The sequence below is a fragment of the Pristis pectinata genome, chromosome 17 (genome assembly GCF_009764475.1).
Source record: "Pristis pectinata isolate sPriPec2 chromosome 17, sPriPec2.1.pri, whole genome shotgun sequence".
Lineage (NCBI taxonomy): Eukaryota > Metazoa > Chordata > Chondrichthyes > Rhinopristiformes > Pristidae > Pristis > Pristis pectinata.
Window position 1 is genome coordinate 12,306,758 of NC_067421.1, and position 576,716 is coordinate 12,883,473.

General features: G+C 43.2%; 8 protein-coding genes and 1 long non-coding RNA gene across 17 annotated transcripts; 4 read left to right on the plus strand and 5 right to left on the minus strand.

The window, feature by feature from the left end:
• Window positions 1-310: 310 nt before the first annotated feature.
• LOC127579301 (ADP-ribose pyrophosphatase, mitochondrial-like) lies at window positions 311-24,184 on the plus strand. Of its 2 annotated transcripts, none has more exons than XM_052032002.1 (8): window positions 311-342; window positions 9,030-9,284; window positions 12,447-12,551; window positions 13,444-13,530; window positions 16,123-16,231; window positions 17,940-18,083; window positions 19,328-19,412; window positions 22,046-24,184. In XM_052032002.1, the coding sequence occupies exons 1-8, from the start codon at window positions 311-313 to the stop codon at window positions 22,189-22,191; spliced, it is 963 nt and encodes a 320-aa protein (XP_051887962.1). In that variant the 3' UTR covers window positions 22,192-24,184. The 2 variants fall into 2 exon arrangements, with proteins under 2 accessions (XP_051887962.1, XP_051887963.1); XM_052032003.1 differs by lacking the exon at window positions 311-342 and adding an exon at window positions 5,099-5,314.
• Window positions 24,185-25,793: 1,609 nt separating this feature from the next.
• On the plus strand, window positions 25,794-42,389 carry prkab1a (protein kinase, AMP-activated, beta 1 non-catalytic subunit, a). Of its 2 annotated transcripts, none has more exons than XM_052032308.1 (8): window positions 25,794-26,044; window positions 27,847-28,037; window positions 30,588-30,757; window positions 32,728-32,821; window positions 35,415-35,529; window positions 36,436-36,569; window positions 37,789-37,857; window positions 39,602-42,389. In XM_052032308.1, exons 2-8 carry the CDS (start codon window positions 27,870-27,872, stop codon window positions 39,677-39,679), a joined length of 828 nt encoding a protein of 275 aa, XP_051888268.1. In that variant the 5' UTR covers window positions 25,794-26,044; window positions 27,847-27,869; the 3' UTR covers window positions 39,680-42,389. The 2 variants fall into 2 exon arrangements, with proteins under 2 accessions (XP_051888268.1, XP_051888267.1); XM_052032307.1 differs by having other exon boundaries at window positions 25,957-26,044; window positions 27,847-28,043.
• Window positions 42,390-63,397: 21,008 nt separating this feature from the next.
• Window positions 63,398-79,026, minus strand: LOC127579580 (transmembrane protein 233). Its single transcript, XM_052032469.1, has 3 exons — window positions 78,828-79,026; window positions 65,311-65,445; window positions 63,398-63,532 (listed from the first exon to the last, which is right to left on the minus strand). Exons 1-3 carry the CDS (start codon window positions 79,005-79,007, stop codon window positions 63,518-63,520), a joined length of 330 nt encoding a protein of 109 aa, XP_051888429.1. The 5' UTR covers window positions 79,008-79,026; the 3' UTR covers window positions 63,398-63,517.
• Window positions 79,027-89,953: 10,927 nt separating this feature from the next.
• LOC127579398 (BICD family-like cargo adapter 1) lies at window positions 89,954-157,761 on the minus strand. Of its 2 annotated transcripts, XR_007957664.1 has the most exons (10): window positions 157,381-157,761; window positions 139,149-139,364; window positions 121,882-121,998; window positions 119,753-119,899; window positions 113,470-113,649; window positions 109,653-109,871; window positions 107,973-108,103; window positions 100,563-100,683; window positions 95,828-95,935; window positions 93,751-93,872 (listed from the first exon to the last, which is right to left on the minus strand). XR_007957664.1 is itself a non-coding variant. In XM_052032171.1 (9 exons), exons 1-9 carry the CDS (start codon window positions 157,759-157,761, stop codon window positions 93,678-93,680), a joined length of 1,707 nt encoding a protein of 568 aa, XP_051888131.1. In that variant the 3' UTR covers window positions 89,954-93,677. The 2 variants fall into 2 exon arrangements, 1 of the variants encoding a protein (XP_051888131.1); XM_052032171.1 differs by lacking the exon at window positions 95,828-95,935 and having other exon boundaries at window positions 89,954-93,872.
• An 8,803-nt stretch (window positions 157,762-166,564) lies between these two features.
• On the plus strand, window positions 166,565-363,022 carry LOC127579322 (citron Rho-interacting kinase-like). The gene is given in 50 exon segments (XM_052032041.1): window positions 166,565-166,664; window positions 181,217-181,326; window positions 184,589-184,739; window positions 186,200-186,375; window positions 190,822-190,923; window positions 194,474-194,616; window positions 198,500-198,593; window positions 204,461-204,664; window positions 209,365-209,518; window positions 218,778-218,961; window positions 235,814-235,919; window positions 239,539-239,682; window positions 245,934-246,053; window positions 252,155-252,325; window positions 252,956-253,009; window positions 255,007-255,060; window positions 258,769-258,909; window positions 267,876-268,001; window positions 269,369-269,464; window positions 269,873-269,989; window positions 270,956-271,065; window positions 274,566-274,740; window positions 275,724-275,921; window positions 276,842-276,895; window positions 281,193-281,390; window positions 281,825-282,018; window positions 284,627-284,762; window positions 290,633-290,737; window positions 291,383-291,523; window positions 292,829-292,936; window positions 296,297-296,459; window positions 305,503-305,667; window positions 306,231-306,368; window positions 307,529-307,609; window positions 307,612-307,708; window positions 314,450-314,541; window positions 316,807-316,908; window positions 322,590-322,759; window positions 324,720-324,800; window positions 331,411-331,546; window positions 331,784-331,923; window positions 334,526-334,618; window positions 334,876-334,984; window positions 335,732-335,860; window positions 339,998-340,078; window positions 342,545-342,623; window positions 344,792-344,968; window positions 355,933-355,980; window positions 361,839-362,127; window positions 362,250-363,022. Coding segments are annotated over 49 exon segments (6,246 nt in total). The 5' UTR covers window positions 166,565-166,664; window positions 181,217-181,230; the 3' UTR covers window positions 362,274-363,022.
• LOC127579323 (uncharacterized) lies at window positions 305,559-349,144 on the minus strand. Its single transcript, XR_007957660.1, has 3 exons — window positions 349,111-349,144; window positions 307,645-307,763; window positions 305,559-305,661 (listed from the first exon to the last, which is right to left on the minus strand). It is a non-coding gene; the product is annotated as an uncharacterized LOC127579323 (long non-coding RNA).
• A 9,762-nt stretch (window positions 363,023-372,784) lies between the features above and the next one.
• On the plus strand, window positions 372,785-433,522 carry slc2a11b (solute carrier family 2 member 11b). 2 transcript variants are annotated; one of them, XM_052032088.1, is made up of 12 exons: window positions 372,785-372,926; window positions 388,548-388,646; window positions 389,924-390,084; window positions 400,248-400,372; window positions 404,110-404,239; window positions 407,915-408,063; window positions 409,340-409,527; window positions 413,244-413,354; window positions 419,384-419,485; window positions 424,178-424,253; window positions 432,665-432,792; window positions 433,235-433,522. In XM_052032088.1, exons 1-12 carry the CDS (start codon window positions 372,861-372,863, stop codon window positions 433,436-433,438), a joined length of 1,539 nt encoding a protein of 512 aa, XP_051888048.1. In that variant the 5' UTR covers window positions 372,785-372,860; the 3' UTR covers window positions 433,439-433,522. The 2 variants fall into 2 exon arrangements, with proteins under 2 accessions (XP_051888048.1, XP_051888049.1); XM_052032089.1 differs by lacking the exon at window positions 372,785-372,926 and adding an exon at window positions 380,277-380,295.
• A 7,755-nt stretch (window positions 433,523-441,277) lies between these two features.
• On the minus strand, window positions 441,278-485,490 carry LOC127579637 (solute carrier family 2, facilitated glucose transporter member 11-like). The gene is made up of 12 exons (XM_052032540.1): window positions 485,462-485,490; window positions 471,620-471,718; window positions 465,531-465,691; window positions 464,421-464,545; window positions 463,055-463,184; window positions 455,657-455,805; window positions 451,025-451,212; window positions 449,136-449,246; window positions 447,930-448,031; window positions 446,895-446,970; window positions 442,926-443,053; window positions 441,278-441,619 (listed from the first exon to the last, which is right to left on the minus strand). The coding sequence occupies exons 1-12, from the start codon at window positions 485,474-485,476 to the stop codon at window positions 441,404-441,406; spliced, it is 1,500 nt and encodes a 499-aa protein (XP_051888500.1). The 5' UTR covers window positions 485,477-485,490; the 3' UTR covers window positions 441,278-441,403.
• Window positions 485,491-501,445: 15,955 nt separating this feature from the next.
• LOC127579636 (solute carrier family 2, facilitated glucose transporter member 11-like) lies at window positions 501,446-571,096 on the minus strand. Of its 5 annotated transcripts, XM_052032535.1 has the most exons (15): window positions 570,977-571,092; window positions 568,280-568,386; window positions 548,974-549,072; window positions 547,939-548,047; window positions 547,308-547,390; window positions 546,677-546,837; window positions 542,802-542,926; window positions 541,390-541,519; window positions 531,703-531,851; window positions 530,142-530,329; window positions 523,226-523,336; window positions 521,897-521,998; window positions 514,723-514,798; window positions 511,375-511,502; window positions 501,446-503,290 (listed from the first exon to the last, which is right to left on the minus strand). In XM_052032535.1, the coding sequence occupies exons 2-15, from the start codon at window positions 568,295-568,297 to the stop codon at window positions 503,069-503,071; spliced, it is 1,701 nt and encodes a 566-aa protein (XP_051888495.1). In that variant the 5' UTR covers window positions 568,298-568,386; window positions 570,977-571,092; the 3' UTR covers window positions 501,446-503,068. The 5 variants fall into 5 exon arrangements, with proteins under 5 accessions (XP_051888495.1, XP_051888494.1, XP_051888498.1 ...); XM_052032534.1 differs by lacking the exon at window positions 568,280-568,386 and having other exon boundaries at window positions 570,977-571,096; XM_052032538.1 differs by lacking the exons at window positions 547,308-547,390; window positions 547,939-548,047.
• Window positions 571,097-576,716: the final 5,620 nt, after the last annotated feature.

Genomic DNA, 576,716 nt, shown 5'->3' on the forward strand with positions numbered 1-576,716 from the left:
GTACCAATTCACAATACAAACGAAAGCAAAACACTGCTACTGCTGCAAATGACTGGTGATTAATGCTGACTTGTTAACAGTCACCAAGCGTTGCTATAAGTAGAGGGCTGACTATTTAAATTAGCTTCTTTCAGAGTAAAACTGCACTGAATGACCCACCTCTGGTCTGGGCCTGAGCTCCTGCCAGGCTCAAATATGGCCGCCGCGACCGCCCCAAACAGTCACAGCCGTATCCCGGCCTCGGCGCTACTGAGCATGCGTACGTTTGGAAAACGTACGGTAATTGGTTACCCGGGTAACAACCGCCCGGATGTGGAATCCGGCGGCGCGGGTGGTGCAAAGGTAATGGGAGGATCTGGGTTCCAGAGAGGGAGGGAGGGGGGGAGAGAGGGAGGGAGGGGGGGAGAGAGAGGGAGAGAGGCGGGGAGAGAGGGGGAGAGAGGGAGGGAGGGGGAAGAGAGGGGGAGCAGGAGAGGGGGGGGAGAGGGAGAGGGGAGGGAGAGGGGGAGGGAGAGGGGGAGAGGGGGAGAGGGGGAGAGGGAGGGAGGGGGAGAGGGAGGGAGAGGGAGGGAGGGGGAGGGAGGGGGGGGAGGGAGGGGGGGAGGGAGGGGGAGGGAGGGAGGGGGAGAGGGAGGGAGATTGAGGGAGGGAGGGGGAGGGGAGGGAGAGGGGAGGGGAGGGGGAGGGAGAGGGGAGGGGAGGGGGAGGGAGAGGGGGAGGGGGAGGGAGGGGGGGGAGGGAGAGGGGGAGGGGGAGGGAGGGGAGGGAGGGAGGGGGGGGGAGGGGGAGGGAGGGGGGGGAGGGGGAGGGAGGGGGAGGGAGGGGGGGGAGGGGGAGGGGGAGGGAGGGGGGGGAGAGGGAGGGAGGGGGGGGGAGGGGGAGGGAGGGAGGGGGAGGGAGGGAGGGGGGGGGAGGGAGGGAGGGGGGGGGAGGGGGAGGGAGGGAGGGAGGGGGGGGGGAGGGGGAGGGGGGGGAGGGGGAGGGAGGGAGGGGGGAGGGGGAGGGAGGGGGGGAGGGGAGGGAGGGGGGGGGGGGGGAGGGGGAGGGGGAGGGGAGGGGGAGGGGGAGGGAGGGGGGGAGGGGGAGGGAGGGGGGGGGAGGGGGAGGGAGGGAGGGGGGGAGGGGGGAGGGAGGGGGGGGGAGGGGGAGGGAGGGGGAGGGGGGGGAGGGGGGGGGAGGGGAGGGGGAGGGGGGGGAGGGGGGGGAGGGAGGGGAGGGAGAGGGGGGGGAGGGAGGGGGGGAGGGAGGGGGGGAGAGGGGGAGGGAGGGAGGGGGGGGGGAGAGGGGGAGGGGAGGGAGGGAGGGAGGGGGGGGAGAGGGGAGGGGGAGGGAGGGGGGGGAGAGGGGGGGGAGGGAGGGGGGGGAGGGGGGGGGAGGGAGGGGGGGGGAGAGGGGGAGGGGGAGGGGGGGGAGGGGGGGGGGAGGGGGAGGGAGGGGGGGGGGGAGAGGGGGAGGGAGGGGGGGAGAGGGGGAGGGAGGGAGGGGGGGGAGAGGGGGAGGGAGGGAGGGGGGGGAGAGGGGGAGGGAGGGAGGGGGGGGAGAGGGGGAGGGAGGGAGGGGGGGAGAGGGGGAGGGAGGGAGGGGGGGGAGAGGGGGAGGGAGGGAGGGGGGGGAGAGGGGGAGGGAGGGAGGGGGGGAGAGGGGGAGGGAGGGGGGGGAGGGGAGGGAGGGGGGGGAGAGGGGGAGGGAGGGAGGGGGGGGAGAGGGGGAGGGAGGGAGGGGGGAGAGGGGGAGGGAGGGAGGGGGGAGAGGGGGAGGGAGGGGGGGGGAGGGGAGGGAGGGGGGGGAGGGGAGGGAGGGGGGGGAGAGGGGGAGGGAGGGAGGGGGGGGAGGGGGAGGGAGGGGGGGGGAGGGGAGGGAGGGAAGGAGGGGGGGGAGGGAAGGAGGGGGGGGAGAGGGGGAGGGAGGGAGGGAGGGGGGGAGAGGGGGGGGAGAGGGGGAGGGAGAGGGGGGGGAGGGGGGGGAGAGGGGGGGAGGGGGAGAGGGGGAGGGAGAGGGGGGAGAGGGGGGAGGGAGAGGGGGGGGAGGGGGGGAGAGGGGGAGGAGAGGGGGGGGGAGAGGGGGGGGAGGGGGGGAGAGGGGGGGGGAGGGGGGGGGAGAGGGGGGGGGAGGGGGGGGGGGAGGGGGGGGGAGAGGGGGGGGGGAGGGGGGGGAGGGAGAGGGGGGGGGAGGGGGGGAGGGAGAGGGGGGGGGGAGGGGGAGGGAGAGGGGGGAGAGGGGGAGAGGGAGGGGGGGAGGGGGAGAGGGGGAGAGGGAGGGGGGGAGGGAGGGAGGGGGGGGAGGGGGGGAGGGAGGGAGGGGGGGGGAGGGGGGGAGGGAGGGAGGGGGGGGAGGGAGGGAGGGGGGGGAGGGAGGGGGGGGAGGGGGGAGAGGGAGGGGGGAGGGAGGGGGGAGAGGGAGGGGGGGAGGGAGGGAGGAGGGAGGGGGGAGGGGAGGGAGGGAGGAGGGAGGGAGGGGGGAGGGGAGGGAGGGAGGGGGGGGAGGGAGGGGGGAGAGGGAGGGGGGAGGGGGGAGAGGGAGGGGAGGGGGGAGGGAGGGAGGGGGAGGGAGGGGGGGAGGGAGGGGGAGGGAGGGGGGGAGGGAGGGGGGGGAGGGGGGGAGAGGGAGGGGGGGAGGGGGAGGGGGAGGGAGAGGGGGGGGGAGGGGGGGGAGAGGGGGGAGGGAGAGGGGGGGGGAGAGGGGGGGGAGGGGGGGGAGAGGGGGGGGGAGAGGGGGGGGAGGGGGGGGGAGAGGGGGGGAGAGGGGGGGGGGGAGGGGGGGGGGGAGGGGGGGGAGAGGGGGGGGGAGGGGGGGGAGGGAGAGGGGGGGGGGAGGGGGAGGGAGAGGGGGAGAGGGGGAGAGGGAGGGGGGGAGGGAGGGAGGGGGAGAGGGAGGGGGGGAGGGAGGGAGGGGGGGGGAGGGGGGGAGGGAGGGAGGGGGGGGGGGGGGGGAGGGAGGGAGGGTGGGGAGGGAGGGGGGGGGGGGGAGGGAGGGGGGAGGGGGGGAGGGAGGGGGGGAGGGGGAGAGGGAGGGGGGAGGGAGGGGGGAGAGGGAGGGGGGAGGAGGAGGGAGGGAGGAGGGAGGGAGGGGGAGGGAGGGAGGGGGGAGGGGAGGGAGGGAGGGGGGGAGGGAGGGGGGAGAGGGAGGGGGGAGGGGGGAGAGGGAGGGGAGGGGGGAGGGAGGGAGGGGGAGGGAGGGGGGGAGGGGGGAGGGAGGGGGGGGAGGGAGGGGAGGGAGGGGGGGAGGGAGGGGGGGGAGGGGGGAGAGGGAGGGGGGGAGGGGGCGGGGGAGGGAGAGGGGAGGGAGAGAGGGGGGAGAGGGGGAGGGGGAGGGGGAGGGGGGGGGGAGGGGGAGAGGGGGGGAGGGGGAGGGAGAGAGGGGGAAGAGAGGGGGAGGGGGAGGAGAGAGGGGGAGAGAGGGGAGGGGGAGGGAGGGAGGGAGAGGGGGAGGGAGGGAGAGGGGGAGGGAGGGAGGGAGAGGGGGAGGGAGGGAGGGGGAGGGGGGGAGAGGGGGAGGGGGGGAAAGGGAGAGAGGGGGAGAGAGGGGGAGGGGGAGGGAGAGAGGGGGAGAGAGGGGGAGGGGGAGGGGGGGAGGGGGAGGGGGGGAGAGGGGGAGGGGGGGAAAGGGGGAGAGGGGGAGGGGGGAGAGGGGGAGGGAGAGAGGGTGAGAGGGGGAAGGGAGGGGGGAGAGGGGGAAGGGAGAGGGGGAGGGAGGGAGGGAGAGAGGGAGGGGGGGAGAGGGGGAGGAGGGGGAGAGGGAGGGGGGAGGGAGAGGGGGGTGGGAGAGGAGGGGGGAGAGGAGAAGGAGGGGGGGAGAGGGGGGAGGTGGGAGGGAGAGGAGAGGGAGGGGGGGAGGGAGGGGAGGGGAGGGGGGGAGTGGAGGGGGGGAGGGAGTGGGGGGGAGGAGGGGGAGGGGTGGGGAGGGGGAGGAGGGGAGGGGAGAGAGAGAAGGAGAGGAAGGAGAGAGAGGGGGAGAGCAGAAGGGCTGGGGAAAGGAGAGGGAGAAGGGGAACAGGGAGGGGATAGAGGAGAGAGAATCGGAGGGAGAGTGGGGGGGAGGAGAGAGAATCGGGGGGGGAGAGGAGAGGGGGGAGGGGGGGAGAGGAGAGGGAGGGGGGGAGGTGGAGGGGGGAGGGAGGGGGGGAGTGGGGGGGAGGAGGGGGAGGGGTGGGGAGGGGGAGGAGGGGAGGGGAGAGAGGGAAGGAGAGGAAGGAGAGAGGGGGAGAGCAGAAGGGCTGGGGGAAAGGAGAGGGAGAAGGGGAACAGGGAGGGGATAGAGGAGAGAGAATCGGAGGGAGGGTGGGGGGAGGAGAGGGAGAATCGGAGGGAGGGTGGGGGGAGGAGAGGGAGAATCGGAGGGAGGGTGGGGGGAGGAGAGGGAGAATCGGAGGGAGGGTGGGGGGAGGAGAGGGAGAATCGGAGGGAGGGTGGGGGGAGGAGAGGGAGAATCGGAGGGAGGGTGGGGGGAGGAGAGGGAGAATCGGAGGGAGGGTGGGGGGAGGAGAGGGAGAATCGGAGGGAGGGTGGGGGGGAGGAGAGAGAATCGGAGGGAGGGTGGGGGGGAGGAGAGAGAATCGGAGGGAGGGTGGGGTGGAGGAGAGGGAGAATCGGAGGGAGGGTGGGGGGAGGAGAGGGAGAATCGGAGGGAGGGTGGGGGGAGGAGAGGGAGAATCGGAGGGAGGGTGGGGGGGAGGAGAGGGAGAATCGGAGGGAGGGTGGGGGGGAGGAGAGGGAGAATCGGAGGGAGGGTGGGGGGAGGAGAGGGAGAATCGGAGGGAGGGTGGGGGGGAGGAGAGGGAGAATCGGAGGGAGGGTGGGGGGGAGGAGAGGGAGGGTGGGCGGGAGGAGAGGGTGAGGAGAGGGCAGAAATAGAAGAGGGGGAGGGGATAAATTGAGATTGGGAATGAGTGAGGGTTGGGCCATGGGATTGTGAAGGGGACACTTGGAAGATCAAAGGAAACATTTGTATTGAAACAGAAACAAAACACTTCAGAGAAGCAAGGGAGTGCAGATGCTTGGACTCTAGATGAGAAAACACTAATTTGCACTATTTGTGCTTGCACAATTTTTCCATCTGCGCTTACTGTATGTCCTCTGTTGTGTGAGTCTGGGGGAAAACGACATTTTGTTCCTCCATGTGTTTTACAGCATATGGGGCAATGACAATAAAGTATAACTTGAACTAACGATGCTGGAGGAACTCAGCAAGGCCAGGCAGCATCCGTGGAGAAAAGCAGGGGGTCAACGTTTCGGTTCAGGACTGAAGATAGGAAAAGGGGAAGCCCGAAAAAGAGGAGGGAAAGGCAGAGCAGTGATAGGTGGACAAAAGAGGGGAGGTGGGTTGGGCACAAGGTGGTGATAGGTCGATGCAGGTAAGAGATAGTGATAGGCAGGTGCGGAGTGGTGGGGGAAACAGCATGAACGTTGAATTCTCCCACTTTAAGTAATCCCCAACCCCAACCATGCCTCTACTTTTCTTCACTTTCCTAGCCTATCTCTCTTTCTTCTACCCCCCACCCCCCTTTTTTTCCTCCACACCTTTGACCCATCCCCTGGTGGATCTGCTCTCCCCTCCTCTCCCGCACCTGCCTATCACTTATTTATTGCCAGTGTTGTAGCTGTTCTGGTTGCAGACCTTTCTGTACTCGTTTTGGGCCAGAGTTTATTTGCTGGGTTGAAGTTAGTGGCAGCAAATGAAGTATGATGGACCTGAGGTAACTCATTGCATTAGCACACAATCCTGGAGCAGGTGGCCCCAGAGTTTCAGGGATGACTGGATTTGAGGTTTCAGATCTGATTGGAATCCATCACATTTGGCATGGTGGTAGTGTAACATAACCAGGTGAAGAGTTCACCTTCACAAAGACTGTACAGTGACCACTCCAAGCTTTGCTCTTGAAGGCAGCTTGATTTGCAGCAGGTAGGTTAGGAAGGGTAAGGAAAGGTTGGATCTTCCTTTGTGGTGGTTCTCTCACCTCGGTTGCAGTCCCATTCTCCCAGCTACGTCGTTCAGGACTCAACCAATAACATTGAGAGTGGAAGACCTGAAGGTTGGGTAGGTTCAGAATCCAGCAAAAGAGGACATGAAAGATAAAGCTAGAGTAATTAAATTGAGGACAAATTAGTGAGGAATATAAAAACAGTCAATAAGAGTTTCTTTAAACGTATAAAAATTGAGAGGTCCAAGTGAATGAGTTTGGGGAAATAGTTCTGGGGAACAAGGAAATGGCTGACGAGTTAAACAAGTATTGTGCATCAGTTCTTTACAGGAGGTATTGTGAATATTCCATTCAGAAGGAATTTGATACCATCACTATCACTCAGTATTAGGCAAACCAACAGGCTGATGACTCCTGGCCTGGATGGTTGGCATCCTAGGATCCTAAGAGAAGTAGCCATTGAGATAGTGGAAGCATTAGTTATAATCTTCCAAAAATTCTTAGCCTCCGGAGAGATGACAAGGGATTGGAAATCTGCCAGTGTGACACTCCTATTTAAAAAGGAAGGGAGGCATGTAGTTACAGGCCAATTAGCCTAACATCCATTGTTGGAAACCTGTTAGAATAAAGTATAAACATGGTATTATTTCTGGAATAAAGTTATAATTTGTAATATAATCAAACAGAATTGGCATGGCTTCATGAAGGGGAAATCATGTCTGACAAATTATTGAGGAATTCTGGACCAGAGTGGATAGGCGAAGCAGCAGATGTATAACAACTTCTAGAAGGCAGTTGATAAGGTGCCTCACAAAAGGTTAAGTCACAAGATTGGAGCTCATGACGTTGGAGGTAAGGTGTTGGCATGGAGCAGCAAATAGGTAAAAGGGGGTAATTTTTAGGTTGGCAACCTGTGGGCTACCACAGGATTCAGTGCTGGGATCACCACTGTTGACAGTATATATTAATCTTTTGGCAGAAGGAAGAGGATTTACAGTAGACAACTTTGCAAATGACACAAAAATACAGGGGAAGGCGAGTTGCAAAGAGGATACAAATAGTTTGCAGAGAGATATTAATAGTGAGCAGGCAAGAAAACTAACAAATGGAGCATAATATGGGAAGTTACTTTTGGAAGAAAGAACAAAATAAATATTTAAGTGGAGTAAAACTACAAATAGTTACGTTACAAAGGGATTTGGAGGTCCTTGTGCATGAAACACAGAAAGGTAGCACACTAGCGCAGTAGCTCATATGGTGGTGGAGGCGGATACGATAGGGTCCTTTAAGAGACTTTTGGATAGGTACATGGAGCTTAGAAAAATAGAGGGCTATGGGTAAGCCAAGTAACTTCTAAGGTAGGGACATGTTCGGCACAGCCGAAGGGCCTGAATTGTGCTGTAGGTTTTCTATGTTCTAACTGCACGGCATTCATGAGACCACAGCAAGAGTACTGCAAATAATTTTGGTTCTCTGATTTAAGAAAAGATAATATTTCATTGGCGGTTAATGAAAGTTCACTATAATGATCCCTGCTATGAAGGAATTGTCCTACAAGGAGTGGTTAAACAGGTTGGGGCTCTACTTATTGGAGTTTATAAGTACAAGAGTCAGTCATAAGAGGGCTAAACTAGGTACATGCTGATAGAGAGAGACTGAAGATGCTGGAATCTGGAACAAAAAACAAACTGCTGGAGGAACTCAGAGGGTCAAACAACATCTGAGAAGCCAAAGGGATAGTCAGTGTTTCAGGTCGTGACCCCGATGCAGAACACAACCTTGCTGCTCGACCTGCTGACATTCTCCAGCAGGTTGTTAAATGCTGACAGGATGTTTCTCTCCATGGGAGAGTCTGGAACCACAGGGTGTGGTCTCAGGATTAGGGGCCCACCCACTTAATACTGAGATGAGAAAGAACTTCTCTCAGAGGGCTGTGAGTCTTTGGAATGCCTTGCCACAGAGAGCTGTGGGGGCAGAGGCCCTGTGCATACGTAAGGCTGAGATAGAGAGACTTCTAGTTAGAAAGGGGATCAAGTATTATGGGAAATGGGCAAGAAAGTGGATGAGGAGTATTGGATAAACCATGATCCGATGGAACGGTAGAGCAGGCTTGAGGGGCTGAATGGCCTATTCCTGTTCCCGCTTTTCATAGTGCCACCAAACCACTAAATTTCCCCATGTAGGATATATACTCTGCCTTGGTGGTTCTTCCAAGCAGTGTTGAAGAGGTTGGAGTGTTGATTCATCCACTGAGTAAAGGGGAGGAGGTATTCAGCTTGCCTTTGTCTGAGCTGACAGTGTTATGCTGAGGACCCACAAGGCCACTGCCTCCTTACTGTATACCACTGCACTGCCTTCTTTCTTTTGGGATATTACATGGAGGAAGTTGGAACATTGGCTGTAAGGTATTGTTCTGTTAGCACAACTATGATGCTCGACTTGTCTGTGGTATAGCATTCACAGTTTTATGTTCACAGATACTAGGGAGGAAGGTTTTTCATTGCTGTTAGGATTGGACATACCTTTGCCCAACACTCATCTTCCAACACCTGGTATTAAGATTGGTTTCTATCTAATTTGCTTTAGTGGTTTGATGTAACACATCATTTCAGCAGGCAGTTATAAGTCAACAGTTGTGTTCTGTTTTTGGTGTCACGTAGGCCAGATGACTAAAGATAGTGGTCTTCCTTCCCCTAATGGCACCATGACCTGTAGCACTTTATTTTTACGACAAGCTAGTAATTTCAGGAATTTTTTAATTCTTGCTACTTAATTTACCAATTTTAAATGTTTTAACTGTAGGATTTGAGTTCACATCTCTGAACCTTTTACTCATCCATTATCATAACTCCTGTACCACTGTACTAACACTTCTACCCTGTGACCACTCGGGTCGTGCTGGTTAGAAGGAGATGACAGCTTGCAAGTCCTGGCGTGGCTCACAATTTAACACTCCAATGTCATAACGAGAAACATTTTGTACTCTCTATAAAATCTTAAAGCACCGCTGATAAATCACAGTTAAAATACACAGTTTTGAAGTAAATGTTTAAATATATGGTAATTCAGTAGCATTTAATGTTACTTTACGTGTCAGTGGCTGTCTTTGCAGGTTGGCTGCAGTGCAACGGGTAAACCACCACCCTGTATTTAAAGCAAGGTGTGTGGGGTTTGTGCCTCTCATGGAGATTCTCAAGTGCCTCCACGTGAAGGCACGTGGTGAGGTGTATCCGTGCTCTGAGATCCGCCGTTTCCTTGTCCCTGATGATAAAGTGGACTGGGAGGTTCCATGGACCAATTACAACCCAGTCGACTACACTGCCCCCGCACTGTTGAAGCAACCACCCTGGGCAGACCCACCTTACAGGTACGCCATGAGCGTGATGTGTGATTGACTTCCCTTGCACAGAGAAACTTTATACTACACCCGATCTGGTCCGGCGCACTGTATTCTTCCATTGTCCACTTGAGTGGGACAGCTGACACTTAATTCCACATCCATCTAGTCCTAGCCAGAGCTTATAGTTTCTCCTTCCACCATCACTGTCTCCTTCAGAGTCTTCAATGGGACTTATCCTTTGGCCCTTTCTTTCAATCACTGATATCCTGGTGACATTGTCCACAGATGTGAGCTCTGTCATATCTACATGCTGATGATATCTAACTGTATCCGTCCACTCCTCTGGCATAGGATTGTTTGTTTGATACCCTTGGAAAAGCTACAATCTCCTCTCACTAAATATTTGGAAAATCAAAACTGTTGTCTTTGCCCTGTGATACTAACTTGGTACCTTAGCCACAGATTCCCTTTACCTTCCCAGCTACCGACATAGGCTGAACAGAATTCGCCTTTCTCTCATTCTTAAGCTGAGCTCTCAACTGGATCAGCCCTTCTACACAAAGAGCATCTATGTCTGGTTCTCCAACAATGCTTGTCTTCACCCCAGTTCAGCCCCTGTCCTGTTGACACCCATTGTCATTTGCAGACAAGACTGTTCCAGTGCTGAATGAACCAAGGCAGGTCACTGGAGGCAGAATACAGACCAACCACGTTCTAATTAAACAGACTCAAATGACCCACTATTCCCGTCGTTCTCCTGGCTTCCTCCCCCTCGTTCAGCCACATTGGCATCACCTACTGGAATTCCATCCTTAAATCCCTTCACCTCTCAACCTCCCTCCTGCTTAACATCCAGTCATAGAGTTGTACAGCACGGAAAAAGGCCCTTCAGCCCACACATGTCCATGCTGACCAAGATGTATATACAAACTAATCCCATTTCCCAGCACTTGGCCCATATCCCTCTAAACTCTTGTCATCCATATACCTGTCCACATACTTATTAAATGTAACTAATGTACCTGCCTCACCTACTTCCTCTGGCAGCTGGTTCCCTGTGTCTGCCATCCGCAGTGTAAAAGAAGTTTCCCCTCAGGTTGTTATTAAACCTTTCACCTTTAACCATAAAGCTCTGTCCTCTAGTTTTCGATTCCCCAACCCTGGAAAAAAGACTACTCACCCCATCTATGCCCCTTGTGAGATCACCCCTCAGTCACCTACGCTCCAAGGAGTAAAGGCCCAGCCTGTCCAAACCCTCTCTATAACTCAGTCCCTCGAGTCCTGGCAACATCGCTGTAGATCTTTTTTGCACTCTTTCCAGCCTTTAAATCTATCTCTGATCAAACTTCTGGTTACCTCTAATATCGCCTGCATTTGTTTGTTGTGTGTGATTTTTGTCCACATGAAAATTTAGTCTAAATGTTATTGTTGCATGTCAGCTGCTGAAGGGAATTCTCTAATAATCTGTGGAAGGAAACAGATCCCATTGTTTTACCAAGACTATGAGAGTATTGGGTATGAGCCAGTTGGCGGCACGGTAGTGTAGCCGTTAGCATAACGCTACTACAGTGCCAGCAACCCAGGTTCAATTCCAGTCGCTGTCTGTAAGGATTTTGTACGTTCTCCCCGTGTCTGCGTGGGTTTCCTCCGGGTGCTCCGGTTTCCTCCCACATTCCAAAGACGTACGGGTTAGGAGCTATGGGCATGCTGTGTTGGCGTCGGAAGAGTGGTGACACGCATTCTCAGTAACGCATTTCACTGTGTGTTTCGATGTACATGTGACTAATAAATAAATATCTTAGATCTTGTATCTTAAGTGAATTCAAAATGTTCCAAATAATACTTCTGATTGAAACTAGGAAGCAGTTTTTGTATTGCCACTTGCTCTACGACCTGACAAGAGGCCAGGGTTTAAAATGAAAGAAAATCATAGCAGGCACCTTTGGAACAGCTGACCTTTGTAGCACAGAAGGCCACGTGGTGTACTCCTACTCCAGCTTCTATGTTCTCTTGTTTTCTGGCTGCATCTGACTGTTAAACTGAGCAACTGCTGGAGACAAGCTTTGTATAATTAATGACTTGATCACCAGTGCATTGCCCACATTATGCTGTTAAACACTCTTGTAACACAGGCCATAGAGCCATCAACTGAAGTGGCATATGAGAAGAAAGAGCTTGTATTTATATAAATGATTTTCTCAACAAGACCTTCCAAAGCCTTTGTTTAGCTAATGAAGTACATTTGACATAAAACAGATCAGGAAACATCTGTAGGAAGAGATACAGAGTTGATATTTCTGGTCAATGACCTTTCATCAGGACTGTTAAAAGTTAAAGATGTCTTTGTAGTGTAGTCACTGTTATAAAGTTAGAATTGTGGTAGCTGATTTCACATAGCAAGGTTTCAAGATCAGCAATAAAATGACCAGATAATGTCTCTTGAGATGTTGGTTGATGGATAAACATTAGCCAGGACACAGGGTAGGGCTCCCTTGGTCTTCTGATGCAATGGGATCTTCTGTGTTGATTTGGGAGGGAAAATGGAGCTATATTTACCATTTAATCTAAAGGCGGCTCTGACAGTGGAGTCATTTAGTATTGCACTTCAATGTCAGAACAGATTATGTGCATGAGCCTCTGTAATGGGGCTTGAATCTACAGTGTATTTCTCAGTAGTGTAGAGAACCCACTTGACCATGGTTAAGACATGTACACTCTCTTAGTTCTCTTGCAAAGGGTGAAAAGCATCATAATAATACTATGAGTCTCTAGAGAGGAGATCTGAGGGTCATATAAGGGGAACTCTCTGCATTGTTTATAGCCACCATCTGAATATAGTTATAAAAGGCAGATGAATAAATATGAATTCAGATTATTAATACTTAACATCGTGGAACATAGCACCAGACCTGCAGTTTATGGAGTACAAGCCATGACACCCACAATAGGCTCTTCCTCACTCCTCTGATTCATCAATTACTAGTCCTCATAGAGCCATACAGCATGGAAGCCAGCCCTTCAGCCCAACTTGTCCGTGCCAACCAAGGTGTCTTCCTGAGCTAGTCCCATTTGCTGAGATTTGGCCCACGTCCCTCTAAACCTTTCCTGTCCAGGTACCTGTCCAAATCTTCTGTCCAAATGTGACACAACTCTAACTCGATTTCTTCTCTTTCTTGTTTTTATTTTCAGAGATGAAGGAGAGTTGAATAAGCTGCTGAAATTTAATCAATTGGATGGTGACGTAGATCGAAGATCCTATACAGGAAAATATCAAGTGATAAATGGATTCCCAAGGTGTGATTTCTTTGCTCAGTGTCTACTAGTGCAGATAGGTATATCCAAGAACATGTTTATACCCAGATAATACTCCAGCCTACCCAGCCCTGATCTTCCCTTCTTCATCTGATGCAGCATGATGCCTTTTCGTTACCCTGCTTGTGAAAAGATGAGTGTTAAGAGATTTAAGAGGAGGACAGTCTGCTAATAATTTTGTTCCTGTGTGTTTAAAAGCTGCATCTGCGACGTTATGATTTTCCTCTATAGCCTGAATGTGTTGGGAGGCCTGCTCACAATTCCACTCTTCCCATTCTTTATAGTACTGGAGGGAGACTTTTGGGGAAATTCTGTACAAATTGTTTCCAAATTACCTCTAGCTGCTAATGCAATGTAGTGACTTGAGTATCCCACTGATAGAAGAATGATTCTGTAGAATGTGTTTCTTAGGAAATTGGGTAATGCAGTGCTTTAGTTCATTCCCAACTCATAACACCTTTCACCTTGATGAGAACAGCTGAGTTTCTGTGTATTTCTGTTGGACGGCACTGAATGATGATACATAACCTCTCTATTAGAAGGGAGAGTAGCCGTGGGAACTCCCAGAAGTTGCTTTTGGGTGATTGCTGAAAGTGCTGTGACAGCAGGTCACCTCCCTGTTTGTAGGATGCTGAAAGGCAGAGCTGGGTAAAGAAGCAAGGCAGTCTCACTTTAAACAAAAAGTCATGGGTTACATAAGTAGAATAATTGGTGGGAGTAAGAGGTAATTGGGACCCATAACATCAGGCTCACTGATGGTAAGTGGTAGGCTAGGCATCCTCCTTGAGCCACTATGGAGATGCTAATTTAAACTGGCTGCCAGTTTTGGCTGAGGTACTTAATTTATTCTCCTCTATGTTATTCTGTGCCTTAGGAATCCTTGTGGACGGACTGGATTGAAAGGGCGAGGACTCCTGGGAAGATGGGGTCCGAATCATGCAGCAGACCCCATTGTCACAAGGTATGTGCCCCATTTGTTTATTTGCACATGCTCTGTATTTCAGGATAACTGTCATTCTGAAATTAAAATAAAGCAAGGTATTGAAATATAACCCCCCAATGCAGCCACTCATATTTGCAAGGAGGCTCATTAGAACAGTAACAGGAAATTGTGTCACTTCTGCCATTCAGTTAAATCTTAACACCATCATAAGGTCACAGCTATCCTGACTATACCTCTCGCCCTGCTTCCTGCATTCATTCTCACGGTTCATCCAGCTCTATTGTATCTGTTCTGATGATCAGACATCCTACATCAGTCCTTCTGGGATGTCTTTTTCCTCAACTGTGGCCTTCCCTCCAACAGGTGCTGACGGGCCTCTCAGCCCTGTTTGTTTCATTCTTGCACTTCTTTCACTTGCCCTTGTCTCACCCAGAGCAAGGATAGAGTTTCCCCAGCCTCCATGATCAACAGACTGTCCTCCATAATTCTTGCTGCCTTCAGTGGAGTTCCATCTTCCCCTTTCAACGATCTGAAGGGACCACTCCCTGCTTTGCTCTTCCATCTCCATCAACACCTACTGTCACCTTTCCATGCAACTGCAGGAGTTGCAACATCTACCTCTTCAACTCCCACCATCCAGGGACCTAAACACTGAAGTAGTGATTCACTTGCACCATTATCCAGCACAATGTGGTCTCCTGTACGTCGGAGAAAGCAAATGCAGATTGCCAGCCAGAAACAGTACAGCTCTCGAGATCCCACAGTGAAATTAAGCAAAAACCAATCTGCTGGAGGAACTCAGTGGGTCAAGCAGGATCTGTGGGGTGAAATGAATTGTTGACGTTTTGGGTCAAGACCCTGCACTAGGACAGAGTTCTAGTAAGAACATGTTCGAAGAGCAAGAAAGTAGTAGAAACCACAGAGGAGGAGCAGTGAGAGAGGATCTCACAGAACTCCTGTTGAAGAGAGGAGGAAAACTTCAAAGTTGGCATTCCTTGAAGAGATTTGCAGTGGAGCAGTAAAATGGAGACGCAAGAGACTGCAGATGCTGAAAATCTGGAGCAAAAACCAAACCGCTGGAGGAACTCAGTGGGTCAAGCTGCATCTGTAGGGGGAGAGGAATTGTCACTAGATGCTGCTCGACCCGCTGAGTTCCTCCAGTAGTTTGTTTCGTGCTCCAGATTCCAGCATTTGGAGTCTCTCAGATCTCCGCATTGAAATTAATTCAGCAGTTTCAGATAACTAACCTTTCCAGTCTGTATCAGCACTGTCTGGTTCTGATGAAGGGTCCTCAAACTGTTAACTCTGTTTTTCCTCTCTCTCACATGCTGCCTGACCAGCTGAGTATTTCCAGCGTTAGCTTTCATTGCACACTCCCAGCAGCTCCAGCATTGTTTTCTCCCTCTCTCTGTTCTCATCTCCTTTTTCCAACACCCCCAGACAGATCAGCTGAGGTTAACACGCATTCACCACTCCTTCTCAGCTGGCACCACCACCATTTATGTCAATGTACTTAATATGCCATGGAAGGAGGCCATTCAGCCCATTGGGTCCATGCCTGCCCCTAGCAGAACGACCCCATCAGTCCCATTCCCCTGCTCTATATTTCCCTGTACCCCACAACCTATTTCCTCTCAGATGCTCTTTCCCCTTTGATTCTTTGGTCACTTACCCACACTCTGGGCAATTTAACCAACCCATACAACCCATGCATGTGGGAGGAAACCACAGCATCTGGGGAAACCCCAGGGAGTCACGGGGAGAACATGCAAACTCCAGACAAACAGCAATCGAGGTCGGGATCAAAACTGGGTCCCTGGAGTTATGAAGCAGCAGCAGTATATGTTGTGCCACTGTGCTGCCCAAAATTCAGCCTCTTAGTCTGCACCCTATCACAGACATTTTCCTTGTTTTCTTCCACTCTAGAACTTAAAACATGTTTGATTTCTAACTTTTCCTATTCTGACCAAAGGTTGTCAACCTGAATCATTAACTCTGTCTCATCTGTTGCCTGACCTACTGAGTACTTACAGCATTTCTGTTTTCTATTATTTTTTTTATTGTTGTCCGTGTAGTCTTCGTGTTCTGAGACTGATTAAACTGCTAGCTGTTACTGGTGTGCCTGCTCTCAGCTAACACCACACTGGATGAAACCTAGTACTTTATGGTCTATTGTATGTTATGGTCTCTATTGCTTGTACCGCGTTACATAGCTGGATATCCATTGTCCCTGAACCAAATGAAAGAAAATTGTGTTAGCTCCAACATAGACCAGTCTGCAATGAAAATACTTTGCAAGGAGAAAGTGTCTGATTTAAGTTTTAGTTCTGCTTTTTTCATATTGATGGAGATTCTAAAAAGAATTGCTTATAATAAAGAACCTTAGAGAATGACATCAATGCTATAAAGCTAGCTTATTTTGGACTGTCAAATGTATTGAACAGTATTCTGCACATGTTGAGTTCTTAAAAAAGCTTATTAACACCCAAATAGCTGTGGCCCAGTGCATGCTAATAAATCTTCGATGTCTTGCTTCTGCTATGCGTCTGACTCTCTTGCCTCTCCCTGTTTTCTGTCTCTGCCTCTCCCTCTTCTCCTTCCCCATTACAGGTGGAAGAAGGAGGGTGGAAAAAGAGTGACTCACAATTGCTCTGGGAAGCCAGTCCTACAATTTGTGGCAATTTGCAGAAGAGACAACAAGGAGTGGGCAATTCCAGGGGTAAGTGAGGGAGCACTGACTTCATTCAGGTTCAAGGCGCTCCCTGGTGGCTTAAATTAATAACACCTTAGAGTCTGGCATCTGGACACCTCTGCTGCTGCCATTGTATTTCCTGCCTATTTTGTGGTGGGGTTTCCATTATTCAGATGTTCCTCTGGTACCTCACCCAACTGCAGTTCTTCAGGTAGTCTGTGAGAATCGGCAACTGTATGACAGTGGCAGGTGCCTGAAGTCTCTGCAGCCACGTGATTCCTCCAGTGGAAGGGGTTTAGTGATGATGATCAGGAGTTGGAACCCTGCCCCGTTCAGTCTCAAGCTTGGGAGCATCTGAGAACAACAGTAGCATCTTTGACGTTACCTCAGCTGAAGGCAGCTCAGACCAAAGCATGAACCTTGGTCTTTTGCCTGCATATCCCATTGGTTGCTGCATTTGTTCCCAGAGCCACCAAACTTTGCCCAGGACATGATTCTTCAACACTACAGGGTTTCAGTGCCATGCAAACGCACTTCCTGCATTTAGCAGGCACAGTAGTGTAGCGGTTAGCTTGACGCTATTACAGTGCCAGCGACCCAGGTTCACTTCTGGCCACTGTCTGTAAGGAGTTTGTACGTTCTCCCCGTGACTGTGTGGCTTCCTTCCAGGTGCTCCGGTTTCCTCCCACATTCCAAAGACGTACAGGTTAGGAAGTTGTGGGCATGCTATGTTGGCGCCAGAAGCATGGCGACACTTGTGGGCTGCCCACCCAGAACACTCTTATGCAAAAGATGCATTTCACTGTGTGTTTCGATGTACATGTGACTAATAAAGATATCTTATCTTAAATCTTAGTTACATATTAATTACTTTGTGCGAGGATCTGTGCTTGAGGTATTTTCACTTTCCCTTGTATCTTCAGGCCTTGCACCATCCATTTTACAGAAAGCCACCAGTCTAGGGGACTTGCCAAGGAAGTGCATCTTAGGGAGAGGGACGTAGAAACAGGCCAGGACCCATCTATTTCACCTTCAGTCATCCTGGTACAACGATGATGGAGTTGTTGACTTTATAGCGACCACACCCTTCAGAACAACACTACAAAACACTGCTGTTGGTGATCAATGAACTACTGGCCCAAAATTACCTTCCTCTTGTGTTTTTTTTTAAACTACTGATATTCAGGAAAGGTGTCTCATTTGTTCTTCCCTTCCCCCAACAAATGTAGGAGAAATATTGGATCAAACTTGCAACGATGCCCTTATGGAAGGGCAATATTAATTTAATTTTCTGGTGAACATGTTTTTATCTCTGATACCTGGTTTTGTCTGCAGCTGAAACAACTGGAAAGAAAGTCCCTTTTGCTGCTGGCAAATGACCTCTATGGCTCAGGCAGCCTGGAGAACGTGAGTGCTCAGCACAGGCTGGTGTTATTACTGGGAATCTCATCCACAGTACACTGTTGGACTCGACAATTATCAAGCTCGCACTTTGTTTGAGGTATAATCTAGGAGCAGAGAAGTGAACGTTTTACACTGCATTGAACATAGTGCTGAATCCAAGATTGCCAGTTCAGAAACACTAGTTTCAAACTGCCTATCTGAAAACAGCTTCTGCTGGTGAATTACTATTTTTAATAGAAGCTGGATGAATATCTCATTCGGAACAGGAATGAAAATAATAGTGTAACTACAGATCCTTTCTAAGGCCGTACTGCATTTTGTTTCCTGACAGGGAATGGTAGACCCTGGCGAGAAGGTGTCAGCCACACTCAGGAGAGAGTTTGGAGAAGAAACATTGGACTCCTTAAGTCTACCAGAAGCCGAGAGGCAGAAAGTGAAAGAGTTAATCAGCTCCCTTTTTCAGGCTGGAGAGATGGTCAGTACTATAGTCTTTGATCTGACATCTGGAAGGTAAACAGATGGGAGGTCTTTAATGCTCTTATTGTATTGAGAGCACCTTTAGAGAGCTGCATCCTCTATGGACATTAGGAATTTCGTGAGTCATGCTTATACCCTATTACAGTGGGCAGTTGAGTCCAGATGAAGGGTCTCAACCTGAAATGTTGACTGTCCCTTTTGCTTCATAGGATGCTGCCTGACCTGCTAAGTTCCTCCAGCATCTTGTTTTTTGCCACAGTGGCCAATGTTTGGTCTGTTGGAAGTTTGAACCTTGATGTTGGGGAAAGGTATAGGAAGTTTTACTCTGAAATTGATATATCTAGACTGGTGTGGTGTATTCTTGTCCCAAGCTGACCCAGTATGCTGAATGTCAGTAGGTTCTTGAGATCAACTGGAGACTAACTGTTTTCCCATCAAAACATGGTGTACTCAAAATGTACCAGGAATCAAACTTGGAACCATCTGGTGCAGTCTACACAGTGTCCAAGGGTGTCAGATGATTAAAGGAGCTACCAGTTTATATCTCTCAAATGTTAGCTGTTGGTCAGTGGATCCTAGAGAGAGAGAGAGAAATTTATAAAACACATGGAAGAGATTGCATGTGTTGACGTCTCTTCTTGATAATGCAGGGATTACTGCATGAGAAGCTCCACAACCCATCTAAATATCCTTCTGTCATCCTGCTGGTCAGGTGGTACAATGATAAACGAGTCATTGACTAATTGCAGTGATCAATCTCCATTAACAAACCTAGGGATTGGGCAAGGAAATCCCTGCCCTGGAGAGCCTTGTTTATAGAGTTTCATGTTATCCCGTAAATTGAATGAGTTGACTAAATATCAGCAGGAATAGATTCTTTGTAATAAACTTGATTCTTTGTAATATACAGGTTGTTCTGATCTGCACACCTTTCACCCTACCCCGCCTGTTACTCTGTTCTCTATTACCCCCCACCACGTTCTGCCTGTCACTCTGCTCTCTATTCCCTCACTTTGTTCTGCCTATCCTCCTCCTCGCTGCTCTGCCTACTATTCTGCTCTCTGCACTCTCGCTCTGCTCTGTTTCTTCACTGGTTTATCCATTCCTCGTTCCGCTTCTTCATCACTTTCTGTTGGTCAAGGGTATCATTAATTGATCTCAGTGCAATGGGAGAGTGAAAACAGCAGTGCCAGAGTCCAAACTGCATGTCTCTTTGAATTATCACGGATTTCTACACCTCAGGTATACAAAGGATACGTTGACGATCCTCGGAACACTGACAATGCTTGGATGGAAACTGTGGCCATGAATTTCCATGATGAGACAGGTAATTATTTCTGATTTGGCTGTGGTCTCCAGAAGGGTTAAATTTGAATGGCCTGTCGTTGTTTTTCATTGTAGGGACGCAGACTGCCTTGTTACTTGTGGAATCAGGTTCAACCTCTGGACTTTTTGCAACTGAGAGAACAGAGGGCTTTACCCTTGATTCTCTTCTGTTGCTGCCCTGAACTGTTGGTACATTAGTAAATGTTATAAATAATATTGATCTTAAAAGAATGATTTTGCAGCTTTCACATTAGAAAATCCTGGACCTAGACCATGTTTTAGTCAATGTTAGTAACACAGGACTATGGTAGCTAATTGAGTCACAGTGGAGTCCCAGAGAAAGCAACGAGGTTAAGACCAGATCATAAATTTTGGTTGTTTTCTCTGGAGCGGCGAAGGCTGAGAGCAGACCTGATAGAAGTTTATAAGATTATGAGAGGCTTAGAGTAGGCAGCCAGTATCTTTCTCCCAGGGTCGAAATGTCTAATACTAGAGGGTATGCATTTAAGGTGAGAAGGGGAAAATTCGAAGGAGATGCTCAGGACAAGTTTTTTTTTTACACAGAGAGTGGTGGGTGCCTGGAATGCGCTGCCAGGGGTATTGGTAGTGGCAGATATGATAGAGGTGTTTATAAGAGGCTCTTAGAAAGGGGCATAAACATGCAGAGAATGGAGGGATATGGACCATGTGCAGGCAGGAGGGATTAGTCCAATTAGTCATAATTAGCTTAATTAGTTCAGCACAACATTGTGAGCCGAAGGGCCTGTGCTGTACTGTTCTGTGTTTTATATTGATTAAGGGATAAGTACAGGCAGTCCCCAGGTTCCGTAAGGGTTCTGTTCCTGAGAACTGTCTGTGAACCAATTTCCCTGCGCCAGAAACGTCCATTTTCTATAGCTACCCATACCACATCGCTCCACATACACTTGCTATATTTCATTTCATTGATTAATCACCTGAATGCTACCCATAATTAAACTAATGGAATAGATACTGTATCCAGTCGTTAATAATAAAATGGTTCATGGTTTTTATTATCACTTTCTTCAAAAATGCTGTAAAAATGTATGGGAGAATTTGCGTAAAGTTGGATTTCAGTAAATCAGGTCATTCATAATCCGGGGAGCCCCTGAATTGGACAGAACACCGGGGAGAATTCGAGTGAATCCTCACCATTCTGAGCTGATGGCAAGAATGCTGCCACAAACCAATGGAAGGGATCTGAAATATACTCGAGCGCGAAGGTCACTGGAAAACCCACCTTTTTGGCTGCCTTTGCTGCAGAGCTGTCCATCCAGTTCTGGGACTGCCCATCTGTACACAACCCCATTCATGTCAGTAGTGCTGCGCTTAGACTTGGGTCAGAGGGACAAGTTCAGAGGTGCCCACTCCTGGGGAAAATATTGAGAGCCTGGCTACCACTGAATTCATTTATTTTTTTATGAACTCCTTTTTCTTCCATATTTCATTATGACCTAGAAGGAGTCCCTTTGGCCCATTGGATCTATGCTGGCTCACAGGTAATCCCATTCCCCCACCAATTTTGTGTGCAGTCTTTTCTCAACAATTCCCCCTGGATTCCACCATTCACCTACACACTAGGAGTAAATTACAGTAGCCAATTAACCTCACAACCTGCACGTCTTTAGGATGCTGGGAGGAACTGAAGCATTTGCTACAAGGTGGTGATTCAGATCGGGGCTTAGCTCTCCAGTGACTGCTGACTTCCCCTTCACACGACCTCGAAAATGGGCCAGTCTCCAGCTCTGGGCAGAGCCGGTGAAGGCCGTCCTGGCACGTGACTGCAACTGCCACTGCAGCAAGCGTCTGCCACTGTGGGAATCATGTATTACCGTCTCTGTGAGCCTGGGGTGCAACCACATTTGCAACCCTCCCTTTCTTTCCTTTGCTATTCCACTTTTCTTTATATTGCTGGTAATGCACAAATCTAAATTATTGACCTAATACTATGTTCAACTTTTTCCCCTCCCACTTACCCAATAGTACTTGCCTCAGTCTGCATTCACTCTCCGTGAACTCTTCTTCATTTTACCCTTGATTTTGAACGTGTTTATTACCGTGTCCCTCACTGATCTTCATCTTGTGTTTCACAGCAGGAGCCCCATGTCCTCCTCCATGAATTGGCCCTCGTGATGTCCTCCTTAATTCTCACTGTCTGGAATACTGTTAAAATAACAGACGCAACCTCTTCCCCACCCCTATCTGACCTGTTACAACATACACCCCATGTCTGAATACTATTAATATGATCACAGTGAAAGCCTATCCCTGTGAACACTGTTCGAGGTCCAAAAGCAAAATACAATAGATATTATAAATCTGCATTACAGACAGAAAATGTTGGAAATGCTCAGTGGGTCAGACATCACTGTGGAGAAGGAAACAGTTAACTTTCAGTTTGCTAACCTTCATCGGAACTGTTAGAAATGCTCTGGTGTGAACATGGTTACAGTAACTCCACTCTGGATACTGTTACATAAAGAAACCCACCCAACCTGAATAATAACTCTCTCTCTGTGGTCTATAAAGTAACAGAACACGCAGTCAGCTTTGTCCTGCAGCAGGTAACTCCTGATTACCTTGCAGTGTCTCTTGGCTTCTGTCTTGCTTCAGGTGACAGTGTGGGAAAGCTCAACCTTCAAGCCGGGGACGATGCTGGTGCGGTAAAGTGGATGGATATCGAGGAGCAGCAGAAACTGTACGCCAGCCACACGCACTTTCTTCATCAAGTAGCAAAGGCAAAGAATGCTCACTGGTAACCCTGGACGCTGAACGCTTCCTACCCTGAGACAGCCAGCAACGGCAGAGCACGCTAAAGCAGCTGTATGTGAAGTCAAAGGTTGTAACTTTGTTTTCCTTTCCCAACTCCAACGCAATCAAGATCACTACAGCAACAGGAGAAGGAGCCCCTTTAAGAGGCATTGAAAGAGAAGTTTTAATCCTGCTGTTTAGGTTGAACATTGGTTGGAGCCTTGGTTTTAGATTTTGTATTCTTGTGTGACACAGATCGTTCTTCATTTCTCTTCCTCTTGTTGGCATTAATCACACTCACTATCCATCCACATCTCCCAGTCCAGCACGCTTCTCCTGCAATCCAGAGGACAAAGCAGGAAGCTCGAGCCTAGCCCACTGTACACAGCCCATCGGTGCCTGTTGCAAGGTGTGTGAGAGTGACTCTGGATCCTCCAGCAGATTGTTCCCATTTCCTTGACTGGTATCCACATGCCCTGCAGGAGCATCAGGACGAAATCAGTTATTCAAACTGGAGATCGAAAGCATATACCTGCACCTCATTGCTGAGCTTCAAAATGCACTACAAACGTCTGGCTTCAATCTGAATACAAATTTTGACCATTAAAATTCTTGTTTTCCCCAACAGTGTGATCTCCTTGGGAAGAACCGGAGGTTTGGTTCTGTGGTTCCTAAAGTTCTTGAGTTTTCTGAGGCTCAGGCCTGGGTTTGTGGAGGACCAGTTGATAGAGATTGCTGACTGCACGATTGTTGTTGTATAGTGTCCCTGTCGGGGCAGCAGTAGTTCTCCCTGCGACTGTGTGGGTTTCCTCCCACATCCCAAAGAAAATAACGGTTAATAAATTGATGCCCATGTGTAGGTGAGTGGTAGAATCTGCAGGGTGTTGGTGGGAATGTAGGAAAATAAAATGGGATTCGTGCACATTGACGATTGGTTTGGACCCAGTGGGCTGGAACGGCTGTTCTGTGCTGTGTGACTAACTGGGAGGAGTGAAGCTCTTTGCCTGGATGTTCCCATGTTGCCCAGGTGCCGCTCTCCCAGTTGGGTAGTTCCGTTTTCCAGCATTAGATGGTAGTGCGATCATACAGGTCAGGGGCTCTCTGTGGGGTAAAAATGGGGGTGGTCGGAGGAGAAATAAGTGAGCTTTGTGGCCTGGGTTAAATGTGCAGACTGTCTCAGCCCTGACAGCGGTCAAAACTCCACTCATGCTGGCTTGCTACAGCCAGTGAAGCTTTATTTCTTGTCCACACTCACCAATCCTGATGCAGGGTTTCAACCCAAAACATTGACAATTCCTTTCCCCCCCCCCACGGATGCTGCTCGACCCACTGAGTTCCTCCAGCAGATTGCTTGTTGCTCCAGATTCCAGCACCTGCAGTGTTGGGTGTGTCTCTAAGCATAATGTCTTACTTTAAACGCTTCAAAAATCCCACTTTGCGTTTGTATCGTTGAGAACCTCCTGCTGACGTTTCACTACCCCGGCAAAGGGTGTGCGGTGCTGTCCTGGCAGCTTCCTAGGAGTTGCTCAGGACGAACAGGTGATGATGTCTGATGATGTCCCATTTCCTATCCTGACCCTCTTCATCATTTAAAAAAGTTTAAGCAACCTAAATTTAGTCAGACAGATGAGAGAGGATCGAAGACCTCAGAACACTTGCACTGTGGCTACTGGATCCGCACAGAATAGAATCACCAGCTCCAGTTGGAGGCCTCATCACATGACCTGCTGCACTGAATCACCCAAGGATTCAGGGGATGTCTGCTGTAACCAGTGCTGGGGGCAGCACCTTGCCAAGTCCCGGGCTCCAGACAACTGTGTGGTTGAGCATGATACACAAGCTCCGAGGAATTAAACCTGGTTTTATCATAGATAATCAGTCACTGTGGTGCCTTGAAATAATGAGAAATCGTGAGTTTGTCTTGCATGGACTGAAGTACAAACTCTCTCCCAAACTGTTGTGTTCCTTCATTTTCTGTCATTCATTAAATAGTTAAACATACATCATCTCTGTTTCTGGAAATATTTTAAACTATTGATTACAGGTTTCAGCTTCTAGATAACCACAAGTGTGAAGTAAATTAGCTCCGTGATTGCTGGACTGGGGCAAGGAAGAATCAGCCAGAGTCCTGTGTCTGAATTTGTTATCCAGTCACCACCCGTTGGGAGTCCAGATGAAGGGTCTCAACTCGACACAGCCACAGTCCATTTCATGCAGTAACAAACCCCATCTACATACAACTTGATCTGTTGCTCAGCCAGTTGGGACATTAAGATAACAGAACTCAGTCCCAATTGTTACAGTAATACTCTTGTAGCAGCTTAACCATTTGCAACAAGAGAGGTTAATTACTTCCTTTGTCATTTCAATGCCATTACTATCTCCAAGTCCCTGACTATCAATATCTAGAAGGTCAAGTGAATCAATTATACAAATATTGTGGCTACAAAAGCAGTGCAGAGTCTAGGTATCTTGCGGCAAGTGACATTTCAAAGGCTTTCCATTGTCTGCATGGCATAAATCAGGAGCACAATGGAGTACTCTCCACCTGCCTGGTTGAGTGTAGCTCCAACAGCTCTTAAGTTGCTTAACATCATTTGGGATGAAACAGTCCACTTGCTTGGCACCTTAACCATTCCTTCCCTCCACCACCTGTGTACAGTGGCTGCAGTATGCACCACCTACAAAATACACCACTTACCCAGGCTTCTCCCACCATACTTCCCAAACCCACGACCTCGACAGAGGAAGTGGTGAAGGGCAGCAAGTACTTGGGAACACCACCATCTGCAGGTTTCCCTCACTATCTTGACCTGGAAATATTAGTGGAACTCCCTTCCCAATAGCACCACTGGAGCACCTTCACCTAAGGATTACAGTGGTTAAAGAAGGTGGCTCAGGACCACTTTCTCATGGACATTGAGGGATGGCTAATAAAAGACAGCTTTGCCAGTGATCCCAAATGAATTCTTAAAAAATGCTTAAAACTGAGTCAAGCAGCATCTGTAGAAAGAGAGCTGCATTTTGAGTCAGGGATCCCTCCTTAGAACTGTGGGAAGAGTTCTCTCTTATCGTTTCCCGTTATCATCCTTGTGTCCTTTCACAGTTCATTTCTACAAAATGCCCCCCTAACAGTCAGTCCTCCTGTTCCTCGCCACCTGATCTGTTTTAGCCAATTTCCATGTAGTTACTCCTCCCCACAGTTCCGTTTTGAAAACTGTGCCACCCCTCCCTCCCTGGCCTGAAGCATTGACTGGTTTCTCTTTCCACAGCTGCTGCTTGACTGGCTGAGTTCTTCCAGCATTTCTGTTCTTGTTTATATTCCTGCATCTGCAGCTTTATTTGTTTTTCATCACTGATGAATTTGTCAAGTCGAGTTTATTTGTCATATGCACAAGTATGTATCTTACGTAATTGTAAGTAAATAAAAACTTACTTGCAGCAGCATTAGAGCACAAGATTCAGAAGAAAAGTATATAAAATTAAATATAAATTTAACATAGATTACACAAGAATTGTAGAAGAAAGAACACAATTAGAACCAAAACAATAAACAAAGTTCATTGTAGTACAAAGTGGTCATAATGTTACCATCCTGAGGTTGGTGATTAGGGTTGTGCAGGTTGCCTGTTGAATATTATTACAGTAACAGAGTCCCTGTGTGTTAATGAGGCACCTCCCTCCAGTCTGAGCACTGCAGGGCTCCGAAATCCGGACCCAACTGTTCAGGCTTCACTGTTCCGGGGAGCGCATAGTTGGAGGGACCGGTTGGACGACGTTTGATTGGCGAATGGGAGGAGCGGTGTGTCGGTGAACAGTGACCGGGGGAAGAGAGGCTCAGAGCGGCGGCGGCGGCGGCGGGTGAGTGTCCTTCAGGGGCCGGGGCCCGGAGACAGGCGGCGGCCGAGATACGGGACGGATCGAGAGCCGGAGCTCGATGAAGGGCGATTCCCGGCACCGCCCCCGTCCCGTCCCTCGGCCGCCGCCGCCGCCTCTCTCCAGGACCGCGCACCCCTCCCCCATCAACACCAACACACTCCCTCCCCGTCCCCTCCCCAATCAAACCCCGCCCATCCCAGCCCCCCCAACACCCCTGCCCCCCAACACCCCTGCCCCCAACACAGCCCCCCAACATCCCTGCCCCCCAACATCCCTGCCCCCCAACACAGCCCCCCCAACATCCCTGCCCCCCAACATCCCTGCCCCCAACACCCCTGCCCCCAACACAGCCCCCCCAACATCCCTGCCCCCCAACATCCCTGCCCCCCAACATCCCAGCCCCCCAACACCCCCGCCCCCCAACACCCCCGGCCCCCAACACCCCCGGCCCCCAACACCTCAGCCCCCCAACACCTCAGCCCCCCAACACCCCTGCCCCCCAACACCCCAGCCCCCAACACCCCTGCCCCCCAACACCCCTGCCCCCCCAACACCTCAGCCCCCCAACATCCCTGCCCCCAACACCTCTGCCCCCAACACCTCTGCCCCTGCCCCCAACACAGCCCCCCCAACATCCCTGCCCCCCAACATCCCTGCCCCCCCAACATCCCTGCCCCGCAACATCCCTGCCCCGCAACATCCCTGCCCCGCAACATCCCTGCCCCGCAACATCCCTGCCCCGCAACATCCCTGCCCCGCAACATCCCTGCCCCGCAACATCCCTGCCCCGCAACATCCCTGCCCCGCAACATCCCTGCCCCGCAACATCCCTGCCCCGCAACATCCCTGCCCCGCAACATCCCTGCCCCGCAACATCCCTGCCCCGCAACATCCCTGCCCCGCAACATCCCTGCCCCGCAACATCCCTGCCCCGCAACATCCCTGCCCCGCAACATCCCTGCCCCGCAACATCCCTGCCCCGCAACATCCCTGCCCCGCAACATCCCTGCCCCGCAACATCCCTGCCCCGCAACATCCCTGCCCCGCAACATCCCTGCCCCGCAACATCCCTGCCCCGCAACATCCCTGCCCCGCAACATCCCTGCCCCCAACACCTCTGCCCCCCCAACACCTCTGCCCCCCCAACACCCCTGCCCCCCCAACACCCCTGCCCCCCAACACCCCTGCCCCCCAACACCCCTGCCCCCAACACCCCTGCCCCCCAACACCCCTGCCCCCCAACACCCCTGCCCCCCAACACCCCTGCCCCCCAACACCTCAGCCCCCCTACATCTCAGCCCCCCTAACATCTCTGCCCCCAACACCTCAGCCCCCTCAACATCTCTGCCCCCAACATCTCAGCCCCCACCTCAGTCCCCCCCCCACATCTCAGTCCCCCCCCCACATCTCAGTCCCCCCCCCACATCTCAGTCCCCCCCCACATCTCAGTCCCCCCCCACATCTCAGCCCCCCCAACATCTCAGCCCCCACCTCAGCCTATCCCCCACATCTCAGTCCCCCCCCAACATCTCAGACCCCAACCCCGCCCATCAACACCAACACACCCACTCTCCGTCCACTTCCCTTCCCCCCCCCACTGCCCAGCTCCCTTCTCCATCCCCAAACGTGGCTCCACCTCCCCACCCCTCCCCACACCCCTCCTCCCAACTCGCCAACCTGTGTCCCGTTCAGCCGCCACCTCTTTCCCCATTTGCCCTTCACCTTTACCACCCACTACTTCTTCCCATTGACTGACAACCACTTTGCTCTTTTTATTTGTTCAGTGTGCTTTACTGAACATCAAAGGATGGGCAACACAAGCAGCGAGCGTGCAGCGCTGGAGCGCCAGGGCGGTCACAAGGCCCACCGGAGGGATAGCACCGGCAGCGCCATCCACACCAAAGAGCACGACCGTCCCAAGATTTTGATGGACAGTCCTGAAGATGCAGACATCTTTCATGCTGAGGAAATCAAAGTAATGGTATCTCCACAAAGGATTTTAATGTTTTCTCCAACCTTACACTGTTCTCCATGCTCCCTGCTTTGCTTACCGAACTGCTGTTTTCCAGAAGATGATTTCCTTCCTCCGCCTCTCCCTAAGATGCTGATGGTGGGAGGTGGCAGGCCACTAAACCAGCAGGGCTTTATACATGGCACCAGTACCTGAGGATTGTGAGGAGCTATCGATGAGTAACATCAGCATTATTCGTATTTGTCCATTACCCAAAGTTACTGACTCAGGTAGCAGAGATAACTGGGGTTGGAAATTGGGGAAGCACTGGCCATAATCTTCCTTAGACGCAGGGTGGTACCAGAGGATTGGACAATGGCTGAATCAGAGAGTGTGCATGTCCCCGGTTCAACTCAGGCTCGGTTGATCAATGACAACCTGACTGGCAGAACACAAGAACAGAAAAAAGTAAGAGTGGACCACTCAGCCCCTCAAGCCAACCCCATCATTTTATATGGTTGATATACCCTTGGCCTTAACGTCTCTCCTGTGCCAGTTCCTTATAGTTCTCAATTCAAAAACTTATCCATCTCTAAGTACCTCCAATGATCTAGCCTCCACAACCCTCTGGGGTAGAGAATTGCATAGGTTCATCACTCTCTCTAAGAGAAGAACTTCCTACACACAGCTGGAGGTCTCCTCTAGTTATACTCTAGATTGTTCCATTCTCTTTTCCATTACTAATTCTAACCATATGACTCCTTGAGCATTGTTTCCACTAGCATTTGGTCAGCTTGGTCCACCTTGTGCCCTAGACCAGATCCAGGAACGTTTCCATCCTCATTAGAGCAGGAACATACCGATCAAGTAAGTTTTCATGAATGCCATGAAGAAATTTTTGCCCTCACTTTTTCATATTTTACATCTACTTATGTAGAAGGAAGCTCTCAGATTAATCCCATATCCCTACTTATTTACCAATATTTTCTCTCGTGTGCTCATCATCTCCACCCTGATTCTTCTGCCACTTATCTGCAGTAGAAGTAATTTAAAGTGTCCAGTTAACCTACCAACCCGAACGTCTTTGGGATGTGGAAGGAACCAGAGGATCCATGCAGTCACAGGGAGAACGTGCAAACTCCACACAGGTGGGGACTGGAGGTCAGGATTGAACATGCCTCACTGGAGCTGTGAGGCAGCAGCACTTCCTGCTGCACCATTTGCTGCCGACTCTTGCCTTTTGCTCTAATGTCATCCCAAACAGTGTCGGGTTAGTTGAAGCCTCTACTTCACTACATCTATATCCTTCTAACTTCTTTGTGGATTTTCTCCTTAATCACTGTCCCATTATTTTGTACCCTTAGATTACACCCAGTAGTGTAATGCTGTCTCCATTGCTGTTTAATTCTAAGTAGGCAAATTCCATCCTTAACCCTTTGATGACAGCTTCTTTCTCCTTCCTTAATCACTCAAATCTGTTTTCCCCTTATCCTCTCTGAACGTATTGTTTCTTGGAATGTTTGAATGTTTTGCACTCCCTCCCATGACGTCCTGGGTCTCAGCACCAGAAAAATAACACCTTGTGCTGGATTTGCATTGACAGCAACTGAAACATCCTTCTGTCCTTTTCTCTTCTACTCCTCCGTGACTCCTACTCTTCACCACTCTGTCAGCCCTCCCACCAAGCAGTGCTTTGCCTCATCGTGTTACCTTCCCATGGCTTACCCCGCTCTATCCAAGCACAATGAATGTTTCTTGCAATCAGAAACTATTCAGCCTGTTAAATTTTAATCCATTGCAGCTAATTCCTTCCATTAAGATCAATGAAAATGCTGCTCCTTAACCTGGCCAGGTTGTTCATGCAGATTCCAAACTGTATCTGGCAGGGAATTGCTACACCTTTGAGTTCCTTTGCATGGATTCCAAGCTCAAAGTGGTTAACAAATTGCCTGCATGTGCACAGAAATGTTGAAACTGTTTTGAGTTGCGTGTTGCAACATCAGTGAGCCCCAGCAGTTTTGCAGACATTTCCCCATAAAAATCTGGGGCATAGTGACTAGAGTGTGGCTGAGGCAGATCCAGGCCAGGAGCTTTGTGATGCCGTAGCCACGGGACAGCGGTTAGGAGGCAGGTAGACAGGTGACAGGTGTTCTGTACGGAAAGAACAGACAGTGGAAGAAAGCTGCCAAGATGTTCACCAGTTGTGCAAGAAGATCACCTGCTAAAACATTGATAGCAGTGTTTCCGATTTCAATAAACTTTTGCGTAAATAAATTAGGATTTGTTAAGATTAGAACTTGCAGTCTAGAGCCAGGTGACTCCCACACAGCAAATCTGTGTGAATTGACAGGGTCTCCTGAGTTGTCAATCTCTCACAAAGCTGCACTAAGATTTGCCCAACAAACTTTACTGAATTCCACGCGGATCTGCTCCCACTGCTGCACGAGAGTAGATTAGTCATTTGTTTTTAAATCCTGCGTCGCCTTACTTTGAAATGAAAAATAACTTGGAAAGCTGAGCTTTAACTAAAGGGGGTGACTAAGTTAATTTTCAGAATTGTCTTCTGCCTTCAAGGGCCCACTGGAGAAGGATGAGTTCCTTGCCTGGCAACAGGACCTGGATGTGAGTGACAAAATTTCCAAGCAGGCTCGTCCAACTGTGTTTCGATGGAAAGGAGGCGGGAAGGAAGTCTTTATCTCCGGATCCTTCAATGGTTGGACCAACAAAATACCACTTACCAGAAGGTAGGCTTCTCTGAACTCCTCCTTGTAAGTTTGGCAAGAGTGCAGGCTAGCCTCCCTGATGGTTACCAGTGAGCAGCTGTGGGATTGAGATCGGTGACAGACACTGTACAGAAAGATCAGACTCAGAATTGGAATAGTATATACATGTAGGTTTTGGAGTAAGTCTAGACAATGATGCGAGAATAATTTTCATTTATATTAATAGTAATAGGCATAATAATGTACTGCTTAATGCAATTATTGGCACATGAGTAGTTGAACTACATAGTACACACAATGATACACATGGGGAGTTATAGCATTAGGTAGCAAACACTGATTAAAGAAAAATTTATGTAGTTGCATAGTGCAATGACAGATTGATGATCTTTTTGGGTAGTGGCAGATAGATATATCAAATTGCTAAGCTCAGCACATTACAGAAACCAGACTCCCCTCCATGGACCGTCTGTACTTCTCACTGCCTCGGTAAAGCAGCCAGCATAATCAAAGACCACACCCACCCACTGACCCCGGACATTCTCTCTTCTCCCCTCTCCCATCGGGCAGAAGATATAAAATCCTGAAAGCACGTACCAGCAGGCTCAAGAACAGCTTCCATCCCGCTGTAATAAGACTATTGAATGGTTCCCTGGTACGATAAGATTGACTCTTGACCTCACAATCTACCTCGTTATGACTTTGCATCTTACTGTCTACCTACAGTGCTCATTCTCTATAGCTGTTACATTTTATTCTGTTATTGTTTTACCTTGTACTACCTCAATGCACTATTGTAATAAATTGATCTGTATGAATGGTATGCAAGACAAGTTGTCACATGTACTGAGGTACAGTGAAAAATAATAAACTAATTCTAATTCCAATTGAGCAGCATTGACAGTGAGAGAAAGCTCAAGGTTTTCCATTGTGTGGAGTATGCAATCTGTGAGACGAGTTTTATTTTATTGGATAGTGTGTGTATAGTGATGAGCATTGAGATGCATAACACTAAGTGGCAGACATGGTGCCAGCGACAGATTTATGTCATTAGATACTGTACACGGGCAAATAAAGGAAGTTTGTACTTTAAGAAGAGTTCTTGTAGCAAGGACAGTTTGGTATCTGTTTTACAATCAGTAGACCACAAGAGGCCATTATAGTAAAGGGTTAGAGGTCATAGTGGTGTGCAGCCTGGGAACTGGTCTCTCGCTTTGGAAACAAGGTCTGTGTCACCTGAGCAGAAATCAAGACAACTGCAGCAGTAACCTGGGGTGCACCGTGGTCAATAATTTCCATGGGCTGTCTTGACCTTCTGATGCAAGTTTGACAGAGAGCGAGTGAGAAGCTTTGGGAACTACACATGGGTCTGTTTATTACTTTCCAAGGATTTTGCTGATCTCCCGATGGAGGAGGAGTACAAATATCCCAGAGCCTGCACCATTCAGTGCATTCCATCCAGCAGCTGCATCCAATAGTGGATGGAGCAGAGGGCCAAAGAAATTCTTTACTTTCTAGTTGCATTTAGTACCAGGGTCAGCTACACAACACCTTTTAACAAGCGTTGTGTGTCTTCTATTTCCATTGTCATAGGAGGAAGCTATTTGGCCAATTGAGTCTATGCAGGCTGTTGGAGCAACACCATGAACTCCATTCCCTACTTATTTCCCTGTGGCCCATTCTCTCTCGCATGCCCATTAACACCCTCTGATTCTCCTGCCACCCATTTACACTACAGGTAATTTACGGGAGCCAATTAACCTAATAACCAGCACACCTTTGGGATGTGGGAGGAAACTAGAGCACCTGGGACAACGGGAAAACATACAAACTCCACAGAATTGATGCACCACCCTACAGCTGCCCATCTAATGCCCTCTTCTGCCTACTCCACTGCCAGGGATGTTATGTACTGACTGTGGACTCAGCAGCATCAGGAACATCTCATTTCATGAGCTTGCTTACTTAGTCCTCTCCCTTGCTTTCTACAGTCAGAATAACTTTGTGGCAATTCTGGATCTCCCCGAGGGCGAGCATCAGTACAAGTTCTACGTGGACGGTCAGTGGACTCATGATTCATCAGAGGTATGAAGTTGTTGGGTTCTGCAGTTCATTAATGAAGGGGAACCAAGACATGTAGCAAATGATACATATTGTAGACACCCTGTAGAATTAGACAACGTGATTGGCCACATTATAGGCACTTTGGGCAATTTTTGTGATGTGGATGAGATAGAGAATTTGTAAAAATGCTTTGCACTGTTATTCTTGATTTTTTTTTAATCGAATGTGGAGAGGGTCCTAAGTGTATTCAGTCTTGTAGAAAGCTGGACCAGGTTAGCAGAAAACCATTGCTGAACCACATCTTGCTGATTATTTTTCTTACAGAAAGCTTGGACTTAATTCCAGGTGACTATCCCTTGTACAATTAGCGTCTGCGTGGAGACCATCGACCCAAGAGATATATTTTATGTATTTTATCCTTGGTCAAGCTGTTCCAGTACAGCTACGACACTATCCGACAATGTTGGAGAATTGCCCAGGTATGTCCTGTCCACAAGAAGCAGGACAAAGCCACCCCGGCCAGTTACCGCCCCATTGTTGTATTCTCCATCGTCAGCAAAGTGATTGAAGGGATAATCGATGGTGCAGTCAAGCGGCACTGGCTTAGCAACAACCTGCTCGCAGAAGCTCTGTTTGGCTTCTGCCAAAGTCACTCAGCTCCTGACCTTATTATGGCCTTGGTCCAAATAGGGACAAAAGAGCTGAGTTCCAGAGGTGAAGTGAGAGTAAGCGCCCTTGACTTGAGAGCAGCATTTGATTCAGTATGGCAGCAAGGAGCCCTGGCTAAAGTGGAGTCAATGGGAATCAGGGGTGGTGGGAAACCCTCCGCTGGTTGGAATCATACCTGGCACAAAGAAAGATGGTTGTGATGGTTGGAGGTCAATCATCTCAGCCACAGGACATCTCTGCAGGAGTTCCTCAGGGTAGCGTCCTAGGCCCAACCAGCTTCAGCTGCTTCATCAATGACCTTCAATCGTGAGGTCAGAAACAGAGAAGTTCGCTGATGATTGCACAATGTTCAGCACCATTTGCAACTCCTCAGATTATGAAGCACATTAAGACCACATCCAAATGCAAAAAGACCTTGACAATGACAATATCCAGGCCTGGGCTGATAGGTGGCAAGTAACATTGCACCGCACAAGTGCCAGGCAATGATGATGGTCAACAAGAGAAAATCCAGCTATCACCCCCTGATATTCTGTGGCATTATTTGAGTCCCCCACTATCAATATCCTGAGGGTTACCATTGACCAGAAACTGAACTGGAGCAGCCATATACACAATGTAGCTACAAGACCAGGTCAGAGGCTAGAAATCTTGCAACAACTAACTCACCTCCTAACTCCCCAAAGCCAGTCCACCATCTACAAGGCTCAAGTCAGGAGCGTAATGGAATACTCTCCCCTTGCCTGGATGAGCACAGCTTCAACAATACAAGAAGCCTGACACTATAAGGACATAGCAGCCTGGTTGATAGGCACCCCACCGACAACACTTTACTTACTCCACACACAGTAGCAGCAGTTTGTACTATCTGTAGGGTGCACTGCAGCACTCACCAAGACTTGGTAGGCCAGCACCTTCCAAATACACGACTCCTACTAGCTAGAAGAACAAGGGCAGCAAAATCAAGGGAACACCACCACCTAGAAGTTGTCATCCAAGCCACGCACCATCCTGACTTGGAATTATATCGCCGTTCCTTCACCGTCGCTGGGTCAAAATCCTGGAACTCCCTCCCTAACAGTACTGTGGGTGTACCCACTTCTGAAGGACTGCAATGGTTCAGGAAGGCAGCTCCACCACCACCTTCTCAAGGGCAATTAGGGAGGGCAATTAAATGCTGGCTCAGCCTGCGAAGCCTACATCTTTTGAATGGATATTTAAAACAAAATGAAAAATGGCCCAGAAGCTGGATAAAAATGTGATTCTCACACAACAGCAACTTATAACACCTTTAATGTGGTGAATTGTACTTAGATACATCTCTGAGCTGTCATCAATCTAAATTTGAAACAAACACACGAGATAATAGTGCAGGTGATGAAAAGCTTGGGCACAGAGGTGGATTTGTCTTAAAGGAGGGAAAAGAGACGGCGGGCAGGAAAAGTGTACATTGGACTTGGAACCGTAGCAGCTGAAGGAGTGGCTGTCAATGGAGATCAACTAATTTCTCTGCATTGTAAAGCTGGAAAACGTTACAACATGGGAGGGACAAAGCCATGGAGGATTTTGAAAACAAGGATAATTTTAAAATCAGACTATTTTTAACTGGAAATAGTGTAGCCAGAATGAGGGTTCTGTGGGTAAAGGGGATGGTGTGACTTGTTGGAATGGTGACCCATAGGTTCTAGAGGCATGGACAGAGGTTACTAAATTGGATGCATTGTGACAGAGTTGAGGCATGTTGTAGGGAATGAAATCAGTAAACAATTATGCCCCAGATATGTGGACTGAAGATCACACAGGGGTCAAGTACAACACAAGATAATGAACTGGAGTGACTTCCCTATCAGTGCTGAAGGCCTTTACGGTCTGCACTGTGATGCTTTGGGGGATTTGGTGGTTGTGATATGGACCCTTTAAGTCCTGTAATGTGATGTCTCAACAGCCTACCACCACCAGCCAGCTTGGCACAATCAATAACGTTATCCAGGTGCGGCAGACTGACTTTGAGGTGTTTGATGCATTGATGGTGGATTCGCAGAAATGTTCAGACATGTCAGGTGAGTCGGAAGTACGATAAGACTGGAAAGAGTGCTGCATGTAATGCTAGAATGGCGCAGCACAAGGAGGTTCCTCCTTGCTGGCTGTTTGCTAAAGCTTCCCGATGAATTCCACACACCTGCTCTATCACCCCTTCATTTATTCCATTTCCTTGCTCTTGAATCTGCTTCCACTGTCCTTTCAGCAGTTGAGTTGCCACAAATTGCCGTGTTTTTTTTAAAACTGCTTCCTTCAGAAGATTGGCAGAAGAGCCAGTGGGGACATAATTTTGTATCCCCCAGCTCTCATCTTTTCTGCCTGTAGTTTCTCCTCTTTTTGAATCAAATCTCCACTTAACATTCTGTACTCTGAGGTTATGCCTTCAGCTTTCCCTGCCTCTCCACATAACTGAATTCCTACATGCTTGGTACATTGTAGTAAATCTCTTCTTCACCTACTCCGAAGCCTTAACTTTTTCCCAAAGTGGCAAAGCTAGTAGAGCTGCAGCCAATGACTAAATTGAACCCAGTGCTCCAGTTGAGGCCTAATGAGTATCTTGTAGACAAACCTCCTTGCTTTTGTATCTAACACTCTTTTCAACTTGTCCCGCCATATTCAAAGATTTGCACACATTCACCCTTAAGTTTTTCAACTCCTGCTATTCTATTTGTTCTATTTGGGTCATTTGCCTCTTTTTATAAGAAAATTAATTTTTCACACATCTTTATTCCACTTTGGGTTAGAAATGCATTAATCAAAAAGATCTCTTGCACTCATTTCATGAATTCTGTCCCCCTTTGTCTGATTCATCAGTTTTACTGCTACTATCCCTCGGCATGTTGTTTTCGTTATGCATTTTAGCTACTTTCAAGGCTTCCCTTATCGATCTCAATGCTGGCGTAATCCAGGTGATTAATTTTTCTCAGATCTGTCGAGTTCTCCCCCTGGCCCCTATCATCAGGATCCATATGTGTACAAACCAGAGGAGAGAATTAAAACACCACCTATTCTGCCGCCGCACCTGCTCCAGGTCATCCTTAACAAGGACACGGGCATTTCAGTGAGTTCAAACCGATGCTCTTTCTATGATTTGCAGTTACCTGATGTTTGATACTATTTGATATGGACTGTCCTTTATGGGGTAGGTTGAGGTTTAGCTCACTGGGAGCAATGCTCATGTCAGCTGTATGATCATAATATGATGAGTCAGCTTTTCATCAGGATATCTTGGTTAACAGATATTGAGAGCTCAAGGAGTTGTGTGAGGATCTACTGGTGAATGGCCAAGTAGGTGAAATTGTGGCAGAAAACTGCACAACTGCCTGCAGACACACAGTGGGATGTGTGCTGGTGTCCTTGGAAAGGTCTAAGTTTTCCTTGCAGGGTCCAGCGGAGCACTCTGCTCTCACAAAGGAAGGAAAATAACTGGCTGCTTCTGGCTGCCCCTTCCTGACTGCCTTTCACTTGGTGAGGGAACTCTGGTTTTCTCCTGCTCTGTTAGCCGTGGGCAGCTGCTTACACCATCATCCAAGTGAACGGTTTAGAATCATAGGCATCAGGATCCCAGTGCTTTTGGCAGCTAAATAACCTGGATAGTTTTAAAGCACATCTTTCCAGTTTTCACCCAAGTGGATAAGGTTATATTTATTCCTGTGATCTGGTACTGTGTACTTGTGCCCTATACTGTCTACACGTGTGAGAGATGGTGTTTTTGTGGCTGTTACCATGTACATGCATCGGGGAATGCGTACACATGCTCAGTGCTGTGAATGCTCGTCAGTTGCCCAATGTCATGAGGCTGTGGGCACTGGCTGTAGTATGTACGAATTGAGTTGTCATGTGTTACTCTGCTACTGCCAGTCTGTTCCCCAAGTGCTTGTAGATACCCATTCTGCTTCTAAGCCTACAAAAATGTTCTTGAATAATTGTTGTTGTGCCCATTAGCACGTAACTCGCCATCCTAGCCAGTGAAAACTTCTATTCAACGGATTCTTAGCTAAAAACAAGTCTTGCCTTTAATTTTTTTTTACTCAAGCAATTTATCAGCCCAGAAACCAGTGGATGACTTTCTGCCCCTCTTCTGACTGCTTGACCGATGGCCTCCTAAAGTCGGTCGAGGAACTCAGTATCCCAGCGTCCTACCACTGGGTTGTGTGGTGCTGCAGGAAGATAACCCAGTGCAAGTCTCCAGTTTCTGAATCTCACGGTCATGGGAGGCTGAAAGTTTAGTGCAACGGGGGCCTCATTTCTGATCCTGTTCTGTTTGCTTTTGCCCTTAGTGTGACCCTGCACTGCTTCCAGAGCCAAACCACGTCATGTTGAACCATCTGTATGCTCTGTCCATCAAGGTCAGTATTGCTCATCTTTTAACTTTCTTCACTCTTTCAATCTATCTGCTTGGCCAACACACCCTCCCAATACCAATCCCACCAGGTTCCCTCACTGCCTTTTCAATTCCTCTGGTCAACAGCCCATTTGCTTTCTGCTCTGCCCTCCAACTAATTCACTGTACCCTTCCTGTGTCATAGGCAGGATCTTTTGTTTTAGTGATTGTGGATGGGAGAGGTGGTTTGGAACAACTAGAAATATTTCTCAAACGTGAATTTTACAGTAAATTTCAAATAAAAGCATTTTTGACTTCTTTTCAATCTAATAAAACAAATATAGGAAATTAAAAGGAAAAAAAATTCCAAAAAACGAAGTCCAATTATGTGTTGCTGGTCTTTCAATAACTTATTCACTGCAATATGCTGATGTAAATTGAGAAGGGGAAATTCAAGATTCACTGGTCAAATTGTGGAGCTCGTAAGCTACGAAAGAACATCCTTTTTCTTTCATGTCAGTCTTATAAGAGCGGTCTGATATGAAGAATCAGGGTTTTGCACAACCTTTCCCATGCAGTCCCCTTGCATTCTGCTCAGTCCCCATTCTACACTGTACCATTTAGTTTCTCCTATTCTTGTACCCCACCCTCCTGTACTTTAAGTTTGTACACCTGCTCTCTGGGGATCCATCCCTCCCTTGCACATACATGTTGCCCCTAAGTGCCACCAGAACAAGGAAGTCCTAACCATGTCAGAAGGCTGAGACTCCCACTGCACAGCTTTAGCCTGATAATCTTTAAAGATCCAACACTTCAAAGGAGCACCTGCTACCTCTTTGAGTAGCTGTTTTAAAAAGAAATATGGAACCTATGGAGGAAGACAGATTAATTCTCCCAGTTCCCTAATGGTATTTTATCCCTCAAATTTTTTTTTTACATTATTGCTGTTTGTGGGATCTTGCTGTACATATTGACTACTTATTTCCCAAAATGAACATCTGCAACTTGCATGTCAATCATCGGTAACGTCCTTTGGGACACCCCAAAGATGTGAACTGCACTGTGTACCCTCACCATCCCTCCTCCAGCTTTCACAGTCCTTGCACCCCCCTCCCCTCAATGCACAGTTCTCCCCCTCGGACATTTTATAGTTTCTCCCACCTACTTGTACCTCATCTTTCATGACATCATCTCTCAGATATAGTGCACCTCGTGTAAAGCCGACTTGAAGCTCAGTGCCAAGCCCTTTGCACATTTTTTATTTATTAACACACAAGGAGGCCATTCAGCCTGTTGGTTCCCAGTAACACAGCGCCGTTCCTTTCTCCCTGGTCCCCTGCAGCACGTTTTCTCTCTCATGCCCGTCAACTCCCCCTTTGGATCTTTTGCCACTTACCTACACTTTGGGATGTAGGGGGAAATCCAGAGATCCTGGGGGAAATGCGTGGAGCCACAGGCAGAATGTGCAAACTCCACACAAATTGCACCGAAGTTTAGGATCGACCCCAGGCCCCTGGAGCTGCAAGACAGCAGCACCACCTGCTGCGCCACTGTCTGAGCTATTATATTTGCCGCATTTTGGTGTAAAGCTCCCGGTTACTTAAAGATGTAATAGAAGGGGAACAGCCACATTGTCTTCCCTGAGTTAATGCACAGTCCCATGCCAGAGGTGGTGTAACCTCATCCCATGCTGCTGAAGCTCATTGTACTTTATAATTATTCAATGATGTTTGGTTTGCTCTTTGCTAAGTATTTTTAATCGTTCACAGGATGGTGTCATGGTACTGAGCGCCACCCATCGCTACAAGAAGAAATATGTCACCACTCTCCTCTACAAGCCCATATGATCTGTAAAAGTAACTTCATTCTCCCCATCCAATCAGGAAGCTCCATTTTCTTCAGCAATCACTCGCCCTTCGTCAGTCATTGTCCCGGACTTGCTCAGGAGGATTTTGATGCGATCGAATGGGACAGTAATTGTGGGAGTCTGGCGATCCTGTCTGCGTCGGCACAGCTGATGACTTGACCTGCTTCCTGATTCAAAAGGGAAATCGGGAATCAGAAGCCAGAATAAAGTGCCTCTGACTGTCCCTCAGACTGCGCAGAGGTACCAAAAGCTAATTCCCAGCCGCAACGTCATTCTTTGCTGTGGCATGTCCATCTCCATTCCATTAGTGTAAGAGTTTCTTCCTGCTTTGTTGAGAGGAGAGTACTCTGTGCTCGTTTGTAACACAGGCTGGAGTTGGCGTGTGTCGGGCAGTCGCAGTGCTCCAAGAGGGTACGCTCTCCATCCTCTCAGTGTGACGGTATCATTTTCCCATCACTCTCACCAAGGAAACGCTATCAGGGGAAAGCTGATAAGTAAATGGAGCTCTGATTAGATTGGGGAAACCCCCACAATGAAAATAAGGGATCAAAAAAGCACGAAATTTAATGTCATTGAAAACTAGCTGGAATTTCAATCTGCTTTATGTCTGCGCCTCACCATAATTGTATTCACTGACAGCTGTACTCCACAGTGATCACTCTGCATGCAGTTAGTATATAGCAAGAACTGGCCCCGTGTGTTAGAGTTACGCGATCTCCATCCTGTCCCTAGTGTTGCAGGGACTGTGCAGGTGCCTGCCTTGAGGTGGGGATTCAGTGGTCTGGGAATCTCCTGTGATGCAGGGCGGCAGTCTCGATTTGTCACCCTCCATTAATGCTATTGTATTTACCACATCCTGCTGAAATACCCCCAGTTACTGGAAGTTGCAGTAGAATAGCAGCAGCCCTATATTCTTCTCTAATTTGTGCCAAATGCATATTTTAGTTCCTTTTTTCCACTCCTACACTCCCACCACTCTCTCATTGTTGTGAGATCTCGCCCAAGGGACCATTCATCATGTTTGAGCCCAAGTAGCTGGTTGTTCCTCCCTCCCTTACAAATCCCAGTGATTCCAGCAGGCTTGCCCCTCTCTCCTTGTAAACACCATTGATTCCAGCAGGACTACCCCTCTCTTCTTGTAAACCCCATTGATTCCAGCAGGACTGCCCCTCTCTCCTGGTAAACACCATTGATTCCAGCAGGACTACCCCTCTCTCCTTGTAAACCCCATTGATTCCAGCAGGACTGCCCCTCTCTCCTGGTAAACACCATTGATTCCAGCAGGACTGCCCCTCTCTCCTTGTAAACCCCATTGATTCCAGCAGGACTGCCATGCCTCCTCATAACCCCCATTGATTCCAGCAGGTCTGACCCTGTTTCTCATACATCCTATTGATTCCAGCAGGCTTGATCCAGTCTCCTCAAACACCATTGATTCCAGCAGACCTGACCCTGCCTCCTCATAACCCCATTGATTCCAGCAGGACTGACCCTGCCTACTTGTAAACCCCATTGATTCCAGCAGGACTGACCCTGTCATCTCATACATCCTATTGATTCCAGCAGGCTTGATCCGGTCTCCTCAAACCCCATTGATTCCAGCAGGACTGACCATCTTTGCATGGGTCCCAGTGATTCTAAAACAAAATGACTGGCTAACATTTCTGATTTGATTTTCATATCCCCGGAACTTCCCAACCAGTCTTCCAGCTAATGAAGTACTTTTGAAGTGTAGTGACTGTAGTAATGTGTGAAACAGAGGAGTTGGTTTGTACACAGCTGGATCCCACAAGTGTCAAAGGGGTGATGTTTTTATGATGTTGATTAAAGGATAAAAAATTGGGCAGGGTACTGGGTGTGCTGGTGTAAAGAAGACCACTGGGAACTTTTACATTCTCCCCAGAGAATAGACTGGGCCAAAGGTTTTAAGGTCTAATCCAAAAGATGACTCATCTGGCAGCGCAGCACTCCCTCGGTACTGACAGGTCAGAACTGAACATGACCTCTTCAGATACTACTAGTTGACTCCCTACCTTCCTGGTGGGATGTAGAAAGGGAGCCAGAACCCATGGAGGCCAGCCCTGACCCCTCACTGCTGTCTTGACTCGGACCAAAACAAGCCAGGTGCCACCTGGGTCTTCTGTCTCATTACTGCGCTGAATGAGGTGTAATTGGGAGATGTTCACTAAAAACCCTCCGGTCTGTGACCTTCTTGCCGGTTTTATCCTGTCCTTCTGCACATTTCTGTGCTGGAGTCCATCCCAGTTCAGGAAACCTGCATCCTACATGCTACAGTGACCACACGCACCTTGGAAGGTGTGAAGAAGAACCAGGCTTGGTCAGTTGGGTGTCCACGTATCCTGTTCCAATATTTTTACTAAATAAAGAATCTTTAGAGATCCAGGGAAATTGATTTCCTTGTGACAGGCTATGCTTTTATCAATTCTGTTTTTTTATGATAGCCAGACTTTCTCTCACATAAGTCTCTGAAATATCATGTAAATTGAATTTGTGTTGTCTGACAACTCATTGTTTGAACAGTCATGAATGTTGTATGAGATTAATCTGTATTTGTTGCACTCTAATGGTAGTTGTGAACTTTTCACTGGAAGCAGGTTACCATGGAGTTCTTTATTTGCTGGTGTTCACCCGACAATCAATAAATATCCTGAGGAGACCTTTCAGCCCAATTAAGTTGCAGCGAACATCACTGAATTGTTTTCAGAAGTGTAATTGCCGTTGTATACTCGGGCCTGTGCTGGTTTCACAGATTTTGACTTTCCTATTAGAGTCCTTGTTCCCTTGCAGGTTGGGTGAAGGTCCAAGGCCTGTGGGTTGTATCTCCACTGATAGTGTTCAAACGACACCAATTTTTACTTGTTCGGTGAAGAGGAACGTATTCTGACAGATATAATGAAGGACCTGTGTAGTGCAATAGATGCAGGATGATAGTTCTCTCACTTGTGTACAATTACATGGTAATGGGTGATTATAGGCTTGATCCAGTGTAGTAATGTGTCAATGATTACAGTAATTTGGAAGTTTTAGGTTCTTCTGTTGTGTAAGTGTTAACCATAAGAGGACACTAAGTTCACTGACTTTTGTTTTACAATTATTTTTCTTACATTCTTAACTGAAAGCAATCATCTCTCCGCTGGTCTGTTGTGTCACTGGTGTCAAGCAGGGCATCGATATCTTGCCCAAGGGCCTGTTGTTAAATTTTGGCAATGAATGTCACTCAGCTTGTTTCAAGATCAGTTTTTGGCATGTGGGCTTCACTGTCATGGCCAGTGTTCCTCGCTCATCCCTAATTGCCTTGGAGAAGGTGGTGGTGAGCCGCTGCCTTGAACTGCCACGGTCCTTCTGGTGAAGGTAATCCCGCAGTGGTATTGAGTGGGGAGTCCCATGATTTAGCCACAGTGATGAAGAAGAGCTGGTGACTTTTCCAAGTCTGGGTGGTGTTCATATTGAAGGGCAACTACTAGGTGCTGACGTTCCGCTGCACTTTGGAGTGTTGGGAGGTGAGTCACTCACTACAGAATACCGTAGCCAATCAGCTGCTCTTGTAGCCATGGCTGATCCAGTTGAGTTTGGCCACCCCCAGGATGTTGATGGTGAGGTACTTGGTGAGCAGAATAACTTTGAATGTCAGGGGTACGTGGTTAGATTCTTGCTGGAAATGGTCATAGCCAGGCACTTCTGTGGCACTAATGTTACCACATCAGCCCGTGCTTGAATGTTGTCCAGGACCTGCTGCATTTGGGCATGGACTGCTTCATTTACTGAGGAGTTGTGAATAGAATTGAATTCTGTGTGTAATCATCAGCTACTTCCCCACTTCTAACCTCACAGTGAAAGGAAGGTCAGCTGAAAATGGTTGGACCTGTGGCACTGCCCTGAGGAATCGCCAGAATGAAGTCCTGGGGCTGGGGTGATTGACCTCCAACAGCCACACCTGTCTTTGTGCAAGCTACAACTCCAACCAATGGAGTTTATCAGTGCTCCTTGATGCTAGAGGCAGTTTCACTCTCTTCACCTGTTGAATTCAGCTCTACAGTCCATGCTTGGAACAAGCTGTGGTCATGGGTGGAGTCAAGCCGTCATGGAGAAGCCCAAACAGGGCAGCACTGAGCAAGTTTTATAGCACTGATAACACCTTCCTTCACTTTGACTGAGAGTTGCTAGATTTGGCAGTAATTAGCTGGATAGGATTTGTCCCGCTGCTTATGAAAACCTCATCAACACTGTGAAAGTATCTTCACCAGGTAGACTGCAGCTGTTCAAGAAGGTGGCTCACCCCCACCTTCTCGGGGGACTGGTATGGAAGGGCAATAAATGTTGGCCTTTCCAGTGACATCCACATTGCATGGAATAAATAAAAGAGCTAGTAAGAAGGGGGAAAAAAAACAGAGGGACAAATTAGCAGTTGAAAGCTTCCATAATAAAGCTGTGAAGCTTCATTATGTAATTAGAAACAAGAATATTGGCAGGCTTTCCCTTCATTGCTTCCTCATAGTTCCCGAGCTAAAACTTGTTGGATTTGTGCTTATTCCATGCTCCAGTACCACAGAATTCTGGAATTGGCAACATTCCCAGACCTCTCCTTAAGACTATACTGGTGGCCACATTGCAAAGGTTCTCGTCCAGGAACCCCTCTGGGAAGAGGGGGACCTGTAAAGGACATTATATGTTATACTGTTTCTTATTCCTGGCAGAATTGATGTCACTGAATTGCATCACTGGGCATCCTTGAGATGTATTTCACAGTCTGTTGCAAAAGAAATTGCCAGCTTGCTTCAGTGGTTCAACTGTAAACAATTCAGGAAAAAAAAGTCGCTGCACATTCACAGCGACCAGCAGCATTGAGGACGTGTGACCAGCAACTCCCAAATTCTGTATAAAATGTGGACGGGATCGGCTGAAATAGCCAGCAGACAGGATATATTTAGACACTGTGGTGAGATGTCAATCAGTTGTGTTTTGTGGTCTTTTAGTGTAACATAATCTAAGATCACAATTAACACCAGAGCACAGGAGAGTGAGTAGAGAGAAGATGGGAACTCAGATAATCCCACCCTCTTTTAATCTTTCTTGCTCTTTCTACTGACCTTTCAATTGATAACTGAAGGCATTAAAGTTAGATTAATTTGAGCAAAACTCGCTGCATTAAGCCTTCCCTGTTAATGTGCACCAATTAATCCCTCTCTGCATCCCAGAACCTATAAGGAGTTGGTTTGTTTGCTAATGGATGCTAACATTTAAGTTTGAGTTAATGAGTGCAGGCAATTGATGTTGGTATTCAGTTTGAGTTGCAGAAATTTTCTTCACTGGGGACACAATTTGCTATAGTTAGTTGAGTGAACGATAGGATTACATATCAAAATACAAGTTTTAACATGCATGCGTGAAAGCACCTGTCTCTTCCCCCGAGCTCCAGTCACTGACACCAGGACACGAGCTGAGAGCAGCAGTTCTGCATCTGTTGCTGCCAATAACAGGAGCAGCTTGCAGGCAGGAACATGTGCTGCTTCAATACTAAAAACTTGCAAATTGATGAGCCACTGCCATCCAACCCAGTATATTAAATATTCACCTTTCGCTGAATCCCACTGCACACTTATTTTGATAGACCAAGATATCTGAGACTCAATAGTATCACTCTTACTCCTGAGTCAGTAGGTCATAAGTTCAGATCCCGGTCCACAGACTTGATCTCACAATACTGGGCACGAAGGTTAAGGAATGATGAGGTATTAAACCTAGACTCAGTACTATGGGACTTTTTATGTGATACTATTTCAAAGAAAAGTAAGGCAGTTCTAGTTTCCCAGCCAACATTTATCCCTTATTGAGATTCTTTAGTCTGTAACTCATTTGTGACTGAGACCATGGATACTTGATGTGCACCAATGGGCTATTATGCTTCCGATATTATGACCTTATCTACATTTGAAAATGTTATTTGATTAAAGGAAGTGCTGCAGGATATCTTGAAGCAGTGAAAGGCATTGCTTAAATTTCACTCTGTTTTATAATGCCCACCTTGCAATGTGGTCCAGGATGCTCTGTCTGGGTCTTGCCTGTTTAATTACTTCAGTGACTTCTGCTTGTTGGTGAAGATGGAGCAACAAGTTTAGTTTTCCTGTTTTTAAACTGCATTCCCAGACATGCTGAGTCTAATTGCAGTGACCCTTACAAACCAGAACTGTGAGCTGGGCCCGTGTGGCTGATTACCTCTTTGGGTGAACTTGCTAAGCTAGTGAGAGACTTTATTTTCAATTACCTGTAATAACCAGGCTCACACTTATGCGGAGGCTGTTAGTTGAACTTTGACTGGGGGGGGGGGGGGGGGGGTGTGTGTGTGTGTGTGTGTGTGTGTGTGTGTGTGTGTGTGTGTGTTATACAGCGAATATGTAGAGAAATGCAAAGAGCTGCTGGGGCATATGGGCAGTGTATTTGGAAAGTTGAACAATGTACTGCATCAAACATGAACATCACATTTGCCCACGCTACAGTGCGTTCCTCTTTTTGAAAGGAGTGATCCATATATGCATATTATTAACAAAGACAACCTAATTCGCAGATTTTCTGAGTTACCTTGATCTTAAAGGAATGGTTTCACTGGTATTGTATGGAATTCTTGGCTCAGTTCAGCAGAATCTTTCATTGCTTCTTCCAGTCTCTATTGTATTCACGTTTGGAATACACTCAGCGTCACTTTTTTATGGATTCTTGTAGGATTTATACAATTTTATTTTCTCATTCTATAAGATATTTCTTTGTTCTGGATACTTTGCAGTGGTGCAGCGGGTAGAGCTGCTGTCTCTCTGCTCCAGCAACTTTGATCCTGGCCTCTGGCGCTGTCTGTGTTAAGTTTGCAGATCTCCCCCTGAACACGTGGGTTTCCGCCAGGTGCTCTGGTATTTCAGAAATGAGTGAGTTGGTTGATTAATTGCTCAACGGTAAACTGGCCCTAGTGTGTAGGCTAGCGGTATAATCTGGGGGAGTTGCTGAGGATGTGGAGAGAATAAAGTTTGGATTAGTATTGGAATGGTATAAGTGGGTGTTTGATGGTTGGAGTAGGTTGAAGGGTCTGTTTCCGTGCTGTATGTCTCTCATTCCAACATCCATTTCCAAACGTCAGATTTGCTACATGGTGCCAACTCAAGAACGTTATCATATTTGAACTGTTTCTCTCTATGATTTAAAGCATACTTTCTGTCTCAACTATCTTTCTTCCGCTCTCCCCTCAAAATTTGGTTGAACCAAGCTTAATGGTGCTCTGGGTCTTCCATACATTAGCAACTCAACAGAAATATAACCAGTTGTGGAACGTTCTGCAGTTTGGCTCTGCAGTTTGGCAAACAAATCTGCCAATTAATGTCTCCTTGCTAGACGTGACTGCCTTGTAACATGTTTCAATAGTGTCACAGAGCCATACAGCACAGAAACAGACCTTTCTGCCCATCGTGTCCACACCGACCATCAAGTACCCATCAGTACTAACCTGTGCTTTCGCAATTCCCATTCATTTCACCACTGCACCATTTCACACTGGATGCTATGGTGAAATGAGTGTGTGCTTATTGCTGTTTCGTAATAAAGCACTTAAAAACGAAACTGGTGACCATTATTCAAAGCTAATTCTTCTGATAAGTCATCATGTGAGAAATCGATCTCAATTCTCCAATAGTATGGTCTGTTGTACTGGACCCAGTACGTTTATCCATTTTAAGCGTCTATCTACAAATTGATAACCCTACCGGTATTAAAAAATTATTATTCCCTCATACACATTAATCAATGTTTGCTCTTTAGAAATGTCTCCATGACCGTTAACAGCTCTACAGAATGATCCTTGCTGGCTTGGCTCTGCAATCACTACACAGTGCACTTATTTAGTCTTCAAGATCTTTATCTAATCTTGACCCATAATAGTGACAATGGCTTCAAGCTAACAGTACCAGACTCTTCAGTGTAAAGCTATTTAAGAATATATTTTCAATGTACTCAGTATATCGGCTCTGTGTCCCCGTTTAACACGATTTTGTTTCCTTGACAATTCATAATGTCTATTGGAGCCCATCAATTATTGGTTTATCTCCTGTCTTCATCTGAACATTTGTCTGGTTGATGCATCAATCATTGAGGCGTAGGTTTAAGGTGAGGATTAGAGGGGATCTAAAGAATTTCTTTTCACCTGGAGGGTGATTGCAATCTGGAACACGTTGCTTGAGAGGATGATGGAGGCAGGTACTGTCAAAACATTTAAAAAGTACCTGGATGAGTACTTGAGTTACCAAGGCTTGGTAGGCTATGGATCAAGTGCTGGTGAATGGGCTTAATGTGGATGGATACTTGATGGTCGGCATAGACGTGGTGAACTGAAGGTCACGTTTCTGTGGCGTATGCCAGTGCAGCCCAGGGAGTGGGGAGCTTCTCACTGGACAGGGTGGACTAATTCTCCAAATTCTCTGCAGGCTGTCCACCATGCCCACCATTTTATGTGCTGACAGTCACTGGCTCCTGACGTGGGCCCTCACCACAGCTCCTTGTGTTGACCCCATTGACTCTCAGCTTGTTTGTGGACTCTTGTAGCATCTCATCCATTGAAATGAAACTCTTGTGAACTGGTTCTCCCATTCTCTTCAACCAACTGGATGACTCCTCTGAACCGCTTGCCTTTGACATTTGTGAATAGCCCCATTGTTCTGGGATTGCTGAGAGATGCCATTGACTAATGGACAGTCCTTTGCCGGCTCTGGGCTCAGGATGTCTTTCCCTCTGGAACACCTCACCGTGCTGTGCATTGCTGGTCTGTTCCTCAATCATGTGGTGGCAGCTACAGGTACTAAACCTCTTGACAGAGACCCAGTGTTTCAGAGTCTGCACTTCCAGAAATTTGTAATGTAGGGAGGGTTGTACTGATTACCAATATTTCCTGCCACACTGAGTTAGTTGTGGACTTCAACTAATCTCTGCACCAAAACTAGTGCTCTAGACTTCCATTCACCTCACTGGGTGGCACAGTGGTGTAGCCAGTAGCGCCACTGCCTCGCAATGCTGGGGACCCGGGTTCAATCCTGACCTCGGGTGCTGTCTGTGTGGAGTTTGCATGTTCTCCCTTTGACCATGTGGGTTTCCCCTGAGTGCTCCGGTTTCCTCCCACATCCCAAAGATGTGTGTTGGTGGGTTAAGTGGCTGTTGTATATTGCACCTAGTGTGTAGGTGAGTAGCAGAACCTTGGGAGGAGCTGAGAATTAATGTAAATGAGGGTTGATGGTCAGCAGGGACTCGGTGAGCTGAAGGGCCTGTCTCTGTGTTGTATCTCTTGATGACACGAAGACAAACTCTTCATTCACACTTATCCACAAACTCGAGGGCTGTTTTCTTCTTCCTCCTCTACCTTCATCGCCACTTTGTGATGTACGTACGTGTGCTCCTGTTCCTCGCGTCAAACCCATGTATAGAGAAAGATGAAGAGATGGCGAGATCTGCTGGAATAAGTGCAGCCGGTTTATTCAACTCTCTACCTACATTGTACGTCTGTGAGCATGCATCATACAGACATGCCATGCATTTACAACAGAGGACACTCGGTGAGAAAGGAAGCCAGCTGTGAGTAAAAGCCTTTCTCTGTCACAGCTAATCCTGGACCTTGCATATTTCATCTACAAAGTTCATTTTTAAAGAAAAGCCACTTAAAGTATTGCCTTTATTTCAGTATGACTAAACTGTACACCCTTTTTGTAATATATACCAGAGTCACCAGTTTATTTACAAGTAACACATGGAAAAGATAATTAAATCTCACGTCCCCAATCCTGGAAGAGGATTAAATTTTTTAAACGTGAAAGAAGAACAACTCCCTATACTTCCACATCCTGCTGTAATTCTTTCTTGTTGCATAGTGTGACAACTGGAGAAACTAGGTGGCAAATATGTACTATATAAATCAAGAACAGTAGTTTATTTTGTGTTGGGCTGAACATGTTCCTTTCAGCTCAGTCCGAACGTCCAGTTGTATTGTGTAGTCACCAGCATGTCAGAAATGACAATGACCTTTTGAACCATTTTCTAAACTTTATCCTTTTAAGATCAAGTTGTGGCTGGTGATGGTTTTCTCACCATATGACATGGGGGTGAATGGCTGGGGCTTACAGATGGACCATTGATGGAGATAGTACATTCACCATGTGGACGACTGTCATCACCTACTCGCGAGTAACTGGAAATGGACAATAAATGCTACCGTCCAGGGCATGTCCCCATTCCACAAATTAATTCTTAAAATAATATGAGGAACAACTTGAGCTGATGAGTTCAGCACCACTCAAGGTGGGCACTGTCAAGTTACACTGCATGGGGTGTATGCAATGACTCCCAATAGGTGTTGGCATCAATGCACTAACTAGCAACACTGGGTAGTGCGCCACATTAGATTATTTTGATTAACTTATTAAATGACTAAATAAACATAGACATCTTTAAAGGTGATCTCTTTGAACATAAGCTTACAAGATTTTAACATTTGCACTCGAAATGTCGTCTTTGGCGTAACAATGGCTCATTTATCTCAAAAGGAGTTTCAACTTCTGTTAAAATACAGACAGGAACTTTGTACAAACTTGTCAAACATCATGTGCTATTGCTGGAGGGATAATCCTCCAGGGCTTAGTTTCATAATAAAGTTATTAATACAACAATTCTCAAACACAATGAAAATACAGATTCATTAAATATAACTATTTTGATTGCCCATACAGGGTAGTCCATCTCAGATTTATTCTAGTGTGTTAAGCATATAAGAGACTAATATTTTTAATACAATATCCCTAAATTTTGTTGCTGCTCACGTGTTTCTATGTTATCCAGCTGCCAGGTTTGATGGAAAAGTGTTTTCTGAGATTTCTGTCGTTACAAAGTACTAAAACAGAAATTAATTCAGTTTTCCATTCCCTCATGATAGTAATTAACTCATTTTAAGACAGAAGATCTGACTTCAAGCCAGCTGAAAAAGAGAAGTCATATCAACTTCAATAAACTGGACATGATTGGCATAAATTACACATAATTCCATTTTCCTGCAGCTGTTGTTGGTGGATTTCCAAATCACTCAGTCTCTCTCCGTGACTGGCTGGTCATTGCTGCTGTAGAGGAAAGACAAACAGATTAGTTCAAAGGTGCAAACGTTGGAGCAGAAAATGTCAGAAATCCGCAGCAAGTCAGTCACGATGTGCCACAGGGTTATGACCAGGTTATACTTGGATGGCTATTTGAAGTACCTGCATTTTCACTTGAAGAGTTTAAGCTACAAAGCAACAGACCGAGTGCCGGGAAGTGGGGTCAACTTAAAGTCCATCTTGGCTTGACGTGGACATAATGTGCTGTCAGTTTCCCTAATTCTCTAAATCTAATATAATCTAATATTAGGTATAGAAGTTGGTCTACATTTCCAGCAGTTTCTACTTAGATCAAACATTGACAAACCATTCAAAAATAAATAATATCTTCACACATCGCAATCAATAAAAGATGACAAGATGTTTAAGGACCATCCTACACCCATCAGACAATTGCTTCTTAAATTATTGGAGAGTTTTCTCGTCACCTCCTCTATTCAGTGGGCCCACGTATTGATCTTTGTTGGCCTTTGGAGAACATCCTGACCAGCTCTGTGTGATGCCTTTTAATGGCAGAATCACAGATGGTGATGAGGCGGTGTACGGGAGTGAGATAGGTCAGCTGGTTGAGTGGTGTCGTAACAACAACCTTGCGCTCAGCGCCAGCAAGTCCAAGGAACTGATTGCGGACTTTAGGAAGGCGAAGTCAGGTGAACGTGCACCAGTCCTCATTGAAGGGTCTGCAGTGGAAGGGTTGAGCAGCTTCAAGTTCCTGGGTGTCATCTCAGAGGGCCTATACATAGACACAACCATGATGAAGGCGTGTAAGCACCTTAGGAATGACAAACTTCTACAGACGTACAGTGGAAGGCATTCTGACAGGTTGCATCACAGCCTGGTATGGATCCTCCAATGCAGAGGAATACAAGAGGCTACAGAGAGTGGTGCACTCAGCCAGTTCCATCACAGGTACAGCTCTCCCCACCATCAAGGACATCTACAAAAGGTGATGTCTCAGGAAGGTGACATCCATCATTAGGGACCACCACCACCTGGGCCGTGCCCTCTTCTCGTTGCTGCCACCAGGCAGGAGGTACAGGAGCCTGAAGACCTACACCTCAAGGTCCAACAACAGCTTCTTCCCCACTGCCTTCAGGTTCTTGAACCCACTGGAAAAACCGTAACACTACCTCAGACTATATATATTTTTCTCTCTCTCTCAATCTTGCACCAGTGTTGTTATGTTCATTTTGCACTTGTGTAAGTTATGTATAATTTATGTTAATTTATGTTAGTCATGTCTGTAATGTGCTGTGCTGCTGCCGCAAAATGCTCATTTTCATGGCATTTATACATTGGGTATGTATGCCTACGACAACAAAAACTTGATCTTGGTTTAACCCCATGTCCTCTTGTCCAACACTTGCAATGTGATTAAAAATAATTTTTCACATTTATCTTTTCCAAGCGTCATGGCTCACTTGAGGTCCAGGATATTGGGCCCTGTCTTACTGCTAAGTCTCAGAAGGATGGCAGGTGATGCTTCATGATACACCGTACTCTGCCACCATTATCCTCAGCACTGGTGCCCCACAAGGCTGTGTCCTCAGCCCCCTACTCTACTCCCTATACACTCACAACTGCATGGCCAGATTCTGCTTTAACTCCATCTACAAGTTTGCAGATGACACTACTGTAGTGGGCCGTATCTCAAGTAATGATGAGTCAGAATACAGGAAGGAGATAGAGAGCCCAGTAACATGGTGTCATGACAACAACCTTTCCCTCAGTCTCAGCAAAATAAAAGAACTGGTCATTGGAAGGGGGGCAGTGCACACGCTCCTGTTTACATCAATGGCACCGAGGTCGAGAGGCTTGACAGCTTCAAGTTCCAAGGAGTGCACATCTCTAATAGCCTGTTCTGGTCCAACCACAAGGACACCATGGCCAAGAAAGCTCACCAGCACCTCTACTTCCTCAGTAGGCTATAGAAATTTGGCATGTCCCCTTTGACCCTCACCAATATTTGTCCTTGCACCTCTCCGGATGCATCACAGCTTGGTATGGTAACTGCTTTGGCCAAGACTGCAAGAAACTGCAGAGAGTTGTGGACACAGCCCAGCACATCATGGACACCAGCCTCCCCTCCATGGACTCCGTCTACACTTCTCGCTGCCTCAGTAAAGCAGCCAACATAATCAAAGATCCCACCCACCCGGAACATTCTCTCTTCTCCCCCCTCCCATTGGGCAGAAGATACAAAAGCCTGAAAGCACATACCACCAGGCTCGAGGACAGCTTCTATCCTGCTGTTATAAGACTATTGAATGGTCCCCTAGTACGATAAGATGGACTCTTGGCCTCACAATCTACCTCACTATGGCCTTGCATCTTATTGTCCGCCTGCACTGCACTTTCTCTGTAACTGTAACACTTTATTCTGCATCTGTTTTCTCTTGTACTACCTCAATGCACTGGTGTGATGAAACGATCTTTAGGAATGGCACACAAAACAAAGTTTTTCACTGTACCTTGGTACATGTGACAATAATAAACCAATTTACCAATTTTTACTATGTTTTGCTCCGTATTGAAAATTCACACTATATTCGCAATTCTTAACAGGTAGAAGCCTGACATGAAGAGTTATTGAAGGAGACGTGACAAGTGTACCACAGCGATGATGGGAATTTCAATTAAAGGCAGAGAACTGTTATGATCTGAAACTCAACGTCTGAGGGAGAAGTGGAAGCAGATTCAACTTTGAAGAGAGAATTGAAAACAGACTCAAAAGTCAAATATTTGCAATATTAAGTGGAAGGAACAGGGAGAGGGATTAACTGGATCAGGCATGATGGACCGAATGTCCTTTGTCCATGATGCCACTGGTGCACTGTGTTACCAAAACTTCTTGATACCTTTCCTCTGCTCTTCCTTGAAGACACTGATTCATAGAGTATTGGACAGAGCACACCTGTGGTCATTCGGTAGCTCACCCATTCTTTAAGCTGTAACTTGGTCACTGATACTCTTGGCTCTGCTTCCTGCTTCATGTACTGTTGCCGAGTCTCGAGCACAAAATGTAGGATTGCTGTGCTGAGGACGGACTGTACGTTCGGATGCAACGTTAAACTGCTGTCCTGTCTGCTGTCAGGTAAATGTAAAAGGCCCCAGAGCAAGATCCTTCCTTCAATATTCTGGCCAATATTTATCCTTCCCTCAATATTACCTAAACACTCATTATCACACTATCACAGTTTGTGGGAGACACTGTGGACAAATTACTTGCATTAAAATAGTGACCACACTGGCTGTAAAACACCTGGCACACCCTGAGGGGGATGTGGAAGGCACTATATAAAAGCAAATCAATTTTGTTCCTTGAATGTGTGATCACAATATTCCCAAGTCACAGCCGCAGTCGTCACCACCCCAGTCACCATCTTCCTTTGTTCCTTTCACACTGGTGCTCTGACAGTATGAAAGGTAATCCCTAGCATGGGCCTGTTCTCTGAGTGAAAGAATCAAATAGCTCTGTGTAGTATACATGAGATCATAAGATGGAGAAGATGAGCAGTGAGATATTTCCTCCTTGATTATTGCTGCCTAAAGTAGTCCTGAAAATAGTTTGTATGTTTACCAGAATGACTCTCTCTCAGCAGTCCATGAAGATTAATTTCTTATCTAAATATTGCCTTCCCTGTGGTGTCAGTCTCATCCTGAATGAATTCCATGATGGACAAAACACAACTAGTCATTAACTAAATCTTAATGATTCGCTCACTGATGTAAATTTGAGCTCCTTAATCATGTCTTTAATTGAAACACCAGATAAACGGCCTGGATCTTCAGAGTCCTGAGAATGCCTCGATTTTTTGGGAAGATAAGCACTTCAGTTTTCTTCTGTTGGTTGCTGTACATAATTTTGTTTTCTTCAGCTCTACATCATCCAACTCCCTCTCCAACACCACAACCCCTTCACTGTTTGCATGCCTTGTTGCTAAAATTCTTATCCCAGTTTATGTTACAGGCTTGGTTTCACCATCAATCTCCTCATTGCCTCCCTTGTGCACTCCCTGTGACTCATGTTTCTTAGATTCAGACTAGTTTAGTTTATTGTCACATACACCAGGGTGCAATGAAATCCTGTGCTCATGTGAAGCTCACAGAGTAAAGACTATACATGGTAATAATAACTACAACAAATACAGCAATAAGCAGAATATCACCAGAATGGTGCAAAGTGTAGCAGTGCAGTCTGAAGCAGTGCAAAAGCAAATGCTGAAGTGACAATAACAGAATAACTGAGAGAGGTAAAGTCAAGGGTCAGAGAACGTGGCAGCCCCACCGGGAAGGGGATGTGAAAGAGGTGATTGGTTCAGAAGTCTGACAGCAGTGGGGAAAAAGCTGTTCTTGTCGTCTGAGCTTTCAAGCCCCTGTATCTGCCCGGAGAAGGTAGAACAGAGAAAAGGGAATGGCCAGGGGGGCAGGCATCCTGGACGACACTGTTAGCCTTCCTGCTGCAACACACCGTGAAGGTGGACTGGATGGAAGGAAGGGACAAGCCTGTGACAGACTGGGCTGTGTTTACCACTCTCTGCAGGTTCCGAGAGTCCAGAGCAGAGCAGTTACTATACCAGGCTGAGACGCAACCTATCAGGATACTCTCTGTAGAAGCTCGAGAGAATCTTCATGACCAAGCCGAATCTTCCCAGGATGTGCCTTCATCATCACTGCATCAGTATGGAGGGACCAGGTGAGGTTGCTGGCATTATGGATACCTTGGAACTTGAAGCTGTTGACCAATTATTGATGACGTTGGCATCACCAGCAAGGTTAATAGTTAAGGAACCAGTTGAAGCTGGTAACTTCAGAATCTGCTGATCGCCATTTATTTGCGATTTTTATTCCTGAACATAACTTCTGAACATGTTTGCTCCCAATCCCCAAGCCCCTTGTCTTGCTAGTTGCTGCCAAGGCTAATGAACGTCTGGTTTTATGGATTGTTTTAGAAAATAAACACCACTGTGACACTCACAGACCAGCTGCACCTCCTAAGTTTGGAGCGACTTTCTCAAGACAATCGTCAGCATTTCGTAACTTTGTCCCTAATCCACTCAGCACATCTGTTATGTTCTGTCCACGGGCATATATTTAGAGTTCCTTCCTTCCTGTCAAGAGCTTCCGAATAAGTGGTGCTAAAGAGATCAGGTTCGGCTGTAGCACTTTCAAAGATGAGCCTCACATTTCAAGAATCTTCTGTGGTGAATACTTCCAGGACATTATCATTCGATGTGTTAATAATTCAGCCGCAGTTTCAAAAGGAAGACCGCTTCGTCGAGCACCCTCGCTCCGTCCGCCGCAATAGCCAGGACCTGCCGGTGGCCACCCACTTCAATTCCACATCCCACTCCCACACTGACACGTCTATCCGTGGCCTCCTCTACTGCCACGTTGAGGCCAGACGCAGGTTGGAGGAACAACACCTCATATTCCGCCTTGGGAGTCTCCAACCTGACGGCCTCAACATGGATTTCTCTAACTTCTGATAACCCCTCCCCTTCTTTTTCTCCCCCCCCTCCCCCCACTTTCCTTATTCCTGTGGCTCCCTTCCCTGGCTTTGATGACCTGCTCATCTCCTCTCCTGCCCTCCCCCATCCTTTATTCCATGGTCCACTGCCCTCTCCTACTGGATTCCTCCTCCCTCAGCCCTTTGCCTCTTCTATCCATCACCCCTCAGCTTATTACATCTTCCCCCCCCCCACCCCTCAACCACCTACCTTCCCCCTCACCTCTCACCTGCCTGCGTGTGCTCCTCCCCCTCCCCGACCTTCTTATTCTGGCTTCTGCCCTCTTCCTTTCCAGTCCTGATGAAGGGTCTCGGCCCGAAACATCGACTGTTCGTTTCCCTCCATGGATGCTGCCCGACCTGCTGAGTTCCTCCAGCACCTTTTGTGTATTGCTCCAGGTTCCAGCGTCTGCAGAATCTCTTGTCTCTCCTTTGACTATCGTGGTGGTTTTCGTGGAGCTTCCCAGCTGCCCTGGATTAGTAGAGCTCTCCTCGTTTCCAGTTGTATCTTATGCTTCTTGACTGATTTTGGAAGGTTTCTGTATTCTTCCCATTCCCACCATATCTCTTGCTGCAAATTTGGCAGAGCTTGTTTACTCACTCATTTATTTTTGTCTTCTTACTTCAGATCATACAAAAGCAAAATATACTTTACACCCCTGACTCGAATTAATATTGAATCCACCGCAGGAACCTCCCCTTCTCTGGCAGAGCCAGTGACACTAGATTGAAGGGGAACAGACGGGCTATTCTGCTGACTAATATGTAATAAAATGACAGAACGGGTTGTCTGGTCACCACGTTGTCTATAAAACAATAGCGTCTGCACTTCATAAAATCAAACATACGAGGAAAACGTACAACACCGAGGGAGGCGTTGTGTCCGATGTACGTCATTGGCTGTGAAGTGCTTTGGGATAGACTGAGGTCATGAAAGGCAATATACAAGCTTAAACTTCCATTTTCTGTTTCGTTGTTTGGCTAGGCTCGGTCTGGTTACATAGGTCAGTGGAGGGTGATGGATAACTTAATTGATGTGTGTAATATTAGGAGAAACCTAAACAGAATGGGTGATAGGACTTACTTCCCTGAGCAAAAGGGCCAGTAATGAGGGGACATCAATAATCAGTTGAAGGATTAGAAGGGTATTGGGATTTTTTTCTTCACCCGCAGACTGTCCTCTCTGTACTGACTGTCCTGGAAATCAGCAGATCACTGGGGCCACCACAGATACATCTCTTGCTTCCACTTACACCTTGTAACGGAAACCTCAGCACCCTTCTGCCACCATGGGAGTGGGTTTCTCCTGGACTGTCCCATCCACCACCTCCCACCATGTTCACCAGAGAGGACTGCAGGAAATCCTGAGGATTTGGATCATCTCACCCTCTCCAGAGTGTAGTCCTCTAGGGATGTGCCAGAGCCCCACTGAGCTCTTGACTCCCCACACCCCAACATCTCCTCACCCACTTCACACACCTTGGTTTCATATACTAAAGTTTTTGCACCTTTGAAAGAAAGTTAGTAAATTCTGGAGACACCGGGCACTGGGGAGAAAATGTCATTCTCCCAGCAGAGACCAACAAGACTTGAGGAACCTCCAATTAAAGGGTATTGATGCAAGTTTAGTTCTAAATGATAACATGGCTCCTTCCTCATTTAAGACAGACTTAATCCTAACAGCGTTGGATATGAAAGAGATCATCTGTTATACTTGAGTCAGGATTGACTGCTTTGGTTTCCTGGAACACACCAGAGCAAAGAAAATACTCTAGTTGTGAGAAATTTGAAGAGCAAAATAGATTGAGATCACATTGATCTACTTCTTTCTCCAGAGGTGCTGCCTGACCAGTCGAGTGTTTCCAGAATGTTGTGTGCCTGTTCCCCATTCCTCCAATAACGTGACACTTATCTCAGCACACGTCTTGCTTCTTGTCCTGATGGCCAACTGCAGATCAAACATTCCGACAGAGGGACACCATAAGAAACCAGAGCGTCGATTGGAGAGAACTTGCCCACACAGTTGCAGTCCCTACGAGCCTTGGCTTTTGAACCTTCACAAATGCCAACAGAATCCCAGGACGCTCAGTATAATGACTGTCAGCATGGCAGTCCTGGTCAAACATTGCAGGAGCTCTCTGCAGATACTGAGCCGGGCACTGGAACTCCTGATGTACATACACCCCCCCGTCCCACCGACATGGACACCGCCTCCCCAAAGAGCAGATGCACTACAACTTCACATGAATGCTGAGACACTCTCTTTGAATACTGACAAAATCACTGTGAATATTTACTCCTTACAAATATGGATGAATACCAGGCACTCCCCATGGATACTGACAACAGGAACATCCCCCTTAACTCTCTGCAAACACAATGGCGCAAGTGGGAGCTCCCTCTCAGCACCAGACCAACCTGCCAAAGTAGCCACACATTCTCAGGAACTCACCACAACTGCGTGCGAGGGTTCTGCAGACACAGACCAATCCTGCAAACACCACTCCAGCCATTTTATATTCCACATCCCACTCCCACACTGACACGTCTGTCCACGGCCTCCTCTGCTGCCACGTTGAGGCCAGACGCAGGCTGGAGGAGCAACACCTCATATTTTGTCTCCAACCTGACGGCTTCTACATCGATTTCTCTAACTTCTGGTAACCCTCCCCTCTGTTTCACTCCCCCCCCCCCCCCCCCCCCCCCCGTTTTCCCTCATTCCTGTGGCCCCGTCACCTCTTCTTTCCCCTCCCCCACCCTCACGACCTGCCCCTCGCCCACACCTTCCTCCCTCTGGTTCCCCACCTCCTTCCCTCTATTCCCTGGTCCACTGTCCATCTTGTTCAGCCCTTTGCCTCTCCCACCTATCACCTCCCAGCTTCTCACACCATTCCAGCTCCCATCGCCCCCACCCACCTACCTTCCCCACTCACCTCTCACCCACCAGCCTGTGCTCCTCCTACTCCCCCCACCCTCTTAGTCCGGCTTCTGCCCTCTTCCTTTCCAGTCCTGCAGAAGGGTCTCGGCCCGAAATGTCGGCTGTTTATTTCCCTCCATAGATGCTGCCTGACCTGCTGAGTTCCTCTAGCACCTTGTGTGCGTTGCACCATTCACAAACTTGGGCGCACTGTACAAATGCTGACACAACAACAAATAATTTCCATTTACGTAGCACCTTTAAAGCAGCAAAGACATCCCATATACTTCAGAGGACTAAGAACCAACAAAAATGCATGCTGCATCACATCAGCAGCTGTGACACAAGGAGCAGGTGTCAGCAGATGACATGAGAAGATCTTGAATGGACGCAAGGTGGGAACGATTCCCCAGGCTCAGGTGCCCGGGAGCTGAGGCTGTGCCTGTTGATGATGAGTCTGGGATGGCTAACAGGCTTGGACAGGAGATCTCAGGGGGTTATAGAGCTGGTGGAGATCACCAACAGAAGGGCAACACCTTCTTTATTTGTCCATAGGACACACACACACCGCTGGTAAGGTCAGGGTTTATCATCCAGTCCTAATGAGACAAGCAGCCTTCAGCATGTCTGCTCTTCCATTCAATACATTGATGGTTGATCTTTTACCACAGCACCACTTTCCTGCATTAACTCCCATATCCCTTGATTCTCATAATGTCTAAAATTGATCGCTGCTCTGCATATTCTCTGTAACTGAGCCTCTACATGCCCCTCAGGGAGAGAGTTCTGAAGATTCTCTCCCCCCCGGGGTGAAGAACTTTGTCCTAAATGGACTTGTACCCCTGAATGGAGAGATTTACCAGGCAGCAATTGAGAGTCCAGCACAGGAAGGTCTGGGGTTGAGATCAGCTGGTTTGTGTAGGGATGGTGAATGATGTTAGTAAATGCAGTGGGTTAGCGCTACAATCCAGCACTTTCACAATACCATTACTCTCTATTCCAAGTTGCTTGCATTTAAATTGAATAGTTCCAGTGGGGCAATCTTATCTCCACAAGAATCGTCCAGGCCTTCAGACGCTGGTCCAGTAACAACGCAGGAGACCAGTTACCAGTCACCAGAGCTAGACTATTGGACCAAAGTCGAGACACTGGTCCAGTCACTGGACAACAAGGAGATGAATTGTTCAGTCTTTGCATCACCCAGAGGCTCCCTGCAAACACTGACACTCTCTTCCAATCCATTCATTAATGTGAAAGTTAATGACTGTCAACCATGATGACTGAAACCCCAGTCACAGCGCCACACTATTGCTATTATATCTCTGCTGACGAAGGTCAGAAATAGTAAGGACTAGTATCAGTTAATCTAACCATATTAGGCTGTGATAACGAAGGAGGTGCAGCTTGCTAAAGCTTTTACAGATTTCATTCGGAGTTACGTCAGCCTGTGAAGACCCATTGGACTGTGTAATAGATTAGTCAATGAGGATACAACCCCTAATCATGATACCTGACCCAGCATGGAAAAGGACACTTGGAGAACTTCCTATGCCCACCTCAGCTGACTCACCTCAGTGGTCGCTCTGAAGATTCGTCGATACGGGGAAGATGAAAACAAGAATGAAACAGCAGTTGCTGGGATCTGATGCAAATAAACAGAAATGCTGGAAGGACTCAGCCAGTCAAACAGCCTCCATGGAGAGAGAAACCAGACGTTTTGGGTCGGTGAGCCTCCCTCAGCACTGGGGGGGGACAGTGGAGGGTTTCCAGATTTCGAAGCAGAGCTGGGGGAGGAGGACAGTGTAGGACTTAAGCCCGGGTGGAGACAGGTTAAAGTAGACCATTCGATAAGGAGCATGAGTACTGACCGTTCACAAGACGTCTTTAAAAAAAAAAGTGGTGAGAAAGGGACGAAAATGGGAATTGAGGAGCTAAAGTTCAAGAATTCCAGAAGGTTGCACAGTGCCGGTGTTGGTCCTCTAGTTTACGTTGGGCCTCACCATGGCAGTGGAGGAAGCCACAGACAGGCCAGAAGTGGGAGTGGGATTGAGAATTAAAGTGACATGAAACAGGAAGCCCGGGGTTGCCCCTGTGGTTTGTGCACGGATGTCCTGCAAAGCGATCACCCCGTCTGTGTTTGGTTTCTCTGGTGTAGAAGAGGCCACATTGTGAACGCCGGATGCAGAGCGCTGGGTTGGAAGAGGTGCAAGTGAATCGCTCCTGGAAGGACTGTTTGGGCCCCTGGGTGGTGGGAGGCGAAGAGGGGAAAAGGGCAGGTGTTGTCTCTTCTGGTTGTGTGGGGAGGTGCCACGGTTTGGGGAATGGTGGGTGGGGATTGAAGAGCGGACCGGGGAGCCACAGAGTGAGCGAGATGCAGAAAGGGGAGGAGGGGAGTGACTGGTGGTGGGATCACTTTGGAGGTGGCGGGAAAGGCACCTCATTCCTCCCCCCCCCCCCCCAGCTCTGCTTTGTAAACCCTCCACTGTCCCCCCAGTACTGGGGAAGGGTCGCTGACCCGAAACATCACCTGGTTTCTCTCTCCACAGATGCTGCTTGACCGGCTGAGTCCTTCCAGCATTTCTGTTCCTGTGGGGACAATGTGTCATGCCAACCACCGTTGACTCTTGAGTTGGTCTGGGGGTAAATCTGAGAAGGTCACTGGTCCCATTCTGCCTCTCCCCACCCGAAATTATTTGCTTAGTCTTCTGCGTCTGGCTTCCCACCAATGTGAGCTGTCCCCCAGAGATCTGTTCCTCCTGTAAAAACCAAGTCCTACTTAGTGGGAAGTACTTGATCCCTCTCTGTGTCGCCGATGGCTTTGTTAGACTGAGATAAATCTACAATAATTCTATTTGACTCAGTCTCTGTTGAAGTTGTCACTGTGCTTTTCCAGTGCACATGGCAGCTAATGTTATTGCCAGTTTGCTGAATCTTATCTCACATGTACAGAGGTTTATGAACCAGCTTTCCAGGTTATTATTTTTGCCATCCTCCCAAGCTGTCGTCTTCTTGTAGCACAGAAACAGGCCTTTCGGCCCAACTGGTCCATGCTGATCAAGATGCCCCATCCAAGCTAGTCCCATTTGCCTGCATTTGGCCCATAACCTTCTAAGCCTTTCCTATCCATTTACCTGTCCAAGTGTCTTTTAAAAGTTGTTGTTGTACCTGCCTCAACCACTTCCTCTGGCAGCTCGTTCCACATACATACCACTCTCTGTATAAAAAAGGTTCCCCTCTCGCTTTAAACCTATGCCCTCTAGTTCTTGATTCCTCAACCCTGGGAAAAAGACTGAGTGCATTCACCTGGTCTATGCTCCTAATGATTTTATATGCCTCTAAGATCACCTCTCAGTCTCCCATGCTCCAAGAAAAAAGTCCTAGCCTGTCCAACCTCTCTCCATATGTCAGTCCCTCAAGTCCTGGCGACATCCTTGTAAATCTTTTCTGCACTCTTTCCAGTTTAATAACATCTTTCCTATAGCAGGGCGACCAAAACTGAACACAATGTTCCAAGTGTGACCTCACCGGTGAGATACGATCTTCTGTGAGATGCTGATTTCTTTCCATTTTATTGTGCTTCCCAAAGTTATCTTTTATCTTTTTCTTTGAAGCACAAGTCAAAAAAGGCAAAAAATAAATAATTGTCAATCCTCAGAGCAGGGGGCAGGTTCAGAGATCCCACCTTCACAACTGTATTCCATGGAATACCAAGTCATAGAGAGACCTCCACTTCACTGAGCTGCACCTCTATCAGTGCAGCACAGGAATTTATCCCCAGAACATCTGCAGCCAGCAATGGTCCACATTTGAATTGCAACACTGTACTTGCTTAAGGTGGTGCAACTTGGCTGTGTCTCGTTGTATTCTCTTAGCCTCTGAGACAAAGCCTTTACCACAATGGTTCACATTTGTGTTGAGTAAACATGAATAATTATCGATTCTTTTAATACCATTTTTTGGTAGTTTTTCCACAATTTTGTGGACATGTCAAATATTAGGAAGACAGTGCTTCAATTCCACTGTGACGGAAATCCACAGTTCCTGCAGTTCCCTGATGTTCAGACACAAGGTGTCAGAGAGAAACCTCTTGGACCCCACGCAAAACCAATGGCACGTTCTCTCTCTCTTCCTTTGAACAGCGTGTTTAATTAGCGATCAGAGATGCAGTGTGGCAGGTTAATGTGAAAGATCCTCCAGTAGTACATCCAATTAAACGTGACATCCCTGCAAGAAGCAGTGGAAGATCTGTTCACTGGCAGGTACGTTTGCACCAACCCCTTAGATACAATTCCCTCTCAGAACTCATGGGGATTATGTAATGACAGAGCTCTGAAATTATCACAAAGTGCCCAACTCCCTGAATATAATGAGGTCAGCTCCCCTGTCCAATGCAGGAAAAATTAAACAGATCCTGACACAACCTTCCTGTCCTGAAGGTGTTGCCCTGTGACGGGGTATAACCCCTCTGCTGTTGGCCAGCCTCTTCTCTCCATGTGTAGAGCCCAGACAACAGGCGTTGGTATAACATACAATGTGGCAAGCTTCACCGCTCATAGAGCCATAGAGAGAGCCAGCACAGGAACAGGCCCTTCAGCCCACCTAGTCTGTGCTGACCGTCAATCACCCAATTACACTAATCCTACATTAATCCCATTTTTTATTCTTTATCCCACATTCCCATCAACTCCTCCCAGGTTCTACCCCTCACCTACACACTAGGGGCAATTTACAGTGGCCAACTAACCTACCAACCTGCATGTCTTTGGGACGTGGGAGGAAACCGGAGCACCTGGAAAAAACCCACGTCACAGGGAGAACATGCAAACTCCACACAGACAGCGCCTGAACTCAGGACTGAAGTGGACTCTCTGAGTCCGGTAGTGTAGCGGTTAGTGTAACGCTATTACAGCGCCAGCGACCCGGGTTCAATTCCTGCCGCTGTCTGTAAGCAGTTTGTACGTTCTCCCAGTGTCTGCGTGGGTTTCCTCCGGGTGCTCCGGTTTCCTCCCACATTCCAAAAACGTACGGGTTAGGAAGTTGTGGGCATGCTATGTTGGTGCCAGAAGCGTGGCGACACTTGCGGGCTGTCCCCAGAACACTCTATGCAAAGATGCATTTCACTGAGTGTTTCGATGTACATGTGACTAATAAAGAAATCTTATGATGTGAGGCAGTGGCTCTGTCAGCTGTGACACTCTGCCATCCATTATTCCTATCCTTCCTTTTTTCCACAAGATTATTGAAAAACTACCAAAAACCAATGTGTTCAAGGAATTGGTTAACATGTCCCTTGTGACAGGGATTGTCACATTACAATCTTTTCCCTCGCCCGGAATCGCAGTAGATTATGAACCCTTCGATTCCACCCTGCAACATTCTCGATCCATACAGCTCAGTTTCACATTCAGCAAATTCCACACCTCCCATGAATAACAACGGGACACATTGGAAATACTCAGCAGACAGGCCCCTGAGCTGAAACGTCGCCCACGTTTCTTCCTCACACACCCTACCCAGTCTCCGAGTGTTTCCAGCATTGCGATTGCTGATCAAACCCCCCAGCATCCACAGTATTTTACATTTGTGTTTGAGGTTTGCCTGCTAACTTCAGATCAGACCCTGTTCCTGAACCAGTTTCGTTATACCATCTCCCTGCTCCACTCTCGGTCCTGATGCAGGGCCTCAACCCCATACGTCAACAATCCCTCTGCCTCCACAGATGCTGCCTGACCCACTGAGTCCCTCCGGCAGATTTTGTTTTTGCCTCATTCCACCTTCTTTTGGTTCTTTCTTATGGAAGATAAGTAACCTGTGTATTTGTTGTAGAAAACAGCATTGGCGTGGATCGGTGGGGATGAGCAAGTTTAACAGACTGCAGAAATGCTTAAGTCACTTCAACCAAAATTGTATCACTGCATTACTTATCCGTCAAACTTCGCAATATCAGATCTGATTCAAAACCGGGCCAGGTTAAAAAAAAATACAAAGTGAAAGGTCCCTACCATTGAAAAGTGAACAATGCAATAGATTGCAATCACTATTAGTCCAGCAATAATGGCTGCAATGGAGACCAGTGTGGCTATGTGTCCAAGCTTCCTTCCTCCTTCAACATCTCCCTCGTTGTAGCTGTGCAGAGCCTTAAGGACAGAAAACAATCATCAGCATAAAAACTCACCGTGCACTTTAACTTTGTGATCAGACTGGAGCTTAACACTGAGGACTTGGAACGAAAACAAAAACCAGGTCAAAGGTTGTTCCTCACAACTGAAAAGCTGAGAAAACCTGCCTTTGTCGAGTTGCAGACGGAGGGAGGGCTGTGGATACAGTAAGGTACGGCAGGGTGGAGCAAGAGAGACAGATAACGGGTGGTTAACCAAAACTGTTAAATTAAACATTCTGACTGATTACACCACGGCCTGGTATGGAAACTCCAATGCACAGGAACGTAAGATCATACAGAGAGTGGTGGCCTCATCCAGTTCCATTGTAGGTACAGCTCTCCCCACCACCGGCGACATCTGCAAGAGATGTCGTCTCAGTAAGATGACGTTCATCATCAGGGACCCCCACCATCCGGGCCGTGCCCTCTTCTCGATGCTGCCATCAGGCAGGAGGTACAGGAGCCTGCAGACCTACACCTCAAGGTCCAACAACAGCTTCTTCCCCACTGCCGTCAGGTTCTTGAACCGACCTGAAAAACCCTAACGCTACCTTGGACTATATTTCTTTTTTCTCTCTCTCAACCTGCACTAATGTCGTTATGTTTACTTTTGTTAATTTTACACCCATGTAAGTTATGTATAATATGTTAATTTATGTTAACTAATGTTTGCCATGTCTGTGATGCACTGTACTACTGCTGCAAAAGGCTATTTTTCACGGCATTTAGACCCTGGGTATGTATGCCCATGACAACAATAAACTTGAACTTGAGTCCTGAGGGTTGTAACGTGCACAATCAGAAGATAAAGTGCTGCAACTTAAACTCAAGTTGAACATCGTCAGAGCAACTTATAAGGCAGAAGACATAGAAGTCAGAGTGGGAGAGGGATGGAGAATTAAGGTAACAGGCAATTGGAAGCTGAGGGTCACCATTGTGATCTGATCAGAGGTATTCTGTGAAGCTGTCAGGTAATCTATATTTGATTTGCAGAGCCTCGCGGCTCCAGAGACCTGGGTTCAATCCCAACCTTTGGTGCCGTCTGTGCGGAGTTTGCATGTTCTCCCTGTGACCGCACGGGTTTCCTCCCGCACCCCAAAGACGCGAGGGATGGTAGGTTAAGCGGCCGCTGTAAATTGCCCCTAGTGTGTAGCTGGGAGTTGTGGTGAACGTGGGAGAGAGCGAGTTACAGGGAAATAAGGGGAGAATGGGATCGAATAGATTACCCCGAGAACCAGCATAGATTCAATGGGATGAATGGCCACCTTCTATACTGAATGGAAAGATGAAATTTCTTCAGCATAAAGGACATCTCACTGTGAGCACTGAATGCAGTACACCAAAGTGGAAGGAGCTCAGGTGAATCACTGACTTACCTGGAAGGCCCCTGGATGGTGGGAAGGGAAACGGTAAAAGGGCAGGTGTGCAGCCCCTGAGTTACGGGAAGGTGCTATGAGAAGGGGAGTGGTCGGTGGAGGCAGAAGAGCAGACTGAGGAGTCAGAGGGATTCGTCCCGTCGGGACGCTGAAAGGGTGGGGCAGAGTGCGTCTCCCGGTGGAATCCTGTTGAAGAAAGCAGAGAACATGAGGGACGATCCATTGAATATGGAGGCTGGTGGGATGGAAGGAGAGGACAAGGGGGCCCACTCCCAGTTGAGAGCACGTGCGGGAAATAGAGGAGTCATTGTCGAATGGCCAAATACTAGAGGGCATAGGTTTAAGATGAGAGGGGGAAAGTTTAAAGGAGATTTGCAAGGCAATTTTTTCTTTACACAGAGTGGTGGGTGCCTGGACCACACTGCCAGGGGAGGTGGTGGAAGCAGATATGACGGCAACGTTTAAGAGGCATTTAGACAGGCACATGAACAGGCCGGGACTGGAGGGATTACAGACCATGTGCAGGTAGACTGGATTAGTTAGATTGGCATCATGATGAGCAGAGAGAGACTCAGGAGGCTGAAGGGCCTGTTCCTGTGATGTTCTATATTCTCTACGGTTGAAAGCCCGGTCAACTATTGTAGAGTGGAAGCCGCGGTTAACGAAACAAAAGGCATCTTAAAGTGACCCCTATTGCCATGTCTCTGACTCTCGCCAAGTCCTGTTACCCATTGCTCACATTAGGCCAGGCACCACATCAGTGTAAAGGTTCCCCTCAAGTACAGATCCCTTCATAACAACACATTCCTATAACCGCCCACTCCTCTCTGTATCCCCAGTGTCCTCAGTCCGACCTGTTGCTCATCCCCAACTCTCGTTGTTCACCACTGCAGCTGCCTGGCCCCATAACTTTGGGATTACTTTCCTAAACTCTCCGGCTCTAACTCTGTCACTGTTTAAATCCATCTCTCAGATCGAGATCACCACCCCCTCTCCTTGTACCTCATCAATTTTATTTCTTTTACAAGATACTGGCAAGGTCAGCATTTATCACCCATTGTTACGGGCCCACGAGAAGGTGCTTGTTGTGAAGGTGCTCTCACGATGATAGGCTGAGAATTCCAGGATTTAATCCAGCAATGATAACGGGAACACCAGCTCAGGATAGTGTGTGACTCGGAGGGGAACCCGTGGGTGTAGGTGTGCCCCTGTGGCTGCTGTCTTTGGGTGCTAGAGGTTTAGACTTTCAGGGCAGTGCAGCAGCAGTGGCTGACCTCGGGTACTGTCTGTGTGGACTTCGAACCTTCTCCCTGTGAACGTGTGGGATTCCCCCGGGTGCTCCGGTTTCCTCCCACGTCCCAAAGATGTGCCAGCTGGTGGGTGAATTGGCTGCTGTAAATTGCTCCAAGTGGTAAATGAGCGGGGGTATCTTGTGGGTTGGGGGGGGAGGGGAGGGAGGTGATAGGAATGTGGGAAGAAAGGGATTGGTGTTAGATTTGTGTCAGTGTCTCTGTCTCGGCCTGACTCAGTGCGTCTGTCAATGTCTCTGCCTGACTCAGTGCCACCTGTCACTGTCTCCGCCTGACTCAGTGGCACCTCTCTCTGTCTCTGCCTGACTCAGTGCAGTCTGCCACCATCTGCCTGACTCAGTGCGTCTGTCACTGTCTCCGACTGACTCAATGCCGTCTGCCACTGTCTGTCTGACTTGGTGTAAAATGGGCAAGTGGGGTCAGTGGGCTAACAGACCTGTTTCCGTTGTGTATGACTTGATCACGACACTGTGGGTTGCTGCAGTGCATGAAGTTCTGGTCGAGCACGTTGCCTTTGCCTTGGATGCTATTGAGTATCGTTGGGGTTGCATCCATCCACTCAAGTGGTTGGTATCCCCTCACAGTTCTGACATGTGCCTTGTGACAGTTAAAAGTCTGGAGATTCAGGAGTGGCCACTTCCCACATTAAACTCAGCCTCTGACCTGCTCTTGAAGTCAGAATTAATAAATTTGTTCTGTTTAAGGATCTGGCCAATCATATGGGTCTTTGCTGCATTTCATTTGACAATGCACATGCACAGTTTCTGTGAAGTTTTAGTCAAAAGTGTTATACAAATGTTGTGAAGGTGTAAAATGGTGTTCGTAAACGGACAGCCTATTTTACATCTTTCCCCAAACATCATTTACATTGACTACCCATTTTACACCTTCATTGCAAAAGTCAAAATAACTATTTATTCCCTTCACAAAAATAGCTTGACAGATACACTTTGTCGAGAACTGTATCCTTTTAAAACCACAAGGAAAAGTAATTACGTTATGTGATACAGAGCACAGCACCGGGTCATTTGCCACTATTCATTTTCTGCTTAATGGGTACAACATCTCACAGTGCAGCCTCTCGTCCCTCCTGCTCCAAGCTGCACACTGACACCCATTTCTGAGGTAAAAATTGCCCCTAGTACATAAGTGAGTGGCAGAATCTGGAGATGTTGGGGGGGGGGGGCGTGTGGTGGGGGGTGGAAATAAAATGGGATTAGAGTAAATGGGTGCTCAATAGTCAGTCCAGACTCAATGGGCCAAAGGGTCTGATTCCATGAGGAATGATCATAACTCCATCACCCAGAAACCCAAACACATATACCGGGACAAGAATACCTTAATTCCCTGTTTCCCCTGTTCAGACAGATTATGGCTGAGCTGCGACCTGATTCTATATCTTTAAACCTCCACTAATCAAAAATCCATTGGTATCTGATTTAAAATTAACAATTGATCTAGTATCAAAACCTCCCATGATCAGCAGAGAACCACAGATCCAGAGCAAGTGAGGTGCTGAATGAAATTAGCTGTGGGAACAAAGGAGTAGGTGGAGAAACTAATGGGGCTGAAAGCCAATGAATGTTCAGGACCCAATGACCTGCTTCCCAAGGTTTGGAGAGAGGTGGCTGTGGCAATAAAGTTCTGAGGACAGAAACAGAGCCTCAGCCCATCAAGTCTGTGACCATCAAACACCCAGTAACATTAACCCTACACTCATCGCCACATTCCCGTCAACTGCCCCCAGATTCTATCACTCTCCTGCACATGAGAGGCAGTTCATAGCAGCCAACTAAACTACAAACCTGCACGTCTTTGGGATGTGGGAAGAAACTGGAGCACCCAGAGAAAACCCACACGGTCACAGAGAGAACGTAGAAACTCCACACAGACAGCGTCCAGGGTCGGGGATCAGACCCGGGTCTCTGGAGCTGCGAGGCAGCAGCACCACCTGCTGCAGCACCAACTACTAGTGGACGTCTTCTGAAAATCCATGGCTTCTCGAATGGTTCCCACACTTTGGAAGGGGAGAAAATGTTACCCTACATCCAGAAAGGAGGGAGAGAGAAGTCAGGGAACCACAGAACAGCAAGTCTGGGCTCAGTGGTAGGGAAAATGCTAAAATCTTTGATTAAGGAAGCAGAGTAAATTGAAGATAATAAAATATGTGGCAGAGTTAATAGGCATCAGTGGAAACGAACTTACGTTTAACAAATGTATTAGAGCTTTTTCTGAGGTTGTAATTAACAGAATAAAGGGTTGTATTTGGACTTATGATGAGATGGACTCTTTGACCTTACAACTTATCTTGTTATGACCTTGCACCTTACTGTCTACCTGCAATGCACTTTCCTGTAGCTGTGACACTTTACTCTGTATTTCTGTTATTGTTTTTACCCTGTACTACCTCAATGCACTGTGTAATGAATTGATCTGTACGAATGGTATGCAAGACAAGTTTTTCCACTGTACCTCGGTACAAGTGACAATAAGAAACCAATACCAATACTTTCAGAAGGCCTTTGACACAAGACGTTATTAAATAAGATTAGATTAGAGCATCTGCGACATAAACAGAACGGCTGAAGAACTCAGCCAGTCAAACAGCAGATGCAGAAAGAGAAACCAGTCAATGTCTCACATCAGCGACCCTTCCTCAGAACTGGGCAGGAGAGTGTGGAGGGTTTACAGTTTTCAAAGCAGAGCTGGGGGGAGGAGTGAGGTATACAACAAAAACCTAGACAGAAGATAAGGAACAACATCGTATCTTTGGTCTGGCCACTTTGCAACCTTCAGGTGAGCTGGTCTCTCATTGTTTCATCATGTTTATGTCCCTTTCCCAACCAGTTACTAAAAAGTTTCTTGCTAACGGTCAGTCCTTATTCTGCTCCTTATCACCTGATCTGTCTCAACCTCTGTCCGTCTAGTGAATCAAGAGATTGCAGACGCTGGAACCTAGAGCAAAAAACAAACTGCTGGAGGAGCTCAACGGGTCAAGGAGCATCTGTGGAGGCAGAGGGATGGTCAGTGCTTCAGGTTGAGACCCTACATCGGGACCTGAAACATCGACCATCCCTTTGTCTCCACAGGTACTACCTGACCCACTGAGTTCCTCCAGCAGACTGAGCAAGAATAAACAGGTCGTGGTTGTTTAGGGGGCTATCACCTGTAGGGTGCCACAGGATCAGTGGTGGGGCCCCAGCTGTTTATTATCTCTACCAGTGATTCAGATAACTGGACCAGGTTTGGTGGTGATACTCAGCTGGTGAAATTGGGGGCTGTGAGGAGAGTGAAAGAGGCTTCAGGGGATATACAGTGGCTAAGTTACCGGGCAAGGACTTGACAAGTGGAATATAACGTCCAAAAATGTGAAGTCGTCCAATCTGGTAGAAGAGGTAGAAAGACAGAACGATGAGAAATTGAAACATTTTGTTGTTCAGAGACTCTTGGATATTCTTGTACACGGATCACTGAATGTTACTGTTCATAAGGCAAATGGTATGTTGGCCTTTATTTTCAGGGGATTTGAGTAGAGGAGCAGAAACGTCCTGCTCCAAGTATTATAGGCTCCTGGTGAACCACACCTGGAATATCATGGACAGATCTAGTTTCCCTAACTATGGAAGGATTTACTTGCGAAAAAGTTAATGACTGAAGGTTCACCAGATAGTTCTGGGGTTTGATCTATGATGAGAGATCAGGCAGACTGGACCCATTCTCTCGAGTTTAGACAAGTGAGAGGTGATCTCGCTGAAGTGCACTAAATGCTCACAGAGCTTGAGGGAGAGAGAGCATTTCCCCCACTATGGTGTCAAAAACCGGGTCAGATCTCAAAATAAAGGGTCACTCATTCAGAATAGAGATGGGACGAAATTTCTTCACCCATTGGATTGTAATTGGAATTCCCTTCCCAAGGTCTGTGGAGGCTTGGTCTCTCAATATATTCAGGACTGAGATCAAAAACATCTTAGATATTAAAGGAATCAAAGGATAAAGAGTTAGTGTGGGAATGTGGGGCTGAGGCAAATAAACAGATGTTATACTGCTCAATGGAGAAGCACGAAGAAAGGGCTGAAAGGCATTTTGTTTTAAAGTACTATCCTGACGCAGGATCTCGACCCGAAACATCAACAATTGTTTTCCCCCCCACAGATGCTGCTCTACCTGCTGAGTTCCTCCTGCAGATTATTTGTTGCTCCAGATTCCAGCATCTGCAGTCTCTTGCAGGGGCTGGCACGGTAGCGTAGCGGTTAGCGTAACGCTATTACAGCACAAGCGACCCAGGTTCAATTCCGGCCGCTGTCTGTAAGGAGTTTGTATGTTCTCCCTGTGTCTGCGTGGGTTTCCTCCGGGTGCTCCGGTTTCCTCCCACATTCCAAAGACGTATGGGTTAGGAAGTTGCGGGTGTGCTTTGTTGGCACTGGAAGCGTGGCGCTTGCGGGCTGCCCCCAGAACACTCTACGCAAAAGGTGCATTTCACTGTGTGTTTCAATGTACATGTGACCAATAAGGATATATCATTATCTTGTGTCTCTGTGTCCCTCTGCACCTTTCCCAAGTGCCTGTCCACATGCCTCTTAAATGTATAATTGTACCTGCATCTACCACCACTTCTGGCAGCTTGTTCTAGGGAACCACCACTCTCGGTGTGATAAACTTACCTCTCAGATCTTCTTTAAGTTCCTCCCCCTCACCTTAAACCTGTGCCCTCTAGTTCTAGACTTCCTTGCCCAGAGAAACAGCCTCTGATCATCCATCCTATCTATGCCCCTCCTAATTTTATAAACCTCTATGAGGTCACCCCTCAGCCTCCGACGTTCCAGTGAGAATAAGCCCAGCCTACCCAAGCTCTCCTTATAACTACAGTCCTCCATTCCAGGCATCCTGGTGAATCACTTCTGCACTCTCTCTATTGCTACCACAACCTTCCTGTAGTGCGGTGATTGTTAGGGATTATTCTGGTGTTATGGCATCATGGATAATATAATTGTGAATTAATTAAAATGAGAACCAGTCTTCAGGAAATGAAACCTGTTCACAGTTTAACTTCAACTGATACTTTAAGGCTATTGGAACCAACCATTAGGTGTGGGACATTCTGATTCTGTCCCACTGAAACTACGCAGGGCAAGTCAATAGATCAATGTTCATGTTAATTAGTGGTTGTTGAAAACTTCAGGATGAGATCAGGGAAAGCATTCAGTGGCCATCTGCTATATTAACACATCGCTATAGGCATATCCCTGCCACTTAATGCACAGTTCAGGACAGGTCTGTTTTGTCACTTAATATTCTGGCTAGTTGTATATTCAGGGAGTCGTCCCTCAACACTGTAACAACAGAGGTACGATTTGGGTGTCTGGAGTTTGTGCTCAGAAGCTTTCAGACCAGCCACCAGTGTTGAATATTCAAAGAGGTTCTGCTGGTTGGGATGTGCTCCCATTGTAAATATTTAATTCTGCAAATTTACCTGCCTATATTCATAATGTGGAAGTTACATAGGTGATTATAGCCATTGAAACTGTAGCTAATCATTTATTGTTATCCTTGTGTTTAATAAAACATTGTGTCAGGAGAGTGAAATTCTCTGAGTCTCTCTCCAGAAGATCTGCTGTATGAATAAAGACTTCTACATCTCACAGTTACAGCTTCTGTGTGGCTCAATCTGGTCAGTCACAACAGTGACCAGAACTATACATAATACTCCAAGTGCGGTCTAACCAACGTTTTGTACAGCTGCAACAGGAGGTCCCAGCTCTTATACCCAGTGCCTTGGCCTATGAAGGCAAGCACACCAAAGCCTTCTTCCCCTTGTGTTGCTACTTTCAGGGAGTTATGGACTTGCACCCCAAGGTCTCTCTGTATATCAATGCTTTTAAAGTCCCTGCCATTTACTTTATGTGTTCTAACAGAATTTGACCTCCCGAAGTGCATTACTTCACACTTGTTTACTGGTATTAGTAATGTGAACCTGGAGTCTGCAGCACTCAGCCGAACTACCAACACTGTTGACCCATAAACTGGAAAGTCAAGACCAATCTCCGGGGTAAACATTTTTTTTTAAACAGTGACAGCAAATTTAGATTTACGAGGATGCTGCCAGAACTCGAGGGCCTGAGTCATAGGGAGAGGTTGGGCAGGCTAGGACTCTATTCCTTGGAATCTAAGAGATTGAAGGGACCTTATAGAGGTGTATAAAATATTGGTATAGATAAGGTGAACACACTCAGTCATTTTCCCAGGGAAGGGGAACTAAAAACTAGAGGGCATAGGTTTAATGAGGTGAAAGATTTTAAAGGGACCTGAGGGACAACATCTTCACATCTGTGTGTGAACAAGATAATGAAGCAACATCTTCTTCACACAGAGGCTGGTGCGTATACAGAAAAAGCTGCCAGAGGAAGCGGTTGAGGCAGGTACAATAACAACAGTTCAGAGACATTTGGATAAGTACATGGACAGGAGGGGTTTAGAGGGATATGGGCCAAAACACCAGTAAATGGGACTAGCATGGTCAGCATGGATGAGTTGGGCCGAAGGGCTGTATCATTTATATAGCACCTTTGACAAAAGATGGCTGGCAGCACTTCACTGGTGTGGCATCACAGAATCACACAAAGGTTATAGAAGGGGAGGAGGCCATTCACCCATCCAGTTCGTACCAGCTCCAGCTCGTCCCACTCCCCCACCTTCTCCCCAGAATGCTCCAAATTCTTTCAGGTACTTATTCAATGCTTTTTCGAAGACCACAGGTGAATGTCCCCCCTCCACCCCCACTCCCCACCCATCCACTCACTACATCAAACATGTCACTTGCAGTCCTTTGTTCTATTGCCTTTGGTTTCTGACCCTTCCGTCACTGGGAACACTTCCACTCTCTACCCCGTCTGGACTCGCCACGATTTCAAGCACCTCTACTGGATCCCCTTTCCACCCACATGTTCCAAGGAAAACAACTGCAGTCTCTCCTATCCATCCACACAAATACGGACCTTCATCCCTGGAGTCAGTCCAGTAAAACCACTTCTGCACCCTCTCCAATGCCTTCACATCAGTGCTTAAGGAACTTGGCTAATGCCCCAGTTGTAGCCAAACTAGTTTTATAGAGGTTCATTGGGACTGTATTGAGGTGCATAATAGATGATCTACAGCTGGGCCAAAGTTAGAGGAGTAGCCGGAGGTACAGAGAAGAGGGAAGGTGAGGGAGAAATTCCAATGCTGTGATATCGAGGCATAATCACCAATGGTGGAGCAGTTAAAGTCAGCAATGATCAAAAAGCTACAACGGGGGACTGCAAATCTTTCAACAACATGAAACCTGGAGGTGGTTAAAGGGAGAGGGCAGAGGGAGGCAGTGGAGAGATGAAAACTGGAAAGGAATTTTTTTTAATCTGAGATGGTGGCAAGTCAGAAGCAAGCCTGGGGTAATGGGTGAACAGGCCTTGGTTTGAGCTAGACTGCAGGCAACAGAAGTTAAAATACATTTAATCAGGCAGTAGATGGTGGGTAGACAGGGAAGCTGCAGAAACGGTCAGATTTAATGCAAACAAAGGCATGGATTACGTTTACAGCAGAAAATGAGCTGGAGCAAGGATGGTGGGAGGTTGATATATTGGAAGAAGCCGGTGGTGATCTTGGTGATGGAAAACAATTATTTGATTGTCAAACGCAACATTTAGTTTTCGAGCTGCGTGGATCAGGCCTCAGTTGACTCTGCCAGAGGAACGCGGAGCTGGCGTAGACGGGATGGTGGTTTGTGGTGGAGACTGAGAACTACACCAGGGGCCAGTTGGTTCAGCTCCACCTTCAATTACTTTGTGGTTGATTTTCTACGTCATCTCCACCTGAATAGTCCCCATCTTTCTCCAACTCTGGGTATCCAAACACAGGGTGATCCTTGACTTGGGTGCACTGAACACAAGCGCATTCCCAGCCTCTGCGGTAAATTCCAGAGACGCCACAACACTTTGAGTGTTGAAATGTTTCCCCGTCCCAATCCCAAATGGATGACACCTTATTCACGGACTCTGTCCCTAGGTCCAGGCTCCACATTGAGCCTTGTAAGGATTTTACCTGCCTGCTTCAGTCTTCCCAATGTATAACTGGAGGAAGTTCCTGGCATTCCAGTACTGGATGTCAGAGAAGCAGCAGGGAAATCGGGAAGAGCAGGGAGATTCAGAGAAGTGGTAGAATAGAACAGGGTATATGTGGGATCTAATGCCCAGTTTACAGGTGATACTGCATGTAACCAGAGGGGCACACGCCCTGTAACCGGAGGGGCACACGCCCTGTAACCGGAGGGGCACACGCCATGAGCAGGTAGGTGGGATTAATTTCAATTGGCATCACGTTCAGCACAGGCCCTGGGTTAAGGGGCCTATTCCTGTGCTGTACTGTTCTTTGTGACTAGGTATAGATCCTGTGGGACTCCAGAGGTAGCAGTGTGGGAGAAGTATGCAAAACCACTGCAGGTGACTCCCTGGCTACAGCTGAATGTGACCAGGAGAGGACAGTCCCATCTCACTGGATGATGGGGGGGAGGGGTGGTGGTCAGGATGATGATGCTGTCAACCATGCCATGGGCACAGATAGGTCAAGAAAACTGACAGAGGTTGGTCATGAACCACGTCAGTTATGACTTTGGGAGGGACTATTCACTCTCGTGGTGGGGTGGAACATATTTTGAGTAATTCAACAATAAAACTGTGGGAAATGTGGACATGAATTTGGGAGATGAAAACACATTGAAGGTAAATGGAGAGCAAAGGCTGGGGATGGTAGGGCAATAGATTACATGGTCACGTGTGGAATTTTCAGGGCAGAGGTGATGTTGGCAGGTTTGAAGAGGGGAGATCCAGTCCTGAGAGGGAAGGTTGACAGTGTCGGCTGATACAAGGTCCAGGAAGGGAAGACTAGCCATTAGCAATCTGGTGCAATTCAAGTGTAAGGAGCAGAATGCGAGTCTCAACGGACAATGAGATTAGGCAGTGCATGAGAGAAACCAAGTGACTGGGTGAAGCTGAGGGAAGGTTTGTCTCAGTGACTGGGGGAGGTGGGGGACTGACAAAGGGTCTCTGATAAAGGAATCCCTAAACTCTTTACACTGGAGGTGAAAATTGAGGTGATGGTTTTAAAAGGGGCCCAGATGGGAACAGGGGATTATCCTGCCGTGAGGGGAACAGGAAGCAGTAGATGTTCCCACTGGATCAAATGACGAGATTAGGGAAGATAGTCCTGTAAATGAATGCGGATCAGAGGCGACCAGCACTGGGAGGCTCACCAGTTCTCTGCGCTGCTCACGGGTGCAGTTGCAAGTGCCCCGGCTCCATCCACCTGCAGCTTCGCCCACACCTTGGATCTCATCAACATCTACCAAACTATACGGCGATCTTTTACTGCAGAGGACTGGACACCAGTTCAAATCCTTCCTCCACACCACCATCCCACCCCCCACTTGCTTTTTTAAAATCTGGAGATAAATAAGGGTGTGGGTATGAGTGACTATGTGGATGTGAAATCCCGGCAGGTTCACTGAAGCCACTTGAGGAAATCCCTTACCTCCCGCCCCAGGTGCTGTGTTGCACTGGTGTCAGCCTTGGCTCACTGGTGGCTTTCTCAGTCCAATGACGAGGTTCGACCAGCACGTAAGCAAAGGCCACCTGCAGGACGGAGGGACGTGCCCTCACAGTGACACAACAAAACAGGCCCAAGGCGGTGGCATGTTGCAGGAGTGCAGGCGGGTTCCTCTGGTGACAAGGTCGCCATCCATCGCCCGGTATGAGGGACTCTACACATGGGGGGTCTCCTGTTATGATGCATCGCTGCGCGGTTGTTGACTTGGCTGATTACACTGCACAGTCGGGTAGTAGTGCGGGGCATCCCAAACTGATCATCGCAGGCGCCGGGCTCACCAGAGTAGCCTTGCTTTGAACCGTGGACGGGCGTAATCCCCGCTCATATCCCCCCGGGTGGTCCCAGGATGGCGGTCACCCCTCCGGCAGGCTGACAGAAAGCAGCCGGCTGAAATTTACAGCATCTGCTCCCTTTCGGTTTATCGACACTTTCCAACAGCTGGACGCACGGGCTCCTTTGGACATGTCAATGGGGTTTACCCCAAGCCAAAGTTGAAATAAAATCCCTCGGCTACTTGAAGGATTCCAGAGGAACCTATGACTCCTTCACAGCCCAGTGACCGGCCCTCCGTCCCAAAGGCAGAATCTCCGGACCATCGGGACTTCAATGGAAACCTCGACAGTTCAACCGACCCCAATACCCCCCCCCCCCACCGACCCCACCACCATCCCAACACCCCCACCCCCACACACCCCCCACCATCTCCAACACCCCCACAACACACCCCATCATCCCCAACACTCCCCCAACCCCTCACCTTTCACTAAAAGTGCCCAGTGTCAGTCGTCCCCCACGTTACGGCAAGTTTTCCGTTGCTGTGAACTGTTCGTAACCCGAACCGTTCTCAAGGCAGAAATGCGGAAGGCGGAACCCGAGTTCCCACTCGACAGACGGTCCCCGCGGCAGCCGGTAAATCCACCCCGCCCGTCTCCCCAAACCCTCCTTCGTATGTACGGGCTGTACGTAAATCGGGGGTTCGTAACCCGGGGAGGACCTGTAATGTGAATCTCCGGTCAGCTGCCGCCTCCCCCCTCACTCACCATCATTGCAAACACGAATGCCACAATGTTGATGGGATAAGACGGGCAGAAGCAGGAGAGCATGGTGAGGATGATATATTTCCGCGGCATCTTCGCCTCTTGGGCTTCATGGTCGGTGTCGCTGACGGGAACCTCCTCCAACGATTGCTTCAAATCCGACTTGATGTCCGCCCCAGACATGAGGAAAGTGACCGGGAGCTTTGGGCGCTGGGCTCCGACTCACACTGAGGGCTGGGCTGGTCGACAAACTCGGAGCGAGTCAACACTGACCTAATTTTACCGGGACTCCGACCCCATCCCACCCGACCTCTGCCCATCCGATCATTAAAAGTCACTGCAGTTCCGGCTCCGTGTTGGAGTATTACCGCCTTTTAATTTGATTTAGTTTTTACAGGGGATCTGTGACAGCGGGTTATTAAATTTCCCATCCTTTAAAACTATCTTGTGTTCATCTATCACCTTAATTAATTAGTTTATTACTTGATCACCATAAATATTTCTTAGTTGTTTCCTCATTAGTATTCATTAACTTTTTGCCCTCTAACAAGTTCATTAATTACTCGGGTATTCCTGCATTTTATGTTTTGATAATCCCTCAAGCTCTGTAGCCAATGTTTAATAAATCTCTTCTCCCAAAATAGTGCAACTCATATTCTAATTTCTGCAGTGATTATTAATTCCCCACTCCCTGCTGCCTGTGTTGCCTTGTGTCTCTTGCCCTCTGCAGTACGTTTATTATTCACTTTCCTTTGGAATAAGGGATTATTAATCCCCTGTCACCAGACTTTACATCTCACCCACTGTGATCTCCCATACTCAGTAACCAGTGATTATTGATCTCCCACAATCTGCTACTAGTAGTTATTGATTGATCTCCCACTCTCAGTAACTAGTGATTATCAATCCTCCATACTTGGTAACCATTGATTACTGATCTCCCATCCTCAGTAACTAGTGGCTGTTGATCTCTTATCCTGAGCATCAATGTCCACACTTAACCACTGTGCGAAAGTAACAACCAACACAAAATAAACCTTCCAAATCAAAGGTGCAAATCAAAACATGCCCTTAGCATGCAACTGCCAGCCAATCAGCCTGTGTGCTCCCTGAATCTCTGCTCGTGTGTATGTGGCTGCCCTGCTGTCCCCGTGCATCCAACTTCGTAACTGCACCACAGCCATGCCTTGGGAATACCAGAGATGGCTTGTGATGGCACCGGCCAGGATCTTTGGGCCTGCAAGACTCACCCCCCGGAGTTAGCTCCCCATTATGAGCAGCTGGGGGGGACAGGCAACAAGGGCACTGGTAGTGTGGAAGTGGTGGGATTTGTGGTGATGATATCCCAAGATTTGTAATACCGCTCCCTTGGGACAGTGCCTTCACATTCCCTGATGGAGGACCATTTGGAGGACTCCACTATCACCCCATGAATGCTGGCATCCATAGTTATGAGGGCAGCAACTGAGCTTGCACATGAAACTGCAACATTGAGCTGTCTGGCGATCTTTGGGGCTGTGGACATTGAGTTGCTTTCAATCACAGGTGCACACTTTTAATGCAACTCGTGCTGCTTGACAAGTTGAATAGCATGATAGTCTGTCCACTGTTCAGGCACACAAGGAAGCGAGCTGGTGCCACAAGTCCTGCCAAATGATGGGGCAGCTTACATCATGTGTTACAACACACAGGAAATCACAGCACAAGAAGATTCTCCCCACCCACATCTGCATTACTTAGATGTGGCATTTGAAGATGCATTCTCTGACCTTGAGCCCATATTTGAGAATATTAACCACCGTACAATATCTCATCAAGGTCTTGATTACTGCAATGGATCTCTGCAATGATCACCTCTCAGCAGCAGGACTCCAAGGGTAGGATTCTTTGCATTGTTATCTAAGCCATGTATGGATAAGGAGATGATGGAGGTGAATTAGTTACTGAAGGAGGGGTGAGGAAAAGAAACACGCTGTGTCAGAGGACACTGGCACCACTGGGGCAGGAAAGAATTGTACTGTTGGAAAGACGCACCCCTGAACTGGGCTGAGATAAGGGTCTGTCAGGCAATGCAAGAGTGGCCATGAGGACTTTAAACTGGTAAATGTGGAAAATTGGCAGGTGGGTTAACATGGATTGAAGACTGGTTATCACCTACAAGACAAGATCAGAACAAAAGGGCCTTTTGCAGGCTGGAAGGATGTAACCAGTGGAATGCACCAAGGATCATTTCTTGGCCCTCGATTATTTACCATCTATATTAATGATTTGCAGAATTTAATTTAGTACAGAATGATTATATATCCCTAAGGGACAAGCGAAAAAAAAACAGCAAAAGAAGAGCAGCAATGGACAACTACAGAAGCAAGGGATATCACAAAGTGAGGGGGCAGAGTGCAAGGTGTCCAAGTCTGCTGATGACACCAATATAGGTGGGAGGGCATGCTGTAAGGACTCGGAAGCAGAGTATAGGTGGGTGGAGTGAGTGGGCAAAAACTTGTCAGATGGAGAAATCAAAGGGCAGATCTTTCTCTCCATGGAGAGGAATTGCAGGTGAGTGGAGTTCAGAGGGATCCAGGTATCCTCCTGCACAAAGGAGGTCAGCAGGCAGGTACAGCAAGTGTTGGGAAGGCAAATGGTGCATTGGCTTTTATTGCAAGGAGGTTAGAGTTTAGAAATATTGTTACAATTATACAGGCTATTGGTGAGGTTACTCCTGGGGTATTGTTTTGGTCCCCTTATTTATGGACCTCCCATTGGAGGCCATCCAGAAGGAATTCACTCAACTAATTTCTGGGATGAGATGGTTGTCCCATCATGAATGGCTAAAAGATGTTAGATCTGTATTTTTGGGGAGTTTAGAAGAATGAGGGGTGATCTCATTGAAACATGTGGGAATGACAGGGTAGATGTTGAGATGTTTCCACAGATGGGACAGTCTTGAATGAGGGGACATAGTTACCACATAAAGGAACATCATTTAAAACTGAGTTGCGTAGGAATTTCTTCTTACAGAAGGGTGATGAATCTCTGGAATTTTCTACTGGACATATTTAAAGAGGAGTAGACAAATATCTGAAAGATCAGGGAATTGAGGACAGTATGGAACTGGCGCAGAAGAGGAGTTGAGGCCTGAGGCAGATCAACCGGGATCATATTGAATGGTGGGACAGGTTTGAGGGGCTGAGTGGCCTACTCCTGCTTTCTTATGTTCTTATGTTTTTTTGGAGAAAGATCACACTGATAACAGTGCAAAATAGAAATGACTAGATTAACAGTCAGAAATAGTGCTTTAAATTCAATAAGTAAGGGAAAATCTAAAGGATGTAGGGCATTTAAACTGAGAGATGACAGGAGGATTTATCAGGATGTGAGCAAATATGGACTTTATGAGCAGAATTAGGAAACATAAAATGATTTAAGATGAGTGTTAGTTGTGTAAAGGGCACCTGGTAACAGCTGTGTGGTGGCAGAATTTATAAATGAAGACAAACAAATAGAAATATTGGAGAAGTTTAATTAGGAATTTTAATTTCATATAGACAGGGATAAATGGAGTGGTCCAAGATTAAGATTAACTAAAAAATTCTTAAGTGAAATTCAAAAGAAACTGCAGATGCTGGAAATCTAAAATAAAAACAGAAAACACTGGAAATACTCAGCAGGTCAGGCCGCATCTGTGGGAAGAGAAACAGAGTCAACGTTTCAGGTTGAAGACCCTTTGTCAGCATTCTTAGGTCTTTATGCTTTTCTTTCAATTTTTTTAAAAAAATTAAATATTTGAAAAATGATACTAATAATTTTTAATAGTTTTACATGCCCCCTTTGAGGTCCTGAGGGATCTGCTGAGCTGATCAGTCAATTGTTTGGGACTTGTGGTCAAGCAGATATTGTGATGTTAAACAGAAGGAAGGCAAGATGTGGGGCTCTCAGTGAATGGGGAATTTGGTTTTGTGTTCATTATGGATGCAGTTGGATGCTCTTATGAACCTTGGAAGCATTATTCACAAATTCTATACAAAAGTGCTGTCAGTAGTGCTGGAATCTCATTAGCAATTGTTTGAACTTGCTGAGTTCAAACTCAGCTAGATTCAACATGAGATTCTGTGTGGGAGAATGGCATTCATTATATGAAAGTTGCCCACATACGTGTGGGTTGTACTCTGAAGTTCTGAGCCATGTTGATGCATAGAAATTCCTGGCCACACAGTAGCTGGCCAACACTTGTTTTTTGTGGTGGCTAAAATGCAGTTTGCACAGGGGACCAACAATGAATAAAGACATCATGACTTTTGAAATACCAGGTATTAAACTGTAGGGTGGCAGTGTATGGACACATAGCAGCTGAACTTTAAGGAGAGGAGGAGAAGTCTCTCCCAGTTGCTGGGTAGATCTAACCTGACTTGCAGTGGTACATGCAGCCAATGGCACCCAGCACTATAGAGAAGCCTCCAAATCTTATGAAACTGGATGTGATTATTGTCTACTACTCTGGCATGGAAATGAAGTGCAGTTAGCGCATTGGAAATCTCACTTAGGCAAACTGTGAGATTTAAAAATCCTAATACACAAAGCCAAACAGTGACCATGACAACAGCTGCAGAGCCAAGTTTGATGTTGGAGCTGGTATGGCTTTCAGTGAGAGCTTCCTTATTGAAGTACAGCTGGCTCACACGCTGAGAATCGGGTGGGTGAATTGCACCCCCTTTCTAGTAGCTGCATACCTCATACTTTACAGGATGAGACTGGAGAAATTATACTGGGGAAGGAGGAAATGACAGAGAAATTGAACAAACCATTTGTGTCTGTCCTTACGGAAGATGACACAGAAAACCTCCGGGAAATAGTGGAGAACTACAAGTTTAGAGTGAATGAGGAGCTGAAAGGAAGTAGCATTGGTGAAAAACTAGAGACTGAAAGGGAATAAATCTGCAGGACCTGCATGCCTGGGTGTTGAAGGAGGTGGCGATGGAAATGGCAGTTGTACTGGCTCTCATCTTCCAATTCCACAGATTCTCAAACACTTCCAACAGATTGGAAGGCAGCAAATGTAGCCCCACTATTTAAGGAAGGAGAGAGAAAATTGGGAATTGTGGATCTGGCAGTGGAGGGGAAAAATGCTGGAATCTATTGCTAAGGAAGTGAATAATACACTTCGAAATAATAAAATTGAGCAGAGGCATACAACACTATTAAAAGTTATCTTTCCAATGTTTAATTTTTGTTTAAATGGAAAAAAAAGCCAAAAGACTTAAGAATTTTTTTGGTCTATTTCAATAAGCATTGATTAATTAGCTTGATGTTTGAGCAGAGTCAAATAAACTGATGAAAGGGAAATCATGTTTGACAAACCTGTTACAAGTTTTGAGGTGTGTCTAGTAGAAAAGGTAAGGGTAAATCAGTTGATGTGATGTATTTGGACAGAAATTGTCAATAAGTGACGCACAAAAGATTATGAAACAAAGTTAGAGTGCATGGTTTTAAGGGTAATGTACTGGTGTGGACTGAGGACTGAAGACAGAAAAAAAACAGTAAGATTTGATGGGTTATTTTCAGGTTGGGTGGCTGTGACTCGTGGATGCTGCAGGTTTTGCTATGGCTGGGGGCTGCTGTTCACAAACTACACCAATGATTTGATGAAGGGAGCAAGTGACTATTATGCAAGTTTGCTGCTGATCTGGCACAAGGTGGCAGCATGGACTGTGAGAAGAACCCAGAGATTCTGCAGAGGGACATGGGCAGTTCAAGTGTGCAGTCAAGGACATGGTCGATGCAATATAAAATATCATGCTGTTCAGTTTGATCGAACAATTAGGAAGGCAGAATGTTTTTTTTATATGTTGAGAGTTGTAAAAGTGTCATTCAGAGAGACCTGGGCATCCTTACATATGAATCACTGAAAGTTTTCATACAGGTGCAACAAGCAATTGGTACCTCAACAGTATGTTGGACTTTATTGCAGGAAGTATTGAGTATAAGAGACATTTTGCTCCAATTACATGGTGAGACTGCAGCTGGAATATTGTGTACAGGTGTGGTCATCCTATGTAAAGGAGGGATATTCCTGTGATTGAGGGAGTGTAATGAAGGTTTACCAGATTGATTCCTGGGTTAGCAGATTTGTCCTACAAGGAGAGATTTAGCAGACTAGCTCTAACCTCTGGGATGATCTCACTGTAACATAAAGTATGCTTAAGGTGGCTTGGGAGGGTAGCTGTGGACATGATGTTTCCCCTGGATGAGACCTGTAGAAACTGGGCAACAATCTAAAAATAACCAATGAGGCAATTTGGGAGAGAAATGAGGTGAAATCTCTTCACCTGGGTAATGAATCTTTGGAATTCTCTACCCGAGGTGGCTGGGGAAACTCAGTCACTGAATGTATTCAAGACAGAGATGAGTAGAGTTTTGGAAATTAAGGGAATCAAAGGATATGGGGTTAGTGGACTATGGCACGGAGGTAAAAGATCAGCCATGATCTCACTGAATGGCAGAGCAGGTAGGAATAGCCCACTCCTGCTTCTATTTTTTCTGTGCTCCAGAATTGCCTGCTGATTCACCATGTACCAAATCCTTGTGGAATAACAATCAAATAACTTGTAAGAAGTTAACAGTGCTTGTGGAGGAGCTGGGGTGACATATTCCTTCTTCCACTGACCATGGCTTAGGCTACGAGCATGCACTGGGTGCTATCCTGGAATCAGTTCGGCACAATGAGTTTTCTTGGAATTGTCCCCATTAAGCCACTTTAACATCCTATCACAGACATCTCTCCCCTGCCTTCCCTCTGACTGAAAACCTGCTTGCATCTCTCTTTCCCAGTTCTGACCCAAACCGTTGACTGTTTCTCTTTCCGCAGATGCTACCTGACTTGCTGGGTTTTTCAGGCATTTTCTGGTTTTGTGGCACATTGAGTATTATGGAGCTGAATTCATCATCAAGGAACTTCTTTAACATTTCCTTCTTGTCCAGTAAATTTGCATGTCTGGGCCTGTGTTTCCTTTCCCTAATATCTCCTTTTTTACATACCTGTGAAAGTTCTTACAAGAAATACAAGAACAGCGTGTACGTTGTCTGCCTTCTTCTATTTTCTGCACACTCACTTGAGGACTTACGGCAGCAACCTCAGCCTCTGACGTGGGTGACATGCAATCCCTCCTCGGCTACCATCCAACAAGATAGTGCTGATCCAGGGAAACATATTTCAAGCTGTTAAGGACAGAGCTGACTTGCACAAGATCCAGCTGCTGCCAGTCAAAAGGCAGTGGGCCCTAAACCTTGCTGGACATGAAAACAGAACAGAGGATGTCACTTTGAATGGCAGAGAAAAAAAAACTGCAGACGCTAGGATAAAAACAGAAAATGCTGGAAACGCAGTGGCACAGCCTGTAGAGCAGTTGCCTTACAGCTCCAGGGACCCAGGTTCGATCCCGACTTTGGGTATTGTCTGTGTGGAGTGTGCTCGTTCTCCTTCCGACTGCGTGGGCTCCCCCTGGGTGCTCCGGTTTCCTTCCCACATCCCAAAAGATGTGTGGGTCAGCTGTTTAGTTGGCCACCGTAAGTTGCTCCAGTGCATAGGTGAGGGGTGGAATCTGGGGGAGTTGATGGGAACGTGGGGAAAATAAATTGGGATTAGTGTAAATGGGTGCTAGCTGGTTGGCACAAACTTGATGGGCCAAAGAGCCTGGCATGCTATGTTGGCACCGGAAGTGTGGTAACGCTTGCGGGCTGGCCCCAGAACGCTCTACGCAAAAAAGATGTATTTAAGGCAGGCACGGTAGTGTAGCAGTTAGCGTAACATTATTACAGCGCCCGCGACCCAGGTTCAATTCCCGCCGCTGTCTTTAAGGAGTTTGTACGTTCTCCCCGTGACTGCGTGGGTTCCCTCCGGGTGCTCAGGTTTCCTCCCACATTCCAAAGACGTACGGGTTAGGAAGTTGTGAGCATGCTATGTTGGCGCCGGAAGCGTGGCGACACTTGTGGGCTGCCCCCAGAACACTCTACGCAAAGATGCATTTCACTGTTTGTTTCAATGTACATGTGACTAATAAAGATATCTTAGCAGGTCATGCAGCATCTGTGGAACAGGGAAACAGAGTTCATGTTTCATCGGACACACTGAACATTTCCAGCATTTCCTGTTTTCATTTTAGATTTCCAGCATCCGCAGTATTTCAATTTTCATTAACTGACAATAACTTATTATAACATTAACATGATATTAAAAGATAATATAAATATAAAATAAATCCTGTGAAGTTGAACAGCATTTCTCAGCAGATGTTGCTTGACCCACTGAGTATTTCCAACATTATCTGTTTTAAGAGGAGTTCTCATGGTTTGCAGAACCACAGCAAGTGGGTGGTTGAGGAATGACGGAAAAACACGTCCAATTAAATCAACAGTGGATCAGATCGGTGCTCATTGTGACCTGAGGAAAGGCATTTGCACAGATGATCCCACAAACCGAGGAAGCACATAAAATCAGTTTTAATCACAGCATTGGTGAATTAGTGCCAGACACTCTTTGATACAGTTTAAGGTAGTTCACAGGACCCATATGTCAAAAGATAAGCTAGCTTGCTTTTATCACCATATAAATCCTATATGTGACAGACGTAAATCGAATGTGGCTTCTCTGACACACGTTTTGGTCCTGTCCTCTTTTGGAAAAATATTGGAAAGACATTTTTAACATTATTTCAAATGTATTGAAGATTGATTTACAACCTCACCCTATCACTGCAATTTTTGGATTACCAAAGATAGAGTCTGGCCATTTATCTGCTTCCGCTAACCGTATGATTGCCTTTGTTACATTAATGGCCAAACGATCCATTTTGCTTAACTGGAAGGATTCAATACCCCCTACTACTTTTCAATGGTTTTCTCAAACTATATCATGTTTAAACTTGGAAAAAATTAGGAGTGGTACTGTTGATCCTTCACTTAAATTTGAAGATATTTGGAGTCCATTTATTCAATATTTTCACATGATGTAGATCCCTTTTCAATAACTTTCCAACTTGGAGGAACGGAGTTGACGACATAATATTGCTCTGTTTCTACTGAGAAATTTTAGTCCAGTCTATTTTTTCTTTTTTTTTGAAATTTTTCTGTTTTGTTTAGTTTGGTTTGATATATTGTTTATAATTTCTTATTGATTTGGGGATTTTTTCTTTCAATTTTTTATTTATATAATAAGTCTTTTTCTTTCCTTTCATGTTATATTCATTTACTAAGAGATCGTTGGATCTACAGATTTTAAAAAATATTTTATTGTTCTTTATGATTATCTAGGCCATGATTGTTCTCCTGATCTCTTTGTATTACATGTACAAACATTGATGTTATATATTAATCTGTATTAATTTGAAAACTAATAAAAAGATTGGAAAAGAAAGCATTGGTGAATTAATCTGGAAGCACATCTCTTCTGAAGTGGGTTAGTTTCGAGATGGGAGTAGGTTTTAGTAGGAATGTCCCTTACCATACTTCTTGGCATTATGTAAAAAATACTGCAGATGCTGGAAATCTGAAATAAAGGCAAACGTTGCTGGAAATTCTCAGCGGGTCGGGCAGCATCCGTGGAGGAGATTCGTTTCTAAAGGTCATCGCTATCCAAGCTGTAAAATTCAAAATCAAATTTTGAAAGGATTAGGTCATACTGCATGAGGGGGAAATAAGGAGTGGGGCACCGGATATATTCCGAGAATCCGGCACGGCTCCCATTCAATGCTGTGAGATTCTCCAAACCCTGGGTTCGCTTTTCCACTTTTGCTGTCACCAGGGTTATCTAAAGCCTGGTGGAGTCGGCGCCCGGCGTCGGCCAGCGTCCCCGGCGTGACCCCAGCCAGTGCGGTCGCTTAATATAGACCAGTACTACGTGAATATTCATTCCTCACCGAGGGTGAGTTTCTAAGACTGGGAATGTTACCGTGAGCGCAAAAAGCGAAAGCCAAGGCAAGAAAAAAGGCACATCTTCCACAAGAAACGAAATACGGAGGAAATCGAGCGAGTGGAATGGATTCGTGCATCTTTCACATCGGCTCACTGAGTAATGGAAGGAACCAGGTTGTTTTCTCCCGGTGCGCGTTTACTTCGGCTCACTGACAGCTCCATTCACTGCGCTCGATGAAATGTGAGGCGGGGTCACCGCAGGGCGATGCTGAGCCAATTGTAACTGGCAGCTGACCCACGTTCAGCCGCTGGGTTCCACACGCTGGCTGGGAGGAGTAACAGCGTAGGGACTTTCTCCACAGTTAAACTCCCACCTCGAACCGGAACCCCTCCTCACACAGGCACGCAACAAGGGCATGGTGCGTCTGGGTCGCCCACAGTGTCACAGCCTTGAATTTCTGCGCGACAGGCGAAACTGGCCTCGCACAACCACTGCCCAACACGGCTCTGGTCACCCCGATCTCGGGAACACTGGAAACCCGAGCAGAGATCAGTTAACACACACTGGTATCGAATGTTATGTTTGATTGCCACGCCAACATGTACGTTAATGCAGAGTAAATCTTTCAACCAAAAACGCAGGTTAAGAACTTGCAGCACACGCTTCCCGTCCACATTCTTTATTATTCCAGTGGTTCTGGGACAAATACACTTCATAGAAATAATCTGTTTAAGGAGCTTTTCACGCTCCGTACAAGACAGGACTATAAAAAGGCAGCAGCGTTTTACTGAAAAATAAGCATTTGTATAATGTGTTTCTCTTCGTATACAAATTAACAGGAAACTATTTCATTTACAAATATTCTATACTGCTATGAAACCTTTTCAATATAGAAAAAAATCCAGACTCTATGTGATACACAGCAAATTGAAGCCACTCTGTTACATTCATCGCTTCTCAGCAGCGAGAGGCTCCTGACTCTGGGCAGAGTTTATTCACGACAGGAGCTCTTCAGTCAGGACTGTGAACGGCGAGCCCGCCAGCACTGCGGCCACCTCCTTCCGTTGGTTGGCCTGGCACTGGGCTAATCGCTCCCTTTGTCAGTGAGGGGTTCAAGTGCGTGCGTGGTGGATTAAAGACCCCGACTGCTCGGACAGTCGGTGCACGCACCATGATTCACTTTAATCTGGGTGTGAGCAGCTCTCCCGTGTTCCCTGGACAATGTTCCCTGGACAATGTAGAGATCAGACTAACACTAGCAGCAGTGCCATTCAGCAGTGCCGGGATGTGCGCCTGAGTTTAAAGGGAATGGATGGAAGTCCGGCTTTTGGACGCTAGCTACGACCCACCCCCACTCCTCCTGAAAACCACCCACCTCACGCCCTTTCAACAGATGCACAGAAGGTGGCTGAAGGTCTCCTATAAAAGGGCCCTAGACTCCAGCGTGAAGCATAAGAGAGGAGGTGAGATGCTGGATACAATGTGTGACCGCCGGTGTGGAACAGCCGGTGACAGCTACAAAGGACAGGACACTTTCTGGTAATAATACCTGTACAACTGGAATTTCATAGACACTGAATCTCGAAATATTTATTATTGCACGATCATAGTTGATGTGGTCAGTTGCAGGTAACCGCAGCATCAGCTGCCTTGTTGAGACATTCTTAACCACACTGAGCCAAAGCAGGGGACCGAGGTGCTGGATCCTCGGGTGATCTCGCACCCGTCTCTGTCCTTGCCGGGCCTAGACAGGTTGCTTGGATTGTCACTGTTGATCGAGTTGGAACCGTTTTGAGCAGCTTTTAATAGTATCCATATTAAAACAGCCACATCCGTATTAAAATTGTCATTGCCATCACAATTCACGGACAATCCCCCCTCCACTTTATTGCTTCCATCCCAAGTTGTGCCGCTGAAGGTGAGGTACAGTTCCATTCTCCGTGTTCCTCCCGAACCGCCCATTTACCTACAACAGCAGAACCCCGAACTACTCGCATCTGTTTCCTCAACACAAGACTTTTCAATTTTAGTCACTAACCCAAGAGGTGAACTGGTTACCTCAGCCCAAGAAGAAGCTGTTCTCTTCCAACCACCCGCTCTGTGCCGCCCGATTCCACATCCAACAAAACATTTTTCCAAGAGCACAGAGAATTCCGTAACCAGGTCTCGGTATAAAGCGAGCGCGGAATGCCCGGCGGGCACACCGCGGAACTCCAATGTGCCGGCCCACGTCCTACAGAGTAAGGCAGCGACCAGCACGGACACAGTGTTATTTTTCGCGGGACTGATCCATGCTCCAACTTTGGACATGGCCACACACGGTTCCCTGGGCGGTATCTCAAACCATCCCCACTGAAGACACCTCCAGATAATACGGCTCAACAACAGTGCCAAATAATCTACAATATCCCTGGGGAAAGGTGAACCGCTACACAGGTACACTTTTGCACTACCCCAGAACAACATTCACAGTGCACTTTCCCATCCACACCATACATGCATTGTATCTGCAACGTATATAGCACGCGGGACATGGCCACATCCTGTAGAAAACGACCACTTGCTCATGTTCTGCCGCACAGCAGGTGGAGCTGCCGTCCGTTTTCTGTTGCAGCTGCGATAACAGTACCCGACCTAACACCCAAAACTGCAAGTGCACAGAACAACATTCCGGATTCGATTACATTCCCTAGTCTCACATTAGAACACAAAACCAAACGTGGTGATCTAGCAAATACAAAAGGCCTCGTGTACATAATACACTAGCCCACACCACAAAAGACATGCCGAGGACATCTTTCTACACATGCATGCACATGGTGCATTAATCACACCACACACACACACTTGAAAGGCACATGGTACACCATATGGCACAGGTACAGAGTGCGCTCTTCTATGCAGGCGGATGAAACACAGATCCGGCAATCACTGTTCTTAGTGCTTTGACCTACATCAATTGTAGGGAATACAGCACAGGTATAATGTTATTATACAGGCACATGTGCATTACTCATTAATGTATTGTACAGACACGCCATATACCACTTACATGGGAGACAAATGGTGCACTGACACTATATGTACCCATTGTGCACAAAGCTTCACAGGCACAATGCACAGCTCCACACTGTATCAATAATGCATCATTCATTCATACTGTGATTTACAGGCACATGGTGCATAGTCACACAATCTATTGCATGAGCAATAGATGTAGTATTAACACTATGTACATACTACATTCAACACAACTGTTTGCATTTTCACAGTTCCACAATATTACAGTGTCTGTACATTTACATTATCTCACACTACTCCTTATAGACACAGCACAATCTCATTTTCAGGCACATGATTCATAACCCCAAGCTGCTGAATTGGGACACAGTATGCTACCTCCATTTACAGGCTAGGGCATTTTGCACAAGCACAAAGCCCCAAAACATACTTCACACATGGCACTATCTTACACAACATTAACCATTCTTCTCTCCCAACCTTAGACCATACTGCATTATATAGGTTTACAGTGATCCATACATTGTGCCATCTAAATATGTCATGCATATCTCACACTGTGCTTGTCCCATTCAACTGCACCTTCCTATATCATACAGGCACAGAGCCTGCCATCTCAGACAACATCATACCACCCAGGCAATCAGCCTACCACACTAGATATGGCTCTGTATCCAAAGTTAAATAAAAATACACAAAATGTAAATCAGTATCTGAAAGGACAAAATAACAGTTAACAATTGATGTTGCATTCAGCTGATGAAAAGGCTTATTGTTTGGGAAATCATATGTGAGCAGTCAGAGATTTTCAGTCAGATAACTTTTTCCTTCAACAAGGAACTGAAAAAGAAAATCACAATATGCATATCTGCAAGCTGCGTGGCTGGATACTACTGCTCCCAGGTGAGAATGCTGTGGAATCATCTTCATTTTTCAGCTGATGAACCTCCATTGGGTTTAACCAACCATCTCCACTAAAAGCATTAACCTGCAATCATTTTTCTTTTCAGATACTGGTAGACAAACTGTGTACTCTTGGCATTTCTGTGTTGTTCAGGTTCCCAGCATTTGTGATATATTTCCACACAAATATTAGCTATGACCCCACACTGTGCTGTAGAGGTATGGTCCAACACACCGACTGTACTGTCTTAACACTTTGTACTCACACACTGCATTCATCTACCGAAGTGGCACCCAATGCTGTTCTGTTGAGACTGAATTATTGAGCACTTTAAATAAACACACACACACGCACACACACATGCGCGCACGCAGCGACAGTGTAACACTGTTCTGATGCACAGTGTACCATCTTACACTATATTGAACAGGCACGAGTTGCACAGACACTGCATTCTACAGGCACACAGTGAACTGCCCACGCTACACATGCACATGCTGCAATATTCCATACGAATCTTCACAGGTGCACTGTTCACAAGGTGCTGGATTGCTACTCAGACTAATACAGATGGTTTGCTATCTCAGAATTCTTTCAAGGCAAATAGTCCAACCATCTCAAGTAATACTGTACAAACACTTAATCCTTCACAGATTGGGCATCCTTTAATTCCTGTTTCTTGTGAAATTGTCTTTTTGTGAAAATAATAGATCAGTATGATTTGTTTTAACCCGTTATATACAGTATGTTCGTGCAATGTTCTACATACAAGAACCTTTGGCGAAGAGAACTTGGACACAACTTACAGCAGAGAAAGTCTCCAGTGACAAGACTACCGGACTTGGGCTGAACATCTAGAGTTTTCTCCACTGTACCATCCTGTTGCCTCTTTGCAGGCAAACAGAAGCATCACCTGAGTTTGGGCAGGAAGAGTTTCCTTCCCAATTCAATGAAATACTCTTTGTACAAAGAATCTCTTACAGCCCTCCCAACTCCACATTAGCCCCATTAATAATTACAAAGGAAATTAATTCTTCTTGAAAAATGTGAAGAGACGTTTCCCTTCTGCCCCAATGACCTCTTGTCGATTACATTCCAGTCTCACCGAGGAGCTGACTTTGTGCCTCACACTGCAGCTGTTCCTATGGGAGTGTGCTGGCAGGCAACACTCTTTCTGCTGTTTGTCCATTAGCTGCTGGTCAATGACCGTGTGCATGTCATCCTGCGGAGAAGGAAGAAACGAGAGTCAGTGTCAGCCGTATCAATATACCTACACAGACTGCAGAGCAGCTTTGGATTACTTTATGAAATATGAGTGGGCAGAAAAAAAAATGTTTTTAGTACTCTCCCCTACGTGCTGAACAAATACAGGAAGGAGTGCGGCATTTACCATTTTGGAACTTTTAAAAAATTAATTTACAGAATATACAGCATTATGACAATGCCAGCATTGGTCATGAGAAGATGGGATTGAGCCACGGTCTGGAAGCTCTGCAGTGGAGTGGAAGATGCATGTGTCTCTGGTCCTTGGTGGTAAAGAGTGCAGGTTTGGGAGGTGCTGTCAAGATAAACTTTGGTGGGTAACTACAATGCATTTTGTAGATGGCACACACTGCAGCCACAATGCACTGTAGTGGAGGGAGGGAGTGTTTAGTGTGGTAGACTGGGTACCAGTTGAATTGCTTTATTCTGGATGGTGTCAAGATGTTGCAGGTCACTGAAGTTGCACTCTTCCAAGCAGGTGGAGAGTATTCCATCACAATCCTAGCATGTTTTGTAGATGGTGGAAAGGCTGGAGTCAGGAAAGGAGTCACGTGCGGCAGGGTATCCGGTCTTTGACCTGCTCCTGTAGCCTGTGTATTTCTGGCTGGTCCAGTGAAGTTTCTGGTCAATAGGAGTCCCTGGGATGTTAACGGTGGGGAACCTGGCTGCAGTAATGCTGTTGAATGTAAAGGGTTGTTTGTTAGGCTCTCTTGTTGTAAATAATCATGGTGTGGTACAAATGTGTCAGTGGCATGCAAAGGTCATATTGAAAATATGAAAAGAGAGAACAGAGATGAGTTGCATAGGGAAGGTCAGTGTAATATTACCAAGACAGGCATAGGAGAGCTAACGTGAAGGAGGTGGCGTGCTGAGGGGCATTAGGGAGAATAATTGGTTACTAGGGAGGAAGAGATCCTAATGTAACTTCTTTGTTAAGTAAGAGAGTCAAGACTGGAAGGAAAGCAGGAAAATGGGTCAGAGCCAAGGCAGGAACTGGTTCATGCTGATCTGGAGTCAATGCAGAGGAGAGTGTATGTGTGTAGACTGCAGATATCCGCTGGCCCTCAGCACATCACTATTACAGGTTTGCCACACTACTCTGGAGTCATCAGTTCAAGGCCACAGGATTAGAAATAAAGTAACATCCTGAAAATAGCTATTTAACTTGATGTAGCTCAGCAATAATTTATACTCAGTTTTTTTTGTTGTGATAGGTTAGTGGGCTGTAATTCTGCAATACTGTCCTGGAAATGGATGCTATTCCCATCAGAGAAAGGAATAAGACATGAATATCAGCTGCATGTTTTTGCTTTTAGTTGTAACTGGTTGTTTGGTTGGTAAATACAGCATCAGTCTCATGTTTAATACATTACAGGTCAAACATAGAATAAAAGACTATAGTTGGAAGTATACAATCTGTATCTAACCCCAGCCATGTAGAACCAGGACTTAAGGAAATTTTGTACAAAAAGGGCTTGTTGCAATTATTACTTTACATGGAGGTCTTCCGCTAATCAGAAGGGAACTTGAGTGGAACTGACTGCTGCAGTCTTCTAGATAATGAGGCAGCTGTCTAAAGTAATGAATAACAATGGCATCATGTGCTAGTGTTGTAACATTAAAGCTAAGCAGGTCATAAAGTAACAGTGATTGTTCTTTTGGTAGTATGCCAAGCAATCGGTTGACCTTCTGTAATCACTGCCTGCATGGACCCTCTAAAGCCAAGGTACATTCTGCCTCAGTCTGCCTTTGCATAGCTGGGAGCTTCATTAAATGACACATTGGAAATGGCTGATGAAGAATGAGCATTACAAGAATGGGATGATAAAACTCAGGAACAACCAAAGCTAAAGAATGGATGGAATGCTGAAACGTGGATGAGTGGATGAGTGAGATGTTATTATTAAAGCTCACCTCAGAGGCAGGAGGGGGCTTACAATAGTCTGCTTGTACAGTAGCTGAGAGAAGCCACTAGATGAGAAACCAGAGGAGCCAGATAGTAAAAAGCCCTGAGGAAGCAAACTGTACCAGGAGAGAGGGAAGAAAACACAAGACTGAAGCAACAAGAACAAAAGCATGCCTTTGTTGGATTACTTCTATTAATATATTACTTGGGTGGAATAGAATAGATTAGATTGTACAAAGCCTATCTCAGCATTCACCAAGGTGATCCCATCATAAATGCTCATCTCAATGACCTGCATCTACCCAGCTGATTCCCAATCCACACAGAGATGTCCTCTCCACAGTTACTTGTTGAGGGATTCCAAGTTGATGCTAATATATCCATGCTTGTTCTATTGCCAAATATATACAGAAGCACTGACAAAATGCATCCACTTAAAAGAATCCCTTGGACCCAACTCATGATCTTCACCATCCTTTTCAAAGAAGTTCTTTTCAAAGTATTTCCTCCAAATTTACATAATTTATACCATTTTGTTCACAGGGATTCTGAACTCCTTTTCCTAGGAAAGTGCCAGGAAAAAGAAAGAACTATCAGGAAGTTAAATTAGGATATGAGCAGGGGTGTAGTGATTCATGTAATAATTATAAATTCATACTTCAAGCATGAGTGTGGAAGAGACGTATTCATTATGACCTCCTGTTTTTATTATTTATTCAACAGCAAGATTCAGTACCTAAGTATTAAATTTAGCTCAAATACATTACAATTTAATTACTTATCACAGAAGTTATTAAATATTTATGATTAAAATTTAATAAGATATTTTAATGTATAATCATTTTATTTTGTGATCTTTTGCCTCTATCTCATCCAAAGTGTCATTTGGAGCTGCCCTTAGATAAGACCTTATTAAGTGAATGCATTCAACAAAAATACAGGATTCAAAATGAGAAAATATTTTGAGCACAATTCTGAAAGGCTTTTTGGGTTTTTTCAATCTGAGAGGGAAGGATGGAGAACTGATAGAGAAGGTGGAACTTAACAAAATAATTTCCAACTCCTTACAATGGCCACCCATATATTATCTAGAAGTCACTGGACAGCAAACAGAAGCACAAAAGGATCCTGCTCAAACTCTACAGTAATAATTCTGCTAACTTGGACATTTACATAACTATGTGTTCAAAATAGCAGCTGATTTTGAATGCTGCACTGGCATCCAATGACAATACTATCCAACAAACATCTAACACGTTAGAACATTCTTGCAATATCCACTGAACAGCTAGCAACGATAAAACCAATTTAGTGCACATTAAGAATCAATTTTACTGAACCGTTCTCATAATTTTCATATCACAGATTATAAAAGGAGGAGGGGCAGTGGAGAAAGGCTTTGGAATAAGGAGCAAGGATGTCTTGCTGTAATTTTATGGGGTCTTGGTCTCTTTACCCATGAAAGAATATACTTGCCATAGAGGGAATGCAACCAAGGTTCACCAGACTGACTCCTAGCATGGCAGGAGTGTTGTATGAGGAGAGGTTGGGTTGACTAGGCCTGTACTCACTAGAGTTTAGAAGACTGACAGGAGATCTCATTGAAATGTACAAAACTCTGACAAAGCTCGACAGGTTGGACACTCAGGAAGGATTGGTGTCTATTATCGAGAATCCCTGTGTAAGGATATTTAGGACAGAGATGAGGAGAATGTCTTCACTGAGAAGTGGTAAACCCATGGGAATCTCCACCACAGAAGGCCCTGGAGGCTTGGGGGGTGGAGAGCAGGAATAGGGTTATGAGATAGATTAGCCATTATTGTTTTGAATGGTGAAGCAGCCACAAAGGCCAAATGGCTTACTTCTTTGTTTCTATGAGACTTCTCATCAGCAGTGATAGGAATTAGAATTAATCTCTTTTAATTACTTATAATAGTGGTCAAGACCAGTCAAGCTCTTTGAAAGAATGTTGCAACAGGGTGACAAAAATCAGAAACTGCATGCGTGTTTTGGTAAGAAACTGAAGGGATTGAATTAACTGTCTATTTTATACCCTGACAGTGAAACCAATGAAAAGTAAAACCAAATGGGATCTAATCTGGGAAGCCCATCTGCTTCTGTCGATTTCCCAGCAGGTAGGTTAGATTACGTTAGCTCTGATTAGTCATAATCATGGTCACTGCATATGTTACAAAATGTAGCATCATAAGGGCTAAAACTCTTGTTGGCACTAAATTTAATTTAAAAATGTAAATTTTAACAATTCTTGATGAAGGGTCTTTGACCTGAAATATTAACTAACACAGAAGCTACCTGACCGCTAAGTGTTTCCTGCATTTTCTGTTATTTTATACTTTAGCCATCTGCAGTTAATATTTTATTCTGCTTTAGTTCTAAATCTGCAGCTTGGAGGTTTGGGCCTTACAGGTTATCATGTCAAAGTAGAAAATATTTTGGAACCTTCGAACTCCATAAATATAAAGACTTAGAAGAAGTCAGTAATTCCAGCCTTTTAAAATTAAAGATGGTAATGTGAACTGGTGTATAACTAGTTTAGCTGGGAGTAAACTCAAATTTCAAATGCTCTAATTCCATGTGCCACTGAGGTGACAGCAGCAGTGTGGTTCAGCGTAGGCACAACCTCCCAAACATACTGGAAATCACAGGAAATGCAATGAGAGATTTAATTGAATGTGTGGAACAGAGGTGTTTAGTATTACCAAATATACGTTTTCAGAAAGCATGTGTAAAGGTTTACATCTGTATGAGGTTGAAGACAAATTAGCACCACCCTCCTCCATCTGGCAGAACTGGTACTCACCCTCAACAACTTCTCTTTCAGCTCCTCCCACTTTCTCCAGACCAAAGGTGTAGCCATGGGCACTCGCATGGGCCCCAGCTATACCTGCCTTTTCGTTGGCTATGTGGAACAGTCCCTGTTCCAAGCCTACACCGGTAACGCCCCCCAACTTTCTCCGCTACATTGACGACTGTATTGGTGCTGCTTCCTGCACTCATGCGGAGCTCGTTAATTTCATCAACTTCACCTCCAACTTTCACCCTGCCCTCAAATTTACTTGGTCCATCTCCGACACCTCTCTCTCCTTTCTTGATCTCTCTCCATCTTAATCTCTGGAGACAGATTATCTATTGACATCTTTTACAAACCCACCTGACTCCCAGTTACCTTGGCTACACTTCTTCTCACCCTGTCACTTGCAAGGATGCCATCCCCTTCTCTCAGTTCCCCCGCCTCCGCTGCATCTGTTCTCATGATGAGGCGTTCCATCTGAGATGTCCTCTTTTGTTAGTAAACGGAGCTTCCCCTCCACTACCATCAATGCAGCCCTCACCTGCACCTCCTTCACGTCTGCTCTCACGCCATCCCATCCTGACATAACAGGGATAGGGTTCCCCTTGTCCTCACCTACCACCCTATGAGCCTCCGCATCCAACACATCATTCTCCGCAACTTCTGCCATCTCCAACGGGGTCCCACCACCAGGTATATCTCTTCCCTTCCCCCCTCCCCACTTTCTGTAGGGATCACTTTCTCCGCGACTCTCGTCTGCTTGTCCTTCCCCTCCAGGCACTTATCCCTGCAACCATGCAAAGTGTCACACCTCCTCCCTCAACACCATTCAGGGCCCCAAACAGTCCTTCCAGGTGAGGCAGTTCATCAATGTCATTTATTGCATCTGGTGCTCCCGGTGCGGCCTCCTGTACATCGGTGAGACCTGATGCAGATTGGGGGACTGCTTTGCTGAGCACCTTCGCTTCGTCTGCCTCAACAGCCAGGACCTGCCGGTGGCCACCCACTTCGATTCCACTTCCCATTCCCACACTGACATGTCTATCCATGGCCTCCTGTACTGCCATGTTGAGGCCAGATGCAGATTGGAGGAGCAACACCTCACATTCTGTCTTGGTAGTCTCCAACCTGATGGCATCAACATCGATTTCCCTAGCTTCCATAACCACTCCCCTCTGGTTCTCTTCCACCCCTCCCTTTTGTTCTCCCTCATTCCTGTGACCCCTTCTCTTTCCCCTCCCCCACCCTCATGACCTGCCCACCTCCTTTCCCTTATCCCATGGCCTTCTGCCCTCTCCTATCAGACTCCTCCTTCTTCAGCCCTTTGCCTTTTCCATCTATCACCTCCCAGCTTCTCACATCACTCCCTTTCACTGCGCCCCCCCCCCCCCCCCATCCACCTTCCCCCTCTCACCTGGACTCACATATCACCTGCCGGCTTGTGCTCTACCCCCTCTCCTACCCTTTTATTCTGGCTTCTGCCCTCTTCCTTTCGTCCTGATGAAGGGTCTCAGCCCTGTTCATTTCCCTCCATAGATGCTGCCTGACTTGCTGAGTTCCTCCAGCATCTTGTGTTTGTTGCTGTGTCCGCAAGGTGATTTCCAGTTGTCAGCATGGCAAAGGGGCCACATGTTAACTAGAAGGGGTTGCACCATGAATTGCATCAGAAGAGTTTTTCTAAAGGGATTAACATTTACTGGTGCTATTTTCTCAATATATACAAACCACTTTATGAGAAAGTTATCCTGTAGTTATTCCAGTAAATGGTGAGACCAACCTTCACATTCCACTTAGTAATGTATCACAATTCTTCTGGCAACTTAACAATTTTAGATCTATTACATACAGTGATAATATAAATCAGTAAAATCTGCATTCACAACAGAGCCTGTTAATGTTGGTGTTTGACCAAAAGGTTCATTTTGCCTTACCTGCCAGGCCTCCAGCTGCTGTGAGAGGTTGAGTTTCTGCTGGATTGCATCCAGGAGCTGGCTGTTGAGTGACATCATGTCAATCTTACACTTGGCAAGTTCCATTTCCAAAGAATTCTTCCTGAAGTAGAAATTCAGAATTTAGCTTTATTTTACACTGCATATTTTGTATCCATCCATGTAGCATATTGGAAAAAGCACACTGCTACAGTTGGTAAATGTGGGAATCAATGTCAACTTAAATCACACTGACTAGTTTGATGATTGATAAGAAAACTATGATGGGACTCAGAAGTGTGGTTGGGTTGCTGAAATCAGCTGCTCTTATTCCTAAGCAGAATTCAACATCATCTGTTAAATGCAGATGTGGATAGGGTAAATTATGATACAACAGATACCTAACCCCAATTAAAAAACCCATACTCTCTATACATGATCACAAACAGATTGACAAGTATACCAGACTTGACTAGGAATAGGAATCAGGACTTTTAATAGAAAGGGAACAAAAATGAATTGTAATGGGAAAAGAAATGCTCCATACATGAAATAATCTAAATCAGACCCTGTCTACCTAAACGTTGCATTACCAGAGTGACCCGAGTATTCTGCACTGTATTATCAATTACTAACAGTTAAGTGAAAAGATAACAGAGGAAATTCATTGAAATGCTCATCAAACACAGGAAGTAGTATGAAAGGACCATCTCTGATCTACTTAACAAACCCATTTTCCTTGAACAGTAACTGGCTTGCAGATTTAATCCAAGTATGGCACAAAAAACTGACCCGAAGAACAATTTTGGACTCATTGGTATTTAAAGAAATGTGTAAGAGGAGCCTATAGATTTTTTAAAAAAAATTATAAAGCACAACAAGTTCATCCTCTTCTGATATACCTCAAAGCCTTCTCATTACATCCAGTCCTTTAATCTCTCTCCAGGAATGTGCCAGTCTGCTGAACCTAGTCAGCTTATTCCCTTGAATAATCTTTTCAGGTAACATTTTACATTGAGATGGAAAGTTATTTTCATGGTGCTGTAAAACACAGTTATCTAGATAGGAAAGTTCAAGCTCATTTGCATTATACATTTTAAATAGATTTCCAGGAACGAGAGTATGTTCTTGCAGAGTGCAGCTTCAGGACCAGCTTCAAAACTGATCTGGGATATGTGTAAACTCACAGCCAGATTTTTCACTCACTCATTTTGCAGTTGTCCACATGGTTCCAACAGTTGTCCCATTGGCCTATGGGGCCAGAAGCAGCACTCTAGGATACTTTGAAGGTCAGTACAGTTGTTGTATTACTGGTAGTCAAATGTGTCATGCAACTTATCATTTCTGGTTTCTTTCAATTCCTGATTCAATAAAGGGTAGAGATATGAAAGTGTCCTGAACAGATCTTGCAGATGGATCTGCTGACAAAATTAATTTGCTGGGCCTTTGTCTTATGTCCTCAAGATAATTTCTGAATTTTTGATCACACTTTGTTAACATTTAATGAGGTGATTATTATCCTTGCATTTGGAATTATTTTAAAATGAACATTGTGAACTCTCAGAACTCTTGCAACTATTTTCATCTCATCTGCAGCATTCAATGGTGAAAGTTTTTTTTTTATAAATATCTTATTTTGCTACAGTCAGCCAAATGGACCTGATCAAGCTGAAAGCACAAGCAGGACAGACTAATCTTGTGCAATCTATTTCCTTGGTATGTTCTTGTCATGCCTCCTTAGTCATTCATTAGAACAGACTTAAAAAAAAAGAGAAAAGTTTATTTCATCCACCATGGCCTCTCCTTCCAAAGACAATGAACAGTTTTTCCCTTTAATTTGAAAATCTAGTATAAATGTTCTGCAATTTCTGGATATATTACAGTTCCAGAATATTGAACTCTATGTTCAACACTGCTTTCCACAATTTCACAGTGGTGCATCACGCCATGTGCTTTTTCTAAATTTACCATTACATTTCTTGTTCTTTTCAAAATCTTTAATCCTGGTAACTATCAGTGGTTTAACTATTTAAAGATCTTCCATTGAGTCAGTTGGTCATGAGTTTGTCTCATTCAAGAACCTGTGCATGTAGTTTAGGCTATTGTGCCAGTGGAGCATGGCGTGGAATGCTGCACCATTGAAGGTATTTGCCTCGAACTTCTAATGCACTCTAAAGGATGTGTTAAATGGCACAAGAGCAAAGTGCTAGCTGCTCTTTTTCTGGAAATTTCAATTGGACCCGAGGCCTGCGTGAAAAAATGCAGCCCGATACTCCAGGCCCATGAGGTTAGTGGCCACAGGCTGGGGTGACCTAGAGAGGGCAGGGGCATGTATCAAAGGGTTGCAGGGCTAGGGAGGAAGAATTAGGAGCAGGAGGCTGACACTTGGTGCTGGGGTTGAGTAGGTTGGGAAAAAGACCAACTTATGGTGCTGGACCAGCAGGTAAAATTGAGATAGGGGTCAGGGAACTGGCGGTGGGGGATGTTATTTCATGGTGGAGAGGGAATGGCAGAAAACCAATAGTTGGTGGGGGTGGTTGAGCAGGAGAAGAGGAAGAGGAGTTAGTGGTTGAAGTACGATACGGGAAAAAAAGACAAATAAAAAGTGCCTAGTCTCTTCAGTGGAAGGTGTTGTGGGGTTGTGGATTGTGAAATCTGGAAAATAGATGAACAGAAGCCCAACCAATAAGTTATTTTGTCTCAGGAACACCTCGGTACAGACAACACCCCTAGACAATGTGGTCCAAGGTCCCAAAAGGAGCACTGCAAAGGAATGACATTCTGCTGTACGCCTGACACGGAAATTGTACCAGGGTTGCAAGGATGATGCAAAGCAACTGGGGAATGGCGTTATCATGTTTCATTATAGGTGGGGGATCAAAATTACACCTTCAGTCACAACACACAGAACAAAAAAAATATGCAATTGAATATTCAGGCAGCCATCGCTCAAAATAAATATTCAACACAAGTTCCATCTGTCTGCTCAGCTGGATACAAAAGATCCACAGTTCCATTTAAAAAGCAGCATAAATGTTCTCCCAATATTCTGGCCAACATTTATCCTCACCAACATTAACAAAACAGCTTCTCTGTAATATGCACCTCATTATAGTTATTGGGACTGTGAAGTGCATTAAATGACCACCATGCTAGTCTATATACAACAATGACTGCACTTCAGAATTACTTCATTGGCTGTAATGTCATTTGAGGCATTCCTAGGGCATGAAAAGACAGCTGGAATTCAAGTTCAGTTCTCTTTCCACATATCCACTGTTCCAATACCACATCAGGCAGGCCAAATTGGTCGGACCTCTGAGAGGTGTGCGTGTGTGAATTGCAGTCTTCGTCCTAAATCACAGCATCCTCTGGTAGAAGGAGCAGTGCTCCGTGCATATTTACTTAAAACTCTCGGAGGAGACACAAGAGACTGCAGATGCTGGAATCTGGAGCAATACACAAGAAGCTGGAGGAACTCAGTGGGTCAGACAGCATCTATGGAAAGAAGTGGACAGTCTATGTTTCTGGTCAAGACCCTTCATCTAAACTGAAAAATAGAGGGGAGATAGCCAGTATAAAAAGGTGGAGGGAGGGGATGGAGCAAGAGCTACCAAGTGACATGCGGATCCAGGTGAGGAGGGGTGATATGCGGATATAGGAGGGAAGAGTGGAAATAGCGAGGGAGGACAGGTGGTGCTAGGTGGAGGCAACGAAGGGCTGCTGATGATGGAATCCTATCAAAGTCAAGATTGAGTTCATTGTCATACGCACATGTGTGCACAGGTGCAATGAAAAACATGCAGCAGCATCACGGGCACATAGCATCATTCACAAGAAAAACAAATATATACGAAAGGCAGGTGGAGCATGGAATCAAATAAGGGAGGTGGGGAGGGCAGACGGAAACAGTGGGGGTAGGGCAACCAGTGGGAGGAGTGTCTGGTGATGGGCAAATGAAGTGAGTGGAGGAGGGGAGAGAAGGGGAAAGAAACAAGGTGCTGTGTGGGTGTAGGAGGAACTAGGTAGATCAGGAGGAGAGAAAAAAGGACATTTAAAAGACATTTGGATAAGTACATGGATAGGAAAGGTTTAGGGAGATACGGGTCAAATGGGACTCGCTTAGGTGGGCACTTTGATTGGCATCAATGAGTTGGGCCAAAGGGCCTGTTTCCCTGCTGTATTACTCTTTGACCATGAGCAAATATCAAGGCAAATTTCTGAGAAATCCAAAAGCAACATGGCAGATTTCAAATATTCTAACCTTAACTAGGATAGGAACAGAGCAAAAGGTAAAAAAGATGCAAAGTTCTTAAAATACACTTGAGAACTTTTTGTTATGAAGAAAGTAAATGGCAAACACAACAAGAGGGGTGGTACTGGACCTAGTTTTATGGAATGAACACTGGCAAGAAAAAGGGGGCAGCGGTGAGTGAGCAGTTTGGAGGCAGCAATCATAATTCAGTTAGAATAAGCATAGTTATGGAAAAGAACTGAAAGATCAAGAATGAAAATTCTAAATTGCAGGAAGACTAATTTTACCAGGTTGAGGGGTGATCAGTTTTATTGAAGTCAGAGGCATTCAAGGAAGTGCTGAAAGTATGTGTTCCCAATAAGAAAAAGGGAGTAATTTACCGAATTAACACCTCTCTGGATGTTGAGGAACATAATAGCAAATATGAAGGAATGAAAGAGAAACTTAAGACAAATATCAAGGCGTGCAGAAAACCCAGAAGTACAAGAAGCCCTGAGGCAAAAACAATCTGCTTGAGGAACTCAGCAGGTCGAGTAGCATCTGTCGGGGGTGGGGGGGGGGGGGGCGCGGGGGAAGGTAATTGTCAACACTTTGGGTTGAAACCCAAAACGTCGACAATTCCTTTCCTTCCTCACAATGCTGCTCCAGATTCCCAGCGGTTGCAGTCTTCGTGTCTCCATTGTGCTACTCCACTGCAAAGCCTCTTCAAGTTTGCTCGGAGGCTAAATCTAAAAGAAAATTAGGTGGCAAAAAGAGTGCATGAAAAGATATTGGCAGGTTAATCAAGGAAAATACCAACATGTGTTGAGCAAAATGTAAGTGAAAAAAAGTTTGAGGCCTATCTAGACCGGAAAGGTACCTGAGAGTACAAATGCAACTTGTGTGCATTCTAAATAAATACTCAGACTAGTCTTCACAGAAGGAGAAAAAATCAGTGTCATGGAGAAGGAATGTTGAAATGAAATGAAAAACATATGACACGGAAGGGATCCAGCAATCTTTAAATGGTGGATAAATCACTAGGTGTGATACAAATGTATTCCAGAGGAGCAAGGCATGGAATAACAGAGACTTCGCCACTTTTCCCAAACCCCTTTTGGTGACAGGTGTTGGACCAGTAAGACCGTAAGTCTGTTGTTTAAAAAGTGAGAAAGGGACAAAAAAAAGAACAATTACAGGCCAGTCAACTTAACATAGGTGGTAGGTAAATTATTGGAAAACAAAGTGAGGGCCAGTATCAATAGTGGCACAGATTAATAAAACGAAGTTAGTGTGGATTTGATAAAAGGAAGGTTGTGTCCAACTTACTTGACTCAGGATATAAAAAGGAGTGTTAATGAGGGTAATGCATGGATTTCAAACAAGGCATTTGATAAATCCCACTTTATAGACCGCTCAAGAAATGAAAAGTCCATGGGAAATTGACAAGTTGACTTCAAAACTAACAGGGGGGGGATAAAAGCAAAGGATAATGTTCACCGGGACTTTCAATGGCTCAAAGGCATCTAGAATGTCTTTCCACAGGGCTTTGTCAGGCCCTGTTCTTCTTTTTGTGTGATGTATAAATGATTTGGACAAGGATTAGATCCATGATTAAGAAGTTTGTAGATGGTCATAAAATTTGCAGTATGGTTGAAAGAGGAAATATTGTAGATTACAAGAAGACATTTATGGTATGGTTAGCTATGCACAAAAATTACAAATGAAGTTCAGTCCAGGTTAGCGCTAGATAACAACATCTTTGGGGAGGAAAACAAGAATTAATGGTAGGATGCTAAGAATTATTGATCAGAGGGCTTGTGGAATCTATGTTCATAGATTCCTGAATGCAGCAGGACAGGTAGATAGGGTGGTTAGGAAGGCAGACAAGGTATAAGGATTTATTAATAAAGGCTTTAAACACATTGGAAAGGCCACAGTAGAACTGGATAAAACACACCAGCTAGGACGCAGCTATCAAACTGAATTTAGATCTGGTCACTAAAGCAAACTGTGATTACACAGCTTGTTTACAAGGATGTAGCCACGGCTGGATAAAGGAGAGAATGGATGGCTGAGTTATTTTCTTCAGCACAAAGGAGGTTGGGGAGTGATTTAATTCAGACATAATGAATGATGAGAGGTCTAAATGGGGTAAACGGACGGACTCATTTCCCAAGAAGGGTCAACTAATTAGGGGAAATGGATTTAAATTAATTCTTAGAGGATTAGAGAGGAATTAAAGATTTGTTTATTCCTATTTAGAGTAGTGGGGTCTGGAACTTGTTGCCTGAAAAGGTGGTGGAGGCAGAAACCCTCATTATATTTAAAGGGTACCTGGATAAACATTTGAAATGTGATAAGCTACACAGCTATGAACCAAGAGGTAGTAATTGGGATTAGTTGAAGTAGCTCCTTCCTTGTCCAGCATAAACACAGGTCACAAATTTCATAATGCTACGAGGTTATACCCACCAGGTAAAGAATAACTAGGCTGGGTTTATTTTCACTTGAAAAATAAAGCTAAAGGTGACCTCACAATAGATATTAAATTCTGAAAGGATTTAAGAGGATTTTCATCTCTGCAAAAGAGCAAATCAGAGGCCATCAAAGTAAGATAGTTGCCAAAAAAAATTGATTGGGGAAATTCAGAAAAAATATTGTTTTTTCAGAGTAGGAAATATAAATTTGCTATCACACGTAGTAGTTGTAGAGAGTAGTATAGGTTCATTAAAGTGTAAGCTGAGAAGGGAAATGCGGGAGAAGGGAACGGCACTTTATGCTAATATAGTTAAGTGAGGAAATATGGCAGGAGGCTTGGTTGCAGAACAAATGGCACCATGGAGGGATTTGCCAGTATGGCCGATGCAATAAATTGTGTGTGCTTCTAGATCAGCATAATTTAGAACTGTAGCTGGTCAATTGCTTTTAGCTTGGCGAGTCAGACAGCACAGCCAGCCATAATGAAGTTCCTTTTACGGATCTGCTTGATAGACTGGGAGCTTATTCAGACCACATGCCTCTTTGAATAGAACTCGTACCGGTACAAAGCACAATGGAAAAGCGATGATTTTAATCCATGAAGTATTTCTTTGGAGGTGGGAAAGCATGGAGTGATAACTGTAAAGCTAATGTTGGAGTCTCAGCCAGTAACTTGTCATTCTCTTTCAGTTTCTTACTTTGCTATGGCTTCATCCCGGTCACTGAGAGCTTTCTGAAGCTGTCTGCCATGTTCTTTTTCTTCAGCTGTTGCCTTCAGCTTGTCTCTCTCCTCTTTTATTGTATTCATTTCAACTCTCAGTAGCACCACCTGTGAGGAAGATTCATTCAATAGGAAGTTAAGTTCCATACAGTCGTTTCAGTGGGGGTTTACAATTCACTAAACCTTGCACAGTGGAGTAGAAATTTTTCCTCAGCTGCCTGCACTAGAGCTACACACCATATTCTGCTTCTGAAATTAGATATTAAATGGAACTGAATTTCAGAAGCAAAGCACAAAGGGCACTTACATAGAATGGGTAGTGAAAGTTGGCAAGGTGTTTCATTCTCAAGTTTTTATAAAATTATATTAGAGTTGATTATGGTGAAAAACAGGAAACAAATGTGATCATTTGATTTCTATTGTTAAATATGGAAGAAAATTCATTGCCCTCTCCATGGTGGAAGTCAAGAGAATGGTGATGTACTCTCCTGTATGGGTCCAGCTTTAAAAAACGCACACCTGACACCATTCAGGGCAAAACAGCCTTCTTGATTGGCATCCCAGCTTCCATTCTAAATATTCACCCACTCTATTAATGGCTCTACTGCGTCCTATCGACAAAGTGCACTAGAGCAGCTTGATAAGCCTCCTTTATGAGATCTCCCAAATCTGCATTCTCTATCACTTTAAAAAAAAAGGTAGCAGGATTATGCAAATGCCACCACCTACAAGTTTCCCTCATTATTATCAGGCCTTAATACTGGAGCTCCCTACCCAATATGACTTTTGGGATACCTTCATTTCATGAACTGCAGGACCCATGATGGCTCCTTGCTACCACTTCTGAAAAGCCACTACAGCCAGGCAATAACTGCCTGCTTTCCTATGATGCCTACATCCTGTAAATTAATTGTAAAAAACCCCATTAATACCCTGTTGTTCTTTTGCTTAGCATGCATTATAGTTACGTGTTATAGTTTCTCCAGGCTGCTACTTCATTTGTATTTATGTTTGGTGCTGCTGTTGCTAGCGTGTTTTTTTTTATACTTATCATTCAACCAGGTTTGTCCAATGATAACAGTAGAGGGAGCAAAATACTGGGCCATGAGGTGGAGGATCGTAGTGACATACAATTCTACAGCACCTCATCCATGCCAAATTTAGAACTGAGAAAACCTATTCTATTTAGCCTGATGGTTGCAGTACCTAATACGATGGAGGATGCCAACTAACTTGTCTCTCTTTCCCAGTTCTGATTCAGGGTTTCTGACCTGGGATGTTAATTCCATTTCTCTATCCACAGGTGCTGCATGATCTGCTGTGTTTCCAGCATTTTATGTTTCTAGCCCAATCCTTCCTGCTGCCCTCCCCACTGTCCTTGAAAATGTCCCAGTCTCTCTGATCCCAAAACAACTGTGCTCCGATTTCCAACCATCTGTTCTCAGCTACTGGTCTAATCAAGCCCGTGACCAAACTCCTAACTCCAAACTCAGACAGAAAGACCAAGTAGCACACTTGCAAGCATAGAAATGTGCAGTTCACTATAACTTGCAACCAAAGCCAATTGAATTATGATGCAACGGGACACTAACCAAAGTGGTTGCTCTTCCACTCCATCAACACTGATCCAGTGCACCCATTCAGACAAGTAACGTACCGTAGATTCATTTCCATCAAGAATGTTTTGGATGAGGCGTTTGAGCTCATGCAGTGCTGTGTGTAGGCTCCCCGTAGGGATATCTTTGGCAGAGGAAGTATCAGAAGATTCATCCATGGAGGAGTCAGTAGAAAGTGCAGAGTCTGTGATGTCGTTTCCTCTCAGGTGTGAGCAAAGTGAACGCACTTGACAGTAAGCTTCCCAGAGTTCTACTCTTAGCTGTGGTGAGAAAAGAACAAAGCTATAAGCTTATTAAAGGAACATACAGTAAAGTGAAAGTCCGTTAAGACATCTGGAAGTTTGGTCTTGGACACAAAATAAGGCAGAAGCAAACCATCAATCCTCAAGGCAATACCAGAAGTAATGACCCAGGCTGGCCCATGCTGCACAATGCCCCCAAGCTGGCCCCATATAGTCTAATGGGCAGAGGCAGTGAAGCCCAATGACAAGCAGCAGCCCCACGATAACAGCCAGAGTCAGCCCAATGTAGCCCAACCAATGTAGCCTGCCCCCATCTTTGACAACTAGCTATGTGCTTCAGAGGCATAGACTACCTACTGCAGGCAATGCAGAAACACCATTAATGCCGTCTCCACAAAATTCTCCAAATCCACTGGCAGAATAAGCAAACCAATATCAGTGTCATCTCCCAGACCAACATGCCCAGTTTCTAAGCTCTAATCACATTCCGCTAATACCGACAGGCAGGCCATTTTGTTTGCATACCTGAAAACAGGCATTCTATTCTGATCTCCATCACAGCACTAGATTTTCAGGAAAACAAAGACCTTCTCAACGCCCTCCCCCCTCCACCCCGAAAAAGTGCATCATCTCCACCAACTCAATAACAGTGGAAGGATATACTATCCCCCAAACCACTTGTCCCATTAAACAATTCCTGTTCCATCTGCGGCAGTCTACAGCTTCATCAGCCACCTCAGAACCACAGAACTGGAGTGGAAACAAATTATCCTCAAGCTGAGGAACTGCCAAAGAAGAATAATATGTATTATAGAATAATAATTGTTACCTACCCTACTAACATCAACAGCCATGCACTACAGCAAGGTATGACGAAATGTATATTTTAATGAGTCATAAAATGTTGACTGACAATAATTTTAAAGACTTCCTCATCTATTTTGTTTGTTCCAGCTCATAATCACGAGGTACTTTTTTTTTTAAACAGAATATCAGAGTACAATTTTTATTTTTAACCACATGACAAAATGGCTCCCAGGGAACTGTAAAGTCTTAAAAATAGGCGTTGCTGGAACAAATTTAAATGATTACCACTTCTGGGGATGATCAGCATCTCAAGGGCAAGAGGGAAACTAAAGTTCTCATAGACTGATACTTGTATCTCATACAGCAGATAACAACCTTTAACCACACTTTCCAGATTCACTAACAACAGCAACAGGCTAGACAACTCTTTCCTGCTGTTCTCACCAATTGTTCTCATTGGCTACAATTCAATAGCTGAAAGGCCTAAAATCCTGCTGAAGTGTGACTATCAACACAGGCTTACTGGCCTTGTACGTTTTGCTGGTAGAGGTTGTGGAATTGGGAGGTGCTGTTCGAGTAGCCTAGACAAGTAACTGCAGTCCATTTTGTAGGCAGGACACATTGCAGCAGTTGTATGCCATTTGTGGGGAAAAAAATGAATGTTTAGGCAGTGGATGTGGTACCAATCAAATAGGCTGCTGTGTTCTGGATGGCATCAAATTTCCGAAGCATTATACTCAATTAGAGAGTATTCCATCACAATCCTGATTTGTGCCTTGTAGATGGTGAAAACAATTTTGGCTTCCAGAAGGTGAGTCATTCACCATGGGATACCCAGTTTCTGACCTACTCTTGTGGCCACAGTCTTTGTATTGTTGATCCAGTTGAGTTTCTAGTCAATAGTGACATATGGTTTGTGGACTTAGTAATGCCATTGAATGTCAAGAGTAGGTGATTAGACTCCCTTGTTGGTCTTTTCTGGCCCTAACATTATTTGTTACTTATTAGCTCTTGCCCAAGTGTTGACTAGTCTTGCTTAATGCAGTCATGATCTGCTTCACTTGCTGAGGAGTTGGGAATGCAATTGAACATGCTGTAATCATCACCTATTATCTGCATTCTGACTTAATGATGGAAGGAAAGTAAATGATGAAGCAGAGGAAGATAGCCAGGCCTAAGACACTGCCATGAGGAACTCAGTGATGTTCTGGGGATAGCAGGATTTTCCTTTTTGAGGTACGACTTTGACCATTGGAGTGTTTCCCCTCAGTGTCCACTGAACAGGGCTTTTGATGTCATAGTCAAATGCTGGCTTGGGGAATCACTTTCATCTTACCTCTAGAATTCAGCTCTTTGATCCAATTTTGGACCAAGTTTTATAGCTGAGTGGTCCTGCCTAAAAGCAAACTGGGCATTGGTGAGCAGGTTATTTGTGATTGAATGTTGCTTGATGGCTCAGTTGGCTACACCTTTCATCACTTTGTTGATGATTGAGAGCAGACTGATTGTGCAGTAATTAGCTGGATTGGATTTTTCCTGCTTTGTGTGAATAGGACATACTTGGGCAATTTTCCACATTTTGAGTAGAAGCCAGTTCTGTTGTTGCACTGGAACTACTTGGCTAGAGCTGTGGCTAGTTCTGGAGTGCAGATCTTTAACACAATAGTTGGAACGTTATCTGGTCCTATAGCCTTTGATACATTCAGTGCCCCGAGACATTTCTTGTTATCATATGCAAGAATTAAATTAGTTGAAGACTAGATTCTGTGGTGATCACAGAAGGAAACAGAAATAAATCATCCGCCTGACACTGTTGGTGGAAAGTAGTTGCAAACACTTCAGCTTTATCTTTAGCATTCACATCCTACCTGTTGACGGTGGGTTGTTGTTGTACCTTCATCCTCCCATTACTGGTCCTCCACTATTCACTAGTGCATGTGGCAGAACCGCAGAGCTTTGATTGGATTTGCTTGCTGGGAGATTGCTATTACACTCTGTTTTTGTTCTTATGCACATGTGTTGCACTTCACCATACTGGCCCCTCATTCTTACAGATGCTGAGTGCTGTTCCTGACATGCCCTTCTCCACAAAAAACAAACTGCTGGAGGAACTCAGTGGGTCAGGCAGCATCTATGGAGGCAGAGGGATAGTTGACATTTTGGGGCAAAACCCTGCATCAGGACTCTTGTGTCTCCATGTCCTTCTCCACCCTCAACCAGGAATGATTCTCCCTGGCTTGGCCATAATGATGAAGTGAGATCTATGCCAGGCTATGTGGTGTACATTGCTGCTGCTACCCATCCATACCACATCATATCTGCCCATTTCTGAGTTGTCACATCTACTTCGAGTTAATCCCATTTTGGGTGGCAAGCAACACTGCAGGTAGTGCAGCTTCAACAACCTGGGTTCAATCCCAACTTCTGTTGCTGTCTCTATGAAATTTGCAAGTTCTCTCTGTGACCATGTGGTTTTCCCTCTGATGCTCCAGTTTCCTCCAGATTGCAGAGACATGTGGGCTGTTAAATTAATTCCTATTCTAAATTACCCCTGGTGTAAGTGGCTGGTGGAAGAAGCTGGTGGTGTTAATGGGCAGGTGCGTGAGGATAAATCACAGGGAATAAGAGTGGGAATGAGGTTAGTGGGATTGCTTTAAATCTCCCCCTATGTTACAAGGAAATACGAGATATATAAAATATACAAGTATGATTGTTGTGCCACAGAACATGATGGTAGGTGTCCTTATTGTACCAAACATGGAGTTGACATGAAAGTCAGTCCTGTTATTTTGTGTGCATTTCTGTGTACCTGTTCTCTCTCCTGTTCCAGTTCTTCTGCTTCCATGCTCTGCTCAATTTCAGACAGTAGTGATGTGCTTGTTGGACCCACACTACGCAGGCTCATCTCCTCATTCATTTCGTCCACTTTCATTTGAAGCTGCCGGTGAGACATGCGTACTTCACGGAGTTCTAGTTGGTTCTGGTGTAGCTATGAAATCAAAGCACAGGGGAAGACATTGGACCTCCTTCTGTATAAACGGATGAACGAGCCAGTTCTGGTCAAGATCAAGTCTAGCCAACCCACAGATCCAACTCTGTTCTTGTTGATATTAAGTTTTCACTTACCTCCAAAACCAGGATTTTCAGTAACAAATACATCCTTATTGCCATGTCATACCTCTATTATAGACAACATTAATAAAAGTGTATGTAATTTTGAAAGGGTGCAATTACTAGATATACTACTTTTAATATACTACCAGACTTTTATAGTCCTGCATAAATATTGCAAGAGGCAGTACAAATATAGATTCTAGCAGACCAGAGGTATAACTACTTGCTCCATATCCCCTCTAACCACTTACCAAGACAACTTACTTCATCATAATGCTCATCTTCACCCTGCTTCTGCTAAACTGCTGAAATCTATCCATGCATTTGTTGCCTTAAGACTGGTTTCCCCACTTTGCACCTTCCATAAAGACAAACATCCAAAGTTTCACTATCTCTATCCTAATCTGAACCAAATTCTATTCACTTATCATCCCTTTGTTCACTGACCTATTTTAGCCTCCATTCAAGAAATGCCTCAATTTTTTTTTAAAATTCCCACAAAGATAAAATAAAAGTGCACACTGGAAATTGGAAATAAAAATGCTGGAAAAATTCAGGCAGTCAGGCAACATCCATGAAAAGTGGAACTGTTAATGTTTCAGGCCTGAGAAACAGTGAAACAAATTAGTCTGGATCACTCAGAAATTTGTTCCACCCTCTGCCTTTCTGCACCTTCTAAACTAACTTGTTTTTCTCCCTTTCTCAGTTCTGATAAAGGGTCTCCAACCTGAAACATTAACTCTATCCCTTTCCACAGATACTTCCTAACCTAATGAGTTTTTCGAGCATTTTCTGTTTTTATTTCAAATTCTTATCCTTGTTTTCAAATCCCTTTGCTCTTCCAATAACCCACCAAGGTTTACGTAGTCCTCCAGTTCTGTTCTCTTGCATACTTTTAATATGTTTTCTTCACCACTGTCGAGGCCTTAAACTGCTTAAATGATAAGCTTTGGAGTTTTTTTCCTTCACCCCCTGTCTCTCTCCTTTATGATGGTCCTTAAAATCAACATTTACATTCATCCTTTTGGCCACATGTCTGAATTTCACTACGCAGCTACGTGTCAAAAGCTACTTAAGAATTAGTTATGTGAAGCAGCTTAGGATGTCTTTGCTGCATTAAAAGGTGTTATATAATTTCATGTTGTCGTTACAAAAAAACACTTGCTATGTTAATCAGTTGGTAAACCCAGATTGTGTGGGTTTTCAGTATTCTGGAAGCAGAGCCTAAAATGTAGTGCAGTCCCTGCCTAGAAATTAGTTTGCAAAACTCCCCTCAGTGCAAAACAATTTTTCATACATTCCTGGGAATTTTAGTGCTCACAATGAAGTTCCACTCCTGACTTTTTGGCAGGGTTTTCAGGAATGAAAGTGATTGAAGGCAAGATCTGAAAATGTTGTGAAAAATGTTGAGAAATCATGAAAAATGGCATACAGGAGAGTGATGGCCTATCTGAAGAACATCGCCCAGGGACTGGAAGGTCTGCCCAAGGAAGGAGAGTTTGCCTTTATTTCGTGCATAACTTTTTGCAGGCAGTATCAGATTTACAATCCAAACCACATCTGACCACTGCTCATGAGAAACCGACTAAACTGTTATGTAAAAAGCATGCTGTTCACACCTTTCTCTTAGAGTGCTAACACTTCCCACTTGCCTAATTCAGGAAGCTTGACACATTTCCTCCCTGTCCACCCTTCATACCACTTTACTACAAGTTTGTGTATATGTGCCTGTCTCCAACAAGAGTAAAATCTGGGAGGCAGGCTGTGGTAATGATGGTAAATCAAAATAATCTTACAGCCTTTTGTGCCTCTTTAAAACAACTTTTTGAAACTGCATTTAGTGCCAGTGAGTCTTATGCCACCAGTTCTTTGCCCCAGTTACATAGTGACAGCCCAATTATTTAGAGCTGGATATAGACCTGGAGCTGGACTCGGGCTCAGAAGAAAAGACTGGACCTGACACAATCCCCTGGATTTTGCATTCCTGGGTCCTGCATTGGGTAGGCTCCAACAGACAGTGAGGAAGTCAAGTCCTCCCTCTGATCAATAGCTGCAGCCCCCACACCACTCCTTCTGCTTACAAGTTCCTACAGCTCTTGGAATTTAACCCAGCAACTGCACTCATTGAATCAAGTTCTTAAAGGGACATTCTACAATGGAAGCTACATTCTGGTTGCTGATGGAAAGTGTTTCCACTGAAAGAAAGCCACAATGATGGAAGAGGAGTGGCAAAGTGCTCCTAGGGGGTCAGAGAAACCTTGACAAGCAGGAAGGACAGTGCCCATAGGAGGAATGTTCTTGTGGAAGGACAAATGCCTGTGCTTTGAGGAACCCTACACTGCAGGTGAACAGCAGTGCCAGAATTAAATGGAATGTCTTGCCCTTGGGTATGGAGTTAGGGTGACCTCCCTATGCAGAAGTGAGCAGCAAACTGTGAAATGTGACAGAGATCAGCATGCCTGGAATGATCCTGAGATAAGAAAGTGAAGAGTGGCCATGATCTTGACCTTCATGTGCAATATAGTCCAGACACTCAAGCAAGCCTTTATTTGATGTTGCATGAGATCACAGATCTCAGTGAGGATAAACAGATTTTGAGTGTTGGCCCTTTAAATAGTTTTGGAGAGATGTAGTTATAAAAGTTGGCTGTTGGGAAAGGTGAAAAGAAGCGCCATTTATCAGATGAAAGATATTGAAAACCTTTCTTGGAGATGAATTTTGCACTACTGCTGATGTCTTTTGTGGGAATTGTACACTGAAAAATGATGCCAAGGATATCAGAAATCAAGGGATGAGAAATTTCCAATTATTAAAGTTATTAAATCCTAACTTTGCAAATGGATTTCCTACTCCCATTCTGGTATTGTAGACATGGTGCTACATCCAGCTGCAAGCACATGCCATCCCCTCAGCCACATGAGGTCTGCTTCAGTCCTGTCTGGCTGCTCACAATTTGCAAACAGTACCCTGGAACACCCCTGGGATAGCTTCTAAACCTTAAAAGCAGCATTTCCATTTGCCCGAAATCATGCTATTCAGGGGCCAATGCATCAATAAAGAATGCTGGACTGAAACTGACTATGTTAGTTTCAATGTGATATTCTGACAACATAGTTCTGTGAACCTCACAACTTAAGATCTCCATGTTTATGAAACTTACATGAACACAGCATTACGGTGGTCTTAGTTTAAGGCTGTCAAAAGGTGGTAATGAAATTTCTAGCCTGCCTCTTATTAACATATACAAGATATCTGTACGTACCTACTGATCACAACACAGGAGGCCATTTAGCCAATCAATTCCAGGTGGCTCCCAACAGAGAAATCCCCTCTTCTTATTTCCATGTAGGCCTGCAACTTATTTTCTCTCACATATCCATCAACTTTCTTTGATTCTTTTGCTACTTACCTATAGTAAGGGGTAATTTACAGGAGACAACTAACCTACCAATATGTCTTTGGGATGTGAGAATGACAGCAGAGTTCCAAGTGCAGTCATGAGGAGAGTGTGCATACTTCACACAGACAGCACCAAGGTTAAGGATTGAACCCAGATCCCACAAGCTGTGAGGCAGCAGTGCTTACTAAGTCCACATAAGACTCTAAAATTGTTTAATCCTTCCTAGTCTTGAATCAGATGAATGGTGTACATTTTCATTTGCCTACTTGGTTCTCAAATTCATCCTCAGTTTTTTTTTTACCCATTATCCCAGGCTTTTGTTTCCTCCAAGTTCAAGTGCCTTGCATACTGCTCTAATTTTCCTCTGCTCCTCTCTTTTCTAGATTGTTGCACACCCAACTCTGCTTCTGCATTCTGTTTACAAGAAAGCGATTGACTCTCAGACATGAAAATCCTCAATCCTCGAACCTGAAACTGAAAGTAACACTGTAGATATCATCATTTCATTTTAAAGACATATAACTAAAATCGTATGTTATTTGTGATTCATCCATGACTCATTTGCCGTTGCCACAGATCTCTTTATTTTTATCCTCTTCCTCTGAACATCCTGCTTTCTCATAATAAACTTGGCATGCTTACCTCTAGAGTTGACAATTCCTGCACACTCCTCAACCAACTCCCCTGCTCTAGGCTCTGTAAACACAAGGATATCCAAAACTCTTCTGCTCGTTCTAACTCATGTTTCTGAGACCTTTGTTCACTCTTTTGCTTGCAATCTAACATTCCCTTTCAGTTAACCTATGCATTGACTTTCAAATTCACATCCTAATTGTAACATTTTGCCTTGGCATTGGTCCTCCAACACCTTCCAAGAACAATGTGATCCTCCAATCATGTTCATTTGAATATCCTCTCCATGATCTCACCCTTCTCTGTCTATGCATTTCCCACAGTTCTATAACATTGAGATATTTCCAATGCTCCAGTTTTCGTTGTTCCACTATTGCCTACCATCCCTTCATCAGCCACGGCCACAAACCATGCAATCCTATCTCCCCAATCCTACCATCCCTTCATCAGCCACGGCCACAAACCGTGCAATCCTATCTCCCCAATCCTCTCCTCAATGTCAAATTTTGTTTGATAAAGCCCATATGAAGCAACTTGAGCTGTATTCCGTTATTGTTGTTACTATTTGAATAACTATTCTTTGTTTATAATAAATGAAGATCAAGGTTGATAGACTTTTATTAGATCAGTGAACCAAGAAATCCGAAACTAAGACAGGTACCTAGAGTTAAGAGGCAGATCAGTCATGGTTCACACAGATGTTGGAGATGGCAGAAGGCCCTAATTAGCCTATTTCTGTTCCACGTTTTTATCTAATCATTTAGTGGGTAATAAACCAACAGAAACAGATCACTTAATATTTGGAAACTTGGGCCTGGATGAAGATCATGATAAAGAACATGGGATTGTGTTTGGGTTGGATTCCTTAATCTGCAATTTAAATACTGGCTGGGATACTTAGCATTAGAATGAAAGAATTTGCATTTATTTAATCCCTTTCACATTCTCAGGCCATCCAAAAGCATATGATCAATGAATTACTCATGGTCATGATGAATAACTTTATAACTGTTTTGAAGGTACTGGCTTTGAAATAGAAGGTCACCAAGGGATCAATAGTTGACCTGTTCCTCTTTCAAAAAGTGCCAATGTAGTTTCAGAGCAACAAACAAGATGCTGGAGGAACTCAGTGGGTCAGGCAGCACCCATGGAGAGAAATGGACAGTCAGTCTCGACCCGAAATGTTGACTGTCTATTCCCTTCCACAGATTCTGCCTGACCTGCTGAGCTCCTCCAGCATTTTATTTGTTGCTCACCTGTATTCCCTTGTCTCTCCAATTTTTTTGCGTCTTCCTGAACAAACAAAAGATATGCTAAAGAGGTGTTTAGAGGACAGCCCTTCTGACACAGTAGCAATTTTTTCTTGGTTCTGCACTGAAGATGCTATGGTGGTCAAGATCTGGAATTTTCTCATTCAAAAACAATACGCTACCAGTGAACCAGAAACCACTGCAGCTGGGACCACTGTTTATTGTGCTGTATTACCGGCCCATATCAGTGTCAGGCTAAGGGGGAAATGGACAGCAAAAAAACTGGGCAGGAATTATCAATGTTTTAGATCGAGACCCTGCATCAGGACTGAGAGTGGAGAGGGAAGACAGCCGGAATAAAGAGGACGGGGGAGGGGTGAAAGTTAATGGGTACCCTGCTTACTTCAAGACTTATTCTATGATACTAAGCAACTGATACAATTCCAGTTGCAACATATCTGCTGCACTTGTTTGCACTGATAACAGGTTCCAGCTTTCAAGCCAATAAAACTGTTAGAGGAATGGAGAGTGGCAGCACCCATATTGAGCACATTCTCTGTATTTATTCACCTTATTATACAAGTACTCCATGTGATGCATGTGCTGTGTAAATTCTCCTTTTATACACACTCCTATCATTTAGAGCATGTTGCCTCTGTTAATTCCTCTTATGTACATTGTCTAATGCTCCTCACCTGTAGATCCTTGTCACGACTCTGTCGCTCAGCCATCAACACTCGTTCCTGAAGTTCCTCAATTGTGCCCTGCAACAGTTCGTTCTCCTCAATCACAGCACTGATGCGTCGTTCCAGTTCACGTTTTCGTTCTGTTAGCATCTTTATCTGAGACAAGGAGGTAAAATTAGGCATCAGAATACTGTATACAACACAGCAACAGCGTGGAAACTAAGTGTGATGGGAAAAAGCAGCATTGGCCATGGATATGGGGTAAATGAGGGTAGGGCAGGTAAGGGAAAGCTATGAAAATAGGATAAGGGCAAGGTCAGGGGGAAGGGAAGTTAGGCAAGAAACAACAGGCAAAGATGCTGTAGAGAACATAGGACAGCCAGAACCTCTGAGTATTCAAACCCCAACTGGACACAATAGGAGCTCTCAACCACCTAACCACATCAACATTGGTTGATTGCACCCAGCTGGATGCAATCATACTTCTCAAGTGGCAGCACCACAATTGGTCACAATCAGAACAAATTCAGCTGTACACTGAGGACAGGAGGGTTATTGTACATGCAGAATTATAAGTTGGTGTGTTTTTGTGTTTAGAAGGGCAGCAGGTCACCAAATCCAGTGAAGGGGATAAAGGATTTAGTTACAGTAATGAAGAATGATTGACAGATGTTAAAGAATCAGATAGAAAGTATTAAGTACTTACTTCTAGAATCTGCTGCTCCATATCACCCCACAGACAAAAAAGGGAAAAAAGAACAGAAAACGTAACAGTAATGAGCAGCATTTTTAACATTTTGGTATCTTGTGTTCATCAAGGTAAGGGAAGAAAATTATTCTGCTTTTTGTCCACAGGAGTAAGTATTTAGCATTTCTCGCTTAAACTCCAATGATCTGATTATCTGGATATGCATTTTATACAGCCAGTAGCTACTCACATTTATAAATCTTGTAGGAATCCTTTTCATTCTCACTTATTGTGCTGGACAGATCGTTCCTACATTACACATTGCAAGGAATCCACTAAGTGCACTCACATCTTATACACAAAGAATCTTGCTCATTGTCATATCGATTAAGCAGGCTATTTCCACATATTCCCCTACTACTCTATTTTATCCCCTCAAACATAATCACTCTTTATGTGGTCAAGAGTAAACCCCCACCCCTCATACATCCTATATCCTATAAAAAGAAGCCTGAGATACATTCATACTTGGCATGCATTCGCCATATACCAAAAGGTTCAACAACACATCATCCTTATAACTGTTCACAGTACTCTACACGTGATCTATCTCGGACAAAATCATAGAGCTGTACAGCACAGAAATGGACTCTTTGGCTGAACTCATCCATGCAGACTATGATACCTTTCTACACTAATCCTATTTGCCTGCATTAGGCCTGTATCCCTCTACTCCTTCCCCATCGAAGTACCTGCCCAAATGCCTCTTGAACATTGTAATTGTTTCTGCTACCAGCTTGTTCCATATAACCACCATCCTCTGTGTGAAAAACTTGGAGTTGGGTTTCCACACCAATTCCTTGTTCTTCTTGTGCTTTCCATGCAAGCCAGTTAAGACAAGAGGTTCCATAGGCCTTCATTACTAACAGTTAATTTGTGGCTTTAAGTTTTGGAACAATTTGGGAACTGTACTCCACAAGCCTAATGTTTTTCTACTGCCTATTGCTGGATTCTGCTGTCCTACATTCCAATAATTACTTGTGCAAATAATTGTGACAATAAATTTGAGACTAAATATTACAATAGTGTTTTTTTTCCACTAGTTCAGGAGAACAGATATTTAAGCAAACCATAAAAATTCTTGTGTAATGAGATAAAAGAATAAATAAGAGTCCTAAACTGTGATATCCTATTCAGGTCACATATTAGGTTACCCACTGCAGATTATGAGAGGATAGTTTGTTAATGGAAATTGTATTTTTTTGGTGCCAGCTGTATTTAAAATACTGAGGGAGAATCTGAACCATAACACCTATTACACCAGAAACTCTTGTGCCATCACATAATCTCTACGTAGCTTGGTAGAGGCACAAATACACACCTGTGTACTTCAATAGGTACAGCATTAAATATGGAATAAATACACTAATGCAATCCAACTAGATCTCACCTCAGCTTGTAAACTCTCTAAGCGCACTACATGTTGATTTGTTGAGATACTTTTCTCCCGGAACTCATCACGGAGGTTATGAACTTGCATTGAGAGTTGCTGCTCTATCTCAGCTGTCTATGGAAGAAGAAACAAAGACATGGGATGTAGTACAAGAACTTTACACTGTACAAGTACGGAAGACTGTAAACGAGAAAAGGCCCAAGAGCTACATAATAATAACCATTACCTTGTATTAGAAAACATAGATGTCATAGTTATACAGCACGGAAACAGACCCTTTAGCCCACCTGGCCCATGCTGACAAAGATGCTCCATCCAAACTAGTCTCATTTGCCAACATTTGGCTCACAACCTTCTAAACCTTTCCAATCCATATACCTGTACAACTGTCTTTTAAAAGTTGTTACGTAACGATACTATGACAGATAATCATGCACTGACCACGTATCCTGGCCTAAAATTATTGCCATATGACAACAATAATTTTCTTTCACCAGCACAGCACCAGCCGCTGCCCTAATCAGAGACAGATTACTGTAGGGAACTTTGGATCCTGGGCCCAGGGACCCCATGGACAAATTAGCCGAGCTGCCCAAGGAGCGCAATCTTACATTCAGGGATACCTACAGTTCGATGTGCCAGTCTTCCCTTAAAACTAACAGACTGTCAGAACAACCTGATGCCTGCTTTGTTCTCAGGACTCACTCCATGTGGCATCAGATGTCAGAGACCCAGGCATCACGTTCCAACTGTCTGATCTTCTGAGCCTGGTTCAGTTCCAGGTCCATATCCAGCTCCAGGCGCATTGTATTAGTCCTGATGCAGGGCCTCAACCTGAAACTTCCACACATCCCTTTTGCCTCTACAGATGTTGCTTGACCTGCTGAGTTCTTCCAGCAGTTCGTCTTTTTTGCTCCAGATCTAGGCACACTGTACTAGTGGGAACTGGTGATTAATATAACAAAAGTACAGTGCTAGTGGATACAGGTTCTTTGCTACTTACTACAAGGATACAGTACCAATGTTCAGTAAAAGCCTCATGTTGACACTAACTGCAATTTCAAAAGGCTCCTTTAAGTAACTTGTGCGAGAAATATGGGCTGCAAGATTGTTTGAAATGCTATTGGCATCAGTCTCCCTTCCAAATTTTATTCCTGGTAGAGGCAGACATGCTTCTGTGAACTTGTGATTCACCAAGAAAACTTACTTAAAAAATAAAACTTTATTCATAAAAAAATATACATAAGTAAAAAACAAAACAGTGCAAGAGCTCTCTTTACATTTGTGGTGTTGTTTTGATCTATACATGCACAGTGTTATCAGTTCATTGGTAATGTCAGCACATCTCGAGTTGCCATTCATGTGGCCTTCTGGGGGATGATACAAACTACAAGTGTTTGAGAGGCTTCTACACTGGATTCAACCCCTCAGTGTCTGGTGGCAGAAGACCTTAGACTTCAGTCCTTCCCCATAAAGCCTTCGTGTTGGCTGCACTGAGCTTCAGTGTATCCCTCAGTACATACTCCTTCATCCTGGAATGTGCCAGTCAGCAGCATTCCCTTGTACTGGAAGACCAACAATTTCAGGCAGACCAAAGAGCATCTTTCACCGAGTTGATGATCTTCCGACAGCACTTGATGTTGGTCTCAGTTTGCATTTCTGGGAACAGCCTATAGATCAGAGAGTTCTCTATTATGTAGCTGCTTGGGATGAACTGTGACAAAGCACCTTGTATCCTTCTCCAGATACTCTTTGCAAATACAGTCCACAAAGGGGTAGGCAACTGTCTCATCCTCACTGCAGCCGTTCCAAGGGCAGCAAGTGTTGGGAGTGAGATTCCGACTGCATAGGGAAGATCTGATAGGAGAGCCCCTCTCAATGCCAGCCAAGCAAAGTCTTGGATGCTTTTTGGGGAGTTCTGGTGATGAAGCATTCTGCCAGATAATTTGGACAGTCTGCTCAGGGAACCACCCTACAGAATCCATCATTTCTTTCTTCTGCAGTGCCTGTACGATGTTTCGTGCTGAACACCACCTGATGGATTTGTGGTCTAAGGTGTTTTTATGAAAGAAGTTTTCCTTTAAGGTAGTCTGGCAATGTCCAACTGAATGGGACATTGCATGGCAATGGAGCTAGGACTACCTTTGCAACACCGTGGACAGGTAGAACCTCAGCACAGTGACACTTGGTAACCGTATACTTTGGTTCCAAGCACAGCCTGATGCGGCCACACACAAAAGTGGTCATCAGAATGAGAACAATGTTAGGTATACTTTGGCCCCCATCATCCAAGGACTTGTGCATTGTGATCTGTCAGACCCATCCCATCTCGGATCTCCAGATGAACTGGAAAATTGCCAAGGTGACTGCTAGGCAGAGGAGCAGGGAATGGGCCACATTAATATTAAGTACAGCAGTACAGAGAGCACCTTGCACCTGATGATCAGGTTCCTACCAGTTATTTAGAGGTAGAACAACTCCCACAGTCCCAATGTTTGTTTGGCCTTGCCTATCTGCTCCAGCCAATTTTTGTTACTTGCCTCGGCCCCTCCAAACCAGATCCCCAGCACTTTCAGGTAGTCAGACCTGAAGGTGAAGGGGACGATGGATCCATCAAGCCAGTTACCAAAGAGCATGGTCTCACTCTTCCTGTAGTTGACTGGCTCCAGATACCAACCCAAACTGGTCACAGATGCTGATCAATCTGTGGACTGATTGCAGATCCAAGCAGCAGAGAGTGACATTGTCCACATACAGGGAAGCTTTGATCTGAGAGTCCCCACTACCTGGTATCATCACCTCTCATAAACCCACATACTTCTTGATGGATTCAGGAAAGGATTCTATACAGTGCACAAACAAGACAGGGGAGAATGGGCAACCCTGCCTTACTCCAGACTTGATAGGGAAGTTATCCGTTTCCCACCCACTGATTTGAACTGCACCATGGATGTCTGTGTAGAGCAGTTGAATCCAATCCTGATTCTCTCCTCTAAGCTCATCTTAGAGAGCACGTCCATCATGTACGTGTGTAATATCCTGTCAAAGGCTTTCTCTTGGCGTAAACTTCAATAGTTATCAAGGATGGACTGGGAAGAAAGGTATTCAGCATCCTGATTTAGTTCGAATTGTTTGGCCTGAGGAGGAGGAGGGTGTGAAGAGTCAGGTTTTATATAGTTTTTCTGAATGGCCTTCAGAGTATATATCCGAATATGATAGCAAACACTTTGACGACTGCAGTGCTTTTAAATATTAGGTGCATTTCAGCAGTGGGTAACTGGTAGATCCTATATATTTTGTTCATATTCTTCCATTTATTTAATATTTTATAGAACATTCATGATTACATCAAAGACTATGGCACAGCTGCTCCTGGAATCTACTGTTATAACCTTGGGGCCGATGGGGACCCCACCCGCAATTACCTCAGCCACAATGGGGTGTGAGAGGCCTCTAATTTTCAGTCTGCCTGGGATCCTAATGAATCTTTATCCTCCCTTGATCTCAACCCCAGCAGTGGCAACAGCAATACAGAAGTCAGGAGTGCGATGGAACAGTCACTGCTTATCAGGATAGCAGCAGCTGCAACATACAAGCAGCGTGATAGAATAAAAAAAACATACTCATTTGATGCTTCACCCACCGCATCCAACGTCCACCCTCTCCACCTCTAGCATGCTCGAGGTGCAGTGCAGTTTGTATGATCTATTAAATGCACCACGACACCGTCCTCAACATCCAAGAAGAGTAGGAGCAATACTGTGCAAATGCCATCACTTCTACGATCCAAAGCACGTGCTACCCTAGTCGAAGCATGTTACTCCCATTGTTTCATTAACACAATGTTAATATTTTGGTAGCTGTCCTATGTCAAGTCCATCATACCAAAAATAGACTATTTGTTAAAGAAATAAGGAAAATAAGGAAAAGCTTCAGATCATTTCTGAGTGTCCATCACATTTTCCTATCCAATCTCTGCTTATAACTACTGCTCTTCATTGCAGACAACATCTTGGTGAATCAATCTCTTCTGCACTCTCTCTATTACTAGTTCCTGTAGTACTCCAACTGTAGTCTGACCAATGTTTTGTACAGCTGTGCATGAACAGGAAGAGGTTTGTACGAGGTGAAGGGGAATCTACTCCTGGAGATAACGGCGTGCTGACATACTAAATGAGTTCCCCCACTGAGGAGAAGAAATTGCAGAGGCCCTGAACATCTGTGGATTTAATAATGTGCCTTTGGCCAAGAAAACTGCAAATATTACAACGTTATATAGGTCCAGGGATAAATCCAGTAACTACAGAGCTGTTAAGGTGGGAAAAATTCTAGAAACAATAATGAGGGATAGAATAGGCAGCTACTTGGACAAATGCAAATGAAACTTAATGCTGAGAAATGTTAAGTTTACATTTCAGAAGGAAAAATTGAGAAGAGGCAACATAAACCAGAGGAAACATAAACCAGAGGAATTATTGTAAAAGAGATCGAAGAACAAAATGATCTGGGAGTATATGCACAAAGTTTGATGAGACTGGCTAGGCAAGTTCAGAAAGTAGTTCGAAAATCATATGGGATACTAAGCTTTCTAAACAAAGGTATTGAGAACAAGTACAAGGAAGTGATGATAAACATTTATAAAACAGTTTCGACCACAACTGAGGTAGTTTGTGCAGTTCTGAACACCACACTTTGGAACAATTCAAAGCGTTAGGAGAGGGTGTGGAAGAGAATTACTAAAATAATTCCAAGAATCATAATAATAGACTATATTTTGTGGATAGACTCGAGGTGGTGGGGAGGGTTGTGCTCGTGATGGAGCTGACTGAATCTACAACCCTCTGCAGGATCTTTCAATCCTGTGCATTGGAGCCTCAATACCAGAAGCTGGAGCTGTTATCCAGCTCAGTTCCTCAGATGGCAATGAGGCGGCGTACAGGAGTGAGACAGATCAGCTGGTTGAGTGGTGCCACAACAAAAACCTCGTACTCAACGTCAGCAAGACCAAGGAATTGATTGTGGACTTCAGAAAGGGGAAGTCAGGAGAATACACACCAGTCTTCATTGAGGGGTCAGCAGTGAGTGAGCAGCTTCAAGTTTCTGGGTGTCAACATCTCAGAGGATCTATCTTGGGCCCAACACATTGATGCAATCATGAAGGCGGCAGGCCAGTGGTTCTACTTCATTAGGAGTTTGAGGAGATTTGGTATGTCACCAAAGGCTCTTGCAAATTTCTACAGATGTACAGTGGAGGGGCATTCTGACTGTTGCATCACCACCTGCTACGGAGGCTCCAATGTGCAGGATCGAAAGAGGTCGTGGGGGTTGTAGACTCAGCCAGCTCCATCATGGACACTATCCTCCCGCGATCGAGGACATCTTCAAGAGGTGGTTGCCTCAAGAAGGTGGCATCCATCATTAAGGACCCTCACCACCTGGGGCTAGCCATCTTCATTGTTACTACCATTGGGGAGAAGGTACAGGAGCCTGAGGACTCTCACTCAACATTTCAGAACAGCTTCTTCTCATCCGCCATCAGATTTCTGAACAGGTCCCATGAACACTACCTCGTTATTCAGCTTCTGCACTATTTATTTATTTTTGTAATTATAGTAATTTTATGCCTTTATGTCTTGCACTGTACTGCTGTCACAAAATAACAAATTTCATAACATATGTCAGTAAAATAAACCCAATTCTGATTCTGTTTACTTTGGAATAGAGGAGGTTGTGAGGGAAACTGATAGAAATATCTAAAATCATGAAGAGGGTAGATGGAGGGAAACTCTTCTTGTTGACAGGATGGTCAAGAACCAAGGACACTGAATGAAGGCAAATGGCAAAAGAAACAAAAGTGACATAGAAACAAAATCTCCTTTTAATGTAGCAAGTGGTTAGGGTCTGGAATGTACTCAGACACAAGAGATCGTTGCTCCGGAAGGTACTGCCAGGATTTGTAGTGAGGCAGATTCAATTGCAGCATTCAAAAAGAGCTGGATAAGTATTTGAAAGGAAAGAATTTGCAGGGATATGGAGGAGGGTGAGGGAGTGGGACTGGTTAAATTGTTCTCATGTAGAACTAGCATGGATTCAGTGGAATGAATGGCCTCTTTCCACATTGAAACTATTCTGTGAGTCTACAAAAGCTACAGAAAGTATCCAGATATATACTGTGACCTAATGGGATCATCAATTCAGTAGCTTCATTGTTCATCACTCAGATCAATAGCACTGAAACAGAAACATGTCCAGATTAAAAAAAGTGTTGAGAGAAAGATAGGAAAAAATTGGTGCAGGTCTGCAGGGTTCTCCAGACTTTTGAGAATTTAGGTCTACCTTTTCTAATCAGGCCAAGATAATACTCCATTCTAAAGATAACATTCAGGACCAATGGGAGCAACAGTGAAGGGTATTCCGAAAAGCACCTGTAATTAGGACACTAAGTAACCCATCAATGATCAGATACCAGAGGGAATTTCCTGTAAAATACCATTGGCATAGATTGACTCACCTTCCTTTCCCTCAATCAGCAGATTCAGCTATTTTTCTGCCCTCATCACCTGCAGCTGAGTACCTCCTCTTGGGTTGCAATGTCCCCTTATAAATTAGGAAATCTTAACAGGGCAAACTATACTCAAGAGACCTGGTCATTTTGACAAAGTTGACAAATGATATGAAATGCTGAAAATCACTTGGAGGTACAAGTTTGTGCTATAAACTACAAACATGAATCATTATTCACACAATAAGGAATGCAGTTTTAAATAAAAAGCAGCTACAGAGAGGTTCACTCACTGAACAAATGTTAAAGTATATTCATTGTCTATAACACGGAGTATGAATGGATAAACAGAGTGTTAATGTAGACAAATATATCCATAGAATGGATGGCCAAGGCTGTTAGAGACAAAAGAATAAAGTATTAGTGAGACACTGTTGGATTGAAATACAGGGCCAATGCAACAGGTGCTGCTACAATATAAAAACAGAATTCCACAAATGCTAGAAATCTGAAACAAAAAGAGAAAATGCAGTTGATGCTTAGATAGCATCTGTGGAGAGAGAAAAAGAACTGGCACTTTACATTGCTGACCTTTGATTAGAACTGGGAATAGAAATTAAACAGGTTTTCAGATGCAGAGGGGAAGAGGGGAGGAAAAAAAAACAAAAAAAAGGCAAAGGCAGTGATTGGATGGAAGGAACTAAAGAATAACTGACAGGAAGGGTGATAGTACATGCTAATTAAAGTCTGGAGCAGATGTAAATGCCAAACAATTATCTGAACTTACCAAAGGAATGTGGAAAGGATGCCAGAAACAAACAAAAATGCTAGAAGTGCTCGTTAACACCAAGTCAGCAATTTCAGAGTGTAGAAGAGTGTCGTGCCCCTCAATGGAATATGAAGTGCAATTCCATGAGTTTATAAAGAACTTCATTGAAACAATGTAGGAAGCAGAAGACAGGAGGGAAGTGTGCAAGCAAGATGGAGAATTAAACCAAGGTTACAAAAAGCCCAGGGCACACCTGCAGACTGAACAGAGGTTTCCCATAAAATTGTTACCCAACCTGTGTTTAGTCTCCCTAATGTACAGAATGGATTGTGAGCAGCAAAAGTAATATGTTAGATAAAGTACTACAAGTAGTACAATTATTTCACAATTGTGCTTAGGGCCGAGGACATTGAGATGGGGGGGCGGGGGAGGGTTTAAAAAGTGCAGGTGTTGCATCTGCTGTAGTTGCATGGAAAAGTGCAGTGGGAAGGGAAGTGGGTAGTGGTGGAGACGGAAGTGTGATCGAGAGCATCCTGCAGAGATAGGCCCTTCAAAATGCTGAAAGGGAAGGTGAGAAGATGCAACTGGAAATGACATCATATTGGCAGTGTCAGAAGTCGTGGAGGATGAGCTGCTGAATTGAAAGTTTGATGGGGATAAAGATGAGGACAAGCGGAGTTCTGTCCTGATTCTTGGACTGCGAATGGGTGAGATCATAAGTAAAAGAAATGGATCTGACATGGTTTATGGCCTCATCAACCTGCCTGGAAGGGAATCCATTATTCTGCAAAAAAGACACAGTTGAAGCATTGGCATAAAAGATAACATCAGCACAGATAATATGAAGGCAAAGAAACTGGCAAAATAGAACGGAGTATTTCACAGAGGCAGAGTGGGAGGAAGCATATGCAAGGTAGTAGTGGGAGTCAATGGACATGGCAGATACTGATGTCTATCCTGTCTGCTGAAATGGAGGAAGGGAAGAGAAGTGTTAGAGATAAGCGTGACAACTAGACAGGAAAGGGAATGAAATATTCTAGTTCATGGCAAAAGCCGGAAGTAATAATGCAGTCACCAACGCACCAGAGAAAGAGGTGAGAGAGCATCAAAATGGAGAATGTTCTACATATTCAACAGAGAAGGGAAAATACAGAGGAGGAATGTGAACAATGGTGGAGTGAAAAAAAAGAGTACAACAGGAATTCTATCCTGTTTCTGGGAGTGGGTACAAGGATCAAAAGCAAAAATGTAGCACTGCAAAGCTCAGGCCCACACAGTGTTCCCATGGCAACACCTTTCATTTGGAGAAAGTGAATGCAGTCAAAGATGAAGTTGCTCATTGTGAAGTACAACCAGACACAAGAGGAAGGTGATGGAAGGGATCAGCTTGGACCTCTGATCAAGAAACAAGAAGGGTTTTCAAACTATCCTTGTGGGGAATGGGGGAGGGGGCATGAGGGACTGGATACTCACAGTGAAAACAACACAGTTAGGGTTGGAAACTGGAAACCATTAAAAGATTGGACAGTCTTCAGAATTGTCACTGAAATACATGACAGGAAGCTCAGGAAGGAGTGGGAAAAATAGATTCTAGATAGGATGACACGAATTCCATGGCTGAACAACTGCGTGGGGCAATCCTGTTTACGGATCTATAGGAAGCAGTGGAAGTAGGTTGTGTGTGATTAGGGGTATTAGTGTTTGTATGTTGTGGAGGGAAACTCTCTGGAGGAGAGAAGATCAATGGCCATCTTGGAAACAATAACCTGATATTAAATGATGGGTCATACTTTGAGGGAAACATGAGATGGTGGCAGAGCTAATGTTCAACCTTCGCTACGAAGAGATCAATTTGCAAAATAAAAACAGCAGTGCCCTTCTCTACAGATTTTATGACAATTTTGCATTTCATCCTTTGTGAATGAAATATAACATGGCAAGAAGGGAAAGGCCAGACTGACTGGGCAGAGTGGAACAACTGAGGCTAATCTGTCACCTTTGCACCTTGCAGTGAAAAGATGGAGCAAGGACAAGAAGCCAAAGGAAAGCGTTCAGATGGATCTGGATTCTGAAGATCAGAGACAGGTTCCATTAAATGGGACGATGACTTCTGGCCAGTGGCACAGACACAAAAAGACCTCAATATCATGCCGAGCTCGGAATTCATTAAGTTGGGGATATAAAAAGGAGATATATGAAACTAAAACATCTATTGTAGACTGATCATTCAGATCAGAGAGAGGAAGATTAGATGGAACAGTGAAAACACGGGAGGAGATGAGATCAAAAAAAAGCAGATGGGAAGTAAGATATGCAGTAGCATTTGTATTCAACAGCTATGGAAGTTTGCGATTCTTGACAGTATAAAGGAAGAAGAAAAAGTCATTTGTTACAGTGCTGAAGGAGGTGAAGCTTGAAATGGAATTGCTGACTCGGAGAACTTTGAGAAAGATTGAGTTATTGACAGTGAAGAGACAGGTTAAGAGTTTGCGTGGAGAAGCACGTGGCATTAAGCATAAATGAACTATTGCGAAGGTCATGGCTGTTGTTCATTTGAAGCTTCCAAGAATGAAATCAATAAATTTTTATTAGCCAAAGATATCAAGATTTATGACAAATAGCTAAGAATTGAAGGATAGACCAACCATAATCTTTCTGCATGTTGGAGCAGCTTCAGTGGCTGATTTGTTTGTCCCAAAAGTATTCAGGAAAGTTACAAGGATGAATGGAATCTCTACATGTATTACTTATGATTGATTCCATTTGCATGGGAGGGAGAGCTGGTCTCCACAAATTGCTGGGAGCACACCGTCTTCCAAATATCCCAGGTGGTAGAGTCACAAAGCCCTTAATGAACTTTCTAATGAGGACATACAATCATCAACTAATTAAATGTAAAAATACATTATTATTCTCATTTGAAAGTACCTAGATAACTGTGGCTGACTAGCCAACTCAGCAGTACACCATAACCTACTATCAGTCACACCAGTGGAGTACAGTAATTATAGCAAATAGATGTTAAAATTAGCAGCAATATATTAATGAGATCAGGCTTCTTACTGCAATTTTCAGACCTGCCCTCCACAACCCTAGGTATTCTCAGAATGTTTTAAATCAGTTCACAATGACAGCCACAGAACCTTATCTCAGTCTCGTTTGTAGCACCACTGACGTTTCAGAAATATCTCACAGAATAGCCCCTTTATAGGATGTGCTTAAATGTATTTGCTACATAAATTCCACCAGAGTCTCGGTTTGGCCCTCCTGTAGTAGACTGGACTTGTGCAGATATTTTATCCATGACCAATTCATCCTCAGCCTGTGATTTTACAGACCCAGGTCGATTCAGTCATGGATTTTTCACAATTTCAAGAGTTGTTTGTGGGAAATGCAATTCCTTTCCAATAAAGCAAAATTAGCGGGCATGTCACAAAATATCAGGGAAATAATTCTACAAATGCAAGTTCTTTTTAAATTTTATGCTCCATACGTTATTAAATGGGATTTTAGAAGTAGGTCAATGTACTATTTTGTGCAGATTAATGAATAGTACTGAGAAGACCAAGTACTTTTTTCCCCATTGGTGATCCCTACCCCACTTTCTTTCAAGAAATACATTGCAAACATTTTAGGGATGTTCCATCCATCCAAGATAAATTGAATTTAGATCCAACTAAAAATTATAATACATTAAAATTACTCAATAAAGTGTGAAACAAAAATATAAATAGATAAATACTGTTAATGCATACTAGTGAAGCAAAAAAAAACAAAATAATGGATCCATACAATAAAAGAGTTTACATTTAAAAGGTTAGAGAAAGAAGTGAACATAATGATGATTCTTGATCACTGGAAGAGGTTTTCAGCCAAATGCACAATTATTAATAAAACTAATCGATAACTTGGATGAAATACACATGGAAATGGGGTTAATTGACTCCAAATTCTAATTTACTAACCTTTCCAGCATTTATGTGCTACATTGGTGTGCAACAGAACATTTTTCATTTGCCTAGCTGAATGCAGATTTAACACCACCAAATGCAGCTGCCAAGGACAAAGCAGCCTGGTTGACTAACATCCACTACTCTAAATATTCATTCTCTCCATCACTGGCACACCATGGCAGCAGTGTTCATGCCATCTATAAAATATACTGCAGTAACTCCCCAAGGCTACTCCGACAGCACCTCCCAAATTCATGATTTCTACCAGCAAGAAAGAGGAGCACAGTGGGTTCCGGGTAATATTAGCACCTGCACCTTGCCCTCCAATTTGAATACTGTCTTAACTTAGACCATAAGACATAGGAGCAGAATTAGGCCATTTGGCCCATTGACTCTGTTCCGCCACTTAGAAATATATTGCTATTGGTCATTTGTTGCTTGACCCAAATCCTGGAAGCCTAAACGCAAGTGTATAATTTTACTAGAAGAACTGTATCAATTCAAGCTGATGACCTACCAGTTCTAAAGGGTAATTAATGCCAACCTTGTCAGTGATGTCCACATCCTATGAATTATTTTTTAAAAAATCACATGCCATACCATCTTGAGTAGTCTACCTTTAAAATTTTCAAGTGTCACCAGCATGATCCGATAAAAGTTAAATGGACTTAAGATAATGGCAACAGCATCCAGATTTTTTTTTTAGTGAATTCCTATGCTCAACCTGAAGGGCACTGTTGACAGGCAATGGAACACTTTCTATTTCCATCATCCAGTCTTAGCATCAAGCACTCCCAGTGCAGCTGCATCAGTGGCTACATATTCTGTACAAACAATTTTCTTTAACCCTAAATTAACCCTAATATAACCCAAAAATAACCCTAAATTGACATGACCAAAACTTATTAGGGAATGGAAGGTGGATAGGGTGGTATGTACAGCATACCAGGTAAGTACAAATTCTTAAAAATTCAGACTTTTGAGTAGCTTGGTTTGGAAGCATATAGTGCTTTTGCGATCAATGGCTGGTTGTGAGAACAGGTAGGAAGGAAGGAAGATGGGAGATAAAGCAAATTTTCATTGGTTTAATAATTAAACTTTAACTTGTGAAGCAGTAGATATGTAAAACAATGACAAGATATTGTTTGGATATAACCCACATTGCAATTGTGTCTGCAGAGCAGGGAATGCCCAAGACTTGTTAAACAAACTTTGTTTTCTAATACATAAAATACCAGTCATAATTCACTACATTTTAAATAAGAAACCATAATTGTGTTGTTTGTGCTCAGTAGAAATCTGAAAATTAATTAGGGATATTGGCATTTTTAATTATATATAATTAAAATAAAACATTTTGCACATGAATGCTTCTCTGAAGTGATTTGGTTTATCAATTTAGCTCTCCTTTCCAAAGAAGTTGTACACCATTTACACCCCAATCCATCATAAACATGTGACATCAGAGGGTTGGATATTAAATGCCCCACAATAGGTGGAAGAGATCAGAGAGGAGGTGAAGGTGCCAAATCTTGCCCAACTATTTTTACGCAGGCAGATTGAAAATATGCCAATGCCCCAGTCTTAAGAGAAGTGACAGTCCAATATAATATGTCAATCAGGGTGCACTGCTCGGGTTGGGAACCTTAATGAAATTTAATGTAGGCTAGTTACGCTTTCCAGGGAAAGGAAAACTACATAGCCATAGAAAACAGGAGCCATTAGATAAAGCAGTTAACTGCTTTTCCTACCATTGCTTATGAACCAGAAGTTGCAGTAATACTCCTCTGGCTCCTCAAACAAACCTACCCTAATTTTCCCTTTCTTCCCACCTCATGGCCAATGAGTACCAATGCCTGGTTTTGGTGATAAAGGGAATAGTGAAGCAAATTGTTAAACTGATGAAAAGTAATGCCTGATGACTACAGATGCACAGTTAAAGAGAAATCAGGAAGTTGTTGTCCAGATTGTTTGACTGAGTACAAAATTTGCTTGCCTTGTTCACACAGGTTTTAGATCCACCATACTGAAATAAATCTCTAATTACTGTACCACAGTGCTAGAATGCATAGAAAGTCTCTGAGGATATGTCATTCATTCCCCACTGACCAAAAAATCCAAGCTAATTAGCTTAACATAAGGTTGGAAAGTAAGACAAAAAGAACTTTCATCAATGCACTCTACAGCCAATTAAGAACATTTAACAAGGTATTCATGCACAATCATGCAGGAAACACAGAAGACAGTCTATATAGAGCAAGCTCACAGAAACTGATCCCTGATCATGACTAGATAACTTGTTGGTTAAAATATAGTCATTGGCCAGACTCCAGGAGAACTCATCTCAGTGAAATAATTCCATGGAACCTTTCACATCAGTTTAAAATCTCATTTGAAAGACATCTCAGCACTCTATTGGTATTGTGCTATGGTATAAGCACCATGCAGTATCTGGTGTCTGCCTAGATTTTATTTTACATAATATGAGGGGTTTGCAAAGCTTAACAACCATAATGGGAATAAAAGCATGATTTTGCTGTCATTGACTTGCTCCTTTGTTGCTCAATAGATCTGCTTGCCAGGTAAACCCCAAATGAAAATCTGCTGTAGTGTCATTCTGCCCTAGTTAAAGCGATGTATAGAAGCAATGAAGGGCACTAAGTAAATCCAGACTATGACAATGATTTGAGACAAAATAAAACCTGTACAAGGTGAAAAGTGTAACACACATGATCATAAGTAATTACGTCAAGTTGAGCTTATTGTCAAATGCACAAGTACATGGATGCACAGCTGCAATTAAAAACTTACTTGCAGCAGCATCACAGGCACACAGCATTAGAGGCACAACATTCACAAGATAAACATAAATTATGCAAAATTAATCAAGAAAGAACACAATTAGAGCACAAAAAAGTCCACTGTAGTGCAAAGTGGTCAAAGGGGTCACAGTGTTATTTTACTGAGGTAGTGATTAGGGTTGCAACAAACAGTTTGCTGGAAGTAGTCAGCATATCGAGCAGCATCTGTGGGAGGAAAGGAACCGTCAATGTTTTGGGTCGAAATCCTGCGTCCTGATGCAGGGTTTTGACCTGAAATGTCGATAATTCCTTTCCTTCCACAGATGCTGCTTGACCCACTGAGTTCTTCCAGCGGACTGTTTGTTGCTCCAGATTCTAGCACCTGCAGCCTCTTGTATCTCTAGTGATTAGGGTTGTGCAGATTGGTTCAGGTACTGAGTGGCTGAAGGGAAATAGCTTGAACCTCGTGATGTGGACTTCAGGCTTCTGTACCTCCTGCCCAATGGTAACTGTGAGAAGATGGCTTGGCCTGATGGTGGGGCAGTGCCTCATGTAGATACTTTCAGGAGGGATGTGCCAGTGATGTATTGGGCTGAGTTCACTACTCTCTGCAGCTTCTTATGTTCCTGCGCATCAGACCATCATGCAACCAGTCAGGATAATTTCAACAGTACTTCTATAGAAGTTTGTAAGAGTGTTTGGTGACAAACTCAACCTCCTTAACCTTCTAAGAAAGTAGAGATGCTGGCACATCTTCTTTGTGATTGCATCTATGTGCTGGGCACAGGACAGGTCATTTGATATGTTAATGCCCAGGAATTTAAAGCTGCTACCCCTCTCCACCACCAATCCACCAATGTAGACTGGTGCATGTTTGCCTTTCCCCTTCCTGAAATAAATGATCAATTCTTTAGTTTTACTGACATTGAGAGGTTGTTGTTGCTGCACCATTCAACCAGGTGTCCTATCTTGCTCCTGTACGCTAACTCATCACCACCTATGATTCACCCAACAATAGTGGTGTTGTCAGCGAATTTGTATATGGCATTGGAGCTGTGCTTAGCCACACAGTGTTTCATTACATCCAAGTCTTGTGTTGAAAATATGTGACAATGTCAACAATTTAACATAATACCATCTTCCACTATCAATGCTGACTGTGTCAAATATCGATATCATTCCAAACCATGACTACAACAAGTGATGAGCAACTAAAATTGCAGCAAAAGAAAACAAAAGGTCTAAATTAGCAATTAGAACTAACCTTCCAAACATTTTGGATGGGGAAGTACATAGCAGAACAGAATGCAAAAGAGACAAGTAAATAATGAAATCAAAAGCATTCAGCATTAAGAACTTACAGACACTTAGTGGATGTTAAACACAAGGCAATACATGGAGGAAACTGGAGCTACTTATTTAGTCTTAACAAGTGTAATGAACTGAATTTGTGATGAACCAAATTTCTCATTCCATACTAGGTTTATTCCAGCACACATTTGCCCTTAATTCCCTTCTCACACACATCTCTTTAATGAGCCTTAATTCAATTGCATTACACTAAACTGTTTACAAGCAAATTTAAATTTGAAATGTAATGGGTTAAGAAATGTGTAACACGTGAATAAACATCTATAATCAGACATGGAACATGTTTTAAATTTATCTGTTTCACACATACAAAAAGATGAATAATAATCAGGATTGTAGCTACATTTAAGTAGCAGATTTGCTTTGTTCATACAGAACAGGTGGTGACAGGTGAGGCAGTTTGGAAGTGATTAAAAAAAAATCAATGATGAGATACCTAGCCAGAAACACTCGGATTAGAGTGAAAGTACCTAGGAGCCACCAAAAAAAAAATAACCAGATGGATAAGGCAGGGTTTAATGACTGGATTCCTTCAGAACTTCTTTCCAGAATATCAATGTTTTAAAAACTTTGCTTTGCATTGATCAAATTAATACAAATATTCTAGAGCCAGAGCAGATAAAATTCAAACATATGCATTCTTAGTACATTGTGCCATATAGTGGCAGGATACAGGTTCGCAGCCTACAATCCTCAAGTTACTGATCTCAGCTATCCTATTGCAGAGAGTCACTGGAATAAATTTACTGGCATAGAGTAAGGATCATTCTTGAGAAGAAAGGAACCATAATTAAATCGCAATTCTGCAAGAGTTGGACAAGAATGAGCAGAAAATTAAACAGCATGCAGACATAATCATTGAGATTGGATACTGGAATTTTAGAAACCAAGGTTTCAGTTTTCAGAAACTCAGTTTCTATTTCTGCTTTTATTACAGATGTCCCAGAATCAGGAACTTGTTTTTATATTCATTCTTGAAGTATGGCACAGACTCTCTTCCACTCAAATATCTATCCCTATGTCTCTACTGGGTGCATCCAACTGTAGGGCCAGTGGGAACACAGCAGAATTTGGCATTGGTTAGGAACAGGGTGAAGCTGAGCATTACACAAACTGTTTGCAAGCAAATTTGAATACGAAATGTAATGGGTTAAGAAATGTGTAATATGTAATTAACCATATATGTGCAATGGAATTTACTGAAGATGCATGCAATGTCAGTCTTTACTTCCTTATGAATATATTGTTTTAAAACTAAATGAGAAACACCCCATTTGGAACAACAAGCAGCATAGACCAATAACAGCCTGTGACACAGCTTTTTCTAAAATAAGTTTAAAGTTAATTGAAGAGCTCTAGTTCCATGGTAACAGAAAGTACAGCAGTCCGTCTGCAAAGGATTCATACCTTCTTTATATCTTTGGAAATGAAGTAAACCATACAGTACAAAATGCAAATTTCTCAGGATTGAAACCTTCACTTAGTACACACCAATCCCCAACACCCTTACACTGTATTTCTGCACCCTAAAAATCACTTCACCAACACAACCTCATTGGACATCCCTTATTAACACATTTCTGAACTCTGGTAATACGCTACCATAATATACCTGAATGGCAACATTCATGCTGTGTCATTCTGCCCTTAGTTTTGCATTCTGCTGAACTCTCTCTCTACTACCTCTATGCCACTCTGCCAATAAAACGCAATGCTTTCTCTGGCACGAATATTATTTCCACTAACAGTATCTCTCTATCTTCATTTGGAGGGGTAAAACAGTATTGCAAATGTGACTTAGCAAATTTGGTCAGTTGCAAGAAATTAAAGGAGAGATGTACATCAGTACCATCCAATGCAAGACTTACCCTGGTGAGCTGCTCTAGGAGCCGTTGGTTCTGTTCAGATAATTCCCGCAAAGCTATTACTTTCTCTTTGTTTGCCTCACGTAACTGGACCTGATGCCTCTCCAGCTCATCTTGAAGTTGCTTCAGATCACTCTCCAGTTCAGCAACACGACCCTCCCACTCTCCCTCACGGTTCTCGAATCTTCTCCGCAATTCATGTTTTTCCTGTTCTAGGTGCTGATGAGAGATGGGAAAATGTGTTACCTTTGAGCTTCCTTTTAAAAAGCAAAGAACAAGAACACGGAAATAGGAACTTGGAAATGTGAACAATCCCATATACTATAAAACCTTATGTTCACAGACTTTAAGGCAACAACATAACAGATTAACAAAAAATAATTTTTGGGCTTTTTCCTTAGTGCCATTTCACTATTCATTGATCAGAAATCAAATAAACTCATTGCATCTTGTTCATGTATACATTACCTTTGAATATTCATATCAAAATCTTGACGTACCTTTTACAATCAGCTTCTTAATTTACCTCATTCTCTTGCATGCCATAAAGTACTCTGTACTAGACAAGTCTCTTGGGATTAAAGATGACTAGTCTGCACTCCAGTTCCATGGGTTCCGAGTTTGCTAATGAAGCTAATGTAGGAACTGCAGACTTGTTTGTAGATGAGGCAGGGTGGGGAGTGGGTAGTTTAATCGAGATGGCAAGCTTCTTCCCTCACTTATGCAGGACTTCAGAGTTCATCCCTTACTATGTATGACAACCATCTCAGTAACAATTATTTATACTAGTAATATAGTAAAACATTTCAGTTGCACTGTACAAAGGAAGAAAGGAACAAGCATCCAAGCTTTTCAGAAGAGCTTAGAGATCTCTCTGAAAACTTGTTAAAGTATGTTTTTTGTCGAGGTATAGGGAAATCAGTTGAGAGGCAGATTGTTTAGGGTAACACTCACAGACCAGGGCTATCACTAACCAGAGGGAAATGATTACACAGAAAGCTTGAGAACTGTACAAAATTGGCAAAACTGCAGAAATAACAATATCAGTTAAGAGATCTACAGGAAGAACAGGGAATCTGGCAGTAAGGACTAGCCTTTGTGATTAAGGAAGATTTTATTCCAGTGACAAAAAAAGTGACATGAGGTGTGTAGGCAGGAGAGACAATATGGGTAGAATTAAAAAATATAAAGACATTTAACACTGAGTGAGAGTCATGTTTAGACCTGTTAGTAGCAGCTGTAAACTAACAGAATATATAAATAGGGATTACATGGGAATGTTGCAAACACAGTAAATTTTAATGGAAAATTTTAACAATCATGAAGATTGTGATAAGCAGATGAACTCACAGCAAAACTGGCAGCAAATTAATATGTTTGGTGCAGTTTTCAGCAACAATTTCAACTTTTAGAAATACTTGGAGTCAGGGTCATATTAGATTTAATAATGTGCAAAATGCCAGCTTTAGTTAACATGCTAATTATAAATGTATTATTGATCTAATATCAACTAAAATACAACCAAGTTCAATGCAGTGTTACAAAGGGAGATTCTAAATTTAAGTAGGGTGACATTAATGGGATGAGGGAGAGATGATAAAATTAGCAAATATGTTAATAGATAAAAATGACAATGCAGGAGACATGGAAAAAAAACACATTTAGTATCATACAGAACATGATTATACCTTTAAGGAGCAAAGACATGAAGGAAAAAACATGCTTGGGACAATCTTAAATTAAAAGAGAAACCCAAGTTACAAAAATCCTAGTGAATGGGAAATATACAATTAACAACAAAGGGTGACTAAATAGTAATGTTACAAAAGGAAAAGGAACTTGCAAAGGATATCAAGATCAATCTTAATTATATTAGGAAAAAGGGATCAAATCCAATGTGGGCTCCTTAAAAAAGAAATCAGAACTGTGATATTGTAAGAGATAATGAGGAAAAAAGTGAGCCCGTGGAATTATTAAGTTTGACTCAGGGTTGGGGACTCTCTATAATTAACATAAGCAAATTAACAGTAATGAAGAAAATAGCAATAGAGAGTGACAAATCACCAGGACAAATCTCAGGGTTATGTGTTTTGCATAAATATGATTCTCTAAATTTAACAATCATTTGTTCAGATCCAAGGCCATTGAAGAAATGTAAAAGTGGGGAACCAGGGAATTATAGACTAAATTTGCAAACGGGAATGTTATTTATTGGACATGCCAGGCAGCATGCAAAAATGCCTTTCATAAAAAACTGTTATCCAAAGTTAAAGCTCATGCAGTCAAGGTCTAATTTTTGACTGTTTAGGAGATTAGCTGGGAAACAGTAGATAGAGAGCAGAATTAATGCAAGGTTCTTAAACTGGTAAGATAAGACAAGTAGGCTCTCACAGGAGTCTGTGCTGGGATCTCAACTTGTCCTATCATGTATGAACAACTTAGAAACCAGGATATAAAAAGCCGCATATTCTAAAATTACTAACGATACAGATAGGTGGCATTGTAAACATAGAAGGTCACAGTAAAATTACAAGAGATATTCAGAGATTAATCAAATGGAGAAATCCAGGCATCCAATTTGGATATATAAATGGATAGAACAGAATATTTTTTAAATGACTAGAAGCAACAATCAATGCAGGCCCAGAGGTCACTAAATAACAGACTAGTAGAGAAAATAATCCAAAAGGCTAATAGCATGGAGGTCCTTATTTCCTAAAGAACTAGAGTACAATGGGAAAGAAGTTGAGCTATGCTAGTCGAAACGCTGGTCAGACCATATCTGGAGCATTGAAAATAGTTCTGGGCACCACATCTTAAAAGGGATAATGACAACTCTCCAAATGGGTTAAAACTACGGAAAGGGGTACTTTGATTTTGACATAGTCTGCTAATCACAACCTATCATGTGCCTGACAGAGAATGGCCAGGAAATTCAACTGCATAATTCTGATTACTAAATTAGACCCACAGAAGGTGGTTAAGGTTATTCTTCATGCAGTCCCCCTTTTAGATTATAATGAGAACTTAGGTTAAGTTACCTTAGAACTAAGAACATCAGGTGATTAATTCCATGGAGGATTGGGATCCCTTTAAGGTAAAGCGTCTTACTTTTCAACCTTTTAATTTCCCCATGATCCCCAAATATGACACTGACCTTCTCTAACATTACCCTGATGTTGCCGCTGATCCCATAAATCCAAGGGTCTGATTCTTGATGGTCTCAATTGCCCAATCCTCCAATAGCCCAATGATGCCGATAACCCAACTCCCCAAAGCCCTGATCCTTCAAGGCCTAGCCAATTCCCCTCTTCTCCCCATCTCCAAGGGTGCTGATCGCCACCATTCCAACTAACAAGTCCCTCCCAAATCCCTCCCCCACAACCTCCCCTCCTCATTTATCTGACTACTGGTCAAATCATAGCATTACACAATAGGGAAGTAGGTTTCACTCTGCGTCTGTACTGGCCATTAAATACCTATTTATACTAGTCCCATTTTCCAACACTCAGCCCACAGCCTTTAATGCCAAAGCATGTCAAATGCTCATCTGGAGACTTCATAAATGTTGTGAGAGCCTCTGCCTCCACTACCCCCAGAGGTAGTGTGTTCCAGATTTCAACCACCTACTGGATGCAAAAATTGTTTGCCAAAGCCCCTCTAAATTTCCCATTCCATCCCTTAAACGCATGTAAAAATTTTCCTTCTATCTACCGTACAGATGCCCCTTATCATTTTGTATAACTCGGTCAGGTCCCCACCTCAGCCTTCTCTGTTCCAAGGAAAGCTTAAACACTACATTCCAATAAAAACATCCTGGTGAATTTCCCTCAGCACCCTCTCCAGTGCAATCACTTCCTTCCCATAGTGTGGTAACCAGAATTGCACATGGTACACGAGCTGTGGCTTAACTCATATTTTATATAGTCGTATCATTATCTTCTTGCTCTTATATTCTAAGCCCCAGTTAATGAAGGCAAATATCCTGCATGCCTTCTTAACCAGCTTATCTACTGTGTGCTGTCTTCAGAGGTTCTTGAATATATATGAGGAAGTAAAGGGTTAAGAAACTGTGACTGTACATATAACTGATAAAAAAATACCTCGCAAGCAAGCCCCTGGCTCAGGAATAGGTGGTAATTATTATGTCCGGAACTTGGTTGCAAGCCAATTATACTACACAATAAGGGTGACGGTTGCATTAAACAGCGAGTAGGAAGCTTGTCCTAAACAATGAGGGTGATACCCGTCTTTGAATCTCTTGATTATAAATCAATTATACTGAACAATAAGTGCGATGTCTGCCTTTGGGTCTCTGTGGCTTGACCGAAACTAGCAAAGCCGCATTAAGTGTGCGTGATAACGTCTGTATAACTTACTCTCTGCTCTTTTGTACTGGGGTGACCTCAGGTGGCAACTCTCAACGAGTGCTGACGAGACTTCTCCTTGGCGGTATACTGCTAATAAAAGCGTTTTACTGAATCAATCTGTGGCACTGTGTAATTTTGCAGCAGGCAGGAGTGGGACCTTAAAATTGGGATAACATATACACCAAAGTCTCTCTGTTCCCAGGGTCCTACTATTTGTTGTGTATTTCCTAGTCTTTTTATTCCTCCCAAAATGCTTCACCTCGCACTTTTTCAGATTAAATTCCATTTGCCATTGCTCTGTCCATCTTACTAACTCATCAACATCATTGTGTAGCTGAAGACTACCCTCCTATCAACACCACCACCAATTTAGTGTTATCTGCAAGCTTATTAATCATACCTCCTACATTTATATCCAGGTAATTAATGTATACAATAAACAATAAGACTCCAGCACTGAACTCTGCAGTAAAATCCTTGCAGAACATATTCCCTTTTACCCCACTGTCCCCGAGCCCCAATCTTTGCAGAAGAACCATTTAATTTCCTGGCAACCTGAGCTCATTTCTTCAGCCACCAGGTCTCTCCAAGCCCCAGGCGGCACATCATCAAATACAAAGTGCTAAATCCTGTCAGCAACCACTGAAGCACTAATGAAATTTCATGCCCCAGTACACCACCATCTCATGCATCCATTTGGGTGCAGTGGAATTTCTAGACCACTAAATTTCAGGAATGTTTCAGAAGGAGCAGTCTACATTTGATTTAGGAATGAGCCAGAATTAGTTCACACCCCAATGAAATGTGATCATTTATCAATGTATGATGAATCTCTATGAATAGATTTAAACAAATGCTTCAACAAAATGATCTTAACTGTTATTAAGTATAAGACATGGTATAATAATTAATGATTTTAACCAACACATGATAAATAACAGTTTGAAATTACAGTGTGCTGATGAATTTTCATGATCAAGAAAGATGACCTTTTTGACTCACAATTTTACAGAAAATGATCAAACAAGACTTGTGCATATTGCAAGCAGTGCAATACAAAGTGCTCTTGCAATAAGGCATCCACAATACTGTAAACAGAAACTATCTCACTTTCTTTTCCAAAAGACCGTCAATTCATTTCTCTCCAGCATACATTCCCAATTCTCATTTTTAGTGGAATGAGAAACATCTCAAGCCATGTTTCTCATTCTACGGTGGAGTTTCTCATTCCACGGTGGAGTTGCAAAATGAAACATTTCATCTGATCAAGTTAAATCCCCTTTAAAAAAATTCCTATCACAATCCAATTTTAGGAATTTTCAGTTTAAAAGCCAGGCATGAGATGAGGGCACGTAGTTCTCACTATGAAATTACTTGTCTGGAATCCTGTTTATAGCACAGGACCCTATGAAACTGATTTGATGCCCTCAATAAGCCCCACCACCACTCCTCAAAAAGGTCACAACCTTCAACACACAATTAGAGAACACTGTTGGACACAATTCCAATAGAATTGCCCTATCAGATTAAACCTGACAAAAACCCACAATGTTAAATTAGCCAAAATGGAAAAAAATACAAATATTGGCAAAGCAAGATTCCGAGTAGATCACGAAAACGGTCCAAAACCACTTTACACCTAGCATAGAAAAATGGTAAAAGCAATGAGATTTCATATTATGTGGGCTACTGAAGGTACCGTTCATTCAGAAGAATAGGATTCTCAATATGTAGCCAAAACTATATTCTTCTCGGCAATAAAACTGCTACCAGCTGTGAAGTGCAAGGAATTTTGCTTCCTAGTTATCTAGATCAGGTTTTTAAATGGTTGCCTTAAAGTAGCTTTATTTTTCTTTGCTTTTGCTGGTGAATTTTCTCTCTGATCCCTGTCATGATGACACATCTCCCACACAAATCTGCATGAAGCATTGTTTTGTAAATGAACATCAGTTCACTTCTCCGACAGAAACTGCCTACTAAGACTGAATACAAATAACAAACAAAAAAAATAATTTCAGGTATGATAACACGTCATTTCAATGATTTGCAAACCAGATTTGTTTACCCTGCAAATTGTGTTGTAAAACTCCAAAAGCTAAGAATAACTGAAACGGGCTGAGTGACCTACTTCACCTTTACTGCCTTCCTCTTTTATTAAAGGCAATGTTCTGAAGAAAGGAAGAGGAGATCATTTCTTTGTTCAGTATGGTTATCTTGTTAATTTCATTTAGTCCACAACAAAAATTATGCCATGCATCCAATCAATGAATAAAGGACTTGTAATTTATCAGAAACAGAAGATTTGAGGAACAGAGCAGAAATTGGAAGGAAATGATATGTGGTTGCCTATGAATCAAAACAGTTTTACAAAAAGGTAAACAAAAAGTTAATAAATTAATATTAAAATACATATTTCTTTAAAACACCTTTAGTCCACAGACTTCATAATGCAGAATATAAAATCTCAAAATAACAGAAAGAAATGATTTGAATGAAACAACAGAAATTTAGTGATATCAAGCTGGGCTTTGTAAACCCAAAGAAGATACAAAGAAGGCAGCATACAGAGCTCCAGCATTTGAGATTCTAGAAAGAAATGAATAGATGAAGATGTTAACTTGTATGCTGTCAATATGCTGGGAAGAGAACAAGCATGCAAAGCTATAGGTATTTAGTATTTAGGAGATACCAAAATAGAAAAAATTCAACAACCATACAGGATTTAATAATAGATACGAGAAAGAATACTCTGCCTAAGCAAGCATAATCAGATGGTAAGATAGAAATGTTGTGATTAGTCTATACATTTTTACCATTAGTACAACAATACTCCTTGTATTTGCAGCAGCATCATTGCCTTGGTATTTATTCATTGTTTGTGGAGGTGGGTGGATGTTTAATGAGGGGCAAAGAAAAGGTTATAGTTTTAATAGAAGAAAATTGATTGATTTCACAAACTTTGCACTGTAACATGAACCATAACTACCTCTGCCATGTGGATTCTATAGAATTCTGTCAGCAGATGGGAATATAAATTATAGCCATTCTCACAGAATTGGTCTTAAAACTCATACATGGGAACATGAACCTTGACTAACCACACAATACAGATTTGGCAATACATGGGAACACAAATCCACACTATACTCAGTTCAATATTTTACAACTCTGCCAAAAGTCAATAACACTATTTAAAAAACAAACACTGCATTATCTTGCAGTTTTTTTTTGTCATCAGGATCATAAAGCAGTCTGTTATCAGAAAGAAACATTGATATAAATTAAACTCACAGTCTAGCCTGGCACAAAACAAAATCCACAACCAAAATAACAGTTGGTGCTTCTCAGCATTAATTTGGGACAAAGCAGCACTTGAAATAATTGAATCATTAGGTTATTTTTAGAACTCCATTTTCATTACAACATAATAATCTATGAGAGAGATGCCATTGAACCTATTGAGTCTTGGTTATTATGGCAGCTATTGCCTTCAACTATGATAAATAATTAGAGATGGAGACCACAGATTCTACAACGAAGAAGTGTATTAATATTATGGTACCCTATCCCCAACGATAATGATATCCCTCTTACCTTGCACCTTGTTGTCTACCTGCACTGCATTTTCTATGTAGCTGTTACACTTTATTCTGCATTCTGTTATTATTTTATCTCGTACTACCTCAATGCACTGTGTAATGAATTGATCCATATGAACAGTATACAAGACAAGTTTTTCACTGTACCTCAGTACATAATAAACCAATTCCAATTACTGGAGCTGCTGCCCTTGGAATAACACATTAGACCAGGTCCCATTTCCCCTTTTAGGTGGGCACAAACGATCCTACAGCATTGTATGAAGATATGGAAGAGCTTCAAGTGCATTGGCCAAAATATACCTTCAATATAAATATCAATAAAACAGATTGTTTAACTATCTATCGAACGGAGGTTAACAGGACTTTTCTGTGCATAAACTGACCATCACACCTGCTCAATAACAATGACTACATTTCATCATATCATGTGCAAAGTCATTAAAAAGTTTTAACCAACTTATTACAAGAAAATGTAGTTTTAAAGCATACTGTAACTTGCCTTAACTGACAGCAAAAAAAACAAGGATTTTTTTCTGCCATCCTCTCAGGAATGAATTCTATATTATCAATGCTTAGTTTTCTAAAACCATGCTAAGACTTATTTGCATTTAGATGTTGCTTCCATAAAGCTGCATTCAAATTTCAGAATAAGATTTACTGAAGTTTAAACTACTGTGTCAAAGAACTCAGATTTTTCAATAAATTTACATAATTGTAAAATCTCTGATATATCAAGGATCTGCAATTTCACTATCTCTACAAGCTTATTCAGCAAGTATCACTAAATTTTCTCCAATTATATTTATTCCTACCATTAAAACCAATAATGGGAATGCCCAGGTCTAGATCTTAATTTTGGAAATAACTCATGATATATTCTGGTTTCTGATAGCACAGAAACCATAGAGTACAATCCTCCTAAACTTAAATGTTATAGAAAAGATTTATTTAATCACCAAGGGTGTTCAATATGATCATTTGCAAACCTGAATTATAGTTCCATTAAGACGAGCAATGTAGTGCGTGTTGGATAACTCACTATATTCTCTATTGTAGTGCTGCACATCTTGGCCCCAATTGCATTCACTCATTTGGAGAATAGAGGTTGGAGGATGAACAGTCAAAGACTCAAGGAGGCCACACAAAACATTGGAAGCTATTGCATTGACCAATCATTGATTCATTGCTCAATATAAAATATCACAAAAATATCCAAATCTGTTCTACAAGCACGTGAGTGCATAGTACACACATCTGAGTTTAACGGCATACTGTTCACATTGCATGAAACCCCTCACTACAGATTGAGAGAGATTAAGTGCACTGTTTTTAGTGCTCACATTTGAAGGAAACAAAATATGGAGGAACTGTTCACATGGTATGTACTTAACTGGAAAATGGCACAGACAGTTGTGAGGATATAGAAATGAAAGAGATAAAGAAAGCAGAATGAAATTTCCAATATTTAGCAAGGGAATGGAGAACGCATTCTATTCCATTTAACCTCTTAACTGTAACTCCTGATGCACTTAAAAACATGGTATAATTATGACCTGAGCATATTTCTGCAATAGCCATCAGAACCAAATGCCGCCATTATTTTCCTTTCTGCTTGGCTGCCTATTTGGTCCATTGTCAGGGGATAATTTAGTTGGAAAATTACTTCCCAAATATTCAAGGTCTGGATACTCACAACTGCAAATAGCTTCCAATGTTTTATTCTGTCTCCTTGAATCTTCACTTGGGTATACAGGCAATGTGCTAGGCTCCTCTCTTGCAATCCCTGGGATAGACCAACCAAAGGTGGTGGCACAGTGGCATACAGGTGCGACGGAATAGCCCCTGGAGTCCTCAACATTGACTCCATGAAGCCTCATGGCATCAGGTTAAACGTGGCATGGAAACGTCCTCCTGATTACCACCTACCATCCTTCCTCAGCCGAAGGATCAGAGCTCCTTCATGTTGAGCATCACTTGGAAAAACACTGAAAGAAGCAAAGGCTGTGGGTGTCGTATTTCAATGTCCATCACCAAAAATGGCTTAGTAGCATCAACTTAGTAGCAAAATGAGCTGGCTGAGTCCTGAAGAACAATCTGCCAGACTGTGTAGATGTATCCGTCTGTGACAGCATTGTTAGAAGTGGCCACCATAGTCTTTGTGAAGACAAAGACTATCCTCACATTGAGGACATACTCCATTACATTGTGTGTATCCACAAGACACTGTAGATCATTACCAGTAGCAGAAATGTACACCATCACAATCTGTAACCTTATGGCCTGGTTACAACTGATGGATCAGATCGAAATTCTGTAGTCCTCCAAGATCTAATCATGAAAGGTGGTGTACAATTAAACAGCTAGCAGAAGGAAGCTCTTAGAATATTCCCACCATCACAGAAGTCAGTATCCAGACATCTTGATTCACTCCACATTAACAAGAAATGGTTGAGAGCAATGGATACAGAAATTCTGTAGGACTGGAATACATCCCAGCTGTAGTATTGAAGACCCATGTTCTGGAACTAACTCTATCTTCAGCTAAGCTGCTCCCGTACAGGTACAAAGCTGACATCTCCCTGACATCTCCCTACTTGCAAAAAGTAGGACAAATTCAATCCTGATAATTACTACCTAATTAGTCGGTTCTAAATCATCAGCACTGTAATGGAAGTAAGTGACACTTACTCACCCATAACCTACTCATCAATACCCATTTTGGATTTTGCCAAGTCCACTCAGATGCAGAACTCATCACAGCCTTGGTGCAAACATGAACCAAAGACCTCAATTCCTGGGGTGAGGTGAGAGTTACTGCTCTTGACGGCACTTGACCAAGCATAGCATCAAATCACCCTAGTAAAACTAAAGTCAATAGGCATCAAAAGAATGAAATCATACCTCATATAAAGGGAGATGCTTGCAATTGTCAGAAGCCAATCATCCCAGCACTAGGCCATCACTTCAGGAATGCCTCAGGGCCGTGTCCTACACCTGTCTTCAGGTGCTTCAATGGCCTTTCTTCCCTCATAAGATCAGAAGTAGGAATGTTTGCTGATGACTGCACAATGTTCATTTCCATTCTCAACAATTTAGCAAATTAGTTAACTCATATCAGCATGCAGCAAGACTTAGTCAACTTCCCAGACATTGACCATCTCCAACAAAAGAGAATCTAACCACTTACCTTTGACGTTCAATGATATTATTGTCACTGAGCCTCCATCATCAATTATTGAGGTCACCATTGACCAGAAACTCAGCTGGATTGGCCATATAAATAACAGGGCTACAAGGACAGGCAAGGATCTGGGTATCTTGATGGTGGGTTACTCACCTCCTGACATCCAACACCTTTCCATCAGATATGATAGGAACATGATATGATACTCTCCGCTTGACTGGATGAGTGCAGTGTCAACAACCTTCAAGAACCCTGACATCTTCCAGGACAAAACAGCCCACTTGACTGGTACTCCATTAATTGCTTAAATATTCATTTCCTCCACCTCTGGTGCAGTGGCTGCAGCGTGCATCATCTCCAAAATGCACAACATTTATTCACTCAGTTTACCCTGACAGAATCTATCATACCTGTGATTACCACCACAACCAAGAAGGACGTAGGTAGCGGGTGCATGGGAGTACCACCCTGCAGATTCCCCTTCAAGTTGCACACCATTGTGACTTGGAAATACATTGATGAAAGCCCCTAAATATTGTAAATACGGGACTGGGTAGCCCCCAGGGAGCCACACATGTGGCATTGGTGCTGTTTTTTTTATATATATAAAAAGGTAACACTAATGAATGATCTGTACAAGAATGTAAAGGCTTGCACTGTTTTATAATTGTATATAGTCTTTTATTATGAATAAAGTTTATTTTGGAATATATAAAAAAAAGGTTCTCCTAGGACATAACAGAGGATTCTCTGATCTACGGGCTGTTCCCGGGGACACACACAGAGACTGACATCAACTGCTGCTGGAAGGCCATCAACTTGGTGAAAGACACCCTTTGGTCTGCCCGAAACTTGTTGGTCTTCCAGCACTGCGAGATGTCCGTAGGGGAATGCTGCCGGCTGGCACATTCCAGGCTGCAGGAGTACGTGCTGAGGGACGGACTGAAGCTGGGCACAGCCAACACAAAGGTTCGGTGGGGAAGGACTACAGTTTAGGGTTCTTCTGCCACTGGAGAGGGAGGGGCGGGGTCAGGCGAGAAAGCCCCTAAATATTGTAATTACGGGGCTGGGTAGCCCCCCAGGGAGCCACACATGTGGCATTGGTGCTGTTTTGTTTTATAACAAGGTAACACTAATGAATGATCTGTACAAGAATGTGAAGGCTTGCACTGTTTTATAATTGTATATAGTTTGTCTGTTATTATGAATAAAGTTTATTTTGGAATAAAAAAAAGATGGTCCTTCATCATTGCTAGGTCCAAATCCTGGAACTCCTTACCTGGCAGCATCATGGAGTTATCTTCACCAAAAGGACAGCAGCAGTTCAAGGCATTAGTTTACCACTTCAAGAACAATTAGGAATTGGCAATAAATGCTGGCATAGATCCCAAAAGAGAATTTTAAAAAAACTTATGCCTTAAGAGCGGTCTTCCTTAACGTGAAGCTGAACACTGATCGAAAGGGGATTGATGGCTATTGCTGAACCTCGCCTCCAACAAGCTCCCTGTGAGAGTGAAGCTGATCTTCAGAACTAAAAAGAAACTTTTCAACCTTTTTCGACACTTTTTAAACAGTGACTATACTCCAAAACCAAGATCACCCTAGGTAACAACGACTCATTCACTGAAGCATACAAGAGAATGGGGCTTACATACATCTGAAAGACAAAGGCCCTTAGCCAACCTGTCCGCTCTCTGCACAAAACTGCCCTCTGACAATAGAGGGTCATGGTGAGACCCTGCAAAATATGGACCACTTCCCATAGCTTGTGAGCCACTTTTCGATAAAAGCAGACGATGATGAAATACACCATCATCTTTAATGTGCCAGCAGAGCCTTTAGTGGAAAAGAATGTTGCAAGGTCATGACCTCAGATCTAGCACAAAGCTCATGTCAACTGGGTTGCAGTATTCCCTGCTTTCTTACATTCTCTCAAGACCTAGACTACCTACAGCAGGCATGTCAAGGTACCACCAATACTGGCTCCCTAAAATACTCCAACTTTAATTGTATGATAACAAAACTAATGTCAGTGTCTTCTTCCAAGCCAACACCTCTAGTATGAAGGCTCTCATTACACTTAGTTGGCTCTGTTGGGCAAATTACATTGCTGGCGTACACAACACCAGACTCCTGAAACAGACACCGTACTCCGAGATTTGCCAGGAGAAGAGATTACCAGGTTGAGGAAAATATTCAAGGACATATTCAAAACATCTTTAACAAAAAAATAGACCATCGCCATTGGGTCAGTGGTTCACGACCGCTCAAAGAGAAGGAGCATTTGATATGGTTCTGAGAAGCACACAGGATCCTTGCGTAATCAGCAAAAGGAGCACACCACCTCACAAACTACCCACCCTGCCCCATCTGTGTAAGGGCCTGTTGTTCTCACTTTGGCTTCATCAGAACCCACAGTACCAGAGTGGAAGCAATTCACCTTCAATCCTGAGGAACTGCCTAAATTGGGAGGACATGTGCATTTTATAAACACAAGGTTATTTTTGCATATTATTAAAATTTTCTATATCCATAAACACAAGATTCTCTTTGTAAGTCATCTGTTATTTCTCCTTCAGTAACTAAGTCCCCTGCTCTATAATAAATCTCTCCAAACTCACCTCCTAAATTTACAGAAGTCAAAGCAACTGATTTCACCTCCCCCTCTTCTATTATCCTTTTACCTTTGCTTCTTGCCAGATATTTTTTCTACTGTCCTGTACAGGGAGGTTAAACTGGACAGCACATCAAATTGGGCAAAAGAATCATGATGCACAATTAATCTGCACTCATTGATTTCAATGCAGGCAGCACACCAGCTTCATACTGCCAACTCATTTAAATCAGCCATTGAACAGTACATCTGGCTAGATGCAACAGCAGGGAGTCACTATCTCAAGCGGCTACCAGCACTTAAAACTAGCCTGCACTTCATGAAGAGTAGGTCAATTGTGGCTGGAGCAGGCATTGGGAATCTTACTTGGGAAAGAATGAGGAATGCTCTAAGAGGATGTAAAGTTAACCCTTATGGTTTTTAGGGCCATATGTCATGTACCTCAGCAAAGAAAATTCCTCTAGACTTATAGTTAAAAAGCGACAGGAGCAGATGGCCATAGAAGTCTATGCTAAGTACCAAGAAATGTGTGTTTTACCACAGCGTGCACTAAGTATAGTATCTATGTTGTGTGAACTTTAGAGATTAAGGAACTTTGGTGAAGTAAAGGCTGAAATGTACACAAAAGGCAATAATGCAGGTTTATATTTAAAAAAGATTATATAACTTAATTAAGTAAGGCATGGCAGTACAGATGATGTGCTGCAGCAGGAGTATGTGGTAGCTGGTGGGTGTGATTGCAGGCTATAGTAACCACATTGGCAGTAATGCCTGCAGCTCAAGGAAATTTAGTTCAGAGCTGATGAACTAGAATTTGAGATTTGGATACTGCAACACATCAGGGACGGGGAACGTCACCTGGATACTTTGCTCCAGGAAGCCATCACGCCTTTTAGAAAAAGCACTGCAGAATTGGCCTATCATGGGGAACAGGAGGTTATAACTACAAATGAGGCCAGTATATGGATCCAGACGACAACACTGAAGTAGTCCCGGTCCTTGCATTTATTCAACAGACACTGCAAGCAGGAGGAGCAAAGTAACCACAGTACAATGGTATAAAGAATGCATTTTCCAAAATTCCATAGATTCAAGAGTAGTTCCCTTGGATTGGAAGGAAGCAAATGTAACCCCACTATTAAATAAAGGAGGGAGAGAACAATTGCGGAGAAAACAATTGCAGAGAAAACATTGAAAATCTATTATTGAGGAAGTGGTAACAGTGCACTTAAAACATTGGATTGGGCAGAACTGATGTGTATATATGAAAGTTAAATCACATTTGAAGAACTTGTCAGAGTTTGCTGTTAATTGATAAGAGGAAACCAGCTTTGTTGCTCATTTGGATTTCAGAAAGCCTTTAATAAGATGCCACAGAAGAGATTATAAAACAAAATTAAATACATGGAATTAAGGGTAATAATCTGGCCTACACTGAGTTTACAGACAGAAAACAATGACCAGGAATAAACAGGTCACTTTCAGATTGGGAGGCAGTGACGAGTGCTGCAGGAATTGGTGTTGGGTGCCCTGATATTCAGTCTATATCAATGATCTGGTTGAGGGGGTTTAAAGTAATATATCCAAGTTTGCTGATGATACTAAATTGGGGGGCTGTATGGGTTGTGAAGATGATGCAGAGAGATATCAAATGGATATAGGCAGGTTAAGTGAATGGGCAAGGTCATAGCAGATGGAATGTAATGTGGAAAAATGTAAGGGTACATCTGGTAGAAAAATTAGAAGAGCAGAGCAGAGTATTTAAATGACGAGAGATTGAAATGAGCTGGTGCTCAGAGTGACCTGGGTGCCCTTGTACATGAGTCACTGATGTACATGTACAGCAAGCTATTAAGGCAGCAAATGGTATGCTAGTCTTTATTGCAAGAAGAATTGAGTACCAGTAAAAACATCTTAGTGCAATTATATAGGCATCTGGTAAGACTGTGCCTTGTGTAGGGGTCTGGTCTCGCTACCTAATAAAGGATATGAAAACAAAAGAGACTGCAGGTGCTGGAATCTGGAACAATAAACAGAACACTGGAAGAACTCAGCTGATCAATTAGCATCTGTGGAGGCAAAAGTTGCAAGTCAACATTTCAGGCTGAGACCCTGCATCGGGACTGGATATAGTTAGATGTACTGGGTGTGACTCAGTGATAATGATAAATGGAAATAGGGTTAATGAGGTGAAAGATCAGCCATGATTGCACTGATTGGTGGGGTATGCATGAGTAGCCAAATGGCCTACTTCTGCTTCTATTTTCTTAAAAGAGTGGTCAAAATCAATGAATGTATCTTCAAAAGCCATATTCCATAAACTGTACCAGCAGTTTAATCCACTACTTAAGTCACCAGTTTTGCATCAGGCTATAAATCAGGCCTCATATGTGACATTCGTGTACTTTACCTGATCTATCCATGCACCAACAATTTAACCCTCACATCCAAATCTCACAGGTTGCACAAACTGCTAGTAATTCAACCAAGACAGCCATATCAGCTGGGTGACACTAACTGAGAAACTTTATTCCCCCCTGCAGAATCAAGATAGTGTAGAATTAGAATCACAGGAACGTAACAAAGTGGGATGAGTGGACCATTGCAGAACAGAAGCATCATGACTGCATTTCGTCACGCCAGCTGGATTTTGAGGAAATGGTATGCCCTTTACTTCTAGAATATGCCAGTGTTGCCTGCAAATGATGTGCATGCAGTCCATTGTGCCTTGTATCCTACTGAAGCCTGCAACTCTGGTGAAATTACTTTCTCAGTCTGCCTGTTTGTCTCTGACAAGAGAGAATGAAATATAACAACTCTTTGAATAGTCATATCTCTTACACAGCAGCAGACAACACACTGTGAGTTGTTGGAAACATCTTCAATCTGAAAGGAGCCAAATGCTAAGCATTTATCACCACATTAACCTTCACAGCCTCTGGCAATGCTGTTCCTTCCCTGCTGCTGTGTTTGTAGCAGGTGGTCGATTTCAGTGAGGACTTGTGTAAGACATCTGCACTTCAACAAAGCATCTTACTGAGATTCAGATAGGAGAATGTTCTGTAAAGATTCTGGGCATATACAAACTTCTGCAAAGAGTCCCTCTCCCCTTCCCCTCCCCCTCACTTCCAGTGGTCGGCCCAGCTCTGCTTGGCCCCTGTTCATAGTCACAGAATTGTACAACATAGAGACTTAGGGCCTTTGGCCCACTGCGTCTGTGCTATCAAGCACCCATTGACACTAATCCCATTTCATTTTATAGTCATCAATTAACCTATCAACTTGCACATATTTAGAGTATGTCACAGTAGCAGCACAGTGAATCTCTATGATATTAATGGAAGTAGATGCATCTGGAGGAAACCCATGGGATTACAAAAACATGCAAACCCCATACAGATAACACGGGTGATGAGGAATGAAACTGATGTTTTCCGCAGACCCCCAAGCTAATCAGTTTCTCTCTCTTTGATCCAGTACCATTCCTTACTACCATTATCTCATACTATTCTTCAACTCCTCCCTTACAATCACCTTTCCAACAAACGATTACCCCTCGCCACAACTTGCTCATTTTGACCCTCCTTCATTACCTTAAAAATTATTTAAGAAAATCTGAGCCAAAAAATTAATTTCTATGCTAGGAATCTTTTGTTGCTAATCATTCCCCCCTGTGCTGTATACAAGTAGTGTATATCCTGCATACTAATTAAGTTTGATTGGGTTTGAGCATCGAACCAATTTTTAATGATTAAGACACATCCATTTTGCTTGTTCGACTGAAATGAAATGGACTGGGACCTCATGCAGATTTCATGCATCTGTAACAGTCTGACCATAGACACGAAGCAGACAGGAACTGTTTCAGTGCAGAATTTGTCTACCTCGCAAAGGCGTCGAACAGTGAGGACTAACGCTACACTCAGCATTATAGTATTGGTAGTCTAACCACGTCTAAAATATTTTTGTGAAATCCAGCCTATAAAAGCCCTTGCAACAACCAATGCACACCGAACCGAGGAGTGACCCAGTACCTCAAGATGAAAGAGGGTGGACTACTTTTTAAGCTGAATATATGACATCATGTTGCTATTAAATCAGATTTTAACAATATATTCGGCACATCTGCTCAATGGCATTTTCAAGAAACAATTATGAAACATTAAAACTAGCGGATTTCCAAATATCGCCCGTTTTTGACGTTCTTGAATTAGGTTCCGGGCGAATCTAATGACGTAAGATCATCAGAACTCAGTCGTCACAGCAGCAGTAGGGCGAGTCCCCGTGATGTTAATTGAAGTAGGCGCGATAATTAGGGTAAAAATGGAAACGGTAAAGTACCAGTTGGGGCTACTGGTGCTTCATGAGCCTAACCAAACTGGGCGGAGATACGAATGTGATGGGAAACAGGGTCAGAGACACTTGGATAGGGGAGGATTCTCTTCCATTCGCCACATTACCTTACCTCCAGTTTGTCAGTAAGCTCTCTCTGCATTATCTCGTACTGATTGGTAAGCTCTTGGTTCTTCTCCAGTAAGGCTTTGCCGAGTTTAGCCGCCAGGATGAGATCGTTATCTTTCTGGCGAAGCTGAGAGAGCAGGTCCTCGATGCCGGGGTTACCGGCTGCCTCTTCCTCGCTATAACCCTCCTGGTGGTTGGTCGCCAGCACCGGGAAGTGTTCGTCGAACAGCAGGTTGGCGCTGCCGCCGCCAAGCCCTGGAGGTGTTAGGAGTGGAGGAATGGGCGGCAGTCTCGGCAGACTGTTGGCCTGATGGCGCTCGGCCTCCTCAAACGAGTGGTGGGGCTCGTCACCCTGCTGAAACTCCTGCAGCCAGAGAGCCGCCATAGTTCCACTTGCGCTGGGCAGGCAGGCTCGCAGTTAGCGTGATCGGCTCCGATCCCGGCTCACCACACGGATTGCACCGAGTCCCATCGACCTGCCTCCCGTGCCCTGGCCGGGACCGGGATGGTGCGGCCCAGTCCCCTTGGACGCAGCTCTCGGTGTCTGGTAGTGTTCAGTTGCAACGAGCAACCGTTCGAGATCTCTCGTGTGATTGCGGCGATGGCCGGCCGCTGTCCCGGGACTTCGGTGCTGTTGTCCGCCTTGCTGATCTCTTTCTTTCTGCTGCCCCGCTTCGCCGGGGACGATGAGCCCATTCTTTACAAGGATGCAGCTGGACACATGATGCTGCGGATCGCAAGCAAAGCTCAAACTGATACCCAACGCGCGTCCACACCCCTCTGACGGAATCTGACACCTGCACATTGCACGGCGCTCATTGGTACACAGCCAATGTCCCCATCCTTAGCAGACAGACAGACAGACGAGGAGAGACTGGGAGAGGTAAATAGAAGCGAGCTGGATACCGAGTAAGAGATAAATACAGGAATAGGAAATAAGTAGAGCGCTTGAATGTATATAAATGGAATAACTGGGGAGATAAATGGAAGGTGGCAAATACCACAGGAAGAAACTCTGAATTTTTTTTAAAAGTCATTGCAAGACAAACTAGAGTTTGGGCTAAATACAGAAAATGTGCAAATAGAGAGATAAAAATGCAGGGGAAAACAGTGATAATTTTACCGAACTAGATGGAGGGTAGAATTTAAAGGAAGAAATGGAGTGCGCCAATGAGATAAAGGAAGGGAGTGAGATAAATATAGCGGCAGTAACAGAGAATGACATACATAAGGTGAGAATACAGAGAAATTCGGGATGGAATAGAGCCAATAACGTCAACCGGGGTGGAATTAGAAGAAGACTCACAAGGGACAGAGGGAGAGAGAAAGAAATGAAACGTAGAAAGAAAAAAAATCAAAGAAAGACATTGAGAATTAGAATGAATATATGGAGTGGGAAATAGAGAGCATAAAGTGAGAAATAAACAGAGGAAGAGTAAAAATTGCAAGAAGAAATGGTGAGAGTATTCTCAGGAGACACGCCCTCAAGTGACTGAGATCACACCATAACCTTCGACACGTGTACAGTGCCTACTTTGTTTGCGAACACTTCTTGCTGCTGAATCAGGAAAGAACAAGGAACGAACTTTAAAATTTCTTCGTTACAACCTGCACAGAGAAAGTGAAAGAAATACATAGTAGCAGAGAATGTGAGATCAATAAAGGGTGAAATATTGGTAAAGAGAACGGGAATAATACATCAGTGCAAAGGGAGATAGACTCAAGGAGTGAGTGATAAACTACATGGAGAAATAGCAGGAGATAAATATAAAGAAAGTAAAAGACAATGCAGTAATCATTCTCAATGAATGAGATGACATCTGAGAATGTGATAAAGGAGTAGTGAGGAATAGAGCGAGCCATCATAAGAAGTATAAAGGTAAAGAGACAGCAGAAACAGTTCACTGTCAGAGATAAATCTACAGAGTTTTATGTGAGAAAAGGTGGCATATACACACAGCATCTTTCATATGCTTTTAGGATGGCCCAAAATGATTTACAACTAATTAAGCATTGAAAGTATTGTAATGTAGGAAATCACCGAACGAAAGATGTAAGCAAATAAAATGCTGAAGCAACGAAGGCAGACACAAATAGGACTTGATAACATCCAAACATGTTTTACATCCAATATATTATTTCTGAACTGTAATTGTTGTTGTAAAATAGAAAACACAATAGCCAATTTGTGAACAGCAAGATGTCATGAATGGTAAAAGGGACCACATGGTCTGTTTTAATTATCATGATGAAGGGATAATTATTGCTTCAGCTATTGAAAACTGGACTACTTTTTTAATGTTTAGTATCATGGGATGTACAAAATAACATCATAAAGTGAGAAAGTAATAAAATATCCCCATATGATTATCAAACAAAATTTCACACTAAAAGGGATATTAGGTTATCAACTTCTTATCCAAAGAGGCTTTAAGGAGTATCTTTGCAGAGAAAAGAGAGGCAGAAAGGTTGGGGAAATTCTATATCAGAGCAAACTGAAGCCAATTGTGGGGATACCAGACTAATTTGATTTTGATCAAGAAGCCCGAACTGAAGGAATGCAGAGATTTCAAAAGGTTGCAGGGCTGAGAAAGCTTACAAAGATATGGAGAGAATTGAAAACAAGAATTTAAAATAGAGCTGTTAAAGAATCATGGAGGTTATATAGGTCAGCCAGTATTAAGGTGATATATGAATGAGATTGTTTAAGCTAGGATACTAACAGCAACATTTTGGATGAGCTCAAATGTATGGTGAGTGAAAAATGTCAGGTTAACTTGGATAATGTTAGAATAATCATATCTACAGGTAGTAAAGGCATGAACAATGGGTTTTGGTGGGGGCAGGCCAAGTCAGGGATGGAAATGGGTCATGTTAAACAGGTGGAAGTAAGCAGTCTTGACAACGGGGTCCTAATGGGTTCAGGAGCTTCGACCTGGTTAAATAAGATGCTAAGTTTGTGAGCAGCTTGGTTCATCCTCGGACAATCATAAGGTGAAGAATGGAGCGAGTGTCTTAGGAAAAGAATTTGTGGCTGATACCATGGCTCAGTTTTCCCAAAATTTAAATGGAGAAAGTTTTTGTTCATCAAATTCAATATTCAACAAGCAGCAACCCAAGTCTTTGCAAGAAATTAAAGTCTGATATAAATTTGGGCAAAGCTCAAATCTCATCATATCTTCTATGATTTGGGAGACCCATTTAAGGATGGCAGGATACAAGATAATAATGAAGAATCATTACTTTTATGCAACATTGATGTTGGCAGTAAGGTTTGTTTTGTCCAATTTGGGCAAAGTTCAGGTTTTTATAGATCATTGGCAGACTACAACAAAGACATTTTTTGTTTTATTGACTGAGTCCTTATGAAATAGAATGCACTGCCTAAAGGGTTAGTAAATGGAAGTTCATAATAGCTTTAAAAACAGAATTGGATAAATATTTGAAGGGGAAACTTTTGCAAGGCAGAAGAGGAAAAGGGGACTAATTGGATAGCTCTTTAAGAGAGGTGGAACAGGCCTAATGGACAGAATATCTGCCTCTTGTGTTGTATCATGATTTAATTCTAAATGTTTTTTTTCCCCCACTTCTTCAGGATTTTTTAAGAAATTCATATTTCTGGTTGACCAGGTTAACCTCTCTTTAAAAATACATTCCTCTCCAATTAGAGGGAAATTGAAGTTAAAGATGTCAATTTTTTTATCTTAACTTTGGAATGCCTAATCATATATGGTCCATTTCTGGAATCACAAGTAGCCAAATTACTTGAATCAACTCTACTTTAATGTTCCTGAATAGCATTGATAGTGGTTAAGGGAGCCAATTTTGCACTCTTGGCAATAATACCATAAAATTCTTTTGGGATAGTACCAAAGTTAGATATGGACAGGGGCCCATTGCTGGACATACTCATAACATGTGCAAATTAGCAACATTTGGCTAATCAGGTGCTTTAGAGATGCCAATTTGTTGAGAAAATTTATTTTAATAAAATAAACTGTTTGAAAAGAAATAATAATAGAATCAATAATCTTTTCAAACACATATAACCATATACATTTAAGTCACAGAATAATTACAGCATTAAAAGAGGCCACTCAGCCTGTTGAATCCACACATCTATGCAAGAGCAATTCAACTCGCCCCCTCCCTTGTCCTCTCCCCACATTCCTTTCAGATAATTATCCAGGTCCCTTCTGAATGCAGCAATTGAATCTGGCTTCACTAGTTCCCCTGGCAGTACATTCTAGACACTAACCACTCGCAATGTAAAAACAGTTTCCCTCATTTCACTTTTGGTTAATTTGCCAATTACTTTCATTCTACTTTCTTGACCCTCCACCATGGGAGCAGTTTATCTCTATCTATTTGGTCTACACTATTCAGGTTATTGAATACCTCTTTCAAATCTCCTCACAACCCACTCTGTTCCAAGAACAACCCAACTTCTCCAGTTCATCTACATAACAATGCATCTCGTCCCTGGAACCATTCTAGTAAATCTCTTTTAAACCTTGTCCATCTTTCCTTAAGTCTGCTGCCCAGAACTGAACAGTACACCAGTTGTGGTGAAACTAGTGTCTAAAAAAAGGTTCATTGTGATTTCTTTGATCTCATATTCTCTGCCACTATTTAGAATGCCAGGATCCCGCATGCTTTTTCAATCTGTCCTGCAATTTTCAATGAACTATGCACATTTTCCCCAGATCTCCCTGTTCTTGTATCCCTTTTAGAATTATGTCCTCTATATTGTCTCTCATCATTCTAACAGTCAACATGTAAAACTTCACATTTCTCAACATTAAATTTCATCTGTGTATTCCACCAGCTGGTCCCTAGCTCCTTGAAATTTATTGCTATCATCCTCAAAGTTCACTCTGCCTCCAGGCTTTGCGCCATTTGCAAAGCTGGAAACTGTGCCATGTTCGCCCAAGACTAAAGCATTAATATAGTCTAAGAAAAACTGCAGTCTTTTCACTCATTCTCCTTCCCAAGAATCCCTGCAAGAGAAAGGAAGACTTGCCCTTAATTCAGTTCTTTGGGTTCTCTGGTGCATGATAAGGCCAATGTAGGGCCCACATACTCTGGCACAGGTGGGGAAGGAGACGCTTGGTGGAGCAAGCCGGTGGTTAGTTTGGGAGGTGGAAAGCTCCTTCTGCTGTTTAAACTGGGTTCTTGTATGTTCCCAGTGCAATGCTACCAATGTTCTTAGTACCCATCCAAATGCTCCTTTTACTCATCAAGTGGTCACATGCTTGTGATTCCCAGTAGTCAGTGGAGATGTTGCACTTCTTCAAGAAAACTTTGAAAACATCCTTGAATCGTTTTCTCTGCCACCTGGTAATCTCTTGCTGTGACAAAGCACAGAATAGTGTGCCTGTTTTTGGAGAATGGTGTCGGGCATAAAAGTGACATGGCCTGCTTAATGGAGCCAATTGAGTGTAATTAGGGCCTCAGTGCTGGGTATGTTAGCTGGGAATGAATGTTGACGTTAGCTTTGTTTCTCCTGCCAGTGGATTTGGAGGATTTTGTGGACTTGGGCAGTATTTTTCCAGGGATTTGAGGTGCTTGCTGTAATGTCTAAGTCTCAGAGGAGTACAGGAGGAAAGAATTATTGCTACCTTGACAATAAGCTTTGTGACAGGTTTGAGTTCTTGAACTTCAGATACTCTTTTATTCAGATGGCCAATGGATGTGCTTACCCACTGAAGACAATGTGAGTTTCATCACTGATGCCTGCCTTCGCTGTGGGGTGGCTCCTGATATAAGAAACAAAATCAGGATGAGGCCAGTCACCTCTTGAGCCTACTCTGCCACTCAATTAGATCATAGCTGATTCAATCTCAGCCTCAATACTACTTTCTTGGTGTCTCCCAATAACCCTTGACTCCCCTGTGGTCTAAATGTCTGTTAGTCTCTGCCTTGAACACATTCAATGATTCTACCTCCCTAGGTATCTAAGTTAGAGAATTTCAAAGATTCATAACCCTGAGTGAAGAAATCCCTCCTCATCTCTGTCTGAAACATGTGAACCCTTATCCTGAAATAATGCCCCCTGGTTTCATAATACCCCTACTAGAATCAGAATCAGGTTTATTATCAGTGACATATGTCATGAATTTTGTTGTTTTGCAGCCGCAGTACAGTTCAAGACATCAAGACTGAAAAATTACTGTAAGTTACAAAAATAAATAAATAGTGCAAAAGAGAAATAATGAGGTAGAGTTCATGGGCTCATGGACCGTTCAGAAATCTTGATGATGGAGGGGAAGAAGCTGTTCCTGAATCGTTGAGTGTGGGTCTTCAGGCTCCTCTACCTCCTCTCGATGTAGTAACGTGAAGAGGGCATGTCCCGGGTGGTGAGGGTCCTTAATGATGGATGCCACCTTCTTGAGGCACCGCCTCTTGAAGATATCCTTGATGGCGAGGAGGAAAGTGTCCATGATGGAGCTGGCTGAGTCTACAACCTTCTGCAGCCTCTTTCGATCCTGCATATTGGAGCCTCCATAGTAGGCAGTGATGCAACCAGTCGCAATGCTCTCCACTGTACATCTGTAGAAATTTGCAAGAGTCTTTGGTGACATACCAAATCTCCTCAAACTCCTAATGAAGTAGAACCACTGGCCTGCCTTCTTCGTGATTCCATCGCTGTTTTGGGCCCAAGATAGATCCTCTGAGATGTTGACGCCCAGGAAATTGAAGCTGCTGACCCCTCAATGAAGACTGGTGTGTGTACTCCTGACTTCCCCTTACTGAAGTCCACAATCAATTCCTTGGTCTTGCTGACGTTGAGTGCGAGGTTGTTGTTGCAACATCACCCAACCAGCTGATCTATCTCACTCTTGTATGCCTCCTCATCGCCATTTGCGATTCTGCCAACAATATTGGTGTCATCAGCGAATTTACAGATGGTGTTTGAGCTGTGCCTAGCCACACAGTCATGAGTGTAAAGAGAGTAGAGCAGTAGGCTAAGCACGCATCCTTGAGGTGCGCCTGTGTTGATTGTCAGCGAGGAGGTGTTACTACCGATCTGCATTGATTAAGGTCTCCCGATAAGGAAGTCGAGGATCCAGTTGCAGAGGGAGGTACAGAAGCCCAGGTTTTGAAGCTTGTTGATTAATACTGAGGGGATGATGGTGTTAAATGCTGAGCTGTAATCGATAAACAGCAGCCTGATGTATGTTTTGCTTTTGTCCGGGTGCTCCAAAGCCAAGTGAAGAGCCAGTGAGATTGCGTCCACTGTTGACCTGTTGTAGTAGTAGGCAAATTGCAGCGGGTCCAGGTCTTTGCTCAGGCAGGAGTTAATTCTAGCCATGACCAACCTCTCAAAGCACTGCATCACAGTAGATGTGAGTGCTACTGGGTGATAGTTGTTGAGACAGCTCAACCTGTTCTTCTTGGGCACTAGTATGATTGAACTAGAGGAACATCTTTCCAGCATCCACCTTGTCAATTTTTTTCTCAGTGTTTTATAATATTTCAAAAAGATTACTTTGCAAGGTCAAGAAGTAACCTTCTCTGCACTGTCTCCAGTGCAAAAACATCCTTCCTTAAATATGGAGACCAGATATGGGAAGAAGTCTGTATTTTCCATGGTCTTTATTGTCAGAGGGGGTGTTGTACAGAAGGAAAGGTTGGTAGTGGACCATTGTTTTGCTAATGTTGAGTACAAGGCCAACCATCTCAATTGTTTTGGTGTGCAAGTTAATGATAACCTGGTGCTTGCCTCCCAACAACTCAGTTTTATTTGTAGTTTTATTACTGAAGTTGGAGTGACATTGTATCTGGAGTAGAAGTGATGTGGGTTAACAGTCACGTAGATAAGCTCTACTCCAGCAAGAAATGTGTTGAAGGTGAGTTGGTACAATATGGCAAAAAAGATAGAAAAACTGTCAGGGTGAAGATGGTGGGGTCTTGCTTGACATCAGTATGCACTGAGACTTGATTTGCTGTGGACTTGTTGGTTAGGATCACAGTTTGCATGCCATAATGTAGCAAATATAAGATGGAGATGAATTTCTGTAGTCAAGCAAATTTCAGAAGGATGCTCCACAGTCCCTCCCGACTGATAGAGTCAAAGGCTTTAGTGAGGTGGAAAAAAGCCAACTTTAGTGGTTGGTATTGCTCCCTACATTTATCTTGCAGTTGTTGCACAGTGAAAACCAAGTGTACTGTGCCCCTGGACGGATGTAATCCATATTATGATTTGGAGAACAGCTCTTCAGTCATTGTGAGCAAGCAGCTGAGGAGGACACTGGCAATGTCATTAATAAACATTAAAAAAAAGCAGCAGTCTTAACACTGATCCCTCCACTATACACTTTCCTCCAGTCAAACAACGTTCTTTCATCACTAATCTGTCTCCTGTTACTTGGCCAATTTTCTATCCAATTGTTTTATGGACTTCAATCTTGATGACACCTATTATGTTGCACTTTATCAAATGCCTTTTGGAAGTCCATGTACACCATAACAACTGTATATTCCTTATAATCCCTGTTTAAAAAAAAATCTAATTAGTTAGTTTACCTTTAATCAATCCACAATGGTTCCTGTGACTGTTAATTCTATCCCTGATTCTTGTTTCTGAACTTCCTTCATCTCCCCTTCATAACATATTAAAACTTTTGAAAAGTGGAAAAATTAGATTTTTAAATCAAATTTGTTGGATCAGATCTCATCACTTCCATCATATTTTATTCTTTCACCCCATTTACCTCTCTCCTATCCAGTATTTCAACAGCCTTTAAAGGAAAGGAAGAACAATATCTCATCGTCAAACTAAAGTTCCACCTCTGCATCTCGTGATGTTAATTACTGAAACTGAGTGACATTCAGTGTATTTTCGTCATGAAGTGAAAGTTTGAAACTCCAGCCGGGACACCTACCCGCCAATGCCCGGAGCCGACGGAGCAGCCCTGTGCCAATGACGCCATCTTTCCATTCCCGCCCCTTTACCCCGCCCGCCTCCGTCGCCATGGATACCCGCAACTGACAACCGACGCACCCGCTTGTCACGCTTCCGATTCACGCCAATCACCAGAGGCCGCGCGCAGGGTCGGGCGGTCCCACCAATCGGCTGGCCGGAGGGCGGGCCCTTGGCTTTGCTGCTGGCCAATCGGAGGCGCGCAATCATTGCGTTGAGCGAAATTTGAAGGGAAGGGAAGCGGCGAAGAATACGTTGGCAACGGGCGGGAAGGGGGAGGAAAACGGGAGTGTGACCGAGGGCTGAGATATCGGAAAGTGGGGCTGGAGATAGTGACCCGAGCCGCAGCCTGGGGTCATCAGGTAACCAGCAGGGAGCGTGTGGTGGGAGGAATGCTGCCAGTGCAGGGTGCACCCCGTCCCCACCGCACTCCGTCCCCACTGTACACATCCCCACCGCCCCCACCGTCCCCACCGCCCCCCGTCCCCACCGTACACGTCCCCACCGTACACGTCCCCTCCGCACCCCGTCCCCTCCGCACCCCGTCCCCTCCGCACCCCGTCCCCACTGTACACGTCCCCACTGTACCCGCACTCCGTCCCCACTGCCCCCACTGTACACGTCCCCACCGCCCCCACTGTACCCGCACCCCGTCACCCGAGGCAGGAACAATGCCCACACCTTGCAGCCTTTCTTATTCAGGCTGACAGCAACGCCCGTAATGATTGTGGAAGTTGGAAAGGGAACCTGAAGAATTACCTTCAAGGAAAAAAAACTTCTCGTTCGGTCACTGTCAAAGTTTATTTTGTTCTACAAGTTGTAAACAGTTTGATGGGTAACGGACTGTACGATTTGTTGACGTAATTGAAGTCTTGGAGGGTCAGCGTTAGCATGGATGGGGGAATTAAGAAATTCAAGGCAGAAAATGTTATTGGTATGAGGGCTGATTTCTCAAAAGGAAGTATGCTATCCAACTGATAAATAATGTCTTGGAATTGAGTGAACCGGGTTTAATTTCGTACGTTATGAACTATACCGTCAGGAAATTTAGCGAACAGCGGGGAGGGTAGTAACACACTTCAGGAGGATGTTGTTAAATGTGGCAAATTAATTTTAATGTAGGGAAACTAAATATGCCAAGACATAAGGTAAGTAACACAATTTTAAAGTAGTGTAGGAAAAGAGACGGGAGGATGGAATTGCACAAATGCATAAAGGTTGGCAGGGATATTTTAAATAAACGTGTAGGATGCTTTGTTTTATAAAGGGAGTGTAGGGCTGGATTTTAGTTTCCACTTGCTCTAACCAGGAGATGAGTGTTGCTTACTGCCATGCAGCAAGTATGTCAGTGGCTTTTTTGTTTAATTCAGCCACTGCATTATCACATTATTTTGGGGTTTCTGAACCAATTGGCATGAGTGGGCATTATGATACCTCAGAAGAGCTGATTACAGCTCTGGTCTTTAAAGCGATGTTCCAAATATGTAACTTGAAACAGTTGCAGTTGCCATGGAGAGACAAAGTACTGGTGCAAATGAATCAAGACAATCTAAGGCTGTTTTAATGATGCCTCTGAGGATGTGATGTTTGGATAATAATGACCTGCCAGAAGTTACTTTCTCCTTTTGAGATGAGGAAGAATCTCACTAATGCAGGTGTGGCTGGACACTATCGAACGTGTCAGTTGCAGGACCATGGTGTTGCACTCGTGGATTCAATATCAAAAGCAGTTTTAACGATCTAATAAAGAAGTGCATTACCTGTGTCCACATATCATTTCAACACTATAAGTGTCTTCTCTTTGTACCAGCTAACCCTGCAAGTATATCCATTTGCTCTCAGTCCAGCATTGCTTGCACCTCCCATGTCTCACGTGAATGAGTATATGAGGCTACCTAGTGAATTGCACATCACGAGACCAGGAGCAGATGGTGAAGAAAAGGGGGGGGAAGAACATAAGAGATGTAGGAGTAGGCCCTTGGAACCTGTTGCTTCATCCAATAAGATTATGGCTGATCCAACCTTCACCGCTACTTTCTGATGTTTTTTTTTAAATACCCCTTGAGCCCCTGTAGTCACTCTCCACCTTGAATACTTTCAATGACTCTGCCTCCACCATTGTCTGGGGTAGTGAATTCTAATGATCTACAAATGTCTGAAAGGAGAAATTCCTCCTCACCTCTGAGCGATTCCCTTATCCTCAAATTGTGCTCCCTTTGGTCGAGGGGAAGCATCCTCCCAATATCTGTCCTGTCTTCCTTCAGAATCTGACAATATCACCTCTCGTATTTCTATGCTTCAATAAATCTACTAATCCAATATCCCATTGTTCCAAAATCCTGACAGTTCAATATCTGGGTCATGTATTAGTCTGGAGTGTGAGCAGGGGTCCAGACTGTTGGCCGAGTGTACGCCTGAAACTGGGGTCTGGTGCTTGTGTGTTTCAGCTTGTTTTAACAAACTGAAACTTACAAATTGAAAATCACTGGGTTCTGTTTCCAATGCTTGCATTGTACTCAAGGTTCAAGTTGAAAAGCAGGATCTCCAGGGTTGTAATCTTGGGATTACTCCCTGTGCCCATGTGCTAGTGAGGCTAGAAATAGGAAGATGGTTGAATGATTGGCTAAAGAGCTAGTGTAAGGAGGGAGTGGTACAGATACCTGGATTATTGGGATCTCTTCCAGGATAGGTGGGACCGGTACAAGAAGGATGGGTTGCAGCTAAACTGGAAGGGCACCAATATCATTGTAGGGAGGTTTGCTAGTGCCTCTTGGGAGGATGTAAATGACTGTGGAGGTGGAGTGAGAACTGGAGCAGGAGGTCTGCAGGTGGAGTAATTGAGGAGAAGGTAGAGGTCAAGCCAAGTAGGTCTAATAGCAAAAAACAGGTAGAGCCAGGATAATGAACACGGCAGGAATGATGGTCCAAAGTGTATTTACTTTAATGCAAGGAGTATAGCGGGTAAGACAGGTGAGCTCAGAGCCTGGATTAGTACATGGAACTAGAATATTGTAGCCATTGCTGAACCATGGTTGAGAGAAGGGCAGGACTGGCAGCTAAGTGTTCCAGGGTACGGATGTTTTACTCGTGACGGAGAGGGATGTCAGAGAAGTTGGGGAGTTGCATTACTGATTAGGGAGAATATCAGTGCTGTATCAAAAGAGGACATCTTGGAGGGCTCATCCAGTGAGGCCATACGGGTAGAATTCAGGAATAAGAAAGTTGCAATCATGATGATGTACTATTGGTCACACAATAGACAACGAGAGCTAGGGGAGCAGATATATCAGCAGATCATAGAAAGATGTGAAAACAAGGTTATTGTAGTGGGTGAGTTCAACTTCTCCAATATTGACGGACTCCCTTCGCCCCAGGGGCTTGAATGGGGCAGAATTTGTTAAGTGCATCTAAGATTGTTTCATGAAACAATATGTTGATATGTATATCATTTCCACTACCCCTCTCCCCCCCCCCCACACCCATCATCTCCCTCTTACCTGGATTCACCTATCACCCGCCAGCTCTTGCTGCACCCCCTCCCCCTACCATTTTATACTGGATCTGCCCTCTTTCTTTCCAGTCCTGATGAAGGGTCTTGACCTGAAATGTCGACTGTTCATTTCCTTCCATAGGTGCTGCTTGACCCGCTGAGTTCCTCCAGCATTTTGTGTTGCTGCATGTAGATAGTCCAACAAGGGATGGGGCTGTACAAGATTTTATATTGGGGAATGAGCCTGGCCAGGTTATGAAAGGTTCAGTGGGGGAGCATTTTAGGAATGGTGACCATAATTCCATAAGATTTAAGATAGTTATGAGTAAGGGTATGACTGATCTTTGAGTGAAAGTGCTAAAATGGGGTGAGGCTAATTACAACAGTATTAGGTAGGAGCTGGAGAAAGTAGATGGGGGTTGCTGTTTGGGGGTGAATCCACATCTGACATGTGAGACTCTTAAATGCCAGTTGATTAGAGTTCAGGACCAGCATGTTCCTGTGAGGGTGAAAGATAATGATGGCAAGGGTCGGGAACCTTGGATGACAAGAAATATTGTAAGTTTAGTTGAAAAGGAGCCATATTTAGGAAGCTGAAATTAGACAAGTCCCTTGAGGAATATTAAGGAAGCAGGAATGAACTTTGAACGAGAAATTAGGAGGGCTAAAAGGGGCCATGAAATATCCTTGGCAAGTAAGATTAAAAAGAATCCCAAGGCATTTTATATGTATGTTAAGTGCAAGAGGGTAGCTAGGGAAAGGGTAGGTCCTGGAGCCAGAGGAAGTGGGCAAGATGCTAAATGAGTTCTTCACATCGGTATTCACTACGGAGAAGGACATGGATGATGGTGAGATTAGGGAAGGGCATGTTGATATTAAGTAGGAGGAGGTGATGGGTTCTTGAAATACATTAAAATGGATAAGTCGCCAGAGCCTATTCCAGGATACTGAGGGAAGCAAGGGAAGAGATTGATGGGGACGTTGACTGAGATCTTTGCATCCTGTTTAGCTGCAGGTGAGATCCCAGAGGACTGGAGAATAGCCAATGTTGTTTCTTTGTTTAAGAAGAGCAATAGGGACAAACCAAGGAATTATAGGCTGGTAAGCCTTATGTCAGTGGTAGAGAAATTATTGGAGAAGATTCTTGGGGACTGGATTTACTTGCATTTGGAAAAGCAGGGATTTATTAGGGATATCAGCATGGCTTTGTGATGGGGGAGGTCCTGTCTCACAAAAGTGAATGCGTTTTTTGAGGAGGCGACGAAGATGATTGATGAGGGCAGGGCAGTGGATGTTGTCCACGTGGACTTTAGTAAACCACTTGACAAGGTCCCTTATGGTAGGCTGGTCCAGAAGATTAAGTCACGTAGGATTCACCGTGAGTTGGTAAGTTGGATCCAAAATTGGCTTGGTCATAGAAGACAGAGGATAGTAACCTCTGTCTCTGGAGCATTGGAGGCTGAGGAGCAACCTGATAGGAGTATATAATATTATGAGAGGCATCGATAGGGTAAACACAGTCTTTTTCCCAGGGTGCAAATGTGAAATACTAGAGGGCATAGCTTTAAGGTGAGAGGGGGAAAGTTTAAGATTTGTGAGAATGTTTTACACAGAGAATGATCGGTGTCTGGATCACACTGCCTGGGGAGGTGGTAGAAGCAGATACAATACCGATGTTTAAGAGGCATTTAGATAAACACATGAATAAGCAGGGAATAGGGGGATACAGACCACATGCAGGCAGGCGGGGTTACTTTGGATTGGCACCAGAGTCAGCACAGACATGGTGGGCTGACGGGCCTGTTCCTGTGCTCTATTATATATTCTATGTTCACAGGGGCTCAGTTTCCCACTCCTTTTAAGTTCACTGAAAATTTTTTTGTGCAATATGTTTTTAATGTGAAATGTGTTTTGGGGTATTAATTAGAAAATCTGCTAGTCTGCCAAGACCAAATTCCCGAGGGTGCTGGATTATTGGGGTTTTATTACATAGGTGCAATCTGCTCAACCTTTCTTCATGCATTAATCCCTTCATCCCAGGGAACAAGCTAGTGAACCTTTGCTGCACTGCCTCTGATGCAAGCACATCCATTCTTAAATATGGACACGAAAACTATATGCACTTCTTTAGGTCTCACCAGTGCCCTGTAAAGTTTCATCTAAATTTGATCTCCCTTTATATTCTCTTACCTTGCAATAAATGCCAACGTTCCATGTATGCAAATGTTAACCTTTTGTGCACTAGGTCCCCAGGTCATTTGTACCTCAACATTTTGAAAAGAGTAACTTCCTGTGGGGCCTTATAAACTGGGCTTCAGATCCTCGTGGGCATCACTAAAGCAATGTTTGATTGTTTTCTTTGCACTGGTGCTTTGTTTCTCCAACAACTTGAGAGTGGGAAAACATCAAAAAGCAGAATACTTACAATGTACTTGCAAAGAATGTTCATGTGTTGTGCAAGTAACACTGTGAGATTGGAAGAGACTGACTTAAACCGAAGTGGTATGATTCTACAGATCTTTGTGATGATGCGTTTGTCCATTGAAAGGCTGGACAGTTGCATGGAATATCATGTGAAACCATATAAGCCTTCAATGATGGCTTGATGCCACATGTTACTCTAACTGTAGCCATTTATTGTCCTACTGATCTACGACAAAGTTTTCCTCAGCTTATTGATAGTGAAGTGTGAGTTGGAGCAGTAGAAAAATGATGGTGAGAGGGGACATGAACGTGGTGGCTGAGATGAGTGTTTCCTTCTTTCTCACAAATTGCTAATTAGTTCTGACCCCCCATTCTGCATTTCAGATTAGGCAATTTCAGTAATCACCGTGCTAACAGCTTGTTCGGTGTCATAATTTGTATTGTTTTTAATATTGACCCTCCATCTCATTTGCTGGATTGCTCATGGATCTCGTTAGCCATGTTTTAAGTAGGTATACCTTGTATATGAACAGCCACCCTGTTTGGGTTGAGGCATGGAAATGTCAGTGAGCATCAACTGCCACAGAACAAAATAATCATGGCCTAGACTCCTGTGCATACTTGTATGAAGGTCTTTTTATGGTTGCATATTGGTGAAATCCTTGTGGTTAATCAATACTAGTGGATGGTCTAGGAGTGTTTAACTGTGTCTGTGCTTGAGTGGTGCATGCAGCCATAAACCCAAGATCATACCTTCTGAACCTCTAGAGATCTCCCAAATCTCAGGCAGAATGGACAGTGGGACCCAGCAGTAAAGATTTTTAGGATGGTTATGATTTGTATTGCCACTGTTAAAACATAATTACTGGTGTTCATATTGATGGTTCCAGCAGATTGCAAAAGTGCTATCATCTATGTCTTCTCAAACACTGATGTTTTGACAGGTCCAGGAAGCTTATGCTCTGCCTATACTCTTTGTGTGGCCTCTTATAAATGGCAACTGTTGTCGATATGCTCTCCATTGGAGCTGAAGGTGTATGAGGTATAGCCAATGGTGGTTCTTTTGCCTTGTGCTCCTGCTGCTGTGTACCATGCTCTTCATTTGAGTTTCAAGAAAGATATGCAGCTACTAATGCTGATCCAATGTATCTGCATATCAAAGTGGTGACCAAATTCTACCTCTAAACACAAGCAGTCAATAAAGAAATGGAGGTTTTACTACTTAGTCATTCTTCCCTACTGTGTATTCTGCCTCCTTAATTGCCATCATGCTCTAGCCTTGATTTCATTGGTGAGTTTCAAGAATCAAGGAAACCAGTGAACCCATAGTTAAACTAGAAAAGCCATGTTAATATAATGCTAATTGAGTAGTCGACATTGCCTTTCCCAGGTGGGTATATGTAGCCTGAAGCAACAGAATTAAATTTAGAAGTTGAGTTGGAGCCAACTTTCTAATGATTGTCAGGCAAGGAAATTTTGCAAAATCCTTCTAAGTCACAGGCTATACCCCCTCTGGAGTATTTTGTCCAGTTGTGGGATTTGGGAGTCAAGGCCTCAGACAGGGTGTAGATGACATTTGCAAGATGCCAACAGGGAAGTGGATGCTTCCAGGTGTACAGAACTTCCTCAGAAGTGTTGTTTCCTTGGAATTCATAAAATTAACTTTAGATTTAATGGAGATGTTCAAGATCATAAAGAGCTTTGATAGATTAAATAAGGAGAAAATGTTTTCTGTGACAGAAAGGCCCATGATCAGCTATGACTAATTTATAATTTTATTTATGTAAAGTCTGGACAGGAATCCCTGGAAAGATGGTGGAAGCAGATTTAATACTAGACTTCCTGAAGGGAGTTGAAAGAAATTGTAGGACAATGGGGCTACTTGGGGAGCTTGTTCAAAGAGCTGGCAGAGGTGTGATGAGCTGAATGGTTTCCTTCTGTGCTGTATCATTTTATGAATCTATTAGGAGGTGCTTTTATTAATGAAGATCTACATCACACTGTAATGAGGATTCCTTGAATCTGTTCTCTTTGCATGTCCTCTTGCTCCCTGACTTCCTCCCTCTGATTTTTATACTACCTCCTTCTCTGAGCACACCTGCCCCCTCTATGCTCCCCAGAGCACTGGTGTAATATCATAAGCAAACCAATACCAGCATCCTCTCCCAGGCCAACATCCTCAGCACAGATGCCCTAATGTACTCAATCAACTCCATTGATGAGGCCACATCATATACAGGCCTGGCACCAGAGTCCCCCAAAAAAATACCCTGTATTCTGAGTTGTGCCATAGGAAGAGATTGCCAAGTGAACAGGGAAAATGATTCAAGGTTGTTCTCTAAGCCTCTTTGGAAGAAGTATAAAATCCCAATCAATTCCTGGGATTCCTTGGCCTGTGACTGCCCAAAATTGAAGAGCGTTCAGGTGTGCACAAAGAACCTGTAGTCCATGTGCCACGTCTAGCATAAACATTGGAGGGAGTAAACCAGCTTCCAAACTACCCATGTGCTGGGTCTGCCATGTATCTCCTGCCCCACCTGTAGCTGTGTCTGCAGATCCCATGTCGGTCCAAGAGTCACCTCAGAACTTAAAGAACAAGATTGGAAGCCTATCACCCTCGATCCTGAGGGACTGCCTAAGGAAAAAGTAAGAATGAGGATTAGTTCTTTTAATCACATATTGCTTCTATACAATACCAGCAATCCAGTGGCTGCGTTCAAATAATAAGTTGTGCGGATACAGCTAATTTATGAAATCCTGACTAGTACTGGAATGGAACCTCAAAAGCTGTTGATTATTCTAAAAATCTAACAGGATTGAGGAGCTGGCATGCTACCCCTTGGTGTTAGCTTTGGCTCATTGGTAGCAGTCTTGCATCTGAATTACAAAGAGATAGTTTGAAGTTTCACCCTGGAGACTTGAGTAAATAGCCCAGCTGACACTTCATTGCATTACTGGGAGATGACTTCATTTCCAGCAGTGCTATATTTTGAATAAAATGTTCAATCAAATTGATCTGTCTGTCTTCTCCATGGGTATAAATTGTGCCATAGCTCTTTTCAAGATTGTATAAGGAGTGTTTTTTTGACTTCACCGTGTCTGTTCTTTCAGAACAACTAAGAAGGACCTTTCCATTCCTACTCGCATCCCAGAGGATGTATATTGGAGGATGAGTTGAATTAGAATGTTGAAATAAAATAATGAAAGTGCTGAAAATGCCCAGCAGATCAGGCAGCACCTGTGAAGAGAGAAGCAGAAGTAACAGGCCTGATTGTGCTGACAGCGAACTGGCATTTTTGGACTGTGCCTGTGCTCTCTGGTACAGAAGTATAAATGATCTGACCTCCCATTCTGCCTCTGGACTCAACACTGAGTCTAGAGATGCTCTATTAAATACTGGGCTGAACAGCCCCTTGCCCCCTCAGGCTTATGCTAGCCATTGCTGGCGTATCTAGTGCCACCGCATTCATATGAAGTAAAGGTAAGTTTTTTTTTAGCTTTAACAATATTAATATTAAGTAAAATAATTTGCATACATTGAGTGGGGTTTTAAGTTTTTTTAATTTTATATGGTTTTTAAACTTTTTCACAACTGTTTCTAAATGGCTCTGATCATCAGACACCTAGAAACAGTGGAAAAGACCTTCTGACAGCACTTTCAGAGATGTGGCTGCAAAAGGTAAGTGTGACCACAGGCATCCCATGCAACACAGAAGCATGGGCCGGGTGCAGTGTGATATGGCCTAATATTTTGAGACAGTAACCCTGCATCACAACTTTGAACAGTTAGAGATCAAACACATTTTAAGATGCAGAGAAAGGGGAAGGGAGGAGAGAAGGGAAAGTCTGTGATAGCATGGAAGACAGGTGAGATTAAATTGCAAGAGCTGATAGTGAAAAGTGAAAGAAGATGGTAATGGGGAAGATTAGCTAAGATTACCGGAGGAATTTTAAACAATTATTTTGTAGTTACACCTCCAAACTGTGGACAGAGAGCTCAAAGTAGTTGTGACACAGAAAATTAAGGTCACAGGCAACTGAACACTGAGGGTCATTTCTGAGATTCAATCAGAGGTGTGACGTGGAGCTCTTAACCAATCAGACTTTGGTCTCCTCTGAGTAGAATAGACCAGATTTTGAGCAGTGACTGTAGTCTACTAGATCATAGTATACTAGATTGAAGCAATTAGAAACAAATTATTGGGTCACATGGAAAAAAGTGCTTGCATCCCTGGACAATGGGAATGAAGGTGGTAAAATGGTAGATGTTGCATAGCCTGTAGTTGCACAGGAAAATCCTATGGGATGGAAGGTGGGTGTTGATGGAGATGGTAGAATGACCCAGAGTGCCTGGAGAGGATGTTCCCTACGGCATGCTGAAAAAGGAGCAGAGGGAAAGATGTGTCTGTCAGATCATGCTGGAGATGCCAGAAGTTTCACGGGATGATTTGTTGAATGTGAAGGCTGGTGAGGTGGAAGATGAGGAGAGGATCCCAGTCTGGTTGTAGGAATGCAGTGGAATGAGAGCATAAGTGCAGGACATGGAAGGTTCACAATTGAGGGCCACGTGACCAACGGTGGTAAGGAATTCTTGGTTGAAGAGCAAGAAAATCCACTACAAGCAGTAGCATGGAAGGTAACATTGTCAGAACAGATGTGAAGGAGACAGAAGTTGGGAGAATGAAATGGTGTTCTTGCAAAAAGGAGGGTGGGAGGAGGAGTAGTCAAAGTGACTGTGTAAATCAGTGTGATTGTAGTGGATATTGATCAGTAGTTTATTCCCTGAAGTGGAGACAGTGAAGTTGAGGAAGGGAAGAGTCGAAGATGGAGCATGTGAAAGTGAGAGCAGAGTGAAAATTCATGGAAAATGTGCTGACATTTTCTAGCAGTATGAAAGCAGGAAGCAGAATTGATATTATTTTTAATGTACTAGAAAAACGGGTGAGGGAGGGGACCTGAGCAGGACTGAAATAGAGAATGCTTCACACATCCCACAGATAGATGTGTAGCTTGGACTCATTCTGGTTCCCATAGCAACATCTTTTAATTGGAGAAAGCAAATGTAGCCTACAGACACAGTGGTTCAATGTGAGAACAAGTGAAACCAGGTGAACATGGTGGAGGGGGATGGGTTTGGCCTCTAAGGAGGAAGTGAACGATGTGCAAGCAGTCTTGGTGAGGAATAGAGGTGTAAAGGCATTGGATAGCCTCAGAGAAATGAGATGGTTAGAGCCAGAGAAATAAAAAAAATTCAAAAGTGGTGGCAGGGACCTGAAGTGTTGCAATGTTACATGAGATGTGGCCTGCGTGTGAATGGGAAGGCTTGGAAAAGAGGTCAGTGATTGTCTGGAAGAATGATGGCATGATGTTTCATACTGGGATCATGGTCCAGAGGAAGGTTTGAGGAGCCATTTAGAGCTGGCCTTCAGCCTCTGCAAGTTTGTAGTTAGTTTACCAAACAACAACAGCCTTGATCTTGCCCACAGATTTAATACCAATGTTGGTGTTGGTTCTTGGGCCACTATTCTTTAGACAGTCGCTGACCTCATTTTGCTCAGTGATCTTTTCCTCATAAGTCCATAGCTACCGACCACAAATGGCCCACTTCTACCTTGTCCCTTAACTTTCACAATCAGGACTAGCCCAGGAGACTGATTGATTGTCTTAGCCTTTAATTGACCCAAAGAAGTCATTCTTTTCCAATCTTGTCTGCTTTTTTTTTAATCTTCTTGGTCAGTCCCTTACTAACTGTGTGTGTGATACTTTTGATGCCCTTCCTCAATGCATAAACTGCTTTATACTTCTATTCCATCAACAGGATGGTTTAAGAGACCTTCACTTGTACAGAAGCCCAATTAGTTGCCCTCAGAATCAGATTTATTATCACTGATGTATGACATGAAATTTGTTGTTTTGCAGCAACAGTACAGTGCAAAGACATAATCTATAAATTACAAAATAAATAAATAGTGCAGAAAAAGGAATAACGAGGTAGTGTTCATGGACCGTTAAGAAATCTGATGTCAGAAGGGAAGAAGCTGTTCCTAAATCATTGAGTATGGGTCTTCAGGCTCCTGCACCTCCTCCCTGATGGTAGTGACGAGAAGAGGGCATATCCCAGATGGTGAGGGTCCTTAATGATGCATGCTGCCTTCTTGAGGCACAGCCTCTTGAAGATGTCCTCGATGGTGGGGAGGGTTGTGCCCATGATGGAGCTGGCTGAGTCTATAACCCTCTGCAGCCTTTTGCAATGCTGTACATTGGAGGCTTCATACCAGGCTGTGATGTATCTAGTCAGAATGCTCTCCAGTGTACATCTATAGAAATTTACAAGAGTCTTTGGTGACATACCAAGTCTCCTCAAACTCCTAATCAAGTAGGGCTGCTGGTGTGCCTTTCTTCATGATTGCATTGATATGTTGGGCTCAGGATAGATCCTCTGAGATGTTGACACCCAGGAACTTGAAGCTGCTCACCCTTTCCACAGCTGACCCCTCAATGAACATTGGTGTGTGTTCTCCTGACTTCCCCTTCCTGATGTCCACAATCAGTTCCTTGGTCTTGCTGACATTAAGTGCAAGGTTGTTTTTGTGACACCACTCAACAACTGATCTATCTCCCTCTTGTAAGCCTACTCCTTGCAATCTGAGATTCTACCAACAACAGTGGCGTCATCAGCGAATTTATAGATGGTGTGCTTAGCCACACAGTCATGAGTGTAGAGAGAGTAGAGCAGTGGGCTAAGCGCGCATCCTCGAGGTGTGCCTGTGTTGATCGTCAGTGAGGAGGAGGTGTTACTTCCGATCCGCACTGACTGAGGTCTCCCAAAAGGAAAGTTGAGGATCCAGTTGCAGAGGGGGGTACAGAGGCCCAGGTTTTGAAGTTTGATTATTAGTACTGAGGGAATGATGGTGCTGAACGCCAAGCTGTAATCGATAAACTGTTGAATCCTGGCTGTTGAATGACTCCAACATCACACTCGCTGAATTGATTCCCACACTGAACGATTTCCCTTTTGACTCCATTCACTTCCTCCATGTAGGTGGTATTCCTTTGGAAAATCATGTCGTTGAAGTTATGAACGAAACGTTCTCCATTTCGTTCCTACCTGTGATCCCTCCCTCTCGACATTGTTTGTATTGGTGCAACTTCCTGGTCTCAACATGTGGTCCTTTGCTGCACTCGCCTTTACTTTGTCCATTTTTTTCACTCTTCCTCCCTTGACTGCTCTGTTTCTATTTGGTGGGTTAGCCTAGTAATCAGTCGATACTACGACTATACTCTTCTCCACACTGCTTCCTGTAAGAATTCCATTCTTCCAATTTCAGTTGCATCTAGTCTGTTGAAGCTACTTTCTAGAAAACTATTTGTATGCAGTTTAACATCCTCCTTCACCATGATTGATAGTGTCCTCAACCATGTCTATTTGTTTGCTTGTATTTCCGCTCTCATTCCCTTCTCTGCACTGCCAGGGCTAGGATAGAATTCCTCTTCCTACAGTTCATCGTATCAGCCTTTACATTCAACAGATTATCCTCAGCAATTTCAGCAACACTATTCCATCACCAGATGTAGCTTCCCTTCTCCTATTCCAAATGGTCCATTTTCCTCTGGGATGCAAAGGTTCACACTTCCAACTCCACCAATATCAACTACAGTTTCTGTTCAATCACAGGGCATATAACACTTGCCCTTTTACCTTGTTTCTTCCTGTTGTCCAGGGCTCCAGGCTCTCATTCTACTCGAAGCAACAATCTATTTGTATTTCTTTCAGTTTAGTATGCTTTATTCATTGATCATGATATGTCCTCTTATACACTGAGAAGACCAAATGTAGATTGGGTGACTGGTTTGCAGAGCATCTATGTTTGGTCTGCAAGTGACTCTGAGCTTCCAGTCACCTAACTCTAATTTTCTGTCTCATTCCTGCTTTGACTTCTCTGTCCTGTACCTCCCACATTGTTATAAAGAACCTTCAAGTAAATTTGATAAACAGCATCTCATCTTCTGATTTGCATTAATGTCTTCTGGATTCAGAATTGAGTTCAATAGTTTAATAAGAGTGTTTCCAGAATTTATATTTCTCATTTCTAGCAAGCACTCTACATTCTTATTGTAATCCTTCTGTCTTTTTAAACCTATGTCAGAAAGACATTTTATTCCCAGTATCACCTTCTTCAACCTCGCACTGTCACTTTATTTGTTATTTAATCTGCCTACCAGTCCTTCCCATACCTTTGGTTTTCTCCTACCATTTTCTCCTGCACAGTAAAACGTGTTTCATCTCTAACTATTCCCTGTTCTAATGAAAGGCATTGATGTGAAACATTAACTCAGTTTAATACAGATATTGTCTGACATTATGTTTATATGCAGCATTTCCTATTTTTATTCCAGATTTCCAGCATTTTCAGTTTGTTGCTTTTGATTTATAATACCATTCTTTTATCAGGATAAGAGTCTAGACTAGAGTGGTGAAAGATTTGCATGTGTTATTTGCATATGACCTTAGTTCGTGGCAAGTTCAGAGATTTGCAGTCCTGGTTCTATAAAGATTCATGTTTCCAGCACAAGGACTGCCATGATTCAGTAAGTTGGGTCGTAGCTGCCCTCTCAAGGACAATTGGGGATGAACATGAAGTGCTGACCTTGCCAATAACATTCCTAACCCATGTTTAAACAGTAACAAGATTGGCTAGCATGGGGAACAAAAGAGATGAGCTGAATTTTTAAAAAATTCTATAACAAAGAGGAAAACTGCAATCTTTATTCTCTGCCTAGCTGTTACTATAATCTCCTGACAGTCATTTGTGGTGCAGTATGGTGGAAATTTTTTTTACTCAATCTTTAACACAGCACAATTGACTTGGAAATGCTTGAGTTTAAGGTTGCAGAGAAATGGAACATTTTTCCTCTTGGTAATAGCAGATGGGTATAAAAAGATCAGAAGGAAAAACAATAACTGTAACTGTCAAAAATAATGTTTTTCTTTTTCTTTAGTGAATCCTAGAGCGATGTTGAAGTTTAAATACGGTGGCCGTGGTCTTATAGACAGTGGAGCAGGTGAAACAATCACCAATCGTTGTTCCAGACTCAATCTGTTTTTCCAGGTTAGTGAGCCTGTGGCTTGATGTTTGAAAATTGGGGCTACCAAAACAAAGTGAGGTGATTAAATACTGGAATTAAATACAAGAGGAAGATAGATATATGTGAGAGCATATCAGCACTTGTGAAAAAGAATTGACAGTGTAAATATTGAACTGGTTGGATACGGCCTTGGGTATGAATGTATTGAATTTTAACTGGTACAGGTTAATGGTGGCATAACAGTTGTGTGCTGGACTAGTAATTCAAAAGCCTGGACCTGAATTCAAATTTCAGCTCTAAAATTTAAATTCAGTTAATAATCTGCAATTAAAATAAAATCTAGTGGATAGTAATGATGATCACAAAACTGTTGGATTATTGTAAAAACCCATCTGGTGCACTAATGTCCTTCAGGGAAGAAAATCTGCCATTCTTACCAAATTTGGCCTATATGTGATCACAATGTGGTTGACTCTCCAATGTACTCTGAAACAGCCAATTATTAAATTCAAAAATCTGACATACATATGTTCATTTCTATGAATGTCAGAACTAGGTTCCCCCCCCCCCCCCATCCACTTTGGGTAATTGTTCTTTCTTATAAGTCTTGTGTGTTTTTGATGCCATTCATTATAATACTGTGGAGATATGGTTACCATATTGATTGTGTATTTTCTGACTTGTGGACAAAATTGGCTTATGGATGTCTGTAAAAATGGAACCTGTTTGTTACCTTGGAATGAGCTGTAGTTCTGAAGAGAACTACTGGCTAACTGCTGTGTGTGGGTCAGTTCATTACTAACTTCCCACATGTACATTGCAACATGGAAGCCGGCAGTGAGCAGGAAGTCAGATGCACTGGCATGAATGTGTTGCCATGTCAGTGCATCTGACCTCCTGCTCCACAGCCAGTCTTAACACTTAGTCTAGGGGAAGGGCAGAAATGTTCTTCACTGAGGGACTAGAAGAGCTTTGCATCTGGCTCCTTGGCTTTTTACCAGGGATAGTCAGCTCTTACATCCTGATTGGAAAGATTATTAAGTATTTTCTTTTAAATTATTTAATGTTTAAAATAATTTCTAGTACTTAGAGTTTTTATGTAATATTTCTGTTGTTTTTTAATTATTTGAATCAATTTGGATAATGTTTTATGTCTGATCATCAGTGATGTTTAAGAATTGTTCAAAGCTTGGCTTAAGTAAGCTATCAATGGGTAGTCTGAAGGCAGGGCCTTAGGATCCACCACCTGAGGCCTAGTCACTGTTTGTGAACTGCTCTGCCTTGGGGAATGGTTGAGGCAACCAGGCCTGGAGGACAGTTAGAGCCATGGTATCACAAAAAGGATGTGAGACTGCAAGTAAAGCAGCCAGACCAGGCCTGATGTGGCCCATCATGCTGTTTGTCTACTTACCATGAGAAGCATAGATTGCTTATATTGTAATAACCATTTGATTACAGAAGGTTCTTTTGTGACTGTACACAAGCTGATATTACAAAATAAATAATCTCCTTTTACTTTGGTTTTTGAAGGTGCTATCTTGTCCCAAATCCATGCCTGTCTCAGAATTCCATGTTTGAATTTTTACATTTGGGTTTCCTTACCTGCCACAGTACTGAAATGCCCTTTAAGCAAAATCACAAATGACATCCTATGTGCCTGTGATTATGGTAATCTATAAACCCTGGGGCTTCTTGACCTATCTGAAGCTTTTGACACTGCTGACTAAGTTATATTTCACCAATGCTTCTCCTGTATTATGCAGATAGGCAACACTTTACTCACCAGTTTCATTCTTAATTCATTTGTTATCAGGAAATTGCTTGCAATGGCTTTTCTTTTTGTTCCCCCATAATTACTTTTGAGTTTTCAGACCAGCCTCATCACTTTCCGATTATTCATTTACTTGCTGTACCTCATTTACATGTACACCAAAGGCATCCAGCTCTACCTCACCGTCATGTCTCTTGACCCCTTTCCCCAATTTTTGCTAGCTGACATCCAGTACTGGATGAACAGAGATTTCCTCCATCTATGTAATGGAAAGATCAAAACCGTTGTCTTCAGAGTTCACTTGAAACTCTGGCCACAGTTCCATGCATCTCCCTGGTAACTGTCTGAGGTTAAATCAGATTGTTTGCAACTTTGGTGTTGTATTTGATGTCAGGAAGAGATTTCAACTGTGCATCTGCATTACTTCCCCTTTTGTAAAATTATCTAACTTCACCCCACCTCAGCTCATCTACTGCTGAAAAGTTGTGTCCAGACACAAGCTACCTCCTAGTTTTGATCATTTTGTTGCTCTCTTCCTTCTTGTGCCCTGTTACACTCATCTCATTGAAAGCATTGCTGGACAATCAAAAATCTCATGGTTTAATTCACCCATAACTTGCATTGACTCCAAGTCTGGCAATATCACAGTTTTCAAATGCTGATCTTTATTGTCATTTCCCTTCATCACCTTGGCACTAAGCCTGCCTCTTTTTTGTTTCCTCTTCCAGTTCTGCAATCTTCCACAGATCTTTGTGCTCCTCCTATTCTGACCTCTTGCACATATCCTCTATTTTTTAAGGACTCCCTATTGGTGGCCAAGCTTGTATCTGCCCAGGCTCTAAGCTCTGGAATTCCTTCCTTATGTGTCTTTGCCTTTCCATTGCTCACCTCTTATGACACTCAATATCTAATATTTCCTTCTGTGGCTTGGTATTCAAACATGGTTGTGGATGCTAAGTCATTAAATATGTTCAAGTAAATTGATTTATTATTATTATTACTAAGGTACAGTGAAAAACTTGTCTTGCATACTGTTCATACAGATCAATTCATTACACAGTGCATTGAGGTAGTACAAGGTTAAAACAATAACAGAATGCAGAGTAAAGTGTTATAGTTACAGAGAAAGTGCAGTGCAGGTAGGTAATAACGGGCAAGGTCATAATGAGGTGGATTGAGGTCAAAGTTCATTTTATCATATTAGGGATTCATTCAGTAGTGTTATAACAGCGGGATAGAAGCTGTCCTTGAGCCTGGTGGTATGTGCTTTCAGGCTCTTGTAGAGAAATTCAAGGGTTTAAGTGAAATCAAGGGCAAAGATCAGATCAGGATAAACTTATTGAATGGCAGAGCAGGCTTGATAGGCCATGTAGCCTGCTCTTCCTACTTTAATGTGATGTGTTCTACAAAGTTTAAAAGTGATATAGAAATGCAAGTTATCATCTTTCATATGCCTTTGTTAAAGTGGAAATTATGTGCGGATTTCTCTGATATTAATTGCACTACATTTACAGGGAAAGACTCCATGTCTGGGTCGGATACAACAACAGTCTTCCTGCTTATTGACCAGAGAAGGACTTGTTGATGCAATTCTTGTCCTCTTTGAAGAATGTACTAGCCCCGAGCTGATGAAAATTAAACATGTGGCCAATTTTGTGAAAAAGTGTGAGTACTTTATCATATTGCAAGCAGTTGCTTTGATAACATTCTCATTTCTTTTTTCCAAGATTATTGTATTTTTAATATATTGCAAGCTAAACTGTTTCCTAATTTTAGTTGGTTGAATACAATAGACTGTAGCTGGGTTGTAATGACATTTAACATAGGGAAAATCAGATAGGGAAATGTTGAGGGAAAGGTGTAATTGCCTTATAATTAGTTGCGTTTCAGTGAGGGAGAGATCCAATTCCTCAACCATCTGTTACTAACCTGGTAAGGGTGTATTCATGCATTGGGTAAATGCTGATCAGAGATGGTTTGTTGCATAACCTGTAGGAATTCTGATATGAGATACGGGGCTCTGCATGGTATTGTATCATTTCCAATCCTGATATTATATGGGGATAGGCTGTTTATTTCCTTTTCTGAAAAGATGATTGCAAAGTTCAATTGGAGATGCCAGTTATTGTGAAATTCTAAATTTTTCTTAACCGAAGGTGATGAAGTATCCACACAATGATAACTGAGAATATTCCTTACCACCCAACCTCCATCCTTCAGTTTCTGAAACTCTGACTTTTGTCTGTTTATTGCACGTGTGGTGTCTAAAGTTACATAGAGGACCGTGCATACTATAGGCCTTCAGTATAACCACATGTGAGGCAGAGTTTTGTATTCACCTACACTTTTGGGTGAAAAAGTTTTACCCTAATTTCTCTGTTGGATTTGTTAGTGACTCTTTTGTATTACAATATCTGGCTTTGGACTTCCCCCATGAGAAGAAAGCTTTTCTCTGTCCCTCCTCAATGACACCCTCTCTTTATTTTAAAGACCTCTGTCAGGTTACCTCTCAGCCCACCTTTTACAGGAGAAAAGAGTACCAACCTCTGCTTCCCCTGATAAGTATATCTGTCAGTCTTGGTTTTCTGTCCCTATTTCTGATGAATAGTGTATTTGTTGGAATAAGATGTGATAATCAGAAAGATATTAAATGAGTACAAATTAATAAAAGCAATTTAAATTATTTTAAGGTTACTTATGTCGGTCAGTGCTGGGCAGAAAGGTAGTGGATAATCTGATAATATGTAGGCAAAAAAACAGGACATAACCCAACCAATGAGAGATCAAATAGAATGTGCTGGAACCTAAGTGAGTGGGTGTTCTCTCTCTCACTCATCCACACAGGCAAGTAATCCAACAGCAACAGACTGTCTATGTGCTCGAGGGAGAGAAAGGGAGATCTTCCTCTTTCACACCCTGCTGTTCTTGAGAAGAGCAATTCTAACCAGTACTAATTTCCCAGGACCTTGTTTGCCTCACATGGAGTGCTCCAATTCAGTGAATCATGCAGACAGTATAATACCGACAGATTTAATGATGTTGAACCCAGGTAACCTTTAGCATACCTATGTTGTTAAATTGAATATTTTGTTTCAGTAAATTCAAACTGTCTTTTCTGTTTGTAGACAAAGATACTCTGACTGAGATTCGGGAGTTGCAACCCTGTGCTGGTGATTTTGAGGTGAAAAACGTGATTGGTCGTGGTGTTTTTGCGGAAGTGCAGGTCGTCCGTGAGAAAGCTACCAACGATGTTTATGCAATGAAAGTGATGAATAAGCAGGCACTGATTGGAGATGATAATGTAAGATGACACTATTATTAATTTGGATTTAATCTAAGATTGCTTTCATTTTGTCTAAAGAACTGTCACTACAGGTCCCGTGGGATGAATAGGCTGATACTTATTCATTTGTGGCTTATTGGATATTAGAAAAATAATTCCATTGTTTTTAAAGATTTAAATTTTAAATACAGTTTAAAGTTACTACAAGTTTTATTTAAATAATAATTTCTGACCAATCAATGTATGTGATACCACTTTCCCACAGGGGGAGCTGGTTAGTTCATCTGCTGGGGCTACATATCCATGGATGAGAGTTTTGTTGATTAATCTATTGCTGCCGTTGCATAATACATTTGGGGTTGGGTTTGTGTGTAACTGGATGAAATTTGTTTGTTGGGGAATGGAATGTTTTCTAGCTTGGGTGCTCAGTGTTGGATGCATCTTAAGTCAGATGTGAGACAAAGTATCCTTTATTCTGCCTTAACCTTGACTTCAGAATTGTTTTGACTTTCTTTCACATTCTCCTCTTCTGCTTTTCCATTCCTTTTACTGTCCTCATGTTTGAACATGTTTAACTCTGTTCCAAGGTTAAAATGGCATTGTAATTTGCTCCTCAGTGGTGGCAGAAATTTGAAGCTGCTTTCCATAGGTGCTGCCAGGGGAACTAATAGTCTTAAATGTGAGGCTAATAGATTTTTGTTAACCAAAGCTGTTAATTAGGCTTTGTGATGTCACTCATGAGAAATTATTGGCATGAGTCTTTCCAGTAGGATTCTGTGTTAGTAGCTGGGGATAATGCTATTGGATCCCCTAAAGCCAATTACCTGGATTCTTGTTTAATATCTAAGTTGTGGGTGCTATTGCTGAACATTAGTGGCCCAATACATTGGCCCTAGGCAAGCAATTGCTCCTGATGTGGTTAAATTGCTGAACAAATCTAGAGTGTGATGGTGGAAAGACCTTGGTAGTCAGGAGGTGAGTTGCTCTTTGAAGAATACCCACATTTATGTGGCTGGTCCAATCAATTTTCTTGACAATATTGAGCACTAGAGTATTGAAGTTGCACATCATCAGTAGGTGATTAGAGCTGATCATTGCCAGGCAACGTATGCGGCAGAGATGGTTACTTGATTAAACCATGTTTGAATATTGGCTACGTCTTGCTGCATCAAGGTATCAACTGCTTTATGTTCTGAGGAGCTGTGAATAATGTGGAATCATCAAACAACATTCCCATTTCTGACTATTTCATGGATTAAAAGTCATGGATGAAACCTTTGAAGATGGTTAGGCCTAGGACAATGTTCTGATAAAGTCCTGTAGGGTTCTTGGATCTGAGATGGTTGATCTTCAATAATCACAGTTGTCTTCTTTTGTTCTTCTTGAATGTGACTCAAGCCAGAGAGTGTTTTCCCTTGATTTCTATGGTCATTTACCATGGTTTCTTGATTTCCAATTTACTCAAATGCTGTCTTGATGTCAGTTTGAATTCGGCTCTAGCCCATATTTGTGGTTGTAATAAGATTTGGAGTTGAGTGGTCCTGGTGGAATCTGAACTGAACAATTATACATAAATACTGCTTGAAAGCATTGTACACAACACCTTCCACTTTGGATATGCCTGCCTTCCCCCTCTCACCTGGACTCGCCTATCACCTGCCTGTGTGTGCTCCTCCTCCTCCTCCCCCTCCCCGTACATTCTTATTCTGGCTTCTGTCCTCTTCTTTTCCCGTCCTGATGAAGGGTCTCGGCCCAAAACCTCAACTGTTTATTTCCCTTCATAGGTGCTGCCTGACCTGCTGAATTCCTCCGGCACTTTTTGTGTATTGCTCCAGATTCCAGCATCTACAGAATTTCTTGTGTCTCAGTTTGGATATGCTATGTTTTGTGGACTGAAGATAGTCTGAAAAATTCTCCAACTTGTAAGGTGGATGCTTGTTATAACCAAACTGAAACCATATGCTTTGAGATGTGACTAGTTAGCAGCACAAATCTTCAAGATCACAGCCTGTGTTGTTGTCTGTTCCCTTAGTCTTTGATGTATCTAGTACTTGGAGCCATTTCTGGCTGTCATGTGGAATAGAGTCATGGAGTTGTACAGCATAGAAATGGGACCTTTGGCCCACCGCGTCTATACCAACAATCATGCCTATTTCTACTGATCCCAATTGACTGCATTAATTCCATATCCCTTTTTGCCTTTCTCATTCAATTATCTGTCCGAATCCCTCTTAAATTTTGGTACTGTTCCTACCTCCACCATCTCCTCAGGCAGCTCATTTCCAGATACTAACTACACTTTGTGAAAAATTTACCCCTCAGATCCCCTTTAAAACTTCTTCCTCTCACCTTAGACCTGTGGCCTCCAATCCTTACCACAGAATTGAATTGGTTGAACATTGTTTTCTTTAATGCTGAGGACCTTGGGGGTGATTGAGGTTGCTCATTCACTTGTTACTTCTGACTGAAGATGGCTGTGAATGCACTTTACACGTTGCGTTTCATCAGGTTTGTGGATGGAGCCTGCACCTTGCATTAGCTGTTTAGTTGTCCATCACCACTCACAAATGCAACAAAGATCCATCTCTACAATATGTACATGCTTTCCTTGCTGCTTTAAAATTTAGGAATGCAGTGAATGTCCCTGACTCTAAGTAAGAATCTGGATGTTTTTGACCAGTGGTGCTTGTAGTGGATACTCCACATTCACCTGGAGAAACACAACACCAAAATCAATGTCCATCAACAAACAGCCTGTCTGGTTTTGTCTGAAACAGCGAAGGCTAGGGGGCTTCATTTCTTTGCACACATCGCCTGATCGATGCCTCAGCCAGTGGAGTGTGGCTTGAGCCCTGTGTGCCATCTACGACAGCGAACTACAAGGCTGGAGCCAACTTCCTGGAGAACCACAGTTGGCGTAGATGTGTACAATTAAGGCTGAGTTCAAATGTCATTTTCTTGGCCATAATCAGAATGTCCATCAGTGCTGGATAGAGTTACCTGATTATACAGTATATTGTAGGGGCCACCATGCCCTCATCAGGAGCAAATGACCATTAATGATGTAAGTTATTAATGGATATGAGGAAAAGGGTTTTGGCAGCTACAATCTCCTTGAATGCTGGATCAAGCTGAGGGGCTAAATATCCTCTGCATATTCCTGTGTTATTGATTGTGACTTCTGATTAAACATGCCATTGAATATTCAGAGATATATTGTCTGTATCGGTTATGTTTAATTAGTTCTGAAGGGTCTATTTCTAAATCTAAATTGGGCCTAAAATACCCAACACGACATCAGAAAGGCCTGAGGAGAGCTCTGCCTGGCTAATGAACAAATAAATCTTCCTAGAAATTAGTCAATGATGCCACCATCTGTAGATTTCTTCTCTTTCACTGAGATCCATACTGCTCAAAAGGCATGAATTATTTTCCTTCTGTGTAGTGGAGAAGAGAAGAATACTTTTCTACTTCATGCTAACCAAGGCTTCTGGAGAGATGGAATAGAAATGCAGTTCCATCAGAATCTTTAAAAATGAAAACATCTTCACCACTTATGCAAGGCCTGTTGTAATTGTTACAGTCTACATTTCAAGATGGTGCTTCCTGATTGGTATTGATGTCTTATCATGGTATTCATCTTGGCAAATATGCTGCAGGAAAAATTTCTTCTCCTTTCCTTTGCAAGATGGCTTTTGGGCAGAGTTATGGGATGGCAGCTACAGATGATGGCATCATTGATAATCTCTTGATTGTTCATTGGCCAAGCAGAGTGGGAGCTCTTGTCTAGGTTTCACAGGACCTTGCTCATCCACCCGTGTTACTGGGACAGAATTGTTTTTCAATGATTTCCCCCTTATTCAATATTATCAATATTTGGATGGTCAGTCCAGTTCTTTGTTAGGATCAGCTTAAAAAGGAAGTTCATTCTTGGCAATGTTACAGTAAACTGTGATTGTTGTGGTGGGATGAAGGAATAGTGGGTGGGGAAGTGACAAGGGGAAACGTAACCAATAAGAAGAACCTGGCCATGAACAGTATGAAACAAATTACTGTTGTTATTACATTGACATATTTGGTCAGTCAGGGAATTGAGCAGAGAGGTAATTGGTTATCACACTGTTCTTACTTCACTGTGGTTCAAAGGACGTTAGATTCTGAGATTCCTATTGCTTCCAAGAGGTTTGTTTGCTGCTATAAAGGGAAAAACATGGAAAAGGGATAAATTAAAGGTTAAACAAGGCTTTTTAAAATTAAAGAAAATAAATTATTGTTGTTCACTGTGTAGAAGTTACTTAGTAGAATATACGTGCAGCATATGAAGTGCTGAGTGATTTATTGTGTGTGAATTTAACAAATCAGTAAATTGTGATACACTATTTTCTGTACTTTCGAGTTGTCTTACACAGCTTTAATGCTGTTTTTAAGCTTCACCCACATTGGATTTTTTTTCTTGCTGCTTAGGTCGTATTTTTTGAGGAGGAATGTAGTATCCTATCACGCAGCACCAGCCCCTGGCTGCCTCCATTACAGTATGTATTTCAGGACAAGACTTATATTTATCTGGTGAGTAAATGGAGCAGTGTAGAGCGACACAAACTGGGGAAAAGGTAAAATGTCTGATGGAACGTTTGGTTTATTACAAAATGCAAAATTGTGTTTTTTTTTCCATAACTCAGCCCCCACCTTTTCCAACCCATGGAGATAAGGACAATTTTAATGGCCCATACAAGATTACCTTACTGCAAGCAAGGAATCAAATTTTGGATATTCCCACATATGCCTTAATTTGTCACTTGTCTGCTGAACACAAGGTGGAGCCAATTTCAATAGCACAAGGAATCTCTAAAATCCATTGCTCCCTTTCTCTCAGAAAAGAATAATTTATTTCTCTTTTGCCCATTCCCAAAAACATTTTGTGCTGAACGTTTGAAGTATGTCAAACTACTCAGAAATCCAGATAAGATTTTCTTCTTTGTAATGTTTCTCAAGTATATTCACAGTGAACAATCCAACAAAATGTTTAGCTTTCTTCCAAAGAACTGAAAAACCTGGAAAGGCTTTCTTAGTGGAAGCAGATGAATTTATATTTTTCTAAACCCATAGCAAATAATTGCCTTAATTTTATAAGCAGATGGAATGAGCTCCCGTCTGAATGCTCTGATTTTTAAATAATATTTAACAATCCACATGATGGATGGTAATGACTTGAATTAAAGACTGGTTAATGGTAACCCACATCTACCCTGCTATTACATTCGCTAAAATCCTGTTGAGTCTGTTAAATAATATATATACTTTTGCTGCCCTGTTAGCACATTCTTAATGAATTCTGGCATTTTATTAACAACCAGTGTCAGGGTGACTGATTTATAGTTACCCATTTTCTCTCTCCCTCCTTTCCTTAAAAGCAGCATTACATTTGGTTATTTCCAATCTATTAGGACTGTTCCAGAATCTAGAGAACTTTGGAAGATCAACATTCATGTATTTCTATGCCTACAGCCACCTTGTTCAGAACCCTAGGTTGCAGATTATCAGGTGCAAGGTATTTGTTAAGGTTCAGTCCCCTTAATTCAGTATTTTTTAAAATGTTGTTGTCACCTTGTCATTTTTTTTCCAAATGTAGCTTCCTTTTTGTACCATGGGGTGTCACTAGTGATCTTTGACTTGATGCATATTATTTCTATATAGCATTGCTTGAATCAAGTGACCAGATATTTGGAATTCTTTTGTGGTATGGATGGTGAGAAGGAAGACTATTACTTGTTAACTTCAAATGTAGGATCTGTTGGTCAAGTTAAACAATGCATAGATTTCCACTGGCTTAAAATTGGTTTTGACTTGATTGGCAGTCTGTGACATGCCTACAGTTTAGAAAATGATGCCATGGTGAGATTTCATGGCCTTACAAGGAAAACTACCTTATTGGAAGTAATCAATGTTTCCTTCCCATAGTGTTTAGCTACTTCAAATTTCCTTTTTTTTCCCCCATCAACAGAGTGCTGTAGGAAAAATTGTCGGTGGTTCCAAAACTGGTATTGGATGCGTTGAATTCCAATATGTCTGGGGCAGGGCCTTGGATCCTTGGCGCATGGCTCCATAACCTGCTGAGAAGTGGAGCTGTAGGATTAATAAAGAAGGAAAAATTTAGGAATATTAATTGATTGTGAAATATAAATATTTTAAAGGTTTCTTGCTTCATGGCACAGAAACCATTCATTTCAGATTTTACTACTCTGCTGTCATAGCTGGATGTAGAGGATCTATTGGTAAGAGGTTTTGTGAAGACCCTTGTAGTCCATCTCCTTCCCAAAATTAAGTGCTGATCTGTCTTGGGTGGGGAGTGGTTGGTTCCTGTGAAGATACTTTCTACTGCACTTTTGTTGATATCAAAAAATGAAATCTGAAATAGTAAAACATTATGAGAACAGGAATGCATTGATTGCTTCCTATAAGGTAGTCTTATCTTAAAAATTCCTAATTGGAAAGATTACTACTGCTTCATTTGTCCTTTCTTAAAATAGACTAGCAAGACTTGGTGTGTGTTATATAAGAAGACATTTCACGTTATTCATCTGAAGCTTTATTATTTAATAACTCTGATTTACATTCTGGTTGTAATAAAATTTTGTATATCCTTTTTCCAACTACACGGTTTTTGGTTTACCGCAAGGTTTGATCTTGCCTATTCTTTCAGCTTAACTCTTCCAAATGGAGCAGTATGAAAATGTCTGCTTCAGCTACAGGTATCGGAAGGAACACTTGGGCAGCTTTATTCACTTGCATTGTGCCAATTAAAATACTAATATTACAGTATTTTAAAGATTGATTAAAGATATAACTAACAAGTCAATCTTGAAACTTAATAAACTCTATGGTTGAAGAACTTCTTCCTTTAGAATATGCTTGTGCACTCTAGGATTGTTCTACTCTTTATGGAGTCTTACCTGCACAAAATAGGACTGAAAATTCGGGACTTGGCTTAACCAGTCAAATTTTGTATACCTTTTTAATAATGTGTTTATTTCAATTTTGTTCATGCCTTTTGAAGTTGATGACTTAACGAGGCATAATTCTACATGCTGACAGTCGCTTCAACAGTCACACCAAGCTTCCATGTTTGCAACAGAACCACTCACTTTATTGGGTCAGACAAAAGTATATTTATTAGATTGATCTTCCAACTCGTGGAGGGAGAGAAAGGTCTGTTCATCTCATTGGCACAGCCCACTCTCTCCCATTGTATAAAGCATGGTATTTTTATGCACCTTTAGAGGTAAGGTAAAGTATCTCCACCAATGCATAGGCTTTCAGCCATCACTGCTTGATCTACCTAAGATGGGAAGGTGCTTCAGATGTCACTGTCCCAGCATGGTCATCTTGTGCTTGTAGAGTCCTGCCTTTGGCCAGAGTCTGATGGTTTCATGCTTAAAGTATCCCTTTGTTCAGTTAAGGCTTTGTTACCATGGTGATGGAATTAGGAACAGATCAGCTATCTCCAATTATCACATTACTTACAGGGGCCTTCTGGAATCTCTCATCTCTTCCTCTGTTGCACAGCAAGGTCTGACTGACGGTGGAGTAGAAGTATACTTATTTTACACTATTCTTTATAACATGTTGTGCAAGTTAACCCTTCAGGCTATGTCCCCGTGTCCAATATCTTTAGAACCAAGGCAGTGAAGCAGTACCCCGTGCCCTCTAGCACTGGCCTCTGGATGGGTACAGTATTAATTTGGTCTAGAAGATGGAGGTGTATTGCCTGACTCCTAAAGCAAAACTCTAACATAACTGAATTGTGATTGCAACTGTAGGATAGCGTAATACTATTACAGCGCCAGCGACCTGTGTTCAATTCCGGTCGCTGTCTGTAAGGAGTTTGTACGTTCTCCCTGTGTCTCCGTGGGTTTCCTTCGGGTGCTCTGGTTTCCTCCCACATTCCAAAGGCGTACAGGTTAGGAAGTTGTGGGCATGCTATGTTGGCGCTGGAAGCGTGGCAATACTTGCAGGCTGTCCCCAGAACACTCCATGCAAAAAGATGCATTTCACTGTGTGTCTCGATGTACATGTGACTAATAAAGATATCTTATAATGTGGCTTTTGTTTCATCTAGGTAATGGAATACCAACCAGGGGGTGATCTGCTGGCACTCCTGAATCGTTATGATGATCAGTTTGATGAAAGTATGGCTCAGTTTTATTTGGCTGAGTTAGTTCTGGCCATTCATAGTGTTCATCAGATGGGTTATGTACATAGGTAAGCAACTGTACGAAGATACTGGAATTTGGGCCATTAAGAATGTTGCTAATATGCAGGGAGGCCACAGATACGGAAATGAAATGCAGCTGCTCAATCTTCCTTTGTTGTGTGTTCCTTGCCTTTATAAGATGTCAGTTACCACCTTATCCCAGGCTACCATTGGAATTGCAAAGAATTTTTAAATGGTGAAGAAGCAAGATTGCACAACTAGATATAGATTGATGTACTGCTTTTTGTATTCCAATTTATAACAGTAAGGATGATAGTTAATTTCTGGGTTTCCTCTGTCATTTTCATTCTATAGAATTTTAGGCTTTCTGTGTTTGAGGCTGCTCTCAAAGGTGAATACTAACTCCATCTGTTACTGAGTTTGTGCTTCTTTGTACTCCTAAGCAGATAACATAGCATGCCAAAAATAACTGTCAGAGAACCTTTTCATTTGATTATTTTAGTTTCTTTTCCACATCTATTTAGGATCATATTTTGCTACTTTCTTTTAAAATGAGGGGTGAGTTAAACTTTACTGCTATAACATATGTTGCAAATGTATTACTACTTGCTTGCACTATTATTATGTAAGAAGCTAATTAACGGTGTAGTTTAACTGCTGTGGGATTATATAATTTATAAATTTGCACTTTGTAAACTGTAAACTTTCACTTAGAGTGGATCACTCATCTGTAGTGAAGTTTTCAAACTGCTTGCTGATCTCCTGTGGCAATGAGTTGAAGTATGAAGACAGCATGTAACATGCAATATATTTGTGCAGTTGAATGTATCCTCATGACTCTAGGGTGACCAGGTCAAAAATTTGAGCAGGGCAGACTTGAAGGGCCTAGTGGCCTACTCTTGCTCCTAATTTTGTAGTTCTTTCCCAAGATGCATTAGAAAATAATTGGGCTTGGGTAGATCCTAGTGTTAATTAGAGGACTGAAAAATAAGCATTGTCGTTTCTTTGTAACCACTTTCCTTAAAATTGGTTTTAAAAAAATTGTGACGCTTAAAGTGTGAGGAAGTTGTCTCAAAATATACAGTAGCTAAAAACGATATTCCTCGGTTTCCCCCATTCCTTGTCCCAGGCCAGCTGCTTCTCATTTGTACATCATTGCCTAGAAATTGGATCCATCTGTGCTGTTTCCTGTCGCAGTCTTGGCCATCAGATAAATGGACCAGGCACTTCATCCTAATGCAGGTTTTATCTCCCTATTGTATTTCCTGCTCTCCAATGTGTGTAGCTCATTTTAAGTATTTAATAACAGAAGTCAAATGAAAAGTCATGACTTGAGGTCTTTATAATTAACTCAATAAAACAAGGAGCACATCATGCTGAAAATAAAGAAGTATGTGTGAGGTAGCCTCTCATCCAGGACATGGTTTTTAGATGTAAAACAAAAGCATCCCATGTAATTTTTAATTAGGGCAGTGGGTCAGGGGAAAGAGGGGTGCCGTGGGGCCTTTGTAAAAATTGAGGCTTCTGTGGAAAGAGAAACAGACTTAATGTTTTGAGTTAAAGACCCTTCATCAAAACTGGGGAAAATGAAAAAACAAATAAAGCTGCAGAATGGGGGTGAATAGGTAAGTTGTGGCCAGGGTTGCCCAGGTGATAGAGATGTTGCAGAATCATCTAGTTAACAGATTAATTGGGGTATGCTTTTCCACGGTCTTCTTAGTCATCCCTACAAATCTTGCGTTGCTCTTGCATCACCTTCTATGATCTTCCCACGGCTCATTATTTCAGTCCTTTCCACTCCACTTTGTCCTATTCCCTACTATTGCTTTCTTTAGAGAAAGCAGTAATTATTGAATACTTGCCTAACTGTAACCTTGCAGCATGTTTTGTGTTCCTTTGTGCTTTTACTAAGGTAACTGCTGTAATGCTTTGAGGGGCAATTTCTCAAAAGCGGCCACTGTGCATTATACTGATGCCTCGTTTAGTATTCAGGATGCTTTCCCAGGAGCGAGTGCACTAATGGAATCAATGCTAAAAGGGGTCATGATAGCACTTTATATTAGTGTGTCACTGATGGCACTGTGGTGCCCAAAACCTGGTGCAAAGCCCCGCCCTTCCTGCTGCCACGTGCAGCAATACTGGGAACCTTTGAGGGCTTGCCCTCTGCTGGTGCTCCTGCAACAATAAATGATCATATTGCTGCACAGCTTGTAGAGTGAGCCACCAAGGCAATGTGCAATGGCTGCCTTTATGGGTTGGTATTAGATGGACTGGGGGGAGCAATGCTCAGCGACCACATCGAGATGCAAGATGGACAGCACATTGACTATGGGCTGTTACCAGGGACTGGCAGTAGCAGAGCAGTGACTCTGTAGGATCCAGATGGTTTCTAACCTCCTCTTAGATGTGATGGAAACTGGGTATCTCTCCCGTGCAGGGTTTCAAGGCTCTCTGTAGGCTGGAGGTTTTTCCATTTGTTTGGGTTTGTTACCACAAAGAAGCCTTTGGGCTGGGAAGAGCTGTGCAGCCAGACAAAATTATGGTGACACACCAGCTTCCATCACATCCAGCAGGAGATGACAAGAGATGCAGTAAGATCTGTGTGGTCTATCAATGCATGGAGGATGTGCTGCCAGTTCACAGCAATGACTCATGCTCCTCATGCTGACCAACCCTGAGCCCTGCATTTCAGAGGTAGGCGGCCGCACTACTCACTCCAGCCTACCCAACGTTAGCCCTCATGGGTAGCCATTACACATCACCTTAGTGGCTCATTATATACCAGGTCATGCAGTGAGGAGATCACTGCTTCATTGCTACGGGAGCTTAGGTTCCCAGCACAGCAGCACGCAGACCAGGTAGATACCATTTTTAAAGTGGGGTATGTGCCTGTGAGAGTTTGGACTATGACAAATTGGTTCTCTGTGGGGTTCTGTCAACTGGGGTAAAGGTGTATTTTCAAACATACCTGCATTCCTCCTTCCAGTATTTTTCGGACTATCTTTTCTGTAGCATCACATCTATAGAGCCATCATCCCCAGCCCCTATCCTTCCTGATACCAGCCCATTTTACCTTCACTTCCCCCAGTCTCACTGACACAAGGCTTTGCTATTTTATTCCCACTGCTACTGCACAACAAACCTTAATCCTCCCAGTGTTTCCAGCTCTGTGACTCACTTCCCAGGCCCTTCCATCTCTCAGCTGTTCCCACTCCAATTACAGACCCTACCCTCCTATTCCCAGGTTCCATTTATGAAAGTCTATTTCAACATACAAGGATATTCCCTTTCCTTAATCAATCAGAGGCTAAGAATAGTTCGGGTTAATGTGGATGAAGTAGAATGCAGTTCTCTCATGGGATTATCTTCAGTTGAGTTTAATTGAGCACCATATCAGGTCAGATGATAATGCTGAATAGAAGGCTTTATCATATTCTTATAGCAGGATTGTGAACAAAGACAAACTGAGCTTTGCTGTTGCAAATAGTGGATGCCCTTTAATGTCCCTAATATGAGACCACTTGGGATTTCTACACTTCAAAGTGATGGTATATTAGTTTTGTGCTACATTTCACTTCACTGTTTGCTGAGTAAGCTTGTTTGTTTAGTATAATTACCATTATTAAATGTATGGGCCTTATGCTATAGAAGGAAAACACTGCTAACATTGGAACACTCCTGTTAATCTGTGTTACGTGCCTACTCCTATTTCTGCTCTGTTGTTTTAATGTGCTTATGTGCTCAAGTGCTGTAATGTGTCTTGAATCTACAATCTGCTGACTCAGATGAGAATGTTATCAATAACTTATGCTGACATTTTTATGTGTAACTCTAAAATCACCCATTAATAATAGTAATCCTTAAATTGCACCACGGTGTACTGGTATTGTCATTTGAAAGAATGATTGATTTGTTTCTGTCTTATCCCAGAGATATCAAACCTGAGAATATTCTTATTGACCGGACAGGACACATTAAATTGGCAGATTTTGGATCGGCGGCCAAACTAACAGCAAACAAAACGGTATGACAAAGAACCCAGAACAGTAAAGCTAGTCTGCATGTTGATAATGCAGTATACAAGATCAAAGCATGTATATCCGAGTACTGTAATCTGTTGATAATGCAGTATACAAGATCGAAGCATGTATATCAGAGTACTGTAATCTGATTGCATGGGGATGGGTGTGTTGTTATGTTTCCATGAAATCTTGTAAAAGGTGGATGGAGATGACCTTGAATTGAACACCAGTAATGACGACTGCTGCGTATTGAAGCAGTCTTTAATTTTACCAGAGTGTTGATCTTCAAGTAAAAAACACAATGTTGGAAATACTCAGTAGGTCAAGCAGAATTTGTGCAGGGAAACGGGTTGATGGCCTTTCATCAGAACTAGAACATTTTAAAATTGTACTTGTTTTAAGTTGCAGAAAAGTGGGGGGGGGGGGGGGTGTGTGGAAAAAACCAAGGGAATGTCTGTAGTAAAGTGGATATTGAGAGACCGAAAGACTCAGAAGATTGTGATGCCAACTGAGAGACAGTGAAGGTTAATTGCAGCTGGTCTTTCTGGAGGAGATACAAATAGAAGGAGATACCTGAGAACAGGATAGATGGAAAAAACACAATGGAAGAGCTGTGAGACACAAATCACAGCAGTTGCAGGAAATATGAAATAAAAGAGAATCCTGGAAATACTGAGCAACTTGAGCAGCCTTTGTGGAGAGCAAGAAACACAAGAGTTAATGTTACAGGTTGATGATCTTTCATCAGAATTAATTAGTTCTGACATAAATCAGAATGGCTGATAATCTGAAATTTTTGAATTCAATGTCGAAAAGGAACACTTATAACTTGCCTAATTGAAAAATGAGATGCCATTCCTCGAGCTTACACTTGGCATTTTTGAAACAACGAAGACAATGTGAGAGGTCAGAGTGGGATGGGGGATTAAAGTATGGGTAACAGGTAGCTCAGGCTTATCTTTGCAAACTGAATGGAGGTGTACTGCTAGTGGTCACTCAATTGGGTTGAGTTTCTCCAATGTAGAGGAGACTACATTGAAAGCAGTACAAATCCATCTTTCCCTCCCCTTTCAGCATTCCAATGGGACTAGTCCCATCATGACTCACTTGTTTACTCTTTCATCTCCACCAACACCCAAACCCGGGCCTCTACCTCCCTCTGCAACTAGATCCTTGACTTCCTCATTGGGAAACCACAGTCAGTGCGGTTCAGTAATAACATCTCCTCCTTGGTGACTATCAACACAGGTGCGTCTCAAGAATGCGTGCTTAGCCCACTGCTCTACTCCCTCTACACTCGTGACTGTGGCTAAGCACAGTTCAAACACCATCTATAAAGTCGCTGATGATTCCATTGTTGTTGGTAGAATCTCAGATGGCGATGAGGAGGCTTACAGGAGTGAGATAGATCGGCTGGTTGGGTGGTGTCACAACCACAACCTCGCACCCAAGGTTAGCAAAACCAAGGAATTGATTGTGGATTTCAGCAAGGGGAAGTTGGGAGAACACACACCAATCCTCGTTGAGAGGTCAGTGTTGGAAAGGGTGAGCCGATTCAAGTTCCTGGGAGTCAACATCTATCCTGGGCCCAACACATCAATGCAGTCACAAAGAAGGCATGCCAGTGGCTCTACTTCATTAGGAGTTTGAGAAGATTTGGTATGACACCAAGGACTCACACAAATTTCTATAGATGTATGGTGGAGAGCATTCTGACTGATTGCATCACATCCTGCTTTGGAGCCTTCAATGCACAGGATTGCAAGAGGCTGCAGAGGGTTATAGACTCAACTAGCTCCATCACAGGTACAACCCTCCCTACCATTAAGGACATCTTCAAGAAGGCAGCACCTCAAGAAGATGGTGCCACAAGAAGGCAGCATCTTTCATTAAGGATCCTCATCATCCGGAACATGCCCTCTTCTTATTACTACCATCAGGGAGGAGGTACAGGAGCCTGAAGACCCACACTCAATGATTCAGGAACAGCTTCTTCCCCACAATCAACTCCTTGGACTCTTGCTGACGTTGGTCGAGGTGGTTGTTGTGACACCACTCAACCAGCCAATCTATCTCACTCCTGTACGCCTCCTCATCGCCATCTGAGATTCTGCCAACAACAGTGGTGTCATTGGCAAATTTATAGATGGCGTTTGAGCTGTACCTAGCCACCCTGTCATCTGTATAGAGAAAATAGAGCAGTGGGCTAAGCATGCATCCTTGAGGTGCACCAGTGTTGATTGTTATTGAGGAGGAGATGTTATCACTGATCCACACTGACTGTGGCCTCCCGATAAGGAAGTCGAGGATCCAGTCGCAGAGGGAGGTACAGAAGCCCAGGTTGTGAAGCTTGTTGATTAGTACTGAAGGGATAATGGTGTTGTATGCCGAGCTGTAATCGGTAAACAGCAGCCTGCCGTGTGTTTTGCTGTTGTCTAGGTACTCCAGAGCTGAGTGGAGAGCCAGTGAGATTGTTTCTGCTGTAGACCTGTTGTGGTGGTAGGCAAATTGCAGTGGGTCCAGGTCCTTGCTCAGGCAGGAGTTAATGCTAGCCATGACCAACCTCGCAAAGCACATCATCACAGTAGATGTGAGTGCTACTGGGTGATAGTCGTTGAGGCAGCTCCCCCTGTTCTTCTTGGGCACTGGTAGAGCTAAGTTGAATGGGGAACTGAAGTCATTTAAATTGAGAAGATTGATCAGATGGGATAATTGGTATCCAAAGGATAAAGACATTTTTCCCAATAGCATTACCAGTCATTATTGTAGTCTCAATTACATGTGGCAGTAACTTTTGAACTGATAATCTTGTACTTTGCATTGTATAGGTGGATCTAAATTCCTGAGTAGCATGATTGGAGCTCCTCCTTTAAGTTCCAGATTATGTGACGGCACACCAGGTGGTGACAGAGTTTAAAAATTCAACAGGAAAATGTAGTCTCATCCATGTCTGTAGCGCTGTCAATAGATTTATATTGTACAGGTTGATCAGGAAGCTTGAAAAGTAGGTCTTTATTTCATGGCCTGTGCTGCATCATCTTTTGGTAGTAAAGTTGCTCTTTCACACAACCACTGGTAATTCAGATGGTGTTGAGTGACATTTGGGAAAGCAGTTTGCATCAGATCATGAAGTGATGTAACAATTTGGCCCAAGTTTTTCATTGCGTTTATTCCTGTTGAGTTTTTGTGTTTAATTTCCCCATTTCCTAATCTGAGTAAACTCAAAGCAAGCTGTCTCGCAGATGGATCACCTGTCAAATGCGCTCTCATATTGGTTTTCAAGTGTAATTGTTTAACATTTTCCCAAGTATATGATGGTATAATACAGGCTTTCGTTTCATCTGCTTTAGTACCTTGTGGAATTACTGGTAGCATTTGACGAAAATTTCCAGCTCGCTCTGAAGTAACACCTGCCATTAATTTTATTATTGTGTCTAAGATCTTGCAACATTCTAATGCTGCAATGCTCTTGCCCAAGATTCATGACAAAATGTAATCAATTTGTAATGGGGAAAATTAAAATCAGGCCATCTTTGAGCTATGGAGGTTTCAGTAAAACTATGAATGTAATGCACATCATTATTGCTATATCTGTTCACAATTTCAGATTTCTAGGTTATTGACTTACTTAGCTATGTGTGGGACATGTGGACATTTTTATTATAAATTTTTAGATTTCCAAGAACAGGATTTTCTGATACGCTGAAACCCCTAAGGTTTTTGGCAGTGATATGTAAGTTTTAATTTTCTATAACTGGAGACAAAGGTGTTTTTTTTTCATCCCCATAATTTCTGACGAAAGAGCAGCCACAAATGTTACATTATTAAATATTGATTTTGTTTACTCTTGGAATAATATTAGAGATTCACTTGTTATACAGCCCAGAAAAAGGCCCTTCAGCTTAACTCGTCCATGCTGACCAAAATGCCTATCTCATCTAATCCAATTTGCCTGCGTTTGGCCTATATTCCTCTCAACCATTCACCAGTCCAAATGTTTTTTAAATGTCATAGCTGTACCCGCATCTACCACCTTCTCTAGTAGTTCATTCCATACACCCACTGCCTTCTGTGTGAAAACCTTATCTCTCAGATCCCCTTTTAATCTTTCCCCTACCATACGTTGGTTTTTTTTGAAGAATAGACCTGCTAGATGTGATCATAGTGGGATTAGATTGTAAAGTAAATTATCTTGAACCAGGGACTCCTAAACCTAGCTCCCTTCTTGAATGGAGCATAAAGGGTAAGATAATGAAAAAGACTAACATGTTTATGAAAGGAATGGAGAACTCAGGTCTGTGGGATATATGAAGTGCAGAGGTGAAATTAAAAAAGGAAATTAGGGAGGCAAACAGTCTGTACTGAAAAATTATATCAAGTAAAATCAGGGAAAGCTCAAAGAGCTGGTGGATAGTAAGACCTGTTAGAAACCATAAGGTTAACCTGTATGTGGAGGTGGAAAGTAAGTTCTAAATTAATGCTGAACATCTGTCTTCACAGAAAAGGGATGGTGCAAACGTTAAGGCAAAGGAGGAAGATGGTGAATTGTTGATGTGTTTAAAATGGAAAAAGAAAGAATTTTGATGCACTTCACATATTTAAAAGGGCTATAAAAATGCCATGCATTGATCCCAGAGAGTTAAAAGAATCAAGGGAGAGTATAGCAGAGACTCGCCCCTAATTTTGTAGTCTCCTCTGGCTAACCTAGTCGTAGAATCATACAGCACAGAAGTAGGCCCTTCGACCCACCATGCCAACATCAAGTATCCCATTTATACTAACCCCATTTTACTAGCACTTGATCTTTAGCCATTTACATGTCAGTGATGCAAATGCTCATGTAGATACTATTTAAATGTGAGAATAGATGCTTGCACCAACCACCTAGACAGTGCATTACAGATTCAAACCACTCTCTTGGTGAAAAGGTTCTTCCTCAGATCCCCTCTAAGCTTCCTTACCCTCACCCTAAATCTATGTCCTCTAGTTTTAGACTCCTCTGTTATGGGGTATCCGAGGACTGAAATGTTAAAAACATTGTACCATTGTTTGAAGAAGGGTAGAAAGACTAATTACAGGCAATTCATGCTAACATTGGTGGATCTGGAATTAAAGAAAGAACTAGCAATGAATTAGCACTACAAGGTTACAGACTGAGAGCTAGGAGGTCGGGTTAGTCTCAATTGCTCTTTTTTGAAATCTGTTGATCTCCAAATTGCTTCACTCATTATTGACCTCAGATCAATCTATTTTGTTGGTCTTTATGTTGTATTTTGTGGATGTATGGTACTAAGATGTTATGCATCTTCAGTCACATTTGAAAGAATCCCTGTGCCATCTAGTTTTCTTTTGGATTAACTTAAAATCTCAGATAAGATGCTGTTTTCGAAATTACTGTGTGGTGAGCTATTTAAAATAACTTGGCTTGCTGCAGTAGTTCTACTGTGGGAATTTTAATCTTTTGGATTTAGGGAAGTGTTAATAAACTCTGGCAGATGCAAGGATGGTGGACTGGTGTTCAACAGTATAGGTTAAAGTATTTAAAATAACTTGCACCTATTATCCAAATTAAATCTGTCTTAATGGCATTAAAACCATTATTGATGCTTGATTGTTGTTCCAAACTTTTTGGTTTGGGTATTTCCTATCTTTTTAAAGAGGTAAATATTGTTCTGGTGTCACCCATCAACCTTATTATGTAATGTAACTTCGATCTTTTGTCATTACCCAGAGCTAGTTAACTGTCTGCAGTATTAAACCAACCACCTCTTAATAGTTTTTACAATAATGAAGAGTGAAAAGAATCTGTCTACCTAATTATATGACTACATATGCATAACGTGTATATTTTCTTCTACATCTCTGAAAGGTGAGCTCAAAGCTGCCAGTTGGCCCACCAGATTTCATGGCTCCTGAAGTATTGACTATGATGAACGGAGATGGATGTTCTTCATATGGTGTGGAATGTGATTGGTGGTCATTGGGAGTAATTGCTTATGAAATGATTTATGGGAGGTCTCCATTTGTTGAGGGAACATCAGTCAAAACCATCAGTAACATCAAGAACTTTCAGGTTTGTACTGTCTTTCAGTATTTTATTAGTGTCTTTATTGTTTGGTTATTTTTTTGACAGTTAAAACATACTGGTTTAAATGCTTTATATTTAAATAGATCACACTGTTTGCACGCTGCAAAAGTGTCTTTATTCTGGTGGTCCTAATGACACAATGAGTTGTATTCTGTGTACTCTGCAAACCAGTGAATTCCTGATTTTGTCCTTGGACATGTCAGAGTTGCTGAATAAAGGCTATCTGCTTCTTCATGAGGGAAATGTTAACATCAGCTGTAAACCAGACACTTTTTGATCAAAATATTTCCAGTTACAATGTTATTCTGGTTGTCTTCTCTACACCAGGGGGTCACTCCTGTGTTTGCACAACATTCTGCACTAAAACTTGTTTTCCATTGAGTGTACACGCAACTAATTTACAGCAACCAAACTGCATATCTTTGGGATGTAAGAGGAAAGCAGAGTACTTAGGGGAAACCCATATGGTCACGTGGAGAATGCGCAAACTCTACACAGACAGTGCCCTTGGTCAGGACTGAAACTGGGCTGTGGAGCTGTGAGGCAGCAGCTCCACTAGCTGCACCAGTCTGCTAAGTAACAGTTGGGTATGACATTGGATGATGAGCTGAATAATGAAATAAGTACATTTAAAATAGAAAAAACTGTTATTTTAAATCAGACTCCAAGAGGATGAAATTCCTAGTCCAGATGAATTGCATCCATGCATTTTAAAAGCATCCAGGGAAAAGGTAGAGGCATTAATATGCATGTATAATAATTCATTAGAAAAAAGATGTAGTGTCAAAGGGATGGTAGATAGCTATGGCAATACTGATGTTTAAGAAGAGGGTAGAATATATCCAGGCACTTGTCAACCTCTCAGCTAAATGTTCGTGGTGGAAAATAATGGAATCCTTATTCAATAAAATTCTATAGAAAAGAACATCAAGCAACATTAAGTATAATAACTAATAGTCAGCCTGGATTTCGAAAAGGAAAATCTTGCTTGCCTAACCATATTGAATTTCTTGAGGAGGTAACCATGAGAATAGATAATATAGTTGATATAATTTATTTAGATTTTCAAAGCCTTTGATGAAGCACCCAGAACTGACTAATGAATAAGATCAGAGAATGCAGGATTAGGGAACAAATAGCAGATTATATTGGTAGCCGCTTTCAAGATAGAAAGCGGAGAGTGGTGTTTCACAAGTTTATGTGCTAGGATCATTGCTGGTCACAATTTATATTAATGATATAGGCTCAGGGAATCAGAAATACAGTTTCCAAATTTGCAGATGATGTCAACTTGAGTGGGTGAGAGGGGAGTGAATGTTCAATACTGAAGAGGGTTCCAACACATTATAGGAAGACATTAATAAAATTGCAAAATGGGCATATAATTGTCAGGTGAAGTTCAACACAGTTAATCATGAGGTAGCATATTTTGACAGGAAGAAAGAGATCAAACGTTACTTGGAAGGTGCAAGATTAGGTGAAGTAGAGGAACAAAAGAACTTTGGAATACAAATCACTGAACATCGTGCCACAATCTAATAAGGCAATAACAAAATCAAACTAAGCTCTATGGTTTATTTCTACAGGGATAAAACTGAAAATTGAGCAGTACAGTGACACAACAGTAAACACTACTGCCTCACAGTCTTGGCGAACTGGGTTCAATACTGATCTTGAGTGCTGTATGTGGAGTTTGCACATTCTCTCTGTGAACATGCTGGTTTCCCCAGGGTGTTCCAGTTTCCACCCATTTGCCAAAGATGTTTTGGTTGGCAGATTAACTAGCTACTGTCTAATCTGTGGTGCAGGCGGGTGGCAGGAGAATTAGCAGGGGAAAGTTGATGGGAATGCTAGTGGAGGGAAAAAGGGATTAATATAGGATCAGCATGAATGGGTGCTTTGATGGTCAGCATGGAAGTGGTTTGTTTTTGTGCTGTATGTCTCTTCTATGAAAAGTAGAGAAATTATATTAGACCTCTGCTGAACCTTGGTTAGATCACACTTGGAGTACTGCATGCGGTTTCCATTGCTATATTATAGGAAGGATAAAGAGGAACTGGAGGGAGTGGAGAGAAGATTAAATGATGGTACTGGAAATGCAGGATTTGTATATCAGAAGAACAGGAACAGGCCAGGTGTCTACTCTCTTGAGAAACGGAGGCTGGGTGGATTGGGAAATTTTTAGAAACCAATGGAGGATCACTACAAAAAAAATGATAAAAATAGAAAAGGCTGACTATGAACGTAAACCTACAACTAATATAAAAATAAACAGTAAGATTCTCTGCAGATATATAAGAGAAAGAGTAGTTAAAGTAAATGTTGATCCCTTGGAGGATAAGGGTGGGGAATTAATAATGGAACATAGAGAAATGACAGTGATTCTATATAATTATTTTGGATTTGTCTTCATGATAGAAAACACTAAAAATATCCCAGTAGTAAAAGATAATCAAGGGGCAATAGAGAAGGATGAACTTAATGCTTAACTACCTGCATCCTGGGGTCTTAAAGGATGTGGCTGCAGGGAAAGTGGATGTGTTGGTTGTAATCTTTCAAACTTCCTTGGATTCTGGTGTGATCCCAGAACACTGGAAAACTGAATCTGTAACATCACTATTTAAGAAAGGAGAGAAATAGAAAGCAGGAAATTTTAGGTCAGTTAACCCAACATTTGTCATTGGGGAAATGCTGGAATCCTTTATTAAGGAGGTAACAGCAGAACAGGTAGAAAATCATAATCATGCAGAATCAACATGGTTTTATTAAAAGAAACGATGTTTGACCAATTTGCTAGAGTTCTCTGTCGATGAAACAAACGGGTTGAATAAAAGGAAATCAGGAAATGCAGTGTATTTGGATTTCCAGAAGGCATTCAGTATGATGCCACAAAAGATAAGAGCACACAGGGTTGGGGGTAATGCTTTTGCATAAACATTGAAGCGGCTAACTGTCAGTAAACAGTCTGGATAAGTGGGTCATTTTTGGATTGGCAATCTGTGGGGTACCACTGGGATGTCTAAAACTTGTGATAATGATGTGGATGAAGGTGCCAAATTTGCTGACGATACATAGATAGGTCAGCTTGCAAGTTGTGAGGACACAAAGCGAATAGTTGGAAGAAGGAGTATAATGTGGGAAAATGTGAGGTTATTCGCCATGAAGGAAGAATGAAAAAGCAAATTATTATTCCAATAGATTGAGACTACAAGGTGATGCAGTATGAAGGGATCTGGGGGTCCTGGTACATGAAACATAAAATATTAGCATATTCAAAGGCTAACGGAATGTTGGAATTTATTGCAAGGGATAGAGAGGTTTTGATGCAGCTTTACAGGCCACTGGTGAGGCTACACCTCGAATATTGCTTACAGTTTTGGCTTCCATATTTAAGGAAGGACATGCTTGTATTGGAAGCAATGCAGAGAAAATTCAAAAGGTTGATTCCTAGGATGAAGGAGATGATGTATCGAAGAAAGGTTGGGCATTGGAGTATAGAAGAATGAGAGAGGATCTAATTGAAATATAGGATTCTAGCCTCTGCAGCTTTTTGATTTTTTTCAAGATCCTGAGGGGGATTGACAAGATGGAAGCTGAGAGGACATTTATCCTAGTAGGGATAACTAAACTAGCAGCATAGTTTCAGAATTGGGGGTCTCCTGTTTAAGATGGAGGTGAAGAGGAATTTCTCTTTGGATCTTTGGAATTAGCTACCTAAGAAAGCTGTGGGGGCAGAGTTATTGATATGTTCAAGGTGGCAATTGGCAGGCATTGGAAGTAGAGGGGAGAGATCAGGAAAGCAGTGTTCAGGTTCAGATTGGATCAGCCATGATCTTATTGGACAGCAAAGCAGGATTGAGAGGCCAGTTGGCTTGCTCCTACTCCTGTTTCTGTTAAGTGGGTGACCTAATAAAAGTCTTTGAAATTATGAATGATTTTGTTAGTGGATGCAGAGTAATTATTTCCACTCATGGGGAAGAGCATAGTCAGAGGCCATCACCATGAGATATTCACTGAGACAGCCAATATGCCTCATATAGAAGGCTTTTAACTAAACTCTGTAAAGAAGTAATGTCATTTTAGGGGATGAAAAAGAGGTTAAACTGGAAGGGTTATAAACATCGATCACTAGTGTTGTGTTCTTCAGGGTAGGTTGTTCTCAACCATTAGGACAGAGACAACAGTTCCTTGAATTTACATTAATATTTAGAAATCCAAAGCAAATTAATCAGTTTTCAAACGAGTCAAGTGAAAGACTGACTTAGATAGTATATCCAACATTCCCTGGAGGAAAATTAGAAGAACAGATGAAGATAAGGAAATAAGAAACAGAAGCAGGAGTAGACCATTTGGTCCACAATGTTCGCTTCACTGTTCAATAAAATAATGGCTATTATTTACTTCAGCATTTTTCCTGCACGAACCTCATTTCCTGATTCCCTTAATGTGTAAATAAAAATGTGATCTGTCTTGAATAAACTTGGTGATGGGTAGGACATTTTAAAAATGATGAAAAAGTTACCATAAATATTTTGACCGGATAAATTAGACTAGATCTGTGAGATCTTTCTCCTGATCAATATGATTTAAAGGGAAGCTCATTATGCATGTTTCCTGGCTAGTAATTTGCCTTGGTCAGGTGACAGAGTTTTTAATTATATGTTTATGCTGTTCTCTTATTATAGAGATCTCTGAAATTTCCAGAAGAGCCTAAAACAAGTAAGGAGTTTCTAGATTTGGTGCAAAGTCTGCTGTGTGAAGCCAAGGAGCGCTTGAATTATGAGGGACTCATCTGTCACCCATTTTTTACAAACATCAACTGGAACAATATCAGGCACAGTAAGTTACCTTTGTTGAAAGGCACAAGTATCCTGACATTTTGTGACAATACAGTTCTGTATATTGATCAAATTCCCTCCAACTGTGCAGTGTGTGCAAAGACATAATAATAATTGGGTGATCCACATCCTGGCCAAGGAACAACAGTAATACACTTGGTATCCGTCCAACAATATTCCATGATTATTTCAATTTCATTCAATGGATAGAATTGATAAATACACTATTCATGACAGTGTTAAGAAATTATGGTGTAAAAACATAACCTCACCATTACAACCTTCTTTCTCCTAAAATCATTGCTACTCTCTTGTTTTTCTTAAACTCCAAACATGCAGGCCAACTTGATCTTCATAAAGACTTTGATTAAGCAGTGCTCTTTGCCTCCCTTTCTTGTGAGCTCACACTTATTGCTCATCACATGTTGTTCAAAGAAGATGGGAATGAGCATTTTTTTTTACTCAAAGCAGCCCTTGTATGGGTGGAACCTCAAAATAGTGTTTAGGGCATCTCTAGTTTTTAACCTCACAACCAACATGAGGGATAAACCTACTCAACTTTGTCCTCATCAGTCTTCCTGTGACAGATGTAGGAGAAACCACTGCACAGTCCTTGTGAAGATGACGTTTTGCCTTCACACTGAGGTCACACACCAAAGTATTGTGTAGCACTACAAACCTGCTAAACGGGAGAGTCTCAGAGCAGATCAGGCAGCTCAAACCTGGACATCCATGAGGGGCTGTGGGCGTCCAGCAGCAGCAGTAATGCATACTGCTACAATCTGTAACCTCATGGCTCAGCATATTCTTCACTCTGCCATTGCTATTAGGGTAGGGGATCAACCCTCATCCAGTGAATAGTACTGAAGGTGTACCTAAAGGTGATGAAGTGCCAGCCTAGTGAAGCTGCAATACAGGACTACATCAATGCAAATCAACAAAAGCAACCTTCAAAAGACAGAGCTAAGCAAACTCACTATCAATGGATCAGATCAAAGCTCTTGTCCTATTACCCTGGATGTGAATGGTTGTAGACAATTAAATAGCTAATGTGAGGAGGAGACTCGAAGAACATCCCCATCCTCAGTTGGCGGGGCCCAGCATGTGAGTGCTGAAGAAAACACTGAAACATTTGCAGCCGCATGCAGCTAGAATTGCTGAATAGATGATTCCCCTTGGCTTCCTTCTGAGATCTCCACCATCACAGAAGCCAGTTTCCACCCAATTCAATTCAATTCATTTCATTCCACATGTTAACAAGAAACAGCTGAGAGCACCAGATACAGCAAGAGCTCCAGGACCAGACAACATCTGAGCTGTAGCACTGAAGATCTGTGCTCCAGAACTAGCTGCTGCTCAAGCCAACTTGTTACTGTACAGTTACAATTATGGCATCTACCTGACAATGCAGAAAATTGCCCAGCTATGTCCCATTAACAAAAGCAGGATAGATCAAATCTAGCTAATTACTACCCATTCAGTCCACTCCCAATCATCAGCAAAGTGAAGGAAACTGTCATCAACATGCCATCAAACAGAACTTGCTCACTGATACTCACTTGGGTTTCTCCTGGACCATTTGTCTCCTAGGACTGAGGTGAGAATGGCAGCCCTTGACATCAAGGCAGCATTTGACCATGTGTGGCATCAAGGAGCCCTAATAAAACTGAAATCAATGGGTATCAAAGGGAAAACATTCCAATTACTTCAATTATACCTTGCACAAAAAAAACTGGTGTGGTTACTAGAGGTCAATCAACACAGCTTCAAGCCACTTCAGCCGTAGGATATTGCAGCATTCCAAGCACAACTGTCTTCAGGTGCTTCATCAATGACCTTTTTTTCCATTGTAAGGTCATAATTGGGATGTTCATCAATCGTGTAATGTTCAATTCCATTTGCAACTCCTCAGCAAATAAAGCATCCCACAGGCCTGCTGCTAGTGCAGCAAGACCAAGCCAACATTCAGGCATGGGCTGATAAGTGGCAAGTAAGATGCATGTTTCAAAAATGCCAGGCAATGACTATTTCCAACAAGATAGAATCCAGCCACCTATTCCTGACATTCAGTGTCAGGTCCCCCACTGTCAATATTCTGGGGATTATCATTGACCAGAAGCTCAACTGGACCAGTTACCTAAAAACTGGCTACAACAGCAGGTCAGAAATTGGATCTCCTGCAATGATTGACTTGCCTCCTGACACCCCAAGGCCTTTTCACCACCTACATGTCGCAATTCAGAAGCTTGATGGAATATCCTACAGCCGCTTGTATGAGATCATTGCCAACAACTCTCAAGAAATTCAACACAGTTCAGGACAAAGCAGCCTGCTTGATTGGCACCCCATCAACCACCCTAAACGTTCATGTCCTTTGCCATCAGTGCACAGTAGCTGCAGAATGTACTGACTACAAAATGCCTATGTTTACCACCCAGGCTACTCTGACAGCATCTCCTAAACCTGTGACAACGACAAAGGCAGCAGGCACATGGGAATACCACCATCTGCAGTTCCCCTCTAAGTCGTGCATTATCCTGACCTGGAAATATATTTCCAGCCCTTTATTGTTGCTGGGTCTAAATCCTGGAACTCCCTGCCCAACATTGCTGTGGACACACCTTCAACAGGACTGCAGTAGTTCAAGAAGACAATTCCCCATCACCTACTCTAGGACAACCAGGAATCGAAAATAAATACTGCTCTTGTCAGGAATACGCAGATCCTGAAAGTGCATAGTAAAATTTAGTGATGGAAGTTCACATGCTGTTTTACTTGGAAGGGAACCTGAAGGCATTGCTACTTTTCTGTCCTTCTCTTTATGGGGTAAGGAGGCACTAGTAAAGTAGCTATTGTGAGTTGCTGGACTGCATCTTTTGCATGGTACCCGTGGCGACTAGTAGCTACTCTGCAAGTGATGGAGGAGCGGATATCAAGTACAGTGGCATAACTACTTTATCCTAGATAGTACTGAACTGATTGCAGTTACAACCATCCAGAGAAATAATCTGTATATTTTATTCTCTCGGTGTGAACTTTGTGAGAGTTGGGTAGTTTCTAAAGAGTGAGGAGGTGAATCACTTATCCCAATTAATCTAGTTTCTGTTTTTATTGTTTGCAGCTGCAATGTTATTATGTTTGTCCAGTTAAGCTTCCAATCAGGAGTGAACACAATTTGTTAATCGTAGGAGTCTCTGCATTGGTGATTTGTTTGAAGCTGTCCCTTTTCCCCTCCATCTTTTACTTTCCCTTTCTGTCCTCTTGTCTTCTCATCGTCTTTTTCTCTTGTTTGCTCTCCATTTACCAATATTCAGGAATTGGGTTTCTGCTTTTTGTTTAAACAAAAATGTATTTCCTACCCTGACCCTTAGGGTTCAACGTGGTACTGAAGCAAACCAGTAAGCATTCTCTGGAGCAGGAATTCTTCCTGTGCCTCTCTCAAGCTTCAGACCAGTCCCATACTCTGAATTTTTATAGCAAGACCCGAGCACATGCCAAAAGAATCCACTTCTTATTTACACTACATCTGCAGGGTAAATTTAGCCCTAATTACATATTCAAGTTCAGAAACATTAGGAGAATCCATGATTAGAGAGATCAGATTCCACTCTGCATAACAATAATAATTTCCCACACTATTTCCTTTTATAAGGTAAGAGGATCTTTCTTGATATATGGGGCAAATTTTGCATTGTTGTATTACTGGAGTGGCACAGTGACGCAGCTAGTAGAGCCACCGCCTCACAGCGCCAGGGACATGGATTCAATCCTGACTTCAAGTGAGTTTCTTCCTGGGGCTCTAGTTTCCTCCAACTTCCCAAAGACATCTAGGTACGTTGGTTAATTTGCCACTGCCCCTAGTGTGTAGTGAGTGGTAGAATCTGGAGGGAGTTGAAGAGAATGTGGGAAGAAAAAAAAAAGTGAGATTAATGTAGGATTCGTGTAAAATGGATGGTTGATGGTTGGTGTTGACTCGATGGGCCGAACAGCCTGTTTCTGTGCTGTATATATCACTATTGTTGCAGCTTTTTCAATGCATGCAACTTTAAAGGCTCCTTTCTTGGGGAAGCAGAAGTCTTGCTTGGTAAACCTGCAGTTTAACTGAGAAACTGTTCAGAGTGTGGCAGATTTTCAAGACTTCCAGGATCCAGTTCAAAACCAATTGAAATATCTATGAGTAAACAACACTGAAGGATGTTTTAATGTAAATGAAGATGTACTTTTGGGTTTGTATGGTAGTGCTGCAGAAAAATGCAACATGATTAGTAGTCCCTCCTATTTAATACTATTCGAGTACTGAATGCAACAAATGGGAAAATACGTAGATTAAACTCCAGTTTTTGGCTGTAATCCAAAATGTCTTAGTTCCCCCATATATTGGTTGTGAGCTTCAATGCATGGGCCCAGTTTATCTCGGGTATAACATGGCACTATTTTGTCTGAAGAGCTTCTCCAGATTGAAATAGATTGCATAACTTGTAGCATTCAATAGCTCACTAATCATCAAAATAATTGAAAATAGTTGAACTGTCCTTTTTGTTTCTATATTTGCTTTTTACAAATAATAATCGAAGAAACATTGTCTACCTTAAAAAAAACTGTTTATAATTCTTTTCTACCTGTGTACTGCCAATATAATTTTTTAATGCCAATCTGCTCTGGCTTTTAAAATGTGTATATTGTGCACAGATCTCCAGCCAATCACATTTGTTTGTGGGTATTTAATAGAATCCATTGGCCAGTGATGTGACTGAGCAACTCAGGACTGGGGAGGTGGTGCTGGGTGTTGGTAGGGAAAACCCAGGTTAATAAAAACACGGATGGCAATGAACAGCTTTGAATGTGCAGGTATTATTATTGTTATAATAATTTGCTAATAAATTAGTTGAAATGGGAAATCGATGCAAGTAACTAATGTTTTTATTACTAATCAGAAGTACTTGATTTTGCCAAACACTGATAGTCAAAAAAAAACACACACCAGAACTGAATTGAAAATAAAAACTAGAAAAACTCAAGCCCTAACAACAGCCTTGAATTAAGTGACCAGTTTTATCTATAGCATAATAAGACTAATATTGATGCTTGTGTGTAAGTATCAATAATATGCACATTTTTTTGTGCTAAATGTTATTTGGCATTTGGTGAGAGTTCTGCTTGTACATGATTACAATCACCTATTCTGTGGACTTGTAACTAGGACTTTATAATGAGTCGTACATAGATGATTATGTAATGAGGAAAAAAACTACACTGCACAGTAGAACCTGTGAGCTCTTCCCTTCGGAAACAGGTAATGTGTACTTTTGCTCTAGTAATGTAATGGTCTATACCTAATATAGTGCTACTCAAATAGGAGAAATTGTGCTGATGTGTTAACCTGCTATGGACTTTGATGACAAAAGAAAAGCTGTTAGTCATCACTCAACATAGATTTATTTAGATTAATGCAATAAATGGATTGTGGGTGCTAGTTATTTCTTTTCCATAGTGACTTGATTTATATCTGATGTTGATCTTGTTCATGAGGAATGCTATGGTATTGCTGGGATGTGAGCATGTTTTGGTATATTTCATGAATCCACTTATGTACCATTAAATGCAGCATTAATGTCTGAATGGAATAGGATGCCATGGAAACGGGATTGCCAGTGTAAGCAGTGCTACAGTACATGAACAGTGTGTAGGTGTTCCATCCCTCTGAAGGATGGGCTCACATTGATCTACAGCATAATTACAGTCTCCAGGCTGCATGCTAACCCCTTCAATGCTGTAGGTGAAGTGAAGCTGAGAACTGAACTCTAGCTAGTAATTTGTTTTGTTGCCTAATCTGTCTGTCTTTACAGTTTTAAATATTCTAGAACAAGTTAATGAATTTCTGCTAATCAAGTAATTTTTGTCACAATACTTTAATACAGATTCCACTTTGTGAATACTGAACGAACAGCTCTGGGTACTGAGTCGTCCATGTGTAATCCGTTTGCTCAACTGATTTGCTTTTTTCACTCCCTTCCTTCCGTCGAAAACTAGTGACTTACATATTCTGCTGTTTGACAATTGTTTACAACCCTCTGCTGCCCAGAAGATCATTTTTATCTTGGCAGCAAATACTGGAAAACTATTTAACTAATATGGGGTTTTGGAACAAGAACCTGACAATATACGTTGATTTTACCACATTCATCAGCAGGTGGTTATCAAGAATAGGAACTCTAGTTGATTGTTATTCCCTCCCTCCAGACTAATGGTTCTGAGATCAATTTTCATGGCCCTTTTGGACGTAATGTTTGTCTCCAATAATAAGGAGCTTAAACTTGAACCTTGGTAAAACTGCATCAGGAATATCGTGTACCGGTCTGGTCTCCCTGCCTGAGAAAGGATAGATGCTATAGAGAGGAGTGTAGCCAAGGTTCACCACAGTGATTTCTGGGATGGCAGGTTTGTCACATAAGAAAAGGTTAAGCAGAATAGGTTCATACATTCTTGAGTTTAGATAAATGAGAAGTGATCTCATTGAAATGTACAGTGTTTTTAGGGGCTCGACAGGGAGATGAAAAGTAGATGTCCCCCTTCCTAGTGTGTCTAGAACCAGGGGTTACATTCCTAGAATAAGGGTCAACCATTAAGGATAGAGATAAGAAATTTCTTCAACAAGAAGATGTGAATCATTGGAATTTTGCATCCAGGAGGGTTTTTAGATTCAGTTGCTGAATGTATGCATGGCGGAGATATGTACATTTTTGAACCACTTAAGGGATATTGGATTAGTGTGGGAAAGTGGTTTGAGGAAAAAGATCAGTCATGATCTTGTTGAAAGGTGGAGCAGGTATGAAAGGCCAAAAGGCCTCTATCTGTTTCTCTTTCTTGTCTGAATGTCTCAGCATGGCACCTTGTGCATTTTCCATTGGGTTAGTTCGAATATCCTTTACAGTAATTGTGTAATTGATAATTTCTACTTTGAAATAATTTGAATGCTTAATAATAAGCAAGCAAGTGCGGAAACAGAACCCAGAATACCATCTGAAATTAAATTTTTATATGCTGCATTTTGAAATACATAAATTTGTAAATTTATTTTGGACTATGAGTGAAATCTATTTTTTGGGAATGAATGAGTTTATGAAGCCAAATGGTGGTTTATTGGTAGGAGTACTGGCAATGCCAGTGGTTCCCAATCCCAGTAGATTGAAATGTCTGCAGGAAGGGTGCTACTTCTCTAAAGAAGCATGGTGAGCTGCACTTGCATACCATCTGGTGGTTAGTTATAGTGCAGCATTTACTGAAACCTGTCTCCCAGCTGGGAAATGATGCATGGTGAAGGAAGAAAGTGAACCAAAAAGACAGGAAAAATCAATTGTGGGAGAGGGACTGAAATTGTGACTACAGTAGCAATTGGCAGTAAGTTTGTCACAGTTCACTGTTGATACAATTGCAAAACTATTTAATAACTTAAACTCAGAATGCAGCAAGAGAATGGAACTGAGAACAAAGTCACAATTAAGGGGGAGAAGCATTTTGTTTTTAGCTGAATTCTTTCTTGTCTATTTATAGTTATCCTTTCTGAGAGAGAAATTGTTGTTGTGGCCTTCGCTAATTTGACTTTTTTGAAACCAGACATTACAACAGAGAAACAGAATTTGTCAGGTTAACTCCACAGCCTCTGCCCCTCTATCTAATTTACCATTCTATAATTTTAATAATGTTTACTATGAAAGATGAGGAAAGGAGATCTGTTTCATTTTGGATCAATTCAGTCAAAAATAATCTCAATTCACTGTGAAAGTAAATCAAAGAAACAAAATAAGAGCAGACACATGGCCAAGTAGCACACATGTAAGAAATCAAATCCAGGTTGATTACCTGCTGAGCATCTCTATCATTTTCCTTTTCATTTATTTCAAATTTCCAGAATCTGCAAACTTGCTGCTCAAGGAAACTAAAATTGCCCATTAAAATTACCAGAAGGCTTGTAATGCAAAAATTGTTTGCAAATGTCTCTATGATCTATGCAAGACTCATGTAACCATACCATTTGATATATACTTTGTGGACTTTCAATATTCCAGTAATTTCTAATCTACCTCATTAAACCTTTAATCCTGGTCTGTAAACTGCCCAAACGTGCCATAGTTCTGGTAATGTAGGAGACGATGCAGGTTGTGTGGTCGAATGGCCTGGCATTTACTTAGGAACACGCTATAGCTCACGAAGCTGCTTAGTCAGTCTCAAATATGACCAGCCCACTCTCTTGTCATGAGTGTTACTGCTCTGCCAAATGGTGCAGTTCAAGCAAAATCATAAGGTTCAAATCACAGTATAGAATGGTTAAAATCGATAGTGTGCCTGAATTCTGTAGTACTCATTGATCTTTGTGTTTACAACAAAGCAGATTACCTTTGTATGTATTGAAAGGTTTCCATTAGCTAATCATCAGTAGTGATATTGGGAGGTGTTAGCAATGTGATCCTGTGTGGAAGCTTTGCTGCAAGACTATCCAGCTCAGAACTGCCATGGTTAAACCTGCAGTCTTTCAGAAGTAGATTGGCACAAGTACTGCAATGCTGGCTGAATTTAGCTATTGGCATATTCATTATTGAAGAAATGTACTTGCAGTGCAGAAAGAAAGTTTCTGCAGGCAGCAATCTGCCATTGTAAGTTGGCTTTGCAGCAGTAGCAGATTAGTCATTTTCAGGAAGGAGGCTTGATGAACTGAGGATTATCAAAATATATTGATGATTACAGTGTTTCAGCATGCTATGTAAGTAATGATCTTTGGAACCTGTGTCTTCATTGCTTGTTAGCTAAGTTCAAGATTTAAATGAAGAGTAGTAAGTCCATAGTGTGACTATTTTGGCTTTTAATTATAACATAAGTATCGTATACAAATGAACTTCTGTACTGCCAGGAATCCTATGGCATGGAATAAGGGATGAAGTGTTTTTTTTAAAAGTGGGAATGGGTAGAGAGCCCAGACTACTATTTATAGTTTTCCTCCTGTATATGTACAAATGCAGTGAAAATATATTGCTATGGAGCAATTACAGAACTGTATTAGAGACCAGCCTTTATGGCTGTCAGGTTATCTGTGAGTAAGATCCACTTTTACCTCAAACTGATGTAATGAGCTGTGACAGCCTATTGAACAGACTGCTCCAGTAGTGACTCACTTCCCATTTTTATTGAAGATTACATGCTGACTGTTACCTCTTTAGTCTCCCCACTATTTCTGAATTCCAATATATCTTGTGTTTCCCTTGCAGTTCCACCCCCTTTTGTACCGACCCTGGAAACTGACGATGATGTGTCCAATTTTGATGAGCCAGAGAAAATATCGCGCCCAATGATCGAGACACAGCAGCTGAACAAATCGGGTTTTACAGGAGAGGACTTGCCTTTCGTAGGATTGTCCTTTACCAAGACACTGGCTGCACTCTCTCGCTCAGAGTAAGTGTAATCACTCAGTTAACTCTTTCACTATCAGTGTAAGTAGAACAGGAAAGTAGCAGTGTGTTTCAATGTACAGAGAAAGTCTGGCAATTCTGTTTTGAAATCTCGATGTAAGGCAGAGTCATACATTGATGCTTTAAATACTGAGCAATTTATAAAGATTTCTTTACAGAAAGATCATTAAACTTTAAAGTGTCCCAGCAGAGGTTAATTTGTGGAGAATTTTTGCTTTTACATTTATTGACTAATTAAAAAAATTTATCAGTACCACCAGTGTTAACATTTGAGCTTGGTGATGGTGCAGCCTATGCCTAGTTTTCTTCCTGTGGGCCTTGTTGTTTGACTCTCTGTTGACTGTTCTAATGCACAGATAAATAGGTTTACTACTAAATATGTATCATTTTCTTTTTTATTAAAGTGCCCTTGAGTAATATCTACCTACACACTTTGAAATCACAGTGGGCATTTTCCCTTTATTAAAAAAATACTGTAGTGAGCTGGACTAAAGCAGTGATAGACTGTATTCTGATTCTACACAAGTATCAACATACAACTCAAACTTACATGACCATTTCTAAGAATATCAATCTGATCTTGATAATTGTGATGATTTGTTAAGGTTCCACTCAGACCTTATTTGATGGCAGAATTGCACATACCAATTTTGTTCAGTTGATGGAGGCAGACATTTGATTGCAATCATTTTAATGGATGTATTAAAAAGCTTCAGTCATGTAACAGCTTCATACAGCTAATAGTTGAACTTATTATGGGGAAAATAGTAATCTAAGAATGTAATTCATTTTAGCTCATTTAATTAGATCTGCACTGGAAATATCTCATCTGTAAAAGCAAAAATGATCTGCATTTTTGTAGTACCTTATCACATCTTGGATGTCTCAAAGTACTTTTAAAAAGTAACATAGATGATTTACTTTGCAGCAATTGTTTTGTAAGCAACAGTAAGAATGATTTTGCATGCAGCAAGATCCCACAACCAGCACTGAGACAAATGACTAGTTTACTCTTCTGTGATGTGGACTGAGGAAAGAATATTGTCAGAGGGCAGCAGGAAAACTCTGTTATCGTCTTTGAAATACTCCCCAGGGTGTTTAATCTTCTTTTGAATTAACAGAACAGATGTATGTAGCTTTGGCTTAATATGGAATTGAAATCATGGAAACTTGCAGTAAAAACAAAGTATTGGAGATATTCAACAGGGTTGTGAAGAATCTACAGAGACAAAGAGGCAGATTTGTGGTATTTCATTAGAACTGAAAATATTACACGTAATGATGTTTTCTTTTAAATATCCAGAGGTAGTAAAGAGGGGAGAAAATAATAAAGGTGGAGTTTGTGATAGGTTGGTAAGCAGAGGTGAGCAAATAACTAACAGATGATGGTGCAAGGAAATATGGGTGACTATGGGACAAGTCAAGAAATCTCAAAAGTGGAGGTTGTCCTCATGTCTCTTACACTCATTCACTCACTAAGATAATGGAGGGTAGCTGGTTATTTAAACTGACAAAGGTACTTATAAAATAACTTCTATTTTGTGAAGCAGTACCTCTATTATGTGCTCACTACCACACAAGGTAGCAGTTTATCCCCAAAGGCAGAGGGTGTCTCTGGAATGAATTAAACGTTGTTACAATATATACATAGAACAGTTGGTCATATGGCACAATTTTTCGAGTGGTAGCAACCCAGTATTATACGTGTCACATATGCTACAGTCCAATGAGATCGGGTATGATTGCCCAGTGCTCAGTGGGGATTAGAAACATAATCTTGGTGAAACATAAGGTTCTGAGAGAATGACCTTTTTTTAAAATTTATGGCATGATCAGCTTGTCTTGCCCATTGCTAATTGTCCTTTAAAGTGGTGTTGATCTGTTGCCTTGAACCACTGTAGTCCTTTTGGGGAAGGAACATTCACAGTGCAGTTGGGTAGGATGTTCCAGAATTTGAATCCAGTAACGATGAGAAAATACCAAAATATTTCCAAATCAGGAAGATGCATCTTTTAAGAATTCTGCAGGTGGTTGTGGCTGCTGTCATCCTCTCTCTAGGCAGTAGAGGTTCTTCACTGGAAGGTGTTATTAGAATCATAGAGTCATACAGCATGGAAAAACGGCCTTTTGACCCAACTCGTCCATGCTGACCAAGTTGTCAAACTTTGCTAGTCCTATTTGTCTGCGTTTGGTCCATATCCCTCTATACCTTTCCTATCCACCTTCCCGTCCAAATGTCTTTTAAATGCCATAATTGTACCCACGTCTACCATTTCCTCTGGCAGCTCCTTTCATTTATGCACCACCCGTAGAAAAGGTTGCCCTTCAGGTCACTTTTAAATCTTTCCTCTTTCACTTTAAACCTCCAGTTTTGGACTCCCTACCCTGGGCAAAAGACTGTGGCCATTTACCTTATCTATGCCCCTCATGATTTTATGACCATCTATAAGGTCACCCCTCAGTGTCCTAAGCTCCACGGAGAGAAGTCCCAGCCTATCCAGCCTTTCCTTGAAACTCAAATCCTCCAGTCCTGGTAACATCCTTGTAAATCTTTTTGTTTGCCTCCTTTCCAGTTTAATGACATCCTTCCTATAGCATGTCAACCAGAACTGTATGCAGTACTCCAAATGTGGCCTTACCAATGTCTTGTACAGCTGTAACATGACACCCCAACTCCTGTATTCAATATCCTGACTGATGGAGGCAAGTGTGCCAAACACCTTCTTCACCACTATTATTGGAATTGTTATTGGAATGTTCTTGGGAAGTAACTGCAGTGCATTTTGTAGATGGTGGACACTGTAGCCAGAATGCACTGGTGACGGACTGCTTTGTCCTGGATGGTACTGAACTTTGAGTATGTCTGGAGCTGCACTCATCTATGCAAGTGGAAAATGTTCCATTTGTCTCATGATTAATGCCTTATAAGTCATCATTGTAATGGTGGTATTTGTATGGCTGGTCCAGTTAAGTTTCTGGTAAATTGTGACCCCCAAGTTGTTGATATTTAATGATGGTAATGCTGTCAGTGGATGGTAGACTCTTTTTGTTGGAGATGGTCATTGCCAGGTACTTGTGTAATGCAAATCTTGTCTGAGTCTTGTTGCATACGTCACAGCTGCAATTCTTTTCCTGCCGAACGAATGGTTGGATATAGTGGAGATGGATCAAGCTGTAGAATGGAATAGAGTCCTCGCAGGACAAAGTAGGCTGGGAAGTATGTTCAAAGTACCATTGTGAGTCATTGGGGTTTCAGTAGCTATTGGTTAATACTGCTGTTCTGGAAGTGGAGATCAAGGTTAGGAAGGGAAGGGGAAAGTTGGGGGAAAACAATAGGAAAGTGAAAGAAGTTGAAAATTTAATGAAATGTTCCAATTTGGAATGAGAACAGGACACAACTCTGATAATCATCAATATATCAGAAAAGGAAGTGGAGGTGGTTTCTGAGGAGGATTAGAGGAAATAATTTTCCATGTGTCCCACAAAAGAACTGGAGTTGACAGGGCAGGTAACCATTACAATAGTGATACCTTTTATTTTGAAGATAGAAGATCACAGGCAAAGCCACTCAATGTTAGAACGAGTGAAGTGGCTGGGTGTAGTGGTGCTTGGAGCTCGTTTGGCTTCTGTTTGAGGAAAAGGTGGCGGGCCCACAAGTTGTCCTGGCAGGGTTGAGTGTGGTAGAGTAGGTGTAGAGGTGTAAAATGGGCTGCAAACTGACAACGACAAAATAAATTTTAAATTTAAATTTTTTAAAAAAATCTTTAAAAAAATTTTGTAACTTTTATTTACAGAGTGGTAACAGGCCCTTCCGGACCAATGAATCCGTGCTGCCCATTTTAAACCCAGATTAACCTACCCATACGTCTTTGGAATGTGGGAGGAAACCCGAGCATCCAGCGGAAACCCATGCAGACATGGGAGAACATACAAACTACTTACAGACAGTGACAGGAATCGAACCCTGATCGCTGGCACTGTAATAGCATTGTGCTAACCGCTACGCAATGGAGACAATCAAAAGAGTTGCAGGTGCAGGGTGGAAGACTGTGGGCTGGGAGGGCGGGGGGGGGGGGGGAGGGTGAAGAAAGTTCGAGTTGAGATGAGGGGAAAGTAAGTTCTCTGCAAAGAAACCTGGCTGAAATAGCTGGTCTGCTTGCACACTGTTGTTTGTGGATCTTGGTAGAGTGAGCTGTGTGAGGTTGAGGCCTATTAGGTTTGAGGCCATGGAAGGGATGAACTGCAGAGGAGACTATCAGGGAAACAATGGCTTGACATTCGGTATTGTTCTTTCTGGTCCAGAGGAGGTAGGAGAATGTGTTGGAGAATTAGTATTAATGGTCTGTAAGATAGACGTCTTTTCACAAAATAACAGCTTCACAGCACTTGTCAGCAAGTTTGGTAGCAATGTCAGGGTTGGAACTGAATACTGCAAGTTCAGAGGGAGATGTATTAGAGTGATTGAAGAGAAAAAAAGAATTTGACGCTGCTGAAGTCATACCACCTGTTGTCTATAAAAGGATCTAGAGAGAATAATAATTAACTTGGATCGTGCTCTAAGTACTCTCGCGTGGGACTCAAACTTACAGCTGTCAAACTCTGAGGTCAGAGTACAACCAATTAAGATGACAGGATATGATGTATGAGCACGACAAAGTGATGCGATATTGATACAGAACTCCAGCTGTTGCACAATATACGATGGATGAGCCACTTACGGGAATATGCTTAAACGAGAAGCATTTTTGAAGGAATTTTTTTCAATTGAATGTAGTGCAGGATTGCTCATGGTGGAACTCACTAACCGAAGTGCTCTGGAGAGAACATGATGGGCTCTGATAAATATGGTGTCACTATATGACAATGAGTAATGTAACTTAAGAGCTTTCATTAATAACCTGGTTTGTACATGCAGAAATAGGAATTGTACATGAATGCAATAGCCCAGAGTGTATTGTTTCATGACCGAGAATGTGAACGTTTAATGTGTTGGAAGCATCAATACGTGAGGCTGGTAAACAAATAAATTTCCTGTAATAATGTGTTTATGGGTTTGTATGTAGCAACACAATGGGACATGGCATTAAAGTACAAGTTTTGTATTAAGTATAGTATCACTGGACAACATGATCTAACAATGGAAAGGTTAGAAGGTAGAGGGATATCACTGGAGGGAGAGGGAACAGTAAACCAGTTAGCCTAACATTACACCTGAAAAATGCTATTATTAAGCATGAGGTAAAAGGCACTTGGATAATTATAATATGATTGGGTGGAGCTGTAAGAGCCAGCATTCATTTGATATTATGACAGGGAAATCATGATGGAAAAATCTAATGAGAGCTTTCTGAAGATGAAATAGCAAGGTAGTTTAGGGGGAATCAGTGGATGTAGTATACTTGGAATTTTGAAATGTATTTAATAAGTTACCAAACAAAAAGTTTTAATATAAATGAGGGCGTGCAGGTTCACTCTTAATATATTTTGCATGAAAAGAAAGGATGGAAAACAGTAGAAATAAGTGGGTCATTGTCATATTGCAGACTGCTACTAGTAGGGTGCCATAGTGATCATTACTAGGCTCTCAACTCTTTACAGTGCAGACAAATGTCAGAATATAACATATTATGTTTGATAAGTGATCTTTGATGAAGGTGCCAAAAGTCTGCAAAAATATAGATGGTTTGTGAATAGGCAAGAAGGTGGCAGATGGAGTATGATCACCATTCCCACCAGGCCACTTATCTACCAGATCATCAATTAATTTTTTTCACTGTGCTCAATCTAAACTAGCCTGTTCCCTCACAGGTTCTTCAGCATACTGATCAAGACAACCACTTCTTACAAAAGCTCTGAGTGCATCCTCCACACTATGACCGCCAACTTAGTTTGCCTAGTCTACGTGTAAATTGAAGTTCTCCATAATTATTGTATTATGTTCGGGACATTTCTAATTTTCTGATTTGTACCATATCCTATCTTACTATTACTGTTTGGGTGCCTATGTGCAGCTCACGCTAATGTTACTGCTATCACTTAAACCAATTCTATTTCTTGATTATCTGAGCTAATATCCTTGCTCTCTACTGCCCTTACTAATATCTTTAATATTAGTGCTGCTGTACTTCTGTTTTCATTTTGCCTATCTCTTGTAAATATTAAGGATCTTGGAATATTGAATTCTTATCCTGGCTATTTTGCAACTACATCCCTGAAATAACTATTATCATACTTATTTTTTTCTATTTGTGCTATTAAATCATCTACCTTGTTTATATATGTTATATACATTCAGGTGAAGAGTTTTCATTGTTGTATTTCTACTGTTATCCCCTGCTGTGACTTCAATCAGAGGTATATTTTTGTGGTGCCCAACTCGTTCAAATGTCTTTTAAATGCCGTAATTGTACCCATGTCTACCATTTCCTCTGGCGGCAGCTTTCATTTACGCACCACCCGTAGAAAAGGTTGCCCCTCAGGTTACTTTAAAATTTTTCCCCTCTCACTTTAAACCTCCGGTTTTGGACTCCCTACCCTGGGCAAAAGACTGTGGCCATTTACCTTATCTATGCCCTTCATGATTTTATGACCATCTATAAGGTCACCCCTCAGTGTCCTAAGCTCCACAGAAAAATTGCACTACACAATCCCTTCTTGACAGGTTCTGTTTATCATTACCCATTTTACCAAAATGCATGTACGCAAGCACACATGCATGCTAGTTTAAACCTTCAATTCAACTTGTCTGAATCCATGTGGCATTTGTAATACGTTAGGTGAATTTAAAGGCCTGAGGCTTAGTAACAGGAGTTAGAGGGCAGTGGTGGAGGGTAGCTATTGTGATAAGAAGCCTGTAACCAGAAGGGTACTACAAGGATTGGTGCTGGAACCCTTGCTGTTATATACTGTATATTAATGACTTAAATGTGAATGTAGTAGCTATGATTTATAAATTTGCAGGTGGTACAACAATTGGTGGTGATGTGGATAGTGAAAGGGTAGTCTTAGCCTGCAGCATGATGTTGGGCAGGGCAATGGCAGATGGAATTTAATCTTGGTAAGTGTGAGGTGGTGCATTTAGTGGTTTAGTAAGGGTAGGACATGTACCAGTATGAAGGAGGTGAAAAAGAGGCTGGTAGGTGGAACTAGATGGGGAGAGGATGATGGGCAATAGAACCAGGTGGGTAGGGGATGGGAAAGGTAGACAAAAAGAGAAGAAAACTCGATGGGCAGGTGAGTGTGTGTGGGAGGAGAGCACTGGGGTAGTGGATTACCTGAAATAGGAAAATTCAGTATCATACCATTGGGTTGTAAACTATGTACTGCTATAAACTGGGCAATCTTTCCCTCAGTCCTGATGCAGGGTCTTGATCTGAAACATCAACCTACACTTTTTGCCTCCGCAGATGCTTCTTGACCCCACTGAGTTCTTCTGGTGTTCTGTAGTAAATAAAAAAACAACAAACTGCTGGAGGAACTCGGTGGGTCAGGCAGCAGTTGTGATCCTGCAGTGTAGCATGGATTGCTTCTGTTCTAAGGGGAGACTATTTAGGCTGGTTTTGTTTTCTTTGGAGCAGAGGATGCTGAGGGGGTTCCTGATGGTGATGTATAAAATTGTGAGAGGCTTAGATAGTGAGAATCTTTTCCCCATAAAGGAGAGACCTAAAACCAGAGGACATAGGTTTAAAGAGAGGAGTAAGGTGCTTAAAGGAGAGTTGCAGAAGAATATTCTTCAACCAGTGGATGGTTGCAATCTAGAATCCATTGCCTGAGAAGGTGATGGAGGCAGGTACTCTCAGAACATTTAAGAAGCATCTGAATAAGCACTTGGATTCCCAAGGCATTGTAGGCTACTGACCAAGCGCTGGTAAATGGTATTTGTATAGATAGCTACTTGATGATTGGCATGGACCCTGTGGGCTGAAGGGCCTGTTCTTTGCTGTATGACTCAATGACTATGACTCAATGACAGAAATAGAGAAAATTGTACGCAATCTAACAGCCAATACAGACATTTGGTTACAAAGTGACTAAGGCTGGAAATTAAATATTCCAGGATACTTAATATTTAGAAGAGCTTTAACAGCTGTCCTAATTGTATGGTTCACTTGGGCTACTCATCCCAGCCCAGTTCAAGTGAAACCCATCCCAATGTAACAGCATCCTTTTTTCTCGCACTGGTGTGTTTGTTCCATGCATTGAAACTTGTTTCTCCCATTATCAAGGATAGAAATATAGGAGGTATAGAAAACAGATTTGTTTTAAATGGTGAGGAACTAGTAAAGGTTGGTGTACAAAGTGATTTGGGTGTGCTAATTCATTTATTAGCATGCAGATATAACATAAGATATCTTTATTAGTCACATGTACATCGAAACACACAGTGAAATACATCTTTTTGTGTAGTGTTCTGGGGGCAGCCCGCAAGTGTCGCCACGCTTCATGCAGTTAGGAAAGCAAGTAATTGTACAAGGCATTGGTGACACCATATCTGGAGTACCACGTACAGTTTTCACCTCCATATCTGAGGAGCAGTGCATATAGATTCACGTGATTGATCTGCGCGATGAGGGTTTGGCCAATGAGAAGACTAAGTAGATTGCTCTATACTCGCTGGAATTTAGAAGAGTGAGAGGTGATCCCTGAGACTTGCATGATCGTAAGGGAGCTTAACAGGGTGGATGATGATGATGCGTTGTTTCCTCTGGCAGGAATTAGGAGATGTAGTTTCAGGATAATGGATGTTAGCCATTTAACATAGAGATTAGGAGGAACATTTTACTCAGAGTTGTGAATTTTTTGAATCCTCCATTCCCAGCTGTTGAATATGTACAGTGATGGAGTCCATAGATTTTTGGTGCAAAGAAAGTTGAGGAATGTGGGGATATGCTGGGAAAATTGGCCAGATGGGAGGTAGCAGTGAAATAAAAATCTTGAATGGCAGAGCAAGCTTGGGGCCCCTGTGCTGTATTCCTTCTGTTTCTGTGTGGTATTATTTCCAAATTTTCATAAGAAAATTGTGACCTAAAATAGTTTAAGATTTGATTAAAATCTGTTTATAGGTTTTATCACTTCTCCTTAAGATGGACAGGTACCCGTCTTAAAGGAGTAGTTGTTCTCGTGGTATTGAACTTCATTTAAATTATAATCTTCTTTATAACCATTTATGCACTGCAATCCTTTATATTTGCAACCACAACATATTTTGGGTATATGTTGAAGTTTATGTCTGTGGTGGGTGAGAATATTAGTGAATTTTACTTTTTGTGCTCACAATCTGCAAGCAGTTACTATGTTTTCAGAAGCTTATAGCTACTTTAAGGTTCTACATTTTTGTGATCATAGAAGCATATAGCACGGAAGTAACCTATTGTTCTATGATGGCCAAGCAAAGCTATCCAGCTCTTAGTTCTCATCTTACAGGTTATAGCACATTAAGTGCTCAGTAAAATGTGATAAGCCTGTACCATTCTTACAGGCAGTGAGTTCCAAGCTCCCTTCACCTTCCATAAAAATATACTTTTCTCGTCACCCCCAATCCCTTTACTTATTACAGTAAGCCTTTGCCCACAGCTATTGATCTCTTGCTTAAGGAAATTGGTTGTTCTTATTCATTCCTTCTGGGCTTCTCATTACACACCTCACTTAAACTGTGGCTCAGACTTTTTTCTCAAAGAATTCACTTCATCTTAGCCAATAACTAATAATCTCCAGTCAGAATAATAACTCTCATTTTACTCTGACTAATGTTGTCATATCTGTTCTGTAAAATGATGACTTGAACCATATGCAGCACTCTAACAGGGTCTAACAAGCTGCTTCATTTCATGCCTTGGAGAGTATCGGTTTGCCTTCTGAACCACCTTACGTACATGCTTGTCTACCTTCAGAGATTAATGGGCATGCATTCCATGATCTCTCTGTTCCCCTCTATTTCTCAGTGTCCCATTTATTATGTATTCTTATGCCCATTTTGTCTTCCTCAAGTGTATCACCTATATTTCTCTGGACAACTTCACTTGCCATTTGTTTGTCTGATTGATTGATCTATTGATACAGACTTGCTAAAGTCTAAATCTTTCTTCCTTATTGTCAACTACACAGTCAATTTTGTACTGTTTGTTTAGTGAAACCTAAGTAAATTTTAATAACCAAGTTGTTTTTTTCATTAATCCTTTTGTAGACAAATCAGAAAGATCATTTAGGTGCTGTAAAAATTTTACTTCTGCAAAGTTCTCTGTTTTTTTTTCTATACCCTTTGTCATATCACGCACTCCAGAATGAAAGGAGTCATTAGGTAACTGTCTCCTTCATGTCACCAGAGTTATTCTTTTCCCAGCACTGTGCTTTGAACATGACAATGTTGTTTTTGTGGTCACGCAGCAGTTCCCCACATTGCACGCATCATGTATAGGCTACTTTTAGCACATGGATGCATACACTTGGATCTTACTGCCAGAGTGATTTTTGCCAATTGGGTGAAAGTGGTGATGAACAGATTTAGCGGTTGCACAATGCATGACATGATTATATATTTTATTGATAACAGGTTATTTGCATCTGTGGATTTTATCTGCCTGCAGACATGGGGCCTTCTTAGTCCTTTTTGGCTGTACTGAATAAGAGTTTCTCCATTTTATTCAATTTTCCCTTCTCTCTCATAGGTTCTTTATAACAGCTCTTCTATCTAAAGATGTTGCCCTGAATGATTCAGCACACAGCAGATGTCCATGCAGTTGACAGAAACATAAGATGATTAAGCAAAAGAGGCTCTTTTTGTCCACCATACGTGAGCTAGCCCATCAATCACACCCTTGCTCTTTCTCTGTAGAACTGCAAAATTTATTTTTTTCAAGTATTTTCTTGTTCCCTTTGTAATTATACCAGTAAATCTGCTGGGGCAGGGTGACCATGCAGAAGGAGTGGTCCATATTGGCACCAGAGACATACAGGTCCCCAGGTTACAAACTCCCAATATATGGACGCCCCTACATATGAAGGCTTCCATAATATATTAAAGTCAAATGTCTGATGTACATACATACATCCGTTCCTACAAATGTCAGAACTAGTTTCTTCTCTCCCTCCACTTTTGGTAATTGTTATTTCTCATCAGACTTGTGTGCTTTTGATGCCATTCATAAAAGTACTCTGGAGGTATGGTTACCATATCAAGTGATTTTTGTGTATTTTCTGACTTGTGGACATCTATAAAACCAGAACCTGTTTGTTACCCGGGGTATGTAGAAAATTGATTAAAGGTCCTACATGCAGAATTTAAAGAGCTTGAAAAGTGATTAAAAAGCAGAACCTTAAAGGTAATAATCTGTTGATTACTCCCAGTGCCAAGTACTAGTGAGTATAGTGTAGGTAAATGCATGGCTAGAGAGATGGTGCAGGAGGGTGGGCTTAGATTCCTGAAATACTGGGACCAGTTCTGGGGGAGGTGGTACATGTATAGGCCAGATGGGTTGAACTTCAACAGAGCTGGGAACCAATGTCTTGCAGGGAGATTCACTCACGTTATAGGGACAGGATGAACCTAATTTGACCAAGGGATGGGCATCAGCAAGTAGCACTGAAAAGGAGCAAACATGGCACAAAGAAAAGGGCGAAGTAAATAGCAAAAGGACCAGACTAAGGGAAAGTACAAGAATGCCTGGGATAATTTTACATTGCATGTTTATAAATTGTGAAGTATGTTAAGTAAGGTTGATAAGCTTCAGGTGCAATTAACCACAAGGATTTATGACACCACAGCAGTAGTGGAGCCGTGGCTTAAAAAAGAGAGCAATTGGGTTCTAAATATTCTTGGATGCAACACACTCTGGAAATGTGGGGAAGGAAAGAAAAGTGGGATGTGGTGTGGCAGTGCTGATTAAGGAGGATTTGCATTGCTGAAGAGAAAGCGGATATCTGGATTTATCAAAGAAAGTGGATATCTTGAGTTATGAAACAATACATGTGTCAACAACAGAAAAGCTATTGAGGAGCAAATTTGCAGGAAAAATACAGCGCTGTGCAAAAGCCATAGAATAGTTATGATCAGGGACTTCATCTGTGCTAATATAGACACTGGTCACTAATAGTATAAAAAGCAAGAAAATTTAAAAGACAAGAGAAATTTCGTGATCAGCAAAGGGTGGGTTTGCTGGATTTAGTTCTGGAAAGGAAGCAGGTCAAGTGGAGTGGGTATTAGTGGGAGAATATTTAGGAAGCAGGATTTAGGGATAAATGAGCCAGAAAGAGCATATGAGAAATGGCAATCATAAAAGGGAATCCAAAAATATTCTGTAGTCATGTAAACAACGAGGATTGTCAGAGAAGGACTAAAAGGGAATTCGTGTTCATGGAGCATGGCTGAAATCTTGCATCTGTCTTTACTAAGGAAGCCGATATGGCCAGAATCTCAGCAAATGAATATGTTATTGAGAAACTGGATAGACAAAAAAATGATAAAGAGAAAGTTCTAGAAAGGCTGCCTGACCTGCTGAATATTTTCAGCACTTTTTGTCTGCATGCTAAAGGTGAACTATTTTTGAAGCAGATAAATTGCATGGTCCAGTTGGGATACAGCCTGGGTAGCTGAGGGAAGTAGAGAAGGAAATTGCAGGGGCCTGCCCATTGTCTCCCAGACACCCATAGGTCCAGGGGTATAGCCTGAGAACTGGAGAGTTTCAAATTTTATAACCTTCTTCCAAAAGAAGGATGCAATACAAATCCAATGATTCCAGGCCAGTCAGTTTAATCTCTGAATCTTTGAAATGAATAAGATTTAAAAGAAAGCTTTTTAACTCAGCAAATGGTTGGGATATGGAATGCCAAGGACAGTAAAGGTGGTGGGTTCAATTATGGGAATCAGAAAAGCATTGGAAAAGAATTTTCTGCACCATGGGACTGACTGGATTTCACTTGTACAAATCAAACAGGCTGAATGGTATCCTCTTTTGTAATTTTTCCTCTATTTTTTGTTTTGTGTTATCTAGTTTTGTCGAAACACCAGTATTCTGATATGTTCAGGTTTGACATTTCACAAGGAGAGACACGTTGCATCTGAACTGGAGGGGGCACCAATATCCTGGTGGGGAAGTTTGCTAGAGTTGCTCGGGAGGGTTTAAACTAATCTAACAGAGTTGTATGCAAAGTAATTGTGTATCTGATGAGAAAGATGAAGCAAACATAGAGTTTAAAGTGAACAAGTCTGGAAGGCAGGCCACGCAAGGGGCAGGGCAGAGAGTGAGAAAGGTCTGATAGCTAAACTGCATTTATTTTAATGCAAGAACCCTCACAGGTAAGGTAGATAAACTCGGGGCATGGATTGGCACTTGGGATTGTGATATTATAGCCGGTACAGGGTTGAGGGATAGACAAGACTGATAGCTCAATGTTCCAGAGAACAGACATGTCCGGCATGATAGAGGTGGAGGTAAGAGAGGAGAGGGATTGCACTATTGATTACAGCAGTACTTAGAGAGGATTCCTGGCAGGAATATCCAGTGAGGTCATATTGGTAGATCTTAGAAATAAAAAAAAGAGTGAATACTTTGGGATTATACTGTATGCCCCACCCCATACAATGATCAGTGGGAATTCAAAAGGAGCAAAAATGTAGGGTAATTGCAGATGGCCATAGGAATAATAGTGTTGATTTTAATTTCCTTAATATTGACTGGGAGTGCCACAGCGCTAAGGGATTAGATGGGGCAGAATTTGTTAAGTGAGTCCAGGAAAGATTTCTGAAACAATATGTAGATGGCCCTACTAGAGAAAGGGTTACACTCAAACTCCTCTTAGGAAATGAGGCTGGGCAAATGGCTGATGTGTCAGTGGGGGAGCACTTTGGGATCAGTGACCATAATTCTATTACTTTCAAGTTAATTTTGGAAAAAGGTAGGGATGTTCCACAAGTTAAAACCCAAAGCTGGGCAAGGCTAATTTTGATAAGAGATTGTAGGTGGCATGATTAATAAATTTGCAGATGATCCAAAATTGGTGGTATTGTGGACAGTGAACAAGGTTGTCTGGTTACAACAGGATCTAGATCAACTGGGAAAGAGGGCAAGAGAACAGCTGATAGAAATTAACTCAGACAAGAGAAAAGTGATGTATTTTGGGAAGTTAAACCAGACCAGGACATACACAGGGAATGGCAGGGCCCTGGGGAGTGTTATTGAACAGCAAGACCTTGGGGTACAAGTATGTAGTTTCTTGAAAGTGGGGACAGTTAGACAGAGTAGTGAAGAAGGGATATGATATGCTCGCCTTCAACTGCCGAGGCATTGAGTATAGGAGTAGGCTTGTCTCATTACATTTGTACAAGTCGTTGGTTAGGCTGCACTTGGAGTGCAGTGCTGGTCACCACGCTATAGGAAGGACATGATTAAGCTAGAGAGGGTGCAAAAAACATTCACAGAAATGTCGTCTGGACTGGAGTCCTTGAGTTATAAGGAGAGATTGAATAGGCTGGGACAGTTTTCCCTGGAGCAAAGGAGGCTGAGGCGTGACGTTATAGAGGTTTATAAAATTATGAAAGGCATAGATAAAGTAGATAGTCACAGTCTTTTTCCCCAGGGTAGGGGTCTAAAACTAGAAGGCACATGATTAAGGTGAGAGGGGAAGGATTTAAAGGGGATTTGAGGAGCAAGTTTTTTACACAGAATGTGGTGGGTATATGGAAAGAGCTGCCAGAGGAGGTGGTAGAGGCAGGTACAATTACAATTTAAAAGACATCAGTATCTGTCCAACTAGGAAAGGTTGAGAGGGATGTGGACCAAATGCAAACAAACAGGATTAACAAGGATGGGCATTTTGGTTGCCATGGATGAGTTGGGCAGTCGGGCCTGTTACTGTGCTGTATAACTCTATCTATCTATGCATTTCAAAGAATGAGCTATTTTTAAGGAATGAATCTAACAGTACCCAGTTTCAAGCAATGTATATGTGGCCATTCAGCAGTGAAAAGATTTATTGGCTGTTATAAATATTTCTCTTGAAATATGAACATAAGAAATTTGAAAAGAAGGAAGGCAAGTGGAGGTATAAACTCTGGGCCATATGGCCAAGGTTATATTGAGCACAGGTCTGAATTGTTTGTGATATTGGATCATCAACAGACAGAGAATTAAAATTTCATATTACAAATTGGGAAATAGAATTCAATAAAGCCAGACTGAGGCAAAAACCCAGTTAGTTTACTAATTTCACACTTTTTTGATGCTGAGATTTTCTAATAAATTATAAACGCAGCCATAAAACTAGCAAAACTTCTGGTGACACTAAACGTGACTTGGTAATACCACCTACAGAACCAGAGCCAGTAATGAAGTGAGTTTCAGGGTCTGTTGAAATACATCATTCAATTCCACTGACTCTTGGCTTTGTATCAAGATCTGTCAAATAAGAATGGACAATAGTTTGGCAATTTCATATGTTAGGGTTTGGATATGTACGAACTTTGACACAGGACTGGTTCTTAACTGGGATCCATTTGTGCCAAAGCTGAATCCAGAAGTTTTATTTCCTGGATATATTATTGCTTACAACACTAAAGAAGCCCATTCAACTCAACAGAGCAATCCCATTAGAATCAGTCCCCCTTTCCTTATTTTACTCTAGCCCTACAACTTATTCTCTCTCATATGTCCATCAACCCCCCTTTAATAGTTTTGCTACCTACCTACATTAAGGGTAATTTACAGTTGGCAATTAATCCACCAGTACATTTATGGGATGTGGGAGGGAATCGGAGCAGCCAGTGGAAGCTGGAGTGGTCAGGGGGATAACATGGAAGCTCCACACAGATAACAACCAAGGTCAGCATTGAACTGGGTCCCTGGAACTGTGAAGCAGCATCATAATTGCTGCACCACCACACTAACTGGTTCTTTGTATTTTTCCTTGTATTGCTTCAGGATTTATACTCTAGCTGGAGTTTGACTATACTCCAGAACAAGAGTGAAACTACTCTAAAAGTTTTAGGAGTTGCACTTTTGCTGTGTTAAGGTAAATTCATCTTTCAACAGGACTAAATAGGCCTTTTCTCAGTCATTTACCATGGGCCAGAAATTCAGCTGGCCCAGCCTCATAAATACTTGTGGCTATAAGAGCACATTGGATGCTAGGTATCATTGCAGCAAATGATTCACCTCTTGATACCCCGCATCTTTTCTACCATCTACAGGACTTGATGGAATGCTCTTTGCTTACTCAGTTGAGTGTAACTGCAACAACAGTCAAAAAGCTCCATGTTATTCAGGATAAAGTTGACTGGTCTTACACTGTCTGTCACCTTAAATGTTCATTCCCTCCACTGCCTGCATATAGTGGCTGCTGTGTACTATCTACAAAATGCTTAGGCCACTTTAACAGCACCTGATTAGTGTGGACCCATCAGTTTATGGTGGGAGACTTAGCAATAGTAATAATAAGGGAGGTAGTTGGACCCTGTCTTGTTGGAAATGGTGATTGTCGTTGACACCCATTGGGTCGTTAAAATAATGTTGTTGAGTCTGATGGACTAATACCCTAATGGCAACACTCAAGCAAATTTGAAGATCAGCCTTTTAACTAACTTGAGAATCTGGTTATACTTAAATTTGGGTTCATATTTTTTTTAAATCCTCCTAATTTCACACATGACAAGGAATTCTAAACATTAGTGTTCAGGTTTTTGGAAGGATGAACCCCTCTGTGGCCAGTAATGCTGTATTCTCATTTAACTCATTAATATAAGATTCTTTTAAAAATGATATCACAAAATAAGTGAACCTGGCAATGGTATTATGGTTTCCTTGAAACGTATGTAAACATAATAAAATCTTAATGTTCTTTTGCAGATCTGTAACTTCGCTGATGGACTCACCAGCCAAGACAAACTCTCTCGAAAAAAAGCTGCTGTTAAAGAATAAAGAATTGCTGGAGTCACAGGACACATGTCATAAGGTATATGGGGGACAAAATACACAGGAATTTTCATTATAACTTGCTTTCCCATAAATAACATGGTATGTTTCACATTCACTCATTATTTTTAATCTTTCAGATTAATAACTGTACCATTGTTTTTTTTTGTACCAAATAATAGCTGGAAAATTTGAAGCCTTTTGGATTAAAGTTGCTTTGTGAGTGCAAAATTTTACCAAGTGACGGAAAGCATAGTAATGGTGAATGATTATTTTTCAGTTTGGAGGAACACGCCCAGTGTTGTTTCCCAAAGTTGATGATGAAACCATTATTTTTTTAAAGATCTATTAATGAATTGGCCTTTGGTATAAAGAGTGTAATTTAAAAGTTAGCAAGGAAGATAGAACTCAAATGCAGTAAGGTTAGGAGGAAGGTAATGGACTTAAAGCCATAGGTAGACCCGCAATGTGAAATTTTAAGCAGAAGAATATGAAATGCAGAACAAGCCATTTGCCTTCCTAACTACTTGGCGGAAATGCATTCCAGTTTTCCATGTTTCATGTACATGGATGCCCAGACCCTTCTGTACAGCAGCATGCTGTAGTCTCTTGCCATTTAAACATTATTCAGCTTTTCTATCCTTCCTAATATATTTCCACACATTATGCTCAGTCAGCCATCTTTTCGCCTACTTAACCTGTCCATATCCCTTGCTTAGAGACTTTGCTCTATTTGCAACTTGTTTTCTCAACCATCTTTGTATTGTTAGCTATTTTGGCTACAGTACACTTGGCACCTTCCTCTAAGCCATTAACATAGAGTTGGGATAAATGGATCACATTCAGGTTGGCAAGCTGTAACTGGTGGGATGTTACAGGGATCAGTGCTGGGACCCCAAAAATTTGTAATCTAAGTTTTTTTTTGTTAGTTAACAAATCATCCATCCATGCTAATGTATTACTCCCAATGTCATGAGCTCTTAACTTTTATGTGGTACCTACTAAGTGCATTCTGGAGACCCAAACACACTGCATGTATTGGTTCCCCTTTATCCATCCTGCACATTATATCCTAAAAGAACTCTAAATTTGTCAGACAGTTTCCCTTTCATGCTAACTAACAGAGTCAACATGGTTTATTATGTTTTTCAATTTTATTCTAACACTATTTCTTAAATTATGGATTCCAGCATTTTCCTGGCATATAGTTTCCTGCTTTCTCTCTGCTTGCTTTCTTTCTTGAGATGTGGCATTACATTTGTGGTTTTCAACTTTGCTGGGACTTTCCAAAATCTAAGGAATTTATTGAAAATAACAATCAATGCACCCATTTTGTTTTAGTACCCAGCAACTCCAGGCGACTTGCCATCCTTTTGTCCCCTTAGTCTGTTAGCTTTTCTCTAATTATAATTGCATTAAGTTCCTTCTCTGCTTTTGTCCCCACATTTCTACTATTACACGGATGCTTTTAGCATTTTCCACTCAGAGATAAATATTTTGTATCTGTGAGGTCACTCCCATTACTCCTTATATCCCTTGCCTCATCCTCTAAGGGACCAGCATTTACCTTAGTTGCATTCTTCCATTTTACATGCTTATAAAAGCTTTTACTATTTGGGTTTCTATATTTCTTATAAGTTTATTCTCATCATCTATTTTCACCCTGTTTGTTTTTACTTAGTCATCCTTTGTTGGTTCCCAAAATGTTCCCAATCTTGTCGTTTACCACGTATCTTTACGACATTGTATACTTTTCTTTGATATCATCCTTTTCTGCCTTTCTTTGCTACAGATGGATCATCCTTCTCCAGGAGTCTTTACTTCTCAATGGAATTGATCCTTGTTGAGAATTATGAAATATCTTCTTAAGTTCCTGTTACTATTGATTTACTGTAATATCTTTTAATCTATTTCCCAATCCTCTTTGGCCAACTGTGTCTTAACACCTTTTGTAATAACCTTTAAAATTTAAGTAGTTCAAGACATTTGTATCAGTCATACTCTGGGAAGAGTGATCATATCATAATAGAATTTCATATTCGGTTCCAGAGTATTTTAATGTGAGATCAGTGGTTAATCCTGTTTCATTACATGTGTCTGGATGTAAAGTAGCCTGTTCCCTGGTTGGTTTCACAACATTTTGTCCTGAGAAACTGTCCCAAATAGACTCAATGAGTTATTCCTAGAGGCAACCTTTGTCAGTTTGATTTTTTAAATCTGTATTAAGAATAAAGATGCCTGCTATTATTGTACTACCTTTGTGTGAACCCCCATTATTTCTTGATTTGTACTCTACTCCCACCAGTGATTTCTTTCCCTTGCTATTTCTTATCTGCACCCAAACTGATTCTACATCTTCACCTTGGTATAACTTTAAAGGGAACGTGAAAACAGGGACAATGATGTGTTGTGTGAATATAGCAGAACAAGTTGGAAAATTAATTAAAAAGACATATGGCTTTCTTTGCTTTTATAAATAGAGGCATGCTGTACAAATGCAAAGGAGTTCTGGTAAACCTTTTTGAAAAGCACTGATTAGGCCTCAGCTGGAAGACTGTGATCAGACTTTTAGGAAAGAATGTTAAAGCCATTAAGAGGACCCAAATGGAATTTAGTAGAAGAGTGGCAGAAAGAGAACCATTACTTGTGTGGAGAGAATAAAGAAATTCTGGTTGGTCTCCTTAGATTAGGGAAGGTCAAGAGGAGGTGTAATTGAAGTGATCAAAATTAATAAAGGTTTTTTGTAGAATAAATAAGGAAGAAATATTTCTGGTGACAGAAACGTAAGATAATTATGAAAAGAAACAGGTGACATGAGGACACAACAAGAATTTCTGCTGCAAATTGATGTGATAAATTCACTGCCTGAAGAGTAATAAATAGCAGATTCAAAAGGGAATTGAATAAATACTTGAAGGATACAATTAGCAGGGCTATCGTGATAGATCAAAGCTCTTTCCAAAGAATAGGACATTCGTAATAGGTTGAATGACTGAATTTTCTACTCTCTTAAACTATAATGTAAATAATTTCTTGGTGCATTGAAGGGAAGCTTGGAAGAGCATTTGACTATCCAGGACAGAAACAGCATATTCTATATGACAGTTAAAATTGTTTATGATAGAAGAAAATAGAAAGACTATTCCTGAACATAGAAACCTCAGTAATTGTAAGAGTTTTTCTTAGAAATAAAACTTGAAGCTTCACATCTGAAAGAAGTATTTATTACTTCATTTATACTTGTACCCAGGAAGAACTGGGGCACATACAAGAAATTTGCATGATCTGGTCTTTGTGTGAGAGCAAAATGATGCAAGTGATTGGTGTAGGGTTGCAGTGAAAATATCTCAAATTTACAAGATCAAAGTATCATTGTTGCATGGCAATATTTTGGTGAAAATTAGTATTACAGATTTTAAAATAATATATGAGGAATTTGGAAACCATAATGATGTCTATAGGGTTTTGTTTTCAATCAGTTTTTCTCCTCTGCAGTTTTCCTTCTCTGCGGTTACCTTTTGATTTTAACACGAAATAACCAGTTACTATTGAACCTGAAATGTTATAACATCGAGATTTTAGCCAGAAGTTTAAGATTCATCTATGTTAATGATACTAAATGGTTGCTTTATTTGATGTTTTAAGGGTTTCTTTTTCAGATGGATCAAGAAGTCACCCATTTACAGCGTAAAGTCTGTGAGCTAGAAACAGCACTTGAGCAAAAGGATGTGGAGCTTCAGGCATCTGAAACCCAGAAGTCAATCCTGGAGCAAGACTTGGCAACATATATTACAGAATGTAGTGTAAGTAGAAGCTTCCATTACTGGCTCATGACTGTGAATGATGTTCAGATTGTCTACCTACTACTAAGAGAGCTTTCAGGTTTCAGAACATGTGGTCAGAGGTAATCTGTTTAGTCCCTCATTTGCTCTTCCCTTGAATTAAGTCACAATTGAACTACGATTTTACTCCAAGTAACTGTCTTTTCCCTGTATTGGTTAAAACTCTTTGTAGAAGTGTTTTCTAACTTTGCTGTTGAATGGTCTGACACTGACCTTGATTTCATGGCTTGCAGGAACTTCTAATGTTTACCTTTGCTATCACTTCCTTTAATATCATGAAAACTTTGATCATAGCTTTGCATTCACTCATTCTACTAATAACTACATTTCATTTAGTGCTGCCACTCGTGCTGCCCTCAGTGCAGTGTCATCAGCAAGCTTGTATGCTTGGCTTTCAAATCTATCATCTAAGACATTTATGAAAACTGTGATACATATAGTCCAGCCCTCCCACATGATGCACAGCCTCTGCAGCTTAGTCCATCACTGGTGCGTGGATGAGTTCTGCCATGGTAGGGTTGTACCAGCTCCACTTCACTCTTCCTGGAAGCTGTCAGAGCACCACATGATGTTCTTTGATATGTGATCTGGCTGCCCCTTAATGAGGTTATGTTCATGTCTTTGGTGTTACTGCAGTGTGGATTTCAGGAAGTAAGGTAATAACTTGCATTGTGTTAGCAGTACCTCATTTTTTGCCTCCTGACAAAATATAAATTATTATAATTTCATCTGTTTCTTTTCTTTCCTAAAAGTAAATTATCATATTTGAAAGTGCACGAAACAGTTTCTATGGTAAACAGACCATGTGTTGCAATGTGAATAAATTCACAGGCACATAATGAGGTGCAGAACTTCAAAGCACATGTTCTTTGAACTGTGCCATCCCACTTTATTCTTTGTTGAAATAAAACTGAAAATGCTCCATTACTGTTATTTTGCTTGTGTAAAATTTTAACCAGTCCTCATCAATTATTGTCTGTTTAAGACCAATCTGTAGAACTACTGGATAGGAATGTACTAGGCCTTGTTCATCTCACTGCTGTTTTGTTTGCCTTTATCCCTAAAGGGCCTAAGTATTGGAATTATCTCCCTCAAATCTATTTTTTTGACCAAGCTTTTAGAAACCCAATCTGATCCTGCACTTCTCTACCAGGTGTAACTACAGCAAACTGTCCAGATCTGCTGATTTGAAGGAATATCTCCAATTCATGGTATTGCTCTTGACTCTGAGCCAGATGGGTACATCTATAGCTGAAACGTTCATTTGGCACGGTCCTACTCCACATAAGCTTCCAAACTCTGCAGTTTAGGCAATCTATGTTGCCATTACTTGATCTATATTATCTATGTTTTACATTTCAGCCTGTTATAAAGATCTTTTCAGATTATGCATAGAAACTTACATTAAGTAAAATATTGTATGAAGGTTACTGCCTCAAGTTTACATGAATTCCCACAAGTACCAGAGGCAAGTGGCAGCACCTATCCTCTTTGCAGTGACTTCCCGCTCTGTTCAGATTCACAACTTCATACCCTGGTACGCGACCACTCTGGCTAGACTGACTTGGTTTGAGTCAACAATTGCAGTTCTTTTTACAATTTGTTAAGTTCCAAGTTGAATGCCAAGTGTAAGTTAAGCATTTCCATCCACGATCTCATCCAATATTTACCAGCAAATTCCCACTTTGACTGTCAATGGCTGAGGCATTAGCACTTCAGAGTCTAAAATTTAGAATTCCCTTCTTAACCTGCCTGCCTCTCCATTTTCAGTACTGTTGCACATTTCTAAATGACTCATAAGCCATGTGTTTCAGCATGAACTGTACTTGTATCCATGCTGGCTGGCACATTTTGTCTTAATATAAATCAAAATCTTTTCTTTTACTTTGCAGCTTCCTGTTTACTTTGCTTTGGAGTAATTACATGAATTTGTCCAAACATCATTATAATAACCTTGCTGTGTCTTTATAGTGAAATGTTGGCTTTGTTTTCTCTTTCTGAATTCTCCTCATTGCAGCTGTTCATATTGGTTCTGATTTTTTTTTTGGTTACAGCCATGGCTGAGTACTTCAACTCAGTAATCGTTTTCATGTATGAACCAAGAGTTTGATTTAAAGGTGGGGTGGGGAGGTGTGGGGAAAGAGCTATCACAACAGCTATCTTTTATTTTACAACAGAATTCTCCCAAAATAATTGATATTTCTTGGGAGCAGAAGCAAGATTCTGTCTATTTGCTTTTTTATAATACAAAAATGTTAAGTCTAGATTGCTTTTTGTTAGAATTAACTGAGCAGAGACCAAGGAAGTGAACCAGGAAACTTCTTGTCTACATTGTTCTATTCTGTACCATGCAGTAACTTATGGAACTTTTCTCTAGCAATTTTTGGTAATATCATCAACTGGTTTTCATATTTGACAGAACTATCATAGATGATCCCCAGACATCAATAACCTATATTGTACTGACTAGGCATTCAGAACTGAGATACTATTTCAAATTTCCTGAGTGGTGATCCATTTTTCCAAACCTGCTCCTAAGAGTTGTGATTTCTGGAAAGAATTAAAGTTTAAATTCCAGCTCAAGGGAAGATCTCTCAGATGTTTCTGAAGTATATACTAGGTTAGTATTCTTCATGAGTTCCAGGTTAGAGCTTGGTTATGTCGACCCAAGCCCAACAGGTCTAATCAATGCATGTAAGGTTTAAGTCAGATAAGGCATCAAAATAATTGTTTCTTTAGCTTTGAATTAGCTACGTTAGTTTGGGTTGTCCTTTGGTACCCAAGCAGACCACTGTTGTGGATTTTGTATGCTTATGCTCTCTCGGCTTGAATCAGAACGAACCCAAACTCCACGATGCAAGGTCATTCTGGCGACAACCTGAATAGAGCATGTGCAACTAAAAAGTAAATCCTCAAACATCCCTGTATCACTGTAAGTTACACCATTATTCCTGAAGTGCTCTTCATGTTTGAGATGGGATTCATGCACGTTGCTGAGGCATAAGGTAGTGTTCTGTCTTTGGCAATAATTTAATCCATTAGTCACATGAGCCATCTTCTAGATTCCTAAATTTTGCAGACCTGTCCAACCTCATAACTGCTAATCATCTACAGATATAAATATTATATTCTTGGAGGAGGAGAATCCCTTGAGGGTGTAAGCAGAACCCCACATATTTATACACGTATGCTAGCTGGATTTCATTTGATGCCAACCTGGGAGAAAACCAATATATATTTGAGGGAGATCATCAAGTGAATGGGAAGAGTCCAGAAAGAAGTTCTGGGCTTTGGCACCTATCCTTTAAACCTAGTCTGACTTGTTGATTAGTGAACAACTTCCTCAGAAAATGGCTCAAATATTAACATTTCCATGGATTATTCTGTTTAGTTAGAAATCTAGCTGGTCGCACTAATCATCAGATTTATTTGTTTTCATGTACCTATCAGATCTTGAAGCATAAATGTTGAGCTCAAAAATGGATAGAGTCTACTTAATGTGATTTGTACTGAAATCCATGATAATTTGGTTCAGTATTCTGGAGTGTGTGAGTTAAAAGTTCTTATGGATTGGTAATTTCAATTGGCATTTCTCTTTCTATATCCGGGCAATTGGCATTAATTTCTGACAGCATTTCTCTGCCTAATGAGCACCTTCCTTCAGCATGATAGCTTTACTAGACATGTACCTTAAAAAGATCTGGTTATGACGTGCAGAAGAAATGCTTCCTTTTGGCCTTGAGGCAGCTCTAAGATAAACTGTGAGAGGTAGAGCAAGTGCAAAATTTTATAGCTCAGTAAAGTGTGCATAATTATAATTTATGTTATCCCTTTGCCAAAGCCTTTGCATGAGAATCTGGATTAAAGACAGGTAATAATGGCCAAGCCTTTTATGCAACAATTTGACTTGAACGTCATTGTTGGCACATCTTACTGTCCAACTGAGACCTTTCCTGGTGAAAGCAGATGTCCATTTAATAGCTGATGTGGAAATTTCGCGGTTTGGGGTGAAGTTAGGTTTATGAAAAGAGGCTCTTCTATCAAATGTTTACTGCCCATCTTGGCTGAAACACTGAGATGAGCAACTGCTACAGAAAATTTTGCACTTTGGATAAGCGTGGGGTTCAGTAGGTGGGTGTGCTATTGTTGTAGATGGTTGCACTCCCTTTGCAGGTCTTGTAATGATTTATCCTGTAATTGGGAATGAATATCTGCAATCGCCTATCTACCTAGTGAAAGCCAATGGCCACATTTGTCAATTATCTAATGAATGTCCTTCTTTCATTAGAGGGCAGGGGAATTGTGGACATAATTGGGATCTGTTCTGAATAGAGCAAGTTTCAACATGATAATGGGATATTGGGACCAAATCTGTGGCCAATTAGATTTTTTACTTGAACCAGGTCTGTTATTTCAGTGTGCCTGGCTGAGACCTGATACAGAGTTCAGCATAGTTTCCTTGGTGCACAGTACTACTGAAACTTAATGGTTAGAGTAGACGAGGCTGCATGAAACTTACCACTCATTTTACCCGATGGGTTGTGTGTTTTTAGCTGTTTAGCAGTTTCTTCATTTATCTCAGGGAATTTGAACATTGGTTCCAGCCAAGCTGAATTCTCTGGAGCTAGGTAATTAGGGCATGAATCCTTTGAAGTCAGTGATTACACTCCATGCAAAGCAAACACAAACAACAAAACCAGATTGCATAGTAATTTTATTTAGTGGCTTGAGTAGCAGGATTCTTACAATGTTAGAAGTTGACTGATTTCAACTACCTTGCACCCTGATTTAAATTTCAAAATTTACATTTGATCATTGTTGTATTTTACTTCCTGGATTTCTTGACACCCTGAATACAATGTCCTAGATGTTTGACTCTGTAGTGCTATTTATTTCAGCACTACTTGATTGAATTTGGACTTTTGTGGAGTGAAACACCATAACAACCAGGTCAATTTGTATCAGGAAGCTAGACCAGCCACTTCCTGGTGAGCTTTGTGCTTGTGTGTTTGGTGCAGTTTCTGCATGACATTAGACTCCCATCCAGTGCTCTGTTTGGACCAACACTGGGGAAAGTAATCAACTTTATTCTGGGACTGACTATCATTGCACTACTTCCAGCAGGGACCCTGCTAATATAAATTCTCAATTTCGGCTCTACCCTTGGCCATCCCCCTACTCACTGACCCAACATAATTCCTTTAACTCTCCCCTCCTCCATCCCATCTCCTAAATTAGCTGACTGAGGCCCTAATTTCCAGCACACACACCCCTACCTGCTGGGACCTCATTCTCCTTTGCTTGCACCCCACCCACAGGCCTGACTAAGATACCCCTTAACTCCTATATCCCCAAAATTTGATCAACACTGTGATTTCCAACCACACTGGGCATTTATCAAACCCTCCAAGTCACCTCCTCCAGACCCTGGGCAGCCCTCACACTTTTGGTGTGTTCTTTCCTCTTCCCTGGACCCAGCCTTGGACCTGAACACCATATTTTCCTTCACACACAAAATAAAACATAATGCCAATTCAATGGCACTCAAGACCAAAGCCTTGCGTTATTTTAGTGAGTGTGGGGCACTAAAGGAGAAAAGGTAAATAATGGGACTTGCCATACTTTGTGCCTTTTGTGGAAATTGTTCATTTCTTGGCCTATTTATACAAAACAAATTTAAATTATTTTATGAATTATACTTCTTGTAGATTTCATTCCTGTCTCCCAAATACCATTATGTGTATAATCAGTGTATTTTCTTGTAAAATAACAACATAGTGTCTCATGAGAGCTTTTTATAGGAGACATTGAGGGAAGCAAATTTCTGGCTGAACAAATCAACCACCCCTCCCCCTCTTTTCATCCCTGACTGTTTAACTTGTCTTTGCTGCAGCAAAGTTCTTGAGCTGATCATGATGTATGGTCCCCATCACTTGAAGCACTGACAGCAGTCAGTGATGACAGGAAAATGAGGAGACAAAGTCAGTAGATTGAAACGATTCAGTTTTGTGTGGGCAGGTGTCATAGATAGTTTTGCTTGAAAATGTCTGTTTATAGATCACTGTTGATAATGTGTATGAGAGTTTAATTTTGAAGGAATGTTACCAAATATATTAAGTTGTCCCAAAGTATTCAAGATGTGTACCTACTCCTGCCAATAAAGTAGCAGTAATGTGAATGGGTTTCTGATGTTATGATTTGACTCTTCTCAGAGCCTGAAGCGTAGCCTTGAGCAGGCACGTGTAGAAGTATCTCAGGAGGACGACAAAGCACTCCAGCTGCTACAGGACATTCAGGAGCAGAGTCACAGAATGCAGGAAATCAAAGAACAGGTAATTGGTACATATAGATGGGATTGAAGGAAATTGTGTTAGAGCACTTTGATGCAGTAAGGTGTTCTCTTGGCCCAACTGAATGTAAGCATTAATACGGCTGTAATTTTCAGCAAGTTTAGAGCTTTGAATGCAAGTAATTCTGTTTTGGTGTTCAGACTTTCACTTTATCAGCCGATTTCATTGCAGTCTTATTTTCAGTCTTGCATGACCCTATCAATAAGTAATTGTTTGTTACCATTCTAGAATTCTTGTATTTACTCTCTCTCATGTTTCTGCAATTAAAATGAGAATGTGTCCAAAAGCTTTTTTATTTCATAAAAGATTTACATCTAAGTACATATTTAAAAAGAAAAAAGTGGCCTAAATCACAAAATGGATTTTGAGAGCCATGCCATTTGCCTTGGTGGTTGACACTCTGCCCAGCTTTTTTGTTTTATGGATTGTCGCTTTCTGGTTTGTAAAGTAGTGTATGTGCACATTACAACAGCTTTCTTCTGCAAAATCCACCCTTGTTGAAAAGGATAGAACACTGTTTCACCATTCCTACTAAGATCCTGGTTAATTGAGCATTTTCTTTAGTATCTTCCTTCTTTTATCTCCTCCGGTCTTAATAACCCTACTAAGTATCTGCACTATCCTATTCCCGATTTTTCTTTTTTTCACTTGGTTCATTATTGACATTTGTGCCCTCAGCTGCCAAGGCCAGATGTCTGGAATTCCTTTCCTAAATCTATCCATCTCTTCCTCCCTCCCTCTCCCTTTCCTCCCTCCCTCTCTCTCCTTCCTCTCCTCCCTCCCTCCCTCTCCTCCCTCTCCTCCCTCCCTCCCTCTCCTCCCTCTCCTTCCTCTCCTCCCTCCCTCCCTCCCTCCCTCCCTCTCCTTCCTCCTCTTTCTATGTCTAGGCTTCTTTGTCATCAACTTTAATAACTTCTTATGTGACTCACTGTCAATTCTTGTTTGCTGACATTGCTGTTTTGAATTTCAGGATGTTTTATTACATTACAGGTGTTACATAAATACACACCATTATCAATGTTTTAGAGCAACATTATAAAGTTCAACTGTTGACTGACAGCAAATGCACAGTGCAAATATACCTCACAACATTTAAGCTCTATCATTGACAGCTATGGTTGAGATATTTGGGATGAGGGCAAGATCAAAGTCACTACCCACCTTGTGCATCAATTATAGCAATGCAAAATACATGTTAGGAAACTCAGCATTGGGGAGAAAAGTTAGCTTAGGCATATATTTAAGTATGAAGATGTTTTATAATTGGTCAATATGAGTAATTATTACAGGGGAAAATATGTTATGGTTCTGGAAAAGTGTTTTAGGAATGAATTTCGCTATTAGTCACCTAATTGATTGTTAGAAACATTGGATTAATTGTTTTACATATTTATGCAACAGATAAATATATATTTTAGATAAGCAAATATCATGGCTAATAAATAGAAGTTTAGATTCCATGTTCAGTCAACTCCACCATTACTACTTGATCCCTTCATGATTTTGCATGCAGCTTTTTGGACATCAAATGTCGAAGTTCTCTACTTTAGTGTTTGGAAGACCAAAACCACCACCTTAGCTCCCAGTGCATCTTCTTATCACTGATCCCATTCCCATCTTTGGGCACTGAAGGTTGAAACAGACTGTTTGCTAACTTGTATTTCATCCTGAACTGAAGCTCGAGTTTACATCCAGTTTGTACATCTTTCAGCTGCATTGTCTAGTCATCTCTATCTTTTGCTCTAGTTCATCTGTTGCTGAAACCCTCATCTTTGCATTTTGTACCTTGAGACTCCATTATTCCAGTGCTGTCCTGGTCATCCTCTCACTTTCCACCCTTCATAAAATCCTGTTGTCTTGTTTCCTAACTTGTTCCAGGTCCTTTTCACTCAATATCCTGTGCTCACCAACCTACATTAGTCTCTGGTCCAGCAGTACCTCAAATTTAAAAAAAAAACAAGTTCGCTGTTAATAAAAGAAGGAAACTAAAATCTCAAATCTAGAACCGGGGTAGTCTGTCATAAGGTAGCAATCAGAAATCTGATTTTAATATTTAGAACTAAATTATGTCATGATGTAGGACTTGTGCTGGGATGATTAGAGAATAGTGAAATGGAAAATAAGCATTAGTAGAAATCAAAAGCAAACAAAGGAAAGAGGCTGAGGAACTGAAAGGTTTCCAGGCACACCAATGTAAACATAAAATTGGAATTATAATCCTTCGTTATTAATAGCAGTAAAAGCCTTTTTTTTAAGCTAATTTTGGTATTTTTCTCTGCCATGTTCCCACTCTGAATTTGTATAATCTATTCTTTATTTCTACCATATTTGGGCTCTCGGTTATAGAATACTTATTTATATTTATTTGTTTTTTGTCAACAACATTTCTGGGAGGTTAATTGTGGAATGATGATCACCTAGGTTTTCAATACGATATGGGCTTGGAGTTCTCAATGGCAGAGACAAGTAATTTAGAAGGCAAGTGGAACGGGGTGCAAAAACAGGGAAGTGTTATAACTGCACAGGGGTTGGTGAGACCACACTGAAGTGCCAAGTACATCTTTGGTTGTATTTTTTAAAGAACCTTGGAGGCAGTACAGGTAAGTCGCACGAGATTGATTCCTGGGGTGAAGTGTTTTCTTTTAATGATGAAAGGTTGTGTAAATTAGACCTATATTGCCTGAGGCTTAGAAGAATGAGTGGTGATCTTATTGAAACATAGGAGATTCCAAAGAGGCTTGACAGGATCAATGTTGTATGAATGTGTCCCTTGGTGGGTGAGACTAGAGTTGGGGAACATATCTTACTTTAAACGAAAATGAGGAAGAAATTATTTTTTCAAAGGATGTGAATCATTGGAATTCTCCATCCTAAAGAGCTATCAATGCTGTGTCATTCAGTGTACTGAAGACTGAGATAGATTCCTGGTAGTCCAAAAATCTAAGGTTAAGGGATGGAAAAATGGTTAATGATTAGATCAACCATGAATATACTGAATGATGAGGCAAGCTTGAGGGACTGTATGATGTATGACTATTCTTAATTCTTAAGCTCTGATTAGTGCTCTGAATCTATTCACCATCTACCAACTATCTGGCCAGAAAAGGAATATTGTGCTTGTGTTTTCTGGTCTGTACTGTTGCCTCTAAGTTGAACTAAAAAGGAAGATGTTGTATCACTTTATTAGTCATGGCTGAAAAATTGTGCAGTTCTGCAGTGCTTTAATTATATTTTCAAGTACCAGTTACTATAGTAACTTGTGAACCAGTAGCCATAGCAACATCAAAGTTGGCACTTGAACCTTCTAAATAAATTATTTTGTAAAAATTGTGTTATAAAACAATGTCTTAAAAATATTCAGTGTTTCATTGACTATAACTATTTTTAACATTTGGAAATTATTCTGAGCTTCTGGGTGATTTTCTTTGCTGCTTATCTAGGAAAAATGCTTAACATAAAAACTGGAAGCCTGGATTTTGATTGTCCGGCTAGAATATAGGTAGAACTCCCAGTGAAGAATTAAAAAGCATGCTTGGGATCTGACAGTAGTAGGAACTTTAAAACTGATTTTTATTTATTTAACTATAACACAACACATTTATAGTTAAGATAAGCTCTTCTTTCCACTTTCTAGCACAAACTCTGCATTAAATCCTGAGGTTGCTAGGCTACCAGGGATATCTGGTGCATCAATATTTCTTTTCATTTTTGTTTGATTGTTCCAGACTCTTGTGCAATGCACTTAACTTGCTTTCTACTGATACATATGTAGATTTGCTTCTCTTGCATCTTTTCTATCAGCAATATTTTTGGTGACCATCCACCTTGTATCTCTTGTCAAGTAAGTTCATCAGTTCAAAGTATTGTGCTACATATTGTGGTTCGGTTATGGCAGGTTTACGCTACATTTCAGTTTAAATTCTGTTTTGCTCGATAATTATTATAGTTGATGGTTTGTCCCTCCTGAGGAACCAGGAGTGTTCCACATTGGCTTAACAATTAACTAACTTCTTTTAAGGTTGGAAGGGCTTCTGGTAAGTAATTTTGTGGATTTCTGGTTGCAATCCAACAACAGCAACTCACATTTTTGTGATGTCTTTAACATAAAAAGCACCTCGTGTAGTTGTATTCAAAAAGTGGATATTAAATAATTAAATATGTGGTATCAAGGGAGATGCAGAGAAATCAAGGAATTTGGGGAAGGAATTTTAGATAGATGAAGGTATGGTATGCATCAATGAGATTAATTGAAGGGATTGAATATGTGGTTGGAGTTATGATATGGAGAGATGAATGGGATAGTTTTAGAGTCGGAAGAGTTTAGAGATAGCGAAAGGCAAATGCCTGAGAGAATTTCCAACCAGTGGGTGAAAATTTGAAAAATCTACGGAGGATGATGAATGAATGGGACGGCATGGTATAGTTTAAAGGCATCATAGATTTAGCCGAGCTGAAGTTAATGCATATTAACAGTACAAGAAGGAGATGGAGAGCTTAGTGACATGGTGTCATGACAACAACCTTTCCCTCAATGTCAGCAAAACAAAAGAACTGGTCATTGACTTCAGGAAGGGGGGGGGGGGGAGGTGGTGCACATGCTCCTGTTTTACATCAGCGGTGCTGAGGGCGAGAGGGGTGAGAGCTTCAAGTTCTTAGGAGTGAACATCACCAATAACCTGTCCTGGCCCAACCACGGAGACGCCACAGCCAAAAAAGCTCACCAGCGCCTCTACTTCCTCAGGAGGCTAAAGAAATTTGGCATGTCCACTTTGACCCTCACCAATTTTTACCGATGCACCATAGAAAGCATCCTATCCAGATGCATCACGGCTTGATATGGCAACTGCTCTACCGGAGATTGCAAGAAACTGCAGAGCGTTGTGGACGTAGCTCAGCACATTACAGAAACCAGCCTCCCCTCCATGGACTCTGTCTACACTTCTTGCTGCCTTGGTAAAGCAGCCAACATAATCAAAGACCCCACCCACCCTGGACATTCTCTCTCCTCCCCTCTCCCATTAGGTAGAAGATACAAAAGTGAAAGCACATACCAGCAGACTCAAGGACAGCTTCTATCCCACTGTTACAAGACTATTGAACAGTCCCCTGGTACAATAAGATGGACTCTTAACCTCACAGTCTACCTCATTATGGCCTAGCACCTTATTGTCTGCCTGCACTGCACTTTCTCTGTAACTGCAACACTTTATTCTGCATTCTGTTATTGTTTTCCCTTGTACTACCTCAATGCACTGTTGTAATTAAATGATCTGTATGGATGCATGCAAAACGAAGTTTTTCACTGTACTTCGGTAGATGTGATAATAATAAACCAATTTATCAATTTACTACATGATTTTTCTTATGTTTCAATACATGTATCCTCTTGTCCAGACTTGTTTTCTTCTAGATTCTCAAAAATCAAAATCACATTGTCGTTGTTAAAATTTATTCTGTATTTCTGTAGTGTCTTTTACAAAGTTCTTTGCCCTATAGGCTTTACGTATTTAGGGAGATTGGAGGGACATAGTGGAGAAGAATAGTAGTAGTTAGGAGAAAATTGAAACTAGTGTCCTACTGTAGCGCTTACAGGGATTGATCAGCAGCTATCATGTACACAATTGTCTTTCAAATGCGTCCTTGACCTGATACTGAATATCATGTAGATGATCATGCAAACAGAAATTAAACACAATCTTTCCAAGGAAGAACACAATTAGAACACAACAAAGCAAAGTCCATTTTAGTGCAAAGTGGTCATAGAGTTGCTAAACTCGAGTGATTAGGGTTGTGCTGGTTGGTTCAAGAACTGACTGGTTGAAAGGAAGTAGCCATTCTGGTCCGGTGGGACTTCAGGCTTCTGTACCTCCTGCCTGATGGTAGCTGTGAGAAGATGGCATGGCCTGGATGGTGGGGATCTTTGATGATGCATCTCTAAAGTAACGAAATCTGCTCAAATATATAGGATTACCATCCATTTATCTATCTATCTATTTATTTAGTTTCTTTCTCCTGGTACACCCAACCCCTCGCTTTCTCTGAATAGTTGTCCATTGTGCTATTTTTCCCTCATTTTTAAACAGGAGTTTCATGCTCAGATGGAGGAGATGCAAGTGACTGTGCGACAACTTGAAGAGGATCTCGCTGCAGCACGCCGACGGGCTGATCTTTACGAGTCCGAACTGAAGGATACTCGAATTACAGCAGATGAATATAGAAGGAAAGCAGCTGAATCACAGCAGAAACTACAGAAGGTTGGTTTGAACATCTGTCCCAACTGTGTGGTGGGAAGGGAGGGTGAAGAATAGGCAGTGAGGTGATAAAATGAAATGTTGCGCATCAAGGTGCTTTGGATGTGGTGATTTTTATGGGCCACAAATTATTTTAAGGAGTATTTATCTCCTTACTGGCGGTATGTATCTTTGACCTATCAAATGAGTAGAGTTTATCTAAGTTAGCAGCTGAAACCTAGACACTTTTTTAATTGTCTGTTCCTCATTCTGACCGATATCTTAGCCATGCTCAGGTCAAAGAAACATTTCCATGTTGGAAGGTGGAGGTTATGCAGAGCCACACAGTTCCTTCTGTAAGAGATCTTTCCAAAATGCTCCAATGTACATCCTTAAGGATGATAAAGAGTGCAGCCTTGCACTGTACTTTGTATTGAATTTTGGCTACTTGCCTTGGATTTTGCCTACCATTTTTTTTCTTGATGGTCAGATAATGTGTATTGTCTGAAACATTGCTATGATTTACATTTCTGGGGCAAATTCTGCATATGTTAAGAACAGACATGGCACAATGTGTTTCTGTGCAAGCTTCAATGAGGCTAAATCCTGATTTGATACAGGTTACTGACATCAAATATTATTTTCTATTCACAGACCCGAGACCAGGGAAAAGCTGAGGTTGGAGAGATATACGCCAAACTGGAAAAGGTTTTAACTTTTTATTAACTTTCCTTCACAAACTGATTTTTGTAATATAAATATGCAGTTTGGAATAAGCATAACTATATTGTAGAGTTGTTTAAATATTTCAGTTCATTTATAAACATTATTTATTTAGAAGACATACATTAGATGGTTCTAAATTTGGCCCTCTGCAGAGATTGGCGCAGAAGGGAGAAAGATTTAAATAAACAAGAGGTAAGTAAGGGATAGAGACAAAAGTTACCAAACTAGGGTCAGGGTAAAAGTAATATATTTGTCTTATGAAATCTAAAAATTCATAACAATTCTGCTCATTGATTGGTATTATGCAATCACACATGATCCATTAGTATATTGCTAAGATTTTCATATAACTTAATTTATGAGAGGTGAGCATTGCTGGGAAACCCAATAATTATCCCCATTCCTTATTCAGTGTTGGGAAGGTAGTGTTGAGTTACCACCTTGAATTGCTGAACTCTGTGTCGTGAAAGTTGCTTCACAATGCTAATGTATTGGAAGTGATAAGATTTTGACCCAGCAGTCATCAATAAATATTGAAAGATTTCTAAATCAGCTGGTATGGGCCTGGGAAGGAATCTGTTAACTGTATTGACTTGTTTCTGTTACCCAGTTCTTCTGAGTAGTAGAGGTTTGAGAGGAGCTGTTGATGAAGCCTTGTAGTGAGATATGATGCAACAGTCCTAGAGTGGCAGTGTTGGAAGGACTGAATGTTTTGGGTGGTGGATAGTATACTAATCAAGCTTCTTAAATGTTTTTAGAGCTGTACTCATCAGGGCAAGTGGAGAGTACTCCTGCACTCCTGACTTGTGTTTTTAAATGATGGATCAGTTTTGAGGAGTGGGAAATGACCCATAGAACATACATTTGGTATTGATTTATTATTGTCACTTGTTCCGAGGTACAGTGGAAAAACTTGTCTCGTATACCAATCGTACAGGTCAATTCATTACACAGTGCAGTTACACTGAGTTAGTACAGAGTGCATTGATGTCGTACAGGTAAAAACAATAACAGTACAGAGTAAAGTGTCACAGCTACAGAGAAAGTGCAGTGCAGGAAGACAATAAGGTGCAAGTTCACAACAAAGTAGATTGTGAGGTCAGAGTCCATCTCTCACCTGCTCATGTATTCATAGTATGTACGTCTCTGGTCAGTTGATGGATCTTCCATGCAGCACTCTGGCTTCATACTTATGTTTTGCACTTTCTTGTTTTTTTTCTCATTGAGAATAAGAATATTAATGGAACCCCTCTACCTTCTGTTGGTTGTTTAATTGTTCATTATCATTTATGACTCAATGTGGCAGTACTTTAGAATTTTGACTTAATCTGTTGGTTACATGACGCGTTTCTCTGCTGACAGTGTGGTGCTTCTGCTCTCTAGCGTGTGTTTTATCTTCATTTGGTTAGCATCATATTTTTAGCTATTCTTGCTGCTGCTCCCGTTATGCTTTTGTATTTCCTTTATTGAACCAGATTTGGTCCTCTGGCTTTATGGTAATAATGTAATGAAGTATAGGTGATCTATGAGATTACAGATAGAGGTGAAATCTCTTGTGATGCCCTGTTTTGAACTCCTTTATCTGCCCTGAATCTGTGCAATTTAACATGATGTTATGGTAGTACTTCACAGCATGATGGGGAGAATCTATTATTTCTTCAATAAGTCTTGTGCAGTGGGGAGTTCTAAAAATATTGTTGTGGATAGGTGTCTGCAACAGGTAGACTGAGGAGCATTAGATTGAATGTGTTCATCCCTCATGTTGGTTCAGCTGCTGCAAACCTATTTTGGTAGTTCTGACCTTTAGGATTTAGCATGTCCTTCTGTTGTGGTGTTTCAGAGCAATTCTTGGCGAATGGACCATATGTAAAAGTTGAGCTTTGAGCTGTCAAAATAAATCTTTCTGGGGTTTTGTACTTTTACTTAATATATTCAGTACATTAGCCTGTTAGATTCATGGACTGATGTATGTGTTTCAGATGAACACAGAGCAACAGAAGAAAATACAGGAATTGCAGGAAAAGCTTGCCAAGGTAAGTATTATGTGGCTGAGTGTTAGGAATTCCCAGAGGAGGGGAGTGGAGTTGGTTTAGTGGTAATATTTCTCAGGGGATGGGTGAAAAGGTTAATGTTATGTTGGAGGGTGAAAAATCAGTATTTCCATTGTCTAATATTATGTAGGATGGAACCTGTCAAAGGGTTATAGAAGGGGTGAGGCAGGGGCTGGCAGCCATAGGTACCAGGTGAGGAGTGGGATGATGGGCCGATGGAGTCAGGTGAGGGGGGGGTGGAGTTGAGAGACACCAACTACTAGATTATAGGTAGAAACATAAAGAAAGAGGGGAAAAAGGGAGGGCAGATGGGGGAGGGTGGAGGAAGGGGCAGAGGCTAGAAAGTGAAAAGTGGAGACAAAAGAGGCTGCACGTACTGAAATCTGATAAATGAGGAAGGTGATAAGTAGAACCAGATAGGAAAGGGATGATGGGTAGCTGGAACCAGTTGGGGGAAGGGATAGAGGACCCAGTGGGTTAAGTGTGTGGGTGATAGGTAGATGGAACCAGTTGGGGGAAGGGATAGAGGACCCAGTGGGTTAAGTGTGTGGGTGATAGGTAGAGGGAACCAGTTGGGGGAAGGGATAGAGGACCCAGTGGGTTAAGTGTGTGGGTGATAGGTAGAGGGAACCAGTTGGGGGAAGGGATAGAGGACCCAGTGGGTTAAGTGTGTGGGTGATAGGTAGAGGGAACCAGTTGGGGGAAGGGAACAAACCTGGGTGAGGGGGGTTGGGGTAAAAAGGGGGTGAGAAAACCTGGATGAATAAGGAGGAGAAAGGAACACAGTGCAGGTTACCTGAAATTGGAAAATTCAACTTTCATACATTGGGTTGTGGACTGCCCAGGTGCAATATGAGGTGTTCTTCTAGTTTCATTTGGCCTTATCACAGCAGTGGAGGCCAGTGCCACTGCCAGGATGAGGCCAAAGGCAAACCAGAGGAACAAAACCTCATATTGTGCCTGGGTTGTCTACAACCCAATGTATGAAAGTTGAATTTTCCAATTTCAGGTAACCTGCACCCTGTGTTCCTTTCTCCTTCTTATTCACCCAGGTTCTCTCACCACCCCCCCCTCCCCCCCCTTTTCCCAGTGCTCCAATTCCCCCATGTGGTTCCATCTGCCTATCACCTCAACCTACTAGGTCCTTTAACCCTTCCCCCTACTGGTTCCACTTGCCCATCATTCCTCCCCTTTCTAGTTCCACTTTTCACCTTCCTTACTTACCTGCAGCTCCTTTAGTCCACATTACCTTCCAGCCTCTGTCTCTACCTCCACCCTCCCTCTTCTCCACTCCCTTCTTCGTCTGCCCTTCTTTTTTTTTATCCTCTCCTCTTATCTTTCTACCTATCACCCAGTAGCTGCTGTCTCCGAACTCCATCCCTCTCCCACCTGACCCCAACTGCCCATCATCCTGCTCCTCGTCTGGTTCCACCTATCGCCTGCCAGCCCTTGCCTCACCCTTCCCTCTCTCATCTTTACACTGGCTATCTCCCTTCTACACTATTAATCCTGATACAGGGTCTTGGACTGAAATGTCAACCATCTCTCTGTCTCCACAGATGCTGCCTGTCCTGCTGAGTTACTCTAGCAGGTTACTTTTTGCTCCAGGTCACAGCATCTGCAGTCTGTTGTGTCTCCAAAGGGTTATATAAAGAATCATGAGCTTTTTTTTTCTGATATTGCTTAACTTGTTACCATTGCATTGAAGTGGTTGGATGAGAATAAATAAGTGGGACATTCTGAGAATTGTAAAAGGTACATATAATAGAAACATCTGGATGATCAACAGGTGGAATTGATTGTTTCCATCAGAACACTGAATTCACTAAGAATTGTTGTATGGAAGAAAATTGGGTTTCTATTCAGCAAAGACTAGGTCATTTGGGTTGAAGAACCATCGCGGGAATTTGCATTTACCGATGAAATGATCTTGTATGAGATTTTCTATTTTCTGCACTCTGGACTTGTTGGAAAACATAATATAATTCATCCATTTGCTCAATTGAATATTGTTACCAAAGCAATATAAACAATGGCTGATGTATTTTCTACAGTATAAGAGTGACTGCATTTCAAAAATAGTATTTTGGCAATAAAGCACTTTGGACATCTGGAGATCATAAAAGTTGATGTTTGAATCTATTTGTTTTTATTATATGGTTATTAGTTGAAATATACCTTAGTTGATTGTACCTGATTAGTTTTCCCAAAGTTCAGAATAATTTCAATTGGCCCGTCGCATCCAGCTGATTATCAGCAATACAAACATAAAATGCTGGAAACATTCCATGGGTCTGCTCTTCAGAGAGAGAAACAGTTAACAAATAAAGTCAATGACTTTATCAGAACCAGTAAAAGTTAGAGATCAACTATGTTTTAAATTGCAGAGAAGGGGGATTGGTGGAGAGAACAAAGGGGCTGTCTATGATAGGTGGAAATCAAGAGAAACTGAATAATACAGTTGGTGTTGATGCAGAATAGAGAAGATGACAAAGTCTTGTTAACAATAATTGATCTGCCTGGAGGACATGTAGATTCCTAGAGTTATACAGCATGGTAACAGGCCCTTCAGCCCAGCCTGTTCATGCTGACCAAGATGTCTATCTAAGCTAATCCCTTTGCTTGCGTTTGGCCCATATCTCTCTAAACCTTTCCTATCCATGTACCTATCCAATTTTTTTTAAAAACATCATAATTGCATCTGTTTCTACCTTCTTGTCGGGCAGCTCATTCCAAATACTTACCACCCTCTGTGGGGTGGGGGGACGACTTGCTCCTCAGATTCCCTGTAAATCTTTCCCCTTTCACCTTAAACCTTTCCCCTTTAAATCTTTCCCCTTTCACCTTAAACCTATGCCCTCTAATTTCTGACTCCCCTACCCTGGGGAAAAGACTGTGACTATCTACCCTATCTATGCCCCCTATAATTTTATAAACCTCTATAAGGTCACTTCTCAGCCTCCTTTGTTACAATCCCAGTCTATCCAATCTCTCCTTATAACTCATGCCTTCCAGTAATTGAGAACAGAGGTAAAACTGTGAGATATAGAACACTGGAGTTGCTGGAAATCTGAAATGAAAGAGGATGCTGGAAATATCCAAAAGGTCAGACAGCATTTGTAGAGAGAGAAAAACTGAGTTAGCATTACAGGTTGATAACCTTTCGTTGGAGCTGGTCATTGCTAACAGAAGATGGAAAGGTTGGTTATTTAACACTCTTAGGTCCTGAGAGCCTTGGACATGCCAAGTCAGAAGCTGCGATTTTTATTCCTCAAGCTTGCGTCGAACAGTGTAAGAAGTGAAAGGTCAGAGTGGGAGAAGGATAGGGAATTAAAGGACGGGCAAACCAAAACTCAGTCATCCTTGCAGACCGAGTTATCAGTCATGTGCTATCACTTCATTGGAGGATGTCAATCAAATCTGGAAATTTAATTCTGTAAAAAGTAGAGAAGGCAGACTTTTTACATACACACCAGAAGTACCAAATTCAAATCATTATGTTTAAATAAGCTGTTTGAAATTCCCATAAAGTTTCATTTCTGATCTGAATTTATGACCAATCCCAGTAACCTAGCCCCACTCAGTTATAAGCTTTTTCCAGCAAATCTCAGGAAATTGTCTGGTTCAAAAAATTAAAAATAATTCTAAACTGGTTTGCAGTTGGGTTATTATTTTCAATGGTTGTTGCAGGCAGTGAAAGCCAGCTCTGAAGCCACAGACCTCTTGCAGAATGTCCGCCAAGCTAAAGAACGCGCAGAGCGAGACCTAGAGAAGCTACAGGGCCGCGAAAACTCCAGTGAAAGCTTCAGGAAGAAACTGGTGGAATCGGAGGTATGATGAAATTCAGTTGCTGAACACAGTTAACCATTCTCATTATTCCTTTGTCAGCACATAATACTGAGTCTAAGATGGCCTGCTGCTTAATTGGTTCCTCAAGGATAATTACAGTAAACGGTTGGGCACTAAAGCATGTTGATGAACAGAGGAACCTTGGGAATCAAGTTCATAATTCCCTGAAAGAAGCATCAGGTAGATGGAGTGGGGAAGAAGGCATATGACATGTTTGCTTCTCTAGGTCGGAGCACAGACTATAAAAGTTATGCTGCAACTTAACACGACGCTGTTAGACTGCACTTAGACTATTGTGTGTAGTTCTGGTTGCCACACTATAGGAAGGATCTGATTGCACTGAAGAGAGTGCAGAGAAGATTCCTCAGGCTATTGCCTGGATTGGAGGACTTTCCAATGGGAAGAGATTGGATAGGTTGGGTTTATTTTTCCTGGAGCGAAGGAGGCTGAGGGGTGATCTGATAGAGGTATACAATACTATAAGAGGCACGGAAAGGGTAGATAGTCAGAACCTTTTTCCCGTGGATGGCACATCAAAAATAAGAGTGCATAGGTTTAAGGAGAGAGGAAGGAATTTTAAAGGGGTAAGCTTTTTTCACACTGTGGAACTCATTGCTAGAGAATTTGTGGGAATCAGATAGTATCACTATGTTTAAGAGAAATTTGGACAGAGCCTTTGTCACAAACCAGCAACAAAAGAAACACACTGAGCATGATTCAGTGTTAAAAACTATTTTATTAATCACTACTTATGATAATACGTAAAATAAAAGTTAAAAAAAAAATGTTAGTATGTTAGAATTCAAGAATGTTAAACCTCGAACGTTAACCCCAAAACTAAACTCTTCGTGTGTGTGTGTGACAAAGTCCAAAACTCCCAGTTCCGGAATGGTTCTTAAAGTTCAGTTCCGCAAGCCATAAGGTGAAACATGAGCAAGGGCTTCTTCAACAACCACCGTTGTCTGAAGATAAGATGTAGATGTAGAAAAACATAGAGAGAGTACATACGAAATCCAAATGTTCCAGGATGGAACCCAAACGACACTTCAGTGTTTACTCGGTAGTGACTTCCTCACCCCGAAAAGCATCCGAACCGTGGTCGTCCACACACAAATACCTGTTTCCTTCTACAGGTCAGCAACAAAGTGAACTCCACCGGATTACTTCCAACTTCCATACATGGATTTCAGTGGCAAACACAGTTATTGTTTCTCATCCATCGATAGAGAAAACAAGCAGGCTGGTGTCTCTCTCCCTTCTCTCTCTCTCTCCTTCTTCTTCTTCTGACTTCTTCAACAACGTCATTACGTCCTTTATCTTCTATTGACGTAAGCACGCCCCACACACACATACACACACACTCTCTATCTTAAAGGGACTTTCACTGAGTCCATAACACCTCCCACCTAAAAAAAAAAATTTTCCCAAGAAAATTTTAACCGCGCATACAGTTAGTAATGTTAATAATTATCATTCTACACAACTACAGACTATCAGATTAGTACAGATACATGTTTCCCATTTAACATCGGGAAAGACAATCAGCAATCACATTATCTTTGCCTTTAATGTGAGTTATCATGAGATCAAACTCTTGCAAAATTAAACTCCGGTTTAACAGCCTTCTGTTCTTGTTTTTGACTCGGCTCAGAAACACCAATGGGTTATGATCTGTATACACAGTCAATGGTTTCTGAGCGGTGCAAACATATACATTGAAATGTTGCAAGGCTAAAACAAGCGACAGTAATTCTTTCTCTATGGTGGAATAATTCTTTTGATGCTCATTAAATTTCTTTGAAAAGTAAGCTACAGGATGATCAATATCATCAAGGTCACCCTTCTGCAACAACACAGCTCCTGCAGCTTCATCACTGGCATCTACTGCTAATGAAAATGGCTTTTCAAAGTCAGGTGTTCTGAGCACAGGATGGTAGCATAAAATGGCTTTCAGCTTCTTAAATGCTTCTTGACAAGAATCTGTCCAAACAAACTTTACTCCCTTCTTCAGAAGATTAGTTAGGGGAAGAGCAATATCAGCAAAATTTTTACAAAATTTTCGATAATATCCAACCATTCCCAAAAATCTTCTAACAGTCCTCGTACCTGTGGGAATAGGGAACTCAGATATTGCTTGAACTTTTGCCTGAACAGGAGCTTGCTTGCCTTGACCTACAACATAACCAAGATACGTCACAGTGGCATGGCCAAATTCACTTTTAGCCAAGTTAACTGTAAGGTTAGCCTTGGAAAGTCTTTCAAACAACCTTTCTAACGCAGAGATGTGATCCTCCCATGTATCATTCCCAGTCACTAAGTCGTCAATGTAGGCATCTGTATGTTTTAACCCATGAATCACTGAATTAATCATTCTTTGAAATGTTGCCGGAGCATTTTTCATTCCAAATGGCAAAACATTGTATTCATACAATCCAGAAGGGGTTACAAAGGCTGAAATTTCCCTTCCTCTATCTGTTAATGGAACACACCAGTACCCTTTTAATAGGTCAATCTTTGTAAGAAATTTTGCCTTTCCCACTCTGTCTATGCAATCATCCACCCTAGGAATAGGGTAAGCATCTGACTTTGTTACAGCATTCACTTTCCTGTAATCTGTGCAAAATCTAACAGTTCCATCAGGTTTAGGTACAATAACACAGGGCGAACTCCAATTTGAAGTAGAATGTCTAATAATATCATTTTCCAACATGTATTTTATTTCCTGATCAACAAGTTTACTTTTTTCCACATTCATTCGATATGGGTGTTGTTTGATTGGTTTTGCATCCCCAACATCAACATCATGGGTAATTATCGATGTTCTGTTTGGAACATCTGGGAACAGATTTTTAAATTTTAAAATTAATTCTCTCATCTGTTGTTTTTGTGAAACTTGTAAATGGTCCAACTTCGTTTCAAGGTTCTCCAGGATATTTTGGTTTTTTTAGTTTCGATGGAACAATATTTGGTCTAAATTGGCCTTCCTCAACATCAACATCAGGCATTCTAGAAACAACCTTTACATCATCCACCAAGGCCACCACTGAATCCCTCTCATAATAAGGTTTTAGCATGTTTACATGACAGAGTTGTGTTTTCTTGCGTCTATCTGGTGTTTTGATTATATATGTTAGATCAGTCACTCGAGATTCAATAACATAGGGTCCAGAAAAACGAGCTTGCAAGGGATTATTTTGGCTAGGGAAAAATACCAACACCTTTTGCCCCACTGTGAATGTCCTAGGCCGAGCACGTCTATCAAAATATGTCTTCATTCTTATCTGGCTTGTTTTCAAATTCTCTCTCGCTAGCTGGCAGACTCTCTCCAACTGAGTTTTAAATTTTTGGACATAGTCCAACAGACTCAAGTGAACTTCCTCATTAACCCATTGCTCTCTTAACAACTCCAAAGGTCCTCTCACCCGATGTCCAAACACAAGCTCAAACGGACTAAATCCGATTGACTCCTGGATCGATTCTCTAACGGCAAACAAAAGTAAATGGATACCTTCGTCCCAATCCTTGGTGTTTTCAAAGCAATAAGTCTTCAGCATATTTTTGAGAGTAGAATGAAATCTCTCCAGAGCTCCTTGAGATTCTGGGTGATATGCAGATGATACAATCTGCTTTGCTCCCAGCTCATAGACTATTTGTTGAAAAATTTTTGACATAAAATTACTACCTTGATCAGATTGGATTTCTTTTGGCAAACCAAACAAGGTAAAAAATTTTACAAGAGCCTTTGACATCGTCTTGGCCTTAATATTTCTAAGGGGTATTGCCTCTGGAAATCTAGAAGTGGCACACATGATGGTTAACAAATACTGATTTCCAGTCTTAGACTTTGGTAAGGGGCCAACACAGTCCACAATCACCTTCGAAAAGGGCTCCCCAAAAGCAGGAATTGGTTTCAAAGGAGCCACAGGGGGTTTTTGATTTGGTTTACCTACCATCTGACATGTGTGGCAGGTTCGACAAAACATCACCACATCTTTTCTCAAACCAGGCCAATAGAATTGTTTCAAGATCTTCCCTACAGTTTTATTCACCCCAAAATGACCACCCAAAGGCATACTATGGGCCAGGTTTAAAATCTCATCCCTATAAACTTTTGGAACAACAACCTGATGAATAACTTCCCATTCCTCAGTAACAGGAACATGAGGAGGTCTCCATTTCCTCATTAACACTCCATTTTTGACATAATATCCAGTTGGCACTTTTTCAATCTCCTCACATGAGAGTGCTTTTTCTTTCAATTCTGTCAACTCAGGGTCCTTTGTCTGTTCCACCATAAAATCCTTCCTTGACAAAGACAAATCTTTAAATTCAGGCTCACTATAAGGATGTTGATCCTCCAATGAAGACAGAAAAGTCTCAGATAAGGCATCATAATTTTCTTCCTGTTTAGGACTGTCACAAGGAACCACATCAGACTGCACCGGACTGTCTGTCTTGGCTAATTCTCTAGCTCTAGCTCGAGTCACCGCACATGATGGGTAAACATCTGGATCATCCTCAGACTCATCAATCCTTGGTTTGGTTGTTAACCGTACCACAGGATCACTTTCTCCATTTGCAAGGTCATTTCCCAATAACAAAGAAACTCCTTCCACTGGCAAACTAGGTCTTATCCCTATCTCGATTGGTCCTTCTACGAACTTTGACTTTAAAATCACCCTGTGAAAAGGGACAGACATGGTCTCACCTGTAACGCCTCGTACTAGATTTACTTCACCAGTGTCACTTTCTTCACCAAAATTTAAAACACTGTCCAGCAAGAGAGATTGACTAGCCCCAGTATCTCTAAGAATTTTCACTGGCACCTGGGGTGACTCATCATTCAGTGAAACAAAACCCTCTGATACATACGAACGGAATTCCTTTCTCACCTCCTCCAACTTTTCCGCTTTTCCCTCTTGCAAGGACTGATCTTTAACAGCATCTCCTGAACCTTTTTGATTTTTAATTGCCTGAAAGCAAGCATTGGGCCCAGCTTCCTTCTTTTTCTTCAAAAGGGCACAATTAGATATCACGTGGCCAGGTTTCCTACAGTAATAACAAGTACGCTCAACAGGTTTCTCCAGTCCTGGCTTTTTTTCATCTTTTCCTTTTTGATTACCTCCCAATTTAATCTCTAGTTTACCTGGATTGTCTTTGTAACTCTTTTGAAAGGTTTTAGGTTGTCCCCATTTGGATTTATGGGTTAAAGCATAATCATCTGCCAACCTAGCAGTTTCTTGTAAAGTTTCCACTGCCTTTTCATTTAAATATGTTGTTAATTCAGCTGGAACACATCTTTTAAAGTCTTCCACCAGTATCAATTCTGTCAATTTATCATAATCCCCATCTACATTTTTAGCCAGGCACCATCGTTCAAAACATATTCTCTTTCCATTGGCAAATTCCATATAAGTCTGATCTGCAGATTTCCTCAAGTCTCTGAATTTTTGTCTATAAGCCTCAGGGACCAATTCATAGGCCTTCAAAATAGCTTGTTTTACCTTGGTATAATCAGCTGCATCCTCAACAGACAAAGCAGAATAAGCTTTTTGAGCTTTACCTTTAATCACACTCTGTACCATAAGAGCCCATCCTTTCCTTGGCCAGTTTGAACTCACAGCAACCTTTTCAAAATGTTGGAAATACTGATCAACCTGATCTTCTTCAAACGGAGGGACTAATCGAACCTCCCTGCTGGCTGAAAAACCATCATCAGAATCAGATTCCGAACTCCTACGCTTCATTTGTAACTCATGCTGCCTCTGTTTTTCCTTCTCCTCTGCCTCAAACTTTAACCGAATTAGTTCCCGTTCCCGTTCAGCCTCTAACTTCATCCGAGTTATCTCTCGTTCCCGTTCAGCCTCTAACTTCATCTGAGTTATCTTTTGTTCGGCCTCTAATTTATTTTGCTCTCGTTCAGCCTCTATCTTTAACTGGGTTTGTTCTCGTTCAGCCTCTAATCTCTTTTCCTCTTGTTCGGCCTCTAATTTCTTTTGTTCTCGTTCAGCTTCTAATTTATTTTGTTCTCGTTCGGCCTCTAATCTCTTTTGCTCTCGTTCAGCCTCTATCTTTAACTGGGTTTGTTCTCGTTCAGCTTCTATCTTTGCCAGCTGCACCTGTGCCTCAGAAATTGCTATTTCACTGCCAGGAAACTGTTTTAACACTTCCTTCTCAAACACCTTCTTTTCCACATAATGGCCAGCTATCAATCTCTGAATATCTGCCTTTCTCATAGACTGCTTTACTTCTGTAAGGTTTAGCCTTGTAGCAATCTTTATCAAATCATCCTTTTTCGCCACCTCCAATCCCTTTTGGGTTGGTGACTCCAAAAATGCCTTAATATCCATTGCTGCTGGTTTCCACACACACAAGCCAATTAAAAAGAATTTATCAGACCTTCCTCAAAAATCTTTGGATTGAATCTCGAACAAATCTCGTCAATCTGGGGTACAATCCCAGACGACACTCGTTAACCTTGGGAACTATCCCGGACGAGCCCCCAATTTTGTCACAAACCAGCAACAAAAGAAACACACTGAGCATGATTCAGTGTTAAAAACTATTTTATTAATCACTACTTATGATAATACGTAAAATAAAAGTTAAAAAAAAAATGTTAGTATGTTAGAATTCAAGAATGTTAAACCTCGAACGTTAACCCCAAAACTAAACTCTTCGTGTGTGTGTGTGACAAAGTCCAAAACTCCCAGTTCCGGAATGGTTCTTAAAGTTCAGTTCCGCAAGCCATAAGGTGAAACATGAGCAAGGGCTTCTTCAACAACCACCGTTGTCTGAAGATAAGATGTAGATGTAGAAAAACATAGAGAGAGTACATACGAAATCCAAATGTTCCAGGATGGAACCCAAACGACACTTCAGTGTTTACTCGGTAGTGACTTCCTCACCCCGAAAAGCATCCGAACCGTGGTCGTCCACACACAAATACCTGTTTCCTTCTACAGGTCAGCAACAAAGTGAACTCCACCGGATTACTTCCAACTTCCATACATGGATTTCAGTGGCAAACGCAGTTATTGTTTCTCATCCATCGATAGAGAAAACAAGCAGGCTGGTGTCTCTCTCCCTTCTCTCTCTCTCTCCTTCTTCTTCTTCTGACTTCTTCAACAACGTCATTACGTCCTTTATCTTCTATTGACGTAAGCACGCCCCACACACACATACACACACACTCTCTATCTTAAAGGGACTTTCACTGAGTCCATAACACCTTAAATATGCAAAGCATAGAAGGATATGGACCTAGTGTAGGCAAATAGGATTAGCGTACATGGGCAAAGTGGTTGGCATGGACATGGTAGGGTGAAGGACCCACTTCTGTGCTGTATGACTCTAACATATGGGTCCAGAATACCATCCCATCTACAGTCCAGGAGTTTCTCCCCCACAATATTGTTACTATTCGATTAGTCCAACATATGTGTAGACGGAGAGCACATAATTCTGGAAGTGGTGAATCTGGCATGATTTTAAGCATCATTCCTTAGTCAATGTTATAAATAACCCACTTTCCTCTGTGAATTGTATACCGTTAAATATATCTGCAACCCACAGTTTCTGGATCATCCTGAGCCGCATCGTAGCATTTGTCTCCACAGACCCAATGCAATATTTGTACCTTCTGCACTCCTCCAGCCTGGCCCAATCAAGCTGCTCCATACTTTAGATGCACCATTAAAACCCTTCCCACCCCTTATCAATAACACCTCTGCCTTTGTCAATTTGTTCCCTTCTCCAATCCTCTTTTTCTTTCAAAAGGTCTTGAAGGTGTTGTCTCCTGTATTATTTCATAATTCTTACAACTCCTTATTTGATTCTCAGCAAGCAGGCTTCTGCCATGCATAGAAATAGATCAAGCCAAAGTCACAAATGGCGAACCAATAAATCGCCAAATCTTCCATCACTGTACTCTTTGACCTGGTTCCCACATTCTTTTCCTCCAGTGCTTTTACCTTGTTGTCTGAATCCATGCGATTATCTTTTATTTGTTCCGTTTGTACCTAATTGATCCAATGTTGGAGCATGTTCAGAAATGGGTTCTCTTTTTGCCACTTGTTTTGCTACATCTTCTAAGCAACCACACTTGATTTCTTCCTCTTCCTCACCTTCATGCCTTTGCCTTCATGATTGTGTCCCTATTTAGCTCTGTAACTCCCTTCAAGATTACAATTACAATTGAGTTCTCCATCTCCAAGATCCTAGTCCCTTGTACATCCAGTTATTTATTCACCTTTTTGGGCCTGTGGTTTGGAATTCCCTCTCTAACACAAACTACCCCTCTATATCACAACACACCTCACCCCCACACCAAAAATTCTAAACTGGTAAGGATTGAATGTTGGACATTTCTGATGGAGTAGAACCTGTTACTGATGTTACCAGAATGTCCACATTTCAGAAAGTACTTTGAGTATAAAGAGCTTTGATATATCATGAAGTTTTGAAATGTGCCATGTAGATGCAGTTTGTTGTTTCTTTCAATCTTGTATTAGGCTGTTGCTATGAAAGGAAAATCAACTTAATAAGTGTCTCAATATTAAAAGTTATAGAATCCATTATAATTTTCCTGGAAAGTTTAGTGTTCTTTGGAAATACAGATATGAGAAATCTTTGTTATAAGATGAAAGTAACTGTAAGTGTATTATCTATTTAATCATGGAGGATTTGTTAACCCATAGCAATAAAATCAAACTATTTTACATATGGTGTGACGTGTGGCCACTTCCTTAATGGTTTAGAGGTAACATGACATTCCCATGTTATTGCTGTGGTCTATCATATGCATTTAAAACTGTTCTGATATGGGCCAAAAAGGCTGGCAAGTGAGCACTTATCTCAGTATACTGTATAAGGTAATAGGGTGCTGCTACCCTATACAACCATCACTGTAGAGCCAGTAGAAATTTCTGATGTGTTGATAATTGAAGGAACGCCGCAAGTCTCTGGAGAACCAAGTGAAACGACTTGAGATGGTGGAGCGCAGAGAAAACAAGCTGAAGGAGGATTTGCAGACAAAATCTCAGCAGATACAGCAAATGGCTCAGAAAATCCTGGTATGTGAAATTAGTTTACATTGTTAGATTCAGAACTATGGTGCAGGAGGAAAGGTAATTGATGCAAGGATAGTAGGAAGAGGGATTGCTGAAATTGTTCTTTAGAGAAACAGAAACAAAGGGTTGCAGGTGCTGGAATCTAGATGAACAAACAAGATGCTGGAGGAACTCAGCAGGTCAGGCAGCACCCTGAAGAAAGGTCTTGCCCCAAAACGTTGACTGTCTGCTTTTCTCCATGGATGCTGCCTGACCTGCTGAGTTCCTCCAGCATCTTGTTTTTCTTTGCACTGAAATTGTTCTTTCTACCTTCAGTTACATTACCTTTTCAGAGCTACCGTGACTTGATCTCTTCCTCAACTACATGGAAGTGTCCCTTAGATGTTTAAATGATCACTGGCAGGACGTGACAGTGGTCTGGTAATGATTCATTCCTATTCCTACAGCAGCACTACAGGGTTGGGGTGGTGTGCTGGCAGAAGGTATGTTGTTGAGGATGGAGTGAAATGATGAGAGAGAGATATTGAATCGAATTTAGTGAATTGGTTTTACCACTGGTGGTTCATGCAGTGCTTCCTGAGACTGGTGTACTGCTTAATCCTGTAGTGGATATGTGCCTAGTGCAAAGTGTTAGATTACTATTTTATTTTTCTGTTGTGAAACCTAGTCTGTGTGAAACTAGTAAAGGTAAATTTAGAAAAAGATAAAATAAAGGTGTTTTGTTATGAACAAGATAATTAATATTCCCAACTACTTGTGCATTTAGGTTCCTAGAGTTAACCTGAGGCATAGTCTGCCTAGTAGTGGAGTTATTTGGAGCTCTAAATATGAAGCACATTCCTAAATGGGGAAAAAAAAGAGGCATTAAGATGAATATGTGCGGGAATAAATGGCAAGTGATCACCATGACACATGTAAAAGTCCTAGTTCTAAATGAACCTTATTGATGCCAGTGTTCCCACAGAGAAAAGCAGCATCCTGTTCTTTAATCCAATGCAGTGGGACACATTGTGATTAACTACAGGAATTCATTTTTGTTATCCTCTATTGAGTGGATAAATCTGGCTCACACTGAAGTTGGCAACCTGAAACTGTATTCTGCATGAAGATTCAGAGAACATTTTGTCTGCGGAGATTAAAGTCGTCACTGCTTAGTTTTGATACTACATGCAGAATACAAAACAGATTTCTTCTGTGTAAGGTTTGATGGATTATGCTTGTTAGCACAAAGAACTGGGTAATAGCTGAGTTTTAGTTCCACAAAGATCCTGAAATGGATATACCTGACGACAGATGTGAGCTTATGAAGAAATATATTAATTTTTATTTATTATGCCATTTGCTTTATTCTACTTTCCTTTCTAATCCAGGAGTTGGAGGAGAGTTGGTGTGAGGCCCAAGCAACAGCACAACGTATGGAAACCAACCTTCGGCAGAAAGAACAACTCTATGAGGACAAAATGAAGGTAAAAATAAATAAGAGAGATTTTGATTCTCTAGCAATTGCTGTAAATTGCATTGGACTGTTCTCTTGTGCAGGGATTAGGCTGAAGTAATCATCAGACCTGGTTAGAATGAAGTTGTGCATGAGTGGTAATTGTTCTATAATCTCTCCTAGTTATCCTTAACATCTTTCTCTGGCTTTCACTCAGTATACTAATCTTAAACATATAGCAAGTACATGAATTGAAAACTGCCACTAATGTGTTTGCTTATTAATTTAAATGAATAAACTAATGGATGTAATGAAAATGGTGGACAAAGGAATTTGTTGAATAGTAGACAATATCTAAACTTTTCTCCCCAACTCCTCAACAATATTGTTTTCAGAAAGCAACCCACCTTCTGTTCTTATTTGATTTGTTCTTTCTAAGGTTATGGAAGCACAAGTGAAGATGGGCATTGCAACTAAGGAATCATTAGAAGATTGTCGCCTCAGGCATGAGGAAGATATACGTAAAAAGTGCAAATTGATCGATGATCAGAAAGCGGTATGTGAGAAATTAACTTTTAAGGAGGGCACAGTTGGACTGAAATGCATAGTTCTGATTGAAAACAGTAATCATGAACTTGGTGTGAAAATTGATTTTACAATGACCCGTGCATTATGGCCATTTTGGTTATGGAAATTTGCCCTTACGGAATTCACAAGTCACTACCTAAAGAGTTGAGATATGGAATAAAACTTGTTCTCAAAGAACTTATGTGGGAAGAAAAGTAAATAAATCAACACATTTTTTTAAATTTGCATTTCCTGCTTCATGTGCAGCTGATGCGGCTTTACATTACGGAAAATCATGGTACAGATAGTTTTCTAGGAATGCAGTGCCCCCACCTCCCCCAACCTAACACAAGGGTGACCAGAATTTTATAAAGATTCTGTTTCAGAATCAGATTTATTATCACTGACATATGATGTGAAAGTTGTTATTTTCTGGCAGCAGTACAGTGCAAAAGCACAAAAATTTATAAATTACAAAAATAAATAAATAGTGCAAAAAAAAGGAATAATGAGGTAGTGTTCATGGATCATTCAGAAATCTGATGGCTGAGGGGAAGAAGCTGTTCCTGAATCGTTGAATGTGGGTCTTCAGGCTCCTGTACCTCCTACCCAATGGTAGTAATGAGAACAGGGTATGTCCTGGATGGTGAAGGTCCTTAAATGAAGGATGCTGCCTTCTTGAGGCACTGCCTCTTGAAGATGTCCTCGATGGTGGGGAGGGTTGTGCCCATGATGGAGATGACTGAGTCTATAACCCTCTGCAGCCTCTTGCGATCCTGTGCATTGGAGCCTCCATACCAGGCTGTGATGCAACCAGTCAGAGTGCTTTACAAGAAGTCTGGGACTCTAACGATAGGCTGCTTTTTCTCATTTGGGGTCTTGGTCTGATCTCTGGTGCTTTGATTTTTTTTGTCTGTATTTCTTTTAATCTGTTGTAATGACCTTTATATTACAGACGATAAATGCCATGGATTCCCAAATTAAGTCTCTGGAACAGAGGGTAGCAGAGCTCTCTGAAGCAAACAAACTTGCAGCAAACAGCAGCATCTTTACTCAGAGAAGCATGTGAGTGTTGGACTGCAGAATTGTGTCAAAATCTATCCATTAAATACATGAATGTAGAGTTGATTGGATTGGCAACTGTCAAACTTGATTCACCTATCTAACTTCCTGACACATTGTTCTTTTATAAGTACTGTCTCCTAAAAACCATACATAGGGTAACTTCTAATCCATGTATATGGTTAAACCTACCAGGAAAATTGAGGAATGAGCATATGATGAAGAAGATTTATAGTAGTGTAAACAAAGGGCAAAGGAAGATAAATAAGAGAAATGTATTTGTTAGGTGAGAGGGACTAGAACCTTTAGCTTTCACCACCTGAATTCAAATCTGGTCTAAATCAAGGTGATGAGCTTCACTTGAGTAAGAATCTTGTATGGAATGAGCTTAGGTTGCCCTCAACCCAATATTTAGTAACCATGGAAGTAGCTAATGCTTGTAGCTCTAATGGTTAAAAAAAATGGGCAGAATCATTGTGTATGATTGCTAAGTAACCTGTTGAAATCACAGAAAATATTGTGATGATATGGTGACTACTTTAATTAACATCTGAAATGGACCTAATTGAAAATGGGCAACATTGCAAAAAGTACTGCCAAAAGCACAGGAATCCAAAGCTGCAACAGAAAACATTTGACGTTTAGATGCTTTCGTGCAGTGAACAGACTACTGACCGACAACGACAACCCACTAAAAATTCCCAATTTCACAGGAATTATAATGTGATCATTGGCGAAAATGAGAATAGTGTCAGACTAGTGCATTAGATTAACTTTTCTGAAGTTGTAACTAGGTAAGACACTGGGTCATTCTGCTTAATAGTTCTTTATCTAATATATTGCTTGTTTCTGTTGGTACGAGAAATTTGCTACCACTACCACAACAATTTGCATCATTGTCTTCATCATGATAAGATGATGATAGGAACTTAACATAGAGGTGTAATGAAAATAGAAATTTAATAAAGAAAAGAAAATGATGTAAATACTCAGCAGGTGAGGCAACATCACTGTAGAGGAAACAGATTTAAAGTCAATGAGCTTTCAACAGAACTGGAAAACGTTTGCAATAAGTCATGGTTCTGGTGAGCTGTGGAAGTATGTGATTTTTGTAATTGATATCAGTCATTCTGAGACTTCCTAATACTTCCCTCTAGATTTTCGTCTTCACTGACTTTATCTCTCCTTAAAATCTTTTCATGGCATCCAGTCTCATCATTTGTCAACCACTCATAGTTTCTGCCTTCTTCCGGATGTCAATGGCAGGCCTTCCCCGATAAATTTATAATTTCAGACTGTTCTTGCCCATGGATTGTACCTCTTCCTATCTCAACTACCTTTTTACCTCCCTTGTCTTGCCACCTAAATTCACAATAATCCAGTGCCTTGTAAAACTTTAAGTTTTCAGTTCCTTGACCTAGCCATTGCTATTTCACCGTTGACATCCAATGCACATACACCTCCATTCCTCACCAAGATGACACAAGGAACCTTGCTTTTACCTTGAGAAACCAAACTAAGCCCTGTCCACCACCACCCACCTCAAGCTGGCTGAACTTTCCCAATGAACAACTTTTGCTTGGACTCCTTTCACTTCCTATAAACTAAAGATATTGTCATGGGAACCCATGTAACCTTAGGTACCTATTGTCCCTTTGTTCCCTCAGTTTTTCCACCTCCATTTCAGTGGATAGGCCAGCAACTGATATCCACTATATACCCATTTTCTCCTATCCCACATCCATTCTACTCTCCCAGATTCTCTGTCGTATCTGGTCTGACAATGTTACCTTTCAATATCAGTACTTCCGATGCACTTTTCTCCAGTTAAGGATCTCTCATGGCCATAGTTGACAGGATCCTTATCTGTATCTCTTCCACTTTCTCGAACTTCTACTGTCACCCTTTTCCCCTCCCAGAGCAACAACAGGGTTCCTGACATGGTGCCCCTCTACTCCACATTTAATAAATCATGTTCTTCTCTCTCTAGCAGCTGAAAGATTATGTCATCACTTACACACTTTTACCTCCTTCCCCTTTCAGCATCCTGAAAGGGCCATTTCCTCTGCAACATTCCAGTACATCGCTCAATCACCAGTAACAATCCCCCCTTCCTGTGGTACCTGCTTATTCAACTATAGAAAATGTAACACCTGCCCTTTTGTTTTTAATCTTCTCCCTTTCCAGTTCAGTTTCCAAACTTGCTTTCCACCTAACTCTTGACTTTCCTGTACTTTTTAAAATTTAGTAGACTCGCTGTACTTTTCAAAATGTGGTATTTATAGCTCACTGAGTGATCTTCTCCACACTAGGAAACCAAACAAAGATTGAGGGATCACTTTGTGGAATATTTTCATTCAGTCTGCAAAGGTGTGAATCTAATCTTCTGGTTGCTTATTACTTTAATTTTTCTGTTCCTGATCTGATCTCTGTCCTGTCTCTTGCACTGTTCCAATGAAGTTCAATGAAGTTAGAGGAACTGGATCTTGCATTTCTCCTATGCACCCTTCCAGAGTTGACAATGAGTTCAACAATTTCAGAAAATATCTCTGATATTTCAATTTGTAGCTTTTCTAGATCCAATTTTCATTTCTGTTCTTGTACCTTGCCTTGCACTGTAATCCTTTCTGCTTTCAGCATTTTGCGATACATTATTTATTTTATTTCTTTCCTTCCCTCTTTTTGAAGACGTGGCATCTCTCTTTCAATTCAGATGAAAGGCTTTCGATGCAAAACATTAAATGTATCTCTCCTCTGAGATGTAACCTGCTGACTATTAATAGCATTTTTTTGTTAAAGTATATCTTTTAATGGAAGTTAGTAGCATGACAAAAAAAGAAGGGAATAAGGATGGGCTGCAAAGGAGTAGAGTGATGCACTTGCAGGTATATTTTAAGGAGGGAGTTCAAGGATTAGGAATGAAACAGCTAAAGATTGTTCTAACAGTGACCGGATGGGGAGTTGTTATGGGAGATGAAGTTAAAGGTCTGCACCATTTGATGGGACATATGTAGTGAAGTGTTATTGTGGAATAGCAAGCGAAAGGATTTATGGGCAAGTATTTTGAATTTTCAACATGTTGAGTCAATTGCCAGCCATTGTGGTCTAATGAGGTTGGTGTGACAGCGGAACTGAGTTCATATGCTACAATATACACGGAGCAGAGTTTTGGACAAGTTAAGGTTAATGAAAAGTGGACGATAGGGAGTCATTGTTATGAATGGTGCAGTTTGAAGATGATAGAGATGGGTGTTGGTCCCACTTGTGATTTGCCAAAAAACAATATTTGTTTTAAGGCAGCCAAACTTTACAATAGGAGAACATAAAGCAAATCACCGTGATGTGGAATTGTGCCAAATAATTAAACAAAATGAGGGTTGGTTAATTCATAAGCAAATCTTCTGAATGGTACTCTCTTGGGCAACCATTGCCATTTGGCCTGAATAACTGCCTTGTGCAATGTTGAGTGCAGCCATAAATGTAACATCTACATTTCACGGCAGGAAAGCACAGGAAGAAATGATTGCGGAACTCAGACAGCAGAAGTTTTACTTGGAGACACAGGCGGGGAAGCTGGATGCTCACAACCAAAAACTGGAGGAACAAATGGATAAAATCAACCAGGATGAACAAAGCAGCAAAAACAGGGTCCTAGAGCTTGAGACTAAACTCAGGGAGGTGAGAACATTAAAATGATGATAAGTAGGAAGTCAAATGTAAAATTTGTTTATTCTACCTGAATGTACACATGAACAACCGGTGTTGCTTCTGTTATTCCCACTCCACCCCCAGGGTCTTTGCCCTGCCCCCATTTCTGATGTCAATGTTATCCTTGGCTTAGCTCCATCATTGAAAACATAGCATCAGTTCCTCATGTATGCCCAGAAAGTTCAACTTTGCCTCACCATCATCTCTTCAGAATCAGATTTATTATCAAGTACAGTGCAAAGTTCACCCCCTCTACTGTTTTTAAATTGTTAGACTGCTTGTCCAGTGTCTCTTTTTTAAGAAAAAAATCCTGCAATTAAATTTTGAGAAGACTGAAGCCACTGTCAAATTAAAAATTCTCATCAAAGTATTCAATCGTTTTAACTCTACCAAATATTGTAATCTCCTGCAACCCTCTAAGCGCACTTTATCAATCCTGAATATTGAGCATTCCTGATTTTAATTGCTTCATCATTGATAGAGTTTGCTTTGGCCCATCAGCTTTGGAATTCACTCCCTAAATCTCTCCATCTCTCTTTCGTATATTTGTTAGAACACAATTTTGTCCAAGAATGCCATAATAACTCCTCATCTGGCTCAGTGTAAAGTTTGTTTGATGACACTCCTGTGACATTCTTTGGGCATTCTACAATGTTAAAGGCACTGCATGAATACAATTTATTGTCACTAGTAGTGTAGAATAACAAGTCTGTGAATTGTTTAGTAATAGTGATAGTGATTTTGGAAACTGACACTACCTTCATGCAAAACTATCAATTTCTATAAGCCTTAACCAGTTCAAAGAAAAAGTGTATGAAAATTTGAAACATAATATGCCACCTGGTAGTGATATAAATTCAACTTATTTGACCTTGAAGTACAAATGCAGTAAGATTGAAATAAATGCAGCAAAATTTGCTTTATAAAAATTATTTCTTTCATGCATTCTATAGGCCAGTCTGGAGCATGAGCAACAGAAACTGGAGCTGAAGAAACAAGGGAATGAGTTGCAGCTGGCTCTGCAGGAGAAGGAGGCTCAGATTAGAAGTCTGCAAAGTACAAAAACTGCACTGGAAAACCAACTGCAAATGGCCAAGGCAGAGTTGGAGGAGACCACAACCGAGGCAGAGGAAGAGATTCAATCCCTGAGGGTTAGTGACACTATCTTGCCTTGTCTAAATGCACATTTCGTTTTGGAAGACATTTTGGACAATGCTTTTTGGGTTCTCAGCTGCGTAGTGGGAGGACAAAAATAATTTGCCATCATTTGTGAAGTAACCAAGGAAACAATCAATTTCTGAGCAAATTATTTGCAGACTGCTGTGGGCACGACATGTTATGAAGTGCATATTATCAAGAGATGCCTTTAGAAGTACACAATGTCTGAAATTATCACCTGCATTTGAGGGAGATTTTGACTAAATTGCTGCTTTGTCCTAAAAATAGATTGAGAACCCTGCACTTTTGCATGAAACAGTCATCCTTTTTACCTCTGTTTTATGCTTTATCATTATGTGAACACTGCCTACAGACTAGTACCTCAATTATGTAGTCACTGGAGTGCAGCAACGTATCAGCTAGTTGGAGGGAAGGCTAAAATGTCTGCCTCCATCCAGTGTATTTAATGCATAAACGTAGGTAACAGTGGAAAGACAGACTTTTAAATGCATAAATGTTTTGCTTGAACATGTATACATTATGGTCTCGTTATCCATGGATCCACATGCTCATGAGGTCAGTCATGTATTACTGGGAGAGTGGACCCAGAACACCAGTGGCCAGGAACATGGGTGAGGGTGCGGCCGAAGCACTTGTACATTTCAGCTTGTTTTGACCAACTTAAAACTTACACAGTAGTTCAACTCCTCCATAGATATCATTGCAACCTTTGTATCATTGCCAACATGCTTATCCACATTTTCTTGTTATCCATGGAAAGTCAATGCCTCTACCCTTGCAAATAATGAGGATTTAGTGTAGTTATTTCAGTAAATATATTTGAAAACTTTGCCTACAGTATCTGCTTTTTGTACCTTGTGATTTTTTTTTTCTTCTGTCTCTCTTTCCTCAGGCACACCGTGATGAAATTCACAACAAGTTTGAAACCCTTCGAGAAAGTTGCACAGTATGTACTGAGGTCATGAAACAATTAACTTTGATGAAAGCATTTAGGTTACAAACTATTGATATTATTTTGCTGAATTTTTGGATGAATCTTTAAGGCTGACTATCCCAGAGAATGGAATAGATAAATATTTAGTTGATCCAACTACGTGCTTTCTTAAATGCCACTCTTTATTGTGTAAACCCTCCACTTCTCTCAACAGTCATCCTCAAGTCATTAGAGTCTATTTAACAGTTGCTTTTCTTGTTTTAGAAAGGACCCTTCCAGCCTGCTGGCTAGATGTGGTCCAGGCTTCATTCAGAACTGGGTCTTGGATATCCAGAGGCAAGAAAAGTTTCAAAGCAGATACGTAATGTTCTTGTAAAGTGGGAAAGTGTAGAATTATTCACTAAAGCAGAAAGAATAAAAATCTTTTTTTTAAGAAGGTAAGCTAGTAAATGTTAGTATTCAGAAGAATTTGAGTATCTTTGTACTCTGAACACAGAATGTTACCTTACAGACTCCTCAACACAAATCCTGGGTACATCCTGTCCCACTGGCAGAATAAACCCACCAAAGGTAGCAGTGATATACAGGAGGGAGAGAGTACCTCTGGGAGTCCTCAATATTAAATTCAAATCCTGTAAAGTCACATGGCATCAGATCAAATGTATGCAAGGAAACTTCCTCCTGATTACCACCTCAGTTGATGAATCAGTGTTCATCCATTTGAAACAGCATTGGGGGAACACTAAGATTGTACTCTTGGTGGGAGACTTCACCATGAGTAGGTAACACCACTTCTGACAGAGTGGGCCAAGTCCTGAAGGACATGGCTGAACCAACATGAGGGATAAAATCACTTTATCTCATCTTCACCAAGCTAGATTGATTGTATGTCTAGGTTTACTGATTGCCCATTGTAGATACATTTGCCTATGAAAGCACTGGTGAAAGTCACCATCTGACACAACTTTTGTGGCTGGATACCAGCTTGCCTTTGGGTGAATGTTTCCTTCAAAATGCTGTGACCTAATTTAAAATAAGAAAAGTAAGTAGAGGTGGCAAAAATAAGGATAACTTTGTTATCAAAAACTTTTCAGATTTCTGGAGTCCATACTCAGCTTCTTCTGCCACTCTCTGTGTAAACATTGCAGATACACTGCTTACCAAAGATCAGGAGGCATGTTTGTCTCCTGATCTTTGGTAAACATTGTATCTCCCAGAAAAGTTGAATAATATCAGTAGCAGTTGATGGTCCAAATGTCTTTAATTCTCTATTCTGGATATCATCTAAACCTGTGACTTTGCTAGTCTTTGCGTTTTTGGTGGTATTTTACATTTCAGCTAATATATATTGGTCCTTGAAATTGAAATTGTTCTTTACTTGACATTGTGGTCACTACAGTCTCCTTTTGTGTTGTTTGTACTCGGAGCAAAAGCAAGCCTGCTCTGCCATTTAATGAGGTCATGGTTGATCTGATTGTAACCTCATCTCTGTATTCTTATCTAACCACAGTAACCATTCACCCCTTGCCTTTCAAATATCTATCTACCTCTGCCATGAAAATATTCAAAGTCTCTGCTTCAGCCAGATTTGAGGAAAGGAGTTCCAAAGACTCACTACCCTCTGAAAGGAAAGATTTTCACCTCATCTCTGCATTAAATGGGTGACCCCTTATCTTTAAATAGTGACCCCTAGTTCATAAAGTCATAGACTGGAAGCAGGCCCATCTGCACACCACATTTGTACCAACCATCTGCTATTTGTTCCTTTGCATCCCATTAAATCCCCATCTCCTCCATTCTCCTGCCGTCCATTTCCACCACGGGTAATTTATAGTAGCCAATTAACCTAACATCCAGCACATCTTTGGCATACTGGCGGAAACCCAAGCAGTCACAGGGAGAGCACGCAAACTCATGCAGACAGCACCCATGTCAGGATTGACCCCAGGTCTCTGGACTGTGAGGCTGCAGTGGTAACTGCTAGGCTATTGCACCACCCCCAAGATTCCAGATTCTTCCTGAAGAGGAAACGTCCTCACCACATCCACCATGTCAAAACTCCTCAGGATCACAGTGGCACAGCAGGTAGTGCTGCTGTTGCACAGCTCCTGTAATCCTGATCTTGTGTGCTGTCTATGTACTTGGAGTTTGCAAGTTGTCCCTGTGATTATGTCAGTTACCTCAGGGTGCAAGCACACTAGCGCCTCTACTTCCTCAGAAGACTAAGGAGATTTGGCATGTTCCCTTTGACTTTCAGCAATTTTTATAGATGCATCATGGAAAGTGCCCTATTCGGATGCATCTCAGCCTGGTATGGCAACTGCTCTGCCCAAGACTGCAAGAAATTGCAGAGAGTTGTGAACGCAGCTCAGTCCATCATGAAAACTAGCCTCCCCTCCATTGACTCTATGCTTCCCGCTGCCTCAGGAAAGCAGCCAACATAATCAAGGACCCCTCCCACACCGGTCATTTTCCTTTCTCCCTCCCATTGGGCAGAAGGTACAAAAGCTTGAGAACACGTGCCACCGGGCTCAAGGACAGCTTCTATCCTGCTGTTATAAGACTCTTGCACACTAAAGATGATCTCTCAATCTACCTCGGCATGTCCCTTCCATTTTATTTGTCTACCTACACTGCCCTTTCTCTGTAACTGTAACACTGTATTCTGCATTCTGTTTTTTGCTTTACCTTTTGCGCTACCTCAATGGACTTGTGTATGGAATGATCTGCCTGGACGGCATGCAAACAAAGCTTTTCACTGTGTCTCGATACATGTGACAATGATAAACCAATTACCACTGGTTCACGACCATGCCAGAGAAATGTTGGTTGGCATGTTAATTAGCTCCTTTAAAGAGGCGGTGGTGGCAGGAGAAGTGAGGGAATTACATAGAACAGAACACCACAAGAACACACCCTTTGGCCCATGATGTCGCACCAGACACAATACTGAATTAAACTAAATCTCTTCTGCCTGTACCTGATCCATATCCCTCCATTCCCTGCATATTCATTAGTTTATCTGACAGCCTCTTAAATGCCACTATTGTATGTGCATCCACCACTACCTCTGGCAACCCGTTCCAGGCACCCACCACTCTCTGTGTAACAAAAAAAACCCTTGCCCTGCACATCTCCTTTAAACTTCCCCCTCTCACCTTAAATGCATGATCTCTAGTACTTGACATTTGTACCTGGGAGAAAGATTCTGACTGTCTACCCTATCTATGCCTCTCATAATTTTATAAACTTCTATTCCCTCAGCCTTCCATTGCTCCACAGAAAACAACCCAAGTTTTTCCAACTTTTCCTTGTAGCTCATACCTCCTAATCTGGGCAGCATCCTGGTAAACCTCTTTTGCACTTGATGAGCACGTTAGAGAGAATAGGTTATTAGGAATTAAGTAGAGGAATGAGATGGATGGGAATGCTATAAGAACCAGCATAGACTCAATGGACAAATGACTTCCTTTGATCTCGTAAGGAAAAAATAGAAAAATAAAAGAGAACACAATCCCCTCTTGCCCTTGTATGCATCAGCTTAAGATGATAAAGCGTCTGAAGATGGTTGAGGACATAGTCCTGACCAGGGACTGAAATTATTGACTTCCAAAAACCACAGACTGTTTTTTCCTGAGCTTGCTGTTTCTGAGCCAATGATGTATTCCCTATCAAATTACCATTGACTTCAATTTTACTGCGATTTTGTAACTGGGTACTTGGTCAAATGCTTCCTTGATTTTAAAGTCATTCACTCTCGCCTCATTTCTTTTGTCTGAGATCTAAAGCTCTAATGAGGATTGAAGCTGACTTGCCCTGATGAAAACCAAATGGATATTGGCAGACAGATTATTGATGAGTAAATGCTATTTGTGGCACTGTTAATGATACCTTCCATTGCCTTGATGACTGAGAGCAGACTGGTGGGATAGTAATTAACTGAAATGGGTTAGTTCAGCTTTTTGTGGATAGGACATATCTGCACAGTTATAACAGTACTCCAAGACCAGCTGTATCTTGCATGACCAGGATGTAGTCAAGACCTATTACCTTTTTGTATTCTGTGTGCTCAGGCTTTTCTTGAAATCATGTAGGGAGAATTGAATTGTCTGAAGACTGGCTATGTCAATGGCAGGGGCCTTAAAATGGAGCTGAGATGGATCATCTGCTTGGCACCTCTGGCTGAAATTTCTTGCAAAGGCTTCAGCAGTGGCTTTGCAGTCACAGGTTGTCATTGAGAGTATATGTATAGGTACTGCATGCAACAAACAACAGATTTGGACTTTGTGTTCCTGTTGTCTTTGGACAGGTTATCTCTGACCTGGAGGAGCAGTTAAACCAGCTGAGTCAGGAAAATGCAGAGCTCAATAGCCAAAACTACTACCTGACCAAGCAGGTAGAAGAATTATCATGCATTGGAGATGAACGAGCCCAGCTTCGTCAGGAAATGGGGAGAATGCGCCAGGAACTATCTGACCAAGAGCTTCAGCTTAGTAACCAAAAACAGGTTAGTACAATCATGTCAATGAACAGTTGGCCTCAAAGTGGCCTTAAAATCATCTAATTGTTCAATGTCCACTGAAAGCTTTTTTTTTACAGTTTATAAATATATATATTTGAAATAATGTCAGTAATATATTTCAAACCCCAGTCCCTGAGCTCTTCTGCACAAGTGTTTAGGATCTCTTGGCAATGATATCGACCAACTGGAGACATCTATGAGGCTGAACGATTAATCATTTCCATGCCAATCAATCTAGTTTTACTTGGTGATTTATTAACAGAACAACCAACTATCATTGAAGAGTGACATTTTAGTGGATGATATCTTGAAATTTGGTGGTGTAGAATAATTTCGAACTCTGCGTTTCCTTTACTTACCTGTAGCCTCATTTGGGCAGAGAACTTAATCATGACTTTTGTAAATTGTTCCAATTTCAGACAATAGAGACATTAAAGACAACTTGCTCAATGCTGGAAGAGCAGGTGATGGACCTAGAGACACTGAACGATGAACTCCTAGAAAAAGAACGCCAATGGGAAAACTGGAGATCAGAATTTGAAGAAGAGAAAGCTCAACTTGAGCGGCGGATCCAAGAAATGAAGAGACTACTAGACATAGAAAAGCAGAACAGGTACTGCACTGCAGGAAAAAAATGTTGACTAATAGTACAGGTTATTGAGTGACTGAGTATTAAAGTGGGAAGTGAATATGTGGGCACTGTACCAAGGAACCAGTACTATATTGATATCAACTAATACATTAGATGCTGCGATAATTATCAACCATCAGAACCACGTTAAGTTACAGTAAACAAATGGGATTCATGTCACATAATATTATTTAGGGGTGACAATGGAGATCAGATTGCCATCTACCCTGACGAGACCTATCAGACAAGCCGAACAAATAGTAAGGTGTCATTTACAGTACTACCAGGTGGCACTTATCTGCTCACCAACACTCGCTTTGAGTTCCACTCAGTTCCAGGCAGCATTGTAACCTTAGGCCAAACATGGGAAAGAAGAAATGCACTCTCGAGGAGAGAATGAAAGACTGAGACATCCATGTAGAGTTTCATAGGGAAAACTCTCCACTGACTTGTGGCATACCTGGTACAAATGAAGATGCTTATAGTGTTTGGATGCAAACCATCTCCAGTCCAGGACTTTGTTGCAGGAGTTTCTCAGTGTAATGTCCTGGGTCCAATCAGCTTAATCAATGACCTTCCCTCCATCATAAGACCAGAAGTGTAATGTTCACTGATAATTACGTGTTTAATTCATGCACCACTGTTCATGTAGTGGAGCAGTTTCTGACCACGTTTGGGTTTGAGCTGAAGATTGACAATTAACAATCATGTTATGCAAATACCAGGGACTAACCACCTCCAATGAGAGAGTCCAACCAGCAGCTCCTGACTTTCAAGATCATTCCCATCACCAAATCCACCATCATTTTGGGGGTCACCATTGATGACAAACTTAATTAGATGAGCCATGGTAATCTTGACTACAAGGGTAGTTCAGGAGTTAAGTATTGTTTTGTGTGACTTGCAACCTGATTTGCCCTAAAGCTTTTTCATGACCTGCAAAGCAAGTGATGAGTGTGATGAATATTTTCCACTTACCTGCATGAGGTAGAGCTCCAGCAATATGTTACAACTTCACTCTTCTGAAGCCAAACATCCTGCATGAAAGGCACATCACCAGAATCCAACACATTCACTTACCTGTGGTGTACTGGGCTGCAGTTTGTACCATCTGCATAATGCATTGTAGGAATTTGCCAAGTCTTCTTCAGCTGTAGCTTTCAAATCTATGACTTCTACCAGCTAGAAAAATAAGCGCAGCAGATACAGTGGAACATCATCACCTGCTCTTTCTTTTAACTTTCATATCGCCCTGACTTGGAAATATATCATTGTTCCTTCATAGGCATCAACTAAGAGTCTTTGCACTTCCTGCATAGCTTTACTCCAGGAATTGCTTTCTTAAAGGCAATTAGCAATTGACATCTGTAAATCTACAGTCTTTAACCCGGTATTGGGAGTACTTTTAAAACAATAATCATGAAAAAAAATATTAGAGACATGCAATAAAACCACAGTTATTCACTTAGGCCCCTTCCAAAGCCACACCCTCTGCTGCCACTAATGACAAAGGGCTTCAGGCCATGGGAGCACCACCCCTGCAGGTGTTCCTCCAAAGCTGCACACCACCCTGACATGAAAATATATTGCTGGGTCTAAACCTTGGAACTCCCTCCCCAAAAGCATTATGCAGACACCTTCACCAGAAAAATTGCAATGGTGCAAGAAGGTGGTTCACCACCGCCTTCTTAAGAGCAATTATTGATGGTCAATAAGTACTGGCCTTGTCAGCAACACCCAGATACTGAAAAACGAATTTAAAAACTGACGGCCTTGACAATGACATTTGAATCTCATGAATGAATCACCTGATTTTTTTTCAATTCAATAAATGCAAAAGCAGTCACTTACTATCATTATTTCCAAACCAAATTCTGTTAGCAATGTTAGAAATAGATTACATCGTGGCTAGTCGTGATTCATAAATAAATCTATGCTCGTGAGTCTTCTGTTGTGTTGAAGTTGTATAAAAGTCACGGTTACTATGACAGTTGCTATTGAATGCTGAAGTGGAGCTTTTGGAACTGAAAGCTTAAATTATTAAATACATTTATCCTCTAGGATCATAAAATTGCTATGACACAGAAGGATACCAGCTGTTCGTTAAAGCAATCCACTCAATCCCATGCCACTGATCTTTTCCCATTGTTTTGCCCCAAAACCAGCATCAAGTAGGTTCCAGACCCAGGAAGGCAGCAAGGAGTGGGTAGGATTAAAAACTTGAGTCTTGCCTGGTGAGCACGTGCTTCTGCCAGATGACCAGATAGGACAGAAGGGCTGGTGGGACAGTAAGCTCACAGACCCATCCTGCGGGCTGGGTCTGACCCATGAGCCATACATGTGCACAACAAGCCTCTATTGTCCCTTTGGTCTTTCTGACAAAATGTATCACTGTACTTTTAAACTTCAGCTGCCGTATGATGTGCATTCTGCTGGCCTTTTGATATCTCTTGCGGTCTATTACTATTCCCCTCATTATTTATAGCACCTTCATGTTTAGAGTTACCTGCAGATGTTTTAACTTTACTCTGCACACACATAAAAACAGCCACAACTCTTTTTAATGAATTATCTTTCCTTAATTTTACAGAATGCGTGCAGACCAGCGTGGCAATGAGTCCCGCCAGGCTGTGGAACTAGCTGTGAAGGAGCACAAATCTGAGATCCTATCGTTACAGCATTGTTTAAAGGAACAGAAACTGAAGGCAGAAAGCCTTTCTGATACGGTTAGTGTGTGCCAGAAAATTCCACTTCTGTTTACTTCAGAACTTGTAAAGCTTTGACTTGGAGGCTGGATTGCCATATTTGTTAAGGTCTGATTTTGAATAAAAGTACTTGTATCAAGACAGGGATAAGCACCACCATTGTTTGGAAGTGTTGAAAAAATGAAGGATTTGTGAAGAATCTTGGTTTTAATGTAGAGATAAAGAGAAGAAGCACAACGTATTGGATGATGTATTAGGTTTAAAAACAACACAATGTGAAGTTCAAAATAGCACTTAACCTTGATAAGTGCACTTAACCTAAAGATGTGAATGAGTGGGCAACAATCAGAGTACAGGCTTTTCCTTCTGTCCAGCTTAGAAGTTGTAGATGGATTCCTATTTCTCAGTCGTGGAACCACTATTCAAGGGATGGTGGTCTAGCGGGGAATAAAGAGTTTATGGAAAAGCGAAATGTCTCTTAGAATTGGCATTAGCCATAGAGAGGACATAGTTCCATTTGCGGGAAGGAGAGTAAAGAATATGCTATCAGGAGGTGGATTAAGGATAGACCCAGCAAGTGTCAGTGAATATCTAACCATCCCAGTCGTGACTATGAACCAGCATCCACAGATCACTAGGTTAGAGAATTCCAAAGATTCCCAGCCTCCCAGAGAAGGCATTCCTCCTTATCTCAGTCTTAAATAGGTGACCCCTTATTCTGAAACAATGCCTCCTAGGTCTAGATTTCCCCATCCTCAGGGCATTTACCACTTCAAGCACCTTCACAATCTTAAATATTGTAAAATGATCACCTTTCATAAACTCAATGTTTCCCCGTAAGACAAACCCTGCACCCCAGGAACCTTCACATTGCTTCCATGGGAAGTATTTCCTTAAATAAAGAGACCAAAACTCTATGCAGTACTCCAAGTCAAAGCTCTATTCCTTTTGCATTAACAGCCAACTCTGATTAAATGCTCGCTATATCCATACGTTAACTTTGTGTTTCTTGTTTGAGGACAACCAGAAAACATTGAACACCAGGATTCATTTGCCTCACAACATTTAAATTGTACTCTGCTTTTCTATTCATACTACCAAAGTAGATAACATCACATCTCCCTACATTTTATTCCATCTATCATCCTTGGCCCACTCAGTTAGCTTAACTACATCCCTTTTGCAGACTTTTTGCGTCCTCCTCAGAACTTACTTTTCCACCTTTCTTTGCATCATATGTAAACTTGATACAATATATTCAGTCCCTTTACCAAAATCATTAGCATTAATTGTAGATAGCTCAGGTGCAACACTTATGGCACCCTGCTAGTTATAGCAAGCAAACCTGAAAACAACCCATTTATTTTACTTTTTTTTTGTCAGTGATCAGTCCTCTATCCATGCTAATATATTACCCTCAATATCATGAGCCCTTGTGGAATAACTTTTCAATGTTATACCTCACCAAAAGTGTTTTAGAAATCTAAATACACCACATCTACTGGTTCCTGAAAATTCACTGTGCTAATTATGTCCTCAAAGAACTCTTACAAACGAAAATTATCAAATTTGATTTGCTCTTCGTAAAATCATGCTGACAGTGCCTAATTGTATTATGATTTTCAAAATGTTCTGCTGCTCTTTCTGTAATAATGGACGCCAGCATTTTCCCAATGACAGATGTTAGGCTAACTGGTCTATTGTTCCCTGCTTTCTCTCTCTCTCATTTCTTAATTAGTGGTTTTACATGTCTGGAAGATTGGGAAATCTGGGAAATTCTGAAAAATCACAGCAAATGCAATCATTACCTCTGCAGCCATTTGTTTTGGAATCCTAGGATGTGAGCTCTAATGTTCAGTGGATTTGTGAGCCTTCAGTTCCTTTATCTCTCATGATAATCATGTTAAGTCCTTCTCTCTATTTTACCTCCATATCTCTGACTACTTTTGAAAAGCTTTTAGTTCTATTTTAACTATAAATGCAGCATGTTTATTTATCTGCTCTGTCATTTACGTATTTCCCATTAGTAATTTGCCTGTTTCAGCTTCTATATTTACGAAAGAACATTTAATTTTGGTACTCTCTTCCCTCTTGTATGCCTGCAGAGTCATAGAGTCAGACAGATGCAGCGCAGATGTAGGCCCTTTGGTCTACCAAGTCCGTGACGACCATCAACCACCCATTTACACTAATCCTACACTAAATCCTACATCAATCCCACTTTTTATTCTGCCCACATTTTCATCAGCTCCTCTCAGATTCGATCACTCACCTACACGCCAGGGGCAATTTACAGTGGCCAATTAACCTACCAACCCATATATTTTTGGGATTGGGAGGAAACCGAAGTACCCGTAGGTCCCAGGGAAAATATGCAAACTCCACATAGACAGCACTCGAGTTCAGTTTTGAACCCAAATCTCTGGCTTTGTGAAGCAGCAGCTCTGCTAACTGTGCTCTTATGTTTGTTGTTACATATGTTGAATGTCTTACAAACTGTTATCATATTCCTTGCTTGTTTGATTTCAATTGATCTATTAATTTTTCATTTGCTGGTTTTTAAAATTCTCTCATTCTCAGGTCAACTGTTATGTTTTGTATGTTATATAGGAGGGAACTCTGAGCTCTAGGGAGCTCTCTTTTAATGGGAAAAGAGTCATGGGTAGTTTTAGAGAAAAAATATAGATAAATACAAAACATAGAATTGGTAGAACAATATAACAGAATTTTTAAAAAAATCACCAAGTACTTTATCAAAATTTTAGCTTAGGGATTGGCCAAGGCAGTGGCCACTGATTTATGGTGGAACTGTAATGTGGGTATCTATGTATGAATATTAAAAAAAATGCTTTGGATATCAGAAACCGCAAGCTGCTGGTGGTGATGGGAACAGTCTCTGATATTCTTTGTGCTTTTATTGAAACAGAAGCTGATTCAATGACTACTCAAGTACCACCTCTTTAGATATCAATTGCCAGAGTCTAATATTTAATCCAGGCTGCATTCATGTGCATTCCAAGAGGGCAACAGTAGCATAGCGGTTAGCGCGACACTATTACAGCGCCAGCGATCGGGGTTCGATTCCCGTCGCTGTCTGTAAGGAGTTTGTACGTTCTCCCGTGTCTGCGTGGGTTTTCTCCGGGTGTTCCGGTTTCCTCCCACATTGCAAAGATGTACGGGTAGGTTAATTTGGGTTTAAAATGGGCACTGCGGGCTTGTTGGGCCAGAAGGGCCTGTTACCACGCTGTAAATAAAATTTTAAAAATTTAATACTTTGGACAACATCAGAATAGTGGTGATTTAGGGAAATAATAAGTTAAAGTAAACCAAGAATTGTAGTGGACCTTTTTATTCCACCCCCTTTGCCATGGTTTTGTTTTTTCCTGAGAATTGCCAACTGTATGCAGATGCTAATAGTTGGAAGGCAAATTTATTTCCTTTGCTAATATTGCAAGAAGCTATCTTTGTATGCACTCCACAGAACTGCACCTTTGGTTGAAAATGTTGGGCTATTATTTCCAGCAATAACTTGAACTACAAGCATGAGAATCTCATTTCATCACAATAGAGAATGATACCTTGAATTAGGGTAAGGGAAGAAATTATCAACTGCATGAGGGTGTTTGAGTTTATGTATTCATCTGGTGCAAATCGAAGGATTCTGGAAGTTATCACAGAACTCGTGCAGAGGTGTTATTCCATCATATTGTGCAAGGTGTCACCCTGTTATGGAAAATAGGATTTCACAGTTGAAAGAATTAGAGCGAATCTGTCAAACTTCAGAACAGAAGCATCATCCTTTTACTGACTGGTTGCTGCAAAATGTTATGTTCTGTTTTGGTCTAAGAGCCCTCTGCAAACTTATTCTACATCCCTTGTAGAATTAAATTTGCACTTTTTATATAGAAGATTTGACAATGAAAGTGAATGCTGCACTTGTAATGGAACTTGTTACAAGTTATTTTAATTTCTCTACATTTGTAGTGTAGTATTTAGGATAATTATAAATGTTCTGCTAAATTTATCCCCTTTAGATGTTCTTCCTTTGTCGCATGTAACATCTGAAATAAATAGAGTTGGTAAGGAAACTGAACATTGCATCATGGTGCCCTTTGAAAGTAAATGATTAGTAGAAATTAGAACAAAAATTTATGAAATATATCATTCGATGGCAAATGATGTGGATTGGAAATATGTGAGACTGTTCAAACGACTATTCACCCTGCAGATATCTTATTTTTAAAGAATTAATAAGAATGAATGTAACGGGAAGAAACATTAAATACCATCATTAATACAGGCAGCAAAACTCCAATAATCCAGGACTTTTGGCACTTTGGTGCCAGACTGGCAGAGCTTCCAGACTATCAGATTTTATTTCCATTAATACCCCAACACATTTTTAATTCACTTTGTTTTAGTTGTTACACAATATAAATTTTCCACTGGGTCCTGGAAAGTTGAAAGGGAGTGCAGCAAACCTCACCTGATGAGCTAGATGCCTTACTATCAGGATTTCCAAATAGTCATATAGTGGATTGTCAGAGCTTTACTGTTTGTGGAATGTGTAGTACAGAAGCAGGATATTCATCCCAATTGGCCTATGGCAGTGTAAGTGCTTCAGTTGAGGAGATACACAGGCAAAAATAATATATAGCCTAATTTGTGCAATTCTTGGGTGATAATTCAGTCTTCCCTTATCATCCACTATCCAATGAAATTGGGTAGGTGATTGCAAGATGTGATCCAATACAACTGAATGATTTTTTTTTAAGGTGTGAGTTTTATTTCAAGTTTTTTTTTCCTACATAGTGAATTATTTGATAGTTACTGTGAAAATTGTACCTTGGCAAACAGCAACAGGAAGTTTCATATTTTGGTTATCGGATCCACTCAAACATCCAATTATAAAGCACTGTAATATAACTTAAAATATTTCTTATGCACAAAACCTGATGAGTAAAACCTGATGAGTAATTTATTGAGAATTAAAAATGTTTTGTTTCATTAAAACATTTCAGACTAGTATACGAAAATAAATAATTGTGAAAAGTGAAGGGAAAACAAAAAAGCAAATGGAATCCCTTCAAGAATTTAAATACATGCTTTGTTACTTAATGATAAACAGTTGCTTGTAAATTGCTATCTCACAGGGGAGCAAATGTCTAACAGATCACCAAATGAAATTATAAATCCAATATGCTTTTATAAATAATTGTTCAAAAGCAATTACTGTAAATGCTGTGTATCTGAAATATAAATGGAAAATGAAAGGTTAACAACCCAAAACATTAACTCTTCCTCTCTGCACAGGTCTCTGACCTGCTGAATATTTCTGTTTTTACTTCATCTTCACTGCTTGCTTTTGAATTTCTCTCAACCCCCAGAATACCTCTGGTGAATATCCATACCAGAGGAGACATGTCCTACAGTGGCTTTGAGCATTTTAATGACAGTTGCAGTCCTTAAGCAGCATGGCAGACAAATCTGTAAATGATACAGCAAAGATAAACAGCCAGTGCAATCCCGTATCATGGTAGCCTTACTGTGGAAGGACCCCTAATGACTTGGAACTATTTATTCTGTTAACCTAACATCTAATTAGTAGAGCTGTTAAATATAGGTGCTGCTATCATGTCCAAATTGACTATTGTGTTTCTCTATACAATAACAATAGCTTCATTTCAAAATACTACGATGGAAGTGTGGCATTTTAGGATACCACAAGGTCATGAAAAGAGCTTAATAAGTGGGATCTATTTGACACATTTTTAAAATGTTGTTTTGCTTACATTACAAGATTATTCATTTAATTGGATGTACTGTAAAAGTGCAACAGTATACCACTGTACAAAATATTTGTATCAGATTTTGTTTGTTTTCACTCACAGCTGAGTGACCTGGAAAAGAAGCACACTATGCTGGAGATGAATGCACGTGGCCTTCAGCAGAAACTGGAGACAGAGCGAGAGCTAAAGCACAGACTGATTGAAGAGGTGAAGAAAACTTGGAGATTATTCCTTGAAACATAAGCATTAAGTTAAATGCTTGTCAATGGATTAAAGATCAAATGAAATTTGATTATGTTCTTTTGTGAAAATTACCAAATTCTACATTAAAGCTAATGTCAGTAACAGTTATCATGAAACTCCTGGATTGTTAAAAATCCATCAGGTTAATTAAAACTTTTCGGGAAGGAAATCTGCCCAGTCTGGCCAACTTTCTCAATGTGGTTGAATACAGTGTGCTTAATTCTGGTCTCTGAAATGGCCTAACAAGCCACTCCATTCAAAGGGCAATGAATACTGGCCTTGTCAGCTATGCACATGTCCTGTGAACAGCTATTTTACAAAAAGAGAACCCAGAGCATGTATCAGCATTAACAATTCTGTGTTAAAAGTGATTATAAGTCATAAAGAACAAAGTGAGGAGCTCTGCTCCTGGAGAGGAATGCCCGGTGGTAATTTATTGCACACTCCTTAATTGAACAGAAATTTAGCACTTTAACAGTTTTGTCAGTTCTTTGTTCCTGGTGTTGTGTACACTGATGAGATTAATAACTGACTAACCTTATTCATTTGTTCTTTCTGTCTGCCTCTAAACTATGTTATCTGCATCTTGTGATTCTTCACCCAACTCAGCAAACAAAGCTGCAGCAGCAGTTGGACATGCACAAGACACACATCTTTCGTCTGACTCAAGGACTGCAGGAAGCCCTGGATCAGGCTGATCTATTAAAGACAGAGCAGAGTGATTTGGAGTATCAGATTGCAAACATGCAGGTGAGCAATAAATACTAAGGAAATCAGATCTAATTTTCATTTTACATGTAAACTTTGATAATCTGTCATCTTTGAGGCTTTAGTAGTGCAGGACCAGCAGATTTTCTGGACTCTTGGATGTTTCTCCTATTAATACCTCACAATTTTAGTTCACTTTTACTACATGTTTAATAAATTCTGAATTTTTCCAAGCATTCAGGCTTCCTTTGATCTAATACTATTTTTAACTTCTCATTATCACCATAGTTGGGCATGTTTGCTTTTTCCCTTAAAAGGAATATATATTTGTTTTAAATATTTATTAATTCTTCAAACTTTAGTCATTGATCACTTAATGTTATATCTTTTAATGTAGTTTCCTCAATATACTATAGCCAGCTCACACCTTATTCCTTTGTAGTTTGCATTGTTGAGATTAGGTCCCTAGTTTTGGATCAAGTTAGATCACTTAAAGAATCAATGTAAAATTTTCTTACAATTATTCATCCCGAAAATCTGCTTAACTACAAGAGCATCAATTAACCCCGTCCAATGGTACACGTGTAGATTTGGTTTCTCAATGTACTGATGTGGAGAACCATTTTGTATTTACGCCATCAATTCTTCCTCTCTTATTGCTAATTTGGTTTTACTTGTCTACATGTAGATTAAAGTCTGCATGATTACCGTATTATTTTTGTTATATGTGCTTCTAAGTTCCTCATTTATATTGTGTCCTATATTAGCACTACTATGAAGACAATTCACCTTCCATCCCAGATTCAATCATCTTATTGCATTCCTATTCCCTCCCACACCACATGCTACCAAAGGACTCAATTGAACCAATAACCACCAGCCCTTGCATCCCCATTGACCACTCTAGGCCCAGCCTTATTCAAGTTTGCAACAGCAGATCCAAAACCAAAGTATTTTTGGCATGATTTACAATTACAACTACAATGTTTTGTAGTTTTCTGGCCAGTGCTTTTCACTAGTAGTGTTGTTTCAGGATGAAGGAATGACTCAGCCAGTCTGGTATTACTGAGGATTATTTCTATAGTCATACCTTGTTAGTGTGATTTCACAATAACAAAATCTAACAATGATCAGAACAAATAAATTTGTGTATTTGTCTGAAGAAAATTTAGGTGCTTTTGAGCCAAAACTTGAAGGTATTCCCGTGGAAGATTAATGGAATGATGTGCTTTCAAAACAGGTGACACAACAGAAACCTTTTTTCTCGATGAAATGACCTTTGATTGGGCTGTGTGTATGGAGGTAGTTGAAGCAGAACCCTATTTGTATTGTTCTTTCCATTTACAGATGGTGTTCTCCCATGATAGAGTGAAGCTGGAAGGTACAATCTCTCAACAGTCTAAACTGATAGATTTCCTACAATCAAAGATGGACCAGTCAATTAAAAAGAAGAAGGTAGTTAAATGTGAATACAAACTGAACCTGGATCTGTGGGTATTATGCAAACAAACTACCTGTTTAATTTTAGCAGGCTTTGAAGTTTAAGAATAAAACAAATAGAAGCAGGAGTAGGCCATTTGGGTCTTCACTCCTCTGCCATTCATTTAGATTATGACTAAACTTTTAACTGCTGTACTAAACCCATACCCCATGATTCCCTTACTGCCTGGCTTGCATGAATGATTTCTTTCCCTGATGCAGGGTCTTGACCTGAAACATCGACTATCCCTTTGCCTCCATAGATGCTGCCTGACCCACTGAGTTCCTCCAGCAGTTTGTTTATTGCTCCAAATCCCAGCATCTGCTTTCTCTTGTGTCTCCAATTATTTATTTCCTCCACTCTTACTTCTGTAGGTACCTGCTGGAATGATACCACCAGGGCCCCAATCCTAACTGTACCAGAACCTGATCAATCTTTCTCATCCTACATAACATTATTCTCTCATGCTTTCTCCATTTTGTGAAATGGGGTCATAGAAAATTAAATCCTCTAATAAAATCGGTGACTAGACATCAACATTTATTATTTACTAATCATTAGTCTTGAACAAGGATGATCATTGTTTGTATTCTATATGCAAATTATTTTGGTTCAACTTGTTTATTCTTTCAAAATATATATCCTTTTAGAATTGGTATCATGCTATTGTTGAGCAGTATCAGTAATTCAGCTGAGGATTATCTTTATTACAGACTTCCATTTTCAGTTTCACACATAGAACACTACAGCACAGTACAGGCCCTTCCGCCCATGATGTGCCGACATTTTATCCTGCTCTAATATCTATCTAGACCTTCCCTTCCACATAGCCCTCTATTTCTCTATCATTCATGTGACTAAGAGTCCCTTAAATGTCCCCAGTGTATCTGCCCCCACAACCTCTGCCAGTAGTGCATTCCATGCACCCACCACTCAGTGTAAAAAAAACTTACCCCTGACATCCCCCTTGTACCTTCCTCCAATCACCTTAAAATTATGTCCCCTTGCAGTAGCCATTTTCACCCCGGGAAAAAGTCTGACTGTCTACTCGATTTATGCCTCTCATCATCTTGTACACCTTTATCAAATCACCTCATCCTCCTCTCCAAAGAGAAAAGCCCTAGCTCACTCAACCTATCCTCATAAGACATGCTCTCCAATCCAGGCAACATCCTGGTAAATCTCCTCTGCACCCTCTAAAGCTTCCACATACCTCCTGTGAGGTGACCGGAACTGAACACAATACTCCAAGTGTGGTCTAACCAGAGTTCTATAGAGCTACAACATTACCTCACTGCTCTTGAACTCAATACCCCAACTAATGAAGGCCAACACTCCATACACCTTCTTAACAACCCTATCAATCTGCGCAGCAACCTTGAGGGATCTATGGATGTGGACCCCAAGATCCCTCTGTTCCTCCACACTGCTAAGAATCCTGCTATTAACCTTATATTCTGCCTTCAAATTCGATCCCCTGAAGTGTATCACTTCACACTTTTCTGGGTTGAACTCCATCTGCCATTTCTCAGCCCAGGTCTGCATTCTATCAATATCCTGTTGTAATCTACAGCAACCTTCTGCACTATCCACACCACCATCCTTAGTATCATCTAGCAAACTTATTGACCCAGCCTTCCACATCCTCATCCAAGTCATTTATTAAAAATCACAAAGAACAAGGGCCCCAGAACAGATCCCTGCAGAACACCACTGGTCACTGACCACCAGGCAGAATACACTCCATCTACCACCAGGCAGAATACACTCCATCTACCACCACCCTCTTCTATGGGTGAGCCAATTCTGAATCCACACAGCCAAATTTCCCTGGATCCCATGCCTCCTGACTTTCTGAATGAGCCTTCCACGAGGGACTTTATCAAACGCATTACTGAAATCCATGTACATCACATCCACTGCTCTACCTTCATCAATGTGCTTTGTCACATCCTCAAAGAATTCAATCAGGCTCGTGAGGCACGACCTCACAAAGCTATGCTGACTGTCCCTAAATCAGTCTATGCTTCTACAAATGCCCGTAAATCTATAAATCCTGTCTCTAAGAACCACTCCCACCACCACCGCCCCCCCTCCCCCAGTTCAGGTGTAACCCATCCCTTTTGTACAGATTGTACTTTCCCAAGAGGAGATCTCAATGATCAACAAATCTGAAACCCCGACCCCTGCACTAACTCCTCAGCCACACAGTCATCTGCCAAATCATCCTATTCTTACCCTCACTGGCACGTGGCACATCCAGAGATTACTACCCTTGAGGTCCTGCTTTTCAGCTTCTTACCTAGCTCCCTATATTCCCTCTTCAGGACCTCATCTCTTTTCTGACCCATGGTTGTTCATCCTCCCCCTTCAGGATGCTGTGGGCCTGATCCGAGACATCCCAAACCCTGGCATCCAGGAGGTAACATACTATCCAGGAGTCTTTCATGTCCACAGAATCTCCTGTCTGTGCCCACCACCACCCCCCCCCCCCCCACCTTACTATGGAATCCCCTATCACTACCGCTCTCCTTTTCTCCCCCCTCCCTTCTGCACCACATAACTGGGTTCAGTGCCAGACACCTGGTCATTGTGGCTTTCCCCTAGTGGGTCGTCCACCCCAACAGAATCCAAAGCAGTATACCTGTTAGTAAGGAACAGCTGCAGGGGTACTCTGCACTACCTGCCTATTCTCCATCCTTCTGACAGTCACCCAGCTACCTGCCTCCTGCAGCTTAGGAGTGATTGTCTCCCTGTAGCTCTTATCTATGAACTCCTCATTATCCCGTAGGAGCTGAAGGTCATCCAGCTGCAGCCCCAGTTCCAGTTCCCTATCACAGTCTGTAAGGAACTGCAGCTGGATGCACCTCTTGCAGATGTAGTTATCAGGGAGACTGGAGGTCTCCCAGAACTCCCACATCTCACAAGATGAACACACCACTAGCCCTGGAGCCATTCTCACTACTCTAGCCTGGCACTAAAGGGAACACAAAAGCAAGAAAGAAAGAAACTTACCAGAGACTTACTTTCACCTCTTCTTGCCAAAGCCTCAATCCCCCCACTCTAACACTGGTCCACTCACACAATGGCAACTCCACTTATACCTACCTTCCTTTTATTTGCTGCTGTTAATCAGCCAATCAACTGGTAACAATTTGCAAATGTGCTTCGCTTAGACTCATGCAAGGTGCAACTTACAAGCACACGCACAGAGACTCGCCTCTTTTCAAAGGTCCCGCTCCAAATCTCGCTCCATTCTTAGATCTAGACACATTAATGTGGTGTTCAGCTGTTGAGTAGGTTGTTCTGATCATGACACCATTCTTTGCACGCAGAGTTTGTTTGGCCGTCGGCGTGAGGACCCTACTCTTCCTGTCCAGATACCCATGCAGTATAATGACTTGAAAGTAGCCTTGGATAAGGAGAAATGTCGAAATATGGAGCTAGAAGACGCATTACAGAAAATACGTGTAGAGCTGAAATGTGTTCGGGAGGAAGGTAAGCGTTGAAGTGGTCAAGACCTGGTTGATGTACTTCAGAAAATGAATGAGAAATGTGCACAGTCAAATCTGGCTGCAATAAGAAACCCTCAACAGTCGTCATTGCTAGATGCAGAAATTAAAAAGTAGCAGCTTAATAAATCTGAGGGGGGAATTTTTTCATTTGAGTGTTTTCTGTGGTTTTCTACTGTGGAACCATCTGGGCACTTTTGGGAAATGGATTTATTTCTTGATGACTTTGATGTTACTAAAATTCGTGAAGGCTTTTCGATGCCCATTTAGAGTTAACTATATATTTAAAAAAATGTGATAATCTTCCTTGGGTGTATAAAACAAAGAGTCAATAAAGCTTGCAAGAAATTTAGGAGAAATGACTTCACTCAAAGAGCTTGGAACTTGTCACCACATGGAATAGATATGGCAAATATCATTGGATGCACTTAAGAGGAAGATAGAAAACTGACAGAGGGGAATGGAAATCTGGATTTGATAAAGTGTGCTGAAACCATGATTGTGACCCGACACTAAATTTAGTCTGTGCGAAATCTTAGTTTGCCCCTCTGAAAGGGGATGGATCCTCTATTAGTATTGTGCCTAATGTCCAAACTACCATATATGGTAGAATGGCCTTTCCTTCATCATCTACTGCTGTTTCAGAAGGTCAAATTGCAAATAAAGCATGCTGGAGAGAGGATCATAGAGGTCGGGAAGAAATGATTGGTATGATGGTTGGTCATGCTATAACTGTAGGGAGGATTGTGGGTGGGCGATTCGGGGGGAGAGAGATGGGTAGGTAATCTCCTTAGATTCTCTTGCAGTGGGCAGTTAGGGCCAGCTTTATTAACTAATAATAAAGCAGCCTTTATCTGTTTTGATCAGTTTCATTGTTTTTGTGGGCCTTTAATGCAGAGTGGAAGGTTGTGCTAGTTGCATGCTACCTGATGACATTGTGAATCAGCCCACTGGCCTCAAATTGACAAATTTACAAATTGACTGCCAAGCTCAAAAGCCCAAAAGCTGGATTAGATGATGCAAGATAGGAAGAAATTATTGTGGAGCATGATCTCTAAAGGAATGACCTTCTATCCCAGAAATTTTGTGATAACACTGGCAAGATTTGTTGACCATTTATTTGTGAAATCATGGTGGAATGCATGCATTACCAACTGACCAATTTTGCCTCATCCCAATGTCCTCTCAGACTCCAAACTGTGCACTTCATCAGTGTGATCAATTGCTAAGCATGGAGACCTGAATGTAATTCTCTTTTGGGGATGATGCAAACCTAATTAAGGCATCAACAGTACAGGAAAAAAATGCTTCACTGTTACTATCTTTACACCACGAGCCTTGTCATGGCTTCAGATCTTTATCTTCATCCAACAATCTCTTACTGGCAAGAAAATTAACATTTCCAAGATAGTTATGCCAGGCATAAACTGAAAAGATAAGGTTATTTTTTTAAAAAAATGTCCATTCTATTCATTTAGTCTTTATTGGATCAGTATGTACTCGCATTACTTTTGTCACAGATGATTGCACTTCCAGGCAAAAGTTTTATCTTTCTTGTAAAGAACCAATTCGTTCAAGGGTAAATTACAAGTGTATTTTTCTGGATGCTAGATGCCTTCCATTACCAATGGGCACTAGACAATCTATAACAGGGGTGCTCTAATCTATGGATGCTCAGAGCCACTTAATAATATATAGAAATCCTGAGAGCTGCAAGGCATGCACAACTTCTATACATGCATTTGTAGCGGTTGCTACCGCGGAATAAAACAAGACGCTAGTCGGAGGATTGCCGAACAAGAACTGGTTTATTTTCCCACCTTGCGCGGGCCCTTTAAGGGAGACTGTTCCCGCCCAATGAAACTGGCAATGACGTAAGTATTACGTCATCAAGACTTTCCCGCGCGCGGGTTCTCCCCGTCGCTCGGAAAGACGAGGCCCGCTGCCATCTTGGGCCTCGTCGCTCCGACGCCGCGCGACCCGACTGCCGAGCCGGTTTGCCCGACTAAACAGTGAGTCGCCACACAACCCCCCCCCCCCCCCCCAGAACCGGAGATACAGTCCCCAAGGCCCGTGGGCTGTACCAGCTGCCGCTTAGGGGGCCGGCCTCTGCGTCAGGGCATTGCAACCTCGACAGGTTGTTGCAGATCCAAATGGGCCGGTTTGAGGCGGTCCGCCGTGAAAACCTGTTCCCTGCCTCCAATGTCCAAAATAAAGGTGGATCCGTTATTCCATATGACTCGGAACGGTCCTTCATATGGTCGTTGCAATGGCGCCCGAGGTGTGCCCCTGCGAACGAAAACAAACTTACAGTCCCGTAGTTCCTTGGGCTGGCAGGATGGGGCTTGACCGTGCCGTGAGGTGGGAATCGGGGCCAAGTTGCCAAGCTTCTCGCGCAGTCTTTGCAGGCCTGCTGGGGGTTGTTCCCCTTGGTCCCGAAGGGCAGGTATGAAATCCCCGGGGACAACTAGGGGCGCCCCGTACACAAGCTCAGCTGATGAAGTGCGGAGGTCTTCTTTGGGGGCAGTGCATATGCCGAGCAGGACCCAAGGCAGCTCGTCAACCCAGTTAGGACCCTTCAGGCGGGCCATCAAGGCCGATTTCAGATGGCGGTGAAAACGTTCCACCAACCCGTTTGATTGAGGATGGTAGGCCGTGATGGTGTGCAGCTGCGTCCCTAGCAGGTTCGCTAATGCAGCCCAGAGACTGGAAGTGAATTGGGTGCCTCTGTCTGAAGTGATGTGGGCCGGAACACCAAAACGTGAGACCCAAGTTGTGAGCAGCGCCTGGGCGCAGGAATCAGTTGTGATGTCAGTCAGGGGGGTTGCCTCAGGCCACCTCGTGAACCGGTTCACGATGGTAAGGAGGTACCGGGCTCCTCTCGAAACTGGCAGAGGGCCCACGAGGTCGACGTGTATGTGGTCGAACCTCCTACGGGTAGGCTCGAACTGCTGTGGTGGGACCTTGGTGTGTCACTGGATTTTTGACGTCTGGCAGTGCGGACAAGTCCTGGCCCACTCACTGACCTGTTTGCGCAGGCCATGCCAGACAAACTTGCTGGCGACCAGTCGGACGGTAGATCTGATGGACGGGTGCGCCAACCCATGTACCGAGTCAAAAACGCGTCTCCGCCAGGCTGCAGGGACTATAGGGCGGGGCTGACCAGTCGCAACGTCGCAAAGTAGGGTCCGCTGACCTGGACCAACCAAGAAATCTCGGAGCTGCAGACCCGAGACTGCGGTTCTGTAGCTGGGCAGTTCGTCGTCGGCTTGCTGTGCGTCAGCTAGGGCCGTGTAGTTGACACCCAAGGATAGGTTGTGGATGGTTGGTCTGGAAAGTGCATCAGCAACGACATTATCCTTTCCGGAGACATGTTGGATGTCAGTTGTGAATTCGGAAATGTAGGATAAATGTCTCTGCTGACGAGCTGACCAGGGATCGGAGACTTTGGAGAAGGCAAAGGACAGAGGCTTATGATCGGTGAAAGCGGTGAAAGGCCTGCCTTCTAGAAAGTATCAGAAATGCCGGACCGCCAGATACAGTGCTAGAAGTTCCCGATCAAAAGCGCTGTACTTCAGTTCGGGCGGTCTAAGGTGCTTGCTGAAAAATGCCAAGGGTTGCCAGCGGCCTTCGAGTAGCTGTTCCAGTACCCCACCCACCGCGGTGTTGGACGCGTCTACCGTGAGGGCAGTCAGGACGTCAGTCCTAGGGTGCACAAGCATCGTGGCGTCTGCCAGGGCGTCTTTGGCCTTAACGAAAGCAGCCGCAGCCTCGTCAGTCCAGGTGATGTCCTCGCCCTTACCAGCCAGCAGCGAGAACAGAGGGCGCATGATACAGGCTGCTGCAGGGATGAACCGATGGTAAAAGTTGACCATCCCAAGGAATTCCTGTAGGCCTTTGACTGTGTCGGGGCGGGCAAAATGGCGGATAGTGTCCACCTTGGCGGGTAGAGGTGTTGCTCCGTCGCTGGTGATTTTGTGGCCGAGGAAATCGATAGTCAAGTCCGAATTGGCACTTGGGTTGATCATGAGGCCGAAATCACGGAGGCGGGAATACAGCTGGCGGAGGTGGAAAAGGTGTTCCTGGCGGTTACGGCTGGCGATCAGTATGTCGTCTAAGTAAATGAGCACCAAGTCCAGGTCTCGGCCTACCGCGTCCATCAGCCGCTGGAAGGTCTGCGCGGCGTTCTTAAGGCCGAACGGCATCCGAAGGAATTCGAACAGGCCGAATGGGGTGATAATCGCAGTTTTGGGGACGTCATCCGGATGGACCGGGATTTGGTGGTATCCCCTAACGAGGTCCACTTTGGAAAAGATGCGGGCCCCGTGTAAGTTCACTGCGAAGTCCTGGATGTGAGGGATGGGATAGCGGTCCGGGGTGGTGGCGTCATTCAGCCTGCGGTAGTCGCCGCAGGGCCTCCACCCTCCGGTGGCTTTGGGGACCATGTGCAGGGGGGAGGCCCAGGGGCTGTCTGACCTGCGAACAATCCCCAGCTCCTCCATGCAACGGAACTCTTCCTTTGCCAGGCGGAGCTTGTCTGGAGGTAATCGTCGTGCTCGGGCATGAAGGGGTGGCCCTGTAGTAATGATGTGGTGTCGTACCCCGTGTTTGGGTCTAGAATTTGTAAACGAAGGTGCCAAAATTGATGGGAATTCGGCTAGGAGATTGGCGAAATCGTTGCCAGAAAGGGAAATGGAGTCCAGGCGCGGGGCTGGTGGGGTGATTTCTCCCAGGGGATAGGTCTGGAGAGTGCTAGAGTGGACTAACCGCTTCCTTCGCAGGTCGACTAACAGGCTGTGGGCCCGAAGGAAATCGGCTCCTAGGAGTGGTCGGGCGACGGTGGCAAGGGTAAAGGTCCAGGTAAAACGGCTGCCACCAAATTGTAATTGAAGTGTACGGGTGCCGAAAGACCGTATCGTTGTATCGTTGGCGGCATTGAGTAGAGGACCTGGTGGCCTGGCACGAGTGTCACGGCTGGTCGGGGGCAAAATACTGATCTCCGCTCCAGTATCAACGAGGAAACGCCGTCCAGATTTCTTGTCCTGAACGAAGAGGAGGCTCTGTCGGCGGCCAGCTGCCGTAGCCATCAGCGGCGGCTGGCCCTGGCGCTTCCCTGAAACTTGCAGGGTGGGCGGCATCGATGGGCCTCCGCACCCCACCTCTGATGGTAGAAGCACAGCTGGTCACCCGTGTCGTCGTCTGCGTTCCTGGGGTGTGGCTGCTCGGTTGCTGGGGCCGGGCGAGGCGGGCGTTGGGCTCGCGGCCTGGTGATCTTGACGGACGAACCGCTCTCGCGCTTGGCCCTCCACAGGACATCTGCCTGGGTAGCCACCTCACGGGGGTTGCTGAAGTTGGCGTCAGCTAACAGCAAGTGGATGTCATCGGGGAGTTGTTTGAGGAAGGCCTGTTCGAACATCAGGCATGGCTTGTGTCCCTCGGCCAATGCTAGCATCTCATTCATTAGGGCGGATGGGGATCTGTCCCCCAGGCAATCCAGATGAACCAGGCGGACGGCGCGCTCACGATGGGAGAGGCCGAAGGTCCTAATCAAAAGGTCTTTGAAAGCCGGGTACTTATCTTCCTCCGGAGGCGACTGGATGAAGTCTCCAACCTGGGCAGCTGTCTCTTGGTCCAGAGAGCTAACCACATGGTAGTACTTCGTGGAGTCGGAGGTGATCTGCCGAAGGTGGAATTGCGCTTCGGCCTGGTCAAACCAGACGCTGGGCCGAAGTGTCCAAAAGGTGGGCAGCTTGAGGGCCACTGCGTTGGCTGCTGTGTTGTCGTCCATTGCGCGGGTCCAAAAGCCGTTTGGACCGTCGGGGTCACCAATGTAGCGGTTGCTACCGCGGAATAAAACAAGACGCTAGTCGGAGGATTGCCGAACAAGAACTGGTTTATTTTCCCGCCTTGCGCGGGCCCTTTAAGGGAGACTGTTCCCGCCCAATGAAACCGGCAATGACGTAAGTATTACGTCATCAAGACTTTCCTGCGCGCGGGTTCTCCCCGTCGCTCAGAAAGACGAGGCCCGCCGCCATCTTGGGCCTCGTCGCTCCGATGCTGCGCGACCCGACTGCCGAGCCGGTTCGCCCGACTAAACGGTGAGTCGCCACACATTCTTATTATGCCTACCTTCTGCCGGAATTAGAGGCATTTGAGTCTCCATTCTGGCTGTGACCCTTGCAAACTTGAATTTGCTTATTAATTGCTAATGCTTTTTGTTATTTGAATCTAAAATTGCAGCCACTTGTGCAATATTATCTTTTTAACAGATCCTACATCAAATTATTGATATTTAGCATGAACTAAACTAACTTCAATTATTATGTCAGCTTCATTACTGAACTCAGAAATTAGTGTCTGTTGTTTTTCAGGCTTGATTTTCCATAATTCTGTCTTGATTTCAATCTTGATTTTCCATAATTCTGATTTATGAGGATACTTGGCTGAAAACATTGTGATTTATTTCATGGTTACATTCCAGGCTGCTCACATTACGGTGTCTGTTTACTTCATAATATTACTTCTACAATTCCACATCATTGTCAGTTATGAAATCAATGTAAGACTGCTACGACTTCAATCTAATAAGTAGTGAGCACAGCCTGTAATACACAGGCTCTGTACCCTTCAGAGGTTGAATGTTGTGTGACTGATGTCATTGTTCCACAATGCTCTACAGAGTGCATCTTTTATGACTAGACTGCTGAGATTAGAAGGCAACATGCATTGGATGTCAAAGCCTCTTGATATACATTTGATGAGATTAGAACACCAATGAATGTGTTTACTGTGAATCTTGAGAGTTGCATCTGAACCATGAAAGAGCTGCATGCAGCTTGCATTGCAGTTTGGCCATCCCTGATCTACATTACATTACATTTATACTTTATATCTAGTATTTTAATATACTCCAATAAGAGAAACCATCTAGTACAAGATATTTGTTGTTTCCAAACTAAAAAGAAAGGGCATTTTGTAGTTTTTGGAGGAGGGATATGGGGAGGGGATAAAATTCCTGCAAAGATCCTGAGAAGATACAAGTAGAAGGATTTAGTGGTTGTTATTCGTGGTCAGTTGGCACTAACATTAGGTGAAGGTTGGCAGACGTACAGGTGGGTTAATTTGGGCTTAAAATGGGTGGCATGAACTCGTTGGGCCGGAGAGGCCTGTTACCACGCTGTAAATAAAATTTTAAAAAAAATTTAAAGAAGAACCAAAGCTTGGACACAGCAACTCTGTTCAGAGGATCTACTGGCATTTAACCAGTTCAGCTACACCATTCACCTATGTAGAACTTCTTGCCATTTGCACTTAAATAAGATTCCAACTCAATTTTTAAAGTTTTCATCCTTGTTTTTAAATCAGTCCTTGACCTTTCCCCACCCTTATCCTTCAGTCCCACAACCCACAGATCTCTGTTTCTCCATTCTGACCTTTTTATTATCCCCAAATTTAATTGTTCCACAAAATAGAAAATGCTATAAATATCCAGCAAGCCAGGCAGCATCTGCAGCAAGTGAAGCAGAGCCAATCTGTTGGAAGATTATCAACCTGAAGCATTGGTTCAGTTTATCTCTCCTTGGATTCTGCCTATCCTGCTGGGTGTTTTAGGCATTTTCTATTTTTGTTTCAGATTCTCGTATTTGCAGTTTTTTTATTATTTAATTGCTCGATAGAGACAAATGTGGCTTCAATTACCAAAGCTCTACATTCTGGACCCACCTCTTTAAACCTCACCATACCTCGAACTCCCTTTCCTTCATTCCTCAAAATTAACTTTTTTTTTATCAAACTTTGCTCATTTTCCCTAATATTTCCTTTTGGCTTGGTATCAGATTTTACCTGATAATGCTCTTACAAAGCACCTTGGAACATTTCCCATTCTGCCACTGCATGAACTATAAACCCCAAAGGAAAGTGAAGGATTTAGGAGTGTGAAGGAGTACAACTTCGACAACAGCCAAGAAGCTTGACGACCAACGACCATTTATTGGAACCATATCCACCATCCTAGCCATTCATTGCCTGCTCTGCAGGTGCATACTGGCTGTAATCTATAGAGTTCACAGAATGCTTCTTCTTGCATCTAGACTACTCCAAAAGCACATTCCAAATCTGTGATCTGTACCATCAAAGAGACAAGGGCTCCATTTGCAATGATATACCACCAACTGCATATTCCCCTTGAAGTTGCAGACCATTCCTTCATCATCAGGAGTTTTAAATTCTGGAAATCCCTACTCAATAGCTCTATGGGAATACGTTCACCAGAAGGATTGTAGTGGTTCAAGAAAGATCTCCACCACTTTCTCAAGAGTGATCAGGGATGGGCAATAAATGCTGGCCCAAAGCCTGGTAGATGAACACACAAAAGCAAAGAATGGGAGATGGCCGAGTTAGGACAGGATTTTGGATGACTTCTATTTTATTGCAGAGTAGAATAGTGTAAGCCAACCAGAAATGTAATGCTGTATCAGGTCTAGAAATAACAATGAAGGTTTCAACAGCAGATGAACTGGGGCAAAAATAAAATCGGGTGAGTCCTGATGCAGTGTCTTGACCAGAAACATCGACCATACCTTTGCCTCCACGGATGCTGCTTGACCCACTGAGTTCTTCCAGCAGTTTATGTTTTGTGCCAGATTCCAGCATCTGCTGTCTCTTGTGTCTGGTGAAATTAGGTGATATTGTAGTGTTGACAATAGCCAGTCTTGCTGACCGTAGTGATATGATCTCAAATTCCATTTGGGAGCAAATATTGGCACCAAATTTCAGAAGACTGCCTGGTAACCACATAGGTTTCATGGTTAATGTGAGTTATGGCTAATGGCTTCATTCTGGGCAAGATTGTAAGTTGATGGTGACAAAAAGAATAAAATTATGTGTTTCAAGTAATGTCTGCTTCACTGTATTTACGATGTCTCTGGTGCTGCTGGTCCATTTTTTGCTATCATTGTTGTTAGTAATCTCTTACGACTGTCTGTCTGAAACTGTCACTGATTAAGCCTTTTCTATATTTCTTCTTGTAGCTGCTCATTTTAAAACAGTGGATCACCAGCCACAATCAACACCAGCTACAGCTAGGCACCAGATCATCATGTCTGCAATTGTTCGTTCCCCAGAGCACCAGCCAAATCCTATCAGCCTGCTAGCTCCGCCCTCCAGCCACAGGAAGGAATCTTCTACTCCTGAGGGTAAAGAAGTGTCGACCAATACAATTGTACAGTCATAACCATGTTTCAAATATAAACTTTAAGAAAATTTACAGTATTACCAGAAAGAGGGTTAAATATACATTTAACATGTGATATTGGGAGCCATTATTGTGTGTGATGTGGAGTTCCCGCTACCGCATGCTAATTTTTGTAGAAAACTGCTATTGTTACCATTGTTTAATCCAAATGTAACTACATAGGTAGAATGAATATTTCAATAGTAATTTTCAGTACAAGTGACTTTCAAACACTGGAGTTTGAAAAGGCTGTAATGTTTCAAATTCTGATTATTGTCATCCATCCCTGCATGGATGTGACAGAGTATTAGAACATTGCTGGGAATTGGATTGATTTCGGAATATCAGCACAAGGTGAAGATGTAATGCAATGGTATGGAATGGCTTTGTGGAGCTGAAATAGTGATAAGTTGTGAGGTGGGATTATAGTATCTTGGGGAATTTGTCTGTGTGTCAGGTAATAATGGACACACAGTAAATGGCTACCACCAAATAGCCATTTCTTTTTTTCCATTTTCTCCCCAGAATTTGGTCGGCAGTTGAAGGAACGTATGCATCATAATATTCCACATCGTTTCACCGTTGGCCTGAACATGAGGGCTACAAAATGTGCTGTTTGCCTGGATACTGTACATTTTGGCCGCCAAGCAGCAAAGTGTGCAGGTGAGCAGTGAAGGCCAATGTGCTTCTAAGCTGATGGCTTGATTCTTTTATAATGTATTTCATATGGAAAGAGTCTTTTTTTGTTTTTTTTGAACAAGTGCTGAAGTATATACAGCATTGTTTTAAAATTAGACCTGTAAAATTAAATTTCTCAGCTCCCCTAGTCCATATTGCAGTCATCGTGAATTCATCATCTTGAGCTCCCAGTACAGTCAGAGAGTCATGGTAGGCTTTCATCAGCAGGTTTTTCTTTCTAATGCATTTCTGTTTTAGAAATACCGATTCATTTAATTTACCCTCAGTGTTTTTGTTTAAGCACACTTTAGGTTCCAAATAATTAAAAAACTTTGCAGTAAAAATATTTTGGCCTCGCTTCTATGCATATCTGAGATAGCTTTGTGTTACAAAGGTAGAAAACTCCTGCTTGAGTAGGTCTAACTATTTATATGCTGTCCTCGATAGCATCCAATTTTCATAAACTTGAATTAGGCTAAACCTCTGCCGCCCGTATTTCAGCTTGCACTAGGTTCCATTCACCTGTGGTTACTGAACTACTTCAGAGCTGGAACCCTTTCTTTCTTACCCGTTTAGCTTTATCTTTTTCTTTAAAATGTTCCTTGAAACTTATCTCTTTGACAAAATTTTTGGTCACCAATCTCCTTATTCCTTTGGTTTGTTCTCATACCATTTGCATTTTTGCCTTTGCAATTTTCCCCTCTTTTACGCTCATAGACATTCCAGTGCTCATGGACTTCACCAACAATATTTTGTTCTTGACCACCTAAAACAAGTCAAGGGCCTTGCTGGAACTGCCGCAATCATTGAAAACTGCCAGCCTATTCTAGCAATATGTCCTGGTGGTCAGCCTAATGCAATTTTTTCCTTTGGCTTATTGTCCATCCTCAGTGGCAATTGCTTTTTAAGGAGCATAATACTAGCTGGGGTGGGGGCTGAGGAGGATAAACGGTTCAAGAAATTGAGCAGAGGACCATGTGTTGGCGAGGTCCAGAATTGTATCAGTTTGAGGGGATATTCCAGGACTAAATGCAACACTCCCATCAAAAATGTAGTCCTTTACTGAATCAAATTGTTAGAGGTGTTGCATATGTGGTGTTTTTGTTAATCTGACACTGTTAAATGTTCTTATTTTCTATACCTAGAATGCCAAGTGATGTGCCATCCTAAATGCTCCTCTTGTCTACCAGCAACGTGTGGGCTCCCTGCAGAATATGCTACACACTTCACGAAGCTTATTGCCGTGACAAAATGAACTCACCTGGCCTACAGCTAAAGGATCCAGCATCAAATGTGCGGCTGGAGGGCTGGATGAAAGTTCCCAGGTGAATGTTCTTCAATGCAGTAGTGTCCGAATGTGAACTGAACTCTTTTTCATAACTACAAAAATTTGAATTTGACATAATAAATTGTAATTATGTGTTGCTTTTGGGAGAATATCTCAATAAATTCCCTTGTGTTTGCCCACAGATAAAAATAATAGAAAGTGCCTTGATTTCTCCTTGTCTTGTTTCGGCTCAGCGATTCTCGGTAATCCTCCGCTTTCCTTCTTTTGTGCCCTTTTTCTTCCTCTTGAAAAATTAACTCTTATGCTTTCACTCGTTTCAATCTCTTTGTTATTTATTTCTCTCTTTTCCTTTCTCCATCTCTCTTTGTCTTCCAACATTTTCTCTCTCTTCCTCCTGCTATCAGTATGAATCTTGAGGCCCTACATTGCTAACCAGAATATATGTGGGCTTTATGTATATCCTATGTAAATGGGGAGACTAATAGGGAGTCCTGTTCACAAGGATTCATTTGGAATCTTGAGATGGTAGCAATGTGTTTCGGGAAGATTTAGTGGAGTTAATTTAAATATTGATGGTTCACAAGGTATTGCCACCGAACTGTATTTATAAGTCCATGCACGAGTCAATGGCAATGTATCAAACCTTAGCAGTGAAGTACAATTTGACAGGAGAGACTGAAAATGTAAATACGATCAGAATATAAAAGAAACTTCCTAAAAGACCAGGTTTGCGGGAAAGCAGGACGAGTAGACTCTTTGGCATGACAATCTCAGGCCCAGAAATATAGGAAGCAGTCTGTAGTTTGGAGATTTACAAGTGTAAACTTTTTGTAAGTTACTATGCACACAAAGTGAAAAACAAAGCAGTTATCTAATCAAATTATTGATATCATGTAATGGACAAGTCATGTTTAAACTACTTATAAATGATGGATACAATGAGACTTCAGATCTTGCATTCATGCTCTTTGCACAAGGACAGATGTGTATTTGTCTCACTTTCCCCTCTTGACTAGGGGCACTAAGGGAAGCTGTATAGCTCCACATGCCTCTCCGCTAACCCTGCTGCCCAGGCTTAGATTCTTTATTACAGGTCGGGGACTTTCTTTTAGTACGAGCGATTGTCTTCCCAGCTAGTGACTAACCTTATTTCCTCAAGTGATGTTCCCTCCACAGCCTCACCCAATCATAGAATATTCCCTCGGTCCTATCCATCCCTCCCCCATCCTTCCTTCAACATATTGACTTATTTTCTCTTCTCCTTATTTCTGACGAAGGGTCTTCGATCTGAAATGTGGCTCTGTTTCTCCTTCCACATTGTGAGCTGACCTGCTGAGTGCTTCCAGCATTTTCTGTTTTTATTTCAGCTTTCATCTACTGTCTTTAATTTTCAGGAATTCTAATCCTCCCTAAACAAGGACGTGTCAGAAAAGTAGAAATTAGTAGATCTGGTGCCCTTGTTTGAAACATGGGTAAAAATATGCCAGCAACAATGATCAGTTTAATGTTGGTGGCAGGGAAGCTATTAGAGATAATAACCTGAGAACAACTAAACAAGCTGCTAAAGAAATTCAAGGATATAGTGGAGGCTTGCTAAAAATGTCTTAATTTTTGATGAAAATTGGTGAAAGGCATGCAGCAGATGTCATCAGAAGGAGTTGCAGATGCCATTTGACAAAGTCTTACATAAAAAAGCTTGTTAATAAAATTGGGGCTTGTAAACTACAGGTTGGTGACATCATGGTTAAAATTTTGGTTCAAGGACAAATGCCAGAGAGTCAATTTTCAGAGCGGAAGATGATGGGTAACTTTTCTCAGTCTGTTGGAGAAGCTAGGCTTTTGCCCCTTGGAGCAAAGACATTTGAGATGAAAATTTGATTGTAATGTGCAAGATTGTGACAGGTTTTAGGGTAAAATAGCAATAAACTGTTTCTGGTTCGTAGTTGTTCTGGGGACGCAATCAAAATAAAAGTCAAAAGACTCTGTGGATGTGATGAAAAAGCATTTGTTACGAACAGACTAATTATGATTTGGAACTCACTGTTCAGTGTGAGGGTGGCTTTCAAAAAGGGCTTTTGACAGGATGTGGGAAGAAATAATTTGCGCAGCTACAGAGAAAGAGGAGTGAATAATACTAAATAAACTATCTTGGAGCGGCCATTGTTGGAGTGGGAGCTGAGGCTGTGGCTTAAAGAGGCTTCAGCGTGAAGAGGCGGAGTAGGTGAGCAAAGACTTCTGGTAGGTTCTCTTTCTTTGCTGTTATTTGTAATTTTCTTTTTTATAGAACAGTGGGAATTTGCAGTCAGGGGCAGAAGTATGCTCCTCCTGTAGGATGTAGGAAATCAGGGAGACCTGCAGTGCCCCTGTTGACTTCACTTGCAGGAAGTGCGTCCAGCTGCAGCTCCTTACAGACAGCGTTAGGAAGGCTGGAGCTGGCAGCTGGATGGAACTCCGGATCATTCAGGAAGCTGAGGAGATGATAGATGGGAGTAACCAGAAGGGGTGGGGGGATGTAGGTAGTTGGGTGACCATTAGGGGAGGGAAAAGGAATAGGCAGTTGGTACAGGATACCCCGATGGCCATTTCCCTTGATAACAAATGTATTGTTTTGTGGATGCTGTTGGGGGAATGAGTCACTGGGTGGAGAGCCACAGCAGCCAGGTCTCTGGCACAGAGTCTGGCTCTGTGGCTCAGAAAGGAAGGGGGGGTGGGGGAGAGGATGCGATAGTGGTAGGGGATTCATTGGCTAGGGAGGCAGACGGGAGATTTTCTGGACAAGAACGAGACTCCAGATGGTATGTTGTCTCCTAGGTGCCAGGATCAGGGACGGTCTCAGATCGAGTGCACAGCATTCTTAAGGGGGGAGGGTGAGGAGCCAGAAGTGTTGGTGCCCATTGGCACCAATGACATAGGTAACATAAGGGATGAGGTCCTGAAGAGCGAGTATTGAGAATTTGGAAGGAAGCTAAAAAGCAGGACCTCAAGGGTAGTAATCTCTGGATTGCTGCCTGTGCCACATGCCAGGGAGGGAAAGAATAGAAAGATATGGCAGACTAATGAGTGGCTAAAGAGTTGGTGCAGGGGGCAGGGATTCAGATTTGTGGATCATTGGGTCTCTTCTGGGGTAGGTATGACCTGTACAAAAGGGACGGGTTACACCTGAACTGGAGAGGGACCAATATCCTTGCAGGCAGGTTTGCTAGAGCTGTTGGGGAGGGTTTAAACAAGCCTGGTGAGGGGATGGGAACCAGAGCGTCCAGAGTAGAGGATGGATCAGTTGGTGTAGAAGTAGATGTGATGTGTCCAGAGAAGGGGACGGGGCATAAATGCAATCAGTTAGATGGGTTGAAATGTGTTTACCTTAATGCAAGAAGTGTTAAGAATAAGGGTGATGAACTTAGAGCATGGATCAGTGCATGGAATTACGATGTTGTAGCCATTACAGAGACTTGGCTGTCACAAGGGCAGGAGTGGCTGCTTGGGGTTCTGGGGTTTAGATGTTTGAAAAGGGATAGGGAAGGAGATAGAAGTGGTGGGGTGGGGGGTGGCATTGCTAATCAGAGATAATATCACAGCTGTAGGAAGGGAGGACATCACAGAAGGACCGTCTAATGAGTCAGTGTGGGTGGAACTCAGAAACAGGAAGGGAGCCATCACTCTATTGGGAGTATTCTATAGGCCCCCAAGTAGCCGTCGGGATACTGAGGAACAGATAAGTAGGCAAATTTTGGAAAGGTGCAAAAATAGCAGGGTTGTTGTCATGGGTGATTTCAACTTCCTTATTATTGATTGGCGCCTCCTTAGTGCAAAAGGTGTAGATGGGGCAGGATTTGTTAGGTGTGTACAGGAAGGATTCCTGACACAGTATGTAAACAGGCTGACTAGAGGAGAGGCCGTGCTGCATCTGGTATTAATCAATGAACCTGGTCAGGTGAAAGACCTCTCGGGGGGCGAGCATTTCGGGGATAGTGACCACAATTCCCTGTCCTTTAGCATAGCCATGGACAAAGATAGGAGCAGACATTATAGGAAAATATTTAATTGGGGGAGGACAAATTACAATGGTACAAGACAAGAACTTGGGAACGTAAACTGGGAACAGATGCTTTTTGGTAAATGCACTACAGATATGTGGAGGTTGTTTAGGGACCACTTGCATGGGGTTCTAGATATGTTTGTCCCACTGAGACAAGGAAAGGATGGTAGGGTGGAGGAACCATGGTTAACAAAAGAGGTGGAAGGTTTCATCAAGAGGAAGAAGGAAGCGTATTTAAGGTTTAGGAAGCAAAAATCAAATAGGGCTCTTGAGAGTTATAAGGTAGCCAGGAAGGAACTTAAGAAGAGACTTAGGAGGGCCAGAAGCTGACATGAGAAGGCCTTGGCAATTAGGGTTAAGAAAAACCTTAAGGCATTCTACACGTATGTGAGGAACAAGAGGATGACGAAGGTGAGGGTAGGACCACTCAGGGATGTGGGGGGGGGGGGGGGGGGAATGGTGGAATGTGTCTGGAGACAAAGGACGTAAGAGAGGTCCTCAATGAATATTTTGCTTCAGTGTTCACCAGTGAGAGAGTGAGAGGGACTTAGACGAATGTGAGGTTAGCAAAGAACAGGCAAATGTGTTGGAGCATGTTGAGGTTAAGAAAGAAGCAGTGTTGGACCTACTAAAAAGCATTAGGATAGATAAGTCCCTGGGGTCAGACAGGATATACCCCAGGTTACTATGGGAAGCGAGGGAAGAGATTGCTGGAGCGTTAACGATGATCTTTGTATGTGGATATGGTATACATGAATTTTAGCAAGGTGTTTGACAAGGTTCCCTATGGTAGGCTCATTTAGAAATTCATGAGGTATGGGATCCATGGAAGATTGGCTGTGTGGATTCAAACTTGGCTTGCTCACAGAAGGCAGAGGGTGGTTGTAGAAGGGGAGTATTTGACCTGGAGGTCGGTAACTAGTGGTGTTCCACAGGGATCTGTTCTGGGAGTCCTGCTCTTTGTGATTTTTATGAATGATTTGGATGAGGAAGTGGAAGGATGGGTTAGTAAGTTTGCAGACGACACAAAGGTTGGTGGTGTAGTAGATAGTGAAGAAGGTTATCGAAAGTTGCAATGGGATTAAGACAGGATGCAGAGCTGGGCAGAGAAGTGGCAGATGGAGTTCAATCTGGAGAAGTGTGAAGTGATACACTTTGGAAGAATGAACTTGAAGGCAGAGTATATGGTTGAAGGCAGAGTATATGGTTAATGGCAGGATTCTTAGCAGCGTGGAGGAACAGAGATCTTGGGGTTGTCGGATCCTGTTATTTACAAATCCACAGGTTATTTCTGGAGTCCAAGAATGAGTTGAAAACAACATGGTGCTTCACAAAGTTTTACTGGAAAAGTTTAAAAGAAAGAAACAGTCACAGAGCGCATGGCACTAGCTTCACCACTAAGAGATGAGCCAAGACAAAGGATCTAAAATGAGCTGGGGGAGAGGGAAGAGAGCAAGATAAGCAAGAGAGAGAGTAAGAGAGAGATTAACAAAAACAACACCTTTTATACCTGAGATAAGAGGTACTCCTCAGCTAACAATAGTCTGATCAGAAAACCTATTAGATACCTGTGGCAAAGCCAACCAATGAGAAAACACATATTCACCTGATGGATGAACCAATAAGCTGAAAAGTGATTATACCTTGTACAGCCACTTGTGGTGTATTAAACACTATACGTGTTAAAAGAACTACTTAAAACAGTTGAATCCAATAGGGTCAAGTACATAGATCCCTTAAAGTTGCCTCACAAGTGGATAGGGCAGTTATGGTGTGCTGGTATTTGGTGTGCTGGCCTTCATTAGCCGGAGAATTGAGTTCAAGAGCCAAGAGGTAATGTTGCAGGTCTATAAGACTCTGGTTGGACCACACTTGGAATATTGTGTTCAGTTCTGGTCCCCACATTATAGGAAGGATTTGGAAGCTTTGGAGAGGGTGCAAAGGAGATTTACAAGGATGTTACCTGGGTTGGAGAGCATGTCTTATGAGGAGAGGCTGAGTGAGTTAGGGCTTTTCTCTTTGGAGCAATGGAGGATGAGAGGAGACTTGATAGGGGTATGTAAGAATATAAGAGACATAGACAGAGTGGACAACCAGCATCTTTTCCCCTGTGTGGCAGTGATCAATACTAGAGGTCACCCATTTAAGGTGCATGGAGGAAAATTCAGGGGAGATGTCAGAGGTAGGTTTTTTTCTTACACAGAGTGGTGGGTGCCTGGAATGAGTGCGGGGGGTGGTGGTAGGGGCTAATACAATAGGGTCACTTAAGAGACTATTAGATAGGCACATGGACAAAAGAAAAATAAAGGGTTATGGGAGGTGAAGTAGAAAGGGGGATAGATTGAATGGAGATAAGGTTTATATAGGTCGGCACAACACTGTGGGCTGAAGGGCCAGTACTGTGCTGTACTGTTCTATGTTATTCTACCTGAATCTGTTGTCTCAATGTCCTGAGCGGCTACTCCTTTGCCGTTATGATTTTAATTGCAAATGTCACTACTATTCTTGCCTACACCACACATCAATTGCTTTTTAAGTTTCCCTCCTGTTAGGGATCCCCAATGCTTCCTCAACAGTCATCTGTTTCTGCAGAGAACTGTATTATCTCCCTGGAGATGGTTAACTGTAGAGCAGCACACATCTTTGGCTGTTAAAACATTTATTAATTTGCTAGCTCTAAATATTATCTAAGTTTGTGGCTGTTATCCATATTCTGCCACCTTATAGTTTTTCATTTGGCAGAAATGGGAAACGAGGGCAACAGGGATGGGAACGGAAGTACATCGTCCTGGAAGGATCGAAAGTTCTCCTTTATGAGAATGATTCAATAGATGGTAAGTAATAAATGTTTTGAGTAATATTCAGCCCAGTCCTGTAATTATCACTGCTTCCTAATAGGACTCCTGGAGGAGATCAATCTAATGTGGACATTCATTACATGCTGTTAAGTCATTCTTCTGATTCTAAGTGGTACAGAAAGAGTGAAAGATATGATATTTACCTGATTAGGGCAGTGGGCAAAATCTGACCACACAGATTGAGAGGACACCAAAACTTTGTGGTTTATTGTGTCAACAGTATATGTTAAGTATGTCTGTCTAGAAATTCATTCCTGGTCAATAGTATTAAATGCACTTATAGCAGCCACAATCCTTAATACAATGCCTTTAAAATCCTTTACATTTATTTCAGTACTATGAATTATAGAGACAGGGTATAACATGTTAACTCATCTCACATTTGACTGGGTTTGAATTTCTAAGGCAGTACTGTTTTACTTTTTATGCTACTGTCTGTGATGCTGTAGAGATGAAAATAAAAAGTACTGCAAATGATGAAAATCTGAAGTAAAATCAAAAACTGATGGGAACACCGGACCAGACAGCATCTGTGGAGAACAAAACAGTTAATATTTCAGGTTCGAGATCCTTTGTCAGAAAAAACTTTAGTTCTCAGTAGCAGAGAAGATGGGGGAGGGATGGATAGAAGAAAGGGAATATCCCTGATAGGGTGAGACCAAGTGGGTTAATGAGGCAAATAGAATAGCAGTTAGAATCAGGTTATGTTTAGCCACTTTAATTCCCAAGTCCACTCCCACTCTAACCCATATGTCTGTGAATTCCTGCACTGTTACATTGAGGCCCAACACTAGCCAGAGGAACAACACCTCATCTTCCCTCTGGGCATAATGCAGTCTTCTGGACTCAGTATCAAAATCAGCCATGTTGCGAAACTCACTCTTCCTTTCTGTCTCTATCAGAACTGGACATTTCTGCCTGTCGTCATTTTGGCACAGTGTTTCTTTTCCTGTTAGTGTCTGGCCTTCTGGGCATGTCCCACGGCTTTGCTTTAGCAAAACATTACACAGATAAGGAAGCATAATTTAATTTTAATAGTTATTCTATCTGCTACATTTACTTACTTCGTCTCAGCTTATCCAAGATATTTCCTTTGTTCTCCCCATCTTTGCTCCCCCACCTTCTCTGCTACTGAAAATTAATTTGTTTTCTCTCCTTCCTAATTATGATGAAAGGTTTGGGACCTGAAATATTAACTGTTTCTCTTTCCACAGATGCTGCCTGACCTGCTGAGCGTTTCCATCATTTTCTGTGGAGCTGAAACCTGATTTTCCAAATGGGGGTGTATTTTCCAGAATTTTTTAATCTATTCTAACTCGCAGCTAATCAAAGGCTGTGGGGATATTTGAACTTCCAATTACATGTACCACAGCAAAGTGATATGTAACTTGCATCTGCATGCATACTGAAAACCATACCTACAGATGAATAAGGATTAGTAAAGAATTTTTATGTTAATGGATAATCTGAGGGTCAACACTTTCACATAAATTTTAACTGTTGTTTGAAGGACAAGAGGGGATCGCTGTACAGATAAGGGAACACTGGAAGATGAAAGCTGAAATGCAAATATCCAAAGAAAGGAATAGGGCACAACTTTTAAAAAGTGGTGAAAGGGATACCGTCTGGATCAGAAGGCAGGGTTGGTGGAGCAGAAGTAACCTTTAGTGACGTGGTCTTCACCAATGTCAAACAAACCATATTTGGGGAAAGAGGGAAATAATTTTTCTCGTTAGAAGAAGCTGGCAATGTACCATAAAGATTTAGATTAACAGGACAGTTTTGACAACAGGTCAGGGACTTTTGGAATGACATAAAATCTGTTGACTATTTTTAACAAAGTAGGATTTAGGAGTTTACAGTACAGAAGACCCATGAGATAACTGAAGATACAGAACATGATGAAAATCTTTCTTTTCATGACACACAGTTAATAGCAGATATGATGAAGGATTTTGCATGGTAAGGAATTAATATTGGTTAACTTGTACCACGGAACTAAATGGTACTGGTTTACTGAATTTGATTTACTGTGGAGTTTCCAAAAAAGCGGACCTAGTTGGGTTGAGAGTTCACAGCAGCTATCTTCCATTGTAAGGAGTTTCACTTTTTTAAGGTTTTTGCGAACAGAATGAATTAGAGTAATGAGTTTGTGTACGTTGTTATAAATGATTCCCTCATTATTGCTGCATTTGGTCACTAAATGCTATGCTATAATGCTTTCTTCTTTCCTTTTAACAGGGCAAAGACCAATTGATGAGTTTGAACTATGCCTACCTGATGGGGATGTGACTGTGCACGGAGCTGTTGGAGCCACTGAACTTGTAAACACTGCAAAGACAGGTGAAACTGAATTGTGATATTTGAGGGGGAAAAAACTCAGTGTAACATCAACTATATAATTATAATATTAGATGATTAAAACATTCTGTAAATATGGCTGGAGAGGAAGTCCAAGAAAATGTATATGAGTACATTGCTGGTTGCTACGATCTAAGGCAGTAAATATATTTGCATTCTCTTCAAAATAGGTTCCTGCTTTCAGTAAGAATTTTATAGGAGATACCGGACTGCTTGCAAGATACTAGAAGTTAGTAAATGATGCTGTTACACACCCACATTTGTTGGCGAGTTGGGAAGACCTGGAAGGAGATCACCTTTTTACCTGTTCAAAAAATGGTGCATGGCCCCACTTTTGTTTAACCAAGTCCTATGTGGCGGAATGCTCAGACAGTACAAGCTGTGGAATCAAAAGCAGAGTGATGAGCAGGATCCAAAATTGGCTCAGTGACAGAAAACAAAGGGTAAAGGTCAACAAGTGTTTTGTTGAATTGAAGGCTGTTTACATCGGGCATCTGCAGTATTCAGTGTCAGGTCACTTCTGTTTTTCTTTAGTACATATTATTTAAATTTAAATGTAGGTAGTTAATAATGAAGAAGAAACTATAGGAAGATATTAATAAGAAGGATAGCTGGATAGACAAAAAAATTGCAGGTGCAATTCAAAGTAGGCAAATGTGAAAGAATGCATTTGAAGAGAGGAAACAGGGGAATGGACTTCACAACATCCTACTATATGAGAAATGAAGGAGAACAGAGAGACTCTGGAGTGCTGGTCCACAGATTCCAGAAGGGAGCAGGGCAGGTGACGAAGAAGACATATAAGATACCTTGCTCCATTGGCTGAGGCATTGACTAAAAGAGCAAGAACATATTGCAATAGCAGCATAAAACACCAAATAGGTCACATGTGGACCTCTAGGCACATTTCCAGTCATCACGCTGCAGGAAGAATGTGATTACAGTACAGACGGTTTAAGAAGATTTATGAGATTGTATGGATGCCTGGAAAAAAGTTTAGTTATGAATGAATGGTGGGTCTGGCTAGGATTATTTTCTTCAGAGCAGAGGAGGCAAGAGGAGATTTAAGAGCCTTAATAGTTAAACCAATAACAAAGAGCATAGAATTAAAACATTAGGTAGAAGAATTGGAGGAGAGTTCAGGATAATTCTTTTTCTTCCTAAGAAAAACAGTGGCAGGGGTCTGCAGTTCGCTTTGTGAAAGGTTGGTAGAGGCAAAGCCCTCTTCACATTTAAAAAATACCTGGATGAACATTGATTTTCCACATCGACAAAGTTACAGACTAAGAACTAGGAAGCAGGATATGTCTAAATAGCTCTTTTTTGGGCTGTGGTAGGAACCGTAAATGCTGGAAGCATCTGTGGAAAGAGATACAGAATTAACCATTTTGTGTCAAAGGCCCCTGTGTCAGAGCTGGGAGAGAAAACAAATTTGTTTTTTAAGTGGCAGAGAAGGGGTGGGGTGGATAGGACAAAGGGAATATATCTGATAGGGTGAGACAGAGTGCCTTGGTGATAGGTGTAAACAAATTGATGGATATAATGGGGGGCATTTAGAGAGAAGTTCTGAACAAAGGAACATAAAGCTATGAAATGAAGGGAGTTTAGAGAATGAGGACACAAACAAAGGATTATAAAGTAGTGAAATACAGAGTTTAGGACATGCCCTGCAGGTCAAGATGTGTTAACAGAGAGAAAAAAACTGGTCAGTTCTAATACAGAGAAAGTGAGTTACTACTGAGTCCAGAAGGCTGCAGCATGCCTAGATGGAAGATGAGGTGCTGTTCCTCAAGCTTACGTTGGGCCTTATCATAAAGGTGCAGGACTTACAATATTGACTGTTTGATTAACCCATCTTGGAGCCTGAAGAGTGGTTACTCGCCTTTTATCACCTGTAAGGGTAAAGCTTTTTGGCATGTTTGTTTTTTATTTAATCCTTGCCTACAGCATGAAATGGATCTTTATTGTGAATTATTCTCAACTCTCTCCAGAGAGGGAACTTCCCAGAAATGGGGTTACTAATAGCGCACTCCATCAGGGAACCACTATGATTTCATTTGAAATGGTTGCAATTAGTTCTGAATTCTTGGCGACCTAATCAGATGAGGTAGTGAAAAGCTACCAAAAACATTTATTTTTTCCTCTTATTCGCCAAAGTCCTGTGAAACTTAAAAGAAAAAGAGAAACAGTTGATCTTTTATTGACCCAAAGAACTTATGGTTCTTGAATAATGTTGTTGAACTTCCCTTCTGCATCTATTATTTTCCCAGAAAATTCAAAAGTATGATTCTCCTTCAGCAAAGACCTCTCTCTTTCAGTGGTGAAGATACTATTAAAACCATTTTGACTACAAAAGCAAAATGAAAAAACTTCATCATTTAGCATTAAAATCAAGCAATTATATCTTTATCTGAAACAGAGGGGAAGATTTTTAACAGTGAGCATTGCACGGTTTAGATGTCAGTGGAAAGATGGAGTAAAAGTCGGCTAGCAGACTCATTACACCAGATATAACTATGGTGTATTTGATTGGCTTTACTTAATACCCTTTAAAAAGGCAATATATTTTCAGTCATTGACACCCTGGATTATGAGGATGCTACAATTTGTGCAAACCTCATTAGCTCCATTAGTTTATCACTGGCAAGAGCAAATGGGATTAAACAGAAATGCTGGAATTACTCAGTGTGTCAAACTACTGAGGAGAGAGAAAAACGGTTAATGCTTCCTGTTGATGGTGGAATGCTGCTGCCTGACTTGGTTAGTATTTTCCAGCATTTTCTGCTTTAATTTCAGATTTACTGCATCCACAGTTTTTTTGTTTCTCAACTTATTAGCAAACGGGATTAAATTGGTTTTTCAGTGTATGCAGCACCTCATTAACTTCAAGTATGCAGTAGTGCACGGCAAGCAGCATGATTTGCTTTATCATCAGCAGAATGATTTTTTTTGCATAGATGTTAAGAGTCATTGTTATCCTGACAGTCAAAGGCAATGCTTTCCCTGTTTTAAAGTTGTGGCTGTAGCAGGTTGGCAGGTTTTGGTGAAAACTCCTTTTGGTAAGCAAAGAGGCTCTCACTGAAGGTAATGTAAGAATTGCTTCCTAAAGACCTCGTATGGATAGGGTTCTCTGTTGAACTCTGTCCCTATTCTTACCAACTCTTCCAGCAGTTTGTCTGAGTCAGCATAGCCCATCTTCATTCCACTTTCCTGTCCCAATTCCCTATGGAAGTCCTACCAGACTCTACCTATTTCATGAAAACTGGTGTAACTCAAGTTTTTTAACTAAAGAACAGTGTACTACAGCACCAGACAGAATATGCCCTGTTGACTATCTGAACATTAATCACAGATACGAAAGCTCCAAAGATGCTCTTAAGTGCAGCGGCAGCCAAAGATAATCTGGCAACCATCTAACCAGTTAGTGATCCCTTTAGTTAGTGCTGCTGGAAGGTCATTTTTATGTTAACACCAATCAATTGTGCAACATTAAGATCAGATGCCTGTCAGAGTACACCATTGGAAAATGACAGCACTACCATCAAGTTGGCATTGCACATCAGTCCATGTGATAGTTCAAGTAGTAGTTATGTACGTTCACACAGATTTAACAAGTTTGTGTCCTGTAAGCTTCATGTTGCTCCTCTGTCACCATTTTTAAGCATTAGGTCTGCACTTAATGCCAAAAACGGGTCACACATTGCCTAGTTTAACCCCCAAATAATCATAAACCACTTGTGCTGTAAAGAAGAAGCTGGAAGTTTGAGTTTGGGATTCACTGTATGAGTACTAATCAAAACATTTATATTGTCCAAATCAAAGAGATTTATGAAAAGAAAAGTGACCCAATAGAATGCACAAACTGATGCACTAATTTCTAAATAGATATGGTCAAAACTTATTAAGAAGTATCCTGTATCATTAATATCAAAGGGGAAGAAAATCTGAGTAAGTTGTAAATAATTTGATGGGTAGGCAGAGATCCTTGGGACCATCTGAAAGATGAATTTATAGACTATCAATAAAATTTCTACTTGAAACTGTCCTTTAATATTACCTAAATGTTCATTGAACTGAGAATTTGTTCTAAAATATTTTATAGATCAATTTTGGATCTAGATGTATTTATTGAATTTCAGAGTTCCAACTATTTCTGAATTTGTTCATGGAAAATGAAAATTAATAATCTAATTACATTTTTTGCTGAAACATTTTTTAAAGTAGTATTATACTCCAAGTCAACTGGACCCACTGTTTTTAATTTTCAAAAATCAATTTGTGTAAATGGTGCTGCAACTAAAAGCAAAAACTTCTTTCAGACACAGACAGTTAATTGTTGCAGAAAGTCTAGATTAGTATTGAAAATTACAGGGTGGGGTGGAATTTAGAAGAAAATTAGAAAAGCGAAAAGAATTTGCAACTTGAAGGCTATTTGAAGTGTTGTTCCACAGGCTTTTTCGATACCTTTATTGATATATAATCAGAAATTTAGATTTACACATGCCCCTATATTTAAGATTTTTGCCAATGCAGTAATGTTTGGCCAAGCAATGATATTGAAAAAGAAAGCTGTAAACTGCAGAAAGATATCAATGGACAAGTGAGCAGAAAAGGAGCAAATGGAGAATTATAAGATTTTTGGGATAGCAAAAAAGGCAAGGGATTACATCATGAGGATCAAAGCAACTTTTGAGTTGATATCCATAGACCCCTGAAGATAGAAGGCCAGATGGATATGAATGCATGAGAGAGATTGTAAAGGCCAAGACATAGAACATAAGAACAAAGGGATTATGCTGTGAACTGTACACAGCAAGTTAGGCCAGAGCTGGTGTAATAATAGGTAGGATGTGATAATCCTGGAGAGGGCACAGAGGAGATTTGTGAAGATATTGCCAGAATCTTAGCTATATCTGGTAAGCTGGGGCTGATTTCCTTGGGACAGAGGAGGCCGTGGAAATTTGTAATAGTCCTGAGCGGAGTAAATAGAAAGCGCTCTTGCCCCTGGAGAAGTAAATAGATTTGTAGTAAAAATTGTGAAAGTCTTGTGGAATGTTGGAATTTGGAAGTCTACCTGACAGAACTGTCATGGCAAGAAATCCTCTTCACATTTAAAATTTATGGAGAAAGGCACTTGAGGTGCTATAAGCTGTACGGCCACAAAATGTGAACTGGAAGTGAGACTAGACCAAGTTGCTTTTCTTTTGGGCTGCACAGCCACAGTGGATTGGGTGGCCTTCTTCTTTGACACAAGTTTTTTAAGGTTCTATTTTTCAAAGATTTTTAAATGTTGCATCATCTGGTAAATCACCTATTGATCAATAGAGAAAAGAATAGATTGTATGCAGTGTTGAGGTGTAAAAGAACTGTGGACAGTTCAAAGAATGATGACCTTTGCAATGCTTTCCCATTGTTGATATGTGGAGGATGTTTCTATTTGAAAGAGGTGTGTGACTCTATGAGCTGGAGAATACAAATCTCCTACTTTGGATGAATGTTTTAAAGAGGGGAGCCCATAAATCATGATACAAGTGTGCATTTATAAATAAAGGTCATAAAAAAAGCCACAACCGGGTTTTTATTATTTTTCCAGTAATGGCTTGATATTATGATAGTTTTTTTTTCTCATATTCTGCACATTCAGCACTTTCCTCTCCTCATAGATGTGCCTTATGTGCTGAAGTTGGAATCTCAGCCACACACTACCTGCTGGCCTGGTCAGACACTCTATATGCTTGCTCCGAGCTTCCCAGACAAACAGCGCTGGGTCAATGTGTTGGAGTCTGTTGCAGCCTGTGGACGAAAGTCGTGTGAAAAAGCAGAGACGGCTGCTGTAAGTGATATTTAGTATTTAGATGATGCAATGTCCAGTTTTGTTTCATCCAAAACACCTTGAAATACAGCTTGTCTTTATACTTATGGTGCTCTGATAATATGACTTGTTTGCCATTGGTAGTTTATGTTTCTAACTAAGCATGTGCTATAGCCTGGAATGACCCCTATTGTCAATATATGATAGGCTGAAGTGACCCACAGCGATGGTCTTGCCCTGTTGGTGAAGGTAAAACATTTACACAATTGATTGTGCTTGTCCTATGCTTGCCCTGCACGCCACTGCAGAGTGTGTTTTGCAACATTGTTTTCATCTTTTGGGGGGGCTTATTAAAACAACAAGCTTTCAACATTGCAAAACATAAAATTCCTGCCTTGCAAAATGTTTTGAAATTATTTGCTTGTTTATATCGTTTCACATGTGACACATTTAACATTAATTATTGTAGTTTCAAAGAAATGTACAGGCTCTGTGACCATCCAAAATTAATAGAATAAGCTACCCATCTTTAGGCCTTACTCAAGCATATGTATGCTTTACACATCTGAAGGGAAGGTTCACCCTTCTAGGAAAACATAAGTGAATACTCTAGTTTGTGCCCAGGCAACTAGCAACCAGGCTCTTCTGAAGGAAGGAGTTTTTCAAGATGGGTTTTCTTCTCTTAATTCATGCTGTTGACATATTAGCAAACACCAATCACTTTTGCTTGCATGTGTTTGCCATGTTCTCATTTGTTTATGAGGACGCTACACAAACTGCATTTTGATTAAGAAGCATCCACACGAAGCCTAAGATTGTCTGGGCAGAACCACAAACAAAAATGGAAGTCATGGCAATCAATGGCAAATTACCTCCATCTCTACTGGTAGAAGTGCAAATAGGACTCCTCTACAATTTATCCTTAATAGTTTGCTCTGGTGGTGTTGAGTTTTTTTGAGTGTTGTTGGATCTGCACTCATCCAGGCAAGTGGAAAGAATTCCATCATACCCCCTGACATGTGCCTTTGAGATGGTGAAAAGGTTTTAGGGCATTAGGAGGTCAGTCAACCATATAGGATCCTCATCTACTGATCTGCTCTTGTAAACACAATACTTATGTGGTTGATCCAGTTGAGTTCCTCAATAATGGTGACTCCCAGGATGTTAATGGAGGGTGACTCAGCTATAGCGATGCTATTGAATGTCAAAGGTAGATGTTTTGCCTCGCACTTCTTGCAGATTTTCACTGAGCAAACTATGGTTCTACTCTCAGGAATTTAGAAGTTTAGGGTTTACTTGAGCAATGTTTTACAAGATATTAAGAAGAACTGATAGAGGTTAACCATTTCCATTACTTGGGAAGTCTCAAACTAGATAGTCATAAGAAATAAATTAGGACCACATCTACAGTTAGTGAGTGGTAATGATTTGAAACTCTTCCCAATTAAAAAATAACAGGGGCAAATTATTAATTTTAAATCTGTGATTGATTTAAATTTGTTAACTAAGGATATGAATCTAAAGTTGGAGACCAACCTTGAAAAGTGGAACAGGCTTGAGGAGCTAAATGGCAATGCTTGTTTCTATGTATCTATCATAAACCTCTGATTAATTACTCCCTGGTCGGTAAAAAAATATAGAAAGTTCCTTCCTTTCCTTTATCTCAAAATTCTTCATGATTTTGGACTCAAAGCTCTCTAGTCCAAAAGGCTTCAGTGTTTCTAATTCGATGTTTTCAAATCACATGCATCTCAAAGCTTTGCTAACCATTGCTTGGTGCCATCTAACTCAAAATAATCTTTTTTATATTTAATCAGTCCCATAATGTATCTGTGCAGTCTAATTGTCAATGCTGGAGTGAGTGATTAATTGAAAAGAAAATTCCTGGCTAAAATTGTAGCTGAGTTTGCACAAAGTCATTATATGTGGTAACATGTATGTCAGTGAGAGCACACACTAACAAGACCGTTTAATTCTGCAGAAGTTACTGGGAAATTCGTTGCTGAAGCTGGAGGGAGATGACCGTTTGGACATAAACTGCACTCTGCCACTCACCGAGCAGGTATGTTGGGAAGTAGAATAAATGGAATCTCCCTGTCACTGATCAACGGTCCATTTGCTAACCATGGGCGAGTATTAGGTAGAAATACAGGCATACTATTTTTTCAGAATACAGAGTGAAAATGAAGCCAGACCTTTGAGGTCACAAGTGATTAATGTACTTGCCTTGGAGCTGGTAGAGCCTAGAAGCAATAGATCAATTTCTAGGAACAGAGGTTTTGCTGTGAGGAGATATTGAATAAGATTGGTGTATGCTCACTTGAGTTTAGAAGAATGGGGGGTGATTTTATTAAGATAGACTAAAATGATGAGGGTGAATGGGCTAATTGCTGTTTTGGTCATTGGTCAAGGCAACATACTGGACATTGCCCTTTTTTTTTGACGATCATGTGCCATCTGATTCACCTCTCCTGAGACCAGGCTCAGAAAGTTGGCCATAGGCCAAAGTGCTTGTATTGGAGGGGAATTGGAATGTGTCTGAGAGTCAGAGACTGGATGTTGCTGTGTATGTGGCTGGTGGAGAGCTAAAAATTAGAGACCAGTTGTTGATGTATGGATGGGGTTGGTGATGCAGTCAGAGGCTGGCGGTCAGAGAAGAAGGTGTGAGGGATGAGGGGCAGTGAGATGGTTGTGCCTTCCTAGAATTGTGGAATGATGGGGCGTTTTGATAGTCGGGGTGGGCACTGGGAGAACAGAGACTTGGGGAGAGCTTTAATTACGAGAGGGAAAGTTGTAGGTAGGTATTTTAAAGGACTCTTGAGTGAGTGCATGAGTAAGACACCAGAGTGCCAATTGCCTTCTCCAAGACAGTGTGTTCCAAGTGTTCCTGCAATTCTTAAAAAAAACATTTAAATGAATAATTATGTTATCTTACATACCCCTGACATGTATATTTTGCCAGGGTTGCAAAGGGAACTCAGGACAGGAATCACCCAGCCGAATTTTCCAAGTAACATGAAATGACAGGGAGTTGGTTGTTCTGGTGATATGCTCATGAATAAGAATCAATTTTCAATTGCACAGTGTTCACATAATCAACATTGTAATTGAATTTATAGACATGGATTATATAGAGTGAAGTCTTTAATTGCTAAGGCATTGAAAATCAATGATTTTGTTATTTACTTTTTTCATTATTTGCAACATAGGCATCACAGGCAGGGTCAGCACTTCTTTCGGCCGTCCCTGATTGCCCACGAGAAAATGTGGTGCACTAACTCTTGGAACCAGTGCAGCCCTTCTGGTGAAGTTACTCCCACAATGCTGTTGGGGAGCAAGTTCCAGGACTTAGACCCAAGGAAGATGAAGGAACAGCAATATGTTTCAAAGTCGAGATAGTGTGGGACTTGGAGGTGGTTATACGGGTGGTGGTGTTGCCCTACACCTGCTGCCCTCATCCTTGGTAGCAGTCATGAGCTTAGGCAATGCTGTCAGAGTAGCAGAGGTGAGTAAGTTGGTGCATTTTGTAGGTGGTACACAGTGCTGCCATGGTGCACCAGTGCTGAAGGGAATGGTTGTGGTGAATGGGGTATCAACCAGGCAGGTGATTTTTGTCCTGGATGGTCCTGAATTTCTTGAGTGTTACTGGAACTCATCCAGTGAAGTGGAGAGTATGCCATTACATTCCTGACTTGTGCCTTGTAGTTGATAGAAAGACTGTTAATGTCAAGAGGTGAGTCATCTGCCCTCATCCTTGGTAGCAGTCATGAGCTTAGGCAATGCTGTCAGAGTAGCAGAGGTGAGTAAGTTGGTGCATTTTGTAGGTGGTACACAGTGCTGCCATGGTGCACCAGTGCTGAAGGGAATGGTTGTGGTGAATGGGGTATCAACCAGGCAGGTGATTTTTGTCCTGGATGGTCCTGAATTTCTTGAGTGTTACTGGAACTCATCCAGTGAAGTGGAGAGTATGCCATTACATTCCTGACTTGTGCCTTGTAGTTGATAGAAAGACTGTTAATGTCAAGAGGTGAGTCATCTGCTGCAGGATACCCAGCCTCTGACCTGCTCTTTCAGTCACAGTGATTATATTACTGGTCCGTTGTGTTTCTAATTTATGGTGACCAGAATTTTGGCACTATGTCTCTCTGATGATAACACCATGTCAAGGGTAAGTCATTAGACTATCTCTTGTTGGAGATGGTCACAGCCCAGCACTTTTGTTGCACGAACGTTATATGCCACTTATCAGCCCATTCCTGAAACTTGCATTAGTCATGCTGCATGAAAACATGGACAGCTCCATTTGCTGAGGAGTCATAAAAATAAAGTGTAGCAATTCAGAGGAGTAGGCCATTCTGCTCTGAGTCTGCTCTGCCATTCAATGTGATCATGGCCAATCATCAAAATTCAGTACCCTGCTCCCAACTTCTCTCCATATCCCTTGATTCCTTTAGCCATTAGTACTGTATAGTAATGTAAATAAATTTAATGATTTGGCTCAACTGCCTTCTGTGGTTGAGAATTTCACAGACTTGCCATTCTTTAGATATAGAAACTTCTCTTCATTTCAGTCCTAAATAACTTGCTCTATTTCCTTAAAGCTTTGACCCTAGATTCTGGACTTACCTATCATCAGGAACATCTTTTCTGCAGTGAGATTCTTTCATCTCATTCTTTTAAACCCTGGTGACTACAAGCCCACTCATACATCCATGCTGCCGCTCCAGGAATCAGTCTCATGAGCCTTCGCTGCACTCCTTTTATAGCATGAATATTCTTCCTTAGAAATAAGACACCAAAACTATACACAAAGCTTAAGGTGTGGTCTCACCAAAGCCCTGTACAATTGGAGTTAAACATCCCTGCTCCTGTACTCAATTCTTCTCATGAGGAAAGCCAATATATCATTCGATTTCTTGACTGCCTGTTGCACTTTTTTGCTTGCTTTCATCGACTGATGCACAAGGTTACCCAGATCTTGCTGCAGCTCTCCATTTCCTAATCTGTCGCTGTTCATTCAATACTCTGTCTTCCAAGTATTCAGTACTCTTGCTACCAAAGTGAATAACTTTATTTTTATCCACATTATACTACATCTGCCATGCATTGTCCACTCACTCAACACATCCAAATCACTCTCTGCATCCTCCCCACTGCTCACATTTGCACCCAGCTTTCTGTGATCTGCAGACTTAGCAATATTACATATATTTCCCTCGTCTAAATCAATAACATGTGTTGTGAATATCCGGGGTCCAAGCAGTGAACTCTACAGTACCCCACTTGGAAAAGGACTTGTTTATTCTTCTTATTTGTTTCCAGTCTGCCAACCAGTTCTCTATCTGTTACACCCATTAACCTCAGTCCCAGACTCGTCAATTTTAGCGGTGATGATGAATGAAATAAAGTCCAGACCCTAAGGACATTAAGCAACAGAGCACAATTAGGCTAATCAGGCACTCAAGACTGCTCCATTATTCAGTAAGTTTGTGGTTGACCCAGTCTTGATTTAACACCACTTCTCAATCTATCTTGTAACCTCTTTACTCCTTTGTAATTTAAATGCCTGTCAACCTCTGCCTTGAACATATTCTATGGCTCCACCTCCACAGCTCTCTGGGGTAGAGGATTGCAAGAAATTCATAATTTCCATCTTAAATGGGCAATCTTCTGAGACCTCCAGAATCCAGGAAACTTTGGTAGATTACTACCAATGTATCCACTACCTCTACAGCCATTTCCTTTAAGACCCAGTGCAGGCCATGAGGTCCAGGGGACTTATTGGACTTTTAGTCTTTTTTTCTCATAGTGAAAGAAATTATTTTAAGTTCCTCCTTCCCTGTAGTCCTTTGCTTCTCTAATATTATTATTATTGGGATGGCTTTAGTATTTTCTATCATGAAAACTAATCTAAAATACTCATTTAGAAATTATTAATTCCCCAGTATCAATTTTTAAGAGATTGACATTCACTGTAGCTATTCTCTTCCTTATTATATACCTGTAGAAGCTCTAGATACTCTGTCAGCTGCATTAGGAAGAATGTGTCATTCACATGTGTGACACCATACTCCTGAAATAGACATTCTATTTCAAGCTCTGTCATGGGAGATGTTTACCAGATGGGCAGAGGAATAGACTTAAGGATGCGCTCAAAGCTTCCTTGAAGTAGAACATTCCCATGACTAGGAACTTCTGGCCCATGATCCCTCAGTCCAGGGAATTATAGACCAGTGAGCCTTACGTCTGTGGTGGGCAAGCTGTTGGAAAGGATTCTTAGAGATAGGATCTTTGGGCATTTGGAGAATCATGGTCTGATCAGGGACAACTAGCGTGGCTTTGTGAAGGGCAGATCATGTCCTACAAGCCTGATAGTGTTCTTTGAAGAGGTGACCAGACAGATTGATGAGGGTAGTGCAGTAGATGTGGTCTACATGGATTTTAGTAAGGCATTTGACGTTCCACATGGTAGGCTTCTTCAGAAGGTCAGAGGGCATGGGATCCAGGGAAGCTTGGCCATGTGGATTCAGAATTGGCTTGCCTGTAGAAAGCGGAGGGTTGTGGTGGAGGGAGTGCATTCAGATTGGAGGGCTGTGACTAGCGATGTCCCACAAGGGTCGGTTCTGGGACCTCTGCTTTTTGTGATTTTTTTTTAATGACTTGGATGAGGGGGTAGAAAGGTGGGTTGGCAAGTTTGCAGATGACACAAAAGTTGGTGGTGTTGTGGATAGTGTAGAAAATTGTCGAAGATTGCAGAGGGACATTGATAGGATGCAGAGCTGGGCTGAGAAGTGGCAGACAGAGTTCAACCCAGAGAAGTGTGAGGTGGTACACTTTGGAAGGACAAACTCCAAGGCAGAGTACAAAGTTAATGGCAAGATTCTGGGTAGTGTGGAGGAGCAGAGAGATCTAGGGGTCCATATCCACAGATCCCTGAAAGTTGCCTTACAGGTGGATAGGGTAGTTAAGAAAGCTTATGGGATGTCAGCTTTCATAAGTCGAGGGATCGAGTTTAAGAGCCGCGAGGTAATGATGCAGCTCTATAAAACTCTGGTTAGACCACACTTAGTACTGTGTCCAGTTCTGGTTGCCTCATTATAGGAAGGATGTGGAAGAGTTGGAAAGGGTGCAGAAGAGATTTACCAGGATGCTGCCTGGTTTAGAGAGTATGCATTATGAGGAGAGACTAAGGGAGCTGGGGCTTTACTCTTTGGAGAGAAGGAGGATGAGAGGAGACATGATAGAGGTGTACAAAATATTGAGAGGAATAGATAGAGTGGACAGCCAGCACCTCTTTCCCAGGGCACCAGTGCTCAATACAAGCGGGCGTGGCTTTAAAGTAATGGGTGGGAAGTTCAAGGGAGATATCAAAGGAAGGTTTTTTACCCAGAGAGTGTTTGGGGCATGGAGTTTGCTGCCTGGGGCGGTGGTGGAGGCAGGTACATTAGTCAAATTCAAGAGATTCCTAGATAAGCATATGGAGGAATTTAAAATAGAGGGATATGTGGGAGGAAGGGGTTCGATAGTCTTAGGCGAAATTTAAAGGTCAGCACAACATTGTGGGCCAAAGGGCCTGTATTGTACTGTACTGTTCTATGTTCTAAAATGGAGAAGGAACATTTGGGATGGCATTGAGAACCTACCAACCACCTCACAAACCGCCCACCCCGTCAGCCTGCTCCTGCCCCATCTGTGGAAGTCTGCAGTTCCCAGATCGGCCTCATTAGCTACATCAGAACCCACAAAACTAGAGTGGATGCAATTCACCCTTGATCGCAAGGGACTGCCTAAGAAGCTCTTGCTGGTTAGTTTTTATATTATTTGATAGTAGACTTCCATACTTTATATTTCTTTTAACAATCTCTTTCTGCTTTCTAAAAATTTCTGACTCCTCTAACCAAAAACTGTTTAGATCAATGAAGTCATTCAAGACCAGCAACAAGGCTCCCTGGGGCTCCTCGGCTCAAAGAGCACAGGCAGCTCTAAACAGGCTCTGTGCAGGACATGGACAATGTGGCCAGTTGATGATCAGTGACAATAAAATGGTGAATCAAACCCTCCTTTGCACGTGAATGCAGTAACCGAGATCAATCAATGGCCTGCATTGTCACCTCCTACCCTTCATATGATTTCAATAGAAATACCCTTAAAATAAAACCTTTACAAAAAGGCTATTCATTGGCTTAGGAACCTCAGACTCAGTTTATATATGTTGCTTCATCCATTAGCCAGGAAGAATGGAGAAGGATAATTTCAAAGCCCTGCAATGATATGGTAGTCCCAGTGGATTAGTGCGTCTTTATGTTTGTAAGATGAGGGCTGCTATAATTTTAATTCTCACATTGATCATTTTTTGTCAACCAAAAATATTAAGAGATGCAGGACAAAGGCAGATTTCTTGCCTTAGGTCACCAGTCAGCCACTATCTCACACAATGCTGAAACAGGCTTGAGGGGTTTAATGTCCTTACCATTATGGATGTGTGTATGTAGTTTTTGTCTATACACATGGTTTTCTGTTGGGGGAGATGATGGAGCAGAAGAAAGCAAAGTTTTGGTGTACATTCTTATCAAGGATATGATTATAACCGGAGCCCATGCTTTAAGTTATCAGTGAGTATCTACTTACAATATTTTTATATCTGAGGAGAGCTGATTTTTGTGTATCTACAGATTGTGCTGGTTGGGACAGAGGAAGGTCTATATGCATTAAATGTTGTGAAGAACTCCCTTGTGCACATTCCTGGTGTGGGGTCAGTGTTCCAGCTTCATATCCTAAAGGAACTTGATCGACTCATCATGATTGCAGGTTATTATGGACTTGTTTGAATGTAATGACCAGCAAGAAAGCAGGTCAGGGACAACTTTAGAAAACTGCTATTGCACCAGAAATCTTTAATTCGAAGGGTATAACTTTATAGCTTTATTTGGTAGTGATTGAAATACAGATTTTTTTTAACAGACTTGCACGTTGTTATGCATTCTCAAAACACTTCACCAACGTCAGATTCATTGTGAATGGTTAATTTCATTATCTGTTTGACAGGAGAGGAGCGAACCCTCTGTTTTGTGGATATTAAGAAGGTGAAGCTGTCGTTAGCTCAATCCCATCTGCCAGCCCAGCCAGAGCTCGTACCTACAGTTTTTGACAGCTTGAAAGGATGCCACCTGTTTGCAGTAGGAAAAGTGAGCACCACAGCAGTCCTTAATCAGTCTTATTTATCATATGCAAAACATCCAGTTCAATTTCAGAAGCAGTTTGGCAGTTTTGTTTAATATTCTATAATCTTATTCAGAGCTTCCAGTCATGTTAATTTATGAGTCAAGACGTGGGTGAGCATAAGATTTAAGTAACTGCCAAAGCAAGGATATGGGTCTCGGTTATCTTCTGAAATAACAATAAGACATTTGACTGAATATTTAAAATGACTGTATTAAACGTTCGCTCTGTTAGAGGATGCTAGTTCTTGGATATGGATTTACTTCAACATTAGGATTTTTACCACAGTCAGTTGCAAAGGGATCTTCTTGTATACTGCACAATTCGGTTTATTTCAAAACCCAGAACCATAATATGCAATGACAAGTTATTTCATTGCACCAAATTATCCTCTTCCTGATGGGAAAATCTTCTATGTTTACCTTTCCCTTCACTTGGAGATTACAAAGAAGAATGAAAAAAGTTAAATGGAAAATAAGGTCTCAGCACTTCACATTTATGCTTTTTGCAATTTTTAAGACAAGGGTGGCATGCTACAGTGTATGATTCACTTGATAATTGAGAATCAGATTTATATTTAAATTATTTTCAAACTGTGGAAAGCTCAGCAGCAAAAGGGAGGGAAGAACTTCCAGCTTGGGAAAGTAAGTGCCTTTTGCCCTATTGTGACAAGGTAGAAGGAGCAGCCCAAGACCTCAAGGTCATCTTCATCTTCCCTTCTGCCAATCATGGCCATTCTTACCCCACTGCAATCAATAACTAGCAGCACTGATCCAACTTTCTGCCATCTATGATCGGCAAATCCCAGTCCTTCAACCCCTTCATCTCAGTTGCCGCCAACATTCCCAAGTAGCCCTGGTGTGGCCTTCTGATGCTAAGTTTCCCCAACCAACAACTGGCCAGCCTTACAAGTGGCTGATAGAGTGGAGAATGGAAAAAGAATCATAATGAAGTCTGTTGATAAACTTGAAAGAATCGTTGAGCACCTCCATGTGCTTCCCCAAGCTCTGTGTGCTTACTCAGGCCCTATGTGTGCCAAATCGTAGGAAAATTTTATACTATAATTGCCTCATGCTTTCATACTCATTTAACAAAAGCCTTTTGTACACAAAAGAGGTATAATAGTGTAATTCTGGAAGATATTTTAAAATCTGATTCTATGTTTCATAGCTGAGCAAACAGTGAAACATCACATTCCCTCTATCTACGATACTTATCAGTGTAAATGTCATGTTAATAGTGGAAACATTTGGGTTGTTGGTTAGAGTATGGACTGAAGCTATTAAATTATTTGCCTTTTATGTTTTAACCATGGATCTTAAGTTAGGGAAGACAAAGTTTGGGAGGGAATGGTGGGGGATTGATTCACTTTTTTCTTTAAATTGCTCCTTTGTGAAAATGAACAAATTGAAATCAAATTTTTATTTAAACTGAGATGTTGCCTCTGTTGGATACTGAAGTTAGCCCTGGGTATAACACTTTAAAAATGAGACATTTCTTCTCAAGTTCTTTAAACTTGCAGAATTATTTAAAGATTGTCCCACCAGTTTACCTTTTGGGCTCTCTACACCAGGAGTTTGAAAATGAAGGTCATTATTATTTAATTTGATAAGTGCCCTAGAATACAATAGGCTGGATTTTGCTGGAAATATTGCCAGTTCAACATTTCGATATTGGTCCCCAGTGAATGCCATTAAATTCATGATTTTCATGAGTGTTTGCATGAATACAAAGTTTGCCAACTTCCTGTTCTTCAGTGTTTCTCTCTGCACTCTGGTGTGGCATTCCTCATGAAATGCAAAAGTGGAGTGTGGAATTATGCCGGTTCCCCATTACTTATGGTAAGGTATGCACTTGAATACCTAAAGCAGGTGAGAGCTGGTGCTAGAACAGCAACTCCACCCATTCATATGGTGAGGGACAAGGTAAGGTTTAGAAATTGACATTTTTTGAATTCAAAGTCGAGTTTATTGTGATGTGCACAAGTACATGTGTGCACAGGTGCAGTGAAAAACTTACTTGCAGCAACATCACAGGCGCAGAGTATCATGTAAGCAGCAGTCACAAGAGAAACATAAATTAAACATAAATTATACACAATTTTTACAAGAACACAGTTAGAACAAAACAAAGTCCATTATGTGCAATGTGATCAAAGTGCTTTAAGTTATTTAAATGTTTTCGTTGTTTTCAAGCATTTAAATGTTGATGATTTGTAACCATTTTGAAAGAAATTAGTAGTTGAGCTTCTGAGCGTTTTTAGATATTTTGTAAGTCAGAAGTCCTTGGCAAAACAATGGAATATGGCTTGCTGTCAAAAATTTTTCAGCATATATATTCTGCACACATCCCCATTAAGAAAGGGATTTACACCCAGTAGGCCTTGCCATTGATGAAGAGCCTCACACTGAGGACAGAACCACTTTTTTGTATTGGCGTCAGGAAATCCACACTGGGTAAAAATGGACTTCCTTGTGGCTCAGCAGTAAGCATGGATGATGCATGATGAACTGCAAAATCCTGGAGATTAATTTATTACAGAAACAGTTGTGCTTTTTTTTTCATCAGATTGAGGCCGGACCCTGTATCTGTGCAGCAATGCCAAATAAAGTATATATCCTCCGTTATAATGATGGGCTTGACAGTTTTGCAGTACGCAAGGTGAGTGTGTTCATGCAGTACATAAGAAGACTTGTTCAGAGTAGAACTGATTACTTCATTTATTCCATCTTATCGCTGCCTATTATTCTTCCATAACAGAATTACTGATTTATGCTATGTTATATGCTACAGAATTATCAAAATTGGCCCATGTGCTACCCACTGGTAGACTGACAAAATAGTTTTCTTTTGATTTATATAATCGGATTTATAAACAGATTGGGCCATTAACAGCATCTGCTTCTTTGTCTCCGCAGGAGATTGAAACATCTGAGCCCTGCAGCTGTATACAGTTTACTGCATACAGCATCATCATTGGTACCAACAAGTTCTATGAGATAGAAATGAAGAACTACACACTGGAGGGTAAGGACAATCACTGTGAAACAGTAGCATTGAATGCTTCAAAGTAGTTTTGGTTGCTTCTGACCTGTATGATGCCAGACCTGGGAGTGATTGATACTGATATGAATACTGAATGTAGTGAAACATTCTTTTTATTTTATTATTAATCTTCCATCCTCTATACATTATTGATGAAAAATATTGTTTAAGCCTTACATCTGTCTGCCTTCTCAGCAGCAACTTCGAACTACTTTACAATGCAGTACTTAAGCATGAGAAACCCATTAATAACTTGTGGCCACTATCAAGTTTAGAGAGTGACATCTGGTGGACTATTTTCCATTATGGAACATTTTCCACAGGGAATTAAACAAAAATGCAAAGAAGGGGGAGGGGTCCTGCCTACGCTTCTTCCCCTCCCTTTCCTAACCTGAAAATGCTAAGATCATTGGGAAGCTCCCATAGCTGAGAAAAAATGATGTGGAATGACAAGAGAGGATTAAATCAGGTAGATAAATGTACCTGCTTGATAGCTGTATGTTCTTTACTTTATTCTATTTGTTCAGATACTTTGAATTTAAAGTACACACTTGAAAACTTGAGCAACATTTAAAAGTAAACTAGTGAATGTTTAAATTAGCAACCAGCCAAATGTTCTGACTTAATACCATTGATAAGCTTATATATATATTGTTGAACCTACTCACTGTTGACCTAATGAATTTGGCAATGTGTCCCTCTCACGTGCCTCTATCTCTTGCACTGCAGAATTTCTGGATAAGAATGATATGACACTGGCCTCTGCCATTTTTGCTGCTTCATCCTACAGTTTCCCAATTGCCATTGCCCAGGTGAATAGCAGTGGGCAAAAGGATGAGTTTCTGCTCTGTTTCCATGGTAAGTAATGAGCCTATAATATGCCCATTGTCTATTTGTAATAACACCTGCCTTCTGCACTCACTGGTTAGGTTGTGAGTCAGGTTTATATTGATGCATCTGCAATTGTTCTTCCTTTTATGTGACTAACCCAACCAACTTCCAAACAAATGGATGTGAAGAATTTCTGGAGAATGCTGAAACAAAACCATAGGTACTGATCATTGGAAAGAAAAAAAACTCCTTTTGTACCACAATAGTTTTGTGCACCAGGCCTACACTCTACATACCACTGAAGCTGATGTGTGGCTTATTGAGTGTACAGGTTAATACTGACATGACCTTCCAAGATGTCAATTTATTGGGAAATGCATCACAATAATTAATTTGTTAGTGCCATAGATAGATATGAATGTAACCTTGCATTCTGCTTCACTTGTAGTCTGATGTTTCTTGTATCCACCAGAAGAGGTAAGGGGAAGAGAAAGACAGTGCAGGGTCCCCCTGCAGCCATTCCTCTCAGCAACAAGTTTACTCTTTTGGATACTGCTGTGGGGTGGAGGGGAATGACTTATCAGGCATTCCCCTCCACCCCACAGGTCAGCTGTAGCCAGGTCAGTGGCCTGTAGCCAGCTCTGAGGCTCAGCAGGGAAGGGTAAAGTCAGGCAGAGGAATAGTGATAGGAGACTTGGTAGTTAGGGGGACAGACAAGGGTTTCTGTGGCCGTGAAAGAGAAACCAGGGTGGTATATTGCCTCCTGGGTGCCAGGGTTGAGGATGTCTCAGAGCGGCTGCAGAACATTCTCAAGGGGGAGGGTTACAGCCAGAGGTTGTAGTGCACATTGGCACCAATGACAAATGTCAAAAGGGGGAAGAGGTCCTGCGCAGTGAGTATAGGGAGTTAGGAAAGAGACCGAAAAGCAGGACCTCGAAGGTAGTAATCTCTGGATCACTCCTGGTGCCACGTGCTAGACAGGGCAGGAATAGGATGATAGAACAGATGAATGTGTGGCTGAGGAATTAGTGCAGGGGGAAGCATTTCAGGTTCTTGGATCATTGGAACCTTTTCTGGGACTGGGGCGACTTGTACAATAGCAACGGGTTGCACTTTAACTGGAGGGAACCAATATCCTGTCCAAGAGGTTCACTAGTGCTACTCTGGAGGGTTTAAACTAGTTTGGCGGGGGGTGGGAACCAGCGCATCAGGTCAGAAAGTGGAGGGATTGAGAGGAAGGTAAATGTCATGAGCAGTGAGAATAGGCAGGAGCAAGGTAGTAGACACGATGGGATGGACGGGTTGAAGTGTGTGTATATTAATGCTAGGAATACTATGGGTAAGGGTGATGAACTCAGAGCATGGATCAATACATGGAACTATGATGTTGTGGCCATAACAGAGACTTGGTTGAGAGAGGGACAGGAATGGATGCTTAATGTTCCAGGGTTTTGATGTTTTAGAAAAGATAGAGAAGGAGGTAAAGTGGGGGGGGGAGTTGCGCTGTTAATTGGGGACAGTGTCACAGCTGCACTCAGTGGGGACATAATGGAGGGCTCATCCACTGAGTCTATATGGGTAGAACTCAAAAATAAGAAAGGTGCAATCACTCTGATGGGATTATACTATAGGTCTCCCAATAGCCACCGGGACATTGAGGAACAGATATGTAGGCAGATTAGGGAAAGGTGTAAAAACAATAGGGTTGTTGTAGTGGGAGACCTCAACTTTCCTAATATAGACTGGGACCTCAGTGCAAGAGGTTTAGATGGGGCAGAATTTGTTAGTGTATCCAGGAGGGTTTCTTAAATCAACATGTAGATAGTCCAACAAGACAAGGGGTCTGTACTGGACCTGGTGTTGGGTAATGAGCCTGGCCAGGTGACTGACCTTTCAGTGGGAGAACACTTAGGGAACAGTGACCACAACTCCTTCAGTTTTAAGTTAGCTATAGATAAAGGACCTTGTGGAGAGTGTTAAATTGGAGCAGGGCAAATTACAAGAGCATTTGGCAGGAACTAGGGAAAGTTTAACTGGGAACAGGTGTTTTTGGGCAAGTCCACATCTGACATGTGGGGCACAGGACAGATATGTTCCAGTAAGAAGGATGGCAAGGTGAGGGAACCTTGGATGTCAAGCGAGGTGGTGAAAAGGGAAAAGTATGTAAGCTAAGATCAAACAGTGCCCTTGAGGATTATAAAGAAGCCAGTAAAGAACTCAAGAAGGGAATTAGGAAAGCCAGGAGGGGTTATGAAAAGTCCTTGGCAAGTAGGATTAAAGAGAATCCCAAGGCATTCTATATATACATCAAGAGCAAGAGAATAACTAGGGAGTGGTTAGGACCATTTTAGCATAAAGGAGGGAACATGTGCTTGGAAGCAGAAGATGTGGGAGAGATCCTAAATGAGTACTTTGCATCAGTATTTACCAAGGAGAAGGATGTGAAGGATAGTGAGCTCAGTGTGCTAATGTGCTAGGGCTTTTTGAGACAAAGAAGGAGGTAGTGTTGGGTCTCTTAAAGAACATTAAGTTGGATACGTCCCCAGTGTCTGATGGGATATGCCCCAGGTTATTGAGAGAGGCAAGAGATGAGATTTCTGGGGCCTTGACCAATATCTTAGTGTCCTCCCTAGCCACAGGTGAGGTCCTGGAGGACTGGCGAGTAGCTAATGTTGTTCCATTATTCAAGAAGGGAAATAGGAAAAATCCTGGAAATTATTGACAGATGAGTCTCGCGTCAGTGGTAGGGAAGTTACTGGACAGGATTTACGAGCATTTGGAAAACCATGGCCTAATTAGGAACAGTCAGCATGGTTTTGTGCGGGGCAAGTCATGTCTTCCTAACCTGACTGAGTTTTTCGAGGAGGTGATGAAGGTGGTTGATGAAGGTAGAGCTGTGGATGTTGTCTACGTGGATTTTAGTGAGGCATTTGACAAGGTCCCTCATAAGAAACTTATCCAGGAGATTAAGATGCAGGGGATCCATGGTGAATTGGCCGTTTGGATTCAGAATTGCCTTGCCCATAGAGGGTAGTAGTCAATGAGACTTATTCTGGCTGGAGGCCTGTTACTGGTGGTGTTCCACAGGGATCTGTACTGGGACCCCTGCTGTTTGTGATATATATAAATGACCTGGATGAAAATGTAGATGGTGGGTTAGCAAGTTTGCAGACAATGCAAAGATTGGTGGTGTTATAGATAGCATAGAAGACTGCCAAAGGATACAGCGGGATATAGATCTGTTACAGATTTGAGCGGAGAAATGGCAGATGGCATTTAACCTGGCCAAATGTGAAGTGTTTCACTTTAGGAGATCAAATGTAAAGGGACAGTACACTGTTAATGGCAAGACCCTGAACGGCATTGATGTTCAGAGGGATCTTGGGGTCCAAGTCCATAGCTACACAGGTTGATAGGGTGGTAAAGAAGGCGTATGGCATGCTTGCCTTTATTAGTCGAGGAACTGAGTTCAAGAGTCAGGAAGTTATGTTGCAGCTTTATGAAACTCTAGTTAGGCTGCATCTGGAGTATTGCATTCAATTCTGGTCACCCCATTACGGAAAGGATGTGGAGGCTTTGGAGAGAGTGTAGAAGAGGTTTACCAGGATGCTGCCTGGATTAGAGAGTATTAACTGTAAGGAGAGGTTGGACAAACTTGGGTTGTTTTCTCCGAAGCAGCAGAGGCAGAGGGGAGATCTGATAGAGCTTTATAAGATTATGAGAGGCATAGACAGAGTAGATGGTCAGTATCTTTTTCCCAAGGTTGAAATGTCCAATACCAGAGGGTATGCATTTAAGGTGAGAGGGGGTAAGTTCAAAGGAGATGTGCAGGGCAAATTTTTTTACACAGAGTGGTGGGTGCCTGGAATACACTGCCAGGGGTAGTAGTGGAGGCAAATATGATGAGGCATTCAAAAGGCTCTTAGGTAGGGACATGAATGTGCAGGAAATGGAGGGATATGGACATTGTGTAGGCAGAAGGGATTAGTTTAGTTGGGCATTTGATTACTAACTTAATTCGTTCGGCACAATATCGTGGGCCGAAGGACCTGTTCATGTGATGCACTGTTCTACGTTCTATATCTGCGTTCTATTTCTGCCCTTAATAAAGTCTTGGAACAATTTCAACAGTTGTGACTTGTTACTTTTTTTAATCTACAATAGAATTTGGAGTCATTGTTGATGCATACGGAAGACGCAGTCGTACTGATGACCTGAAGTGGAAACGTTTGCCCTTGGCATTTGGTAAGTGTGTCTTGTAGCATCTTTCTGGATTTGTACATTCAAATTTGCTAGAACAGAATTCTATAAATTGGTATCATTCAAAGATTAGCTTGACTTTACTATAAATGATTTAGACTTGGAAAATAGAAGTATGCTTTTAAAATTTTCTTTCAATATCGAACTAAGAATTGTAGATTACAAGGAAGATTGTGATACAATTCAAGTTAATAAACTTGCTGAATGGGCTTGTATGTATATATTGAACCTGAAACTAAACCACACTTGGAGTACTGTGCACCTTTCAGGTCTCCATATTGTGACTAGGATTCAGAACCACTAGAATAAGTTCACGAGATATGTAAGATCACAAGACAAAGGAGCAGAAGTAGGCCATTCTGCCCATCGAGTCTGCTCCGCCACTTCACCATGAGTTAAACTATTCTCCCATCTAGCCCCAATTCCCAGCCTTTTCCCCATATCTTTTGATACCCTGACTAATTAGATACCTATCAATCTCTTCCTTAAACATCCCAAATGATTGGGCCTCCACAGCTGTACGTGGCAACGAATTCCATAAATCCACGACCCTCTGGCTAAAGAAATTTCTTCTCATCTCTGTTTTAAATGGGTACCCTCTAAGTCTAAAACTGTGTCCTCTTGTCCTGCACTCACCCACCAAGGGAAACAACTTAGCCACATCTACTCTGTCCAATTCTTTCAACATACGAAATGTTTCTATGAGGTCCCCTCTCATTCTTCTATACTCCAAGATAACAGAACTCTGGAGCCAAAGGAACTCAGGAAAGACTGAACAGGATAAAACTTTATTCTTTAGAAAAGTGAAGCTGAGTAGTGATCTATTGGATAATGATAGTACTTGTCAAGGTAGGCATAGAGGAGATGGTGTCACTTGTCAAGGAGACCAAAATTAGAGGCCATGAGTAAAGTATTGTTGCCAATAATATAACAAGAATCCAGGAGCAATTTCTTTACCAAGAGTGGGAAGGTTATGGAACCTGCTGCTCAGGAGTAATAGGTATGCATGAAGGATATGCTGATAGGATTGACAACAGAGATATTAGAACATAAAGACTGGAACTACCATTTGGCCAAATGACTTGTTACCATGCTTTAGGTTGTATGGTCCATATATTTGCAAGAATGGAGGAAAGGCTCAGTGGCCAGGAATGCAGAGGTCCTGCACAATTTAATGTTTTACCTTATTTCCTTCAGATTTAAAAAAAAGAAAGAGTTGCATTTTTGTAATACCATTTCAAGGCTTCGAGACATCCCAAAATGCATTACACCCAGTCAAGTACTTTTGAAGTTTGTCATGGTTGTAATGTGGCAAAACTAACATCCTAATTTTGCAGAGTCAGCTCCTACAATCAGAAATGCAAAACTGGCCAGATAATCTCATCATCATAATTTTGGTTGAGGAATAAACATTGCTGAGGCACAGGGAATAACTCCTATGTTCTCTGAAATAGTGTCATTGGATTATTTACATACACCTGGCAGGGTTTATGGGGTGCATGAAAGGCTCCAAGTCTTACAAAACTGCATTCTCTCAGTACTACAATGTCTTTGGAATCAAATTTAACCCACGAGGTTCTGGCACAGACAAAAATAATTCAGCTGGACCACGGCTGATAAAGGCAAACTGGTTATAATGCAGAAAAGCCTGCAGTTCTAGGAAGAAGCTCGGGACAGTCTGCAGTGATAGAAATTCTTTTTGAATAGTAGGCTTGGCACACAGCAGCAAAAAACAAATGTGAGAAAAAGAGAGATCACAGGTGGAAGAAGAGGTGCTATCACTTGGGTGTGGGTGGCAAAAGGGATGGTGGTTAGTTTGCTTGAGGGATAGGGAAGATGAAACCCTGTTTTTCCTGGTCCACAGGTGATGCTGAAAAAATAGTTACTTGCTGATTCTGGCAGACCTGCCTTGCTTTAGCTGCCCTGTTACAAGAACAGTGAAAAACTTGGTCCACACCAATTAAAGGGCTGAAAACAATGGGACTATCATCTCATTAACATTTTAAATTACTACCCCATCTCTCCAGAGCAGATTACTTGGTTGACCTCACATGTTCTGCAATGGCCTGTGCATTTTTTTAGGATAATCCCTCTCTACCCACTGCTGAGAGTTAAAATCTCTTCTATGTAAATAGGTACTGAGTTTATAAAATAAAATCATTGTTATATGATGATATAACTATTAGTTTTATCAAGGTTAATAGTGATTGCATACACAATTGTATTAACGCCACAGTGTGTTTTGAATAAACACTCAATACTATTGCCTGTGAATTTATATGTAGGTTGATAGTTGACAGAAATTAGTTATATTATATTGTTAATCCAGAATTTCACACCACAGTACATGCGATTGCAAAACAGTAACCTCATCATAATTCTGTAATCTTTCTGCATGTGAACTTAATTTTCCAGTTGTAATTCATTGTGTTTTATTTGTGATCATTTCAGTTTATAGAGAACCTTACCTATTTGTAACTCATTTCAACTCTTTGGAGGTTATTGAGATCCAAGGTCGTAACACAGCCAGGTAAGTCTTGGATCCAGTAGTTTCCCAAGTAAGGAGTTATTATGACAGAGAAACTTGATCAAAAAGTTGGGAGGAATGTGAAGGAGAAAAGTGAGGCAGAGAGATTTAAGAAGGGAATTTGAGTGAAGGAATTAGACTGAGGACAGTGAAGTTGTGGCTGCTCTTAGTGGAGTATTTAAAGTCAGGAATGAGCAATAGGCCAGATTTGGGTGAGCACAGAGATTTCAAAGTGTTGTGGACTGGAGGAAGTTACAGAAAAAGATAAGATTTGAGGCTATGCAAGAATATTAAAACAAGGATGAAAATTTAAAATCAAGTGTTGCTTAACTGTGAGCCAGTGCAGGACAGCAAACATAAGAGAAATGGGTGAACAGGATATGGTGTCAGCTAAGACATGGTAAATTGGTAAATTTGTTTATTATTGTCACATGTACAGAAGTACAGTGAAAAACCTTGTTATGCATGCCAGCCAGACAGATCATTTCATTGCAACAGTGCAGTGAGGTAGTACAAGGGAAAACGATAAAATGCAGAATAGAGTGTTACAGTTACAAAGGAAGTGCAGTGCTGGCAGATAATAAGGTGTAAGGCCATAACGAGGTAGGTTGTGAGGTCAAAAATCCATCATCATACTAGGGGACCGTTCGTTAGTCTTATAACAGTGGGATAGAAGGTGTCCTTGAGCCTGGTGGTATGTGCTTTCAGCGGGGAGGCTGGTTTCCGTGATGTGTCCACAACTCTCTACAGTTTCTTGTGGTCTCGGGCAGAGCAGTTGCCATACCAAGCCGTGATGCATCCGGATAGGATGCTTTATATGGTGCTTCAATAAAAATTGGTGAGGGTCAAAGGGGACATGCCAAATTTCTTTAACCTCCTGAGGAAGTAGAGGCGCACAGTTTTTGACAATCTCAGGTTTACAGAGGGTAGGATGCGGGAGGCCAGTCAAGAGCATATTGGAATACTCAAGCTTGAGATAATTAAGGCATGGATGCTCAAAGGAGACTAATGCCAAGAAATTGTTTTGCACTCTGAAGGGTGCATAAAAATGGTGTTGATATGGTGGCGCAGCAGTTATATTGGTCATTGGCATGCTGCAATTTCAGTTGCAACCGAGGCCCTGTTTTGTATATGTGCTGACCAGTCTTCTTCTCCAGGATATCAGCCACAGGCCCAATTGGAGGAGAGGTCACAGTAGCTTCAGAGACCAACATTTGGTGAGGGAGGAGGGGAGCAGCAACAATGCACTTTTCTTTTATTGGCAAGGGGTGGTAAGGATCACACCAACATTTCTGTGAGGTAGGGGCAGATTGCATTGTTGTTGTGGGTGGGAAATGAAGGATTGCCCCAATATTGTTGTGAGTGTGAGGTAGGGATAACAGTGGCATTATACTTAGTTGGGGAGGGGTGGAGGATTGCAGCAGCAGCAATCCTATGCCGGGGAGCATGAAGGATCACCCCAGCATTGTCGTGAGGGTGGGAGAAGTATTGCCTTGTTCTTGCTGTGGGTGGGAAATGAGGGATTAAATTAGTCTTGTAGTGGGATAGACTTAACAGTGAGGACACCCTGCCATTGTTCGGAGTATAGGAAAGCATTGGATGAGTATTGTTATCGGGTGGAGTAGGGTTCCTACTGGCATTGTTTTGGGGTTGGGGATGAGGGTTCACACTGCAAATCTTGTGGCAGGGACATGAGGGATTTCACCAGCATTTTAATGGGGTAGTGGAGATGGTGGGAACTGTGGAAATCACACTGTTATTGTTGTAAGGGCGAGGGAGAAATTGTATTGGCACTGTTGTTGGGGAGTGGAATGAGGACCATCAGATGTTCAGGAGTTGACTGGGCAGGGTTCACAGAGCCAAATCCAATGTACATGGCTGGCTCTCGGTGTACTCAGAAGTGGACTGTTAAACAATTCATTTGTATAAACAATCACAAGGGCAGCCTTTGTCATTGTCTCCACAATCTTCACGTGAAGAAATAAAAAAATAACACGGGGTTGGGGAACAATGTCATTAGATACAATCCCTATGCTGAGCTTTGCATGACTAGGATAATTATTTATTGCAATAGCATAACAGACTTTTGACAGGATCTTTAATTATTTAACAGCACATTACCATGAAACTAAGTTCAACAAGTTGACAATATGCTAATTCTGTATTTGCAGTGTATTGAGTCATGCTCACTTGGACATCCCGAATCCCAGATATCTCGGCCCTGCAATGTCATCTGGAGCCATTTACTTGGCCTCATCCTATCAAAATAAACAGCGAATCATCTGCTGTAAAGGCAACTTGGTGAAGGAGGCAAGCAGTGATGCGCAAGTTGCAATCACTAGCCGCAGGTAGATAAACTGTAAAACTATGTGCTTAGAAATTGGCGTCTGTGCTCTTTTGAGTTGCGAAGCATATGCTGCATTTAAGCATTGATACCCTATTAAATCTCTTGCAATAATTTGTGAAATTGGAGTGCAAAAAGGCCATTAGTGGCACCAAAGGCCTTTTGCACACCAGTTCAGGCAGGATCTGTGCCATTTCCATTGTGAGCTGTGTGCAGGGCTCAGAACTGAGGACACTGCCGTGCTGACTCCTGGAATGGAGTTCAGACTTTAAAGAACTTAAAGCTGTATGTGGAAGCCACAGTCTAGTTGGAGAAAAGGCTGGTGTGGTGGGGAGAGGAAACTGTAGGGGAGGTGAAAGCAGTAATCTCCACTATGTGTATTGGAATGATATACAAAGCCAAGGACTGTGAGGTCAGAGTTATGGTGAGACTGTAAATTAAAATACATGACCAGAAGCTCACTCTAAAACAGAGGGGTTTGGTAAGGCAGGCTCTAAATTTGTCATGAGCCTCCTCCTCCATACATTTTGGTCTGACTTCTGCATTCTTGATCCCTTACCTATTCCAGCAAAGCTCTATGTACGCTCGAGAAACAGCACCACTTCTTTCAGCCAGGCATGTTAGAGCTTCAGCACTCAGTGAAGATGTCATCTTTTTCAAACAATCCACTAGTTAGTCCCAATTGCATATCCCTCTTGATCTACTTGTTTCTTTACTTGTTTCATTACTGCCTTTCACCATAATCCCTTTTATCATTTAATCTCTTGCTTCTTCCATCCAATCACAGAGCATCCCTTTTGTTCCTTCCTCAGGAACAACCTCTAACCCCTAACCCGTCCATGCATTTTATAACGTGAGATCTCCCATGTTATAAGAAGCATTTTTGCTTCTGATTTAACAAAAAAAATACTTGAAATATTAACTCTCAAAACCTAACCTGCAAAATATTTCCAGTATTTCTGTTTCTGATGCAACTTAACCTTTGTTCCAAGTACATCAGTTCAAACTTGCACTAAAACTCTGAATGATTCATTTAAAATAGTGATCCTTGAGTAATTTCTAGAGTCATAGAATCATACAGCACAGAAACAGGCCCTTCGTGTTCATGTTGACCATCAAGTACCTATTTTCCAGCACTGGCCCACAACCTTGGCAATTCAAGTGCTCGTCTTGATACTTTATAAATACCATGAGACTCTCTGCCTCTGCCACCTCTTAAGGAAGTACTTTCCAGATTCCAACCACACTATGAGTGGAAAAATCTTTTCCTCATATCCCCTCTAAATATCCTTCCCCTTAAACATATGCCCTCTGGCTTTAGACACCTCTGTTATGGGAGTAAGTTTCCTACTATCTATACCCCTCATAATTTTGTTCTTCAGTGAGGTCTCCCCTCAGCCTTCTCTCCTCCAATGAAAACATACTCAGCCCATCCAGTCTGTCCTCATAACTGAAACGCAACATCCCTTGCAACATCCTGGTGAATGTCCGCTGCACCCTCTCTGTTGCAACTCACCCTTATAGTGCGGTGACCAGAAATGTACACAATACTTCAGCTGTGACCTACCCAATGTTTTAGAAAGTTATCTGATAAGTTTCTGTGTTCCAGCTAATGAAGGCTATTATTCGATATGCCTTCATAACCACCTTACCTAACTGTGCTGCCAATTTCAGGGGTCCTTCAATTTGTACGTCAAGATCCCTCTGTTACTCAGTATCTCTGGGGCCCTACCAATCATTGTCTACGTCCTAACCTTATTTGTCTTCTCAAAGTGCATCACCTCAAACTTATCAGGACTAAATTCCATCTCTTTCCTCTGCCGATTTTACCAACTCATCAGTATTGTCCTGTGGCCTAACCCTACCCTCCGTGCTATCAACAGCACACCACTTTTTGCCTCATCGACAAAATTACTAATCATATCTCCAACCATTGTTAATCCGAATTGTTAATGTATATTAACAAACAATAAGAGTTCTAACAGCGATCCTTATGATGCACCACTGGTCACAATCTTCCTCACAATCACAAAAACAGCCCTCTGCCATGATCACCACCCTCCTCTTACCAAGTCAATTTTGGATCGAATTTGACAACTTGCCCTGTATCCCCTTGACTCTAACCTTCAGTTCTCCCTTGTGAGCTCTTGTTGAATTTCATATAGACTACATCAACTGCTTTGTTATGTCTTTGTTACCTCTTTGAAAAATTTGGGCACATTGGCCATACAGGATCTACCCATCTACCCTAAACAAAGCCATGCTGATTATCTGATTAATCCCTGCCTTTCCAAGTGTAGATTTATCCTGCCCTTCAGAATTTTTTCCAATAACGTCCTATCACTGATGTCATTGGCCTGTAATTACCTAGCTTATCTCTGCTATCCTTCTTGAATAAAGGTACCACATTTGTTGTTCTCCAGTCATCTAGCACCTTAACAGTGGCCAGCAAAGATTTAAAAATTTCTGTTATAGGCCCAGTATTCTCCTCCCTTGCCTCCCAGCTTGGATACATCTCAGGCCCTGGGGATTTATCCACCTTTAAGCCTGTTAAAGACATCTAATACCTCTAATACCTGTTAATGTTTATGCACCCAATGTAGATCACCCTGAATTTTTTAAACATCTGTTTGCATTTTTTCCTAATTTAAATGAATACACTGTGATTATGGGTGGAGATTTTAGCTGCTGTCTAAACCTCCTCTTTATTAATGGTAACTTGTTCCAGAATTTCCACTGTCACTTTCCTGAATTCTCCAAATACAATGTCCTTCTCCTTAGTGAATACAGATGAAAATCCATTTAAGACCTCACCAAAGTCCTCTAACTTCACAGGTTGCCCCTTTGGTTCCCAATGGGCTCAATTCATTTCCTAGTTGCCCTCATGCTCTTAACATACGTATAAAATGCTTTGTGATATTCCTGAAGCTTGTCTGCCAGTGATGACCAGGGCCTTATCTATCTTTAGGCCCACTAGTTTGCTCAGCACTACCTCCTTAAGTGATAGTGATTGTATCAAGGTCATCACCTCCCATTGCATCCATAACATCTCTCTTTGGCATGTTAGATATGCCCTACATCTAACCTTATTTCCTGATCCATCTTTTCCTTTATCATAACTACCTTAGAATTATAGAATCATACAGCATCGAAACTGGCCCTTTCAACCCACCTCATCGACGCCGACCATGATGCCTGTCTACATTAATCTCATTTGCCTGCATTAGACCTATATCCCTCTGTGCCTTTCAAGTACTTGTTCAAGTGCCTTTTAAATGTTGTAATTGAATCTGCCTCCACCATCTCCTCTTGCAGTGCATTCCAGATAACCACCACTGTCTGTGCCTTAAAACTTATGGTCAACGTCTCCAAAATATTAACTCACTGACACTTCTACCACCATCCCCCCCCTCGCCCCGCCCCCCACTTTAAAAATTCCATGCTTTCTATGCCTTTCAACTCCAGTTACTATTGGGGATGTTGAAATCCCTCTTCCTATAAACAGATTATTCATGCACCTCTTTTTTTTTACTTGCCTACATATATGCTCTTCTGCTGTCTGCTTACTGTTAGGAGGCCTGTAGCACACTTCCAGCAAAATGATCACCCCATTTTATTTTTAAGTTCTACCTATATGGCCATATTTGGAGTCCTAAAGAAATAAAGCAGAGAAACAGGCCCTTCAGCTCATTGAGTGCAAACCAACTGTTAACCACCCACTTGGCATTAATCCTACATGAGTCCCATTTTTTTATTCCCCCCATATTCTCTTTAACTCCTCCATCGCCTCCCTAGTCCCCCCACCCCCCCCCCCCCCACCCATAAGATCCAACCACTCACCTACACACCAGGGGCCAATTAAACTACCAACCCACTCATCTTTGGGAGATGGAAGGAAACTGGAGCACCTGGAGGAAACCCACATGGTCACAAGGAGAACGTGCAAACTCCACACAAACAGCACCCAAGGTCAGGATTGAACCCAGATCTCTCATGCTTTGTGGCAGTGGCTCTATTAGCTGCACCCCCGTGGCAAAGAGCCTTCGAGGATATCCTCCCACGTTCCTGTAGTAATGGATCCTTAATTAATATTGCGACTCCATCTCTCCTTTTACATCCTTTCCATCACACCAGAAGATTCAATACCTGAAACGCTGAGTTGCCAGTCCTGCCCTTCTTCCAACCATTTCTCCTCATAGCAGCAATATCGGTTCCCACGTGCGAATCTGCACTCTGTTTATCTGCCTTACTAGTTAAATTTCTAGCACTAAAATTTAACATTGCATTCCTCCAATTACAGTTCAGATGCATCCATCCAGTTTATGCAGGTCTCACCTTTCTTAGTGATCCAGTAAACTAAAGCGATCTTCCTGATTCATGTCTTTGATTCATGGTTGCTTTTCCACTGCTAATTAATCACATATTCACTGTGCAAATCCAGTGTTAATGTACCAAACCACACATTCACCAATCAGATAGATAAAAAATACCAATGAAGTACATTTTTATTGGTATTTGCAAAGAAAAAACAGCATAGAAGTAGTCACTCAGCCGTCAAGCTTGATCCTCCAATATTTCATTCACTGTCTAATATCTAACTGTATCGTGAAGTCCTCCAGCATCTTTGCATCAGATATTTTATTTTGTAAGATTATTCTTGATATTTGGTTAAAGTTTTTAAGATCTGTTAAAAATTGACTTTTTCTTTGCTGAACATTTACTTCAAAGCAAAAGATAAGATCACAAGATCACAAGACAAGGGAGCAGAAGCAGGCTATTCGGCCCATCGAGTCTGCTCCAAGGAAAAGGGAAAAAGAAATGGGGTGGGAAAAAAAAACTATTCTAATCCCATTTTCCAGCCTTATCCCCATATCCCTTGATACCCTGACTATTTAGATATCTGTCTATCTCCTCCTTGAACACCCCCACTGATCTGGCCTCCACTGCTGTGCGTGGCAAGGAGTTCCACAATTTCACCACCCTCTGGGTAAAGAAATTTCTCCTCATCTCTGTCTTGAAACTGTACCCTTTAATTCTAAGATTGTGCCCTCTGGTCCTGGACTCGCCCACCAAGGGAAACAGCCTAGCCACATCTACTCTATCCTTACCTGTCAACATTTTAAATGTCGCTACGAGGTCCCCTCTCATCCTTCTGTACTCCAGCGAGTACAGTCCAAGAGCCGACAAACGCTCATCATACTTAAGCCCTTTCATTCCCGGAATCATTCTCGTAAATCTCCTCTGAACCCTCTCCAACGTCAGCACATCCTTCCTAAGATGTGGGGCCCAAAACTGCGCACAGTATTCCAAATGAGGCCTCACTAGTGCCCCGTAGAGCCTCATCAACACTTCCTTACTTTTATACACTATACCTCTCGAGATGAATGCCAACATAGCATTCGCTTTCTTAACCACCGATCCAACCTGGTGGTTAACTTTTAAGGTATCTTGTACGAGTACCCCCAAGTCCCTTTGTACTACCGTACTATCAATCTTCTCTCCTTCTAGATAATAATCTACCCGCTTATTTCTGCTTCCAAAGTGTACAGCTGCACATTTCTCAACATTGAATCTCATCTGCCATTTCCTTGCCCATTCTCCTAAACTGTCTAGGTCCCTCTGCATCCTTTCTATTTCCTCTGTGCTCCCTACTCCTCCACTTATCTTGGTGTCATCTGCAAACTTAGCCACACAACCATTTATTCCATCATCCAAATCATTGATGTACAAGGTAAAAAGGAGCGGCCCCAACACCGACCCCTGCGGCACACCACTAGTAACCGGTAACCAACCAGAAAGAGATCCTTTTATTTCTACCCTTTGCTTCCTGCCAACCAGCCAATGCTCCACCCATTTTGCTACCCTGCCCATAATTCCATGACCTCTCATCTCATTAATCAGTCTCTTGTGAGGCACCTTATCGAAGGCCTTTTGAAAGTCTAAATACACAACGTCTACCGCCTCTCCCTTATCCACCCTACCTGTGATTTCTTCAAAAAACTCCAATAGGTTGGTCAGACAGGACCTCCCCTTCACAAAACCATGTTGACTAGGTCCAATCTTGCCTTGCGCCTCTAGGTATTCAGTAACCTCCTCCTTGAGGATAGATTCCAATAATTTTCCCACCACTGACGTCAGACTAATAGGTCTGTAATTGCCTTTGTGCTGCCTCCCACCTTTCTTATACAACGGAACTACATTCGCTACCCTCCAGTCCTCCGGAACCATGTCAGAATCTATCGATTCCTGAAAAATAATCGCCAAAGCCTCCGCTATCTCTACAGCCACCTCCTTCAGAACCCGGGGATGCACCTCATCCGGTCCGGGAGACTTATCAGTCTTAAGCCCCTTTAGTTTTCCTAGCACCTTCTCCCTATTAATCTCAACTGAACTCAGTTCCAATTCGTGAGACTCCTGACTAACGGGCACATTGCTTATGTCCTCCACAGTGAAGACCGATGCAAAATATTCATTCAATTCCCTTGCCATCTCACTATCGTCCATTATAATACCTCCTGCACCGTTATCAATTGGTCCTATGTCAACCCGTGTCTCTCTTTTATTCCTTATGTATTTAAAAAAACTCTTAGAATCCTTCCGAATGTTGTCCGCCAGCTTACTTTTGTAACTCATCTTTGCTTTCCTAATGACCTTCTTAGTTTCTCTCTGCAGATTTTTAAAAACTTTCCAATCTTCTGTTTTCCCACTAATTTTTGCTACTTTGTACGCCGCCCCTTTTGCTTTTATTTTATCCTTCACCTCCCTCGTTATCCACATCTGTGCCTTTTTTCCATTCAAAACCTTTTTTCTTGGAATATATCTGTCCTGCATTGTCCTTATTTCCTGTAGAAATTTCTTCCATTTCTCCTCTGCCGTCCCTCCAGCTAACTTACTCCTCCAATCAATTTGGGCCAACTCTTCTCTCATACCTTTGTAATTTCCCTTATTCCACTGAAATATCGATACACCAGTTATCAGCTTCTCCTTCTCAAACTTGAAACTAAACTCAATCATATTGTGATCACTTGTTCCCAGTGGTTCCTTTACCTTTAGTTCCCTAATCACCTCGGGTTCACTACACAGCACCCAATCCAAAACAGCCGATCCCCTGGTGGGCTCCTCAATAAGTTGCTCCAGAAAAACATCCCTTAGACATTCCACAAACTCACTCTCCTGAGTACTACCGCCTTGCTGGATTTCCCAGTCCACCTTCATGTTAAAATCCCCCATAATTATCTTCACATTGTCACTCTGGCACGCTTTTTCTATCTCAATCTGCAATTTATGGTCCACTTCCTGACTGCTGTTCGGGGGCCTATATATGACTGCTACTATTGTCCTTTTACCCTTGCTATTTCTTAGCTCCACCCATAAGGATTCCACCTCCTCTGACCCAATGTCCTTCCTTTCTATTGATTTTATATCGCTACTAACCATCATGGCCACACCTCCCCCTCTGCCTACCCGCCTATCCTTCCTATACACTGTATACCCCTTGACATTCAGTTCCCAATCACATCCATCATGAAGCCATGACTCAGTGATTGCAACGATGTCATATTTATTAACCTGTAGTTGCGCCACTAGGTCATCTACTTTATTCCTGATGCTACGTGCATTTAAATATAGTACGTTTAGACTGGTATCTGCTATTGATTTTATTGTACTTCTATTGTTCAGCAGATTATCCTGACTTTCTACCTGTCCATCCTTCTTACTATCTTCGCTACCTACTATCTTAGACATGTTCGTGTAGACCTCATCCCCTATCCTAACATTCGGTATCCTAACATCCTCATCCCCGATCCTAACATTCTGTATCCTAACATCCTGATTTGTTGTACTTCTATTATTCAGTAAATTATCCTGACTTATCACCTGCCTGTCATTCTTGCCATCCTCAATGGATTCATTTCTATACACTTTCTCCCTCACCTTAGCATCTTGTAACCTAGCATCCTGGTTACCATCCCCCTGCCAGATCAGTTTAAACCCTCCCCTACAACTAAATTAAACATTCCCGCCAGGATATTGGACCCTTTGGAGTTTAGGTGCAACCCATCCTTAGCAAATAGGTCTTGCCTCCCCCAAAAAAGGTCCCAGGTATCCAAGAATCTGAAGCCCTGCCCCTTGCACCAGTCACTCAGCCACGCATTTAACTGCCAGAGCTTTCTATTCTTCCTGTCATTGACACGCGGCATGGGTAGTAGTCCTGAGATTACTACCCTTGAGGTCCTACTTTTCAACCTTCTCCCTAATGCCTTGTATTCCTCCTTCAGGACCTCTTCTCTTTTTCTACCTACATCATTGGTACCTACATGTACCAAGATTTCTGGCTGCTCACCCTCCCCTCTCAGAATATTCTCGACACGGTCTGTGATATCCAGTACCCTGGCACCAGGGAGGCAACACACCATCCGAGACTCATTATCGCTATCACAGAATCTGCTATCCGTACCCCTTACTATCGAACAAAAGAAAATTAATCTCTGAAGATCCATTATAGTATCCAGCATATACTCAGATTAATTCACTTTAGCCAATGCACGTGTACATCACTTCTTTAACTTGAATGCTTTATTATGCAGTTTATTTGGCAAATTCTCTATATTGAGAAATCTGTTATGACTCTCGACATTACTTCCTGGGGAATTTGTCAAGTTGTTATGAAAAATGCATTCTTGGCATTGCATAAAAATGATTTATAGTATTTCATCCAATGGACTAATGTACAACAAAACTAAATCACACAGTGTAAGCTTAGTTCCATGCTCTGTCCTAATGCTAAATTATAAAATAAATTTAACAAGTTTAGAGTTGGTTTGTTTTCTAGGTCATTTATGCAAATGACAAGTGTTCAGGCAACAACATATCCAATACTCCACTTAGAACACAAGGGGGCATAATTTTGTGGTGATTGGAGGAAGGTTTCAGGGGGATGTCAGGGGTAAATTTTTTTACACAGAGAGTGGTGGGTGCGTGGAACGCACTGCCGGCAGAGGTTGTGGGGGCAGATACATTAGGGACATTTAAGAGACTCTTAGATAGACACATGAATGATAGAAAAATAGGGGGCTATGTGGGAGGGAAGGGTTAGATAGATCTTAGAGCAGGATAAAATGTCAGCGCAACATTGTGGGCCGAAGGGCCTGTACTGTGCTGTAGTGTTCTATGTTCTAACCCTTGACTGCCCCCAACTTCACTCCTACCTCCAGGCTGAACTACGCTGTTCCATTTCCATCCCAGTATGACACAGGTGCCCTCAGTACTCCGCACTAAGCTTACTTTCCCACCCCAAGGTGACACTGTCCCCTGCAACATTTCACTCTGCATCGTCCACGGTCTGATCTATAGTACTCAGTAGAACACTATCAGGACTCTTCGAGCAAGAAGTTGCTTTACTGTTTTCTAAAGATATCAAAACAGCAATATAGGTCAATGTAACACTGCTTGTGAAAGTTGCATGTAGCTAGATTGTCACGTGCAACATCATGAGCAGTTTTTAATGGCTTCCTTATGTAATGCTGTGCTGAAACTGGCAGTGTCAGTTTCAACACAACATTCTCTATTGATCTATTACATGTTCTTGTAGTTGCCGGCATTTAGCCTTGCAGGTATGATCCCCACACCCACCTCTTAAGGACATTCCATAATACAAGCAACAGCTAAAGGCGATTGTTGCAGCTAAATGAATGGATACTCTAGTGTTTGGAGGGAGAATGGGAGAGTGCTCCTAGGGTGGCAGAGAGTATTCGATAGGGTGGTGAAGAATAGTGCCCACAGGATCATATGTCTTTTGTGTAAACGGACCACAAGAAATCTCCTAGCACTCGAGCAAAACACTATTTTCCTCCCTGCCAAAGACTTAAGATGACTATCCACTAATTCAATTGCTTTTGTAGGTTCTGATTCTAGTTTAATCTCTTTTTAAGTAGCTTTCTTCTCTAATATACTAATATGTCAGTTAATGTATTTTGCCAAAATCTCAAGAATGTTGAGACCTCTTTAATCTTGATAGAGGCAAACGAACAACAGACTGTGTTATCAATCGTTATATCTTGTTTATATCATTTGTATGCTGGAGATGCGTTAGGCTTCCTTACAGCCTGCTATGTGGAGCAGTCTTTGACCTCAGCACACCTCACCGGGTGTTTATTGGCCCGACATCACCGCAACCTGAGCAAAACCAGCAAGCGCAATTTGCCATAGGCTGGCACAGCAGCTGCCACCCCAGTAACAGCAGAAGAGATTTTTTTTATTGTTTCAGGATAAGGGTGAGGTCAGCATTTATTTCCCTAATTACCCTTGAACTGAATGTTTCAGATTTGACAACATTGGTGGGGCTGCAGTCCCATATAGGCTAGACTAGGTAAGGATGGAAGGTTTATGAGTGAACCAGATGGGTTTTTGCAACAATACAGTAGCTTTGTAGTCATGGTTACCAACAATTAGTTTTTATACCTAATTCCAAACTATTAACTGAATTTAAATTCCATCGCTCCCATGGTGGGGTTTGGCCAGTATTCTCATTCAGATCCTTATTTGGGCCTTTGAACTCGCCAACTATCTTAATTTATTCAGAAAGGAACTAAACAGGAAATCAGCCAATTGTGTTCCTGTCAGATCAATGGATGGCCAGTAGTAGTTGACCTTTTTGTAATTTGTGTTGGAGTCTGTATATTAAAGAAGAAAGATGGCACTTTGAAAACAGAAAAAGATGACTCTGAACAAATAAACCATGATTTGTGGTCCTCTTCTTGGGATTATTATCTTTTCTTAGCCATTAGCTTTTTTTCTTAGCCATTCTGATCTGGGCTATGTGATCAGTTTCTGAGTCAGAGTTCACTTTGATAAGTTATTTGCAGTAATTTGATAATTCCTGCAAAAATATCCAGGGCATGTTCTCGATCTCTAATGACTGCAGCAGTTACTGAGATATGTGCAGCACGTATTCTGTTTCTCTTTTAGGTCTCCTTCTCACAACATGGATCCTGTTCAACCAACAGCAAATGCAACGTGAGTGCGCAGGCAATGATTGCTTCTTTGTGTAAAAACATGTACTTGGCGTGTATGTGCCTGCAATTGTCTAGCACCATCTACCATCATATTGTGTATGTTAGTGCTGATTCCCCTGTCTTTGGAACTGCTTGTGGCACTCAGTGTTTTCTTCATTATACCCCAGTTAGCTTACTCGTTTGCAGAACAACAGGTTCTGAAGGATGATTTTATTTTATTAAGCCTTTTCTCTCCCCACTCTATTTATATTGGAGGCCACAAGATCTGTATTTGCATCACAAGGTGAGATTTCCTGGACCAACATCTGAGTCAAAAGATGTAAATTCAAGCCTTACTGTAGGAGAGAAACACTGTAAATTCTACAGTTGAGGGAGTGCTGTACTGTTGGAAGTGCTGTCTGTCAGAGGCAATGTTCTGTGTTTTCATTTGAATGTAAATTATTCTGCAGTGCTACTCCAAGAGGAGCAGGGAGTTCTGCCAGTGTTCTGGTATCTTCAACCAGAGCTCCAAAACGTTAGTTGTTTGTGGCATCTTGCTACCAACAGATTGGCTGTACATGCTGATTAAAAACAATAGTGACTACACTTTCCAGTAACTAATTCACTGAGAAGTTCTTTGGAACACCCTGAGGATATGAAAGATGTATAATATCTACACTTTATATAATATAGATAATTTCTTCAGTGAAGGCAGAGCAGTCTGTGCAAGCAGCAGGTGTTGTTTTGTGTCACCATGTTCTTCCTTTAAAGAATAGTGGAAGGGTTTACAGACTGAGTAATAGTCATAAGCACAGTATAAATTCTCCTAACATTGCTTATCTCACATCAACAGAGGTTTTTACATGAGTGGGTTTCATGTACTCCCACAATCCATATGATACGGTTGAGTGTCACCCACACCGATCAGATGCAAGTTACCTTCAGCATGCATGCCAAGACTGAATTCAGAAGTGGGGCTCCAGTTGCAAGGAATGCCTGGAATGGGGTTTAACCTTTGCACCTTCTGACTGTAAGGCAGGAATGCTGCCACAAACTAGATCCTTGCTTGTTCTTGAATGTTAAATGTTGTTATTGCATCCACAATGAAGGTTAGTTTATTTTAATATAAAGTTGTCCTTATTCTGCAAGGAAAATGATAGAACCTCTTTCAAGTGTATAACAGAAGTTCCTCCAGGGAACAATGATTGCTAAGTTGGAACATCATATGCAATTCAGGAAAGATACAGCTCAGTTAAAAACTAGTGTCTTGAACTTAAATGAAGCCAATTACCTGTGGTACATTGGGAAAATAATTTAAAAGATTTGACAGTAGATAAACAACAGCTAAAATTAAAGAAATATTTCAAAATTATCAGTGCACATTTTGTTGAGGAAAAAGTGGGTAACTCAGAGGTTAAAGCTAAAGCTTAGAATGTGAGCAAGAGCAATAAGCCTAAGAATAGGGAGAGTTTGGGGAAGCAAAGGTGACCAAACAATGATAGAGGGAGAAGATGGACAATGAAACTAAGTTAGGAAGAAATTTTATAGCTAGGTAGAAAGGAAGATAACAGGAAACATAAATTTAGATCTGATGAGGCCTAAGCCATTTTTGTTTTATCCTTATTGGCCTTGCCTTAACAAGTTAGTCGGATACTGGGAGTGCACTATAATTAAAGGTTGAGGGACTTGATATTAGCTCGTATATCAGAAGAGATACATGGTCTGGAATCTCTGACTGCCAGGTTGGTAATACTATGCTGTGCATCCAACCTGTGCTATCTTTGCCTGGAGTGTGCAGGGATAGTGTAGAAGGAGCTTAGCTCTATATCCAATCCGTTCTGTACAGCACCAGAGGGATACTCTACTGCAGAAATGTAACACATCCTGAAATTTAGGATCATATGTTATTTCCCATGGTGGAATCAATAGATATCTCAGAGAAACTATGTAGACAACAAAAAACAGTCAACTGTGAACAGCACTCACACTTATTGCTCCAGCTCTGCATCCCGGATGATAAGATTATGACCTGGAGCAATAAAAATCCAATATAAATTAAATTCTTTTTTTTAAGTGTACAAGTTGTTATGAGGAATAATTAAATCATTAAAGTATTAAAGAAGCACTTTGTATGTGTCCTCACTGGGTATTATATTATAAATGTAGCAGAAATGGAGGGGAATCAAGGGTCTAAAGGCAGTCAGGAAGTTAAAGTTACTTAGATAAGATAGGATCTTTATTAGTCACATGTACATCAAAACACACAGTGAAATACATCTTTTGCGTAGTGATTTTGGGGGGCAGCCAGCAAATGTCGCCACGCTTCCGGCGCCAACATAACATGCCCATAACTTCCTAACCTGTACGTCTTTGGAGCACAAACTAAAAGAAATAAAACCTAACAAATCTCATCGACGAGATGGCCTGGATTCCAGGGTTCTAAAAGCTATGCCTGCAGAGGTGCATTCTTGATGATTTGACAAATTTACCTCAGTTCTGGAAATGTCCCAATAGCTCGATGTGTAGCAAATATAACATCATTGTTTAAGAAAAGGGGGGGGTGGTGGGAGGGAGAGAGAAAATAGGAAACTATAGACCAGTTGGCTTGACTTTAATTGTTGGCAGACTCCTGGAATCCATCAATAATTTGATAACAGAGCAATTAGAAAATAAAATATGATTAAGCATCTCAACAAGGGAAAATTATGGTTGACAAATGTAATGCAGTAGTTTATTTGAAAATGTAACAAGCAAGGTTGATGAGAGAAAACCTAGTGGATAATATAACTCTATTTTCAAAAGGCATTTGATGATGTATCACACAAAAGGTTGTTCGGTAATCTAAGGGCTCATGGGGTTATAAGTAACCTTTTAGCATGGGTAGAGGATTGGTTAAAGCAGGGGTTCCTGTATTTCTTTTGATGCATCCTATTCCAGAGTTTCCTTTGTCCGCATTCTCCACTCTAATTATGAATACTGAATGAAGTTATTTTTTATAATTGGACCCCTAGCTAATTTTCCCACTCCTTCCTTAAAATCATAGACAGAAAATGGAAAGTACAAACGGGTAATTTTCAGGTTGGCAGACTCAATACTGAGCTATCAGCTATTCACAAATTGGGTAAAAAGGCAGCATCCATGTTTGGTGACGATAAGAAATTAGGTGGTAAAGTGAGTTGTGGGGAGGACGCAAAAAGTCTGCAAACAAATCTAGATAGGTTAAGTGAGAGCTGAAGAAGGTGGCAAATGGAGTATAATGTAGCAAAATGTAGGGTTGGGAATATTGGTGGGAAGAATAGAATATGTCATTCTGCCATTTACCAGTACGTTGTGGATGCAATGCACAACGCTCTGCGTTCTTTCAAACTCCTGACAAAGTAGGCTAAGCCAACATCAATCCATATCAATCATTTGGGAAGAAGTAGGAGTTAGATAAATGTATACATTTTTCAATAATTAGAGCCAGCCTCTATCTTCATTTAATTGTTTGCCCAAAATATTTCTATGTTGTCAGCTGATATTTTGGGTAAAGAAATATATGTGGAATGTAAAGCAAATTCACTTCCCTTCACACACCCACCCTGGGAATCTCATACTGAGCCAGAGACTTGGGAATCTGCCAGCTCTCACTCCCTCAGAGACCTCCCACCATTCAGCTGTCCGTCTTCACCAAAAAAATCAATGCAGCTGGGTCGCTAAACGATGGGCGCTGCTGGGAGGTTGCAACCCCTAGCAGTAAGGCAAGAGGCTATGCTCATCAGTAGTCAGAAGGTGGCCAATTCAGCAAATGGCAAGCTACTAGAAACAAAGGCAGTCTCTTCCTAGTCTCTGCTGGGCTAGGGGTTGGGTGATCCAGCCCAGCATTTCTAACTGTCCACTTCTCTGGTATCATCCATATTTCCAACAAGATTCTGGCCTCAATTACTCTCCATAATATCAATCCAGGTGATACTTCCACTGAAGGCTGTCCACTTTTTAAATGCCTCCTCTTGATCTATTTTTATTCTATCCAATATCATTATTGATTCCTTCTTTACCACTACATTGGTAGCATCCTCAAGCAAAAACACATGCAATGCAGTTCATTGGAGCATCAGTTTCGTAAGGAACTGCGTCCGTAAGGAAATCTTTTCGGTCCCTAATCAGCCCCCCTCTTCCTTTGAGTAACACCTTTTCTTTTACAGAAGTCTGGTTTATTTGTAACATTTGTTCTTCTATTACGCTTTCTCTTTCCATCAATCAAAATCCCTGAAGATTTGTTTCAACATGAGGGCTGTTAATTTGGTACAAAATAGTTTGCTTTCAGTGTCATGACTACTACATCTTATGATGGTCACATTTATTTCTGTATGCTTGTCATTTTTTATGAATGAGTTGATGAATTAAGCAGATATTTTCATCTCTGGAATCACTGAATCAATAAACAATCTTACAAATTGGAAGCAGGAGTAAGCTATTCAGCCCCTCAGGTCTGATCCATGCTTGATTTAATTGTAATCTCAAAGATGTAACAAGTTAGAGACACTAGTTATTTGTTCTTACCCTTTCCCTTATGGCCATCTCCTTTTCTTGATCTCAAGTTTAAGCTTATTGTCATGGGCATACATACCCAGGGTATAAATGCCATGAAAATGAGCTTTTTGCCGAAGCAGCACAGTTCATTACAAACATGACAAACATAAATTTAACATAAACTTAAATTAACATATTATACATAACTTTCATGACAAAATAAACATAATGACATTAGTGCAGGTTGAGAGAGAGAGAAAAGAAATATAGTCCGAGGTAGTGTTAGGGTTTTTCAGGTTGGTTCAAGAACCTGATGGCAGTGGGGAAGAAGCTGTTGTTGGACCTTGAGGTGTAGTTCTTCAGGATCCTGTACCTCCTGCCTGACAGCAGATTCGAGAAGAGGGCCTTAAGCTTCTGAGAAAGTAGAGACGCTGGCACACTGAGCTCAGAGCATCCTTCAGGAGGGTGAACCCTCACAAGGTTGATCTATTGGATTATAGAAAACCAATTTAAGATGAGGCAGCATGGTTTGGAGTGGGCATATATGTACTGTATGTCACACAGCCAGTGGAAACAGTCAAGCCTTGAGGAAATGGAGGCATGGCTGTGGGTTTCAGAAGCAGGTGGGCTGTGACAGTGGGGAACTGAGTGATGTTGCAGAAGAGGGAACTGGCAGACCAAAGTGGATCATGACAAAAACCCAGCTCTGTGTCAACTATGTCGCAACTGCAAATGGTCTCTCACGGCTTCAGGCAACCTCCTGGAAATGGTGGCCAAGGATTTTAGCTTGCAGCAGGGACCAAAGACAAGACTTTCAGACTTTCCCAAATTCACCTGTGAGAAATTTCTGCTCATTCCAGTGTGCCAGCTCTGAGGCAGTGAAATGGAGGCACGAGAGATTGCAGACGCTGGAATCCGGAGCAATAAGCAAACTGCTGGAGGAACTCAGCAGGTTGAGCAGCATCTGGAGAGGGAAATGGACAGTTGACGTTCAGATGAAGGGTCTCAATTGAATTGTCAACTGTCCATTTCCCTTTCCAGATGTTGCTTGGCCCCCTGAGTTCCTCCAGCAGTTTGTTGGTGCAGAGAAATGTTGGAGAGATACAATCAGGTGCCTGCAGTGTACGTGTGGAACCTGATGATGTCTCCCATTGATACCACTGAGCAGGACAGAGAATACAAATGACAGTTTTGCTGAGATTGATTTGGGATTTAGTCACCTTTCCCTCCAGCTACTGAGTCTCAGTGAAGTCGGTGGCCAGAAAGGTTGCATCTAACGCTGCTGTCTTAATATATCATTTTGTTAGAACTAACAAGTTTAAACACCTGAGCGATTCTCTTCTCTTTTTCCTTCCATGTGACCAGCAGCAGTCCAAACAAGCGAGGACTTCCCTCGTACAATGAGCATATGTCAAAGAAGTTGGCGCCTTGCCCGAGAGAAAATTCACCTCAGGATTTGAATAGGTCAGTCAGGTACAGAGAAGGGAGGCAAGAGACAAGAAGGGACAAATCACCGCGGCGAGGCTTGGAGAGGGAGAAATCGCCGGGCAGACCTTTGGACACCGCCAGGGAGAGATCACCAGGAAGGATGTTGGATGAAACCAGAGGAGCTGGCATGCGGTTACCTGCAGGGTCCACAAGAGCTCCAGTTACGAAGGTGTCCTCCCGATAATTGGTTATAATTTAGGATTAAGTAATCATATGCATACATTAACTCTTTTCAGCCTTGCTTATCTAAATTGCAAATGACATTAACATTAATCTGTTTGTGTTTAACAGCCCTGGGACCAGTCTGCTGTGTGAGTACACTGCTGTCTTACAGTTGAAGAGGCAAGTACTGGTCAACAGAGGGAGGATGGCTCTCGGACTAAGGAAATGCACGGATCAAATTAAAGCTGCGCACATTTATTTGCTTTAGTCACTAAGGGAATGGGAGGGTGGGCCATTAATTTTAACCTACATGCTGCTCGCAATCTAATTTAAAATTGGCTAATGGAAATGTGGGTGGTTCGTTCATCTATGGGGAAAGGATATGCAAAGTCAAATGTATAAAACTGGAGAAGATACACTGCATTTTGCAAGATTGTTCCTCTTGATAGCAGATCCTTTTTTAATTTTCTCCAGTGAAGGTTGTGTAGACAGCCAAATGGTATGCAAGTTTGAACCAGAGATGAAATCGGTTATTAACCGTACACAGTTCATTACTTGAATTTTATACAAAGGTCATGAAGAGAATCTGAACATGGAATTGCAGCAGAACTTAATATATATTTTGTAATAATCCATAGCCCTTGGCTATTTAATCTTTACTCTCTGCTGTCTTGCACTGCTGCTTTGTCCTGGATGTACAGATCTTCAGTCAAACACAATTTACTGCAGATTTTTGTATTTTGTTTCACTGACCTGTGTCAAGAATTCCCAGTTCTGAAGTGTTCCTACTTTTGTGATATTACTGTATTTTTCTCTTTGTACTGCTTTCTGTGAATATGCGACTCGTAAGAATAAAATTTGAGTCGCGTTTCTGGTGACTCATTTTCCATGAAAATGCTTAAATAAATTTAACATTAATTTGCATATCTTTACATAGAAACTATTTTTATTTTATTCTCAGACCAGACATGCAATGGCATAAGTGATGAAACTAGCACTGTTTAAGATCTAGGGGAGATTCTAGTTGGAGCAGAAGCTGCTTCCCCACCATTGAAATTATAGATGTTTTTTTTAAAGTGTTTTTGCTCAAAATCCTGGCCCCAGATTCAACGCAAGGTGATACCCCAGTATCACAAGCCCTTCGGTGAAACGTTCACAAGGAAAACATGAAATGTGATCAAACATCGTTAGCACACTCTGACCTGTTCTAGAGTTCACATCTTGCAAAATTAAAATGCAGAAAGCCCCTGGTATCTAACATTAAATAAGCAGAGATAACCTATAGTATTAATCAATAGCATTAAAACAAAGGTTTAATAAAGTGTAGAAGGAGGTTAACCTGTGTCCAGTGAGGTGTAGGGAGTGATTTTGAGGACTGGGAAAGCAAATATTAATGGAATTCCATTGTCAGGAACGGCATCAAATCAACATGACATGCCAGGTGATGCCTCCCACACTTTTCCTAGGGGAATTTTGTTTTGTTGCTATACAAGTTGCTTACTATTAATAAGGTGTTAATCATTTCACAAAAGTGGAAGAGGCACCCAAATTAATTTACAGTATTTACTTATGACTTAGACAACTTCTATGCATTGATATGCAGTGAATGCTGCACTAGTTCCAGCACACTGACATACACGTGTGCTCATTTATACAGGAGTAATGCCAGCTGCCACATAAGGATGGGTGTGTGACACTGATGCCTATTGTAGGTCCGTGGATAAGGCAGAATGTGGCCCCAACCGGCACGTGACGTTGAATGATGCCAGCACTGGCAAGCTGGAGATGCCATACATTAACTTTGTAAATTAAATCCATTCAACAGCAACCGTGGCTATTTGCAAGGATCATCACCTGTTTGCATGTGAGTTAACTGAGTGTTACCAGCAGGTATTTTTGTTGAACAACAACTTAATGCTTCCTATATGTCTTTCAAGTTGTTAAAGTCAATAGTTGTAGTGTGCCAGGCATTAAAGCATTTCATCTTGATTTCAAGGATTTAGCTCAAACCGATTGCTCCCAGACTCAAGTGCTTTAGCAGCGATTTCCCCTGGTATGCAGCTCGACAAGGATAAGAGCAGAGGACATGCAGAGTATAACGGTATGCATTAAGAAAGAGGAGGAAGAGGACAAGGGTTTTCCACAGGAGACCCTGTCCATCCAGGGACTTCAGGGAACAAACCTCAATGGGAAACAATGCATAAAGCATCTGTGCTTCAGTAATGACATTTCACTGAAAGATGTCCAAAGGACTAAACATAATCAACTTCAACCTCAACAACAGAATGGCCATTCTCCCAATGTCAAGTTTTTATGTGCCAGGCTCCTCTTGGGCAGGACATGGGGCTGTCTGTGATATATGGCAGTGCACAGGTTACAACGGGGTTCCACTCCTGAGAACTGTTTGTAACTCGGAAGCGAACAAAAACAATGTGTGGGAGAGGATCAAAGAAACAGCTGTGAGGGGAGAGCGAGCAGGCACGGGAAGTGCAGCCATCAGCCGGCCTCACTGACATAGTGCGTGAGTCTGCTCAGTGCTCCCAGCTCTGCTCGGCTCCGCCCAGCCCCCAGTTGTTGCAGCTTGGGGTGAGAGGAGAGAAGGCACGCAGAAATGCCCCATCCCCACCCAGTAGAAGGTGCCCGCTGCAGTCAGCAAATCCATCCCCGTCCATCCCGCCGGTCTCCCAAACAGTGCGAGGTGTCCATAAGTCGGGCGTTCGTAACCCAGGGAGGGCCTGTGGTTTGTGTTCAGTTCTGTCACAGATGTCTTCTAATCCTTCAGGTGGAAGATGTATGTGGCTATGCAATGATTGCAGGTTGTCCCACAGTGCAGGGTGCTATTGACTGCATTCCTGTTGTTCTGACAGTGCCAGATTGGCTCTGAGCTTTACAGCAAACAAGAGAGGTTCCACACTGGTAAGTAACTTTACACAAGGCAACACACGGTCAACGCTTGATAACCAGACAGGAATTCATGGCAGCGAGCCACCAGAAAAAAAGGAAACAAAAGAGGACTACTGTACAACAGTGGCTCATGATTCTGGTGCACACATGGGCAATACGCCATGTTATAACGGAGCAAACTATTGTTATGTGCCTTGAACATAGAGGAGCCAGCTGTCCTAGATAGAACAAGTCTCAAGATTTGTAGTGGTGAGCTGCTTTCTGCACATGCTGGCTCATACCTTGCCATCGGCAACAAGTGGACAACAGCAGAGAAGAGGAAGCAGCCTAGATAGTGCCTTTCTGAACAGTCTGTAACCAATTCAGCTGGATGTGCCGCCAATAAACATTATCCCAAATCCACAGTCACCATCTTGCCTTCCCCCCTCTGTAACTGGCATGGACAGGATTTGCTCAGCTACAATATCAAAATAATTCAATACAAAAATAAATTAATCGCTGAATGTATGAATCAATGTGGCAAATACCATAGTAATTTCAACTATTTACCTCTGTGCATCCTCTTAGCTCCTATCCAAGTGTCTTTGCCAACCCTAATACATACATGGTGCTAACCTAGTGCCCAGTGTGAATGGTGGAAGACTGCTGCTCAAGAATCTGGATTGCAGCACTATACTTCAGAGTGCTGTGCAATTGAATTTGATGTTATTAATCACGAATGCCAGATGATTCCATGCAAATCAGTCAAGGAATGTGTCAGCTGTTTGGCACAGAGGAACATCCATTGTGAAACACTCAATTGAGGTGATGGCAGCTGAAATTAGAAGTGTAGCATTGTTACAGTACAGAAGGAGTGGGTCACAGTTTTCTGTTTTAGAAAGATCCTTTGCCTCTCACAAAGAAACATATTTTCAGAGCGCTCACTATAGCTGTGCTACTTAAAGAGCTACAGAGTTACTTCACATTGCAGTTTGGAGGCCAGCTAACCAGTCAAAAGCCTACCATTGCCTTATCCCCACTTATAGCATCTTTCTGATGGGTGCTTCTGTGATGATTCTACCAGAGCTACAGGACAGGTGCTGAAGGCAAGAGAGTTATGCCCAGAGACCCCAAAGGAGATGGGGGAAGAAGGTCTTGTATCTGTAGACCCTATCCCTCCAAGAGAGTTCAGGGAGCCGCACTCCTATCTCCAGCAGTCTAAAGAGCAATGAAGCAAGAGGCTAGCATCATCTCAGTCAGTGGTTACAGAGACCTGTGGTTTTACCTGGGCACAGCCCTAGCCTGGATTGCTGTGACCACTCACAAAGGATCATATTTTCACAGCATTCCCTGCAACCATGCTTACGTAAAGAGCTACCAAATTACGTCATGTTGCAGTTTGGAGGCCAGCCTAACATAAGTGACTGAATGAGGTGAATTGCCTCATGGGGCCCTAGCCTCCAAGTCATTTCCAGGCAGCCTGTGCCTTGTATCCCAATTTGTTGTGCATTGTACCATAAAGGAAGCCACTGCTGCTCTCTGCTCATGTAGAAGAACCTTTGTCTTCTCTTCTTTGTGCATAGACCGGGCAGCCGAGGAGGTGCATGGAATTGTGAAGAATGCTGAGCTTTCAGTTGTTCAGGGAGGACTGACCACACTCACGTGGCCTGTTGGATTGGTATTGGTATTGGTTTATTATTATCACTTGTACCGAGGTACAGTTAAAAACTTGTCTTGCATGCTAATCGTACAGGTCAATTCATTACACAGTGCAGTTACATTGAGTTAGTACAGAGTGCATTGATGTAGTACAGATAAAAACAATAACAATACAGAGTAAAGTGTCACAGCTACAGAGAAAATGCAGTGCATTAAGGTACAAGGTAGATCGTGAGGTCATAGTCAATCTCATTGTATAAGGGAACCATTCAATAGTCTTATCACAGTGGGGTAGAAGCTGTCCTTAAGTCTGGTGGTATGTGCCCTCAGGCTCCTGTATCGTCTGCCAGATGGAAGAGGAGAGGAGAGAGAATGACCCGGGTAGGTGGGGTCTTTGATTATGCTGGCTGCTTCACCAAGACAAGAAGAGGTAAAGACAGAGTCCAAGGAGGGGAGGCTGGAGTCTGTGATGTGCTGGGCTGTGTCCACAGCTCTCTGCAGTTTTTTGCAGTCCTGGGCAGAGCAGTTGCCATACCAAGCCATGATACATCCTGATAGGATGCTTTCTGTGGTGCATCAGTAAAAGTTGGTGAGAGTTAAAGGGGACAAACCAAATTTCTTTAACCTCCTGAGGAAGTAGAGGCGCTGGTGAGCTTTCTTGGCCGTGGCATCTACGTGATTTGACCAGGACAGGCTGTTGATGATGTTCACTCCCAGGAACTTGAAGCTCTCAATCCTCTCAACCTCAGCACCATTGATGTAGACAGGTGCATGTACACCGCCCCCTTTCCTGAAGTCAATGACCAGCTCTTTTGTTTTGTTGACATTGAGGGAAAGGTTGTTGCCATGACACCATTCCACTAAGCTCTCTATCTCCTTCCTGTACTCCACCTAATTACTGTTTGAGATACGGCCTACAACGGTGGTATCATCTGCAAACTTGTAGATGGAGTTAGAGCAGAATATAGCCACACAGTCATGAGTGTATAGGGAGTAGAGTTGAGGACTGAGGTTGCTCTTCAGAACCTGAAGTTCTGCATGAGTTAACAGACTGTGATGTCCTCAACATTCAGCTTGTGCATTACCATGAAAAAATAGTCTTCATGACCAATGCCATGTAACTGGGAATTTGCATGATTTCTTTTTACTCTCAAGCGGTTTGCATTACCTATCGTACTTCAGCCAGCAGCCTACATGAAGACCAGATCTTAAAGGATAAGGGAAGTGATCACTTTTTTCCTTGGCTTCTGTCCATCCAACAGCTAGTGCAACAATGTGCCCTTCCAGCTATTATCCCAGGTCCATCTCCAAGGTGATGCATGTTCCATAACCTTATCCACAGGAGCACTCCACCTTCACCTGAGCACCTTAAGCAGAAAGAGTAAGACGCTGAAGTGAAGATGGGCAAGCAGACCAGGTGGCAGAAGGGAAAGTGACAACATGGAGGACCTCTCTGGACATGCTGCCAGTGTCAATCTTAATGCCTGGAGGTTAACTTGCGAACATGGGCTCCATTCTCAGGTAGGTGGGTAATAACTGGAGAAGCAACCTGCTGCAAATACTTCAAATGTAGATGCTGCACCATCAGTGATCATCTGTGTATTCTCATCAACTGGTTCTTTTGCTACTTCCAAGTGCACATCTGTGGGAGTCTCCTAAAATCTGGGTCCACTGTCACTTTCTTCAAAAGTACTCTTGAAAATGTCTTCACTGCCTGAACTTTCATCTCTTTTATTTCTTAAATCTTCCATATTGAAATAACAATAAGATATCTTTATTAGTCATGTGTACATCAAAACACACAGAGAGGTGCAATAGGCAGGAGTGGGGGTATACTACAAAAGAAAGTTCAGCAAGGCCTCAGCTTCCAGCTTCTTGCTGGTTTAATTCACTCTGACAGGTATTAGGATTGGTTCATAGTTGTCACTTGTACTGAGGTACAGAGAAAAACTTGTCTTGCATACCGTTCAATTCATTGCTCAGTGCATTGAGGTAGTACAAGGTAATGCAATAACAGAGTGCAGAATAAAGTGTAACAGCTACAGAGAAAGTGCAGTGCAGGTAGACAATAAGGTGCAAGGTCATAACGAGGTAGATTGTGAGGTCAAGAGTCCATTTATCATACTAGGGAACCGTTCAATAGTCTTATAACAGCGGGATAGAAGCTATCAAGCCTGGTGGTACGTGCTTTCAGGTTTTTGTATCTTCTGCCTGATGGGGGATGGGAGAAGAGAATGTCCTGGGTGGGTGGGGTCTTTGATTATGTTGGCTGCTTTACAGAGGCAGCGTGAAGTATAGACAGAGTCCATGGAGGGGAGGCTGGTTTTCGTGATGTGCTGGGCTGTGTCCACAACTCTCTGCAGTTTCTTGCGGTCCCAGGCAGAGCAGTTGCCGTACCAAGCCATTATGCATCCAGATAGGATACTTTCTATGGTGCATCGATAAAAGTTGGTGAGTGTTTTAAACATTATTATGGTGCATTCACTATTTGCTAAAGGATGAGCTAACCTCCATCTGGAAGAATTTCTCAAGTGGAGGGTCTCTGCATTACTTCTAGGTCCTGGGATTTTTAAATGCTGAGTCAAAACCATTAGAACTCCCAAGCTGGTAAATCGTGTATCCCTACACTGGAGGCACAAACTGTAATTTGGTTGATTTAAAAATAATTTGTATGATGTGTAGTTCATTCAGCAGGGTTGACTGTTAATGTCTTACTGTTGAGTTATTATTAAGAGTATTAAGATCAGGACCATTATGTGTAATTTTCTGGGGAAGGGTTTTGGGGGTGATCATATTAGACACTGTGTGAATGCTATACAAAACTGTAAATGTTGAGTTGTTTTTTCAGGGTTCTGGAATATGCTTCAACAGCTGCTAGTTTTCTGGTGGTAATCTCAGTTATGAATTCTGCTACACACTTTGACAGAGCTTTCCACATCATCAATAGTACTTCGCACACATCATTTAAATATTTCACACTGAGGAAATTATATCAGTTGAGATATGATAGTTGGTAAAGCACAAACTATGCCCGGGTAATGCTACATGGAGTTCAGCTTGCAGTGATTGTGGTTTCCCACTGTTCACAGTTTATCAAAGCACCTAATATCCACCAGAGATTGTTCTATGGTGTCATTATCTAGCCTGACAACATAATTTTGGTCTTTTAACAGTGGGTGGGGATAAAGGACTCCAAGGGATATAAAGAATTTCCTTGTGTAAGTCCTAAAATATCCTAGCATATCAGCTGTGGTTCAATTGGTAACCCGCTCACTTCTGAATTAGTAGGTCGCTCCAGAGACAACAAAGAGTCATACAACATGGAGACCGACCTCATATCCACATCTACTAGTGGGCACCCAGCAATATTAATCCCATCTTCCAGCACTTGGCCCATGGCCTAAGCATACCTAAGCACTTCAAGTGCTTGTCTAGACACTTATTAAATGCACAGGTACATGGGTCTGGTCCCCTTATTTGAGAAAGGATATACTGGCATTGGATACAGTCTGAAAGAGATTCACCTGGCTAATTCCCGATATGAGAGGGTTGTTCCATCAAAGTAATTGGACTTATATTTGTTGGCGTTTAGAAAAATAAGAAATGATCTTGTTGAAATATACAAGATCCCAAGGGGGCACGACAGGGGAGATATCAAGATATTTCCATCAGTGGAAGAATTTCAAACAAATGGATGTAGTTACAAGATCTAGAGGAGGTAATTTATATCTGAGGTGCATTCAAACTCTTATTGGAGATGGTGGTGAATCTCTGGAATTCTCTGGAGGCTAGATCATTTGTGTTTTTAAAGGGGAAGTAGATTATTTTTTGAAAGATCTGGGAAATGAGGGTTACTCTATTTCCACCGCTCTCTCAGGAAGTTTATTCCAGGTACTCACCACTCTCTGGGTGAAAGTGGTCCCCCTCAGATCCCCTTTAAATCTCTTACTCCTTACCCTATATCTATGTCCTCTAGTTTTATCTACCTTTCTTCAACGCCATAATATCAAGTAAACTCATCTCTAAGCTCCTGGACCTTGACCTTAGGGCCCCATCTACAGCCAGCAGACCTCAGTTGGTTAGAATTAGTGATAACATTTCATCCACCCTGACCCTCAACACTGGTGCTGCCCAGAGTTGTGTGCTCAGTCCCCTGCTGTACTCCCTGTATACCCATGACTGTGTGGCCAGATACAGCGCCAACTTGGTCTTTAAGTTTGACAACAATACCACTGTTATTGACCAGATCAACAATAGTGATGAGACAGAATACAGGAAAGAGATAGCAAATCTTGTGCAATTGGGATCTCAGAACAACCTAGCCCTTAATAGCCCTTAACGTCAGCAAGATGAAAGAGTTGGTTGTTGACTCAAGGAAGCAGGAGGGTGGACACAACCTTGTCCTCAGCTTCAAGTTCCTAGGCATCCATATCACAGCAGCCTTACCATTGATGGTCCCTTCACATTGATGCTGTGATCAAGAAAGTGCATCAGCATATTTACTTTCTTAGGCACCTGAAAAGATTCAGCTTGTCCATAAGGATTCTCTTGAACTTCTGCAGATGTGTTATAGAAAGTATCCTCACAGGTTGTATCTCAGCCTGGCATGGGAACTGCTCTGCTCTTGACCGAGGGAACCTGCAGAGAGGGGTAAACACTGCCCAGTCCCTCTCAGGCTCGTCACTTCCTTCTACCCAGTCCACCTTCACTCTGTGTGGCTTCAGAAGGGCTGGTGGTATCGTCCAGGATGCCTGCCCCCCTGGCCATTCCCTATTCTCTCTCTTCCCTTCTGGGAGGAGATACAGGAGCTTGAAAGCCCAGACGACCAAACTTAAGAACAGCTTCTTTCCCACTGCTGTCAGACTTCTGAACCAATCACCTCTCTCACATCCCCTTCCCGGTGGTGCTGCCATGTTCTCAGACTCTTAACTCTACCTCTCTTGGTTATTCCATTATTGTCACTTGTTACGAGTCAGGTTGCTATTTGGTGAATGTCTCTTTAAGGCACCTGGACAGTAGAGTAGTATTGTGTGTGCGGTGTCATCAAGACAGCAAGATTATAACAACGTGCTGGCTGTTTTGCTCAGTGAATCGAAGTGAATTGAAGTGAGTTGAGAAGAGAAAGAGAGAGAGAGAGAGAGAGAGAGAGAGAGAGACACTGCCTGCTGGTCTCTGTATCAATGGATAAAGAACAATAGCTGTGTCTGTCACTACAACTCATGTATGGATTTTTGGAGCAATCAAGTGGACTCCACTTTGTCGTTAACCTGTAGTGAGAAACAGGTGTTTCTGTGGACGGCCACATATCAAACGCCTTTGGGGTGGCAGATACTTTGGAACAAAGCAGTCGAGATCATCAGTGATTGAGGGGTCGCATAGGTTCCATCGTGGAACATGTGGATTTTGTAATTTCTCTCTTCATTCTCTCTACATTTTCCCTTCAGTCAATGGTGGTTTTGCAAAAGCCTTTGCTCACGTTTCACCTGATGACTTACTGAACTGAACTCTGAGAACTATTCCTGGACTTGGAGTTTGGGAATTTGCCACACACACATTTTGAGTTTAGTTTTGGGGTTAATATTTAATATCTTTTCATTTTTACTTTTCTTATTATTACAAGTAGTTATTAATAAAATATTTTCTAACACATACATGGCTCGTTGTGTTTCTATTGTTGCTGGTATGTAACACACTTTAAGACACTTTTTGCACTATTTCAGATGGTACCACTATCTTTGGACCATTCTGCTCTTTTGCATTTTTTGTTGTATTTACTGTTGTGGTCATTATTACCATGTACACTGTTTACTGTGTGAGCTTCATGTGAACAAGACATTTTATTGCATCCTGGTGTATATGACAATAAACTAATCCAATTTACTGGATAATGGTATTTGTGGGAACTTGCTGTGTGCATATTGACTGTCCTCTCTTGCAGCAGTGGAATGGTACCTCATCAGTACAGCACTATTTGAGCCCACTGCTGTGAAAAGCCCTTTGTTAACGGGAGCTTTATGGCAACTCCTTCCCAAACCTGTCAGTCAGGCGCTGAGAGTTCACTTTGATTGTTACCAATTACTGTGTGATAGAAGCGAGTTTGGGCCAAAGTCCAATCGGTGGACTGGAGGGTGTTCTTCCATTGCCAAGTTCAGAACAAAAGCTCATGAGCATCGTCGTGAACTAAAGTCAAAGCTTCTGATGTACAAAACAATCCCTTTAGCAATGGACGCTCCAGAAGATGCAAGGAATCCCCGCAAAAGAAAGGTAAATGTATCAATGAATTGACATGTGTATTGGTGACTAGCCACGGGAGTGGTCACGAAAATTGCATTAACGTTCAAAGCTTATTAGATGCTTGGCAGTGGAACAGGGAATTTAATATTTCGCCCTACTCGAAGCCCAAGTCTAACAGTTCCTGATAGAATTATGTCCTGACGTAGGGCAATGAATAGCGCGATTCTCTCCCTGAAAAGACTAAATGGAGAAGTTTTTTTCCCCCCAAGAAACGGATCAGAATGTCAGATAATCATCAATAGGGGCTTGTCCCTGCATGATTTCGGTCATGTAATGATTGAAGAACAAATTGAGAGGGACTTTCGCGATCAGTATTGTGCCGATTGCAACACCGGATAATTATGGAATTAGAGAGTCTGTTGCAGAAAAGTAAGGAGAGACGGGGCAAGGTAGGACACGGGGTAAAGTGGGACTGGTGACTGGGGCTGCTGCCTTGATGGCTGGACCCCGGGCCCTACCAAATGTGCAAATGGGTCAGCATCCCGAGCGCTAGCGGAGGCGGGCAGTCAGATTTGGAGAAACGGGACAACGGTGTCCGCCGCAGGAAGCTCCGAATTAGTAAGGAGAGGGTTTTCACTGTCACGTCAGCAGGCTGGTGTGTGGAGAATAAACAGAGCGGAGTATCTCCAAGCACGAAACGGTTAGCCTCCTAGCCACAGATGGTCCAGAATCTATCCACTGATCTATTTAACTGCTCATTTCTCAGCCTGAAACTAGCAGTTTAGGGATTGATTTTATCAGAGCTGCAGAACATCCATCACTGGACACTCGGGTAAAGGGTGCCCTGATCATGGCCGGTCGATGCGGACAGAATCTCCCCTGTCGGTGTGGAGACACTGATACGAGAGGCTGTGAGGTGACTGTCCCGGCCATTTACGCAAGGCACCTAACCCTCCTGCACTGGGGTTCCCAATACCACTACCCCCATTTTGGCCCGTCGTTGTCCAGGGCTTCCCATGAGCTGCTGGAGATGTTGCACACTCTGACCATGGCTCTGCGCACACTCTTGAATCGTTTCCCGTCTGCCTGCTAACCTCGGAGGAGAGTGCGTTTGGGAGTCTGGTGTTGGGATTGTGAATGGTGCGGTAACCAGGGGTGTTGGTCTGGGAGAGGACACTGACTTTTCTTGCTTATCCTGTGGATTAAAGAGATTTTTGCATTGATGGGTATCTCTCCAGTGCTTGGAGCTACATGACATAGCTAGTCTCAGGAGTGTCCCGGACGGGGTCCAGCAGACCCAGAGTTTTGTGCTGGATTGAAGTCTTGATTTTCAAACACTCTTTTCCTCAGACGGCCAAAGGTTGTACTGTTGCATGGAAGGGAACAGCGAATTTCATCAACAGTATCTGTCTTCACTGACAGGTGGCTCCTGAGAAATGGGAGGTGGTCCCTGTTCTACCGGTGGACTTCATGGTCAGAGGGCGGTGTTGTATGACAGTGCATGCAGGGTGAGGACTTCTGTGGATGTGGATTGTCTCCTCTGCTTTTGTCCATGAGTTGACAGACGCTTGGAACTTGGTCTTTTAATGTAATGCAGTGTGATGATAAAATTGGGGTGACCTTGGTTCTGGAGTGAAGCTGATATAGGTTAAACATTTCCCGTTTGTCCTGTAGATTAACCCCACCCCAGTGAAATACTTGTTGGAAGTGAGGTGCAGCCCTGCAGCAGGAAAGCCTGAGAAAAGTGATGAGGCGATGATGGAGTGTTGCTTGTTGTGGACCCTTGGTTAAGGTCTCAGCTTGCGTGCCATCATATATTTGATGTATCATGGCGACAGGTTTTTGTGGACAACCAAATTTGAGAAGGATGTTCCACAGTCCCCCTTGATTGATGAAATCAAAGGCTTTTACAGGTTAAAGAATGTACAGCAATACTCAGGGCTTTGGGAGCACTGGACTGGCAGATGTTCCCGACAATGGGATGTTATTTGTTAATAATGCCCAGACACATTCTTGATTCGTTGTTTTAAGATGTTGCACAGTATTATAAAGAATTCTCCAGTGAACCCAGGAAGTTTCAGAGTAGCATGGAGTCCTGGTGAGTCTCAGGGGAGTATGGACACCGGGTGAGATTCAAGGGAGCATGGGAAACATTGCCAGTGAGCCAGATGCTGAATCATCTGGATATCCGGATGTGGACATGGGATCATCGGAGTTTGACTGTACAGTGGCTGCTCCTTTCACTTCTCTTGGTGTTGTTGTTTGGTGGTGATTCTGCCTATTATGTCTCTAGTTGGATGCGCACTGCAGTTCAGGGAACAGCCCCTCAGCCTCTCAGAAGAGGCAGTTAAGCAGGACCCTGGTGATAACTTTCTCTATCAGAGATCGCACTGCAGTTCTACAACTGGATTTGTCTCCATTCTTGAATATGGCCATGATCACAGTGTCTCCGAAGTCCCCTTGGGTATCCTTCACTTCCCAGATGTGGGAACTGAGATTGTTTGAAGTTTGACTGAAGTCTCTCTCTGGCAAGTTAGAGAAATTCAGCAGGGATACCACCTTGCTGCTCAGCTGGCATATGGCCATCCAGCTCTTGTGGGCTGTGATGGCAGCAAGTTTGGGCTGGGCAGATTGCAACGGGATGGAGAAATGGGCAGAGTCAGGGTTGTAGAGTTCTTCAAAGTGTTCAGACTGCCGACTGCCTCTCTGTCCTAGATAAGTTCACCTCCATTCTTAGCTCTCAGTTCTGAAGAACCCATAAGAGTTTCTGGATCTCTTCCATCCTTCTCAGCCACTCTCTTTACTTTAAGACATACATTTTCTATTGAACCTTGGTTTTCAGGTAACTGTAAAGCTGCTTCCTTTCTCCAAAGCATAATGGAGTCACTAATCCAAGCACAGCCAGCAACTGTGGTTAATTAGCTCTGGGCTCTCTTCAACCCTGACCCTGCCCATTTCTCCATCCTGCTGCATTCCATCCAACCCAACCTTGCTGCCATCACAGCCTACAAAGTCCAGCTCAGATGGCCATGTGCCAGCTGAGCAGCGAGATGGAACCCCTGCTGAATTTCTCTAACTTGTCGGAGAGAAACTTCAGTCCAACTTCACAATGGCATTCCTGGTCACCCTGGTGTTCCAGTAAAGAGGCTAAGAATCTCTCCACCAGTGCTCATTTTGGCGGACTTCAGGGCAGTAGAAGTTCTACGGCTTCTATTAGTTGGGGGTTGTCAGGTGGAATGTGATCACTGTCTGAGGTGAATTATCTATGCACTTTTCACATTGATTTTACTGTAGCAGTGTTTTTGTTGTCACCACTATTTTGGGGCCAGGTTGATCGAGATGACAGAGCTGATTAAGTGTGGTCAATATAAGAGTAACCAGTACCTGTCGAGGCATGAGTAATGCAAACATCCTTGCTGTCTCTCACTCATACAATGATATAACCTGGAGAGGCAGTGCTGCATTGAGATCTTGCACTTATCAGAAGGGCCATGATGGCCATTTACAATAAGAGAAGCTCTAACCATCTACCTTTGACACTTAATTGCATTGTTCAATGGTTAAAATAACACACAGGATCCTGGGTTTATTACATAGACTGCATTGATATATCTCCTTTCACAACCTCTAGACAGCCCAGCACAAAATTCACAGCCAACGAGGTATTTCTGAAGTTCAGTCACTACTGCGTCATAGAAAATTAGGCAGCTAGCAGTGTGATAATAGCCAGGTCATCTCTTTCTTGTACAGTTTGATTTGAGTGTTGTAGACTAACTCCTTGAATAGCTGACACTCAGATTGCTCACCAGAGAAGCTAACACCAATGATCCTGAGATGAAATAGGTTCAAATGTTGTCACTAGTCTAAAATTAATGTTACCGTAAAAAGTCCTGTTTCACAGAAGGGACAGACAGCAGCAGTTTAGAACCATTGTTCTACTCTTCAGTTTGTTCTTCTCAGCATAAAACTCTTTCACTTTCTCAATCACACACGATCATACAGTTCTCTAGAAGATCAAAGCTTGGCTCCAGCAGCAATAATATTAAAACATTTTTGTGCAAGTGGAGTGGAGTGTCCATGTACAATAATATCTGATCCTCACTTGACAGAAATATATCAAATGGAGGCACATGACACTCATCAAACTTTATACTGAAAGAAGCCTGAGATGTTTGTACTATTGTGGGTATGTCTAAGAGACCTCTCATGATAGTCTCATGATAGATTAGGGAGTTTACTCAGCTCACACATGGCTTCTGTATGTGGGACGTGAGTTTTTACAACCCTTCTGATCTGATCCACGAGGCATGGTTGGAGACAATCATTGACTTACAGCGAAGGCCATGTGGCATACACAGAGTTCATTCCAAGTCTTGAGGCTATACATCAGGAATGTCACATTGATGTGGATAAAACTTCTTACAGATTTGGAAGTTAAATAACTGTTGATAGGTTTCATAATGTACTGAATTCAATAATCATGGTGACCAGTTCAACCCTTTGAACTTATGGTATAGTGCTACGATTTGGACTTCTGTAAGCGGTTAGTAAGTTTGTGGATGATACTAAAGTACAGTAGGTGGTATCATAGACAGTGACAAAGGTCATCAAAAATTACAGGGGGATCTTGACCAGCTGGGTAAATGGCCAAGGAGTGGCAAATGGCTTTCAATTAGGATAAGTGCAAAGTGTTGCACTTGGGAAGCCAAACAAGGGTAGGACTTATACAGTGAATGGTTAGGCCCTGGGGAGTGCTGTAGAACAGAGGGACCTCAGAGTACAAGTACATAGTTCGCTGAACACGGTGTCATAGGTAGACAGGGTGGTGAAGAAGGCATTTGGCATTCTGGCCTTCGTCAGTCAGAGCATTGAGTACAGGAGTTGGGACGTTATGTTACAGTTGTACAAGACGTTGGTGAGACCGCCCTGGAGTATTGTGAACAGTTTTGATCACCCTGTTATAAGAAAGACATGATTAAACTAGAACGAGTGCAGAAAAGATTTGAGGGCCTGAGTTATAGGGAGAGGTTGGGCAGGCTAGGACTTATATTCCTTGGCGCATAGGAGGTTGAAGGGTGACTCATAAAGGTGTATAAAATCATGAGGGGCATAGATCGGGTGAAGGCACATACCTCAGCAATACCTCCTTACATTTGCATTCCAGTCCTTCAAATAGCTTTTCAAACTCCAGAAGCGCTGTATCTTTTGGTTTTCCCTTATTTGCCTTGCTGTTACCTCCCCAGATATCTCTATTAGATTTGCCAGGTTTGAGTTTTCCTTCAAAAACCATGTTAGCTCTGTCACTATATTCTGCATACCGTTACTGTTTTTCCTTTTGTTATACCTCGATGTTCTTATGTATGGAGTGAAGAAGGTTATTCCTTGGAACATAGGGGTGACGTTATAGAAGTGTAAAAATCATGAGGGGCACAGTTAGGGTGAAGGCACACAGTCTTTTTCCCAGGGAAGGGGAACTAAAAACTAGAGGGCATAGGTTTAAGGTGAAAGGTGAAAGATTTAAGAGGGACCTGAGGGGCAACTTTTTCAAGCAGAGAGTGGTGTGTATATGGAATGAGCTGCCAGAGGAAGTGATTGAGGCAGGTGCAAAAACAACATTCAAAAGACATTTAGACAGGTACATGGATAGGAAGGATATAGAGGAATATGTGCCAAGCACGGGCAAATGTGACTAACTTGTTGGGCATCATAGTCAGCATGGAGGGGTTGGGCCGAAGGGCCTGTTTTCATACTCCATGACTCTATGATGTTGTGGCCATTACAGAGATTGGTTGAGGGAGGGACAGGAATGGGTGATCAATGTACCGGGGTTTCAAAGTTTTAAGAAGAATAGAGAGGGAGGTAAAAGAGGGGGAGGAGTTGCAATGCTAATTAGAAATAATATATCAGCTGCACTCTGGGGAGACATAATGGAGGGCTCAGACACAGAGTCTGTATGGGAAGGACTCAGGAATAGGAAGGGGGCAATCACTCTCTTGGGGGTGTACTGTAGACCTCCCAATAACCACCAGGACATTGAGGAACGGATATGCAAACAGATTAGGGAAATGTGTAAAAATTACAGGGTTGTGGTCATGGGAGACTTCAACTTCCCGAATATAGATGGGGCAGAATTTGTTAGCTGTATCCAGGAGGGGTTCTTAAATCAATATGTTGACAGTCCAACAAGGGGAGAGGCTACTCTGGACCTGGTGTTGGGTAATGAGCCTGGCCAGGTGACTCACCTGTCAGTGGATGAGCAATTGTGGAACAGTGACCACAGCTCATTAACTTTCAGGATAGCTATAGATAGGGCTAGCGGGAGAGTTTAAAATTGGAGCAGGGCTAATTATGAAGGCATACACCAGGAACTAGGTAGAGTAAACTGGGAACACCTTTTTTGCTAGCAAGTCCATGTCGAACATGTGGAAAGTGTTTAAGGATCAAATATATAGGGTACAGGATAGGTATGTCCCGATTAGAAGGAAACACATGAATGGCAAAATAAGGGAACCTTGGATGTCCAGAGAAGTGATGAACTTGGTCAAGAAGGAAAAGGACAAGTATGTAGAGCTTCAGAAGTTAGGATCAGAGAGAGCACGTAAGGACTATAAAGAAGCTAGAAGTATACTCAAGAAAGGAATTCGGAAAGCCAGGAGGGGCCATGAAAAGTCCATAACAAGCAGGATTAAGGAGAATCCAAAGACATTCTATACCTAGGTAAGGAATAAGAGGATAACGAGGGAAAGGACAGGACCACTTAAGGAGAAAGAAGGGAATCTATGTTTGGATGCAGAGGATGTGGGTGAGGTTCTGAATGAGTATTTCTCTTCAGTATTTACCCAGGAAAGGGACATGCAGGACACAGAAACTGGAACTGAGGGTGTAAACATGTTAGGGCATTTAGAGGTCAAGGAGGCGGTAGTGTTAGGTCTCCTAAACAGTATTAAGGTGGATAAGTCCCCAGGGCCCGATGGGATATACCCCAGGTTACTGAGGGAGACGAGAGAGGAAATTGCTGGGACCTTAACCAGTATCTTTGCGTCCTCTTTGACCACGGGTGAGGTCCTGGAGGACTGGTGAGTGGCTAATAAGAAAGGAACAAGGGAAAATCCTGGGAACTATAGACCAGTGAGTCTCATGTCAGTTGTGGGGAAATTGCTGGAGAAAATTCTTTGAGATAGGATACACGAGCATCTGGAATCCAATGGCTTGATTAGGGAAAGCCAACATGGCTTTGTGCGGGGCAAGTCGTGTCTTACTAACCTGGTTGAGTTTTTTTGACAGGGTGATGAGAGAGAATGATGAAGGTAGAGCTATGGATGTCATTCATATGGACTTCAGTAAGGCATTTGACAAGGTCCCACATCATCGGTTAATCAAGGAAGTTTGGATGCATGGGGTAAGTGGAGAATTGGCTGTGTGGATCCAGAATTCCCACAGAAGACAGAGGGTGGTCATTGAAGGGACTTATTTAGGCTGGAGGCCTGTGAGTAGTGGTGTTCCACAGGGATCTGTGCTGGGACTTCTGCTGTTTGTGATGTACATAAATGACCTGGATGAGTATGTTGATGGGTGGGTTAGTAAGTTTGCAGATGATACCAAGATTGGTGGAGTTGTGAATAGAGTAGAGGACTGGCGACGGATACAGTGTGATATAGATCAGCTGCAGATGTGGGCAGAGAAGTGGCAGATGGAGTTTAACCCGGATAAATGTGAGGTGTTGCACCTTGGTGGGACTAATAGCAAGAGGCAGTACACTCTAAAGGGCAAGATCCTTAACAGTGTTGAAGAGCAGAGAGACCTTGGGGCGCAAATCCATGTCTCACTGAAAGTGGCTACACAGATAGATAGGGTGGTAAAGAAGGCTTATGGAATGCTTGCTTTCATTAATTGAGATATTGAGTACAGGAGTCGAGAAGTTATGATGCATCTCTATAGAACTCTGGTTAGGCCACATTTAGAGTATTGTTTGTAATTCTAGTCACCTCACTAACAGGAAGGATGTTGAGGCTTTAGAGAGGGTGCAGAGGAGGTTTATTAGGATGCTGCCTGGATTAGAGGGCGTGTGCTATCCAGGAGAGGATGGACAAACATGGGCTCTTTTCTCTGGAGCGGCGGAGGCTGAGGGGTGATCTATTGGAAGTGTATAAAATTATCAGGAACATAGATAGGGTGGACAAGCAATATCTTTTTCCCATTATTGAGCGATCCAATACCAGAGGGCATGCATTTAAGGTGAGAGGGGGTAGGATCAGAACAGGCGAGAGATGTACGTTTTTTTTTACTGAGAGAATGGTGGATGCCTGGAATGCATTGCCTGATAGGGTGGGGGAGGCAAATTCATCAGGGGTTTTTAAGAGGGGTTTGGATGGGCACATGAATGAGAGGAAAATGGAGGGATATGGGATTAATGCAGGTAGAAGGGATTAGCTATGTTGGCACAACATTGTGGGCTGAAGGGCCTGTTCTGTACTGTTCTATGACTCTATGATGGGACAAATCCACACTCCACAGCTGCAGTATTCCTTAATAGAATTATGGTCACTGGTCCCAAAGTGGTCCCACACTAACACGTCAACCACTTGCCCAGCCTTATTTCCTAAGAGAAGATTGAGTGTAGAAGATTGACTGATATATTTCTCTTGTTGCAGGTATTAACCCTCAACAACAATAATTGATTAGGCACAGAGAGAATCTGTATTAATTTTAATTAGCAGAGAGAATCTGTAATCCATTTATTGGTTCAGCTAACAACAAACATGCAAGTCATGCAAAACTAAATATCTGTGCGCACACACATTAGGTTTCTCTGACCTTCCCTGAGCAGTCAAAGAATAGAAAAGTTAATACCCAGGAATAGGAGTTCACGCTGGCCAGGTGTTCCTCTTGATTCCGACGTAATCTCCATGTTTTCGTCGCGGGGTCATCCACTTCTGCGATGGTTGGTCTCGAGTTTTCGCTGCTCCTACACCCGAAACCCTCCATTCTTATCCTCTTTCTTATCAGATCAAACTGTTGTATTTTGATTTCGTTGGCTCAAGCTCATCTGACTGGCCTGTGTCAGCTTCTCAATGGATCTGGCCCAAGGCTACAAGTAGTATTACTTTATTGCTCTTTCACCAGGCTTGTGCCTCATGTCACTTTCTTTGCTCTCCCTGAGACAGACCAGTTCAAACCACTTTAGCCAAGTCAGCCAAACACTGGGCTCAGGTTACTTCAGGTCACAGGCTGTTCTTTCCACAAGCCTGTCCTTTCTACCTAAACAAATAAACAGCTTCTTATTTGGAAATGATCTCAAGTTTAGCAGATCGTCAGCAGGAACCTCATTGTGTCCACCTTCAATTGCTCTGATCAAGCCATCCCTGAGCAAGAGCCAGTTCACAAAGCAGTTCACAAAATAGTGGCCACAAGAAGTCTCACAAAATGGCAGCCTCCATTCCTTTGACCACATGGCAAGAACAAATGCATTTGGTTTGTCTGCCTCCACTGTCCTTGGCTCATTCCACTTACTTGACATGGAGATTTTAAGTCCTTCTGGCCAACATTCTCAAGAGAGGATCAGACATTTTTATACGTGGACACTCCACTTGCAAAAAAATGTTTTAATATTGTTGCTGCTGGAGCCAAGCTTTGCTCTTCTAGAGAGTGGTATGATTGTGTGTGATTGGGAAAGTGAAAGAGTTTTATGCTGAGAAGAACAAACTGAAGAGTAGAAAAGTGGTTCTAAACTGCTGCTGTCTGTCCCCTCTGTGAAACAGGACTTTTTACAATAACATTAATTTTAGACTAGTGACAACATTTGAACCTGTTTTATCTCAGGATCACTGGTGTTAGCTACTCTGGTGAGCAATCTGAGTGTCATCTATTCAAGGAGTAAGTCTACACTGCTCAAATCTAACTGTGCAAGAAAAAGATGACCTGGTTATTATCACACTGCTAACTTCCTATGATGCAGTAGTGACTGAACTACAAAAGTACCTCGTTGCCTGTGAATGTGAATGCAGAGGTTGTGAAAGGAGATATATAAATGCAGGTCTCTCTTTTTGTTAGGTAATGTTGGTCTGGGTGAAACAGCGAATGACCAACTCTGGGGAGATTCCTGGAGGATTTATCACACGCCACTCTGTATGGTGTCTGTAGCAATACACCTGTGTGAATCGTGAGAAAGGCCCTGTCACTCAGAGCTGAGAACATTCGCTCAAGATATGAGAAGTCGAGCAAAGTAGGGAAATGCAGTGTGGCTACTGGAAGGTGAGGGAGCCAGTCCCAGAGAGGGTCAGTGTGGCTACTGGAACGTGAGGGAGCCAGTCCCAGAGAGGGTCAGTGTGGCTACTGGAAGGTGAGGGAGCCAGTCCCAGAGAGGGTCAGTGTGGCTACTGGAAGGTGAGGGAGCCAGTCTCAGAGAGGAGTCTGGAAATGGGAGGGACTTTCATTCCCCAGTAGCTAATAGTAACTCACTCCAATTACAGCGATTGTGATATTAATCCCTCACCACTGACTTCAATGATCTCACCTAATAATAGTTTGTGCAAATCTGATAACAGGTGTAATATGTTCTCTCAGCTGGGAGTCTCAATGAAATTAAAAAGGAAGTCAAAACCTAAACCGAACCAAAAAGTTGCACCAAAGGCGACAGTTAGTGTTCAGACACAGCTTAGTGCGCTGGGCTCAGAACCATGCCTTGGACTCATGAACAGTTTTCACAGTCATAAAACTCACACCACTGGAGGAGGGGGAGGATGCTCAGCTCTCACTGATGAACCAGTTCTGGCATCGCCTCACCCTCCTCAAGATACTCCTTTTAAAATATTTATCCCAATTCCTCCTTCATAATGATCTGAACTGCCTCTCATATGGTCATCATCTGGGTCAATATCTCACTATCTAATAGCCTTTTCCTTGGTTATCCCAGGGGGAATCTCACGATCCATCTCTGCTTATCCACAGAAAGGCCCCCAGCTTTACCCCTGCCCCTCCTACTGCCCACACTGCACTCTAGCATCAAGCTCTGCTTGAGAGGATCACAAGTGCAGGTCCCAGCATCAAATATCAGCAATAGTATAGCTTATCACAAGATGGATAATTCTTCCACAAAATTCTATCTTTAGTATTTCTAAAATCACTGGAACTGGTGGGTTGCAGTTGGTATAAGGTTCTCCACTTATAGTCTGAAAACGTTACACTGGATAGTGTCGTTCCCTGTGCATCTACAATGTCAGGTGACCACATTCATGGTCATCACCCCCTGAACCAGAAGGAAACTCCAAGCTCGGAGCTGAGGAACTGTAAGGGCAAAAAGACCCTAATGGGTGTTATCTACAGGCCTCCGAATGGTGGCATGGATATTGGGTGCAATCTGAATAGTGAGTTAATGTTGGCATGTGGCAAGGGTAATGTCACAGTAGTTATGGGGGATTTCAATATGCAAGTGGACTGGGAAAATCAGGCTGGTACTGGACCCCAGGAATGGGAGTTTATACAGTGCCTCCAGGACGCATTCTTGGAGCAGCTGGTATGAGAGCCGACCAGGGAGAGGGCTATTCTGGATTTAGTGCTGTGTAATGAGCAGGATTTGATAAGAGAACTCGAAGTAAAGGAGCCATTGGGAGGTAGTGACCATAACATGATAAGTTTTTATCTGCAATTGGAGAGGGAAAAGGGCAAATCAGAAGGGTCAATTTTGCAGTTGAACAAAGGAGACTATGGAGCCATGAGGGAGGAGCTGGCTAAAGTTGACTGGGCGGGCATCCTAGCAGAATTGTCAATGGAACAGCAATGGCAGGTATTCTTGGGAATAATGCACAAGGTGCAGGATCAGTTTATTCCCCAGAGAAGGAAAAACTCAAAGAGGGGAGAGGGGCCACCGTGGCTGACAAAGGAAGTCAGAGATAGCATTGTGTTAAAAAGGAAGAACTATGGCAGAGCCAAGCTGAGTGGGAAGATAGAAGATTGGGAAATTTTTAAGGTGCAGCAGAATTTAACTAAAAAGGTAATTTGGGAAGAAAAAATGAGGTACGAAGGCAAGCTAGCCAGGAATATTAAGGAGGATAGCAAAAGCTTTTTTTAGATATGTGAAGGGAAAGAAGTTAGTTAGGAACAATGTTGGGCCCTTGAAGACCGAATCGGATGAAATCATCATGGGAAACAGGGAGATGACAGTCGAATTTAATAAGTACTTTGGATCTGTCTTCACGGGGGGAAGACGTAAGAAATCTCCCAGAGGTAAGAATGGACAAAAGGCAGAGGGTGACAGAGGAACTGAAGTGGATTGACATTAGGAAAGAAATGGTGATGGGTAGACTAATGGGGCTGAAGACTGACAAATCCCCAGGTCCAGATGGTCTGCATCCCAGGGTACTAAAGGAGGTGGCTCTAGAAATTGTGGATGCATTGGTGATCATTTTCCGTTGTTCCTTAGATTCGGGGTCAGTTCCTGAGGATTGGAGAATGGCTAATGTTATCCCACTTTTTAAGAAAGGAGGGAGGGAGAAAACGGGGAACTATCGTCCAGTTAGCCTAACATCTGTGGTGGGGAAGATGCTAGAGTCCATTATTAAGGATGAAATAGCGGCATATTTGGATAGCAATGATAGGATCAGGTCGAGTCAACATGGATTTACCAAGGGCAAATCATGCTTGACTAATCTACTGGAGTTTTTTTGAGGACGTAACCAAGAAAATAGACGAGGGAGATTCAGTGGATGTTGTATACCTCGACTTTCAGAAGGCATTTGATAAAGTGCCGCATAGGAGATTGGTGGGTAAAATTAGGGCTCGTGGAATTGGGGGGGGGGGGGGGGGTGGGTATTAACATGGATAGAAAACTGGTTGGCAGATAGGAGACAAAGGGTAGGGGTGAATGGATGTTTCTCAGAATGGCAGGCCGTGACTAGTGGGGTGCCACAGGGCTCGGTGCTGGGACTGCAGCTGTTTACGATCTATGTTGATGATTTAGATGAAGGCATTGTGAATAACATTAGCAAGTTTGCTGATGATACAAAGTTGGGTGGCAGTGCGACATGTGTAGAGGAAGTTAGGAGAATTCAAGGTGATTTGGATAGGTTGGGTAAGTGGGCAGATACTTGGCAGATGAAGTTTAATGTGGATAAGTGTGAGGTTATCCACTTTGGGAGCAGGAACAGGAAGGTGGATTATTATCTGAATGGTGTGGGGTTAGGTACGGGGGAAATACAAAGGGATCTAGGAGTCCTTGTTCATCAGTCACTGAAAGTGAATGAGCAAGTGCAGCAGGCAGTGATGAAGGTTAATGGATGTTGGCCTGTATTACAAGGGGAATTGAGTACAAAAGCAAAGAGATTCTTTTGCATTTGTACAGGGCCCTGGTGAGACCACTCCTGGAGTATTGTGTACAGTTTTGGTCTCCAGCATTAAGGAAGGATATCCTGGCTATAGAGGGCATGCAGCATAGGTTTATGAGGTTAATTCCGGGGATGTCGGGACTGTCTTATGCTGAGAGGTTGGAGAGACTGGGATTGTACGCGCTGGAATTGAGAAGATTGAGAGGGGATCTGATTGAAACGTACAGGATTATTAAGGGATTGGACAAGATAGAGACAGGAAATATGTTCTAGATGTTGGGGAGGTCCAGGGGGCATGATTTAAGAATAAGGGCTAGGCCATTTAGGACAGAGGTGAGGAAAAACTTCTCCCAGAGGGTTGTGAATTTGTGGAATGTACTGCCTCAGAGGGCAGTGGAGGCCAGTTCTCTGGGCACTTTCAAGAAGGAGCTTGATAGGGGAATCAAGGGATATGGGGACAAGGCAGGAACAGGATATTGATTGTTGAGGATCAGCCATGATCTCAAAATGGTAGTGCAGACTCGAAGGGCCGAATGGTCTACTTCTGCTCCTATTGTCTATTGTTTATTTTTTAAAATTGTTTATTATTCCAAAATAAACTTTATTCATTGTAAAAAAACAAACTATGTACAACAATAAAACAGTGCAAACCTTTACATTTGTGCATGGATCAATTAGTGTTACTTTTTTATATCTATAAAAAAACCAAAGCACCGCTGCCACTCATGTGGCTCCCTGGGGTGCTACCCCAATCCCATATTTACAATATTTAAGGGGCTTCCTCGCCTGACCCTGCCCCTCCCTCTCCTTGAACATCAAACAGGAGACAGTCATGTCCTTTTCAACTGAGTGCTATTGAACTTGAGACTGAGGTACGCTGCCTGTTTAGTCTTTAACATAAAGTGTTTAGCAGAGCACAATTCAACTCACCAGCCTGGATTAGACCACCCTGGTCTAATTACCAAATAACTCTAACCACTCAAATCATGAAGTAATGATTGTAGAATTCTGCAAGAGTTCACTCCCTTCTTTGCAAGTGTCTGTCCAGATGCTAATGAGATAATTCAATGGCACTGTGCTGAAGCTTTGAGACAAATCCTGAGGTGAAAGGTGCATTTGCATAGCAGAAGGTAAACATTAAACATGCCCACAAACTTGTTTTGCTCCTATCCATTGCTTTGCGTCTGTTGGTTTGGGGGGTTGTGACAGTAAGCTCAGACAAATATGCTCAGGTTAAACGTCCAGAGGCTCAATAATATTTCAACCATGCTCATTAAGTTCACTGGATCACCATTCTGTTATTTGTAAAGTTACTTTGGAACAGTGGTGCCATTAAAATACCTTACATTTTCTAACATAATATTCATTGATAATAATTCACTTGCATTTTGTATTATAAATATTTTCACAAGACCATAAACAGACAACGGTAAATGAAAATCAAAAACCTGCAGATTCTCGAAGTCTGAAATAAAAATAGAAAATGCTAGAAACGTTCAGCAGGTCAGGCAGCATCTGTGGAGAGAAAATAATTAACCTTTCAGGTTAGTGACCCTTCATCAGAACTAGGAAGGAGAGAGAGCATATTAATTTTCAGTAGCAAAGATGGTGGGGGCAGGGGGGGGAGAAAGATGGGGAGAGCAAAGGAAGTATCTCGGATAAGCTGAGGTGAAATAAGTGTAGTGGATACAGTAGCAGTGACAATCAAATGCTGCTTCTTTATCTGTGTAACGTGTAAAGCCGTGGGACATGCCCAGAAGGCCAGACACTAACAGGAGAATGACAGGCAGAAATGTCCAGTTCTGATAGAGACAAAGGAAGAGTGAGTTTCACAACATTGCTGATTTTGATACTGAGTCCAGAAGACTGCATCATGCCCAGAGGGAAGATGAGGTGTTGTCCCCCAGGCTAGTGTCAGGCCTCAATGTAACAGTGCAGGAATTCACAGACAGATGGGTTAGAGTGGGAGTGGAAATGGGAATTAAAGTGGCTGAACATAACCTGATATTCCATCTGCTACATTAACCCACTTGGTCTCACCCTATCAGGAATATTCCCTTTCTTCTATCCATCCCTCCCCCATCTACTCTGCTGCTGAAACCTTGAACAATAAAGGTGGTCTCTCAGTCTACCCTGTCGTGGCCCTTTTACCATATTTGTCTACCTGCTCTGCACTTTAACACTATATTCTGCATTCTGTTATTGCTTTTCCCTTTGTACTACCTCAATGTACTTTGTTTTGGAATGATCTGTATGGGCTGCATGCAAGTTTTCCACTGTACCCCAGCATGTGACAATAACCAAGTACCAACGACAGGTATTTGTTTTACAGCTTCCACCTGCTACCTTCGCTTTGGCAGTATTTTCTGCAGGCATCGGAGGAACTTTTCAGTATGGATATAATCTTTCCATCATTAATGCTCCAACCTTGGTGAGTCCCCCCTTTCCTTTCTCTTCACCTGGAGATGTTAAAACCGCCAGGTGTGCTCAGATTGGCACGGCCTCCCAGCTCCAGAGACCTGGATTCAAATTTGATTTTGGGTGCTGTCTGCATGGAGTTTGCACCTTCTCCCTGTGACCATGTGGGTTCCCCCCCACCCCACCCAAGTGCTCCGGTTTCCTCCCACATTCCAACAATGTACAGGTTGGTGTGTTAACTGGCCGGTGTACATCGCCCCGAGTGCAGAGGTCCTGCAACGAAACAGTTAACTTTCTGAAGGGCCATTGACCTGAAGCATTAACTCTGCTTCTCTCTCCATAGATGCTACCTGACCCAATGAGTATTTCCAGCATTCTGTTTTTATCTGCCAGTTTAGATCTGGATTACTGCTGTTAAAAAGTTCAAGTCCCACGTTAAATACCTCAGCACATAATCCAGAGAGTGCCACACATTGAGGTGCTGCTTCACTGAGGGAAACATTAAAACCATGACCCTATGTGCCCACTCAAGAAGATGGATTGAAAAGATGGCTTCTGCCATCTTCTACCTCTCCCTCTGCAGTCCCACCAAATTAGTTTGGGTTATTTTACCTCTCCAAGACATCACATGGTTTTGACTTGGATGGCAAGTGCATACATACTGGTGGGCCAATGGATCTTTACAGTCTTATCTTTCATGCATCATTATTTTGGGTGAAAAAAAGATCCTTGAGTGACTCATGGAATTAAAGATATTTATCACTTACACAAGGACCTTGTGCAATGTACAAAGGTCTTGACAGAAGAAAATTCTCTTCAATGGATGAAGGACAAAATATATAAAGACTAAGAGTTACCATTCAGGTTGGGCCAGATCCCAAGGGGTCTCGACAGGGTGAGTGTGGAGAGGATGTTTCCTATTGTGGGAGAATCAAGAATGAGGGGGTCACTGTTTAAAGATGAGGTGAAACTTTTCCTCGTGTATCTGGAGCTCTCTTCCTCAAATGGGTGGTAGAAGCAAAAGTCTTTGAATATGTTCAAGGCAAAGGTAGATAGATTCCTGATGAGTAATGGGCTGAGAGGTTACTTGGGATGAGCAGGAATGTAGAGATGAAGTTAGTCAGATTAGCCCATGATCTTACTGAATGACAGATCAGGTCAAAGATCCTAATGACCGACTCCTGCTCTTAACTTGTGTCTTCATAATTTACAGGCTTTTTTGTAGGTTTGCAGTTTTTCAAATCTGGTGGTGATCTTGTTCTCAGTGGTTGCTTTGTGTCAAATCTCCAGGATGTGCAGGCATTCATTAATGAGACGTGGTCTGTTCGGATCGGTACTAATCTGGATAGTGGTCTCCTGAAACTTCTGTGGTCTATAATAGTTTCAATTTTTACCCTTGGTGGATTTCTTGGGGCATGGTTAGGAGGACATCTCACCATCAAATTCGGTCGGTAAGTCTGCACATTTTTTAATGTATAATTCCTGGTGCAATAACATCCTGCGCAGGGAATCCATGGCCTTAACTTTGTGACCATGTTACAATAATGTGGGTGATGGCACCTCAACAGCTGCTCCAATCTTGAACTTGCATTCTGTGCATTAGGGTAGGAACAACACAGGCACCACCCAAAGCAGAATTATCTTGAACTTGAAACAGCTCATCCCACAATCACTGAAGTTCTTTAGTTTTCACTAATTTTTCCAGGTTACATTTTGGATTGGAAAAAAAACATTGGATTTCCATAGGATTTCCTGGTAACTTTATGCAGGGAAGATAAATAGAGCTTGTGAATTGCAGAAATAGTTACTTAATTGATTTGTCTGTAGTTTCTGCCAAAGCTGAGAACCCATTCCATCATTCACACAAAGACATGCATTTTGTGAAAAGAATTGTTTTATAATTTTATGAGCTCAGTCTAGGTTCCTTGTTTCTTGGCACTGCCACCTCATTATTCAGGATCTACGGCTTAAAACCTCAGCATGTAATGATCCTAGCTGGCTCATTTGAAATTCATTCATGGATTAGAAAAGTTTGTTCAAATAAGACAAAGGAAAATCTCAAATCACATCAAATGTGCACATAGCTCTCCAGTGGAGAGATGGGTCAAAAGTTCATTCAGTCTCAGGCACCACATGCATGGATATTGAGCAACAAATAGGGTGCTCTCCTCCAACAGGAGAGGTGTTATCCTGAAAGCAGTTCTAAATTCTTGAATTTGAATTAGACTTCATTACACAGATGTTCAAAGTCCACCAGGGGATTCAGCTTTAAGATGGCAACTTCCCATTCATTTCAAATTAAATAAATTAACAGAAGTGGAAAGGAGTAAATGTGGAGTAAGCTTTTAACCACACCGTATGCTTGAAAATATTCACTCCTCTCCTCCCCTCCATGGGCTGTCTACACTTCCCACTGCCTCTGGAAAGCAGCCGACATAATCAAGGACCCCTCTCACCCCTGATCATTCTCTCTTCTCCACTGTCCCTTCAGGAAGATACAAAAGCCTGAGAACATGCACCAGCAGGCTCAAGGACAGCTTCTATCCCTCTTGAATGGACCTCCTGTATAATAAATGTCTGTGCAATGAAGTCAAATTCAAAAATTTAGAACTGGTCAGGCAGCTACAGCTGGAGGAATTATTAAAGGTGGACCTAGCATACAAATACTAAGTAGTGGACACAATACAAAGCAGCACCCTGCCTATGGTACAGTGAATTCAAATGCCACAGATATATGCAGAGTAGGGATCAGTGCAGTGAGGTGAGATGAGAGAGATGGGAAGGTGAGGTCTTGAATTGTTTAAGATTGCAGAGTGTTGAGAATCTACACTTTCTTCAGAGCTGCTACATCATTTAGTTCTGGATTTCTGTGTGAGCAGGTGTGATGTTTCCCCAATATACCTGCTTATAAAGCATGAAGTCATGAGAGGCATGTATAGGGTGAATGCATAGTCTTTCTCCCAGGGTTGGGCAATCAAGAACTAGAGGGCCTAGGTTTAGGGTGAGGGGAGAGATTTAATAGGAACCTGATAGGCAACTGTTCCATATATGGAATGAGCTGCCAGAGGAAGTGGGTGAGGCAGATACATTGACAACATTTAACAGGTACATGGATAGGAAAAGTTTAGAGGGATAGGCACCAAACATGGGCATCTTGGTCCGTATGGACCAGTTGGGCCAAGGGCCCCGTTTCTGTTCTGTATAACTGACTACTTAAATGCAATGCTCAGCCTCAGAGCAAGAAGAAACTGGCAGAGTTATACTGTGGAGCACAAAGGATACACACCCTTCAATGGGTCCATTCTTCCATCTTCGGGCAAAGTGCTTTCCTCTTCCTTTGTTCATGCTTTAGAATTTCCTCCTAGCCCCTAGCACCAGTTTGCCATATTTTTTAAGCACTGTGCACACTGTCCATGAGTGCATTTATATTGTGAATCTGTTGGACAACAGATTTATGTAGTGTGGCTGCTTCTCAAAAAAGAAACAATATCACAAAGTACAAGTCTGCAACAGGAATTTAAATCTCAATATGCAAATAGTTAATTTACCTCAAATTAAATGACCCCTTGTCTGGTTGTAAGCCTGTCCTTTTTTAAAAAGGAATGCATTACAAATTGACGACAGGGATGTTGAAGGATGTCGAGGAGTCTCTCACAGCAAGTTTTAGGCGAGTTTACAGCATCAAAGCTGAATTTTTATGCAGGATCTATTGCAGCAACTCACCAAGACTTCCTTCCAAACCCACCACCTCTACCAGCTAGAAGGACAAGGGCAGCAAAAGCCCAGGAACACCATCACCTGGAAGTTGCCCTTCACACCACACACCATCCTAATTTGGAAATATATCACCGTTCCTTCACTGTCACTGGGTCAAACTCCTGGAACTCTACCTAACAGGCCTGCAATGGTTCAAGGCAGCAGCTCACCACCACCTTCAAGGGCAACTAGGGAGGGCAATTAAATGCTAGCTCAGCCTGTGAAGCCCACATCCTTTCAATGAACAAAAAAATGAAGCAGTGATCACTGCCCTCCTGTAAACTTCTGAGATGTGGATTTTCTATAGCAGGTAACTCAATGCACTGGAAAAATATCACCAATGGTGTCTGTAAAATACTCTAAATTGACTGGAAATAAAAGCAAACCCTCTCTTCATCCTTCTCAGCACAGAAGCACCAGCTGCACTCCATTGGTTCTATTGGGCAAGCCTCATCATTTGCAAGCTGACAACAGACTCCTGTAACAGACACTACACTGAGCTCTGTCATGGGAAGAGGTTACTAAGCAGACAGAAGATTCAGGGATGTGCTCAGAACCTCCTTGAAGAAATGCACCATCTCCACTGAGTCCTGGGAACCTCTGGCTCAGGACCACTCAATGTGGAGAAGGAACATTCGAGATTGCATTGAAAACCACAAGACCCTGCACCATGAGCACACAGGGGCCTGTGTAAGGAGAGCACAACCCCATAAACTACCCTCTCACCTGCCACCTCCTGCCCCATCTGTGGCAGGTCTGCAAATCCCACATTGGCCTCATCAGTCAACTCAGAACCCAGAATGGAAGAAACTTATTCCCTGATCCTGAGAGACTTGCTAAGAGGAAGATAGATATTTGGTATTTGTTTATGATATTCACATGTCCCAAGATACAGTGAAAAGCTTCTGTTTGTGCCATCCAGGCAGATGAAGCCATACATTAGTACATCAAGGTAGTAAACAGAATGCAGAATATAGTGTCTTAGAACTGAGATTTAATGGTTTACCTAAAGAGCTCATTTTCGACAATGGCAATCTATCTTGTTTGCAGACTTTATGAACCAGTGTGATATCAAACATTCCCATTCCTTCACATCATCCAGTTTCAAACTGGAGCAGCAGTGAGTTTGGTCCAAGGCTGAGGGAACATTCAAACAGCAAGTTTAACAGGGGTGGTTGAAACTCAGTGAGAAACATCGCTTGGCCAACTTCTTGAAGTGCAGGTGACTCCACACACTGGTGCAGGGTACATACCTATCTACTCCCAGTGAAGGAACCATGGAGCTGCTCAACAAAATCTGGTTTCTGGAATTAAACAGTGCCAACTGAGTTATTATGGTGCTTATCAGAATGTAGCAAAAGGAACACATTTCTGTGCTTAGCCCACCCAGCAAGTCAAGACCACACAGGTAGCAAGTAGGAACCAGGTTTGTGGAACCAAGAAATGTGGCTGAAATGGATGTTTGTGTAGGTCAAGTGATCCCTGTTAGAGAGGAGCCAGGTGTGGATGATGAAGCATTTGATGATGAGGTTGTATTGAGCTGGATGCAGTGATGACTTCTGGAAGTGAAGCACCAATTCCAGGCAAGTCTGACAGGAACTTAAAGTTCACATTCAGAAGCAAATAAATGAAAGTGGATTCCACATTAAAACCTGAGAAGATCAGGAGCTACTTGTATTTCACTGTTGCTCCCAATAAAGGGGAAGAATATGTAGTGTATCTTTGAGCATGAAATATACTGTTTTCTGCATGTTTGTGTTTAAATTGTGATCCCTATTGGACAACAGAGTCATGTGGTGTCTGCCTGCCTTGCATCCATGTCACCTTGTTACACAATTTCACAGATACTCACAGCAGGACTTGTCTTCACATGTGACTAGTTAGTGTGCCACCTTACATACACACCTTTACCTCAATGAATACATTTTCTGCAACTCAGTATAGTGTGAACAATGCTGTTCTTCCCCTACTTCTAAACCTCATTAACTTGCACTGAGACACCATTCACCCATTATCTTTTGTGAACATTAGCACCAAGTAAATACCCCTCTACTTTGAAATTTTTTTTATTTTGAAGTGCTGCTCGCTCTACATCTGCTGCTTGAGGTTTCTGTACTCCTGTTGAGCACCCCAAAATTTAGTCTACTTTTACTGCCAGTTCCAGGGCTGTAAAGTGTGGAACACCCCCTCAGGGCCTCTCTGCTTCTCTCCCCTTCTAGAATATTTCTTAAAGCCAGACTTTTGATCATCTGTCCTAATCTCTTCATAAGGCTCAGTGCTGGTGTTTTGTACAATAATGTCCAATGAAGTGTGTGGAAAAACTGCAGATGTTGCAAATTTGAAATAAAAGCAGAATGTGTTGGAAATGCTCAGCAGGTCAGGGAGCATTGTTAATGTTTCAGGCCAAAGAACCGTCACTGAGCTTTGTGCTGAGGGATGTCTTGCTCCAGTGAGTAAGAAAGAAGCTGGCACAGGGTCACTGCAGGATACCTTGCAGCTGCAGAGACCAGGTTCAGTCCTGGCCTTGGGTGCTGCTTATGTGGAGTTTGCACATTCTTGCTGTGACTGTGGGGGAGTTCTCCCACTTCCCTGGGTGTGACCCCAATGATATGTGGATTGGTTCTTTGGCCAGTGTAAGATGCCTCTTCTAGTCTTGGCTAATGGGAAAATCAGGACAGCATTAGTGGGTATGAGTGAGAGAATGGGTTACAGGGAACTGGATGGGGAGTAGGATTATGGGATTGCTCAGAGCTGGCATGGACTTGGTGGGCTGAACGTCCTCCTACATCATCTGGAAGCATGAGATGATATTGCTGTCAATTGCCCAATGCTTTGATCTTGCCTCTATCCTGCTTCTTTGAACTTCTCTGCCAGTATCCCGTTTTCCCTGTGTAGTGTTTCAGGACATTTTGCAATGCATAATATATGTTACTTGTTTCAGTCTATTACTTCAGTACATGTTATTATTTTAGTCATGGAACACAACCAACCCCTCTGACAAGCAGCTCCTTGGCCAGGAGTACATGGCCTTCTCAATGGGGGTGGGTGCAGTTGGGGTGCCAGAGATCAAAGAGGCTTCAGTAACACTGAGGTCATTTAGAAAAGACCCTGAAAAAGAGTATAGAACACTACACAGAAAACAGGCCATTTGGCCTTTCTAATGTGTCAAACTGTTATTCTGCTAGTCCCATTGACCTGCACCCAGTCCATAACCCTCCAGACCTCTCCTGTCCATGTATCTATCCAATTTATTCTTAAAACGAGAGTGAGTTAACCCACATTTACTACCTCAGATGGCAGCCTGTTCCACACTCCCACCACTCAGTGAAGAAGTTCCCCTAAACTTTTCCCCCTAAAGCCATGTCCTCTCGTACTTATCCCTCCTAATCTAGGTGGAAAGAGCCTACTTGTATTAACTGTCTATACCCATCAATTTTGTAAACCTCTATCAAATCTCCCCTCATTCTTCTGCACTCCAAGGAATAAAGTCCTAACCTGCTTAATCTTTGCCTGTAACTCAACTCCTGAAGACCTGGCAACATTCTAGTAAATCTCCTCTGCACTCTTTCAATCTTACTGATATCCTTCCTATAGTTGTGTGCAGTTCTGGTCACCCAACGCTCCAAATTTAGCCTCACCAATGTCTTATACAACCTCTCCATAAGATCCCAACTCCTATACGCAATACTTTGATTTATGAATGCCAGGATGTCAAGGCTTTTTTTACAACCCTGTCTACCTGTGATGCCACTTTCAGGAAATTCTGAACTCCCAGATCCCTTTGTTCCTCCGCACTCCTCAGTGCCCGACCATTTACTGTGTATGTCCTACCAAAATGCAACACCTCACTTGTCTGCATTAAATTCCATCTGCCATTTTCTGGCCTATTTTTCCAGTTGGTTCAGATCCCTCTGCAAGTTTTGAAAGCCTTCCTCACTGTCCACAACACCTCCAATCTTAGTGTCATCAGCAAACTTGCTGATCCAATTTACCACATCTAGATCATTGTGATAGACAACAAACATGGCCCCAGCACAGATCCGAGGCACACCACTAGTCACAGGCCTCCAGTCTGAGAAACAATCATCCACTACCACTGTCTTCTCCCAGAGAATTTTGAATCCAGCTTACAACCTTTCCATGGATATCTAGTGTGTGAACCTTATAACTAATCTCCCATGTGGGAGGAGGTCAAAGGCCTTACTAAAGTCCATGTAAACATCCACAGCCTTTCCTTCATCTACTTTCTTGGTAACCTCCTCAAAAAAACTACAAGATTCATTAAATGTGATCTACCACACAAAGCTATGCTGACTATGCTTAATCAGCCCTTGGTTGTTCAAATACTTGTATATCCAATCTCAGAACACCTTCCAATAATTTACCTACTACTGATGTCAGGCTCACTGGCCTGTAATTACCTGGTTTACTTTTAGATCTTTTTAAAAAAGATAACATGAGCTACCCTCCAGTCATCTGGCACTGCACCCACAGCTAAGGAGATTTAATACATCTGCCAGGACCCCTGCAATTTCTACACTAGTCTCCCTCAATGTCTGAGGAAGTATCTTATCAGGCCTGGGGATTTATCTACCTTTATTCACTGTAAGGCAGCAAGCACCTCCTCCTCTTTAATCTCTATATGTCCCATGACACTTGCTTGTTTCCCTTCCTTCCAAATCCACTATGCCAGTTTCCTGAGTAAATACTGATGCAAATAACTGTTTAAGATCTCCCCCATCTCCTGAGGCTCCACACATAGCCCACCACTGATCTTCCAGTTCTGTCCCTTACTATCTTTTTACTCAATATAGTTGTAGAAACCCTTTGGTTTACCTTCACAAAGCAACCTCATGTCTTTTTGCCTTCTTGATTTCTTCTGGCATTTTCTTACTTTTTCCATGCTCTTCAAGTACCTCATTTGTTCCTAGCTGCCTATACCTGTTATACACCTCTTTAACCAGATCACCAATATCCCTTGAAAACCAAGGTTCCCTATGCTTGTTAACTTTGCTGAGTTTGCATGTTCCTGCCAGGATTAAAGGCACTCTCAGAATTTCACCTTTGAAAGCCTTCCACTTCTGAACACATCCTTGCCAGAAAACAACTTATCCCAATCCACTTTTCCTAGATCCTCTCATTTCCAGAAAGTTGGCCTCTCCAATTTAGAACCTCAACTCAAGGACCAGACCTGTCCTTATCCATAGGTAACTTGAAACTAATGACATTATGGTCATTGGACCCAAAAAGCTCACCTACACACTTGTCACCTGAAGTGTCTGGTTCCCTAATAGGAGATCAAGTATTGCATTCTCTCTTGTTGGTACCACTATATTGATTTAGAAAACTCTCCTGAACACATTTGACAAATTCCAAGCCATCCAGCCCTTTCAGTGTGGGAGGGCCAGTCAATATGTGGAAAGTTAAAATCCCCTACTATTACAACTGTTTCTTACATTAGTCTGCTATCTCACTACAGATTTGTTCCTCCAATTCTGACTACTGGCCAGTCTATAATACAACCCTATTAGTATGGCCACACCTTTCCCATTCCTCAGCTCCACCCATATGGCCTCAGTAGACAAGCCCTCCAGGCTGTCCTGTCTCCGCACAGCTGTGATTTTCCCTGACTAGTAATGTCACTCCTCCCCTTCTATCATATCTGAAATAACAGAACCCCAGAACATTAAGCTGGGAGTCCTGCCCCTCCTGCAACCAAGTCTCACTAATAGCAATAATGTTGCAATCCCACAATGCCAATCCACACCCCAAGCTCATCTGCCTTACCTATAATACTTCTTGCATTGAAATAGATGCACCCAAGAACATTTCTATCATATACAAACCTTTGATTTCTGTCAATACCTGCAGTCCTCACATGACCTTTCTCCTCCTTTAACATTCCAGTTCTCCCCCCCCCCACCGAAAATCTAGTTTAAATCCCCCTGGAACAGCACTAGCAAACCTACCAGCAAGTAGGTTAGTCCCCCTCTAGTTCAGGTGCAAACCATCCCATTGGAACAGGTCCAACCTTCCCTGGAGGAAAGCCCAATTGTCCAGAAACATGAAGCCCTCTTTCCTGTACCATCTCCTTAGCCATGTATTTAGCTGCATGATCCTCCTATTTCTAGCCTCACTAGCTCATAGCACAGGTAGCAATCCTGAGATTCCTGTCCTTCAACTTTGCACCTAGTTCTCTAAACTCTTTGCAGGACCTCCTCCTTCCTATCCACATCATTGGTCCCTACATGGACCACAACATCTGGCTGCTCACCCTCCCTCCTGAGAATATCAAGAACTCAATCCAAGATAATCACAGACCGTGGCACCAGGGAGGCAACAGACCATCCAGGATTCTCAATCTCTCCCACAGAACCTTTTATCTGTCCCCCTATCAAATCCCTTGTCACTACTGCTCTCTTTTCCCCTCCTTCCTTTCTGAGCCAAGGGTCTCATCTCAGTGGGAGAGACACAACCACTACAACTTGTCCCTGGTAGGTCATCCCCACCAGCAGTATCCAAAATGGTATACTTGTTGATGGGAACAGCCACAGGGGTGCTCTGCTCTTTCTGTCTATACCCCTTCCCTTTCCTGACAGCCACCCAGCTACCTGCCTCCTGACTTTTAGGGGTGACTATCTCCCTGAAACTCCTGTTTATTTCTGCCTCACAAATGATCTAGAGTTCATCCAGCTCCAGTTCTCTAACTCAGTTTGTCAGGAGCTGCAGCTGGCTGCACCTTTCACAGGTGTAGTTATCAGGGACAAGTGTGCTGTCCCTGACTTCCCACATACTGCATACAGAGCACACAACTGCCCTAACTGCTGCCATCACTACCTACTCCTAAATTAATCAAATTAAAGGAACTTACCAGCCTTGCCTCTCAGGGAGCAAGCTCTTCCTCAGCTTGTCAAAGCACCACTCCTACCCTGAGCCACTCACACACTGGCCACTCCTCTTCAGTTACCCCTCCTTATATTTGTCCCTGCCAATTACCTCAAGTACACACTCCCTCTAATCAACCACTCAACACTCTGTTTAACCCTTCAGTTGCCTTTAGTAGAGGTAAATAAAAATGTACTGGGTGCTAAAGCTGCCTAGATTTGGGTCTGCTTGCAGTCGTCAGAATTCCCAGGGTAGCCCCAACTCCCTGAATGGAACAGGAGGGAGCACTGGGCGCCTTTATTCAAAAAGGTTGAGGACCACTGAGGAGGAGAATGGAGCCAAGGTGTATCTAGACTTGCCGGGGTCAAGGGTACACTGAACCCCAGCACCAGCATAATGTAAGTCCCAACTTGCAACAACTCACTCTACTTTATTCAATGTGTTTGGAACGACCCTGGGTCTCTCACATGGCATCCCTGAGGGCTCTGATTCACACCTTACAATATGGGGAAAGGCCTGTTCCGTGGGAAGGTCTTCCGTCACCTTTGTAAGGACAGGTCAAATGTGGCCGCATCAGCCTTGCCTGTAACCTTCAAACAGATTCTTCTTTAAATGAACGTCACTAAAAACTGGGACGGTCACTGCTGTGGAAACAGAAGCTGACTTAGTCACCAGTCAAACCCGGCGAAATTCCATCTGTACATCCTGTGGTGGCCAAGCCTCTCTGTGGAATGGAACAAGTTGGCTGGTAGCTGATTAGAGACCAGCATATGTCCCCTTGCACTGTGTGTGTGTGTGTGTGTGTGTGTGTGTGTGTGTGCATGTACGTGTGTGTGTGTGTGTGTGTGTGTGTGCGCGTCCGTACGTGTGTGTGTGTGCGTTCGTACATGCGTGTGTGTGTGTGTGCGTGCGTGTGTGTGTGTGTATATTAAGCGTTGTGTCTTGTCCAATGCAATTTGTTTCTGTGTTTCAGGAAAGGGACACTCTTGCTTGTCAACGTCCTTACCCTGGCTGGATCTGCTTTGATGGGAACAAGTAAACCCGCTGGCATTTTTGAACTTTTAATAGTGGGCAGGTTTCTTGTGGGACTACATTCAGGTATGGGAATGCGGCGATAATTTTTCCATAGATTCAGAAGTACTTGCCCCCAAGTGGCAGCAGAATCAGGACTTTCATGTGGATCAGTTTCACCATTATCCCTTCGCGAAGTGTAAAATTAAAACTAGTGGTTTTAAGATTCTCCACTCATTTAATGCTCTTAATGAATTAAGAGAGAAGCAATTGTTGAAAACCAACTGATATTTGAGTTGTAAGTACTTGGCTTTGTAAGAAATACATGAGCACAAATTTCTGGGAAGTCCTTTTAGAGCTTTAAACTGTACTGTGAAACTCTGACATTGATACAGTAATCAGTTAGTATCTAGAAAAACCCAGGTCGACCACACCAGCGTGCAGCCTTTATTCTCCTTTAGACTTGTTTTGAAGCTCCACAAAAGAAAGGTTTGCATATCTTTTCTCTCTGCAAATCCTGATGGATAGGCTGTGGTTCCTTCCCAAACTTCATAATTCCTGCCTTGCCCACTTGCCTTTGTAATCTGGTGGAAAATCTGTCCGAATTATGGGAAGGCCGCCTTTTACCGAATGTTTCCTTCTGACCTTTACTTCTGTGTCAACCAGCAAGTTAATAAGAAGAAAGGGTCTTTGCATCTGTTGAGAAGCATGAGGGATGGGGTTTTGGGAGTGGAAGGAGGTAGTGGCTTTGTTTAATTGTTTAATTAAACAGATTAATGTGGCATTATTTGGCTTTGAATGGTATTGTATGAAGCAAAGGACTGTGACATGTTAGCTCATCCATAGACAGAGTGGGATTGCAATCTTACTGGAATTCCCATTGTACGGATCTTTGCACCAACCTGAATTTCCTCCACAACCTCCAGTGTTCTCAACAGCCTGCCATTTGTACTCCAAGCTTCAAGCATCGTAGTCGGAGAAAGACCTGTTGGAGCCGGCCATGCTTACTCCCTGTAACTTGGCGAGAGCCATGACATGCGCCGGTTCTTCACCACTGTAAAAGCCACCCATGACCCAAACATCTAGGACCAAGGACGGGACGATGAATCCATCAGAGAGGCAGTCAACAGCCACTGGAAGGAGCACTTGGAAGATATCCTCAACCACAACTCTTTCCTTTAGATAAACTGTCTTGACCCCACCCCACAGCAATCTAACTGTGCCAGAATTACCAGCACTCCTGAACAATAAGAGGTGAAACGCAGCTGCATCCCAACTAAAAAATGACAAGGCCTCAGGAGCAGAGACTATCCCCAATGAAATCACAAACTTGGCAGTGAGGAGTTTCAGTCACAAATTCACAATCACATCGTCCCTGATCGGAAAGAGGAGATTGTTCCAGGGGACCTCAGATCATCTTCAAGAAAGCAGACGTGTCCGTGGTGACACACAGGGTGACCTCCCTGTCTGCCATTGGAACATTCATCACCAGAGTCCTTCTGAAGCGCTTTCTCCCAGCGGCCGGGGAACGGCTCCCCAAATCAGGTGTGGGCTTCATCCATTGAGGGGCACAGTGGATCTTCACCGTGCAAATCCTTCAAGGAAAATAGAAGGACTAGTATCATAAATGACCTTTTTAAATTTCTTTAAAGCCTTTGACTCCATCAATCAGGATTTGCAAATTTGGCCACTGACAAAAATTCATTTCCACAACAGAATGCAAGGCATGGTACTTAGCAAAGGGTTTACAACAGAACCAATCTCAGTGAAGACTGGTGTCAAGCTAAGCTGTGTCATTGCCCCAACATTTTCCTCAGGCTTTTTTGATCCTTTGGATAAACTTGGAGGATTTTGGAGAGACTGCGTTGACAGTATCTTTCCTGTGCCTTGAGATGTAGCTAGTCCACTTCTCAGAGGTATACAGGAAGTCCTGGCAAGATCGTGAGCTCTGTGCTATCTCCAATTACCCCTTCCCTCAATCCACCTCATCTCCAACAAATTTCCTATGGGAGTGCAAATAATCGTCAGCACTAATGGCAAACTCTACAACCTATGGTGACTGCACTTTAGAACCAAACTCAGCTGGATCTCGGCAGCTGAGCTGCAGTATGCAGGAGGTGAATGCATTTGTGTACATTGAGAAGCCAAGCTCAGGGCCATCATCAATGTGTTCGTTGAAGCCCATGAGTCGATGGGCCTTACGAATGTCCACAAGACGTAACCAACCTGCCCTGCTGCACCGCACCCTCCACTGATAATAAAGTAAAACCCTAGAAATTGTTGACTGCTTCCCATATCTAGGGAGACACACACACCCACCCCCCCCGACCCCTTTCTCCGTTTCTTTCCCCTCTTCCACCCACTCCATCTTCCCGTCACCCACACACTCCTCCCTCTGGGTCCCGTCCCCCCACTCTTCCCATCTGCCCTCCCCACCTCCCTTATTTGGTTCCACGCTCCATCTTCCTTTCCTATCAGATACCATCACCTGCAGCCCTTTGTCACCTCCACCTGTCACCTCCCAGCCTCTGGGGCTATTTCCGCCCTCCCCTCCATCTGCCAATAACCCCCACCTCACCTGGATCCACCTATCGCTTGTCAGCTCCTGCCCCACCTCTCTCTTCTCCTCACCTCTTTACACTGGCTATCTCCCCTCAACCTTTCACTCCAAATGAAGGATCTCGACTCGAAGTGTCCACTGTCCATTTCCCTCCACAGGCGCTGCCTGACCTGCTGAGTTCCTCCAGCAGTCTGTTCCTTGCTCCAGATTCCAGCATCTGCAGTGGTGTCTCCACCTCTCCGTGAAGGCAGACATTGATGATGAAGTTCATCATCGCCTTCAAAGCACCAGCACAGCCTTTGATCAATTGTGGAAAGGGGTAATTGGAGCTAGCACAGAGCTCATGGTCTTGCCAGGACTTCCTGTACACCCCTGAGACCTGGACTAGCTACATCTCAAGGCACAGGAAAGACACTGTCAACGCCGTATCTCCAAAACCCTCCAAGTTTATTCAAAGGATAAACCAAATAATGTCCATGTCCTCTTCTGGACCATCATCCCCAGTACTGACATCCTGCTTATTCAGTCAGTTCCACTGAACAGGCCGCATCGTTCATACATCTGATTCCTGAGATGTTGAGCTCTTTAAGGGAAGAAGTTACCAGGGAAAAGGATTCAAGGATGTGCTCGGAGCATCCTCAAAGAAGTGCACCATGCCCGCTATCCCCTGCTCAAAATGGAGGAGGAGCGTTTGGGATGGTATTGAGAACGTTGAGGTCTTGTATCGGGAGCAGACGGCGGCCCTGTGTAAGCTGGTGAAGGAGGACACCGCAATATAAACCACACACCCTCTCAGGAACCTCCTACCTCATCCGTATAAGACTTTTGTGGTTCCCACAATGGTCTCATCAGCCTCATCAGAACTCACGGAACTGCAGTGGAAGGAAGTCAGTCTCTGTCCCAAGGTGCAGTCCCGGAGCAGATCTGTGCATCAGAAACCAATGGCTGGTGTGAGGTCTGTGTAATTTCATGCTCTGAGGCTCCTTTCTTATGTGAATAAACTCTTCCTGGGTTCAGCTCCTGATGATTTGATGGAGCAAGTGAAAAACTCTTTCTAAAACATGAATCCTACCCACTGAAGCTGGCAGATCAAATCACTGTGTTTGTGTGAATAACCTGTCGTGTGATGCAAACTTCACCCGAGAAAGTAGTGACCACTGACGGGTTAGTTCCAGTGAGTGCTGACAGAAGCACACACAGCCCCAACTGAGAAAGACTCATTGGTCAAATACTAGCAGTTACTTTTCTATTTAACTGTTTGCAGGAGTCAGCCTGTGTGTACAGCCCATGTATCTGGGAGAAATCGCTCCCAAGGCTTGGAGAGGAGCCATATCTATGGGAAGCTCAATATTCATAACGTTAGGAATCCTGACTGGTCAGGTGATAGGACAGAGGTAAGGCAGTTACATTCGACTCACCTCATTAATGTTAATGGGAAGATTACTTTCAGGTAATATACCAGTGAATCTAAGGATCTGACAGGTGAGGTTTCTACATATAACACCCTGTCACTGACTGTCCTCTTCACCATAATCTGTTTACACTATTTACTACAGTAATCCATATCCGATATACTGTGCCTGTTGTACAACATATTGCTCTGCATATACCACAGCATATATAAAACTAATTAGAAATTATTAGCCTGGGTCTAAGTTGGAGAGACTGTACCTGTGGGAGGAGAGACTGTACCTGAGGGAGGTGAGACTGTACCTGAGGGAGGTGAGACTGTACTTGAGGGAGGTGAGACTGTACTTGAGGGAGGTGAGACTACCTGTGGGAGGAGAGACTGTACCTGAGGGAGGTGAGACTGTACCTGAGGGAGGTGAGACTGTACTTGAGGGAGGTGAGACTACCTGTGGGAGGAGAGACTGTACCTGAGGGAGGAGAGACTGTACCTGTGGGAGGTGAGACTGTACCTGAGGGAGGTGAGACTGTACTTGAGGGAGGTGAGACTACCTGTGGGAGGAGAGACTGTACCTGAGGGAGGAGAGACTGTACCTGTGGGAGGTGAGACTGTACCTGAGGGAGGTGAGACTGTACTTGAGGGAGGTGAGACTGTACTTGAGGGAGGAGAGACTGTACCTGAGGGAGGAACGACTGTACCCATGGGAGGTGAGACTGTACCTGAGGAATGGCAGTACAATGGTCCAGCAACTGGTGCTGCTGCTTCACAGCACCAGAGACCCGGGTTCAATGCTGACCTTGGGTGCTGTCTGTGTGGAGTTTGCACGTTCTCCCTGTGATTGCGTAGGTTTCCTCTGGGTTTTCCGGTTTCCTCCCACATCCCAAAGACGTGCAGGTTGGTGTGTTAATTGACAACTGCACATTACCCCATTGTTGGTTGAGTGGCAAAGTAATCAAAGGGAAGTGGATGGACGTGGGAGAGAGAATACATTGTGGGGTACAGGGAAACATGGGGTGATGGGATTGCTCTCAGTGCAGGCATGGGGCTAATGAGCTGAATGGCCTCCTTCTATGTTGTTACAAGTAGGGAGTGAGGACTGAATAATCCCAGGAAAGGTGTGACTGAGCTCAGGGAGGAGTAATGGTGATCATGGTCAGAGTATTATCACTCCAGCCAGGAATCCCTGCTGGCCGGGCAGCTCAGCAGGGTAACCTCCCCTCACTGCCAGCGCAGGGTCCCTCCTGCGTACCATTCACCCGGAAACTAGCATTGGTCACTGGATGTTTGAGGGTGGATCATACAAGGTATGAGAACATGCACCTCAACTAGACAGGCTGAACTTAGTAAAAAAAAAAGTTTGAGTTTTGGTCTGTCAAACAGTGAGGTAACTATTGAACAGGTCCAAGCTATCCGTTTCAAATCTACCGACACATCACAGGTTCTGTACATGTCGGGCAGTGTTGGCTGGACTGTAATGCTGTGGATAGACAAACAAATTGATGCAATTAAATGTGCTGGTATAGCATGTGGATCAAGTTCGATCTATTCTGCTCTAAGGACCAAGACAGCCTGAGTGATAGTTTAATTGCATAGAAATACATGGAATTACACAGATTGGACAGTAGAAATTAGGTCCAAGGGGCCCAAGCAGTCGTTGCTGATGTTTACACACCTCCTGAACCTCCTTCCTTCCATCCCTCCTCATCTAATTCCTACAATATGACCCCCTAGTCCCTCTCCCTTAAATCCCTCCAAACTATTCATCTCAACCATACCCCAGTGTGGTGAGTTGCACATTTTCAACAACCTCTGGGTTAAGATGTTTTTCTGAATTTCAGATGACTGGCCTTTTTAACAGCTAAATTAAGTTGTTGTAGATGTGCTCTACAACTTCAGATAACCAGCCTTTCCTGTTTGTGCCATAACTGTTCAATTCACTGATAACGTTGACTTAGATTTTTTTTCTCTCTCTCTACAGATCTATTGGGTATTTCCAGCAATCTCTTTATACTTCAATTCCCAGCAATTACACTGCCCTGCACCCACCATTACAGCACAGTCTTGCATCCACCATTACAGCACATTGTCCTGCACCCCACCATTACAGCACATAGTCCTGCACCCCACCACTACAGCACACTGCCCTGCACCCCACCACTACAGCACACTGCCCTGCACCCCACCATTATAGCACACTGCCCTGCACCCCACCATTACAGCACACTGTCCTGCACCCCACCATTACAGCACATTGTCCTTTCACCCACCATTACAGCACACTGCTCTGCACCCGCATTACAACACACTGTCCTGCATCTCACTGTAGCAGCACACTGCCCTGCACCCCACTATTACAGCACACTGCCCTGCACCCACCATTACAGCACACTGCACTGCACCCACCATTACAGCACACTGCACTGCACCCCACCATTACAGCACACGGCCCTGCATCTCTCTGTAGCAGCATGCTGATTTTACTCTCTAACTGCCATCATCCATCTTCCTCTATTTATACCTCCTTCAGACAGATCAGGAAAATCATTTCCCTCTTTCAGATGGAGCCCTGGACAACTTTGATCTCCCAACCTATCACAAACACTTCCCTTTTCCCTTTCTAGCAATACCACCCTCCCCCACCTCCACCTCTCGACAACTTAAAACACCCTTAGATAAATGTTCTGATGAAGGGTCCTGGAACTGAAACATTCACTCTGTTTCGCTCTCCACAGATGATGCCTGACCTAACGAGTGTTTCTGTTGTTATTTATTTCTGAATCCCCTGTTGCATTTATTACACCCAAGTGCTTCAGGTGCCATGCTGATGTTCAGACTGAAACTAGGCCAACAAAAATGTCGACCCAACAAGATTGGGTCTGGTCACTTGAATTCTCTATTTGATTCCTTGGACCTTGGACGTCATCTTAAATTAAGGGCCTTCAGGTCTGCTCTTCTTCTGTGAGTTTAAATACCCTCCTCATCTCAATTTTATCAAAACCTTTCATAATCTTAAAGACTTCTATCAGGTCACACTTCAGCCTTTCATTTTGTTTGTTTTGTATTTAATGTTATACTGTATATTGAATTTTCTAGACCATATTATTAATTTACATTAAAATAGTCTGATCTTTACTTTGAAAATACATATTCAATTAGTCTACCACCAATGGTGGGGAGAATCATGAATTCTTGATCTTCCAATCTATCTCGTCGTGGCCCCTGCACTTTACTTGTCTACCTGCACAGCACTTTCTCTGTAGCTGCAACACTATATTCTGCATTCTGTTTTCTTTTTGCTACTTCGATGTAATTATGTACAGCATGATCTGCCTGGATGGCACACAAATGAAAGCTTTTCACTGTATCTTGGCACACATGACAATAATAAACCAATACTAATAAATTCCAGGAAGAAGAGTCAAGACCTTTTGGTTTAAACCTCCCAGATATTGGCTTGAAAAGGATGCGTAGGTGCTAGGGAGATGAGATGAATTGTGATGCTGAATATGAATAAAATACTTCTGGGGTAAAAGCCCTGAATTATAATGGATGGTGTTGAGCCTGAGTGAGTCTCCTTGCTGGGCAATCTTCGAACATGAGACACTTGGAATAATGCTTCTGTGCCGAGATGTTTTCTGATTGTTGCCTCTGCTGATTGCAGGGAGTTGCTGGGCAGGGAGCAATTCTGGCACATCCTGCTTTCCACAGTCTGCATCCCAGCTCTACTCCAGCTGCTCTTGTTGCCGTGGTTCCCCGAGAGCCCCAGGCACCTCTTCATTGACAAAGGACTGGAAGCAAAAGCCCTCCAGAGTACGTATTGCGCTTGCCTGTAGAATTCTTTGGAAGTTTGGTCCACTTTTGATCACCATAGTGTAAACCTGCTCTATGCAATGTGTACAGTCTGATGTGTTGTATTTGGGGCTCACAGTGTGGTTTCCTCAACGCCGGAGAAATCAAATCACTGGAGATTAGCTGATGCTTTGTGGACTACCTTAGATCAGTCTTTGGGGGTGACTCTGATCTGATCTTGGTCCCTTTCTACCAACACCACCCCACCTCTCCTGCACCTCCGCCTCTCTGTGGGTTCAAAATTGATGGTGGAAAGTTGAGCACGTGATCCAGGCAGACATTCCGGTGCAGAACTGACGAGGTGTGCATAACGTCAGCTGTTGTGTTTCTGATCAGACCAGTGGTCCCAGGTGTTATATTGAAGATGGGGAGAGAATTCTCCTGGGGTACTGGCCAAACATATCCCTCAGGTATCTCCACTAAGTTCCTATTTCCTGATCATCGTCTCATAGTTATTGTAGAACCTTGCAACGGACAAACTAGCTGCAGTGTTTCTCACATTACAATGAACTATCATTCAAATGTACTTCTGTGTTCTTTAGCACAGCTTGAGATCATGATGATACTATTTCAATGCAAGTTCTTTCTTTCTTAATGGAGTCTAATACTGTGTGTACATGAGTTTCTTCAGGAGTGAAAGTAACTGAAGTATTTTATTGGCATGACGGTCCCAATACTTTCACTAACACTGCTGATTTAACCTATTTGTATCGATTATATTTCCACTTCCTTTCTGGCTCATTGTACCGATCCATCATGGTTTTGGTTCACTTCTGAGTTGCCCTCGGTCAGATCTCCTGCTGTAATTAACTGCTTGCCATGTCCTCTTGGAGAGCAAGGTACTTGGCCCATTTTTTAAGGTCACCCTTGATATTTAACCTGTTGTATTGATAAGATAAGATATCTTTATTAGTCACGTGTACATCGAAACACACAGTGAAATGCATCTTTTTGCGTAGAGTGTTCTGGGGGCAGCCCGCAAGTGTCGCCACGCTTCCGGCGCCAACATAGCATGCCCACAACTTCCTAACCCATACGTCTTTGAAATGTGGGAGGAAACTGGAGCACCCGGAGGAAACCCACGCAGACACGGGGAGAATGTACAAACTCCTTACAGACAGCAGCTGCAATTGAACCCGGGTCACTGGTGCTGTAAAGCGTTACGCTAACCGCTACACTACTGCACACTACACTATTGGGTCTACTTGAAAAATGAAACCTTCTTTCTCTTTCTCAGGTCTCAGGCAATTGCATGGTGTTAATTCTTACTTGAGTGAATTGGAGGATATAGAAAAGGAGCAAGTGGCAGTACAACTGCAACAGTCAAAGACACTATGGGAACTTCTCACTGATCGCGCGACTCGATGGCAGCTGATCACTGTTGTCACCGTTAATGTTGGCCAGCAGCTTAGTGGCATCAATGCTGTAAGTGTGAAGGTCGAGTTACTGTGGAGTAACTTACAACATCTTCTTACAAGTGTTGGCATTCACTCTTCATGCACCAAATATTTAAGATTTGTATGGATGCATTCTATTTAACAGAAGTGATCTTCTTTGATTTTTCCTTTTGCAAATGTTAAAGCTGAACTTCAGCAATGCACCATTTTCATCGATTGCAATGCGTATAATTGAATTGGGCTATAACCACACAGCGTTCTATCAATGGAGAGCTTTATGTCTATTTTGAGTGCAGTGATACTGACCGTTCATCAGTCAACAAACATGAACAGACCAGCCACGTCCAACGACACGGACACACGGTGGAGATCATATGCTCCTGTGGGGGGGATTCTGCAGGTTCTCAGGAGGTTGTGTCTGCAGTTGGCTGCTGGCATTTGTGACTCAGCCCATTATTCTTGTGCTCCATGAATTTCTGGGTTTGCGCCAATGGTTAGCACAGTACCAAAATCCTGAAGTGTTATGGACTAACAATAATAAACATTCTTTTTCTTTTTTTTAAACTGAGTTCAGTGAGGGTTCATGCAACAGTCAGTGTAAGAGAGGACCTTTATGCCTGCCCTTAGGGGTCACAGACATGGTTCAGGTCACAACACAGATTCAGGGGGGGAATTTTAAGTGAAGCCTTTAATTTTTGCTTTATGTAATTGTACAAAATGAGTGATGGCAAGTGGGCAGCCTACCAGTTCCAATCTTTAGCCCCATTCCCTTCAATCAGGAGAATTGCAACTTGTTTAAAAGTATTGTACAAAGTTATAATCTAACCCCAAATTCTCAGGCCAGGTTTGAGACGACTGAGGAGGATTCTGGTCAGAGGTTCATGGAATTTGGAGCAGGCGATCTTCTTCTCTGTGTCTGTCTCCCAGACTTATAGATCTTCCCGTAGGTCGGCACAACAATGCTGGTTTATTTGGCGAACTGCGATAGGGTCAGGGTCAGCAGTCAGAAGCGGTCTCTGGCCTGCAGTGTGTACACTCCTTCTGTTGCTTCCCAGCATGCTGCGTCCCAACAGAATCACTCTGCAACCTTGCTGTTAGGGTGGATATTTTCCATTTTTGCTCTGTATCCAGCATAAAGAAAACTCTGGTGATGAGGATCACATTGCCAATCGGTAACAAATCCTCCTGGAAATCTGGGAACACTCAGCAGGTCAGGCAGTGTCTGTGGAGAGAGAAACTGTGCTTCTCTTTCAAGAGAGTTTCTCTTTCCACACATGCTGCCTGACCTGTTGACTGTTCCCAGCATTTTCTGGTTTTATTTCTTTCATTAACGTCCTGTGGGCTTTTGTACAGGGAGTGGGATATTCATGCCAAACATTCCTGGCTCCACCCAGATGTTAAAGACCAAAATCTACCTGGTTCTTTCAGCGGACATGCTCTCTAGCCAGCCCACTGCTGCTCAAAAATGCATGACCAGAATAGCTACAATAAGGATTAAAAGTAAATGTATAACCATAGATTATTAAGGTCATTCTCTGTAAGGTACTATGGAAGAGACTGTTGAAACAAGCGTTAATAATCAAACTGGCCATTTATTCTCATGGTCATTGGGAAACTGGGTGTATTTACTTGAACACATTCGGAGGCCACAGTACAACCAAAGGAAAATTGAATCCAACTCACCTTTTTGAGGCTGCTTGGAATGGGTAATTGTTCTGTTGAGGAGGGGCCCAGTGATGCCGCGTTTAGTGTTGCTGCCGCACAGCTCCAGCAGCCCGAGGTTAATCCTGAACTGCAGTGCTGTCCAGGTGGAATTTGCATGCTCTCTCTGTGTCCCTGTGGCTTTCCCCTGGGTGCTCCAGTTTCCTCCCACATCCCAAAGACGCGCAGGTTAATATAAATCACCGGCAGTGTGGGTGGTAGAATGAGGGGGAGAGCTGAGGGGGATGTGAGGGAGAATGGGTTGCAGGGAAATGTGGGGAAATGGGATTGTTCTTAGAGCCAGCATAGATCTAATGGGCTGAATAACCTCCTTCTAGATTACAGGGAAATGTTAGAATGCAGCCACTTAAAGAATAAAGTTAGCAGTAATTACAAAGGTTGCTCAGGTAACAGGATAGGTGGTGCAGTGTGCACCACCTATTCATGCCTGTGGTGTTCCTGCTATAGGCGTCATTTCCAATATTCTCTGAATTATACATGAACACTCATCTGGCAAATGGAGTCATGGAGTCACGTAGTAAAAAGCAATCCCTTCAGCTCACTGTGTCCACACCAGCCATCAACCACCCATTCACACGAATTCTATCATAACCCCGTTTTATTCTCCCCACATTCCCATCAATTCCCCCTCGCCCCCCCCCCCCCCAGGTTCTACACCTACGTTCTAGGGACAGTGTATGGCAGCTGATTAACCTACCAGCCAGCTATGTCTATAGAGTGCAGGAGCAAATGGAAACTTTTGGGAGAAACCCACACTATCGCAGGGCGACGGTGCAAACTCCACATGGCCAGCACCGAGGTCAGGATCGAACCCGAGTCTCTGGAGCTGTGTAGCAGCAGCACTAGCTGCTGTGCCTCTGTGGGGCCCAAATAGGTCTGCACAGTGCCACGTGCGGCAGGGGCAGGTAGTTTCGTCAATGCGGGACTGCCAAGTCGGTCTGCAAGCTTCTCCGCCGGGACAGCTGGCGTCATGATGCTGCAGGGTGCCAAGGTCTGCACCCACTTCACCTTGAGGACTCCATCTGAAGGTGACGATTCCAGCCGTAACTGTGAATGGGAGGGTACAGGAGGGCGACTGCAGTCTGTCAATGGAGCAGCTTGAGCTTTCTGGGGCCCCTCCACCATCCACCCGCGCACCCCCCATCTTGATAAATGTATATCGTGGGGGAATCCCATTGCCCCTACGTCACGGGCTGGTGCAAGGTGTTCTGATCAACTGAGTAGCAAAGGGAGGAGTGGGACAAAGCAGGCTGAGGCTCCTTAATACCACCTCCATTAAATGCATGCCCCTGACAGATACGCTTCTGTGTATGGCCAGATGCATGAGTGCCATAAGCACTGGCTATTGTGGAAAGACTGCATTTAGAACATAGAATATGGAACATTGAACAGTCCAGCGCAGGAACAGGCCATTCGGCCCATAATGTCTGTGCTGAACATGATGCCAAATTAAACTAAGTCTCTTCTGCCTGCACGTGGCCCATATCCCTCCATCCCCTGCATATTCATGTGTCTATCTAACAGCTTCTTAAACACCACTACAGTATCTGCTTCCACCACCACCCCTGGCAGCCCGTTCTAAGCACCCACCACTCTCTGTGTAATAAAAACTTGCCCCGCAGACCTCCTTTTAACTTTGACCCCTCTCACCTTAAATGCGTGCACTCTAGTATTTGACATTTCTACCCTGGGGATAAAAGACTCCGACCGTCTCTGCCTCTCATAATTTTATAAACTTCTATCAGGTCTCCCCTCAGCCTCCGACACTCCAGAGAAAACAACCTACGTTTGCCCAGCCTCTCCTTATAGCTCATACCCTTTAATTGAGGTAGCATCCTGGTAAAAATTTCTAACTAACCATGAGCAGTTTTGGTGTTGGGGAGAACTTGGCCCAGGTTGTGAAATGGAAGCCAAATGGGCAAGAACCAGGTGCATCACTTTGCCTATTTTTCCAGTTAGTTATCAGTCAGCAAATCATGTGCCAACACTGTTCTAATATTTACATTGTTTTCTCTGTTTCAGATCTACTTCTATGCCACTTATGTATTCAATAAAGCTGGAATTGCACAAGCATATATCCCATATGTTACTATGGGGACGGGAGCCTGTGAGTGTCTCTCAGCCTTATGCTGTGTAAGTAGAAGATACTTGCAAACCCATCAACAGCCAATCAAGTTAGCAGCAACCAGTGAGACAGTTCTCATAGTCAAATTGATATCCAAATTATTCCTTAAAGAGGAAGAAATAACTTGGAGGATATCAATAGAGCTGAACTCTGTGTTTTCATTTGGGACTTAGGCTACATCCGGCCAGATTTGAACACAGATTTAAAGTAAGTGCCAAAAGAACCCAGAAAGGAGAAGATTTTTTTTACAAGACAAAAGACACTACAGATGCCAGAATCTGGAACTAAAAACAGAGCGCTGGAAAAACTCAGCGGGTCAGTCAGCATCTGTGGAGGCAAAAGGTGTAAGTTGACATTTCAGATCAAGACCCTGCATCAGGACTGAGGGGGAAGAGGAAAGATTGCCTGTAAATAGTATTACAAGGGAGGGGAGGGATGGAGGTTGGTAGGTGATAGGTGGAGCCAGATGGGAGGGGATGATGGGCAGATGGAGGCAGGTGGGGGAGAGGTTGGGAAAGGTGAACAGAGGGAGAAGAAACCTAGGTGGACAGGTGAGTGTGTGGAAGAAGAACACCGGGGGGGGGGTGTATTACCTGAAATTGGAAAATTCCTTTCTTGGTGTGGTTATGACTGAAGTAGTCTAACTGAAAGGGGGAAGGGTGAGGAAAGCAGATTCAATAATACTTTTCAACCAAGAGGGAAGCAATAATGTTAAATAAGGATGTGACACTGGAACATTCACAGTTCCAGACAAGTGGCCAGGAATTTATGGTAAAAAGTTGGAGCCTAGAATTACATTTCCTACTTATTTATAAAATACTGGTGTTGAAAGTATACACATTACACTATTTTACATGTTCTGCAAAGAATGTCTAAATAAAGTGTCTCAGAACAGCACTGTTAGGTTATACAGTGATACACACTGTGTCAATTGTATTGATTATTGTCAGGTCTTCGCAGGAGCCAGTACTTTGGCTTGTAGCTGCAATCTCAGGACCCAGCCCTTAATACAAGTCGCACTCTAACAGCTACCGGTGTTCTGACAAAGGCTCCACGACCTGAAATGTTAACTCTGTTTCTCTTCCTACAGATGCGGCCTGACCTGCTGAGCATTTCCATCATTTTCTGTTTTTGTTTCAGATTTATGACATCTGCAGTGTTTTTGATTTTCATTTACTGCCTCGGAGAAGCCTTGCCTGTGCAAATGTTCTCAGAGAGGCCTAGCTATGAGCATTGGTCCTTGTAAGCCCTGGGCAAGTAATGTTTTTGTCTTTTAATGCCCCCCTCCCACCTGGACCTTGTGAGTGTCTGTCGTACTTCCTGAACCAATGGTGGTGTTAGGTGTGGACACATCCACATTGGAAATAGGGTTTTGACTGCAGGAAAGTCATTGAAAGCGCAAGACTGGTTCACTCTGTGGAGCAACCTGCCACAGGGTTGAACGTTGGCTCTTTGGATAGCAAGGCTGTGGTATACAAGACTGGTTAGTTTTCACACCAGTGAGGTTGACGTAGAGATAAATATTAGGCACCAGACTATCCTTGGTGTCACCTGGGGGAGTTTTACTTGTGAACGAGTTTCCACTGCTAATAAAAATCCCACCAGAACTTCCCACTGGGCATAATGATGCCCGGAAATGGTTGCAATGTTGCTCTGCTCAGCGTTAGGCCAATCTTCATTGATGCTGCGCCATTTCTTTCAACATTGTGAGAGGGGATTTCCAGCCCATCCTGGGACTCCAGTCTCACAGGACATTGCTTGAATAGCGGTGTGTAAAATCGCCAAACTGTACAATGTGCACTAGATGGTAGATGTAGCTCACGAAAGTGTAGCCTTCCTTTACAGTAACGCAAGGGTTTAGTTCATTACAGCTTCATATTGTTCCCTCATACATTCACCCTCCTCCGTTCCAGAAGCATAGCTTGCACCCCTTGTGAATTGTCGCTCAAGGTCATGATAATTTGTATATTGAGCTTATAAAGAACGGCAGGGTCTGGTGGGAACAAGCACCGATGCTGTTTGAGCCGTAAGGTGTGCATTGCAGGAAATGAGCTGCTCCTTCAAGTAGGATCAGGATTTTCCAAGTTAACCAGGAAGGCTGGAATGACAAAGAGAGATAGCAAAACAAAGATGAATATTTCTTTCTTTCTTTTCTTTTTCAATCTTTTTATTAAATTTCAAATTAATACACATAGCAATAGTGATTCTACACACGGTGCGAAGAGATCGGGATTACGATAATAACAGTTGACGTGTACAAACACAGGGAGTAAAATATATAATCTGAACCTGCCAATCTCTTACTAAGTGAATATGATACAAAAGAATTGGAAAAGAAATTTGATTATATGAAAAGAGAACCCCAAAATTAAAAAAATAATAAACAAAAGCAAACCAAAAGCTTCAAAAAAAAGCTGGACTGTTATTTCATTGGTTAAGAAAAAACATCATGATATCGTTAGTTCCGCTCCTCTATATTCAAATAAAAGGTTATTGAAAGGGATTGGACAAAGGTCTGCTTACATCATATGGAAATACTGAATAAATGGACTCCAAATTTCCTCAAATTTAAGCGAAGGATCAACAGTACCACTCCTAATTTTTTCTAAGTTTAAACATGTTATAGTTTGAGAAAATGAATATTTCATTAAGGAGATTTGTTTGTATTCCCTCTGTTGCCTGTGCTGAATAATCCTTGGAGGGGTGGTCCTAGTGAGGGTCTGTTTCATATTGCTGAGCACCAAAGAGTTACCTTGCCAGGAGATCTGTGTCCAGATTATTGTGGATGGGGGGATACTGTGCAGGGCGGATCAGAGTAAAACTATATGAGTTTACAACTGCGAGCAGATTGCAGGGCATTGCTTGGTCTATTCAGTGAAACCACATCTTTTAGCACGGTAGTGTAGTGGTTAGCATAACGCTATTACAGCGCCAGTGACCCGGGTTCAATTCCGGCCACTGTCTGTAAGGAGTTTGTACGTTCTCTCCGTGTCTGCATGGGTTTCCTCCGGGTGTTCTGGTTTCCTCCCACATTCCAAAGACATACGGGTTAGGAAGTTGTGGGCATGCTATGTTGGTGCCGGAAGCGTGGCGACACTTGCGGGCTGCCCCCAGAACACTCTACGCAAAAGATGTATTTCACTGTGTGTTTCGATGTACATGTGACTAATTAAGAAATCTTATAATCTTATCCTATAGTTCTTTGACATAACTGAGGCCTCATTGTATTGTTGTGTAGATTTTATTTTTGCAAATTGCAATTGGTCACAATCCATGGAACAGGTTATTGGCTAAAACCCATCTGTCCAGTTCATTACTGTTCATGAACATCAGGGGGTCTAAATTCCTGAGGACAAAGATATCGCGACAACCCCTAATAATTTTGGGTATATGGAAAATTCTGTGCACTGAGAATGCCAGGTATGAATATTCAATGGATGCACCTCTTCCCATTCATAAAGCTCTGGGAATTAACTGCAGGATGTAGCAGTGCCCCTCAAGCACCAACTAGTGCAGCAGGGTCTTTGGGAATCCAATCATATGATAAACCTTCATAGCTCTCTTATGCTCTCCAACATCCCAAATAAGATGAATTTCAGAGTAGTTCAAAAAAATTGTGTTGTTGAGTTGATGGTTACTTAGCCAGATTACAACCTGTGGATGAAGGCAGTTGATTGGCATAGAAATTTAGTGCGTGGCTGAGCTGTATTGATGGACACTCTTGGCTACAGAACATCATGCAGAAACTAAGGTCTCCTACAGCCTCTTCCAGGAACCACCTTATACTAAACTCCTCATTGTGACCTTCATAAATTCAGGTAGCCTGTACAACTGAGATGGGGATGAAAACCATTGGAGATGGGTTGGGGATAATATTCTCCTCCAATGCCACTTCACCCTCTCTTGCTTTATAGTGTATTGATCCTTGTACTCAAGTTAGAATAGTGAACACAGGAATGCCCACTTGGACTCCCCTCCACCATTTTCACCATTTTATATCACAGGGAATGGTCAACTCCTATCACTCACAGCATAAGATCAAACCAACAACATCTGATCCAAAATATCTCTTCAAACAATAGCTTCAGGCTACACAAATCTTAGTCATTTCAACCTATCTTTCACTTGTTTATTGTACCTTAATCTCAAGACATTAGGAATATAAATTGTAGGACTTCACCAAGGACTTCACATGCTGCCTCATTAGCAATGTAAGGTCCAAGTGGTAATGAGTGCACATCACAAGACCCACCCAAGATGGAGCAACACAGGGCACACCTGACAAGGACCAAGATGTGAATCTAACCTTTGATCACAGGTAGAAATCCCAATCTTGTGACAAAGAGAAGGAAGTTCAAGGCATTGTTCATACAAGAAGTTAAGTCTCACTGGCTGTAAAAGCTAGGTTAAGAATATATATAAGAATAAGAATATATAATATAAGAATATAATATATAAGATCTTTTATTAGTCACATGTACGTCCAAACACACAGTGAAATGCATTTTTTGCGTAGTGTTCTGGGGGGGGGGGAGGGGCAGCCCGCAAGTGTCGCCACGCTTCCGGCACCAACATAGCATGCCCACAACTTCCTAACCTGTATGTCTTTGGAATGTGGGAGGAAACCGGAGCACCTGGAGGAAAGCCACGCAGACACGGGGAGAATGTACAAACTCCTTACAGACAGCAGCAGGAATTGAAGCCGGGTCGCTGGCGCTGTAATAGTGTTACGCTGACCGCTACACTACCGTGCCTGCCCAATTTTAACATTGATTAACAAGATTAATTTTAACAAGATTAACATCAGAGTCAATGATACAAATGCAATTTCAATTGTATGAGATAATTTAGTTTATCTTTTAACACTGGAAGCTAAGCCAGTCCGACCTTGAGACGCAGGTGATAAGCAGTGAGTAACATTTATACTAGTGCCAGGCACTGACCATCTGTAACGAGCGAGGGTTTGAACCTCCTTCAGCAGCACTACTGTCACTGAGTTTGCCCACCACCAACATCCTGAAGTGTTTAGAGATGGGGATTCATTGGGGGGGGGCGGTGGGGAGGGAGGGAAGGGGGTTACCATTGACCAGAACCTTACTTGGGCCACCTATGTAAGAACTGTGGCTAGAAGAGCAGGTCAGTGGCGGCAACCAGGTGTGTGATGGAATACCTCCCACTTATCTGGGTGAGCAGGGGACTGGGAAGCAGAGTACCTGGTAGGTTAATTGGCCAGTGTAAACTGCCCCTGATGTGTAGATGAGTGGTAGAATCTGGGGCGGGGGGGGGGGGGTTGATGAGACTGTGGGAAGAATAAGAAGTGGGATTAATGTAAGGGGGTGGTTGACGGTCAGGGCAGAGTTGGTGGGCTGAAGGGCCTGTTAATGTGTTGTATCTCTCTATGACTCTGTGACTTTAGATGGACAAATGCAACGAGTGGATAGAAACAGCACCGCCTGCAAGTCCCCCTGAGTCGTGCACCATCCTGGTTTGGGAGTACATTGCCATTCCTTCAGTACCACTGGGGTAAAAGCTGAGACTAAAACAAGAACAGAGGATGCAGGAAACACTCGGCAGGTCAGGCTGCATCTGTGGGGAGAGAAACAAGAGTTAATGCTTCAGGTCAAAGCCCCTTCATCAGGGTTGTGAAGGAGGCAGAAGAAGCTGGTTAAGGCTGCAGAGAAGGCGGGGAGGGTGATGCTGTTCATGGGGTAGCCCCAGTTTCCCCCTTTAGATGTTCAGCATCTGCAGGTTTGATTGATTTTCAAACAACCTGAGAGTGCCAGTCCAGAGGGAGTGCCCGATTCTGACTGCACCAATTCAGAATTGCCTCCTCCTTCACAGAGGCACTAACTACTTATCTGGTCAACAACACCCATGTCCCAGTGCAGTGGCATTAGACAGAGACAGAATATAACTGCACTGATGCACCATTTATTGCCTCTGAATAGAGATGAATTTCTAGGCCACTTAGATATTGAGTGTTGAATCTTCCTCTTGTTTTGTCTTAGACAGTGCTAATGGTGTCATTCCTTTCCAGGGCCTTATGATTGAATGCCTTGGCAGGCGAGTACTCATCCTTGGTGGTTATTCGCTCATGGCTGTGTGGTGCACTTTAATAACCCTTACACTAACCTATCAGGTAAGAAGCCTCCTGTATTGTCATTTACAACCATGAGTTAACATGATTCTCTTAAATATACAAGTTTCTAAACTTGGGAAAGCATATTCCACTCTGCCGTCAAACAGCACATTCACAGAGTGTGATCTTTGCATCTATTACATCACTGGGCGGAAGATCAAAGTCCAGGAGCGCTGATTTCCAGTTACAATCCCCATACTTGATGGCATCTCTTCAAAGGACCCTAATTTCTGAAATGAAAATGCCACCGTGGTATCTATGCCTAACATTAGTGTTTAACAAGAGTGTTTGAATCCGGGCATCAGTTTGCTTTGCAAACAGGATCCGTTTGCTGGTATTGGAGATCCTTAGTGTCAATCAGTCCGATAATTTGGAAGTTAGGACCTGGAGCTTTAAGAACCAATTAATGAGTCATAGTATACAGTGCAAAAACAGGCCCTTCGGCCCATCTAGTCCATGCCGATGTGAACTTCTGCTTAGTCCCATCTACCTGCACCTGACCATATCCCTCCAATCCCCTCCCATCCACATACCTATCCAAACCTCTCTTAAACGTTACAATTGAACCCGCATCCACCACCTCTGCTGGCAGTTCGTTCCACACTCGCTCCACCCTCTGAGTGAAGAAGTTTCCCCTCAGATTCCCCTTAAATATTTCACCTTTCACCCTAAACCTATGACCTCTAGTTCTAGTCTCACCCAACCAGAGGGGAAAAAGCCTACATGCATTCACCCTATCTATACCCCTCATAATTTTGTATACCTCCATAAGATGAGAGAGAGAAAAGAGACATTACGAAATCCAAATGTTCCACGATCGAACCCAAATGACACCTCAGTGTCTACTCAGCAGTGACTACTCCACCACATCTGCCTCACCCCGAAAGGCACTCGAATCATGGCTGTCCACACAAATACCTGCTTCCTTCTACAGGTCAGCAACTAAGTGAACTCCACTGCTTTGTTCCGAAGTATCTGCCACCCTGAAAAGCATCCGAGACGTGGCCGTCCACACGAACACCCGTTTCTCTCGACAGGTTAACGACAAAGTGGACTCCACCGGATTACTCCCAATTTCCATACATGGATTGTAGTGACAGACACGGTTATTGTTTCTCATCCATCAGTAGGGAAACTAGCAGGCTGGTGTCTCTCGCTCTCTTCTCTCTCTCTCTTCCACTGACTCCGACTGACTCATTCTCCTGCGCTCCAGGGAATAAAGTGCTAACCTATTCAACCTTTCCCTATAACTCAGGTCCTCAAGTCCCAGCAACATCCTTGCAAATTTTCTCTGCACTTTTTCAAGCTTATTGATATCTTTCCTGTATGTAGGTAACCAGAACTGCACACAATACTCTAAATTTGGCCTCACCAACGTCTTGTACAATTTCAACATGACATCCCAACTCCAGTACTCAGTTCCCTGATTTATGAAGACCAAGGTGCCAAAAGCTCTCTTTATGACCCTATCTACCTGTGATACCACTTTCAAGGAATTATGGATCTGTACTCCCAGGTCCCTTTGTTCTAGCACACACCTCAGTGCCCTACCATTCACTGTGTCAGTCTTACCCTGGTTTGTCCTCCCAAAGTGCATGCCCTCACACTTGTCTGCATTAAATTCCATCTGCCATTTTTCGGCCCATTCTCCTATCTGGTCAAGATCACACTGCAAGCTTTGATAGCCTTCCTTACTGTCCTCAATGCCCCCAATCTTGGTGTCATCCGCAAATTTGCTGATCCAGTTTACCACATTATCATCTAAATCATTAATATAGATGATAAACAACAACACGTCCAGCACCGATCCCTGCGGCACACCACTAGTCACAGGCCTCCAGTCAGAGAGACAACCAACTATTATCAGTCTCTGGCTTCTTTTGCTAAGCCTGTGTTGAATCCTATTGACTACCTCATTCTGAATGCCAAACGACTTAACCTCCTGGACCAGCCTCCCATGTGGGACTTTACCAAAGGCCTTGTTAAAGCCATGTAGACAACGTCCACTGCCTTCCCCTCATCGATCTTCTTGGTAACCTCCTTGAAAAACTCTATAAGATTGGTTAGACATGACCTACCATGCATAAAGCCACGTTGATGATCCCTAATCAGGCCCTGTTTATCCAAATGCTTACATATCCTGTCCCTTAGAATACCTTCCAACAATTTACCCAGGACTGACATCAGGCTCACCGGCCTATAATTTCCCGGCATATTCTTAGAGCCTTTCTTGAACAACAGAACAAAATTGGCTCTCCTCCAGTCCTCCAGCACCTCACCCGTGGCTAAGGACATTTTAAATATCTCTGCCAGGGCCCCTGCAATTTCTGCACTAGCCTCCCACAATGTCTGAGGGGACACCTTGTCAGGCCCTGGGGATTTATCCACCTTAGTTTGTCTCAAAACTGCCAACACCTCCTCTTCCGTAACCCGGATACGGTCCATGACTCTGCTACTCTTTTGCCTCAGTTCTATAGTCTCTGTGCCCGTCTCCAGAGTAAATATGGATGCAAAAAATTTATTTAAGGTTTCCCCCATCTCTTTCGGCTCCATGCATAGATGACCACACTGATTTCAAGAGGACCAATTTTGTCCCCTTGCTACCCTTTTGCTCTTGATATAGCTGTAGAAACCCTTGGGACTCTCTTTCACCTTGTCTGTCAGAGCAACCTCATGTTCTCTTTTTGCCCTCCTGATTTCTCTCTTAAGTGTTCTCTTGCGTTTCTTATACTCCTCAAGTGCCTCATTTGATCCTAATTGCCTACACCTGATATGCGCCTCCTTTTTCTTTACCGGGGCCTCAATAACCCTCGATAACCAAGGTTCCCTAAACCTGCTAGCCTTGCCTTTTATTCTAACAGGAATATACAGATTCTGTACTCTCAATATTTCACTTTTGAGAGCCTCCCACTTACCAAGCATCTCTTTGTTGGAAAACAGCCTATCCCAATCCACGCCTGCCAGATCCCTTCCAATGTTATCAAAACTGGCCATACTCCAATTTAGAATCTCAACCCTAGGACCAGTCCTATCCTTCTCCATGATTACCTTGAATATACTGGAATTGTGATCACTAGATCCAAAGTGTTACCCTACACACACTTCTGTCACCTGCCCTGTCTCGTTCTTGTTTTGTTGTGAATTAACACTAATTTGCGTGAGACAGTTTTAAGTACAGCTTATGGTTTATAAAACTCACAATTACAGATTTATTTCTTTAGAAAAGTTAGTTCTGGGTTTTCACATCAATTTTATCATTCATGTCGTTCCTAAGAGATGGATTTCCTAAGAAATGGATGAAAAGATCTAAAGAAAGGTACTCAAATGAGCCATTACACAGCCTACTGTTCAGCAGTGAGGAAGGAGTTGCAGCAGAGACTCACACCCAACGTGGGGTGTGGGGGAGGCACTGGCAAACCTTGCACACAAGGGTTCCATAGAGAAATGATTATTTCGGATGTACCTGGAGCTTTTATCCACTCTGCAGACTTCTGCCATTCTTGTCACTTTGGAATTTGGGTCAGCTAAACACAGAAGAGTCCGAGAGTCATAGAGTGGTGCAACACAGAAACAGGCCATTTGGCCCATCATGTCTATGCTAGCTATTGTACCTACCTACATCAATCCCATTTACCCACATTAGATCCGTAGCCTTCTATGCCTTGGTAATTCAAGTACTTGTCTAGATGCCTCTTAAATGTTGTGAGAGTCTCTATTCCACCATATGTTCAGCCAGTGACTCCAGACTCCAGCCACCCCTTGTCTGAAAAAAATCCTCCTCAGATCCATTCTAAACTTCTTCCCTCTCACTTTGAAATTATGCCTTCTTGTCTTAGACACGTCCAGCATGGTAAAAAGATTTTTACTAGTTACCCTATCTATTCCCCACATAGCTTTGGGCACTGGCTATTTCTCTACGTCCCACTCAAGAAAAATGACACAGGGTTGCCAGTTATAACGTAAATGGGGAAAGCATGGAATTAGGGAGAGCCATGAAGGAAACACTGACCATTAATAGCTGCCAGCAGCATGGGTAGGTTTATTAAGTAAGAGCAGTGCTTACTTTTGTCTAATAAAGAAACCATAATTCACATTTCAAAAGCCTTATGTAAAGTGAATAAAATCCAATAAAAAGTTATATTAGCTGATGTAATTCATCAACATAACTTCAGTCTTTTTACAGACTGTTAACAAATCACCACATTTTGCACCAAAAACTCCTGAAAAACATTGCGTGAATTACATGAACTTAACATGCTGTGGGACATCTTGTGGGAAAAATAAACATTTATCTTCAATGAATTACACATGATTTATAATGAATAATGTAATATAGGTCAGGGTTTGATTTTGGGGAACATATTCCTTGGCCTTCAAACTTACATCCAGTGTTGGGTAGTGCAATCAAAGTGAACTGATGAGTGAACAGATGTAAAGGTCACACTCACTCCATTTCACCCTTTCCCCTGTCTTCTGTATCTTCAATGCTAAAAATTAAACCGCTGCCACATCCCTGTTACATCTGGAGGGCCGTGAACCAACCTGCTCATCGCACGGCCCACGGACATTAGCAACTCAAAGATCGTGATCTCTAATATAGACTGAGGTCCTCGACCCGGATATGTAAGAAGGCAGGGATCCTCCCACTCTTATGTTGCATAATCTGCTGTCTTTTGGCTTTTGTGTTTGCAGGCTTCCTATTTCTGGATGCCCTACATGACCATGACCTTTTTGTTTGCATTTATTCTGAGCTTTGGCCTGGGACCAGGTGGGTATATTTATTTTAACCCTCAAATTAAAAAGTGATCACAGACAGCTGCATTTCTTCTGATACCTTGAGGGCAGCAAGCTTTTATTCTCTATCACTTTATCTGGCACTATTACCCTGTATTGCATTCCATGGGACATTCTGCAGTCTATTTTACATCTTCACCCATTGTAATAATGTCCTTGTGTCTCTGAATGCATCTCTAAAATCCGTCATGTTAAAATACCAATATGGTACTTCAAGTGATCTACATCGCATTTTCAGGCCAAGCTATGACGAGAATATAGGGGTCTCTAAGTCCACAGTCAGGAGGGTAACGTGCTCGTCACTAAGTTCACAGTCTCACCAGAACAGAAGTTTGGGATTTAGAAGCAATGTCTTGTGCAGGGATTGGTCGCCACACACATGATGGATTCTGGAATTGAATGTAAACTGGTTCCACCCTGGATTCGTTTTGTCTCTTGTTTCTCTGAACACCAGTCCACAGCGGGCACCAGAGCAAATGGAACCTGTTTACTGAAGGACTCCGCCACGTAGAGCCAGGTTAATTCATCTGGGAGACTAGTAGGGAGGTAAGTTTAAAATATCTGGTCAGGGGGAAACGTCCTGAATTGCATTGAACATTAGTTTTACATGAATAATGATCTCAATGGAATGCAAACTGAATGGGACACTAATCCCTAATCCCATTACTTTGCTGCTGGGTGAATAAATTAAAGTCACTCACATGACATGTAGTAACTCTGTTCTTGGCATATACGATCATTCATTACATTCCTCTTATTTTTCCTCTGATCTTTGCTTAATTTCCTTAATTTTCTTTTGTGTGCATTTCCCATAGTTGCATTCCTGCTGCCAGCATCTTAGCTAGTCAATGCAGGACCTCATCGCTGGCATTTAAGGGAAAAGTCCAGTAACTAATGCCTTGCGTGGCAGTGCATCAGCCTCATTCCTTTCTCCTTGCTTCTCCAAGTGCAGCAGATCGCCAGTGGAATGCCTACCCTCAGCTCTCAGTGGTTCAGACATGGTGCTGGTGATGGAGCTGCTTCCCTCTGGAGCTACTCACAGAGACCCCCCAAATCTCAACTGGCTCCATTGGGGTTTGCTGGCGGTGCAACGGTTACATTACTGTGCCAGCAATCCAGAGACCTAGACTAAACAACCTAGGGGCTTCAGTTCAGCCATGGTAGTTATAAAGTCGTAGAGTCATACAGCACAATAAAAGGCCCTTCAGCCCACTATGTACATGCTAACCTTCAAGTACCCATTTCTACTAATCCCATTTTCCAGTACTTTCTCCATAGCCTTCTCGACATAACTTGTCTAGACATTTTGTTAAATGTTTTACATATTAAATAATCAGGCATATAATTGGTAATTGGTTTATTATTGCTACATGTACCAAGGTACAGTGAAAAACTTTGTTTTGCATGCCATCCATACAGATCATTTCATCTCATCAATGCATTGAGGTAGTGCAAGGAAAAAGCAATAACAGAATGTAGGATATAGTGTTACAGCTACAGAGAAAGTGCAGTGCAGGCAGACAATAAGGTGCAAGGGCCACAACGAGGTAGATTGTGAGGTCAAGAGTTCATCTTTATCGTATAAGGGGACCGTTCAATAGTCTTATAACAGCAGGATAGAAGCTGTCCTTGATCCTGGTGGTGTGTGTTTTAAGGCTTTTGTATCTTCTGCCCGATGGGAGGGGGAGAAGAGAGGGATGGGAGGGGGTGAAGAGAGGGATGGGAGGGGTCTATTGTTTAGGTTGGCTGCTTTAACAAGGCAGCAGGAAGTGTAGATATAGTCATGAGTAATTGTTTTCAAAAATTCGTTAGGTAAGGAAATCTGGCCATTTAACCTGGCCCCGTCTATATGTGGGTGACCTGGCCCTGTCTATATGTGGGTGACCTCACCCCATCTATATGTGGGTGACCTGGCCCCGTCTATATGTGGGTGACCTGGCCCTGTATATATGTGGGTGACCTGGTCCCGTATATACGTGGGTGACCTCGCCCCACCTATATGTGGGTGAGCTGGCCTCCAGAGCGCACTCATGTGCCTGAATCCTACATGGTCCAAGAAGCCGCTCAGCTTCAGGGCACTTAGGGATGGGCAATAAATGCTGGCCTTTCCACATCCTGAAAAATAAATGTTAAAAGACAAGAACACACCAGAAATATCAGACATTCGCTTCCAGATCTGTGTTGCACTCTGGAGATGGCAGTTGTCGCTTCTTCAGTTTCCTAAATATAAGTATCAATGGAAACATTTGACCTCTGGGAGAGCTGGATTCCCCAAAGTGACCAGGTAAAGTAACCTGAAAGTTGCCAATACAGACTTAGTATTAACTTTAGGCATCTTTTTCAAGGGGAAAGCAGACAGAAGGAGGTTTAACAGGAGAGTGTCCCGGGAACTGCAGTGAAGTAATGGAACATCTGTGACAATGATGACAAATCAAACAACCAAATGAAAGTCAGCCAAATTAAGTAATGTTCTAAAAGTATCCAGGGAACGTCAGGTTGAAAGGAGGGTCTGGTTGATCAGATCGAAAGAAATTCAAAAGCAAGCACTGGGCTCGAATAAACCAAACGGCAGAAAGGAAGGAAAGCAAGAAATAGCCAAGATCAAATGCAAGGCTTGAGGTTAACGTAGTTTGCATTGTCAAGAAATGGGAATGCCAAATGCACTAATGGGGTGAAGAGATTTGAAACAAATCTGTCACTAATCAGTAAGCTTCAAGAGAGAGTACTGTCCTTAGAGAGCAAAGGGGGCTGATAGCAGGAAGATTTTTGGGGCACATGGTTCTGGGTTCAGGACCTGAGTGAAAAGGTCAGGCTTGAGCACAGGCCTTCAGAGAATGGAGCCAGGCCCAAGTGCAACTGTGCGGGATAGAGAGTCCGCTACTGCAAAAGGCTGACTTGACCACGGATTGTTGATGAAAGAAGCAAGAGGGCAAAGTAGGAGATCTGGTGAACCTACCCAAAGGATCACCCCAGGTATGAGACACTCTCCAAACATTGTTCACGTTCCAGAAGGAAAGAGAGTTATATAAACAGATTTCAACCCCAACAGCGATGTAGCCAGGCCAATATTAACCCCTTCCTCAGCCTTTCTAGAGCAGATTATGAACTGGTGATTATTACGTTGTTCCTTGGGAGAGATAATTGTCCACTGCATTTCCAACAAGTGTCTGCAAATGGGAGCATGGAAATTGAATTAATTGAATACTTCATTTGACTACTTATAAACCGGGAAAATCCCAGTTGTTCAGACGGCAGATAAAACTGTGGCTGGAAAGAGAAAGTAGCCAGCAACAGAAATGATACAGAACCAGATCCTTTGGGAAAGAGCACATCTTGGTAGATGTGTAAGTTGGAGGTGTCTAGCAAACAACAAATCCAGTAGTATACACATCCACAATAGGGAAATATGTTGAAGGAAACAATGTTCAAAATTTGCAGTTCTCCGTCAGACTGCAGTGTCGGGCTCACTGCCGGAGTTAGATTCTAGCCCAGCTGCCTGCCAAGCACTCCAGGTTTGCCCCAACCAGAGGCAATGGCTGAGCTTTGGAGCAGATTAGGAGGGGTCAGTGGAAGTCCAAAGATGCCTGAAATGTGTCCTGAGCTACGTTCCTTCTCTAAAAGAATTCACCAGGTCCGTGGTGAGGAATGGGGGTGGAGGGAGAGAATAATCGAATCAGTGGGAACGGGATTGTAAGGCAGTAGGAGGGATCAGGATGCAGTGCAGTGAATACCTCCCTACACTGACTCACCGAGGTGAATAATTCAACTGGCAAATCCAACTTTTATGTGTCAGCTTGTGCCTGTGTTGGTGTTTCCAAGAAGGACCACTCTTGCACAAATTTAATTTGAAATATTTCTTTTTTAATGCAGTTTTACTAGGGCAGACACGGTAGTGTAGCAGTTAGCATAACACTTTAGAGCGCCAGCGACCCGGGTTCAATTCTGGCTGCTGTCTGTAAGGAGTTTGTACGTTCTCCCCGTGTCTGTGTGGGTTTCCTCTGGGTGCTCCAGTTTCCTCCCACATTCCAAAGAAGACGTACGGGTTAGGAAGTTGTGGGCACACTATGTTGACACCAGAAGCGTGGCGACAATTGTGGGCTGCCCCCAGAACATTCTACGCAAAGATGCATTTCACTGTGTGTTTCGATATACATTTGACTAATAAAGATACCTTACGTTAACCTCGTAGTTTACGTTTGTGGGGATAAGCCAGTCTCCCAGTTAATTAAGTAACCAACTAAAACTGGATACAGCTGTTGATTACTGTCAGCTGACTCAACTTGTAGTGCCCAGGAAAATAAACCTGTGGGTTCTGCTAAAGAACAGGGAGTTTCAGTGTGGTGTTCAGTGCCTATCGACACAGGGAGTTTCAGTGTGGTGTTCAGTGCCTGTCGACACAGGGAGTTTCAGTGTGGTGTTCAGTGCCTGTCGACACAGGGAGTTTCAGTGTGGTGTTCAGTGCCTGTCGACACAGGGAGTTTCAGTGTGGTGTTCAGTGCCTGTCGACACAGAGAGTTTCAATCTCTTCCAGGGGTTCCTACTCTGAAGAAGTTTTCCTCCTCTCTTCAGGAGTTCTGTGAGGCCCTCTCTCACTGCTCCTCTTCCGTGATGTCTGCTGCTCGCCAGCTCTTCGACTCGCCTGTCACCTGTACTCACCTCTCCCCCGCCTGCGTGTGCTCCTCCCCCTCCCTCCACCTTCTTATTCTGGCTTCTGCCCTCTTCCTTTCCAGTCCTGATGAAGGGTCTCGGCCCGAAACGTCGACAGTTTATTTCCCTCCATGGATGCTGCCTGACCTGCTGAGTTCCTCCAGCACTTTTTGTGTATTGCTCCAGATTCCAGCATCTGCAGAATCTCTTGTCACTCAGTTTTAGTGTGGTGTTCAGTTCCTATTGAGGCCCATGTCCATGGAGGGTGGGTATTGTTGAGCGAGGGTCTTCAGTGAGGCAAGAGCAAAAGTGCAGCTTTATATTTAAATAATTATTTAACTTAAGACCGGTCATGTGTGGCAGCCACTGCAGGTTGGAGCTGATGAACAGCAATGTCATCCATGGCAACCATACCTGAAGTAACTGCTCTGTGAAGAATCTTGGATCAGACATAATGAGCTGGATTTGGAGATTTGGCTATTGCAATACATCAGGGAGGGGACAAGTACATTGACATGTTGTTCTGGGAGGCAGTTACACCCTTAGATGAAGTACTGCAGAGGTGGTCAGTCAGCAAAGGTGTGAGCATGTGAGGCAGGTATGGGGATCCTGCAGGTAACATTTCAATAACCTCAGCCTTTGTACTTGTTCAACAGGTACAAAATTCTTGCAGCCTGTGCCAAGAGCAGACACTGTGGGATGGATGAACAAACTGACCACCAGCTTGTACAGGGGACCACTCAAGTTAGGGATGTGGAAAGGAATTTGCATGTGACAGGGGACAGTGTGGTTCAGCAGGATAGATACTGTTCACTGTGAGCATGAGTCCCAGTCTGTGGTCCCTGCCCAGTGTCAGGATTAAGGATTCGAGAGGAATTTGGAGCGGAAGGGGGAAAAGTTAAGGTTGTCACGGTCGATGTGAGAACGACCGACACAACTGGGACTAAGGAAGTGGTTCTGCTGAAGGTGCAGGAGCAACTGGGATCCAAGTGAAAGGTAAAATCTCTGGATTACCCCCTGCGCTGTGTACGAATTGGTGTGGGGCCAATAAGATCAGAGAGGTGAACGTATGGTTCAGGGACTGGTGTGGGAGAAATGGCTTTCAATCCATAAGGAACCAGAATCTGTACTGGGAAGGAAAGAGATGTTCCATTGGAATGGACCTTACTTGAATCAGACTGGCACCAGTGTCCTTGCAAACTGAATAACTACAGTTGTAAATAAGACTTTAAACTAAATAGTAAGGGGGCAGGAAGATAGAGCTCTGATGAGGGGAAATTTAGGTAGTTAACAAGAAAGGACAAGGTGATAGTGCAGGTTATACAGGGTACCAACATGGGTATTGATAACCAGAATATACAAACACTTAAGCTTCCCTCCAGTTAGGACCAGGGGAGGGAGAATCTGGTAAAGGGACAAAATGGAAGGGTCTTTGTCGGAATGCACACAGCAGTTGTAACAAGATAGATGAATGAATGGTAGAAATGGCAATAAATGGGTCTGATCAAAGAGCCGTTGCAGAACTGTGATTGCAAAGTGACCAAGGGTGGGAAATAAATATTTCTTTTAGAAAAAAGTGTCGGGTAGCCCTGATAATAATGAATGGGATAAAACAAATAGGAGAAATAATCTCAGCTTGGAAAATCAAGAAGTCGAACTTCAGTGGAGTTAAAATGTAGCAAGAGTCCAAAAACTTTGGAATTCCCCATAGGATAGCATAATATAAACAAGGAAATTAGAGGTATATGTAACAAGGGTGACACAGTAATCTACACATAGACAGGCAAGCCAACTCAGCTGCAATATTGTGGAGAACAAACCCATGGAATGTATATGAGACGGTTTTCTAGATCAGTATGTTGAGAAACCTAGTAGCAATTAGGCTATTTTCAAACCAGAATCATGCCATGAGAAGAGACTAATTAATAATGTGGTAGCTGAGGAACATTTTGTGAAAAGTGGTCATAATATCATAGAGTTTTGCATTAAGATTGAAAGTGATTTAGTTCAATTTGGAAAAGAGCTCTAAGCCTGAGGATTGGTAAAATTTCAGATCCAGCAAATGAAAGCAGGGTAATGATAAGGAAAGTGAGAGTAGAACATGACAGTGACCTAGCAAGAAATATAAAAACAGACTGTGAAATCTATAGCTACGGAAAAAGGAACAGACTGGCAAAAGTTAATGTGGGTCCCTTACAGACTGAGACAGGAAAAGTTATAGTGAGGAATAAGGAAATGGCAGAAGAATTAAACAAAGATTTTGTGTCTGTCCTTTGTATCCAGTACACAACAAAATCTTGCTGCAACTAATTAAGAAAAATGGGTCCAGAATGAATAGGTAGCTGAATGAAATTAGCTTTCAGTCCCATTAATTTCTCAAAACAATTCTTGTACCTAATGCTAATTTAAAGAATTGTTGGGAAGTAGCAAATGTAACCTCACTACTTAAGAAAGAAGAAAGAGAAAAAAAATCAGGAAATACAGACCAATTAGTTTGATGTTAATAGTCAGGGAAGTGTTGGACTCTGTCACTAAGGAGATGGTAACAGGGCTTTAGAAAATGAAAATACCTTTGGGCAGAGCCAGCATGGATTTATGGCAGAGAAATTATGTTTAAAATTTTTTAAGGCGCAGCTAACGGAATCGATTTTCACCATTGTAGTGGTGAAAGACTGAGAATTAATGTACAACAAGCAATTAGGTAGGCAAATGACACCTTGGTCTTTATTGCAAGGATATCTGAGTGCATGAGTAGAGACTTCTTACTGCAATTACATAGGGGTCTGATCAGACCACACTAGGATATTGGAGCAAAAAACAATCTGCTGGTGGAACTCAGTGGGTTGAGCAGCATCTGTGGGGGGAAAGGAATTGTCAACATTTCGGGTTGAGACCCTGCATCAGGACTAGTTTGTCTTTTTGATCCAGATTCCAGCATCTGCAGTCTATTGTGTCTCCACACTGGAATACTGTGTCCAGGCCTGGTCTCTCTAAGGATCCTCTTGCAACAGAGAGAGTGTAACAAAGGTTCACTGGGTTAATTATTGGCATTAGGGATTCTCCTACAAGGAGGAATTAAGCAGACTGGACCTACAGAAGAATGAGAGGTGATCTTGCTGAAACATGAAAAAAATTCTTACAGGGCTTGACAGGGTAGATCCAGACATGATGTTTTCCCTGAGTCTGGGTGTCTAGAACCAGGGGTCACCGTCTCAAAATAAGGCGTCAACCAATCAAAACCAAGAGAAGGAATTTCTTCACCCAGAGGGAAATGAATCTTTGGAATTCTCTATGTGAGAGCACCGTGACAGCTCAGTTGCTGATTATATTCAAGGCAGAGATCGATAGGATTTTGAATATTGAGGAAAATCCAGGGATTTGGGGTAAGTCGTTGGAAGCTGTGCTTTTCCGCCATGATGTTACAAAATGGCCTGCTGAGTTCCTCCAGCATCATCGTGTTTTTCATCTGGGTTCCAGCATCTGCAGTCCTTTGTTTCTCTTCCTCCCATCATGTTACTGCATGGATTATAACGCACACAGAAGCCAGTTCCGTGGGTATATAGAGCCAGTCCCTGACGTTTTCACTATGAGCAGCAGCAGCATAGCCCTGAGAGTGGTTTTGCAAACTCACGTGCTGCTAATCCAACAGGGTTCAGTGAGAGGATTTTATGCCAGTTGACTCAATTTGAGTAACCCGTTTACTTTGTGTGTTTCAATGAGTTGTTTGTCCTTCACCAGGGGGTGTGACCAACATTGTCACGGGGGAGTTGTTCACACAGACGGCAAGGCCGGCTGCCTACATGGCCAGTGGCTCCATGAACTGGCTCAGCTTCTTTCTAATCAGCATTACATTCCCATTTATTGTGGTAAGTACCAGTGTTTATCTAGTGAAACCATTGCATCGTGTAGAGTCCAGATGAAGGGTCTCCGTCCAAATCGTTGACTGCCCATTTCCCTCCATAGATGCGGCCTCACCCACTGAGTTGCCCCAGCGCCTGTATTGTGCTGTATCCCAGAGCCCACCCATATCCCACACCACCCAACCCCTCCGACTTGGTTCTCTCATTTGTTCCCCCATTACCTGTGAAAGGCCTCCTGGTATGGTAAAAAGGAAAAGATTAACAAAAGTTAGCGTGGGTCCCTTACAGGCTGAGACATCATTACACCCCTCAATTATGCCAGTGTACCTCACCCTTTAACACTCCAGCCCAGCTCAGCCCCCACACAAATCGCCGCTGTGTATTTTGAGGAGAGGGGTGCCTCTGCCACGTTTAACCCCAGCTCTGTGCTGTCTGCGTTTGCCGTCAGGAAAGCATGCAGCACTTCTGTTTCCTCGTCTTCCTCGTCGAGTGCCTCCTCATCACGCTGTTCGTCTACATTGTCCTACCCGAAACTAAAAACAAGTCCTTCGTGGAGATTGAGAAGGAATTTCGAGCTCGGAATTTCAGGGGGGTTTCACCGACCGTGACCGCGGACGGTGATGTCAGAGATGTGCGGATGTCAAACTTCTGAAGACCTTGGTGCACTGGCAACAATGTTCTTTTTTTACTCCAAAATAAAGTTTATACATCATAAGAAACAAACTATATACAACAATAAAACAGTGCAAACCTTTACATTCGTGTACGTATCAATCATTAGTGTTACCTTCTTATTAAAAACACAGCACCGATGCCACACCGTGTAGCTCCCTGGGGTGCTACTTCAATCCCATATTTACAATCTTTAAGGGGCTTCCTCGCCTGACCCCGCCCCCCCCTCTCCAGTGGCAGAAGAACCCTAAACTGTAGTCCTTCCCACTGAGCCCCTGTGTTGGCTGCGCCCAGCTTCAGTGCGTCCCTCAGCACGTACTCCTGCAGACGGGAATGCGCCAGCCGGCAGCATTCCCCTACGGACATCTCGCAGTGCTGGGAGACCAACAAGTTTTGGGCAGACCGAAGGGCATCTTTCACCGAGTTGATGACCTTCCAGCAGCAGTTGATGTCCGTCTCTGTGTGTGTCCCCGGGAACAGCCCGTAGATCAGAGAATCCTCTGTTACACAGCTGCTGGGGATGAAATGTGACAAGGACCCTTGCACCTTTCACCACACCCTCATCGCAAACCTACAGCCCGCAAAGAGGTGGGCGACCGTCTTGTCCCCAGCGCAGTCCTCCCGGGGGCAGAGCACGCTGGGACTGATGTTTCAACCATGCAGGAAATATCTGACTGGGAGGGCCCCTCTCACCGCCAGCCAAGCGAGGTCTTGGTGCTTGTTGCTGAGTTCTGGCGATGAGGTGTTCTGCCAGATGGTCTGGACAGCCTGCTCAGGGAACCACCCCACAGTATCCATTGAGTCCTTCTCCTGCAGTACCTGCAGGATGTTCTGTGCTGACCACTGCCTGATTGACTTGTGGTCAAAGGTGTTGGTCTGGAAGAACTTTTCCACGAAGGACAGGTAGCGAGGCAGCGTCCAGCTGACTGGGACGTTGCGTGGCAATGGGGCCAGGCCCATCCTTCGCAACACCGGAGACAGGTAGAACCTCGGTACGTAGTGACACTTGGTGCCCACGTACTTTGGTTCCACGCACAGCCTGATGCAGCCACAGACGAAGGTGGTCATCAGGATGAGGGTGACACTGGGGACACTTTTGCCCCCATTGTCCAGGGACTTGTGCATGGTGACCCGTCAGACCTGCTCCATCTTGGATCTCCAGATGAACCGGAAGACGGCGCGGGTGATTTCCAAGCCGGAGGAGGGAGGAACAGGCCACACCTGCGCCAAGTACAGCAGCCCTGAGAGCACCTCACACCTGATGACCAAGTTCTTCCCAGTTATCGATAGGGAGCACCGTTCCCACTGTTCCAGTCTCTGTTTCACCTTCCCAATCCACTCCTGCCAATTTTTGTCGCACGCCCCAGCTCCTCCGAACCAAAGCGTCAGGTCAGGTTAAAACACTCCTGCACCACACACAGTTGGCGCTGCTTTGTTCCAGTGACCAGCTGATGTCAGACCCCTTATAGACTTACTGGAATGGCTTTGTTGACTGTTGATTATTAAGTCGTCAGTTCAAACAAAAATCAACAACTTAAGCTTTTTTCTTACTGTGGAAGTGCCAGTTCTGTGGCTGAGTTCCGTGCTCGGTGGGCCCCTCAGGGGATCACATGTGTCGTGGACGACACCAATACGATTTTGATATGAAGTATTGAGTGTTGCGGTAGCACGCGTAGTGACGTATGTGTGTTTTCGCAGGTGTTAGTTTGCAGTAATCTCTGAAGTTCTGTAGTTGATTAGATGATCTTTTCTGTATTATATGTATACATTTGATATTTGTAGTCTTCTGTAGTGCTTTTAGCTAATAAATGTTTTATACAAAAAAAAAGTGCCAGTTCTGACAAAGGGCCTTTGACACGAAATGTTAACTGTTTATTGCACAATTTATTATCACAATACCACTTGACCTGCTGAGTGTTTCCTGTTTTTATTTTATACCAGTGCCATTTAAAATTTCAGTTGGAATAAAATAGATAATAATCCTGTTATGAATATATAAAATAAAAAGAATCATCATTTCTCCTACACAGAGGTATTACTTTACATACTCCACTTTCAGAACTGATTCCAGTCGTTTACAAACACGGGATCTCTGAAATACTTGGATTGAGTTAGTACTCAGTCAGTGGTTGCTGAAATACTTTCAAACTTAGCAGCACATTGAAGCAAATGATGGAATCTTGGCCCTGTGGGTTTGCTAAATGAAGTGAATACCGAATCCTTGTTGATGTGCACATTCAGGCAGAAAAACATTCTGCCACTGTGTCTGCGCTGGCTACTTCGAAATATATTTTATATTTATTTACTTACAGGATTGGAAGTCGATGTCAAGACCAGCATTGATTGCCCATCCCTGATTGCTGGTGGTGAGCCACCTTGTGCAGCCACTGCAGTCCTTCTGGTGAGGGTGCTCCCACAATGGTGTTCAGGAGAGAGGGCCAGGATTTGGACCCAGCTAAGGATGACTGGTGATACACTTCTAAGAGTAGGCAGTTTGTGCTTTGGAGAGGTCCTGTAGGTAGTGGTGTTCCTGAGCACCTGGTCTTCCTGATGTTGAGTTGAGGATTTTGGAAGTGCTGTTGGAACAAATTTGGTGAATAACTGCAGTGCATTTTGTAGTCACTGGATGCTAATATTGGAGGGAGCGAATGCTTAAGGTGGTGAATGAGGTGCAATGAAGCAGGCTGCTTTGTCCTGGATAGTTTCAATGAGAGCTGTTGGAACTGAACACATCGAAGCTATTGGCGAGAACGCCTCTGTGCTCTTGCACTGTGCTTTGCTGCTGCAGGATACCCAGCCTTTGACCAGCCACTGTACTTATGCAAGTGGCCCAGCTGACGTTCTGCTCCAATGGCGCCCCCTACAGTGTTGACTGCTGGATGACTTGTTGATGCTAAGTTCAGTACAAATGGTAGATTTTGGTGGGAAGACTATGGAGGTCAGTTATTATCTGGAAGGTGCAGGTCTAGGCAGAGAATAAGGCGATCTTGGAGTACTTATACACCATTCACTACAGGTTAGCAAGATCATATATAAAGGCAAACCAAACACTGGGGGGGGTCATTTCCAGAGGGACAGATTTGAAGAATGCAGCAGCTATGCTCAATCAAGGAGACACAGGAGACTGCAAATGCTGGAATCTGGAGCAACACGCAAAGTGCTGGAGGAACTCAGTGGGTCAGGCAGCATCTGTGGAGGGACATGGACAAATAGTCCAGATGAAGGGTCTCGACCTGAAACATCGACTGCCCATTTCCCTCCACAGATGCTGCCTGACCCACTGAGTTCCTCCAGCTTTTTGTGTGTTGCTCTGAAACTTTGGTTAGATTGCACTTAGACTACTGGTATTCTTCTGGTCACCATATTACGGAAAGCATAGAGAGGCACAGATGGGTCCAACTGCAACAAAACCCAAAAGCCCAACAACATGCAGGACTAAAGTAATTTTCCTGATTGTCACTCCACTAACCTTCAGCCTTCGCTACCAATGAGTTGTCAAAATCACTTTTGGCATCACCACCTCCGTGTTCACCTCCAACTCACATCCAATCCTGGTTTGGAAATGTAACACCATTATGTGCTGCCAGGTCAAAGTTTTGGATTGTGGGAACATTTTCATCATAGGTTGCAGTGACTTTAGAAGGCAGAAAGCCACCTCCTTTTCAAACATCTTAGCCTTGCTGCTACCTAGGACTGAATTGAACATAGAACACTACAGCACAGTACAGGTCCTTCGGCCCACAATGTCGTGCCGACATTTTATCCTGCTCTAAGATCTATCTAACCCTTCCCTCCCACATAGCCCTCCATTTCTCTATCATTCATGTGTCTATCTAAGAGTCTCTTAGATGTCTCTAATGTATCTGCCCCCACAACCTCTGCTGGCAGTGCGTTCCACGCACCCACCACTCTCTGTGTAAAAAAAAACTTACCCCTGACATCCCCCTTATATCTTCCTCCAGTCACCTTAAAATTATGTCCCCTCGTGTTAGCCATTGTCACCCTGGGAATAAGTCTCTGACTGTCCACTCTTTTTCCCAGGGCAAATAGTAGAATAGTAAATATATTTTATGAGAAAATTGAAACGAATTCCAAGTCCTCAAGTGCCCCCTGCTGTCACTGAATACCTGGAAAACGATTGTCATTTACTACCTTAAAACAGAATTTTTGATGTCCAGGCAGGCATGTGATACCAATTGCTTATACCACACCAATATGTCCAGTGGGTGAATGTAGCTTTTGTTTTGGACAAGGACACAAGTTGCAATCTATGGTTGTTGCTTAAAAAAACACATATCTTAATGACAAGGCCTCAGGCAGAGCTAGTGAAGCTGCTGTCTCATGGCCCTAGTAATCTGGGCTCAGTGCTGACCTCTGGTGTTGCCTGGGTGGAGTTTGCACATTCTCCTATGACCGTGTGGGTTTCCCCCGGGTGCTCCGGTTTCTTTAAATTTAAATTTTATTTACAGCGTGGTAACAGGCCCTTCCGGCCCAACGAGTCCGCGCCGCCCATCTTAAACCCAAATTAACCTACCCGTACGTCTTTGCAATGTGGGAGGAAACCGGAGCACCCGGAGGAAACCCAGGCAGACACGGGGAGAACGTACAAACTCCTCACAGACAGTGACGGGAATCGAACCCCGATCGCTGGCGCTGTAATGGCGTTGCGCTAACCTCTACGTTACCGTGCCATTCCACATTCCAAGGACGTGCAGATTGGAAAGTTAAAAGGCCATTGTAACTTGGTGTAGGTGAGGATGGAATCTGGGCGGGGTGGCGAGTAGTGGGAGCTAACATGTTTGAAAAGGAAGTGGGGGAAAAGAAAGAAGATTAGTTTAAATCAATGATGTTTGGTATAGACTCAGAATCCAATGAAGTTCTGAATTCCTTGTCTGGGGAACAGAAGAACATTACATTCCCACTGGGCTCAGAAGGATTGTTATTCCTGTTCGAATATAAGGATGGACTTAAAGAGAGAGGGAAGTTTCTCAGGAGGGCTTGCAAGGGGAGTCAGTTTTGTTAACAGGAAAGGTTTGAGAAAATTTATTGATGCAAAATGACTAGACTTACTGGAACATTGGCTGTGAAATTCTGCAGAGGTTTCTACTGCAAATTTGAAAAGCATCAACATCCTTTTCAGCATTTCTTGGCATTTGTTCTGGATTGTGAGATCTCCCACAGACAAAACACAGATGCTGGGATAACCCTAAAGAATCTCAAGGCTTTTTCATTGCTTTACTCTCTATGATCAGTGAAGATAAATTATTGTTGAATTAAATTATTCTGAACAGAAGGTCCATTCGTCTTACTGCATTTTTCAGTCTGCAGCAAACTTTGATGCACCAAGAGTTGGCTGTTGCATCTATTGCGGTGTATTTTTAAGTCAGAAGATCATGGGTTCAAGTCTTATTCTAAAATGATGGGCACATGATTTTGTCTGATAGTTCAGGGTTGTTTTGTGTTGTGTTCTGAGAGATACAAATCTCTGGACAAGACATTATTTCAAGCCTCGCCTGTGCTCTCAGATCTGCCTAACAGCTCCTGTGGCCATTTCTGAAGAGTACAATGTTTTCCTGGTGCCTGGTTTGATATTTATTCCACAATGATTACAACAGAGAAAGGTTTTTCACTGTTTACTCTCCCAGCCCACAAACAATGGTCTGAATGGCCTCCTCTGTTGTGAAATCCTATAATTCTTTGATCGTGTTTTGTGGGACTTTGCTGTGTATATTTCCATAAGTTAAAATTGTGAGTGGACTTCAACAGCGACTTCTTTGACTGAAGGTCCCTGGGGCCCTCTGAAGTTGCAAAAGGTATGCACTCAATGCAAGTTCACTCTCGAGAGTTAGATGGAGAAGCACATTTGCAGAGAACCAGGGGAAATTCTAAACTTCTTTTGTTTATTTGTGCCTTTTTGGGGTGTTCAATGATGATAGCCAATGAGAATGAAACAAGATATTAATGAGCCTGAAGGAGGGAAGAATGTGCATTAGTAGAATTCGCAGACACTTGGATGACCAGAACCAAGGCTGGTTGGCCTTTGTAGACTGTGGATAACCTGTTCGCTGCGTTATTCCTTGTGGCTCTGCCTCTGTTTTCTCTGAGTCACCTACAAAGCCTAATATTGCTCATTCCATACATTGTGGCCTGAGTCTCGGTCAACATCTCCTCTTATTCATGTACTTCCCAACTTTTTCTTTCACTTGACACTGCTCACATTTTTCAAAACCATGGTTTCTTTCTGTTCCACAAGGCCAGCAAGTCAATTCCTCTCCCAATCCCACCTCCCCCCCCCCCTTCTCCCAGATCCAGATCCCCTTCTTCCAATCCAGGATCACCTCCTCCCCATTCCAGAATCCCTTCTCCCAAACCCATCTCCCCAGTCTCCCAATCCCAATTCCCCTTTCCCAATCCCAGATCCAGTCCCAGATCACCTCCTCCTAATTCCAGAACCCCTTCTCCCAATCCCATCTCTCCCTTCCCCAAATCCCTGACGCCCTCCCTCCATTCCCAGATCTCGGGCCTCCCAAACCCAGCTTCCCCTTCTCCTAATCTCGGATCCCGATCCCAGGACCCTTTCTCCCGATCGATATTCTGTTCTTATTCGGCATGCTGCTCTTCCCAACCATTGCCAACCACTGCCTCTTTGCACCGATCTTCCTCACCTGCATTTTAATCCCTGACTCCCTCTCTTTCCCAATACTTGGCCTCCTGCCTAACAATTTTGCTGCCCCCAGAACACTCTACGCAGAAGATGCACTTCACTGTGTGCTTCAATGTACATGTGACGAATAAAGAGATCTGATCTTATCCTGCTCAGAGCTCCCATCCTCCTCCAAGTACACCCCAACCCCTTCACCCTACATCCTACCCAATAACTCCTACTCACGTCTTCTTCCCTTCTCACTGCCTACTTTCCTCTCAGACACTGCCCCACTACACGCACTATCCTCTCCCTTTCTGCTTATCCCCCACTCTGTTTCTCCTCTCTGTACATTCTCCTTCCCACTCCTCCTAACTTCCTCCCTCTCTTCATTGACCCTCCCCCTTACAATCACCTCTTTCTATCTCCATTGGTTACTTTCTTCTGCCAACACTGCCCCTCATTGTGCTGACCTCTTCCCCCACACTGTTTTCCCAATCGTCACCCTCCCTTCCTGATTGCTACCCCTTCTCTGGATTGCCTCCTGCCTCCCTCACCTACCCCCGAACCTTGCCATGTCCTATCTAGGGAGCACACCAAAAAGGAATTCCTCTACACAGGGGTGTGCACCAGCTTGCTTGAAGATCCATTATTGGGTGTATCTCACCCTAACCCATTCTGGAGGAGGTTTCAATGATCCCCTACACCTAGTTTGCACAGTGGGCTAAATTCTAGGTGACCGTGTATGGTAATGCCAAGCAACCGTGTGAACAACATCAGAGATTTGCATTGTGTGACATTAGCTGCCTGGATTCTAATCAAAAAGCACTAGCTGTCCAATGGCTAGGGATGGTGCACACAGACACCAGAATCAAGGTCCTGTTTTACTTTTGTGAACATGCCTCCTGATTCCAAATGCAGAGAAAGGTCACCTGCTGCAGGATGCCGTCAAATGGCGTTAGAATTGTCGGCTTCTGGAAGTAGCTTTTATTGGCTCAATTCCCTCCAATCAGCTCTTGCTTCCATTGGCCAATCATGGCGGGAAGCAATGGAACCAATAATATCATGACTCACACTAAAGTAAATAAGAGTTATTTTTATTTACTGGTTTAGATGAAGACAGTGTAGCGATGGCCGTAAGCTGAACATTTAACCTGTAGTATTGAAGAGGACCCTTCAACCGAGTTTAGCCCTGATAGGAAACAAACTAAATGTGAGGGTTGGCCTCTGCGTCACCTGAGTGTGGGACAACTGTAGAAGCAGCCCAGGGTGATTTTTGTTCAGACATCGCCTCCCATTTGGTCACAGTATTGTCGATAGAACCACCGTCTGGTTTGGGGCGGGTTTCTTACAGAGACTGAGGCATATTACTCCTTTCACCTCGTGCAGTTTTTTGAACTCCTCATTGATTTGAAGAAGAGTCTTTCCTTTTGTTTCGGGGAGGATGTAAAACATGAAGAGTGAGGTAAACGTGCAGCTTCCAAAAAACAGGAAGAAGGAGAATGGACCCAACACATCCTGCAAGGGAAAAAGTGAGTTTGTGTGAAATCGGTGGATATAAATACATTCCCGTGCATTGAAACATTAGGATGAGTGTAAGGAGAGTTTGTTGAAAATGTAACGCTTGTGTTTAAGTATCAGTCAGATATTCCGTTGGGGATGGAACTGCAGGCATTTGCAGGCTGGGTGAGATAAAATAGCAGTTACCATTCACATCTGTGTTGTATTCATAAGGAACACAGCCACAGTTCTTTTATCGCCATTGTGCCTGAAATGCACCAGCACAAGTGCATTAAATGCAATAAATTAAAGTTCACCCTTTCAGATCACAGGCTCCGAAATGCACTGCATCCTTCCCTATCCCCTTCCTGCCTATCTCCATCACATTTGAATTGCAGGAAATATCTCACAGGTGGGTGTAGGCTGCTCCTCTTCTCTTCTGCTGGATAGGATGAGATTAAACTGCCTTCTTACGATCTAGATTCTTGAGACAGTTCATCTGAGGTTAAGAACTCATTGTACATAAAATCTGGATTTGATTCTGTATCTGAATATTGGTGCATCATAAACTGTAAGCCAACAAGTCACTGTCCTACTGAATGTGTTTTTCTGATCAACATTGGTCAATAATCCAACAAGTTTATAAAGGACCAACATTGAGAGATTTCTCCTTCTGGGGTCACTCAGCTAATGACCATGGTCAATATTTGGGGATTTAGGGAGGCAACTTTTTTCCAATTCATTCATAGTCTCTGAGAGTTGGATCCTGCACAAATGATCTGGTACCACGTTCCTCTCCGTTGTTTGGCTGTGCCAGGGAAATTGCAGGATGTGCAATCGTGGTATGAAGACTCTGGATTTGAGCCCCACATTTGCTCTTTTTATTGAAGCTGTGTGTTGGTTGGGGATGGGAGAAGGCGTCAGAAGGACACAGATGTGCTAACTGCATGAACCACTGAGCTTCTTCAGTAAAAGTGAAAACAAAACATTAATGATAGATGAATTGTGTGAGCAGGGCAATGCCTTGCTTCAGACTAGTTGAAAGAACAAGAATTTACTACTAGTCCAATAGATAAGGTGAGAAACATTTATGAATAAATCCATCACCATAGCCAGGTTCCTTATTTGCTATGAATGTTTGAGAGTGTCACTGAATAGTGGCGGAGGGTCAAGCTGAACCATTTGAGTGTGTTAGGCCTCACTTAACATAACCACTTGCAGATGAAGTCACTGAGCCTATCTCTCTCCACCCTATTCCCTCCTCTCCACACCGCAGTGTCATGCAGATCAACTTGCTCACTATTAAGATTCAAACTGTACTCACAACAACAAAAGGAAACACCAATCCCAGGACGAAGAGAGACAGCCACTGCAGGCTGTTTGCTGCCACCAAAGCAATACTCCGGTTAGACTGAGTGAAAATTTCCAAAGGCAAGACTCCACTGACGGTACCTGGGTGAAGAACAAAACACCGTTAATCATCTCATTTCACGTTAGAACTCAGGACACTTGGAAAATCTTTGAAGAGAAGCAATGGCAACAAGCAACATGTTGGCTTGAAACGTTAACTGGTTTTCTCATCGCCGATCTGCTGAGGATTTCCAACATTTTCTGCTTTTTGTTTGAAGATTCCCGGTATCTGCAGTAGTTTGCTTTGCACTGGGTGCTGTCCTGGAGAGGTGGCTTTGTTTTGCCAGCGACTCACAGGCAACAGCAACTAGTACAAGGAAAAATACTGTAGTCATACTGAGAGACCAAGGGGAGCTTGGGAGACAATGGGAACGTCCAGTTACCACAGGTAAACTTTAATTGCAACTTCAAAGTAAATGTAGGCACAGAAGTTTGTTCATTATTGACAATCGTTAATTGGAAACAGGTTAAATAAATAGCACACTGTAAATTTTACATTCCACTTAAAATTACCTATTTCTCTCTAAATTGGTAACAAGTAACAAGCGATCATAGCTGTTGCAGCAAGGTACAAAACAAAGCTTAGCCCCAGCTCTGTGCACTGTGTGTGGATTGACTCCCTCTGGTCTATCTATTATGCTTTTTCACTTGCAATTGTGATAATGCAAATTTAACTTTCTGTCTCAAAAGTTAACACAACTGCCAACCATATATGTATCTGCTTGCATCTGAACTTTGTAGTTTAGCTCCTCTTAGATAATAGAACTAGCCCATAACATCTGATTTTGTATCAAAATCAGATGCTCCATTTTCTATCTCCAATCCCTATCAGAAAGAAAGATTCTTAATTTATTGTCAGAGCTTTTACATTGAATGCTTTCACAGGCTAAAGAATGACGCTATTGTATTAAGGGCACTGTATTGGATAAATGAAACAGTGGCAAAAGCGAAGGTTGGATTGGCTGATTCAGAAATTTTACATATTTAATAATGAATATTCAGAAATGAAATCCAAACCGGTTTGTGGAGGCTTCTGAACTCTCTGTCCTTGCATCATCATGAGGGGAAAAGAGAATGAACTTTACATGAAATGAAGTGCAGAATAAATAGGAGAAACAGGAGATAAACAGAAGGTGGCAAATTTGCCTTGCAGTTGGTTTGTGAGGGGCCAACTGCTGGGTGTGCAATGGCACTGAGAGGAAGAGGATGGCAAACAACAGAAGACACCAAAGAGTGCCGTGTGAACAGAGCCATGTGATCAAGTGAGGGCTGGAAAATAATGCGAGACTCATCTTCTGTTAACCAGGTGAATTTTGTAAGTAATGTGACTGATAAGTTAATTGGATTTTGAATGTTCGATTGTCTCATATTACTTAAATATGGAGTTTGCCCATATTAAATACATCAAGTGAGGTTGACGATAGTTTGTTCCAGTATCTTAATCAGAAAAAAAAGTACAGAGCATATGTGATGAGAGACAGAACTTGCAAAACACGTCAAACATAAAATAAATAAAAAAAAGGATCTTTCATGTTTATATTGTTCATAATTTCTTACAACATGGAAGGAGGCCATAAGGCCCAAGAGATCTATGCCAGCTCACAGAATAATCCATACCCCGGCAACTTTTCCTGTAACTTCTCCCCACATTTCCATCAACTTCATTTCCTGATTTTCCTACCACCCACCTACACGAGGGGTACCGTACAGTACCACATTAACCTATCAACTGGCAGATCTTCCAGTTGTAGGAGGAAAAAAGAGAACCCAGGGGTAACTTATAGATTAAACCATTATATGTAGAGCTTATATTAGAAAGTAAGGTGCCATTGGCTTGTAACTGTTTCCAGATGTCTGAGTTTTCCATTTCATTTACTATGGCAGTACTTTGGAAACCAGCCTTGTCCATTTACCAGTCACAACAGATGTACAGCACAAAGACGGGCCCCTTGCTCCACCACGTCCATGCAGACCTTTTTGCCCACCTGCACTAATTCCATTTGTTCACATTGAGTCCGTACCTTCAACGCCTTGCCTATCTAAGCACTTGTCTAAATGGCTCTTACATGTAGTGACTGTATCTGATTCCACCTCCTCTGGCAGTGCGTTCCAGATATCAACCACTCTCTGTACGAAAATTTCCCCTCAAATCCCCTTTAAAACTCTCTCCTCTGACTATGCCCTCTTGTTTTTAATAGCCTTACCATGGGCAGAAGGTTTTGACCATTTATCCCCTCCACGCCTCTTATAACCTTATACACCTCTGTCAGGTCACCCCTCAGCCTCCTTCGCTCCATGGAAAACAAGCCCAACCTGTCCAAGCTCTCCCTATAACTAAAGCCCTCCAATCTAGGCCTGGTGAATCTCCTCTGCACTCTCTCTGGTGCAACCACGTCCCTCCGACAGGGTGGTGACCAGAACTTCACAAATACTCCATGTGCAGTCTAACCAGTGTTTTGTAAAATTGCGACATAATGTCCCACCTTTAGATTCTGTGCTCCGACCTATGAAGGTAAGCATGCCAAATGCCTTCTTCACCACCCTCTCTGCCTGTTTTGCCACTTTAAAAGAACTATGGACTTAAACCCCAAGGTCCTTCTGTTCATCAACATTCCTTAGCGCCCAGTCATTTAATGTATATGTCCCACTTCACAACATGCATCACCTTGCACTTGTTGGAATTAAGTTCCGTCTTCCAATGCTCTGCCCAGCTTTCTGCCTGATCTATATTCTGCTGTAGCCATAGACAACCTTTCTTACTGTCCACAACACCTCAACATTACTAATTGTACCTCCTATATTCATATCCAAGTGCTAATATATATCAAAGAGCACTGATCCCTGCAGTACACTCCTGGTCACAGACTTCCAATCAGAATAGCACCCTCCCACCATCATCATCTGCCTCATATCACCAGGGCAATTTTGGATCTGATTAGACAGCTCACCTTGGATCCCCTGTGCCTGAACCTTCTGAACCAGCCTATCAAATCCATATGGACAACACCTACCGCCCTGCCTTCGTCAACCTTCTTCCTTCATTACATCCTCAAAAGGTCAATAAAGTTCGTGAGGCAGGATCTCCCCTGCACAAAGCAATGCTGATTATCCCTGATCAGCCCTTTTTTCCATCCCCATCCCTTAGGATTTTCTCCAAAGTACCAGCACTTACCCAATTCATCAATTGATACCCAAAGGGGATGTTTGTTTTGATTCATCACTCTGAACACCAGCCAGTTCCACATTTTCAGTTGAGTAAAATCTAAACAAGCCATCTTCTCTTGGTACCTGAGTAAAAATCCCTCCTACTTTGGGAGAGATAATATGTGATACCCCAGCCACATTAGTTTCCACTCTATATGTTTGCCACTTTACATATTCACATTAGAGCCCAGCGTCTAGAGGATCGCTCTGTGACCAGGTGATCCAATAAACGCAGGTACAATGTCAGGAAAATCCACCTCTGGAAGAAGAGAAGTTGACTCTTAAGTGCCTGTGAAAATGTTGGTGCAAGAACAAAGGTGAAATTTGCTTCTCACCAACAAAAATCTCAGCTGTAGCAAGAAAGTTCACTGCCTATGTCAAACCTGTAGCAGGTGCAAGGGTCTAAATTTTTTTTTAAATTTTATTTACAGCATGGTAACAGGCCCTTCCGGCCCAACAAGTCCACACCACCCATTTTTTTAAAACCCAAATTAACCTACCTGTATGTCTTTGCAATGTGGGAGGAAACCAGAGCACCCGGAGGAAACCCACACAGACACAGGAGAATGTACAAACTCCTTACAGACAACGATGGGAATCGAACCCCGATCGCTGGCGCTGTAATGGCGTCACGCTAACCACTACGCTACCGTGCCATAGCAGTAAAGCTTGTACCCACCTGGACCTATCCCAAAGGTGAAGATGTAAGCAAAGATGAAGACCAGGCTACAGTATGTAATCCAGGTGAAATACTCCTGAAAGAAGTGACACATAACATGTGTGAGCAATTGTTTATGAGGTACCACACGTTTGAGGCATTGGCTAAACACAACTAGTAATTCCCACCACGTGAGAAATGGTCTGCACATGTTTAGTGTGGGCCTCTTTTCCAGCTTTTGCAACTCAGAGTCACTAGTTTCCTCCAGTTACCTTGGAAGCGACAACATTTTACTTTCAACCAAGCATAAATCTGGAGTTTTAGTCTTTGGCGTTCACTAATAGTGAAACACTGTTTAAGGCTACGTGAGGGTGGATTCTTTAAAAGCAACAGCGCAGCACAATGAGGTGAATGGTCTCCCTCTGTGCCTCTGAGAAGAAGCAGGAAGAACAATGCAGGTTAAGTCTTACATGAGATATGGTTCAAGGAGGAGCCCAGGAAAAGACAATCTACATTTATCCAATCAGTTCCCACTTTACTTCAACCCCTTTCACAGGGTATTCCTCACATTTCTCCTGCCTCTGTTCTGGATTGCTCATACTTAATGTTGGATTTTCAACTCTATGATCGAGACCTTTAGACTATAGGAACTGACCTTCTATCTATGCTTTTAAAGATTTCTACAGTATCAAACTGTGTAACTCTGATGAAGGAAGACCTGATTATTCAAGGCTCTCTCCTGTTTGTATTTCTTTGTACTGAGTTGTGTCCTACTGAGTTAATATCTAAATCTCCATGGTATAGTGTAGATCCCACACCATGGATAGTACCCTAAATGGGATCTCATTAAGCTGCTCCAAGAGCAAGCACTTGGAGTTCCTGCAGGACAATGAGGTGGGCTGTGATAGGACCCTGCTCCATCACAAGGTCTTGCATCCATTAAAGTTAATCACTTCCCACATAGGCATTCACACCCACTGGAAAGAGCATAGTGGAATCTTTACCTCTGTGTGATCATACTTACAAATGTTGGACAGGATCTTCTATGAAGCTCACCTTTAGAGAGAGTGTAATAATCAGTAGTAATATCCACAGTGCCATGAAGGAGTATCCTTTCCAGAGCAGAACCTTCCTACCAGCTCGTTCAATAACGAATCCCTGTGCAAAAGAATGTTTTAAGAGATTGAGCTTCATTCTAAGACCCTCCATACCAGAGTAATCAATTTGGATTTCTATTAAACACACCGTGTGTGTGTGAATTCTGAACATTTCATGAGGTTCTCAATACAAAGCTGAAAATCTTACACATTTGGCACGTGTGGCTGTGCTGAATCTTTGAAAGAGCTGTCCGGTTTATTCCCACAACCCAACTTTCTCTCCATATCCCTTCAGATTAATTCCCTTCAACTCTATCACCTTTTGGAACATTTTTGTATTTATTCATTTTTGGCATGGAGAGGCCAGCATCCATTGGCCCCTCTAATTGCCCTTCAGAAGGTAGTGGTGAGCAACCTTCTTGAACCACTGTGGTCCTGGGAAGGGGGAGGTGGGTGGGAGGCAGTTCCAGAGTTTAGACCCAGAGATTTTGTATGGACTTTGCTTCCACTGGGTTGTGCATTTCAGATCAAAACCGATCTCTGTGGGGAATAATATCTTCATTTCTCCTATAGCGTGTTTGTCAATTATTTTAAATCCACAACCTTTCGAGAATAAAATTCATATTGTTGAACATTTCCCTTACGTTTTCCTGTAACTTTCACTGATCTTCAACTTCTGCAAATTCATCCCGTATCTGACATCAGACAACCTGGATAAACATCCTCTGTTCCCTGTTCTAAGGCTTGGTGTCCTTACCAAAGTGTGGTGGACAGAATTTTACACAATATTCCAGCTGAGATCTAAACCATGATTTCGAGGTTTAGTATGACCTCCTTGCTTTTCTAGGAGTTGGTGGCAAGCATAGGTCGGCCATGATCATAGTGACTAGCAGGGCAGGCTTGAGGGACTGAGTGGCCTACTCCTGCTCCTAGTTTCTTGTGTTCTTGTAAGTCAGTGGAACTAAAAGTTAGGATCTCAAGCAGCATAAATGAGAGGGAGGTGAAACCCTATGGGGTGCTTACTCTCCAGATTTTCATCAGGCTGAGGACAACCTCTCCCCTCAGAGAGCCCTTGGAATTTCTTCTGTGGAGCAGGGGGTATAAAAAAAGTTCTAGTTAACCTTCAGTCGTTGGTGAGCCACCGTTAGCTCGAAGCCGAACTTACACAAATCAGTGAAGTCAATATTTCAATTCCGCTTGTACCTATCCCCACGTACAGAATCTTGTCCTTGGTAAATCCCAACTGCCGATAAACATCATTAGCGTAAAAATAGATCTGGAAAACAGGAAGATCGATTAATGCATTTTGTTCAAAAACTATCTATTTAAGGAAAGTTCACTTTTGTTTTAAACAAAAACATACACAGTGATTAATTTCTTAACTTGGCAGTGATCCCTGTGATCCCTGATCTATACTTGATCCCTTTTGGGGAATTTATATTTCCACCCACTGCCTTCTTGCTGTAGTCACATTTTTTCCTGCATTTCTCAGCAGTTGGATGCATCCGTCTTCCTTGACAACATACTCTGCCTCTTAGTAACAAGAACATTTCAAATACTTCAGACCTTCATCCTGATCCTCGTTTCCCATTGAATCAAACTAGATCAACAATCACAACATCTTGCCTCCTGAACTGATAACCAAACAGGGTTCAAACTCAATAAAAAGAAATAATTTTTGAGCCCTAATGCGGTTTTAGATTCTCTTTAGGAGAACTATTGTCAGTCACAAAGGGGGTTCTTTAGCAGCTGAAGTGGCAACAGTAATACTGAGGGAAGCGGGAGGGGATCTCTAGTTGTTGGGCATTACGTCCATGACTGACAATCCAATGATGTTCCATTTCTATCATAATTTAGAATGATGATAAAATGCAAAATGTCAATGTTGTTTGATGCGTAATGCACTCAAAGCTGGTGAATAGCATATCTTCAAGGAATCATCTTAAACTATTCAGAAAAATGTCCTTAAACTCCAAAAATCTTTCTCTAGCCTGTACTTCTTTGTTTACCATGTAAACATTGGCAAACGTGACTTTGAAGCATCATACACTGGGGCAGGTACAGAAACTGGAGGTACCATAGGTGGAGTTTCACCACAAGCTGGAGAGGATGGGTTGAGGAGGGATGTTAGTCTGCTGCCCCATTGCAAGTCCAGCCTGTTTACTCAGACTAGTGGGTTGAGCAATGGTTTTAGCCTATATGCAGATGTCAAATAACATAGTACGTTCTTTAATGAGTGACTTAACATATTTGGGGTTTGTTGTTAGATCTGGTATCCATAGGTGATGCATGACTGAAAATAATAGCACAAGTTTCAGTTGGCGTTTGTTTATGGGAACTGTGGCCTAACTGCAAACACCAGAGGAAAGCAAGGCCATTCTGAATCTCTGCCACTTCAAAAGCCAGCCACACAACAGCAGAAGAGCAGTTGCACTCCCCCGAGTTCTGTCCCTCCTCTAGTGAAGCCATTACAATGGTGCAATTAGGAAGCTCCAGTATCAGGAATCCATTGGCACCAGCTCATATCGTACCCCTCGTGGGTAAAGCATATTGGAATGCTGTGCTCTGTCCAATGGTGTTAACACTTTGAGTTCTTAATAAATTTATTTCAGATTAATGTAATAAGTGCTTTCCACAGATTTCATCATGAACTGTCGTTCCTATTTCTGATGTACCACATAGGTGGTCCGTATATGGAACGAGCTGCCAGAGGAAGTGGGTGAGACAGGTACATTAATAACACTTAAAAGATGCTTGGACAGGTACACGGATAGGAAAGGTATAGAGGGATATGGGCTAAACGCGGGCAAATGGGACTAGCTTAGTGGGGCATCTTGGTCAGGATCGACAAGTTGGGCTGAAGGGCCTGTTTTCATGCTGTATTACTCTAGGACTTTATGACATGGATGAAAATGAGAGTTTTACAGCAAATCATCTTTAAGTATTGTACATGCTAGATTTATTGTAAGTTCCCTGGTCACTAATTCTGATCAGAATTGACTGAACTGGGAATTGTTGCCTGGACAGTGCACTTGAAACTGATAAGTTACTTACAATATTGACACCACTGAGCTGCATGCCTGCACTGACAATCACACCGGTTAAGAGCTGACACCGTACTGTTTTGTCACAGAAGAGCTGCAAAAGATTGCTTTTGGTAGTTCCTTGTGCTTGAGCCTGTTCTGCTATCATTTCATCAACCTCCTCTGTGAAATCACCCGGACTCCAAAGTCTTTGTAGAGCTTTGAGGGACAGAAACCACAGAGTCAATGAATTGGAACGAATGCTTATCAACAAGGCAGTCAGATATTGAGTAATAAACTAGTTCGGTAACTGGACACAAAGTAAGACAACAACCGGAATCTTGATGCAGTATCCTTCAGTGTTTACTGTACACATTAATGGCCTTAGTACTCATACAACTTGGGCAAAGACAAGACAAATCAGTTCAGAAGGTAAATGTAAAATATAACAGGCAAGAGATATAGGAGAAATACTTACAGTATTCACAAAATGGAAGTGAATTCGTACAGACTTCCAAAGACATTAGGAATAATGAGGGACATCATTTTCAATGTCTGAACACTGCGGCAAAGCAGTTTTAAGAATTGTTAGCAGGGTGGGGTTATAGACACAGTTTAATCATCTCCATATCTTGTGCCAGTCTGTTTAAGTAATGCCTTATTACACCCACATTTACATTCAGAATATTGGTACAGGGCAGGCATGGTAGTGTAGCGGGTTGGCGTAACATTATTACAGTGCCAGCGACCCAGGTTCAATTCCAGCCGCTGTCTGTAAGGAGTTTGTATGTTCTCCCTGTGCTCCGGGTGCTCCAATTTCCTCCCACATTTCAAAGACGTACGGGTTAGGAAGTTGTGGGCATGCTATGTTGGTGTTGGAAGCATGGCAACACTTGCGGGCTGCCCCCAGAACACTCTACGCAAGATGCATTTCACTGTGTGTTTCAATGTACATGTGACTAATAAAGAAATTTTATCTCTTATCTCTCTCTTATCTTGCCACAAAGAGACAAAACTCTATCAGCGGAATATCGGGCCTCATGATTAATAAGCAATGGTGAAAGCTTTGAATAATTTGGCACCCAATGGGTGTAATAATCCACCAATGAGATTAAAGCCTGGAACTAGGCATGATGGACTCTCATCTGTGGGAAATGCATTTTGGATGAGAGGCATTAACCATGAAAGGCCAACATTCCTAATGTTTGCAAAACTGATACTGAGGTGGATGGGAGTGAACAATGGAGAACCACAAGCCAAGTGGTCTGATAGGTACTTCTCTTGCTATACACCTGCATGGCAACTTGTTCCAAGCTGAGTCTTGTCAATGGAAGATTATAGAATCATATATCACAGTCCACCATGGCTATACTGACTCTTTATAGGTGTTATTCAATTAGTTCAATCTCTCCACTCTCCCTCAATGGTCTGGAAGCCTTCCTTCTTCAAGTTAAATCCAATATCCTATTCTCAATTGCTTGAGGCACATTCTCCTGTTCCTTACGTTACTCTGTTAAAATGTTGCCATTTCAGACAGTGAATAAGACATTCCTGAATGACCAACAACTCTTCTCTTTCCTTTAGTTCCTTTGACATTGTCTATAATCTGGTTGCTGACCTTCTGCTGGTAACAGTTTCACGGGAATTGATGGGAAAAGCCAGACCTTTTAATTCTTTGTTAAAGAATTTAAAAAAAAACTTGTTTAACTTGGCAAAGGGGTTTTTGAGTTAGTTGTATACAGGTCTGGCAAAATCTCAGTAACTGGTAATTGGTTTAATATTGTCACATGTACCGAGGTACAGTGGAAAGCTTTGTTTTCCATGCCATCCATACAGATTGTTTCACAACATCAGTACACCGAGATAGTACAAGGGAAAAGCAATAACAGAATGCAGAATAAAGTGTTACAGTTACAGAGAAAGTGCAGTGCATGCAGACAATAAGGTGCAAGGCCATAACGAGGTAGATTGTGAGGTCAAGAGTCCATTTTATCGTACTAGAGGGTCGTTCAATAGTCTTATAACAGCGGGATAGAAGCTGTCCTTGAGCCTGATGGTATGCACTTTCAGGCTTTTGTATCTTCTGCCCAATGAGAGGGGGGAGGAGTAAGGGGTGGGTGGGGTCTTTGATTGTGCTGGCAGCTTTACCGAGGCAGTATGAAGTATAGACAGAGTCCATGGAGGGAAGGCTGGTTTTTGTGATGTGCTGAGCTATATCCACAACTCTGCAGTTTTTTGCGATCTTGGGCAGAGCAGCTGCCATGCCAACCCGTGGTTGCATCTGTAAAAACTGGTGAGGGTCAACAGGGACATGTTGAATTTCCTTATTCCTTAGCCTCCTGAGGAAGTAGAAGGACTGGTGCACTTTCTTGGCATTGGCGTCTATGTGGTTGGACCAGGACAGGCTATTGGTGATGTTTACACCTAGGAACTTGAAACTCTCAGCATCAATCGTGGAATTGAATTTAGGGGCCGAGAGGTGTGGGTGTGGAAGCCATAGAAAGGGTGCAGAGGAGATTTACAAGGATGCTGCCTGGATTGAGGAGCATGCTTATGAAAACAGGTTGAGGGAACTTGGCCTTTTCTCCTTGGAGCGACGGAGGATGAGGGGGGACCTGATAGAGGTGTATAAGATGATGAGAGGCGTTGATCATGTAGATACTCAGAGGCTTTTTCTCAGGGCTGAAATGGTTGCCACAAGAGGACATACATTTAAGGTGCTGGGGAGTAGGTACAGAGGAGATGTCAGGGGTAAGTTTTTTACTCAGAGAGTGATGGGTGTGTGGAATGGGCTGCCGGCAACGGTGGTGGAGGCGGATACGATAGGGTCTTTCAAGATACTGTTGGATAGGTACATGGAGCTGAGAAAAATAGAGTGCTATGGGTAAGCCTAGTAATTTCTAAGGTAGGGACATGTTCGGCACAGCTTTGTGGGCAGAAGGGCTTGGATTGTGCTGTAGGTTTTCTATGTTTCTATGTATGTTTCCATCTCTACCTCAGCACCATTGATGTAAACAGGAGCATGTGTACCACCCCACTTTTGTTTTGCTGACATTGAGGGAAAGGTTGTTGTCATATTGAAACAAAGGATTAACTGGTGTGAATTTTGTGACGGTGGTGTCATCCCCACAGTTCAGGTGGAGCACTATTGCTGTTTCTATCACAGCAGCTGGTCAAAGTAAGGTAGTGAAGGCACTCCTGTAGTTCATAGGGGGAACAAAGCAGTCCTGATTGTCGATCTACACCAGCAGATTATGTTCTTGGTCCTGATAAAGGAGGCAGGGAATGGGGTGACTCAGCCTCAGCAAGGAGGACTGTAACTGAAGTGGGTCACAAGGCAAATCACTTCCTCCAGGAGTAGGCAACCGTCCACGCTACACTGATACCTAATGGGGGATGTTCACCTCCTGGGATGGACCACGGTGTGCCCTTACCTGCTCAGTAACAAGTTATCTTTACAAACCTGTGGGTCGCTGCATTCATCTGACTGAACATCTATCCTGCATCCATTTCTTTGGCCATTGAGAGTGTGAATAAACACTTTTTATTAAGATCATAGACAATTATTTTTATGCATGGGAGTGAAACTCATCACTACTCTCAACCCTTATGTTTTGGAAACTGTAACTCACTACCAGAAGTCAGTCACTATGCCATCTGATAATCCTTGTGGTTCTTTAAAATGATGTGCAGAATGTCCAATGGGTTGGAAGGTTTGATGATTTGAACCTCCATATACTTAAGCAAGCTCTAGGAGGTACGGTTATCCTTTTCATTTTCTCAAAGGCATTGTTGAGTGCATTTGCGTAACCTTTATATGTATTTCTGTAACCTTTGGAAGTGTCTCACATGACATCCAGAAATCCCAGTGCACTCTGCAGATACTGAAGTAATTATTTCACAATAGTATGGGTTAGGAAGTTGTGGGCATGCTATGTTGGCGCAGGAAGCGTGGCAACACTTGCAGGCTGCCCCCAGAACATTCTACGCAAAAGATGCACTTCACTGCGTGTTTCAATCTACATGTGACTAATAAAGATCTTAATCTTTAATTGTCACAATATGGGAAACACAGCAGATAATTCTCTTAATCTGTGTGCAAGAATCTCCACCAACGGCTTTGTGATAATGTCCAGATGATTTTTTTAGCTTCTGGTTGAGGGATAAATATTGGGCAGAGCATCAGGGAGAGTTCCTTTTTGAAAAAACACCATGAGATCTTTACAGCCTCCTAAGAGAGTGTCAGTGTTAAGTCTCACCCAAGAGACAGCAGTTCCGACAGTGGAGCACTCCATTCAGTGCTGTCCTGGTCTGTTGACCTAGATATTTGTGCTCAAGTCTCTCGAATGGATCAAACCCACAAACTTCTCTGCTGATAGAGTTAGATGAGGAAAACTGGGAGGAGCCTTAAGCTGAGCATAAATGCCAGCATGGATTGGTCGGGCCAAATGTCCTCTTTCTGTGCAAAATTATACTGACTCAAAGTGCCTTCAACTAGGTACATTAGTCCAATTACATCAAAGGTATATGTACCTCCACAAGAAAATAACATAGATCACTGCACACTCTCAGCATAGAGGAAAAGATCACACCGCTCTTTGAAGGAGAATAAAAGATGGAAGTTTGGCCATCATGTAGATTTGGATGCATGGTCTTCACTTACCATCTATGCAGAGAGCTCTGTTTCCTTTCTCCATGAGTAGATACCTGGGGCTCTCTGGAAACCAGGGCAGGGTGATGAGTTGAATAAGGGCAGGCAGCCCACTGAAGGCCAGCAATAAATGCCACTTGTCTTCATCACCTAGAATTTCCCTGGGACAGAATATAGGACGGGAGTATTAACACTGTGACTCCATACTGATCCACTGTCACTCCTCAATAACTCCACTAGCATTGCATCTTTCACAACCTGAGATTGCCCCATAACACTTTACTACCAATGAAATATAGTCCCTGCGGAATGTAGGAAAACCAGCTGCCAATTTGTGCACAGCAAGCTCCCAATGCCAACAATGAAGGCTAAAGTTTGGCCAGGACCTCAAAACCTAAACCAGTTTTGGAGTGTCATGTTAAATAAACACGTTACACCCGTTATACAATTCCAGCACACAGATATACAAAGAAACAAACAGCAGGGCATATGTACATTCAACATTTATCCCCATGCTGTGTCTGCCTACATGTGCCCGCAGCCTCTTCTGTATTAAGGACAGTTACTGTGGGTGGGGTGGGACTGCAGGGCACAAAGCTGGTGCAGTGGAAGGAGGAAAAATCCAGGCTGAGGCAACAGATACACTGACAGACCGACATAGAGTGAAGTCGGACTGTGCCAACATTGTGGACACTCGGGTTTTGATCCTCTGTCCCATGACCAGCGGACAGCCTCTCGAGTGCCCAGCAGTCACCTCAATGCAGCCCACTGCTGCACAAGACGCAGTACAGAGCAGGGACCAATGTCCTGTTCAGTCACGCCATTGTTCTTGGTAACGTTTGCCATTTTATAAGTTAGTGAACCTCACCTAAAACATAACAGTTGTCCTGGTATTTTCACCTTGCACCTTGTTGTCTACCTTCCCTGCACTTTCCTGTAGCTGTGACACTTTACTCTGCATTCTGTATTGTTTTACCCTGTACTAGCTCAATGCACTGTGTAAAGAATTGATCTATATGATTGGTATGCAAGAAGTTTTTTCTGTACCTCAGTACAAGTGACAATAATAAATCAATTCCAATTCTATGTGAAAGAAAAGCACAACATGAAGGATTGTTTCTTACTGAACATGACTGCCATCTCCTTCACTGATTAGGGTTCTCTTGTTTACAGTTCTACACAAATATGTTTGGAGTTGAGATAATCTAACTTCTCAAAGTGAATTCTCATCAGTACTGACATTGAAGGAAGTTACATTCAGAATAATGCCATATGTGTTGGTTTTAAAGCAGGGCACTCTATTCCTAGGTGTGAAAGATCACTTCCCATTGAAACACACAGAGATCATGAAGCCCACTGGCTCCTTGACATGAGTTCCATTGTTTTGACATCTGAGCGTAATCATCCCCAAATACTGAATTGATACTTGGATAATTTTGAGGTTGATGGAGAATGATGTTTACTCACTGAAAAGTTTTTATATGAGTAGAAATCTGGAATTATCTACTTCAATGGAAAACCTTTGAAGATGCACAATTAGATTTAATGATGATAGAAAGTAAACTGGATTCCATGCAAGTGCTGACTTCCTCTGAGAAATGGTGGTCAATATTTGCTATTTCTATACTTTGTTGAGAATTTTGCTGAGGCAGATTAATAAACACCCTTTTCAGTGGGATTTTTTACAGCTTGTACAACAAAAGCCAGTTTACAAATGACCTTAGGCAAAATTAATGAGCTATATTCAAGGATGTTTGTAAAGTTTACTGGATTTACCCTAAATTGTAATAAGTATTTTCTATTAATTTTGGGTGGATACTTCCAACTGTCCACTATAACTACCATGGAAGATCTGAGGAATCACTAAACAAACTTGATGTTTCCCTTGGGTCTCCCAACCAACTTATGGTGAATAATTAGGAAAATCTTAGTAGAAATTCAATCCACGTTCTTCATTCAAGCAATAATATTTAGAGATGTTTTTATCACTTCTATTTAGATGGATAACGTAATACAAGTCTTAGATTTCGGAAAATCCCTGAGAGTGTTTGTATTAATTAATTACAGATCCCATACAGAGGATCTCTCCTTCAATTTATGTTGAAGCTATTATGGGCTTTCTGGAATGTACATCTTAAAACAAACAACATTAAATTTTCCATCCTTCTAAGCATTTTAAAATCTTGGCATGTGTCCCATTGCATATATTTTACCAACTAAATGTGCAACTCAGCTTCCAGGATCTCACTTCTGGAATTACATTCTAGTCATCAGTATTCTCAGTAACACTTTACATGATACTATGAGTCTCCATTCATCATGTTTGTCCATTTATCGGGCAATCTTCATTAGAGTGAGTCCCAGGAGGGAGTAGAACTGGTTCTGCACATTTAAATGCATCTCCCTGCAGCAAATCCATATTACTGAGCAGAGAATTAACTCTACTTCATTTTGTTATAATTAACAGTGCAAGAAAAATATTATAGAAAAAGTGATTGCTGTCTGATATTGTTATTATAGCATGGGAACAGGCCCTTCGGTCCAACAGCTCTGTGCCGACCATCGAGTATCAATTTACACTAATCCCATTGTATTCTCCACACCTTCCCATCAACTCCCCCCAGATTCTACCAGTCACCTACACACTGGGGGAAATTTACTGCAGCCAATTAACCTGCCAACCCACAAATCTTTGGGATATGGGAGGAAACCAGAGCACCCGGAGGAAACACGCAAGGTCGCAGGGAGAATGAGAACGTGCAAACTCCACACAGACAGCGCCCAAGACCAGGACTGAATGTGGGTTGCTGGAGTTGTAAGGGGACAACACTACCAGTTGCACCATTAGCCACTCTTACTTAACTCCTGCTTAGAGATGAAAGGACATCACTGAATCCAACCCTGCAAATTAATGTTAAAATTAATGTATTTAAATAAAGGATGACTTTCATAGAAAAGTTCTAATAATGTAATGCTGAGGATAGGTTGCTTTAATCTTAAAGATTCTTTGGCCATGACATTTCAATCTCAGACCAGAGATAACGGTACTCACAGCGAGGGAAACTCAGTCTCATTGCATCCATCTTCCTGTCAGACCTATTGCTTCTGCTAGGAAGGTCAGACACGATGTGCACCTCCACCAACAATGACAGTTGACCAGAGACTTGCTCTGATGATGCAGCAGGGCTGTTACTACTTTAAAACCTATCTTTGGATATGCTGCACTGTCATAATCCAGGAGTTATATCCACTGCCTGTTGGCAAATAGAATTAAAATGCACGTGCTCACCCCCAGCATCAACATTTCACTGGTGGATCATTCCACAAATTTTCTTAAAAAGTGAAGGTATTTTGGTGCATTTCTAATATTTCATTAATTATAATTACAGCATTACTAAAATTCCTGGAATTCATAATGCATTGACAGATAACTGCACCCAGGATGCCCATCAGACAGTAATAGGGTACAACATTAGGTCTGATAGCTGATGCTCACAAATGGGAAAAAGACACAAATGTACTTGGCTGCTCTGGGTACTGATGTGCTTGGTTATGGCACTGCAGGTCATAGAGTAATACAGCATGGACACAGGCCCCTCAGCCCAACTCATCAGGAGGGTTGATGGTGAGTGCCACTTCAGATTGAGTGCGTCAGTGACACAAAGCTCAAAAGGCAGTGAACTAATTCAGAGAGATCTGTCATTGTTTCAATGATAACTGGGGAGGCCCCAGGTTCCTGCTTGGTCCTACTTCTGCACAACACTGGAAGAGGTTGTGGGGTGAAGGAGTGTGAGATGGAGGATTAGAGATGATCTCTGTGCTACCTCGGGCCATGGACTCTGTGACAACTGCACCAATCGTTCCCCTCCATGCTGGTGAGCCTGTGGGCGCAGACATGTCTGCCGGTGTTGCAGGAGAGAGGAAGGTGTGATGGTGAATGTGCTGTGATGTGTCTTCCTGATGTGCCTCACGTAGTTGGATATTCAGCAGCGTAGAGTGCAGGTGTAAGGTGTAAGGCAGTGGTAGTTTTGTAAGAATGTGAAAAGGTCATATAATGGTTAGGTTGGAATCAGTCACAATTAATGTTGGTTGTTGTGGGGAAAGTGTGTCTAGGTCTCACTTGATGGGAGATGGGACTTGAAGATACACTCACGAAGATTGAGGTCATTATACTTGCAGCATGGCATCAGTATCCTTAGGGTTCTCCCCCACTCACTCACCATTGGCATTGACCCACCTAGTGACCTATCTATGATACTGGATTCTTTGATCTCTGGACAAGGAAAACATGTCGCTTTCTCTCCATCCCACCCACCAGAGCTGGAATTCAGTGTGCCCATGCTCTTCTGTGCTCTGACCTGCTCTGCAGAGCCTTCCTCAACCTGCAGAGTGACCTCCAACAACACCTACAGGCAATGAGAAACCTCCTCTTAAAGACAATAATGGTGGACACATGGCATAGAAAAACCCCAGTTGGCCCAACCAGTCCATGCCTGCGTTTATGTTCCACTTGAGCCTCCTCCCACCCTTCGTTATCTAAATCTCTCAGTGATACCCTCTCTTCTCTTCTCCCTCATGTGCTTGTCCAACCTCCCCTTAAAATCATCGACATTCCGGGGATGTCGGGACTGTCTTATGCTGAGAGGTTGGAGAGACTGGGATTGTACACGCTGGAATTGAGAAGATTGAGAGGGGATCTGATTGAAACATACAGGATTATTAAGGGATTGGACAAGATAGAGACAGGAAATATGTTCCAGATGTTGGGGAAGTCCAGGACCAGGGGACATGATTTAAGAATAGGGGCTAGGCCATTTAGGACGGAGGTGAGGAAGAACTTCTTCTCCCAGAGGGATGTGAATTTGTGGAATGCACTGCCTCAGAGGGCAGTGGAGGCCAATTCTCTGGGCACTTTCAAGAAGGAGCTAGATAGGTTTCTTATAGATAGGGGAATCAAGGGATATGGGGACAAGGCAGGAACAGGATATTGATTGTTGAGGATCAGCCATGATCTCAAAATGGCGGTGCAGACTCGAAGGATCAAATGGTCTACTTCTGCTCCTATTGTCTATTGTCTATTCACCTTGACCGGTCTCCATGATGGTGATTCTCACATTCTCACCACCCTTTGGATGAAGAAGTTTCCCCCTGAATTCCCTTTTGAGTTTTCTGGTGATTATCTGACATCGACTACTGTGCTCATCCCTAGTACAGGAAACGTTCCCCCTGTGTACACTCGATCAAAACATTCCATCGTGTTACTCCCCTGTACTTAGTCATCCCTCAGCCTTCCTTTCTCAAGAGAAAGGACACCAAGTGTATTCATCCTTTTTTAGGTAGCATCCTGGTAAACCTTCTCAACACCCTCTAAACATTAGAGTTCCTCTGTATTCTTTCCATAATAAGGCAGCTGGAAATGTCCGTGTGGTCTGGCCAAGGTTCTGTACAGATTTAGCATAACCTTCCTACTTTGTAACTTTATCCCATTAGAAATTACCCCTAGCGCTTGGTTTGATTTTTTTTTGTGCCCTTGCTAACCTGTGGTGCAACTTTTAGTGGTTGGTGTATTTGTTCCATCCTCTAAGTGACGTGATCTTTCCATCCTTCCTACCAACATCAACTCCCATCTATCTGTCTTGAACTATGATTCACTTGTTCTTCAATGTTATGGACTTCCTCCTGTAATGTGTTGTTGTTTCATCTACAAAACTAGATAGAGGCCCTGTCATGGCTTCAACCAGCAGTAGCCAGCTTCAGCTGGAGGTCGCCACTCACGGGAAAACGCCCCATTGGTACGTGCTAATGTGACAAACAGAGTGGTCAGTGTTGGCTGGGAGCTACAAATATAATAATGAGATATGACGGAGGACATTGTGTGTCATCCAGGACCTGGGCAAATGGGCACAGGTTAAGCATGCTTTATAGTTTCCGGTGCCATCTTAGTGTCCAGTTGATGAAGAATGGTTTCCTGATTTCCCTATTACATTTATTTATTGATCTTGTATATTATCTTATACTTCTGGCCCCTACTGTTGATCTCCTGCATAAGTGGAAACATTGGGTCTGTATCTATCTGATCAAACCCTTTCATAATTAGAAAGAACTCACTCAGGTTACACCTCGGGGCGTTTCCTGAAAATACAGCTCCAACCTTTTAAGTATGACTTCATCAGCAGCTCCAGGGAGCAAGGAGAGGTTGATGAACACCTTTGGGAGCAGGTTCCACAGGAGGTGGCTAAGCACTCCAGTGAACTTTCCCAGTGGAGGAGAGGAAAGGAAGAGCCTGTATAAAGGGACCACGCTGTGGAATGGGGGCAACTGAGCAGATTACAGCAGTGAAATGTTCTCCTCCTGCTCCTATGCTCCAAACCCAGTTAACCCTTCTTTGCAATTTCTGCTAAAGATGCAGTTTTTGGACAATTGGCTGAAAAAAACGTTAACAGGTGAACCATTTCTGCCAGTTAGACATGTTGTTGGAGACTCTACCTACTTTTGTTCCATGCCATGTTACATGTAACAAATGCAACAAAGCAAGCAAGAGAGCCAGGCAAGACCAGGTGGTTCAAGTGGTTCAAAAAAACTGGCATTTTTGTAATAAAGGTAGAGAATGGTGGGAATAGTCAGCAAATCAGGCAGCATCTGGGGAGTTAAACAACTGAACCCATTGGGACAAGGAAACTGCAGATCTTGGGACGGAGGTAGAAGCAGCTGGCACTTTGCGATGGATTGAATGTCCTGTTTCTGAGTTAACTAAAACCATAAACATGGTGATGGAGGAGTCTTACCAATCTTGGATTGAGAATACTCATGTATGAATATCTCTGTACCCTTATTTGGCAACATCATAAGCCTCATTGCAAATGTTTCTAACATACCTTTTTACGTGATAATGTTGAACAATTTTGATTTATGGGATATGCCTCTGTAACTACACATAACATCCAGATAGTCTTGCCCAACTTTTTATGAAACAGGTATGTACCATCAGTATATTTATTGGCAACTCCGCAACAGGCTATGAGAACAAACAGGACAGAATGATTCTTTGCGAAATCTGCCATACCACAAGCAAAATCAGAAAACAGAGTCTATTTAAAGGGTGGAGGAAATAGAAGCCATAAAAACTTTCCCAATCAAAGCAGGGAAATTTTTCAAAGAAATACTTACATCTTAAATATGAGCATAAAATCACTGTCGCTCATTCACAAATGTGTAAGTATGACTAATAGGAAATTACCAAATCAACTCCATTCTTCTTGGCTATAGCATTGTCACCCTGTGGACTCCAATCCCATTCAATGTTAAGCATTACAAGTGCGCAGCCTATGATGAGGGATGTGTATTGCTTGAGTTGCCATGCACAGTTTTCACGAATGGTTAGCTAATTTAAATTTATGGATCAAGGATTACCTGAGTCCAATTACCAAGCCCATGCATTTCCCAAGGGCATTAAATACAGCACGGGTCAGACACACAACTCCTCGTATTTCCTTTGGTGCTGTTTCTCCAAGGTACAAGCCATGAGCAACCAATCCAATGCCTTTTAAAAAGAAGCAGAGTAGAGAATGGTACATCAGCAACAATGAGTGTCGGTGCCACCAGCTCCTTCTTGTTTAAAGCTTCAGGAGGAATTCAATATTGTCAAATTTGGTGATTGGAGTAGATTTTCAAATTTTCAACCAGGCAATAAACTGGCCATTGGAGAGTAACACCTGCTGGTGAAATTGACCAGTCAATGTCATTGGTATTGGTCTATTATGGTCACTTGTACTGAGATACAGTGAAAAACTTGTCTTGCATACCGTTCGTACAGATCAATTCATTACATAGTGCAATGAGGTAGTACAGGTAAAAACAATAACAGAATACAGAGTAAAGTGTCACAGCTACAGAGAAAGTGCAGTGCAGGTGGACAATAAGGTGCAAGATCATAACAACGTAGATTGTGAGGTTAAGAGTCCATCTCATCATATAAGGGAACCGTTCAATAGACTTATAACAGTGGGATAAAAGCTGTCCTTGAGCCTGGTGGTATGTGCCCTCAGGCCCCTGTGTCTTCTGCCTGATGGGAAAGGGGAGAAGAGAGAATGACCCGGGTGTGCGGAGTCTTTTATTATGCTGGCTGCTTCACCAAGGCAGCGAGAGGTATAGACAGACTCCACGGAGGGGAGCCCACACCAAGCCGTGATGCATCCAGATAGGATGCTTTCTATGGTGCATCAATAAAAGTTGATGAGTGTCAAAGGGGAAATGCCAAATATCTTTAGCCTTCTGAGGAAGTAGAAGTGCTGGTGAGCTTTCTTGGCCGTGGCGTCTACATGCTTGGACCAGGACAGGGTATTGGTGATGTTCACTCCTAGGAACTTGAAGCTCTCAACTCTCTTGACCTCAGCACCATTGATGTAGACAGGTGCATGTACACTGCCCCCTTTCCTGAAGTCAATGACCAGCTTTTTTGTTTGCCCACACTGAAAATGACATCTTGTCCACAGAGTCAGTTTTTATATCCTGTGGTCAGTTGAAAGTCCACTCCCAAGTTTCTTTGTGATTATGTGAGCACATTCCCCCCCCCACCAGAAAAAACCCTTGACGTCCGCTCAACGTTCTCTTTGAATCCATTTAATAGTTTCAATAGACATAAAGGTTGAAGTGAGGTGGAGGCATGACTGGGAGGACCTCGGTGATGGTGGAAACTGAATTTCCCAACTTTTGATGGCTATTATTTTGATTTCTGCAGACAAAGTACTTTAGAACCATACACAAAATATACCCTTACCTATGCTAATTCCGTACAGGAATCTTCCCACCACAATCATCTCAAATGACCTTGCCATCTTGCTGAATCCCATTATTAGTGCAGATATGATTGCCACAATGTTACTGAACAGCATGGATTTCTTCCTGAAACACAAATGCACGAGCTTAGGTGGATATGTACCGGATAATTACAAGTGTTACTGAGTAATAGCAAAAAGTAATTTATCCCCTGCATTTAGAAGACTGGATTATCCCAAACGTAAGCACAGTTCACTGAAACATTGAGGAGCAATTGAAACAGAGAGCAATAGACGAGAATCACTCAGGATTAGCTGAATGGTTCTCACATCACTTCAATGGTTCCTGTTGGAATAAATGCTATTTAAAGAACCTGATGCTTTCATCTTTATTGAGTCAAAAAGATTAATTCAAATAATATTTTATCATGCAAATTTACTTGAAAACAAGATTAATGTGGTTAGCCAGAGATAGTAATCACAAACCTCCAACAACATTGTTCTCCTCTGATCAACTTGGAAATGGATCTAGACAGCTGCTGTATCTACTGTCGGTTTAGAATTCTTTACCCTGACTTGCCACCTCCAGATATCCAGCCCCTCAGATGGTCTAACTCGAATCCCTCTCCATTGCCAATCCTTTCGTGTATCCTTTCTCCCAAATCCAATCTCTGTTTAGCAAACCACCACCATCAACAATCTCTCAACCTGACTGTCCACAGAGAGATTCATCAATGATTTCCCCTCTCCGTGTAGCCCTCATCCTTGATCAATCGACTCTCTCAATCCAATCCTCAGTGCATCAATTACTTCAACTCCAAACACTCAGTGTCTCTATCGATCCATCCCTGGTTACATATTGTGACTGTCCCTCCAAGTTTCAGTCTGTCATCACATCAACATTAATACTTTGACATTGAATCTTCATTTGTCTCCCTGAATTATTGCCACTTGATGTTCTGTGGTACGGTTTTTAATCTTCAAGTTGCCAACTACATACATCATTCCTATTTAAATCAAAACTCTTCAGTTTAAAACAGGTTGTAAAATGAGACAAAGTCAGTGTGCATAGTTTCACAATGGGTTACCAGCTACATTCCTGGTGTTCCTACCTTCCATACTTCACAGTTAAAAGTGCAGCAAATTGTGCTCCGACCAGACCTCCAACTGGGTACACAGATACAATGAAGGACCATAGGAGCATCATTGAATATTCCTGCAGTGGAGTTTCATATCGATGGATCCAAGTTTCATTGATGAAGTTCTTAATATACTGGAAGAATTAATTGACACAGCAGATTACACTCAACATCAGACTTCAGTATAATTTCAGATACATTTTAGGATCACTATGATTATTGGTGAGAGCATCACATTTAGGAAGTATAATAAAGCCAGAAATAGAATTTGCCTCAGGTCAAAGATAGATGCTGCCTGACCAACTGAATGTTTCCAGCATTTTCAGTTTTTACTTCAAATTTCCAGCATCTGCAGTTTTTTGATTTTCATTTACTGAATAAAGTTTATTGAATTTCAACAGATATGTAGGATCAACATCTGCCTGACAAAGGTCTCCACCAACCTGCCTCCACTGCACCACACTGACCTCTGAGAATAATGGTTAATGGTATGATCCTGAAAGATGTGGACCACTTCCTGAATCTCAGGAGCCACCTCTCAGTGCAGGTAGGCATAGAAATTCACCACAGCCTTCAATGTGCCAGCACAACCTTTGGTTGATTGAAGGGAAGGATGTTTGAAGATCAAGTCCTCAGACCAGGCAGAAGGCTCACTGAGCAGCAGTGATCCCTGCCCTGATATAAGACTGACACTGGGACTACCTACACATTAAGACACTGGATAGTTACTTGGAAGTCACCCTTTAGTGCAAATTCATGACAAAAAGAATCAAAGGGGAGTTGACGGGCATGTGTATGAGAGAAAATAAGTTGCAGGGTTACTGGGAGATAAGAAAAGAGGGACTGAGACAAATGGGTTTGCTTCCTTGGGAGCTGGCATGGACCCAATGGGGTGAATAGCCTCCTCTGTGCTTTCATAGGAATAAAACTATGAACTTCAGACCAAAAAGGGCGGAAGGGGGAATTGGTGTCACTGGACGGGCAGGAAGGCAGCAGTGTACATATTGGCATCAATAGGTGTGTGAGTTATTGTTATTAATTCATGACATGTGGGTGTGATTGACAAAGTTAGCATTTTCCCTTATCCTTCAGATACTGCTGGTGATCCACCTCATCGAACTGCGGCGACCTTTATGGTGGTCCACAGCGCTGTTGGATCAGGAGTTCTGAGATTGTGACGCAGAAATGATGGAGCAGCAATGCTTTCTCCAAATCAGGACAATATGTGACTTGAATGGGAGTTTGTGGGATGTGACACTCCTGTCTGTATCATTCTAGATGCTGAGGTTGCAGGTTTGGGAAATGCTGCTGAAGAATCCTTGGTTGCAAAATATCCTACAGCAAACTCTGCAGCTGCAGCACACCGCAAGTGGTGGGAATGAATGTGTATGGTGATGCATGGGTTGTCACTCAAGTTCATAGGCTGCAGGGATATTCCACCACACAAATGATGCAGTTTATGTGGTTGGTGCGTTATTAGTCAGTACCATGTGAGAACTGTAACAATGTGACCAACTGTTCCCTGTACACTGTTGACGTACTTGAAACAATATCTGTCTCTGAGAGCCTGTGTGCAGCAAAGAAACATTGCTTTGCACAATGTAAGTTCTTTCATAAGTTCAAATAACTCTATCCTGTGTCAGTGAGTAAATGAGAGAGAAAGAAACTGAGGCACAGTGCCAGAAATGGTTGCTGTTGAAATTATGAAATTTGAATTCTGTGCTTGAATCAGAATATTAGGTACCAGGTATGATTCCTCCCAATTGAGAGGACAAGCGTCAAGCGCCATCAAGCTGTGTCATTCAATGAAACAAAAAATAGACACCCTAAAACTTGTCCAACAAGTGGAGGAAAGAAGTTGTATCTATTTTTAGTTGGGTATTACAGGTAAACCCAGAACAGACAAAAGCTGAGATGGTTCTGTACCTCATTTGTCACAAGGAGAGATGATTGAAGCACACCCTAAAGCCCTTAACTTAGACCCTGGCGAAAGCATTAGATGGTTTAGAAGCAAATTGCAACCCAGCTAGAAATAAAGCAATTGGCCATAGCTGGTTCTTTCCACGCAACCCAGCAGTGGAAAGACAGGGGGAATCTTTTGAAACTGTCTTCATAGAGCTAAGACATCTTGTGGATAATCAGATTTTCATATCTGAAGGAGTCGCTCATCACAAATGGGATTATTTGTGGAAATTGGGAATCTGACCTGAGGAAAGGTTACAGCCTGGGACAGAGGAAACTCTAGGGAAGTGCTTACGGGTGTGCAAAGCTGCAGAATTACCCAAAGACAGGCTAGAAATGTTGGATGGCCAACGAAGGACGTACATACGTGTCAGCCAACAGACAGACTGGGGAAAGTGAGGACAAAGTGGCTTAGATGTTGCAAACGTTGTGGACAGTAACAGTAGCAGCCAAAAATACATGTTCTCCTTATGAGAAACAGTGTGCGCAATGTGGATTGGAAAATCATTACTACAACAGTGCATGTTGAATTATTCATCAAATACCCATAGTATGGCCAAGCCAAGGCATGAAAGAGAGAGGGTCCGATTCAGAGTATTGGTGCCAGACAAGGCCAATTCTATGGAAGGAACATCTATTAGATGTATTAATGACAGGGCGGTGTTTATGTGATGGCTCGTCGACAAGGGAAGGCGATTGGAGATAGTTATTCCTTACCCCTTGTGTAGCACCAACACTGCTCACCACCCATCAGCCCAAGCCTGAACTTGTCCAGATCTCGCCTGGACTGCTTTGTGCCTGAGGTGTTATGAATGAACATGAACACTCTGTAACCACCAGCGATTAGCCCTCCCCTTCACAAGATGGATGATGAGAGAGTCGTTGATGAAATTACTGGAGAGGGTTGGCCCAAAACATTACTGGGAGGAACTCCAGCAGCCCCATCATGGGCTGAGCTAATTCGCCCCTAATAAATGCAACCAATTCCACTTGTTGGCTCCAAGCAACGGAAAGTTTTCACTCTGAATCCAATTGGCTTCAATTTATTCAGGCTCTTTGATCTAATGCAGTCACTCTCACCTTGCCTCTGGACCTCAGGGACTCTCTGTAGGTTTGGACCAAGACTGTAACAAGGTCTGAAGCCAAGAGGTTCTGATGAAACCTTAAATGAGCATCAGTGAGCAGGTCACTGGAAAATAAATCCCGCTTGAAAGCATTGCTAGCGGCAGCATCCATTGCTTTGTTGATGACTGGGTGGTAATTGTCCAGATTATATTAGTCCAATGCCTTGTGGATGGATGTAGATGCACAATTTTCCACATTGTCAGGTAGATGCCAGTATCGTGGCCGTACTAGGCTAATGTGTATAGAGGTGTAGAACGCTGCAGCTGAGTTGTTGTCAGGACCCATAGCCTTTGCTGTGTGCTGTGCATATAGCCATTTCTTGAAGTCACAGGAAGTGACAGGTGGTACTTGTGATGGTGGGTACCTCAGGAGGAGGCTGAGTGGACCATCCTCTTGGCATTCCTGGCTAAAGATGGGTGTAAATGTAGCAGCCTTGCCTTTTGCTTTTATGTGCAGGTTTCTGCAAGCACTAAGATGGTGGAAAACTTAGAGCTTCTGCCTCCCATTTGCTGCTCAACCATCCCTCCCATTCACAACGTGACACGGCCACAGAGCTGTCATACAATCCGTTGGTTGTAAGTGGGCATGGGTCTGCTTATAGGATGTTGCTTCTCCTGTTTAACAAGCATGTGAGGCGGGGTCATAGCTTCACCTCATTTTCAGGAATGTCTAATGCTGTACACAGCATGATCATCCATGACCCCATTGATCCAGGGTTGGTCACATGGATTAATGGTGGTGTGAGGGATATTCTGGCCCTGAATGGGCCCATCCTGGTGGAATAGAATTATGCTGCTGTTCAGTGCCACGGATCCTCCATCCCGAGTTGCTATATCTGCCGCTATGTTTCATTTAGCATGTTGGGGGTGGCATAAAGCAGAACGAAGGGTAAACAGTGTGAAGATGGGACCTATTCTCCACAAGCACTTTATGGTGGTCACTCTGATGGTCAGATGCACATGTAGCAGGTAGATCAGAGGTGACAAGGTCAGGAGGTCTTATCTCTTTGTGTTGGTTCTCTCACTACCTGTCTCTGGGCATGTCTAGCAGGTTAGCTCAGTCAGCAGTGCGACCTGTCCTGGGCCCAGCAGGTAGACGCGATCGCAAGGAAGGCGCGCCAGTGCCTTTACTTTCTTAGAAGGTTAAGGAGGTTTGGCTTGTCACCAAACACTCTTACAAACTTCTACAGATGTATTGTTGAAAGTATCCTGACTGGTTGCATCATGGTCTGGTACAGTAATTCGAATATGCAGGAAGGTAAGAAGCTGCAGAGAGCAGTGGACTCAGCCCAGTACATCACGGGCACATCCTTCCCCATCATCGATATTATCTACAGGATGTGCTGCCTCAAGAAGGCAACATCTATCATCAAAGATCCCCACCACCCGGGCCATGCCATCTTTTCGCAGTTACCATCGGGCAGGTGGTACAGAAGCCTGACATCCCACACCACCAGGTTCAAGAACAGCTACTTCCCTTGAATCATTCATTTCTTGAACCAACCCACACAACCCTAATCACTACCTCAGTATTGTAACACCATGACCACTTTGATCACTTTGCACTGCAATGGACTTGTTTCTCTGTTCTGGTTGTGTTCTTTCTTGCAAAGGCTGTGGATAATTAATGTTTTTAAATGTTGTGTCTCTGATGCTATGTGCCTGTGATGCTGCCGCAATTAAGGTTTTCATTGCACCTGTGCGTACATGTACTTGCACATATGACAATAAACACGACATTGATTTTCACTGCTGAGACACATTTAATGACGTCCACCCACTCAGAGGACATTCTGAGCCCTTTTACTTTCAGCTCCTCTTCAAAGTGGGGTCCAATATGAATTTGTCAGCAGATGGAGGGTTATAAGTGATAATCAGCCAAAGTCGAGGGAGTTTGATCCACATTGGGAACTACAGAGCCTCCCCCTTCTGACTGTGCACCATTTTCCTGCCACTGCTGTTATGTGATGCAAGAGTTCACAACCAGAGATGGAGGTACATTGCTTAAGAGGTATTATTGTGACCTTCCCAGTCTAGGGCGGGCTAGTCTATTGAACAGATTCTCAGATATTCAGTAGGAGGACTCTGCAATATTGTTTGGGATGGGGGTGCCTTTGTCATGAACAAATCCAGTGCCTAGGTCAAAATCTCCCCATGTTTTGTCATAGTAGTTTGATGCAATTGAATAGCTGTTTAACTTGCCTTGGTGCAGTTAAGAATCAACGGAATTATTGTTAATTTGAAGTTACATAAAGGCCAGATGGATGAAGACAGTAACTTTCTGTCTCTAAACAATATACTTCAACCAGCTGGCTTTTTAGGACATTACAGTAATTCAATAATTTCCGCTGCTGATAGATTAGTTAAGTATGTGAACAAACAGCCCTGTGGTTAGACTGGATTTGACTCAACATCTGAATCATAAGCAGCAGGCTACCTTCCTTACCAATATCAGAAGCAGCAGCATAAGCAGCACTGGGGTGTGTCAGTAACAGTGCACATGTGACAGGCAGTGTCAGTAAACATAGAATAGAGAACACTACAGCACAGTACAGGCCCTTCGGCCCACAATGTTGTGCCAACATTTTATCCTGCTCTAAGATCTATCTAACCCTTCCCTCCCACATAGCCCCCTAATTTTCTACCATTCATGCGTCTATCTCTTAAGTGTCCCTAATGTATCTGCCCCCACAACCTCTGCCGGCAGTGCATTCCATGCACCCACCACTGTCTGTGTAAAAAAACTTACCCCTGACATCCCACTTATACCTTCCTCCATTCACCTTAAAATTATGTCCCCTCGTGTTAGCCATTGTCGCCCTGGAAAAAGTCTCTGACTGTCCACTCGATCTATGCCTCTTATCATCTTGTACACCTCTCATCCTCCTTCTCTCCAAAGAGAAAAGCCCTAGCTCGCTCGACCTATCCTCATAAGACATGTTCTCCAATCCAGGCAACACATGATGTTCTTCTTACCTCTGAAGGTGCATTTATGGCAGATACGTTGAACCCGAATTGGAAACTCCCTCCGATTCCTACCACGAAGATGAACAAGAAAAACTTCCTTCGCAGAAACTGCAAATTAAAAGATAGTTGTGATTATCACTGAGAGCTAAATCAGAAGGTCCAAACTTAAATGCTAAAACCAGCCACGTAATCTTCTACCGCAGCACTCTCCTCATATCCTTTGATTCCCTTAATGCCCAAGAATTTAATGATCTCTATTTTAGAAAATATAGTCACTCAGAATTTCAAAGGTTTATCATCCTCTGAGTGAAGAAATTTTTCTCATCTCCATCCTCAAAGGCTTATTCTTTATCCTCAAACTGTGCCCTACATCCATCAGTCTGGGAAACATCCTACTCACATTGCACCTGTCAAGCACTTTAAGAATCTTGGAAGTTTTGAAGCAATTTCTCCTCCTTCTAAATTCTAAAGAGCACAGTCCCAATCTACTCAATCTCTCCTCATACAAAAACTCCTGTCCCTGGAGCCATCCAGTGAAGTTTTGGCACCCTCCCTCTTTGGAAAGTAATTCTTTCTTAAGTAAGGAGAAGAAAATTGTACCCAATATTCCAGGTGCAGTCTACCCAGGGCTCTTTACAAGTACAATGAGACTTCCTTAATCAAATGGTCTCATAATAAAGGCTAACAAACCATTTGCCCACCTAATCACTTATGGACCTACATTTTGACCTTGAGTACAATCATCTCTAGGTCCCTTTGAATATCATTACCCAATCTCTTGCCATTTAACCACATAAAGCCTGTCTATATCCCCTTGAGATCTTTACATTCTCCTCTGCACTCACAATCCCAGCTAGTTTGGGGTCATCAGTAAACTTGGAAATATGACAATTGTTCCCCTCAGCCAAATCACTGATGTAGCTGGTAAATAACTGGGATCCAAGTACCGGTCCCAGCAATATTCCACAAGTCACAGCCTTCCTCCAGCAACAAACATTGAGATCTGGAATAAACCACTTGAAAGGGTAGTAGGGACAGATTTAACCTCAAATTTCAAAAGAGAACCGGAACTATACAAAAGGGAAAGTGTACCTGACCATGAGGTAGAGAATTGTAATTTATTGGAAAACTTTATCAAGGGGATGAACTGAGTGGGCTCTTTCTGTGGTATCTAATTCAATGATCATTACATTTTCTCACAGCATCTGTTACACTTAAATAGGATTTTCTGAAGTATCATCGACCCCAGGTCTAAAACATGACAAGTCTAAAGGTTATGTTGAACACCATTTTAATCACCTCCAGGGCCCCCATCTAAAGCAGGATTCTCATCAGCAAGACTTCTTCTGTAAAGGAACTCCCCAAATTTCCTCAAGGAGATGAGTCAAGTGGTGGGGCTCTGCGGGGTGATTGAGGACAGTTTGAACTGTAAATGAAGAATAGGCCAGTGATCTGCAAACTCATAGACAAGGTGCTAGACATTCCCTCTTGGGTTAGGGGTGGGCTGTTGCTTTGCCCAACGAAAAGGCTGTATGCTGATGCCCTTCACCATGTTATTCCCTCCTCTGTTGCAAACACACTGAACAAAAAGACTCCAGCTAAATGGAAGGGCTCAAACTTGGGCTTGCAGGACTTTTCCAGTTAAGTCCATGGCCTTGGAACACTCAAGAAGAAATTTAGGAGACTGAACAATTAACCCTTTCCTGAACAAGTCCAGTTGCCAAATTGGACCAATGTTTGAAGGTGGGCTTGTCGGTTTTACTCTTTGGTTGATGGGCTGCATGACATTTTGTCACCTGTGGTCATCTGCGCAGCTTCATTGCTGACCCTAGTGGCTCCATCTTATTTGAACGGAATTCCAGTGGAGTCACATCATCCATGGTACAATTCCACTCCGCTAGATTTACTGAAGGGTGGGAGTTATGGATTCCTGGCTCCCTAATCCCCTGCTATTGTCCATTATAAAGCTAATCAGTGTTGGACATCCTTTAACGTCGGTGGTTCTTACTGAATGATGAAGGTTGGCACAGCTAGTAGAGCCACCGGCTCACAGCTCCAGAGACCTGGGTCCAATCCTGACCTCGGCTGCTGTCTGTGTGGAGTTTGCACACTCATCCTGTGACCGTGTGTCTTTCCTCCAGGTGCTCTGGTTTTCTCCCACATCCCAAAAACATGTGGGTTAGTAGGATAACTGCCCACTGTAAATGGTGAGTTACAGAAACTAGGAGGGGAGGGGAGTTGCGTTGATGAGAATAAAATGAGTTAGGGTAGGATCAGTGTAAAAATGGGTAGTCGATGGTTAGCATAGGCTCCAAAGGGCCTGTTTCCAGTTTCACTATCCAGCAGTAAATGTCAAACAGTTTCAAAAATAAGGGATCTGAGTTAACATCCCTCCAATCCAGCTCTGTCAATAGTTTGCTACTTTTCATTTAAATAGTGACTAATAAGTTCATGAGGGGACTCCTGTCCAAGAGAATGACTGAATTTGAGGCTTTACTAGAGCAATGATGGTACTGATTAACTCATCTCCCTTTCAAGGTGAACCTGTATCCCTTAATAGCTCCTCCTGTAATGCGGGCACCAATGGTCTATACTTTCTACTCACGCATTCAATAGGCTGTTATAGAAGAAAGAAAGATGAAGAGATCCATTTGCACTGCACAGGATCTTTGAGTAAAAAGTAAAGCAGACCTTGAAACTCAAATTCCTACTGATCCATTCCAACCAGCTGTGGTCGTTAAAGGGTTGCTCAGTTACTTTTCCTTTACTCCTGTAGTCTGCTCCACTGAAGAGTGGAGGAATCCTGAAGACTTAGGAGACAACTTAAAAAGGTTTCTTAGACACACTGAGTGAGGTTTGTCTTTTCCCCATTTCCAAGGCTGTCTACTTACGAGCTAAAAGACAAGTGTTAGAGGCAGGCCCAGTCCTGGGGGCTCTGAGTGAAGAGAAGAGAGCTCATTCCTATGCAGTATGAACTCTGAGTGTGTTCAGCAAGTAAGACTCCAATCTCCAGCCCTCCAAGCAGTAGCACACCCAAGGTGGAGGTCTCCTAAGGCAGTGTGATCTTTCAAATATGTATTTATCTCCACCTTAAATATATCAAATGATCTGGCTCCAACTCCCTCTGGGGCAGAGAATTCCAGACATTCTCTATGCAATGTAAGCCTGCCCTGGAGGTGCTGTCAGGACCCATTGTAGCCTGGAGATTCTCTTGAGGAACCCACTTTTGCAGCTTCAGGCCCTGGCTCATGGTAACACTTGGGACGAGGATAGTTCATCATGATACCACCAGGCTGATATTCTGTGGCCAAGGTCTCTTGGCAAGAGCTTAATCAGTGTCTCGGACTCTGCACATGCACTGCTCTACGTCTTCCCTACAACCCCATGGCCAATATCTACAATACTTACTGCCAGCAGCATGCAAGAAGCTGAGACATGTTCTGGTGAAGTATTAACCATCCTTAGGCAGCTAGAAAACAATGAAAAAGGCTCAGCAGATTCACTACTTACTGACTTTGAAAAGAATTCTCTGCATTGAGTGGCCTAATGGTCCCAATGGGTTTGGGTTTATGAGGGTCAATAAATACCTCAGATTTATCAGCAGCACCTGAGCTGAAAAGGGGTTCTTGTTCTACCCAGAGGAATCAAAATGTTCGATCAGCTGGTTTCATAAGGGATCCTTTTGCAGAAGTCCTATCGCAGACATTTCGACGCCGGCAGATGGGCTACTTTCCAGCGAAACGTCTTTGATCAGATGGACCCAAGGGGTTTTGCAGCAGCATGGGACTCTTCAGAGGGGAACCAACCCTCGTCTTCAAAATGATGAGAGTAGAAGTGACACAATGATGTGAGATCCTCGCCCTTTGAAATAACATGTCGCCTGCTTACATCAATCACATCTGCAGTGAGTTGAGGATGGGGAATTCTAAGGGCCTTCCTGTGGTTATACATGCTGCATGGAATACTCATCTCCATGGTATCTCTGGTCTCACACAGGACTGTTGATTGGTGGCTCAGGGAACATTGATGCGGTCAATGTTCTGTATGAAGTCTGCAGGAATCAGTGCTTGTAAACATTCTAATTAAAATTAATTTTGACTATCTCAGCCAATGGGAGGCTACAGACTATGCACTCAGGGAACTATTAACCCTTGTGGTCTCCCTCAGTGCCAGCTTTCCAGCTTGGTTTGTGCAGCCAGCTATTTTTCAGAGCCCCACTCAGTGACAAGAGGAAAAGTGAAAGGGGACAAGAATGTTTCCATCTCCACTACTGCCACTGGAGCTTTCCCGGGATCGAGCAACCGGCACGGCTAATGACCCGATGTAACCCGGATCCTGCCATTCTCTCCTGACCCACAACACAAGGAGACTGTGAAATGTGCTCTGTGGTAGCAGCCAAATGGCAGGTAGCGTGCAGATGAAGTTTGCCGCTGAGGAATTTTTTTCAAAATCAAGTATTTATCCAACTTTATTTATCAAACATGTTCCCATGGATCGACCTAAGCTTTGGCCAATGTGGAAAGTAATAATGAGGGATTGGCCATATATGCACAGCCCATCCAAAGTTCCCGCTCCTCCCCTCCTCTCCTCTCTTGGTCTCAGCTCAACACAGTTCAGTGGGCAGGGGGCAGACGACTTAGTGAAAGTTCTGCCAAGAAACTCCACCAGTTTTAAGGACTTGCAGTACGACCTGAACTTTGACCTAATACTGCTGACTCAGCTGGCTCTTATCAACATTAAGGATTCAGGGAATATAAAACAAGCAGAAAATGTTTGGAGTCCAATCATTATCTAGAATGCACAGACTCAGGGATGCGAGCTGTCGGCAGAGTTTTGAAGCAAATAAGCCAGTCCATCACCTTGCCCAGGAGCACAGGAAGTTTGCCGTCCCAATCTGGTCATATGGCCTGAACATGACAGTAAACATCCCCACACTTTAGCCCACTACAAGCACATATACTTGGCATTTGCTGCATTTTATTAGCTGTTCCAAAATCTTACTGAAGTGTAATACCAGGAAAAGGACACATTTACTTTAAGTCAGTGTCAGTGTTTGAACACTCAATAACCAGCCCAAGGTAAACACTTATAACTTAGCCTTCGAGTGGATTCAGATTGAATCCATTGCAGATGGAAAATTGTCCACTGAGTACATAAAGTGATCTGTGGACAGGAGCCAATCAAACCCACTGAATGCCCCTCAAATTCCAGTGTGGATCTCCAGGTACAGAGTCCTATGAAGTGTGGTGGGACCTTCGATGATCTCAGGCTGATTAATAATCTGCGGCCCGTCCCATGATGCGACTGTCAATCACGAGGGTGGTTGGTCCTTTATGACATCACTCCTTCCCTCAAACCCATCAGATATGTCCTCTGAATGCCAAGACCCTGGTAGGACTGCCTAGTGGGATATTTGAACTCTGCAGCTCACAGGAAGCTCCTGTGAATCCAGATTCCACACAATCAAATCTTCTGCACTCCACAACACAGTAAAGTCTCATAAAGACATCCTGCTGCAGCATCAGAACTTCTCGTGATATCTTTGTGTGCAAATGTGTATGTAGATGTGTGTGTGTGTGCGTGCGTGTGTGTGTGTGTGTGTGTGTGTTTGGATATGTGCACATGTGGCCAAGGAAATATATGTGCATGAATTGTGTGCACGTTTGTGGCTGTCAGTCCACAGAAGGAGCCAATTCATGGACACTGTGATGCTGTTTGATTTCCATGGCGTATGTCTCAGGGACTCACTCTCTCAGTACATGACCTGTAATATATGTTTCCTACCACTCCAGAGTAAATGTTTCTTCAGTTAATCGACACTGATGTTCATTGGCTTCATTTCCATGCCCTTGGGAATACCTCCCTTGGAATTTGAAATTCCCCTTTCCTGTTTTCTGCCTTCTCTACCTGCCCCCTATATCTGATTCCCCGCCACCGTCACATCTCACACTGAGTTCCTCAGCAATATCCTTTAAACCTGAGGCTAGTGGAATTCCAGAACTTTCTCCCCCACACGATTGCTGAGGAAGATTCAGTTGATGTTTTCAGGGGATATGGATGAGATGCAACTGAATGGATTGGCGGAATGGCTCAGCCATGGTCTAATTGAATAGTAAGACGGGCTCCAGGGATGAATGGTCTACAATGTCTTTGCTCCCTCTGGAACCAAAAACGCACAACTTACCTCCACCCTAACATTCCTCTGTACAGGATCATCTCTGCACTATTCACACCAGCCCCTTTCTGAGCTTAACGCTGGGATGTGGGCAGTAGGGATTGGACAGGGACTGTTTCAAAACCCATTACAATTAGGGAAAACCTTTGAAGAAAGACACTCTCTGCTTGCATTGATATAATATCCTGTGTGTACTTTCAGCATCCCAGAGCCCTCTAAGTCAAACAAGTACAAACTTCAGTCATCCCTGTAATACATGAAAATGCAGCAGCTATTTTGGGCACAACAAGATTTATCTGAAAGAGATGGGGAACAGATGTAGCAGATGGGCTGTCAAAGTGACGCCGTTGGTAGACCCGCTGCGTCACAGCTCCACAGACCCAGGTTTGATCCTGAAGTTGGATCCTGTCTGTGTGGAGTTTGCACGTTCTCCCTGTGGCTGTGTGGGCTTCCTCTGGGTGCTCAGGTTTCCTCCCACATCCCAAAGCTGTGTGGGTTAGTAGGTTAATTGAACACTGTCAATATTCCTAGTGTGGCTGAGTGGTAGAATCGGGGAGGAGTTGATGGGAATGTGGGGAGAATAAAACACAATTTGTGTAGGATTTTTGTAAATAGGTGCTTGCTGGTCAGCACAAACTGTCAAAGGGCCTGCCTTTGTCCTGCCTCTCTCTATGACTCTACATCTAAATACATGTGCAGATATGTGTGTACAAATGTATGCACATAAGTATATGCATGTCCATATCTAAGTATCTGTATGTGCATGTGTGCACATGTCATTGCATGCATATATGAGTATATATGTGAGTACATGTGTATGGATGGTATATGTGGAGGTGCATGTATGGGTGTCTCTGAGTGTGTACGTATTCATGTGCGCTTGCAGTTCTGAAAATCTGGCCCAATTACTGGGGAACTTTTCTGTCAGGGTCCTCTAATTAGGAAGGCATGAATTATTGGCAAACCTGTCTTTATGCAACTTGAACAGAATTGACGGAGAAGTAACCGCTCCACAAACTTGTCCAAGACCGACAGCAGCCAACCAGCCAATGTATCACCAGCTACAGCTTTTCGTTTAGTGTCTGGTTTGCATTGCTCTTATCATAGTTCCACCATTGCACACTCACAGATCAATCAGTAATGTGAAATGAGCAGCCTCAGCACTGCACTTCCTTCAGCTCAACCTACAGCTTTCTGTTCTCATAACCTTCACATCACATTGCACGGTACTGTCCACACACACACTCACATACACACTTACACACACACACACACTCACACACACACACTCACACACACACACTCACACACTCACACACACACACTCACACACACTCAGACACACACACTCACACACACTCAGACACACACACTCACACTCACACACACTCACACACTCACACACACACTCACACACACACACTCACACACACACACTCACACACACTCAGACACACACACTCACACTCACACACACACTCACACACACTCACACACACACACTCAGACACACACACACTCACACACACTCAGACACACTCAGACACACACACACTCACACACACACACACTCACACACACACACACTCACACACTCACATACACACACTCAGACACACACACTCGGACACACACACACACACACACACACACACACACACACACACACACACACACACACACACAGTGTACATTGTACACAGACCAATGTAAATTCCGAGACCTGGGACTCAACAACTCTTTTTGCAACTGGATCCTTGACTTCCTGACCAACGAACTGCCATCAGTCAGGATAGGCAGCAACACCGAGTGAGATAGATCGGCTGGTTGAGTCGTGTCGCAACAACAACCTCGCACTCAACGTCAGCAAGACCAAGGAGTTGATTGTGGACTTCAGGAAGGGGAAGTCGGGAGAACACACACCAGTCTTCATTGAGGGGTCAGCGATGGAAAGGTGAGCAGATTCAAGTTTCTGGGCGTCAACATCTCAGAGGATCTATCCTGGGCCCAACACATTGATGCAATCACGAAGAAGGCATGCCAGCGGCTCTACTTCATTAGGAGTTTGAGGAGATTTGGTACGTCACCAAAGACTCTTGCAAGTTTCTAGAGATTTACAGTGGAGAGCATTCTGACTGGTTGCATCACTACTTGGTATGGAGGCTCCAATGTGCAGGATGAAAAGAGGCTGCAGAGGGTTGTAGACTCAGCCACCTCTATCATAGGCCCAACGCTCCCCACCATCGAGGATGTCTTCAAGAGGCAGTGCCTCAAGAAGGCAGCATGCATCATTAAGGACCCTCTCTACCCAGGACATGCCCTCTTCACGTTACTACCATCGGGGAGGAGGTACAGAAACCTAAAGACCCACACTCAATATTTCAAGAACAGCTTCTTCCCCTCTGCAATAAGATTTCTGAACAGTCCATGAACCCATGAACAATACCTCGTTATTTCTCTTTTGCACTATTTATTTATTTTTGAAATTTATAGTAATTTTTACATCTTGCACTGTACTGCTGCCGCAAAGAAACACATTTCACGACATATGTCAGTGATATTAAACCTGATTCTGATTCTGACCTCCGGCACGATTATTCTCAACACTGGTGCCCCACAAGGCTGCGTCCTCAGCCCCTTACTCTACTCCCTATACACTCATAACTGTGTGGCCAGATTCTGCTCTAACTCCATCTACAAGTTGCAGATGATACCAGCGCAGTGGGCCGTATCTCAAGAAACAATGAGTTGGAGTACAGGAAGGAGACAGAGAGCTTAGTGGAATGGTGTCGTGACAACAGCATTTCCCTCAGTGTCAGCAAAATAAAAGAGTTGGTCATTGACTTCAGGAAAGGGGGCAGTGCACACGCTCCTGTCTACATCAATGGTGTTGAGGTCGAGAGGTTCAAGTTCCTAGGGGTGAACATCACCAATAACCTGTCCTGGTCCAACCACGTAGACACCACGGCCAAGAAAGCTCACCAGAGACTCTACTTCTTCAGGAGGCTAAAGAACTTTGGCATGTCCCCGTCGACTCTTACCAATTTTTATTGGTGCACCATAGAAAGCATTCTATCTGGATGCATCATGGCTTGGTATGGCAACTGCTCTACCTGTGACCACAAGAAACTGCAAAGAGTTGTACACACAGCCCAGCACATCACGGAAACCAGCCTCCCCTCCATGGACTCTGTCCTTACCTCTCGCTGCCTCGGGGCAGCCAATATAATCAAAGACCTCACCCATCCAGGACATTCTCTTCTCCCCTCCCCTGTCAGACAGAAAATACAAAAGCCTGAGGGCACATACCACCATGCTCAAGGGCAGCTTCTATCCCGCTGTTATAAGACTATTGAACGGTTCCCTGGTACAATTAGATGGACTCTTGACCTCACAATCTACCTTGTTTGACCTTGCACCTTATTGTCTGCCTGCACTGCACAGTAGCTGTTACACTTTATTCTGCACTCTGTTATTGTTTGACCTTGTACTACCTCAATGCACTGTGTAATGAATTGATCTGTATGAATGGTATGCAAGACAAGTTTTTCACTGTACCTCGGTACATGTGACAATAATAAACCAATTCCAATACATGTACGCACACACTCTTGAACACATTCACATCTATAAGCAATGTATAGGTCCACACACCCATGCCTGTAGAGCCAGACGCATGTGTGGACATATATGAATATGCTCAGAGACTCACAGATGCTCAAATACCTTCACATACATGGATTAACACATGAACATGCAAATACATGTCAGCAAATGGGATTCATGCCAATTAGAATGGCACCAATGGAACACTGTGGGGAGGTGGACAAGGTGAGCCCCAGAACATCTCTTTCCCCAGTCTGCTCGTATTACAAGCATTACTGTGTTTTACCCACACACACACACATACACACACACACACACACACACACACACACACACACACACACACACACACACACACACACACACACACACACACACACACACACACACACACACCCTCATGCTGAAGCTGCTGAGATCTCCCCAGAGTATATGAACAATTAAGAGCTATCAGTCAAAATCAAAACAACTCTACCTGAGTCACACTCACTAATAATCAGCCCTGTCTATAGGTAAACTGAGCTGGGTTATGTATATGGTTTGGAGTCTTACTATTTAGAAGTATGCTTCAAAGAGTCAGGCCCTTGTGCTAAAGCCTCCTCTCCAACACATGCTCCTATCCTGCAAGGCTCTGCAGAAATTGGGACTGAATTTAAATTGCATTTTCTGTGCTCTTCATAGCTCTTATGTTCAGATGTCTCCCTTCTTCTCCTGAGTCCACAGACTTGCACTCACTCACAGCTTCACCCCCAGCCAGTGACATGCGTGCCTGCGCTGACAATATACCCTACACCACAAAACTTTCATTTTCTATGATAAAGTTTGATGTAGCATCTTATCAAATGTCATCTGGAAATCTAACCATAGCATGTCTGCTGATTCCCCTTTAACCACAGCACATGCTAATTCTTCAAAGAACTCTAATAATTGGTCAAACATCAGTTCATTAATAAAACCATAATAATTTTTCCAATCATCCTTTATTTTTCTAAATGACATCTTTAATAACAACTTGTCACATTTTATCTGCGACGGCTAAAGATCCTGCAGTTTCCTGTTTTCTGTCTCTGTCTCTTTTTGAAAAACAGAGTTGCATTTATTATATTCCGATCTAATGGAACCTTTCCCAAATCTAGGGAATTTTAGAATATTAAAGCTAATGCATCGACTATCTCCCTTAAGCCACTAGGAAGAATCCATCAGGATCTGGAGACTTGTCAGCTGCAGCTCCAAAAATTTGCTCAGTACCACTTCTCCTGAAGTTCCTCCCTCCCTTCCAACTCCCAATTGACAGCTATTTCTGGGATGTTAGTTGCTTCCTCTAGAGTGAAGACTGACACACAATACCTGTCTATTTCATCTGCCATCTCCTCACTTTCTATTATTAGTTCAACAGACTCACTTGCTGGAGGACAAAAGCTGTTTGTTAACGATTTTAGTGTTTGAATATCTATTGAAACTCCTACAAATGTTCTGACATTTCTGGTTACTTTATCTCAATCTCTGATTTTTCCTTTATTTTTAATCTTGTAGTCATTTTTCCTTTTACATACTCCATCTAATCTCTTGACTAGCAACCTTTACGGAATCAGATGCTGACATTTATGTCAGATACTGTCACTAACTTTTTTAGTTAATCATAGGTAGTGGATTCTCCCCTGGGAATTTTTCCCTCTCATTGGATCGTATCTATTCTGTGTATCTTGAAAGATCCCCTCTACTATCTACCACTGCATCTCGATTTACTGATCCATTAACTTCACCTCTCAGTTCACGTTAGCCAGCTCTCCGTTTGTGCCTTATAATTGCCCTGGGTCATGTTTAAAATCCTCATCTTAGACACATTCTTCTCTCCCTCAAACTGAACGTAAAATTCAGTCACATTATGTTCACTGCTACCCAGGGGTGCCTGTACTCTTAGTTCATTAACTCTTCCTTTCTCTTTGCACTGTCTAGAGCTCCCTGATCTCTGCTTGGCTCCAAAGGATGCTTTTCTAAGAAACTATCCCGGAAACACTGAACGAACTCATCTAGGCTTCCATTTCCCATCAAGTTTTCCACTACATGTGGATTACAATTCCAGTCTATCATCACTGTACTTTTTTGACAAGCTCTCATTCTTTCTGCCTTTATAATCCGTCCTACCATGTGGCTGCCATTAAAGGACCTGTACACCACTCTTTTTTGTGACTTCTTGCCTCTGTTTTTTCCTACTTCCACCCAAAACGCTTCTACTTCTTGGTTTCCTGAACCTCTCATCCCTTTCCACTGCCCGAAGACAGAGATATCCTAATGTCCAAAGACATTAGCTAACAGAGCCGTTCCACCTTCTTTTCCCAATTTCCTGGTCTTTCTGAATGTCATGTACCCTTCAATGTTTAGGTCCCAACCTGTGCCATCCTGAAGCCATGTTAAATCATATTTATTTATTTCTATTTGAGCTCTCAGTTCGTCTGTTTGTTTTGAACACTGCATGCATTTGTATACCGAGTTTTAGTTTTGTCCTTTCTTATATTTCTAACTTCTATGCTTTTCTGCTGGTTTATTCTGGGATTTGTACTCTCTATCCTTCCCCTGTCAGTCCGTCCATCATCTCCCATATCACTACCTTTCTCTCTAACTTTGTCTCTAATCTTTGATTTATTGCATCTTCCCAACTTTAATCCCTTGTCCCTACTATTTAGTTTAAATCCCCTCTACTTCCCCAGTTGTGCAGCTGATCACAGCACTGGTCCCAGTGCGGTTTGGGAGCAGACCATCCTTACAGTGCAGTTCCCTAGTACATTGCCCTGTATCGGTGCCAATGCCCCACGAACTTCCACTACAGTTCACTGCCATCTGTTCACACCATTCATCTTTTTTTATTCTCTGCCAGTTTGAAGGTGGCTCAATTAATTTGCATTTGGATAACAGCCTCTCTGGTCCTGCCCTGACTGAAATCTACACCGGCTCCTTTGTGAAGTCAGCAACAAGTCACAAGGTTGTTATTGGGACTGGAGGGCTTGAGTTATAGGGAGAGACCGGATAGGCTGGGGCTTTTTCCCCTGGAGCATAGGATGCTGAGGGGTGACCTTGTAGAGGTTTATAAAATCATGAGGGATGTAGATAAGCTGGATGGTCATGGTCTTTTTCCCAAGGTAAGGGAGTCTAAAACTAGAGGGTGTAGGTTTAAGGTGAGAGGGGAAAGATTGAAAGGGGATCTGAGGGGCAACATTTTCATACAGAGGTTGGTGGATATATTTCCGGGGATGTGGCAGAGGCGGGTACAATTACAATGTTTATAAGACATTTGGACAGGTACATGGATAGGAAAGGCTTAGAGAGATATTGACCAAACGCAAATGTGACCAGGTCAGGTAGGCAACTTGGTCGGCATGGACAAGTTGGGCCGAACGGCCTGTTTCCATGCTCTGTAACTCTATGACTCTTACAGATCTTTGGTATTACCATGACTAGAAAACAGAGAAGCTAATGTTGTGTTGTGAAAAAACTAAGTTCCTAAGTTTCCAGAGAGGTGGTGTAACCCCTTGTGGATGGGCTTCAACTGTACATTCACCAGCTAAGACAACAAAACACAACACTTCTCTGAGGACATTTGCTACCAGGTGTGCTGTTCTCAAACAAATGGTTTTAGATAGGCATTGACTTAAATTAAGGAATGCAGATGAACAGCATTCTCTTGACTCCCACTTGACCATTTCTACTTTAATACAGTGAAGCATGAGATGAGAAAGTTCTCACTTCAATAAGCTTTCACTCAGTTCTATGCAACCCGTAAATAAATCCAAGAACTCAATAATTACACTCCTTTAACTCAGTTAAGGATCAGACTCCACCATCACTGGCACTAAGCCACTCTCTTGCAATCCGTAATGATATCAAACCTTGCTGAAAGAGATCCCAGGAAACGGAAACTGCTCTTCGGATCCCCACGAGTTTGACTTGGCTTTGTAAACGTTAAGATCGTCCAATTGCTGTGAGCTAAATAAGAGCTGAGATTCCCCTTGTACTGTGCCCACGGCACATTAAGTATAATCAAACTGTAGAGCCACATTGTAATTGGATCATACCAGCTCCTTCAGCATACTGCGGTCTGATTTCCAACCTCAGTCGCCTGGCACTGTGTGCAACAGCAAAGCTCCAAGAAGCTCAACCCTTAATATGTAAACTGGTTTGAAAGACTCAACCACTCAATAGTGTATTCTGCCCCATGTGTAATATGTTACTATGTAAAGGCACAAGATGCAATACATTATATGCTCTGCTGCCTTCATTAAAGACTGAATTACTGTTTGCTCGGGTACGTGGAGTTTGAAATTAGTGGGGAAAGTTAAATGAGATGGACAGGGATCACCTCCTGGCCACTCTCATTGACTACCATGCTGCTGGTGCAGACACCTAGGTTGCAAGGAAGGTGGGCGATTTTCCTGCTGGAGGTTAGGAGGGGTTTGCCTTACTCTCTACATGGGTCCACCAGCTTCCTTCCCACTCAGCACTGGGGAATGACAGCTGGCCAGCTGACCAGACCCAAATGCCCACTTACTTCTCTCATTCTCTCTGTAACTATGGTCCTGTTAGTAAACTGGACTTCTCAGCAATGCGCCATCAAACCAGGTGCCAGAGTGTTCAAGGACCCAAGCAAATACATCCTCCACTGCAGGCCAGAACATTCACATGGGTTGGTCTTCCACCAGAAGCTCCAAGGCCTGACAGTCTGGAGGGAGTATTAGGGCAAGTTTTATCAAAACCCCTGCTGGAACCCCCATCAACTAGAGCTGGTTAAAGTTTCACCGGATTTTTCTCAACCCAATTTACGTATCTTTTTCTCTATATTTTATGTAGTGGGTTAATCACCATCCAGCTAAAGTCATCCCTTGACCCTAGAACCACTGAACGGAACTGCAGAGGTTCCATGTGCTGGTTGTGTTGGGGAGGGTGTTCAGTCTTTCCCACTGGAGACACAGGAGACTGCAAATGCTGGAATCTGGAGCAACACACGAAGTGCTGGAGGAACTCAGTGGGTCCGGCAGCATCTATGGAGGGGAGTGGACAGTCAACATTTTGGGTCGAGACCCTTCGTCTGGACTGCAGTTTCCCTCCACGAATACTGCCTGACCTGCTGACTTCCTCCAGCGTTTTGTGTGTTGCAGTCTTTTCCACTACTGTGTTCTTTCTTAGCAACTGTGACATTTTCATCAGCTCAGGTACTCATCCAGTTCCTTGAAATGTTATTATTGCTTCCATTGCTCCAGAGCATAATAACTTGTTGCATAAAATAAATCTTAACTAATCTTTGTCACTTTTGCTCCAAGTGCTTCAGCTGACATCCCTCTGTCAGCAGAATGGTCTTCGCTTATTTACTCTATAAGCATCCTGGATTTAATGCCTCGATTACATCCACTTTTCCCCTTCCTGGCTGTAAGGTGAACAATCCCAGCCTCTCCTGATCTCCACTACAGAATCCCATCTTTCTCTCTGTTGATATAATATCTGAAAGACACACTGCAGTGAACTTGAGCTGGAGAGATTCTTTCATTGTCAAGTTTATGAGGTCAACTCTTTTGCCAATGCCAGTTCACCATCACCAGATCATAGAACATAGAACATAGAACACTACAGCACAGTACAGGCCCTTCGACTCACAATGTTGTGCTGACATTTTATTCTGCTCTAAGATCTATTTAACTCTTCCCTCCCACATAGCTCCCAATTTTTCTATCATTCATGTGTCTGTCTAAGAGACTCTTAAATGTCCGAACCGAGGATTCCCAGAGGTGGTGAAACTCTAGGAATTCTCTCCCCCAGAGGTTTGTGGAGGCTGGCTCATTGGAGTAGTTTAACGAGGAGGCAGATAACTTTTTTTAACACGGGAATCCAACGCTGTGGGCACCTGGTACAGAAGCGGAGGCCTGGGGTAGATCAGTGGCAATCATATTAAATGGCAGGGCAGGCTCGAGGGGAAAGGTGGCCTAATCCTGCTCCTGTTTTCTTCTTATCTGCTGTCCTTCTTGTGTTTTTGCATTCTTTGTCAATAGAATACAGAACAGCACAGCACAGGAACAGGCCCTTCAGCCCACAATGTTGTGCTAAACTAATTAAGCCAATGATACCAAACCCCTTCTATGTGGACATTGTCCATATCCTTCCATGCATGTGCGTATCTAAGAATCTCTTAAACACCACAATTGTATCTGCCTTGTTCAGAATCAAGAGTCACTCAACTGTCCACATTCAGAATTCAGATGTGTGCTTTGAACAGGCTCAGAGACTTTGTGGCTGGTGAGATTCAATCTTGTGTCGAGCACCATACGAAACCAGAACACACAGGGTGGCTCCCATCGAATGACTGGAGTGCATTGAACAATGTTTGAGTAGAATGGAACCTTTGCTCTACATTGTGCAACAGCTGGGTTTTACCGATGCTCAGCTGGCATCTGGAAGTACAATGGAGCAAAGTCACAAGATCTGGGTTCAAGCCAACTAGTTTTCCAGCCTCCTGTCTGAATGCACACCAGCCAAGGTTGACAGACTTACTCATGGACTCTGATATTCAAAAGCTGTCAAGAGCATCATTTTCTGCACATTGCTAATTGCAAGCATGCTGAAGGAGCAGACATCATCCAGCAAGGTTTCTCATCCGATTAACTTGTGCCTTCAGATTAGCACAGTTAACTATTTCCTGCACTCTTGCAAAGCTGACGAGGCTGGGAGTTGTTGCTGACTGGCAAAATATTTCTCTGTATTCAGAAATGGGCAAAAATTAAACTTACAAAGTTCTTACGGGCTTGCCAGGGTTGGTACAAGAATGTTGTTTCCCTTAGTTGAGGGTGTCAAGAACCAGGGTCTCAGAACAAGGGCTTGACCGAGATGAGAAGAAATTGTGTCTCCCCAGGGATAGTAAATCTTCCCAGAAGAGTTGTTGAGACTCGGTTGCACAGTAAGTTCAAGATAGAAATTGCTGGATTTTTGGATATTGAGGAACATATAGCAACACGGCTCTGAGGTAAAAGATCTGCCATGATCATATTGAAAGGCAAAGCGGGCATGATGGGGTGGATGGCCTACTCCTTTCTTATTTATTTAGGACCAAGAGCCTGACCAAATACAGGGCTCCCCGGGTTATGGGTGACCTGATTTATAGAATTCTGACGTTATCCAAATTCTCCCATACATTTTTAAAGCATTTTTCAAGACAGTAATAATAACAATAAAATGTTTTGTTGTGTTCATTGATGACCAGATATAGCACACATTTCATTAGTTTAAATATGGGTAGCAAATTTTCAATTCCATAAAAGAATTATAGCAGGTGTATGTAGAGTGATACGATATGGGTAGCTGTTTCGGATGTTTCTGACATGGAGAAATTGACTTACAGAGGGTTACAGGAATGGAACCCTTAGGTAACCCATGGACTGCCTGTACTTTGTCAAATTACAATTGGTAAGGCTTCTGACAACTGCAACTGCCATCTTTCTCAGGGTCAGGTTAGGCCCTGTAGCTAAAACCCAGTTGAGGTGTTCATTTTAACAGTGGGGGCCCCCATAATCTTTGCCAAACATTTCATGGAGATCTGTTATTGACTTTCACATAAGCCACAGTACTTTTCTGCATTTCATAATGTAGGACTGCTGTGGGACTTAGACCAAGGCCATCTGCCTGCTCAAATGGATGTTAAAGATTGTGTGCGCCATTCAAAGAAAAGCATTGAGGGGTCCCAGTATCCGGTCAATAATAGTCTTCTTTATCTTGGGCTTAGAACAGGACAGGCACTGATACTCTGAGGAGGAGCTGTTCCTGCCTTCCCATCAAGTTCCTGCAATTAGGATCTCATCAGGTGCGGACACTGGGAGAAGCCTTGAAGCCGATGGTAGACTCTCCATGAACATCCCCCAAGACTCCTACCAGATTCACAGGTCCAGGGACCTTTTAGTGGAAACCTAGGTCTTCAAAGATGCTCCTCTTTTCTCCTATTCCTCCTAGTTCCTGGCCCTGCCACTGTGAGTGCAGACCACCACTGTCCTGGTCACTGAAATCAGGTCGACTCAGTCTGAAGAGATTCCACATCCCAGGCACTTTGTTCCTTCCAGCAGTGTCAGAGGAAGGCCTGAAGTATCAGCCCCAGTATATTCCAGCCAAATTCACAAGATGGAGCAAAGGATGACATGTTTCCACATTTGGCAAGGCAGCTCCAGAATGTGACCAGCAATATCTTCAACATTACAGCCCACTGACAGGGTTCACTTCCACCTTGGTGATCCACAGAAGATAGAAAAGCCTGAAAGCATATACCACCAGGCTCAAGGACAGCTTCTATCCTGCTATTATAAGACTATTCAACAGCCCCCAGTATGATAAGATGGACTCTTTACCTCGCAATCGTCCTCATTATGGCCTTGCACCTTATTGTCTACCTCTACTGCACTTTCTCTGTAGCTGTTACACTTTATTCTGCATTCTGTTATTGCTTTACCTTGTACTACCTCAATGTACTGTTGTAATGAAATGATCTGTATGGACAATATGCAAGGCAAGTTTTTCACTGTAGTTTGGTACATGTGACAAAAATAAACCAATTTACCAATAATGTCAGTGGATTCAGACAATTCAACAAAAAAATTGGAAAAATATTAAAGGAGGAAATAACTTTACTTAGTGTTATTTACATCTTTTTAACTTCCAAGATGTTTCATCATGAATAGGTAGATATTCTGTCTCCATTGAGGTGGTCAATGGTTTGCTCTGGAGATGGGGAGGCCCTGACTGTCTACTACAGGAGCTTTCACCGTTGCACTGCTCTGCAGACTGCTTCTGTTGGAGCTTCTGGTGTAGAGTTTCTCAATCCCCTTGACTGTGAGTCCTGTTGCCTAACATGGGGCACACTGACCGAGTAACTACATTCCATGAAACAGTTACTTTCCATTAAACAGCAGCCCATGACATTCACCACACATACAACCATCCTGAGCAAAGAAAATTACAGCCAATGACTGACCAGCACGGATCAGGGCTCATCAAATAACCCTTGGCAGGAATGAATCTTTAGTCCAGCTAAAGAGTATAGCAACTCAGTTAATCAGTATATGAATGCAAAACAGATGCGAAGGGTTACAATGATAAAAATGTGGCCCCAATTTATTTCATATTACTGATTCTTTCAGTTAAAGCTTTGTAGTAAAAAGCATTAGAAATAAGTAAGGATGACCAAACATGTGATCTCTATGTGGTTATGTACAGCTGCTGCACAGAGTTCTGATCATTCGGGGACAGGCTGCAGTCGGTTGGTTCAGTTCTGTCGTTCAGGCAGTCTGCCAGTGATACTCCAAATGTCACTGTCGTGCTTTGATGCTGTTCGCCCACCTGAGGTTTCCCTGTGCATGGTGCAGACTTCCCTTTGGCCCTGCAAATGTCCCTATTATCATTGGAAGAAGCCTATTTTGGCCAACTGTCCTATTCTGACTCCTCTTCCTTTGGTGGGATCGCCAGTTCTGGCTGGGCAGGTATGTTGCATCGTGTTATTGCTTTTCCCTTGTACTACCTCAGTGTACTGATGTGGTGGAATGATCTGTCCGGATGGCATACACAACAAAGTTTTCACTGTACCTCGGTACAATAATAAACCAGTTACCAATTACATGAACTCCTACATCCATGATCCATAATCCTTCCTCCAACGTTGGTGTCCAGCTTGTCTGCCCTTGAACTTACCCTTATTTACTGGAAGATAATATAAGTTAAGATCTTTATTAGTCACATGTACATCGAAATACTCAGTGAAATGCTTCTTTGCGGAGAAGTGTTCTGGGGGCAGCCCGCAAGTGTTGCCACGCTTCCAGCGCCAACATAGCATGTCCACAGCTCCTAACCCGTACGTCTTTGGAATGTGGGAGGAAACCGGAGGAAACCCACGCAGACACGGGGAGAACATACAAATTCCTTACAGACAGCGGCCAGAATTGAACACTGGTTGCTGGCGCTGTAATAACGTTACGCTAACCACTACACTACCATGCCATACTGTTGGATTAGATGATTTATGAGTGTCAGTCAACCAGCATTTAGTGCAAGTCTCCAGAATTCAATAATTAATAGGCAAAGAATTGAAAAGATAATATTCAAATGTCCTTGCATTTTTTTCCTCTTTCAGTAGTGCACTGAAGATAAATTCTCAAGTCCAGGCGACTCCAGGAGCAACCCAGGAAAGTTGGTCATTCTACCCCCACAGGGTTAGGAAGAGGATGGTGCGTGATGCTTGTAGGTGTGTCTCCCCCTGCAGGAGATGGATGAAGGCTTGACTGGGGAGGAGTTGTGGGGGTGCCTTCCCCTTGGACATTGAGAACAACTTGCTTCCGCTCCAGGTCTGTGAGTTCTCGGATGACTGATGGGGACAGTATGGGACCCACAGACTCTGACATGGGTGCGATAGGACTTGCTTGGTGGGGCAGGTGGGTACTTTGGGCGGAGGTGCAATCCTTCCACTGTTTACATGGGGATCGTGTGCTCCCAATGCATGGGCTTGAGGTTCTTAATACCATCCTGAATACTCCTTCTCCACTTTGAGTGGTCATGGGCCAGGGATAGCCAGGAGTCAGAGGGACGATGCACTTTTCAGGGAGGCTTTGAGAATATCCGTTAACCTTCTCCTGTATCTGCCTGTTCCCATTCAGAGCTTGGAATAGTGTGTCCGTTTCAGGAATCTGATGCTGGGCATGAGAACAACATGGCCAACTCATTGGAGACAACCGTGTGCAGTCAGGGACTCAATACAGCGGATGATGGTCTGGGAGAGGATGCTGCTGGCAGCTTGTTTATGCTGCTTGGTGATGTGAAGGATTTTGCGGAGACAGCATTGCTGGTATTTCTCCAGTGCATTGAGAAGTCTGCTGGAACCAGAAGCACACAAGAAGCCAGGGGTCACTGCTGCCTGGCACACCAGAAGTTTTGTGCTGGGTTTGAGGTCTGATATTCAAACATATTGTCTTCAGATGGCCCATAGCTGTGCTGGCGTTCTGAAAGCGATGATGAATTTTATCATCAGTATCTGCCTTCACTGAAAAAGTATAGGAAGATATCTTCCGGGGCCTTGTCATGGATATTCATTGACAGAAGGTGTTATCATACAGCACGGGCAGTTTGTAGAGGACTTCTGTTTTGAAGTTGTTGGAGGTGAGAAGCTCACATGGCTCAGTGAACGAGTCAACGATGACTTGTACTCGATGTCTGAACGTTTGCACACCCAAGCATTGTCCACTTACTGCAGTCCGACTCCTGAGGTTGGCATGACTTTGGTTCTGAGTGGAACTAACACAGTTTGAACAGCTTCCTATTAGTTCTGTAAATTAACTCCACTCCAACAGGAAGCATGTTGGAAGTGAGTTGCAAGCATTGCAGTGAGTAAGATCAAAAAAAAATGTTGGAGCAATAGTGCAGAGGGAGCTTTTCTCTTCACCTCAGTAAGTGGGCAGCACGGTAGCGTAGCGGTTAACGCAATGCTGTTACAGCGCCAGCGATCAGATTTCGATTCCCGTCGCTGTCTGTAAGGAGTTTGTACGTTCTCCCGTGTCTGCTTGGGTTTCCTCCGGGTGCTCCAGTTTCCTCCCACATTGCAAAGACATATGGGTAGGTTAATTTGGGTTTAAAATGGGTGACGTGGACTCATTGGGCCGGAAGGGCCTGTTACCACGCTGTAAATAAAATGTAAAATGTAATGTAACATCTCCACAGCAGCCAGAAGATAAGAAACCAAAGGAGGATTGGCCACATTCCCCTTGGGCCTGCCCTCCCATTCAATGAGATCATGTTTATGCCTTGTCCACCTTCCTGCCCAACCCCAATATCGTCTAATTCCCCAAGTGTCAGGAGCTCTGCAGAACTCAGCCTGGAATGTACTCAGTGACTGAGCACCACCCAGCCCTCTGAAGCAGAGAATTCCAAACATTTACAAGACTCTTCTTAAAGTAATTTCATCCATCTCCTGGATGGATGACCCTTATCCTGAGACCATGCTCCTAATTCTAGACTCGCCAGCTCTCAACATCTGATGTAGAATCTGGATCTTAGAATATGACGGGTCTCAATGAGATTCTGTCTCATTCTGCTACGCTCCAGTAAGTATCACCAAATCTTACTCAACTCTCCTGGTGAGGGAATACCTTCCAGCTAGGAACCAATCTAATAACTCAATGCCTCACTGACTACAAGGCAAGACAATCCATTGGGTCTGATGGCCAAAACTGCACAAGCTATTCCAATTGCAATCTCACTGTGTATGATCTCAGCAATACCTCCTTATATTTGCATTCCAGTCCTTCAAATTGCTTTTCAAACTCCAGAAGTGCTGTATCCTTTGGTTTTCCCTTACTTACCCCACTGTTACCTCCCCAAATACCTCTATTAGATTTGCCAGGTTTGAGGTTTCTTTCAAAAACCATGTTAGCTCTGTCACTATATTTGCATTCTGTTATTGTTTTTCTTTTTGTATTACCTCCATGTACTTATGTATGGAGTGAAGGAGGTTACTAAAACTACAGGGGGGGGTCTTGATCAGCTCGGTAAGTGGGTGGAGGATTGGCATTTGGCTTTCAATTCAGATAAATGTGAAGTGTTGCATTTTAGGAAGTCAAACCCGGGTAGGACTTGCACAGTGAATGGTCAGGCTCTGGAGAGTATTGTGGGATAGAAGGACCTAGGATTACAAGTACACAGTTGACTGAAAGTGGTGCCACGGGTAGACAGGGTGGTGAAGAAGGCTTTTGGCACCCTGGCCTTCATCAGTCGAGGCACTGAGTATAGGAGCTGGGACGCTACGTCACAGTTGTACAAGACGTTGGTGAGACCGCACTTGGAGTATTGTGTGCAGTTGTGGTTGCCCTGTTATAAGAAAGACATCACTAAAGTGGAAAAAGTGCAGAGAAGATTTCTGAGGATGCTGCCAGGATTTGGGGTCCTGAGTTATAGGGTGAGACTGGGTAGTCTAGGACTTTGTTCTTTAGAACATAGGAGATTGAAGGGTGACCTTATAAAGGTGTATAAAATCATGAGGGGTATAGATAGGGAGAACGCACACTATCTTTTTCCCAGGAATGGGGAACTAAAAACTAGAGGGCATAGGTTTAAGAGGGGAAAGATTTAAAAGGGACCTGAGGGGCAACTTATTCACCCAGCAGGTGGTGTGTATGTGGAATGAGCTGCCAGAGGAAGTGGTTGAGGCAGGTACATTAACAACATTTAAAAGTCATTTGGATAAATACCTGTATAAGAGCGGTTTAGAGGGATATGGGCCAAATACAGGTAAATGAGGCTTGCTTGGTGGGCACCATGGTCGGCATGGACACATTGGGCCGAAAGGCCTGTTTCCATACTGTATTACTCTATTACTCTATGATCGGTATGGATACCATTCAAACAAAAATGTTTCACTGTATCTCGGTACATGTGAGAATAATAAACCAATGACCAATTATCAGATTTCTTCAGGCATTCCCAGCTAGTCACAGCAGGAGCATGGTGAGGTCCCAGGAAAATATTGGAAGGCCGGCTCTCTCAGGACTCCCACTTTACTGACAGTTCCACCTTAACTTCCAAGGGGGAAAAACTCTGTCCACTTCTCCAGCCAATGGCTTTGAATGTAATTCCAGAGATTTGATTACATAACCTGGACTAACACAACTGTGCAGAATCACCACATCGTTGGTGGAGCCATGTTTGGATAGAGGCAGGAGGCCGAGACCCTGACTGATCTTTACAGAAGGTATCATAGATCCTGTGGCACCGATTGGAAGGCAACAGAGGAATGCTGTCCTGCCCACTACTTATCTCTCAACCAACATTATTATTTGACTGCTGTGGGATCTTGCTGTGCATCAAGCCATGTTTCCACATAGGAACAAAAGAGCATGAGGACTAGGGGCAGGAGGAGAACATTCGGCTCCTTTGAGCCTGTTCTGACCTTGGCCTCAGCTCCACTTTCCTGCCTGATTTCCACGATCTTTGCCTCTTCTATCAACCTCTCATTTTTGGAAACTCCAGTATAGCCCAACCTGCTCAACCATTCCTTCTAAGTCGACCTTCATCCCAGTAATCAACCCAGTGAACCGTCTCTGAGCTGTCTCCAATGAACGTTCACCTCCAGTAAGAAGACTAAATTATAGGTAGTGCGGCAATGCAGTCTCACCAAGGCCTGTGCAGTTGCAGCGAGACTACCCTACCTTTCCAATCTATCCACTTTGCAATGGAAGCCAACATTCCATCTACCTTGCTTATTACTTGCAATATCTGCATGCTAACTTTCTGTGCCCCATGTGCAAAGACACCCAGATGCCACAGTGTAGCGGCATGCTGAAGTCTACCTCCATGTACACAGTATGCTGCTTTTCTATTCTTCCTACCAAGGTGGACCACCTCACATTTCTCCAAACCAGACTTCATTTGCCAAACATTTTCCCACTTGATCTGTATCCTTTTGCAAACTCCATCTGCTCGTCACAACTTCCTTTCTCACCTCCCTTCACAGTATTTACAATTCTGGCTACGTTATACTCAATCCCTTTATCTAGACCATTAATATCAGTTGTACATAGTTAAGGCCCTATTACTGATCCTTGTGGAACCCCACTAGTTATATCTAGCTTGTCAACCTGAATGTGATCCATTTACCCTCATTTTCTGTTTACATGTGATAATAACAAACCAATTCCAATGACCTTGATGTTATGAGATATTACCTCATGTGGTAAACTTTCATGTCTCTCCTTACTGAAATACAAGTACATTTTATCTTCTGATTTTTCTTTATCTGCCCCACTCATAAACCCTCAAAGAACTAAGATAAAATTGTCAAACAGAATTCCCCACATTGACTCCGCTTGATTGTACTACATTACTTCTGTTACTACTTCCCTAATAATGGATCCAGCAATTTGCTGGTGACAGATGTCGGGCTAGTTAGCCAACAGAAGTTTGAGAAAGTTTTGCAGTTTTTCAGTCTGCCTTGATCTTTCCTGAATCCGGGGAACTTTGGAAGATCACCACCAATGTATCTTTACCTCTGCAGCCACTGTTTTTAATGCATTATGTTGAAGATCATCAGGTCCAAAGGACCTGTCAGCCATTAGCCACAGAGTCGTAGAGTTGTAGAGCACAGAAATAGGCCCTTTGGCCCAGCTCATTCATATCGACCGAGGTGCCTACCTACATTAATCCCATTTGCTTGCATTTGGAAATTACCCTTCTATTTCTTTCCTACCCAAGTACCTGTACAAGTGCCTTTTAAATGCGATAATCGTATCTGCTTCTACCAACTCCCCTGGCAGCTTGTTCCAGATATTCACAACCCTCTGTGCGAAAAACGTACCCCTCAGATCTCCTTTAAATTTCTCCCCTCTCACTAACCTATCCAATCTCTCCTCGTACCTACTGCCCTCCATTCCAGGCAATATCCTGGTGAATCTCTTCTGAACTCTTTCCAGTGCTACCACATCCTTGGCAACCAGAAGTGTACACAATGCTCCAAGTGCAGTCTGACCAATGTCTCGTACAGCTGCAACATGACATCCCAACTCTTCTACTCAATGCCTCAAGCCTATGAAGGCAAGCATATCAAATGCCTTCTCAACTACCCTATCCACCTGTGATGCCGTTTTCAAGGAGCTCTAAACTTGCACCTCAAGGTTCCTCTGTGCATCAACATTCCTGAGGTCCCTGTCATTTACTGTATATACCCTGTTCGTATTTGATGTCCCAGGATGCTGTACCTCATACTTGACTGGATTAACTTCCATGCAACAATGTCAACCGCACTGCCTTCACCAATTTTCTTCGTTGCCTCCTCAAAAAACTCAATCAGAGTTGTGAGACATGATCTCCTGCGCACAAAACCATGCTGACTCTTTCCAGTCAGTCCCTGCTTTTCCAAATGAACATACATCCTGTCCCTCAGAACTTTTTCCAATAATTTCCCTACTACTGAAGTAAGGCTCAACAGCCTGTAGTTTTCTAGCTTATTCCTACTGCACTTTTTGAAGAAGGGAACAACATTAAGCTCTCCTCTAATCCTATAGTTTATCTTGTACTTTTTCAGTAATGATAGTGATTGCTTTAAATTCCTTCCTCCTTCTGACCCAGGATTTCTACTATTACTAGGATACTTTTAGTGTCAGGACAGACACAAAATATTTGCTCAAAGTTTCTGCCACCTTATTATTTCCCATTATTAATTCCCCACTCTCATCCTCAAATGAAGTGAAGTTTACCAGAGCTCTTTTGCTTCTCCTTTTGTGTGGGTTTCCTCCGGGTGCTCCGGTTTCCTCCCACATTCCAAAAAACTACAGGTTAGGAAGTTGTGAGCATGCTATGTTGGCACCGGAAGCGTGGCGACACTTGAGGGCTGCCCCCAAAACAGTCTACGCAAAAGATACATTTCACTGTGTGTTTCAATGTACATGTGACTAATAAAGATATCTTATCTTATACCGTTGTAGAAGCTGTATGTTGTTTTTTTTTGCCTGTTTACTCTCACAACGTATTTACCCCCTTTTTATCATTTATTTTAGACATCCTCTACTGGTTTCGAAAATGTTCCTAACCATTTTACTTTGATCTCACACTCAGTTAGCCACAGATGAGATCATCCTTGTCTTTGAGTCTTCATTTCTCAATGGAATATATCTTTAAAAAATATCTCCTCAAATGTCTGCCACTACTTACCTACTGCCTTTTACTCTATTTCCCAGTCCACTGTAACCAACTCTGCCTTCATGCCTTTGCAATTGCCTTTGATCATATTAAAGGCACAAGTTTCACACCCAGGTTTTTTGCTCTCAAATTGAATAGATAATTCTGTCATGTTGTGCTCACTATTCCCCAAATGATTCTTTACCCTGAGATAATTAATTAATCAATCCTGCCTCACTATGCGTGACCGTAAAATAGCTGATTCCCTGATAAGTTCCATAACATACTATTCTAAGAAACTGCCCTTAATATAGTCTTCTAAGCTACCTTTGCCAATTCTTCCTCAAAGCTACCTTTGCTGGTTTTGAGATGGATATTCCTGTCCAATTATAGATTATGCATATTAGCAAGGATGATTTAGAAAGGCAAGAAATGTTTACTAGAAAAGCCATTTCTAATCCCACTTCTAACCCCGTGTGATGGGAAAACATTTTCAGTCAACATGAAATGCCTTTACATGTTCTTGCAAACCCCTTTACTTGTTAATGTACACTCTGTCCTGTGGTTCAGTGAGTGTAGGGAACCCATGCCTGTTCCCACCAGTGGTTTCAGTGCCTTGTTGTTACTTGTCTCCACGCAAAATGCTTTGTGACATAGAGTCATGAAGTCATAGAGTTATACAGCAGGGAAACAGGCCCTTCAGCCCAACTCATCTATGCCAACCAAGGTGCCTTCCTGAACTAGTCCCATTTGCCTGCATTTGGCCCGTATCCCTCTGAACCTTTCCTATCCATGAACCTGTCCAAATGTCTTTTAAGCATTGTAACTGTGTCCGCCTCTACCACTTCCTCCAGCAGCTCGTTGCATATACCCACTACCCTCTGGGTAAAAAATTTGCCCCTCAGGTCCCCTCTAACTCCTTCTGCTCTCACCTTAAACCTATGCATTCTAGTTTAAGATTCCCCTACGCTGGGAAAAAGGCTGTGACATTCAACCTTATCTGTGCCCCTCATGATTTTATCAACCTCTGTAAGGTCACTCCTCAGTCTCCTTCGCTCCGGAGAAAACAGTCCGAGCCTATCCATATAACTCCAGCCTTCCAGTCCCGGTGACATCCTCGTGAATCTTTTCTGCACCTTCTCTAGCTTAAGCACGTCCTTCCTGCAGTATGGCGACCAGAACTGCACACTGTGTTCCAAGTGCGGTCTCACCAACGTCGTGTGCAGCTGAAACATGATGTCCCAACTCTTGCACTCAGTGAACTCTTGCACTCACTCGTCTAATGAAGGCAAGAGTGCCGTCTACCTTCATCACCACCTCAGCTACTTGTGTCGCCACTTTCAGGGAACTATGTACTTGCACCTCCAGGTTGTTTTGTTTTACAACATTCCCCAGGGCCCGTCTTGATCTTCTGAGCCAAGGTCATTTCTCACTACTGTCCTGATTTTGTCGTTTATTAACAGAGTTATCCCACCTCCCATCCTGTTTGGCATATACTTTTTAAATGTCAAATTAAGTGGAATATCCTGCTTCTAGCCTCAGTCACCTTGCAACCACATTCCTGTAAAGGCTAAAAGTGCTTTGTATAGATTGGACCAAGCACCGGCTGTTTAGGGTTATGAAAGGAACTTAATAAATATTACCTTTCTTTCAAACCAATTGCTCATGACAGGAGTGCATTGAGGATGGAATAAACTGATTCCGTTTGTGAAGAATAGGAGTGTAGCAGACTGAGGGGTGAGCTTATGGGGGGTATAAAATCATGAGAGGCATTGATTGGGTGAATGCACTCAGTCTTTTTCCCAGGGTTGAGGAATCAAGAACTAGAGGGCATACAGTAGGTTTAAGGTGACAGGGGCAAGATTTAATAGGAACCTGAGGGGCAACATTTTTACACAAAGGGTGGTATGTATGTGGAATGAGCTGCCAGAGGAAGTGGTTGAGGCAGGTACGACAACAACTTTTAAAAGTCAGGTAGATGGGACTGCAAAGGTTTGGAAGGTTATGGGACAAGCGCTTGTCAATGGGACTCGCTTGGATGGGCACCTTGGTCGGCATGGACCAGTTGGGCCGAAGGGCCTGTTTCCGTGCTGTATGATTCTTTGACTAAGTATGTCCACTGATAGATACTTACCAAATGGGGAACATTGTGGATACAGTACTGAATACAAAGCCTGCCTTCCTCATCAGAGGAGCGCCTGAATATCTGGTTCCCTCTGCAAACACAGGATCCCCTGCATAATGACTGTTTGAAGTTTTCCTTCTCTTGTCCAGTCTCTAAGTACAACTATTTGTTTAAGCGGCATACGGGACTAATGTTTTATAGACAGAAGCAAAAGATGCAAGAAGAGGGAAATGAGAGCAAACCGTAAGAGAACAGTGGCCACGCTTGAGGTGGATGCTTGTGGTCAACTCTAGACACCCACAGGATTGGGTTTTGTGACCATCCAGCAGTTTCATACTCACCATTAGCTTGGATTTCTTTTCTACAGCTACAGTGTTGAGATTCAAATGTCAGTGTGCCTGTGACAGGAGACTGTCATCAATGTCAAGTCTATTTATCATCACTTTTAGTCAGCTTCAGAATCAATATGCCTATAATTAGTGGCTTTGGTCAATCAGTGTCAAACCTTCCTTTAGCGGAAAGTGTTTGTCAGGCCTCATACTCCTGAAATGGGAGTGGTTAGCCAGCGTGTCAGACTCTCTTTAATGAGAAACCTTCATCACACGGTAGTGTAGCGGTTAGCGTAACGCTTTACAGTGCCAGTGACCTGGGTTCAATTCTGGCCGCTGTCTGTAAGGAGTTTGTACGTTCTCCCCATGTCTGCATGGGTTTCCTCCGGGTGCTCCGGTTTCCTCCCACATTCCAAAGACGTACGGGTTAGGAAGTTGTGGGCATGCTGTGTTGGCGTAGGAAGTGTGGCAACACTTGTGGGCTGCCCCCAGAATGCTCTACACAAAAAGATGCATTTCACTGTGTGTTTCGATGTACATGTAACTATCAAGGATATCTTATCATTTATTACTATCATCGAGTGGTCCAAGCTATTGGTCATCCACTTTCAGTGTCCTTGTAACTGTTGACCAGTCATTGTCAATCCTCTGCAGAGAGAGCATTTGTTTAGTCAGTGTCAGTCCCTTCATATTAGAAAGGATTGCCCAGTCGCCACTAACCCTCCCTTCATAATGGGCATTGGTAAGTCAGCGATAATCTTCCCGCTATGGGAGGCATCACCCAGTTGTGTACTGTTGTGCAACAAAGCTTAGTGGTAAACTCATCAGGTAGGGAGGTGGTATCAAAGTTTCTTTTTTTACTGACCCTTGGAACAGGAGAAACACAAGGATTACATACATATGACAGTATTAAAAACCCATCCTCAATTTCACTGAGGGCATTAGGAGTCACCATCATTAAGCTAGACTGGAGCCACATCTAGACCACACCGGAGTAAAGCAGTTAGCCTTCATGTTGTGTTTCTCTTGTGCTTTCCTATATATTACCATGTTGTGTCATGACAAGATTTGAGTTTATAAGCTCTGGACTACTCGTCCATGACTGTATTCCGGAGTGCATATTTGTGCTAGAGTTAACAGTCGTGGAGATTTTGTTCAGAAGCAGAGACTCTAGTCAAATGGGCTACATTGTTCTAGGTGGCTTTGGTCTTCATTGCCAATACAGTTACACTAGTTAAGTGAATGATGAATATTCATTGCATTCCTGGCAAGTGCCTGGGAGATGGTGGGGAGTCTCTGAGAGACCAGGAGGTGCGCTTTTCATTACAAAGAACCCAGTTTCTGCCCTTCTCTTGTAACCATTGTACCGATATCGCTGATCCAGTTAGGTTTCTGGTCGTTGCTAACATTCTAAGTGTTGGGATTAAACAGTGACAGATCATGGTAGGACTTTTCTTGTTTGGAATGGTCATTACCTGACACCTACTGGTGGGGATGTTATTTTTTTTGGTCATTCTTTATAGCAAGGTCAGCATTTTTTCCTTATCCCTATTTGCCCTTCATAGTTGGTGGACAAAATTTTGAATCCATGTGGTGAAGACGCTACCTCAGGGCAGTTAGCAGGAGGTCCAGTATTCCGAAACAACATTGTGTGTCTCCCAGTCAACATAGTGCATGACTTAGTGGGGAAATCACAAGTACCTCCATCCATCCTTCTGGGAGCTGGATGCCGACGGCAGGTGCTGTGGAAGAAGTGCTGGCACATTTCTACAGTGTATACTGTCGCCACTTGTCAATGTAGACTTGAATGCTGAAGACTGCCATGGTTTAATTTCTTATCAGGGAAGTCGTCAACTGTCAGCAAACAACCACACTGCCGATCTGGTGACAGAGTGAAGGAAATGTCAAGCTACAATGAACTAAACCTGGAACTTTTGGATCCCAGCACCGCTATAGGAGATACCAAACAGAAGTGATAATGCTATGTATATTTTAAAACTAATATATGCCAGCAATAAGATGTATGTAGCCCATTTCCATTTAAATGTTAACATATGAAGCAACTGCCAATGAGTTTGTCAGTAACAGTATCACTTTAGCAGGAGAAATTCATCGGTAATGAGGGTATCCCAGCAACATTTAATCAGGCTGTTTTTGATAAAATACAGCAAAAGATCAAAGTTACCATGGCAACAGACCTTACGCAGATTGCTGGCACCATTCTATTATGGACTCCTGAGTGACTACTTGATTTCTTTTAATATAAAAATCTGTCTTAAAAAATAATTATAAATATAACTACACCACATCATAACACGGATGGATGAGCAGGTAGGGTGTATGTCTGTAGCAGGACGAGGGGAGCACTTCCTCCAGCTGACAGCCGTGGCCTATTATCCACCATTCAGCAGTATAAGCAATCAGTATAATTTTTGACAAAATAAGGAATCTTCCTGTGTCAGGAGCTGAGGGGTTATCGCCCGACACAATGCACGACGTTGCAGCTCAGTTCAAAACATCATCCATTTCTCTCGAAGGACAGTTTCCAGAGATTAGAATGCAGTTGACATGATGATTTCCACAGTGCTTTGCGGGAGTGCACCATTAGGTGTCACATGGAGCATTGCATTTTGAAAGAACTTTCTGTTCTTGAATTCCTCGCTGATTTCGAGTGGTGTCTTACCCCGTGTTTCCACTAAAATAAAGTAACCCAGGAGGGTGAACACTAAACAAACTCCGCTGAATATCAGGAAGCAGAGGTAGCCAAGACCGTCCTGTGACAGAAAGAGACAATGGCAGTCAGTAAAGGGGCAAACAAAACCGCATTGAAGGAGGGTGAGAGAGAGGTCGGTGAGTGAGATTTCAATACAGTAAAGGAGTGAGGTTAAAGGAAGGGTCAGTGTATGAGACTGAAGGTCATGGAGAGAGATTGGTAGAGGGTCAATGAGTGAGAGAGGGTCAGTGAGTGAGAGGGTCAATGAGTAGGAGAGGGTCAGTGAGTGGGAGACGGTCAGTGAGTGGGAGAGGGTCAGTGAGTGAGAGACGGTCAGTGAGTGAGAGACGGTCAGTGAGTGGGAGACGGTCAGTGAGTGAGAGACGGTCAGTGAGTGGGAGACGCTCAGTGAGTGAGAGACGGTCAGTGAGTGGGAGACAGTCAGGGAGTGAGAGAGGGTCAGTTTGTGGGAGAGGCTCAGTGAGTGGGAGACGGTCAGTGAGTGGGAGACGGTCAGTGAGTGAGACGGTCAGTGAGTGGGAGATGGTCAGTGAGTGGGAGAGGGTCAGTTTGTGGGAGAGGGTCAGTGAGTGGGAGACGGTCAGTGAGTGAGAGGGTCAATGAGTAGGAGAGGGTCAGTGAGTGAGAGAGGGTCAGTGAGTGGGAGACGGTCAGTGAGTGAGAGGGTCAGTGAGTGGGAGAGGGTCAGTTTGTGGGAGAGGGTCAGTGAGTGGGAGACGGTCAGTGAGTGGGTCAGTGAGTGAGAGACGGTCAGTGAGTGGGAGATGGTCAGTGAGTGAGAGACGCAGTGAGTGGGAGCCGGTCAGTGAATGAGAGACGGTCAGTGAGTGAGAGGGTCAGTGAGTGGGAGACGGTCAGTGAGTGGGAGACGGTCAGTGAGTGGGAGACGGTCAGTGAGTGGGGGAGGGTCAGTGAGTGGGAGACGGTCAGTGAGTGGGAGACGGTCAGTGAGTGAGAGAGGGTCAGTGTGTGGGAGACGGTCAGTGAGTGAGAGAGGGTCAGTGAGTGGGAGAGGGTCAGTGAGTGGGAGATGGTCAGTGAGTGGGTCAGTGAGTGAGAGACGGTCAGTGAGTGGGAGACGGTCAGTGAGTGAGAGACGGTCAGTGAGTGGGAGACGGTCAGTGAGTGAGAGACGCAGTGAGTGGGAGCCGGTCAGTGAATGAGAGACGGTCAGCGAGTGGGAGACGGTCAGTGAGTGAGAGACGGTCAGTGAGTGGGAGACGGTCAGTGAGTGGGAGAGGGTATGTGAGTGGGAGACGTTAAGTGAGTGAGAGAGGGTCAGTGAGTGGGAGATGGTCAGTGAGTGGGAGATGGTCAGTGAGTTAGAGACGGTCAGTGAGTGGGAGACGGTCAGTGAGTGAGAGACGGTCAGTGAGTGAGAGACGGTCAGTGAGTGGGAGACGGTCAGTGAGTGAGAGACGCAGTGAGTGGGAGACGGTCAGTGAATGAGAGACGGTCAGTGAGTGGGAGACGACCAGGGAGTGGGAGACGGTCAGTGAGTGAGAGACGCAGTGAGTGGGAGACGGTCAGTGAGTGGGAGACGGTCAGTGAGTGGGGGAGGGTCAGTGAGTGGGAGACGGTCAGTGAGTGGGAGAGGGTCAGTGAGTGGGAGACGTTAAGTGAGTGAGAGAGGGTCAGTGAGTGGGAGATGGTCAGTGAGTGGGAGATGGTCAGTGAGTTAGAGACGGTCAGTGAGTGGGAGACGGTCAGTGAGTGAGAGACGCAGTAAGTGGGAGACGGTCAGTGAATGAGAGATGGTCAGTGAGTGGGAAACGGTCAGGGAGTGGGAGACGGTCAGTGAGTGAGAGACGCAGTGAGTGGGAGACGGTCAGGGAGTGGGAGACGGTCAGTGAGTGGGGGAGGGTCAGTGAGTGGGAGACGGTCAGTGAGTGGGAGACGGTCAGTGAGTGAGAGAGGGTCAGTGTATGGGAGACGGTCAGTGAGTGAGAGAGGGTCAGTGAGTGGGAGACGGTCAGTGAGTGGGAGACAGTCAGGGAGTGGGAGACGGTCAGTGAGTGAGAGACGCAGTGAGTGGGAGACGGTCAGTGAGTGGGAGACGGTCAGTGAGTGGGGGAGGGTCAGTGAGTGGGAGACGGTCAGTGAGTGAGAGAGGGTCAGTGAGTGGGAGATGGTCAGTGAGTGGGAGACGGTCAGTGAGTGAGAGACGGTCAGTGAGTGGGAGACGGTCAGTGAGTGAGAGAGGGTCAGTGAGTGGGAGAGGGTCAGTGAGTGGGAGACGGTCAGTGAGTGAGAGAGGGTCAGTGAGTTAGAGATGGTCAGTGAGTGGGAGACGGTCAGTGAGTGAGAGAGGGTCAGTGAGTGGGAGACGGTCAGTGAGTGAGAGACGGTCAGTGAGTGGGAGACGGTCAGTGAGTGGGAGACGGTCAGGGAGTGAGAGACGGTCAGTGAGTGGGAAAGGGTCAGTGAGTGAGAGAGGGTCAGTGAGTGGGAGACGGTCAGTGAGTGAGAGAGGGTCAGTGAGTGGGAGATGGTCAGTGAGTGGGAGACGGTCAGTGAGTGAGAGACGGTCAGTGAGTGGGAGACGGTCAGTGAGTGAGAGAGGGTCAGTGAGTGGGAGAGGGTCAGTGAGTGGGAGACGGTCAGTGAGTGGGAGACGGTCAGTGAGTGAGAGACGCAGTGAGTGGGAGACGGTCAGTGAATGAGAGACGGTCAGTGAGTGGGAGACGACCAGGGAGTGGGAGACGGTCAGTGAGTGAGAGACGCAGTGAGTGGGAGACGGTCAGTGAGTGGGAGACGGTCAGTGAGTGGGGGAGTGTCAGTGAGTGGGAGACGGTCAGTGAGTGGGAGAGGGTCAGTGAGTGGGAGACGTTAAGTGAGTGAGAGAGGGTCAGTGAGTGGGAGATGGTCAGTGAGTGGGAGATGGTCAGTGAGTTAGAGACGGTCAGTGAGTGGGAGACGGTCAGTGAGTGAGAGACGCAGTAAGTGGGAGACGGTCAGTGAATGAGAGATGGTCAGTGAGTGGGAGACGGTCAGGGAGTGGGAGACGGTCAGTGAGTGAGAGACGCAGTGAGTGGGAGACGGTCAGGGAGTGGGAGACGGTCAGTGAGTGGGGGAGGGTCAGTGAGTGGGAGACGGTCAGTGAGTGGGAGACGGTCAGTGAGTGAGAGAGGGTCAGTGTATGGGAGACGGTCAGTGAGTGAGAGAGGGTCAGTGAGTGGGAGACGGTCAGTGAGTGGGAGACGGTCAGGGAGTGGGAGACGGTCAGTGAGTGAGAGACGCAGTGAGTGGGAGACGGTCAGTGAGTGGGAGACGGTCAGTGAGTGGGGGAGGGTCAGTGAGTGGGAGACGGTCAGTGAGTGAGAGAGGGTCAGTGAGTGGGAGATGGTCAGTGAGTGGGAGACGGTCAGTGAGTGAGAGACGGTCAGTGAGTGGGAGACGGTCAGTGAGTGAGAGAGGGTCAGTGAGTGGGAGAGGGTCAGTGAGTGGGAGACGGTCAGTGAGTGAGAGAGGGTCAGTGAGTTAGAGATGGTCAGTGAGTGGGAGACGGTCAGTGAGTGAGAGAGGGTCAGTGAGTGGGAGACGGTCAGTGAGTGAGAGACGGTCAGTGAGTGGGAGACGGTCAGTGAGTGGGAGACGGTCAGGGAGTGAGAGACGGTCAGTGAGTGGGAAAGGGTCAGTGAGTGAGAGAGGGTCAGTGAGTGGGAGACGGTCAGTGAGTGAGAGAGGGTCAGTGAGTGGGAGACGGTCAGTGAGTGTGAGACGGTCAGTGAGTGGGAGACGGTCAGTGAGTGAGAGAGGGTCAGTGAGTGGGAGAGGGTCAGTGAGTGGGAGACGGTCAGTGAGTGAGAGAGGGTCAGTGAGTTAGAGACGGTCAGTGAGTGGGAGACGGTCAGTGAGTGAGAGAGGGTCAGTGAGTGGGAGACGGTCAGTGAGTGAGAGACGGTCAGTGAGTGGGAGACGGTCAGTGAGTGGGAGACGGTCAGGGAGTGAGAGACGGTCAGTGAGTGGGAAAGGGTCAGTGAGTGAGAGAGGGTCAGTGAGTGGGAGACAGTCAGTGTGTGGGAGACGGTCAGTGAGTGGGAGATGGTCAGTGAGTGAGAGAGTGTCAGTGAGTGGGAGACGGTCAGTGAGTGAGAGACGGTCAGTGAGTGAGAGACGGTCAGTGAGTGGGAGACGGTCAGGGAGTGAGAGAGGGTCAGGGAGTGAGAGACGGTCAGTGAGTGAGAGACGGTCAGTGAGTGAGAGAGGGTCAGTGAGTGGGAGACGGTCAGGGAGTGAGAGAGGGTCAGTGAGTGGGAGATGGTCAGGGAGTGTGAGACGGTCAGGGAGTGGGAGACGGTCAGTGAGTGAGGGAGGGTCAGTGAGTGGGAGACGGTCAGTGAGTGAGAGACGGTCAGTGAGTGGGAGACGTTCAGGGAGTGGGAGACGGTCAGTGAGTGAGAGACGCAGTGAGTGGGAGACGGTCAGTGAGTGGGAGACGGTCGTTGAGTGGGGGAGGGTCAGTGAGTGGGAGACGGTCAGTGAGTGGGAGACGGTCAGTGAGTGAGAGAGGGTCAGTGTGTGGGAGACGGTCAGTGAGTGAGAGAGGGTCAGTGAGTGGGAGACGGTCAGTGTGTGGGAGACGGTCAGGGAGTGGGAGACGGTCAGTGAGTGAGAGACGCAGTGAGTGGGAGAAGGTCAGTGAGTGGGAGACGGTCAGGGAGTGGGAGACGGTCAGTGAGTGAGAGACGCAGTGAGTGGGAGACGGTCAGTGAGTGGGAGACGGTCAGTGAGTGAGAGACGGTCAGTGAGTGGGAGACGGTCAGTGAGTGAGAGAGGGTCAGTGAGTGGGAGACGGTCAGTGAGTGAGAGACGGTCAGTGAGTGGGAGACGGTCAGTGAGTGGGAGACGGTCAGGGAGTGAGAGACGGTCAGTGAGTGGGAAAGGGTCAGTGAGTGAGAGAGGGTCAGTGAGTGGGAGACGGTCAGTGTGTGGGAGATGGTCAGTGAGTGAGAGACGGTCAGTGAGTGAGAGAGTGTCAGTGAGTGGGAGACGGTCAGTGAGTGGGAGACGGTCAGGGAGTGAGAGAGGGTCAGGGAGTGAGAGACGGTCAGTGAGTGAGAGACGGTCAGTGAGTGGGAGACGGTCAGGGAGTGGGAGACGGTCAGGGAGTGAGAGAGGGTCAGTGAGTGGGAGACGGTCAGGGAGTGTGAGACGGTCAGGGAGTGGGAGACGGTCAGTGAGTGAGAGAGGGTCAGTGAGTGGGAGATGGTCAGTGAGTGAGAGACGGTCAGTGAGTGGGAGACAGTCAGGGAGTGGGAGACGGTCAGGGAGTGAGAGACGGTCAGTGAGTGGGAAAGGGTCAGTGAGTGAGAGAGGGTCAGTGAGTGGGAGACGGTCAGTGTGTGGGAGATGGTCATTGAGTGGCAGACGGTCAGTGAGTGGGAGACGGTCAGGGAGTGAGAGAGGGTCAGTGAGTGAGAGACGGTCAGTGAGTGGGAGATGGTCAGGGAGTGTGAGACGGTCAGGGAGTGGGAGACGGTCAGTGAGTGGGAGAGGGTCAGTGAGTGAGAGACGGTCAGTGAGTGGGAGACGGTCAGTGAGTGAGAGACGCAGTGAGTGGGAGACGGTCAGTGAGTGGGAGACGGTCAGTGAGTGGGGGAGGGTCAGTGAGTGGGAGACGGTCAGTGAGTGGGAGACGGTCAGTGAGTGAGAGAGGGTCAGTGTGTGGGAGACGGTCAGTGAGTGAGAGAGGGTCAGTGAGTGGGAGAGGGTCAGTGAGTGGGAGATGGTCAGTGAGTGGGTCAGTGAGTGAGAGACGGTCAGTGAGTGGGAGACGGTCAGTGAGTGAGAGACGGTCAGTGAGTGGGAGACGGTCAGTGAGTGAGAGACGCAGTGAGTGGGAGCCGGTCGGTGTATGAGAGACGGTCAGTGAGTGGGAGACGGTCAGTGAGTGAGAGACGGTCAGTGAGTGGGAGACGGTCAGTGAGTGGGAGAGGGTATGTGAGTGGGAGACGTTAAGTGAGTGAGAGAGGGTCAGTGAGTGGGAGATGGTCAGTGAGTGGGAGACGGTCAGTGAGTTAGAGACGGTCAGTGAGTGGGAGACGGTCAGTGAGTGAGAGACGGTCAGTGAGTGAGAGACGCAGTGAGTGGGAGACGGTCAGTGAGTGGGAGACGGTCAGTGAGTGGGGGAGGGTCAGTGAGTGGGAGACGGTCAGTGAGTGGGAGAGGGTCAGTGAGTGGGAGACGTTAAGTGAGTGAGAGAGGGTCAGTGAGTGGGAGACGGTCAGTGAGTGAGAGACGCAGTAAGTGGGAGACGGTCAGTGAATGAGAGATGGTCAGTGAGTGGGAGACGGTCAGGGAGTGGGAGACGGTCAGTGAGTGAGAGACGCAGTGAGTGGGAGACGGTCAGGGAGTGGGAGACGGTCAGTGAGTGGGGGAGGGTCAGTGAGTGGGAGACGGTCAGTGAGTGGGAGACGGTCAGTGAGTGAGAGAGGGTCAGTGTGTGGGAGACGGTCAGTGAGTGAGAGAGGGTCAGTGAGTGGGAGACGGTCAGTGAGTGGGAGACGGTCAGGGAGTGAGAGACGGTCAGTGAGTGAGAGACGCAGTGAGTGGGAGACGGTCAGTGAGTGGGAGACGGTCAGTGAGTGGGGGAGGGTCAGTGAGTGGGAGACGGTCAGTGAGTGAGAGAGGGTCAGTGAGTTAGAGACGGTCAGTGAGTGGGAGACGGTCAGTGAGTGAGAGACGGTCAGTGAGTGGGAGACGGTCAGTGAGTGGGAGACGGTCAGGGAGTGAGAGACGGTCAGTGAGTGGGAAAGGGTCAGTGAGTGAGAGAGGGTCAGTGAGTGGGAGACGGTCAGTGTGTGGGAGATGGTCAGTGAGTGAGAGACGGTCAGTGAGTGAGAGAGTGTCAGTGAGTGGGAGACGGTCAGTGAGTGGGAGACGGTCAGGGAGTGAGAGAGGGTCAGGGAGTGAGAGACGGTCAGTGAGTGAGAGAGGGTCAGTGAGTGGGAGACGGTCAGGGAGTGAGAGAGGGTCAGTGAGTGGGAGATGGTCAGGGAGTGTGAGACGGTCAGGGAGTGGGAGACGGTCAGGGAGTGAGAGACGGTCAGTGAGTGGGAGATGGTCAGTGAGTGAGAGACGGTCAGTGAGTGGGAGACAGTCAGGGAGTGGGAGACGGTCAGGGAGTGAGAGACGGTCAGTGAGTGGGAAAGGGTCAGTGAGTGAGAGAGGGTCAGTGAGTGGGAGACGGTCAGTGTGTGGGAGATGGTCAGTGAGTGGGAGACGGTCAGTGAGTGGGAGACGGTCAGGGAGTGAGAGAGGGTCAGGGAGTGAGAGACGGTCAGTGAGTGAGAGACGGTCAGTGAGTGGGAGATGGTCAGGGAGTGTGAGACGGTCAGGGAGTGGGAGACGGTCAGTGAGTGAGAGAGGGTCAGTGATTGGGAGGGTCAGTGAGTGAGAGACGGTCAGTGAGTGGGAGACGGTCAGGGAGTGGGAGACGGTCAGTGAGTGAGAGACGCAGTGAGTGGGAGACGGTCAGTGAGTGGGAGACGGTCAGTGAGTGGGGGAGGGTCAGTGAGTGGGAGACGGTCAGTGAGTGAGAGAGGGTCAGTGAGTGGGAGATGGTCAGGGAGTGTGAGACGGTCAGGGAGTGGGAGACGGTCAGTGAGTGAGAGACGGTCAGGGATTGGGAGACGGTCAGTGAGTGAGAGACGGTCAGTGAGTGGGAGGCGGTCAGGGAGTGGGAGACGGTCAGTGAGTGGGAGACGGTCAGGGAGTGAGAGAGGGTCAGGGAGTGGGAGACGGTCAGGGAGTGGGATTGAGGGTCAATGAAATGACGGTCATGGAATGAGACGGGGTATAAAATGGAGTGTCGACAGTGATAAGAAAGGGTGAGTGAGACTGAAAGAGGGTCAGTGAGAGGGAATGAGGGTCAGGGAGTGAAACAGAGAGAAGATTTGTGGTGTGGGTCTCTCGGTGACTGAGTTCAAAGGTCTGTGAGCAAGAAAGAGAGTGAGTGGGTGTGAGACTTTGGATGTGGCAGTGAAACAGACACTGGAGGAGTAAGGACTGGTGTGATGGTGGTGAAGGGACACGCTCCATGAAGTGCCTGATGTGAATGTGCACATCTAATGGGAATCTTTCAGTGAAATGCCCATTTTAAGACTGGCAATGGATACTCACAACCATGAAAGGGAAAAACATTCCAATGAGGAAAAGACCAAACCAGTTCAGGAAGCCATTGATGACGTAGCCAGCTGGCCGGTCAGACTGCAGGAATATTTCCGAGGGTAAGATCATAGCCACTCCACCTGGAAAATATTGTTCAGTTACAGATCACCTGAAACAATCAACTCCTGAACTTTTCCACAATGTCCTGCAGTCTTACTGCAATGGGAAGTAAAAACATTGGGATGTAAAAAAAATTGAGAATAGGATAAGTGCTATCTGACTGTCAGTCGAAAATGATACAAGATGGTCAAAGAGAGCCTGTGTCAACAGGGGCAGAGGCGCCATGGTGGGCTGCTGTTCACCAATGAATGGGAAACATCAGGGGAACAGATTCAATGGCAGTCGGCAGGTCTGTGACAAAACCGGCAAGTATTACTGGGAATCCTATTTTAGTGAACCGCTAGCATGTGTGACTGTTCAATTTAGAACATGCCAGAGGGGAAGAAGAATCCTGGAGGATAATAAAGGGCTTCCTGCCGGGGTGGTTGAGGCAAGGAAGCTGGACACATTTAATGCCACCTTTGATGTGATGGTGTTTCAGTTTGGATTCTGCAAGGCCAGTGCTCATCGCTGCCTCTCGTCAAACTGCCGCTGCTACATCTGGTGCCCCTGGTCTCTTGTCAGCCACGTGAAGGAGAAGCTCACCTGTTCTTAGCTGACTTTCGGGCAAACGAATCTTTACCACATGGCCAGAGAAATTCAAACTAAAATACCAACACGCACAGTACGCAGACACGGTAGTGTACTGGTTAGCGTAACGTTATTACAGCGCCAGCAACCCAGGTTCAATTCCGGCCGCTTTCTGTAAGGAGTTTTTACATTCTCCCCGTGTCTGCGTGGGTTTCCTCCGGGTGCTCCGGTTTCCTCCCACATTCCAAAGACGTACGGGTTAGGAAGTTATGGACGGGCTATATTGGCGCCGGAAGCGTTGCGACACTTGCAAGCTGCCCCCAGATCATTCTACGCAAACATGTATTTCACTGTGTGTTTCAATGTACCTGTGACTAATAAAGATATCTTATCTTATACAATAGCAACTCATGGGAGTAGGATACAGCTATTGGAAGAGCATGGTATTTTTAACATAAAAACATAAAAAGCAGGCCAACCAGCTGTTAAGATTCTGTTCTGTCATTCAGTAAGATCGTGGCTAATCCAACCTTCTCCTCAACACTATTTTTCCCCTCTCTCCCCAGGCCCTTCACTTCCTTAGAACATAGAACACTACAGCACAGTACAGGTCATTTGGCCCACGATGTTGTGCCGACATTTTATCCCGCTCTAAGATCTATCTAACCCTTCCCTCCCACATAGTCTTCCATTTTTCTATCATTAATTTGATTCATTCATGTAGTTCAAATGTCCATCAGTCTCGGCCTCGAGTACTTTCAATGACTTCCACAGCTCCTCAGAAGACTTACAACCCCCTGAGAGAAGAAGTTCCTCTCCATTTCTGTCCAAAATGGGTGACCCTCTTATTCTGAAACTGTGGCTCCTAGTTCCAGATACCCCTACTAGGGGGAGGTCCTCTCAGCATTAAAGAATGGGATTAAATGGTTAAGGAGCTTAGAGGAGAAGAGAGTGAGGCAGAGTTTGATGAGAAGTTACATTTGAATTTGACTTCCGATATTAATTGGAGCATGGCCTCTGGAAGCAAGCCAGACTCTGAAAATGTTATTTTGTTGACACACTAAACAGGCCAACAGTAGCCAGCCAACAGCTTGTTTTGTGTTTCCTGATGAACCAAGCTCATGCACATCCACATTTATGTTTCACAAGGCCCTTCCATAGGGACAAAAAAAAATCAGTCTGAATGCAGATCTCTGATGCAAGGCAACTCTCGAACCTTTTTATAGGAGGATGCAACTTCATCTTCACTGTACAGGCAGTAAGCTGCCATACCATTATTGAAACTATCTGCCTTCCACAGGAAAAAATTGCATTGCGGGTTCTTTCCTAGGTGGCAACTCCTCCATCAGACAGTCAGTCATGCGGCAATGGTCATAGTCCAGTCCACTATCTCTGGTACTTGGCAAGTACCCCTGCTTTGCGAATAGAACAATCTTTGCCCCATCTTCAAGGCGAAGATTGACAGTCAAGTTCAAAAGTTCATTGTCATGGACATGGTATAAATGCCCTGGAAATTAGCTTATTGCAGCTGCAGCACAGTGCATTACAGACACGGCAAACATAAATTACTTAAGCCTAAATTCACAAAAATTGTACATAACTTATATGACAAAAACAGACAAAAATAACCATGACGACATCAGTGCAAGTTGAGGGAAATATAGTCCGAGGTAGTGTTAGGGTTTTTCAGGTCAGTTCAAGAACCTGATGGCAGTGGGGAAGAAGCTGTTGTTGAACGGCAGGGAGTAAAGAGGCCTGGTAAGAGAGGGGGAAAGTAGTTTCGAGGCCAGGATTAGATAAGCAGTGATTTTATTGAATGATAGGCCACACTTGAAGGGCCGAGTGGCCTACTCCCACTCCCAACCCTATACCTGGCCTTTATGTTTGATATTCTTGTATCCTCACAGTTGGGGCCTTGGGCGAGATGGGGTGAATGAAGTAGAGCAAGGGCAGGCGGTGGGGGAGATGAGGGATGAACTTTGATACACCCACTGTGAGGATACAAGAATATCAAACATAAAGGCCAGGCAGCTCCTCATCCGTCCAGCACCTCAACTGGCTTATCATTGAATTAATTGTTAACTTAGTTGATGAGACCCCTAAGGTAAATCTGCTGGGTTTGCACAGGCTGATAGGAATGCAATGTCCTCATGGTGTGTCCTGGGATCATTTCACATAACGGAAGAAGCTTCACGATTGGCTTGTCTTGCATGAAGTCCTGTGGCAAGACACAACATACCCACAGTATCTGATGTCAGCACCACAGCAGTCTCACCACTCTCCTGTGGACCATTCAAAGCTGAGGTATGAGTTTGGGTTGCCTGATTTTTTAAGGGAGAGGTCTGACAGTGTTTGAATGGGGAGACCATGACAAATTTTCTCAGGATGCAATCAATTTAAACAAAGCATTTTCATTGTAGTCACAAATCAATGCCCCATGTGAAATTGGCTTCCCGGCTTCAGCTGCCTGAGATCTCTATATGTTTACCATTAGAGGGAGAAGATCACCAGCAGACACTATATGTAAGGAATCCTCAGATGTCAACTTGCACCCATGCCTTAGAGGGTGGCAGTCCTGTGTGTTAATGTGTGGTGCTGCAGCTTGTTGGTGGCCTTCAAGAATAGGGTGATTGGCTGGAAAGAGAAGAACATCTGCACGACTCAGCTTACCTGGGCCAAGTCCATAGCTGAGAACGTAAGCAAAGATGATGACCAAGCTGCAGTATGGCATCCAGCTGACAAGGTGCTGCAGAGACAAGGCAAGATTAGGTGTGGAAAAGTGCATCCCTCACCTCCCCCACCGCCTGCCCTTGCTCTACTTCATTCACCCCATCTCGCCCAAGGACCCACTGTGAGGATACAAGAATATCAAACATAAAGGCCAGGCAGCTCCTCATCCATCCAGCACCTCAACTGGCTTATCATTGAATTAATTGTTAACTCATCCCGATAGATCAACCTCTATTACTTTGCAGATTATTCCAAACACTTACTTCTCATCAAAACATGGGCGATATTAGTCGTGACAGTACGGAAGGTGGTCATTGGTCCACCTTGCCTGCGGTGCTTCTGTGAAAAACCTACCCAGTTTGTCCTACCCCTTAACTCTGTGCAGTTGACTTACAAGTGTTATCTTTCCTAAAGATTAAAACACTTTTGAAAGTTATTATTAAAGCTTCTTCTAACAAGCTTCAAATAAAACTGAGTGTAGCAACTCACTACTTAAAAAATCCTTCTCCCCTCTGCAATGTTGGCAGTTACCTTAAATCCGTGGTTACAGGCCTCCTACCAGTGGAAACGATAACTCCCTATCCATTCAATAAAAAATTTTACATTTTGAACATCTCTAGTAAATCTCCCCTTTAATCTCTTTGCTCCAAGAGTCATCATAATTTCTCTAGTTCCTGCCTATAAGCAGAGTCCTTTGACGTTGGTACAAATAAATTTCCTTTGTACTTTTTCCAACTTGTGACAGGGTTGCTGTGTACAACTTAACTTTAGTTTTCCAGGAATAACCATAGTGACAAAAACCAAATCACACAGAGTTCCTTTCTCTTGCCAAAACTCTAGCACATTGTTGGGAGTGTGTGCAGGCTTTACTGGCACTTGTGAGACCTTGCCCTTGGCACTACCTACAACCGTCACTGCCCACCTCCTGCTTCTGCCCTGCTCTATGCAATAATGTGGATTTAAAAGCCATGAGGTCTCTCAACAGCTGAAAACTCTTGTGAAAAGAACCTGAGTTCTGTGGATTCCCTAGAAACAAAATAAATTAAGGTAATATCTGGGTTTTTGCAACTTCTTTCACCACCTCAGGAGATCTCAAAATGCTCCACAGCCAAACTATTGTTGGAAAAATGGCAGTCAATTATCACACAACCAGCTCCCACAGACTGGAATTGTGCAGAGATCTGATGATCTCTTTCAGTAATAAAAACTGGATGCTGGACACACTCAGTAGCTCAGGCAGCATCTTGAAGAGCCATAGGGTCATACAGCATATAAACAGGCCCTTCGTACCATCATGGCTCTGCTGACCATCGAGTATTCATCCCTACCAATCCCATTTACTAGCACCTGGTCCACAGCCAACAATGCCTTAGCAATTTGAGTGCTTGCCCAGACATTTCTTATATGTTCTGCAAGTCTCTGCCTCTAGCCTCAAGCAGTGCATTTCTGATTTCAACCATCTGGGTGAAAATATCTTCTTCACATCCCTTCTAAGTCTCCTGCTCCTTACCTTAAACCTGTGCCCCCTAGCTTTAGACACCGTCTGGTATGGGGGGAAAGTTTCTTACTATCTACCCTGTGATATCTATGCCACTCATAATTCTGTATACCTCGGTCAGGTCAAGCATCAGCCCTTCCGCTCCAAGGACTGTTCCAAACACCATCTCTCCAGTCTCTCCCCATAGCTGAATTGCTCCATTCCCTGCAGTATCCTGGTGCATCTCATCTGCACCCTCTCCAGAGCAATTACATCCTCGAGCTGTGGCCGAACCAATGGTTTATAAAGTTGTGCCATAACTCCCTGCATTTTTAATCGATGCAGCAGCTAACAAAGGCGAATATCCTGACTGCCTTCTTCACCCCTTATCAAACTGTGGTACCGCCTTCAGTGACCCTTGGACTTGTTCATCAAGGTCCATCTGTTCCTCAGTACTCTCTAGGGCCTTTCTGTTCATGGTGTATGCTCAAGCTTTATTGGTCTTCTCCTTATTCTTATGTGCCATCTGCCATTGATCTGCCCATTTTACCACCAGCTCATCCTCCTGAAGCCTAAGGCTACCCTCTGATCTGTCAACAACACCACCACTTTTTTTTGTTATCTGCAGTCTGATGAATTATATCTCTTACATTCACATCCAAATTGTTAATGTACATAACAGACACCACTGATCCCTGTGATACATAACTGGTCACAGGCTTTCAATAGCAAAAACAACCCTCACCTTTTGTCTCCCGACCAAGCCAATTTTGGATCCAATTTACCAACTTATCCTGGATCTCATGGGCTCTAACCTTTTGGAACCAGTTTCTTCTGCGAGATCTTGTTAAAGGCTCCACTGAAGTCCTTGTAGGCTACATCAACGCATTGTCCTCATCAATACTGATTAGGGACAGCCAGCATGGCTTTGTGAAGGGAAGATCTTGCCTCACAAGCCTGATAGGGTTCTTTGAGGAGGTGACCAGGAAGATTGATGAGGGTAGTGTAGTAGATGTGGTCTACATGGATTTTAGTAAGGCGTTTGACAAGGTTCCACATGGTCGTCTTCTTCAGAAGGTCCTCCCTGGATCCCTTGGCCTCTGCAGGGAGGCTTGGCCGTGTGGATTCAGAATTGGCTTGCCTGTAGAAAGCAGAGGGTTGTGGTGGAGGGAGTGCATTCGGATTGGAGGGCTGTGACTAATGGTGTCCCACAGGGATTGGTTCTGGGACCTCCACTTTTTGTGATATTTATTAATGACTTAGATGAAGGGATGGAAGGGTGGGTTAGCAAGTTTGTAGATGACACAAAGATCGGTGGTGTTGTGGATAGTGTGGAGGGCTGTCGAAGCTTACAGAGGGATATTCATAGAATGCAGAGCTGGGCTGACAAGTGGCAGATGGAGTTCAATCCAGAGAAGTGTGAGGTGGTACACTTTGGAAGGACAAACTGCAAGGCAGAGTACAAGGTAAATGGCAGGATTCTGGGTAGTGTGGAGGAGCAGAGGGATCTGGGGGTTGATATCCACAGATCACTGAAGGTTGCCTCACAGGTGGATAGGGTAGTTAAGAAAGCTTATGGGATGCTAGCTTTCATAAGTCGTAGGATCGAGTTTAAGAGTTGCGAAGTAATGATGCAGCTTCACAAAACTCTCGTTAGACCCCACTTGGAGTACTGTGTCCAGTTCTGGTCGTCTCATTATAGGAAGGATGTGGACGCATTGGAAAGGGTGCAGAGGAGATTTACCAGGATGCTGCCTGGATTAGAGAGTATGCATTATGAGGAGACACTAAGGGAGCTAGGGCTTTACTCTTTGGAGAGAAGGAGAATGAGAGGAGACATGATAGAGGTGTACAAAATATTAAGAGGAATAGGTAGAGTGGACAGCCAGCGCCTCTTTCCCAGGGCACCAATGCTCAATACAAGAGGGCATGGCTTTAAGGTAATGGGTGGGAAATTCAAGGGAGATGTCAGAGGGAGGGTTTTCACCCAGAGAGTGGTTGGTGCATGGAATGCACTGCCTGGGGTGGTGGTGGAGGCTGATATGTTGGTCAAGTTCAAGAAATCGTTAGGTAAGCAAATGGAGGAATTTAAGATAGAGGGATATGTGGGAGGAAGGGGTTAGATAGTCTTAGGTGTGGTTTGAAGGTCGGCACAACATGGTGGGCCGAAGGGCCTGTATTGTGCCCTATTGTTCTATGGTTCTAATACATTTTGTTGCCTCTTTGGAAAGTTCAATTAAATTGGTCATACAGGAGCTCCCCCTAATGAAGCCATGCTGACTATCTCTGATTAACCCCTGTGTGTCCAAGCATAAATTAATCCTGTTCCTCGGGAATTTTTTTTCAATAACTCCTACCACTGATCCACAGGCCTGTAACTATCTGGCTTATCCCTGCTGCCTTCTTGAATAAAGATACAGCATTTGTTGCCCTCCAGTCATCTGAGGCTTCACTTGAGGCCAATGAAGATTTAAAAATCCTGTCAGGGCCTTGGCAATCTCTTCCCTTGCCTTCCACAGCAGCCTGGGATACATCTCATCAGGCCAGCTAAGATATCCAATGCCTCTTCCTTTTTAATGGTGACGTTGTAGAATTTCACCATTCCCTTCCCTGAATTCTTTAACTAAGGTGTCCTTCTCTTTAGTAAATTCAGATGAGAAGTATTCATTTAAGGCCTCTGGCTCCATACACGGATTGGCCCTTTGGTCGCGAATGAACCCGATTTTTTTCCTAGTTACCCACTTGCCTTTAATACACTTACAAAATGCTTTAGGATTTACCTTAACCTTGTCTGCCAGTGATATTTTATGCCCCCTCTTTGCGGTCTGTTTTAAAGCACCACCCCCCTACAATTTCTATACTCTCCGTAGAATCTTACAGCATGGAAAGTGGCCCTTTGACCCACTAAGAGGACTTTAGGAGACACAAAAAATTCTCCAGATGCTGGAATCTGGAGCACTACACAAAAAGTGCTGGATGAACTCAGCAGGTCAGGCAGCATCCATGGAGGGAAATAAACAGTTGACGTTACGGGCCGAGATCCCTCATCACATGAGGATAGGTTGAGTGAGCTAGGGCTTTTCTCTTTGGAGAGAAGGAGGATGAGAGGTGACCTGATAGAGGTGTACAAGATGATAAGAGGCATAGATCGAGTGGACAGTCAGAGACTTTTTCCCAGGGCGACAATGGCTAACATGAGGGGACATAATTTTAAGATGATTGGAGGAAGGTATAAGGGGGATGTCAGGGGTATGTTTTTTACACAGAGAGTGGTGGGTGCGTGGAACACACTGCTGGCAGAGGTTGTGGGGGCAGATACATTAGAGACATTTAAGAGACTCTTAGATAGCCACATTAATGATAGAAAAATAGGGAGCTATGTGGGAGGGAAGGGTTAGATAGATAATGGAGCAGTATAAAATATCGGCACAACATTTTGAGCTGGATGGCCTGTACTGTGCTGTAATGTTCTGTGTTCTATGTTCTATCAGGACTGCAGGCACCCTTTTATACTAATCCTACACTCGTTCCATTTTACTCTTCTCACATTCCCCTCAATCCCCCCAAAATTTTGCCACTCACCTACTAGTTAGAGCAGCCAATATACTGACCAACCCACATTGTCCTGGAACATGGGGGGGGAACAAGAGTAGCCTGAAGAAACCCATATAGTCACAGGGAGAATGTGCAAATTCTATACAAACAGCTCCAGAGGACAGTATTGAACCTGGATCACTGGAACTGTGAGGCAGCAGCCCCATTAGCTGTGCTACTGTGTATCCCCAAGCAGTTCTTCCCAGGCTATCAGGCCTCCTCATTCTCAGTTCTTTACACTTACCATATGTTTTCTTTTTAGGATAGGATAGGATATCTTTATTAGTCACATGTACAATGAAACACACAGTGAAATGCATCTTTTGCTCAGTGTGTTCTGGGGGCAGCCCGCAAGTGTCACCACGCTTCCAGCACCAACATAGCATGCCCGCAACTTCCTAACCCGTACGTCTTTGGAATGTGGGAGGAAACCGGAGCACCCGGAGGAAACCCACGCAGTCACGGGGAGAACATACAAACTCCTTACAGACAGTGGCGGGAATTGAACCTGGGTTGCTGGCGCTGTAGTAGCATTGTGCTGACCATGCCTGCTCAACCCTCAATATCCCTAGACATCCTGGGTTCCTTGGACTTGTTAGCCTTACCATTCACTCTTACCAGAACATGTTGGCCCTGAACCCTTACACTTTCGGCAAATGTTGACAAGTAGCTGTCCTCTGTCTATTTTTGCCTGTATGATGATCCCCAATCCGGGATCTTAATTTCTGGTTCATCCTCAACTCTTTCCATAACTCCATTGAAGCCTCAGCATGTGGTCACTATCTCCAAAATGTTCTCCCACTGACACTTCAACAATTTGCTTAGTTACATTCCCTAAGGTTAGACCCAGTGATGCCCTGACTCCAATTACACTGTCCATGCACGGGCTCAAAAAGCTATTCTGGATGCACTTTACAAATTCCACCTACTGTAAGTCTTTTGCATTAAGGTTGAAGTCTCCTACGACTTTTACCCTATTGTTCTCACATCCCTCCGTCATTGCCTACATATCTGCGCTTCTATCTCCGAGGAGGCCTAAAGTATACCCTCAGCAAAGTGATTGTCCCCTTTTTTTATAAGCTCTATCCACATGGCTTCATTTGAACAGCTTTCTGGGATATCTTCTCTCATTACTGCTGTAATGGACTCCTTCTTCAATATTGCAATGCCTCCTCCTCTTTTCCATCCATCCCTATACCCTGGAATGCAGTGTAATGTGATGAATATACACTGTAGTGTGGGGAATGTGCAGTGTAGTGGGGAGACTGTATGCTGTACTGTGAGGAATGTATGCTGTCATGTGGCGAATGTCCAGTGTAGTGTGGTGAACATATGCTGTAGTGTGGTGAACTGTGTTGAATGGGTGCGGCAGTGTGTTGGCTCAGCTGAGACAGCTCCCCCTTCTGCAAGAGTCACATGTGGAACATAGGTATACGCAAGCCATACAACCATTCAGTCTGCCCTGCATTTCAAATAGATCATGGATGATCTTTATCTCAGTTCCACAAGGGGAAATACATTCTTTTTACTCTATCTAAAATGTTGATCATTTAAAAATATCATCATTAGATCCTCCCTCATCTGCAAAACTCAAGGTAATCTGAGCTGGGAAACGGACAGTCGACGTTTCGGGTCAAAACCTTTCATCTAGACTGGAAAAGGGACTAGACTGAACCTCTTTCCAGTCCAGAAGAAGGGTCTTGACCCGAAACATCAACTGTCCGTTTCCCTCCACAGATGCTGCCCGACCCGCTGGGTTCCTCCAGCATTTTGTGTGTTGCTCCAGGTTCCAGCATTTGCAGTCTCTTGTTTCTCCAGATAATTTAAGGTGTTTCATCCAATGAGTCCTTATAATTTAACCCTTCTTGCTAAAAAAAAATTCATTTTTTTCTTTTTTCCTATTTCCCGAGACCTGTAACTGTCTTTTTGCTCTTTCATCAATGTTCACAGATCACAAACCAGAATAATTATGAATGCCAGTTTAAGAGATCACTCTTAACAATGGTGGCTTCCTTTCTCTTGGCCCCACCCAATGTCGCTCACCTGCAGTGAAAAGGTAACAGTGAAAAGTCCTGTCCACAGACTCATAAAGCCTAGTCCCCCACAGAGGAGGGTTTTTCTTCCAGTTCGTTCAACGAAGAATCCCTGTGCAAAAAGATTCACAAAGTAAAACAGTGAGTTATAGTGAAGCTCTGCTCTTGGTTATCTCTGTCCTGGCTTTGGGAAATGTTTAGTGTTAATAAAGGGGTTTGAACTTGATCTAATTGATCAAGAATTGCTCCTTGATCTCATGGAACTCCAATGTTGTTTTTGGTTTTCAACCCAGTTATGTTGATGGTATTGTCTGAGTATCACCAAGTTGCAGGCTACACATGCCTTGTGGAACTATCAGCACCTATTCATAGGTGCTGGAGATGGTCAGGTGCTTAACATGGGCAGTTCCGGACTCTTCTCGCAGCCTTTCTAATAAGGCATTAATGAACTAGAATAATTCCTTACGTCAGCGGTTCCAGCAGAAATTTCAAGAGCCCAGACTTGCTAAAGGATAAAGCTATACATTCCATGGGTTATTGTGGTACCGTATCAGATTAGAAAGAAGCTGAGTATTTTGGTTATGAAGATTCAAACACCAAGATACAAACTGACTCCAATATAGTTTCACCTTATATTTCATTAGGAGCAGTAAGTCCTCTACACAATGCAGCTCGAGCCATTATGTGGTTGTTCAGGTTTATAAATGCAATAATGTCAGACATCTTGAATGCAATGTTTCTTCCTAATGCTCTTCTAGTTAAGTAGAGCATCACTTTCAAATCTCTATTAGAGCAATCTCAACAGTGGCATCCGTGTGATGGTCCAAGCTGTTTGCCATGTGGGAGCCACTGCGAACTCAAGGAAACAAGGCTGGTATGGCCGTGCAGCGGTTTCACAGCTCCAGTGGCCTGGGTTTGATCCTGACCACAAGTGCTGCCTTTGTAGAGTTTTTACATGTGTACTTCTGCTGGGTAATCTGGTTTCCGCCCATATCCCAAAGCTGTGTTGGTAGGTTAATTGGCGACTGTACATGACCTCCTTGTGTTGGTTAAAGAATCAAAAGGGAATTGATGGGCACATATGAGAGGGAATAAGGGGCTGATGGAAATGCTCCTGGCTGAACAGCCTCCTGCGTCATTAGAAGGTATAAATTTAAGGGGCCTGCAGTTCTTTTCATACAATAGATTCCGTTCATGACCTCGGTCAATCCAGGAGAATACAGCCAAATCCCAAAAGGAGACCAGACTAGAGAAAGCAGTTTCCACACCTGATATAACTAACCAACCAAGACCACAATCCTTCCTCATCACCAGCTATCCAGATGAATACTGCACTTACACAGATCAGCAATGTGAGAGTTTCAATCAGCCCTGTTCCAATGGACACGTATGGTATTGTCTCCTCAGGAATCCCTGCCGCATAGAAAATCTCAAAAGCATAAGAATAGATCTGGAAGACAAAAATTGTATTCAGTTCCTTGGAGAAAAATTGTTTTATTTTTAATTGAAATTGTTTTTTTAAGGTGCCAGATCATCCAACAATTTATTGATATATAACAAATACTGCTCTCTTAAGCAATCACTTTCACTGAAGCTTAGACAGACAGCCAGCTCCTCTGTGCTGGACCTTTGAAACTGGCGATGAATTACTCTGATTCCGTAACGCTTACCTCACAGCCCTTCAAATGTTTTCCTTTCTAATATTTACCATCGTTCCTTGCTGTCTCCATGGCCCAAGAACAAATAAAATGCATTGAAATAAATCCCTTACCTTCACTATAAACTCTGAAGATCCTCATCATTTTCAGCTTTCCCTCTAATCTGCAATGGTGTTGGGAAATCTCCACTAAATCTCTTTAAAGTGATTCTCTCATAGAGTCATAGAATCACAGAGCAATACAGCACGGATACAGGCCCTTTGGCCCAACCAGTCCATGCCGACCACATTCTCCACCCAGCTAGTCCCAATTTCCTGCGTTCGGCCCATATCCCTCTGAGCCCCGCTGCTCTTAAATGATACCATTGTACCTGCCTCAACCACTTCCTCTGGCAGCTCATTCCATATAGTCAGCACCATCTGCATGAAAAAGTTACCCCTAGATCCCTTTTAAATCTTTCCCCTCTCTCCCTAAGCATTTCCCCCTTGTTTTGGACTCCCCTACCCTGGGGAAAAGACTGTTACCATCCACCTTATCTATGCCTCTCATAATTTTAAACATTTCTGTAAGGTTGCCCCTCCTTCTCCTACGTTCCAGGGAATAAAGGCCTAGCCTGGCTGACCTCTCCCTATGACTCAGGCCCTCTAGTCCTGGCAATATCCTCGTAAATCTTCTCTGCATTCTCTCCAGTTTATCCACATCTTTCCTATAATGGGGCGACCAAAACTGTCCACAGTACTCCAAGTGCGGCCTCACCTACGACTTATCCAACTGCAACATAATGTCCCAACCTGTCTCGACGCCCACTTCTAGGTTCCCCATTCACCCTTTCAAAGGCAAATACTATCCTTTTGTAATATTCAAAAATATTAGTATTCCATTATTCTTCAGCAATCTGATTAACATAGCAATCAATTTTAATTTAAAAATTATGAAAGACCCGATTATATTGTTAAATGTTGGAGAAGGTAGTATTGTTAGATTACATTATGTTGTAATGTTAAAACCTTGAAAATATCAGGGAAGAATACAACACATTATGAAGCTTGTTTTGCAGATTTCAGTAAATAAACTGTTTAAAATTCTATATGTTTAATTCATATTTTATACCATTTCAGGTCATTGCTATATTTCAAGATTTGGAAGTAAGTATAAAAACAGATAGTAAAAGTTTTTATAATTATATAAAGTGGAAAAGGGTGGCTAAAGTGAACGTAAGTCCCTTGGAAGATGAAAATGGCAAATTAATATTGGGTAATGTGGAAATGGCCAAAGCCTTGAAGGACTATTTTGTGTCACTCTTCGTGGTGGAGGACACGTCTAACATGCCAAAGAGAGATGTTATGGATGCAATGGGGGGTGAGGATCTCAATACAATCGCTGTCTTTAAAGAGGTAGTGATGAGCAAACTAGTGGGCCTAAAGACAAGACCCCTGGTCCTAATGGGATGCATCCCAGGATACTGAAAGAAATGGCACAAGTTATAGTGGAGGTGTTTGTGATAATTTACCAAAATTCTCTGGACTCTGGGCAGATCCCGGCAGATTGGAAGACAGTAAATGTCACGCCACTGTTTAAAAAAGGATGTAGGCAAAAGGCAGGTAACTATAGACCAATTATCTTAACATCTGTAGCCAGGAAAATGCTTGAAGCCATCATTTAGGAAGAAATAGCGAGACATCTGGATAGAAGTGTTCCATCAGGCAGACACAACATGGATTCAGGAAGGACAGATCCTGTTTGACAAACTTACTTTACTGGAGTTCTTTGAGGATATAATGAGCATTGTGGATAGAGGGGAACAGGTAGATATTGTATACTTGGATTTCCAGAAGGCGTTTGATAAGGTGCTGCAAAAAAGACTTATCCATAAGATAAGGATGCATGGAGTTGGGGGTAACGTATTAGCATGGATAGAGGATTGGTTAACCAATAGAAGGCAGAGAGTTGGGATGAATGGGTGTTTCTCTCATTGGCAGTCAGTGGTGAAAAGGATGTTGCAGGGGTCAGTGCTGGTCCCGCAACTGTTCACGCTATACATTAACGATTTGGAAGAGGGGAACGAGTGTAGCGTATCTAAGTTTGCAGATGACACTAAATTGAGTGGAAAAGCAAAATTGTGCAGAGGATGCGGAGAGCCTGTACAGAGATATAGACAGGTTAAATGAGTGAGAAAGGGTCTGGCAGAATGGAGTACAATGTTAGTAAATGCGAGGTCATCCACTTTGGAAGGAAAGATAGATCAGATTATTATTCAAATGGTGAAAGATTGCAGCATTGCTGTTGTGCAGAGAGACTTGGGAGTGCTTGTGCATAAATCGCAAAAGGTTGGTTTGCAGGTGCAATAGGTTATCAAGAAGGCAAATGGAATGTTGGCCTTCATTGCTGGAGGGATTGAATTTAAGAGCAGGGAGGTTACGCTGTAACTGTACAGGGTACTGGTGAGGCCGCACCTGAGGTACTGCGTGCAGTTCTGGTCTCCTTACTTGAGGAAAGATATACTGGCTTTGGAGGTGGTGCAGAGGAGGTTCACCAGGTTGAGTAGAGAGATGAGGGGGTTAGCCTATGAGGAGACATTAAGTCACCTGGGACTATACTCGCTGGAATTCAGAAGAATGAGAGAGGATCTTATAGAAACATATAAAATTATGAAAGGGATAGATAAGATAGAGGCAGGAAGGTTGTTTCCACTTGTAGGTGAGACTAGAACTAGGGGACATAGCCTCAAGATTCGGGAGAATAGATTTAGGACAGAGGTGAAGAGAAACTGCTTTTCCCAGAGAGCAGTGAATCTGTGGAATTCTCTGCCCAGGGAATCAATGGAGGCTACCTCATTAAATATATTTAAGACACAGTTAGATAGTTATTTTGCATGGTAGGGGAATAAGGGTTATGGGGAAAAGGCAGGTAGGTGGATCTGAGTCCATGGCCAGATCAGCCATTATCTTATTGAATGGCGGAGCAGGCTCGACGGGCCAGATGGCCTCCTCCTGCTCCTATTTCTTATGTTCTTATATAAGTATTAGAGCTTTTTTAAGTTCTTGTTTGGTTCAAAATGGGTTGACATGTTGCTAGACCTATGGTTTACATATACATAAATGATTTTGACTAAGGAATATGTGGGTGGTACGAAATTGGTGGTGTTTAGCTAAAAGTGTGAGACCGCACTCAAAATATCAGAAGGCAGGGAGGTGGAATAAAGAGCCTACTCATTCCTTAGATATTCAAAAATTATATTGGGTAGGAGAGCAAAGAGTTCTAGGAGTATGTACAGATATTGTTAAAAAATGGCATTAAGTTGTGAAGTACATTTACTCTGTGTAGCGGTGTAAAATGGATGAAAAGGCTGACTGATTTTTGGTGACCTGCATTCGCTTAATGGACAAAAAAATCAGAAGAGGTTTAAGGAAGCCTAGTCACTGAACTATCACACAAAGTAAATCTCCACCAGGAAGAGTATAGCTAGAGTACTAAAGAATCATATCTTAATGAATCAGAGGTTATGTTGTTTTAGCGTGGACTTTTGAACAGATCACAGCAGGGATATTGCATGCAATCAAGGTGCTCATGCTGTCGAACAGGTATTGAGACAAGTGCAGGAAAGGTTTGCCAGGTGACCAGAACTGACACCATACGGTTAGCATTCAATGAGTCTTTCTTGTGAAAAAGGCAAAAACTAAGAGGAGACATAAAAGAGGTCTATAAAGTTATCAAGAGGTTTAAGGGGTGAGTTCAGAACAAAGAGACACAAATACAAGATGGGAACTGACTGATCAAATAGAGGGTTTAGGAAGAATTGCTTTACATGAGAGAGTGGAACTTGCCCATGTGGCGTGATTAAAGCAGATCGCATTGATATATTTCCCAGATGAATCAATGGTTATATTGCCCATGGGAGATCAATAGTTATAGACCAAAAATATTTTGTAAGCACACATGTTCTGTTATCATGATTTGGGTTATGCTTGTGTGTCAATGTTTAACCAAAACATGAATCATCCAGGTGAGCTGTCACTGGCTGTGGTTTCACACTATCATCTGTTGGTGGTGCTGTGGAGTGAGCTTCTAAAATCTTTCCAATTCCTTTGCAATCCAATAGACAGAAAAAATACCAGCCAGCAGATAAAATACCACAGCGTGAAGATCAGAACGATAAGTGGTGACATTCACTGACGGTTAGGTTATACAATTCAATTTATACCATATTTAAGAACAGGGAGATCACACCAAGGTGATTTGATGGGAGATCAATGTGCTTGAATCAAATTCTTTCCTCCCTTGTCTTGATGTGACACCAATCCAGTTAAAATAAGATTCAATTATTAACAGAGAAAACATTGTCAGTGTGATAATTATTGAAACAGTGCCAATTTCATAATGGTAAAGGCCCCGTTTTATTTCTTTTACCCCATCTTTCTATTTCATGCTCACGAGGTGTAAAATGTACAGGGACTATTCTGAGGTTGTGAAATATATAATTGCAAGATATTTCTTTAGGGAATTAGGTAATGCAAAAAGGATGAAGCAACCACTTACTGCAGCCTCAGAGTTCTGTGCCTCTGTAAAACAGATCTGAATGAAAGATCGGTAAGATTTCGAGAGAAAAGTTGGACCATGTTTTAGTGAGCATGCTTCTTTGATCCATTGTGCTCTACCAACCCAATATTCCTTGTCTGCGTGAAACAGAACTGGTCTGGACTGGGGAACTTTAATTACACTCATGTCCTGATATGCATCTTTACCCCAGTATTGTTTTGACCCAACAAAAAACAACAACTAAATAAATTGTTCCAAGAAGGAAAAGTAGGTCAGTGTGAGAGCATCAGAAAGGTAGAAATTCGCCTGAGCTTGTTTCACTGAAAATGGATTTTTCATCCTCAAAGTGAAATACAATAATTTCCATTTCTGGCTTGTTTTGAATCATTCTAAAAATTCGACTAGCCTGTTCTAGGTAGCACCCTACGTCCCAATATGATTTCAAGGGTACACAGGGTGATTTTATTGCACATATAGGCAATGGTCCTCAGTTCCAACCCTGCTTCCATGTCGAGCTCTGCAGGAAGCTGGGAGCACACATCGTTAGCCATTCCTGGAGGAATGGAGTTCCCAGGGGACTGCCAGACTGGGTTGTCTGCTGGATAGGCCAATTATCTTGCACCTCACCCCCTCAGCATTCCCCCAACCTCATCATACCTTGTCCCCACCCATGTCCTCATAACCTCTATGCCATCCCATGACCCTGTGATTCCCAAGAGACCCAGGCCCTTCCTGATCTGCCACTTCCCAAATATCAGCACAGGCTCCCAGTGTTCTATCCTATCCCCAGCCCCTTCCATTCATCAGTGACAGCACCCGACACCCATCAATCAAACGTTGGCTCCCGCTGATAGTCCCTCAGCCACGTCAACGATTCACCCGAGAGCCTACCTCCAGTCATCACTGCCGGGCTCTGATGACATCACACCCACCTCCTGCTCCCTTGGGTCCCGATGCCCCTTCCCTCCCAACTCCAGCCATAGCACAAACCTTATAAAGTCTATGGCTGCTGGCTACCCCCAACTCCCCAAAGCCCTGCTGAGTTAGACGCTGAACTGGGTAAGATTGGCACATTTTCGAACTCAAGAGCTGAAGCGTGTAGTGACCAAAATGGGCCCCTATCACTACCCCCATCTAACACAGCTTTATGGGTGTGTTTAAATTTCATATGGATGCTTTTCATGACTTCAGAGTGCTCAAAAGCACATCACACCCATTGAAATGCTTTAGAGCGCAAAGTTGTAGAAATAAACAGCACAACCAAATTGCCCTCAAAGGTCCTACAAACTATAACTAATTAAGTGAGTGTTTTTTGTACTGCTGATTGAAGGTGTCCCAGCACATCCCCTGAAACAATGTGATACCGTACTGTAAAAAACAGAAACAAACTGCTGAGAAACACTGAGCACATCCGGCAGCAACTGTGGAGGGAGGAATGTTTCAGGTTAACAACCTGATGAGAGGTCGAGCCAAAAGTTCTGATCTGTTTTCTGTTTGTATTTTGCATTGATAGTACGAACAGTATTTTACCTTTAGGTTACAGAGTCAGAAACAAGTCCTTTCAGCCCACCAAGTCAGCACCAACCATCCACCACCCATTTACACTCACCCTACATTAATTCAATTAATTTATTCTCCCCACATTACCGTCGACTCCTCCCAGATTCTACCACTCACCTACACGTTAGGGACAATTGACAGTGGCCAATTAACCTCCCCACCCGCATGTCTTTGGAATGTGGGAGGAAACCAGAGCACCCGGAGGAAACCCACGCAGTCACAGTGAGAACAAGCAAACTCCACACAGCCAAGATTGAACCCAGGTCTCTGGCGCTGCAAGGCAATGGCTCTGCTAGCTGAGACACTGCGCAAAGCTCATTCGGTTCCTTTCAACAAGTCCTGAAACAACACTAAAGCTGTCAGTCTCTAATGAGGTGGCTGACTTTCTCTTCCTGACTGTGGAAATTGTGATGTGATCCTAGAAAAGGAAGAGGGAAGGTGAACATTTGATGGCTATTTGGGCACCAATCTACAACTATCCCTTTTGCTTTGGATACTTACAGCATTAATGCCACTGAGCTGAATAAAAAGTGACATCATCATGTTGATGATGAGTTGGCTTCGAACAGAGGGATCCTTGCACAGCTCCCACACGCTTCTTGACCTTTCACCTCTTGTCACAGTCCGCTCAGCCTGCATTTCTTCAAGCTCTTGACTAAAATCACGTTTGCCCCACAGTCTTTGAAGTGCTGCGAGTAAAATGAATGGAAACAAGGCAGACGTAAGTCCAGTGTTGTGGCAATACAGGTCACGTATTGCTGTAAGGCACTGTGTGTATAAGCCCATGAAAGGAGACCGAGGTATCCCTATGCAGAAACTTCTTCTCACAGAGAATGCTGAATCCCTGGAATTCTCTGCCCAAAGAGTTTGAATCATTAGAATTACTTAAAATGGAGGTGGACAAGTGTTTCGAAGACTGGGGGATTGAGGGCTGTGGGGAGCTGGTACGTTGGAGCGGTTGAGGCCTGGGACAGGTCAGGCATGATCCTATTGAATGGTAGGCCAGACTTGAGAGGCCTGGAGGTCTAATCCTGCTCCTATTTTCTTGTGTTCTTGTATTTCTATCACATTGGGTATAGCTTACTTGAATACACTTGCAGAAAAAATGTAATGTGATTTTCAGCATGACCACAGCAGAATTGTTCACCGGTTTATCAATCCCAATCCCATGCAGGTTGAATGCATCAGGACTGAGGGCTTCTCCAGTTCAAGGCCTTTCCTGCTGAGCTGACAATGAACTCAGCTTCTGATACCAGAATTTTCCTGGGAATCTCTAAAAGTGAATGCCATTAAGCAAACTTGAAGCTTTTAGGACCAAATCATTGGCAGAGGATTTATTTTTTTAAATCACATATGTATAAGATATAATTACAAATATTCTGGGCAACACTGTGAGAAATTCACACTGAAATTATGGTTTTTGTAAATTAGAGCCTTCTCTGACATGTTGAAAGAAGACAGCAAGCGTAATAGTTGTTCTTCAGTAGTTTCTAGTTAATAACCCTTACAGAGTTTGACTTTGATGTAACAAAGGTTTATTCCAAGATGAGTCACCTAACCTACTCAACAGTCCCCATACAGATCGTGCATCATGGGCTGATGTGATAGAGCTATCAATCACAAAAAGCAGAAGGACTATGATTAACTATAACTCACATTACCACCCTTTACTCCTGGCCACAGTAGCCCACTATCAATGCAAAGGCCCATATGACAATTTAAACTAGTCAGTTCTAAATACTGTAAATTGTGTAGGTAATCAATAAGGGGACTCTTTGTGTAGATAAATGACTGGATACTCAATCTATGACAGAATGTTAGAGCAGGGCTGAAATTTCAAGTGTTCCATTTTCCGATACTGTCTATTCCCAATAATCACATACCAGCTTGAAACACTGAATTGCGATAGTTGAAATGTTACTTAACCCTTCTTGGCAACCGTTATCATGAATTCAACTGTAAGGCTGTAAGAATTCAACTGAGTGTTACAAATAATTGGCTCTTTATAGCTACAGAAATGGACTTAAAAGTATCACCCAGGAGATAAACTGTTGTCACTTGCCATTCATGGACAAAGCCCTGTTTCCTTTGTCAATCAGGAGGTATCTGGGGCTCTCTGGAAACCAGGGCAGGATAACAAGCTGTATAAAGGCAGGTATGGCATTGAAGGCCATCAATAAAGGCCATACACTTTCACTGCCTAAAATCTCTCTGGAGAAACAAAAAGAGCACATAACACAAGGTTGAGATATATTTAACCGTTCTGTAAGTTTTTCAGACATTTCTATCTACAAAAGATTTTCTTGCTCAAGTGAAACCAATATTATCAAAGACATGAAGCATTAAGCCTGTGAAACTAGACTGCACAGTACCTACTGTGTTCTGCTGCAGGCAGCAATTTGTTTAAGTTACCTGCACAACATATGCAGCATGCACAGTTTTCATTTACCTTTCATTCACCGCCATATTCGGGCATCAATCTGGCAGGAAAGGCAGATTGCCACGTTTATCAGAGTGCAGTACTGATCTCATACCAACACCGTCAAACTGCATTTTTATGAAGCAGCCAAAGTCATGTGCTGCATTTGTACAGAGATCCCAGTGCTTAGAAACTGGAAGCTTCACTCAACTGCACTATTTAAAGGAATATTCAATTACTTTTAGGTTTGTTTGACAATTTTTGTGGGAGAATTAGCTGCAGAAAAGTGCTGTGTTGTCTTTGAGAAACCCACAATCTCTGATGCCCAAAGTGTGGGTTGTGGCAAAATTTAAGGCCATTTCCTGATGCCTAAACTTGAGCCAAACCCTGCTGCTCTAATACATGGGGAGTATGATGCTGTTCCTCTTGTGTGGCAGGAGAATGTGGAGGGAGCTTGCAGAGTTGGAATAGTTGCTAGACAAGGAAACAGGAGAAGGGATCACAGTGAGCGGGAGCCCATAACAACAAAGAATTTTAGTTAGTATTAATATTACATTCTCCTCAGCAAGGGGCAATGTTTGAGAAGATGCCACTTCTCCAAGGAGGTGGTGATGGAAGTTTGCTACGTGGTCCTGTCACAGCTACAGAGGTACCGTGCTGCCTGTGACAGTAAGGGTCATCATAGCCATCAATGTCTACTCCTTCAGATCCAACTGGGCTTGTGCTGTGGAACAACATCATCTGCAGTCTGTGACACACTGATGCATTATAGAGATCACAGGGGCCTTCTTTGGTATTGGTATTAGTTTATTATTGTCACTTGTACCGAGATACAGTGAAAAACTTGTCTTGCATACCGACCGTACAGGTCAATTCCTTACACAGTGCAGTTACATTGAGTTAGTACAGACTGCATTAAGGTAGTACAGGTAAAAACAATAACAGCACAGAGTAAAGTGTCACAGCTACAGAGAAAGTGCAGTGCAATAAGGTGCAAGGTCACAACAAGGTTGATCATGAGGTCAGAGTCCAGCTCATCATATAAGGGAACCATTCAATTGTCTTATCACAGTGGGGTAGAAGCTGTCCTTAAGTCTGGTGGTACGTGCCCTCAGGCTCCTGTATCTTCTACCTGATGGAAGAGGAGAGAATAGAGAATGACCCAGGTGAGTGTGGTCTTTGATCATGTTGGCTGCTTCACCAAGGCAGCGAGAGGTAAAGACAGAGTTCATGGAGGGGAGGCTAGTTTCCATGATGCGCTGGGCTGTGTCCTCAACTCTCTGCAGTTTCTTGCAGTCTTGGGCAGAGCAGTTGCCGTACCAAGCCATGATGCATCCAGATAGGATGCTTTCTATGGTGCATCGATAAAAGTTGGTGAGTGTCAAAGGGGACATACCGAATTTCTTTAGCCTCCTGAGGAAGTAGAGGTGCTGGTGAGCTTTCCCCAGAACAGCCAAGTTCAGTTCCTTCTCCTTCGACAGAGAGCAGAAGCCAACCAAAGATGTAAGGATAGGAAATCCTGGAAACACTCAGCAGGTCAGGCAACATCTGTGGAGGTAGTGACAGGGTTACCATTCCAGTCAATGATCTTTCAATCAGAACCCTTCTGATGAAGGATCATCCACCTGTTTTTCTCTCCCCACAGATGCTGCCTGGCTTGCTGGATGCTTCCAGCATTTCTAGTTTTGAATTCAAATTTCCAACATTTGCAATTTATTTGCTGTCAAGCAACTAGAGTACAAAGACTAGCCTAGATCAGATCACTCACCTCCCAGTGCTGGGAGCCATGAACTACACGCAGTGTTTTGAGGACATTACATTGGAATTCTAAGATAAATCTCCACAAAAAAATTCACTCCCTGAATGTGATCAGGTCTGGGAAAGCAAACACCCTGAGAGCAGTCACCACACTCCAGCTTCTGACAGTGTGTCCTCCACCTGAGTCATGATGTCAAACCTAGGGGTGAGTAGCTGGGGACAGTTTCCATCCCCTGAATACTTGGGCTGACTCCACTCATGAGTCTGAGTGCAAGAGAGTGTACCCACGATGATAGCCATGCTGTCACCAATAATACCTTAATTATTTCAATGCCTCACAGCACCCTGTAGATCAGGTCATAGAGTCATACGACACAGAAACAGGTCCCCTGGGTCACTGACTCCATGCCAACCATCAAGCACCAAGCCTAGCTAATCCCAGTTTTTTTATTCTCTCCACACGCGTCTCAGCTTTCCCCAGTTTCTACCACTCACCCGCACACTAGGGGCAATGTACACTGGCCCATTAACCTACCAACCAGATCTTCTTTGAGATGAGGGAGGAAACCAGAGTCACGTGGCGATCACGCACACTCCACATAAACAGCACAGGAGATCAGCACATAAAGCGCTGGAGCAACCCAGTGGGTCAGGCACCATCAAAGATCCCCAGCATCCGGGCCGTGCCACCTTCTCACAGCTACCAGTGGGCCGGAGGTACAGAAGCCTGAAGCCCCGCACCACCAGGTTCAGGAACAGCTACCTCCCTTCAACCATTCAGTTCTTGTACCAACCGGCGCAACCCTAATTACCACAGTTTAGCAACACTATGACCACTTTGATCACTTTGCACTAAAATGGACTTCTTGTTTGTTCTAATTGTGTTCTTTCTTGTAAAAATTGTGTATAATTTAAGTTTAATTTATGCTTTTCTTGTGAATGCTGCTTATCTGATGCTATGTGCCTGTGATGCTGCTGCAAGTAAGTTTTCCATTGCACCTGTGCACATATGGACTTGTGCACATGACAATAAACTTGACTTTGACTTTAGAACATAGAACATAGAACAATTACAGCACAATTCAGGCCCTTCAGCCCACAAAGCTGTGCCAAACATGTCCCTACCCTAGAAATTACTAGGCTTTGATCTATGGAAGGAAATGCACAGTCGACATTTCTGGTTGAGACCCTTCATCCAGATCAGTCCAGTCCAGTTTATGCTCCACAGACCACTGCAGCATCTCAGCAGTCCTTGTATTTGGGAAGGTCAGCTTACTGGAGTGAGTTTGTGAGTTTACACGGCAGAGATCTGAACTTTGACACTACACTCAAATGCTGCATGGCTTCAAACCTGTGCTGCATCAGCAGCTGAGATGACAGACATTAGACGCTGCATGATAGCTGGACCAAGTGTTATAGCGGAGACAACAACCACATCTGGGCCAGAGTGGATGGGGTCCAGGCTCCGTGCAAAGTGACGTGCAATGTGAGAGATCTCCCTACACTGTTTATTTTTGGCACTTCCATCAGCCTTCTTCTGTAGCCCGTATTTTCATCCTTAGCGGCACAGCTTGTCTGCGATCTCACCCTCCAGGGAACTGGCAATTGGGTTAACTCATACCATTCCCAACCACATAGATGCTGCCCGACTTGTCGAGTTCCTCCAGCATTTTGTGTGTGTTGCTCCAGATTCCAGCATCTGCAGAATCTCTTGTGTCTCTGTACAGGCCTCTTGTGCTTGGTGACATCGTGCGCGCCTCCTGCATCTGAGCCAGTCGCTGTGAGATCGAATGAGTGAGGGATGCCTTCTTCTCCACTGTCTCGTTGTACGGCTGCCACTGCCCAGCCTTGTTGAAAGCTCCTGAGTTATCTGAAAGTAGGAAGCAGGTAGAAAGCAAGGAGGGGCTGGCTGCTCACACCATATGCAACTTGTAAATCGGAAGGGAGATTGGGATGAGAAGAAGGCAGAATGCAAGGAGCACATAGAGACCATCACCTCTTCCCTGCTGCTGTTCGCGGATTCAGCGATGGCCATTCCCCTTCTCTCCCGTGGGTGACCCACTGGCCACATGCCTGTTCCTCAACAGGTAGCTGCTACTCTCTCTTGAAGTATATCGCCTCATCCTGCAGGTGAATGTCGTGCAATGTGTTTGGCTTATGTGACTGAAATGGTTGAATAGCTAGCAGCTTGTTAAGGTGTAAGGGTGAGGTTTAGTGCTTGAGGTTAAGATGGGGCCATATCAACATTAGGTCCCAGTTCCAATGACTCAGATTAAGTTAGAGTCATGAGTTGCATTGAGCATTGTCTGAGGCCTGTGATATAGCTGGTGACAGATAGGACCAGATGTGAGGTCATTAAACTTGCTCAGGCCCGGCATCCACATCCTTGGGGCTCGATTCTTTCTTCTTCCCAACTGCTGCCTCATCTCCCTGCTTCCTGATCCCCTCTGGATAAGAGGACCCCTCTCACCAGGGTGCCCTGTCATGTTTGTGTCTGGACATACCATTCAGCAAGCTTTGAAATGTCTTCCCCATCAGCCACATGCACACCTCACTCTCTTTAAGAGGCATAGGGTAGATGTAGTCATTTGTCGCCTCCACCTACCCCCTCCCAGCTTCTGACGCCGTTTCCACTCTCCCTTCCTCCATCTGCCAATCACCCCTCCTCACCTGGATCCACCTATCGCTTGCCGGCTCTTGCTTCATACCTCCCCTCTCGCCTCTTTACACTGGCTATCTCCCCTCTACTCCTCTACTCCTCAGTCCAAGTGAAGAGTCAACCGTCTGTTTCCCTCCACAGATGCTGCCTGACCCACTGAGTTCCTCCAGCTTTCCAGCATCTGCAGTCTCCTGTGTCTCTCTAGATGTAATCATTGCTGGGTAGCTCAAACTGTACTCATGACACTGGGTACAGACCAAAGCAAGGGCTAATGAGATTACGAGTGAAGTCATATAAGCAATGAGTGCACCATGAACTTTCTGTGGTCCTTGCCCTGGGTCAGGCAGGCACGGGTTACTCCTGCATTGGGATCTCAGCACCTACTTTCCAGCACTATGCTCCTCAGTCCCCTCAGTCTGCCAGCTGGTCTACATGTTAGTACCTTCCAACCTGAAGGGACCACCTTCCATCTGGAATTAGACAGACTCCAGCAGCTCCATGTACTTGGATAGCCCTAAATCTGGATTATCTACCCTCTGGGATGCACACGGTAGTGTAGCGGTTAGTGTAATGCTTTACAGTGCCAGCGACCAGGGTTCAATTCCGGCCACTGTCTGTAAGGAGTCTGTATGTTCTCCCCGTGTCTGTGTGGGTTTCCTCCAGGTGCTCCGGTTTCCTCCCACATTCCAAAGGCGTACGGGTTAGGAAGCTGTGGGCATGCTATGTTGGCACCAGAAGCATGGCGACACTTGCGGGCTGCCCCCAGATCACTCTACACAAAAAGATGTATTTCACTGTGTGTTTCAATGTACATGTGACTAATAAAGATATCTTATCTTATCTTAGTTGGATAACCTCCAGCTTGATAGATACAAACGGTACAACCCATAAGCTCACTTATCCCTTCATCTTCAATCTCTTATTGTTGTTTTCTCTCACTGAATCCGTCAAACACATTGAATTCTAATCAAGCACCGAGGCATCCAATGTGGTGGGCAGGAAGCCCACACTGACTGTGAACTGGAAGTGAGCTGCCTGCCACAATGGATCAAGCTTCTCCAATAGACACACAGGCACTTACCAGACCACTTAAAGAACAGAATAACTCAGCAAACAACAGACATGTGTCTTTTGTAATACCGAGGTGCTACTGCATGAGACTCACTTTGTGGTGGACTTGTCAAGTAACTGATGTCACTAAAACGCAGCAAGAATCCTTCACCAGCACCCATTAAAGTGATCACACAGTATTTGCGGGGCAGCAGCGAGGTATGAGCTAACTTTGCCACATTTAGCCTGTTTTCTGATTCTAAAAATTTGATTTGATGGCTGGAAAGAAGATTTAGCTGACATTGCACTAAGGTAAGGTAAGATAAGGTATCTTTATTAGTCACATGTACATCGAAACACACAGTGAAATGTATCTTTTGTGTAGAGTGTTCTGGGGGCAGCCCGCAAGTGTCGCCACGCTTCCAGCGCCAACATAGCACGCTCACAACTTCCTAACCCGTACGCCTTTGGAATGTGGGAGGAAACCAGAGCACCCGGAGGAAACCCACGCAGACACGGGGAGAACGTGCAAGCTCCTTACAGACAGCAACCGGAATTGAACCCGGGTCGCTGGCGCTGGTCCATACTGGGCTAACGGGTAGCCTGGAAGGATTTTTCTTTTGGGTAGATAATTGGGAGTGGTGAAGCATTATTTGAGGTGCTAGGAAATTTGAGGGGTTCTTCCTGCATTGAAGATGCCCAGATTTCTTGCTCTGTTTAACATAGCGTTAACAGAGGGATTTCAGCGAGTGACAATGGGAGGTCATGAAAGAGCAGGAGCAGAAAGTGCATGACCGGCGCAGTAAGGAGGGGCAGGCAGGAAATGAGATATGAAGTAATGTCATGGTCTGGTTCTCACTGTGGGCTTTACTCCAGGCTGGGAGATCGTAACGGTTTACAGACGTGTTTGAGCACATTTCCTTGTGCAAGAACTTCAGATGCTGATTTTGTTTTGAATTTCGGTATCTGCAACATACTTCACAAAGGAATAGCTCAACACGGCTTGTAGTAGCAATGACCTTTATTGAAGTTTCTTCAAATACGTTGCCCAAACATTGTTCAATGTCTTTTCTTGATGTCTTTAACAGGGCAGTCGTAGGCTTCTGCATAAGGTTAATGTCATTGCCATTCTCCATTTCTCCCCATAATTGAAAGGGACAGAAGAGCTCCATGCACATCTATGTGCCTGAAGTATAGGGACCAGTTCCACAGTCAGGCATTCCCTTGCTCACAAGGATCGCAGATCGGATGCATGGCACTTTTTTGAAGAAGAGAAGAGAAATTCTCACCATTGCCCTGGTTATCTTTTTATCCCTCCATCCACATCGAGAGAATAAATTGAAGTATCGTGAATTTTGTTTCTGCATTGCAATAGTGACAACACCAATGAAGTACTGCATTAACTGCGAAGGACTCAGAGACATTCCATGCTCATAGTTGATGCTGTAGAACTGGAGTTCCTTCTTCTTCACCACTTCTCTGTTCTACTGAGTCAGGGTAAGGTGAAGTGATCCATTAAGAGCCTCATTTTTGTATGAAATTCGAGCAGTTTAAACATGGGCTGGCATTCAACACATATGGTAATGCATCCTGCATACCATCAACTTTATGACACAGATCTTGTTCTCCTCCGTCTGCAGCAAGACCACAGCCGTATATCTAAGAGTGGAGCACAGTTCTCTATTCCACAACTCTGCTTGATCATGATGGGCTGTAAAAACATTAAACTTACTCTGTGAGATCTGAGAAGGGAGCAGCAACCTGGTAGATAATCGCTTCTCCCTCCTGCCTGCTTGAAGAATTCCAGGGTCCTTCCTGTGGACAGTTAATCTGTAGTGTGACCTTCCCCCTAAACCCTCTGAGTACAGGTTTATGACTAACTGTTAAATAGTTGGTGTGTGTCTCCCTTTGATCTTCATTTCTCCAATGAAAATGTTTCATCTTTGGAACTTATCTTCGTCAATCAAGACTATTGCTCTTGTTACTCTTCCAAAATTCCTCACCAATAAATCTTCAACCTTTTCTGTACATAGTCTGGTCAGAGGATTCCTTTTTTGTGGATCGTAATTTTACCTTCTCTGCACACAGTAGACGGAGCTAATCTTCTTCCTTGTTCCAAGTGTGGCCTCAACAGGATCAGAAAAAAATATTTTGGATGAGAGTGACACATGAGTTCTATCCAGCACATTGTTCACACTGCCATGGTAGATTCACAAAGAAACAGATGTTTTCCCTCAAAGGCTAAGTTCATTTTCCTTGGCGCCTTTGTTACAGAGGCATGGCCCCTGACTGCTGCAGAAAATATCTCCCTGCTTGTAGAGAACCAAACACTTGCAAGTCTCCTTCACACCAATCATTCAGCCCTCTACATGCAGCTGAACCCAAGCTCAGCATAACGTCAGGACACCATCCCATGGATCTATAACTAACGAGCCAGTCCAAACTGAGAGTTTCCCAGTGACTACCTCCATTATAGGTTCCTTAGAAATCTGTGATTAATCTGTAAATATGCCAGCAAAGCAGACAGCATTATTAAAAATTGATTCCCATCATGCAATCATTTACCCAACACAATTATTGGTCTACAATCACATTTAAAAGTTGTACAAGAGCAGATTAAAATATTATTACTACATTTTGTTTCCTCTAAGCCTACCAATTATGTAGCAAATTTACTAAATTTTACAACTTTCACATACCAATTTTTTTCCTTACTTACCTTAACAATGTTTTCAATTTTTGAAAAGGTTTTATAAATATCTATAAAGGTGACCATTTCCTTGTCCTATATCGGGTTTTCTTCACCCACCAGCGATTTCCTCTTACGAGCAAAGTATAAGATGAGCCCCTGGAAGGACTCATTATCGGATGTCCAGCTGTCAAATGTTTCCTTCACATCAGCAGCCGTGGTCAGTCTGTTTTTAATGGTCTTGCTTTCATTTACATGTTGTATCTTTGGGATTACTCCAGCTCACAGGCTGCATAAACACATATTTCTTAAAGAACATGAGCAAAGATCTGTCTCCACCTTGAAATACATGGTGACATATCAGCGCTTACCTGTGTACACCAGCGGTATAGGTTCATTGTAAGAATTTGCTCAGGGGCACCATTAGCGCAGACATCAAAGTGCTTGCCGCTGTGAAGCAGACTACTCATTAGCTGTCCACGGTTAGTTCAGGGGTGGAATGCCACATCACTGAGGGAGAAGTCTGGAGATAATGCCACTCCCCAGGTAAGCTTTATCTTTCACTGTACCGAATGAGCCCTGCAGGAAATGCCTTGTTATTGGGCAAGGACATGACCAAGTTAGCCCATGATCCCATAACTCGTCACCTTATCACCACCTCCAGTGAACAGACAGGAAAAAAAATTCTGCCAGACAAATTGGGAGAATGTTCTGACAAAATCATCGGTGCTGGAGGTCGGGTATCAGACAGATAGAATACAAATAACTTACCAGTGTGGAAGCAGCAGCAAGGAGGCAGGATGCAGGTTTGATCTGCCATCCACTCAGCAGGAGCAGATGTGCGATCAAGCCTCCTACCAATGATAGCCTGATGCCGGATAGAATAAAAAATAGCAATGGAATCCAAAAAATCAGCAGGGACTTCAAGCTCACCAATCACCATGCAATCCCAAAGGCTAGAACACTTTCTTGAGGCATCTCAGCCCTCTCTTATTCCCGTGTTAAATGCACAGGAATTCAATCATTGTCCCGAACTGCCACTGTGGAACGTAAAGCACTTCCTGAAGCCCCTTAATTTCTGAATGAACTCTACTCGCACACCGGTGATCACTCAGTGACAATGTAATCCGACCTGTGTGTGTGAATATACCCAGAGCACCACAAAGGGACTGACCTGAGTCCAACGATCTGTCCTAAGCATTTACCAAGGGAATTGAATATTGCCGTGGTGATGGTCACAAGGCCTCGCAATTTCTTCGGGGAACATTCCATAAGGTACATACAATGAATATTCATACCATTCCCTTCAGATATAAAGAAAATAAAACACTTACGTTAGTCCTCTTATTGGAGTGTTGAAGGAACATAAGATGTAAATCTCCATCAGTGCAACTGGCTAGTTCCACTGGTGTTAAAGTTCTGATATTTTGACAGGGAAGGCTAACCTGAATGAGGAGTGTTTCACTGGTCAGGAAGGAGAAGGACCTAAGCGCAGGAAGCAACTGACATTGAAAAGAAAGTGACCCTATATTGGAGGAGGACCCGAGCACTGGAAGGCAGCGACCCTGGAGAAGAAGGACGAACATGCTGACACAAAATCAAAGGATGGCAGATGCTTTGACATTTGGTATAAATAAAGGAAAATGTGAGCAAGGCAGTATCTGCGGAGAGAGAAATAGAATTAAAGTTCTGAGTCAGTGACTCGGTTTCTCCCTCCACAAAGGAGCTCTCACTGGAAAGGAAGGGAAGTGGCCTCAGGTAGGAAAGGGATTGACCCTTAGAAAAATGTTCTAAACTTTATGCTTCCAATCAACGCCTTGAAGAGAATAGCCACAATAACTGGAAGGAATTGGGCACTTCTGCACATTTACAGAAGTTTCACAGAAGGATTTAGTTCCAAACAAAGGTGCTGTCACAGAATTGGACAGTCTCGGGGGGGCGGCGGGGGGGGGAAGGTTTGCAAGAAGGGGACAAGGTTTTGTCAGAAGTGAGAGCTTAATCTTGTGGGAAGGATGGCTTTAAAGTGGGGGGGGGAAGGTTTCAATGTCACTAGAAGTGGGTGGAGTTTAAGGTAACTGGAGGAGGGTTTAATGTCATGGCTGGTGGTAATTTAATGTCATAGGAGAAGGTGGTCTAATATCATGGGAGTGGTGGGTTATTGTTCTGTGAGTGGTGGTTTAATACATGGGAGGGGGTGGTTTAATGTCGTAGGAGTGGGGAGGTTGAATGTTTTCTTCAGAGTGGAGGTTTTCAGACATTTGTTTCTTACCTTTATACAGCACTTTTGAAACAGAGGTTTCAGTATGAAGAAAAAGAAAGAGGCAGAATAATTTTACAGACTTTTAAGTTAGAGTTCAACAACATTATTTTTTTCCTTTCTCTTTGATATCTATTGGGTCACATTTGCTTCAGTAACTCACAGTGCACTGTTACATCTTAAACATAGCAAGATGTTGAGATAGAAGTCTGCGCATAGAAAATTAGGGTCTGAGCTGTGATGGAGTCTAAATCTGAAACACATACAATTGCATTAGAAATAACATTATTCAAAATCTTGCCAGAAAATTAAAGAAATATCCCTAGTACCTGAATTTACTCCATACAGGAATCTCGCCACTAGGATCATCTCAAAAGATTTCGCCATCCTGCTGAAACCCACTATTATAGCTCCCACTATTGCCACAATATTGTTGAGTACCAGACAATTCCTCCTGCAAAGCAATGCATTTGACTTGAAAGGATCCATTCAGCAGACCGAATACATCACAGTCCCCTCACATTAACCATCGGTCGGGAAATACAATACCACATTGGCAGACATTAATAAAAACATGTTGAGCTGCCGCCGGGCAAATCTGCCTCAAATAAGTAGAAGATAGGAGATATAATTGTAGAAGAGAAAAGGAGAGTAATGCATTGTTGAAAAATGTGGCTTAATGTTGACCAAGAGGACCTCGACAATGGAGTAACTGCTGAGTAGCTGATCAAAGGACCTCACCCATCACATCCGACCCAGAGCAAGGACCCCACCCATCACATCTGACCCGTAACATCCAACCCAGAACAAGGACACGACCCATAACAACTGAGGCAGAGAGGAGATTCCATTCACACAATCACACTCAGAGCAAGGAGACCATCCCTACCATCAGATCTAGAGAAGGGACTCCACCCACCCCCTCACACCTACACCAGGACTCCACTCACACCCTCACACCTACACCAGGACTCCATCCACCCCCTCACACCCACACCAGGACTCCACCCACCCCCTCACACCTACACCAGGACTCCACTCACAGCCTCACACCTACACCAGGACTCCACTCACACCCTCACACCCACACCAGGACTCCACCCACACTAGTGGTCTCCACCTTCACCATCACACCCAGGACTGTGGATGGAGTCCTTGCTTTAGGTATTTTGGGAGTTCTCATTCTGGGTTGGTGATCTCCATCCATAACATCACACCCGGAGCAAGATTTTCTCTACAGCGTCCTTCATGGACCAAGACTTTCATTCCTACAATCATGCACAGAGCAAGACTCATACCCATACCCATGGACCTCCCTCCATAGCTTCACATGCAGAGCAGGAACACTATGCATAACATAACACCCAGTGTACAACCTTCAATCAGATCATCAAACCCAGAGCAAGATCTCCAGTCAGACTGAAATATCCAGAGCAAGGTGACAATTCACATCATAACATTGAGAGCAAGGACCCACCCACACCACAACACTCCATCCACACCATCATCCCTCTATCCATAACATCGTACCCAAAGCCAGGACTCCATTCATTCCTTCACACGTGAGTAAGACCTCCACCTACACCATCACACTCGGAACAAGAAACTCAGTATAATTTCCCAACCAGCGTTACAAGTCCAATTGTACCACACCAGAGCAAGACAACCTTCCATGCCATTGTACCCAGAGCAAGGGCTGAATATATATCTCCTCACTCAGAGCAAGACATCAATGTGTAATATCATAGGAAGGATAGCATCCATACCATGATATTCACACAGCAGGATCTTCATCCAGCAAGAGCGAGACCACCATCTATACAATCACACCGTGACGTGGGCCATCCAGAGCAAAATCTCCATCCATTCCAACAGCCAGTGCAAGTACACAATCCATACCATCAAATGTCAGGCAAAAAGAAATCTATACCTCCCAGAGCAAGACTTCAGCAGACCCAAATCACATCTTCATCCGTAACATTCGCACCCAGAGCAAGACCACAGTCCAAGGTACCTTCCTTGCAATCATACCCTGGGCAAGACCACACACTCAGGTCCTAACCTTTCCTCATACCATTACACCAACACACTCAGGTTCTAACCTTTCCTCATACCATTACACCAAGAGCAAGACCATCCATAGTATAACATCCAGAGGACCTTCACGTAAACAATCACACCAAGAGCAAGACCATCATTCATCCCAGGACTTCCATTCACAATATAACATCCAAAGCAAGAACTACATCCACAAAATAACACCCAATGTGAGGCTTCCATCTGTCTTGTTGCACCCATAACAAGACCACCATAGATATTACAATATCCAGATGAAGATTCCATGCCATCACACCTAGATCAGGGACACCATACTCCATTTATACTATATCATCAGACAAGGACTGCATATAAACTATCACACCCAGAGTAAAGACTCACTGACACCCTGGACAGGATTTCCATCCACATCATGTTAAATTACCTTCCCAAGCTCAAATGGTAAAATGGGAAAACCCGATGTGAGGTACACAGATATGCTACGGAAAACTATGAGCAATAACCTTGGACTGTTTTGCTATTTCCTAAGGACCAAAGAACAATGTAAAACTGGCAAAGGAATAGTAAACTGGTAATGAAAACAGAACAAGCTGGAAATTCTCAGCAGGTCAGCCAGCATCTGTGGAAGAGGAAAACACAGTTAATTTTTCAGTTCGATGATCTTTCATCAGGTATGCTCTGAGTGCACGAGAGTGGATGGAGGTCTCGTTCTGGGTGTGATGGAATGAGTGTGATGTCCTTGTGCTCCTCACAATGAGTAGATGCAGCCCATGTTCTGAATGTGATTGTACAGATAGTGGCCTTTCTCCGATTATGATGTTAAAGATGGCTTTCTTGACGGGTACAATGGTATGAAGAGAGATCCTGTTGTGTGTGTGAGCCTGTGGATTGAGTCCTTGCTTTGGTGCGAGGGTATTGGGGGAATCCTTGTGCTGAACAGATGGAGTCCTTGCTCTGGGTTTTATGCCTATGACTGGTCTTGCTTTGGGTGTGTTGGTACAGTTGGTGGTCTTGCTGTGGATGTGGTGGTACAGTTGGTGGTCTTGCTGTGGGTGTGGTGGTACATTTTGTGGTCTTGCTGTGGGTATGTTGGTACAGTTGGTGGTCTTGCTGTGGGTATGTTGGTACAGTTGGTGGTCTTGCTGTGGGTGCGGTGGTACAGTTGGTGGTCTCTCTGCTCAGGGTGTAATTGTGTGGATGGAGTTTCTGATCAGCACCTTGTGGAGTGGACTGCGTTCCTATCCAGTGGAGCAGATGGAGTCCCTGTCTGGCATCTGATGAAGCTCCTCCCTGAGATGGTGAAGGTGTGCCATCCCACCGTGGACAGGACCTCTTTCCACAATGTCCCACCCTGGATTTGATGTCCATCCACTCTGCCCAGGGTATGATGGTTGTAGGAACAGTCTTTCTAAACCTCTGTCCTTTGTGGAAATTGGACTTTGCAGCCTTCAGTAAGATAGAATCCTTAACCTAGTAATGATTCAGCTATTCAACATAATCAACACCCACAATTAAAGATCACTTGAGTCATTCCACTCACAGAGACAAAACTTAGTTGATATTTGCAGTGTCTTGGCACTCCCTAACTCCGTGTACAGGACCTCGATCCACAGCACCCCACCCTGGACAGGATCTCCATCCACTCCCTCACCATGGACAGGACCTCCATCCACTCCCTCACACCCTGGACAGGACCTCCATCCACTCCCTCACCCTGGACAGGACCTCCATCCACTCCCTCACCATGGACAGGACCTCCATCCACTCCCTCACACCCTGGACAGGACCTCCATCCACTCCCTCACACCCTGGACAGGACCTCCATCCACTCCCTCACCATGGACAGGACCTCCATTCATGCCATCCCACCATGGACAGGACCTCTTTCCACAATGTCCCAGCCTGGATTTGATCTCCATCCACTCCCTCACCCCTCCACAACCTCCATCCACTCCGTCATGTGGATATATAAAGAAGCCAACAATTGTCTCAAGCTGGATAATGGAAACTTATCTGAGACAACATGGCATCTGAAATATTTTCAGCACAGCCCAGAAAAGGGAATTTCATAGTTCGAACACAATGTTCCCGCACAAAATCAGGTGAATACAAACAAGGGACAAAGCCTGAATGAGTCTGTTCTTACCTTCCGTATCTAACTGACAGCTGTCCAGCAATCAATGCTCCACACATAGCTCCAATTGGATACACCGATACAATGACTGACCAGATCGCTTTTATTACCTGTTCTTCCATCGCTGTGCCATGACGTTCCAACCAAGTCTCATTGATAAAATACTTAATGTACTGGAATTAGAAAGAATTGAGTTGAAATTAGAAAGAATATTTGTAGCAAAAGACTTCTTAGCTCTGAGGGTGAGAGTCCCTCTGTACTGTTAACACTTCTAACTTACTGTTCCCTTCTACCTCCCAACCTACTGCAATGTACTGCCTCAAGCTCTCTGTCAATGCTTCTCCAAGATCAGTCCAGGAGAAGGAACAGCCTCTTTCCACAGGAAATGCCTGGTCTCAATATGTGGAGCATTCTAAACATCTTCATCCACTTGCTGACAACCCCCCCCCCCCCCCACCATTTCACATAAGTATTAAATGGTGTCAGTTAGATCCAATCCTTAATCCTTTATTTCTAGATCTTTGCATTGTACCCATTCAGGAGAGCAAGTGAGTGACTCATGTACTGAATTCTCTCTGTGCTGGTCCCCTTTAGCTGCTGTGAGACAAGAATAAATACTGACTTGTAATATGCATTTCATCACCTCAGAATAATCAAGACACCAGCAACATCCTGGGAGGTCGCCATTGACCATAAATCCACCTGGACCAGCTACATCAAGTTGGACTGCAAGAGAAAGCCAGAGGCTGTATATGTTGATACAAGTGATTCATCTCCTGAATGTCCAGTTATCTGCAAGGCACAGCGTTACGGAAAACTCTCCATTTGTCTGGATGAGTGAACCTCCTGAAAGAAGTTCAATACCACCCGGGATGAAATAGCCCACTTGATTGGTACATTATCCATCAACCTAAGTATTCACTCCAGTCACCATGACTACAATGTTTATCCTCTATGTCAACCCAGGCTACTCCAACAGCACCTCCCAAACCTGTGAGCTCTCCCCCCTCCAAGAAGGAAAAAAGTGTATATAGTTTCTTTTATGAATAAAGTTTATTTTAGGACAGGAACATTGTCACACGTATCATCTACAGGTTCCCCTCCAAGTCACCAACCACCCTGACCTGTAAATATTATGTCATTCCTTCTAAATCACAGAGTTTCAAGTGCAGCTAACTAACTAATCGTTGCCTCTTCAATGCAGCACGAACCAGTCCTCAGTCTACAATCACGTGATGCCACACATTAACCCATCACAAGTTGGTGCCCCTCACCTGGGATTGGTCTCCTGAAGGTTTTCAGAGGAATTTTCTTGAGATTTATTTTCCTTTTTTGGCCTTCTGTTTTCTCTTTGGGTTTAAATGCTCCCAGGAGAAGACATGACTGTGGGGAGCGAGGGAAGCAATTGTGTGGAATAAGTTTGATGGACAGGCAGTTCTTTTACAGCCTGCTCCTTTTGTGTTTGTATGTTGGGAGAATTTCATCAGTGGAGCCTTGGACATAAAAAGTATTTTACTCCATTTACAATCACTTAGGTGTTCCCTCAAAGGGCAGAAAATAGTTGTTAGTCATAAACCATGTCATCTTGGTTTGTATTTACCCTGGCCCGCAAATTCCAGCAGCTACTAACCTGATGGTAAAGTTTATTCAATCAACCCTCAGAGCTCAGTGAATCCTGGCACTGACAGGTGGAGAAGCAGCATAATTGTGTGAACGACATCACTTCACATTCTCCTCCAAGTCAGGCAGCATCTTGACTTGGACACAATCACTGTTCCTTCATCAATGCTGGGATATAATCCAGAAATTCTCTCTCTTAACACCATCAGCGGAAAACCAGCAAGTAGTGCAGTGGATCAAGGGGTAAGCCTTTCAACTGCACAAAGCAAACAGGATTCACCAAAATAATCAGCCAGTCCAAACTTTACCCTCATTCCAAGAATAAACCATTTATCTGGCAGGGTTCCAATGGGTTGAATGACCTCCTCCTGTCCTCCTGTGCCATACCAATTCCATCATATTAAGGGAAAGGGAGGGAGAATTTTAATAAATATAGTAACACTGCAACTTCCAACTAATTGTGCCCTGTAACTTAAGGCACTTATGGAATTTTATAGGGATTTTTGTGAACCTACTTCAAATGGTGTGCAACATTGAAAGAACAGGCATCTACCAGTCTGTGCAAGCAAGTCATCTTTGAACCCAAGGGAGGAGCAGGGCCTTAATCTAAGCACACCTCACTAACAAGTAAATATCATTGCATTATCATTTTCTACCAATAAAGCAATAATAAGGTGTAGGTGACTCACGATAGATGGCGCATTAATGAGAGACATATTGAGCCCGTGCTGAAATGTTCCTCCCATCCCCGTGACAACGATCAGCAGCAGAAGGACCTTCAGGTGGAACTGTATGTGGAGAAAGTATTATCATTCATGAGTATAGCCACTATTGGAATTAGAGTTGATACTTAAGATAGATTTGGTTGCTGAAAGATGCTGAGCTCACTTGATCTCATATATCCGTAATACCAACCATGCCATATTTCTACTAGAGCATTTTATGTGATGTCTTATGTCCTGGCCTTAATTAGATTTCCTGGCAACCCATTCCAGATGTTTCCTGGAGTAGGTCCAGACTTACCTCACCTATTACATTAAGTACCTTCTAAGATCATTCCTGAGTTTTTCTTGCCATTCCGCATTGTTCTATCTCTTGCACTATCTCTGTTACATGAACCTCGCAGTCCTGAAAAGCTCCCTTGGGAATACTAAAAACAGATCATTCAGATCCTCAAGCTCATTCCATCACGTCCTGACTGATCTGCAGCCCTATTCCATTTATCTGTCTTAGTTCCTTATCTCTTGATGACCCTACTTAAGAAAAAGATACCCTCTTATGTTTGAAAAATCCAATTGGCACAGCCACAGCTTCTTTGGGGAGAGAATTCCAAATCTCTATGAATTTATATGTAGCAGAACTGCTTCCTGAATTCACTTCAAAGGCCAGCTCTAATTTTAAGATTTGTCAGCCTTATATTATGGTGGTTATAAGTATATTTAGTGTTTCACTTCTGGTAAATGTTCAGCCTGTGCAGAATGAATTATCAAGTAATGGATATCTAAGTTGTAGACAATTCTTCACTCCTACACATATAAATCTTCAGAAATACCTTCTCTTTGTCCTTTGGTCCCTCTTTTGCCCATCATGAATAAAAGAGACAACTGTCGTTGTTGGAATATGGAATATTTTACCCATTCTTACAGTCATCGTTTATATTTCTAGTCCAGGACAAGTTATTTGTGAGATAAAGTCCTCTCTGCTTTGTTCCATCAATAACTCCCAAGTCAAGTACAACACAAATAAGATGAAGTTCCTTCTATTTTGCTGATTGGTCACAAGTTGGTGCAGTAGAAAAGCCAAGCAAAAAAGCAGCAAAAGTTCCAGCTTCAATTCTGAATCAGCGCTAAGGTAGCTGATGCCAGGAGCTTTGCTACAATTGCTCGAACAGTTCAATACTAACCAGAGTTCTCAGTCCTCTCTGCATTAAGTGTCCGAAATAAACTAAGTAGGATGTTACCTGGATTAGGGAGCATTAACTATAAGGAGAGGTTGGACAAACTTGGATTGTTTTCTCTGGAGCATCAGAGGCTGAGGGGCAACCTGATGGAAGCATATAGCATTATGAGAGATGTAGACAGGGCAGATAGTCTTCTTCCGAGGGCAAAAATGTCAAATACTAGAGGGCGTAGGTTTAAAGTGAGAGTGGGAAAGTTTAAAGCAGACTTATGTGGCAAGAATTTTACACTGGGAGTGGTAGGTGCCTGGAATGCACTGCCAGGGGAAGTGGTGGAAGCAGATATGATAACACTTGGACAGACACATCAACAGGCGGGGGATAGAGGGATACAGACCACATGCAAATTGATGTGCTGTTTAAATTGGCATCATGGTCGTCCCAGATATTGTGGGATTGGATGATCATCATGAAGTTTACACACTGCTGAATATTCACTTCTGCAAAAGCACATTAAAAGGGGGCAATGTTATTTTTGTCCAATATGTCTTTCAAGTACGCTCCCCTCCCTATGACTCCACAGTTTTTCTCTAAGGCAGGCAGGTAAAACACCCGGTATGATGGGACCAAAAAATGAAACTATTCTCTTTCACAGTAAGGAAAGTATTATAGACTTACAGTCAACATCACTTAAGGACAGCCTTCTTGCGGTGTTTCCTGGTTCTTACTGTTCCTGAAGCACATCAGTGTAGAAGGGTTTTAACTGAGTGGATACTTCTTGCCGTGCAGGCACTTCCTTTGTCACCCACTCAGAGTCTGGATCAATCCCCAGAGTGAAGTACCATTAACTGTACCATTAATCCCCTCTATTCACTGCATAAAGGAAATTCCTTTGATAGACAAATGGACACAGGCAGGGAATTTGGAACATACTGGGCTGCCCATTGTAAAAACTGTCTGATTTATATTTCTAACAATATGAAAGGAAAGGAACAGAAGGCAGTTAACATAATGAACAGCATATCTGATACCAGTTTTAGAGTCAGGAAGCATGCTATAAAAACTTACAACTTTATTTATACAGCATGGTAACAGGCATGAGCCCATGCCGCGCAAGTACTCCTATGTTAACTTTCTAACCTCTATGTCCTTGGAATGTGGGAAGAAACCGGAGCACCCAGAGGAAACCCACGCAGCCACAGGGAGAACATACAAACTCCTTACAGACAGCAGCAGGAATATAGGAGGGAAAAGCAGAGCAATGATATTGGGCTTCCCCTCTTCCTATCTTCAGTCCTGAGGAAGGGTCCTGACCCGAAACGTTGACCACCTGCTTTTCCCCACGGATGCTGCCCAGCCTGCTGAGTTCCTCCAGCATCCTAGTGTTTTTCATTCAGACAGGGGCGGGAATTGAATGCCGATCGCTGGTGCTGTAATAGCGTTATGCTAACCGCTACGCTACCGTGCTGCCCATTCTATGTGAGCTGCTTATTTACCAGGAGTAGATTAAAAGCTCACATATTCTTCTCGGTATGAGAAGAAAAGTAATATTTCTTGTCTCAGTGTCTTCTTTATAGGAAATACTGTACAAATACTTTTTACTTTAGAATACAGTTCTTATACTTAACCCTTTTCCCAAATCTCCTTGACGAAATAATCAGAAATCACAAGATGTGGTGAGGAAATTCGAATTAAAACTCTCAATTCTAATGAAGGAGTTTTAACCTGAAACATGATTTCTTTTTCCACTGAAGCTGCCTGACCTGCTGAGTGTTACCAGCATTTTTTGTTATTTTTAGGTGGTAGCAAAATGCTAGCAGGTGTTACATGTCTCCATGGCTTAATTCTGAATATTACTAACACCTGTTTAGCACCATTGTACAAAGTCAGGACCTGACTACATGTGCTTGGAACTGAATGAACAGGTAGTTCCTCTGCATGGATCAGTTTTGTACTGATGGCACCGGATGGTGGCTGGCTCTGGACACGGGCCAGCTTTAGTCTTTAAAAAGAACCATTCCGTAACTCTCTGAGCCGTGCATTGAAAACTTGCCTCTGAAGGTGACTGATAATCCATCTGAGCACAAAGACAATTTTCGTTGGGTAGCTTAACAATGCAAGAGTTCTTGTACTGATTCCCAGCTTGGGAAGAAGAGCTGAAAATGGTGACAATATGACTGATACGGTACTCAAGAAAGAATTTGCATTTATATTGCTCCTTTCATGACCCAGAAACATCCAAAGGAGTTTGGAATCCTATGATGCACTTTCAATGTGCTGTAATAGAGGAACAGCAGCCTGGAATATGTACTCTGGAAGGCTCCACAAAGCCTGTGCTGCATACAGTCCAGCCTTAAACATTTTTGAATATTTATGAACACTGCATGATTCTAACCAGCCAGGCAGGGAACAAAATGGAAAACCTGGCATGGTTCACTGTATATTTTGAACAAAATAATGAATTTTCTTTCAGACGAGTGGAATCAAAAACAGGCAGGTTCTACTGCTGACCTTCCATGTCAGATTTTCCATTCTGGGTGGTCTTGATAAATGAAAAGCAGAGACAGACGTCTAGTTCATATCCTCAGCAGTCAGGGTGAAACAATCAAGTCATCTACAGATGCTACTGCAGTACTGATTATAACTTTCCATCAGCTACTGACATCATAATTTAGGTAGAGATTGTAATGAGAACCAAAAACAAAATAGCAGACTTCATTAACATATGTAAATCTGGCAAATCAGGTAGGAAAGCAGCCAAAAGAAATAAATCTATAGAAGGAAATGTGGCAGTAAGTAGAGGAAAAAGGGTTTTGATGCCAAGGTCTCCAACAGTTGCAGAAATGATTCTAGATACCATGTACTAGGTTAAGACACAATGTATGAAGCCTCCTTTTACAGATCAAAACATCTCCTACGATGGGTCGGAAATATGCTTTTTTTTAGTTCTTCATTTTTCTGGATCTGGGTGTCATTGGCAGGGCAAGCATCTGTTGGTTTCCACTGCTGTTGGTTAGAGAGTTCCAGAATTTAGACCCAGTGATGACGAAGGATTAGCGATCTAATTTCAAATCAACTTGGAGGGGTGGTTGTCCAATGCACTTGATGCCCTTATTCTTCGTGGTTGTAGAGGTTGTGGTTTTGAAGGGTGCAGTCAGAGCAGTCTGGGCGAATAACTGGAGTGCATTTTGTATATGGTACACACTGCAGCCACTGTGCACTGATCAATCATCCCAGCCCCGGAAGGCAATGTCCTCAGCTCACCCATGCAGATGATTGCATAATGTTCATTTCCATTCTGAACTCCTCAGCAAATGAAGCAGTCCATGCCTGCATGCACCCAGGCAACGTTTAGGAACGGGCTGGTAAGTAACATCATGCCGCAGAGGTGCCAGGCAATGACCATCTCCAGCAAAAGAGACCCTGATCGCCTACCCTTAACATTCAATGCCATTACCATTGTCCAGCCCCCTAGCATCAATATCCCGGTGGTCACCAATGACCAGTTCAACTGGGCAAGTCACATAAGCACCATGGTTTCAAGAACAGGCCAGAGGCTAGGTATCCTGCAGCAAGTGACACACTCCCTGACGCCCCTTTCCACCATCTACTGAATGTTTAGGCTGATTAATGAGGCACCAGTCAAGCAGGTCGTTTTGTCCTGAATGGTGTTGAGCCTCTTGAGAGCTGCTGGAGCTGCTTTCATTCCCAACTGTTGGAGCACAATCTATCACACTCCTGACTTGGGCCTTGTAGATGGTGGAAAGGGGCGTCAGGGAGTGTGTCACTCGCTGCAGGATACCTAGCCTCTGGCCTGTTCTTGAAACCATGGTGTCTATGTGACTTGCCCAGTTGAACTGGTCATTGGTGACCTCTGGGATATTGATGCTGGGGGGCTGGACAATGGTAATGGCATTGAATGTTAGGCATAGGTAATCAGGGTCTCTTTTGTTGGAGGTGGTCATTGCCTGACACCTCTGCGGCATGATGTTACTTACCAGCCCGTTCCTAAATGTTGCCTAGGTGCATGCAGGCATGGACTGCTTCATTTGCTGAGGAGTTCAGAATGGAAATGAACATTATGCAATCATCGCCATGGTTGAGCTGAGGACATTGCCTTCTGGGGCTGGGATGATTGATCTCCGACAACCACAACCAACTGACTTTGTGCAGTGTATGGCTCCAATCACTGGACTTTTCCCCCTTTACACCTAGTGACTGGTTCTGCCCAGGAACCTTAATGCCACACTCGGCCATATGCTGCCTTGATACCAAGAGCTGTTACTCTAATCTCACCTCAGGAAGTCAGCTCTTTGATCTATGTCTGGACCATGACAGCGCCAAGGTCTGGAGCTGAGTGGTCTGTGTGAATCCCGGCTGGGCATCAGTGAGCCAGCTATCATGAGTAATTGCTACTCGAAAGTACTGTCAATGACAGTTTCCACCTGATGACTGGGAGAAGAATGATTGGACAGTTGTCAACTTGACTGGATTTGTTCCGCTTTTGGACAACAGGACAAAACCTGGGCAATTTTCCATGTTGTGCTGTAACAGCAGTGGAAAAGATTGGCTAGAAGCACAGTTAGTTTTGAAGGGCAGTGTCACAAACAGAACCACCTTCCAGCCAAATTACTCTGGCCCTAAGCCCCAAGACAAAACAGCTTATTGCAATGATACACTGGAAACGGAAGCTGCTGGAGCCTTGGCCCAATATTCCATTATCTGGCCTGTATTCAGTTCCTGCTTTGCAGTGGATTGGTAAACAAAAGGCCAGAATTAGTAATCCAGTGAGTTCTAAATCCACCACACGAGTTTGAGAATTTTGATTATTTATAAATAAAATCCTCTTATCAATGCACAAAGAACTGCTAGATTGTCATCCAAACTGAAATGGTCCATGGATTCCTTTTAGGGAAGGCTATGCTTATCATGTTGGTTCAGACAACGTACAGAGCTCCACACCAGAATAGTTGCCTCTTAATTTCCCCCTTAAGGAGCCAAGCATCCCATGCGATGAGGTGTTGGACAATAAATGCTGATCTCATCAGTGTCACCCACAGCCCAGGAGTGAATTTATTACCTCTACATTAGCAAAACTCCACAGCACATTCATAAAAATTAGCTCAGCTCAGCCACAGTGCTACAGTTAACGTTTTATCTCACAATGAATATCACCTTCTGATGATCCAGTCTGGCAGAGAGTTACCCATCCTTTAGCAACACACCGCTCACGGTCAACAAAACAACAAGGAATGTTCTATGTTCTATGAATATCGTGCGGAATATACACAGTCCGTGTCAAAACACCGGAGAGTGTACAAACTACAGCACAGCTGTTCAGAAAGTACTAGGAGGATGTATACCACGTCAAAAGTTAGGCAAAATTTCCCAAGATAAGACAGTTAAGTCGCCATTTGATTAAATCATAGAATCATAGAACTGTACAGCACAGAAACAGCCCCCAACAGACCACCTCGTCCTTGCTGACCCTGATGCCTATCTATGCTAATCCCATTTGCATGCACTAGACCTGTAACCTTCTACGCCTTTCCTATCCAACCCCTTTCTATTTTTTTAGGTGCATTTGAACAGCAATGTGTGATGCACCAGTGCTGTTTTCAGAGTGTCCTGAGAACTGTGATCTACAAATGTGACCATGAGGAAATCAGAAGTTCAGGTTCCCTGGTGCAAATGCACTAGAACATAGAACATAGAACACTACAGCACAGAATGGGCCCTTTGGCCCACAATGTTGTGCCGACATTTTATCCTGCTCTAAGATCTATCTAACCCTTCCCTCCCACATAGTCCCTTATTTTTCTATTTTTCTACTTCAGCTCTACTTTGCACTGCTTCAGCTTCAATTGATGTGTTTCGATGTTTCATCCTGACAATGAGCTAAACAGCTGGCAATCTTGGGAGAAAGCCTTGAAAGTCCTTACGTACACTGTGAGCAGCATGGCGGCAACGAGGAGAGATTGTCACTTCCTAAAGAGTGGCTCGTGGATTCATGCGAGAGAGACCGTGCTGTCTGGTTGTAAGAATTAACAGATTCACTGAGCACTGCTGGGGGGTCACCAAGACCTCCAGGGCAACAGCTAGGTGCTGCCGGCAGGAGGTTGACAGGGAGATCTCTGGGAGACAGAATCCTCCTGGGTCTGACCATTGCTGCTGAAGAAAATCTGCAACCCTGTTAGATTTGTGGAGGTGCATCCTCTGCACCTAATACTCCCTCATAACATCAACAGCCTTGGCATTCAGCTCTCTGCATTCTGATACCACCTTTCCCTCCTAACGTACTCTTTCACTGTCTCGTGCACACTGACACATTTCTAAATTCCCTTTGCAGTTTCTCTCATCCACACTCCTCTGACAGCATCCTCACCCCACCTCACCCCAGTGCACACAGCAGGCTGTGACATAGCAGACTGTGAGATTAATGGCAGTGGCCTGGAATGATGCTCAGGCTAGAAAGTTGAGAGTGATGGTGACTTAGGTTGTGAGAGCGGTCCAAGTACCGGTGAGTCTGTATTTGTGTTTGCAGGAGGTTACATTGTATTGAGGACTGCCTTGTTGAAGCGTACCCTGCATGTTATTGTTCCATGAAGGTGTATGTATAGGGGCTGGCATGGTAGTGTAGTGGTTAGCGTAACGCTATTACAGCGCCAGCGACCCGGGTTCAATTCCGGCCGTTGTCTGTAAGGAGTTTGTATGTTCTCCCCGTGTCTGCGTGGGTTTCCTCTGGGTGCTCCGGTTTCCTCCCACATTCCAAAGACGTACGGGTTAGGAAGCTGTGGGCATGCTATGTTGGCACCGGAAGCGTGGTGACACTTGTGGGCTGCCCCCAGAACACTCTACACTAAAAGATGCATTTCACTGTGTGTTTCGATGTACATGTGACTAATAAAGCTGTCTAAAATCAAAAATCTAGTAAGAGTGTGGGTCCCTTTAAGCTCTGGGCTGCTGAGATCCTTGTGGTAAGCTCTCCTATGGTCCTCCCATGTGGTGCCTTTGATGACTACATCGCATTTCCATGTCACCCAGCCAGAGTGTTAAGTGCAGACACTTATTGGGAATAGGCTTTGAGTGCTGAAATGTTGTCCAAGGTGCAAGTAAGGCTTTGTATTAAGTGTGTGCATTGAATCTGCAGAGTGCTGCGGAGCAGCCTGGTAAAAAATGTTTTTCAAATATGATTGTCCCCTTTTTAAAACTGTGTTTTGGGGGAATCCATTACTAAAAGTTAATTGTTCTACAAGTAACCAGCAACCTTTTATTTCGTCAGAGCAGAGAGGTTGAAAGTCATGCTGAAACTCTGAAAGTCATCAGCGTTACTGTTAGTTTTACATGCAGTTTTGGAGATGTGTCATTAGTTGCTGGTGGAGTCAAATTTACTTCCACCTCCGATGTCTCCATTGTAAGTCACACCTACGCCTCAGCTTCCCCTTTTATCTGCCCTCAGCTTACCTTCTCTGCCCACTTGCTGGGAACCTCCTGGTTCCCATCGTCTCTTTCCTGGATGGATTTCAGCCCAAGCGCCAGAGATGAAAGAAACCAACTTCTATGCAGGTGAGGAGACTCGAAGTCAGTGCACCTCCCCTCAGTAATATGATATTGATGCCTTCCATCCACTGGGCTGTTGCTTGTGGAATGCAGTGCAACTAGGCTACTGCAGGACTGATACTCCACTTTTTTAAAATTTATCCATTGTTTGGGATCTGGTCACCACTGGCAAGGCTGGCATTTATCGCTCACTCCTCATTGGCCCTGAGAAGTTGGTGGTGGGCCACCTTCTTGAACCACGGCAGAGATTCTGCTGAAGGTAAATCTCACTGCCATCGGGAAGCGAGTTGCAGGATTTAGACCAAGTGACAATGAACGACCAGGGACATATTTCCAAAGCAAAGAGGTGCACGACTTGGACACAAACATGCAAGTGGTAGTGTTTCTGTGCGCCTGTTGTCCTTGTCTGGTGGAAGTCGCCGATTTGGGAGGTATGGTCTGACTATCCTGGGCCAGTAACCGGGGTGCATTTTAGATGGTGCCACTGTGTGCTGGTGGTGGAGGGAATGAATGTTTGATAGAGGGCCAATCCTGCACTGCACTTATCCTACAAGTGGAGAACGTTCCAATGTTTTCCTGACTTGTGCCTTATGCTCTGAAGTGTAAGGAGATGTCACTCCCTGCAGAATACCCAGCCTCTGACTTGCTCTTGCAGCCATGGTATTTCTGTAGCTGCTCCGGTTGAGTTTCTGGTCAATGGCGGACCTCAGGACATTGACAGTGGGTAACCTGGTGGTGGTAATGTCATTGTATGTCAATGGCTGGCGGTTAGACTGTCATGTTGGGGATTGAATGTTACTTGCCACTTCTCAGCCCATGTCTAAGAGCCCAATTCTGATGTCTCCAGATAAAAGATTGCAGATTTGTCTCCTCTGGATCTTTTTCCCTACAGATACTCATCTTGTTTTGGAGAATACATTGTACGTACATGGATTGTGCAGGGAGCAGACTAGTGGGATCGCTGTTCTAATGATGGTCCCATTTTTCATGGATACACCATGAGATGTGCTTTGGTGTAGGACAACAGGGAAAAAAATACAGAACAATGGGGCCAGGGCAGAGGAGTGAATGAACTGTTAGGTGGCTGGTACAGTACAGCTATAATGGGCCAAATGACCTTCAATGCTGTATTTATTTCTGTGAATCTAATTGCAATACAGGTTCAGTTCCCAATATTCTATGTGCATCAAGTTTAATCAGAAGAGATTAAAACTATTACATACTGTGCATAACTGTGAAGAAAGTAATCAGCTTCAGTGTACAACTGTGGAATGCACAAATGTGGAAAACATAGAAGCTACTTTCTTATCCCACTTGGTATTTTTTAAAACATGATATATATTACAGAACATTAAGCTCTCCTGAATTTATGCATTAGTTGTTATCACACAGGCACGGTGAGAGATGAAGCACTAGTCAGTGCATTAATAATTAAGCCAAAGGTGGGTGCGTAAGAGGGTGTCACCATTAGCTGGTCCCTGCTTATTCATCTCACTGTCACGTGTACAGGGGCAGCATGATATAAAAGCTGTTGGCCATTTTCAATTAATAATTCGTTTGAAGGAGGATTAGACTGTAAGGTGATTGCCAATAATTTGGCAGACTTAACGTCTTAGTCAACTTTCATAAGTAACTATCAAATGATCAGCTGAACAGTGGGTGGATGAAAATGAACAAATCCTCAGGGCTGACGTCCATGGAAAGTGTAACCACCTGAGCAGTTAACTTGCTTTCAATAAGAAGAACAGATTGATTGGAGATTATATAACCATACTGTGTGAGTTAATACTTATCGGGAACTGGTCAACAAGGTTGAATAGTAAAGGAGCTAACTTTTACAAGGTCACAATGCAACCTTACACTTTAAACATTCAACTTTTGACATATCTTAACAGTTAGGATTAGAATCCAGTGATTTTAATTATTCTTCTCCCAGCATTAACTTTTGTCTGTTTACTTGCACCAGTTCCACAGTCTCAGCATTTTGAATTCATTTAGAACATAGATCATAAAGCACTACAGCATAGTACAGGCCCTTCGGCCCACAATGTTGTGCCGACATATTATCCTGCTCTAAGATCTATCTAACCCTTCCCTCCCACATAGCCCCCCATTTCTCTATCATTCATGTGTCTATCTAAGAGTCTCTTAAATGTCCCTAATGTATCTACCCCCACAACCTCTGCAGGCAGTGCGCTCCACGCACCCACCACTCTGTGTAAAAAAACTTACCCCGACATACCCCTTATACCTTCCTGCAATAACCTTAAAATTATGTCCCCTTGTGTTAGCCATTGTCGCCCTGGGAAAAAGTCTCTGACTGTCCACTCGATCTATGCCTCTTATCATCTTGTACACCTCTATCAAGTCACCTCTCATCCTCCTTCTCTCCAAAGAGAAAAGACCTGGTTCACTCAACCTATCCTCATAAGACATGCTCTCCAATCCAGGCAACATCCTGGAAAATCTCCTCTGCACCCTCTCTAAAGCTTCCACATCTTTCCTATAATGAGGCAACCAAAACTGAACACAATACTCCAAGTGTGGTTTAACCAGAGTTCTATAGTGTTGCAACATTACATCGTGGTTCTTGAACTCAATCCCCTGACTAATGAAGGCCAACACTCCATACGCCTTCTTAACAACCCTATCAACCTCCGTGGCAACCTAGAGGGATCTATGGACGTGGACCCCAAGATCCCTCTGTTCCTCCACACTGCTAAGAGTCCTGCCATTAACCTTGTATTCTGCCTTCAAATTCGATCTCCCGAAGTGTATCACTTCACACTTATCCGGGTTGAACTCCATCTGCCACTTCTCAGCTCAGCTCTGCATTCTATCAATATCCTGTTGTAATCTACAGCAACTTTCTACAGTATCCACAACACCATCAACCTTTGTATCATCAGTAAACTTACTAACCCACCCTTCCACATCATCTTCCAAGTCATTTATAAAAATCACAAAGAGCAGGGGTCCCAGATTTGGGGCAAGTCTGATTTATTTTAATGAGCACACAATAGAAGATTCAAAGTATTAAAAGAAAAAAAAGCATTTGTATTTATAAGGTATTTTTAGGTCCCCAAGGTATCCCAAAATGTTGTCGCCATTATAACAGGAGACAAGGCAAGCAGTTTGTGCTTAACAAACTCCCACAGGACAGATCACGTCTTCCCGATGTTGGTTGAGGCCTGCATTGATCTGACAACAGGTCATAATAGAGTCATTGAGTCACACAGCACACAAACAGGCCCTTTGGCCCACCACGTCCCTGCCAACCATCAAGTATTTATCCCACTAAACCCATTTACTAGCATTTAGTCCATAGACTTCTATGCTTCGGCAATTCAAGATGGAATCTAGATACATCTTAAACGTTGGGAGAGTGCCTGCCTCCACATGTTAAAACTCAATACACTATTATTTCATTACCATCATTAATTAAGAGTCACCAAGAGACAGCGACTTTGGAAAGGCATTTACAGGGATAGTGATGCCAAGTAACCTCATGCCTTGCAATGACGAGAATGGAGAGAAGCAATCTCCCACACAGTGCCAGGCCTTTACTCATGGCTTTTTATTCTGATATCCTCGGAGACTGCTTCAAGTAATTTATTATTATGTATTATGTTCAGTGTGGTAAACCGATTAATAGATCGAAGTACCAATATTATTGCTGGTATAAACAAGGCCTTTTTAAATCTTGTTGACCATTTCATTGTCACAGCCACAAGCACACTTGTGGACATGCATTAAGGTACTGAGGTGACAATTATAAACCCCAAAATGAATGGTTTGCCGTGAGTGAGATACTAAGATGTAAAAACACTTTGAATCCAAACACAATGGATACAGCCAGTATCTTTTTCCCAGGGACAAAATGTCTAACACTAGAGGGTATGCAGTTAAGGTGAGAGGGGACCGAGTGCAAATGACATGTGTGGGGCAAGTTTTTTTACACAGAGAGTGATGGGTCCTTGGAATACACTGCTGGGGTGGTGGTGGAGGCAGATATGACAGAGACATCTAAGAGGCTTAGATAGGCACATGAATGTGCAGAGAATGGAGGGATATGGACCTTGTATAAGCAGAAGGAACTAATTTAATTAGGTGTTTAATTATTAGTTTAATTCGTTCGGCACAACATTGTGGGCCAAAGGGCCTGTTCCTATGCTGTACTGTTCTATGCTCTATGTTCTACAATGAAGCTTTAATCCAAGTTTTCCTAGGTGGCATGGTGTGAGGGTGAAAACCAAATGTTGTGAGGAGGTAGGTCGCTCATTTAACTATTGCAAGGGAGCTGGATTCCGTCTGTCTCCCAGCATCAGCACCAGTAGGACAGGTCTGGAAAATGGTGAGAACTGTTGCCTGTCTGAGTCAAAGACTTCTAGCGCCTGGGGAGCCCATCCTACACACATGCTCCCACTCTCCAGTTACCTTGCTGGGAGCTCCAGCAGAATCCTTGAACAGACCCTTGGAGGTGTCCAATCGAGGTGCGTGGTGCCTCTAGGATGAAAGCATCTCCACCACCTACTAGGAAGGTATTGTAACCCATGGTGTAAGAACCACCAGCCAAGCCCCAGGTCATATTGCCCCTGTCCTGGCACTACACAGAAACATAGAAAAGTAGAGCACAGGAAGAGGCCCTTCGGTCCGACATGTCTGCCCTGACCGTGATGCCAGATGAAACTAATCCCATTTGCCTGCTCATGGTCCGTATCCCGCCACTCCCTGTTCATCTGTCTCATTAAACGTCTCTTAGATGTTGCTATTTTATCTGCTTCTACCACCACCCCTGGCAATACATTCCAGGTACCCACTGCTCTCTGTGTAATAAAACTCGCCTCACATATCTCCTTTAAACTTTCACACTCTCACTTTAACCTATGCTGTCTAGTATTTGATACTTCCACCCTGGAAAAATTGTCGCCTCTTTCTCTTGTTTCGCTCCGAAATCCCTTTAAGGACAAGTTGAGGTCAGAGAGTGCCTGAGACTCACACTCTGCTCCTTTGAGTTCCCAGATTTAAGTTCCTGGGAGTTAACATATCAGATGACCTGTCCTGGGCCCGGCACATAGATGCAATCATAAGGAAAGCGCGCCAGCGACTTTACTTTCTTCGGTGGTTAAGGAGGTTCGGTTTGTCTCCAAACAGTCTTACAAACTTCTACAGATGTACTGTTGAAAGTATCCTGACTGGTTGCATCGTGGTCTGCTTGAGTAATTCGAATGTGCAGGAACATAAGAAGCTGCGGAGAATAGTGGACTCAGCCTAATACATCACGGGGGCATCCTTCCCCATCATCGGTAGTATCCACAGGATGCGCTAGCTCAAGAAGGAAACATCCATCATCAAAGATCTCCACCATCCGGGCCATGCCATCTTCTCACAGCTACCATCAGGCAGGAGGTACAGAAGCCTGAAGTCCCACACCACCAGGTTCAAGAACAGCCACTTCCCTTCAACCATTGAAGGGAACCAACCGGCACAACCCTAACCACTACAGTTAAGCAAAACTATGACCACTTTCATCACTTTGCATTGAAATGGACTTTTTGTTTGTTCTAATTGTGTTCTTTCTTGTAAAAATTGTGTATAATTTATGTTTAATTTATGTTTTTCTTGTGAATGCTGCTTATCTGATGCTATGTGCCTGTGATGCTACTGCAAGTAAGTTTTTCATTGCACCTGTGCACACATGTACTTGTGCACATCACAATAAACTTGACGTTGACCTTGATCTGATTCTCACTAAACCGCCATCCATCCTACATCCCTTCCTGGCCTCCACATTAGCTGATGTTGTTAACGCTTCTCTCTCCTTGGGCACAATCAACACCCCCTATCTGCCATCATCATGGCCCTCCTCAAATCCCTCAATCCCTGAAAACTTGCTGCTTTATCTCAAACCTCTCCTTGGAAGTGTTAAACCCTGCCTAATTCATGCCCACATCTCCCCAAATCCATCCAACCAGGTTTATGCTTCTGCTGCAGTACTGACATAATTATCAAAGTCAACAATGACATCAGGTGATGGTGCCTAAGGCAACCTATCCCTCCTCATCCCGCTCACCTTGTCTCCAACCTTTGACATGGTTGACCACACCACCCTCCCCACCATCGTTCAGCTGGGCAGGACCTCATTCACCTGATTTCAATTATTTTGGCAATCAGGTCTCATTCCTCCTGGGAAGAACCTATCCCCACAGTGAAAACAACATCTCAATATCTTGTGAGACAATAGAATATAGAGTACAGAATGGGTCATGGCAAGGAAATCAGAATTCAAAGCAGAGGCGTAACATTGAAACAGGAGCTCATAGCCACAGTCCCCATCAGCAAGGTAAGATTTAATGGCAATTATAATAATGCTGATGGAAGATTGGAGCCGGGTGCTCCTGGGACAAAGAGGATGATGAGGTTGAATGTAGAGGTGTGACTCCCTATTTTGGCCTGACCCCCAACCCCCTCCACCCACGCCCACACCCCGTGAAGATGTGTGTTCTTCCAAAACATTTGGAACTCCCACCAAATCATTTAAGTTAAGACATCTTTATTAACGTGTACATCGAAACACATCTTTTGCATAGAATGTTCTGGGGCAGTCCGCAAGTGTTGCCACGCTTCCGGCGCTAACATAGCATGCCCACAACTTCCTAACCCGTATGTCTTTGGAATGTGGGAGGAAACCGGGGCACCCTGAGGAAACCCACGCAGGCATGGGGAGAACGTACAAGCTCCTTACAGACAGCGGCCAGAACTGAACCTGGGTTGCTGGCACTGTAATAGCGTTACGCTAACCGCTGCATTTCCAGCAGTAATCTTATAACAATGCCTAATGTGGCCATGCCTCACACTTAAAATTCTAATTTTTGTGTTGAATCTCCTCCATGAAATCCCTTAACCCTGATTACTGAAGAGACCAATTCTGGAGGTAGGTACACATCTGATCAACTCTCTGCCCAGTTAAAACACTTGCAGTATTGAGAAACTACAAATGTGTTCAATTTTGTTCAACATCAAAATGATTTTTCCCACTGGTGACTCACAGTTAAGTCCAGGACATCAATCTTTAATTCTTAAAGTCTCCAGAGCAATCATGAAAGGTTTGCATCCAAATGAGTGGTTCTAGAACCAAGAGTTCCCATTGCCTCAGCATCCACTGTAAGCTTCATAATCAGAGAAGGAGACAGTCAAATAAACGGCTTCCTCACATGTCGAACAACTTATTCCCATCTGCAAACACAGTTCTTTATAATTGTTCTGTAAAAAGACTCTGAGAAAGCCCCATCTCTGAAGGAGTGGCCTCAAAAATAAGACAAGAATGAGCTAGAGCTCCTGTTGACCAGTGGATTGTTGTCTGTTTAGTGCTTCTTCCAGTGTGAATAGGGGCTCAATCTTCTGACAGGAGGTGGGTGTAGGGCAGCGTTTTTCCTGCTATAATTGGCAGGGTCCACATCTGATTAGCCCTGACAGCTGGTCATCCCAGCCTCAGGCTCACTGAGCATTGCAGAGTGATGTTATAGTGTGGGACCCACCAACAAATATTGCCCATTAGAAATATAATTTTTTCAGATGTCTCGTTAGTCTTCATTTTACTGTGTTCTGGAGAAATTAAAGAGCCATCTGGTACATCGTGTGCAAAGAACACGGGGAAGCAATGAATTAAATATATCTGCACTGTACCTTGGCATCTGCCTGGCTCAGGCAATGCCTCGTGGTGAATTTTCTGCTGGGGGCTTGCCTTTCCTGATTGCCTGCTGCCATTGACAGATTTACCTCATCCAGTACAAAACCCTCCACCATAAACCTCCAGGTGATAATATGTGCAGTGAGTGAAGATCAGAATAAGACAGCCAGCAAATTTAATATCTTGTCTACTGGAGAGCTTCTGGGCTTTATACATCAATTGGAAGTAAGCCTGTAACTGTGCACATAAAATTTTGGAGGAACTGCACACACTTAAATCTGCCTAGATGCAACATTATGGAGGGAATGCCCAGGACAAATCACAGCAAGCAGCCCACATCCGGGCAGAATCAGAACTGTGCGCCCTGCAGATGCCAGTACTGTTGGGAGTGAGAGGCTTTGAAAAGCATAGGGAAGTTAGCCCTGTCGTAACACAGAGCCTCCCTCATTGGCATCCAGTGGGTCAGAAACTCAGCAGTCCAGCATTTGTGCAGGTCCAGGCTGGAGTACCAAACTTCCAAGCAGAAAAACTGGTAAAGTACTTTCCATACTCCTGCTCTGGCATTCAATACAATCATGACCTCAAGGATATTTTGATGCCCTGCCCTCTGATTCCCTTTGTGTCCAAAGATCTATTGATCTTAGCCCAAACTTATACACAGCCAAGCCTACATGTTTTAAATTCAATCTGATTATCTTCAAGCATATCTCATTGCAGGGTGGACAACCTTCCAGGATTGTCCCAGAATCTACAGGGATTAAAGATTAATAATATGGACATCATTGCAAGCAATGATGGAAAAAAAGATGTCTTTAAATGCTTCTGTTTGAATATTTTCATTACTAGGTTTTGAAATGATTGAAGGTGGGAACAAAGGCTGCTTTACTGGCTGTCGAGAATCACCCAGTCAGGTAATGGTGAGTATGTTTGCTTCCAGATTATTCCATGTGGTTTAAGACAAATTGTGCTGGGGCAAGCAACTAGAGCTGGAAACGCCAATGCAACTGGTGAACAGGTGGGTTTCTCAGCTGCCAGTGCATAACCTCTTACTTTGATGTTCTTCCTTCTGGTTTTCAATGATAAATGCTGACCCATATCAAGTAAGTGGGTTCATGATTGTCAAGTGAAAGAGGAATATTGTGCCAATGTGTTTGGCAAGCCCAGTCTATGTCATTAATAGTGAGTTCTAGACACACATAACAAAAGTTAGATGTAGGAAAAGGCCCCCTCCATTCAGGTAACTCCATTCACTCCCACTTCTGGGACCACAATGTATTTCTGAGTGCATTGGAAATGTCAGGATCACAAGGATGGACACTGGAGTCATGAGTATAGAAGTTGGTGATGGATGATTGTAGGACAGCACAAACCTAAGAAAGATGGGCAGATTCAGGTGATGATAACAAAACTGCAATAGGTAGAAAGTGACATCCATTACCAGGGCTGTCATTTTGGAGCCTAACATTCTAGCTCACACCCTCATTTAACCTCACACAGTGGGAAGAACTATACCCTGCCCATGACCTCAAGTAGCACAATATAAAGGGATCATCAATTATTTTCAGGTTAGTTGCTGATTGATTTCTACCAGTTGTTGATGCAGTTATGTTTGATGGTTCCTCACGATGCTGGAAGTTGCTAAAGTCTGCAGGGAGTGTGCCAGGTGCAGAAGACTTTGGCCTCAATCAAGGTTTTGGCACAAACTAGTTGCTGCCAGAAATGAGTACATTATTAGGCATTCCCCTTGGTATACAGGAGGCTGGGAGAACAAGCAGAGAGAAGATGTGGCAGGTCAACCTCCTACTTGAGGAGATGGGGACAGCAAACTTCCAACAAGCTCGTGCTCACACACAGAAAGAGACAGAGCAGACCTTTGCCGAGCTTTAACTACATTTCTGCCGCCAGGACCATTCTGGAGGACCTCCACGATACTTGGCAGAGCAAATGTCAAGATTCATCGCCTCCTGTTGTACATGACACCACCTCATCATCCTGACGGATTGGGTCTTGCCACCGGCCAGAGGGCAGCTGAGGTACAAAAGCAGAAGGCCGAGCTGCAGTTGGAGGAAGAGGAAGAGGCAAACTCGACAAGCCCTTTTGGTCGGATGATCTACAAACTACAATTCTGATAGCAGTGTCAGTAAATGCAACCCCCATTCACCATTCAGCAACATTCCTTTCTCTCACCTTCCCATCAAAGAGACCATTTGGCCACAGTACGAAAATAAAAGACGACACAAAATAAGTGCACAAGAACAAATCATCCTACGAAAGGTCAACTACTTTGTGCATGTCTTTCACATGCCTCTTCCTGCTCTAGTGTCTCATGTAATGGCTGCAGTATGACTGCCAGAAGGCTGTTGACTCTCACTGGAGGAGACAGGAGATGTCTTTGGAGGGAAGCCACAAGCAGATCTGGATCTATAATGGCCCAGCTATAGAACGTGGCACCTCAGCAGAGACTCCCGCAGCTAAGCAGGGCTTTCTAACAAATGGTATTGACGGAGTGGAAACAATGGGAGGATGAATGCAGTAGTGCCGCCTTATGTTTGTGCTCCATGGACCCACTGGACCTGCCGTGGTTCAGCACTGCCAGTTATCTATTAGAAGGCAGACCGATGGATTGCTCCGACACCCTGCTGACCCTTGAAACTTTTGAATGCATGGCCATCATTGTAGCGCCCATCATGGCAGTAGTGTGCAGCTAATGAACCAACTAACTTGTACAGACTGCAAACAGTAATAATGCAAATAAGCAGGCAGCACAAAGTTGGCATTTCTCCTGCATCAAAAGCAATGGGCATGGGTTAATCATACATATAATCCAGATCCTGTTGTCAAAGACTACCTGATTAAGTCTTCCCATGTATCCAATGTAACTCTTCTCTATGTCCCTTCTTTACATGTCTGAACAAGTGAAGTTATCCACATGAAGTTACGTGCCCGTATTGGAGTCTATGTTAAAAAACCAACAAGGTAGGATTACTTTCCAGTTGAAATGAATATTGTTTATTACACAATTTTCTATTTCAACCTTTAGATTAAATTATATGGTACCTAGTGCTGATGAAAGATCATTAGCAAGTAACATTAACTCGCTTTCTTTCTCTATTGATTCTGACTGACCTGCTGAGTATGTCCAATATATTCTGACTTTATACAGAATGATTTAACAGTTTAGATGACAGTGACTTGCATGCAGATTTTATTTCAGTTCCTCAAATTTACAAGTAATTTTGCCACCACACTCTATTTCTATTTTTTCTGTTCACAGAAAATGCATTGCTGTTACTTCAAGATATCTTTATTAGTCACATATACATCGAAACACACAGTGAAAGGCATCTTTTTGCGTAGAGTGTTCTGGGGGCAGCCCGCAAGTGTCGCCACGCTTCCAGCGCCAACATAGTATGCCCACAACTTCCTAACCCGTACGTCTTTGGAATGTGGGAGGAAACCGGAGCACCTGGAGAAAACCCACGCAGACACGGGGAGAACCTACAAACTCCTTGCAGACAGTGGTGGCAATTGAACCCGGGTCGCTGGCGCTGTACCCGACCGTGCCTATCGACTTTACTTTCACACAAATATACATATGAATTAGACATTTGGCCCCTCAAGCCTGCTCCACCATTTAACGACTTCACAGCTAATCTGATTTGAACCTCAACTACACATTTGCACCTACCCACTGAAACCTTTCACCCCCTTGCTTATCAAGAATTATTGACCTCCCACCTTTAAAATACTCATAACTCTGTTTCCACCGGCCTTTGAGGAAGAGACTTTCAAACACTCACAAGCCTCTGAGAGAAAATAATTTCACCTCGTCTGTCTTAGATGGGCGACCCCTTTAAAAATAAGGTGACCCTTAATTCCTAGATTCTCCCCACAAAAGGAAGCATCCTCTCCACATCCATCCTGTCAAAATTCCTCAGTATCTGAATTCACTTCTCACTCTACTGAACTCCAGAGGATACAAACCCAGCCTATCCAACCTTTCCTCATAAGACACCTATCCATTGCAGATATTAGTCCAGTAAACCTTCTCTGAACAGCTTCCAGCGCATTTACATCCTTCCTTAAGTAATGAAGTCAATGCCATTCACAGAGCTGCAGAGGCTATACCCAATAAAACTGAAGAATATCCTCCTTACTTTTATATTTAATTCCCCTCACAATAAGCAATTTCACTCTGTTACAAGTCAAAGTTGAGTTTATTGTCATCTGCACAAGTACGCGTGTGCATAGGTGCAATGAAAAACTTACTTGCAGCAGCATCACAGGCACATAGCAGCATATAAGTTTTCCCTTTGCTGTCTGTTTCTCTGCATTTTATCTACTTTGTGCTTTCCTCTGTTCTGCCCATTATGTTTTGCTCTCTATTCCTTTCACTCTACACTTGCTTATATTTTTATTGCTGATTCCTCCTGTTCCTTCTTTTTACCAGCCTTTGGGTTCTCAATTGGCTAGAGGGATTCTGTTGGTCTGCTTGTTAAGTAAAGAATTCTGTTGCGGTTTCCAGAAATAACTTCTTGTGACAATAATGCAGCAATCTTACTGCACTTGTGCAAAATTCCTTCTTCTGATAGACTGACTATCGCTAGGAAAGAAGTCAGGGAATTTCACTTGATTTCTTACCTCTGCTGTACTTAACATGATATCACTTACTGGATTTTGATGTTCAAAGGATTTTTCCTAATGCAGTGCCCAAGCAATACCCTGACCTACATATAACCTTATGCAATATAGCTCTATCCCCCTCACAAATCTCTCCCATCATGGCTAACAGCGAAAAAAAAACAAAATCCAAGAATATCAAATCAAAGAAAGTCAAAATGGGCTTTCCATCAGGAAAATAAATATTAAAAGTCACATACTGATAACTTCTCTCTGTACTGGAAGATACAGTTCAGCAGCTGGTATAAGTTCAGCTCCCTGCACTATAAAGCTGTAATAAGACTACTTTTGTTCTGCAGAAAAAAACATCAACTCTTGTGTGTTAAAGAAGCATTTTAAGAAAATGGTATTAGCAAAATGGAAGGGAGTTAATTATAATTCCATTTAAGCATCGTACAAAAAAAGGTTTCCTGGCTGTGTTTCTGCTCTTGTACAGTTTCAATCTCTCCCCAAGGGTAAATGGTTAAACAGTAAACAAAGTTAAACAAGGATAAACGGTATTTGAAGGTCTGTGCCCATTGCCAATGGAGACCAACCCATTCTGTACCCGTGTACTTTGCTGAGAAAATTAAACATGACAGGTTGAAAAGAATGCACCCGCTTCATCTTTTAGTGGATACTGAAGGGCTCGTACTGTGAGTCCGTGCTACCAAGTTGTCCCCCACTGTTTGCAAACCAGTGGGTGCTGGCCTTGGACAAAGATTTCTGGGGTCCAACGAGCAGCACAGCCTGGCAGAATTGTCTTGTTATTTGTCCTGCAAATTCATTTTCATGAATTTAATATCGCTGAAGAAACAACATAATCTACAAATCACAAAACAACCAATCCGTACACATGCGTTATTAAAATTATATGGGTTCATACCAACTCCTTCAGGATATTTTCCATTAGATGTTTGATCCTAAGCCACTCCCAATTTCTGCAAGCGAGGAAAAGCTACAAAGGGAGCAAGTTTAAATTAAGGTACAAAAGGGAAGAAAGGAGAATCAGATGTTCAATGGTATCAAGTTCCGGCAAGAGTCTTATATATAGTTTGTGCATGAGCAGATTGTTCCACAATCTCTTTTCATGCTCTGTTAATTATCCTAAAAATACCTGAATTGCGTTTTCTTCATATTATGATGAGGAGGCCAATTGACCTTTAGAAGAAATGGATTCTTCCATTGTCCAGGTGACTGTGATGTCGCAATCTATCCAAGTCCTCCTCTAGTACAACCAATGCCTTCAAATTCCATGTTTGACCCCACACGGGACTCTGTATCATAGGCACCAGAATGGCATAGCACTGTAGCAATGTTCTACCCGTGGCGACAAAGTCAGTCTTCTGATCCAAATTCCCCTAACTGATGATTTCCTGGCCTTGCTGTAGCTTGTAAATGGAGAGAAGGTGAAAGTAAAATGAAAGAAGAAAGCCTCAAAGTGTGGCTCACTTTGTGTCAGCTAGGGATCAAAGCACTCTCACCTCCGGGAGGGGAGATTGTGGTTCAGGAGATTTGATCACGATGTCTAGTCTGACAATCAGGTGCAGTGCTAGGAGGGTACTGCAGTGTCACAGGTGCATTCATGCAATGCTGTTATGAGTAAATGATGCTTTGACCTGCTGGGAGGGGAAGCAGCCTCAGACCCTGTAAACAGAAACGTCTCATCAGTACCCACAGAAATGCCATGGAAGGCTGCAAACAGATCACAAAGTGGGGCGTTACACATATCAGTAGCTAACACATTTCTTCATGCAAAACTTTATGGCCTTAACTCCCACTAATTCCCATTCACCCAATCATCCCCGTCAGTTCTACTGCATGTTTCCACATTGAATTGTGGAAGAAATTGTACAGTATTCATTTATAATTTGTTCTAAATAAACCAGCTTGTTAGTTTGCACATAATCCATCTGAGTGGAAAGCCTTCAAAGAGGCCAAAAGAATGTACATGGTACCATGTAGGAGATATTATAGATGGTCAATGCCACAAGGACTGTGTGTTACAGTCAGTGCACACATTATAATTGTTTTCATAATTGGTCAGTACAGGTGCTCCCTGAAGTGGAGAAGGACACACAACTGTCTCATGGAATCAATTAACTAGGAAGATCATATTATGAAAAACTATAAAGTACAAACCTGGACTGTATTATTCCCCATCAGTAAGCTGGACTTTTTTTTAATTGTTTTTTTTTGCCAATACTTCCAGTTTTAGTGTCATATAAAAGCTAACTTGCAAAATTCTTCACGTTTGTATTCAGCCATCTTAAAGTCACCTGCTATTAAAGTAGCATTAATGTTGTGGGAAAAGTCAACAATTCAAAATCTGCCATTCCACTCCAGTTCCATTACGTTGGTCAAACACCACTTCTACATTAAACAATTATTGAACTGATCTCCTTGGAGTTCTTGGAATTAGGGTAATCAAATAAATGAGAGGGTGTCTGTATCAGTAGTAACACAATGAGTGATGCCCAATAGTTTGGGTAGTTATAGTATCATTGGAAAACCACTAAAGACCGGCGTCAGCATCAGAAATAGACAGAGAAACCAAGAGTTGGCATTCAGCGTGCTCCAATTAATCTTTTACCTCAGTATCACTTTCATGCACAAATCACATATCCCTTCTCTAATATTCAAAAATCTACCAATCACTGATGCAGGGTTCCAACCCAAAACATTGACAGTTCCTTTCCTCCCACAGATGCTGCTTGATCCACTGAGCTCCTCCAGGAGATTGTTTGTTGCTTTCAATCACCATCTTGAATATACTCAACAACAGCCTTCTTGGGGACAGAATCCCTAAGATTCATTACCCACAAGGTGAAGGAATGACTTCTTATTCCAGTCCTTAATGGCTGACCCCTTATTTTGATCCTGTGACCCCAGGTTCTAGCACAAGAGGGATAGGAGCAGTAGGCCATACATACCTTTGAACCTGTTCCACATTTAATATGGTTATGGTTGATCCCACCTTCCTCAAGTCCACTTTCCCACTCTCCTGGCAAGCCCTGATTTCCTTACTGAGTAGCAATGCATCTCAGCTTTGAATATCCTGTCCAAACCCATAAAATTATATAGGTTTCAATAAGATCACTTCTATTTTTCTAAACTCTAGACTGCCCAGTCTGCCTTATCTCTCCTCATAAGATAAAACCCATATCTCAGCAATTGATCTGGTGAATGGTTATTGCGCTCTCCACTATTGCAAGTACATCCTTCCTTCTGTAGGAAGGCCAGACCTGTGCACAATATTCTAAGTGCATCTCACCAGGGCCCTAATATAACATCTCGCAAAGATGCATTTCACTGTTTGTTTCGATGTACATGTGACTCATAAAGATATCTTATCTTATCTTACTTTTGTACTCAAATCCTCTTGCAATAAAGGCAAAGATACATACTGTTTGCCTTCGTAATTGCTTGCTGCATCCGAACATTAAGATGTACAAAGATATCCACGTCCCACTGAACACCAAAACGTTTCAATCCATCAACATTGAAACAATAGTCTGCTTTTTGATTTTTTTCTACCAGAAGTGAACGGCTGCTATTTTTCCACGTTATATTCTACCTGCCACATTCATGCCCATTCACTTAACTTGTCTGTATCCCACTGAACTCTTTCTGAATCCTCCTCACCACCCATACTGCAACCCAGCTTTGTACCACGGCAAACCTGGATGCACTACACATAGTCCTGTGTTCAAATTATTACCAGACTGTGAACATTCAGGGTCCCAGCACCGATTCCTGCAGGAACCCACTGGTCACATCCTCCCAATCCAAAAATAACTGGTTTATTTCCTCTCTCTATTTTCCACCCACTAACCAAACCCAAATCCACACCACCTGACTCTATCTGCTTTACTTTTATTTATAAACCTCATGAGGCATTCTATCAAAGACCCTTTAATAATGCAAGTACACTGGTTCTCAAGATTCTTTCTGCTATTTACACAGAACTCTAATCAGCTTGTCAAACACGAGTTCCCTTTCATACATCCATGTTAACTGTCCAATCCTAATTACTAGATATCGCTCTAGATATCGCTGAAATTCTACTTTCCTTTTTCTTATCAATTTCTTGTTCTAAGTTTACTGAAACTTTCCCAGTCCTCAGGCTTACTGCTCTCTTTTGGCCTCTTCCTTTGATTTAATACTATCTTTGATTACTCTTTTTCATCACAGATGGACCACCTTTCCTGCTGTGCTTTATATATTTCTGGTAAACTATGTATTAATTCTTTGAGAACTAGCTTTGCTGGCTTACTATCATAGCTTTTAATTGATTTCCCATTCTATCACGGACAACTCATCCTTCACAGATTGCTTCACTTAGATTTAAAATCCTGGTTTCAGATTAAACTAAATGACGTTCAAAAAAATTCTATCATTTAATGATTACTGACCTCCAAAAGCCAATTTGCAAAAAGGTTATTGATTAACCCTTCCTCACCATTTCTAGATCTAATATAACGCTTGTTCATTCCTCAATATACTAATCTAAAACAACCATCTCTTAAATATTCAATACATTTGTCCTCCACATTATTACTGCTAATCTGGTTTGCCCAGATTATATGTAAATGAAAGACCCCATTTTTCTTTGCCTATAAGGTAGAGTATTGGTGAAGTAGGGTATAGAATAAATCAAGAAATTAAGAAGTGCATTAATTAAGAATTAATTAAGAAATTAATCAAGAAGTGCATGATGTAGGGTCGAGACTTATTCTATACCCTACATTACCAATACTACTTGGAGACCAATAGGCCGATGTTTCCTGCCTCTTGCAGTTTCTTTGCTCCACTCAAACAGATTTTATTTCTTGATGTTCTGAGCCATGTTCCATTCTCTGCTGTCTTTATTCCATCTTTCCCTATCAGCACTACCCCCAGTGCTTTTCCATTTTGCTCAACTTTTCTAAACATTAGGTATTCCAGAATCTTTAATTCCCATCTTCGGTCCCATTGCAATCAAGGGCTACTTGATTGTTTACCTCTACACGTACAATGAATTCATCCTTCTGTGCTTGGAGATAAAGATCCTATAATTTTATCTTTTATAATCATTTTTCCCTGTTCATGCTCTAATTGAAGGTGTTTCATCCCTTCTGACAGACTCTGGCTATCGTTACCCATTTCACTGCCTTATCCTCTTGTCCCTTCACTTTAGTCCACTGAATTTCACCTCACTGGAAACCAGAACTGGCTCTGCAAACCCAACCAATTATTTGGATTCAACAGAACCATTGAGAAGGTGCCTTCTTCCAGAAGATTACTCTCCTTAGCCTGTCACAATGCAACATTTTGAGGCCACCATGGCCTCTAATTTCCTCACTATATTGACTTCAATATTTATGTCCATTCATTCATCATCGCTGGTTACAAATCCCAGGAACTCCCAACTAACGGTGTCATAAGACATCACTGTCACAAAGATTGCACTAGTTCGTGGATGAGGCTTACCACCAACTTCTTAAGATTATAGTCTACATCAGACATTTTCCAACAACAAATAATGTATATTGAAAATCTCCTCCTTCTCATGCTCAATGGTTACGGGATGTTATGTCATACTTGAATCTAGAGAAGATTCGCTGTTCAGTTTTTGAACCTAACCTAGACTTTCAAACCCCGTGGGGACCTTTTTTGAATCATTTTCAAAATCTCTGATTTGGGGACTAAAATGCAGATATTGGCTGATACGGTTATGTTTTTAAAAGCTTTTCCTTGTTGTTTTTTCCATCTAACAGCTTCGGGTTCTGGTAGTGGGAGTAGATTTCTTTTAATAATAAAATATTTCAATTTTTTCTTCCTTTATTAACTAACTACTATATGTGATTATTAATTTAGAGTATTGTAATCTAAGTACGATTTAATACAACGTATTCAGTAGTATTTTTATTCTTTTTCTTGATGCATGTATTTTTTTCATGGATTCAATAAAAATATTGTAAAGAGAGAGAAAATCTCCTCCTTCAATATAAAGAGATTAACCTTATGCTTTATTGACTCTCTTCTCAATTCTGCTTCTAACTGCATAATCCCTATTCCTGGTACTCAAGCTAGTTGGTATGTCATTTTGAACACGTATTTTTAAATGGTGAGAAATTGGGTCGTGTTGCTGTTCAAAGGGACCTGAATGTACTTGTACGTAATTCATTGAGAGCCAACTTGCAGATCAGAAAATCAAATGGTATGTTATCACAAGAAGATTTGAACAAAGGAGTAAGGAAGTTTTACTGCAATTGCATGGAGCCTTAGATAGACCACACCTGGATTATAGTGGATGGGGTGTAAGGAAGGATGGACTTTCCTCGGAGGGACTGCAGAAAATGCTCACTAGACTGGTTCCACAGATGGCTGGTTTGCAGTATGGGAAGAGATGAAGAAGGCTTGGCCTGTATTCGCTAGAGCTTAGAAGGAGAAACCTACTGAAAATTCATTCAGGGCTCAACAGGGAGGATGCAGGGAAGGTGCTTTCCCTGGTTAAGGAATCTGGAACTAAGGGGTTATGGTCTCAGAATAGGGGGCAGGCTATTTAATACAGTGATGAGGTGAAATTTCCACACTCAGAGGGTGGTGATTCTTTGTAATTCTCCACCATAGCATGCCGTGGA

Coding starts and splice junctions, on each gene's coding strand:
- LOC127579637 (XM_052032540.1), bottom strand. Junction 455,806..463,054: donor GGCTTGGTAATTGGACTCAG/GTAATCCTTGAT, acceptor ATTCTGTCCCAG/GGAAATTCTAGGTGATGAAG. Junction 441,620..442,925: donor TGGTGTTTCCTTTTGTTGTT/GTGAGTACAGTT, acceptor TTTCCCTTGCAG/GATGTGTTGGGTCCATTCTC.
- slc2a11b (XM_052032088.1), top strand. CDS start 372,861: ATGTACAAAACAATCCCTTTAGCAATGGACGCTCCAGAAGATGCAAGG. Junction 388,647..389,923: donor TCATTAATGCTCCAACCTTG/GTGAGTCCCCCC, acceptor TCAAATCTCCAG/GATGTGCAGGCATTCATTAA. Junction 390,085..400,247: donor CTCACCATCAAATTCGGTCG/GTAAGTCTGCAC, acceptor TCTGTGTTTCAG/GAAAGGGACACTCTTGCTTG.
- LOC127579398 (XM_052032171.1), bottom strand. CDS start 157,761: ATGGCGGCTCTCTGGCTGCAGGAGTTTCAGCAGGGTGACGAGCCCCAC. Junction 139,365..157,380: donor AGCTTACTGACAAACTGGAG/GTAAGGTAATGT, acceptor ATCTCTCATCAG/CACCTAGAACAGGAAAAACA. Junction 108,104..109,652: donor TTGATGGAAATGAATCTACG/GTACGTTACTTG, acceptor TCTTCCTCACAG/GTGGTGCTACTGAGAGTTGA.
- LOC127579580 (XM_052032469.1), bottom strand. CDS start 79,007: ATGTCTGGGGCGGACATCAAGTCGGATTTGAAGCAATCGTTGGAGGAG. Junction 65,446..78,827: donor CATTCGTGTTTGCAATGATG/GTGAGTGAGGGG, acceptor TCTGTCCTTAAG/GCTCTGCACAGCTACAACGA.
- LOC127579636 (XM_052032534.1), bottom strand. CDS start 571,000: ATGGAAAATATCCTGAAGGAGTTG. Junction 547,391..547,938: donor CTTCAGGAGACCAATCCCAG/GTGAGGGGCACC, acceptor TTTCTCTTGCAG/TCCAACTTGATGTAGCTGGT. Junction 511,503..514,722: donor CAGCTATGGACTTGGCCCAG/GTAAGCTGAGTC, acceptor AATATTTTCCAG/GTGGAGTGGCTATGATCTTA.
- LOC127579301 (XM_052032002.1), top strand. CDS start 311: ATGTGGAATCCGGCGGCGCGGGTGGTGCAAAG. Junction 343..9,029: donor GCGGCGCGGGTGGTGCAAAG/GTAATGGGAGGA, acceptor CTGTCTTTGCAG/GTTGGCTGCAGTGCAACGGG. Junction 19,413..22,045: donor GAATTTCCATGATGAGACAG/GTAATTATTTCT, acceptor GTCTTGCTTCAG/GTGACAGTGTGGGAAAGCTC.
- prkab1a (XM_052032307.1), top strand. CDS start 27,870: ATGGGCAACACAAGCAGCGAGCGTGCAGCGCTGGAGCGCCAGGGCGGT. Junction 28,044..30,587: donor CTGAGGAAATCAAAGTAATG/GTATCTCCACAA, acceptor TCTGCCTTCAAG/GGCCCACTGGAGAAGGATGA. Junction 37,858..39,601: donor TGTATGCTCTGTCCATCAAG/GTCAGTATTGCT, acceptor AATCGTTCACAG/GATGGTGTCATGGTACTGAG.